This window comes from Dicentrarchus labrax, unplaced genomic scaffold, assembly GCF_905237075.1.
Source record: "Dicentrarchus labrax unplaced genomic scaffold, dlabrax2021, whole genome shotgun sequence".
In the NCBI taxonomy this organism is placed as follows: domain Eukaryota; kingdom Metazoa; phylum Chordata; class Actinopteri; family Moronidae; genus Dicentrarchus; species Dicentrarchus labrax.
The window spans coordinates 11,689,158-12,157,571 of record NW_026136719.1 but is presented as its reverse complement, the minus strand read 5'-3'; the positions used below and the strand labels follow the sequence as shown (position 1 = coordinate 12,157,571).

At 39.7% G+C, this 468,414-nt stretch overlaps 16 protein-coding genes, 4 long non-coding RNA genes and 1 other non-coding gene across 46 annotated transcripts in view; 8 read left to right on the top strand and 13 right to left on the bottom strand.

Moving 5' to 3' along the window:
• Window positions 1-128,135: 128,135 nt before the first annotated feature.
• On the bottom strand, window positions 128,136-131,375 carry pou4f1 (POU class 4 homeobox 1). The gene is made up of 2 exons (XM_051380418.1): window positions 130,985-131,375; window positions 128,136-130,549 (listed from the first exon to the last, which is right to left on the bottom strand). The coding sequence occupies exons 1-2, from the start codon at window positions 131,105-131,107 to the stop codon at window positions 129,566-129,568; spliced, it is 1,107 nt and encodes a 368-aa protein (XP_051236378.1). The 5' UTR covers window positions 131,108-131,375; the 3' UTR covers window positions 128,136-129,565.
• Window positions 131,376-132,532: 1,157 nt separating this feature from the next.
• On the bottom strand, window positions 132,533-138,105 carry obi1 (ORC ubiquitin ligase 1). Of its 2 annotated transcripts, none has more exons than XM_051380414.1 (6): window positions 137,921-138,105; window positions 137,553-137,688; window positions 136,229-136,320; window positions 135,431-135,652; window positions 134,903-134,991; window positions 132,533-134,444 (listed from the first exon to the last, which is right to left on the bottom strand). In XM_051380414.1, exons 1-6 carry the CDS (start codon window positions 137,990-137,992, stop codon window positions 133,058-133,060), a joined length of 1,998 nt encoding a protein of 665 aa, XP_051236374.1. In that variant the 5' UTR covers window positions 137,993-138,105; the 3' UTR covers window positions 132,533-133,057. The 2 variants fall into 2 exon arrangements, with proteins under 2 accessions (XP_051236374.1, XP_051236375.1); XM_051380415.1 differs by lacking the exon at window positions 137,921-138,105 and adding an exon at window positions 137,801-137,899.
• A 5,977-nt stretch (window positions 138,106-144,082) lies between these two features.
• Window positions 144,083-161,125, top strand: LOC127352219 (uncharacterized). The gene is made up of 3 exons (XR_007881061.1): window positions 144,083-144,397; window positions 159,298-159,412; window positions 160,255-161,125. It is a non-coding gene; the product is annotated as an uncharacterized LOC127352219 (long non-coding RNA).
• A 17,197-nt stretch (window positions 161,126-178,322) lies between these two features.
• Window positions 178,323-189,450, bottom strand: rbm26 (RNA binding motif protein 26). Of its 4 annotated transcripts, none has more exons than XM_051380410.1 (22): window positions 188,971-189,450; window positions 188,652-188,770; window positions 188,399-188,517; window positions 188,142-188,233; window positions 187,782-188,053; window positions 186,736-187,008; window positions 186,410-186,652; window positions 185,924-186,073; window positions 185,685-185,825; window positions 185,326-185,434; window positions 185,068-185,224; window positions 184,291-184,494; window positions 183,131-183,232; window positions 182,952-183,020; window positions 182,745-182,843; window positions 182,560-182,634; window positions 182,053-182,220; window positions 181,615-181,719; window positions 181,217-181,420; window positions 180,100-180,186; window positions 179,847-179,960; window positions 178,323-179,450 (listed from the first exon to the last, which is right to left on the bottom strand). In XM_051380410.1, exons 1-22 carry the CDS (start codon window positions 189,027-189,029, stop codon window positions 179,361-179,363), a joined length of 3,051 nt encoding a protein of 1,016 aa, XP_051236370.1. In that variant the 5' UTR covers window positions 189,030-189,450; the 3' UTR covers window positions 178,323-179,360. The 4 variants fall into 4 exon arrangements, with proteins under 4 accessions (XP_051236370.1, XP_051236371.1, XP_051236372.1 ...); XM_051380411.1 differs by having other exon boundaries at window positions 183,131-183,229; XM_051380412.1 differs by having other exon boundaries at window positions 185,933-186,073.
• Window positions 189,451-193,582: 4,132 nt separating this feature from the next.
• Window positions 193,583-201,611, bottom strand: LOC127352217 (cytochrome P450 27C1). Its single transcript, XM_051380417.1, has 9 exons — window positions 201,132-201,611; window positions 199,933-200,123; window positions 199,385-199,584; window positions 198,768-198,977; window positions 197,843-198,006; window positions 195,721-195,887; window positions 195,410-195,488; window positions 195,017-195,220; window positions 193,583-194,676 (listed from the first exon to the last, which is right to left on the bottom strand). The coding sequence occupies exons 1-9, from the start codon at window positions 201,420-201,422 to the stop codon at window positions 194,557-194,559; spliced, it is 1,626 nt and encodes a 541-aa protein (XP_051236377.1). The 5' UTR covers window positions 201,423-201,611; the 3' UTR covers window positions 193,583-194,556.
• A 191-nt stretch (window positions 201,612-201,802) lies between these two features.
• On the top strand, window positions 201,803-210,955 carry LOC127352210 (uncharacterized). Of its 2 annotated transcripts, none has more exons than XR_007881059.1 (2): window positions 201,803-202,592; window positions 207,309-210,955. It is a non-coding gene; the product is annotated as an uncharacterized LOC127352210 (long non-coding RNA). The 2 variants fall into 2 exon arrangements; XR_007881058.1 differs by having other exon boundaries at window positions 208,038-208,526.
• On the bottom strand, window positions 210,771-228,302 carry ercc3 (excision repair cross-complementation group 3). 3 transcript variants are annotated; one of them, XM_051380401.1, is made up of 15 exons: window positions 228,136-228,302; window positions 227,612-227,811; window positions 227,253-227,489; window positions 227,088-227,137; window positions 226,866-227,001; window positions 226,117-226,287; window positions 225,043-225,247; window positions 224,487-224,801; window positions 224,144-224,328; window positions 223,549-223,751; window positions 223,360-223,456; window positions 222,828-222,945; window positions 222,607-222,725; window positions 221,975-222,124; window positions 221,221-221,887 (listed from the first exon to the last, which is right to left on the bottom strand). In XM_051380401.1, exons 1-15 carry the CDS (start codon window positions 228,161-228,163, stop codon window positions 221,750-221,752), a joined length of 2,352 nt encoding a protein of 783 aa, XP_051236361.1. In that variant the 5' UTR covers window positions 228,164-228,302; the 3' UTR covers window positions 221,221-221,749. The 3 variants fall into 3 exon arrangements, with proteins under 3 accessions (XP_051236363.1, XP_051236362.1, XP_051236361.1); XM_051380403.1 differs by lacking the exons at window positions 221,221-221,887; window positions 221,975-222,124; window positions 222,607-222,725; window positions 222,828-222,945; window positions 223,360-223,456 and adding exons at window positions 210,771-210,844; window positions 211,244-211,340; XM_051380402.1 differs by lacking the exons at window positions 221,221-221,887; window positions 221,975-222,124; window positions 222,607-222,725; window positions 222,828-222,945 and adding an exon at window positions 210,773-210,844.
• On the top strand, window positions 211,840-220,455 carry LOC127352211 (uncharacterized). The gene is made up of 3 exons (XR_007881060.1): window positions 211,840-212,011; window positions 212,600-212,777; window positions 214,999-220,455. It is a non-coding gene; the product is annotated as an uncharacterized LOC127352211 (long non-coding RNA).
• A 552-nt stretch (window positions 228,303-228,854) lies between the features above and the next one.
• gpalpp1 (GPALPP motifs containing 1) lies at window positions 228,855-231,546 on the top strand. The gene is made up of 7 exons (XM_051379308.1): window positions 228,855-229,064; window positions 229,202-229,322; window positions 229,402-229,497; window positions 229,612-229,861; window positions 229,995-230,159; window positions 230,250-230,351; window positions 230,445-231,546. The coding sequence occupies exons 1-7, from the start codon at window positions 228,977-228,979 to the stop codon at window positions 230,661-230,663; spliced, it is 1,041 nt and encodes a 346-aa protein (XP_051235268.1). The 5' UTR covers window positions 228,855-228,976; the 3' UTR covers window positions 230,664-231,546.
• A 63-nt stretch (window positions 231,547-231,609) lies between these two features.
• gtf2f2a (general transcription factor IIF, polypeptide 2a) lies at window positions 231,610-237,467 on the top strand. Of its 2 annotated transcripts, XM_051379309.1 has the most exons (9): window positions 231,610-231,752; window positions 232,450-232,523; window positions 232,695-232,719; window positions 232,998-233,136; window positions 234,275-234,334; window positions 235,627-235,708; window positions 236,053-236,152; window positions 236,377-236,520; window positions 236,622-237,467. In XM_051379309.1, the coding sequence occupies exons 1-9, from the start codon at window positions 231,687-231,689 to the stop codon at window positions 236,742-236,744; spliced, it is 813 nt and encodes a 270-aa protein (XP_051235269.1). In that variant the 5' UTR covers window positions 231,610-231,686; the 3' UTR covers window positions 236,745-237,467. The 2 variants fall into 2 exon arrangements, with proteins under 2 accessions (XP_051235269.1, XP_051235271.1); XM_051379311.1 differs by lacking the exon at window positions 234,275-234,334.
• Window positions 237,468-237,751: 284 nt separating this feature from the next.
• Window positions 237,752-240,497, bottom strand: LOC127351613 (uncharacterized). Its single transcript, XR_007880920.1, has 4 exons — window positions 240,360-240,497; window positions 238,991-239,183; window positions 238,549-238,625; window positions 237,752-238,162 (listed from the first exon to the last, which is right to left on the bottom strand). It is a non-coding gene; the product is annotated as an uncharacterized LOC127351613 (long non-coding RNA).
• LOC127352333 (small nucleolar RNA SNORA31) lies at window positions 238,389-238,521 on the bottom strand. The gene has a single exon (XR_007881076.1). It is a non-coding gene; the product is annotated as a small nucleolar RNA SNORA31 (small nucleolar RNA).
• A 768-nt stretch (window positions 240,498-241,265) lies between the features above and the next one.
• LOC127351532 (protein TANC1-like) lies at window positions 241,266-274,615 on the top strand. 2 transcript variants are annotated; one of them, XM_051379144.1, is made up of 29 exons: window positions 241,266-241,373; window positions 241,594-241,720; window positions 243,108-243,311; window positions 245,274-245,366; window positions 246,923-247,053; window positions 248,909-249,209; window positions 249,916-250,197; window positions 255,982-256,098; window positions 256,260-256,550; window positions 257,394-257,521; window positions 259,762-259,993; window positions 260,883-261,049; window positions 263,111-263,419; window positions 264,934-265,134; window positions 265,361-265,464; window positions 265,633-265,741; window positions 266,121-266,243; window positions 266,334-266,570; window positions 266,858-267,067; window positions 267,297-267,378; window positions 268,845-268,978; window positions 269,064-269,187; window positions 269,280-269,455; window positions 270,069-270,201; window positions 270,628-270,657; window positions 270,742-270,833; window positions 270,998-271,144; window positions 272,158-272,258; window positions 272,408-274,615. In XM_051379144.1, exons 2-29 carry the CDS (start codon window positions 241,633-241,635, stop codon window positions 273,774-273,776), a joined length of 5,715 nt encoding a protein of 1,904 aa, XP_051235104.1. In that variant the 5' UTR covers window positions 241,266-241,373; window positions 241,594-241,632; the 3' UTR covers window positions 273,777-274,615. The 2 variants fall into 2 exon arrangements, with proteins under 2 accessions (XP_051235104.1, XP_051235105.1); XM_051379145.1 differs by lacking the exon at window positions 245,274-245,366.
• Window positions 274,421-287,438, bottom strand: wdsub1 (WD repeat, sterile alpha motif and U-box domain containing 1). The gene is made up of 13 exons (XM_051379146.1): window positions 287,340-287,438; window positions 285,251-285,662; window positions 284,921-285,108; window positions 284,389-284,475; window positions 283,607-283,700; window positions 281,299-281,332; window positions 281,136-281,176; window positions 279,369-279,475; window positions 279,192-279,209; window positions 278,697-278,723; window positions 278,134-278,313; window positions 276,529-276,663; window positions 274,421-276,384 (listed from the first exon to the last, which is right to left on the bottom strand). Exons 2-13 carry the CDS (start codon window positions 285,646-285,648, stop codon window positions 276,233-276,235), a joined length of 1,461 nt encoding a protein of 486 aa, XP_051235106.1. The 5' UTR covers window positions 285,649-285,662; window positions 287,340-287,438; the 3' UTR covers window positions 274,421-276,232.
• Window positions 287,439-288,593: 1,155 nt separating this feature from the next.
• Window positions 288,594-354,040, bottom strand: baz2ba (bromodomain adjacent to zinc finger domain, 2Ba). Of its 13 annotated transcripts, none has more exons than XM_051378291.1 (39): window positions 353,813-354,040; window positions 341,398-341,440; window positions 319,578-319,643; window positions 317,750-317,932; window positions 313,643-313,834; window positions 313,389-313,550; window positions 312,507-312,703; window positions 312,181-312,393; window positions 311,252-311,860; window positions 308,431-309,187; window positions 307,688-307,957; window positions 306,834-306,894; window positions 306,554-306,662; window positions 305,668-305,769; window positions 304,865-305,087; window positions 304,525-304,617; window positions 303,362-303,423; window positions 303,016-303,081; window positions 302,275-302,340; window positions 301,956-302,000; window positions 301,610-301,642; window positions 299,665-299,730; window positions 299,116-299,256; window positions 298,295-298,549; window positions 297,811-298,034; window positions 297,226-297,300; window positions 296,913-297,144; window positions 296,757-296,819; window positions 295,997-296,141; window positions 294,779-295,587; window positions 294,386-294,638; window positions 293,982-294,137; window positions 293,542-293,702; window positions 293,093-293,430; window positions 292,380-292,515; window positions 292,133-292,279; window positions 291,228-291,529; window positions 290,216-290,359; window positions 288,594-290,046 (listed from the first exon to the last, which is right to left on the bottom strand). In XM_051378291.1, the coding sequence occupies exons 3-39, from the start codon at window positions 319,588-319,590 to the stop codon at window positions 289,890-289,892; spliced, it is 7,260 nt and encodes a 2,419-aa protein (XP_051234251.1). In that variant the 5' UTR covers window positions 319,591-319,643; window positions 341,398-341,440; window positions 353,813-354,040; the 3' UTR covers window positions 288,594-289,889. The 13 variants fall into 13 exon arrangements, with proteins under 13 accessions (XP_051234251.1, XP_051234256.1, XP_051234257.1 ...); XM_051378296.1 differs by having other exon boundaries at window positions 293,198-293,430; XM_051378297.1 differs by having other exon boundaries at window positions 304,970-305,087.
• Window positions 354,041-368,532: 14,492 nt separating this feature from the next.
• marchf7 (membrane-associated ring finger (C3HC4) 7) lies at window positions 368,533-378,197 on the top strand. 3 transcript variants are annotated; one of them, XM_051378619.1, is made up of 11 exons: window positions 368,533-368,795; window positions 370,870-371,071; window positions 372,392-372,538; window positions 372,703-372,874; window positions 374,506-374,691; window positions 374,800-375,988; window positions 376,419-376,588; window positions 376,683-376,786; window positions 376,901-377,005; window positions 377,339-377,387; window positions 377,495-378,197. In XM_051378619.1, exons 2-11 carry the CDS (start codon window positions 370,880-370,882, stop codon window positions 377,584-377,586), a joined length of 2,406 nt encoding a protein of 801 aa, XP_051234579.1. In that variant the 5' UTR covers window positions 368,533-368,795; window positions 370,870-370,879; the 3' UTR covers window positions 377,587-378,197. The 3 variants fall into 3 exon arrangements, with proteins under 3 accessions (XP_051234579.1, XP_051234580.1, XP_051234578.1); XM_051378620.1 differs by lacking the exon at window positions 368,533-368,795 and adding an exon at window positions 368,803-369,478; XM_051378618.1 differs by lacking the exon at window positions 368,533-368,795 and adding an exon at window positions 370,184-370,326.
• A 212-nt stretch (window positions 378,198-378,409) lies between these two features.
• On the bottom strand, window positions 378,410-403,089 carry ly75 (lymphocyte antigen 75). Its single transcript, XM_051378617.1, has 35 exons — window positions 402,798-403,089; window positions 400,974-401,345; window positions 399,259-399,432; window positions 398,765-398,926; window positions 397,185-397,304; window positions 396,322-396,462; window positions 395,397-395,600; window positions 394,898-395,058; window positions 394,528-394,635; window positions 393,829-393,917; window positions 393,511-393,680; window positions 392,786-392,985; window positions 391,698-391,840; window positions 391,150-391,228; window positions 390,788-390,859; window positions 389,996-390,119; window positions 389,718-389,753; window positions 389,430-389,599; window positions 388,152-388,219; window positions 387,972-388,048; window positions 387,145-387,281; window positions 386,680-386,788; window positions 386,313-386,473; window positions 385,447-385,576; window positions 384,854-385,074; window positions 384,594-384,756; window positions 383,882-384,046; window positions 383,646-383,768; window positions 383,057-383,242; window positions 382,721-382,944; window positions 382,361-382,568; window positions 381,994-382,152; window positions 381,781-381,897; window positions 380,687-380,869; window positions 378,410-380,227 (listed from the first exon to the last, which is right to left on the bottom strand). The coding sequence occupies exons 1-35, from the start codon at window positions 402,898-402,900 to the stop codon at window positions 380,052-380,054; spliced, it is 5,235 nt and encodes a 1,744-aa protein (XP_051234577.1). The 5' UTR covers window positions 402,901-403,089; the 3' UTR covers window positions 378,410-380,051.
• Window positions 403,090-404,744: 1,655 nt separating this feature from the next.
• Window positions 404,745-430,282, bottom strand: pla2r1 (phospholipase A2 receptor 1). Its single transcript, XM_051379019.1, has 30 exons — window positions 429,964-430,282; window positions 428,391-428,771; window positions 428,081-428,254; window positions 427,139-427,303; window positions 426,639-426,752; window positions 425,801-425,950; window positions 425,299-425,493; window positions 425,037-425,200; window positions 424,763-424,873; window positions 422,187-422,299; window positions 421,917-422,086; window positions 421,574-421,782; window positions 421,061-421,206; window positions 419,373-419,457; window positions 419,125-419,260; window positions 418,995-419,030; window positions 418,234-418,394; window positions 416,656-416,720; window positions 416,080-416,183; window positions 415,845-415,981; window positions 413,888-414,005; window positions 413,577-413,716; window positions 412,577-412,718; window positions 411,395-411,630; window positions 409,200-409,380; window positions 408,949-409,083; window positions 408,234-408,356; window positions 407,977-408,153; window positions 406,949-406,984; window positions 404,745-405,835 (listed from the first exon to the last, which is right to left on the bottom strand). Exons 1-30 carry the CDS (start codon window positions 430,106-430,108, stop codon window positions 405,618-405,620), a joined length of 4,467 nt encoding a protein of 1,488 aa, XP_051234979.1. The 5' UTR covers window positions 430,109-430,282; the 3' UTR covers window positions 404,745-405,617.
• Window positions 430,283-431,821: 1,539 nt separating this feature from the next.
• On the bottom strand, window positions 431,822-445,248 carry itgb6 (integrin, beta 6). Of its 2 annotated transcripts, XM_051379021.1 has the most exons (16): window positions 445,032-445,248; window positions 442,601-442,670; window positions 442,154-442,233; window positions 441,763-441,961; window positions 441,419-441,665; window positions 441,110-441,275; window positions 440,825-440,986; window positions 440,531-440,626; window positions 440,199-440,288; window positions 438,793-438,927; window positions 436,682-437,099; window positions 436,379-436,601; window positions 435,810-435,904; window positions 434,002-434,118; window positions 433,755-433,921; window positions 431,822-432,821 (listed from the first exon to the last, which is right to left on the bottom strand). In XM_051379021.1, the coding sequence occupies exons 2-16, from the start codon at window positions 442,653-442,655 to the stop codon at window positions 432,723-432,725; spliced, it is 2,349 nt and encodes a 782-aa protein (XP_051234981.1). In that variant the 5' UTR covers window positions 442,656-442,670; window positions 445,032-445,248; the 3' UTR covers window positions 431,822-432,722. The 2 variants fall into 2 exon arrangements, with proteins under 2 accessions (XP_051234981.1, XP_051234980.1); XM_051379020.1 differs by lacking the exon at window positions 445,032-445,248 and having other exon boundaries at window positions 442,601-442,807.
• Window positions 445,249-448,494: 3,246 nt separating this feature from the next.
• On the bottom strand, window positions 448,495-463,453 carry rbms1a (RNA binding motif, single stranded interacting protein 1a). 2 transcript variants are annotated; one of them, XM_051379603.1, is made up of 14 exons: window positions 462,888-463,450; window positions 460,780-460,922; window positions 459,213-459,271; window positions 457,814-457,905; window positions 456,459-456,616; window positions 456,039-456,118; window positions 455,813-455,913; window positions 455,296-455,345; window positions 455,108-455,198; window positions 453,724-453,774; window positions 452,726-452,827; window positions 451,269-451,337; window positions 450,961-451,035; window positions 448,495-450,579 (listed from the first exon to the last, which is right to left on the bottom strand). In XM_051379603.1, exons 1-13 carry the CDS (start codon window positions 462,936-462,938, stop codon window positions 450,967-450,969), a joined length of 1,116 nt encoding a protein of 371 aa, XP_051235563.1. In that variant the 5' UTR covers window positions 462,939-463,450; the 3' UTR covers window positions 448,495-450,579; window positions 450,961-450,966. The 2 variants fall into 2 exon arrangements, with proteins under 2 accessions (XP_051235563.1, XP_051235564.1); XM_051379604.1 differs by lacking the exon at window positions 451,269-451,337 and having other exon boundaries at window positions 462,888-463,453.
• A 3,800-nt stretch (window positions 463,454-467,253) lies between these two features.
• The window catches only part of psmd14 (proteasome 26S subunit, non-ATPase 14), a 4,608-nt gene continuing 3,447 nt past the window's right edge, over window positions 467,254-468,414 (top strand). The window contains exons 1-2 of the mRNA XM_051380215.1: window positions 467,254-467,383; window positions 468,264-468,318. Of these exons, the coding sequence (XP_051236175.1) occupies window positions 468,271-468,318 (48 nt within the window). The 5' untranslated portion in view covers window positions 467,254-467,383; window positions 468,264-468,270. The remainder of the gene's footprint in view (window positions 467,384-468,263; window positions 468,319-468,414) is intronic.

Here is a 468,414-nt window from a genome sequence, read left to right as displayed (position 1 = left end):
GCTGGAGGGGGGATGATGATGACGACGACGATGATGATGATGAAGCTGCTAGTGCTGCTGATTATAATGTAGAAAGAAAAGAAAAGAAAAGAAAAAAAAAAAAAGATCGTGCCTGTCCTCTATAGCTTTTACACTGTGGAGTATTATATAAAGGTAGATAGCAGTCATTGGCTCTAAAGGGACGCATCAACACGCATAAGCCAACCTGTTAGGCTGTTGTCAGGTAGGCTGCACTAATTGGGGTGGACATAAAAAAGCCAAAAGACTGAAGCAGATTAACACAAAAAGATGCACTGCAACGGTTCCCGGTGGATATGACTTGCCAAGAATAAAAACAGGCATGTACAATACAAGCCTTGTCTGAGAGTCAGTAATAATTGCACTCTAGACAGAGAAGCCGTTGTCTAAGCATGTTTGCACGGGGTGCATATCCACGCTCTGTCCGCCACGCTTGGCACCCGGCCTGCAGCCAGTCATCAGCATTTGTCCGTAAGAAATAACCTTGACAGTTATCCCTGTCATCGAAGCTATACAGCAGCATGTGGTGCGAGCTCTTTCTTTAATGGGCGGGTTGCATTTCTTTTTTTAAGTTTACTGCCTCTTGCTATAGAGCTCTGATGATCTGAGAGGGCTGTGATGTGACTTTGGAATTGCCTACAACCGCAGATCGTACTCGACAAGTTTCAAAGCAACAAGAGGAGACTGAACTGTGCAGACTGAGCCGAGTTACCCCCCCAAAAAAAATAAAAATGAGACGACAGAAGTGACACGGAGGTAACTAGAAAACAGGAGATTTAATAAAATGGAAATGAGACTCAGCCGTACAGATCCAGCCATCATTTAATACCTACTGCCAGCCAATCATTACTTAATTTCAATGCAGCAGATAACCCTCGATTTCATCCACGGCTCTCTGGTTGTGCTGCTGCTGAGAAAGGCAAGCTGTTGAGCTCGAAGACTGAGTCGCCTGCCGTGGTGAACACTGCCATCTAGAGGTGCTCTTACACAAATGCCTGATCTGTGCTTCTTGGCTTCAACAAACAACCAACTTACACGTTTCTGAACCAAGAGACTTGGTTCATGCTCTCTGACCGGTGACCACAGAATAAATGACACGATGAGCGACTAAGTAAGAAGAAGCAAAGTGTGAATGAAGAGACAGGAAAAAGTGTGAATAAGCCCTGGTGTTGGCAAATGGTGATGATGGGTATGATGCAAAGGACATGGGAACCGCACTGTTGAGGTGAGAACTAGGCTGCAAATGTCTCCTGAGAGGTTGGCTTATTGCCTGGTCAGCAGTCCATTAGCGCTACCAACCTGGTGGCCTGACCTTTCTGCCTCTGGATCCAGCCATCAATGTCCTTTGCTGGGAGAGAGCAGCTAAAGGAGTGATCTGTCACTTCAGTTTAAAGTCTGACACCCTGACGTGGAGGAAAAAGTGACAACATAACTGTCTGCAGTGGTGAAACACTTTCTTGCTCTGCTGGCCAGCTGGAGTCATTAGGAACTCATCGCCTGCTTTTTACTTACTCACTGGGAATCGGTGTGTCTTGGGTTTTTCTGCAGAACAAGAATTATGTTTGGATTTAATAGAATTTTCCAACATTGCCAGGTCTCCAATACGTTTATGTGTGTTAGCACAAGGATGATTACACAGTGATTGGGAGGGAGCACTGGGCAGAAAGTGCAGTTTGAAAGCCAGAAATCCACACATCTTGTGAAGTAATTAAGACACTGGTATTGATCATCAACTCTATCAATCCCCCACAGATGTATTATGGTCATGGGTCAGTAAAATACTATTTATGGCACCTTAAAGATAAGTTGAACTACAGACAAAGCAGTCTTTGTTATTATTATTGTTTTCTACTGTGATTATGCATCACATGACCTTGACTCGAACACCAGAAGGGGCAGAAAATCAGCAAATGCAGCTACTGCGCAGCTCCTAATTCCAAATTTACCCTGTCTCTCACGTTTGTTATCTCCTTATTTAGTCTGTTTTGAACTGACTGCAGCTAATGTTTCTGCCAGTCAAGTTACTGACAAGTGATGAATAATGTAGCATGCTAATATATGCTCTAGGTCTCATGGTGCACCTCCTACAATCTCACATCGAAGAGAGAGCCTAAGGGAAGGGTCCAAACCTAAGGCCTTATGATTCCCTATATACCAGGTGCAGTCAATCACACTATTCACCTTGGTTTGATTCTCACACTGACTTATTGACTTGTTCACGCTGTTGAATCAGCTTCATGAATAATACAAGGAACAAATATGTTTATCTTTCGTGTCCATTAAAGTACAAGGTCAAACAGGTAATTTATGTATTTTCTAACTTAAACAAGGTCTGAGGAGCTGGAGCTGGAAAATTTTAACAGTTGGTGTCACAACTTTAGTGTTGATACTCAGCCAAGAAGCAGCAAGCATGGCTGAAAGTTGAAGCCAGTGTGGAGGAGCATTAAGATGCAGTTTGTTGAGTGTGTTGAGATTATTCCCATAATCAACCAGTTATAAAGACCTAACATTTAATTTTTAACACTTTCCACAGTGTATGTACATTAAAACAAAATAATTCTGTCATAAGAACTCTATTTATAAGTCTCTTTTAATATATATAAATAATAACATCCTCTATGTCGCCTGAAAAGAGCATTACTGAATACTTATTTTTACCCTTTTTCTACCCACTTCAGTTCCTGTTATCAGCTGACTCACAAAGAAAAATCTTAGTGAAGCTATTATCACATGAACTGAATCCTGCTGCTTCTGATACTGTGCAATCTGCTAGCTAAACAAGTGTTAGCAATTAACATTGCCTACATTTCCTAAATTCAGAAAATGTCACCATTGTAAGATTCAGAAAAGGTTTTTAATTAGTCAATTGAATTAATGTTTAAAAATTATAATAATAATTGTAAAAAATGTGTCTTAAATGTCTAGTGTGTTTGGAGGATTTATTGGCATATCGAAGTTTTCATTAGAATTGTTGTGCTTTTGTTACCTTAGAAGGAGCCCTTTTTGTCTACAGAGGGGGTGGGTCCTCTTCTACAGAGTCTGCCATGTTGAACAGCCATGTTTCTTCAGTAGCCCACAGCGGACAAACCATTCACTGGCTCTAGGCAGGTCCTGTAAGTTTTGTGGCCACCACAATTTTTTTCTTACACTCTTGGTTAAGTCAAGGGGTTTTCTGTTGGTTCACTGCTAGATGCCACTAAATCCTACACACTGGTCCTTTCAGCCAGTATTTGAAAAGCAGACACATTTTCAGCAGCTCAAATACTAACTTGAAGACTGCTCCAGAGCTGAGATGCCAGTACAGCAGACGCTCGACCACCCTTTGACCTTAACCTGGACTCTAGAACAGCCAGTAGGCCTAACCCAGCAGATCTGAGAGGCGTTTTTGGACAGTAAGGAGCTCACTGATACACTCTGGCGCCTGGCCATGTAAGTCATGAGTAAGATTTTAAAATGGATTTCCAAAAGAAATTGGTAGCCAGTACAAGGAGGTTAAAACTGGGGTGATGTGAGAAGAGCACTTTCATCAGAAATCTGGCTGTAGGGTTCTGCACAGTCTTAAGTTGAGCTACATTTTAGAAAGTGAGGCAGGTAAACAAAGTATTACTTTAGTCCAGGCGTGAGGAAATGAAAGCATGATTAATTTTCTCTGTGAGGATGGCCTTGCCCCAGAACTAGTCAGTCAAATGATGATTTAAAATCTAATAGGCATAGGAGCCACAACAAGAGGAGCAGTTAGTGAAGACTGCAAACAGCATTCGGTCTGTCCTCTTCTCTTGTGAAAGGCCTGCAGATTTGGAATACCCTGCTGCCAGTAACAAAAACATTGACTCATTTTAAAGCTGGCAATAATAAGACAAAACTATAGCTTAAACAAAGGCAAATTTGTGAACACTGAGATACATGTTATAGGTTTATATAGCACATATACATATTCTTTTTCCCTTTTATTGTACTAAATCTTCTTCTTCTTCTTAAATGTTGTTTTTAGTTATTGTTGTTTAAGTTGTTAAGTTTGTGTTATGTGTTTGTATATCTCGTTCTTATATCTTGTTATATCTATTTTTTAGTCTCTATGTCTGTGTTAGAGTGCTGTAGTATGTGTTTTATTCCCTAAAGGCTGAACCAGCAACAAGGGCTGCAAATTAGCAACATATATACATTGAATCGGTCAATCATCCCTGTCAAATAAATAAATAAATTAAACTGTATTTGAGTTAGATGTGTAAAATGCTAATAGAGGGACTTTTTTTCTTACATCACCTACTTATAATGTTCTGGCAATGCATAAATAGAAAGTAACCATTTTCTATTTCTATGGCTTCACTCACTCTTTTTTCATCCCACTGAGTACATTGGTTTCATTTATTCCTTGTCAATACCACAAAAGAGCCACTGCAACTGTTGATGAAAATTTAGGCCTTTTCCCTTAAAACCCTTTTGCCAGCGCGACTCCTCTCAAGAGTGGTAATGACCCAGTGGATAATTGCCATCACACATGCTGTGGACCCCGAATACTAATCAGACCTTCTAATCAGGCATCTCCAACTTAAAAGTTTAGATACATGGGAGCAAAAATTTGGATAGGAAATGTTTTTCATTTTCTTTGAAAGAAATCTCTGTGAAATTCAAACTCTGAATTCACTTCAGGAACTGACGTTATATTACTTAACAAGAAAGTAACAAGGTACTTTGATATCTTCAGGGACGGAACTTTACAGCTGTTGGCTTATAAGTTAAAATGTTTTTTTTTTGATTCACCATATGGCAACTTTGTAGACAACCCATGGTTATTGCTGAGTGTTCCTAATTATTGCAAAAGTATTTTAAAGACATTTTGCATGCACTCAGCACAGTCTTTACTGCCTGTCAGTTGGCATTTGAAAGGTATAATGGCATTCATAATAATCCTTTGAACATTGATTGACACATTGTTTGATCAAAGCAGATATCCTGGCTGGATTAGAGTTTCAAGACACCGAAAGTGCAAAGATATCCCTTATAAGAAATTCTTCTTCTGTCTTCATGCCTTCCCTCTGACTGTAATTTGCTATCTTCCTTTTTTCTTTCTCCCTGACACATTTGAATCACATATCACTTTCCAGACTCTGCACCGAAAAAGGTCAACCGTACCCTCCCATTCTCTTTTCTTACTGATGTGAAAGCCAAAAGCCTGCTTGTAGTGGCTGAAATGGATCCTGGTCAAAGACTGCTGCGAACCAGGAAAAGAAAGTTGAGCAAGATCCTTTTCTGCTCAGTGCACTGGCTGATTTGACCTTGTGCAAGCGATAGCAAGTTATGAGATACTTGACATGCACTCCAACACCAGCACTTTTTCAGATCCTGTCAAACTGAGTTATGTATTTCTGACAGGGAATACATGTACTTAAAGTTCATCTTTATAAAAGCTCAACTGAAAATTTAAATTACATGTATGTCCTTTTACAGTATCTCCTGCGTTTTCTATCTCTGTACTGAATTTGTGCATAGTAATTGGTTAACATCTATAAATGCATGACAGTCAGAGCTTTGAAGAGTCTATTAATGGCCATAAGATTACTATTTTTTATACCTGACAAGCAATTAGATACCATTACTTGAGAGGTAGGTTATCACGCATCTTTCATCAGGCTGTAAGATTTCTGAAAGGGGATCCAGTCAAGTGTAGTGCAGTCCAGTCATATAGTGCTGGATGTTCAGCTACTTACAGTATAGTGATCATGTCTTTTTAAAAATGTATCAATCGATGAATGTAATGCACATTTAACTCATTTATTTCTGCTAGTAATCATGACTCAAGTAGTGAAGACAGCTTGTGACAAGAGGGACGATGGCAAGGAAATGCCTACATATATACCGAAACTCTAATGTGTCATCCTAAAGGTTAAACTTCTACATGGCAGTTTTTGTCATGCATAACCAAGCAGCTTCACATTTATTAAGAGGATGTTGCTAATTAGTCATTTTCACAAGTTACCGGACTACTTTACAGATTTTCTGCTGCATAAAAATGTATCACAGATTCAGATAAAGCGCAATTAGTCTTCTCCAGAACATTTGTCCAAATCCTACTTTGATATTATTCACAGTCAGTATTCATAGTGAGGCTTCCAGTCTGAGATCCTTGTACAATGATAAAACCACCCACCAAGCTACAAAATCCAAATTAGAAAATGCATTATTATATATATATATTATAACTGTGTCTGGGAAAATGTGTAACATGTAAAATATTAAATGCACCAAGACTGCTTATAACCATAACTACTGTGAATTACTTAGTTCAGATGGAGGGGAGAACTATTTTTGTGGTTTGAAATCTTGCCAGATCCATTTAGTAACTGTTATACACCAATCAGCCATAACATCATGACCACTGACAGGTGAAGTGAATAACACTGATCATCTGGTTATCATCGCACCTGTCACAAAATCTGTGTTAATATATCTGTTATGAGTAAAAAAGCTGGTGCCTCTTGTGCAGTCTGGGTAATGCCCACATCACACCCAACAAAGATACAGAGAGAAAGAATACAAAGACTCTCTGCTGATTTACACTGTCAAAACACCAAGATCACTCTGTAGGTGTGCAGTCATTGTTGCAACTACACTTTTATGTAAAATACAGCCACTTAACAGTTCTAATTATTGGTCTAGAACGAGTGACTCATTCCCTCAGAATGAGGTGCCGTGGATTTGTCCTGTAATTACAGAAAATAATTCTGATGTGGGGTATGTTTGCTGGTGGGAAAACAGCCAAAAAAACAAATGAAAATGAGAAAGTGTCTCTTAAACTTAAAGGTGAATCAACTATGACCCTGACCCTCAGTTTCCTCATATTCGTAATACTGCATTCACATCATGTAGATGTGTTATTTACCAGTTTTTAACTTGAACGTACTCTTCAAGTGGTAATTACAACAGGGTATTTTGTGTTTCTTCTGATATATCTGGGTCGAAGCTAAATGATATGAGTGGCAACTGATCCTTAATTTAATTCTAATTTGGTAAATTACTTTTCTATCCCTATTTGACCAACTCCATATATCATATCATCATAGCTCAACAGTTTATATGGAAACTTCACTCATTATTTACATTATTACATTATAAGTAAAAAAAGTCAGTTGCCATCTTGTCTACTCCATTCCATATTGTAATTTTATTTATGTTCTACTGAAAACATTACACAGCCTTGAGTTAGATAGGATATTTGAAATTTTAGGATATTATTTGGAATATTAAACATAATTTCAAAAAATCTACATGACCAGAAATTAAACACTGTGTTGGATAATTTGGTTTAAGTTGCAGGAAATGGTTGTTTTTTTCTGTGTCTTGCTGTGCACTAACACATACCAGTAATTTACTTTTTTTGGAGGAAATGCCAGGGTGACACCACACATCATTTTACAGGCAATACGAGCTTTTAGCATTCAAATCGCTGCCCAGAGTGATAAGGTATTATCAGATGACAACATACAATTTATGTTTAGCAAATGAGACGCAGAATAGAAAATGTCACTCTCCCCCATGGCTACATTTCCAAAAGCACAGATTCAGCTGAGAAAATAGTGTCATGTGCTGTTGTCATTCATTTTGTATGGTGTGATGTCTGATGATGGGACTGCCAATAATCATGTCGGCATGGTAAATACAACAAACAACATCACGTGTCTGACCACCTCAAGGGCACTTAAAGTTTACTTAATGCTCTTTGCATACAGTATGTTTATATATACACTGATGGTTCTTTGCCCTGAGAGTTGTTTGTGAAATAGGGATGTTTGTCTTCTCTAAGGTCTTATTCATTCATGAGTAGTAGTCGGCTGCAAGGATCCATCCAATGTAAAATGATGTTGTCTGATGGATTTTTAATGACAGTAAGTGTTGCAAAACCTCAGTATGGAGTCTTGAGGACTATCTTTATATCTGTTGCATCTAATAATTTAACCTCTTTCATGTAATGTATAATATTACTTATCCTCTGTTGTGTATAAATGCTTCCGATACAGCTGAGATAGAAAACCATGTCTGGAGGTAAGTGGCAACATGAATACTATTTTCAGTTCTGGTGACCCCATTAGGTCTGAACATGGCTCTGCTCTCTTCCTAGAAAAGAGTACCAAACACCCCAACCATCCATCCATCCATACAGCCATCCATTTTCCACCTCTCATCCATGTCCAGGCCGCGGTGGCAACAGGCTAAACACTGAAAACCATTTGCTATTTTATCCATAATAGATTAAATTTAACTATTACCTCCGGCCTTAAAGGGGCTGCAGCTGGTGGAGACATCTGGAAGAGGAATCACAGGTGAGGAGGGATGAAATTGCACTTTCTTCCTTTCCAGGTTTTTAAGTCTGTAGGCTGGGACAGCCAGCGAGACTGCTCTGTGGGGATTCACAGGAATGTGTGACTGTAATTGTTTCCTAATGAGTTTCCTCTCCCCACTAATTGAGGATCACATTGTCTATTACGATCTATGGTTTACACATACCAACATCAGCAAAATGCAACCGCAACTGTCAACTAATAAATTATGTTCTTCCCATAAAACATCCATAATAAACTCATAAGCAGTGAATTACATGACCTATTCCTTCAGTTGGATGTCTGTCTGCTGGTTTTCTGCCAGTCTGCAGCAGTGTCTCTCCAACCTCCATTTCTTTATGAGATATGTCTATTTCTAGACTTGCAAGTGTAAACAACCACGATAAAAATAACATAGCTCAATCAATTCAAGCAAAAAACAAAAACAGAGGATTGTCTGGCTGTCCAATATGTCCTTATATCTCATAGTTAGGACTTTTGTAGCTCCACAGAACAAGGAAAATCTGATTGATTCGTTTTCTTCTGGTTGTTTTCTTATTGTGGTTCTTAAAAAAAGAAGAAAAGACAAGTGCTATGGAGGACAACTTGAAAAAACATTGTTAATTATGAAATTATCTCACAGCATCCTTTGTATACTATACAATATTGTAATTTGCATCAGGAAGCAGGGTACAGCACAGTAATGGGTCTCCAGGTGGTCAGTGTTAGAATGACCCTGGAATTCCTAACGTTGACTCTTTGTTTATGTTTAACAAACTCCCAACTGTGTGGGAACACCCCAAAAGAGCTGCAGTTTTGGAGATGCTCTGACCCAGTCGTCGAGCCATCACAATTTGGCCCTTGTCAAAGTTGCTCAAATCCTTACGCTGCCCATTTTTCTTCCTTCTAACACATCAACTTGAGGACAAATGTTCACTTGCTGCCTTATAAATCCCACTCACCAACAGGTGCAATGATAACCAGGTGATCAGTGTTATTCACTTCACCTGTCAGTGGTCATAATGTTATGGCTGATTGGTGTATAACAGTTACTAAATGGATCTAGCAAGATTTCAAAACACAAACAGAGTTCTCCCCTCCATCTGAACTACGTAATTCACAGTAGTTATGGTTATAAGCGCCACTTTCAGCAAACCTGTCAACTGACCACTGCAAAAACTTTGTAAAACGTGCACTTTACATTACAGTAAAAGTAAAACTATATGGAGTATATGTTGAAAAAAAGAAAGAGAAATCAGGTTGGCAGAGAGGATTCAGCTCAAAATCTGAGTCTTGGACATCATAGAGCCACCATTTCATAATGAAATGGTTCATGATTCATAAAATCAAGTCTCCCAAGTACAAATGGCCACTTGTCATATTTCATGCAGTTCGTTAAGTGTGTTAGTTAAGTACCCATCAGATAACTTTAGAAAGCTGTAACCTATACAATATAATTTTCAAGGCCAGTAAAGATGTACAATATGTCTGAAATACAGGCATACTGCCTCTTTGTGGCAGAGGGAATCAATATGTTCCCATTTCAGTTGGCACGAAGAGATAAAGGGGAGTATTTCTTGCAAAGTACAAATGAGTGTGGCATTCAATGTAATAATGCTATAATAGTAACTCCATGATGAAATCTCAAACCAGAAAAATATACACTGTCAAGAAAAAGTGATGAAGCAAAGCAGAGATGGAGGAAAGAGTTGTTGTGTGTGCACTTTTTCTTTTCCCCGTTGTAGTGTATACCACATAAATGTGTCTCAGAGGTTGTTTGTTTCCATCCCACTCCTTTAAAGATGCTTTACGTAATTGTATTGGTAATTACTGTGTCCTGTAGGTTTAATCAGTAGCAATCCCAGTTTGCTTTGACTTCTACAGAGTGTAGGGACTCAACCAACCTAACTTAGAACATGTGGTTCACTCTGCCAAGCTGTGCACTGTCTCTTACAACTAATGCCATCACATTAGGCAAGGAATAATTTTTTTCAACTGGTCTGGAACACATTTCACAGCTGCTCCTTAGAAACAACAGTTATATTACAGAGAAACACTTGACTTTGTTCACTTCATTTTGAGGAGTAGTCTACTCGCATCAAATCTATTGAAGGGCACACAAATAAAAAATATTTTATAAAAACACTTCTTGTAGTCCGAGGCATATTTAGACAGTGGGTTTGACATTATAGCTTTGGATACAATGGTTTTTTTTTTTTGTATCTTTGGCAGTAGCAACCCTGGCAAAATGTCAATGTTGTAGCCAGATACAAGAGTTTAAAGTCTGCTTCAACTGACCTGTATATTCCCAGTCTGTTAGACACATTAAACAGGAGATATTGATGCAAGCAGCAATTGCAGGGGCCAGACAGAAGCCCATCAAGCAGAGTGCACTGCAAACAGGTACAATGATGACCTGTCTACTTGTCTACTGAGCAATACTGATCATGATTGGAGCTTTGCAGAATTGATATGGCTCACTTCCTGTTTGTGTCTTTGCTGCCAACTTTGTCACAGCCAAATGATCTGCAATAAATGATGCGAGTGTTTCTGACAGAACTCTTAAAACTATTCACTCACCTCGATAAGGAACTGATTACTGTGGCCTGTTCGGCTGTCTGGCTTTGTGACTTGTCAGATAGTCAATTATTGTAAATAATGCATGCAATTCAGAGTAGCTCTGGGTAGGTATGCTTTTTTCTTGAAAAAGTTCCAGATTCCATACTATAAAACATTGTGAGCCCTAAACCCTAAACCCTGTATTCTATCCCATCTGAGTCCATGTGGGCAATGAATGTTGTTATGTGCATGGTAAAAACAGCAGATAATTGGTGGATATTTTTTTATTTTTTTGTCTGTCCCATATACCCTAGTATAGTCAACAATTTCCAACTAGACATCAGAAGGCAGATATGACAGCTAAAGACATTCTCAAGGAGCAGCTCATGAAATATGTTGTTCCAGGGATGCTTTATTTTTTTGGGCAGGAGTTGTAAAACCGATATTACAGTGTGACAGTATAAAGAGAGTAGGGCATCTTCTTGTGGAGAAAGCCGAGTGAGAGCTCAGTAGTTCCCCATTATTGTTCCGAAATGTTGGTGCTCAACCAGAACTACAGTACATGAGCTAGTGTAAACTTGACACATGACATTGCCCCAAACCCTAGTGTATTCTCATCATAGTTGTAGTTTACCAAGGATTCATCCAGCATATTTCTGTATCTGTATATATCTGTGGAATATAAAGTGCATTTGATGTCTGTAGTATGCACCAGATGTGCAATACAAGCTGGAGAAGTAGTCAAAGTACAGTAGCAAGATGGTGCTAATTTGGTATCATTGCAATTATGATTACTTTCTCAATTAATCATTTTATCTATGCAATAGAAAATAGTTTAAAAATTCCCATTATAATATCCCAGAACCCATGGTGTTTTCTTCATATCACTTGTTTTGTCATTACCAAACCCTAAGCTATTCAGTCATTGAAAATGAAGGTATGCCCTCAATGATTCCTCAAGATTTAAATACAAATTGAATCATTATGTGACAAAGAAAAGCAGAAAATCCTCACACCTCAGTAGCTGAAACCAGTGAATGTCTGGCATTGTATTACATGATTAATCAAATATTAAAATAGTTGCAGACTAATTTTCTGTCAACTGATTAATGAAGTAATCATTTCACCTCTAAAATCTGGCTAGCAAATGTAATTAAATGACTGCTTTTCTGTATACTTGACACAAGTCTTCACTAGGAAACAGGACAATGGTGTATCCAGACAAGTTGGTGCATGGTGTCTATTGGTGTGTGTTGTCCTCAACAGAGTGTATTACAAAAGTCCCTTGATAAATTGTGAAGCTGATGTTGTTCATTTGTATGCACGTGGGTCAAGGGTTGATTCAACTCTATTGTAATGTTTGAGGCTGTTTTCTGAATTAGATTGTATCATGATGAACTCCCAGAGGTTGCTGCCTCCTAGAAGCATTTCCTTTTGGCTTTTATGTGTTTTTGCACTATCCAATCACAATGTAATCACCTAGGACATGTTAATGACAGTTGCTATATGGCATAAAGAGGTCAGGGAGATAACCCTGATTGCCGACAATCACGGGGAGCTAAATATCCCCCGTCTCATCTCCCTAACAGGTTTAAGCCTGCAGAAATACATCAACTGTGTTAGATCTGGGTTTATTTGTGGTGGTCAGAGGAAGCAATAAATTATAAATGTAATTGTAAGAGTAATGTTTGTACACTGTTGGTTTATTTTGTTTTATTGCACACTATGTTGGTTTTAACAATATACAGGAAGTGCTGTGTGTCACCACTGTAACCCAGCATGATGGATCATACCACTGAGTTCTGGTATTTTCAGAATTACAGTGAGTTGCCCAAGGGTCACTGCATTGTTTGTTGGTTCATGGTCCATGTACAGTTTTATATCTCGGACATCACTCATCCAATTTATGAAACTTTAGGGAAAACACTGGTCAATGCCTAGTGTTTGAACTGTTAGTATTGGAACTTTAAGCTAGTATAAATGCCTCATTCTGGAACATGCAAAATGAGGTGACCAAATACAACACATGTTCTATTATTGAAAAGCCCAAGGTGTCCTTTTCATCAAATGGTGTATACAACTGGGCGACCAAATACTGTAATTAAAAACATATTATTGTACTTATGTCTGTGATAGGATAATAACCTCTCCATTGTTTGTGTTTATATTCAGATCACCACAAATCCCCTTATAAATAAACTGCTTTTCCAACAAATCACACCCCCGTGCCCCCACAGTGATTTTCCATGTATGGAAGGCTTAACTCTGTGACTCTATGTCTGTGGTGCTTTGGATCTTTCTGCCACAAATTAAATTTGAATTGTTCCATAAGGGGTCAAACATCTTGCGAGAATAAACACGACACACCATGAAATTAGACTGCTGTTGAAAAATGCTGAGGTACACTTAGATACAAATTTCTTATTACAGACGTGTTTGCACACAGACCCGTGTTGTGGCTGACTGGTCTGCTGCAATACTGAGCAGACAAACATCCCCCCTCTCATCTCCCTGGTAAACAACAGGTTTAAGACTGCAGTGATATTCAGCCTTGGTTTATTTATTGTGACCAGATGAAGAGGGGAGGTAAGCATGATTTTAAGAATGTTTGATCACACTGTGTTGGATTAAATATTCATCATTATCATACCAATAACTAATATGTTGGATTTTAATTAAAACCATAATGGCACTTTTAGTAGTCTTTCAGTGTTGCCTTTTGTTGGTAATGTTACATATTAATACTGCATCAGAAGTGAGTTATCATATTTACTAAGGGCTGTTTTTGTGGAATGACCATTAAAGGTCCAATTAGTCATTTTAAGTGACCAACATCACAGTCCCATCTCTTTTTGTTGTGTTTGGAGAACACTTTGGATGTGGCTTTCACAGCAGCAGAGGGAATGTGTGAAGAGAGAGTTTGCAAGGTGGCTTGGAAGCTTCCCAAACTGCTTGTGTATGCCAGATTAGTATTTGCAATACATAGGCCTTACCTTGGCAAACTGCCCAGGCAAACTGGTTCCCACCCAGAAAGCCAGGAAGATTTTTTAATTCAAATTTGAATATATATCACATAATACCAGTGGTAGGAAATAACTAAATACATTTTACTCCCAAGCTGTACTTAAAGAACCAGTGTGTAGGATTTAGTGGCATTTAGCGGTGAAGTTGCAGATCGCAAAAAAATGAAAACCGCTGCCATCTGTATTTGATGACTTGGGAATAAAACAGGATGTGAAGTGTGTAGGAGAAACTACAGTGACCACGAAACTCGCGAAAAAGACGAAGGGTCCTATCTGTATATGACAGTTCAACATAGTGGTAAACATGGCTCATTCTAAGGTTACAAGAACACAAAAAAGTTATTTTCAGGTAGATTTTACACTGATGGAAAATATCTATGAATATTATATTTTGTTTCTGCCAATAGATCCTCCTAAATGTTACACACTGGACCTTTAAGTAGTCTGATGCTAATGCTTTTGTACTTTGTTTAAGTAAAAATTTAAATACATGACTGTTACTTGAGTATTTCTACACTGTAGTATTGCTACTTTTATGTAAGTAAAAAAATCAGAGTACTGCCACTGTAAGCTTCCTGTGCAACATGAGAGTAATGCAAAGAGTGCATAATGTCCCAGTTCACCACTCGACTCCAATCACTTATGTGAGGGCAAGTAATTACTTCATAATTCATGAGAGGCTGCGATATATTAAAGTCTCATCTATTAAATAATTACTACATATTTTTGGACTGCATCTATATATCAGAGTCATTCAATTCTGAGCTCCTTCATGTCATAACTGGGAAACATGCCATCATTACCTCAATACTGTATGTAATAGCACGTGTCAACAAAAGCATTTGTGATGTAGACATGTAGACTGCAATCACTGCACCCGTACAGCATCCACTCAAACATTAAGTATGCTTGTGTGCAGAATCCTCAAATGACATCATGTTAGACATTAGAATTCATACTGAATTCCTAATCGAATGTGCGTCAGCATAAACAAACATTTTGTGCTGACCCTAACCCTACCCATCAAGAAAACCTGGTTACAATTTATTGTGGCAATATTAATTTGTGTAATTTTGTTTAATGATGCTAAGTCACTCACTTAAAATCGCTGTTTTCACAGATTTTGAAGAGTTGTAAATTTGTCCACTCCAAATCATCAGGGAAGGACTCACACATAATGATTATTGAGCAGGGCTGCTGATAACTCACCCTTATAAACCTCTAATGTGCAGCTCATGCAGTGGTTGACCATCTCTCTGTCCATTTTCATTGTCTGCAGAGTTGGAGCAAATACAATTAAGATTATGTCTGTTGGATCACAGGACTCACCATGAAAAAAGTCAGCAACTATAAAAGTAGATATATTGAAGCCTGATTATTGGCTGAGGGAAATGAGCAAAAGAACATCACTTGTGCCTGGCAGCGTGAAGAGTGGGCAGGCCCAATTTTGGCGGTCCTCCAGTCATCAGTCAGACAACAAAAGTCCCTTGTACTTAAAACACACACATTAAAATGTCCAACCGTATTCTGTGGGAGGATGCTGCCAAAATGACAGCAAGTGTTTTTAGTGATTTACCAAAAGAATTAACAACTGTTCTTCTATGCTTAAATGCATTGCTTCACAAATAATTTCACAGGTTTGTAAAATGGTTTTCACACGTCTAGAAAATACTTGTTCTCAACAGCAGAAACCAACTCAAAGTTTTCAGATTGTGGTACAAACTTAAAGCACACATGTACACACCCTCAGCATCAGATCTGAACATTTAAGCGAGAACTGCAGTAGCAGTCTCTTTGTTTGAGCCTGTCTTCCGGCGTGAGCAGGACGCTTATCCAGTAGCTCCGTGCGTGTCGTGTTGTTTTTAGTAACTTAAGTGTGTTTTTGTAAACTTTTAACTCTTTATATAACACTAGCTGTGTAGAACTCTATATATCCTATGGATACATGACTTTTCACGGATAACACAGCGGTGGACATCTTGTTTATTCAAGGGAGAAGCTGCTTTCACTCAAAACAATGAGACGTGCCGGCATTTTCCACCCCATACCTGAGGAGCTGAAGAGGAGGCGCCGAGGCTGCAGAGCCGGAGCGAAGGTGAAGGCTAGGCTAGCGGCTAAGCGGTGGAAGTACAAACCCTCGGTTCCGTCGATAGTTATGGGGAATGTGAACTGTCTGACCAACAAGACGGACGAGCTGGCTGCCCTTGTGAGGACGGACAAGACGTTCAAGGAGTGCACTGCCTCTCTGAAACCTGGCTAACCCAGAACACCCCGGACGCTAATGTGGATCTACCTGGATTCACTACAGTGAGAGCGGACCAGGACTGTAGACGCAGCGGCAAAAGCAAAGGAGGGGGACTCCCACTGTTCAACAACAGATGGTGCAACCAGGGGCATGTCACGGCGAAGGAGATCGTGTGCAACAGAGACATCGAGTTGCTGGCGGTAGGTCTCAGACCGTACTACATGCCTAGAGAGTTCTCCCACAACATTGCTGTTGTTGTTTACGTCCCTCCGTGTGCGCACGCAGAGACCCCATGTGATGTCATACACTCCACCATCACAAGACTGCAAACACAACATCCAGACGCATTCATCGCTATCTCTGGGGATTTCAACCAAGTGACACTGGATTCCACACTGCCAGACTTTCACCAGTTTGTAAGCTGCCCCACCAGGAAGAACAGGACATTAGACCTCCTGTATGCCAACGTGAGGGAAGCTTACACTGCCACTCCTCTGCCCCCACTGGGAAAGTCTGACCATAACCTGGTCCTGCTCACACCACAGTATAAACCACAGATACAGAGACGGTCCACGACCAAACGCTCCTTCAGGAAATGGTCTCCTGAGGCAGCAGAGGCTCTGAGGGACTGCTTTGAATGTACCGACTGGAGCGTCCTGCAGGAAGCACATGGTGAGTACATCGAGAGGGTCACGCACTGCACTACTGACTACCTGAACTTCTGTATGGACGTTGTGGTCCCCATCAGAACTGTCCGCTACTTCCCCAACAACAAGCCCTGGATCACCAGTAATGTCAAGGAAATCCTGAACAGGAAGAAGAGGGCATTCAAGGATCGTGACAGAGACGAGCTGAAGCGCGTTCAGGGGGAACTCAAGGTCCACCTGAGAGAGGCAAAGGAGGACTACAGAAGGAAGGTATAACAGAAGCTGCAGCATAATAACATGAGGGAGGTCTGGGATGGCATGAAAACCATCACAGCCTGCAAGAAGAAGGGCAGCATCACAGGAGAGAGGGATGCTGGAAGAGGAAACCAGCTAAACCTGTTCTTTAACAGGTTTGATACTCCACTTCCCACAACCAGCGACGGCCCACTTCACACCCCCACCATGTCCATCACCTCCCCCAATTCCACCACCTCAGACTGCATGGACACTGAACACACACCCATGGACAGTTCAACCCCCCTCCCCACCACCATCACCAAGGATCAGGTGAGCAGAGAGCTGAGGAGGCTTCGTCCAAGGAAAGCAGCGGGCCCGGAATGAGTGTGTGCAAGGATGCTTAAAGCCTGTTCTGCTGAACTGGGGGAGCCACTCCAGCATGTCTTCAACCTGAGTCTGCAGCTGGGGAGGGTCGCAGTGCTCTGGAAGACTTCATGTCTCATCCCGGTTCCTAAGAAAAAACCCCCCAGGGAGCCAGGTGAGTTCAGACCAGTAGCACGTCAGACACTGTGGTCAGCAGCACCGGAGCACCACAGGGGACCGTGCTCTCTCCCGTCCTCTTCACCTTGTACACATCTGACTTCCAGTATAACTCCGGGCTCTGCCACATGCAGAAATACTCAGACGACACTGCGATAGTTGGCTGTATCAAGGATAGAAGGGAGGGGGAGTACAGGAGCCTGGTCGAGGACTTCGTGAGGTGGTGCGGGTCCAACCATCTGCAGCTGAACACCTCCAAGACCAAGGAGATGGTGGTGGACTTCAGAAGGAAGAAACCACATCTCCAACCCATGTCCATCGAGGGGGTCGATGTGGAGGTGGTCAGGACATATAAATATCTGGGGCTATAGCTGGACGACAAGCTGGACTGGACAGCAAATATGGACGCTTTACACAGGAAAGGGCAGAGCCGTCTGTACTTCCTGAGAAGGCTGGGGTCCTTCAACATCTGCAAAAAACTGCTGCAAATGTTTTACCAGTCTGTGTTGGCCAGCGTGCTCTTTTATGCTGTGGTTTGCTGGGGAGGAAGCAGCAAGAGGAGAGACGCCGGTCGACTGGACAGACTGGTGAGGAGAGCTGGCTTAGTTGTGGGCACAGAGCTGGACTCTCTGGTGACAGTGGCATCTGTTTTTTGCACATCCATTTGCACTGTTTTACTTACTTCCATTTGCACTGTTTACTGTTTGCACCGTTTATTGTAGCTACTGTTAATTTTATATATTATATATATATATATATATATATATATATATATATATATAATACTTAATATTTTATCTTCTATTTTATTTTTAATTCTATTTTTAAGGTTAGGGATTTAAATTTTAGTCTAATGTATGTTTAATGTATGTTTTGTATTTGTATGCTACTGGATACTTGAATTTCCCTCGGGATAAATAAAGTATCTATCTATCTATCTATCTATCTATCTATCTATCTATCTATCTATCTATCTATCTATCTATCTATCTATCTATCTATCTATCTATCTATCTGTTGTGTGTTTCTGTCCCTTTGTATCCAACTCGATGTATGATTCATGAGCTGTTAACAAGCCACTCCCCTCCAGCTGTAGCCCCTCCCACCTATGATCATCACTCAGCTTCAACAAGGGAGTAGGTCCATGACACATGTTGCAACACTGAACTGGAAAAAGTAAATGTAATGTGGTCTGAATCGTAATAATTGACTTTTCTTACAAGATGGTATTGGTCCCCCCAAATGAAATGATACACACTTATATAGAGGGGTTGATCCATGTCTATCTTTATTGGCTGACTGTAGGGATTTGCACTTATTTAAGAGAGATTTACCACTATATTGTTCTGTTGTCATGTGTTCACTGCACTGATGGACTCTTTTTAAACAAAAATCTAATAAACGTCTTAGTTGAAAACTTCACTAAATCCGGCAGGGACTATGTTGCTTCATTGTCATAGTAATTAGAAATACGTTAAAAGAAACACCTTTAATGTTCACTGGAGAACAAGGTGAAACTCGACTTTGAAGAAGCATCGCTTTTGCTCGTTTTTACTTATTGGTATATTTGAAATAAACAGTGTTACATAAATAATCTTTGAATAAATCTTTATATATTTTTATGGCCAGTGTATTAGTCTTTTCTAGCCAATCGTTTTAGATTAGACCAAGTTGAAATTGGATGGTGAATGGAAGCATTGTATCAATTAGTATTAATATTATATAATATTTTAACAAACTTCTTCAGGTAATTTGTGAGTACTGACTTCTGAATCACAAAGTGACACACAGAGGCATGGTGTGTAGACACATTTTATGTACCATTATGGTCCACTTACAGACTTGGACAGTTATCTTGTGCAAATAAGAAGCAGATGCATAAACAAAAGTAGATGTTTTTTTCTCAGTAGACATTTTGACTTGTCATAGCAGGAAAATCACAGGTGTTACCAATGGCATTAGTGATGGCTCTGTTATAATCAAGTATCCCAATAAATGTTGGCAGTGTGACAGTGAGCCAGCATGCACGATACCAGGAGCTAAATGGAATTCAACCATCACACCGTTTTATTATTTACACCTGAGCCTTTTACTACTATGACATTTCCAAATGTCTTTATTGAAAAAGGCCTATGGCACGACTGTGACAGAAATACCTTTGCTAATTTTCAACTCAAAGATGTGAATGAATTTGAACATGAACAAAGGCTCAAATAACATCTTACAAAGTCATCGGTTTGCAAATATTTACTTACTTTCATGTTCTCGGTTTGCTTTTATTTTCTCAGTTTACAGGACATTAGCATCTATATACAGACAATACAGCATTTGTTTTGACACCACATGTGATGAATTCCTGTTTTTTTCCCCCGTGAAATAATAAAGATTATTTAGCTCTCAAGGGCAAAGAAACAATCTCTCTCTACATATACAATGCAAATATTTTGAAACAATATGATGGCAGTGATATGATTTAAGTCATAATAATGTCCTTACATGTTGGAATAAAGATGTTTTCTTTGTTCTTACTCATGATTACAATATTGTTGGATTGAGTGGATGTTCACTAAAAATAAATTAATTTACATCTATTTGAAAATATTTTCACGGACATAATTTGCATTTTTTTCTTTGTTGTTTTTATTGTAGCATTTTGTAATTTAATTAATTCTCTGCTGGCTAAAGAGCTATATTGTATGTTATTAGAAGTGTTCATGAAGTGTCTCACAGATCCAGCTTCAACTGACAATTCAAAATGTAGCTCTACACACCTTCCTTTGATGTTTACGTTACTGTGAACCTAAAGGTAGGATGCCTGAGTAAATTCTGTAATAACGGTAGGGGGGAGGGATGAAAATGGAAATCGTGGCTCTCTTGTAGCTCAAGTGTGTTTATGAAACCAAGACATGACCTCTACATCTGTGGCCTGTTAAGCTCTCAAAGCTGATATCACCTGTCGCTGTGCTGTTTGCCTAAGTGCTGTGTACATAAATACACAAGGCTCAAGATCCCACCGAATTCTGATTATAGCCCTCTATCATTTCTCTGGGACTTATTTACCACATCTCCTGACATTGTGTTAACAGGTCGCAAAGAAGTAAAACCTTCTTCCTCATTGTACATTTTAATAGCCCACAATCTCCTCTGTCTTCCTGCCGTTGTCACTTTTGTGTTGACCAATTTAGATAGCCTTCTTTTCTTTTTTATTTCTTGCACTCATTCTCTTTTGTCTCTCTCAAAGCTGGCAGAAGGATGCCATCGATCTTCATGAGGTTTTGATACACATCGTTTCACCTCCTGCAGTACCTGCTTTATCAGGAGATTGGAGGAGGACGGATGACTGATCAGACTGATATAGCTTCTCTCGCATGTCAGTGACACTCCCCCCCCTTCTCTTTTCTCATTCTACTTCATCCTTCTTTCTTTTCCTCCTCTTACCTCCTACGGGGTAATTGAAATTTGAACAGCTTTAGCCCTGTGTTTGGCTAATTTTTGACACAATCGTGCCTTCATTTTTTGAGTATTTCTATTTAGCAAGGTAAAGCCACTTGCAGCACACAAATATTAATGAAATATATTTCATAAAGTTATGGTATCCCCTCCCCACCCCACCCCACCCCACAATTTGAATGCATGTTTAAGCTTTTCACAAGATCAAACATCTCCAGTGAAATTAAATTCTGTGCATCATGTGAATGCTAAAAAAAAAACTAACCAACCAAATAAGCAAATTTGTTCAACCTTCAAAATGGGATATAGCTAAGCCCTTGAGCAGGGAATCAAAAGTCCCATCACTTCCCTATAATATTTCATCTGGAAACAGGTCAACTTGATAAAGGAATTCATATGAGGATGATTGATTTCCTGAAATGACTAATTTCCTTTGTGCAGCTGGTATCAGTGAGTTGATATTACATTGGAGAGAATTGGGTACTTGAGGAGAATAAGATGTAGGGAAAGGTCACATGGCAGGTTAACTTAACAGGAATCACAAGCAAGGGGTAACCTTGACTGAATGATCATAGAAAATAAGGATATATGTTGACAAACAGACAGTATCTGATGCAAAAGCCTGCCTGACTGATGAGAAAAAAATATACTGTGTCATGCATATGACTGATTTGATCTATATGGCTGAATAACTGTGAATAACCGCTGATGGCACAGAGATGAAATGATTAATTTCTATGACTGATAAACCCTCACCAAGGCCAGGCAATAAGAGCTTAAATTGCTGTAGGACAAGTGTCTCTCTGTCACTTCTCTCTAGAGGAAGAGCGGTTTACTATCTGTCTGTGCACAATATCTGCATCAATGCAAATTGCTCCTGCATTTCATGATAAAGTGCTGTAATTGGTTTTCAGGTAATTGTAAAGTAATGTGGTAGCAGTGACATCATAATGTAGGCAGCCAAATGGAGCTTGGTACACACAAAGACCAAACAAAATGGACAAGACTGCAGAGACAACTGTATGAGATATTTTAGAATGAGATATTGAATTTCTGAAATACCTATTTAGCTGAACTGAAGAGGTTTTGTTTGTCCACCCAAGCTGACAGTGTCAAGACAACCAATTTCTGCACACAGTCGTTTGTACATAGCAAATTATTTATTAATGGAAGCTAAATGTTGATACCAGCTTGGAGCTTCCCTTGGATTAGGTACATTTCAACTTATAACCGGCACAGTACAAGTAACATTGATGTTTTGTGCACTCCACTTTACTTAACATTACTTAAAAGAATAGTTCACCATTTTGCACTTGCTGAGAAACAAATGAGAAGACTGATACCACTCTGACGTCTGGTAAATATAAAGCTATACCACCAGCAGCCGGTAATCTTAGCTAAGCATAAAGACTGGAAAGAGGGGGAAACAGCCTGTCTCAGTCCAGAGGGAACAAAATCTGCCTGCCAGTACCTAAAGCCTGACTAATTAACACATCTCATTTGTTTAATCTGTACAAAAACGAAAGTGTAAAAAATATTTCTCTGGAGGTTATGTTGCTATTTCTTGGCTGAATGGAGGTAACAAGTGAGGACTCCAGGAAGTTACTGCTGTTAACACTTCAGATTTCGAATGGATTAAACAAAGAAGATATAATGTGTTAATTAACATGTGAACTTTAGAGGTGCTGGTTGTCAGGTTTGTTACCTTCGGACAGGCTAGCTGTTTCCCCCTGTTTCCAGTCTGGCTGCTGGCTGTAGCTTCATATATATCGTAGAGATGTGAGAGTGGTAGCCATCTTCTCATCTAAGAAAGAATAGAAGTATGTCTGCCAAATGTCTAAATATTGCTTCAAAATATATTTCTTATATTTTTGTATCCAGGCATTTACATGACATCTTTCAGACAAGGATTTTTCCAATGCTGGGAGACATTAAAACTTGTTTGTGTGTGAATCTATAATGAAACTCATACTGCTTCTACAATTACATTCAAAAAGCAACTCAAGACTACCTAAGACAGCTTCAGAAAAGCCTTTAAAACTTTGAACACTGAATCTTGCAAGGTTATTGCAGAAAGGTGTTGAAGCATGGCAGCCTTCATCAGGATGTACTGTACCAGACACCTCTACATTTTTTAAGGAAAAGCTGCATTCATTTTCTTTACCATTTTCTTTTTTGCATGTGGTGCCGTATTTGGCAGCATGGTGTCTCAGTATTTTCCAGTTCACATTTTCCTCACAGCACAGGTTTAAATTTCAGCCCCTGTTCTTACTGTGCGGAATTTGCATCCTCTCAGCATGTTTGTGTGGGGTTCCTCTGAGTGCTCTGGTGTTCCCACTGCACAAACATACTGCAAATCAAAAGTAATCTCACATGTGGGAGTGTGACTGTGTACATCTGTGTTGACTAAAACAAACATGTCTGGTTTGTGTGTTCAGACTATGTGCTCTTTAGGACTTTCATTAGTAAACTAATAAAATTAGCCTTCCCATAAATCACGAGAACTGCCATTTTGACACTGGCCTCAAATGTATATAGCTCCAAACCCATCCAATCTCACCCCTGATAGGAAATGAAAATATCACCTTATCACTGAATTAGAATCACTCCCCCATCATCACTGCCACAATCATCCTCCTACCCCACAACTGTGGAGTGCCTGAAGATGTTTTAATATTACATGCCATCCTTTTGGTTTTAATAATTAAAGACAGAACCATTGATGTTGATTGGAAGCTTTCAGTTGGCTTATAAGGGAAAACAGCTGCATGTAAAAAGCACCACTTTTTCATTACAATAAATGTGATTTTGTTAAAGACACATTCTTGATGCACTTCAGCTGTATTGAAGCAAGCTCTTCATGTATACTTATATGTATAACCTCGTGCCTTGCAATAATGCTCCTAGTTCTAGCAGTGGTAGCTCTGTAGAACATGTGGGGTTTTGTCCATACAGAACCTAAATTACACCTACTCTGTTATATAAATGTCCAGGGCTGAAATTACCAATAATGGCAATGTAGTCATCTATAGTTTCCTGCTGAGGTAAAGTGATGCAACTGGGCTGAGTTTAAAAGTTAGACTGAGCTAAAAATGACACAGAGATGCATGGTTTTACTGGCTCACATCAGTGTCAAACTGTGGGATAGATTGTCTTGCTCAGAAACAGTGACAACCCAGATGGACTGCGCATTAACACAACATGAAGATTTTTCCCAGCTTGAATTAGGAAAAGGATGTGGAAAGATGACTATAATTGCCAACAAAAACATTAGGGGAAAAAGGGTGGTTAAATTACCTGACATTAATTTTAGGCAGTTAGAGCAGTGGGGTCTAGTAAATCTGTGTGAGCACAACGGGTAAAGAGACTGTGTTAAATTAAGAGGATGCTAAATGAAGGATAAGGTCAGAAATGGGAAACCAAAGTGCTGGGAACAGATAAAGGGCTAGGGAACGAAAGAGACCAAGGAGAGGTGGGGAAGCCGAGCCTTTGCAGGTGGCCCCATCACCACCCAAACGTGCTGGTAATAGCTGCCATTCATTATCGAATGTGCGACTGCCTGGTGCAGGACCAAGTACCCCATCCATCCCTGTCAGCTAGTGGCATGTCAATGACAAAACCTTAATTACACCATTAATTAATAGAACGATTTTTTCCAGCATGCACTCTGTGCCTGATGTTCGTTAAGCCTCCTTGTGAGCGATTGCTCATGCCACAATACCATTTAGCTGACAGAAGTACACAGAGAAAAAAACAAGTCAATGAAATGGCATCCTGAGGAAAGAAGGGCCTGAAAAGCACCGCAGCGTTCTATTGATTGACAAGATAAGTAGAGAAAGCGGTTGATCTTGTTATATACATCATCAATTGAAGTAATTCACATCCTTTCAAAATCCTCCCACTGTTTATTTGACATGCAACGAGAATGTCAAGCACTGCTGGAGGACAAAGTTTTTCTGAAAAAGGAAATATGGCCAATATGGCAATATGAACAACATAATAGACATCACCAAAACTTGAGATATATAACTAATGTGAAACCAGTAAGGTGTGGAAGAACAACAGGCCAAAAGACAATAAAAGGTTACATGTGAAGTAGAAAATCAAGGGCCACTACAGCAACCCACCAGGCTCTTCATCAGGTCCTGCAGGTTCAAAATAATTTCTTATAAGAGCTGCAAAGAGTTCAGCCTCTGCTTTCATCTAAACTAGAGAGTCCTATTACAACTGTGTCCATCTACAGTATCTATTCATGACCACTTTGGATGTTCAGGAGTACCTGCAGTTGAACAAGAAGTAGATAGTTAGGGGGGGATAAAAGAATACATATGAGAAAAACACTTTGAATTGACGTTACAAAAAGCTCTATCCTTTTAAATTCATTTTTAACTTTTGCAGTTTTTCTGTAAATCTTAGAATAGAACAAGTGTAAATATCTAGAATGAGTCACATTTCAGCCGCTATCTCAACAAATCTTTTCAGTGCTGTGACGAAAACTGACTGAACAGATAATCACACAGTATTAATCACTGCACACATTACACACCACACCATCAAACAGATATTATTAAGGTCACAAAAACAATGATGATAAATGTGCGGCAACCCAGTGTGACTGCACGCCACTTAGTCTGTCTCACACTATCACTACAAAAACAATGAAAATCATTGTTAATACTTAATCTCTTTAAAACGTTCATGAAGACATCTTACCATTAGTAAAAATTAAGCAGAAAAAGAATTAGCAACATCACATTATCCCTGCCATGGAAGCCAGGAGAAGAACGCAAACAAAAAAATGAAAAGGTCGACATGCTTGAAATTGACAGTGGAGTGCAGAGAGGCTGGGTACAGAGCTGTGACCAGTGTCAAGGCCTCATCAGTCGCAAAAGGAATGGTAGGCCAACACGCTGCATAAAGCATCAAACCGCCTGGCAGAGAGGTACAGAAAATGGCTGTGGAGGATGCTGGGTTGAGTACAGTGAAATAAAGACCAGTTTTACAAAATGGGCTGGGTCAGGAGGAAAATTATTAAGACATTATACAACGACCCTAAAGGGAACAGTTTTAATACACATCCTTATATTTATATACATATTTATTTTAGGCCAGAAGACTCCCCAGCTATGTTTTGTTTATATCACCAGCATCATCTAATAGTCATTAAAACCACTTTCACACTCAAGCCTTATGTATTATGCAGGAAAATAATCAAAATTTAGGCAACTAAAACTGCTCTGTTATGGATATGGAAAGATCATTGTTTGGGTTAAACAAAAGCTACTTCGTTAATGTTAGAGAGCCTGTGGGCAGGGTTAAAAGAAAACACCACTGACTGTTGGTAGGAAAAAGGATTCATATCTTTAGTCCCCCATATTAATGTCACTTTGTTTGCTTCCTAAGAGGTTTTGTGGTACAATAATGTATACTTTGTGCAGAACTACAAGTGGCTGCTTGTCAAAATATGTAAATATTGAAAAATGTTCTTAAATGATTAAACATATTACTGATTTTGTCAACCTATGTTTGAGCGTGAATGAAGATTGTTTTCCATTTTTCAGACCAAGGTCCTAAGATGTAGATGTAGAACTTGTACTTTACTTGAGTATTTCCATTATCCACTTAATGCTTCTATTCCACTTAATTTCAGAGGGAAATGTTTTTTTCTTTACTACATTAATCCGACAACTGTAGTTAATAGTTACTTTCCAGATTAAAACTAAAAAATATGATATAATATCTCTAACAAGACACTTTATTTTGCTGGTAATACTTTGAATGCAGGACTTGTATTCCGACACTGATGTAGAATTGGTAGTAAGCGAAAGTTCTGAATACTTGTCCCATCACTGCTTATAATAATCCTGCAGTGATTCTACAGTAACCCTATGATTGTTATACAAGCCCATGTTTATTTTGTTAAACCAAAGTCAAGCTCTTTGAATTAGACCTATGTTTAAACAAGAGCAGGGTGGCAAAGCCAGGTCAGGTAACACATGGTGACCCAGTCACACTAAATGTAGGCACTGGCTATGATTTGAAGTATTGATCTATCTGCAAATACATGGTGGCACAGGCAGTGACAGAGACAGAGAAACAGACAGAAAGTGATAAAGGAAACCGTGTGTGTTATGTACTTGCATGAGGAGGTGCCGTCTAAACGATCACATATTAATTACATTCAAGCATTTGTACTGCACGATCCTTATGGCTGATAATGGAGCATTGTGTCATGTTTATGTTAGGGGGAAAGATAAGTCTCATCATTATCATAAAGCACTGCAAAGTCTGTGTTGGATTTGCTCCAGTGGGAGCTATTTTGTGGTTAGATTTTCCTTCTGTGCTACAGTTGATTTACTGCTTTATGGAAGTAACAAATGCTCACAGGTATTGAAATAGATTCAAGCTAAGAATGTCACTACGGCTGAAAAGCCAAGCCAAGCCTTCCTCGCTCAGAGAGCTGGCTCTTTATTATTGTGTGATCCGCATCATTATTACAATAAGCACACAGGATAATCACACCTCATTAGTTATGTTTGATATTAATGGGGGCAATATTCCCCCTGTGTCTCAAATGGCTAAGCAAGAAAACACATAGCCCCTTATCTTGCAGCTAATGCGGTCTGGGTAAATGATGGGGCTTTGTGCTGCTAAAGCCTGCGAGAGTGAATACGCAAACATTCCTTATTGATCCTCTGAGTGGTTCTGAGCCGAGCGTCTGCATTCATGACTGAAAAATGACTGAAAAGATCCCAGTCCAACCCTGTAACACCCAATGTATGTTCAGGGTTTCTCAGCAAGCTGTTTCTCAAATAGTACAGAAATGTTCTAATGATAAAAACAAGTTGTGATGTGTGTGTGTTTGTGCACATATGTGGACATTTTGGAATGTGGGTAAGGAGAAGCATAGCTGAGGAAAATAAGGTCATGGTATTACATATCCACATTCAGTAATAGAATATGGCAGACTGTGTGTGATGCTGAAATCTGTCAGATCTCCCTGCCCGGTCTAACTCTCTGTGTGTCCTGCTTGAAATTTCTGTTTGATTCTTCGCTAGGGAGAAGAGGCAGTCATTAATACACTGCAATATCTTCCATGTCCTTTGGTGCTGAGGGAATCCTTTACCGCATCCCTCCTCCGAAGTTATGTAAATCAAAATGTGCATCAAAAGCCATTTGCCACATTAAGCAAAGCCTGCAAATATATGTGTACATGCAAGCAACCTTGACAAGCCTAAGACTCCCTGTTGTATTTCAAATTCCCTCACCTCATTTAAAAATCAACCATGCTTAAAAAATGAAGACATAATCAAGCAGCTTGCTTTGAAAATCAATGGATTCAACTTGTTTACTTATGAATAAGAGAAATGTGCTATTTGCGTCCATCAGAAATTCTCTGTTTGATATTTTCCATCTGAGATATACAGGAGAAAAGAATCATACATTATTTAAACTACATCACTTCAAACCATGTTCCTGTACTGTATATTCTCAATACTAATCCTCTGATTGTGTCAGACACGTACTAAAAGACCACGGTGAGCTTTGATTCTATCATTCGTCTCCGCTCACTCGTCTTCAGACCACCCTCTTGTCTTCAGACCACCCCCCCTTTTGGGTGAAACATGCGCTGTGAAAGTGCCTAGTGGTATTATGTATGAAAGCTTCTGCGTTGCATATTGCTCATCAGACAATAAAAATACCAGTTTACTACTTCCCCAAAGTACAGTAAAGAAAGTAAAGAGACAGAAGAGATCTATGGCTTTAGATTAGATCTGCAGAGAGGATAAAAAAGGGTAAACTAAAGGACCTGAACAGTCAATATATGTCCCCCTGTGGCAAATTATGTTACTGAGTAAATGCCATGGGTGCCAATTGTAATTGTGGATTGAACAGAATCCGTAAAGAGTCTTAGTGAGGGTGGAACTGAAGTTTTTACTGTGAAAAAATATGGCCTTACTGTAAAACACCCACTGTTAGAATGGAGTTTGGTTTGACAGTGTGGAGCAGGGGGTATTTTAACCTCAATAGTTCACATAAACAGCCCTGCCTTCTAATAACGAACCTTCTAAAACATTGTTATTGTTAAAGGCACACTATGCAAGATTTTTACCTTAATATAACAGCTTCAAAGTCATTTCGATGGTAAACGTACTCATAGTATAGCGAATCATCCCGATAGCAAAGCAGGAGAGGGACGCCGTTGGCAGAACCAGCAGTGCAAGTCTGAAAGGTGGCGTCCCGCCAAATCTCGCGAGAATCACAAATTGCTTTACGGCGCAACGTCACATACATCAGCGACATAAGAAGCAGCCTCATGGAAGACACTAGCAGGCATTCACTCAGACGTTACCTGGTCAGTAGACATCTTCGGAGTCTATCTTTGCCTGTTCGATGTCCGACGCTTCTATCCTACTGAGCATGTACCGGTATACAGGGGGGAGGGGATCAGGCCGTGAGTGCAGAGACGCAGAGCCGTATGTAGAGACAGCTCTGGTGAGTGGTATTTATGACAGTAACCTTAAATACAAGTACTCTGCAACGACTCTAGGGGTAGCTGTTTGACAAAACCAGAAAACTGCATAGTATGCCTTTAATAACTTGGCTAGTTTTAGGGAAAGATCATGGTTTGTGCTAAAATAAGTAATAAGTTAATGTTAGGGACACATTTAAAAACAACAACGTTGACTATTAGTTGGAAATGGGAAACGAACAGCGGCCTCACATATTCAAGTCTGCTGTTTTGTTTACCCATCCACCCCCCCCCAACAGCTGAAGTTTTTATGAAATTAATATGACCATGATGGAAGTGTTTCCCAACAATCCTAACCAAACTGTTTTTGTTGCCTAAAGATAACCCAAGCTCAGATTATTTTTTCTGTTTAAAAGTCCAGTGTGTAACATTTAGGAGGAATCTATTGGTAAAAATGGAATATAGTATTCTAAGTATGCTTTTGTTAGTGTACAATCACATGAAAGTAAGAACTGTTGTGTTTTTGTCACTTTAGAATGATCTGTTTTTATTCACAGGGGGAGTGGGTCCTCTTTCATGCAGGCTGTTGAACCACCATGTTTCTACAACACTGGTTTTAGATAGGGCCTTTTCTCACCAGTTTTGCGGCCACCGTAGTGTCTACACACTTTGAAGGCTGAGCTGTATTTAAATGGTTTTAATCTTTAACTCCACTGCTATATCCCACAGAATTCTACACACAGGTCCTTTAATACGAGATTACAAATTTCCGCAAAAATGTATGTGATCCACGGATCAACAAAGCGTGTGACTGTTAGCACTATTAGCATCCTGTTTCCTAAGCAATTTTGTTTTCATTGAATCTTAACTACAGTCTCTTTTACCTTAACCAAGCAGTTTTATGTGCCTAAATCTAACCAAACATTAACAATAGCTACATCAGAAAATGGTCATATGAATCAAGTAAGTAAGTAGTAAGCTGTAAAAATTGAAAGGCACACACAAATAATATTATTGTGCCCAAATGAGCATCAGATCAAAAAGAAAACATATATGGGTTGTTTTGGAAGCCAATGATAAACAATGTGTTTTGGCATTTAGTCTGGAGGACATTTTGGACAATGTATGTTATTTCTTGACTCTGCAGAGCATTCAGTGATGACGCCTGTCTGTCTATTCTATGTAAAGTTCAGTTATAAACAGAGGGTATTCAAAAGGCATTTCAGTGAAAGGATATCTGCCAGAAGCCATTTTAATGCTCAAATGGATTCCTGTGGTGGAGCAGATTGAAGTGGAGGTGGTTTGACCGCAAGAATTAATATATACAAAAGAGGGCTAAACGGGAGAATAGATTGCTGTCACAGTTGGTAATTTCATGGCTTGATTGATTGCTGGCATATTGTATTGCTCATACTGAGGTGATTAATCCGTCTTTGCATAGTTCAAAACCTCTGTGACTCTGACTTGTTTGCCTTGCCAACATTGCTATCTAACGCAATTGTATGTCACTTTCCTTTTCATTCCATTATTCTTTTCTTAATTCCTCTTTAAATATCCTCGTCTTTACTGATGTGTGTGAATGTGTGCACACACATGTGAGTGAGTGAGACAGGGGATGTCTGAGTGAGTGTTATTAACCTTGCATTGTTTACTCAGCCTTACATATATGCATGAGTTGGCAGTCCTTAATTCCACACTGATAAAAACCATTTAAAATTTCAGATAGAAAATGAAACCTGTCAAAAATGTACACATTTGAAATTTGTTAAATTAATGAGATGAAAAGAATATGAAAGGGCGGCAGCAGGTAGACCAGATGACGGGGTCAATGGGAGACACTATAAAACTGATTATGATTGATGATGACAGATTGGAACATTTGTGCATGCAGAGGAGAATTAATTGGAAAATTAGTTACCATGGCAAAATAATTCGAAGCCAACAAACAATATAAATGTATCTATTTTAAAACAACCTTTATTATAAGAAGTATAAAACCACAAAAGCAGACCTCTTGTTTGAATATTTAATGCAGATCTTTTCCCACATTTTTCTATAAAAATTATAATAGTATCATATATAAATGGAAAAGCAGCACAGTCAAGCATGCACTGTATACTCTGTAATTACATCCACTCATATCCTGGGAGGCATGTTTAAAGATGCAGATTGAGTGTTCAACAGATGACTTCCATGACTGTCGAATTTATTTTCTCATAGGATGCAATGCAATAATCTGCAGGTCAGAGCACATTTTCATAAATAACTCAGTTCAAGATATTGTAACAGCTAGCTATGATATTGCAGATTCCTCTCTAAGATTGCAGAGTTCAAAAAATAATTGGACATCCAGGCAGTCATTTAGCTTAATCGGTTTCCAGTGGAAATTCTGACACACCGCATGTAGCTGTTCCTCTACTCTGCTGGCAGTGCCAGGAACAGGAGAGACACAAACCTGGAGACATTGCTTTTTTCATAAATAATAATAATAATAATAATAATAATAATAACAACAATAATAATAATGAGAAGAAGAACAAGTTTTACAGTTGTACTGTACAGATTGTGAAACTGATGAGCCGAAAAAAGACTTCTAGAATCTAAATAAAAGTAATCAGAATAAGATTCCTGAAATTCAGGGATCAAACACTGATAATTTCAATTTATTATAAAAAACGTCTTATGGACAAAGGACCTGAAGACAGGAGTCTAAAATTAGACTCAAGTGAATTAATTTCACTCTTCAGCCATGCAGCCACAGGGTCATTAACATAGACATGGCTTAATTTCTAGATAATTTGTTATTCCCAAATTGCAACACATGGTTAAGTGTCTTGGTGGGACTTTGATGCCCAGAGCATGTCCTCCTCGTGTCTAGCAGAATGTCATGATCAGAGCTGTGGACAGCAACAGGAGGCAGTATGCAAATATGAATTCAAAAGGGCTTTAAAGCACAAAAAAGAACATCATGAAATGAACTGACAAATCAGCCATTCGTCATATCCATCTCGAGTGAGCACACACAAAACCTACATACACTCATGCACAAAAGCTATCAAATTGTGTTTAATTGTGTTTGAAGTCTTAAACACGATGGAAGATTCAATTTGCAATTTTGTAAGATCTCACTTATAATAAATGCCACTATTTTTTAGATGTTGAAGCGAGCATGTAACACGTTTTGACAAAGGATTGGCATCATACGCTAGGCTATAATTAAAGTATGAACTCTGAGCCTGAGATTTTACTCAAACTTTGATTATCCTACAACACTACTGACCTGTCACTCACTGGGTAAATTTATTTACAGAAGAAGATACAAAAGTATTAAAAGGAGCAGAGTGAAGTTTGTACATTTTGCAGAACACAACAGGCAGTTTACAAGCCTGAAAGGCAGACCTGAGGGAAGTATTCATATCATTATGCACAAGGCACAAGAACATACAATTAGCCACTGTATGTGGCACACCAAGAACACTGTATGTGACACACAAGAACATATCTAAATGCACACAGTATTTTAACAGCACAAATACATATAACGTATATCACACACATCCATATCAGCAAATTCAGTGAAGCTAAGAGAAAAAAGAATGCCACTGCATCTGCCAGGACTTTCCATGGCCTTGCTGAATGGTAGTGTGTACTATGAAAAAGGAATCTTTATGTTGAATGGTGTGATTGGCAGGTCAAGTGGTAATAAATTGTTGGTTTCACCTTTCATTGGCTGTTGAGGGTGTTTGTCAGCAGGTTGCTTGGGACTCATCTTTAGTTCATCAGACATCATCTCACCATGCTTCTGCCAACAGCCACCCGCCCAAAAGAAAGAATGACATTGATAATACAAACCTGATAATATGGACACAGGAATACATAAACAAGGACACACGCAGATAATATCAAACATGTCTGACACAAATCACGTAGTTGACCGAGAGGCCCCAAGTGGACCAAGCGTGTCAAGATTTAATTATTACAAACATTCCACTTCACAAGATCTCCAATGCCAGTGATAATATCCAGTGTGTAAGTTTTGCAGCCATGTTTGCAATGAATTACAGTACGTTCAACTAATTTGCACAGCATAATTCAGACAAAGCTTGGATATTTTTTTATCTCATCAATATCAGCTCCTGCTCCTGCTGAGACAAGTCACAACTTTTTGACTTTTCATCGGGTCACATTTTTTGAATTAGAACAAATGAAATAAATTGCTGTATTTTACATCAGCCTTATATATGAGCCTCCTCCTGCTCAGGGCCCCTAGAAATGTCAGCATGCCTTTCATATCATTAGCAATGACACTGCTGTCTGCATATGGAAATCAAATAATTGAGGCTAAAGACGAGTAGTGACCCCCACGCACAGCCAGCCAATCAGTACAGTGGTTCATGCTGCTTTTCTGATAAGCCCAAAAAACAGACAGAATTTCTAAGTAGAGGCCAATGCCCTGTGTAAACTAATTATTCAAATTTCTTGAAAAAACAAGTGTGTCACAAATATCAAAAAATACCACAGTTTATGTTTCGTGTTAGATTATATCTCAGCTACTGTGATCTTTTTGGAAATTTTCTCTAAACCTTCTCTCCTCTGAAGTGATGATACTGCTTTGAAGGCATTTTTCTGTAAAAATGCAGCACTGTCAAAGTAGGCGCGGTGTGATGCTGCAAGACTTGACCACATGCATAGGAAGATAAATCTGCCACTCCTGCACTTTTCTCCTTGTTACTTACCCCTGACCTGCTCTTTCAAAAAAATATAGTCAGCAGCATTGCATCGCCTTTAATGATGTGTAATCACAGTGGTTTCCTGCATAATGCCTTCAATGTTGGGAGAGACCATCAAGCACCACTGATATCCAGGGACATTTAAGGCTGATGGTGATACTCTACTTCACTTAACAGAGAGAGCAAGAGAAGACATATTTTCATGCTTCAATAAATAGACCCTTTGAATACATTCATATTTGGAATAGAAAATCATGAATTTGCCTAATTTGTTGATGATCGTATGACATACTGTATGTTGAAAATTATGAATGGCTTTGATTGATGTTTCTCCTTATGCACTGTGTGTATTCCATCATTTTTCCGAGAGCAGGGAGAGAAAAACATCAAAGTTATTCATGTCAATCTTTAAGCTCTTTAGAAAGAAAAATGGTGAGAAAGGCTGTTTGAAAACTCATATCCGTGTTTGCTTATGCTCATTTCATTCTGCCTTGTACCCCATTCTATTTCAAAGCAACTGAAAGCAAAGTGGAGCTACAGTTGAATTCAAATGGAGATGCAATTAAATGAAAAAGACTGCAAGAGAATGCAGCTATGGGGATGTTTATGCATTACAGACTGTGTCATTGCAAAGACTTCTGACTACACTCTAGACTGACTGTAATATCAAATGTAATCTGGGACTTGCAAAATACACAGGATCATCCCAAAATGGGGTAAACTAAAGCCAATTAAAAAAGCTCCTAATCTGATGTGTGACCTTTCAAAGTAATGTTTCTGTAACACAAGTCACCATACCATGAACGTAGAATTATTATTATCAGCCACACTAGTTTCTAGGCAAGGTATGTCAGTTGGTTCACTTCTTTAGTCCAAACCTAAATATCTCAACAATTGGATTGGAATGGATTGCTATCAAATGTGATACATGCGTTCATAATCCCCAGAGAATGATTTCTAATGTCTTTTAGAGTGCTCCCCTGATTTTTAATCTACAGCCACCAGCAGACCAAAGTTTGCACTTATTCAATGAAATATCTTAACATCTGCTAAATGGATTGGTGCAACATTTTGTACAGACATCTTAACATTGTCATTCTGAAGATGTTAGCATGCTGATGTTAGCATTTAGCTCAAAGCCTCACAGAGCCACTAGCGTGACTGTAGACTCTTAGTTTTGTTAAAGCAGAAATATAAAAGCTTTGGCTTACAAATTGAATATCATGTCATTTTGTAAGAGCACCAAAATAACAATGCATTATTGTTCAAAAGCGTCCTTAGTGTATTCATTAGTTCACAATGTCTACAAACTAGATACAAAATAAATCCAATTATGTGGTAGGGTTGCAGGAATCAGCACTGTAAAGTCTGCATAGTGTTTCAGGTTAGCAGTGCATTAATATGACTCAAGCAGCCAGTGTGTGCTGGCTAGCAGCTGTTTTGGGCCCCAAGTGCAATCCCAAGAAGCACCTTGGTCCCCTACAAGTGCTAGCTGCAATGAGGTGCATCATAGTGACTTTTAATTTCCCTCTTCACCACATCATATCTGCAGCAGGCCAAGGAGGGGAGGAGAGGAAATAGATCCCTAGATTATTTCCATCTATAATTTCTTATCTGGTGGTGTGTGCCCCCCCCCGCCGGCACTGCCTTTTACTCCCTGGGTGTGCTACCAATCTAGAAATTGAATTTGAGGGGAGGAAATTAGAAATGAGGGCATTTTCATTACAATTTAGCTTCCCAATGAGACAATTTTGATGTAGGGTCTTACAAGGCTACAATATGGAACTCCCACACACTCGATGCTCTTCACCTTTCAACCTTGTCACCTATACCCCACTGCCACACTTTAAAGCCTCTCCATGTCTGCTCTCCCACCCCTTGAAAGAGCTTTACATCTTAAAAACAGTCAATTTCCAAGCCAAAGTGTGCCACCTGCTTTTGGCAGCTGGAAACCCTGGCAAATGTAGATAAATGAACAGAGCCACCTGAGGGATTTTATGAATCTGCTGCTGCTTGGCAGATTTATTTGCTCCCCGCCACAGAGAGCTGCACTAGTAAGCACAGATTACGGTCTACAGCACAACTGCCCCTGCCTATTCTCCTGTCCCACCCTCCATGTGTCCACCCATACAAGCACTGAGAGGTTGTTGACCTGTAATTCATCAGTATTTTAAATTGTAAATTGCAGCCTTGTGTTTTTCTGTGTCTTCCTCCACCTCATCATTACAGCTCTGGAACAGATTGTGTAGTGCCCTTGGGAAGCTGTGAATATGTTTGTTTAGTGGCTAATCTAATCTTACATCATTATGCAGAAGGATATTCAAGTAAATCTTATATAAGTGTAATTAGATTTTTATCAAATACGCTGCTGTTCTGTACTACACAATATGTATAGCTATACAGTATCTTGCCTCAGTCAAATCCATTTTTAGCTGCACCATTCTGTATTTAATTTGTTTTCACTTTAATATTAAGTTAATTAGAATGCGGAATAAAGACGTGATTGCAATTCTTTTAGTTGTTGTTGTTGACTAATTATTAAATATTCCAAATGTCCATTTGATGTTTTTCAGCTCCCTTTGTTATTAATAATCAAACTATGTAAATATGCATATTGTACATTATTTGAGAAGAGAGAGAGAGAGAGAACCTGCAACCTACAACCATGTCTCCTAGAATTTACGTGTACTACGAAAATTTGTTTTGATTTTGCAGGGAACGTAGTGTTACATTCTTGTACCAGATAGAAGAAGTTGTAAATTAGTAGTATATGAACTAGGAGACATCCTCCTGCCACACACCTGCCGAATAAAACATCTTATAAAATGGGGGGAAGCTTAAAGGTCCAGTGTGTAACATTTAGGAGAATATAATGTCAGAAATTCTATAAAATATTCACAAGTATGTTTTCATTAGTGTATAATCGCCTGAAACAGAGTCCCCAGTGTTGAGACCAAACAAAACACTGTCTTTTACTTTTTTTTCAGGAATTCAAGCATTCAAGGTTATTTTATTGTCATTTACAAAGCAGGATTGTAGAATGAAATTTAGATATAGTTCCCTTTATTCTACTTTATGCTGCTAAACAAAATACAAATTGATTAACAAGTCATAAAAGAAATAATACTAATTTGTAATTTCTCCTATGCTTGGAAGACTGAGCAGTATTTAGTTGGTTGCAATCTGCAACTTCACCGCTAAATGCCACTAAATCCTACACACTGGATCTTTAACTAATAAATATTATTACAAAGAAACAGAAAATACTTGAAGACCTGAAACCAACAAATGACCTCATATGATCACTGACATGTAAGGTCGGTGTGCAGGATTTTCTTAGCTAAAATGACCAACCAGTTTAACGTTATTAGTAATGAAACTGGCCACCACAAACAGTCCTCTAAAAAGTATTCTTCATTGGACAATATCCACTGAAATTTGAAACGACAGAAAAGTCCTGAGACACACAGAACTTGATATTAACATCAATCAATAACAAAAAATATATACCCTAGTAATGGCTTGTATTTGTCATGTTATTTTGTGTAAAAATCTCACTGACCATCATTTTCTTTGCGCTTGAATCCACTTCAACTGCCGTCTCCTGACAAATCTGAGCTGTTACCCTTTTTGAAATTAGGTCAAATTTCAGACCCAATACACAGCAGTGAGTGAGCTGTCTGACTTTAAAGGGAGTTCAGTCACCAACATACACCTGATGGCTCTAATGTATGTGGGTAGTTAGTCACCTTTCTGGCTTCATTTATGAAATTGACATTATTATATAAATATTACATTAACTCGGAAAAAAGGCTTAAGAAAAACTAAACCACAAATGTTTTGACAGTTTTCTATCAGTATTATAGATATTCTTGTAATCAATGGTTGTCATTTAATCTAAAGCTAGTGTAAGACATTGGAGAAACTAGCAAGAGATTTTGAAAGTCCCACCTCCCTCCCTTCTGGTCTCCATCCAAAGCCCCTCCCCCAACACACATGAATATGCAGAGCCTGAGTACTTTGTTGTCATCTCTAATCATATTCATCATGTCTCATTCATACATAGTTTATACTACATTGTTCAGGAAAAAGACAAAACCCCCTTTATAACAAAACACAGCAGTTAATTTACCTGTCACTCAGTTTTGGCCATTATTTAAAAAAGCCACATCGATGTTGAGGTGTAACTTGTTGCTTTATCCAAACTTTTTGTTCGTAGCCTTTTCTACTTCTGTGTTTATTTCCATGCTTGGTTCAGCAGTGCAAGCTGTTGTAGGCACAGGTGGAACTATATATTGTGGCGGGTCTTTCTCTGCTATTCTTGTGAGATTGCAGATTCTGATCGAATTAGGTAACTGGCTGGGCTTAAGTTTTCTTTTTTTTTCAGAGAATTTGATTTATGTTGGGTGTAACAATTTCAGCAAATTTTACAAAACATGGAAATTACACACTAAAGCAGCTCTCACAAACTATGCTACCACAAACACAAAACAACCTTCAAGTAGTCATAAAGTCAAACTTCAAATATATTTGTAGAGTTTTTAACAAACAAAATTGACAAAATATCAAGCATGCCACTAATTTAAAATTGTTTTGTGTGTGTGTGTGTGTGTGTGTGTGTGTGTGTCTGTGTGTGTGTGTGTGTGCAAGCCTGCATCTGTGTGACTGCAGACGCTGATGTGTGTCAGTGAATATGAGAGTTCTAGACAACACCAGGGAGTATGAAGGCAAAACAATTAAATGACAAGACTGCTGAGAACAACAAGAGAGAAAAGAAGGGTCTGAAGACATTTTTTCTATTAATAAAATATGCAGTACTGTTGAAACAAACACTTAAAAGTAAGTTTTGCATTTACAGTGTTGGAGATCATGTTTGGGTGCGGGGGAAAACAACAACACATTTAAAATTAAGCTGTATCCACACAAAGCACAATTTGCCATTCATGTATTCAACACAACAACCAGATTATATAATTCTTTTAAAATATAGATCACATTATCCTGTATCTTTGAACTGATTTAGATTGGGATTACTTGTCTGTGACCTTGTGTACATGCACACTTGTGCAAAAGAAAAATCAACTCGTAAACATTGTCTGTATGGCATGCAATCTTAAGAAAATTAAAATTAAGTTTAGAACAATTGTTATGATTTACCAATGGGACATGAAATTCTACAGTAGCTATCAGCAGCTTAACTACTAACCACGAGTGCAAAGCCTGAAACAGGCTTGAGCTGTGCAAATGAATCATGTGAAGATTATGTCTACATATCTAGGATATTGTGATGGATAGATGTTAAGTTAAGGCATCCTTAAACAATTTTGATTACAGTTTGGGTTATATTTTCACAGACAAAGCTTTTGTTAAATCCAGAACAATGTACAAGTACAATGTTTAGGCTTCTTTGGCTTCTTTGTTTAAATTGATATGAGTATTCATCATCGGAGTTAATACTGCATCGCTTTCCATGCCCTCCTCTCCCACCCTTCTTCATGTAAAACCACTGTATGGCTCTTTTGGTTGTTATTTTGCTATCCTGTTGTTCTCAAACCTTTGTAAAAATTAGGCTTAGCTTTACAATTTGTAACCCAGTAGCCAGGGGCGGAGACAGGGGGAGGCCAATGGTGGCCAAGGCCACCATAAATTAATCTTTGGCCACCCCCCGGCCCCCCCACCACCGCTTTGCCTTTTTTGCGGAACCATTTCTGTACACAGGTGTTCCCATATGGACACATTTCAACAGCGCACCTCAAACAAGTACTTCTCCACCCAAACTGAAGGTGGCAGTAATACACTCAACTTGAATTTTAAAAAAACTTAACACAATTACAGAAGAAGAAGAAGTAGTGTTGTTATTGTTCCCATGTACTCCAAGGGACTTTGCAGTAGGAGGACTGTCTGTTTCCCGCCGCCAGAGAAGAGGTCACAGCTAAGTTAACAAGTAGAATTAAGTTTATTCACTATGTTTGAAATGTTTCTTGTCTTAATGTATGTATATTATGGATGGCGTGCTGGAGTTGAAACAGACATGGTAAAGTTTGCTAAGTTAAGTTAGGCTGTTAATGAAAGTCGCAAGCTATAAACAGTTTCACTGTGTAAGTGTCATTTAAAAGAGCGTTGTAGAAGGCCATTAAAAGTAAAGTCAACTTTCAGTGCTGATTTAGCTTAATGGTGGTGGTCTGTCTGTGTCCTATGTGGTGTAAATTGTCATTATGGTGTGAGCTTTATCACCAATTAAAAAAACACCACCTTCTGCACTGCCACACTGTTTCAGATCTTTTTTTAAAATCAGTTTAGGAATACATTAAAAAGCATGATGTAATTCTACATGGCAATCACTGCCTGTTTAAGTAAATGAGTGAGTGACTAAGAAACACCACTAGATCCACAGTGACTTGCCACATAGGAAAAAAAAAGATGATATCAGTTTCTGTGCTACCCCTGTGTGAGCTATAGTCTCTGTCTGAACACCCCTATGAAAATTGTCTGGCTCTGCCACTGCCAGTAGCAAAGCCAGTTGTCCAGAGATAGATGGGTTTTTTTTAATGCACACATTATCAAATAGACTCTGACAAATCTCTTAACATTTGTATGTCCAGTATGTTCTTTTTGGTATGTAATTTGAAAGTATGTATGGTTTTATCCCGTTTCATAAAAGCATAATAACTGAAGCATATTGTCAGTGTCACAACACAGCTTAATTCTGTACAAATTCATCAGTGCACCACAGTTTTACCCATATAAAGTATACCACTGATGTCCTCATATAATTTAAGTCAAGGGTGTGAATGATTTTTTAGGTAGGCTACAGATAAACATCCTATCCTTTCTCCTACTATCCTAAATCCATAGAAGAAAAGCACGTTGAGCTCACTCCCATATTGGCTGAGTGCACCCATGGGTGCATTTAATACTCTAATTAATTAATTGTATGTGGGGAGCAGTTAAACTAATACTGAAGCAGACACTGGCTGAAGGCAAGCCATACACACTGTGTGCAGTAAACTTCCTAATTTACATTTATCCACCACTATTGTTCCTAAGTTCATGCAGAGAAAATATAACCGTGCTTCTGTGTCTTCAGAATGTCTTAATTTTTTACTGAGGATTGACTTTCCATACTTTATTTTGCGAAAGAGTGAAACTGAAAGCCACTCTAATCCATGCAACTGAATAAAAGTAATTATGGTCTCACATAGTCATTATTTACCACAGATTCTTAATCATAATTGCTTGAGAGATAAATTTTTTGCTGCAAAAATATTTAAAATGCATTTATTCAGAATGGTTTGAAATCTGTTCGATGCATAGCGTTTTGTTTTTGTCACAGCAAAAACAAGAAAATGATTTTGTTTCATTTTTCAATAACAGAATAGCATAGCATAATATAGCATTGTACACAAGGGATGTTTATTAAGTTTAGCTGAACTATGTGCATCTATGTGCAATATGAAGCAAAAAAAATTGCTCACAGCAATGCTTACATAAATAAAAGAACAAATTAGCTCTGACAGAAAAGGAAATACATAGCACATGGTATATTCTGCTGTAGGAGTCTTGCTGGAACACAAACATCACAACCTTCAGTGGAGCTATTAACTCTGTGGCAGACATGGAACTGCAGAAAGGGCAAATCATCAGCTTTTAGTCATGCTAGGATTTTTGCATATATGTTTATTTTCTTCATGTTTTCATTAATGGCAAGTAAATAAGTATATATTTAGAGAACACAGGCATATCTATTATGTATGTTGTATTTATTGAAAAGGTCAATCTCTGCGCTAACATCACAACTTCCCTTATATTATAGCAGATTGTCTTGTTTATTGTTTATTGTTGCCTTGTTTATTGTTGCTTAACTTAGATGTTTGCTTCCTGCTTTGCTACAGTGTAGATGTTCTTCTTGCTACCTCTGCTTAGCTTTTATATTTGCTACTCTTTCCTACTTGTCTCAAACACACTTAAGGATGTTTCCAATAACAACCAAATCATTGGGATGTTAATTTATGACATCTCTTGGTTGCAATTGTCTACTTCTATACCCACAATGGTAACGGACCTAACTTAGGGGACTACTGATAGTATCCTGCACCATGCCTCACTGCTCATCAGAATCAATGAAGTGCGCAGACTGTCATAAATTGTTACAGAAGATTGGATATTCACACTCAAGAAGTATTTTGAACTCCACGACAGTCTGCCAGTGTCTTCTACCGGTAGGTTAGTTCATCAGAATTCAGCTCAACAAGATTTAAATGGACAAGTCTCTCTGAATGACACCATAACTTTCCCAAGACTCACTGAAACAAAATCATTGAAATCATATGCTATGAATGGGATACCTGCTGGGATCACCTTGGTGCTAAACCTAAAGATAAGTGCAGGACTGTAGTCACACAGAGGGCAAAATCTATGGATTTAACTCAGCCTACTCTGACCCCTTACATCTGACAGACAGCCATAAACACAGACCACAGTCAACCTTGACATTACAACTGGAAGACAGGTTTGAACCATTAATAAAACTTAGTGAAACAGAACTGCAGATGACCCTGATAAATGTGGACATGGGAGCCTTATGAAAAGTCCCAGCTAAAAGAAAAAGGCAAAAAAAAGTGTCATGTGGAGCAAAGGGGATAAAACCCATCTAAGGAGATGATTAAATCTGTAATCTGGTTGTGGGAGATGCCCCTATCAGACACATAAGCAGTAAAACAGCTTGAAGTTAATCTACACACTTGCGTATGGTCCTTGCAGAGAGGAATCAGAAATGCTAAAGCAGGATTTCACTGAACTGCATATTTGTCTGGACAAACTGGAAGTTTACTGGAATTTTTATAGTGGACCAATGCCAATGGTCAACAGAGGGATCAACAGGTTTGGCAGACTCATAGGACTCAACAGATGGCTCAGCTGAAATGGATCAACTACAGTGATTCTTCAATCTGTTCTGGGGACACAGTCTTTTTTTTTAGGGCAGATTTGGAGTTCAAGTATTAATGGACCATTTTTGGTTCAGTCTGCCACACCCATCGGCCTGGCCTAAGATGATGTACCCTGACACACAGCAGCCTTGATGGCATGAAGACAAAGCATCACAGTAGCAAATGTCAGAATGTTGACAACAAGCTCATGGATCATTCTCCTAATTCCTCCCCCTTTACTCTCCCCTGCCTCTCCACTTTTGGGGTGTACTAATAATATGCGAGCACTGATTAACACTGGCCCTAAATTCAAACCCCCAGGTTGGTGCTATAGAATGTGCTTGGTTGGGGTTGCCATGTCGTCTGCCTCAACCCCAACCAAGCACATTCTATAGCACCAACCTCCCCGATAATGAAGATGACAAAAAGAGGGAACAGCTCTCTCCTAATAAAGCCAGCAAGGTCACCAAAAGTTTGCCTCTCAGCCCCCCTGCCTACATCTCCTCTTATATCTTAGGGATATCTTTAACACACTAAGATCAGAGAACTGGATGTGATGTTCATGGATGCAACTAAGTTGCACTGCTCATCTGTAAATCTACCTGGCATCACAGCAGACCGGATAGAAGATGCCTAGGATAGACTGGGTCCTTACACCACTTCTACTACCCCCAATATTACTTCTTTCTCTTACTGGGCAAGAATCTAGTGCCTGTACAATGGCCCTCATCAACAGAAGCAGGCTCCTTCATGTTCCTATTCCTGTTTTGATAAACAATAGAAGGAACAAGATGCACTCAACTAATTCTGCAAATGTATCAAATATGATATTGTTTCCTTGTCACTCAAAGTCTGCCTTCAACCATGTAAAAAAAAACGTATTGTTTAACACACTAAATTGAGCTTTTAACATCAGGGATCTCATTTATAACCATTGCGTATGCACAAAATGGAGCCTAAAAGAGTTGTACTCCACTTCATACGCAAAAGTTGTGATCTATGAAGAGATGATGAAAAAGTGTATTGTAAGCAGCACAGAGCACGCAGGTGACACCGTAGTGGCTGTGCACACACTTGGTCTTCTCCAGCCACCTCACCTTTTTGAAAGCACCAGTGCGTAGGACTTAGTGGCATCTAGGATCATAGCTGCAGATTACAACCTCCTTGTCTCACCCTCCAATACCACATGTGTATGAGAAAGTAACCTCTCTCAAAAAAGAGAGGTTAAAAAAAAGCTCACATTCCCTATTAGTGGGTGAACAGCACAACGTAATTGTACACTAATGAAAACCTATTCTATTCTATTCTTACCAATCTTTGCCAATAGATCTTCATTAATTTTACGCACTTGGCTAGAAGTGCATAAGAGTGGCATTAGAGTGCATAAGAAAGGAGCTGTGGTTGCCACTGACTTTGCCTGTGCAGTTATTGTTGGGAATTTTAACATTCATGTCGACAAAACTCTGGACTTAATCATCTCCAAGGGTCTTAACCTTTCAAGGTTGTGGTGACTGATGTTGCTCTTTTGGATCATTCTTCTGTTTTCTTTGAGATGTCTGTGCACACAGATGTTCAATCAGAATTAATCAGGACATGGTATATCACTAAAAACACTGGTGAATTTTCTCTTCTACACAGGCCCTTGATTGGCTCACAGTCAGTAATCTTGTAGATAATCTCAATTCTAAATTTACAAATGTTATTGATGCCATTGCACCCATTAAGGTAAAGACTGCCTCAGGTAGGAAAACAAATACGCAGAAATGTCATGTTGGTAGCAATTAAAACAAAAAAGAGTGTCAAAAAGCTGAATGCGGGTGGGTGAAAAACAAATCTCCAGGTACATTATGACATCTATAAAGAGAGACTTAAAATTTTGAACTGAGAAATGCAAGGCAGTCCTTCTCTGACATAATTGCAATAATACATTCAATACTACATCTTAACACCCTTGGCTTGGCTTTAAGTTATTTTGATGTTTGCCAGACAGGATTTCACACCACAGCAACAAGAGTGGTCTTGAATGACATTCACTTAAACACAGATTGTGTAAAAGTTTCAGTCTTGGTGTTATTAGATCTCAGTGCTGCATTCCACATTGTCGACCAGACTGGTTTGAATCGTATTTGAAGGAAAGGGACTATGATCGGTAATTACATAACTGCACAGTTCCCCAAGGCTCCATTCTCTGGTTTCTTCTTTTCAACATCTACATGCTCCCACTAACGCAGATTATAAAATATAACAAAATATTTTTCCATAGTTATGCATACAACACAAAGATTTGTATAACATGATCAGGTAACTATGGTCCCACACAACCACTGAGTAAGTGCATTTAACAAATCAATCATTCGACAGAAATAACTGTCTTTGGACCAAGAAGAACAACTAAAAGTCAGTACTCACTGACCAAAATGTTGGTGTAGTCATGGACACAAAATTTTAACATTACAAAATCAGCCTACTCCTACCTTTTCTTAAGGTGATAAGAATATAAAAAGTTAATCAGACAGCTGCAGCTGAATCAGAACACTGCTGCTAGAGTCCTCACTATGACCAGTATAATAGATCAAATCACTACAGTTCTCAGATCTTTACACAGGCTTCCTGTTTGTCAAATAATTGATTTTGTCTAGGACAAGTCTGCTTACTGTCCCCAGAGTCAAAGCTAAACATGGAGAACAAACATTCAGTTTTTATGCACACACTCAGTTAGATTTCTCTTATTCTGTTTTAGTTTATTTTTATCTTGTATTTTATTTTGTTTTACTCTTTAAAGGACTCTTTAAATCCTACTTATGAGTCTTTATATGGTCTTTTTTATCTTGCCTTGTGTTTCTTTTATGTCTTTTTAATACCTTCTGTCTTGTACAGTAAAGCATTTGGAATTCCATTGTTGTTGAAAGGTGCTGTCCAATTCATCTACTGTAAAGGCAAAGTGTCTTTGTTCTCTCCTTAAATCTGAGTTTAAAACAGGCACCTGCAAGTATCATGCAAGTTTCATGACATCATAACTAGTTTGGCAGCCAATCCTCATCCAGTATGCAACTCACACTTTACAGCTTCACCACACACACTACTGCTTTTTGTCTCGCTGCCAGCTTTCTGAACTTCTGCAACTTCTCAAATGTCTCATCTTATTTGGCTTCACGCAGACCTGTGCTCCATAAAATGTGCAGTTCACAGGGCAAAGATTATCTATTATCATAGAGTTATCTATGCCCTACAGTGTAATCTATTTAAGACAGCAATTATGTTGTTTTTAATACAGAAAAAAAGTCCAAATTGCAAACTTTGTTATTTCAAAGATATAATGTTTTCTGTTTCATGTTAGCTTTTTTGGTGGGCAAAACAGTCTAGTTGTGCAACATTTCCAGGGAAGACATTTTGCTTCCGTTCAGCAGGAAAACAGGACCACGAGTAATGAGGACAAGAGCCAATAACAACAGTAGATATTGCTGTTCTTGATCTAGCTGTAGTTAGCAATATACACTCCAGCCTCAGGCCATGTCCACAGCAGGCCAGTATTTTACTCACACATAGCTGATGCTTTTCGAAAAATGCTCCCCAGAGTGGATAAATCTGAAAATGCTGATGTTGACAGTCTTAGATGCCCCAACTTCTCCAAATATCCACTACACCACTGCCACACACACTCACATTTCCTCAGCACTCTTTGTGCTCTCAGACCAATCGACTGTAATTAAGGTTACTTTGATGGGCTTACAGGCAGTGCTCTCAGGTCCATACAAACATTGACAGATTGATACTCTATGCGTTTTCCAAATGTGCCTATTTGAAATGTTGATAATTCATTTGAGCTTCCGATTTTCTTGTACTGACCCACTAAACAATATAATTATATATAAAACAATATCTTAATAACCCATAAGAGTGTTCAACAATAACACTGTTAAACACACCGCCGCTGAATGGCGCACATCACAACAGCCACTCACACAGTTCTTATGTATAAATGTGGGGTTATACGCCACTGTTCTATTTCCTGTGTCGCAGAGCCTGAAAAATGCTCCCTGCTTGTACATCCCGGCTCCTGTAGCCCTCTACTCACCTCTTGCTATCATTTATGTGTACACAAATGGATAAGGAGAGATCAGTTGATGAGATCGAGAAATATCCCAAGCTATCTGACCCACAATTGTGTCATAATAAAGACGATGGCAAAGAAGACATTGCTCACCAGGCAATAGATTATTCAGGTGAGTTTAAATTCTGGTGTCCACACATGATTATTTAAGCTAATGTCCTGGTAGACAATTTATTAGTATAGTAAGATCAATTTTTGCATGAAAAAAGTTAACAGTTGGTCTTCACAACTGAAAAGGTTCAGGTTAAATGGGACAACTATGCCACCTGCTGTGGTAAACTTGAACCAGCGTTGGATTGTAATAGCAAATGATTATTTGTCAATGGAGATTTGGAATAAAGCTGCTGTTCCACTGTCCCTGTAACTTCAAACTGTATTAATGAATAAATAAACAAATCAAATAACATTTTGTCCAGATTTTTATGAGTTTCATCCATTGACTGCAACACCAAATATGTTAGGAAGTTCATTCTACAAAGTCCCCCACCAAATCGCAGTACATAACCTTGTTGGGCAGCTGGACTCGCGAGATCATGAAATCAAAAGATCACAAGAAAACCACAGTGGTTTGGACCAATCAGCATCCTGTGAGGAATACTGGCAGCTACGGCATGAGCTACAGGTGTGATTTAATGCTAGCTGTGTGTGATAACGTGTGAGAAATGTTGTTCGATGTGGTTGTTCGAAAACAACAACGAAAACGGCTGCTTCAGAAGTTAGCAGATGCTGCTAGCATCAGTTATATCAGAACTGTAGAGTATTTCTTCATTCAAAGAAGAGCAAATAACAGCACTGAAGGCTTTTCATTGATTGTACTGATTGAGGTTTGCTCATGATAATGGGTGATAGACAGACTGTTCAATACATCACCTGCCAGGTATTTCTTTAAGGTGCCTGGCCTTTTACAAACAATTTCCAATGACAACCAGATGGTTTTGTATAAGAACACGTAGTACATACAGTAGCTACATGCAGGTACTGTCATTATAAATTCTGTGTTAATGACATTTGACAAGTACAAATCACCTATCATCACCTACCATTAACAAATTGGTCAACTTATTACATTTGGTAAAAATGTATTTCTGAAATATCTTCAATGCAAAATATTTTTCAGACCTGTCATTTTGTTATTTTTTCTTGAGTCATTTTAATTCTATCTATTGACTGATGTGCTCTAATTAAAGGCCTTTCTGAAGTCAAATACAAATTACCTGCAAGTTCCCAAAAATTGTTTAAAATGTGAGAAAGCGATATGACTTTAGAAGAATGCGTATGTTTGTGTAAGAGAGGGTCGGTATATTGTTTACTTGTGATGTGTTTAAATAAAATGAAATGTTGATGTATGATCAGAATGTTATGTTGACATTAGTATGTTAGAGATAGTGTAAAATTCAGTTTGAAGAATGGGTAAACACAATAAGCTATTTTTTCATTTTTCATTTCATTTTTAATTTATCAGCACCTCATGAGCTTCATCAAAACAAAGGCCATTCTTCCTGGGGTCCAATCCACATTAACAGACTACATAAAATCAAAGTCCAACACACAAACACCACTTCACAACATACAAACCAGACCAACTGAAAGACAAAAATAATAATAAAATACATAGCTCCAATAACAGATCACTTTACAGGTGAGTAACATTGCTAAGTACCTCATATGTCACTAATGGACATCTATAAATAAACCCAACATAACAATTATTATAACACTTCAACACAAGGACCTAGAGTTATATCCATAGAAAATCACAAGATGAGCCAAGCACTGGTGGATGCCCTTATGGATAGATAAAAGAGTGCCCACTAGGATCCCCTTCCAGTGGAAAATGCAATAAGGTGCCCTCTGCAGTTCCCTGCAGTGGACAAAAGACAATGAAGGGCACTCGCTAGGCTGCCCTTCCAGTGGAGAAAACATGATGAAGTGCCCCCTCTAGGGTGCCTTTCCAGTGGAGAAAACATGATGAAGTGCCCCCTCTAGGGTGCCCTTCCAGTACACAAAAGGAAAAAAGTGCCTTTTAGGGGTGCCCTTCCAGTGGACCAAATGTAATAAATTGCTCCCTAGGGTGCCAATCCTATCCCTGAATAAGCTGTTTCACCCTAAGTGCAACGCAAATTTCTGCGTGCAAGTGCCCCCCTTTTTTTGCCCCTGACCCTCAAACAGTCCACCACTGAAGCAAACTTTAATGCATTTCAGCAACATGTGTTCTACAAGAACAAAGACAGCACATAACACACAGGGTAGGCTAGAGCTTCAGCCTAGACTAGGCATTTTTGTTTGTTTGTTTTTTGTCTTTTATCCCAAATTGTTATGATTAACCTGCACTGTAAATTTTGTACATTATCTGACCATACTGTAACTAAGTCAGCCATAAAATTCTATGTTGAGCTATTTAAGTTCACAGTGGACACTGAGTTGCTACTAATGCGACCACAACTCAGTGATCATCTATCACTTTGGATATCACATGTGTTTATGGATTTCCTTTTAAAAATGTCCCAGTTCTCCTGTAACTGCAATGTTGCTCCTTGTGGGTCTATTTAGGTCTTGCTTCCAAGTCATGGCCATTAGTGTATTTTAACTTTTATTTATACCTATTACAATAGACAATTATTCATATGGTTCATTGAAATGTGAGCAACTACATAGCCTTGAGAGGGAGGAAAGTTATCTAAAGGCGAAACACGACCCTGAAAATTCAGAAGCATGAAAACTAGCTTGGTAATTAGATGCTAAATTAGTCCATGTGGACCAATTAGGCAAGACAAGACATGGGGGCTCTGTAATGCTTTGTCAACAGAAACGAAACCAGTACAAGGAGACAGACGGGTTGAGGAGGAACAAGTCTGAATGAGAGACAGAAAGGGGAGTGGGGCATGAGAGCATGTACCCTGATTAAAGGGGAGAAGAGGATCAAAGAGATTTTTTTGGCATGTGTGTGAAGATTAAACAAACCTTTAGAAGAAAAAAGGGTCCCATCATTTCCTGTATTAAGTTTGAATTAAATTTTAATGCAGAAACACTGCTTGATCTCTTTTACAAATGATGATGCTTTGATTTGGATGCTTAAAATGTAAGTGGAGTCCCTTAGCCCAGTGCTGCGCTAGAAGTTCTTTACATTTCTTTTTACTCTCTTCTCAAAACTTGCCTGTCCTTTTTACTTTTTAAATTTAGAGTACTATTTGGAAATAAATAATGAAGGGGAAAATGTTGCTTCATCCAAAAAAAAAAAAACAACAACAAAAAACAAACACATCACATAACTCCAGTTGGAGACAGTTTTTGGTTTTATTTTCCCATGTTTTTAGACATTTATCTCCGATATGAAGGTGAATGGAACTTGGTTTGTGGTGCTCAAATTGAATTTGAAAGAATTCATCAATATGTCTCTCCAGAAACAATGTTGTAGTGATGACTTTGTACTACTTTGTGAAATAGTTCCTGTGAAATTTGTCTAGTGAGGTAACAGAGCTGCTGATTTGGAGAAGACATATTGCTGTCGGTAGGTATACCCAGCGTTTAAGTACAGAGTATCCTAGCAACTATTGGATTGATTGCCCTGAAATCTTGTACAGACATTTGTGTTTTACAGACGATGTATCGTAATGACCTTGGTCATCCCCTGACTTTTCCTCTTATGCCAACAGTGGATATGACTGAAATGTCTAGACAACTATTAGATGGACTGCCATAAAAAATGTCATCCAGCCTCTCCTCAGACTCACTTTGGGGAACTCTTTTCACCTACGTCTTCATGCGATCAAAAAAACAAACATAAACCAAACTTTATCAAAAATACCAAATATCTGCAAAATATTACTTAATAATGACTTTCCAATCAGTTTCAACTGTACTGTTTAGTTCTAAATGCAATAAGTAGCATGCTAAACATTATGTCATTTAGCTGCAGCTAAACATCAGTCCTCTATTTAAGCACCACAGTGCTTTAATACAGTCTAGTGTGGCTTTTAACTCTTTGTCTTGTTGAAAACACAATTTTTAAACCTTCAAGCATCACAAAATTCCATTTACCTCCATGACATTAGGGAGATCTTAGAGACAGATCTCTGAAAACTTGGGAAAATTCAACCAAAACTTTTCTTTATGTCTTTATGTGCAGTTCAATAGTAAATGTTTCATTTCAAATGTAGTGTTCTGGAGTAAATCCAAAACAGTTAAATCACTGCTGTATAGTTATATGTCACTGCAAGATGGTCATAAAAGAAAATAATAGGTATTACAATCACTGCACACAATCTCCCCATGCTACACCATTTTGACCATTTCTACACCACTTCCCTGTCCCTTTTGTTTAAAAAAACAAACAAGCAAAAGTTTTCTTATTTTTAATTTAGCATGAAATATGCTAAATGTTGCTTTTTATGTGTCTTAAGTTGATCATGTGATAGAGTTAGCTGGCTGCTGCAGCAGGCCATAAAACCTTGACTGGCGGGATGTGCAGGCTGTTTTCGTTGTGCTGGTGCACCTGCAAGGGGAAGATAAGGGCATTGATGATAACAACCTGTCGGCATTCTGACATTTCTCTGGACACTCAGCAATGAGCTGTTAGCCACAGCCCTGCAGAAAGAAAGGGGAACCGCAATTCGAAGGCGAAATACAGGGCTTTTTCACCTATGTCTTTACAAAAAGGAAAGCAAATCATAATATATTTTAATGCTTGTTTTCTATTCGTAGCCACATTGTTGATTTTCTCAAGAAGACAATAATACATAGCAAGCAAATTATACTCTTTAATCATCAACAGTAGATATAAAAAATACTCTTCTACATATTATGTATGCACAATACACATTAACTCCCATAAAAGCTGATTAACAAAATATTATGCAATGGTACATTCACTCACCTCATTTATATTTGCGTGTTAAACAAGACCTATAATAAATTAAATTGCTCAATTAAAAGTAAATGTCGGTTAAAACAATATTGCTATCACATTTTAATTAATGAAAAGATTGCATTTACACTTAATGAAATACTTTGGATGCACAATGTAATTCTGTAAAACCTGTTTCACTGGAAATGAAAAAATCTGAAGTCAATAACTGTCAAGTAACAAATGATGAAGTACTGCATGACAGGTGTCATGACGGATATCCTGAATTTCTCAGCAATTTTTCATGACAATTTTTTCATTTTTTTAGTAAAGAAAAAAGATGACATGGCCAAACCAAATTAATACAGTAAGACAGATTCGGGTCAGACGTCATTTATCTGTAACATATTGTTTATTAATCCAACATATCTGTAAATGAAGCCGAATGAGGCCTTCTGACATACTGTTTGGTGTGGAAAAATAAATACATAGACCGTTTTTTCAGTGTCTGCCACGCTCGAGAAGAAATGCAGTCTTAGTGATTATAAACCTGTAGCTGATCTTGAGCTGCACTCTCTCGCAGGCACAGCACTGCTGCTGCTCAAACTCCACAAGATAAATACACTTGCATTTCATCAATACAGTATTGTGACATTAATTCATGCCTGTGACACCAGCCTGCAGTCTGCCAGCTGTGTTGAATTATGTGACTTGGAGGTGTTTGCATTAATTTAAGGTTTATAGGTCTTGACATTTACAAGGTGAGAATTGCCAGAAGTATTGTAGTGGCATTGTGCAATATTTGCGATGTTTTATGATCTCAAGTTTTTTCAGATTTATTATTGCCTCTTTGCAGCGCCACCTTAGATTATTGAGAAAGCTGATAAATGTATTCACTTGTAGACAACCATCCAGGGTGCAAAACTTACTTTTGTGTCCACCGGCCAAATGGCTAGCAATGGTTAAAGATTTGCCAGCAACCTTTTTTGGGGAGCTGGTAAGTGAAGCAAATCTAACCAACAACTTCCATATTTTACCAGCATTTGGTTGGTTGCTTGTGCTAATTTCTTCACACCAAGGGTCTATTCCAATAACTATAAAAAATAAAAAATAAATAAACAAATAAATAAATAAGACATATTTTTAAAAAGTGATGTACTTTTTTCAGCTGTCTAATTGCATCTGAGACTTAAATTAATCACACTAAAGAAACAGTCAAAATAAACTGGCTTATAGATTTCAAAAAAGCTTTAAGCACACTACAATTAAAACAAATATGAATAACCGTTTCCCTTTCTTTAAAAATTATGTTAGTAATTTTTTTTTGTGAAACCGTCAATGACCATCAACTACAGAAGGAGTGAATCAGTGACCCATGGTAACATTTACTGCATTTACACAATGATGTTACCTCACCGTTACCCAGCGCCCCTCTGGACTGCAATGTGTGCAGAAGTGGAAGTCTGGCAGGTGAAGTTTCAAATTCCATAACTTCAAGTCACAACTTGAATAGTCTCGACGAAGTAATAATAATAATAATAATAATCAAATGTAGCGAACGGGAGAGTGAACAAGTTTCCCAGTGCCTGGCTAGCAGCAGTGGAGAAAGAATTCTGCACAAAAATGGTTGGCCGAAAATAGAGCTTGATGTGATGCTGTGCTCATGCCGGACCTGCACCTGGTAAGAAAGAGAGGACAGAGGAGAGACCTTTGTCATGGAATACCTCAAGTCCATGTCGTGGTTGTTGAACATTGTGTCACCATGAACTCTTCACACACGGGTAGGTGAAGCAAACACACCCGTCTCCTCTCTGTTTGCTCTTCTGTGACTCTCCTGGTGGCTACACGGCCAGCTGTGGTTGTATAGACATAAGGCTGCTATACTGGAGCAGATGTGGTTCTTTTGCTTTTCGAAAATAATGAACTTTTTTCCCCAGAGTCGTTTGTTTAATAGCTTCTGAAGTTTGTTACAGTCCGGTCCTCAGCACCATGTACAGGGCCTGCCATGCGTTGATAGAGTTTGAATACCACAATTTCACATTTGTTAGTTTTCAAGGCACCTATCAGGCCTTGTGTGGTTGGGATTGTTGTAGCCAGTACAGAGGACTGAAAGCTGTTTGTTTTCTTGCTGTGGTTATAATTCTTAAAGACTCGAAGATTTTTTCTGAGCAAAATAACAAGGGACTTTGCTGGAAAAATAGTGCAAGAACACGAAGTAATTAATTGAAATAGGTAACTTTATAAGCAATAGAATATGCGGTGCATTTGTAAACAAGAGAAGAGTAATACAAGAGTGTGTATTTAATACATGCATTGTGAACTTCAGCTTGTCAGTGAGTGTTGTATTGATCTGTACAATGTATTCTGGTAGGCTACAGTCAATGTATTCGGAAGCCTCCAAAATCATGATAAAATTCAAACAAAGACTGAACATTGCTTGGTAGGATTTATTGCTGGGCTGTTCTATTCATCTGCATTCGATGTGGCCACATTTGGAAACTGGCAAATAAATTCAGAAACATTTTTTTAAAAAAAAAAAATTGGAATCTATTTGTACAAAGATGCCATGGAGACTATTATGATTGATTTACAGTTATTGACTGATTCTTGATATCTTAACGTGAGTTTCGAACAGAAAGAATCGGAAATCCTTTCTATCCTTGTTCTAGATTCCAACAATGACCAAGAATAACACGTCTAAGAGACAATTATGTTTCAGAGGACAAGCTGAGGCTAAGAAGCCTTCAGAAGAATAGTGTGTCACAGCGACCTCCACGTCTGATAGACATTGAAAACAGCAAACATTCACAAGACACAAGGGGCCATCTGAAGATGTAATAGGCATTACCTTGGTCACAGAGTGTGTATAGTCAGTCTTTTAACATTGGGTATCAGCCAATACAGGTATAATACAGATCCAATACTTATATTTACATATTGATTAAATGTATCTGACACATTGACATTATTGCTGAAAATATGACACACCTAATTCGCCAGGAGCTACTTGATTAAAATACTGGTGGTAACGTTTCACAAATTTTATAATATGAGTAAAATTAAAAGCTGCTGCCTGAACTGCTCTGTGCTAATGATAATTAGTGTAGGAGCTTAACAAATCCATGCATTTTGCCAATCTCAGTTGGTGAACTCAGTCACTCAAGGTGTGCCTCAATCACTTTTCACATATGCACATTTTAACTCACCTGCATCTGCTACAGAATGCGCTCAATGTACAGTCCTGTTTGGAGAGCAGCACTGCTACACAGCTGGCTTAGGTGGACAAAACACAGTAGAGTTCGGTAAAATTGGATTTTGATCGGCACTACTGATACATTAAAATATGCCCAGATTGGCCCCTGGATCAACATCTCTACTGTTTATTCTCCATGTTGTTTAATAATTCATTTTCAAATGTTGGAAGAGTTTCTGCCTGTGCCCTGTTTGCATTAGCTGGCATTTTGCATGGGACTGCTGCAATACTTCATTATGATTGATAAGCACATAGAGAGAGCAGCTGTCCTTTTGTGTTTCTGCAACTACCATGGGGGCTGTAGGCATGTGTAAGAAATAAAAGACATTTATTGCATCATCTTAAAGCACCATTTCACAGGGGCATACCTTGTCATACTGCCAAGCCATATAATTGCTGTGGTTCTTTTTACTTTGCAGGCTTTGTGAGAGACGTGCACTTTTTTCTTGCAAGTTTCAAGGCACCAAATCTCTTGAATACTGTTTCATTCTTATTGGCAAGCAATTAAATGTGCATATGAATTACTTTACTTTCTAAACATTTCATCTGTTCGATCCTTTCAAGGTTGTTAGAAAGTATATCTATCTATCTATCTATCTATCTATCTATCTGTCTGTCTGTCTGTCTGTCTGTCTATCTGACATGACATCCAACACTCTGTGTCCTGTGTAGTTAACACCTAAAGGCATGGAGATTGGCATGGAAAAATTTGCATACCACACTAACAGTAAAATGAAAAGTGAAATGTAATATTCATGTACCATGATTTCAAGCTAAATGACTGAGTAGCACACTGTTCCATAACGCTGGATTTTTTAAAGGATGAAATTAGCCCAGTAGCAGTCCATTATCTTACACAGCATGGAGTACCCATTTTTATTTATTTTTTTATTTTTTTGTTCAAACATCAGTCAAGGTGACCTTCCTATTTCACTGGTGTGGCCTCCAGCCTACATAATATCAGCGTAGTAATCTAACGGATGTTCTGTGTCAGGAACCAAAATGAGCATCAGGGATAATAACCAGGTGTTTTATCCCATAGTGTCACATGATGAAAGACAATAGATGGGGAGTCTCGCAGTCAGTGTGACAGCAGTGGACACAGGTTTTACTGCACCCAAACATATTTATGTGATACTGACCAATCAGATGACAGTCTGCTTTCTAAACAGGAATATTTTGTGCTTCTTGCTTTCACTTTTATATTTTTTACACAAGCCTCCATAAGAAAATGGTTGGATTACACCTAGATCAAGATAGAGAGTCGCAAACTTAAACAGAACATGGCAAAACTGACCTTTGAGGCAAATTAGTGAGTTGGTACTTGACTTGCTATATCAGAAAGCAACATAAAACCTACATGGAGGCACAGGTCCTTACCTGCCTCTAGTAATATCAAATGAAGAGAATGAGGACCAAAATATTGCAGAAGGAAAAGGGAAAATAAAAGGGCTGGGTGTAACAAAATCTGTGGGAATTGGCCGCTAAGTTAAGCAGCTACATACCACCATAAATAACTACTTATGTTCTTCTGTAGTCATGGTGCTGTAGCAGGACAACAACATTTGAAAAACCCAGAGGTTTTCAGAAGGTGTGCCGTCAGTGTATTGTACCGTGAGAAAAAAAAAATACATATGCCGTAGAACCTTAAGGCATGTATTTGGAGACTGACTGTCAGCATAAAATTTGTTGTGTATCATAGAAGCAGAGTGTGTAAAAGACCAGTAATTAAGTAGTCATTTTGTGTGTATTTATGAACAACTGATATACATAAAATATTATCTTTTGTATATTATTTTTATTTAATTAAATGTTGCATGCATTAGTCACATTAAAGATTAGGGCTGGGTATTGTTAAGAACCTCACGATTCGATTCGATTTTGATTCTTTAGGTCACAATTCGATTCGATATCGTTTCGATTCAATATTGATTTAAATGCTTCGATATCGATTCATTGCCGACTTCAGACTCCAAAACCGCTGTCTTTACCTCTGTGTACAGCTTCAGGACGGCAGTTTCCGTCATGTGTTTGTGTGTTGGTATGGCGTATCGTGGTTCCAGTGTGGATACCATCTTCTTAAAACCCCCGTTTTCCACGACACTGTACAGTCGTAGGTCCTTACATATGAAGACAGCCACAGACTTTATTATCTTCTGTGCGCGGGCAGAGTTTGGCGGCAGTTTGCAAAGGAAGGATCTGTCAAGTTGCGTCTGTTTTGAAACCACAGGTTTTGCCGCGGGTTGCTGCAGAGCATCTGCATGGTGTTATTGCAGTATTTTAGTACTGCCTGGCACAGCTTACACACTACCTTACTTTTGTCTATTTCCTGTGTTCCGGGTTTACCCTGGAATCCAAAATGACTCCAAACGTCTGCTTTTAAAGTTGAAGGCACTGGTTTAACACTGCTGCTACCTGCTTCGGTTGCCATGTTGTTGTTGTTGTGTGGTCGAGTGCGGCCTCCGTCCGTACAACGCAAATCACACAAAGGTGTTCCTCACCGCACCCCCACTGGCCAGGGGCTTGAATTGATATTGAATTGGGAAAAAATATATTGCAATGCTTTGATGAATCGATATTTTTACCCACCCCTATTAAAGATAGTAAAGCGCTATCAAGTTTGTGTAACATTGGTACCATGTCAAAATACAGACTGACGTAGACATGTGAGTATGGAGTAGAAGGTTTCCTCAAGTTAGCTAGAGGAGAGCCAGAAGAAGAACATCTGGTATCACACTCCCAAAATCAGAATTATTTTATTGAGCTCCACATAAGCATAATTAATCGCAATATTATCATAATTATTATATTTTTTTTGATAAAGGTAGAATGTGTGACGAAACAGCGTTATAATGAACTTCTCTACTTTTGACCCCAACATATTTCATATTATGAATGATGCTGTTTATTTGATAAACTTTTTCAGAACTCCAACCAAACCAGTTTAACCTCAATTCTTCAGTTAAACATATATTTAGAATATAATTACATACCCTGTACACTTACAGCATGCTTTTAATCCTGCCGTTTTTTTATTGTTGCAGAATTTCAACTGGTAAATGATTGTTCTCTAAATGGAAAAAAGGTTCAGCTCTGGCCAAAGGGGGCACTTTACTCTGCAAGTTGCACTTCACTCTGAGTGCATCCCCTACTGTGTATACAATATATTTCATTAAGAGATAGAAATCCATGCAGGTCAGGGGTGCTATTAATGCCTCCACATCCCTGAAGACTAACAACCACATATGGCTTACTTGGAAAATGCAGTTTAGTAGCCACCCACACTGAAAGAAAGAGAAATTAGGGCCATAATGTAATGCATAAAGCACAGCATGCTGCAACTCTGTTTCCTTTCACTCTCCCCTCTTTCCTCACTTTCTATCTTCATCTGTAGCCACCACCTGCTAGATGCATGAAGCTCCGGGCCTGTCTCAATCTGCGTCATTGTTCTGTACTTGTGTTCTTGTGTCCTTTTAAAATGTCATAAGTTGTGGCCCAAGTACTGTTCCAATATACAAGTTCGCATTTTTGCCAAGAATGGTAGTGTTCTTGACACACCCACTTTAACGAGTTGCATTGGTTTCATGATTTAACAAGCAAAGATCTAGGACAGCACTTCCATTCAGATTTTTTAATTTTGCCACACAGACGTTTTGGGAAAAACGCCCTTCAGTTTGTATTGTCAAGTTCATTAAGGATCTATGTCAGCGATTTTGTTCATTTAATCATTTAGCTATTTGTCATTGTAGCAGAGTGCGATGCTTCCACGAGCTATTACCATTACTCCCAATTTAATTTATCACTGTTTTATTGTCAATTTTTGATTTTTTTAATTTTTTCATTCTTTGCATTCCACCATGGGTACCTGTTTTTCTTTATTTAACTTTATTTTATGCTGTGGCCCTCCCTTATGGAGCCCATGTGGAGTGGGTTGTGCCACCTGTTTTTTCCCCTGCAGTCTGCTGTGACATGTGCCCGTTGCAAGTGCACTTGTAGTCTGCACTGCTGAAGCTTTAAGTTTAAAACTTGATACTTGTTACAGCCTTTACTTGTTATGGACAAATTAGTTCTAGCTGAGCAATACAATGAAAAGGTACGGAAAAGTCTTAAAAGATGTAAACAAATTGTTATTTCTCTTTTTTGAATAATTGTAAATTGTCCATCTCTCAAATCTCTAAAAACCAAGTGTATGCTACCTGACCAACATCAAATGGCACATGGACAAAGTTAGAAACCAGCTGATGAACATAGTGGAGCATTTACCAGCTAAGGAGCCTGATATTTCCCTCAGGGTTTGATGGAGACCAAAAACAAAGCTAAAAGAGAGTAAATATTATCACAGTAACAGTTGCCTCAACACATCCATCAAATACGGAACATTATAAGCATTCCTTTAAGAGTCAGACTATGGCTGTTAAGTTTTGGAAAGGTAGCTAAAAATGACTCCGAAAGGCTGTTAATGATGCTAATAGGTTTGCAATATATTATCAAAGGTCATAAAATGTAAATATGTGTTTTACACTTCCTACTGCTTCATTATTTATTCATTTTTAGTCCCTCCAGCAGAGACATCCCAGTGCAGAACCTGGATCACATGTCTCATAAACATGTGTAAACCTGAGTGTGATAACTGATAGCGCTCTAAACCCTCACAGAGAGAGTTATTAAATGTATTTTTTTACAGTGTAGAATTCTATCTGAAATTGGGCACTTGCTTTCTCCATCTGACCTGGAGTACTTGGACATGTGCTAATATCCTCCAGACTTGACTATTGCATCTCATTATTTTTTGGAATTTGCCAGACAGATATTTTCTGTCTGCATTTTTTCCTGCTGGTAGAATATCGCCCAGTCACAAAAAACAGAATACCTCAACCCTTGCCTCCTTGTACTGGTTCCCTTTAGCTATTGAATTAAATTCAAAGTTTCATTACTTGTTTTTAAAACTTTTGGTACCTACTTACATATCTACTTACACCCTACAGTCCCGTTAGGCTCCTTAGATCCTCCAACTAAGATCTGTTAACTGTCCCACACTCTCTTCTAAAAAGTGCCAATAAAGAGGCAAAAACATCAGTGGCTTAAATGTCCAATGTAAAACATTTAAGAGGATCAACTGTATTAGCAGAAATGGAATATAATATGCATAACTATGTTTTCAGTAGTAAGCCATTTTTATCTATGTCGTTGGTCGCTTTCCATGGAGTTTGCCATGTTGAACCACCATGTTTCTGCAGTCGCCAAGAACCAACAAACCAAAAACTGGCTCTAGATAGGGCCATTTGCATTTTTTGCTGCCACCATAGGTTTTCCCTCATGCTAGGACAAGGGGGGATGAGGCGAAGGAGCAATCTGCAACTACACCACTAGATGCCACTAAATCCTACTCACTGGTCGTTCAATACAGTTTTTTACACACATCGCGACCACCCATGAGGCTTTGGCGACCCCCAGGTTGGTAGCCACTGATTTAATATGTTGTTTTATTTATAGGATGTCTTAAAACATTTTTTTTTCTCTTGCATACAGTTCAGTGATTTAATTTTTGTGTTTTAATTGGACATCAATGACACTGTGTGAAGCAGATTTAGGGTTTTTTGGATTATTTTGGGGGGCATTTTGTGTCCTTTTTAAAGAGCTGACAGTAGAGAGGACAGAAAATAAGGGGAAGGAGAAAGGTGTGGATTGGCTTGCGACACAAGTGTCAGTAACTTAAACACTTAGGGCACTAGGGTACCTGTTGTTTGGTTAGGTTGGGTTAGGTTAGGTTAGGTTAGGTTTTTTGAGCTGCTGTGCTAATTTTCATCATTAAATCCTCCTCAAGCCCCTGCAAAGGCCTGGGCTGAAACTGTTCAGGGTACTTTAATGCCTTCTATGAAACTGAATTAAGGAGTTATAAAGATGGTTAAGGCATCAGTCAATGACTGAACAATATAATAAAACTCCAGTAGCATCAAGTGAATACTCATTATTCCAACATATATTGTAAGTGATTACTTCACCTACTTATTACTACAGTTTACAAGTATTTGTTAAAACTGTATTATGGTTAGTGCCCACTCAGTTACTGTCTTTACTGCAGTAAAAAAAGATCCTAAAGTAAAAATGGAAAAAAATCAGAAGCATGTACCTGTTCCCTGTTGACACAATAAAAAATAAATAAATAAATAATTAAATAGGGGGAAAAAAGAAAACATTTATCTTGGGAAACAAGCTGTCAAGCATCACAATATTTCTCTCTTCAAAGCATTACAGGAGGTTTCATGACATAGAGAGGACTAATTGCATATATTTGGGAAATTCAGAGTAATATTTGTCCCTTATTGCCACACATTTTGCCATTCAAACAAGAACAAATAAACAAGAAATTATAATAATTCTGTCTTTTAACCAGACAGTTCACAGTTTTGACACATCTTACCTGTCCAAGCATCAAAGATATTTCACTTTTATGTCTCCTCATAGATTTTAGGGTGTTATTACTGAGTTGTGATATTAGATTTTTCTCGCCTTTGGGATTATTATTTGCCGGTTCGTGAGTGTGTTTTTTTGCCGTGCACAGCATTCATCATTTCATTTGAACACTGATTTTATAACTGCAGTGTTTGAGGTATTTACTGTATTGATGTGTGGGCTGATTCACGCTTTCCATTATTGTTGTGGACTACAGAGTTCTTCTATTGGGTCTATATCAAGGTTCATGGCACTACTTAATAGAGCTTTGCATTTAATAGACTCCTGGTCTGCTTGGTTGAGATGATGCCAATGCTTTATAGATTAATTTTTTTTGCACACAAGGGAGGACAGTCACAATCAGCTTGTTGGAAGTATTTTAATGTATACCCAGTAAAGATTTACAGCAGAGAATGCTCAGTGAAAGATTATATTTTTTTGTTTAGTTTAGTAAAATATCTCTCCCTCGGAATCACAGCAAGCATGAATGTTTTTAAAATGGTACAAATTCCGACCTGATTCAGGTGCTTGCATTGTAAGCAATATGTACGTCATCATGTTCCAACATGAGTACATACTATATTTCAGAGCTGGCCTTTACACTGATTTAAATGTGGTCTGACATCATGGAAATGGATGTGTTGTTGAAAATGAAGTTATTTTAGAAACACAGACACAATAACATTATTTCAGCCTCTCAATTACATCTCGTGCAACTCCGAACTTCATCACTAGGCCCTAAAATGCTGCCCCTAATGTATCTCTAAAGCAATTACAGCGTGTTCCAAGGACTAATGAATATAACTAGCTTTTTTGGTTCCATTTTTTCTTCTTTATTAGATCAAACCAGCTATTAGTCATAATGCTTCAGATTTGATAAGATTGATCTTGCACTGTGACATGCACGATTAAATATACAGTAACAAGAACCCAAGGTTGTGGAGTTTAGAAAATACAGTACAGGCTGGTGCATTTAAAAGAGAGAATTTGATTTTCATTGGGAGACGGATTACATAACAAAGATTCATGTAAAAAGAATGGCAGTCACACATTTACACTAACAGAAACTTAAATAAAAACAAGCAAAATCAGCAACAATTTCGTAGTGGCACGAATGTGTGTTAATTTCAGTTAGGCTGATGTTATTCACTGACATTGTAAACAGACTGAGATTCAGCTACACTTTTTTCCAGAATGCCCCAAGTGTGCTTTAAACACTCTTAGGGTGACGCTGTGATAAATAAAATGGAACTTGGTTATCTCACTCTTGGTGCCAGAATAGATTCTTTCAGTCAGACACTCCAGACTCATTGTTTACTGTCTATCTATTTAGCTGTCTGTCAGTCTGTCTGTCTGTCTGTCTGTCTGTCTGTCTGTCTGTCTAAACCACAATGCACACAATGTATGGACTACATGTGCCTTAATTATTTTTGTTTTCGGTGCATGGAAGGGATTGAATAAATCTCACACCACGGGAGTTAACAACAGAGCTGACTCCTTGACTCTAGTGTTTGAAACTTACATAAACTGTCCTCGCTGTTTAAAGGACCAGCAGGCTCAGCTACTGATGTGTGAATGGAGGACTCCTGCTCCTCATAAACTTTTCTTGTGGGATATCTAGGATCCAGAATCGGTCATTTTCCCTACATTAGGTGCACCATTACTTGACTCAAAAACATGATTCTGCTGCATTTCAACTGGTCCAGTAATGAGGAAGCAGAATGCCAGTAGTGTGGCCAAGTTTGTTGAGTGGACTGATTTTTTTTTTTGATTTTTTTTTGTCAATTATACAGTGACTGGAACATGCCCTGAATCACAAAACGCTAATTACAAACTTTCCTATAAATTATGTGCTGTATCAGTAACATGTTATCTTGGGTGTTTTATTTATCACCGATTGATGACTGTATTTGAACACATCTTCTCTTTAAACACTACATTCAGTCAGGAAAATGTGAAACGGGCAGGAATAAAGAAGCATCAATGATTTGTCATTTACAGATATTTATATTAAATGCTTTTGACTGGTGTGCATTTTATATGCAAAGTAATAGTGTAATCTGCACTGCAATCTGGTTACCTTTGTTAATGGCTCAAAATATTATATTTTCCCCCAAGTTATTGTTTTAATGAAACAGATGTATCATAACTGCTGTTCTTTGGTCTTTTTCTGGTGTGGGGAAAAATACAGCACAAGGGAGGAAGAAAATCTGTCAAAGAAACTTTAGAGGCAGAGAGAGACACAGTCAGACAAAGACTGGTGGAAAAAAGGGGAATTTATGATAAGTGCCTCTCTAAACTGAGGATGTAAATTGTGCACTGCAATGATACTTCCTTAGCGTTCCATTGTTTTAAAACATAGGGTCAAACAAGCAAAGTCAAAAGAATGAATACCACTGAGAGGCAGATGAGGCCAGTTTTGTAATAATAACGCATAAATCCATAAAAAAAAGACTTGCAAAGGCCTGTCATGTCTTATAAACAAGCAGTGGATACTGTAAAATCCCATCAGATGCAAACAAATACCTCTCAACATGTGTTACATCAACCATCATCTGAATAACGGTCAAGCAATTTGTATTTTAAATAAAATACTCCAACCATGAATGCTCTAACACCATGTCATGGCAACAATTTGTGGTAGTCAGTGAATTCAACCAGGAGTTTTCTTTTTCTCTGTTTGGCGTACAGACCCTACTAACTTCTATTTCCAAATAATTTCCTTCTCCTTGTGAAGACATTTTCCCAGCCTAACAATTTAAACAAGTACATTGTTTTCATGCGGCTAAGCAAGGCAGCATTAATCAAAAATAATCTGACTTTTTTTGTCTTGCTTCTTAACCTCAATTTATATATTGTCTTAAATAAAATACTTATTTAGTCACATGTTTGTCCTGTGTTTTTAGGATTTTTTTTGGCTTCTAAAGAAACTTGGTTAGATTACTGAACTAAAAATAAATGTTTCTTTACAACCTCTGGCCTTGGGTTATTAATGTAAACTTAATGCAATTATTTGAGACTTTGAGAAAAACCCTTTTGGCTTTCTTTCCAAGGATTAAATGAAAAGTTCGATACCGGTATCATTTCAGTACACTAAATATGATGCTACATCCAGCAGCCAGTTAGTTTAGCATAAAGACTGAAAAACATGGGGAACATGGTCTATCTTCTTTGTTTAATCTGTACAAATTCAAGTGTAAAACTGTCAATTCGCTGTTTTACTGAGGATTGTGTCACAGACTTTTTCTTGGCCCGGAACTGTAACTTCCTGGAGTCTCCAATGGTTGCCTGGCAACTGCCTCAAGCCAAGAAATAGTCCAACACATAATCCATCATAAAACAGCAAATGGTAGTTTTTACACCTTTATTTTCCGATTGAACAGGTCATGTAATTACATATAATGTGAGCTTTGCTTCTGGTGCTGCAGACCCAGGCTAGCTGTTCATACCGTTTCAAGTCTAAGGTAACCAGCTGTCAGCAGTATCTTAACAGTTTGTCATACAGACATAACATCAACCTTCTCATCTAACTCTCAACAAGCACATTTCCCCAAATAATCAAATATTAAATCTATAAATATTGAAGAATTAAAGCTGTAGCTGTGCTCACGTAATCCTTTTGTGGAGGGAAACATGTATTTCTTCTTCTTCATCATCTTCTTCTTCTACTTTTCGTTCATCAGTTACATATATCTTTTATTGTATGATACTGCCCAGTTCACAGAATTTCTTACTTACTAGTTTGCTGTAGGTAAACGTCTATAACATCAACATAAATGAGGGTCAAAGATGGAGTAACTGCATTGCTGTCACAGCCTGGGTCCATCTTTTAAAACTGGAACAATTGAATCTGTAACCAGTCTGAATTCACATCTTATGTAAAACTTTTTGCCATGGCACCTTGCCATTACGCAGCCAAAAATGTTCTCAAAATCTGATATGAACATTAGCACACTAAATCCCCTTAGCTGTTGCAAATAGAAGAGAGAATTTCAACAAATGCTCCATTTTAAAGTAGACCACTGGTGTTTAGTTTTTTTTAGTTTTTGTGTTTTTCCAGTCTAGAAAATAATGAATTAAAAGAGTTGAGTACATCAGTTTGGCTCGCTCACAAACCCAGTTATTCAGGATAGTTAAGTTCATAGTGTGTGCACTGCAGGGTTCAACATTGCAGCCATTTGGGGAATGGAAAGATATCACACCTGCTGTACACTTAAGAGATGATTGTGTTATGGTTCTTTTAATTCGCTAGATCAGGTATTAGTCAGCTGCTAGCTTGATAGAGAGAACTACATTTGAAGGTCCTGTGTGTAACATTTAGGAAGCTCTATTGGCAGAAATGGAATATAATATTCACAGTTTTGTTTTCATTAGTGTATCAGCTTAAAAAAGAATTGTTGTGTGTTTGTACATTGGAATGAGCCATTTTTATCTTCAGATGCCACACGTTGCCTTCCATGGAGACTGCCATGTTGAACCATCATGTTTCTACAGTAGCCCAGGACAGACAAACCACATTTTTTCACGCATTTCACAGCCACCGTAGTTTCTTCTTTGCGCTTAGAAGGGGAAGGTAAAGCGAGGGAGTTTCAATCTGTAACTACACCGCTAGCTGCCACTAAATCCTACACACAGGACCTGAGGGAGATACTGCAAGGGAAAACATTACTGCTAATCATCTACCAAGTAAAGCTAATATGAGGAATTTGCACCAAATGTCTTACTCTGTACTTAACCTTTTTCTGCAGTTGGCCGTGTAGCTGTGAATTCCTTCATTCTGTGCCCATATCTGATACTTTAATAGTAGCAGTAAAAAAATTTTTTAATTAATCCTTTAGTCTTAAACAAAAAATGTAGTAAGGTCAGACAGGATGAATTGGGGTTTGGCAATGTCTAGATGTATAGCTCTAGCCAAAACCCAGACTTCCAGCAACACCTAATTCATCATATGTATTTCCGATTATCCATTCAGGCAGAGCATTACACGTGCCATGTCTACAAGGTATCACATGAAATTATATCATTTCTCGGCTCCATTTTCACTCTACATATTGTGGAAAGTGGACAGAAATCTGAAAAAAATTATGAGATTGGAGAAATTTGAACTGTTCCTTCTATGTTGCTATAATGTTATTTAGGGCATGTTAGGGAAGGCTCTCCCTGAACCATAGCATTATTTGAAAGAATACATTTAAAACTAAAGCTAAGGAAATGAAGGAAGATGAAATTTACTGGTTTATGTTTACTGAGGGACACATTCAAGCGCTCCTGCAGGTAATATCTTGGCTCAATAGGTACCGTAGCTGTATAAGTAAGCCTTATTTTTGACAACCTGGAAATGTTTCTTTTATGTGCAACATTACTATATATGTTCTGTGTTTATTTATATGGGGTATTATTGGGTCTACACACCAAGCTCTGAGGTCCTGGTCCTGCTGTGGCTTTCCAAATAATGAGACCAAATTCATTTTATAGCTGCCTCTACAGACCTCTTCTGCTACACGGCTTTGTGTGCAGTGGCAGTGCAGACCTTACCTTTGAACACGGATGCATCTGTGAGACTGTGAGCAACACCATTTCCCCATTCCTCTTTCATGCAATTCGTTCGACGGTTTTAAATGTTATAGCCAGAAAACGTAATGCTGGCGGCTTGAATTCACGTGTGCCGCCATCTGTTCCTCATATGTCATTGTAGGCTCATCTTTCTCAAAGAGTTGTCACAGTAGTTCTCATAGAGCAACTGCAATAACTGTTGTGTTCATGAGTGTCTGCAGTGGCCTATTATAGGTTTAGTTTAAAATTACCTAAGTAAGTAATTGTTTAAGATCTGTGCATTAACTGTGATAAGAAACACTTGGGATATATTTAAATTGATGCGCAGCTATAAAGCTTTACAGCTTCAGGTTTTATAGTCATCCCAGCAAAGAGAAAAACCAAGGAAGGATCAGTTTTATTCTTAGTATGAATTTGAAAAATAATACATGGATATATTTTCGGCACCTGCATGTGCTCAGTGTCTTGTACATTTGAAATTAAAATTAAAATAATCAAGAGTCAGAGAGTTTCCAACAGTGTTGAACTGATGTGTTCATCAGTCTATTACCAATCCCCTAGTCTAAAATGCAAGCGTTTAACCTTGCAGAAATGGTAATATAAGGTGTAAGCTGTGCATAGCAGAGCAACAAGGCAGGCAGATTCTAAACTTAGGGCCAACATTCTTGTCCCCGAGTTGAAAGTAAACTGCCTAAAATCCCTTTCAGTACCCTTCCCAGTGATGTGCTGACTTTGAGCATGAAAAAGTGATTTCTAAACAGAAAAACATCTTCTCAGATTCAAAGGGTATAACTATCTAAGAAGAGTAGGAAGAACATCTGCTTTGACCTTGTGTGGCATCAAAAAGCACATAAATATTAAAAAAGTCTGTGTCGGATCCTTTGCCCTTAACAGTGCAAGGAAAGGTCACAGCCCAATCGAGTCTAAATCTGTTTTCTAACACCAAAAATGACACCTTGTGTATAGTGTGTAAAGTCTCTGCTTGAGCAATGTTATCATGATTATTCTGTGCAAAATAACTCTGTATCACAACAACCCAGGACACCGAAGGGAATGAAAAAACAGTGAAGGTATCATTTGTAAAATAATATAAAATAAATATTGTGTGTAATATTTATTTAAAACTTTTCATATAAAATTCTATTCATGTTTGGCATTGTGCATAATATATTGTGTATATGAGAAAGATCGAGGGAAAGAAAGAGTAGTAGTCCATTGTGGAGCATCGACTGTATGGCTATGGAAATATTTATTGCAAGGCTCGCCCATAAATCACAAATGTATGTCATTCGTTGTCATGACACGTATACATAAATCCTCCTCTTTTATATTGCATTAAAGTGTATTTTTCTGTCAAGACATTTGTGTATTCTAATCTAACACTAGTGTGAGGCACTCGGGCACATGCACTGAGAGAGAAGAGAGGAAACAAATATTACGAAATGCAGAAGCATCTAAGTACATTGTCAAAACCAGTAAGAGCTAATCGGAATTGATCCTCATGTAGCAGCAACACTCAGGAAATCCATCCATTGATAAACACTTTCTTGAGAAAGTCACGCTGTGGCTCCAGCAGTGGTGTTTCGTTTCCATTTGTGAAAATGAGCCAGCAATTTATTTCTAATCCAGAAATGGTGGCAATGGGCTAAACACAATAGTGTCTGCATTGCTCTCTCACTATGATTTATGGGACAGAATCTCTGTATATTTCTTTGGCGATAATAAGAAAATACAACAATAAATCTGGAAATGTCAGGCAATTTTGTTATCACCTTGTTGGAATATCTGAATACATTATCTGCTGAAAGGAGAGGAAAGGAGAGGAGAGGAGGAAACATGTTAGACAGGATTTTTGGTGTTCCTTGAGCGATCACACAATTGCTTGTGGCGCTACCTCTGTAGCTATATAGAGACTATATAGAGTCTTTATGATATACATTTGATAGCCTTTCAGTTTGATGCTTTTCTCAGTTTTATGTCAGTGTATATTGAATATTTTTTAATTTTGGACTGTTTAATGGACAAACAAGACAATCATTGTAATTCATCAATTAATCAATGAATCTAAACAACAAATCTCTTTCAACAATAAATACAATCTGTAGTTGTAGCCCTAAATACCCTTTGTTGTTGATTTTGTCAGATTTCAGACAGCAGAGGTACAATGTGTGTCACAATAACAGAATCTGTTCTATTGTGCAGTATACCATCAAATAATTATGTGTAATCATTGTGTAATTATATAATTATGGTTCCTGCTGCAGTACCAAAAAATAATTGCAGCATTTCTTGAAGAGGTACAACTGCAGTATTTATGAGCTTGCCTTCCTATACAGCACTGATCAGTAATCACTTGGGATAAATAAAGCCCACATGCACAGTCTTGTTCTTGGACATGCTTGTCATCATTGCAAAGGTCATTGAAGCCCCCACCCTGCCATCCCCACACCGCTCCTCTGTCATTCTCTCACACACACCCATATACACACAAAAGGAGAACAGAGCACACAAGGAAAGAGGCTGGTATGGAGATCACTAGCTCATTTGTCTCTTTATCAGACTGTGTCTCGCTCTCTCCAGAGGAGGTGTCTGTTTGAAGAATGTGCCACGGTTGGGAGGATGAATTTGCATGATGAACTTGGAATTTATTTATTTATTTTCTATCAGGCAGCACCCCACCATCATCCCCATTCCTAAAACTGATTTCCATTATACGCAGGGCAGCTACAGATTCTTTGTCAGTTAAAGGCAATGTCTTGGATAATGATTGTGCCCCTTAAGCTGTCACACATGGAAAAGCAAAGATTTGTTACACTTCTACAGAACATTCAAACATAAATTCTCAGCGTAGCATTGTGAAGTATCATAGCTTGAGAGGCAGTACGCATTAGGATGGCTATCCACTGGCAATACCCATAAAATGCACAAGAACATCTGAGAAATATGAGATGATGTAGATGCACTAAGTGAGTGAGATACAATCTTATTACAGAGATCACACTTTGTTTCACTTTTTCATATGATAAATGTTTCAAACTGACTTCTAAGCTAAGCATCTCTTACTTGTGTCATTGAAAATGGATAGTGTAGATGGAGAAGCAGTACTCACACAGAATTCATTTTCACAGATGTTGCGCCAATTCAACAATACTTAAGCCTCCCCTTCAAACCCAGAATGGTAGCTATAGATAATAAGACAAGGAATTACTTTGTCATCACAACCACAACTGTCAGTTCAGTCAGAAGGATAACTACGGCTGCATAGGCATTCTGAGACTGACATTTTCAGCAGTAAATATTACAACCACTCAAATTGTGTTCAGTTGACAGCATGTCCATGTGTGTGACCTATAGAGGGTTGAAAGAGGGAAAAGCAGTAAGACTTTCATAAGATTGTGGGACCCATTTGATGAGAACATTGATCTGTACCTCGTTGCACAGAAATGCTTGAAGAAGTGACAACTGCCTGCCTCTTTTTACCGTCATCGTTTTATGGCGGGAGTAGAAGTGGTGGCAGCGGGAAAAAAATAAAGGTGAAATTCCCGTTTTTTTTGTTTCTGTAATTCATGTAATAATTTACTACCAATTCTTGCCCGTCAGAGATGAATGTGATAAATCAAAAGGCCAGCATCAACAGTTACTACTTGTTGTTGCAGTCTAACCTCACTTGTATCGCTTATGTATGCATACTGCTAAAGAGTGACATTGTTTGAGCCACTGAGGCACATGCGCTTGAGGATTATTAAACTAAAGGCATTTGGTTTCCGTGACAACAATGTGGAACCTGGGTGTGCTGACACTGCTGGAACTAGAATTTTTTCAGCTGAAACCAGAAAAAAAAATGTTGTTTTTGCTTTTCTTTCTACTTTTGTTTAAAATACATGACATTTGATGTTGTTTTCGAGAGCACTGGTTAATTCAGCCCATTGACTTGTTTACTTCTGCAAACATTTAATCCTCAAACTAAGGGTGCAGTTGCATGTACAGCATATGAGAAAACATGACGGACACATCATCACACTGAAGCAGAAAGTGTCAACTTTAACTTTTGTCTGAGCACTGTTTGTTTTTCCTGTCAGCGGCAATAGGCCATTATATATTGATTCATAGAGGTTATGAGTTTGTCCAAACACAGATCCATACAAATGTGAAGGAAAATACATCCTCAAATTGCATTATTAATGATTAATCATCTTACATGTGCAATCCATACACATTTGCATGTGCATGTGCATGTGCATGTGCATGTATGTCTTTCCCCATCCAGGCAACATTGATGTCCCACGAGACCTAATTGATAAAAAGTATGTATGCAAAAAATAAATAAATAAAAATATAAATCCGGAGGGATTATTTCTATGCAAAAGTAAGGATTTGTAGAATAGTAGACATTACGTTGTAATGTACCTATACATGCAAGCGAATATGAGAACATTTTATATGTATGGAGTGTATGAGTGCATGCAGTATAGTAAGAAAGACATAACATAAAGATGAAGAGCAGTGCTCAAAACCATTAGAAAGTGCAATAAACTTAATTGAATATGAAATTAATTGAGTCCATCTCTCTAGCCTTAATCGCAGTATGGTCACATGCATTTTTTATGGGATATGACTTAGAGCATCTATGTATAATTCTAGTCAGGAAATGGAGATTGTTGGGCATTTTAATTGTTTAGATCCCCACTGGACAATAATCATAAAAGTAGTAAGTAAGTAAAAATATTATTATAATATCAAAATTCAGGTTATTCTATTCTTTGACAGTAATACCATATATTTCTTAGTGGGGTGCCATAAATATAGTGGTGGGGATACTTGGACCTTTAGTATCAAGACTATTTTAAGTAAGCCTATAGACCTTGAACTGAGTGGATCAGCCAAGTGGCCGGTGTTAAAAGAGTGCTCTCAAGATATGTGGATAACTGTATGAATGGGAAGGAACACAAACTGAAAACTGTTTTTGTTTTATTTTTTCGCTTTCCCTACTCTGTACATAATTCTTGTTTTATGAGCATGATGTATCTCCAAAGTAGCCCAACTGCTGAGAGTCTTCTACTGCCCAATTAGAGTTTGTATAATGGTACTGGTGCATTATGTTGTCATAGCCTTTCTAATGTGCCTGTAATTTAGAATAAACAAAACACACAAAACTTGTGGGTATTTGAACAAATGTAGGTTAGAGTTAGATTGCACAGTATGTGACTTCAAGTAAATAGCTAGTACAATGACTTATGTAAATGATGTATTTTATGCAAATGTGCCTTATTGTTGTTCATGTTCACAGCTGTGGTTTGTAATGACGTATATTGTTCTGTGTTCTACTTTCTACATGGACCAGAGTAAAGGCTATTCCTAGTTGTTACATTCTGTTCATTGTTGCAGATCATCTGATGATACATTTCATAGATTATTAAACACATATTACACACTGAATTTTCTGCAAGAAAAGTCTGATAAATGCCCATTCACAGAAATCTATCATTTTATTGATTGTTCAGCTCAATGGCCATACACAGAAGTAGAACCATATATAACTATTGCCTATTGTTACTGTGACTGCTCTGTGTGACGCAACTGTCCCCTTTTCAGTTGAACATCTTGTTATCTTGATTGTGTGAACCTACCCCTAGCTGAAGTCAGCTAAAACATTAATTGGACACAGGGAAAAGTTCACATTTCTTCTATCCATTCGTTGCACACCTTTCCATTATTTATGTTCCCTGATGTGAGGAATTCCCTTTGATAGAACCAATCAATGAGCACTTTGAACACTTTCTACTCAAGGAATGATGGCAAAGACGCTACTGAAAGAGCAAGAGAATAGGCAGTCCAAAATTCTATTTAGGCGATGGTACCTGTGCAGGCAAATGGAAAAAAAGGTCTCACTGTAGTCAGTGAGAAACAGTATACGTGTTGACTTTGATCCCTGCTGAGGTACCTGCAACCTGGGCTTTCTCAGTGTGAGGTAACTTTACAGGACTTCACTTACAGCAGACCTATCCTGCAGTATTTCTTACAGTAATGTGCAGCACCATAAATAAATCTCAACATTGAGCTAATGAGATGTTTTATATATATATGCTGTATATAGTTTTGAGTTATACACCTGAAATGTGCCCTGACCTTAAGAAATACAGTATAAATCTCACAGCCAGAAGTTTCCATGGCAAAGAGCACCAGTAGCTCAAATTTGCTACAGTACATACCACATAACCACAACATCCTGCCATGGTGAAATTGAATTTTCCTTCTCTATTCCATCTCTCTCCTCTGTGTTACATCTAATCAAGGCAAAATGTAACAAAAATAATCTAAGAAATAAAAACAAGACAATTCCCAATCCGCCGTCAGCATCATTATTCAGAAATATTTCTCAGTTTTGATGAAAACTTGGGCCTGAAAAGCTTTATTTACTTGAAAGCAATTCTCAGCCCTCGATACTCTGTTATGTGGACTGTGGTAACTGAGGATCCACACTCTCAGAAGCCTGTTGTGTGAGTGCAGCCATCAACAATTCTCTTTTAATATCCTTTGCAAATAAAACATTGTTTTCGGTTAGTTTTTTGAAGATCTCCAAGTCTCTGTCTCTCTCTTTCTACTGCTCTCCAACTGACGCAGCCTACACTTATTGATCATCTCACTAAAGCATTCCCTCTCGAAGCACAGCAAGGACAAGAGCTCATGATTTAAGAATAAGAACTCAGTTTTAGTCCCAACACATGTTTCTTTTCACTGCTTTTTATTTTCCCAGCAAAGTGCTGTCACTTATTGATTCAGTAAGATTCCTGGGTGATGGCTGTCCATGATAACATACTAAACAGGTAGATCTGCAAGATAAGCCTTAGTTTTCTCTTCCGAATAAGTTAACCAGTAGTTTTGCGTCCACCGTAGTTTTTCCTTCGTGCTTGGAAGGGTAGGGTGATGCAATGGAGTTGCAATTTGCAATTACATCACTAGATGCCACTAAATCCTACAGACTGGACCTTTAATGGAATACAGAACTATTCACCTGTATTATAGGAAAATACAAGTGTCGGATCAGGACTAGGTATTGGCAGATACTCAATATTAAATGACTCAGATCAGGATTGCAGGGAAAAAACTTGATCGGAACATCTCTAGTCGTTGCTGTTTAATAAATGATGTGTTTTGTGCCACTTGTCAGACTTTATTATGTAGGTCAATAACAAAATGAGATGGGTGGTGGGCCTCTGAGATTTTGTTGAATTTTTAGATTGTGTTGTTGCTTTTTCATGGGACCTCCAAAGGGAAGCTCTGAGGTTTAAATCCTGTCTGATTCCGTCTGTGTTTGTATTTCTTGCCCTTGTAGACTTATTTTCAGCTTACAGAGATCTACAATGGAATTATTATTTGTGCTGGTTATAATTTTTTGAAAAATGCAATGTCATTTTAAGTCCATGTGTTCCAACAGAGACATGGATTCAGTTCCCATCAATGGTTTCCATCTAACATTACTGGCAATGTTTACTGGTGGGAAGCCAGCAGGGGGTGATGTACAATTTCTTCTAGTGTGTGGGTTTGGACCAAAAAAATGTTCTGTGAAAATGCACGGATTGACAGGAAGGGTGTACCACGCTGACATGAAAGTCTGCTACCTGGGACTACAGCTGCAAACAGTTACAGTCTCAATCGCAAAAACCAGTCAATCGGCCCTCACTGGCTTCCCACCTGGTTTGCCGTTGTGAAACACCTGAATCCTTAATCTCTATTACAGTAATAGATGTTTAAACCTACATTTGTGTGTCCTTGCTTTCACATAAAGGCTTAACAAGGAGTTATCTGTGACATACTTCAAATGTCAAGACTTGATTTGTAGCTATAATATGTGTCAAGTTGCTGCATTTTTCATAAAGAATAGCCATCAAAAGCATAATGAAATTCTACAGCAACTTGTAATAACCTTTTCAATTAGATTCAGACAGTTATTAAGTTAGGCACTCAGCATTATATCACAGAAAGGTTATTATTAGATTTTTATTTCATTATATGATATTTTGACATTAGGTGTAGTTATTACAGTACAAGACTATATAGAAACAAATGGGAAACAAATGTTATCTCTTCAATAAATTGAAGTGTTGTAAACGTTTCCCCTCATTCCTCACCAGCACATTGTCTGTCTCATGTTTAGAAGCAGATCCAGGAGGACTTCAGGTGGCTTTGCTGTTGTAATCCTCATATTAGTGACACTTCATTTGAGCCCCTCTCACTAATCTCAGGTAGCGGTTACACTTAATGATTCTCTGGTGCCCTCATTCTGCTTAAGTAAATGGGAAAAGGGAAAGGAGACAGACAAAGAGTCAGAGACATGGAGAAAAAAAAGGGGGGGAAGAGAGAGAGGGTGGTGTTTAGTGAGCAGGGAAACAGTGCCATCTGTTGATACTGGTGAGGGAAAATACAATGCAGCAAAGACACAAATTTAAGGACAACTTTTATGCACGTGGATACCTGAAACACACATAATTTTTTACAAAATCACAACTGAAGCTCATTTATTCTCAGGCCTCTTTTCTGAAAACAAATTTGAGAGACATACATAGAAATCACATTCGTCAGCTATAATGGAGCAAAGAAAAAGAGCTGCATATGGCAGAATGGAAATTAGTCACCAGTGAATCTTTTTTAATTGATCAGTCTCTTAGCAAAGCAAAGGCAGAGGGGGAAGGAAAACAAACACTCCAGAAATGTTGATTTGGAACAGACACTTCAGAGAACAGATTAGACTATCTAATTATCATCTTTGCCTTCGGATGACGCCTTTGATGTGAATGTGACTGCAGAGTCTTTCCCTTCACTCTGTAAATAATGAGAATTCTAATTAAGGGATGGAATAATCGCGGGGCTCATGGCCTTGGTTTGCTTCTTATTAGGGCTGCTTAAATCCTAGGGGATGGACGGCGGGCATTTAGAAGGGCAATGTAGAGGGATGTTTGTTGTGTTTTTTCAAGGAATTAGGAGTGTTGGCCGATTTACTGGCAGGCTGGCTTTTATGTTGTCAGTAGCTATGGAAGGGGATGTCAGTCATCTTAGTTATTGAATAGAAAGGATGTTGCTGTAGATTTTCAACAAGTAGATTATGGCTCTATAGGAGCTATGTTTGCACTGTGACTGGATTTTAAACCAGGGTGATGGGAACTACTTTGTAGTAGAGTTTAGTATTCTCCCTAACCTCACCTCTATTCTACATGATTCGTATGTCTCATTAAGATGGGCTTAAGGATTATGGATGTAGAGAAATGCAATGACTGAAATGTCATAGTTAAAAAGTACTTTTATGGGTAAATGTAATTTTTTGTACATTCAGCAGGAGATTAGTGTTTATTTCATCCCAAAAATTATATGCATTGTTAGCAGTCTTCCAAACAAGCAATTTGGTGAAGATGGATTGGAATACTGTCAGCTTGAAAATAAACTATCCACTGGTCTATAGTGAAATTAAAGATATTTCACTACTTTTCCAAGATGCTTCATTAGAGACTGCTAAGGGCTGGTGCCGAGTCTGGGGTATTTAAACCTCTGTGGGTCATTTACAGCGTGATGTCACATGGTGGAATGTAATAAAATAGATTTACTTAAGTACTGTACTGAAGCACAATCTTGAGGTACTTGTGTGTTAATTGAGTATTTCCATTTTTATGTTACTTTATAGTACTAACTATATATTTATTTGACAACTAGTTGTTACTTTGTAGGTAAGGAATTTGAGATTTAAAACATATGCTCAGTTTCTAAAATACGATTGACTAGCTCCAACATTAAACTGCTTCTCATACATTTATACATCAGTCTGGAACGGCAATATGGATAAAATCTGGTTTCACTATAATTCTATACCATGGTATTGATATGTTCTGCATTGTGATAAGTTTACATTGAAAACCAATATATAAATAAAATAACCAGATCAGAGTGTCAGTTTCCCTGGCTAATCCGGTGAATTAAATGCAAGAATCATCAAGGTTCTTTAGCACATCAATGCAAAAAATCCTGTACTGTATGGCCACAAAAGCAGTCCCATTAAATGATTTGCAGTATTGTTTGCAACAGTTCAATACAGCCTGATATATTATTGGAATATAAACTTAACTGTACAGCAACAGAACAGCAAAATCACAGACTGTTGACACATCTCTATCTTCTAATGATAAATATAATACCCCAATAATGTGACATATAATAATGTACCACTATCAGGGACAGTATTTTCTGCTGCATAATTAGAACTTTTAGTATGAATACTTGAAGTACATTTACTTCTACTATACTACTTTTAATACTTATTGATAATGTTTCTCAATTATCTGAATACTTCTTCCTTCACTGCATAGTGGTGGTGGCTGATAAAGTCACACGGCAGTCAAGTGAGAACTATTGGAGCCACATTAATTAAGTGAATGAATTAATGACCTAAACTAAATGAATTAACCTTAAATCAATTGCCCTTATGACCTCATCGACCCCTCATGTGACATGGTGTGTACGACCTGCACTTTTCACAAGCCAGTTAATGGTAAAGCATCTTGAATCAATCAAGAAAACAACAGGCCAGTAGATACTTTAATTTCAACTTGACAATGTCATCACACTAATCTAAATAGAAATGAAAGCTGCGGTGTAGATTAGAAGAGTTCGCTTGAATCAGCATAACTGATAGACAAAAGCAAAATGTTTACACTCGGAATGAGCCAATAGAGAAATTGTTGGTTTGTCTCTCCTGTCTGTTACAGTCCATTCTGTAGTCTGGATGTTTCCAAAATCAAGACACCAAATATCTCAGGGCCAAGAGAAGCTGACAATAACTCTCATGATCCCATCCTACTTCACAACATCATCAAACTTTGTATTTTGTTATTATTTTCATGTGAGAGACCCCCTAGCGGCATAAATTACACATTATACATTTAAAGCCTCAACCTGCTAATTTGCGTCTCTTTGCATAGTAGGGAAGGCAGTGATTCCGGAGACCCAGCAAAAATAATTCTATAACAATGATATGAGCCGAAAAATTTGCTCTTGTTCCAGTAATATCAGCCTCTGTGTTTTTGAAATCACTAGTATGTTAACCCTTTACTATAATAATGTTGATTACAGATTACTATTCTAGGTTTTGGTAAATTGCAGTGATCACTATCTGAAATACAGATGCCCCAAATAACAGAAAATTATCATTATTTTGCTGCCTTCAGTCATCATAGCATTGTATCCAGCCTCAGAATGCATAGGACTATGCCATACTATGCATCTGCTTAATATGACTATCATAGATATGAGAAAGCACAGATCCGGATAAATGAGAATTCATTATGTAAAAAACTGTCTGTCATAACATTTTTATTCCGAACAAAGCTGTTGGAGTCGCTGCACTGTCGTTTTGATCTCGGTATGTAAAATTAAATAAATAAATTAGGATTCTTCTACAAGAAGAGATTGTTTTTCTTATCAACACAGATAATTAATGGACTAGCCAACATTCATGTCAGCTCTGTGCAATATGGAAACATAATCTGTATGCGTGTGGTAGCATTCACAGTGTGCTGTTCTGTGTAATATTGTATTACAACTTTAACACACACCACTGTGTTTTATTCATGAAGTCTCGTTGGTCATCGCTCGTTACGCAAGTGATCAACTCTCCCTGTTGTTCATTTACTGCTTTACTTAACAAGTTGTCTTTTTATGTTACTCTATAGCTAACCGCCCCTGAATTCAATGCAGAGGGACTCTACTCTGCATAAAGATTAGATTTAACAGCATTTTAAAATCAATCCTGCCACCAATAAAAAGGTGGAGGAATAAATAGAAACATATTCTTCTCCTGATTATGACTGGTTCTGCCAAAATTAGTACACACAGTATATACGTATATAAACAGTTTTTGCATTTTGACTTTTTACACAGTGACTATAAAGGACCGATGTGTAACATTTATGAAGATCTATTAGCTTCCCGCTTGGAAGGGGAGGGTGAAGCAACAGATTTGCAATCTTCTATGCCACTAAATACTTGCCATTGGTCCTTTAATTTTATACTATTTCCCTGTGAGAAGACTTCCTCAGTAAATTATGGTAATTAAAAGATGGAATTAGTGTCACACATGGTAGCTCACCTGGTAGAGGTTGTGCCCCATGCAGGCTAAGTCCTTACCACTGCAGCCCAGGTACGATTCCAACCTGTGGCTCTTTGTTGCATGTCTTTCCCTCGCTCTCTCCCCCTTTCTTGTCTATATTCACCTGTCCTATCAAAATAAAGGCATACAAAACCCCAAAGAAATCTTTAAAAACAAATGGAATTTAACTGAATTTTTTTTGAATATATCTTCTAAAAAAATCACCATTAAAATAACTTTAAATCAACAAAGTTCCTATCAGTTATGTTGTTTTTGTTAACTAGCAGAATGTTAAATGTGATGGCAGTATCTACAAATTAAAGCTGATCTAATCAATAGTTGTTAGTTATAGTTATAGTCCTTTCCAGCTGCAGGAGGCCGTTTTATTATAAACCCAGCGCACACTACCTGCTGAGCACCAAATGGCAGACAGACAAAGTTGCCAACAAGCCGGTGAACATAGTGGAGCATTTAGCAGCTAAAGAACAAGATATTTCCCTTAGGAATTGGGGGAGACAAAAACATAACTAAAAAGTGAATATTGTATTTACACTCTGTCGTCTGAAACATGAATCCACATGATTGGATGCGTAAATAGGCAACAGCTTGCTAAAATGTTTGCCATATCAACTTTATAAGGTGTTGATATATCAAAGTTGTGTTTACAGCTTGTTCCATTGCCCCCAGGTTGTCAAAAAAAAAGAGAAACAATTATGGCAGGTTTAAGTTGGAAAGCAAAATGAGGCTTACATCACAGTTCTGTTCACTGTTGCATTCTGTTAAATCCTAAACAGAATCCTAATCTGTTTAGGATTACGCTGCCTTAACTGAACCCCCGAGAGTCATCCTGCCCTATTGGCGCTACAAAATCTTTGCCAGAGTTCAACTAGCAGCCCTTATTGTTCAAACAAACCAGCCACGCAATTAGAGTAATGGTAATGATGATCACAAGTGCGATCAAACCCAGAAGTCTTTGGCAATTGCTTTTACCAAAGCTGCACCAAAGTAGTTTAGGCTAAACTGACCATCTGACAGACACCAGCACCCCTGCAAACTCCCACTTGAAAGCTAAAGCTAAAAATGGAATTTTGTGCCTGCTTCTGTCGGCGTAAAATATATACAAATGAACAATTTAGAGTTCCTTTTAATGATTGTTTTGTATATTTTATGAGATCAAATATAGAAGCAATATTAATATTAAAAATAACATTAGTGATTCAGCAAAGCTTTTACCAACCACAGGAGGAGTTTTAATGCAGCATGCTTTGTAATCTACAAATGTCTGGAACTCTGTGACAGTGGTGTTTCACAAGCTAATATTATATTTGTTTTTTCTACGTGGTGGTGGAAATCAATTTTAAAATCTACAGCCAAGTCTGTGCTGTGAGTGTTCATTTGGGCTGAGATGGCAACAGAAACAGCCACCACATATGGGCTGTCACTCTTGTGTTCCTCAAACAATCCAGTGACAACTCATTCTCCTGGGCAGTTGTCACCTTTGAAGTGGTTCCTCATCAAGAGAGAATTTGTCCTCATGGAATGAAGGTTGTCACTTACAATGGCTTTACTGCTTATTACTGAGCAGGAAGTCAGTGACACATGTCAAAATACAGGCTGAGTAGGTGGACATGGTGCCATTCTACAAGTACCTGAGGCTGCATATATCAACAACAGGCTGGACAGGACTAATAAAACATATTGTACACAAGGTGGCAGGATACTGTTCTTTAAAACTATCACTTCTATGAGTGGTTGCCAGGACATTGTTCTTTGTGGTGATGGGCAAGGGAGAAAATAGCACAGTGAAGGATGCAGGCAGGATCTCCACCACACTTCAGGGGGAAAAATAACTTCATATTGTCTGCACCTGGACGGCCATGAGGATGCAGGAGAGATTGAGACAAACATTAAACCAAATTCCATACTCAATAACATTTCCCACCCCCTCTATGCTGATATTCGGCATCTGCTTCAACACCTCAAGGTGCAGCATGGAGGTCTCTTGGTGCTCATTCGTTCCACCCACCAACAGACTCCATCATTTCTAAATGGCCCTTTAGTCCCTGAAAATTAGAAAGGTGTTGGTGCAGGCCCTCTGTACCAACCCAAATATCATGGATTGTTCTCTGCATCAACAGGCTTTGGACTAATCAATATATTTATAATCATTTACTGCTGCTTTCCCTGGGCATATATCTGCATGTTAGACAGCATTTAAATGGCATTATTATTCATGCTCTGATAATGTTACTATGAACAGTTAACAATGTAGATTTTGCACAATGCCAGCTTAAACATGCACAATACCTCTATCATAGTTTTTGTGAAGGCAACAGGTGGTAATACTCACATTTAGTTTAGTTTGCCTTTGAGAGTTTAGTTTTAAACTAACATGCTATGAGATGTTTTGTTCATTCATAGAATGTAGCTTTTTGCGGACTCTGTTGATCTGAGTTTCAGTGTAACTTGTAAACCTCATTACCTCCTAAATCTCACTTTTCTCTTTTGTTTTCTTCTTCTTTACTTCTGCGCAACACATACAAAAACATTAAATAATATAAGGGCTCCATACCCTTATGGTTATTATACCATTGGTTATTATACCATTGACCATAATATTCTTTTAGAGAGACTTGAGCATCAAATTGGCATTAAAGGAACCGCACTAAGCTGGTTTAAGTCATATTTATCAGATCGCTCGCAGTTTGTACATGTTAACGATGAATCTTCAATAAATACTACAGTTAGTCATGGAGTTCCACAAGGTTCTGTACTTGGACCAATACTATTTACTTTATATATGCTCCCTTTAGGCAACATTATTAGGAATCACTCCATTAACTTTCACTGTTATGCAGATGATACGCAGTTATATCTATCAATCAAACCCAATGAAATTAATCAATTATCTAAATTACAAACATGTCTTACGGACATAAAATCCTGGATGACCTGCAATTTTCTGATGTTAAACTCAGAAAAAAACTAAATTCTTGTTCTTGGCCCCAAAAACCTTAGAGACTCACTGTCTAAAGATATAGTTACTCTAGATGGCATTAACTTGGCCTCTAGCACCACTGTCAGGAATCTTGGAGTTATCTTTGATCAGGATTTGTCATTTAACTCCCACATAAAGCAGACCTCTAGGACCGCCTTCTTTCATTTACGTAATATTAGAAAAATTAGACACATCCTATCACAGACAGATGCAGAAAAACTAATCCATGCATTTGTTACTTCAAGGCTGGATTACTGCAACTCTTTATTATCAGGTTGCCCCAATAAGTCCATTAAAACGCTCCAATTAATTCAGAACGCTGCAGCACGAGTACTGACAGAAACTAGAAAAAGAGATCACATCTCTCCTGTACTAGCTTCTCTGCATTGGCTCCCTGTAAAATGTAGAATTGAATTTAAAATCCTCCTCCTCACCTATAAAGCTCTTCATGGTCAGGCCCCTTCATATCTTAAAGAGCTCATAGTATCCTATTACCCCTCTAGAACACTACATTCTCTGAATGCTGGGCTACTTGTGGTTCCTATAGTCTCTAAAAGTAGAACAGGAGCCAGAGCCTTCAGTTACCAAGCTCCTCTCTTGTGGAACCAGCTTCCAGTTGTGGTTCGGGAGGCAGACACCCTCACCACATTCAAGAGTAGGCTTAAGACATTCCTCTTTGATAAAGCTTATAGTTAGGGCTGGATCAGGTGAGTCCTGAACCATCCCTTAGTTATGCTGCTATAGGCCTAGACTATCGGGGGATTTCCCATGATGCACTGAGCTCCTCCCTTCCTCTCTCTTTCTGCACTCATTCATGTTCCATTTATGCATGTTACTAACACTTCTTACCCGGAGTTCTTGTGCTTTCTCGTCTCGCAGGTTCTTGTCGATCCTGGTGGAGCCTCCTGCCATGGTCCTGCTAGATTGCCATTGCCAATACTGTTGTTGCTATGCACCTGTCTGTCTGTCTGTCTCTCGCTCTCTCTCTCTGCCTCTCTCTCTCTCTCTCTCTCTCTCTCTCTCTCTCTCTCTCTCTCTCTCTCTCACCCCAACTGGTCGAGACAGACGACCACCCACCTAGAGCCGGAGGATCTGTCCTAGGTTTCTGCCTTTTAACAGGCAGTTTTTCCTTGCCCTTGTCGCCAAGTGCTTGCTCATGGTGGTACTGTTGGGTCTCTGTAATTAATGTTAAAGAGTTCGGTCTAGACCTGCTCTATTTGAAAAGTGTCCTGAGATAACTTCTGTTATGAATTGGCGCTATACAAATAAAATTGAATTGAATTGAATTGAATTGAATACCAGTATTGAATAATTAAAATAATGATGAATACATTCAGTAAGTCTTTTATCACTGCAGAAGTGAATACAAAACAGTAGTACAGCAAAGGAGAGAGAGAGAGAGAGAGAGAGAGAGAGAGAGAGAGAGAGCATATTAGCATTGTCATTTTATTTCCATTTTTAAGAAATTCCTCTTGAATCTAGTAACATTTGTATTTAAAACTAAAACTCTCTCATTTAAAAGTCACTGTTGACACTTCTGGTGTGGTATCATGTAATCATATGGTAATAATCAAATCCTCACATCATCCACCATGCATGTGTTTATAGAGGCCCCCCACACCTGTTTGTATTGTATTTGTGTGATTAAATCTGTTTACGGATAAATCCTATTACTTTTGCTGCTGCCAGATTCCAAATTCCCCCAATGGATTCAGTTACGCTTTGTCTCAAACAAAGAGACCCTTTCAGTCTATTCCAGTATATATCTAGTATATAAAACCCACTTAGTCTTTCTCTTATATTTGTAAAAGTCTTTTAAATCATATTTCCTTTTATTGCTGAGGGATCAGAGATATTTGGGCAACATTTACATTTTCATTTTGAAACAACGTTGAGGAGACAAGTAATAGCCTTTACCAGCCACTTACACTGCATTTTACTTTGTGTTTGCTCCTAGGTCAGATATCTGATTCTTGGAATGGCAGATTGGGAAATTAACTAAAAAGCAGTTGAGAGATTTCTTTAAACACATATCATTCATCTCAGAAACTGAACAGAAACAGAACTCCTGTGAGGAGTGCAATTTGTCAGCATTACTATTACTTGAACTTGAAAAGCTGTTGAATTCCTTTGTTAAGTCCATGTGTTGTGCCCTTAAAAAGGGGAATAGTAACGGGAGAAGGATGAGGAAAACACACACGCAGCTCTTTCCTTCACTTGTCGGTATTGAATGAGGAAGAGGAGCACGATCCCCCTACTGGAGCCCCGAGGCATTACCAACAGATCAACGAACCATTAAACCACACAGATAAAGATCTGTATTACCTATCTGCATTCCTCTTCTTGGTGTTACTCGTTTCATAGTCTTCATATACATTCACAAATACATATTTTGAAAATAGATACTATAGGAACTGTGATAATATCAAACTGAAATTAGCTTTTCAAATGAATTATGTTTAACTCAAAATAAATTGTATGTATGGATAAATTGTTATATACAACTTGTCACACATGTCACTAAACCAAAAGATGGGATCAAGACCTAAGTCAAAAGTCATATGTTCAATGATTCTTTTAATTTATTTTTCTGTTGGTTTTACACTTTATTTCCTGTCTCAGATGGATGAAGTTTATATTATCAATACAAAAAATATAAACACCAAAGTCTGGCGATGTCAGCTGAGCTGATTATAACCCCCAGCCTGGATCCCATATGGCCTACCAGGCACACAACTCTAAATGTGGCTCACCGCTGTGAACTGAGGTTCATTGCAAATCCATTAATTTTACAGTAGAGTGATTTTAGATTGGAGACAATAATTTAGTCACACTGGAATACATGTGATACATGTTTTTGAGTATTTAAACCAAGGAGTAACTACATGAGCTGGAAATTTGACACAAATGATTATATAAAATGATTTTTAGATATTTATCAGAAGCTCTCCTGGGATTTGAGTGCTATGCTTCTTAATTTTTGTGGATTGTGCCATGAAGTATTTCTCTTAATTAACAATAGGTGATGTTATTTAATCTGAGAAACTGAGAGCAGCCTCATATTTTGGGAATCTATGTATCAAAATCCTATTGTACAAACATGTTCATGTCTCAGTCTTAGCAGATAATTTGATGATGATGCTATAATATTCAGGACCTAAAACTAAAGTAAATTACCAATAGCCTTTGAATAATGTAATTTCTAAAACAAGAATTGAGGTTTAAATAATAAGCAAGGTGGGTCTGAAATTACTGAAACTGTGCTCCAGAACACTTTTAACGACGCAGTACGTAATTTTAGCTGGGATTTTAATTGCATTTTGAAGACAGTGACTACATCCTTGATAGAATTAGCCATCAAACCCTCAAAAGATTCATCCATCTTTCTGTCAGCCATCCTCTAGGACATCAGGACCATGATTGGATAAAGGGGGAAAAATGTTACCCGCCCTGTTGTCATTACCAATCCAACACTGGCAGGTCTATTTTTATTTCAAGTAATGAGGAAGGAAGTTGGTTAATTCTGCCTTGATCCTTCTTGAAAGCCTAGTGGGGTTTTCAGCCTGTGCAAAGGGGAAGAGGGACGTCTAATGGTTTCTTTAATGTGTAGTTTAAATATATCTATTTCAGTGAGACCTTTAAGAAAAAATGCACAGATGAACAAGCTTGAATATCATCCTCTCATCCTTTTCAAAGCCTCAACTCATACTTTTATGTGCCTAGGAGTGTTTTTGTGTGCTTGCTTGGATGATATTTTCTGGAGTTGAAAGGTTATTGTAGCCCACTGCAGAAAACTGTTGCTAGTTTTATGACAGTGTCCCCAAGAAGAACAAGTATGACAGTATATATATACTGGTATTTATATGTGTATATATATGTATATATATATACTGTATGTGTGTATATATATTTTCTTCTGGTAAATCAATTCAGGGACTGTATGGATAAAATAACCAGCAACATCAGCAGTGTTTTTTTTTGGCTAAATCATACCTGACAAATCAAGGTACTTCACTACTACTTGTACTTGCATTACACAATGGTCTAAAGAGGAACATTACTATGATATAAATCGTAGCGAAAAATCTCAGATTGTTGTCAAATGTATATCGTCCAGTGTTTCCTCAAGGATTTTTTTTAGCAGTGGGGGCAGGCCTGTCCAAACAACCCCCATCACAAACTCATCTGAAAATGAAGCAATGAATAATAGCGTTATGATTCGGAAACGGAGCATTTAGCAGCAGGTGTAACAAACGTTTCGGCCTTGTGGCCTTCATGCGTGTGTGTAGCCTAATTCATTAAAACCTAAACTTTTCTGTGTAATATAACACAACTATTTACTTTAACAATATTCCATCTATGACTACATCTATAGACTATTTCCAATTTGTATTATATTAGTGACTCGCCGTTTTAATGTTTCCAGATGTTTGATATCAGGACGTTGAGCTGAGAACTGACAAGTTGAACGTTGTCCAATTAAAACGGACCCCCCACGGTGACGTTTTTGGTGGAGCTGTTAGTTTAATAGTTTAATTAACTTGGAAGAAAGCGAACGTTTTGACAATAAGCTACATCAACACAACAGTATGTGGAGTTAAACTGGACAGCCCAAATAACCTCTGAGTAGTTCTACTTGTTGTTGAATTGCAACGTGAGCGGCAGCCAACGGGGGTGCATTATGTCAGCAGGATCATTTAAAAGGCAACCGTGACTACAGTCTTTTGGCGATAAACGTAAGTTTTGGACGAATTAAGATTTTAACGTGATGATGAGTCTAAACGAGAAGTCAAGGGGTCAACAAAGATATTACAATTTATCCTATGGGAAACATAAATGTTTTTACCAAAGTGCAAATAATCCGATCCGGAAGTCAAGTCAGTGCATCACTAAAGTCATAAGGATTCATCTTCTAGGGTCTGCACTAAATCTAATGGAAATCCATCCAATGGCCAAGATACTTCAGTAGACCAAAGCGGTGCACTGACTGATCAACATTACTGTACTAACATGGCTTAAAAAGTATACGCATACAATTCCTCATAATATTCACTTCACCTTCCTCCACACGCTCCTAATTACACACCTCAATTTTTATGTTTTCTGTGGTGTGTGGGAATAAAGAAGAGAGACTGAGAGACAAACAGAGTGAGACAGATTATGTGTCTCCACCCTGCAGAGTGGTAAAGCATATCGAAGGTTGGCTAGACTGCACTGGGCAGCTGCTATGGCGTAAAGATGTGCCACCCTGCCAGACACACAGATGTAGAGTAATGAGTCATATTGTGTACTGAAATTTTGTCAAAAGCCTGCCTCTCTCCCACCATCTCCCTCTCTCTGTATCTCTCTTTTGCTCTTTCTGTTGGTAGTGCGTGTCACTCTGTGTTTATACTGTAACTAGATTTGAATTTCACTTTAATGAGTGTCATCCATGCCTGTACTTCTTTCCATTTGAAGAATGGCACTGACATGGTGTTCAGATGAGGACTTGACTCTCACTTGTGAACACATGGTATAAAATAAAGTTTAATAAGGTCAGATTACACAAAGCAGCAGCAAAGGGCAAAATTTGTAAAGGTCACAGGCAGGGGTAGAAAGGTCTCAGCATGCATCTCAGTGGGGAGAAAATGCAGAACAATATGACAGTGGGTAACAATGAAGAACAAGAAAACAAATTCACTGAAAATGCCGCGTTTATTTTAAATTCTTTCCTTCCTTTATGCCCTAAAGAATTGTTTGAGTCACAGACCAAAGTCTATAGCACTTTTATTTCTCATCTTTATATGATAAAGCTATATTTTTGTGAAACTATGAAGAGCATTCTGAGTAAATACAGTTGGTGGACAGCAGAAAAGTGGATCATTTTGTGGGTAGTGTTTTTTATGGGTATTAGTTTGACTGGCAGCAACCAAAATGTAAAACAAAGAGGCATAAGACTGTTAAAATGCAGTTCCGCCAGTTTTTTCTTTCCATATATGCCACCAAGAGATACACTAAAGCCAACAAATAAAGTTTCCTTTTTACACAAGTGGAAAGGCATATCCCTCTCTCCTTTATCAGTCACTATCTGCAATCGCCCAAAAAGTTAAACATGATGTATAAAATAGTCAATTAATTTGCACAATTATTCATTCGGGAAACATTATGAATGCTGTGCACATTACATTATGGTTAAATTTCATTTATCCATGTAAGCAACAGAACCTCCGGTCTCCCATCACAGTGCATGGTTGTTGTTGGGTTTTTTTTCCTGGAGGGAAACTTACTGAGCGACCATTTACTGTAAATGACTGAATTCAAGATGATCACAGCTTGTCAGTCAGAGAGAAAAGGTCAAGCTTTTTAGAAGAAAAAAAACTTTTACTAGTAGATTTTGGGCTGAAAATCTGTTCAAATTAGGCTTTGTACTGTAAAAAAGAATCACAATTTTTGCAATTACCAGATCTCTTGGAAGTAAGAAGGAATCAGGTTGACATGGTGGTCAGCATTTATGCAGAAGGAACTATGAGGGAAAAGTAATGCAGAAAGAAAGAAAGAAAATTCTGGCACAGATATTTGACTGCAATTCTCAAAAAGCAGAGCTGAAACAAAATAAAAAAATTCTTTGCAATTTTTACAGTCAATCAATTGTTAAAATCATTTATTCATGAAGGTCCTAACATTTACTTGTTCTAGCTTTTCCAATGAAAAAAGTTGCTTCTTTGTGTCTGTTTTAAATCATTGTATATTAAATACTGTTGGGTTTGTGTTGGTAATCTTTAAATTCATGTAAAAGGTAACCCTTAATAAATATATCTTAAAATCTTAGGTAAAATAATACAAACTGCATCTAGGCTAAAAGACAAATTTTTAAGCTAACCCTTTTCCCATAAACTCCACATACCTCTTCCCAACCAACAGCAGCTTTAGATGGAGTCACAGCACAAGACTGTAGCCAAACATGTTCCAAACTCAGAAACAATTCAGTGTGTTATCACCAGCTACAGTGCCATCCGCTGGCTGGCTGGGCTGATGTGTGGACCCAGTGTGGCTGGATGTGGAGGAGAGATAGGGCGCTCTGATAGAGCCCAGAGCTAAAGAAGAGCATTGTGTGTTACTAAACCACAGACCCACAGTGTTGTCTTAGTTATGCACCAGCGAACTGGATACGTCTTCTTCAATCGCCCAATTCCAGCTCTCCAATTCCCTCACTGTTTCTCACATCCTGCTGCTTCCCTTGTTTAGTCAAACGTGCATAGCTATGTGTACAGGCTTAAATAGTGGAGCCTGTTGGTTGCAGTCCCACACCCTAATGACTGTTCCTGCTTTCTTTTCGGGTGTCCTGATGTGAAAAAGCAAAGACCTGGATGGACTGGCGGCTAAAAGAGAGTGGAAAATGGTTGATTGCCGGTAAGGTCCAAGAGAAAAAAGGTTTGAAACTGAGTGACACAAAAGATTATTAAGAGTTGCAATAAGTCTGGGATGAAATCGGTAAAGACGAAGAGGGTTGCATTGCATTGATTGGATTACTCAGCAAACCATAGAAAGAGAGACTAAAAGAGGAAATGGCTCAGAGATCTTAGTTTAATAGTATTCTTTCAGACCGGCACAAGCTAATCATCGGAGAGTGTGACCGACTTTGAGTTATCACCTCTTTTATTGTATCAAAATTGATCACATTATCTTCCATTCATCTCTGTACATTCATCCCTGGTGAAAGTGGTTGTCCAAAGCACATAATGGACAGATTAGAAGAAAACCTCTGTTCTGGCAACACTCAATATTTCCCCATTAGTGCGGTGGCCTGTGGGATTAGACCTTTGCCACACATTAAAGATGTCAATACTGCTAATATTGTTTTTGGAGGTCCTCCACCTTCTTAGAGCTACAGCTTGTGTAACCAGATCTGTGTGATAAGATCTATTGAACAGCTCTGAGACTGGCAGTAGGAGACCTATAGGTCTTACCGTCTATTTGAGAATGGAAGACTAGGATAAAATGGCCAGAGAGTATTTTTCCTCCAAGAAGCTCTAGTCAGACTGTTGGAGACCAGAGAATATTGATTAACAAAGCATGTCATGTTTAATACGCCAAAAAAATGATTCACTGCACACTGAAATGAGAGGTTGAATTCCACCTATGTTGCACAGTTGTACCATTGAATTATTATTTTACAATTTGAATATCCATATTGCAAACTAAATCTTGAGCGTGAAGTGTGTTCACACCACAAAACACAGTATACTCAAAACATATTTTCCCACGATGCAGTGCACAGAGGAAACAGGGGAGCTGCTCATAGCTCCAAAAGGTTTAAACAAATTGTGGGTGGTGGTAAAATAGCTCTGTGAATGCCAAAAAAACTATTACATTCTTGGAAGACTATTTTGTTGTCTATTTGGGAAGTTAATTGACATGCACATTTATCATGTCTGTAAGGATAAAACATTTAGGTGTGGGGATTTTTATATATATATATTACCTGCCAAAACAGTATACTAAGTCAAACAGTACATACTGTACACAATTAGTATGCATATGGATTCTAAGCAGGTTTGGGCTATGTGGTGTATCCACTCTATAAAATAAAGTAAACTGAAAGCATAAAAAAAATCTTTAGAAACATTTTGATATATAGTTGTGAAGTTGTGGCAGTCGTATATACGTTATAGAATTAGTATGAACTGTTGTATGGCTTGTGACTACTGTAATGACTAAAAACAGCAATGATGCAGTTTCACCACAAGAGAGCACCATTGCTCTTCCTCAGAACATGAGCATAAATCCAAAAGCTACCCACATTGTACTTGTATAGTGGACAATACTGTCTTTACTGTATATTATGTAAATGACTGTAAGAAGAAATTCATGAATTTTGAGTATTTTAGCAACTGAGAAACATTTCAAACATGGTTTTATAACACAAACTAGAATTTTGAAAATATCCTTCATTGCCTAATATTCTGATTTAATATTTCAGTCTCGATCATTAGTGAAAATGACAGCAGTGTATGTTTTTGTCATGGATTTCCAACATTATGGCCCACTTTATGGCCATTTTCTTACAGTGCTGGCTCATGAATAACTGTAGACTGAAGCATAGCCCTCAGCGCCATCCTGTATATCATTTCAGTGGTGAAGGAAAACATATACTCCTGCGTGTGGGAGAACGTCCTCTCAGTGCGGCAATGCTGAGGTCATATCCATTGGGATGGCCTGGTGGTGTGCGGACAGGATGAGGAATAGAGCCCTACTTTCTGAGTTAGATAAATACCTCCATCCGCCTTACTAGAGCATTCACCGGGGACAACACAAAGACCAAAATCAGCAATACATACGCATCAATAATTAAGCAGCCACACACAGAGTGAGAGGGTGAAGGGAGGGTGGGGTCCTGGACGCATGGTTGGCTCTGAAGTGATCCTAAATGCTGCTAATGTCTCCAAAGCTTGTTACAGAGGACAACATGGAGCAGAATGCACTGTGGTGTATTTGCCTTTGTCTTAGTTTTGTTTTCTGGGTCTTCTGTCCCCCATTCTCTCTTTTTCTCTCACTCGTCTCTGCTTCCGTTTGCCGCTGGTTTTCATGGATTTCTCTCAGACGACCAGACGTATTGGGTCAAACCTATCCTATGAACAAGTATACCCTATGACCCAACCTGGCTCAGTCTGCGCCTTATCATTTATTTATGAGAGCCACTATCAGTGCAATGCTGAACAAAACAACAGTGATGTCATTGCTTTCATTTCTTTTTAGAGTGTTCACAAAACGATACGATCTCTTTTGGCCACCAGCAACAGCAGCTTGGAAAGTTGAAACTAAAATAAGGAAAAGTTTTAAACCGGTCTCAAGAATACAATAACAAAACAAATCTAGCTTTGCTTTTTGGTTCTACACGCAGTCGACAGAACCTTGCTAGGAAAGGTTGAACATTTTATTTGTTTAGTCCTTTTTTTTCAACACACACACACGTGGTGTTATTGTGGTGAGTCCTCTAACAGGATTCGGTCTGCAGGCAGTTTTATTTTGGAAGGAAAAGGGGCTTTGGTGTTATGTTCCTGTAGGGGCTCTGGGACAAGTGGAGGTCTAAGATTTCTTCCAGTGTCACTTTGTCCTTGTGGAGTTTCTATCCAGCTCTTTTTTTCCCTCCCCTATCATATATTTGTACGTCTCAGTCGCCCACCGACTGGAATGGCAATTACTTTTGTGGACTACATGGGAGATGAGTTTGTGCTGTGTGAGTGTCCTGAGTTTCCACTGTGTAATTTATGAATAGGCCACTAGGGGGAGAGGTAGAGCTGACACAGACAATATGAAACAAAAGTGTAGGGTGAAAAAAGGCAAATGTGAGCAATGTGCAGAATGGGAGCACCTGAAAAAGAGGGGGGGACAACTTAACTGAGACTGAGACCACATCTGAGATAGAGAGGAGGACCTGATATAGCAGATAAGGAGGGAAGAAGAGAAATGTGAGAGCTGGAGTGGGAGAAAACGTAGACAGACAAAAACGGTAGCAACAAGAGACGGAGAGTAAGAAAAATTGTTTGTCTGTAGGTTTTGTGTATGCGGGTGTGACAGAGTAACCTGTGTTCCCTCCCAGTCATCTTTGGCATCTCGCTCAGCAGTGTATTTCCATGCGTGGGGCATGGAGAGAGCAGTGACCTAAGGGAGACCCTGTAATTATCCTCTGTGTCTGTGACAGGCCCGGATAATCAGTCTCACTGGGAATACTGGCAGAGATCTGTGGACGAGTGATTCTGAAAGACCTAATCCTCAATAAGGCACACTCATAGCTCTCAAACTGGTAACTGGAGTGCTCTCACAAGACGTCGTTTTTGACACACTCCCAGGTCACAGTGTGTGTAATCCCTCACTTATTCTTTTTCTGTCTCTGTTTATATTGTATTTCTTAGTCTTAATTTCTCACTAGCAGAATAACACTTGAATAAATTGTATTTTTGCTTTATTCTTCAGCATAGGTAGGTTATATTTTTCCTGGAAAATTTTATTGAGCAAAAGCGCAAAAGGTTGTTTACAATTCGATTTTTTTTGTCTCATGTTAAATAGAAATAAACGTTTTAAACAATTTGCATCAGAACTTTCCCAGCTGTGGTTTGCAGCTGTGTGTGAGACAGCCCCAACATTAGCTTTCCATCCAACCCAGTTAGCTTTCAGGTGTTTGGAGAACAGAAGTTAAATGATGTGGACATCTAGAACTTGTTTCAATTAATGCAAATTATTGGTCATGACATTAAACATATTAACAACATAATGCTACATCCCTTTTTTTCACTTCATAGGAAAATATCTAATGTTATAGGCCTTAAAAATAGGCAGTTTGATAGCAGATTGTATGCGTAAATAATAAGCTACAAGTCACATTACAGTGAGTGTTGGGGGGTTCAGGTAGAAAGCAAAAAAAGTAAAGGTTAACATGTACACTTACGCTTTGAAGTACCCAAACACACACACACCCATCAGGATGTGCACACACAAACACAATGGTTCAACATCTCATAAATCTTTCAAAGAGGCTTCAGAAAGAAGTCAGTGATTTGGCACAAGCCACAAATACACACACACAAGCAGAAAACACACACATAACACATGGAAACAGTTTTCAGTATCAATTAATGTGCCAGAAAGTATGCATGCACACATTTATGTCAGCATTTATAAATATATATTACATGATTCTCCCACACTCCACTCTCACTGTGAAACAGGAAATGACATCCTTCCATTTCAGGCTCCAAAGTGCTGTCGGTCAAAGTTCGTAGAGAAATAACGACATGAATGTATACGCTCATTGAAATTTCTCATGTCTGGGATACTTGTGCAATGTGCCATGCAAGACGAGGAGAGCAGCATTCCCACAGGGGGGCCTGGGAATCAATTACCACTCTCCCGAGGCAGTGGATTGGCTACCAGGGAATGACAACATGCCAGACAGCCACACGGTCAGGTTGTCATCATTTGATTCACACATAATCAACTCCTAATTGTATCACATTGGGCTGCAGGTACATGTAATTTAGAATAGAATGTGAATTCACAGGGGTTTTGGCAGGCAGAGCCATTGTGTCCCTCTGGTAATGAAGGAGAGGCGAGTGCTTTAATGTGGTTGGCCCCTGGTAGGCTTGTGCAGCTAACCACGAACAGTCATGGAGGCTTTGGAACCAGACTTTTGTGCTTTGACAGTTTGATCGACAGCTGACATAAGTGGCTCCGGAGTTGCCAGTCAATCCACAACTGAAAGCAGCCTCAATGCAAGTGTCTTCCGATCAAGAAAAACTTGAAAGGTTTTTTTTTTCAACCTGTATAGTTTTGTTGTCTTCTTTCTCTCTCTGAGTGATCAGATCCATGTTGCAACAGTATCCTCTGGACACTGTGAAGTTTGCAGTGTGGAACTATTCTTTGCAAAGTTTACAGCAAGAGAAACAGCATCCAGGTTTCTGCTTCATTACAATGCTGCTAGGCAACTTCAAATGTTTAATTTCATTATCTGACGCTCTTACATCAAGTGAGATGCAATAAATCATCTCAGCCATAAGAGGTAACAGATGGTATAATGTGCCCTCTTTTCTATAGCATTGTCTTAACTTACTACTGCATCCATGACATCAGAGAGAAGGCACCAGACTCCCTCGAGCATTAACATGCAGACAAGACTGAAAAGATGATCACGTGACTGCTATATTATTCTACTGTATTATGGTCCATGATCAATATATATTTTGCTCTTGTTCAACAAAAAACATTTATCACGCAGCCTCACTCTGCGAAGGATAACCTTTTAAGATGTCAAGAGGAAAAACTGAATCCTGTTGAATATGCAGCTTTAAAAATTTATATCATATACTTTAAGGCATTACCTATACAGTTATTCAATATGACAGTTTGCCCTACAAGTGGATACAGTAAAAGTTTTATGCAGATTTTTGTTGAACCATTTGCCAGGTAACATCACATCTTTACTTCTTACTGAAATTTAGCAAAACAAAGGGAAAAGTGTGGATCCCAGAATGATTTATGCTGTGACAAACAAGCCAGGAGCAAACACCTGCTCGGACCCATTCTTGACTTTTGACAAAGTCTGTTTAAATTCACGAGGGTGTGTCCATTAACCGAATAATCTGTTCACCTGTCAGGTACAAGTTGCAATTCCATTAGACAAGGACAAAGACAAAATAAAACCCTGAGGCTTGTCTGCTGAGAGTGAAAAGGAAACCCAGTTTTTATACTTTTTCTGCTTCTATCCTACTTGAGATATCTAAAGGACTAATCAGAAAAACTACTGTGGTCTTATAAAATAAACAGAACACAGTTTTCAGAACACAAGAAAACTTAGTTCTTAAATTTGAGATTTAGTTAATGTATGGAGAGCTGAAGCTATTCTCTTACATTTTGTTCACCAATTGTGCTTATATTGTCAAAAACCTTTTTTAATTCACTACATGATTTAGAACTTTTTTCTTGTAACTGAAAATGTGGATGTGGCTCAATATCATTCACATATCTTTGTCTTAAAATGTTACTAGTTGCCAAGAGCTGTGGGTAATTCATAGATCTCTAAATTACCAATAATTCCATCGGAAAATAAAAGCTGTATGGTAAGTATCAGTTTCTAACAGACTTCATAGCACTGAAGCCATGGCTTACAGCAGATAAATTCAATACACCTTTTTCAGGCTTTTACAGCACCCTGGAGGTATTCACACAAAGTCCTTTTCTCACAGCATTTCACACATTTGTAAACCAAGCAGATTCTATTAGGAATTTTGTTGTAAATGGCATACACTAGTTATAAAGCTTCAGTATATTCAATTCCTTGACAATATTTTTTTTCCTTCTTCATAAAAACAAAGCACCTCTTTTACAACAAGCATTTTAAGTTTTGATAATGGCAGTACAGGCATTATGAAGTGATAGTGACCCTTATTCTTTTGACCACTGACAGTTTCTACAAACACTGAACTAAACAAAACTGATTTTTCTTTAATATTCAATGATGGTAATTTGGTTTCAACACACACTCGCATTTCAAAACACATTGTAATCTGAACATAAATACATTCTGCTAAAGGTTGCAAAATTTCTTGTGTGGCCTGCAGCCTTCCTCTAACCACTTTGTGCTTTATAACTCACAACGGAGCCACAATGGAGAGCAGGACATAGGCAGGCACCTAGACTAAAAGGATTTATGACAGTGAATGAATGAATACATGTTTTTTGAAAATATCAAGTTCTACACACTGACACACATTTAAGCCCCTTCCTATAGGTTGCAGCCCGCTACAGCTTTAGCTGCACTGTGTAATTATGACACATATTTAAACAAGAATGAAACTAAATGACACTGTCGCTTCTTTCTGTAGTTCTTCTGTAGTTTCTGTCTTTAATTGTACTATTATCTATAGAAATAAAAGCCATTCATTTCACTTGTTTGTTTTTTTTGGCCTACATGAGTAAAATAGATTTATTTGTTGTAACCATAAATGAAAATCCACATATGTTTTCACTTCAGACAAGATATTAAACTTGCCCTTCAATTAAAATAATTATTTAGTTTAATTTTAGCAAGTCAATGTATTTGTATTGGAAACATTAGTTATAAATGTTAGGAACGTTATTTAATAATTTAGTCCAATTTAATTCTGATTAAACAAACAAGCAGCAATACGGACACACACAAAAGCACAAACACACACATGAACATACACCCGCACATACAAAACAGGAAGTCATGGCAGCCAATGGCAGTGCTGAAGCCAAAGGCCACAGCAGCTACAGGTGCACCTCATTCTTTACTGCCTGACTGAGATGGATCTCAGCAATTTCTGGTGCTAGCGTTGCACTAAGTTGAATCTAAATAATTCAAGACCTGAAACGATTTTCAAATTGCTTTTATTTTGAACAGAATACAAAACAGACAATGAAAAAAAGACCTTTTCCCTTTTCTGTGAGTGCAGAAAGATTTCCTTGTCAGAAAAAAACATGGAAAAAACACTGCGTAGTAAATGATTTCATACATCTCTTCTCATTTCTGTAATATACTACACGCTGTAGATCCAGACTTACAGAATGCAGTGCCATTTTTTTTTAAGTGTGCCTTTATTGCAGCTGTTGTATTTTTTTCCCCCTCTATTTCAAAGAACGGTGCAGCAGCTTCAACATTAGTCAGCATTTGTACGGTCCATAGCTGCAGCTTCTGAGAAACAAATTTACAAAGCAAGCTGTTTCACACGCACGCACACAACTCCTCGACTTAACAACTCTCCCCCTTCTCTGCTTTCTTTCTCCTGTGTTTTTGCAGTAAACAAACATCATTTCGAGTGATTCCTCACAATCCATCCCTCTGCCTCTGTAGCGTGCTTGAGCCTGCCTTGCTCTGCTTGTCAGAAGAGCTCCTTTAATCGCTCAGTGCCGGCATGTGATGTTCAAGGCCCGCTCCTCCTCCCAGCCATCTCCTCTCTTTATCTGTCAATCATACGAGCTTGAAAAAATAGAGCCCCGATGCCTTTATTTCAAGAGGTGCCTGATCAATATCATCAATCCATCCACCTCCCCTGCTCGCACTCCCCACCATGTTCTTTCTCTTCATCTCTCCCCCTCGTTCTCTTTCTTTACTTCTCTCGCTCCCTCTCTCTCTCTCCCTCCCTCTCTCTCTCTCTCTCTCTCTCTCTCTCTCCCTCTCTCTCTCTCTCTCTCTCTCTCGGTTGCTGCAGCTGTATCCATTTCCTCCTGGCAAAAAGGGACTTTATGAATAAATGATACTGAATTGCTGAAGGTTCAGATACTAAATAATGAATTTCACCACCAAAAACACAACAACTTCTCCAATCATAAAATAGCTCTCCCCTTCCATATTGATTGTGCTTGTGCAACCAGATGCAGCGAGCACAGTCTGCGTCCGTGCAAGGTAGAAGACCATACAGGGGAAAATGTATAAAATCATAGGGAGCCACCTGCTTTTTTAGCTATAGATATCTGATAAGAGAGGCTAACAGCTTGGTGCCTATGGCGGGTACACTTTCTCTGAGCTCCTCTCTCCTCTTTGCTGAAGCACTAAGAGCGGAGTAGGTCTGAGGGAGGCGGAGGAGAGAAGAAAAAAATCTGAAAACTTTCCTTCACGGGACATTTAAAGTAAGTGCGGTCATCTATTCTGTGCTACGGCAGCGGGCGATGGTGTGTTGCTGTGTGTGTGTGTGTATTTGTCAGAGAGTCAGTGTATGTGAGATTGTGTATGTGTGTGTGTGTGTGTGTGTGTGTGTGTGTGTGTGTGGGTTACAGCTGGCTTGAAGGAGAAAGAGTATTGGCTGGTGAGGCCATGATTTTTTTTTTTTTTTCCTCAGGTCATAGTTGGTTGAGGTGCAGCTGTAGTAGTGAGAGTTGCTCCGCACTGCTGAAATTATATTTTGATTAGTCATCTCATTGTTTCGCTACAATAATAATAATACAACCAGAATACAGCTCACAGGGGCAAGAGCGTGTAAATGGGAACGTGTCTCGGGGGTATAATGGGGTTATTGTATGGGAGGTTTTCAAATATTGTGTCCTATTTCTACCTTTGCATGCGCTCTAATGCCTCCTAATATAAACATACATATATAACAAGCTAGGGGAGAGCAATTCTGTTTTAGAATATGTGTGTATGCATGTGTGGGGTTGTGTGCGCGTTCATGTGCAGATGAGCAAACACACATGACATTTACAATCAAGTGAAAGTGACAGGAAAAGATCATCTGTAAAATTTTATATTAATCTTAATATTTCCTACAATTCTCAATATAGGCAGGTACTACATTTTAATGAACAATTAAAATATTTTGGTTTAATCATGGTCATGGAAAAATTAACAAATATATTTACACTATAAAATTACCAAAAATTGTGTTACTTTTTTGGGTGATCAGCATAAATGTCAAGTGAATTACCTCTACAAAAAGGACAAAACCTAAATAATAAATGCAAAACAAAAGTCTTTCTTTCTTTATATTTCTATATATGTCTGTAATTTTTTCAATATCCTGGTGTTTAGTATTTAGTATTATTGCATGTTGATTTATTCCACTTATTCTATGTATTATTCAGTAAAATGCATATACTGCCATGTTATACTGTATGGAGGCACATAGTAATGCAGCAAGTCATTGTGGTGAGGAATAAATAATTGATATCTCAATGAATATGCAAATGAGAAAGAGAGAGCGAGTCAGAGACGAGTGTGTGTTGCTGGTCCACAAAGCTAAACAAAAGGCCCGTGTGATTTCCATCATCCAATTAAGAAATATTACAGCCACCATGTTGGGACTGTAACCGTTTAGAGTTGTTTGGGGTCCTGCATTCATGTAGCTTTGTGTTGTGCTTTTGGGGAAGCCTTTGAAGTAATTGTGTTCTATATTTCCCCAGATAGGGTTTTTATTTTTACATGGTGAGATACAGTTTAACTCAGTAGACAATAAATCAGGGAAGGATGGGAATTTATTTTAATGAAGTTGGGTCTATTAGTATGTAACAGATGGATATTGTATTCACAAATGCACAATTAATTTAAATAGCACATGTAGTCATCAAGAATGTATAAGTATAGTGTAAAGTTTGAATGTAGAAATATTTTTTGCATCCTCTCTGTTACCATCTTTCTGTTTTACACAGGCACACACACACACACACACACACACACACACACACACACACACACACACACACACACACACACACACATGCACACACACAGAAACAAACACACACGTCATATCGTATTGCTTTCCCTGGCTTGCATTAGCCTTATAACCTATAAACTCAGGGAGACGAGAGCTTGTGCAGCAGGAGCACGACAACCTTTCAGCACCCAACTCTGAGAGAAAAATTAAAATTTGATGTTAATCAAGCAGCCTGAGAGCTGGAGATGACAGGTGCTTTCTACTCTACTTAGCCCAGTCTCTTTCCATTTGGCATCACCGCTGAGCTTCGACTCAAAGTTGCCCTTTTTAGCCCCATCAAATGGAACTTGCCAATCAGTCATTTCATGTTTTAGCAGCATTTATGGTTTTGACCAAAGTGCATGACTGTGACTGATTCTGGCCCCGTGAATAATTTAACTGATTAATGAGAAAAGCTGTAAGAAGAAAATGCAAGCTATGGATTTTGTGAGCTACCGCCATGAAAAATGTTAAATTTGTTTTAGTATTGGTACATAGTGTATAGATTATTAAAACTGTGTGTGGACACCAGATAGCCACATGTTCCCTGTTCATTATTTTTGTGGATGTGACAATGATATACATAAATATTAATGCATCCACGTGAGAGCCGTATGAAAGATATGTCAAACCTATAAATCTATCCTTTCTAACTCTATTCCTCTTATCCACTGGACCTTTTACTTTATCTTCAGATTATGGGGTCAACCCCCCTCCCCCCCTTGTCCGCACACACCGCACACACACATACACACACTCGTATCACCCCCAGGGACCTGGCTCTCAGACAGGAGTCACAAGGTTGAGTTGGTCATTATAGAGGTCCTTGACTAAGGCTCAACACAAACTTACGATCACTAACAGTGGCCTCCTTCATTCCCCAGTGAATGATACATGGAAACAAAGCAGGTATGTGTGTGTGTGTGTGTGTGTGTGTGTGTGTGTGTGTGTGTGTGTGTGTGTGTGTTTGTATGTGTGTGTATGAGACACAGCCAACTACCTGCCTTGTCAAATCCAATATGACCAGCATGTTGTTCTTATAACTAACTACAATACAATATACCCTCAATAAAAGGAGAAGCAATTTCCTACAAACTCCATCATGCTGTAATCTATACTGTCTGAACTTCCTTCTTGTGCGTTTGTCAGTGATTCATAATGACTGAATACTAGACCAGAAAAAGCTTTAAAAGATGGAGCTTCACTGCATTTTAGAGCCATTTTAAATCTTATTTCCCTGCTTCCTGGGCAAGATCTGAAAGAGAAAAAAAAATTCTCCTCCACTCTGTCGAGCCCCTGAATTATTAGGGGCATCAATATCTTTAGCATATTGCCAAGGGCTTCCAGACAGTATCTGCTTTCATTATTAGTGTCAGCTCAATTATAGCTCACACCCAACTGTTTCTCAACATCTAATAGCATCAATCGACAGGGATGGTTGACGAGCCAGCACACACACATTCACACGCACAGCCGCAATACTTTAACCCACGTGCACACATGCATTCACACCTCCAGTCCATCCGTGCGTTCTGTAGCGTTCTGTCATCTCGCTAATGTACACGGCTGAGAGGAAGCACAGGGCTCATAATGGAGGCCATGTTCTTAGTGGCGATGAGCAGCTGATGCTGCCTGGCCCATTTTCATCAAATATTAATGGCATGGAAAAATACACCCGGACTGAGGCCTCGTCCACAGCCAAACTGGAGAGGCTGGGGGAAAGAGCAATGGGGAGAAAGTGCAGTGAGTGTGTTTAGAAGTACTGTCTGATGGCCATAATTAGGGCCGCTCCAATTAAAAATTCAAAAGCCCCAGTTTATTTGAGCGCATGAATCTTCCACTCACTGCAGCATTTATTTCCCTTTTACAAAGTATTTTATTTCACAACGTCAATTGAACTGGGCTTTTCTCCCTCTGCACTGCTTCCTCTGTCTCATGCCTTCGATTTCTCGCTCACTGCCTCTCAAGTCAAAGAGCCGTTAAAATAAAGAACAAAAAAAGCAGCATTTTAAACATGCTCGGCTTATTTTTCAGGGAACTCTTGTCAAGTTATGTAAAGGAATGGAAGCCATTAAAAGTAAAAGAAAAAGGTAGAAAATGAGGAAGACACAAACAATGGAGCATAATTGGTGAAAATGGCTACTGCGCTCAGAGGAAGAGTGCAATTGATATGCTGGGTTTTAATCCTGAAAATAACAAAAAATAAATGATGAAAATTAATTCACTGAGTGACTTTTTAATGCAGGTTAGTGTTTGACTGGCCCCAAACCGTTATATGTGATGACAACCTTTTTCGTTTCTTTCTTCTCTTCATTCCTGCTCTGTTTAAGCATAAAACCGTCACTGACAGCATTCAGAACTATCTTTGGCACGGAACAAAGCAGATAAAATGTGAGGTTTCTGGCCTGCGCTTTGTTTGATTATACAAACAATCGCTTCACCTTTTGTGTCAGCATCACAAGGAGAAATGAGTGATGAAGAGCCGTGTGAAAAGAGCTAGGCTTTGGGGAAACATTGGATTTCTTCCTTTTTTCTTCTTCTCTCCCCTATTTGCTCCCTATGCCCTCTTTTTTCCCTCTCTATCACCCCCACTCTTACTATCTTTCTCTATTATCTCTCCATCTTCTTTCACCCATTTTCCTCTTTTCTTCCTTATATTTCTTCTCCTCTCTCTCTGTATCTCACATACACAAACATGACACACATTTGAGCAGTCTATTCCTCTTTTGAATAACACCTCTTTTATTAGTTCGGGTCTTTTCTCTCTTGCACGCTTTAAACAGAGAGGGGAGATGGGATTCTAAAGAGCTGCCAGGGGCTCAGTTTGCACAGTGCTTTGATGTCATTGAGATGCTGTGAGAGCAAACACACACAGACACACACACACACTCACTAGACACCTCTACATAACCAGACAGCATTACCCCCCTCTCATACACACACATAAACATGCATACAGTAGAGATGCGCTTGTGGCTGCATTACCACACATGCATGTTCACACTTTTCATTCCTTTTCTCTGTTTCTGTCCCCTTGTTTTCCCCTTTTTGACCCATGACAACACTTCTTTTTAATGTGTGTTTTTTATAAAGAGGGTGTAGTATTTGAAGTAAGCCAAGGTTTCAAAGAAAAATCTCTGACCCCCACCAACACCAATGATAATGTTCGTAATATAACACTTTTGGATTGTCTGAAGAAGAGTAAATTGGCAAAACTTAGCTGAGGATACACACTGATTCTCATCTGTTATCGTGATAGGTTAAGGAGATTCTATTTATCTTTTCACAAAGAGGTCAAGAGCTCTGGGAAATGGAGGGAATAATCAGAAGTAGGGCCATGTCTTCATTATGTCCAAATGAGGTTGGGAGAGATTGGACAAATACGACACGTGCACATTCAGCACTTCATATTCATGACCCTATTAAAGTGGTCTGGAGTCATTTTCAGAGCAAATTTGATCAGATCTACCCAAGGCATTGGCGCTGATAAGTGTTATTTGAGCTCGGACAAAATGAAAGAGATTTCGGAAATTAACAAGCATGGTAATGTGCTCAAAATGACTGACACGCAGTGATTTTAATGTAAAACCTAGCATGCACGGCTTTTGCTTAGTGTTATATAACTCAGTCTGCCTCATTCCACTCTAAGTACCAGTGTGAGAAGCAGATCTTATCTTCATTTTGTTGTGTGTGTGTGTGTGTGTGTGTGTGTGTGTGTGTGTATCGGTCGCAGAGCCTCCAACCAACCTTGACTAACAAGCATATGTTAATTATGGAGGAGATCACAGGCAGGTCATCCAGCACTCTGCCACTAAAAAAGGAGTAAGATGCATTACTGGAGGGCATATCTGGAGCTGGGGATGGGTATAACACCATCCTACACCACCACCTCTCTCTCTTCCCAGCCTCCTGCTTTACTCAACACCCCCTATTCATCATCCTCTTTTTCATGTGTTGTTCCTTTAAAAAACTTGTTCCTTTAAACTCATCTTCCTCTGCTTCAAAGTTTTTATTTCATTAATGATGTCCAGTGTCTTCCTCTAATATAAAGCACTCATTCAATTAAAGCAACCCTCAGATTTTCATACTCTATATTAGTAATCTTTAATTGCTTTAAAGCCAATTGTGATTGGGATTTTTTTGTGAGGCAAAAATTACAACATGTCAGATAATAAATTGACAAACTGTTTAGTTGGATTATTAAAGCACTTCAGATAAAACTGTGCAACCAAAATGTTGGTAATAATCCCTCATTGCACAGGAAAACTTGTCAGTCTGTTTGGGATACTCTCAACAAACCGCAACAACCTGCAAAGCAGGGTTATGTGTTATACATGTCTGACCACTATTTACATAATGGACCATGATTGTTAGTTTGACAATGCTTTATAATAGAACAGTAATACAGAAATCAGAAAGTTATTTGTATTGAATAGATCCTCGACATAGTTAACTGAAGGTTATGTTTGTATGACTATTAATTATGGATATATTTTCATATTTTGGAGGGAGGTTGCTAGCCAGTAGTCTTGTTTCTTTCAGATTTTAAAATGTTTGCATTTTTTAAATTACAATTTTTCCCAAACTAAACAGATGAGAATAAATAAATGCAGCAGGCGGATTAACAAACTTCACTGTGTTTTCCCCTTTGCTATAGAAAGTTGTACTAATTATTATATATATTATAGTTATGGTCTACTTTACTGTTTCCCTTCTTACTATACAAGTAGAAAAACTAGAAAGGCTACAGATCACCTTCAGCTTGCTTTTTCTGTCACATGACCCTCACCTTGTATGCTGTCGCTGGCCATCAAGAGTCTCCCATGCATGTTTGGGCTTATTATCCAAACTGTGATCTCCCAGTTTTTGCCATTTGCCTTTTTTTGTCTTCCCAATAAATTGTGTCTAACCTGGCAATTCGTAATCTTATCGTAATCGTAAATCCACTGGACTTAGCTTGGCTTGACTTTTTCACCATATACCAAGATCTCGCCATTTAACATGGTAAGCATTACTACTGATGGGAATGATTGACAGAAAACTATGAAAATAATAGCTACAACGTAATAAACCAGATGATGATTCTCTATTTTGGTTTGTAAACCCCACCCAACCTTCCCCTACCCCCCCATGGTATATTCCTGACTCCCCTGCTGCTCCTTCCCCTCTCCCTCTCTCCGTCTCCCTCTCACACACACACACACACACAAACACACCCCTGTACCCTATACCCCCTACCTCCAACCCCGCCCCCAGGCCTTGCCCCAGAGCACATTGATTCTGCTGTATACCTAATTACTGCTCATAATCTATTCATTTCACCACCGCCAAAGAGGGCAGCAGCTGTCACACAACACACCACCAGGGGACTGGAGGAGGGATACTGGGGCAGGAAACCATGATGAGGGTGAGGATTAAAACTTGAAGGAAATACTGACGGCTTGATGGCAGCAGTGATAACAATCACTCCTTAGAGGGCTTCATGCTGAACATGTTTTGCTCAAATTCAGAAAAAATATATAAGTTTTGATGTGTGGTGGAGGGTTTTTTTTTATTTTATTTTTTTATTTTTTTTTGCAACTCTGGGTTGCACTTCAAATCTTCACTGCGCTCAGGCTGCCACTGAGCAGAATTATGCTGGTGGAAGTAAAGTGTGTTGTTTTGGCAGTTAGAGGCAAAGGGGCAAACACATTCCCTTTCCCTTGCTGAATGTGTTTATCACAGTGAGATTGTTGAGAATTAATAACACGGTGAGACCCTGCAATGCGCTCTCGCTGCCATTTAACCTTCGAATTTCAGGTCTAGACCCTGAGCAAGTGCTTCAGTCATGTGTGCAGCTTTTGACTTTGTGCATGTACATTATAGAAAACAGAAAATACAACATATTAGGAAGACCTAGGGAGTTCATGATGCATGATGAGGTAAAACAAATCTGGCCCCCCTTTTGATCACCCTGCACATTCACTTCTACAGTTTAATGACTTGGAAGTGATCCCTTTAAGCTAATAATTAACATTATGATAACATCATAGAAAGAAGTGAAGGGCAAACAATTTAATTTTTATTTTTTAAGGTAAATAAAAGTTAATATAAAGTTATATTGATTCCCACATAAAGTAAATGTCCTAAAACATTCAGGAACATCCCTGTATTAGTTTTTTAGGAAACACAAGAAAACAAAAGTAGAAGAGAAATCTGGTTGGTCCAAGTTCCAAAAAGAGTGAAGAAGGACTTGCCTACGTTTTGGGGTGTTTTTTATTCTATGCTGCCTTTATTGGTTCAGCAGAGGACCTATGTTTTAGTTTGCTTTCCAAAATGAATCAGTTAATAAGAGATCAGAGATGACTGCACCGCTATCGGCTGTCTCTCACTTTCTCTCCACCAAGTACTTTTGCCTTTCATATCAAATATTTATATGTAAAAAAATCTCCCTACAGGAATAATCTTAGCGGATTCAGTTATTTTGTAGAAATTTAAGTTGCTTGCAGTTGTGAACATAGGTTCTGTGACTGAGTCAGGCAGTTTTCGACAAGTGTGCAGTACCTGACAGTTCACACAAAATGTTTGGTCTGAACCTAAAAAGTGCTGCTATGTGATCCATGTCACAGCATAAGACCTATAATACTGAGCGTGTCACAAGGCAACATGGCGAACATACCCAGAGAAATGCACCTCTCAGCCCGCCCAGGGGTAATCAGCATCTGTTTGTTTAATCTGCTTAATCTGCTGGTGAGCTCCACTGGGCGTGCCTAATTAGCAAAATTAATTTGTTAAGACATTAGCGTTGTTAGAGATGGCCAAATGAAGCTGCACTGTTTTATGCAAATGAGCTGTGGATTTGGCTGGCTGTGTTACCTCAATTAGACCCTTCTTTGATATCTGCTTCTTTTTCTCTCATTCTGTGTCCCTTCTCTTTCCTCCCCTTTCATCTTTCCTTTCTCCTCATTACTACTGTCAGATTTCGCTAATCATGAAATACTGCTATTGTATGACAGCAAAGACGGGGCACGGAGGGGAGGGGGGAGGAACAAGGCTCTAAAACTGATAATCATAACAAAAAAATAGAAAGACGGGATCTGGGTTTTCAATTAAGACGTACAGTGTGGAGCTTCCACCACTATCGCTGTTACCATCACCACTACCGACAGTGTGTGTGGTGTGTGTTTGTGTTTGTGGGTCGGAGCAGGAGCAGGAGCAGGAGCATTTCTTCCTGTGTGTTGGTGTGGTAATTAGTCTCCCGTACGTCGCACCCCTCACAAGCCTGTTTAAGGGTTAATGAGGCCCCAGCAGCTTCTCAGCATGGGTTGAGGGGTTATGTATGTGGGTTGGGGTTGGTACAGGCCTAGCTTCAATAAGAAACCACCCATAGGACTTCCCTTTGAAGTGTGAGAGGGTCCCCCCTTGTTCCGGGTGGCTCCGGTTTCATTCGTCTGAGTGGCAGCATAAAATATAGATGAGCTGCCAGACGACACAATCTATGCACCCCTCCACCAAAAAAAACCCTCCCTCACACATTACTCCACCCTCGCCCCTGACATTATTCACAGATTAACCAACGCCTCCCTGTCACCCAATAATGACCTCCCTTTCTCCTCCCAATGTAGCTTTGGAGGGGGACAGAAGAAGAAAATTAGACACGCTAAGCTTTAGTTGTGATTTTCTTTAGCCTTGCAATAACTATAAATGAACCTATTACCACCAGAGGACAAGTGAATTCCAGATATTATATAAGATAATGTAGCCACAGATAAAGTTTACAGTGTTTATTTGCTAGTTTTGCCCCGAGGTGGGGTTTAGTAATGAGTGGTAATACAATAGAGGTACGAGTGATACTGCAGCCTTGGGGATTTGTAGTTGTGGACTCCATTGTGGCCCCACTGTATTTCATCTTTTCTGGTCCCAGTGGGATGTCCAGTGGTCCATTTGAACACCATCTTTAGTGAAGAGTGAGCCTCTGTCAGCTGCGTCCACAGAAGATAAGAGCCATATTGCTCTGTGGTAAATTAGAACTATGACAACTGATGAAAGAATTGTTGGATTTATAAGTAAGTATGTCATTAATATTGTCTGAATTCAAGACATAATCAAAGTTAATATGTAAGATAACTCAAATAAAAACTCAAACCTATTTTGAAAAAAATTATACCCATTTCTACATTTTTATATCATATATAACATATAAAATATTTCTTCTTCTTTTGATTCTTGAAATATGCTGCATGGAAGACTATTCCATCGAGATGTAACAGCTTTCTCCTTTACAGATCGAAATTCTAAGATTAAATTGACAAACTGATTTTCTAAGTCAATTTAACTATTAATTTTAAATCTCTGAATATTACACCACTTTTTTTCACAAACCAATGACAAGTGAAAACCATGAATCCGTTATTGCCATTAAAAATGTAGTCAACAAGTTGATTAGTGTACATGAAGTTCAACATAGTGTAATTCAATATGTATTATTGAATTGAAAGTCAATTTTAGCTGTACACCATATCTAATAAGAAAACATCAAGTTCATATGATATTCATATTTCATTTTTTAAACTGAATTGTACAACAGTATTCAGCCAGAGTCCCTTGATGTTAATGTTTTTGCTTGTCTTTATTTCCAAAGCATGCATCAATCAAGAGAAAGTTAGAGAAGAGCATTAATATGTCCTCATGATGACAAAATACATTAGAGTCGGGAGGCACCACATTTCATTATAGACTACAGGGACCTCTAATTTCATTCCGGTCCACTTTGTGGAAACGACAAAATGTTATTACGTTCAGCGGGTGTATGCAACATTACATAGCCACTATTTATTTTCACTTTATTTGCTTAAGTAACACAGGGGCATCTGCAGGTAATTGGTTTAAGCTTGAGAGAGTCTCTGTACATGAAAAATCATCTTTTTCTCCTCTGATCTCCTGGGAACCTTGACACTGGCCAACTTTAAATGGTTTCCTTGGAACAACTCCACTTTTCTCCAGTCACTTTGTAAAACTTTCTCATCCCAATTATTTTTTTTGTTGGAGCAGGCTATTAGAGAAGCAGGGAGATTGCTTTGACCTCTGTCTTACTTCACATGTTTGCTTCAAAAGTGGAAATAGATAACTGAGTGGCCTGCCTGTCGACAAGGTCTGTTCTAATTACTGGATGCATTCTTCATGTGAAATGGGATAATGGTACTATGCAAGATTAAAGACAGCATATAGATATTAGAAATTTAAATAGTCATCCTTGAGAAAGAGTGTTTGCTTTGTTCTATATCATTTATGACAGCTTTTTAAAGGCATCAGGTAAATCTTATGTAGTCTGGGTACCAAATGATATAATAACTAGGGTGAAATTGAATAAGAATAATTGGGAAATTCAGTCTTTTGAGTTGTGTCCTTTCAGTGGAATGAAGAATAGAAATTAGTCTTGATAAGGTTGGGTTATCTCTCTTTGACAAATGCTCAGGAAATAGAGATAGACTTTGCCTGTGCAGGAGCCAATTGAGCAGCAATTACAAACAAGATAACAATTTGCTTGAACTTTGAGGAGGGTATAAGAGCTGACATGAGAGCTGAGGATGAGAATTATAAGGAGGCAGAGGAGGGATGGGGGCATTTTTAATCTCAAAATTATTATATCTGGACTAGTGACTCTTCAAGGTTTATCAGATTGCTTTTCCTAATCATTGCACCCTGAGTATGTTTGATCTCCATGATGAACAGATGATTAGTTTTTCACGAAACCGTTCAAGCAAAACGCTCCAACATGAGCTGTGGCGAGACGCTGTTGATTTAGCTGTTTGAGAGGCAGCAGGCCCCTCCGTCTACCGCCCGCTAGCCTGAGCAGGAGCCCACATGGGAGTAGGGAGGGGTCAGGCAGGGTCAAGTCTATGGGTAATGATATATCACCTGCCATATATTTAAGGTTTTGCTAATTCTCCTCTCAATTATGACCATTCCTTTGACCTGTTGGCCTTGGAAGCAATGAAGCGACACAATCAATTTGAGCAGGGGTATACATTTTGGCAGGGAAATGACACCGTCCGGATGCTGCAAATCACAGGCGAGCAGCCCAGATGATCCCCCAGTGTTGACTTGCTTGCATGATAATGTCATTGTCAGACAGGGGAAGGGCATAATATGAAAACTCACACTCACAGATTCAGAATTACATAGGAATATATATATACCTATTATTAAAATTAAATATTTGGCTGGTTTTTAGCAGAGAAATGTTATCTTTTTGTTGACTGATGACAAAATGACAACAGCCCTGCGATGCATAACGGCTTACTTCAAATGTTCAGTATTTATTGAGACTGCTACTATATGATTGTGTGTTGACTCGAGATGAAACTTATTTATTTATTTATTTGATATTTATTTTTGTATATAGCATCAACCATTGTCATACACTGCACCATATTGGCCTTTAAAATACAGGAAACTCAATAATAACTTACATATAGAGCAGAAAATTAGTCAGCTACCTTTCTGATAATCGATCAATTGTTAAAAAGTCATTTTAAAGCTAAAATCCCAAATATTTCCTTGTGCTAGCTTCTCAATTGTGATGATTTGCTGCTTTTTTTTCTTATGGGATTGTAAATTGATCATTTGGGGGATATGGACTGTTGGTTGGACAAAACAAGCTTGGGATTTAGAAAATTGTAATTGTAATTTTTCATACATTGTATAGACCAAACAATTAACCAAGAATCTTATCAGCAGATTGACTGTTGATGAAGCCCTATAATGTTGACTCAAAGAGGAATCTGAATGTAATGCAGTCCTATACAACAGCACTACAAACTACCATTTAAAAAATGACACAGTGTGTACGTTTAGATAAACTATAAGTTTCACAAAAGTAGTTTTTACTATATGTTTTATTAGATTGCATTCAAATGTACACAGGTTTTTATTTTGCTGGCCACTCAGTAAAACACAGTCGAAAACTTCTGCCAAATCTGCTCTGAATTTGCAGTGACAATGACATAATGCCATGGCAGTGAATTGGTGTTATATCACTGCATATTAAATCATCCTTAATGTTAAGATGAAATAGCTCACCAAAGATTTCCTCGAGCATGGGAAATTTCAATTATATAATTCAGAACAAGCTCAGTGTTTTGTTTTGCAATCTGTTGTGCAATACTTGAACGACAAGAACTCTCCTCAGATAAACCCCAGTAACCTCTGTGCGCAAAGCTCCAGCACTCAACATCTCAGCATAATAGGATGACAGCTCGTGTGAGCGGAGCGAGGAGGATGAAAAGAAGGTGAAATGGATTATTTAACCGACAGAGAGCAAGGAGCTGCAGGGGGGTTCAGTTCTCCATCAGTAACTTTGTTCTGCCTGGATAAAGTAGAGAGGAGACAGGAAGTTGTGTGCTCACCCCTTTGCTACAAACAGAGCAATGTGGTGGGTCACACAGCAGGCAGGCCACAGATGAAGGCTACGTCCCCTTTAGTTTTTGCACTGATTAGTTCTGCAGATGCAGCATATTATTTAGTCCTGGGCTAATTCACATGTAGTGAACGTGTAAGTCACGTTGTGTGCTTCAGGCTTTGGTTAAGTGTTATTTTGTTAAGTTATATCTATAATTTGAAAAGTTCAATTTTTAAACACAATTTAAAATACATATATGAATATTTCCTGAACATTCACCAATCAATACTGATGCTTTACAGACAGAGGATCATTTATTGACTGGGATAGTTTCTTAGCAAAGGTCTAAAGTGATTCAGCAATAATGAGCTTTGTTTTTATTGGAGCCATCTTATTGGCATAAGAGACTTTAGAAAAGCTTTAGAGACTGTGCCAGAATTATCAGGTGGGGAGAGAAGGTCAATAAAGGGGGAGGATTATGTAGTTTTGTCTCTTTGCTGGAGGAAGAAATCCAACATTTTTAGATGAGCAGAGGAGTGTCTTTTAAATGTACCTCATCCCAGACTTATATTCTGTTTCAGCTACACAGAGCTATCACCTTTGCTCAGTTATTTAAGTCCCTAACAGTGGTAATAGCCGTTCAATTAGTAACTATTGGTTCAAAAATAAAACAGCTAGAATGTGTGGTAAACAGGACAGCAGCGTAACTATCATATATGCAAGGTATGCAGTTGCATAAGGGCCTGCAGCAGTACAAGGCCTACGCATATGCAGCCAATCAATTTCCATGTTGTCGCGGTACGTATTTATAGTAGTCAGTGAGCTTAATGTCACTCCATAGTGTCTCTGTCACTTGATGTCATTCACATTCAATAATAATACAAAGACATGAAACACTTTTACATACAAACATTTTATAGGCTCATACCTCTACAGTATGAACATTTATGTTGCAATAATCAATCTACACAGTTGTGTTTTCTGTTTGTAATGCCTATGAGCAGACATGAAGCATTTTGTCAGTAATGTCAACGGGGTGCCCCATCACTGATCATTATTTTTCATATGTGTCATTGTGTGCCATCATAAATGGGATCATGTTTTTTGTGTGAAGGTGCGTTTTAATCTCTAATGGTGCCCAGACATCAGTTTGGTCAATCAGTCTAGTCTATCACTGCCTGTGACTCTGTTTTCAGTTGTTTTAGTTGTCAGCAGTGTTGTGCATTTTGCTGTTGTTTTAAAGCTGCATGTTTTCACGTCTTTAATTCGCCACTTACATTACATCATGTTACATTTGATTGTGACAGGAAGGCCCACTTTGATGACCTTGTATTCTGGCCCGGTACTGACTCGTTACACTGCTGAAACTGGATGCACTACTATATGTTTGACACAATTTATAATGTGCAATTTGGTGGATATTGTGAAAATGACTGATCACATTATCCACTGCTCTTTTTGAAACGTCTGTTGACAGACAGAAGTGTCTCGTTAATTCATAGAAAAAGCTTTTCTGTTGTTCCCAGTCAAAACTTCATATCATATATCATATATTCTCTCCATGGACAAGATGGTGTAGTTCTGGTCAATACGTGTTAGTGTTGCTTTTGATGATGTAGCCACAATGATAAAGGCTGTTTGTACTTTTGTACAAAGCAACGTGCCTTGATTTTTGGGAGAATCTATTACTGGTGGACAGTATTGTGCCTATTAGCGCTGACAGAAGTGTTTCCTGACTTGTTATGTCTGTTGCTGTAAATCTGTATTTGATATCTGTATTTGTAACTTTGAAATTTTAACTTATATCAATTTGGAGTGTGTGTGTGTGTGTGTGTGTGTGTGTGTGTGTGTGTGTGTTGGGTTCTATTGAACAACAATGAGAACATGGAAACAATACACTGCTGGTGTTTGTTTTAGGTGGCTATTTCACATCTGTTGTGTTTTCTTGCTCTCTTGTTTCTTAACTATTTGAGTTGCAACATGTTGTTTTTTTCAGTCTGAGTTCTGTTTGTACAACTTGTGAGTTTTGGTATTATTCATCATTACACATTGTTGTGTTGCTCAATCTGTCTTAGCTTTTGACTAAGAATTATATGGTCTGTCAAATAAATTTAGCGTAAATTGTCACAACAAAGCCATAAAGTTCTACAAGTCTTTGAAACTATTTCAGCAGCGGTATCCTGAAGGATTTTATACCAATAAGTAAGATGTGCAGTGTTTTTCTCTACAGGTGAGCACCTGTGGAGTTGCAATTGATTGCATCATTGCAAAAACTCCTAAGAATACATAGTTTTTGTCAGAATCTGAATAGCAATCAGCCTGAAATATATATAATGACACAGATCCATATTTATATAGTCATTGTGCCTCCAGTTTTCTAACATGTAGTTTTCTTTTAATGACAACAAGTTTATAATCTGGGTTTATGCTGTTTTTATCTGTATATTGCTGCCACAGTGACTGCAAAAATGAAACCAATATCCCTTTATCTAGGTGCAACATTGCATTAGAGAATAAATGTTTCTTGTCTTTAATTTGCTGTCATACATTGACATCGTCTAGACTTTTGTGTCTTTGTGAGCAGCAGTTCACATAAAATACATAAAATACATGTAGTATTGTTTCTGTTTATTGGTGTTTTTTGTATGATGGCCTCATATCCACCTGCCTTTTTCAAAATATATATTTTTTACTATATGAGCTCTTTCTGTGAGTCTAGAGGCTCTCTAGCTTATTGTTTTCATAGGAACTCTACCAGGATGAGAAAAAAACTAACAAGCACTTGTCAGTTCTCAGCCGTCACTCTCCTGACAAGCCACTCTTGTGGACTTCTCCTCTTATCTTCCCTCTCTCTCACCTTGCAGTCATCTGAGAGAGCACATTTCATTGCATTTGTATGTGTGTACAAGTGTGAACGTGCACGTTTGTGTGCTCCTGTGTGTGTGTGTGTGTGTGTGTGTGTGTACATGCTTGCCTGCATGTATGTGCCTGTGTGTATACGTGTGTGCTTACATGTGTCAGAAACTCGACATGATCTTGTCTCCGGTGAAGCTCTTGGATCACCCGGCCCTGCTCACTCCAGACCTGACAGTGCAGCTGAACTAATCAATATCTCTCTGCAGTCAAAGGTGGGTTCTGCCATGAGGCCGCGGGGGTGCACTAATTGATGGAAACTCACCGCCGGCTAGCTCCATGCCCTGCGGCGCTGGAAGACGGAAAGCTAGGGCCTTCCACCGGAATAGAAGGGGAAATAGAGGACAGGAAAGGCCGAGATCATAATCAGGAAGGAGAAAGCTGTTTCGTTTTTTTTTCACTTTTGTCTGTTTACATGTGGGGCACAGTGTGATTTTACATACATGGGACATGCTGCTTGTTGGGTGACATAGTTTGCACTTTGGCAGTTTTTGGCTGACTTTCTTGTTTTATTCTGAAGGGCTATAATGTTCAACATAACAATGGCCTTTTGGTATACAGGTATAAAACCTGTGGTGGAATTTTATTCATTATTATTCCCCCCCCCATATTATTTTCAGTGAATCAATTTGATAGGTCACCTTGCTTTAAAGAACTGCTATGGAGTCATAAAATATAAACCTATAAAAAAGAGTTACATTAGTCTGGTTTTAAATGTTTAGTTTTAGAGTCACATGACCTAAATACAGTCTCAGCCCTAAAATCTCTTTCAGAGGATTGCAATGTTGGAGTAAAAAAAAAAAAATATGTAACACAAATATGTATTAGATTTTATTATAGACATACTAAGGAATTTATAGTATGTTTGACAGAAAATGACAAACATGCTGTTACTTCTAAATAAATGTATAATCTGGTTATGTATTTATTACTATATTATACTATACTTGGAAAAGGAAAGTTGATTATCTGTATTCACAATCCAAACCAGTTCATTAGAATATTTATCTGTGAACACCCTTATAAAAAATACCTGAAGAATGTGCCATATAGCAGGTATGAACCTCATGTTCTGGTGTTATAAAAGTATTATAAGGCAGTCTTTCCTTTCTCACATGTCCAAGTAACTTTGTAGCCATATATATGATCAGATGTAGAAGAATCACCACTATCAGAGTTTTCAGTCAAGAGGAAAAAAAAAAACAAGAGCACCCCATTAGAAATAAAAGATAATTTGAGAGAATGCCCACTGACTTGCTTCTTGTTAAGAATATATTGTTATGGTGCAGACTAAGCACGCCATGATAATTACCATCAATAATTGAGTAAGGGGAAATGGTAGAAAGAGCTGCATTCAATGCTTGCTAAATGTGCCTGAGAGATGCTGAGATGGACAGTCTGGCTAGCTAGCTAATTTGGCTCCTTTTTATGTGGCACTGAAGATTATCTTTATGTTTCCACCCGCTTAGCTTTGGCTCCTACGAAACCTGGGAAGAGAACACGTAGTGTTTCCTGTCATCGCCATTTATCAATTGTTCGGTGGTACATATCGATCCCAAAGAGCATCAAAACAACATAAATTGAAATGCATATCTCATCCTGTAGGGCATACTAAACTCATTCATGAATAACAGCCTTTGACTTTATTATATAAAGGACACTAATTCAAAACTATAAGTATGTACTAATTTTTATCATATCATCATTTGAGACTGAATGGTTTATGGCGTAAACATTGCACGTTAAATTCATATTATTTAAACACATTTATTTATCTTTATTTCTGTATTTGTACTTTTAAAAAGCACATTTGTTGTGGGTCATGTCTCTAGTAACAAACACTGTAGGATCAAGCGAAAGTTGCTTCTTTTCTACTTCTGTGTTGTGCTGTGTATTTTATGCTGACGATTACCTTTCTAGAAATCTTGAATGTGAGATGATTTTAAGGCAGAGCTAGCTGGAGGGCAGCTGTTGCTCGTGTCTTTTGAGGAGGTAGCTTGCTTCTGAAATAGGCCAGAGATCTGTTGCAGTCCAATCATGCCCATAAATAATGTGATCAGCAAAAAAAAAATGGAGTCAACCTACTGAGGGAATACTAACCTTGAAACTTACTGCATTATCGAACTGAAGCAACCTGACAGACATGTTTTTGTAATATGTGGAAACATTGGGAGCAATCTGGGTATTATAATTAGAAGACCCTATACATTTACTGTTTATCTTTTACATTTACCTGAATAAACCCATTGTGCAGTTACACAACATATTTGTATATATGGATTTGGACATGGGTTTTCAACAACAGACAAGCTGTAAAAGAAAAAAAATGTGAAGCAGCCATAGTGCAGCCTGTGTGTAAAGGACTGGAGAGTCTTCCACAACAAAGAAAGTTCAGACTCAGTATTGACTGAAAACGATAGGCAAACCCCCCAGGAATAAGGTGCACTTTCCAAAATGTAAATCAGGCCTTCCCTGAGACACACAGGCCTCTCCCTCCCCTGCTGCTCAGAAAGCTTTGCCATTCACCTTTAAACAGCAGAACAATAATCAATGGAGCATTATTAATGCTGAAATCATTCATGTGCGCTCTTTTGTTACCCTGCTGAGTGTAAAGCCACTGAAGTCATGTAGCCCATACAATGGATTGCATTATATTCATTACATGGTAGAAAAGTACACCTATCATAGCTGCATATACTGACCTGTGATCTATATTTATCTAAAACTTATGACAGGAATTGTGTTACCATCCAATAAAATATGGATTTGTGTTTTTAATCAGCCTGACCCCATATTTTTCATATTGATAATCAACTATTTACATAGATCAGATCCTCCAGAGGCCCTCGAAGCCTCTTCTTCAATATCGTCTTTCTCTATATTTCTGTTAATCCCTAAGGTTTTTGGGCACTGGTATCAAGAGTTTCAGTCTAGAGACAGAAAAGAATCACGTATGTATGCTTCAATCTTTAATAAGGCATGTTTCCTCACTGTGTTACACACAAGGCCTTGCTCCATCCCTCAAAGACCCTGGTGTGAATTTTTCACAAACCATGTCTCTGTTTCTTGTTCATGAGCTGTCTCAATACACAGAGGCCTATTCCTTTCATGGAGTACAGCTCTGCGTATTTATCGGACATTAGAAGCGTGTGAGCAGAGCAGCGGTGCTCTGCAAAAGGAAGAGGAAAGGAATGAGCACTCTCCTTCATTACAGGGGCCATGTATAAATCAAACTAATTATGGAGCCACTACAGTATCGAACCCACGGAGAGGAAATTAAATGATCAGAGGCAGGTCACAGCTCAACACAGAGCAAGTTAATGAAAATATTAATTACCTGATGATATACTGGGAATCTGGAATCCCTCCCCCCACCGCACCCCCTCAATCTCTCTCCCTCTCAAACCCCCTACCACAGAGAGCATTTGTTTTAATTGAGTAATAATAAGACTGTTACATTTGGCTGAGTCACTTGATCTGAATGGGTAATTGACCAATAAAGGCCCATGATAGCCAATTATAAAATATATTATAAAATGTAGCGCTAATTAGTTAGCAACTCTTAAGTGTCTGACTAACACCAAGAACATTACACTTCAGTGCAGATGGTTATTTTAAAAGTCATGAAATAAAAGCCAAGTGAGTTCCCTGAGTGAGTTTGAACCGCATGACAGATACTAAATTAGTTGCCTCAATAACTCACAGTCTTCTTCTCTGTCATATACACATGCCACCTCCCACATACCATTATGGTGTAATTTGCTGTTAATATCAGATTTTGGCCTCATGATCGATTTCCTCTGTGTTTTCATTCTGAATTATTCAGTGGTACACTTTATCTCCTCACCTTCCCGTCTCCACGGACTGCCGTTGCTCTCCCCAACCCCCTGCCATACCATTTGTCACATTGGTCAATAAGTGAGTGAAATTTGGATCCTGACTGTGTGGGACAGGGTGACTTGTAGGGTGTAGATGTGAGGGTGGGGGGACCCAGACAGATAATATTGCACAACAGTCAATCACGGTAATTAGAGGAGGTATCAACAGTTGTCTGGTCCACTGAGATTTGAGGTAACGGATGTGTTGAAGTTCATGCTATTCTTAGGAATCTGTTCATTTATTCTTCTGAATGAATGAGTGGGCTCTTCTCTAGACTTGTGCTGAGGATTTCTGAACATGTTAATTCATTTCTGTCTAATTAAAATTGCTAAAACAAATCTCTGAAATGGTTGATTCAGTGTATTTGTAGCGACTTGCCTTTTATTAAAGTTCAGTTTGTCATTTCTAATGCAGTGGTTCTCTTTTTTTTTTGCCTATGACCCCTCATACACAAAGATATACTGCTGACCCCTTGTCACAGTTTGTATAATCCTATATCTAGTTATGACAAGTTCAACTATTATGTGATTGTATTTAATTATTCAGTAATTCTCAGAAAAAAGCAAAGATTAAAAAAGTCAGAAAAATAAAGAATATAGGTATTTTTTTCTTCATTTTGTGAAGCCTTTAATTTATCTCAACCATTAGGGGGAGGTTCCAATTCTCAGGCTGGGAACTACTGGTTTATTGTACAAATTTGCAATTGCATATAAAATAGAGAAAATCCTTACATTGGAGGCGTGAGAACAAGCAAATTTTGACAACTTTCCTTGAAAAAGGATCCATTCATTTATTATCAAAAGAGTTTTTGCTCTAGACCACATGTGCATGGCTAAATCACCCTATTTGGAGCAAATTATGTTATTGGTTGTCTGATTTATTTATTTATTTTATTTTATTTCCTTATTTGTGTGGCATAATGCTGATTCATCCATAGGAAAAAAAGAACAGGTTATCATATTGTGCTTATTTTCATCTGTTGTCCATGGCCAGGTATTGAAAAGACATTCTGAATATGTGATGGCATTACAATTATCTTTAAAACTACACAGATGTAGGTGTACAAATGGACTTTGCACAGTGAACAACAACAAAATAGATGTTCTGGCAATATTCCCCACAAAAAATGTTGCCAAAAAGATTACATAATCTCAAATGTACAAGTGAGTTTGTACCACTTTTCAAGGTGGATGTTTGGAGGACAAATCGATAATTCACATTGTTAATTCTTCTAGATAATTACAACCTATTAATTAATAAACTGACAAGTAATTACCAAAAGGACACCAAAACCAGGCTGACACTGATGCATCAATGTGACCGGTGCTTATAACTCAACCATAATTAGTCATCTCAATTTATCTAGCTCAATGAGGTGACGTATTCGGTCCGCTTCCTATCTGGCTCTCAGGGAGTCAATGAATGAATTTTACATAGTTTGTGGCTTTCCTGCATTCAGAGTGACAGGCTAATCAGTACTTTGTCAAAGTCGACTGCAGCTCCACCTGTCAAAGCCAACAGTCTGACATCCCCCGAGAAATAAAATAGAGAGCTGATTTCACACCGTGTGACCTGCCAGGTGTGAAGTCAGGACGCTGAGGACATAACAATCAATGTCAGAACATGTGGTATTGATGAAAGGTGCCAGAAATGGCAGGAACTTACATAGGATCCTGCAGGCACTCGATGGGTGTCTCTTGGGCGAGATCATGATTAATACAGAATGTTTTGTGTGTGGTACAACAGTGTTGCAAGGCAGCAGAAGAATAGAAGGGTCTATTGGGTGTATTAGAGACTGTCCTGGAGAAGTCATAGGATTTTGGTGCAGTGCCCTTGAGGAAAATGTCACACTTTTACCTGATCACTTTTATTCTGTTAAACTCTGCTAAAGACAGTCTAACTAGATATGCTACATCACGGCTTTAGAAGAAGACAGGAAGCTTTTTGTAGAGACATGAACACCACCCAATGGTACAGCACTTGTCATCTTTATTGTGTGTTGGCTGGTTGATTGGTGACACTCAGGTTGAGGGGCTGATCTAACAACTGTGTCAACTGACTCGGATATTCCAGTAAGGGGATCTAGAGGATGATATTCCAGTCTGAGTAACAAGAGGCTAATAAGATCACAGAGAGACGATCAATGGCCAGTAAGCTGAGCTCTCTTTTTGTCTCCCTCTCCCTCTCTCTCAGACACTTGTTTCCTCTTGCTGTTAAATGCTGTCTGACTTTGCATGGTCCTCATGAACCTCCACAATTCACTCAACATGCCATAGATGCTTTAGTTTTTAAAGCCCGTTAGAAATACATACAATAAAAAGACTTGGTGTTAAGGTGTGAGAATGTGTGTGAGCACAAGCTTTTGATCTTTTTTGCATGTCTTTGTTAGGACCAATCGTTTTACCAACATCCGAGAGCTGAGAAAGTTCAGAACAAATTGGCAGGCTAATCAGTAATGAAAATATCTGTTAGTTGCAGGCCAACTAATAGTGTTAGTTTATTTTATATTTATGGACCTAGGCTTTGAATTGAGTTTATAATATTTGTTAGTGTTTAATAGGATTTTCTTTTTTCATTAGGATTCAAGTTTTCTCTTTTGGCATATAATAATAATATAACGTTGTTCCATGAAATCATAAATTGGTTTGGGTTTGTATTTCAGTGTTAATTTTGTGACACAGCATCGGCTATGGTTTCATTAGAGGCTGATGATTTGCGCATTAAGTTGCAATGCAACTGTACGTGTTTAAAAGCAGGAAGGAGTAAGACAATTTAGATTTTTTTTCCGCCTGACATGGGAGCAAAAAAATCTAATTGCCATCAATCATCCAATTAGATTTCAGTTGTCTTGCTAAATGAGCCATGTGACTTTGCACAGCCCAGTGGAGTTTGCATCTTTAGAGGGAGGGGGGACCGGGGGAGATGTGGGTCTGAAACAAATACACATGCTAGTGCTACTGCTGTTGTACTACCATTTGAATTGTCACTGGCATTCAAGGGGATAACTATTCAGCCAATAAGGTGTTTGTGTGTGTGTGTGTGTGTGTGTGTGTGTGTGTGTGTGTGTGTGTGTGTGTGTGTGTGTGTAGAACTGCATCAACATTTGTTCCCCTGCATGCTTCTCAGCCCGAGTTCAGCAAATGAGTTGAACCAACCTTCCTGGGCACTCTTTCCTCTCTACTCCTACAACTCATGAAATATTTAACGTGCCTCACAGTAACCCTTCTCTCTCTCTTTCTCTCTTTCTCTCTCTCTTCCTCTTTCACAGTTTTCTTTCTGCCATTCTAGCTGATGGTCACAAGATGGAAACGTTAATGCCTGCTTAAGCCCCGCTAAATTTTTACAGTGCAAGTGATATCTCACCACCCCCACATGCACACACAAACACACAGTATATATGCACACAGTTTGTGAACTTCCACTCCACACTGCTATATTATTTGGTGGATGATTTCAGTCCTATTTCATTGTATTCAGGCTGGGTGTGTACAGAGGTAGCTGGATACAAATTTGACACCCGACCGATCGGCAGCTGCCGGCTGTTTAATCAACAGTGATGAATATTTGATGGCGTGGCGGCGGGCAAACGGTGGCCGACACTCTCCTCATTATCGAAGTCCATGTGTACAGAGGAAGATATTCAATATCTGCCGATGGGGGACTGGCCTCTCTCAACCACATGAAATGCCCCCACAGCTCCTAAACGAAAAACTAGATGTTATATATATGTGGTGCTAGAAAATGTTTCATTTACGGAGAAGCAGTGGAGGAAAAAATCCTTTACTCCAGTAAAATAAGCAATAACCAAGAACACAGCACCACTGTAATTTATAGGAAGTAGACTAAATGCTTAACATTCAGAATTATAAATAAAATATTAAACATAGAGTTGTTAAAGGTGCAACCTGGGTGGAAGCATTTAGTTTTCTAGCATTATTTCTAACTAACTTGTTTTGAAAAGGTGTTTTAATGTCTTCTGAAGTATGCACTGGAGTAAAGGAATCAATCCTAACAAACAAAACAACTTTTAGTTAACCTGAAAGGCAGTGAAGTACTTTAATACTTTGTAGCACTAAACCTTTGAAGAATGCAATTTTATCTGTAGAGTAATGAAAACTATTTTCCACATGAGGATTTAGATTTCAAACTTTAGAAAAGTTCCAAGGCAATAAGACAATGCTTAGAAGAAAAACGTTCAGGGTTGCACCAGGAGGAGAGTACTGTATGATGTTCAGCACCAAGGTCAGCGCCAAAGACCAGCACTGAAGCCTGAAGAGTTTCCTCTGCTGTAATCTGTCTGCATGCAGTATTTCATTATTACCACATTTTTACTAAATTTTTTTCACAATGGTTTTCAAAGTTGAATATTCCAGCACAGTGGAACACAAGCTGAACTCCTTGTGCTTCATATAAAAGAAGTAGAGTTCAGCCTGTCATCACCCACTGTGAGGCTCATTGAAGTGTCAAACGATTTATAAACGATGTTATAAATTTGTATCAAAAGCACACAATGACAGCTAAGAAGCCGACACCAGATACCTGTGTGTCTCACTGGTTGTTTAATCTGGAGCATTAAAAAAAGGACTAAAGAACAACATGTTTCTGCTTTGTAACTAACTTTGGTGCACACTTGTGGTTTAGGACAATGGAGCTTGAATGTCTAGCATTTGTTTGTTTATAAAACTAACTACAATAATGGAATGAAGAAATGATAATAATTTTATAGTAATCATGGCAAAAGATTTCATTTTTCTAGATCACAGGAAATACCAGCTTTACTGTACAGATCACAGAAAAGTTTGACCCATATTCTGAATTTTACTTGCGTTTGCTTGAATTTACACTGTTGTTAATGTGGAAACTCCTTATATGGTGTTGTCTTGCCTCTTGTTTCTGGTCTCGTGCCCTTCTCCTTACAAGAGCGCCTTCTGTCTGCAGCACGTGTGGGTAATGACGACAGGGGAAATGGGTTCAATACAAGGGTTCAGAGAGCACTCTGCCCGGGGCCATACTGGCTCTTAAGAAGCAGGACTTGGGAAATAAATGACATTTAGGTAGTAAGGCAGATTTAGCATGAAGTGACATTTAGGTGGCAATAGCCTACGTATTTTTTTGAATGACATTAAACGTCCTGCGACGAATCAGTTTAGACATTGATGAGTGTTTTGATGTTTTAATGCTGCACTTTATCAGTGTGGATGTCAAACATTTGAGCCAAACATAGTCAGATTTGTTTTGAGGATGTCTTTGGATTTAGGTCTATTGTTTCCACACCAACTGCAAGCACAGACTAAGATTGAATTATTTATCCTTTACTCTTTCAGATTATTTTACGATTGAGAAATTAAAACTGTTAAATGTAGAGGCTGTACATCTCTTATATAGTACAGAATGAAGCTTGTTTCATTTTCGTATACTACAAATTGGACACATGCCAGAATATTGAGGCATCTCATCAAATACAAACAGCTGCCAATCACAGTGACTTAAGGGCTCTGCGCGCATGTTAAGAGTCATGTATGCAGGTTTTTGCTCCTGTCAAACTCAACAGCAGGTCATTTCACTTGTTAGACATGTAGCAGTGCTTAATAGGTTAAATCAACCGTTTCAGTGAAAACTGCTGCTTGTTGCTCTGGCTGGCACATGGATGGTGACTGATGGCTTATAAAGATCAGCTAGAGAGAGAAAAAGTAAGTGTTTAAGTCATGCATAGTGACCGAAATAAAGCTGCAGAGTGGAAGTGCGATGGCTTTCAGGCTGTTTGAATGTGTCACGTGTGTGTTCATTTGTTTGTCTGTAATTTAGAGTGGACAATAAGATTTTAAAGTTCCATGCTAATTTCTGGCTTGCATACAAAAGAAATTAAAGAGAAATTTGAAAACTGCAACAGATGGTGAACTTGGATATTTGGAGTAGTCTAAATGAACAGCTTTATGAAGGGGTTTGATTTCACAGTTTTAAGTGGCACTCTACAATCACTGTACTACTGACTATTTTAATGAAATTCTATAAAGTACCAAAAAATGTCCATTTGGCACTCTATAGACTTCAGCTGTCGAACTAATTTGGATGATATTGTCCTCTAATTACAGCTGTTATCATAGGCTATCTCGTTTTGTTTCCAAATTAAGTATGTGGCACTGCCCAAGCTGTTTTGCAATTAGATTTCAACCTATCCGCGTGATAAACAGTTACCTAGTCAAAGGAAAACACTTTTGTGAATCACAGCAAAGTGATGACTCTTGAAAAGTGCATGAGCTTAGTCTGTTTTAATTTTCTTAATTTTAAAACTACAACCACATAATTCAAATGAAATAATAGCAAGGAGGTTAATCCAGCCTTCACTGGCTCCAAAAAAATAATGTTTTTTAAAAATCTGTAATGTAATATATTATAGTCACGTTTTCAGTGTATGGATGGCTGAATTGTTTCATCCTCTATTTGTCCTCCAGACCACAGAAAACTTTTTGGTGTCTGCAGCTCTAGTTTCTTGTTAACAAAAGCTACAAAAGGAAGATGTGTGCTGGCAGACTTTGATGTGTTTGTCATGTGTGTGCTCCATACAAATAGGAATCTAAATTGTGCTTTTTGGTATGCAGGCTACCTGCATATCCGTGAAGCATACATACCCATTTTTTATCTGTCAGTAGCTACATGACAAGAGGTCAGCCCCTCAAGATCAAATATTTTTCTTACTAAATGACGGATTTATTAGACAAATAAGTTGTTCGTCTGACTCTGAACCCTCTGTGATTGAAATATACCCCTGTGTCAACAGCATCGCCTCTCAAACCGGGTCCCGGGCGGTGGAGGGCTGCCACAGCGGATTACTGAGCAAATATAAGTGGGAAATGAGTGCAGATCTGGGGGATCTACCCATCCACATCCCCGGTTTGACATTTCCGTCCAAAGGCCAACCTTCCTGCGCATTGTTAGATCAACGGAGCCCTCGATGGGAGCTCTTATTTTTTGTTTTAAGATACTGCAGAAGTAGAACAATGTCAGAAACAAGGACGAGAAGGCAAATTCACAAAAAAATAAAAAACTGAATCAACGCAGTTTATTTGCGCTCTCCGTTTCTTTTTACTTTATCTTGTAGTGTTGTAATTATAATGATCTAATCCATCTTAACCTGCGCTCCTAACAGCTGCGATTAGGGTAGGCCCACTCCCCTCCGCTCAGAGCTATAGTAAAAAGTCGTGCGCTCGTAAATCTAAGTGCCTGCGTTACCATAACGTGTGGTGAAATCATTATTTGGCGACGTGGTGTCAGAGACTCTCTCATCTCGTCTGTCAGGAATCCAATTTCCTTTTATTTACATCCACGGTATAGATTAATTACTCCCCCGACTAGTAGCCTGAAGGAATTAAGTTATGAGATCCTTTGGTAGGCTCCATGATTAATCCATCGCGGCCTATGCAAGGATAGGAAGGAAGAAGGAGGAGAGGACGTGATTAATGCTGTCGAGATTGGATAACAAACATTGTTACATAATAATAATAATAATAATAATAATAATAATAATAATAATAATAATTTACTGTAAAATAATTGTTATCTACATCTATTGTTATGATGTGATCAATTTGCAATTTAAGTCGTTGTCATTGCTATATTAAGGCTCAACCTAGGCACCCAAAGCATCACGGGATGGGACAAGAGGAAGTGGGGAGGGTGTGAGGCGAGGGTGGGTGGGTACCTAAATTATCTCGACATGAATATGGGGTGGGGGGAGGCTTTTTCAGGCCCAGGCTAAAACTACACCTATACGATCAGGCGATGCTGCGGCCCACTATTGATAGAGCTTTAAGGGTTATGATATCGGTGAAGTTACTGATGAAATATCCCCCCTGATTAATAGAGGACTCTGTCGTAACTGGCTGACATATGGTAGGCGAGGCAGCTGGGGACGGTACCTCAGGCATCCCCTACAGCCATTAACATATTAGAGGCTATTGTGCAGGCAGACAGTCCGACTTCATCCAGAGCCCTTGTGCAGGGAGACAGCACCCCAGAGCTGTTTGATATAGGCTTTCAATAATGCATTACTCTTCAATCCGCCAGCGGAGCTGTTCGTGGTGCTGAAATTATTGCCATGTGGCGCGTGTGGTGCCGCGCGTCGAGTGTGCTCAGTGCCAGCGGTGTTGTGTTACTCTGGGTAGGTTGTGTTAGATAGGGAAACTTTGAACTCATAGATAGATAGATAGATAGATAGATAGATAGATAGATAGATAGATAGATAGATAGATAGATAGATAGATAGATAGATAGATAGATAGATAGATAGGTATCACAGCACATTCACATGCATAAATACACGTACACATGCATTAAATAATAAACACTCGCTATTCTGAACAGATGCTGCGCTGCATGTGTTCACGTCGAAAAGTCCGAATTTGTTTAGAATTTGCGATGTGAATAAACTAAATCCAGAAACCTGCACTTACACCAATTAAGCGTAAAAGTTTCTCTCTAACACATTTTCTCCAGATCACGCTCAGGCGGTGCTGCGATTAAATAAAATAAGATAAAATGGCAAAATATCTGGCTTTTCTTTGAAGCAACATTTAAAAAAAATGTCCTGTTTTTTCACACTTTCCTTCTAATAATGTTTACATCATAATCATAAACATTTGGCATTATTTCTTAGAAACTTTAAACAATAAAGCGAGGCAGTCCAGACAACACCACAAAGTGTTGCAATGACCTGCAACTTACCATGAAAAAATACTTTTGACAGACTGTCATTGTGAGTTAAAGATGCCGCCTGTGTGGATCTATGTAACAAACACATACCGGTTGTTGGTGATCAGCAAAAATCCAACTGAAAAGGTTTTACTCACGTTAAGAAATCGCTCTCTTCTGGCCATGTAGCCAAAAGGCTAAAGAAAAGCAATAAGGAACAGCTTTCTCTGCTCTTTAACAGCCGCTTCCTCCATCCTCCTGCCTCCCTCCCTGAAACCCCCGTTAGCTGTCTGAAAATATTGCATTTTATATGAGCAAATCGCGATTAATATTGCATTAGACCTACCTGCATTTAAAAATTCGTTTTTATAAATGCAGCTGAAAGTGAGGCTCCCCCCCAAAAAAATAAAAAATATCTGGAAGTATAGAGTGAATCTAAATATTTGGAGGGAAGAGGTCACACAGTGGTCATTTGATATAAGCAGACCAACTTTTCTCCTTCTTCTTCTCTTGGATGTATCCCCCCCCTCTCTCTCCTCTCTCTCTCTCTCTCTCTCTCGCTTTAATGTTGCTGTTCAGTTATTCTGACTCTGCTGTGAAAACTTCATTAAATGTTGATTGTTAGGTCTGTTTCAACACAGCAAAAGGCGGCAACTTTAGTTACTGAAGAATACCAGACATGCAAATCAATATTTCATTTAACAGCCTGTTCTGTTGAAATTAAGTGTGCAAACATTCAAATATATGGGCAACTAAAAAAACATCATACCTATAATTGTAGTTATTAGATCAATTAAGTTGTTCTGTTTTTTCTTTACATCCCTCATTCCTTAAATTGTCTCTATTATTATTATTATTATTATTATTATTATTATTATTATTATTACATATTAACATTTATTTTTAAATTGGCACAAACATATATTTAAAGTTTAAAATAGATTGTTTTAAAATCTGAGAAATATCTTTTCATTTATTTTAAATCCTTAACTTTCATACGGTTTGCATCAAAGCTTCACGCTCCCAAATTAAGGATATTTACTTCATAAAGTAAATTAGACAAACTTTGAAGACATCCAAGCATCATTTAGATTGATTAATATTTTATCTCAATGGTAAAAAAAGAAATCAAGAGAAAAAAAAGAAGACATTTTAAATCATATCAAAACAAAATGAAATAACGTCTCAATGTATATCGAATTGTGGCCACAAACACGTCATACCATTACATCAATATTCACATTAAAACCATAATAGTTATTTTCAGTGTAGGCCCAATCACAACCAGAAAAACATAGTTTTCTTTCTTCAATTTATTAGAAGATTGCTGGAACACACCTCCCTGTTGAATTTGGCTTACAGGATGAATAGTACCAATGAAAGTAAGAGGACAACAGAGGAGAGTGGAGAAGTTGTGAGAGAGGGAAGGAGACAGTGGGACATTTTCCATGATGCACATGTCGCCGCAGTTTTGTAAACATACTTGTGCACAAAGTAAAATATTACTTACACAACGTTTCCGTAACAATTAACACGACAAACAACGTGGTGATCTTAATGTGAAAAACAGGCATTTAACAGTGACTTACACCATCCACAAAATAAGGTCTATCAGTAGACAGCTCTACTGTACGCAGTGATTCTTTTTCCAATGCATAGAGTGTTTGCACTGCAAACTGAAACACATGAAAAGAAAACTTCGGTTTTTTCTCCTTGATGAAGCAGACAAGGCTCTCGTATCTCTCTAGATCTGTTTGAAACTTTTCCTTGTGGTGCCAATGGTGTCGATAGACCCTATAATTTATTTCCAAAACACAGGAGCTCAACTCTGATAAGTGACAAAGTGATGTCTGTATATACAAAACCATTTCGACATAACCGATCTATAAACCTAAAGGGTCTTTTGTGCAAATTCAAAATAAATATATCTCTAGATGTGACAGCCTATAGAGGCTAAATTACTGCCCGTGAATTAGGATTTCATGCAGGCCTACTTTTTTTTCGTTAGCCATAACAGTTTGCAACTAAATTTGAGTTTATAGCAGCCTCCAAATAAGAAATAAATGAAGAGATGAATAAATGAACAGATTCATGAATTATTCTATACCAACAACGACAAAAATCAAACCAAGAACACAGTTCAACAATCAATGAGGTAATTCGTAAATGGCTATACTTCAAATAATAGGCCTATTCGGAGAAAATAACTCGCTATAGTATCAAGCAAATTACCTCTTTCCACATGTTTTAAAAGGCAATGTCGACGTCGCTAAACTTTTCCCTCGAAACAACTGAGCGAAATTTGTGTAATCTGTTATTTGCATACTTCACATTCACCGATAACGTGAAAATAAACAAGATATATGAAGCCTCATAAAATGGGTATCTAAAGCCCATTGTGCACCAACGTGTAAAATCGCTGGAGACAAAAGACTGAAAATGGTGTCTTAGTGTCCCTTGGTCCCCAAATTCAGTCACACAACTTTTTTTTTTTTTCTCCCTTTTTTCCTCGCCCATCAGTGAGTAGCGGAAAATTTCAACCTCTTCTGCTTCTGTCTTTGGTTACAAAACCACACTCGCACCACATTTTTTTTCAGGTCCAACTTTTCAGCTATAGCTGCTATTTTCTCGGACGACGGTCGAGGCTGTACGGCGAAGTAAGCCTCCAAAGACCTCTTTTCTGGGGCCGCTATCGAGGTCCTCTTGCGCTTCTTCTCCCCTCCGTTGAAAATGTCAGGTTTGCTCATTTTCTCCCTCTGGGCCCCCTCGGCCTCCTCCAGCCAGGCCTGGAGGATAGGTTTGAGCGCAATCATGTTGTTGTGGGAGAGAGTTAACGACTCGAATCGACAAATTGTACTTTGGCTCAGTGATCCCACGCCGGGGATTTTGAGATTAGCCAGTGCGCCGCCCACGTCCGCCTGGGTCACCCCCAGCTTGATCCTGCGCTGCTTGAAGCGCTCCGCGAAAGCCTCCAGCTCCCTTGGGTCTGTGTCCGAGTCATTGATGGAGGGGAGTCCGGTGTTAGTGAGCCCTGGGCCGCATTGGCTCCCCCCGTGGTGGCCCGGTAAGAGCCCATGGTGGGTGAGAGGCGAGTTCATGCCCATAGCCTGGTGGGAGAGGTGACCCAAGCCGTGCATGTGAGAGTGCGGGTGAGAAGAGGTGGAGATGAGCCCTCCGCCGCCACCTCCGCCGCCCCCGCCACCTCCTCCGCCGGTCCCGTCGTGCGCACTGGACATCAGGGCGAGAGGCGGCGAGCTGATGTGGTCCATAATGTCCGGGGGCTCCAGGTTCTGGTGGTGGTGGTGGTGATGGTGATGATGATGGTGGGCCAGTGGAACAGTGGATGTCGACGAGCATGGCACGGTGCTCATCGTGTGGTAGGTGGCGTCGGGCTTGAACGGGTGCGTCTTGCCCTGGGACACGGCGATATCCACGGCCGCCAAAGCCTCAGCCCGGGCCAGCAGGGTCTCATCCAGGCTCGCAAATATGTTACTCTGCAGCTGCAAGGGTGAAAATTAAAAAGTGGAGAGGAGGGGAGAATGAAGGGGTGCGAGATGGGTAAGGAAATGGAAAAAGACACGGAGAATAAAGAGAAAGGGAGACGTCAGAAAAATGAACAAAAAAAAAAAACATAAATAAATGTATCTGTCAGTCGGGACTTTTGGCGACACATAACAGCCGGAGTATTCCTTCAGAAGCGGCAAGTCATAAAAATTAAAACAAAAACAGTAAAGCCAGGCTTTGCGTGAGCATGCTTCCAAAAAGAAGACTCTTCGAGTGATTGCCGTGGAATACATGAAAAAAACATTAAGTGCGCGTCTTTGCTGAATGTGCCTTGGAGCACCCCTTGTTATTACGCACAGACAGCGCTCAGCGGTACATGCAGCCTAGGCACAAAAAAAGGACAAAGTCGAAGTTTTTTGGGGATAATTTACCTGTGGAGTTTGTAGACAGGCTCTCCTTATAGCTTCCGAGCTGGAATGCAGGGTGGTGTACTTGTGCTCGGGTAAAGAGGGATGCATGGCGAAGTGCGGCTGTTTGCTGTTCATGGACATCATCTTGGCGAGCTTTTCCAATTAAAGTGCACGGGAAAAAAAGGGGGGGAAACGGCTACAAGAGCTGGAAAATAGTCATAGATACACAGTGATCCTTTGCCTATCCAGTAATGGTGCAGTGTAGTTCGCTGTGTAGTGCGCCGAGTGCAGCCTTGAGCCCGGAGATCACAGAGATGCCTGCAGTCTCTCAGACGCACTTATCTGTCTACTGTTTCCCACTGCTGGGGATGAGAGAGGCTCTTACACCTGAGCGCCTCAGATCTCGTCAAGCCCGTGCTCGGCTGCTCTCGCGAGACATAAACTGCCAGAACAGTGAACAGGCTGACAGATAAAAACTGCTCACAGGGCAGGCAGTAACATCTGGAGACTAGACGCCTGCGTTTTTTAAGGGCTCACTCCACTCCATCCAGCCATGGAGCAGCGCCGGTACCAATGCCTGTAGGCCTGATTCTTTACTTAGAGGCCGTATCCCATTGACTTTACGCTATTTATATTAGCAGCCACACACTTTAGACTGGTCTTTATTCACCTGATTTCAGAATGTTGTTTAAATATCGAAATATACGGGGGGGGGTGTACAAAATATGAGTAAGCATTCAATATTACAATCTATCATGCGTTTTTAATTGCAATAAGTAAAGTTTACAAGAATGCACAACAGGAAAATAATTAGTATGAAATTGACGCATTAGTATGAAAACAATTCAATTTATATATATATATATTTAATTACTTCATTAGTGGTTCACACCAGTGACATATTTAAATATGTAGGTTACACGGTTTGTCCTGTATGTCTCTCATCTTAACCCTTCGAAGTAATGAGACCGTCGCCTTATCATTAAAGCCCATCATCGCCAGACGAGCACTAAACAAATTGATTTAATACACCAGCGTAACCTTGTACACAGTCTTTACCTAAATTAATTAATCCCAATGAATTAACACTTCATTTATTCAAACCACAACGGTTCGCCAATTAAAATTTCATGCAGCGATTAGAGGTATGTGAAATATACATGATATCGTTAAATTTGCATAATAAATAAGGCGCGTTGTGCTACAATGGAATTACTGTGCGTGTGAGGTCTCTAATGTGGGTCGTTATAGGATACAACATGCTTTTATCGGCATGAATAGGCTAGGACTTTTGGACTTTTAATGGCAGCAAATTAACAATGTTTATGTTTAATGGAAAATGGAAAAGTAGCACAAAAAGAGGAATATGATCAAGTTAAAAATAATATAACTTAAAGTGTCCACTAATTATAAATCCCCCAATTCCACTAGAAATCATAATATGGAGAATTAACAATAAAATACCAGGCCCAATAAATCCTCAAGACTGACCTGAATCATGTGATTAAGGCACTGCAAACCAAAAGCAAATGCAGAAAAACACAAAAGAAAACAAACTTTCATATATGATTTCTCATTGCATTACTACTTTATTTCCTATGACACTCTTACATTGCAAATTAGTTTTTTCAAAATATTGTTTTTCATGATAATCATGTTCATCTATCTTTATTCAGTATCAGTATTGTGCCTCATCAAAGAAAGATTACTGTGAGGACCATGTTGACAAACACTGAAAGTATGTTTAAAAATGTCTTGGCACCAGAAGTGATGCACTACATTATAGCAAACAGCACAGAAGTGTTTGTCCAGTTACACCACACACTGTAATCTGGCTTTATGAGCATTTAACTGCCACTGAGATCTACAAGTAGACTACACACACAAAAAACTATCTGACAAACCGGTCGTATTTTGTCTTAATTTAGACAATATCACAACAGACAAAATTACAATAACAGACAATAAGTTACACTCAGAAATCAAGCTCACAAATTTATTCTGAAGCAACATGGAGTTAAAGCCATGTGTGGCTGTGAGGCCTGACCGAAAACACACTACAGTGAGAACACACAGGTTCAGGTTTTAAAACCTTCACATGAGCTTTGAAAGTTTTGTGGGACTGCTTGTGTTAAAGGGACTGTGAGACTTTCTCTTTGTTGGCTGGCTGATGTTCAGTGCGTGTCTCTCTCTTGTTGTGTTCACAGGTTTACTAGTGCAGCTTGTTGATGAGGAGGAGGAGAAGGAAGGGTTTACACGGTCATTGTCTTGGCTTGCTGGACTGACAGAGCCGGAGGGACCAGCCTTATTCTCTTCCAGCGAATCAAACAGCAAATCAAAAGACAGCTCATCAGTCTGAGAGGACCCTCCAAGCTCTGCGCAGTCAGGGTCATGGGCACTGCCCTCGCTACCTGACTCCAGTGAAGCAAAACTTTCTTCTGCAGACTCTTTTGGAGCCTCTTTGTCAGTCAAGGTGTCATCTGTGTTTTTGCATGGCAGGTGGCTCTTCTGGTCACACTGTATCACAGGTTTGCCGCCGTGGCTGGACGAGACGTCGGGGCAGGTTTGTGGTTCCGAGACAAGAGTGTTGTCCAAGTCTGCGGGAGGGGAGGAAGCCAGGGACAGCTGTGATCCCCTGCTACTGGAACTCTCTCCATCCAGCATCATGGAGTCCAGCTCTGAGATTTTGTCAAGATAAGCGGCATCCATGGAGGCCTCGCTGGACATGTGGAAACTATCAGGCTTATCACCTACAAGATCAGTGGATGCGGCTCCTTTAACAGGGCTTTCTTTATTTGGACTTGGACATGATTGGTCATCAGATGTAGATCTCTGCCAACCACCCCAGAAGGCAGACTTGGAGGGTTCAGTGTCAGTATTTGGAGGTGAGCATTTGGGGAATTTGTCGAGGCTGCTGAATTGGTTCTCCATGGTGCTGCTACTCTTGCCAGGACAAGGGAATTCTTCAAAATCGAGCCTCCTCAGATAAGACACGGGTTTAAATGCAACTTTCTTCTCTCGTATGCCAGGGCTTCTCAGAGTCAGGGACCGGAAGGCGGAGGACGGAGTGGTGGGCAACAAGTCAGAGGAGGTGCTTTCCAAGTCCTCATTTTTTTGGTCTTCAGTCAGATTTTTGTTTAACTGTTTGTGATCTGCAGATGGCATGAACATCAAACTGTGATTTCTAGAAAATGTTCGACATTCTGCCTCAGGATTGCTGCAGATCGACACCCTTTCATTGTCACTCAAACTTCTCATCATCATGTTTATTTTCTGTTGCTGTGTGAAAGCTTCTGACCCAGCCTTGCCACTCCCACACGCTTCCTGCACATCAAGAGATCTCTTCTCAGGCTTACTGACTCGAGACTCCAGGTCTTCGATGTACTGGTCACTGCGCTCCAGAGCCCTCTTCAAGTGGTCCACATCACGCTCGTACTGCTGGATTTTAGCTTCCAGTGCTGCCACTGTGTAACGACCAAACCTGGGGACAGATCATTTTGTGTCTTTAAATTGTTCAGGGATCACAGTGACAGAAAAGCCAAATAAAATGTAGGTTTAGTGACAATAGTTTTTCTTTGTTATGTGCTTGACCAAGCAAATGCACTGTATTTCAGAAGAAACTCAAAATAAAAAATAAATAAATAACAATGGTCTTAACTTTGTATTTTGGAATATCAATTTAGAAATTGGTCTGTAACTGGTGTTGATTTGACAGAGGAAGGGACAACTAAACTGTACAGGAACTATGAATCTTAGCCGCAGGTCAGTGCCTCCAATTTCAGCCGTTTTAACTGGAAATACACTTAATTGAAACTGAAGTACCTCATTGATAGTGACTTAGAAGCACATGCCAAATAGTTGTACATTTTTGTCCCTTTCTAAATAAACCCCAGTCAGAGAATCAAAAGCATGTTTGTGTCAGTAACAAGAAACACTTACTTCTGAGGAGATCTGCTCGCCACCTCTGCTTTCAATCTCATATTCTCTTGTACGAGGTCGACATTTTGAGATCGTAAAGCCTTATTTGCCTGAAGAAACACATTTGCAGCACGTTAGGCATTATTCCACAGTGGTAGCAAATTAACTCAGTATTTATGTTATACAGACAGAAGCATCAAGTAATCTATAAACCAGTGGTTTTATTATTGAAAGACGGTAATTACATATAATTAAATAACACCCTCAAAATGTGTGCCCTATTCCTTAAGATGATATGATGAATTAGAATGATAACTAAATGCCAATCACCCTTATTCTTTTGGGGGGTTTCAGTATATTATAGTGTTCTAGTTCTTAACACAGCCTGCATTTAACTACAAACCTGTAAAATTACAGGGCAAATGATGATGGATGTCATCATGGAAATCACACTTTTTTCTTGAGCAAGACACTAATCTCTTATAAATTCCACACACAGTGTTTTGTACTTTACTCTGTACTATAAAATGACACTCTATGGTTGTATACCTCTTTAAGCTTGTCCATATCCTGCTTTACTTTATCACAAACATCTGTGGCCGCTCGCAGCTTGTTGGTCCATTCTTCCAGGACTAATGGGTCAACCTTTTTGTCATCCGTTTGCACTGTATTAATGCTGCAGGGATCCAAAGCGGTCTTCAGTTGTGACTCCAGACTTAGATTTTTTGTTTTCAGCTCCTCGTTTTCTCTGATGAGCCCTTCAATCTCCTCCTGTTACAGAGAAACAGTGTGAAGCTGAAAACAGGGTTTAACAATAACCACATTACTGTGTCAACATGAGACTTTTTTTCTCCTTTTTAATAACCTGAAAGCTGGAGACTGTGTTGTAATCTGAAACAATTTATTGCTTTCACAGAATCTGACACATTCTGTTGAGGCATAAGTAAATTGGCAATTTAAAAACTTGCTCCAATGCAATGACATCGGCCTATCGGCAAATTAAATGGCCAGTGTTTATCTGTTGTGTGGCATAAATTTTCCACTGGCTAAATCTTTTATTTACAACTCAGATATTTATAAATAATCAACTCCATTTTCGCACAAGTTGCACGCAAATACCTATGTGCTCCACGAACAAGCACAGATAGGGCACAGCTGTTAAGGTCTGTGTCTCATGTCATCAATAAGAAAAACAGACTGAGCTACAACAAGGTTAAGATGATCATCTTTGGATCTGTCTTTGTTTCCCTGGCACAAAAGGACAGATAAATAACAAATAAACTTCTCGATTGGTTCATCCCTAGTTACTGAAAACATATGAAAACACATGGCACGATGAACCTGTACCTCATACTCGCGTAAGAGCAGTTCTCCTCTGGTTTTCCTGAGATATTTTCTCATGGACGGACTGTCACTGTGATCACTCTCATTTGTGCCTCCTGTAAATACATGAAGACAGTAAGAGGTAAACAGACTTGACAAACACATATTGAAGTAATGTTCCAAAGTCACTCAGCTTTGATGGGGGTTCAATAGTGCATTAGTTATATTACTATAGAGCTGCAAATGTAGAAATATGAAAAGTTGTGGTGCTGCCTTTTAAATTGATTAAAAGTTATGTCACACTTTCAAGCCCATCAGCAGAGAATCTATTCCCTGTCCATGAAGCCTTTACTTAAGTGCTTAACAGTATTTTCCAATTTGGGAAATATGCTATTTGGGTGTCTAACCTAGAGCTATATTAGTGGATTTAATATCAGCTTTATCGCCATTCAACACAGAAATTGGTCCAAGACATGTTTAGTCTACCTTAGCACAAATACTAGCAGCAGATGAGAACCACTAGCCCGAGTCCAAAATTAAAAATGTGCTCTCCAACAGCTCCAAATGGGTTTTATTTTCATGTTGCTACTGCTTTGCCAGAAAGATACCAATACATCCAAGAGTAACCTGGATTTTGTTTATCCATATAGGAAAAGAGTGCAAGAGAACAAGAATTTACTGTGAAATATTGTAGCAGATGACATCTGGCTGAAGCCCAGTACCCACATAGCTTGTCATGTCCTATCATTTTTCACTGTGATCCAGGCTAGCAAAAACTCAATGTATTTAAGGAAACATGCATTTCTAACGCCGCTTCCATAGATATCTGGCTAACCTCCTCTTGCCTCTGCCATTTTGAATGACATATTTCTTCATGTCCCAACAGTGGTGGCACATAAAAGTTGATTAGAACAATAAATTACATAGAAGAAAAAAAAAACTCTCTTATAGCAAAGGCATTTCCAAACAACACTTTGGCCAAGACCCTGGATGAACCCTGGCTGTCACTCCTCCCTGTTAAATGATCGATACTGTTTGGAAAAAGCAAGCCACTTTCACTGACCTAAGATAAGTTGATCTGAAGTTCACCACACTCCAGTGACACAGTCCACAATTTGGGAAATCATGGTTCAAACTGCTGTCAAATGGGTGCATACCAAACAGTTCTCATAAGCCAATAAGGGAGTATTGTACTACCTAACCTAAACCTGACTGCAACAACGTGCTTTATTTAAAACGATGCCACGGTGACTCGACTGTGAGAGACGCTGCAGGCAGATAAAGCCTCGCATTGCCTCTCCTCTCTTACTTCATGTCTGATTCTCTTGTTTGCAAAGGAGCTACTCACCGAGGATTTCTCTGCACGGGTTTTCTGCCGTGATGGGCACCCTGCAGGTGGGACACTGGCTGGCTTTCTTTAACCACATTTCCATGCAGGAGGAGCAGAACACGTGGTGGTTGCCACAAATGACCGGCTGCTTGACCTGCACGGAGAGAAACACAAGCACATTGTTAGTTAACCATACGGCACTTGAACGCCAGGAAACACAATTTTGATTAATAACAGGAGCCAGCGTCAGATACGTGAACTCTTACTGTTGCGTTAACGTTAGCCTGGCAACGTAACGACGTGAGGGGTGCTAGGCAGCAGTAAACACACCATCTTTGTTCAACGGCCGACGGACGTTAAGGGTTTGAAAACAGAGCGGCAGTTACCTTTCCGAGACATATCTGACACGAAATCGGCAAAGTCAAAGAAAGGGTGGATGTCTGATAGTTGAGAGCCATGCTTTGAGGGAATACACTGCGGCACACACACTCAAAACACACACTTCCTCTTAGGTGAAACAAATTTCCCACCAGGACCCGCTGCGTCGCGCGCCCAGCGCCTCCGAACTACGGAAAGCCAGAAAGACCTAAAAGGCGGTACGTTCGCAAACGTTTTAAAACGGAAGTCAGCCTTTACGGTCTCAACTATAACTAATGGCAGTGGTTCAGTTTAAGTAACACTTAAATATTATATACTTTTGTGTTTGCACTTTACTTGAGTGGAGTTAATGACATTTTATGCTACTCATACTGCAATGACTTTTTAGTGGTTAACGTTACATTAAAGGATCAGCTTTAGTTACAAGCCTAGTTACTTTACAGATTCAGATTATTATAGATTAAGGTGTATTATTATATGTTTATAAAGTACTTAAAATGAGCCCAGTCTTTACCAGTTGCAACATGCTTACATGAATGTGTCAGTAATTATAATCCAGTAGCTAATAAGGAAATGATCCGAATACTTCTCCTACCACTAATAGTTAATTAAGATAACTAATTGTGTTTGCCAATTCAAACTCTTTAGCATGAACAAGGTAAAGTAAGCATATTGCACAGGCACTCTCTTATGTAAATAAACATTAGGAAGAAATACCACCAATAATTGTGTGATAAAAAAAAATCATCATGATTATGAAGCTTTTGTGGTTAATTATTAGCTAAATATAGCCCATTTAAACATCTAGCAACATGGAGCAACACTAGCAGTTAATTGGAAGTCACCTCATGTAGGTAGGTCCAATTATCACTGTGCTTTAAGCTCTGTTTTGGTCTCCACCAACTCCTGTTTAGTGCTGATTGGCGTACAATATATAAGCAACTGCTGCATTGATGAGAGGGGTGAAACTAACCTATACAGTACATTTACAGGCCACATAACCAATACAGTGACCTAGAGGTTCTGTTATGATTCACAAGCAGATATTTGTTTTATTTATTTAGACCTATTGGTAAGAAATTACTTAATAACTGTTGTCTAAATATCCCCCCATAAAATTTAAAAGTCTTGCTTTCTATCTGCGTTTCCACTGGATGTGACCTGGACTAACCTCAGATGGACAATTACAATTGTAACTCACATATTATGTTATTGAACAAAGGTGGGGACTTTACACTGAAAGTACATCATTACATCCATTTTCCAACACACAAACAACCATGCACATTGAGGACACAAACACACATTTTCCAGAGCAGAAGTCAGCTCATGGGAAATACAGCTGTATTCCCCATAAAAGTCTATAAAGGAACCAGTCATCTAGAGGGCTGCTGAAATTGGGGTGTGATTTGCATTCCACAGATCATACTGGAAAACAAATGTTAAAAATGAAACTGGAAAAGATAGTCCTAAAAGAGTTTCCAATGGTTTAATGTGGTAAAAAATAGATAAATATTACGCTTGCAGATATACAGCAGTATGCTTTCTATTTGGGTTAAAATTATCTTGTAAACAAATATAGCTGTTCTTCGAGTAAACTCCTAAGTGTTATTTACACAGTGAAGTTCTGGCAAAACTTAAAGCAGATCAGGACTTACTGGGGAGGTCTCACTTAGAAAACTAGGTTGCCATTAGGTCAATGTGCTCCCAATAACAATATTACATTATATACAGTAATGTCTTAACATATTTAGCTTTGATTTCTCATATGTATTGTTCTTGTTGTTTTCTTCAAATGAAAAATCACAGCAAAACCTAAGGACCATATTCTTTATTGCAAAACGACAATTCCTAATTTAGAGGACACCAACAGCATATTCATTAATTTAAAGCCTGCCCATAATGAAGATTGCAATGTAACATTTTGTAAGCTTTCATCTCAGGTAAATGATCTAATTTATAACGATACAGATTGTTTTAATATTAGCATAATTTCCACTACAAATATTTCAAATTACATCCACCACAGTTTAGCCCTCCAGAGCCATTACTCATATCTAAACCAACATGTCCTGCGCTTCATTGTATCTCAAACCAGGACATCTTCTCAGGGTCTAATGTGATTAGAATTGACTGAAAAGCTTGTACACTGATCTCAGTTTAAAAACATCACCAGGACTTGTTTGGTTGTTTTCAACAGAATATTAAATGGATCACAGACCACCACTTATTCTCACTCATTTTTCATCGCATCACTGGTTTTATGAGAACATTTGGAATAAAATGACTACGTTTAATAGGTTGAGCTAAATGTAATATCGATTTTCATAACATTGTTTAATTTTATTTTTTATTATACGGTATAATGAGAGTTTATTTAAATGTATACAGACTTATACACAAGGTATATACAAACCAGGAAATATTTTGAGTAACGGTTTCCAGTTGAACTAAAAAAAACTGTGTGGATTTGTTTGCAGTATGCGCTTTCATTCAAGCCCATATTATCTCAACATTACAAATGACTTCAAAGAGCACCTGACATGCAAGATGCTGTCAGAAAGACCTTAGTGTGCCATAGTAAACCTCCACATTGTAACTGAAGTGGTTCATGAATTTCTTACTGGGAAACTAACTCTAGAATAACCAATAACAGACTGAAATGAAAGAAATACCCATTTTCCGACAAGTCCCACAGTCCCGCTAAGATTGCTTTGCTTTGCAACAGGCCAGTCATTAATTGGTGACAGTCAATTAATCACAGCTGGTACAGACGGCTGCATCTATTGATCTTGTTTGAGCACTTATTTTTCATCCCTAAATGACACAGATCGCCAGGTTTGACCAGCATGTGTAATGGACAGTGAAGAACCAATGACCCGAGTGTCACTCTTACCACTGGTCGGGATCTGGATCCCCTCCCCCATCTCTGGCAAATAGCATCTTTACCATTTAGCTTGGAAAGGTTTAAACTGCCCTAAGAGCACAGCAGCGAAACAGTGCGCTCTGGTGCTCAGATGACCTTTTCTGTTTAAGGCTTAATCTCTGACAAATGCTTGCCTTAATTAGCCTGATACCCCCTGCCTTGACTGCCAGCCCACCCAGCTCGCCTCTCTCTCTCTGTCTCCGTCGCCCTATCTCTACTTTTCTCTGTCTTCCCCAATGTGCTTTTTTTTTACATTCTTACCCATCAATGTGATAGGTAGCCAGAGGTGGGACAAAATGTGGGAAATCTGTGTGATATATTGCTTTTAAGGGAACGATAATGCAAATAAGTGTATTCAAAGTATATGTAAATATAAGAGAAGAAATTCACTGTTGTTATTAAAGTAACTAGTATGTAAGTCACTTTTTATTATCATGCCTAAGAAGTTCCTATATTATTAGAATTACAGCATATTACTAGTAGGTAGTCTAGTTTAAAGAAAGTGATGTTTGAAACAAAGTGTCAAATATTTACCAATTTTCTAAGATAATGCATAAATAATGAATATCCAATAGTGTATTTGAAACGAGACAAAAGAGAGAGAGCAAAACACTGAGAAAGAGATCATGTGGGGGAGAGAGTATAAGAGTAAAAAGATTAGCCATTGCACATTAGGAGGTTTAAGATAACATGCAACGGCAAACTGCAGGCCTCATCTATTGATTAGCCGCTATCAGAGACAGTGTGTGAGGTTGTGTGCAAATTCAAGAAAATGGCAGAATGTATAATTCTCAAATGAGTGCATAAAACATAAGTAATTCAAATGTTATCATAACAGCTTTCATGGAGAAATTATGTAATATTTGAAAAGAAAATAATTAAATATAAAAATGTAAATTCCATAAAATGCTGACAAGAGAGATTTCCTCTCCAGTTTGAACATCAAGAAGTAAATTGGGCAAATGTTGCTGATCACTTTCCAACACTGCTGAAATTAAACCCGCTCAAAGCCTCAGCTTCATCCAGAGACTGCAGCAGATCATGCATCCCTCCCACTGCAGTAGCAAACACAAGTAAAATAGATGCATAGCTACAAATCCTTGTTTTATTGGAAAGGGGCCTAATTATTAGGATGTAAGTCAGGCTGTGACTGGAGGGCCGTCTCCTTGATGCGGGCCTGGTTTATATTTATCCCCTCCTCTGCAGCTACAGCAGCAGTGCCACCATCACTACCAGCAGTGTGTGGCGCTTTTATTACATCGCCCACAGGCAGGTTCAGCCCTGTCACAGTCACACACACATCCACACAGCCTGCAGGACCGGCAGCCAGTTGAGTCCCCTCCACAGCAGAGTTACCCCACATCCCCATGCAGCCCCACATGGGCCCTTGGGACAGTGGAGGGAGGGAGCGGGTATTATGGTAATACTATAGCCTGCTGCTCCCTTCCCCTCTCCTGCAGCACAGCTGGGAAGACCATCATTACAAGTATTGTAGCAATCTGTTTAAGAGGGACACATTGGAGAGGTTGGGTGACAGAGAGAGGATGAGTGCTGCATACATAGATCACATAAAATATGATTAAAATGTGCGTGAGGGGACCAGGAATAAAATGCAAAACTTGTTATGAACACCTTATATCAAGTCCACTGTCAAAATGGCCAGCTGTAAATCTCTATTTTCACCTCTTTACTTTTTTATTTTATTAAAGGTTTCTTGTGTTGAGCTGGTCATATCTCAAGACAGGCGGCCTGTGGCACATAAGGAATAAATAGGACATAAAGTACTTGAATCTCTAATGCCTCATATAGCTTTACCAATCTATATTGTAGTGTGTCACAAGCTGGAAATCCATTACAAAGTGACCAAAATCAAATAGCCTTGCAATAGCGCAACTGCACTGCTCTTATGGTCAAATTACCCTCATTTCATGCAAAACTTCTCCAACCAATTATTTTTAAACATGTGAAATCCAGGAGAAAGATGAAGTCTTTATGGTAATTGCTAAAACGCTGTAATGCTCAGTGAGAAACTCCCACAACACATGTCTCAATACTGCTTTAAATACCCGTTTTGCAATAGATTAATGATTATATATCAAGGAAGTCTGATCAGAATAAACAGCCTACTCCACTATTCTGGTAGCAGATTAGACCTTTGACAGAGCAGTCAATCACTCAGTGTCAGATTAGACTGCTCAAAGCCATTCATCTACTTGTCTGGTTTTGGAGCAGTTTGGAGCTGTGATTCAGAGCCTTCCTCAGACTCCATCATTCTCACAGTATTTTTAGGAAACAGAGATATCCATTACATCCTTTTTCCCCTCCCTGTGCCCTCCTTCTCATTCTATTTTCAGCTCAGTTTTGAACAGAAAGTTCGATTGATAAAGCACAGAATCTATAACAGCGTGCGTAGAGGTGAAGGGTTATTGAATATTCTGAAGATGAACTATTAAAAATGCATATTATCTCATTATTCCTGCTGCCAAATAGCTGGAAACTATATATGCCACAAGACAGAAAATGGTTCTTGTCTTTTTCTTTTCTTGATCTGACAGAGGGCACGTGAAGAGGAGAAAGGGGAGGAAGGAGAGTGGTCTTTTAAAATCTGCTTCAGTGCACTAATGTTCCTGAAACCTGAACCCTTATTGGATCTGAAGGGCATTATAAGACGGGCATCCTCCACACCCTCTGTTTAAAGGTGAGGATTAAAGGTGATTGTATCAGCAACAGCAGCCGTGTGTATAACATCATGTTGCTGAAAACACAATGATGTTTAGTAGTTGTATCGTGTTTTTTTCTTTTTTTTATAAAAACAACTACTAAAAGAGGGCTGGCAAAATATTGTTTAACAACGACATTTGTCAACCTCCCCCCTACTCCTCACCCCTACCACACACACACACATACATACCAGGAGGCCTTATTAATTATTTGTAGCCACTTGACTTCATATTGTGCAGCCAGTGGCTTGGTCAAAGATTATAATTACCACTTCCCTGTTTGTATCATTTTCCATCTCCTGTGCTTTTAGTGCAGTATTACTTCTCTTGTCCCTCTCTCTCCCTCTCTTCCTCCCTCTCTCCCGTATACACAAGACCAAAAGTGCAGGCACATCATTTATTGATAAGACAAAAAGAATGTAATGAAATTATCAATGTTCTTGAATTAATTATGAACATGATTAAGAAAGCTAAAATCTCAGGAGCCGGTCTCTCATTACCCATTCACTCTTAGGGATTGCTTTCATTCAGGGAAGGAGAGGCGAAAAAGCCTTCCAGCAGAGCCCACTCCGGCTCAGCCCTTCTCCCTGTGTGCCTGTCCCCTTGTCTCTGCTGCCGGGGCTGATTGACCAACCTCTCCGACAGACTGGCTGCCAGCTCGCCCGGACGGCTCTCTCTTGCACCCTTGCTTGTTACTGTGATGTAGTTAAGCACAGCAAGCTGCCTCGTGGCCTCTGACGTTTGCGTGGAAAAGAGAGAGGATGTGCTCAACCTTCCTGTTATACACCTGCGTTCAAGTTCTGGGGTCTTGACCCTCCAAAAAAAAAGAAACACTGGAGGTAAGTGAACATTCTCAGACTTCTAATTAGGCTTAAATTGCTTGCCTGTTGTGAAATATTTATCAGTTGCAATTGTCTTGGTAAATTTAAATGTTTTTTGCCTCTTTTAACTGCAAGAAAAATCTCTACTTTTCATTCACTACATAGAAAATATTTTTAGCCACAGAGCCAAAAAAAAAATCTGATTAGGTTGTGCCAGTGTGAAATAAATTACATATGCTTAATATGGCTTATTAAGAGAAACTCAATCAAACTCTTGTCAAACTACCCCATACAATATTCTGATTAGAATAAAGGAGAATATCCTTTTCTGATATAATCCATTTGTTTGATCAAATTTAATTTAGTTTTTCCACTGGTTATGATAAGCTGATTCTCCAGTTAAATCATTTATTAACTGACTATTTCTGTTGTGGAATTAATGGCAGTGGATTCATCCCACCTGTGTCACACAAGTTTGAGTCTTTCTTTTATCAGTCTGAATAATTTTGGAGTGATAAGAACAAAAATCTATGTCAGCCATTTACCCAAAGTCTTTATTTATCATTTGACATTTACATACCTTTTAAATAATATAAAAAAAAGTGCCATGCATCTTGCGGTGATCTTTATTCATATCATATTGAGATGTTTGTGCTTTTGTTTGATGAATCTCTGCTGAACGTGTCACCCCTGAACAGTATGTTTAACGGCCATTTTGTAGCATGTAACATCATTTTTATATGAGAGTAGCAGTGCACGTTAAACTAATTTCAGTGCTATTTATCCATTTATATTCAGTGAGAGAGCAAGAGAAATGCTCTGCAAGAGCTACATATCTTTGGTTCAGTCTATCTTTCTTCTGCTCAGTCACATGGGACAATATATGGGGCAATACTCCCCAAAGTATTGGGAGTTTCAAACAAAGTCTCAAACCCACTGTCTCTCTCTTTCCTATTCACGCCATTGCTCTTCATAACTGTCTTTCTAGCTTTCTCAACACGTACACACACTCAAACGCATGCCTCTGCGCACACACACACACACACACACACACACACACACACACACACACACACACACACACATACACTTAATCATACTGTAGATACAGAAATAAAACCCATGCATTGTTTCACCTCACAATACAAACAGAACGTACACACACCTGCACATGGTCATACTGTACTATATCCACACTCATACATACAGTTTTCTTTTCACTTCACCAAGCTTCATGTTATTTTTAAGTAGGTCTAAATGATTAACAATTTATGATGAAATACAAAACAACAGAAATTCTGATGTATTACCTTTATTGAAGGTGGCTTTTGGCAGTTTTGTGTGAATTTCAAAGCAGTGTGGTGCTCTGCCCTCCTGCTGCAAAGTAATGTATAGAGCAATTTTTCTCTCTTGAAAATGATTTTATGATTTCCGCTGCAGTATCAAAAGATGGAAAGAATGACTAGAAGACAGAGAAAACAAGAGGGAAGGAGAGAGAGATCTCAGGGGTTAATGGCAATCCTCCTGTCCTAGGGATTGATCCAAGTATTGGATCGCACATAAAGCTGCAGTTACTGGATATTACCCTGCCGCTATCGGCCTGCAGTGATGGCCTGGATAAGAAGTGCTTACCAAAGAGGATGCTCCTCCAGGGCAGATACGGTTTCCCAGCCCTCTGGGAACAACAACCACATGCCTGCTGCTTGCTCAGGAACTTTCTACCTCATCGAGTAAATCCAGGGGCCTTATCAAGTTACTGGCCTACTGTACTGCTCAAAAAAATGTTTAGACCTCTTCAGATTTTAAGCTGCGTAGGGGCTGGGCACTCGTTAAGTGGCACCTGCTTTTCATAGATAAGAGGTGATTATTTGTTGTGTTTGTTGTGCTTGTGTTTTATGTCGAATGGAGTGGGGTTATCGCAGATTCAGTCCTGAGCAGAATGCAAGTTCCATAGATTTTTGCTGGGTTAGATAGTAAAGTCAAGTTATTCTCAACATAATCGCAAAGTTTACTTTTAGCTTCATGCAGACTTCACTGTACTTGTATTGACTAATTGCTTAAAACCCTTTAAATGGGCATGCTTTAGGAAACTGTCCTCAAATCAGTCTGTATTTCCTCCTGTGGTTTTACATCAGATTTGTATAGAGGTAAGCTGATTCCAGATCTGTGCCAAGGTGGCCAGCTCTACCCATGAGCATCTGCTATATGTCTCTCTGTGGTATTACCCATGAAGCACCTGGCTCATGCCACACGCCAGCAACCAGAGCCCAGATGGCATTCTAAACAGGCTAATTATTTCAACACAAAACTCTGATGTCCCACACCAGCACTGTGGGGCCACTTTGGCATTCTGTATTTCTCTCTCTAGCTCTGCCGAAGAGGATGTCTGCCATGGAGCTATAAAGATGTCAAGTGGGTAATCATGGTCATAGACAGGCCCCGGTACAGTGCTTGGCGTCCAGATGTAAAGATGGTCATATGTGGTGTCCTTTAGAGGAACAAAGGCATTTGGCAGGGTAGGATGGTGCATTGTCTTTACCCTTGGTGCTCATTGATGCAGATGCATGCTCATTATATTTCAGAGTGGACTCTAACATAAGTTTTTGTGTGAATGTTTTTTGGATCCTCTCATGAATATAACCACCACAGAAATGCTGATTCAGAGTGTAAATAAGATTTCATAGTAAGTAACTGTACATTTTTTTGTGAACAAAATATGAAAAGTACCGGCACTTGCAAGTATGCAGGCAGACGTTTCTCCTCATGTTTATTTGACAGTCACTGACTTGGTGTAACATATTTGACTGATTTTATGGAATGAGGCTCAGTCAGTATCTAACTCACATTCGTCTTCATTCATTCATTCATTCATTCATTCATTCATTCATTCAATCATGGGTTAGACTGTCTGTCCCCTGGTGGCTGTACAGTGGTATTGTCATGTCTCCAGATGACACACTAAACCAGTTTTATTCGCTTGCCTCCTCCATAATACTGCTGTTGGATTCCTACATCATCTAGAACACAGTGGGTCCTTGTTTGAATTACAGCAGCACTCTCAAATCATACAGTAAATCCTGTATGTGTACATCAAACAGGCTCAGCATTGTTGAATCAGTCCCTAAGAATGTCAGCTGGCAGTGGCAAGCTCCTAACTACTACAGCAATGCTACACTGTAAGGCTTTGACCAAATTATCCCTGGTGGTCCAGTAACCAAACAGTATCAACATCTTTATCTGACATCAGAGGTTGCAGTTTCTCTGTACATCTTTTCTGAGGTTGATGAAGTGTTGCCATTAGGGCCCATCTCCTGCATCCACAGCCACATCAGAGGAAGAATTGGTAGTGCTTGATAAAGCTGACACTTAGAACAAGGTGCAGGCCCCACAGCGATAACCTACTGACTCCAGCATTAAAGACTCCACCAATGGGAGGGTGGCCTACATCTTGATCTATTGCTTCTTGTCAGAGAGGAGTATTGCTTGCTATAGCCCATGCATTTAGTTTTTTTTGTAGCTCTGTGTGCAGGCATGGAAAATGGGTAGAAAATTAGGAGAGATGACGGATTTGATGCATTTACACAATTAATATGATGGTTTACTCAAATGTTGAGGATATTTTCCTGTAAAACCACTCAATATTGACCAGGATGCTTTCTTTAAAATAATATATTAATGAATCTACACTTTTAAAGGTCTCTACAACTCTCACAGAATTTCTGAATAAAATGTAAGACATATTTACGAAAACATATCTAAGACCATCAAAGAGTTTTACTTAAACTAAAGTAAAGTAGATATAAGGCTGCCTGCAGAGTCAGAGCTAGTTAAAAGTTTGCGACAATATGGACAGAAATACAGTTGTTTAAATGCAGAGTAAACTGAGACCTATTGTTGTCTGTTTGTAGACTTAAACTCAGAGACAAATTAGCTGAAATAAAGCAATAAAGACTCTAATTTGTCCCAGTACAGTTCTACCTCATCCTTTCACCCCCCTCCTCTTCTTTCCCTCTCCCTAAAGTGTGTCCCATCTGCTTAGGGGACCTCTCCCCAGCATGCAGGAGCAGGATAAGCACACCATTTCCCTGTCAATACTTTGCTATTAGCCTCTGCAGATCCATATATCACTGAGCTGTAGGCTATGAGCTGGTGTAGGGTGTTCTTCTTATCTGAATGGCCGAGGCTGAGATTCTGCTCTCTGCCCTGTGCACTTTGATTTATTCAACCAGTAGGTTAATGAGAGATGGAGCCTGCCCCTTTACTCTTACCCTGAGGGGGTAAAAATGTGTGCATGTGAATGGGGTGGAGGGGACTGAAATGGGGGCTACAGGATGTATCTCTTGGCAAGAGAGCAAGTAAGCCTATTTCCCAAAATGTTAAACAATTCCTCTAAAAAGCTGCAGCTTTACAAAAGTTTAAATACGTAGCTTAGCAATTGAGGACTACACCACAGCATAGATTGAGCTTCAAACTCCCGCGGTTTTTACTGGTAGGAAGCCAGTGAGGGATTATGTCCTTGCAGCTGCATTACCAACTCCTGGCATTACCACATGGAGCGGGTGGAATCTGGGGTATAGCCAAAGCTCTTAACTCCACTTAATTCACTGGCAGGTAAAAGTGTGAAACTGGCGACACCATGTGTATAGGAAGAGGGACATATCTGTTTACACCTTCCAGCAGTACAGGGGAGTCAGACATTTAAAATTAAGGAAAAAAAGAAGGAAACCCAAAGTATCTGAGTTAGTTTTAAAAGCAGTTATTGGGACTGGCAGGCAGTGTAATGGGAGGCCTGCCCATTGTGAAGTAAAGGTCGCCTTTGTGATGATGACCCCTTCACCGTGGCAGCTTTACACCTTTACTGTATGCTGTGTTTCTTCATATTCATGGACAAAATGCGGCATGAGTGTAGTAAATGATGATAAAAGGCAGTCCTAAAAAGAGATGTGTAGCTTCTGAACACTTCCCTAGATCAGTGAGTTACATTGCCTGTTACATCAGTGAGTTTATGACCTGCAGATATTTGGCCTCAATCCAAGAAGAAACTGTCTAATGAGCAAGCTGTGTCAGTGTCTCTAGCAGCTCCCTCTCAGCAGTCTGCCTGTACAGTGTGCAGTGTGCAGTGTGTGTGTGTGTGTGTGTGTGTGTGTGTGTGTGTGTGTGTGTGTGTGTGTGTGTGTGTGTGTGTGTGTGTGTGTGTGTGTGTGTCTGTGTGTGTGTGTGAGCGTGTGACCGTGTAAGCGTGTGTCTTTGAAAGCAACAGAAATTCTCTATGTTGAAGGCATTTAGCTGTGGGATACAGAGGGAACTCAGGAACTCACGCACCAGCACAACAGGGAAAGACAAACCACTGCCAGATAAATGTCCTACTTAGCTATTACACTGAAGTACATTTCAACAAGAAGTCAGACCCCTCCCTCTGTTTTTTTTACACACACACACACACACACACACACACACACACACACCTTCCATGAAAATATCTAGCATATGGTTGTATGCTGCGAGCTTGTATCCCAAGGCCAGTTTCCCAGCTGGTTCCCTGAGAGAACAGTGAGAAAGGGGAGTGAAACAGAAGAGCAGATACGGAGGAAAGAGATATGGAGAAAAGAGCACAGAGAGAGAGAGAGAGAGAGAGAGAGAGAGAGAGAGAAAGAGGGACAGAACAAGATAGACATTGAGGTAAAAGAGAACGGGAAGAAGACATGAAGGAGGTAGTCATGTGGTTGTGTGCCTCAGATCCCTCCTCACCCTTTGGCGGATGTATTGTAGGTTCGGACTGTTAAGTACCTGATAATTAGTTTGCCTGTGAGGCATCAGTCATTATGGTTCTGTAGCGACTAACAAGGCCCTATTGGGAACGACAGCTTTTCTCTGTGATTTACACAGGCTCTTACAATTGCTACAACCCCACCCCCCAGATCGGCAGAACATATTGCAGAAATAAGAGCAACTCAGCGAGAGAGCCATTGGCTGCTCCTTTTCCTTTTCTTTTCCCTTTTTCCTTAAAGTGAACCAGAGCCTGAACGTTCACTAATAAACTTGGAAACGTGGCCTAAGATTTATTTTGGCCATCTCCACTATAAGTTTTGAAGACCTGGGCGTACTGTACGATATCCAGTCAACAGCTGGCATTGTTCTTGTTTCAACAGGTCATATAAATATATTCTCTCTGTCTTTGTATTGATCAGTCCAGCTACTTGTGGATGTTGTCTTTCTCTCAAAGGACATCTCAGTCACAGTTTGTACAGACACTGTTCAGTACTGACCTTGACTCTGTCCATTGAGTTGACACACAGGAGACTGAAGATTGGATTAAAAAGCCCACCCAATAATAATGTCTTCATCATACACAAATAAAAAACAAAAAACTGAAATGTATAAAAACTGCATGATACAGATGGAGGGTATCTTTAACTTTTCAAACCTGTTCAACATCAAAAGATCTGAGACAATTGAAAGCGAGAATTCAATTATAACAAGAGAAAATATTGGTCTTTAGATCCAGTATACATAATTACAAACCCTCATCTCACTGTCTCTTAAGTGTCTGGTATGATTATAGTCTGTTTTTTGCAGGTAGCAATAGCTTGATTGCATATTTGAGAAGCTTTGGTGCAAAAGGACAACCCAGATGGATATAATTCAGAAGATGTTTTTGTTCTGAACCAGTGCGCATTTTGTGATAGCTGTTACAGATATGATTTAGGTAAAGTGCAGCAGAATGTCTGAAAGGCTTATATAGACAAAAAGAATGAGAGTACACTCTCTGATGAAACTAGATCTTATATTGCTCTGCCTCTGAAAAGAACGACAAATTATAAAAAAGGTGCCAATTGAGCACCATAGTGGGACAAACAGCACACACAAAATACTCAAGAGAAGCGTAATTATTTTCTTAAAACCTCTGAGAATTAATTCAGATTCTAATTTGACACAGCTGGGAGCTGAAAGAAGCCATTTTGCATACTCCTGCTAATAATCCAACAGCCCTGCAGACATCCTCATTATTGTGATTGCTGCTTTGCATTGTCTTTTAACAGTCAATAACTTGCAAAGAAACCTTGCATTCCCTTGAAAGGGTTAACATGACTCTCATGTGCCACCGCCTCAACATCCATCATGTTTCCCTGTAACCAGATCATAGCTTCAATCACAGAGAAGATTAGATAGTAGTCTATTAATCTCCCATATTAAGCAGATCCATTTGTGAAAGCAAACGGCCCAGAGAGGCCATCCTTTCACTTGTTGTCTCTAAATCTGATTAGCAAGCATAACGACATGTTTCTGAGGGTCACAGGAGATATAGATTGGTCCTGCCTGCATCTACACTCTCTGGGGCTGGGGTGTTGCAAGAATGAACAATTTTATGTTCAAGGACTCATGGGAATTTCTGTTGTAGTCACCTAGTTTATTGAGTGGGAAGATAATGGGAAGGTGGGTTCATTTGGAGTATCTTCCAAAACAATGTGGTGTATTTTTGTGAAATTTTAGCAGAGTCTCTTCACTTTTAACATTTTACATACTCTGCAATTTTAGAAAAAAAACAACGCATTTCAGAAATCTAGTGTGAATGTATTTGGCATCTGCTCATGTCTCAACTAATTCTAAGAGCAGAGTAAGGACATGTTTCATTAATAAACAAACAGGACACATTTGCAGCGTTGTCTGGACAGACTGGCCTTCCAGATGGAGGTCTAAATAAAAGAGTAGAAGTCCGGTCTGTGAATCTGTGCTGTGATGATGAATATGTCTGTTGAGCAGCTGGGTATTCAGATCATTTACTTAAGGAAAAGTAGCTGTGTAAAAATACTCCGTTACCAGTAAAAAAGTCCTGCATTCAGGATTTACTGGCAGAAATGGACTATAATATCCATAGGTATGTTTTAATTAGTGTATAAAATAACCTGAAAATTTGTAGTTTCTCTTTCTCACTTGGAAGGGGAGGGTGAAGCGAGGGGGTTTCAATCTAAAAGTGCAGAATAATTATCAGCAAAATATAATAAAAGTTTAAAGTAAAATTACTTATTGTGCTTTTCTGTTATGCATGTTATATCATTGGATTATTATTGCTGATGTATTGCAAGGAGATTATTTTAACTACTTCTGATATCATTAATATATACCATTGATTAATCTATAAACAGTGCATCAGATTCTCTAATTTGATCTTTTTTTGTATTAAATATTCTGCAAAGTAACTACAGCTGACAAATGTAGTGAAGGAAAGTATTGGAGTAGAAGGATAGATTAGCATCAAATGGAAATACCCAAGCACTAGTACCTTAATAATTCATTAAAGTTGACGAATTAAGAATATTGACATCATCATTTTGTTACAATAGTATCATGTGATTTTTACACAGATTGCTGTATGTTTGATCTGTGACCCATTCAGAGGTCATGATGTCAGTGATGAGGGTGAGGATGAAGATTCTGCAGATGATGTCATTGGTCTTTATTTAGCTTTCTTACCTCAACGTACACTGGAAGAGAGGGAGCAGTAACGTTCTGCCAGGTATCTGGTTTCTCTCTCTGACTTGGCTGGGACGAGGAGGAGGAATATCCTGTTACAGCGGGGAGCAGTGAGCGTGGGGACAGATCTGTTTACTTGGGGAAGTTAATTGATTGGGAGGAAAGGTGGTGAGGGGAGAAAGGAAGAAAAGTGGTGGAAGGGGCAAGGAGAGGAGGGTCGGGAGGGTATTGATCATGTGACTGCTCCTGCCATAACCTCCGATATGCTTCTGTGCCTTTTATTGCACCATCGTGCCAAATGAGATTGTTTCTTGTAAAAACTGCAGAGAAAAACAACATGTGCTCAATGAGAGGGCGAGCAGAGGCGATGAATCGTTCAGGTTTGGTTCACCCATTAAGATCAATTTGTACATTTTTCATTAACACTTTGGCCTCAACAAAGGTTATGTCACAGAACATATTCTTCTGTACTAAGTTGACCTGTCAATAATATTTATATTTAAATATTTAAATACATCCATACTGATCCAAAAAATTGGTATTTATCCAAAACAACTGTACTGCTTTTGGATATTACTTACTTGACAAAAACACTTTTCACAAAAAAGCAGATTAAGAGGTCTCTCTTAAAATAGATATTTTAATCATGACGTGACTTTTTACCTCATGAAATATGTATTAAAATAAAATTAATTTACAATACATTTTACTGTCCTGATAAGTTAATTTGCAAAAAAAGAAGCATGATAGTCTGATATCTTCGTGGTTATTAGTGATACTTTAAAATGCCTGTTTTAACCTAATTTTTACTGCAATGTGTAGCAAGTTTATTATTATTATTATTATTATTATTATTATTATTATTATTATTATTATTATTATTACATCACTATGAAGATGTAGTAATAGTCCAAACAATGTGCTTTGTGTCTATCAGGGGAGATAGAGAATGAGATGGAGAGCAGTGGAGTGCAGTCTGCATGCCGTCCACTTTGTATTGGATAGACTACATTAATTATTTATTGTCAGGCCTGCTAGCTATTATTACAGAAAACAGTGGACTGCATGTGGACGCTTTTCCTCATGTTTGTATGTCAATGCACACCTTGCCCTCATGGGCTCACCGGACCACTGTGGAGCTCACATCTTAAAACAAGGGCACGTTGTATAGGTCATATTCACAAGGCATGGTGCAAAACTTGTTCCCTGTGTTGAAACGTCCAGTTAACAGGTTAATCAGATGAGATACAGGAAGTCTGAATGAGAGAAAAAGAATCAAAGCACTTCATGGTCTGTCTGCATGGTCTGTCTGACTATTGTAGGCACATACCAGCTCTGTGCATGATGCTTGTGTGTGTTAGAGAGAGATAATGCCAGACAGGTATAGAACAAGAGTGAATGTCCACTAGAAAGGACAGGGAGGGCTGGAGGTGAGGAGGAAATGGTTGCTCAGATTTGTTTGCCGTGTCATTTTTAGTTCTCCTCTTCTCAGTGTCGGCCCTTCCTGCCTAGATGGACATTTCTCTGTTATTCACTCTGAGGTTATGGTTTTAGATTGAGGGCAAAGCCCGGAGCCTGCTGTTTGTTTTGAAGGAATCCATTGTCAATACAGACGCAGCAAGGCTCAGATTGTTTGCAGAGTTAATAGTAGTTTGATGATGTCATTCTCAGTGACCTGAAGAGAAATTGACCCCTGTTGTGTGAGTATTTCTAAAATGCCACCTGCACAATTATGGTTGGAGTGTCCCTGGGCCGTTGTATGTACGGTTTGTTTTATCTGAGACAGTCGCAGTCTCACACACGGACACCGACACACGCATGTGAACACATCCACATGAAACGTGTACTGCTTCAGTTTAATTTGCTGACCCATACATCGACATCTTCTGAAACATGTTCGTTGAATGTCAGTACAAATCAGGTTCCCCATAGTGATGATGAAATAATTTATTCATCATGAGTGACTTAGAGCATTTCACCATGAACCTTTTACACATATGTATAGGTTCTTTAGAGAAACACATAAGACAGTGTTAGGAGGGGAGTTCTTTAGATGGTTTCCTTTTTTTTATTGACAAAAAAAAAGGTTTTGCTTACATTTACACATGCAGAAACAGAATAAAAGATACCGTAGATATGGGCATAGAGGTATCCATGACAGGCTTAAATTGCATTTATCAGACATTCACCGTTACTCCTGCTCATATGTCTTCAATGCAGATCATTTAAAACCTTTTCTGCTGACTGATAAGTGTTTTGATGGTAAAAACACTGCTTTTCTTGTATTAGTTTAATCTTCATATTGTTGTTGATTGCTACAAAGAGGAAAAATATAATGCAAAAATAAAAAAGGGGGTAAGAAGCGGAAAGCAAAAAGACCAAATCCTCTAGAGAGATGTATAATTCATGCTCACGACATACCAGGCATTCTGGGTGTGAGATTGTGTGTGTGTGTTTGTGTGTGTGTAGGTCCTTCTGAATAGTGATTTATACTGCAGGATGATCACTCTGTATTTGCTGAATCCCTGTCTCCATGTCTTTAGGGTTCAGGTAGCCAACAGACTGGATTTAGCCTGGGCCAAGACCTGAGTCAGTCATTGTGGGATTCTCTCTTTCTTCACTTGAGGTGTGACATTATTTATTTCACAGGTGAGCTGGGCCTTGAACTGTGTGCACATTGTATTCATTTGTAATGGTCACTGTTGGGACTGAATCTGAGGATCCACATATGTTCTTCTTTGGTGTGTGTTTGAGAACATGAATAATATAGAAATAACAAATGTGAAACTGTGCTGTCATCAAGACAAGGTTGAAAATAAGATAATTTTCATTCAACACTTTTTTAGAATAGTTTCAATTATTAAAATACATCTATTCTTCTTAAAAGAAGTTTAAGAAGATTAGGTTTATTTTTTATTATTTATTTTTTTTCCAATACTGGATTATTCACTACCAATATCAATCGAAATCAATTATATATGATATTATGGATGTTATTTGAGACAATATAATGGCCAGTGTTCATGTTTTTATATAAATACATAACATAAACCAACATTTTCTTTTTAATTTCAGTTTGTATCTTAAACCCTGCAACAAATATATTTGCTGAGACATTTTACAGTAAAATGTAAATGTAAAATTTCTAAACTACCTTAAACATATCTTGGGCATTAATGTATCAGCCTGACATCTACACCAACCAATATACTGTATATTTGTCCTTAAATGTTTCATTTTGCCCTTTATCTCATGAAAAGAAGTTAGCAAAGTAAGCATTTAAATCGTCCTTAAGCCTCAAGGTAGTAACCCACTTCAATGACTTCAGTCAATATAAACAAAGTAAAAATAATTGTTCTTAACAGTGCTGTTTTCTAGACAGAGCTTCAGTGGGTTGTAGCCGAGAAAGTCTTGTAACGGAGAGACTGATGTCAGCGAACAATAGATAATTGCACTTTGGAGCCTCTTTAATAACTTCTTAAAACTTCTGCCTCTTTTTCTCAGATAATCTTTCAAGATTTTTCTTTAACTTCTTTGGGAGGCTTGCGGCTGGTCCAATGAGAACTGCAGACTGACCTATATGCTCAAAGAACATCTGTACTTGCATCTAACTGAGTTTCATATTACCACAGTGCTGTCCCTTTTCAGCAAGAAAATGTGCCACTGTTGGGGGAAAAAAAGTTATACTGGGCTTTAAAGTCACCTTTTTCAACTTTTCCAATTTATACAATTTTCGTATTTACGCGTATGATGTTACAGAGAACAGAAAAATCAGCTTTCACCTGCCTGACTGAAGGACAACCTCGGCCCAGTAAAATATGTCATTTTGCTCATTTGTTGCTGAAAATACGGTTTGAATTGACAAGTAAAACACACATTCAGTTTTACACTATTATAATGTTTACTGAGGTTTTTTTTAAGTATGTATGTACCAGCTGTATTATGTTGAGAACAAACTGTGGGCCATGGCTGCCGTCGTAACTCAATCATGAATTATATAAAGAGAGGATTCCCGTGTGTGTGAAATGGCATTGTTCACAGTTTGTGTCACATCAGTGCATGTTTAACTAGGCAAAACAAAAGCTTTTCAATATTTAAGTGCGCAGGGACTGACAGAGTGAGGAGACATGGCTCTTGTACTGCTGTTCTGCCTCCTCCTGTCCTGTCCTTTCCTATCTGGTCGCCTGTCCTCTCCCCTCCCGTCCTCTGAAGTGCTCTCCTCTCCTCTTAGATTACACTACCCTGAAAAACACCACTTCAGAAACCCCTCTAAAACTCAGCATCTCCATGTCAGACCATTTCTTACACAATGAAGCCAACAAGAATTGACTCACAACCATCCCTCTTCCCCATTTATCACTTCTCCATCTGTCCTGTACCACAGGCTACATTAGCTTCAGCGCACAACCATTTTAAGCTCCCTCCACTGGGTTTGAATAGTGTGTGCTAAAATGCAGTGTTAATCAAACTCCAAACAGGTACACCAGGGTTTGGGTCTCAGAGGTCCAGTTAAAAGGCAACACTACAGAAATGATTAACAGGGGGGCTATTGAACAGATGTGAAAACAAGAGATACAAGAGGAACAAATACATTTAGAGAGAGAGGAGATTGTTTGAAGAATAAGAGGAAGTTTGGTCCTTCATACTGTATGTATTTACATTTAGGTCTTATTCATGAAATTATTTTGATATTGTTCAGCGTTTTGACAGCTGTAAAGTCTTTGTGTTCCCATGCTGAGTCAACCACAGAGAAGGCCTTTACTGCTCCCTACAATCCACTTTGTGTCCTTGTGCTGGAACTTTGTCTGATTAGGCGTTGGCTAATTAGGTCTGACTACCCAGGCTTTTAAGTCAAACGCCATCATGCATGAGGCCTGGTTAAAAGTTGATAGATGGATGAGACATTAATTGTCGAGAAGGAGAAACACTGCTGATGGGACTTTCAGTTCCTGGCATGAGTGGACATGGCAAGGGTGGTGGTACCCAATGTGTGGGTCATGACCCTCCACAGGGGTTGAAGAACAAATTGAAGGAGTCCTGAGATGATTAATGTGATAGCACAGAATCAAAAACATATTCTGTTACATGATATTATCTTTATTATTATAACTTTTCAAAAATAATTGCTATTTTCTTGTGAATTGCTATATAGATGTATCCATTTGTTTTTAAAAAAATCATTGATTAATACACAGGGGTGAACCGTAAATATTGCTTTTGTTTTAAGGGGACACAAGTCAAAAGCCTGGAGGACCACTGGTCACAGAGGCACTGGTTTCACCTTATTGCTGCCAATCATCAGTTGTTGGTCACATATTGCAATGACAAAATATTCTACTGTATTAAAATCCTTCTGCTCTTGTATTGTTACATTCAAATATCTTTTTGACAACATGATTTTACAGACACAAATCCCTTTGAGTCTGGACAGAAACAGTCATCAAAGCATTACAAGTACAGAGCCCACTCATCAAACAACCAGGCATGTGTTCTTCAGTTAGAGTCAGATCTTGCTTGAATCCTTTCCCTGCTGATACAGTAACACTAGCGAGGTGGATGAATCCAGCAGAAATCACATGTATAAGCAGCTAGAGCAGAGACATGGATAAGTGAGGAAAAAAAGCAGTAGTAGTCAGATATGAATCGAGACATTTTAACTTTGTCATGAGAACATTTGCCAGCTGCAAGGCGCTCTGCTGATGTTTAGCCTGAGGGTGTGACAGACAGGAAGGGATGTTATGCTATTACAGCTTTTGATCACCAGCATCACGGGAACACAGGTATCAGAGAGAGACTTGTATCTCTCACAGCTGTTCAGGCTCTGTTGTGGAGCTTGTTTAGATATTGGTGTAAATGGGATAAGGAATATTTAACTCGAAATATGTAAGCTGAGCTCTTTTTGTTTTAAATCCCTTTCAAAAGTAATGTACCATACAGTCAGAGCAGTTCTTTGAAACTAAATAGACAGTCCAGGCAAATAAACGTGTGACAACAGGCAAAACATTATTCTCCAAAGCTGTGTAATTGTGTTAACTGTGTGTTAATAGGCATTGCAGTACAATTACTTGGCCTGCACATAATGGAAGTCTCATCAATGTATGGATCCTGCCCCCTACTGTCAATGATGAAAATTACATCAATAATCAATTAGTGTGTGTTCATTGTTGAGGGGTTGCAAGCTGACAGCAATCAACAAAGAGATTGTTCTCATTTGGATCCTTTTTGGGGAGGAAATTTGCTGTCCAGGCAACAAATAGCCAGCAATTATAAATATATTACAACCCATTTCAGTTTGGAATTTGCTTTCATTTGCTTTTCATTTTCACTGTGTGTAATTTATTCTGTTTAAGGAGCACAATGAGTAGAGAAGCTAATTTTAATGGATCTTCAATTCCTGTGATTTTACACCAAGTGTTTCCTTGTCATTCCCTTTCTGTCTCATAAAGAAGTGCTTGGGATCTGAAACGACCATCCACCTCCTGTTGTATGCAGGGAACACAGCAACCTCTTCTGGACAAAAGTGAAAGTAGCACATAGTGTAATGAAGCCAACATAACAGAAGTGAGTACCACCTATTATTATGAATATGAGTCTGACAAAACTAGGTTTACAGAAATTATGACAACACTTCAGTAAATTAAATGGCATTTTATTGTCATCACTGTATTTCTGCTAAACAGTTATTGAGTTTGAAATTGAGCTATTGACTTTCACTGGCATCTCATAGGAAATGTTAAAATCCCAAATGTCTGGCATCACATCTCAACAGATAACAAACTAGTAATTCGACTTGAGGAAAATCATACTATTGCCTGGAGAAGCGTTAAAAAGTATTCCATGATCAATGTATCTGATTAGTTTGCTTTGACGGTACACTGGTGAGCTAATCAGGCCAAAGGGATCAATGGAGCGGTTGTCACGCTGCCTTGCGTTCCTTCTATCTTCAGATAAATACAATGTAAATGACTGGGTACTAAAGGAAACCCTACTGGGACGCATACTAAACTCTGCCTGTGCTGCATTGTGCACATGGGAATCTCTACAGACACTTAGCCAGTTCTTAATCAGTAGTGTGCAAAAAATAGGTCCCTATTACACAGCCCTCTCTGAGTCTCTTATCATCATATTTGTCAGAGCTGCTTTATTCATTTCCAGATCAGTTTCCTCAGACTGTAAACTTTACAGCCCTTGTAGCAAATCCTTGTGGTACGATCCTTATTGTTGCTGATAGGCTCTGAACCTCTTTCTTCCTCATTCTCTGCCCCTCTTTTTCCCTCTCGCTCTCTCTGTCTCTCTCTCTCTCTCTCTCTCTCTCTCTCTCTCTCTCTCTCTCTCTCTGTGTGTGCGTATGTGTGTGTGTCTCTCTCTCTCTCTCTCTCTCTCTCTCTCTCTCTCTCTCTCAGGCAGTAAGAGCTACAAGGCCACCAGATGCTCTCCCAGCCTATTTGTCTTGTCCCTTTCGCAGACAAACTAATTGCTAAACAAAAGGTGCTGGCGTGTCCTGTCGAGTACCCTTGTAAATGCTTTACAGCCACAGTTCCATTCTGCCGGATAGTTAAGTGGCTAATTATAAAAGGACCACAGAAGAGCCTGATTAGGGATGAAGGGGAGGAGGAGGAGAAGGAGGATGAGGTCCTATAGCCCATACACAAGGCAGTTGACACAGTTAGCTCAACATGAATGGGGTCCCCTTGATGAAACTGCCTAATGTAAAGAGCAGACCAACTCTTTGCTGTTGTTGAAATAGAGTTACTGTAGAGCAGGGAACTCAAACTGCGGAGCCACGTGCAATTTCCAGCCCCCATCCTCCCTCTGGCAAGCAAAATGATGTCAAAAATATGATATAAGATTACTAGATTTTTTAATATTTTTTTCTTTTCTTTTCATTTCTTCATATACAATGAAAAAAAGGCAAATGTCTAAGGGGCCTGCAAATGCATGCAAGGGTTTGATAAGAAGAGAGCAGGTTTGGGGCTTTATTTGTTGTTTGGTAGTGGGCCTCCTTTGAGATGACCATACCAGCAGTGGCCCCAAGCCAATCCGAGTTTGAGACCCCTGTAGACGCTATAATGCTACTTGTTATGTGTGGTGCACACTTAGATATAGCGGGGGTGGGCAGACGTCATTGTGATGCTTTTCCACCACTGTACTGTGTTATAGAGCTGCAACTAATGATTATTTGTATCATTGATTACTGCTGATAATTTCTTGATTAACTGATTAATTGTTTGATCTATAATGTCTGAAAAATAATAAAAAATGCCAATCACTGTTTGCCAGAGCCCAACAAGACATCCTCAAATGTCTTGTTTCAGTAATCAACAGTTCAACACTCAAAGCTATTCAATTTACTGTTATAGAGGTCCTCCTTTGCTGAATACTGAAATATAAAAAATACTCCATTACAGGTAAAAGTACTTGTAGTCTGTGAGTGTTATACAATTATTGCTTATTTTACTGGGTTATTAATACATTAATGTGTTAATAGCTACTTTTTTTTACTGTTTTGTAGTTTAATCTGTGCTACATATTTTATAAGCAGACACGTTTTGTAAAATCTTAATCTAAAACGTAACAACTACAACTATCATATTAATATAATAGAGTAAAAGTGTGATATTTCCCACCAGAAGACTAAGGAAACCAGCAATTACTCACATTTGAGACGCTTGAAACAATGATTTTCTTTTGCATAAAAAACAATTATCAAAACTTCTTGTCCATCAAATAATCCACTAGTTGTTTCAACTGTTGAGAAATGTGTCAATGTAGAGAAGCAGAGACAGTTTGGAGGAGCAGTGACAGTTTGAAATACAATCCAATACATCTCTGAATCAGTTGAATCCATGCCTCTCTGTCAGCCTAAACATGATAAACTTCACAAAGGTAGTATTTATTGCAGGGCTGTTGTACTGGATTGCAGTGTATTGTACAGGTGTTGCTGTTGTTGCAAAGGAACCCTTTCCTTTTTGGAACTGGGGGACAAAAGAGGCAGAAAGAAAAAGGTATAAAATGCTTCTTTTGATGTGTGTGTGCGTGTGTGCGTGTGTGCGTGATTGCATGCCTTTATCCTGCCTCCGCATCTGGGAAAATGTGTCCCATCACTTGATGATGTGTTCAGTGAATGACGTGTGTGTGTGTGTGTGTGTGTGTGTGTACTTGTGAGCCTGTCTCTGTATGGGCCGAGAAAACAGAGAGTCCCTGACTCCTTATCTTGACAAAGTTGGGTAATTAACGACAGAGCCTATTAAAGGGAGAATATTCAGCCAGTGATGAATGGCTTTAATAACAGGGCCGTGTTCTCTCTAACAGAGACAGATCCTCCCGCCACCGTCTCCCTGCCCACCAGATAAAACTACCCAGACTCCCATCTCACCACCCTCTTCATCTTGCCTTTTCCCATCGGCAGTCTCGCTCCCTATTTCCTGTCTTTGTGTTTTCTTTTTCATTCACTTTTCTCTCACAGATTTCACCTTTGGATCACAATTGTAGTTTCAAGGTTTTGTCACATCAGAACAGTCACATCAGACAGGCCTACATGTTATTCATGTGTACACAAAAGCATGCACAAAACACAAACATGTATAACATTTGTATAATAACTAAGCGCCACCTTCTCGTCTACCTGCATGAATGCTTGTGTGTTTTTGTGGACACATTTGTGCATGTTTGTCTTGTAAAACATCGTTAGCCTCTTTGTGCAGGGGCCATGCAAATTGGACAGTTAAGAAGCGCCAGGACCAATTTATGTTCCTGTGCAGCCCTTTAAGAGGGGCTGTGCTACTGCTTTATGTGTCCTGGTGGGGTTGGGGGCAAGGGCTTACCACAGGGGTCACATTCATCACAGCCCTGTATTGTGAGATTGGTCCAGATGTCTGTCCTCATTAGGAAAGGCCGCTTCCAAAAGTGAAAACATTCAAATGGGTGAGTTAAGCAGCCACACGCCCATGTACAGAATCAAACTGTGACAGTGTTGCAGAGTGTTTCTATGTAAGGTATGTGGAAGAGTTATTAGCAGATTCCTCTGTGTTTTTAATTTAAAGAGTCAGTTCACCCAAATTACAAAAAACTTAGACACATGCAGATAGTTTGGTTTTTATTTGTCCAGGTTTTTGAGATCAGAACCAGAATCAGAAATATTTTATTGATCCCCGGGGAGATATTTGTTTGTTACAGTTGCTCAAGGTGCTCACGCGATGTTAACGAATAGAAGTAATAAGTATATTACAATATCTAATGCACAATATATAGAAATTGAAATTGTAGGTATATACTTAAAAGTAAAAATAAAAATAGAAATAGAAAGTATGTACTTTATAATACAATATATACAATATATGACAATATAGACAGAAGTAAATGTATGCCACAGTATGTGACCAACAGAAATGAAATTACTTTTAAAGATTGCAGTATTACAGAAGTTAGAAGTATGCCAGAATAAGCCCAAGCATTGCACTTTAATCATATTATTGCACACGAACCAAAGAACATTTCAAGCGCTAGTTTGATGACTAATGATTTAGAGTTTTTACACTCTGAGGGAGGAGTTGAAGAGTTTGATGGCCACAGGCAGGAATGACTTCCTGTGGCACTCTGTGGTGGTCCAGCTCTACCACCACAATGTCACTGGCCTTGCAGATATGTGTCTTTGAAAATCTTGCCTTCCCTAAACACAATGGAAGTGAATTGTATTTATTTGTGGTCCTAAAAGCATTATAAAATATATATTCAAGAGGTGTCTATCCCCAGTTCAATTGTAGTGAGATATATTTGTTGCTCCTAGTTTCTCCACTGACGGCTGTCCAATAAAGGTGAAACAAAAAGCCAAATAGAAAACTTTAAAAAATCATTGAAAATATTAAAAAGGGAAATCTCTTTGCAGAAACAATGCTCCTATTTACCTGATGATCTATAGGCCTCACTGTGAACTGTTTGCAGATACTTTCTCCAGAAGAAGTCTCTTTTTAAAATTGTTGACGGTGTTTTGTATATTACCCAGAGTAAATGGGACACTCCTGGAAAGACAGGTTGCTGTTAAATGTAACTTGTTAATGCTATATGAGCAACACAAAATCAATTATAATCACCCTGTATGGGTGAAGTTGGAAATCTCAGAGACAGATGTCTCAAAAGTCAAATCAAACTATATTCATGGCTAAATATTTTTAGGGCAAAGTGAGAATGTTGTTTTCCTAATTTGGGTGAACTTACCCTTTTACCCCAATGTGCTGATTGGGGTCCTGGAGACCACTGTTTAAACACTAAAAGAATATCCTTAACATAGTTTTTTAGAATTAGTTCAAAACTGATGACATGTTTCAGAAGTACACTACAGAAAAGTATGCAGCTGGTCTCAGAGACCCCTGTCTTTGTCTGTGAATGGTAATGGTAAGGATTTTTTCAAGCATAGCCTATTTAAATAGAAAATCTGACTTTTCCCCCGTATTTGCTGTTATAACAATGTTTTATGGTAATTCCTGTATTTTTTGTCACCTTCATCTTTAAATGTAAAAAGCCCAGTTTGTGGCAAAGGAAATGATTACCACTTAAATACTTCATAGGTTTTCATAAGTTCAGAGGAAAGGAAGAAATATCCAAGGTTAAAAAAAGGTAGATTTTTGGATTATTATCTTTTATACAGAAGTAACAAAACAAAAGGGTTTAATTTGCATGCATGAAAGAGAACGTGTTAAAGATGACAATGAAATGTTGTTTTTTTTGTTTGCTTGTTTGTGTGTACTTTACAGACTGAAAAAGGCCAGGACCCCAAGAATGGACAAAGCCAGAAAATTACACAAAACACTGGACTTCTCCAGTTTGGCTTCAGGTTTGGGCCCTGTCAAGCACACGCACTCACACACACACACACACACACACACACACACACACACACACACACACACACACACACACACACACACACACACACACACACACACACACATTATACCCCGCTCCTCTCCAAAGTGACTCCCATGTGTAGCGGGACCTTCATACAGAGGTTGTAGCATCAGGCGCTCTCTCACAGGACCAAAGGCAGCAAGTCCATTAAATACACATGAGAGTCTAATTAGGGCCCCCCTCATGCAGCGGGCTTGGAGGTAGGAGTCATTGGGGAGCGACACTGCCAAGACCCTGACACTCGAAGAACACACTCTGCAAATTAATAGAGAATGACCAAGTAGTACCTCTGTGACTGACTGGGACCTCTACTTCCTTGGAGGCAAAAATGTTCAGTGCTGATTGCTCTCATTAAATTTGTTATAGTGATATAATTATGAAAATATGTCTGGAAAATGGGATGACTCTTGGTGTGTGGTTAGTTTGCATACTATGGTAAATTTGATATGAATGTTTAATATTTATATGGTTCATGTGACCTTTAAATGAGACCACGGAGAAGGAATTGTTGAGTATGTGTTTTAGTTTGTGGCCTCATTTTACCCGATTTCTCTGGTAATTCAAACCCATTAAACATCTCTGTTGTGGTCTTTAAATGAATGATAGCCAACCATCCTGAACAAGATTAACATAACTGATCATTTTGCTAATTTGTTCTGAATTCAAGCAGGAAAGGGGCCTCGACTATATTTCCCATTATAATTAGGTTGATAATAGCGTTGGGTGAATTATTGCATTTTTGTTATTCAGGAGGAAAGTCTTTCCTCTGCTGCGTGTCACATGAGATATTAGTGCGGACATAATTCTTATTCTGGCAGCAGCACGGTGACTGATATTATTTAAATTACACCTCCTTGGGCAAAGTATTCGGAAATACTTTGCAGATGGGAATTCATCACAAAATGGTGGTGAGAAAATGAGGGACATCAGGGTTTGATTACGCTGACAAAAATGTCTTTTTTCCAAGGGAAATGACTAATGTTGTTAACAACAGGCCAAGGTGTTCTGTATTCTGCAAACTGGCCGCATTAGATAGATAGATAGATAGATAGATAGATAGATAGATAGATAGATAGATAGATAGATAGATAGATAGATAGATAGATAGATAGATAGATAGATAGATAGATAGATAGATAGATAGTGACTACATGGTAGCATAGTGGAGCATTACAAAAACAGAGCAACATATTGGACTTAAGGAACATGCTTCACGCAGGGATGGTACAGTATGTCCATGATGATGTGTAGCATAACATGGGGCTTTTTTAGTCTGATGACCAATTTTGCTCCAACCAGCAGAGTCTCCCACATGCCTTCTGGCTAACTGTTGTCTTTGCCACTCTCCTATGAAGCTGGGACCGGTGAAGCACCCGAGCACAGTTGTATGCACAGCTTCAACCTTTCATCCTCGTAACTCCTTCAGAGTTGTCGTAGGTCTCTAGGTGACCTCTCTCACTAGTCTCTTTCTTGTCCGGTCAATCAATCAAGTTTTTTAGGACTGCCTGCGTTTGTCTTCATGTTCTAGGTACTCACTCACCCTAAAATTGGACATCCTCAAGACAACATGAATTTTGTATTTTATATTTGTAATTCATTTTGATTTTCACTTTGACATTTTTGTGAAGCAGCACCAAAAAAACGGCACATTTACTTTGATTCAGTGCCGTAAAACAATAAAGTAGGAAAACTTTCAAGAGGGATGAATACTTTTTATAAACAGATTGATAGATACAACATGGCTCACCTGTGCAGTTAGTGTCGTGTTCTGTCTGTGTGAACTCGAGCAACCTCCCACACTCCTCTTCACCACACTGTTCTGCTTTGTGTTCTCTTCTGCTGTGACAGCTTTGGCCTTTAAGCTCAGCACTGTTATCACTCGGGCTTCGCATTTTAACAAGAGCGTCATTAATGTCATCTCGCTGAGCGTTCTGTCGCAGTGACTGACAGCTGTTTTGACACTCTCTGCCTCATTGACTCCACACACATGCAGTTGCAGGGCTGACTTACAATAATGCAATACTAAAAATGTCAGGGGCTCCATTTAACTTTATTGGTTTTAAAGCCAGTGGCTAAGGGTTTTTTTTTATGACCCACTTTCTTAAATATCTTACGGTGAGATAGTGCTGTCTAAATTGTATTATACATTATAAACTTCTACAAGTATACTGCAGCAGCTACGCAGAAAATGTGAATCACAGTCTTTATGGCACACATTCAATGTAAATTTGTGTGCAGATAATATACCTATCCTCATTTGTGGACCACTGTATGCTCACACAGATGGGCAACGACCATGTTGGCCAAATGGCCTTCTGTCTCAAACATGACTGACCATTTCTGTTTACCTTTAAAATGCCAATATAGCTGTTCTGAGTGTAGATGTGTACTGCACATTAACTGAACTTTAACCCCACATTTCTGGCCAGCGAGCCATAATCCAACGCCTTCTCACACCTTCTTTGGTTTCTAATACTGTTCTATTACTTTATATTATTATACCATATCTGAAATTACAATGTAATGTGGTGCTGCCATTCTCAGAGAATTACAGCCACTTATGAGGAAAGTTTATGTGTCTAGGTAGTTCTGCACTTTTTGTAATAACCATTTTAAATCTTGTCTTTTGGTTCGTTTATGTACTTTATGATTGTCTATAAGTCTGTCCTACAGTAACCGCCAATGTATCAGCTGTCTGGCTACAAAATCTCATTAGTCCTGACTTTTTGAATGACCCTGAGGATATCAGCCTTCTGAAAAATAATGGTAAAACAAGATAATCCCCCAAAAACAATCCCAAATGCGCACAAAGCAGGCTTCATCCCATTTCATCAACATATTTAACATTTTACTGTGAAGAGAACTCAGATACCCAAAGTACCCAAAATGAATTACATTGTGGATTATCATGTAATTATGGATCTTTCCAAAGTCTGATAGAGCAGGAAAATTGAGTTCTGAATATTTCATAACGTGCAGCACCATCTTTGTTGAGGAAATTATTTAGGGATAGCATGCTCATTTGCAGAATGGATAAAGGTTCATTGCGAGGCACCAGAGTGCAGTAATTGGAAATCTCCAGTGATTCAAAGCAGTCACTCAAAGATGAGCATGTCTACTCAATAACTGTGCATTCAGTAAACCATTAATCCTCCGTCAGACACCCAAAATCGGCTGCCATCCAAGCTGTTTTTCATAGAGGTTATTTGTGCAACATATAAATCGCACCTATACAACAAATGTGAAACATGTACACTTTGTGCTTTTTTCTGCAGGTGAGCCACGTACTCTCCTAGTTTCAAGAAACCATATTACTACCAAGAAATGGTAACTCATTCACAGTACAAGTACAGAGTAGACATTACAACTACTGATATCAGTATCAGACAATGATAACAATTGTACATCATGAAATAATATGAACATTACCAAGGAAAACAAAACAACTTAAGGTTGGATAAATTACACACTTATATGAACACCCTGACTGGGATGTAAAAGAATAATTTTGTCGCCTCTAGAAAACATATGAAGAAATGCCAGTTTTGAAAAATGTCATCTTTAAAAGGCAAATCTAAATGTCAGAGAGACAGATACTTTACACATAGAGAGTGCTGCCTTCTGGGCGTAACACAGAAAGGCATGAGAATAATATTTTTTCCCAGTTGAAATGAACTGCAATTATCCGGCATCAAGCATACAAAGCAGTACACTCACATTCACACTCGCATAGCCTGGAGAGGAGCATGGTCACTGTTTGCAACATTACTCAGGAAATCAGAGAGAGAAAGCACAATGAAAGCAAATGTTGCAGGATAAAAAACTTTACTCTGACTTTACTGTGTTAAAATATGTGATATGCTACAGAGATGTAATGAGTTTAGTGTAAATAGAGCTGAAATAATTTGTCAATTAATGGAGTGAATCAACAGAAAAGTAATTAGCCATTATTTTCATAACTGATTAATTGTATTTGTCGCTTTTTCTGCATGATGACATCTTTGGGTTTTGGACTGTTAGGAGAAACGATTTGAAGACATCATGTTGCACTTTTATTTGTATATCAGTTGACTTCATTAAAAAATGTTTAAATACTAACTCAGTGCAGTGACCTACGTGACACTGTTGCAGAAAAAATGCAGTGCGTTATAAACCACTTATTAAATAGTGCTTATAAATTACAAATAGGAGGGGTTAAAGTGTTATCGAATATATTTTACTATTGTAATAACCGAAACTCAATGTACAACAAAGATGTTACACAATATAACATTTGCAGTTTTCTCAATTGAACTTGTGCATGAAAGCTGCTGCATGTGAGTGTGTGCAAGTGTTTATTTCAGCATGTGTATATGTGTGTTCTCTTGTTTGGCTCAGTTGTTGGCATGGGGTCACCCTCTTGCCCAAAAGAGAACAGAGATAAAGCAAGTGAAGCAGCAAGACCTGTTAAGGTCTAAATTTTGCATGTTGGTAGATTTCTCATGAATAAGATAACCAGGAATAAAGCCTTCCATCGTCCTCAGTTTGTTTCAAAGTTTGTCCGTATAGAAAATGTCTGTACTTCTCAGTGGGGAATATGAGGCCTGAGTGGGTGATTCAACCCCATTTCAATCATCAGTGGGGCTTCTGCAGGTAAGTGGCCGAATACAAAGCAAAAGAAAGAAGAGGAGGAAGAAGAAAAGCAGAGATGAAGACAGGCGGAGAAGATGTAAAGATGGAGACAGCGGAGACGGAGTCAAGGAAAGCGGTTGAAAGAGGCAAAGACTCGGCTGTCTGCTCTCTGTTCCTGCTGTCCCAGGTCATATGTTTTTATATTAATGGTTTGAGGTCATGTGTCAGGTCAGGGAGAGCTAATCTTAACTCTGTGGCTGGAGGGCACCTTCAACCCACGGGGCATTTAGGTATCTCTTCTACCCAAAAGAGAACCACCGGGCTCTTCTCTTAGCATGCAAATGAGACAGGAACAAATGTCCCGTCACTTCTGGGGCTCCATGTCCCAAAGTGCTTAACACTCTTCCTGTCAACCCCCCACTCCAGCTGCTTCAAAAAACCCTCCTGCACCTCCCTCACTCTTTTTTCTTCGCTCTTATGTTCTTTAAATGAGCTTTCCAACTCCACTTCTTTCTCGCAATTCAATTTTACAAGGCCATTATCCCGGGTGTAATGTGGAGGTTAAATATATCGGGGCAGACGTTATGTGAAAATAATTAGTGCTAATGAATAATGCACTCATTCAGCTGATGAAGGATGGTTGGCAGGGTAATGGAGTGCAAGGGAGGGGCCCCTCTGACAAATGAAATTAAAATATTTAAACACTGTTTTACGATATTACCGGGCCCTCACACTCTTTCCCTGTTACCTACTCGCTACATGGAGCCGGCCTCTATGTGACATGATAGTTGTGTCATTACTCATGCACAACATCTGTCTCACTAAAGACAGAGTGCAGCACCACACTTTTACAGTACTTTACACCACAGCTAATCATCCCTGCCCCGATAATCACTTTGAGGACTTCAGAGATGCCAATCCTATCGACAGCCCGTCTGTCTGCCAGATTATATTTGGTTCCCTTTATTTATTGCCACTACACTCATTCGGCCTCTTACAATCTCATTCTGCACCCATCATGTGACAATGAAGGATGTAGGTTTTAAATCGCCCAGTTTACAGCACCCTCCCAGCCAATTGGCCTTCTCAAATCAATAATGGTGGACCAAATGCTCTGTGACTGATAAATGGCAAAGCATCAACACCATTTCATTAGACATGATGGTTAGAGGAGGGTAGAGGAAAGTGCCTTTGGCAGGAGACAGATATTTCATGAGGTAATAATACATATTGCTCAGTGCTTCATTCGCAAAATTCTCCATAAGGTTTGATGACAGTTCGAATGAATTGGTTCACCCAATTTAGTAAAAAGTACCCACTTCCACTGACTTTTGCCATTCTAGTACTGTTGGTTTTGTTTGCTCAGGTTTTGAGACATGTCTAAGATTTCAGACAACAGGTCAAAACAATGGAAGTGAATGGAATTTTACTTGTGGTGCTCACAGTACTAGAAATGATATTTTAACAAGACTTCAAATAAGAGCTAAGCTAAGCTAAACTAAAGCCTCACGTCAGCATGCTAGCATACTTACATTGAAAAATGCTAACATGCTGCTTCTAAACAGGTATAAAGTGTGAATGTTTACCACATTCTTCATGTTAATTTAGCCTGCCACAGGCAACATTAGAACTACACCCAAAGGAAATATGAGGCTGATTATAATGTCATTAGTTATGCAGGTAAACCAAAGTATTAGACATATTTAAATTTTGACATGACGATGATAAATATTTTAGACCAGTAAAGTTATTAGTATTTATCCTGAGAGGAACATGACAATTGGTTGTTGAAACATTTTACCACAAGTGTCAGTCTCATGCTGGCACGAGATGGAAAGTCAGAAGATCACCAAAGTCATTAGGATTCATCCTCTGGGTACCATGAATGTCTGTACAAAGGCTGTTATATTTCAGTGTGGACCAAAGCAATGGACAGTCCGACATTACCATCCATGAAGACGTGCAACTAGCATGAAGAGAAACTGTTGACAATGAGGTCTGTGGAATATCCAGAGTATCTGGGACATTGTTTTAAATGTAATGTTTTAATGCTGTGAGCACTGAAAATGAAATTTCACGGTAGTAGTCAATCGAAACACATCTAAATATCTCAAAACCTGTGCAAATGAAACCTAAACTATTGTAGTAGGTAGATGCCACTTCAAGTAAGAATTGGGTTTTGTTTTGTACTTTTTGTAAACTGGCCCTCTTTAATGTCACATATGTCCTGTTGAAGCCAAACAGGAGATATTAACAATTCCTAGTAACAAAAAAAAAGTCAAATTGGATATCACATTGTTACAAGTCAGGGGTTATTTTTTTTAAATGCCTTGAAGCACGGAAGTGTGCTACTCTTTCCCTGGGGTTAAGCAGAGATAGCAAACACACAATACCCAGCCACATCTGATAACTTTCGTTTATTAATCTCATATTTTGCAGATTGCCGCCATATACATTTGACTTGTAAAACAGACCTAATTACAGGGCCTGAGTATGCAAGCCACACATCAAACACTAAGTTATAGTAAAAGCCTATGATCTGCGTCGCCTTCTCTTTTTTTTTTCTCCTCCCTTGCCTCTGCACACCAGAAACACTGATTATAACAGGGACATTAAAGGGGAATTACAGCGAAACAATTTACACTTAATGTAGCAGTCATATGAACAGGGAAGAAGGATGGACAAAGATATAGCGGTATTAATAATACATGCTTTAATTAAGCAGCTGGGAATGCATAGAGCAGGATCAAGGCACAGGAAAAGGCGAGTGAAAGAAGTGAGAGTGGTAGAGATGGGGGAAGCAGTGAGAGAAAGACAGCTGAAGAAAAAGAAGTGAGAATAAAAGACAGAATGTCAGAGAAAGTGTAAAACAGAGAAGAGGGTAAAAAGTGGAGGAGGCAGGAAGATCGGAATATGTTGCTGTGGGTTTTCGGCGCACAGTGATTCATGGGCAGTAAATATGCAAAGCCTGATGGCCATAAGGCAATCAGAGGAGCGCCACTCATCTACATGTTGCACAGTGGGCTATAATCCATCTGAGGGGCAAGGAATAATGATACTAGGAAGCAGGAATAAGAGCAGGGTCTGTTTATTACCTCAGACAGATCCATAATGCATACAGATGTGAGGGAGGCACGCAGCAGCCTCTGGCCAGAGAACTCCATTGAAAAGTACTGACAGTAATACTGTTTTTAGTGTAATGGAAGACAATCTGATTTAAGCACCTATTAAGGCATATAAGTCTGCTGTCAAATAAAGTTTTAAAACAAGTGCTATCTATAATTATCACTGACAGAGAGTGGAGTAAAGGACATACAAAGAGAAGGAAGAGTTAATCTGACACCTCAAATGCTGCAGTAATGTCACCTTAATTGTATGGATATTGCTATGTGGATGTATACTCATGTAGTGAAATGTAGGGTTATAATTTGGTCCAAATATGCACATACAAGATCATGACTATCATTAAGACTAGACCTGTAAAGATAAAATCTACTACTGGCAATAAAACTGTAATTTAACTTCTTGGTGTCATTGTGTTTACGTTTCTTTGTTTGAGACACACATAAACACATACACACTCTCCAACACAAAGGCCTTGCTTTCCCGTCTCCTCACAGAGGACATTAACACCAGGATCCTACTGGTGCTGGAGCATGTAATAAATTGTGGTGAACATTGATAAACTAATGCAATTACCTGCAGGGCAAGCAAGTCAGCTAATTTAAAGATACCAGGTTTGTTCATGTGGTGGGAGGCTCAGAATAGGCCCCATGGGTGAAAGATGGCACCTTTATTACATCTGAGAGGTCAGCTTGGTAGCACTGTATTAGGATTGATCTTTTGATCCCTGCCTGGAACCCCCCAAACTGTACCAACCCCATCTGGCTGAGAAAAAAGCGCTTATCAGGCGCAAAGGGTTAACTCTGCTAGCCAGGCAGCCTAATTGAGCACCACACATCTCAGCTACACAGCAGAAACAGGAACCTAGAGGGTCGTAACAAGCCAGGCGTGACTTATTCACATAATAAACCGAGCAGATATCTAAATGAGCCATTGAGCTAGCCAGAGGGAGGGAGGCCATTAGGGTGCGTGGACCATGGGTACATATTTGTATATCTACAATTGCCCTATCATTTGCATATGTGGCTGGCTATAGAAATGTTAGACGAAGAATGCTTGTACCCAGGGGCCTAATGACACAATAGAACAACGTTGTACTCATTCACAGCATCATAAACAAGTCACACATTCCTTTTATTCCCCAAAAAACCCCAAAAGTGATATACGTGGGGAATTATTTAGGTTACATTGAAAACAAAGCGGCTGGAAGTCTGCTACATAGCCAGTGTTCAAACTATATAAATCTTTGATATTCTGTGAATGGCATGGTTCAAAGAGTCATTTTTTATTACCTACTGATCAAAAAACATCACCTGACTGACCTGACCTGACCTGACCTGGCACCCGTTGTTCAACCTAACCTGCTGGGGTTGTCAGCAATTTGACCGATCTTCAAACTGTTGTGACATCTTAAAGATAAAGAGTATGAGCTTCATTGTAGAACACGTTTGCACTGAGGCAAAAACATCTGAGATGTGAGCAGAAAATGTAACATTTTAAGGAACTTTAGTTTAACATTTTGGGAAATACACTTAGCTTAGCACAAAGACTGGAACAGCACAGATTGGTTCTGTCCGATGGCAACAAAATTCAGCTATGTGCACCTTTAAAGCTCACCGATTAATTCATTATATTGTTTGTTTGATGAGTAAAAACAACAATTAGCTGTTTTTCAGTTAAGTGCCTCAGTTCAGGTATTGAATTAAAGGTCATGTAGCCATTACAAACATGCATAATGTTAACATTGTTGAATCCATATTAATTACAGTACATTTTTTCATGGATTAATACATGACAAACCTGAAGAAATAAAACTAAATCCATACATAAGTAAAGGTTCAAATGACCTAGCATTTTTGAAAATACTAGACATTCACACATATCTTTATAAATAATGTATTGTAAAGGCTGCATTTTTTCAAACCATATACTGTACAGTACTAAGTACTAAGTACTACCAACAATAGCTAGATACAGTGGGGTGAAAGATTTCTCATTTTTCAATTTTTTCAAGAGCCTGTTATTCTGCTCTCGTATTCCTCTGTTGTGTTGTTCAGTTCAAACAATAACACAAGGTTGTCACTAATCAGCAGAGTCTTGTGGTAATAGGTCAAGGGTCAGCCTTTAATGTGACCTCTGACACATAATGAAATTGCCATCTTTAACCTCAGTTACAACCTGTCACAGAGCATTGGATTACATGCTGCAAATCACTCCACCAATCAATGACAGGAGGGAGGGCACAAGGAGGGGCCTGCTGTATTCAATCGCGTTCTGCTAAGAGATTATCTTTAATGAAGTTGTATTGTACAGTGATCATGTTAGTGTAAAGTCTAATTAGATTGTGAATGACATACTGCAATAACACACAATCATCCTAACGGGGAAAAGGAGACTGCAGATAAGGTATCAGAGAGTCACTGGAGAGCGCACATGACTTCGTTAGTCATGCAAATGCCGATTTGGCTTTATACCGTATACATTATCCACCAAACATGAGTATGACTTGCAGCTTTTGTTGTGATTGATTCACTCACAGTAAGAAAAGCACCGGTGTATAATAATACAATTAATGATTGCTGAATTCCATTTACTGCTTCAGTTTCAAGGTCCTGGTATTAAACCTGCAATAACAGAGTTTTCTTTCTTTTTTGATGGGCAGCAGAAACAAGATTTGGACTCATCATTGACATCATGTTTTTCAGGTCCAGTTTAATAACATTTAGGAGGAGTGCTTTTGTTACCTTAGAATAAGCCAGGTTATTTTCTACAGACGCCGTATGGAGGCTGCCATGTTGAACCACCATGTTTCCACAGTAACATAAAAGCTGCATTAGAGCTGTTACAGTGAGACTGAAACCAAAAAGTAAAAAAATTCAGGATGTATTGGCTGCGAGCGATCTGTTTTCAGTTGTAAACAGATTAGCAGCAGCTCGCTGGTTGCAGCATCATGACTGAAGGACATTTATTGTGATCTGCAGGTTTCCAGGCCGCCATGTCTTGATTTATTGATGGCATTTCCCTGCTAGCAGGGTTACCTGGGATCTGTGGTCCACAGACAAGGTTAAAGGGCTTTGTTATGTCTAACACAGCAATATTTCATGACAAACTGAGGATGATGGAGAGGGTTTTTAGAGAAGTTTTTTTTGTCTAGCAGGTGAGAAATAACAAAGATTTATTTTATGTAAGACTAAATTTTATGTGAGGTTTTACAACTGAGGCTGCTGTCCTCACACAGGCACTGATTCCACACCAAAACTGCAGCTGGTGTTACAGAAAAAAAATATGTCCCCAAACTCAAATGATCCTGAATGACTATGTTGATTATGATTTAGGGGCTGCTAGTTTTGTTTCAAACTGTGCCTCGCTTTGTGGCCGGGGGCCCTGTGTTGTTTAAAGGGTTGTCGGGGTATAAATACTAAATTAATCATGCTTTGGCTCAACTTGCTAGGGACTGAAATTTGCTTATGGAGGCCTATGATCACATAAAATATTAATGGCTTTGCAGAGCACTGGCATTGTGGCGATGGGGGCAAGGCGTGTGAAAGCACAGAGTAGTGTGTTGGGAGGGGTCACTGTTGATTTGAGATCAGACACCTTCTTTATATCTTCGCCTTAAATGGAAAAGTGACATACAGCAAGTGACCAAAACATTGTGTTATTGCACATTTATCCAGCCATTACGATGGATTTTGTACACATTGTTGTACAAAATTGGTTAAGTGGTAATTGGTATTAACTGGCAGCAATGTTTTTGTGTTGTGAAAATGCAGGGCTAATATTCAAATGAATGTGAATAAATACATTACAAGTGTGTAATGTTATGCATTTTCCTAGTTGTTTCATATCCATATGACCGACTTTGTGAGCCCCTGAGTGCTTCAAAAAGAAACCACAATCATTTTCAGTGACAGACAGCAAATCTCCAAGCAAACAAAAGTGAGACTTTGAACACACATATCCTTCTCCCCCCCAGTGAAACATACTTTCAATTTCATTTTAGTCAAAATAGAAAAGAGAGAGAAAGAAAAAGAAATATTATCATAGCTCATTCCAAAATTTCATGCCATTTGTCTCCTTGACACAAATCAGAAAGTAAAGATTTATATAATGGAGAACAGTGATGTTGTAAACTTGTTAGCCCATATTTTCTGAGCTCACACAGAGCATATGAACATCCTCTACCCACTGAGACACAAAGGGAGGCAGGCAGAGCTCTCAGACATCCCTGCATGCTGGTCACATTATTGCCGAAGTGGCTGTAGACAACATGGGTGTTAATTTTCCAACAACACATAACACATTAATTTGTGTAGCCATTCCACAAAGTCCTACTACATAATTGTCAGGAAGTGTGGGTATTTGTTCCAATCAATGAAAAGCTGGAGGTTCGTGACATAACTACACAAGCGTGAAGGTAAAACTGCAGCTGCTTGTTTGATCACAAATGATTCTTGTGTGAGTGTGGTGGCACCATAGTAGGTAAATGAGATTGCAGGAGGGGGTATTTAAGAATATTGAGAGACGGAGGGATGAGGGAGGGTATTTTGGTGGTGGCGCTTGGGAAAAGGGTTTAAATGATGAACAGCAGATATTCTACAAGAGCAAATCGGATTTCTCACAATTATCTCTGCAAGCCTGACAGGCACCAGGGGTGGTCCGGGAACACTGAACTGGTGAACACTGATTGGGTTATTTGCCTCTCTTATTTGAGGCTGAGGGATTGTGAGAGCTGTACTGTGGAGAGCCTCTCTGCAGGTGAGTAACCCCCTTACAGTAAGCAAAATCCTTTTTACACAACACCACGACTCAAATTCATTTGTGGTTTACTGAAAGCATAGGGTGACCGCTTGTAAAGTTAGTATTAACCCATGTTAGGTAGGCCGGCACTGACGGATCAAAATTGAGAGATTGGCCTTTAACACAGAAGACATTGCACCCATCTACATCATCAAGATGTTGTGGTGGTGATAAGTTTGTATTCGGACAGATACTGTTCCTATGCAGAAGATTACAGACTGGATCATTAAAAAATATATATTTTTATATGATCTCATATAATATGATATGATATGCAGATCTGGATACAGATCCATAAACTTGTATACTACTGGATCTTTCCGGATACAGATTCTTTTTGTCCAGGGTATGATTACAGAGTGGCTGTTTCAGGATTAAAATACTGTTCACTAACAATCTAACAGATTCCCATTAAATCTGGGTTTAATTACATTGAACATCAGTCTTCGGCTGATGCAAGGCAATATTTGTTTTGTGGTCAGGCACTTCTCTATAAGTAAAGTGTGATATTTCAGAGCTGTCAGAGACTTTCCAAGTTTCGATTACAACTTGGATGTCAACCTATTAATGAGACAGAAACTTGTAATTGCAATAAATTTAGTATGACATGAACGTGGCATAAGTGCATTATATATGCAAAGCAGTGGCACCCAGAGAAATCTTTTAGAGGGGTGGCCAGAGGGGGGCCACTGAGAATCTTGAGGCAGTGACTGTAGCCGTCAGGGCTTCAAGGCCCTCAGTTTTTCACCAAAGCAATGAAATTGTACATGTAGACACTTTTCTGACAAAGTTTTAACACTTTATTTCACAACATACGTCTATTTTTTTTTTTCACCATGTTGGCAGTGTCAATCAAGTCTGATCCAACAACACCCCACAGTTCTGATGAAGCAGACCAGCTGAGATTTCCATAGAGATCAATATGGATCCATCCTGTGTGGCACAGCCAAATTCTCCAAGACAGAAACTCTTACTCTTAAACTTTGTCTAAACGTAGAAATTGGCAGCAGGAAATTATCACACACACACTAGGCAAAATTAAAAATGTATTTTAATACAGCAGCAGTAACAGTTTTGAACAAGTATAGACATTCACAGTAAATACAAAATTATATTCTAAAATGTTGACGTCTCTTCGGGAAAGAAGAGTTGATGCTGAACACTGCAGACGGACAGCACCTGCAACAAAAAGAACACAAATGGTCTTAGTTCCTGTTGTTTTAAATCAAATATATTGTTAGACTAGGCAATAATTGGATTAGATAAATAGACTTTATGCAAAAATATACAATCATATTATGTCACAGTCTTACCTTGGAGTGGAAATCAGTGTTAGAGATTAGGTTACCTTACCGATCCAAAATAAAAATAAAAAAGTGTTAGAGGGAGGAATTTTGTAGGAACTTTGCTCTTTAGGGGAACAGGAAGGTTTTTTTGTTTTTTTGAAATGGTCTTTTTCAGCTCTTTTAGAAGTGTTCTTTTTTTTAAACTGCCACACCACTTTCTCTTTTTTTTTTGTCTTTTTTTTGTTTTTGGCAGGATGTTTTCAGACCATTTCAATTCTTTATTTTTTGTACAATCCAAAGTAAAGCCAAGAACTGAGAAGCCAAGCTTTCATACAAATCATTTAAACCCAGACATAAAATATTTACACATAAGCATTTAAACCAGTCAACCTAATACTATTCTGCAAAAGCTACAGTCTGTCATTCAGTTAAATTACAACACAGGTTTTGTTTTCTTAAACTGACAGTTCAACAAAAGTGATTAGCTGTCACATGTCCAGACAAACTGTGTTTTGAGAACCGAAATAAAAAAAAAAAAAAAAAATACAGAACTATTTCTACATTAAGAGCATTAAAAAAATGTCACCATTGTTAAATTGTTAAAATGAATCAAATTCACACATGGTTCTTCTGCCAGTTACACATTTGTGAGGGGAAAAAAAAGTCTTGCCAAAGTGAAATGTGCCTTGTTGATTTATAAACAGGCAATGAAAACGTATAAAGTTGCTGGATTGTTGCTCATCTTCCACAGCAGTGCAACCAGGGGAAGAGCATCTGGCTGATCTTCATCTGCGCCAGGAGCGAGGCTCGTTGTCATCCTCTTCCTCATCATCATCCTGCAGCAATGCATCGTCACTCAGCGACTCTTCCGGGTACTGATAGAAAGAAAAAACACTTTAGATTAGTTCTCTCTATAGATGACTAACCGTGAATGAAAGTGGGAAGACTTTTTATTGAGCATCATCAGCATTCAACTTGCACCATGTATTTAAAAAGTCATAAGAGGAACTAGATTCACAGCTTTGAGTGTATCATGCTGCAGGCGGACCAAATTCTTAATGAAAGTGTGGCCCTGCAAAAGCCACATAAAGACAATCATTGCTGTAATGTGTAATGGCTCCCTCTTGTGTTCTCTAAATGTTACAACAAAATTATTTCTAAAAGCATTTGTGATGATATCTGAACAGAGACCATCCAATGGAACTGTATTCTAGGATCTAGTAGCACCAGAAGGAATATCACCATACGCATAGTGAGAAATGGCCACAAACCTCATCCTCCTCTGGTTCTGCCTCATCAGCATCCGCAATACTGAGAGTCGTGACAGCCTTATGCCAGGCCAGGCGTAAAGTCTGGTTGTTGAACTTCACTCCATGAAAAGCCGCCTTACAGGTGGACAAAACACAGACAGCAGAGGGGGAAACGCATAGTTAGAGGAGAATATAAAGTGTAAAACACAATTGTGAAAAAAAACACTCACTGTTTTCTAAATATAGGTGTGTGCTTGGCTGGTACTTGACTCACCTGTTCTGCCTCCACCCTTGTCTTGTAAGTGATGACAGCAGTCAGGTTGTTTTCATCAATCTGGCAATCTTCAATCTCTCCAAATTGCTTCAAATTGTGAACACAACATTTTGGTCACTTTACAAACCAACTCATTCCTGTGTAATTACTGAAAAGATATCTTATGCATTATCTGTCATTGCAATAACCATCCAAAAAAGTGACATCTCTTGACGTTAGGCGGCTTTTTCCTTACAAGTTGCTTTTAATACTGCAGCTGCATTATCTCATCTTGACTGTTGCACTTACTTTGAGATTACACAATAGATGTCAGTATCATAGATGTTAAACTCAGCAGTATTTACAGTGTTCATACACATTATGATTACTGGGGGGGACTGACGTGAACTGGTACACATTACACAAAAGCATTCATGTCTGGATTACTGACAGTCACATGACGTTTGGATTTCTGACATCCTGTGAGTCAGGTAATAGTTTTTTTGTTTTTTCACTGTTGCTTGTTATTTTTTCTGGTGTTTGAGGAGTGAATAACTTTAAAGTGAAAGTGAGCCAATTATGTACGTGAATTTTCATTCAAATCACTGTATACTGGTGGTTATTGCCAGATGACTACCTAGTCACACACTATTTCTATTTAGACAGTAATTGTGTTTCACCACTGGTTGCCCTGTTCAATTGTAACCACCAGAGGGCACTGTTTATTCTTTTTGCTACACTGAACAATTGCAATAATTCAATGCACACTGTACTGCTGTATATGAGAAACACAATTCATATTAAGAGTAAAATATGCATAGCCCAAGTGAGATTGTATCTACATTGTTTTTACTGAAATCTTGCATATAATATTCCAATTCCATATAAAGTAAAAAACAAAAAACTGATGCATATAATTTTTAGGCTATGTTGATGTTTAGATTTTGTATCCTTTCTTTTGTTTCTGTATAACAAGACTGCAAACAGCCTTCATCCAAAATAAAATGTGAAAACAGCTGAACGTTTTGTTTATCATGTCCTGCCTCCTCCACCAACAGCCTCAATCAAAGGGTCATATTGGTTCAATTGTGGATATCCAATCTCCTTATCAAAGTAATGCAGTTTTAGGCTGACTTACAGCAAAGTGTGGCAGCAAGTCTACACGGTCTGTCTCAGCAAAACCAGAAATCGCCAGCGCTCGCGGTCGATGGTCCACAACTGCATGCAGTGGCACACCTCTTCCCCGCCCTCTGGAGCCCCGTCCCCGGGCCCTGAGAGCAGCACGGCCCCGAGCATGGATGCCCCGGCCTCGTCCCGGTGACAGGAGACCCCTTTTAGCTGCCTGGGTAAAAACAAAAAAGGGCGAGGGAAAGAAGTCAAACAGAGCACAAATATGTGGCTGATATCACGAAACACGTAATTGTGGAGCTAAAACTTCAACAGATCAGGCTGAAGTTGCAAAACATGGTGTCAACAGGTCAAAAGACAGGCGTGTAAGTAGCATTTTAGCAACTGAATTCAAGATCATGTCAATACCTCAATTTGCAGCTGGGTATACTTGATCTTCAACATAGCGGTGTCCTCTCCGGCCTGAGCCTTCTTGTACAGGTCCAGCTCTGCATCCAGCAGTTCCTTCTGTGCCTGAAAATATTATTAACTCACATCAGGAGAAAGACAATATTGCAAGCCGGATAACTGGATAAGCTGAAAAACTGAAAATCCAGTTGCCTTTGACTCAATACAATTAGACGAAGAAAGATGTATCTACTGTAATCGCAAAGGAATTAAAATGTAATGTGAAAGCTGGTTAAATACAAACCTAGAGCTATAAACCAAATGCTGGTTACCTATCACTAACTAAAACTACAAAGCGTAACTACAAACTACATAGCAAAGCAAAGATGTGTGTGTAACTGCTTTCCAGGTGTGGAGATGTGGGTGCCTGTGTGTTGCATGGATGGAAGAAAGCACTACCTGGGCCTTGCTCTTAGCTGCGCGTAGTGGGTTGTTGCTGCCCGAGATTCCCTTAATTTCCTCTTGCAGTTTGGTGATGCTCTTGGTTAACATGCCCAAAGTTTCCATGATCTTGGCTTTATCCTCTGCCTTCATTGCTTTGTTCTTCTCAAGTTTGGATATCAGGAGCTTTAGAGGATAAGAGCAGAAAAAAGTTTAACTATTATTTGTGCATCTTCCAACAGAGTAAATTAAACAATTACAAAACAACACCACCAGCCACAAGTCACACAGGACTGGAGATGGTACGATTTCAAATGGTGGTGAAACTATGGATAATATCACACAGTAAATGAGTCACAGATTCCACACAGAGCTTTCACACACCATTGGCAAATCTATACAAACAAACCCGACTGGCTTGATTCTGGGTGTTGCCTGAGTGGTGAGCCTGACCTTGTTTACAGCTCACGTGCTGAATTGAATGTACATTAAATGTATTAAAACCTTTAGTCCAGATTAAATTACCTTCTGTGTCTCAATGTGCTTCTCCAGTATTTCCTGCTTCTTCTTCCTTACATCCTGCTGTAGTCTTAGAGCTTCCTGTGAGAGGAATTATAGGAAATGATTAGGTACTTTCTTCTATTCTTAGTATGAAAATCCAAGTTGCTTGCTTCCAATTTGTCCACCATTCCTTCCAATTCTCTTCTCACCTGCTTCTTCTTCAGGGCTTCCTCTGAGTTTTTCTGGGCTGCCTTCAAGGCAGCAGGATTGTATACGGTCTTTGTGAGGCCCATGGATGTCGAAAACACCTGAAAATAAGAGAAAAGTGTTGTCACATAAAATTTACATAATTTGAAATAGGCGGAGAGAAAGTAAAAAAGAAAATCAGTAATCCTGAACAGTGAGTGGACACCTACTTTTTCAACAGGAGCTGCTGGTTTGGCAGAGAAACCCAAACGGTCCTTCACAGACAATTTAGAAGGATTCTGCATCAAAGGGGGAAAAAACGCAGGTTAATTCACACCTCTTGCAGATTTGGTATATAAGTATAGAAGAAAAAGCACACCCTGAACACCATCGACCAACACAAACATACCTGAGAGGCTATGTTGGAATCCTGGGAGGGCTCAGAGTTCGCAGTGAGCAGGGGTCCGAGGCGATCTTTGACAGACTGCTTCAGAGATGTGGCTGAGGGCTGCTGCATGACAAAGAAGATCACATAATGTTTGAATTAATGCATGGATTAATGCATTAGTACATTTTAACATAGGAGCCGCGCTATTGAGATTCCGCCCATACACCCGGCCAACTAAATCACGAGCAGGGCTCAGCTGTCAATAATGACATGAAAGCCCCTTTATAGCTTCACTGAGCCAATTAAAACCACACTTACCAGAAAAACATTTGAGCACACCTCAGAATGACCTAAAATGACAGATGTGTACAGTTGATGTGTACTTTGTAGTTTGGCGTAAGTTCCATCTGTCAACATAGAGACGGTGGGCTTTTGACCTATACTGCAGTCATTTACCGGTGGGCGAGATGTTTTGGCTTCACTTCTTTTATCTGTCAATGACTGTAACTGTAAGTGGAGGCAGCGTTGGTATTATTAAAACAGCTTTCCTCCAAGTGAAAAAATATGAAAGCCAAGAGAGAACATTGCAGAGGTGTGCCATGCCCAGTTTCACAGATTCTCAAAAGTACCCTTGAATAGAGTGTTACATTTCACATAGTAACGGTGAGAGACAAACATCAAAGCAGGCGGTGGATGTACTGAATTATGCTCCATTTAAGTTGACGATGGTAGAGGAACTGGCATTTCTGCCTCTTCTATAGTGGATTTCCATATTCAAGAGAGGACCTCTGGATGTTACCGCACATTGGTGAGGCCTAAAAGAAGCCTCTTAAATAACACTATATTGTTTAATGTGGTTAAAGCAGGAATGTCAGTAAATCAGTCTGATCATGCAAGATCATGCATGCATGATGTTAATCACATTTGGCCAGTTAACCATTAGCATAAATACACCAGAAAACTACAAAATGTTCCCAGAGGTGCAAAATTAACCGCAAAAACTATAAAAAAAAAAATAAAGCTTTGTTTAAAAAACTAATTTAGGAATTCACAGGTGCATCTCATTTCAAAGTATTTGCCCTAACTGGACAATTCAACAGCAGACAAACACTGGTTTTGTTTGAGTTAAAACATTTTACTAGAACCACATGTTGAGTTACAGGGTTAAAATGAACTTTTACCATGGCTGGCTGTGTCTGAGGTTGCTGCTGTGAGTGAGACTGGCCATGGCCCTGGCCCTGCCCATCGCTTCCATCGTCACGAAACCAGTGCACCCTGATAAAGCGGTTGTTGAGAACAGCCTCTGTGCTTTGCATAGCCCGCTTGGCCTCATCTGGAGAGGCAAACTGGATCAGTGCCCCCTCTGGGTCATTCTGGTAGGCAACCTGTAAAAAATAAATAATATGGTACTTTGAGAAAGCGATATTAACAGTGGCACACATACTGTAAATCCTGCAGGTAACACTGGATGATTTATCTGAACTTTACCTTAAAGTTGTATTTGGGAGAGGGTAAGTATTTTATTTTAAGTTATTCTTTTAGGTACTTCAGATTCTAGACATTCCTTTACTTTTTATTTTTATTTATCTTGGAATGTTTGCTGGCTTAACACAAATTAGGTTACAGCACAACATTTGCAAATCGCATTGCTGATTACAGGTTTATCAGATGGCTTAGACAGCCTAATTTCAATCATATTAACTATGTTATGAAAGCCAATCACAGATTAAATCTCAGCCACTACACAAACCTAAACATCTCACACAGTGAGTGAAACATCAAATATGAGGTTGTTTTAAAGTCCTTCACCTTCTGATACCAGATTGACACATGCACATTGTTTACATATTAGCTATTGAACTGCATTACTGAATGAACGCAACCGTAACTACCTACTTTATTGACTACAAACCATTAAAGCTGTGACTTATTATCTACAGCACCACACAGTAACTGACCTGTAGGTTGACAATGGTGCCAAACTTGCTGAAATGTTCATTGAGTTTGCTGATGTTGTTGAGCTCGGGGGGAATTTGCCGAACCAGCAACTTGGTGTTAGGAGAGAACGGGGCTCTTTTGTGGTAGCCCTGGTGGTTGGGTTTGTTAAAGTTGGGTCTGAGCAGAGAAGAGAAATAACAAAACAATTGGTTTTCAAATCAACCGGTGAGTTTAAAGACAGCATATCATTTTTATAACACAGGAAAAACGTGTCTTACTTGTCAAACCAAGGTTTCTTTGAGGGGAGGCCTCCATCGTGGGAGACAGGCGGTCTCTTCCTTGAATCAGACTCCATAACAATCCTCATACTGTTGTTTGGAATCTTGTCTGGTGAAGGACAAACACTGTGGTTAGTTCTGAGACTAGAGCACATAGTTCAAAAAGAGATCACTACTCTAAGGGAAGACTTTAAGAGACATCCTAAACACAAATAGAGTTGCATGTACTAAATACCTGGCAACAGGCTGCAACGCATCACATTGGTCAAAGTACTGAGCATGCTAATGGTGGAAGGGAGAATTCACGTTTTAAGGCAATCTATTCAAAGCTCAGACTGTTCAGTTGATGTGAACAATACCTCTCTGTGGCTGGTCCACCTCCCCCATTGTGAGGCCAATCAGGTTGGGTCTCTGGGCATTGACCCGGTGGCGGTAGACCGGCCTAGAGGTATTGGTCATGCTGGGAGCCTCAGGATTGTACACATCGGTCTCATAGTTGTCTGGTCAGGAGAGAAAAGGATACTTTAAGTCATACAACTGCACGGCAAGGTACAGTGACAATGATTTATGAATATAAAATTAAAATAAAAATACACACAAGAATTACCGGGGGTGAAAAGCGGCACTGAGGCCTGGGGAAGTGAGGAGCGCATCCCAGAGGTGACAATGGTGGGAACAGTGCTGGTGATAGAATTGGGAGGAGCATCCATGCCTGACGGTTGCAGTGGAGGAAGCGGAGGAGGGGGACCTGTATCAAACAGAGTAAAAAAATAAATACAAAATCTCAAGTCATCCAGTTTCCAATATAGCTATTTGGAATTGTATAAAAAAACAAACAAAAAGAAACTCGCTAAACTGCCCCGCAGTCTTAACTGATTTCTCTTTTGGGGATGTTATTTCTCTTTTGTAAGTTCTATTTTCTTGTTCTCATATTTGTTATATTCTACCTTATTGATATTTTGCGTTAAATGCTTTGACTGTAAAGTACTTTGTAACTTAGAGTATGTTGTGAGATATGCATATATTTAAGTTTTGTTTAGCCTAAACCAATGTCTCATAGAATAATAAATGTCTCATTGCCTACCTGCAACAGGTGGAAGGCTGGGTGGGAGGGCGACTGGTGGGGGCACAGGGGGCCGCAGGTTCACAGGTGGGGGGTTCATCAGAGGTGGTGGTGGTGGGAGGCCTGGGGGAGGTGGTGGGTCCACACCTGGGATTGGTGGAGGTTGAAAGGGCAGCATATTGGGCAAATTGACATCCTCTACAACAACTGGGTCACTTCCATGGTCAAAAGGACACATGTCCCCTCTCATGCAGAAGCCTTTTTCTGGAAGAGACAACAGACACGTTAATAAAAACAAAAAACTACCAACCAAAACACAAAAAAGAAGTATAACCAGCTTTCCTTACCATCATAGTCGCGACATCGCTTCCTCTGTTGGGGGGGTGGTCCCCTAATAAAAGGGCCACGATCCACAGGGTGGTCAGGGCGGAAGTCTGACCAACTCTCAGTGGTGTTGTTACTATGATGATGTGTGGGGGCGATGACTGTAATGGTGCTGCTCAGTGTTGGCACAGGGAAGTGTGACGTGGTGGCAGTGGAGACCAGGACTGCTGGGGTGTAGCCATCACCACTCTCTGACCTGTGCTCAAGGTCATACTTCAACTTCCCAGAATCTCGCTCTGCGAATAGACAAAAACGACCATGTATAATCATTACGGCAAATACACCTGTTTAAACATGTTAAATCTTGTTTTCGTAGTTTTTTTCCTAGGATCTATTCCTTGTGATTGTCTAGGTTGTTAACTTATAGTGAGCTGTCTGAGCTGCTATTACTATTGTAATGTGTCAGCTCCAAACGCTTTGCTCAATGTGGACACACAATCATATACAGTAACTAATTCATAAAAATCATATACAATTCATGAACAAGAAGAGTTAACTAATTGCTAAAGAAAAATACCTATATTCAATTAAACAAATATGTTTTAAACTTAAATTTGGTTTTTAATAATTTGACTTGGTTAGGAATGCCACCCCCACAAATTAAGGGCATATTCAGACAAAAATTGCTTAATGTTTTAACCTATGCTTCACATAAAACTAAGACTCTAAATCTGATTTCAAATAACTGCCAACTGTCTTATATTGGCATATGGACCTTTAACCCATGGCATATCTGACATACTGGTCTCAAAAATTATTTTAAAAATCTGTATGTGAATAATTATTTAAGAAGCTTCTTGGTCATCTTCACTCTAACTGGACACACTTTGAAAGCTCTGCAATGAAACAGGGTAATAGTTCAAATGATGTTAACTTTGATCACACAGCAAGTGGTGTTTTAAAACTTGGGTTTTGCTCTCTGCATACAAAAACAATTGTTTAAACTGGAACAAAGTGATTATGTGTAGACAGCCTTAGATCATTTCAGATCCATTAAACAGGTTCTTACCTCTACTCCTGCTTCTAGACCGAGTTCTGCTGTGTGACCGGCTCCTGCTGCGATCTCTATCCCTATCTCTGTCCCTGTCTCTATCCCTGTCCCTCTCTCTCTCGCGGTCTCGGATGCGATCCTTGCTCCAACTTCGGCTCCGGCTGCGGCTGTAACTGCGACTGCGGCCTCTTCTTCGATTGTAGCGATCACGGTACGAGTCCCTCCTTGGTGGGTTGCGGTCATAATCCCTCTTCCTGAGGCGATCGTCTCTCTTCCGATCATCTCCTCGCCTTGAAATTTGTGTAAACAAAGACATGATAATCAGTGAACGTTAAATACAAGTTCAAAGAGAAAGTGGAAAGAGGCAGTTGCACACACCTGCCATCTCTGCTGTAGCGAGAGCTTGTTTGGGGAGGGCTGTGATTCACTCGCCGGGAAAACTTCTTCTCTCGCTCTTCTTCCCGATTCGTCTAAAGAAAAACGTAACTTAATTCATAAACATTGTTTATCCAATATGCCAACTGACATGCGCAGTCCTCCATATTGCTGGATACTGTTGAGTGCATGCAATTGAACTACAGTATTTTTAAAAAAAACAGCCATGTCAGATATTCTTGACCTTAGAAGAGAATTACCTCATCCTTCTTCTGCTCATCTTTCTCAATTTTGACCAAAGACGATGGATGCTCCGGCGGCGGGAGGTAGCTTTTGTTGTTAATGGCTTCAAACAGCTTGTCCACAAATTGCTGGGTCTCTGACAAAAGGTAACAGGTGCACATTAAAGATTATATACTAATCCACAGATCAACTAGAAAACACGCAGGAGCACATGAGAAAGGAAACGAGGCTTGCAAAGAAAGTCTTTCATGAAGCAGAAGAATGAATTACCTTTCTGAAGAAACACATCCAATTGGTCTATACACAGGGCTTTAAGTTCCTTTTCACTTTTATCTTTCTTCACCAAAGCAACAACATACTTGGCTAGGGCAGAAGGGTCTGCATCACAACTGGAATTGAGAAGAAAAAACAAACATAAGACACATGAACATCGAAATAAATAATATACAAAGGCGTGGATAAGTAGCATTATCGGTACTTAATGAAACCCTTGCAATAGGTGCACTGTGTGGGTTTGTGTTAGCTTGTAAAACTCAGACTGAGCTTAGTTAAGAAAACAGCTGTGTTGCTATAAGCTAATGATACTTACATAGGCTCAAGGGTATCAGACAGCCATGTTCTCAAGGCATCAAGGTTTTCAATGATCATTTTAGATCCAGCCCAACTTTCCCTCCAACCACGGCCAGAGTTAGCTGGAGTGACGTTACTTATCTGCTTCAAAGGGGGTAGCCGAGATGAGCTGATGAAACTCGGGCTAGGCTATGGTGCCAGAAGCAACGTTAGCTGAACAGCCGCGGTGCCGTCGGCCAGGTTAGCTTCGTTAGCACACGTCTTCTTTCCAGGCCCTCAAACGTGCTGCACGATTCCTCAACTCTCGTAGTGTATTTATTCTGCAAACGCAGACGGAGCGAATCTGTTATTTCTCAACGTCCAACCAACGAGCTGTAGGTTGTAAATGTTTTTTTTTAATCCGTTAAACTTGAGGAGCATCCACGATTTACATGCTACTTCATTCCCTGCTACCAGCTAACCATGCCATGGCGACTATTTACTTCCGCTTGTGTTCTCGTTGATAAAATATCGCGAGATGGAGAGAGAGAGAAAGAGAGAGGGAGATGCGAGCGGTCGTACGTCACTTTCTTGTCTTCCGAGCGACCACGCCCCCTTTTAGATGAGACAAACGCTGTACAAGTGTAAATGAAGGGCAATGGAAGAAAATATCCGCCAACCTCATCACAGGTTAGTTCATGGTGTTACTGATTAAATGGCATGTGTGCCCATTGTGTCTGTAGATGGAAGAGAATCAGTGAAGAGTCTTAATGATGGTGGAAATAAAGTTTTACCATAAAACACCCGCTTTTAGAATAAAGTTTGGTTTGACAGTGTGGAGCAGAGGGTATATTAACCTTAATTAACAAACTGAGCTGACCTACCTTCAAATAATAAACCAAACAGCATAAAGCAACTTCTACTTGATAGTTGTTTGCCTTGCTGGTCATATGATTAGGCTCCTATATGGTAAAAATTAATTTGATATTCTTATTTTATTAAATTAAATTTGCAAAGACCTCGGAATCTACATTTACCGACAATGCTGAACTTGGCTTCCAATTCGGCAAGGGAAAACTTAAGGGAGATTTACACTGCTGAGCGATCGATCGACCTCTACTGTCCTAAAAACTGTCTGAAACCCACCTTCAAATGTATGAAAACTTTATTCTACTTGTCAAAATGCTAAATGGGGAGATTTTACCCTTTCTCCCCCCCCACCCCACACTTAAGTCAGACCACTTTGGACCAGGTCCAAATGAAGACCCACTATACCTAGACATTTTTTAAGTCTGGACTACATTTCCCCAGGTCATTTCAGATTTGCAAAACCTTTATTCTATTTGTGAATTTGCAAAAAAGGGCAGGGGACTTGAAGCAAGGCCAAAGTACGCGGATGGGTTGCGCTCATCTGTACCATCTGTACTACTACTGTACAAAGTCATAAAAGGTTGTAAAAAGTAGCTTCACGTCACTCAGAAACTTACTAAGTACACAACAACGATGAACCGAAATTCCCATTAATTAAAACCAAATGTGTGTAAGACACACTGTAAAAAAGAATTGGCTCGTTCAACTTAAAATAATTTGTAACCTGGCTGCCTTAAAATTTTAAGTTGGACAACAATTTAAGGCTTAAATTTTTGAGTTTGGCAAACTAAGTAACTTAAGTTGTTTTAACATATATCTGAGTTTCTTAAACTTAGAATAAATAGTTGGGGCGACAAAGGTGAAGCTGTCAAATTAGTCCCATCAACTTTAGATTTTAAGTTTAATCAAGATTTTTTTAGTGATACCAACAAGATATTTCAAGTTGTACAAACCTAAATCCTAGTTTAGACAACATAAAATGACCAGTAAAACCAACAAACCTGGAACAATAACTTGAGTTGTACAAACATTAAAAAAAGTTGTTCAAACTAAGCATGTTGTACAATTAGAATGTCTTGTTGTGTAAATATAGTAATAAAACTTTACTCAACTAAGCATTTGGCTGAATTAACTTATTTTTTTAAGGCAGTTTGTTTCAAATGCCATTAACTTTGGGCGAACAGTTGCCACTTCTGATGCCCAAACTTTCTGTATGAGTTCAAAAGTTTATTTCAGTCCTTTTCAATCCAATAAAGAAGAACCATCATTGTCGCGAAGGCATTAGCAACATCTCTTAGATCGTGCAGAATGATGTGCTCCTCCAGGACAACAGCAACATCAACAGCCTCTTTTTCCAGCAACTCCTGCTTGCTTCCACCTCCCTCTGAAACAATAAGAAGCCCAATGTCCACTCCTTTTGTGACCTCCTCTTCTGAACTGCCAGGCTAAAGCACATAATAAAGATAAGTCAGAAATCAACCATATACCATCAATTTACCAATTCACTATTTCAGTTTGGTAAATGTGTATAAATGTGTACATTTATTTGTATAATGTATTTAGTCAAGATCATTTTAACAGAAAAAAACATGGAGTCTCAGGTCTGTGATTTTTTAGATATAAAAGGATCACTTTAAGCCATTTTCATGTGATTATACACTAATGAAAACATAGTTATGAATATTATCATTAATTTCTGCCATATTCTGTAAATAGAGTCCCCTAAATCTGACATACCTTTTACATGTGTAAATATCAATGTTTGTTGTTGTTTTTCACCATAATTAGAGTTTCCCATGCCAATGAAATTAATTCACACACCTCACAGACACAGATGAAACTTGAAGGATCCTCCTTCAGGTATTATGGAAGTCCAAGCAAAGCAACTGCTCTTCTCTTCTGATTTGAAGTCTCAACACACAACAACAACAAAAGAAGAAAAATTGTAATCAAGCATGTCCATGTCAATTCTGACAACACTGGGGTTGCTGCTGTGTCACTTAGCAACAAATTAAACTGTGGTTTAGAACAGATTTACAATCCGGTACGTGCTAAATGGGACACACTTTAAGATTTTTAACTGTTTACATGACATTGCAGCATTATAAAGCATCATATGTCATAACACAATGTAGTAAAAATCTTTACTGTCCTTACTTGTATGTCATGGGGCTGAAGCATAGTATGCAGGTCTGCACTGCTGCTACTTCGCACTCTGTACATTTCCAGAAGTCTCGGGACATATTTGTCCAGTCCATCAAAGAAAGACCGGTGGAGTTCAGTCGAAAACAGTCGCATAAACTCTGCACTGATCTGTAAGGACAAAAACAACTATTAGTCCTATCAGTGGTTTCCTTACAACATAAAATACATTGACAGCAAAGAGGTCAGATTTGGCTCTCACAGGCCAAAAACTCAAATCTAGCAAATCCTGATTAATTTAAAAAAAAATTAAAAAAAAGAGTGAGACATCATCTTTCTAGTGTATCTCATTTGTCTTTAGCACTGATACTGGACAACTGAATAAGCTTAATGATTAAGAATTGGACATAAATTTTGTACTGTAAACTCATTCAACCATACCAGGCTGAAAAACAATGATGTGCACTGTCTAGCTATAACATGGCTCATGACTTATTTAGGTACTTGCAAAAAATAATTTTCTGTTCTTAAAATCACACACTACGGAAGCCCAAAGAAATCATGCATTCATACATTCTACGAGTTAATTTAATTTGTTTTCTCGAGATAACGGGGTAATTGTCCAGCGATCTTGGGATAATAAGACTTTGCTTTTCTGGTGTTAAACTTTGCTGCTTGGCTGCCAGACTTTGAAACACTGTAGCCTTATTTAAGTGTGTACTGCAACATACTGTACATTTCTTTCTAACCGAACTCCTACTGCTAACCTGCTCTGTTGCTTTGCCATACACACACATTCACTCCACACTCTCAGGCCTATTATATCTGATTTGTTATCTCAAGATCTCAAATTAATTATCTTGTTATTTTAGGAAAACCAAATTAAATTAACTTATCATGAAAAAACCGAGGAAATAATGCATGACCGCTTACGGCTTCTGTAACACACTCAGATATGGTGCACAAATATAAATCCATAGTTGAGCTACTGTTACTACTACTGTTCATGTTACGAACTACAGCAACTAAAAATTACACAAATTCTAAAATTCAAAGATTTTTACTAAAAACTGCCGCTGCCAGGTTTAATTTGACAATCCAGTGTAACATTTATCTAATTTATCTATCTAAGAATACTTAACCAAGCATTAAACAAGCATTTTGATAAATACAAGCAGGCTAAAAGTGTGTTTTACTTTGATCCTCCTCCTCCTGATCCGAAAAGGAAGTTTATTGTGGCACATGGAGGTGTATAGCCCTTGTTGGCTGTGTGGGGTTGCATATGCACTTTTGCAGGGGCCACACGTACATAAGTTGAGTCAACTAAGAAATGTATGTTGCCTGAACGACTGTGATTGAACTGATTAATTGGGTGCAGAAAAACTTGATATTTCAAGTACACCACACATTTTAGTTGAACTGACTGACAGAAATGAGCTGAGGTAACCAAAACCTCATATCAAAGTTGATTATATTCAGTTTTTATTACAGATTCAAAATAAGATTCTAACAAGTAAATTGAATGCACAAAATCATTCCAGGGCCCAAAAATGTATGGATTTGAACAAAAAAATCTGTCAATTTATTGGCTACATCAGTGTGAATTTATATGTTCATACCTTGACAAAGGACAGCACACGTTGTTTAAAAGAATAATTCGATCATTTTTATTGTATAAGGGTTCAGAAAGACAAAAGAGTAGATAAATACAAAGATATAAAAGGTTACCATTTTCCTCAATACAAACCAGTGTGATCCTTCGTTCAATGACCTTGATCAATCGTTCATTTATTACTTCTAAGTAACAGCATGATCAAATATATTTTGGTTTTAAAAATCAATTATATCCTAAAATATTACTAATAGTGTTTTTTTTTTTTCTAGCTGTGTATTTCTTGTTTCATTGATATACAGTACATGGATTAAAATCATGTAATGCTGCTTCAGTGATTAAACATTCTGGTGACAGAAAAAAAGATAACTGCAACAAAATTGCGATTTGTGACATAATCATAAAAAATAAAGATTATATACATACTTGAAACAGCTCATTTTCAGTAAATTCATGGTTGCCCTTCAACATTCTCAGTGAATTACTTTCACAAACTTAGGGAAGAAACAGTGTGATTACGTATTAATGAGTGTTCACATATTGTTACACAAATGCGTGCACATTAATATAAAACAACACAGTTTGTTTATGTTGATTATAGTTAATTTTTCCACTCGCTAAGTCGCTCAAATCCTCACGCTGTCAATTTTTCCTGCTTCTAACACATCACCTTTGAGGACAAAATGTTACCAACAGAAGCCATGATAACCAAATAATCAGTGTTATTCACTTCACATGTCTGTGGTCATAATGTTAGGCTTGATCGGTGTGCATACAACAAAAGCGATTATCTTTAAATTACCAGTACTATTTTAGTTTTCTCCTCACTAATGAACAGGAGAAGGTGAGGCATATTTCTGAGTAAAACCTCAGTTGCAGGTTAGTGTCTAAAATATAACATTGGAAGGTCTACTAAATGCATTGTATTTACAAAAAAACTAATGATGAATAAGCGCTGTAAAAACATAAAGTACAGTAGACCTAACGGAGAGGAAACTGCATCTAGTTTTTCCTGTCAATGAACTGCAGGTTGATGGGGGCACTAGGGCAGAGCAGGCCGTGGGTTTTGGCCTTGACATCAGCTGTGAGGGGAGACACACCGATTTGGAACCTTTGAATGAGCTGCAAAGGGGAAAAAAAAAAAAAAAACAGGGTTGTCAATCACATTTTACTCATTTTGATAGTGAGGCACAAGGATTGTTTATCTAGAAGCCAAAGATCTTTAGTAGTACAGCTGGGAACTGGTACTAAGGTCGACAGATTCAGAAATATTCCGGACTGTAAGTGGGCACAGGCCGGGGTCGAAAGCATGGCCGCCTTGTATGAATTTATGTTGTCTTGGCCATAGCTGTATGCATGACACAACAATTAAAACTTAATTCAATTTAATTATATAAGTGGATATATTCATATAAATGTTTGAGGACAATTTTACAAATTGTGAGTAGTTCTAATCCCCTACCCGTATGAGAGCTAGATGCATCTCTAACTCTGCTATTCTCCTGCCAATGCAGCTCCTGATGCCGTAGCCAAAGGGAATCGAGCCAAAGTTGTCGACACGATCTGTGTTATCTTTGCGTATCCAGCGATCCGGTCGGAATTCAATAGCTTCAGAGAAGTTCTCGTCTTCCAAAGATGTGGCGTAGTGACAGAGGGCCAACTGAGTCTGAAGAAGTGAAAAAAAGAGAAAAATTTAATGAAAACAGCTGGTCTATTGTACATGCATCTGTGCCAGAGAGAAATGTATGAGTAATGCAGGATCATGTTACATCTGGTTCCACTGTAATGTTTTTGGCTGACACTTTGTCTTCAGAACATGCACACTGTAGAAGACTATTATGACTATCAGGCTTACCCCTTTGGGGATGAAGTATCCACCCACCACCAAGTCATCCTGAGTAACCCGTCCGTTGCCTGGGAGAACTGGAAAAAGCCTGCTCCCAAGAGGGGCACACAAAGACTGTTATTCAACAGCACTATACATTAATCTCCTTACAAAGTTACTTTTAAATAACTGGACAAGTGAAAACCCCACACTGAGAAAGATAATGAACAAATGTGACCCTAATTTGAAAAGTCTATTAAACTATTGCTGAGTTGTTTAAAACACTGCAAGTGACAGCAAACCTAAAAAGTGGGAGAGTATAAAATCCATGCAGTATGCACCTGAGAGTCTCTTTGACAAGCCCTCTGATGAGAGGCAGACGAGGGACATCGTCAGCCGTGGCGATTGCTCCAGGTCCCAAAGTCGTCATCACTTCTGTAAAGATTTGCTGCTGTATATCAGGGTGCTGTGCTAGCAGGTAGCTGGCCCATGAAAGGGTGAAGGATGTCTAGGAGAATAGAAAAGGATATTTTTTCATAAAATGGGTTGCACATTTCTCTTTGAATGTGTAAGTATATTGGAATCACTCATTAGCTCTTCCATTAAATCTCTGTGGAGATATTGCCTTTTTCCCTCTTGTTTTGCAACAGGTTGGACTCAAATTCTAGCTGATATAAGAGTTTCTGTGATGTTGCGCAAGTGTTGGGAAACAGTGAGGGGTTTTGAGGGAGAGGGGGCTAAGTCCACGTGCTGGGCAGACAGTCAAATCCACTCCAACACCAGCTGCATTCTCACCCCTTTATTGTCCCCCTTGTCTTAGATCACCCAACCTTCTCATCCTTTCACATCCAAACTGTACCTTGATTAAATGCACTCAATTAATCCACACTTAATAGCATTACAGTGTGCAGTTTAGATCAAATTTGATGAGGATACAAGGGTAAAAAGTGATCTGTATTCATTAGAAAGTAACAGAAACCAAATGGAATTTTAAGCCAGTTCTCCACCCCTACTGTATTGTTGCTTGAGGGGCTTCCTCTTCTTCCAACACCTCCCACACATATTGTGACACACCCTCATCATTTTTATTTCCTCTTCCTCTCTTCCTACTTCATTACAGCCACCACACACAAACCTCACTTATCTCACTGTTCTCAATTGTCCCAACTCTTCCTTCTTCTGACTTGCACTTCACTGACATTTTAATTTCAATGACATGGGCAGATGAGCAAATGATATGGAAATAGGTGTCATCTTTCCTGTACGTCCTGTCTACTGACTGTACCATCATGGGTGGACGAGAGACAGCCTTGTTTTTGCTAACATCACACTGAAAAGATCCCAGAGGTCAGTCTCGGGTCAGTATCTCTCAGTGGAGTGGACTAACTAATGAGCAAAAGATTCTCTTTTCCTTATATAAGCTCACCAACCTTTTCACTTTTCCGTCTCCCACCACTTCTCCCTCCCACTCTGTCAACCGCTCCCCATCTAACCAACTTGCACTTAATCAACCCCATCTGGGACAGATGCTGGCAACACTCATCTAAAACACAGCTCTGAAAGGCTTAGGCCTCTCCCCTCTATCCCCCACATCTTCTCTACATTTTCTAACATCCATCTTATACCCAACTCTTCTTTCCTCCTCCCCTTGTGATGCCAATTCCCCAGTCTTTGCTGTTTCATGTTTCCCTCTTTCTCAGGCCCATCCTCTTATTCTCCCCCTCATCTCACCTCTGCCCAGTCTGTGCTATAACTCTGGCTGTGGCTAACGTGTCTTGACAGCTCTTATGTGTGCTGAGTAAAGGCAAATGTACCACAGGGTCAGGTAGTGGCTCAGCTCTGTCTACCCCCTACCAGGACGTGACCGTTGCAACAAGTTCAACAAAAACACATACACCCTTTTATTCTGTGGCCCCCAGTTCGGAACAAAACCCTCTTAACCCATAATTCTCATTAATCTGACAGTAGCCCAGACAAATTAGGCAGCAACTATGCACACAGATGCAGCTGCACACACATGTGCCAGACAAGTGTGAAACATCATTCTTACTAGGGATTGTACATTGTTGGCATATTAACAGATTTTTTTGTGTCAGAAATATTAATTTGTAAAAGTAACAGACCCAGGATATGTGTTGTTATGTCATGCCCCTGCTCCCTGTCAGTTTTTCCTATGTCAATATTCTTTAATCTCCAGAGACAAATGACAAGAAACTAAAGCTGAGTGAGAACAAGTTTGTCAGTGGGACACTGTAACCCCCAAGTCACTGTTCTGACCTGACGCTGGCACAGCTTCACAGGCACAGATGTGGTGCCAGAAATCCAACACTTGAAACTCAACACTGCTCTCCCAAACTCCCAACCCCTCTGCCTCCTGTAAAAGCCACACTCACTGCACCTCAAACACTCTTCAGATACTCTTTGTACATGCCATTTAACACTCCTGCATAAACAGAGACATACCGTGTCGACCCCAGCCAGTAGCATCTCTGTTACATTGGCATAGATCTCCTCTAAGTTCATCTCCTTGGTAATGAGCATGTGTGTGAGCAGCCCGCCCTTCACTTCCTTTCCATGCTCCAGCTGGGACTGGATCTCTGAAAGTCTCTTATTGACGTGAATATGGCCTGGGACAGGAAAGGTGAAATGAATGGAAAGGGGGGAGTTGAGGGGAGGTAAAGGAGGGTAGTGAAGAAAAGGAAAGGAGGAAAAAAGAGGTTATGTAACAGGGACCCCCTACTCCCTCAACCCCATAGTATAGCAGTAGAGATTTATATGCAAATCAACATTCCTTTCTGTTGATTCAACAAAAAAGTTTCCAAATACTTATCCAGACCTCAGTACTGCTGTTACTGTACTGTTGTAATTGGACTGGAGGAAGTAATTCTGGAAAGCGTAATACTTAACTTTTTTAGATAATGCAAAAATATCTTTTTATGTGCCTTTTAAAAAGTCAGGGCTTCCTTGAAAGCCTTTTTTGTCACTGAGAAAAAAAAGGAGAGGAACTCTTAAAGGGGTATTACGGCAATTTTACACACGTTGTATAATGTCTGCTGTGGCTCTGGAAAAGTTTGGTCAAGTCTCAAAAAAATAACTCCCGATGATGGCTTTAGGGTTATCTCAGCTTGGCCCTGGAAACTACAAATACAAAACAAAGCTTCTATAGCACCCAGTGATCTTGGAACTTAATCCTTACTAGGGACTATAAGTCTGTCTTTTTCAAGTTTCCCAACTTTTTGGAAGTGCAGTACTAAATTGCTGGAATACCCTTTTAATGTTAAAATACTACATTTACTGTAGGCAGACAGTTCACGGTAACATACAAGTATACTAAAAAAGCATTTATGTGCCCCAAGCGATAAAACATTAGAAGCTGTAAACCACTTACTGAATCTGAAGAGGCCATCCCAGGAGTGACAGAACTCTTCCCAGGGTTTGGGGATGATAGTTCGCAGCCACTTGGGGATCGCCCCAGCATACATGGTTGTCTTGAAGGAGCTGAACATGAGGTGCAGTGCATCAATGTAGTCTTGGGTTTCCTGGGGAATCTTGTTTTCCAAACAGCCTAATCGGCACTCGTACAGAATGGCTGAAACACCTTTAAAGGCAAAGGAAAAGAAGAGGGAGATAACAATTTCAGTCATCTTTTCTGTACGGTTGGAAAGTTGCAACAAGGATTATGCATCCCTTGTTTCTTTTCCACTGGAATGTAACACAAGTTAGGTGTACATCAGTGGTTTGTCTATTTTAGTACAGTGGCAACTTTAGCAGTTGTTGATGGACTTGGGTGGATATTCAGGATTTGACAAGTATCACCATTTTTCTTTTTCCTGTCTATTTTGTCTTTGCTTTTACTGTGACCTCTTCCTGCCTAACTTTTTCCTTCTCTGATGTCCTCATCTCCTTTCCTTCCTCATCTCTACTACACTTGCACTATCCTTCTCAAATGCATCCTTTCCAACGTTCAATTTCTTCACAAGCAACCTTTCTAGGATCTTTACCAACCTTCCATGGCGTATTTGAAGAAGAGGTCATTCACATTGTGGACAGTTGCTCCGTCAGACTGCTGGGAACGCAGAATACAAACTCTCTTGATCAGGTCGTCTACCACGTCATTCACGTCATCGGAGAAAACTGCAACGTCACGGGGACGCATGATGAGCTGTCTGAGCACACTCCGCATCTTCAGCCAATCGTCTCCCTCACTGGAAAACAGGACACAAGACATTATATGGGAATGCCAAAGATTTACCTATTTTAATTCAAGACATTCACAAACACATAAGAGAAATAGCTTTTTTTTGTTGTTTTTATTAAGACGATGGACGGTGAAACTGTTGAAAAACTGCAAGCACAGCTGTCAAATGGGATAGGTACTCTATTTCAGACTTTAGTAACACAAAAGCAGGTAAGGACATGCACACTAGAAGGGAGCTGATCCTGGAAATGTAACCTAGACACCAAGTGTTTGACTGCGCCCATCTACACATATGGAAACTGAAGTGATTATCCCATTGACCCCGGAAGTAATTTATTTCAGGAGGTTGACTCACGCTGAGATGAGGCCAGTTGAACGGCCTCTCAGGTCTCTGTACTCCTTCCAGGATTCCATGTTTCCTCTCTGAGGGGCCACACCCTCGGCCCTCAGCACCTCAGCCACCAGGTCACGGTCTGCCACCGAGACCACTAGCTGGGGCCCAAAACGGGATTTGAAGATTTTGCCATACATCTTCCTGTGCTCCATCTGAAAAGCAGTAGTGAAACCAACAAATTAGTACTCATGTTCATTTCTGGTATGACCTTAGAAAATTAGGCGAAAATGTAATGTGTAATGCATACCTACATACTGGATATTGAATGTTTGATTTAACTGTAAATGTATTATAGGGATGTCCCAATCAAGTTTCAAACTGAGTCATTCAACATTGAGTATCACACAACACAAGTTCTATCTATGAAAATAAGTTCAAGACTTGAAAGCGTTGAAACTCCGCAGTGGGCGGGGCTGCCTCTGCTCTCACCCTGGCAGATCTCAGAGTGGGGAAAGGGAAAGGGAGAGTTGAGGACCGATTAAACAAAGGCAACAAGAAGCCAATGAGGTGGAAATGAACACAGACAGTGCAGTCGGGTAACTTAGGTAAAGGCTGCCCCAAACACCGGAGAGAGAAATTCCCTCCAGACTTTTCTTTCTTGATGCAATACAGAGCTATTCATTTGTCAAACACATACACTGGATTGATTTTAATAACTTTATTGTACTTGAAGTGCACTGCACAGAAAAAAAAATTAAATCGGTATCGGCAGATACTCGGTGTTGAAAAAAAAACATGATCAGGACATCCTAAATATACTTTATTTTCGACTTTTATTTTGCCATGCCGCGATTTAGAAAACATAGCTACACACAGACAACACGTGCAATTATTTGAGAGGTGTTTTTTATGACGATGAAGGATTTTCTGTGCAGACTGAGACAGCGTCTTATAACAAGATTGCCTGTTGCATCTTGCAATGGCGAAAATACTTTCAGTTGTTTCAGGTAACTCACGTGAATACAATTACAAAACTCATACCTTGGAGAGAAAAGCTGACTAGGGGCCAAACTTCTGGTGCGCTTTTACGCAACAGACGCATTTTACGCAAAGCTGGCAAATTACACTAAGAGTAGGCTGCTACACTGATTGGTGGAAAACACAAAGGGATGATTTCATCTTTTAAACAAAACACACCAAAAAGTATGGGTCAGAATTACCTGAATTTCGTGAATTCGGCTAAACCCATCTCTCCAGAAGAACTCGATCAGGTTGGATAGGGTGCTGGGTCCTGGCATCTCATTCAGGGTCTTGATTGCGGTTTTCTCGACGACACCCTCCGGTGTGGGAAATCTTTTAGGCATGGCTTCTTCTCCACTCGCGGCGATCCCAAAAGACCCGCTTGCTGCTGACTTGTGCAAAGCGCGCACAGTGAAGAACAGCTGCTTATTTAGCCCGTCGCCCAGATGATTCTTCCTGCATGCTGCCGTAAAAGTATTCATCATTGCCATTCTTCTGGATGCTTCTCGGTTGCCGTGAGAAAACACAATGCGATGTACTGACTCTTCTGCAAACTCTGAAAGTGCAGCTGCGAACAGTGAACTCTGGTAATGTTAGATGTTGTGGAACGCGTTTAAATAGTTTGTTGTAAAACCTCACGAGTGGAAGAGGATTGGATGTGCAAAGAAGGGAGGGATAATTCTGTGTTCGGGTGTGGGCGTTTCCCCCCGAAAAAAACTGCTGAGTTTGTTCTTTCTTTATAAAAGGGAGTGCGTTACAACGTGCAGAGGACAGTTACATCAAACCAATTAATCCACGCGCACATGCAACCCTCTGCAAGCATGCACGCGCGCGCATGCTTGCAAAAAACACACACACACACACACACACACACACACACACACACACACACACACACACACACACGTTGAATAGACATCACTGGTTTATTCATGTTTATTAGCTTTCCAAAAGATAAAAGGGATGCCACTGCTATATTCAGCAAATATAAAATATATTATTATTCATGTCTCTGTCTCTTAACGTAGTAGGACTAAACCTTTGGTCCTGATCTTCTTGACACATTTTAAACCCTATTGTGCTGACCTTACCTTTTGAATAGCCTATATAATAATTAAAACGCGGAGCGAAGAAGACAATCACAGTTCACAGAATTCACAACCCATTTATAAAGATATGAATCAGCAACCTTTAGCCTATATGCTGATGTCTTATATGTATAATGTTTCCCATTTATTTTGTGATAAATGTACATCAGCCGGATGGTACAACCTACGTAAATTTATATATACTTCTTTATGTAACCCAGTCGAGAATTGTATCTCTTAAAGTGTAATTTTTATTCTCATTATTACTTTCTGTTTGCTAAAACATGTGTCATTCAAGGTAAGGGTGCTTAGACTTGGTTCTTATTGGTTATATCAGTCAATGCAGACATCTGATTGGAGACGGGAATTAAGTGCCACCCCTCCATTTTGAATCTTGGCAGCGCAGTCAAAGCGACAGAGCCAGCAGACGGTCTGGGTCATAAATCAATTCATCTAAAACGAGTGAAAGTGGATAAATGAATTAAGGCGACCTTGAGATAAAACTTATGTGAAGTTGAATACGGGATTCTACACTCGGTGTGCCAGGAGTTAACCGCATTTGGTAAAGTATTGGTGAGTAAGCGGATTTTGCCTAATCCGGCTCGTATAGATGTCCGGATCTGACCCGAGTGATTTAATAGGCTATTGATTTTCTGCGGATACCGAGTCCCGATCCGATAGTTCTTTTTTTTTAGATCCTACAGCGCAGGGCACATTGCATATTCATATGCTTGTCAAATAAATAGCTTTATATTTGCATTAAAAAACAAAATGCCTGCATCGAAGTTGTCCCTTCATTTTTTTGTGGTTGTTCCTATAGAAGTGTAAAATACCCCCAGTCTGCCTGCAGCGTCTCTCTCCAGTGTTTGTTTGTTTCGGGGCTGCTGTTACCTTAGACTGAGGTCACGCATCTCATTCTCAGCTATGGTTTAGGTTTCCGTGAAGCGCGGTCTCGCCGTGAGAACGCGCTTCTCAGAAACGGAGAAGGCGTGACGGCAGCAGTCACGTGAGTTACCTGAGTGAACTGTCAACATTGTGTTGTTTATTTCCATCGTCTCTATTTCTTTTGCGCGGATTACATTAGTTAATTACTCTTATAGGCTTTTTTGTTCGAGGAAATTTTGTTGCACGTGCAGTGGCGCGTTGACCTGAGGAAACTCTTTGTTATAGGTAAACAAATAAAAAACAATAACATTTGTGGACAGTAGACAATAGTGCAGAGTGCAAATGATGCTGAAATGCATATCTTATGTGCGGGTTTCTTTATGTATATAGGTGGATATAACAGTATATGCAGCATGCACAGCATATAGGTATTTGAATGATTGTATTTATGATTTAAAAAATAAACTGAATTTCAACCATGGAAAAATAAATAATAAACAGGTTACAGGTGCAGTAGTTGTTAGAGTCCCGGGGTTATTGTACGGCGATTGTTCCTGACAGTTCAGTTCAGTTCAGTTAAGAAACGCCTTGATGGGCGCCGATACCGATCGTTGAGATCACATCGGGACATCCTAGGCAGTGGTGTCGCTCAACTGTGTTGTGCCTAAAGTAGAGTTATTATGGTAAGGTTTGCTGCTGAGCGAGGGCCTGAAAGATACATATAGGCCTACCCGTTTACTGTAATGTTCTTTCTGTATTCTTTTATGAAAAAGAGTATACTAAAATAATAATATTAATTAGAATTAGAATTAGAATAATAATTATTGTAGAAAATAAATCCAAGCTATGAAACATTCACTTTTTCTGTGTTTATTATAAACATAAATAAACACTATAATAATCAAAATAATCATAATAACCCAAACTATGTAAGATAGTTCAGAAAATTAAAGGGAGAGTTGGTTCAATTTTTATTATAAAAATTGAATGATAACATTTTCTTGAGTAAGTGAGGTAAAACTTTCAATGGAATCATCTTCAGGATGACCCTACCTTCAGCCATGTGAGATTTGAACCGATTTCTGTATGGCTTTAGACAAATTTAAAGCAAAGTTGACTTAAATTACAATATAAGAATCATAATATCCTCATATTTCAACTGTACTGATTAAAAATCTGGACTGGAGACATGTTCCTATGCCGAATGCTGCTCAGGCTGCCTGACAAGTCCAACCAGAAAAGTATCTGCTGATACCGAGTATCTTTGATTTTTGTGTTTTTGTAATCTTTTTGTCGTTGTCTGGAGTAAGTTTCTCTCCAATGTTTGTTGCTGTAGTGCAGCCCTTACCTGAGTTACCTGAATGAACTGAATTAGTTGTGTTTATTTCCATTTTCTCTACATCTTTTGCAGGGATCACATTAATTTGTTACTCTTATTGGCTTTTTGTTCGCGGGACGTCACACACAGAGCTCAAAGTGGAGGAAAAGAAACATACGAATTTAGTTAAAAGTTCCTTGATCAGCGCAGATGTCAGTTATAGATTGGATCAGGACATCCTTAAAAAAAACATTAAGCATTTTTTTCCTTAATGCAATACAGAGATATTTGATTGTCAAACATATACACTAGATTGATTTGAATAACTTCAATGTACTTGAAGTGTGCACTGCGTACTGTTATAGCTTAGTATCGGACTGAGACTTGGTATCAGCAGATACTCGATATTACATGACTCAGCTCGGATCGGGGCCTAAAAAAAACTTAATCAGAACATCCCTAGTTACCACCAATAGTTACTATTCTATTCTAATGACCCCTCTCACCAGTTGAAATCCTGAGATCAGTCTGTAAAATGGACCAAACAACTGCGCCCAGTCCTGATTGCATGTGACACAGTGATCTACTAAAGTGGGAACCCAGTGAAAAAAAGTTGGCTGACCTATTGAAGGCCATCCTGTAATTCCCAAAGCATCAAAACAGGAGCAGAAAAAGTTTGATCCCTAAAGCGAATGACCCAGAGAAGAATTTATTGAATCTCCTGAATGTTCAGAGAACCCAATGGTGTGAGTGGGCCGGGATGGTACAGGAAAGGAAACCACTTGGAGTAGTAATACAGGTGGAAATCCTGAGGACATACATTATGCCCTTTCAAGTGTGATCTATGTTGCACACCACAGAATAGCCAGATTGACAAAGTTTATAGTCATCTGTTGATGGGAGCGCCACTCCAAGCTTCTCTCGTCACCCATAGACGCAATTTGCAAAGTGCAAGCCCTTCTTCTACTGACTCCAACTTGTCAGAGGCTGAATTCTACTTCTCCAGTGGCCACAGATTGACCCTGCCGCACAAGGGCAACCACTAATCCACTGGCCACAGCCTCAGATAAGGATGACAGACAAAGACTGGTGATGAGAGGCCCAGGTGGCAGCAGACTTTGATTATTGGGGCAAGTTGGCAGCTGTAATAAAGCCATTACACAATTGTCTGGGTAGTGGGCCATGTTTGTCTGCTGTTGCAAATTCCCATGCTGATGGTTTCTTTAATGGGTTGCAGAACCTGATTTGGGATGCTAGGTACCGGCCCTGTCCAAGAGCTTTTGGGCTGCAACTGAGGATGTGCTCTAATGTCTCCTTGCAGGCAATACAGGGTTTCTGCTTTGTCATAGATAAAGAGATTTTGATGGGCTGGTCAGGACACTGCCTGAATCAGGAACTTCATGCGCTGAGGCTCGGCTTGCCATAGATTAGTCCATGTGATTTGTCAGTCCATCCTCCTGCTGCCTCATGCTGACTGCTCTACTGGACCCCTCCTCCTTCACTGCTGAACTCACTTCCTCCTGGACCACACTGAGATTTTCCTTTCCCTAGGCCTTGTACTGGGGAGTTTGAAAGGTTTCCAGATCTACTCTTTCCCTACTCACTGCTCCCACCAGGACTCTGTAGCATGTCAGAGACTCCACCTGCAGCACTGCTTTGTCCTCTCTCTGCTTCCTCCCCATTCTCTACTCCACACCTGCCTGGGCCACCTAGGGGTCGCTGGAGTTGTTGTACTAATAGGGAAGGCGCTGACAAGTTTTTCTATTAAGTTTAGGTATTTTACTGTGTCTGAGAATGGCTTTGGCTTGTCCTATCCGTAGAGTTTAACATTCTGTGTAATCTCTGCAAAAGCAGTGCTGGGATGTGCATCACCATTCTGATCAACCCTTTGTCTTGCATACAATAAGACATCTGTGGTTGATGCCTCAAGATGTAGGCTTTTTTTTATCCAAATGTCCCTGTGGAATTTCCCTAGTATTGCTCAATTCACCATTCTGTGGTCTCAGGATTTCCACTTTTACTACTACTCCCAGTAGTTTCCTGTCCTGTACCATCCTAGCCCACTAGGGTCACAGGGTTCTCGGAACATCCAGGAGATTTAATAAAACCTCTTTGGTGCACTGGTCATACCATCACCAATGCCTTGGCCAAGAGACTCAAGAGGGCTTTTAGGATTACTTATTTATTTAGGATTACAATTGGGATAAATTGGTTAAACGTGACCAGTTTCTCGAGGTCATTCCCTTTCAGCATCATTTTATTTCAGCTCTTTTTAGAAAGGATGGCATTCAATAGGTCAGCCAACTTTATTCCATTGGGATTCCACCTACTACATCACTGTGTCAAATGCAATTGGGACTGGATTGTTTGGTCCATCTTACAGACTGCTCCCAGGATTTCAGTTGGTTAGAGGGGTCATTAGGATGGAATAATAGTAAATCAACTTTCTTTCCTTAAGACAATAAACTATACATAAAAAGCTGTGTTTCTTCCGTCTTTCCTTGCAGCCATTATTTGACCCGCAGCAGTAACTACAGCAGCAATAACCCAATGTTGTGCAGCAACTGGATATACTAATATCTTAGTATAATAAGAAGACTGAACATTCACATGGCATTGAGCTCTCTCCGTTTTAAAATGCAAGTTCAATTTATTAAGCACATAAATGACCTAAAAATCAACTCAAAATGAATGAAAGTTGGCCCACTAAGAGTTGAAATATGGCCACTTCCAGTTTATTATTTTGTATTTTGAAAATGTCAGAAATTGATTCAACATCCTCAATAGCCCCCAAATAATTCCAATATTGTCCAAATCGGACCAACAGTTGCTGAAATATTGTCCATATGTATGTATAGGTGATTATGCAAATTAATTGCCCAACATATGCAAGTTAGCATCTGGCAGTTCCTATATGCTGGGGACCCATACTTCACATTTCTAACATACAACTCTTTATTATTAATATTATTATTATAGTGTTTATTTAGATTTATTTAGATTGTCTATTTAGATCTATTATTCTATTTATTATTCTAATAATTCTAATTATTATTATTTAAGTATGTACCCTTTTTCATACACAGAAAGAACATTACAGAAAATGACCATCCTTACCATAACAACCCTACTTTTGAGCAAGGGAATTCTGACAGCGGCTCACTTTACCATGGTTTTGCACTTGGTGGTTCAATGTCGGTCAAAACATGACGCCGCAGTGAGCTGTTTTTATTTATTTTTTTACTGATATGTTAACTTGACATTGTATTTACTGCTTTGATATTGAGAGTGTTGACGCATTGTTACTGAGAGTTAAAGCATCATATCTCTGCTAGAAAATATAAAAATTATGAGTTGTAGATCAAGTCTTTTACTTTGATGCTGTATTTGATAACTTTTGTACTTTTGTTAGTGTTGAACTGTTTACACTTGAAGCGTGGCTACCCAGTTATGCACTGCTAGTGCTAATGATAATGTGTAAAAATGTGTCAAATACCTGATGTGTTGTTACTCAGTTCATGATTTAAAGAGGTAATGTGTGTATTTCGAAAATTTAAAGGGTCCGACGTTAGTTTGATGCTTCAAGAATTAAATAATCATACATCATGATTATTTATAAAAGCTAAAAAAAAAAGTGCACGAATGGTGTAAAAATTATAATATACTTCATATGAGAAATGCTGTAATGTTTTATTAATTTATTTACTATTGTGTTGCAGTAGTCTTTTTAAAATTTTGACGTGATTTAATATAGTATGGCAACAGAGGACTGGAATTTCATGACTAAGTATAATAATACCCTTGTTTTTGTGCAGGCTAGGTTTTGAAATTTCCTGGAAAAACCCTTAGATTTTGGATTATCCTTGACGAAGGACATGGCAAGCCAGTACTGAACCTGATCCTTAATCCAAGAAGTTGTACCAAGATCACCTTTTGCCCAGAGGAGGAGACCACCCCACCCTTCATTCCCCATCACTTACAGGGTACAGGGGTGGTGGGACTGTGAAAACCTCACACCTTGCCACTTGACTTGTTGTGACAGACCTAAAGCACTTTAAAACTGAAACTTACTATCCTACTAAAAAGGAACAAACTTGAACTTGAATGGATCAAATGTATCCTGAACTCAATAAATCCTGAACTCTATTCCATACTGGAGGCATTTTCCTTTGTTGCTGTGAATTGTGTATGTAGTATAACCATTTTAGGTTATTTTTGTTAATTTGTAAACAAAACAAACACATTTTTTCATAATACAACTTTCAATACATTCACATTTCAAGTTAAACTGTGACTCAAGTTGCTTACTGTGTCTCGCATTCTCTTTCAACTCCTCCTATGAGCCTAGACAGTTTTATATTTAATTGTTAAATATATTTTAGTATTCTGTTAACTCTGCGTGGGTCGCAATAATTTTTTGCTCCTTTCATGCCAATAAGCCTCAAGTCTCCACAGGACACAAAACAGGGATTAAACCAACTGGGCCACAGACAGGGCCATTCAGAGGGAATCATGCCCTGTGTTCTAGTGAAGGGTGGCTGAACAGAGGTGGGTATTTTCCCACACTCACCAATTTGGCTCCAAATGTTGTTTTTATGAATATCTTCAAGGAATCAACAAGCAGAGGAAGTAGACCCCTAACCCCTCTCTAGCCCCAGCTTTTACTCATGCCAGCCAAGTCCAAATGAAGCTCAAAGTTTGTCTTTTTAGGCTTCAAAGGAAGAAGAATCTTGCAGCTAAACTTTTCCTTACTCTGCTAAATCAAAATAAATTGGTGTGCTGGGAAAGAAAATGTGATGTGTTGGCACTAGTGACTATTGTCACTAGTCATGGACATAATAACAGTTATTAATCTGTTTTTTATAGTTTTCTGTAAACATTCATGTTTTTAATGTTGTCATGGTCCATTTTGCCATACTTTTGTGTGTTATATTTATTAGGAGATTAATGTTCATTTGAGTGAGCAGTAACTTTTCCCTTATGGCTTGCAAAAAACAACCAAAAATGAGAGCTTTGAAGAGCTTTCATTATTTTAATTAGAACCAGAATAAGAAAATGGACATTTCCAAACATATTTCTTAACACTTTAAAGAAGGAAATTCCTAAACAAAACATGAGTGAAAACTACCATCAATGGGACAATTAGGAACAGATTAATATCCATTAATTTTGTGGGTTTAGACTGTGATGTTTAATGTGTAAAATGTAGCCACATTTACAAAACATTGTACTGACAATACACCCTTGGTTTTCAAACATCCAGTAGCAGCATACAATGATACATTCAAATTAAAATGAACATTCAAATTAAAACGGAGGAGGAAATTGTCCATTGTCTATTGTCCTCCTTGCCTTGACTGAGAGCTGTTGTACCGTCTGATGGCCAGGGGGACGAAAGAGTTTGTCTGTTGGTGGAGCTGGATTGGGACATGAATGTACTGCAAACAATAAGCCACAGCCTTTAAGCATTGTGGAATTTAGCTTGAATTTCATACACAAAAGTGACACGGTTCAGGGTTTTTTGTGTGCATGTGTTTGGTTTTTTTTTACTCTGATATTCCATGTAAGTGTCATCTGTATCCGACATGGACCTCATGGTGCCTGTTCGCCTAGAGAACTGATATGGAGAGAGAAAGAAATGTGAGTACTGTAATATGCGATAGCACAATTAAGCATGCAAAGGAAATTAAATATATGTCCTTTCTGAGTACAAGTCCCCACCTGTGGCTGGCACCCAGCTCTCCTGCCAGGTATCAACAACAGAACAGGTGAAGTTCTCTTATCATGTAAACTATCTCTACATGGAAGATGCTCTCTGTGAAACCAGTTCCTTTTCTTGTTCATTCTTGTTGTGTTATTCTAAAGTAATCCCATATTCGCTGTTGCCAGAATAACTCATATTTCAGATTTTCAGTTTTCAGTCCAGACTAGATCTGATTAAACCAAACACTTTTGAATACATGATATCAGGGGCAAGTGTATAGATAACAGAAACTGAAAAAGGGAAATTGAATTTACAGAGACAAAAGACACTTAAAACTGATACTACACTTATATCAGGCTGAAATAACCTGTAGAACTTTTAGATTCTGTGTCTAGTGTGCCTAGAGTGCAATTGCTCCTGTTCTGTGAGAGCAAACTTAAATGGGTATGGGCCAAATTTTGCACAAAAGATATGTACTGTCTGGTATAGGAAGAGGGTGCAATTCTGTGGGGAGATCATGTAAAATTATTGTTGTTGTTGAACACACCCTAAAGCTGTAACCCTGGTCCACCAGGAAACTCTGTCCCAGGACACCAAAGAGATGGCTTAATTCACAAAGAGGCATCCTGGAGGTGTCCTGGGACAGTGAACAGAAGTGTGCATTGTACTCCTCTGCCACCATTCCTATAAGCAGTCAGGTGGAGTGAGAATGAAATGTTTTGTTCATAGAAGAAAAATAAATTTATGTCAGCATGTGTCACACATAACAATCAATATGTTGTGTTTTTTTCCAGACAGACATTTCTTGGTTCACAAGACTCTGGCAAACCTCTGGGCCTCCTGTCTGCGTGATCCACCATGGGATTAGATCTGGATGAGAAGATTGGCTTCTGGAAAGTCAAATGAGGTGTCTCCTACCTATTTGGTAGAAAGGGTGTATCACTTATACACAGACATGAAATGTTACCACTGTATCACTTTTGCAGTATGCATTTACTGTTTTATTAAAGGAAAACATGTTTCAGATTTTCTCTCTCTCCTCTCTGAATCCCTGACAAGATGCAAATTGGATAAAATATTTAATCATACTTAGAACAAGTAATAAAATGTCAAAATGAGCACAGAATCCATATAAATAACAACGCACCATGTCATACTGTACAGTATATTTACATAGGCTACACACTATGTGCAGAGGAGATTACTGTAGATGTTATCGTGGTTGGTGCTCCTATATGTCACAAGGGGGCGCATGGTGGTTGAATGAGTACAGTCCATATTAGAAATGTTAAAGCCATTATAGATTACTGGGTTTACCTTGGAGATGAAAATGGTGTTGATCTTAGGGTTGTGTTTGAAGTTCTGTAAAATCTGCATACGTTCCCTCTGAGAGGTTGGACCATAGATGTAAGGCCTTGAGAGGAAAACGACAGAGCAGAATTAAAAACAAAAAGAAATCTCATATTTGACTGAAACACTCGTGGAAGCAAATGAGAAACTGGCATGCACGGAACTTGTTGGGGTTCAACGTATAAAGCAGGATGCGCTTCTTCGTCTTTATGGCCACATATTCTCTGTAAAACTCCGGAGACATCGGACACCACACCTGAAGCACAGACATGGGTACATGGCATAATTAAGACATACTGTAACAATAGTAGTAGTTCAAGGCTTTGCATAGCAGTTTTGGTGTAGCTTAACCTGATATACAGTAGTTTATATCTTTGTTTATTTATTTGTATTTATAGGGGACAGTGAACATAAATCAACATTGCAATTTCACATCATCAATGAAAATGTGCCGGAGTTAACTTAACAACTAATTTGGCAAAAGATGAAAAACAGGATGCACATCTAAACCTCTATCACCCCTGGAATATTACCGGGATGAAGTGGTGGATGTGGTAGTGCACGAAGATCACACTATGTCTATCCCCAGCACAGCTCTGAATGAAATGTTCACCTCAAAAGCTTCAGCACTGCAGTTTATTGGGGAGGTGGACAGTGCATGGGATCCCCAACCCTGGATGTCAGGGACCCTTCCAACTTGGTAGCGGTCTTCGTTGCTAGATCAAACAACTCCGGGTAAGACAGAACTGTTTATCACCGTTTGCCGTTCATTAGAGTGCTACTACAACCACTACTATTACTGGTACTTAATTGTTTGTAAACTGAAAGTTGTAAGTGGTGCAAATTTAGCAACTCCTTCGTGGTCATAATGCTTATCTCCGACAGTTAAATTTATTCCAGTAGCTCCCGTGTCTGTTCAAATCCAACACCCGACGTGGCCTTGTTGTCACGTGTGTTTGAGTTTAAATGGATTGGATTATCAGGGGTCAGACCAGTTGAATTGTGGCCTCTACTACAAAGAATCCTTTCAGAAAGCAAACCCTGGTAACTTGTGTTTCTATGTAGTGAAACAGTTGAAAACACATGTAGATGCTCTTTACTTTTCTGAAGATTAACTTCACAGCTGTATAATAAAATGTAAATAAAGTTTGAGGTTCAATTTTAACAGTTTAACAGATTGTTGTTGGCCATTGTTCATGATATGATATTTTGATATACTGTAGGCCTACATTAAAAAGAAACCCTCAAATACTAAAAGATAAAGCATTTTTTCCGTCCTGAAATTTTGACATTGAACACACTTTTATATTTGTGTTCTCTCAGGCGGCAGTGGACCTCTGGCTTCAGAGGGGTGCAATGCCTTATTCAGGGTTGAGCAGCAGCTGCGAGTCCGAGCCAGATGCAAAGCTTCTTGGAAAAAGTACTAAAACTCAAGTGCCTTCTAAGAACCCAGAAAAAACAAATTGCTGCACTCATGACGGTCCACAAGGCTGATAAGCAGGTAGGTCACCGCATGCACTGGCTACTCTACAGTGTTCCTTTTAATCTCCTTTTTTACTTGGAAAATGACTTTAAGTTAAACATCTTTTTATTAAGCAGATATGTTTCACATACACAACATTAGTGCAATCAGTGCTCATTTCCATAGTCCATACAATTGTGAATGTGGCATTAAGTTTATTAGGAAACCAAGTAATAGGCACACAGGTAATTTGAAAATAAAGTAACAGATTGAATGAAGAACTGTTCAAATACAAAAAGATGGTATGTAGGAACTAACAAAGGGTCAGAGAAAAGATTCAGATAAATAAATAAACTATAATAACAATTATGTTGATAGCAAAACAAAATGAGTTGACCAGAGATCCCCTCCCCTCCTTCCCATCCTCCCTACCACCCTTGTACCTATTCCAACATCCTCCCAAGTAGTCCTCCCTTGCTCTCCTGCACCCCACCCACCTGCCTCATCGTGCAGCAACCTTCACTGTTCGGTCATCTCTATTATGATTAGTATTTACCAAAGTATGGGTTTCTGTACTGGATTTACATTTACAAGATATGTTATTAGGGGTTTCCAGGACTTGTTGAATTGTGAGAGCCTATCTCCTAGAGCGTATTGTATTCCCTCCATATGGAGTGTGTTAGTCAGGTCCGCTACCCACATCTTAGAAGTGCAAGCCACTGCAAGTTTGACATTTATCACACATAGGTGAGTTTTACTCATACTTTAGAGTATTGGAGCCTGTGTATCATTTTAAATTGGATGAGTCGGTGTCCACGTAGGGAAGCCTCTATCCAAATTAGAGGGCGGTGAGATGGGGTTCCTGGCAATGGGTAGAGCTAGGGATATTGGTTTAAGATTAAAATTACACCTAATTTGTTTCCAAGTAAACCACGTAGAATATGATTGTTGCTCCACAATTTAATCTTAATCTTAGTGGGGGCAAATGGGATTACACCTTTAGGTTTGCCACGTGGGTGATACGGCTGAGGCTTCCAGCCAGAAAATGAAGGTCTTAATCGCAGAGGCCCAATAATAGAGCATAAAGTTACTTATTGTTGTTATTAAAGTATATTATTAAGTAATCTGCATACATTGAAATATGTGACTTTTTTTAAACTTAAGGAAGATCATTAGTAAAAAATTGTGTATAGGAGTGGCCCAAGACAACTTACCTGAGGCACTCCATTTTTCCCGTCCTTGACACCTGAATCACTTCCATTAAAGTACACTATTTGCCTTCTGTCACTCAAATAGCTTTTTATCCATAGTAGTGCAGACTGAGAAAACATTTTAATTTTTTCAACATTAACTCATGATCAATGATATCAAAAGTAGCAGAAAAATCAAAACTACTTATAAGTGTTCCCTCTTCTATGTCATTAACCATTTGAGTCAAGGTAGTGGCTGTCAAATGTTGTTCTCTATAAGCATGTTAGAAATTAGTGATTACATTTTATTTGAGAAATAAGATTGGATCTGTTCATACACAGTTCTTTCCATTCTCTTACTTAAAACTGGTTATTTATGGTTACTGATATGTTGATGTGGAGGTGGGTGTGGTTTACACTCAGCTGCAGGACACAGCATATCAGACCTGAGGCGGCAGTAGCAGGACTTGGCTTGGGAACCGGAGGGTCGCCGGTTCAAGTCCCACAGACCACAATATGGAGTGTGGACTGGAGAGGTGCCAGTTTCACCCCCTATGCACTGCCGAGGTGCACCTGACCCCAAGAAATTGCTCATGAGCGCCACTAACAAGGCAAGCCCATCACTCCACCATCTCTCATGCACTGCATGTGCATGAGTGTGTGTTTCGGCCTGTGAGTGTATAAAAAAATAGTGTAAAGGAGAATTTAATTTATTTAATACAGTGTGTTTGTGTGTGTGTATATATATATATATATATATATATATATACATATATAAAAAGACCTTGCTGCAATGCACAGTGAGCAGCGGGCTGTGTCTGGAGGCACTCCACGACCAGGCAGGGGAGCAGAACCAGCTGCTTGAGAGTCTGCTGGCCTGGTCGGGGGCTCAGTCACCATCTCCTCCCTCCTTCTCCAATATCACCATGCCCACCTGATGCCCACCCGATGCCCCCCCGATGCCCCACCACCTGCAGAAAACCCACACCCCCCGCTACCCATCATCACGACTCATTCACTCAGCCTACCCCTTTTCCTCGCTCTAACCTTTCGTTTTCTCCACATCTCAGGGCCTCAAGGACCGTGTCCTGCATCCGCACACATGCCGCCTACTTGGATGATGTTATCATCCATAGTAAAAGCTGGTGGGAGCATATGCAGAGTGTGATAGCGGTGTTCGAGTCACTGAGGCAGGCTGGGCTCACTGCCAAATGAGCCAAAAAGTGTGCAGTTGGACGGAGGGAGGTACGGTATCTGGGGTACCACTTGGGCAGTGGGCAGGTGCATCCTCAAGTAGATAAGACAGCAGCAATTGCAGCCAGCCCAAGGCTTGTACCTTGAGTACAGTGTAATGTTGCACTCCTCAGAGGAGCTTCCCTCCCCTCCCTTTTCCTGTGCCTCAAGCATTGTGACCTACTTATGTCATTCCCTTAGCTGTCAGCTGCCTTACCTCAGTTGCCTTACCTCTCCCTTTCACACACGATCACTTAAGGTAATCTGTTTAGCTGGACTTAGCTCATGTACAGTGGTTTATCTTCAAGTCTGATTTCTAGGAATGTAGTAGCCTGACTGTTTTTACCAGAGTTGTAGCATAAACCACCTGGACTCACGTTGACGATTGTGTCTAAGAGAGAATAATTGCGGGCCAGATAGTTAAGTGACATGATTGGCCAATGGGGAACAAAAAGAGCAAACTTTACTGATCCAAATATTGTTTTTTAAGCTGTAGGTCCACAAAATGTTTAGGTAAATTTTTTTTGCTATACTCAAAGAGCAATGAGTATATTTTTTTAGCATGTGATAGTTGATACAGATATAGGAAAGGATTGATTTTGAGATGAGAAATGAAGGCAAAGAGAAAAGTGTCAAAGAAAGACTTAGAAGATGTGGAAGAACACTGGAAGGAACTGAATATGTGGAAGAATGAAGCAGAAAGTAGGCAAAGGAAAAAACATGATAAACAAATGCCATTTCATCCACAAGATGATGATGATACTGAAACCACTGACAAAGCAACAGACAAATCTTCTCAGAAAAATTCTTTTCTGTACCGTACAGTGCCTCAGTGTTTCAGAATGGACCACATTCTCGACCACGCCCCTCCAATAGTGCCACCTCCACCTCACCAACCTTGGTCCTTCACCCTCGCAGCCTGTGCCACACGTGCCCAACTAACAACTACAACATCTCCCTTCTCAACTACAACCGACGGAGAGGAGGAAGTAGAAGGGGATATAGTAAAGATGTAGGACATTTTGGACAGAACTAAACAACCCTGTGCACTGACATTGAAACAGCTTTCCCGCCACCTATGGACAGCCAAAGTCTCCGCCTGCAAATAGAAAAGACGATGAATCTGTTTCTAAGTAACTCGCTAACCTCACTGACGTTTACGACATCCACAGTGGTCTTGTACAACCAGCTGACCTCTGCAACACTGTTTCTACCTGGTAAACCCACCTGCGAGACAACTTTTTGAAGGGTGTTCATGCTGACGTTCAAGAAGCAACCAAAACCAGCTATTGGTGTTGTACGTGACTTTGGTGCATTGTGTAAATACAGAAATTTCCTCAAATCTGACGGTATCTGACATCATGACAGAGTGGCTACATTGTTGGATGCTGTTCTCTTGCTGAAGGATATTGCTGTGTGTCAAGCTCATACTAACAGCTCTGATCCAGTCTCAATAGGAAATGCAGGAGCGGATGCACACGTCATGCTGATCGGCACAGATGTTCCATTCTCACTTGCTGCTATGCAACAGTCTTCTACTGTTGAAGAAAGACACTTTTGGGAGAAAAATGGTTGCACACTTAAGAATTACATTTGGTTTGGCCCATAATAATAAACTTTGCCTTCCAAAACATTTATTTCCCCACTTTGCCAAGCTAAAGTGCCTCCAAAGATAAGCAGTGATAATGGAACGCCATTTGTGAGTGAAGCTGTTAAGCAACTGGGACATTTCCTTGAAATTGATTCGGGACAACATTGCTCCTACCACCCAGCAAGTGGGAGAGTTGTGGAAAGAGAAAATGGTACTTTGTAAGCAAAACTTGCCACATGTTGTGAAGAAACAGGTGTATCGTGGACAAAGTTATTGTCAATTGCCCTGTACATGAAAATGAGAAAGGGAGCATGGACTAATCTCAGTCCTTTTGAGATCCTCTTTGGGAGACCACCTCATTTGGGAATGATACCTGTAAACAGACCGTGTCCTGAATAAGCTTACCATGCTTATTACGCTTGTGGAAAATCCACTGGTTCAAGTGAAGATTGTGAACTACACGTGCCAACAGGGGAGGAGATGATGTCAGCGGGATACGGGTGGCACGTTTGATAGGGTGTGTCAAGGGTTAAACTCACAGATCACAACACTCCACACACTAATCACTAAGTGTTTTCTGATAATCTGTTGGCATGGTTAAGTGTTTTAAGGAGTGCTTTTGTATCCGGTTAATGTGTAAACTAATTTTTTTTTTTTTATTGCCTTTTTTCAGAAATGTTTTTCGTTATTATTTGAAATTAATTGTCACTGACGTTTCTTGGACATGCATCACCTGTCTAGGCCCTCTCCAGATAATTATGAGCTGGCATATAATTAATCCTTAAGAAGGATTGGAGAATAGACAGTGGTCAAAGACTACTACTTTCTGTTGCAACAGGCTAAAGCTTGAAAAGATCCCCTTTCTTTATAATTAAGTTTTGTGGTGCCATCATGTGGCAGTGTAGCTGGAGTGACTGCACTTCTACAGTATATGATGATGGCCATGCACCACCTGCAAAGGCTAACCTGAAGCCTCCACACAAGCCCTGTAAGAACCCCTCTTTTATTGCAACTCACATTGTACCTGCCTCTTCCACCAGGCTAAAGTCTTCTTTGTTTTCTTCATCCATTTATAATCTAACCTCTTCTAAAGCTTTGTGTGTATATCCTAAAACACATCTGAAGCATGGGGTGAAAATAAACAAAAGCCAAACTTAGATACTTCTGTAAGAAGAAAACAGTTGGGTCACAGGTCTAATTCATTACAAGTAACAGCATGCAGTAACACATCTCAGTCAGACACTGTCTCTTCTCAGTTGAATGCTAAATTTTCATTGGCCCTGATAACCACAGCTTTCTCTGGTCACAATCCACCTGCTGAGACCAGGATGACTGGGGTCTGTAGAAAGTCTAGGTATAGATTATCCTCTTCCACTAGCAGAACCTGAGGAATTGCATATTAATGTCTGTAGGAGCTCTAGTAATAGAGCTCAGGGCATACCTGCCAGGGCCCAGCGCTCACACTTGAAATCATGTTGCAGGTGATGAGATAATGTAGCCAATGGATCTATTCTCTATACTAAAGTACTTTATCTATATCTATACATTATGTTATAAAAAATATATTTATACTAGTACTACTACTACTAATACTAGTAATATACTTCATATATTAGCCTATTTATATTTTGTTTAGAACTAATGCTTATCGGGTGTTTGAATTGTTTGGTTTTCAGCCTTTACTCCTAGATGAACCTGAGTGATGACCAACCTGATGACCAAAGTTATGTCGTGTTATGTTATGTTATGTTACTCAAGCCCACATCTAACATATTTTCCTGCCCTCCTGTCTATCTTTCCATCCAGCCTCCTCACTCTGATGCCCGTATGTTTAATATAATGCATGGGTGGACAAGAGGCAGCCCCACCATCCTTTTCACTGTCTTTCTGTCTCCCACATCCCTCTTCCTCAGATTCTCCCTTAATCAACTCCAGCTAGGACAGATGCTGGCAACACTTCAGACTGAAAGGCTTAGACCTCTCCCCTCTATCCCCCCCAAATCTTCTCTACATTTTCTAACATCCATTGTGTACCCAACTCTTCTTTCTTATCTCACCTCTGCACAATCTGTGCTATAACTCTGGCTGTTGCTAACATGTCTTGACAGCTCTTATGTGTACTAAGTAGAGGCAAATGCACCACAGGGTCAGGTAATGGCTCAGCTAAGTCTACCCCCTGCCAGGATGTGGCCATATCCTGTAGCCCTCAGTCCAGAACAAAAACACTCTACACCTTTAATTCTCATTAATCTGACAGTACCCCATACAAATTAGGCAGTAACTGTGCACACAGATGCAGCTGCACACACATGTACCAGACAAGTGTGAAACATCATTATTACTGAGGACTGTTCATTATTGGGCAACAGATTGTTTGTCTCAGAAACATTAAGAGTTTAATTACAAATATGACATCTTTTCTGCCTGAATTGTGTCATGTGGGCACCAATCATGCAACAGTCTGACCCAGGACCTTTGTTGCCTCTACTCCCTTTCAGTGTTTCCTATTTCTGTATTCTTTAATCTGCAAATTAAAAAGGTCAAACAAAAAAGAATTAATTATTTGAAAGTGCTATCTTACAAAGAAACATATGAATAGTTAACACTGAGTCTCTCATCAACGTGAATATGGCTTAGATCAGACAGAGACAAAAAAGGGGGGATGAATGGAAAGGGGGGTAGCTGAGAGGTGAGGGAGGGTTGTGAAGGGAAGGAAAGAGAGGAAAGAGTGTTACGGTTTTTTTGTATATATCGATCTATATATACTGTATATATATATAGAGAGAGAGAGAGATAGATTTATAGGGTCTTTTATTACCTTAAATTGATAGTGACAGCTGAGGAAAGAGACAGGAAATGGAGGGAGAGAGAGAGAGGATGACACGCAGCAAATGACTCAGCCTTGGTACTCATTGTGTTAAAATTGTCAAAAATTTTACCATACATCTTCCTGTGCTCCATCTATAAAGCAGTAGTAACACAAGTAAATCAGTACTCATGTTCATTTGTTGTTTGACCTTTGACTTTAAAATTAAGTGAAAATCCAGGATTATTTCCGTTGTATTAGACTGACATTTTCTTTATAAAATCAAAATGTAATGTAATGTAGCATAACTACATACTGGCTATTAAATGTTCTATTTAGCTCAGAAATGTAAATGTATTATAAATAATATAAGGCAAAAGGACCAGCCTGTAACAATTGTATTATTTAAATCTTAATTTACCCACCATTCAGAAAGAGGTTATGTTTATTTGTTCCAGATCAGTGTGAGTGTAAAAGAATTCCTATGATAAAATGTATGTTCAACTTTTACCCTGCAGTGCTGATGTTTATGGGGTAACAAATAGCACCAATTAGACTTCAATACATACAATTAAGAGAAAAAAAATGTAATGATGGAATTTGGATGGGAGGTTGATCATACCTAACATTTTTAAAGATGTGTCATGATACAATGTGTTAGCAGTTTGATAGACTTACAAGAAACTGACAGAAGTATTGTTTTGTCATGTTGATGTTGAAAGCCTCTGTCTGCTGACTTGTAGAAAGCATATAAAAGAGCAGCTGCTTAGTTAAATTCAAAAAAATTCATGATTGCCATTATTTGGATACCTTTCAGTGTTGCCGTGAGGAAATAGCGATGTATGATTGAGTAAACTGCAAAAGTCTAACAGTGCAAAATAAAAACATTTGAAAGTCCCTCCCACAGTCTGGTTCATGTCAGTACATGCACAAATCATCAGATGGTTTGTTAATGTTTAGCAGTTATGTTCTAAGATATATAGATAAAGTGTTTATATATATACACATATACAAACTGCTGAGAGACACTGTCTGGAGCTCAAAGATTCACATGCCTGATATATACCATACAATACCATACCACATACCTGATAAGCATGCCAGTGCTATCTGGGCCACACACAGGGCCATTCAGAGGGAAGCATGCCCTGTGTTCTAGTGAAGGGTGGCTGAACAGAGGTGGGTATTTTCCCACACTCACCACTTTGGAAGCTTAGACAAGGCACCAGGCTTTAGATGTTGCTTTTGGAATATCTTCAAGGAATCAACAAGCAGAGGAAGTAGGCCCCCCTAACCCCTCTCTAGCCCCAGCTTTTCCTTATGGCAGCAAAGTCCAAATGAAGCTCAAAGTTCATGTCTTATCAGTCTTCAAGGGCTAACTTTCACTGTATAACAGATCACGTGTAATCATGATTCATTTCTTAGGAGACTGATGTTCATTTGAACCTCCTGCAGTAAATGAGGTAAACAAGTTTCCCCCTATGGCTTGCAAAAAAACAACCTAAAGACATGAAGTGCTTTCATTCTTTCACTCAGAAGCCGAAAGAGAAAAAGGACATTTCAAAGACATTTCTTAATATTTCAAAGAAGGAAATCCCCGAACAAAACATGAGTGAAAAATACCATCAATGGGACAATCAGGAACAGATTAATATCAATCAATTTTGTGGGTTTAGACTGATGTTTATTGTGTAAAATGTAGCCACATTTACAAAACATTGTACTGACAAAGGTCCAATATACACCCTTGGTTTTCCAGATACAGTTGCCAGTGAAGCAACCACTAACAGCAGATTAGACAAGTTTTTCCACTCAAGCCAAATGACTGAGAGTTAATTTTAAGCTACTGTTTTTTTCAAATGAGATCTAACAACAGAGTTCATTGTTCAGTTGTTCATGTTGGTGCTTGAGGAAGCTGGAGCTGAAACTTTAAAATGTATCACATAGAGCAGCCGAGCCCTGCAGGCATCATTTGCTGCATTCTTAACCAGATGTACAGGTCATTTCAACCATTATCACCATCAGCTACCAGGAGGAAGCAATGTACATCATTAGTTTCAGATAATATTCAGTTGCAGGTTATCTCCAGTCATTGCTCTGTTCTCCAGAGTATCTGATCCTGCTGCCCAACCAACTTTGTCCCATTACGCTGTTGCAGTTGAGTACGTCCTCAGGGTTCGAGTTAGCGCATCTACTTTCTAAAGCGCTTGAAGAGTGGATGAACGCCCTTGTTTGCTGCCAAGGCTTTGCTGCCTCGACTCTGATATTCCATGTAGACGGTGTCATCTGCACCTGACATGGAGCTCATGGTGCCTGTTCGCCTAGAGAACTGATATGGAGAGAAAGAAATGTGAGTACTGCAATATGCAATAGCACAATTAAGCATGCAAAGGGAATTAACTAAAAAAGTCCTCACCTGTGGCCGTGCACCCAGCTCTCCTGCCACCACTTCCTCCTCAGCATCCAGGTCTGAAGCAGCTAGGACCTTCTGAAGCAGCTGCTGTTGGTCATCTCTGGAAGAGAACATCAAGTCATCTTCCTCCATACCTGCCAACTTTGTGATCACCTATGAAAAAAGAGGAACATGAAAACTTATATTATTTGTATATGGAACACGAAGTGTCACATAAATGAAGATCTTCTTCTTCTTCTAGAGTAAACCCATATTTGCTGTTGCCAGAATAATTCTCAAATTTCAGAGGTAGATTTTCAGTTGGTGAGTCTTGGACCGCCTCACACTACACAAGCCCAACCAGACTTGATCTGATGAAACAAAACCCTTTTGAATACATAATAAACAGGCTCTACCTATTCAAGTGCACAGATAACAGAAACTGTAAAAAAGTTTGTTTATTTAAAGAGACAAAAGACACTTTTTTAAAAATTGATACTATACTTAAATCAGGATGAAACAAACCTTAGAAATTTTAGTGTGAGCAAACTTATATAGGTATGGGCTATCAGTTAGATACGTACAATCTGGTATATGTAGATGTTGCCATTCTGTGGGCAGACACAGAGAATGTTAAATGATGTTGTTGAACACACCTTAAAACTGTATCCCTGGTCCACCAGGAACCTCTGCCTCTTGGTGGAGTAAGCCATCTCTTGGGTGTCCTGGGACACCAGTGAATAGAAGTATGCATTGTACTCCTCTGCCACCATTCCTACAAGCAGTCGGTGGAGTGAGAATACATTTTCAGACATTTATGTCAGCATGTGTAACACATAAGCAAACAATCCGTTTTATTTTTCCCAGACTGACTGACCTTTCTTTGCTCTTAAGACTCTGCCAAGCCTCTGAGCCTCCTGTCTGCGTGATCCACCATGGGAGGATATCTGGATCAGAACATTGGCTTCTGGCAAGTCAAATGAGGTGTCTCCTACCTATTTGGTAGAAAGGGTGTATTACTTATACACAGACATGATATATTACCACTGTATCACTTTTGCAGTATGCATTTACTGATTTATTAAAGGAAAAAATATTTCAGATTTTCTCTCTCTCCTCTCTGAATCCCTGACAAGGTCCAAATTGGATAAAATATTTAATCATACTTAGAACAAGTAATAAAATGTCAAAATGAGCACAGAATCCATATAAATAACAACGCACCATGTCATACTGTACAGTATATTTACATACACACTATGTGCAGAGGAGATCACTGTAGATGTTATCATGGTTAGTTGTCTAGAAATACATGTGCGCCTCCTACAGGTCACAAGGGGGCGCATGGTGGTTGAATGAGTACAGTCCATATTATAAATGTTAAAGCCATTATAGATTACTTGGTTTACCTTGGAGATGAAAATGGTGTTGATCTTAGGGTTGTGTTTGAAGTTCTGTAAAATCTGCATACGTTCCCCCTGAGAGGTTGGACCATAGATGTAAGGCCTCGAGAGGAAAACGACAGAGCAGAATTAAAAACAAGAAGAATTCTTATATTTGACTGAAACACTCTGCTGTTCTTTTTGTAAATGACTTACTTATTGAGGCGAATAGCGTATTCCTTCAAGGCAAACACGTTGTCAGCAAAGACAATAATCTTGTCATTGCGCCGCTCGTGGAAGTGAATGAGAAACTGGCATGCACGGAACTTGTTGGGGTTCATCGTATAAAGCAGGATGCGCTTCTTCGTCTTTATGGCCACATATTCTCTGTAAAACTCCGGAGACATCGGACACCACACCTGAAGCACAGACATGGGTACATTGTTCAGAGGTAAAGGCACTTACAATGATCTTAAACTAACAACACAATCAGACAAGTATAAAGTTAAGTAAGAGTTAATCTATAAAAACATCATTCATGAGTACATATCTGAGTATATGAAATTTGCTTTTTAACTGGACTAACTCTTCTGCATGTCAGACACCAGCCAAAATTATTCAATGGTTTTTGTTTTTGCATGCAGCTCCACACAACTCTACAAGTTGTCATGTTTAAATGATATAAGACAGCTCAAAATCTATCAAGAAACAAGGTCTACACAGAGAAGGGCACACAATCAAAGCTGTCTAATCATGAGATATTAAGTGTGTCCCTTTATCTTATTTTCTGGTACAATAGTGCAAGTCTCACCTCTGCACACTGGACTTTAGCAATGTAGCCATTGTTCTGCAATTCCATCCAGTTGGCCTCAAATAGCTTAGGCCCAATTAGGAAGTTGAGGTCCACAATCTTGTCATCTTCCCTGACCAGTGTGGCAGTAAGCCCCATTTTGCAGTGAGCCTGGACGATGGTCAGGACACGACGAAACATCTTGGCTACAGAGAAAACACAAAGTTATTACGTTACCATTTAGATTAATGTGACCGAAATATGTGTCTGCATGCCACTGTACCCCAAAGCATTACTTCAAAAATATTCATAGCATAACATTGGAAGGCAATATTGAGTTGTCTGATGTATTTTAACAGCTCACCAGGGATAGTGTGCACCTCATCCAGGATAATGAGTCCCCACTCCTGGCTCCGCATCCATTCCATGACCCTCTCAGCCTCCCAGGAGCGCTTGGTGGTGTGACCCAGCATAGAGTACGTGCTGATGGCCACCGAGCAGCCGATGGGCTTGTCTTTGGCGTCGGAGGTGAAGCGGCAGATCTGAGAGTCATCAATAGTGGACCACATCTTGAACTGAGCCTTCCACTGCTCCACTGACACTGACGAGTTCCCCAACACAAGGCAGCGTTTACGTACCGTGCACGCTGCTGTCACGCCCACCAATGATTTACCAGCTCCTGGAAAGCAAACAGGAACAAAATAATTGAAACATACACAAGTTTTACACACAATATTTATCCTACAAAAAGATTACTAACAGTAAGTAATGGGATTAAGTTGAGGGGTACAAGAGTATACCCCGTTTGTTTGTTTAATTCTTCTACCATTTTGCCATTATAAATGTGTATTTTTATTTTGATGAAACGCTTTGGTTGTGTCTCTTCTGTTTTGTCCGGCAAAGTGAACCAGCTGTCTCACCGCAGGGCAGCACGATGACCCCAGAGCGAGCACGTCCATTTCCAAACATCTTTCGCAGACTTTTTTCCTGGTAGGGCCGCAACACAGCAGTGGGCTTTAGGTCTATGTTGATGTCTGGGTTGACTGTATCATTGCGAAAGTCGTACTCTGCTAGCAGAGGGTACTCCAGCTGAATACAACGCTTCTGCAGCTCTTCAATCATCTCCTACGCACGATAAAAGAAGAATACAACAGTTCAGAATAGATTATAGAAATACAATTTATTCTTTTACTTAATTACTTAATTTTAAATAAAGCCACAAAACATAAACAATGGCTTTTAGTGACTAGCAATCAAATATACCTTTTAATGCTCTTTTCAAGAACCAAATCAGTTGTTTTGAATGTTTCAGTTCAATATTTAAAAATTATGCATACTCATATTACTGCTAACCATTTTACAAAGAATACCATATGTTTTTAGATTAATTTCCCATCTTCCAGGCAGCCAGGCTCATATCTGTGCGTATGCAAATCAGCATTTAGAGCTTTGATGTGCTTGAAGTGGGTAATCCCTCCTAATGATCATCACACCCACAATGATACAGTATCATCTTGTAGTAATACAATCGCACGTAGACAGCCTCATATCAAAGCCTTTTTGTGTAACACCACAAACTTGGGAGTTTTGAAACTATTAATCGATTACTCACTCAACAGAAAATGATTCGTCAACAATTGTGATGATCATTGATTGCCAAAACATTCTCTGGTTCAAGCTTCATAAATGTGAAGGCTTACTGCTTTTCTCAGTTTTATATCCTTGTAAACTGAATATGGACATTTTTTTTTTTTTTACTATTTTCTAAAGCAATTAATTGTAACAATAAGAAACGGAATAAACAATAATGACAATAGTTGTTAGTTACAGCCCAAGAAGGTAATATTCAAAGCTGAAAAATAAATGACTACTGTAGCGGATAGTGGTGTGAAAATCTCAAGCAAGAACAGAAAATCATTTCAAAGCTGTTTGCTTAAAAATGGTCAGCAGTAATGTAATAATGTGAAGTATGTAGTGGTGATTCAGATGACTACCTGGCGAATCTCAAAGGACACAGTCTGAGTCTCTTCCTCCTCCTCTTCTTCTTTATCCATCTGCTCATAGTAGCTGAAGATGTCCTCAGGGACCTGCTGGGATGAAGTTTGTCCATCGCTGGGCTCCTGTGAGGTGGAGGTACCTCCCTTTTCCTGAGAAGACTTGGAAATCTGTCAGAAGGAGACACAGAAGGACATTTGTTAGTGTTTGACCAGGACAGTAACAACTCCTGTTGGGTCTCTTCAGGGACTTGCTTTTCGTTAGGTGGTAATATAACTTACAGGTTAGAAAAACTAGATGAGACTAGTCAGTTCCTGCATCACAAGACATCCTTCCTCGTGTCCTCAATATTGCTTTGTTCAAATGTGTGCACAATCCCATTTTTATAAGTGGCTACCCACAAGTTTAAAATTGTGGCTGTGCTGCCATCTAGCTGTAGCTGCATGATCTGTGTCCAACCTGTGAAGTACAGCACATCACACTGCGCTCTAGTTCAACGCTACATCACACTTTGGTGTGACTTTAAGTGCAATATTATTGCCAGAAATGAGACAGATAATTCTAAACATTCAGGGTCTCACAACAATGCCTTTCAGTCAAAGAAGATTTACGGTGATGTTAGGAGTAATTTAATACCATCATCATTATTATTTTAACGATTTGGTTGAAAGTTTAAAGTAATTTGCACTTGTGACAGTAATAAATAATTTGATATGATTGTGTGTGAGTTAAAATAGATATACCATACCGCTGACTTGCTGTGGATGACCTCAGTAATGAGCTCAGTGTCAGCTCCGTCTGCAGTACGGAGACGACATTCACGGATAACGTTGTCCTGCAGAAGGCGCTGGATCACATCAGGGAAGGCACTTTCAACAAAATACCTGAGGGTAGATAGGCAGCACAGTTTAGGAAGAGCACTGAAGGGACGACTAATGATGCAAAGGGATGATTGTTGAAATGAATTCACCTATTGTGCTTGAGCACCAGCTTGACTTTGCCGTAGCTCACTGTGCAGAGCTGAGAGAAGGAGAGGGATTAAATGCACTGATTGAATAACCAAGTTTTGCAAAGCAATACATTTGGAAATTTTCCCTCCTCGTCCCCCAAAAACACCGGATACTCTCCCATTCACCTTGATGAACTGCACGATTCCATCAGGTACAGACGTCTTGCTGAGTTTCTGCAGGTACTCCACAATATCAGAGGTCTGCAGCCCCACACTGACAGCTGCATACAGGGAATAGGCTGTCAGCTTGTACTCATGGATATGGTTAGGCCTGCACACTGGCTCTGCAATGGCCACCAAGAAGTCTTGGGCGTACTTATACACTGGTGAGAAAGCTTCCAGAAATATGTGTCCATCTGGAGCCTGGACGGGGGGGAATGAAAAAAGAACATGAGAAAGAAATACAAATCGACATCCCTTATAATAGAGTGTAAAAGCATTAAGAGGACCACACGTGTCCACACAACAGTCCAAACATGTCTTACCACCCAGAGGGGACGTGAGGAGTGATCATTCTTCAGCAGCATCTGACTACGATAGTCTTTGGCTCCATACTCGTCCAGTTTTGTATTGGACTCATCCACCTGTTTACCTGCAGCAGCAGGTATAGCCTCCTGAGACTCACTGCCCCCAGCCTCTCCTTCGTCTTCTTCCTCCTCAAAGAAGCGCTTTTTGGACTTCTTGTCTGTAGTCGAACAGTATGAGTTAGAAAATATGCTCAGTAACAGGGGTGGACAAATACAAACAGTTTAGTAAGAGGAAACGACCTGCCATCCCCTGAACTACGCTAAATGTTCACTATAACTGCTACCAAGACACTGATTAATTAAAGGAATACATAATCAAAGTCTTCATGCAAAACTACAGTGTCTTCAGTTGTAAATTACACAACAGAGAAATATGAGTGTCAGTAAAATGTTTACTCTCTCAAGACCGTCACCTTTCAGTTTGCCACAAAGTTAGCTAATAGCCAAGTTAGCTAAGTTCAACTGTAACATTAGTAACTCACCCCGGTCTCCTTTATCCTTTTTACCCATTCTACAAAGTTTTGAACAGGTAATATCTGTCAAAACACATCAGATATATCTACATAATCTGCCCGCTGTCCTCCTGAAACCCCACAAAGAGACACTGTGCAGTGTGAGGCAAATGTTGCTACGACACAGTACCGGTGTCTAGTAAGCTAACATAATGCAGACACAAAACTTCCGGCGTCAGCCTTCAAAATAAAATCCTGCTTTAGGGACATTTATTTTAGAAGCGCTAAAGTCATTGAGCACGACTACTGAAGAGAAATAATTAAGGGGCAGTCTGGGATGTATTAGAGAACATTATTAAAGCCCATTTAATATCTAAATTAAATATGTTCACCTGTATTGGCCAGGTATATGTACACATACAAGGCATTTGACGTTGTTTGTTTCAGTGTACATACACAGAATAGAATAAATTAACAACAAACTCAAGAAAATATACATAATAGACATTTGTCAGGTAAACTATAATAAAAAATACTGCCTTGTTTTTTTTTTTTTTTTGATTTTTTTTTTTTGTTAATCAATGCACACCAGAAGTCTTATACATGACTGAAACCCGAAAAACAACTAGAAACAGTCTCTCAGGATAAAATATAATCTATAAAATAAAACGCTTCTAATGTCCTGTGCTTTTATTCTTGGAGCAGGAATCCTTACTTCTGGTTTTATCTTTGGTTAAATTGACAAAAGTCTCACTGTTTACTTCCGCGGTGAAAGGTCAACTTCTTACTTTGAGGTTCTTCTGGTTTATGGGGCACGGTTTTTACTTTAATAGAAATTCCTGAAACTACGTGTAAGTCATCAGTGTCAGATATGTCGTGTGATAAACCAATCGGACCCGTTTTACCTCCGATGTTTACAGGGGAAAAGAGCGATGAAGACTCTGATAATGACAAAGGATGTGAGTATAAGACTAAATATATTTTGTCAGAGACTATGAGCCGCCGTTTCTTTCTATTAAATACAATATAAATCAGTAGTATTCGTATCAGGTTCGTTTTACCATGGTGGTTGATGCTTGTTGCTTCCCTGTGATAGTCTCTGGCCCTGCTTTGCCTCCCGGCTATAAACGGGGAGAACCGTCGAGTTCCTCGGATGAGAGTGAACAGGAGGTGGTGGTGGTGAAAAGAGCAAAAACAAGTCACACTGCTGCAGAAAAGTAGGTTCATTAATGGACTATAAGTTATAGAAAGAAATGTCTCAACAAAACCAAACAATAACAAGTGTCTTTTCAACAGGGTGGAGAGGACAAATGAACAAGAAAAAGACGATGATGGTTTCTTTGGACCTGCTCTGCCACCAGGGTTTAAGAAGCAACAGATGTCACCAGAAAGGTGAGTGAATTACTACTACAGTGTAATCCAGTGAAGTATAAGAAGTGCAAACAGATAGTTTAAATAGTTTATTATGGAAGCTGTAACTTCATAGTGTCCCCCCCCCTCCCCCAGGCCGCCTGTGCTGGGACCCGCTTTGCCTCCTGGGTTTCGCAGAGCAGCATACGAAAACGATGATGATAACGATAGTGAAGATGAAGAGGGTTTCCCAGGGCCTGCTCTACCCCCAGGCTACCAGGCTGAGTCCAGCAGCGAGGATGAGGATGTGATCGGACCCATGCCGTCCAAAGGGCCTGTTCAAGACTCTGTGGCTCTGGACATTGAACGCAGAGCACAAAAGATGAAAGCAAAGCTGACAGGAGACGTGAGTCCTCCTTTTTAACCCCCCACAGTTTTATCTGCATGGTCTCCACTGCACGTATATATTCCTTAGTTTAATGTTAACCCCTCAACAGGAAAAATATAATGGCATCTTCTGTGTATTTCTGTGTAAATAGGACACTCCTGAGGTGGTGACCAGAGAAACATGGATGACCGAGCTCCCACCAGAACTGCAGCACATTGGCTTGGGGGCGCGAACTTTCAAGAAGAGGTCAGGTCCAGAGAACAAGGATCGCTCCATTTGGACAGATACACCAGCAGACAGGGAGCGCAAAACCAGGGTAGTTACTGAAAAATAATCATCCTTATCAAACATGTTACAGTCTATAGATTACTTCCCTGTATTTCATGGGTCTATTCTTGACCAATAGGAACGCCTTGAGGGAAAGAAGAAGGGTGAGGAGGAGAAAGACGATGTCCCACAGCTCTCCCACAAGGACTTGGAAATGGCAGAGAAAGTGTCTAAGTATAATGTAAGTGGTGTTATCTCATTATTTTCCCCCCCCTAAATGTCCCCAGTGTTCACATTAAACGCTAACATTTCTATACTCACTCCCTCGTATCAGGAGACTAAACGTGCTGAGTCTCTGATGACTTTGCACACAAAGACGATGAAGGAAAAAGCAAAGGAGAAGGCTGACATACCGGTGGAGAGGAGACCATTCGATCGGGATGCAGACCTGCAGGTGAATCGCTTTGATGACGCCCAGAAGGAACGGCTGCTGAAGAAATCTCAGGAACTGAACACAAGGTTCTCCCATAGCAAGGACCGAATGTTCCTGTAATGAGTTGTAAAAAAATTTAAGAAATGTGTCGGAAGACATCCAGTCACAGTATGGACTATTTTTCATCGGATGCTCATGTGTTACACAAATGGAGATGTTGATTTTATGTTGGTCTCTGAGGTAAACTAAACTGGACTGAACAGACTATAAAGCCATGGCAGACAATGCTACAGCCGCCAGTGGAGCTTGTATTTTTCCAGGAGAGACTGTATTATGATATATGTGTATATATATATTTTGATATAGGGTTTGTTAGGTTATCTTTTCACGTTTGGAAAATCACCTGTTAGTCATGCTGGACATTGAAAGTAATTTTCATCTCGTATACTTAACTAACCCCAGAACTATAGTGTACGACAAGGACATAGTAGTTTCTTAGTATATAGACATAATTAGCTTTATGATTTATAATGTAAAGCAATCCCTGAACACAATCCCAATGATAAATTATAAACAACTTTGCCCAAGTGTGGATACTACAATGTTGGCTTGTTCGGGGCTGCATTAGATTATCTCCTTCTGATTTAAGAAGTTTTGACCAATATTTAACGAGCCTGTCAAAGTTCAGACTGTTATTTTTCTTCCTTAAGCCCCAATATTGTTTGATGTTGGAAACAGTGCTTTATATTAAACCTGAATGCTCTTTGGCCAACCAGATCAATAAAAACTGTGTCCCTTATTGCTCAACCCAGCTAGTAAAGTTGCCCTTTGTGAAATTGTAATTGATTTATTTTGTTTTTTGTAAATACTTTTGGCACAGATTGCTGTAAAATGCATCGTTACGCTGCGTTTTCCTGCAGCTTTGCAATCTTTCATGTGTCCAATAAGTTGTTTTGTGTTTTTTTTAAAAAAAAGTTGATTAAACAGTATTTTTAAAACCTTTTATGTGTTTTCTTTTTCATGGATTCTTATTTATGAGCGTTCAATTGATATGGATCTTCCGAGTCGCCATACTTCTGTATTTCTTTTGCGCATGCGTGTAGCGGTTGCATTGATAAGCTAGCAGAAGCATCATTTTTAAACATGTCAGAGAAAGGAGAAGTGGATTTAACTGGTGCCAAGCAGAACACCGGCGTGTGGCTCGTAAAGGTGTGTATATACCAGTTTTTAATAACGCTAGTTCATGTGGTATAAGAACAGTAAGTCATTTAAACACGGAAGGCTAACAGTAACGTAGCTTAGCATCTCTCACCGCTACAATGAAAGAAAAGCATCGAAGCTAACGATGGCTAAGTTCATAAACTGTTAGCGAGCTAACGTTAAACTGGTCACAACTAGTTATAATAGTATTATTTTACATGCACAACACACCAGAATATATTGATTTAACTACACACCGTCGTTTGGCAACACAACCAAAGTACACACAATGTATGTAAATGAGTACGCAGTGATAGGTAGCTGAGGGTTTTGTATGGAAATGTTGTTTGGCAACTTCTTGTAGAGAACTACAACTATATGTTTGCAACATGTAGCTGCCACAGTAATTTGTTTTCCTAATGGTGGTTATATAGTTTGAAAATAAATGTTTTAGTGCCCACATTTGCCCCAATCTGAATGCATGCGCCCTCAGACACATACAAACACGTACCATCACTCAGATACAGCTTCATTACAACAGCATGTTTTAAAAAAAAAAAGCTTTTTAAATTGTCTTTACATAGATTTGGGACGATTGGCGACGAGAAATGGCAGCACATAAAAGGGATCGCTGCTATATTTATGTTAATATCAGATCAAGGTGAAAGCATCCATCATAAAAATATGCCCATGTCTCTTGATGCAGGTGCCCAAATACCTCTCTCAGCAATGGGCAAAGGCGACTGGCAGAGGAGAGGTCGGGAAACTCCGAATCTGCAAGTATGTGAAATAACTGAGCACAAACTAGCCTGCTACGTTTAAGGAGTTATTTATCTTATACAAGCAGTGTTTTGTTCTACCATTACTACTGCATTTCAAATAAAACAGAATAACCTGTTATTCTTGCCAGTCATCTAATTCTAATTTTGTTAATTATTCTTTTTCTCCAAGGAAAGGAAACCAAGGAAAAGCAGAGGTAAGTGATGTTTGAAAGAAGTACAATGCATCCTGTCAAGGGACATCTGCTTGCAACCATTTGCAATTCACAAACAGATTATCACAATTCTTAAAATATAATAATGGTTGGTGATTCTAAGTACTGCACAATAAGTATTGGACTGTCAAGAAAAGAACAAGTAACTATATGTTTGCATGTTCTGTTATACTGCTGTACTGGACAGAGGATAATGAAAGTAAGTAACAGTCAAGAAATGGGCTGGAAAGAATAAATGTGAATGATATTTCTCTTTACAGGTGTCTTTCACTTTAAACGAAGAGCTGACGGTGATTGAGGGCATAGAAGATAAGACGGTGTCTGCGCCGCGCGAGCACCCATTCACCATGCAGTCAGTGGGAGGTCAAACGTTGGCGGTCTTCACCGAGAATTCCTCAGGTGAGTTTCTAATTTCACCTGCCATCTGCTGTCGCCTCTGCTGCAAGATGAGGTGCTCGTAACAGTCCACTAATTGTATTATTTGCTTACTGTGATGTGAAATATCTGTTTGTACTAGAGCACAGAGGTAAGTTCTGTGTAGTCAGATGGTGGAGGCGCCCATCCTGCTACTCTTTGTACAGCTTGCTGTCTTCATAATCACTTTCCTTTGCCTGCCCTGCTTGTCTCTGTGTGTTGTGAACTCACAGAGTGTGAGTTTGTTCCACATGCCTTTAATAGTACATATAAGACATGTGTTGCTCATAGTGGATAAGTGAACGCTCAATGGAAAACAGAAGAGAGCTGGTCTGTTGAAAATGTGTCTTCCAACCAGTCTGATCTGTATTTCTGTCTCTGTGTGTAAAGGACTTTTAGCTTCAGTGTTTGATCTTCTGTCAGTCATTTGTGTGTGGTTTGACCTTTTCAGTCCAATGCCAATCACTTCAACATATTGTGTATCTGAACAGGCACAATGGCCCCATTTGGAATTAATTTTATTTAATATAGAGTAGATCATTATCAACACAAATCATTGCTGAATTTGGAGTTGATTTATTTTCTGCATGTGTTTCTTTGATTTGGTTTGAGCCTCGTCTGCCCTCTAAATGTAATGTAGGTGTTCTGTTGCTGTGGATGCTGGTGAGCTTGTGCTACTGGGCTTACTTTGGGACACCAACGCGTGTGTGTGCGTGTGTGTGTGTTGGGGGCTGCACAGTTTAAATGGTATATATCTACTTTTTATTTTAGACAAAATGAGAGGGCTGTAACTACTTCCACACTGTTAACTGTCTAACTTTGAACTGGAGAAATACTTTACAATAGTTTCATGTGAGAATATATTCAGTATTTGTGCAGCCCTGTTATGGATGTGTATTTATGGTGCGACATGGTATCTGTGCTCACTTGTTGTAAGGGCATGCTTGCTTTGCTCATACGCACGCGTGTGTGCTTGTCAGATTATGCCGAGAAGCTCTGCGTGATCAAACGTTTTCGTGTGCGACTAAACCCTGGGTGTGGTTCTTATTGTTCGATTCCCTCCTCCCTCCGTCTTCCATCCCCTGTATTTTCATGTTTACCATCCCTCCCTCCCTTCCTGTAGGCCAGTCAGAAGAGAGATCTGATGGCAGCAGCTCAGGTGCGGGGGCGGGGGCAGGTCCAGGTGAGTCCTCCATTTCGCCAGCGAGTGACAAAGTTGCACCACTAGGAATCAGGCACACCGAGTGTCTGTTATTTTTATTAATAAATGGCATTTGTAGTATCACAGTAGTAACCCATATACATGCTTTGGAAGATGCATGTATTGGTATAAAGACTGTAGACACAATGTCCTCATGTAGCACCCAGTTTTGCCCTGAAGCATCACATGGGCCTCTTCTCTTTTTGAGTACAGTTGTACAATTCACATGGAGCTTCTGCACTCAGTTTGGGTGGAAATAAGAGTGTGTGGTCAGAGTGGTCGACACTGTGCTTGAGCCGAGTGCTACCGGCTCGCGTTGATGGTTGTAATGCCAGTCCAGTTGGGACATTGTATCAGCAAAAATAATTAATGTCTGACTATTGTAAATGTTAGTTTAGATCTACTCTATGTACGTTAACAAGTTTCCTTCCAATCTATATGTAAATAAGGTAAGCCTCTCTGATCAAGTGTCACTTTCTTAATGATGTGTTGTTAATGAATTGGGGATTTGATAGATTTTCTTTCACTGGTGAAACTAATAAAGCTGTAAATTATATGCATATAAATGCAAATGCACAATAGCATATAAACAGCTTCATATGGTGTATAGAAAGAAGCTGTATGACAAAACGACAAATCAATTTTGAGATATTGTTATTTACCATAATGATGATGGAGTACTTATTTACAGTATGGATACAGATACCTCCTGGTTCATTTTATATTCAGTAAGTGAGCCATGGTGCTGATGATCAATGTAGATCATTTAAAGGACTTGAAAGGGACAGTGTGATCTCCATTCTGTAGTCAATAGGCAATGTGGCTGGTTTGGAGATAGCCTTGGAAAAGTGTGTATACGGTTTTAAGAATTGTAGAGAAAAGGACAGTTGTACTGAATTGGTAAAACATGCTTTGACTGAATCGGAATTAATTGTGGGAAGAATAAAAGCAATAGCACACTCTATTATGCAGTTTCAGAAATTGACCCTTGATTGCTCTAACATCTTTCTTTCAACTTTAGGAGAGAGCCTGGACTGAACTAGATTCATGTTACTAGCAAAAGCAAACTATTTCTTGAGTGTATTTTTATTTATTTTTCTCTAAACACATTACCCAGTCATTCTCTAATAGTGTCTTCTTTCATCCCTTCTCTCTTACACACATTCAACCGCTCCCTCTCCCTTATTTATGAAGTACACAACTTCGAAACTACAAAAATGCATTGAAACACACGCACTTCAATTGAGATTTTAATTAACTCCCTTCTTTTTCAGATAAAATAGCCTTGGAGGGAGTGGTAGTGCAGAGAGCAGAGTGCAGGCCTGCTGTTAGTGAAAGCTATATGAGACTGAAGAGGTGAGTATTTTTTTAAATGGTGCACACACACACACTTCATCATAAGTCTCATAAGTCTACATAATCATGTATGTATGTCTTGAATTGTATGTGGACATATTCATGTCATTGTTTTCATGTGTTACATGTAAGTATATTCCATTTTTATCATTTTAATTCAGATGTTGAATCTTTTGGAATTTTAAACATGATATAATCACATATGTAACAGTATTAATTGCATAGCTATTGTTATTTATCATACCGGTGTTTCTTCTTTTTTTCATGTCTCTCAGTATACACAGTATATGCAGTATGTCTTATATTGTACTTGGCAAGTGAAGTAATTCTTATCGTCTTAACAGGTTACAAATTGAAGAGTCCTCTAAGCCAGTCAGGCTGTCACAACAGTTGCAAAGTCCGGTCACCAACAACTACAAACCTGTGGCCAATCATACTTACAATGTAAGGAATCCTATACAGCATTGTCTTTTGTCATTAATCTACTTCAAAACAGTCTATTGGTGGTAGTAGTCACCATAAATTTAAAAGACAATGGCGATATTGTTAGTTGTTTTTAACCAATTAATACAAATCACGTATACTTAACATACTACAACATATTGTTTGTTGTAAGGTGTAGGTCTATATGTGATACCTGACCTCTGACTGTTTACTTTTTGCTGCAGCTTGAGTATGAGAGGAAAAAGAAGGAAGAGGGCAAGAGAGCAAGAGCTGACAAACAGCAGGTGTTGGACATGCTGTTTTCCGCTTTTGAGAAGCACCAGTACTACAACATCAAAGACCTGGTGGATATCACCAAACAGCCTGTGGTAAGACTAGAGGGCAACATGAGGGCTTTTATCATAGCCCTCTGTTTTATACTGACTTATTTCAAACAATCTTCTCATATTTGATCTTTTTCTTCTCCCAGATTTACTTGAAGGAAATCTTGCGTGATATCGGCATCTACAACGTGAAGGGAACACACAAGAATACCTGGGAGCTCAAGCCTGAATACCGACATTATCAAGGCGAGGAAAAGACTGACGAATAGTCCCTGCCACTTCCAAGGCCAATACAACACCTCTCTATTTGATAGGGGGGGGGGGAGTCCCCCCCCAGGCCAGGCCTTGATTGGACCTTGGGAGTTCTCTCCTGTTCCTCACATCAGGTCTCTAAACACACTGGATGATGAGATCAAGCAACGATTGAGGAGATTGTTGTATCTTATTTTGTAGGAGACGAGAAGAAGGGGCACTGGGAAACAAATTGAGGTTTTCTGCTTGAGTGTGTGCCATCTCTTCTTGATGTGGTTTCTGTCACAGCAGACACTCAAGGTAAAAGCCCCCAGTATTTAAATTAGTTGTTCTCTCCATCAGAGGCCCAGGAGAAACATTTTACAGAGCAAAAGAATCAATAATTAAGTCTGATTCTTAACATTGAATTATGTTTTAATGTTTTGACAAGTATATCCATAGGTAAGGGGCTTAATGTTTAAAGGATAAACCTAAAGAAGGATGTGACAGAGGCATTTGCTCTCCAAACTGAATCGAGTACGTTCTAGACACTTTGAAATTATGTAATGCTTTAAGAACACAACTGAGCAGGTTCTCTGCACCATGACGTGGGAGGAAAAATTCAGCTTGAAGTTGCATTGACAAATTTAAGTCTGGTACTATTGCTGTAATCCTTCTGAATTTGTGCTTTGAGTCCTTGCATTAGGCTTTCACTGCATTTTTAAATTTTACATTTGACAATAAATGTTTCAATACAAAAATGTTGCTTTACTTACTAGAACAGCCTCAATTTGAGGCCATTGTTACTTCCTGTAATTGCTCCTAAACCATTTAAATATTCCTTTTCAGTCCATGCGTTAATCATTGCTACCCAAGACAATACTGGCACCACCTTGAGCTGTAACTTCATTCAAGTCTGAAAATATGATGGGTTCAAGTGGTCTCATGGCAGAATAGTTGTGCATCTAGATAACCAGCTAGTTTCCTCATACCGCTTGTCTTAACATGCATTGATGACATTCAAATAGAAAATTCAAAAAAAACCTTCAGGAGATGAAATGTTTATTTCTTTGAATACAAATTGGTATCACACATTGCATGTACAGCATGCCAATTCATACTATGGATGTACAATGTGCAAGACAACACTGCTGGCAAATAGCCAGTGATCAGATATCCCACACAAGTATCCATTCATCATCTATACCCACTTCTCCTTTAAAAAAGGCTCACAGGGGCCTGGACATGCTCACATTCACACGCAGGCAATTTAGAGTCACCTATTAATGTGCATGTCTTCGGACTAGAGGAGAACACAGGGAGACCATGTTGAACTCTACACAGGCCACAGCCCCACCCACAAATAAAATATTTGAGAGACAGTTTGTTTTGCTTCAAGAGAACAGAAAAATAATGTTCCACTGGTACAATCTTCATCAGGTGCTTTGCTCATTACCTGCAAGAAAGAGAAAAACAAGATGCAACACCACATTAAAGTCACAGAAATAGTCATCCTGCAACAACTAGTTGTGCCTTCAGATCTCAAGACTCCGCAAGTAAATGGCAAAATGCTTCTATAAGCCAGCAAATATGCATTTCCAGACCAGAACATAGGTTGATGTACTGATAGCAATATCCAGAGTCACAAAACAGTCACCTGTGAATCTGACCTTGGGAAGCTTGCATGTATTCCTCAATTCAATCTGCGCTGCTATATAATGTAGCAGTCAGAAAGCGCAAGGAAAGTTCAGTTTAGCATCTCTATGCAAACACAGAAGCCAATGAAGACTGCTTCAGGTCTATCAGTGGATGCAAATTCAAATAAACATTACAAGTGCTGACCTGCCAAGTGTAACCAAGACTGCCTCACAGGGTCCGTTACAGCAGCTGCAACATCTTCTGTCCGAGCAACCTTGAGACTGGAAAAAGGGAGAAAAACCATTAAATTCAGGTTCTTTACAGAATATTACGTGGTATAAGCACATATTAAAAAAGGGTTTCATGTTAACGATGCAATATGAAGCAGTTCAGATTATTAACGGGAGCTACAAATTGGTATCTGACAGTTTATCCTCCCATATTCAATCCGAGCCACCATGGAAAAGAGGTGGGCAGAAAGCGCAGGGACATTTAATATTGCATCTGAAAAATTAAAACCCGGGATATCTCACACCAGAGAGCCCAGGCTGTCAAAGATGCAGCTTGCGACCAGGCTAAAAGGCTTGATCAGTAATACAAGTAGTACTTAAGCATATGTCTCAACAAAATACACATTTTTACATACATTCACACATGGTTTGATGCAGATGGTAGCTGTCCTTTCTGGAGCTCCTTTTTCCTCAAGTAATTATCCTGCCATGGCAGACTGGTGCTGCGACTGCACCATCGTCACTGGGACTTACTGCCGAACCTCAAACATAGCCATCATCATCCTCCATCTGGCTCGCACAGTTGTCCACCACATGGCACATGATCCACTGGGGGAAAAAAAGTGGAGAAGAGGTTATTTGCCAGTTCTGCCTCTATAAAAAGCAGAATTCAGTCAACACTGTGGACCTAAACTAAAGGTTTCTAGAACCCTATGTGCATTTCTTATATAAACAGTATACCCACAATGCATAAAGATTACTTGCAAAACAAAAAAATCCACAGACAATAGATCCAAATTCTTGAACTCATTAATAGTATTAGATCAGCTTTAAATATTAATGTTAAAAACGTATAGCGTTGGTTAATGTGTTCTTAAATTCTTGACAAGGTAGTTACTGATCCAGTGTATAACATTACTGGGGATTATAACCAGTGTGCGAACTATACAATGGGTTTGAGAGGAGAGCTCACTTTCTTACTGACTATTACTTTGTGACTGTAAAACAAAGAAATGATTAATGGCGATGCGGCATACAGAGTGAGTGGGACAAAAAAAAGATCTTTGCGTTAAAGTGAGTTAAGTTTATGAAATTGCAATCAAAACGGGCTTGCAAGAATAGCATGCCTGCCTGTATGTTTATTTGGGAATTATATTATTTATTAGGGTATCTCATGTCATATTGAGGCTCAAAGCTTCCCCTGTAGTTTGCACCTTGATTATAACTGAGAAACAAGGTATCCCTGGTATTGGTTTAGTCGGTTACTTGTTAACTGCTTGCCTAATCATTTTAACTAAGTTAAGGTTATTGGTTACATATGTAACCAACTCTGCAAGCAAACACATTGTCAAGCGAAATCAGACAAACCACTTACGCTAGTGTTAACATAATATGATAACTAACACCATAGTTAACCTCTTGAAACCGTGATATTGAGACATATAGCTCCAGTTTGCTATAAAAACTCTGGTATGGTAGCAATTAGGCACTTCCGGTGCTGTGCTACATTTGGCACGCTTGTTGTAATGTGTCCTTCTTGCTTGTTAACCTTACGGCATTGGACGTTATATTGGCGCTAAATGTCCATTTCGCCATCTTAACTGTTAACTACACCGGTTAACGTTATAATGCTTGTATCCTCGAAGAGCTATCCGAAACTGAGTCCGACGGTGACACAAAATGGCACCAGCTGATTCACACGTGTCCACACATTGCGATTTTACACTAAAACTCTAAAAGAGTCACTTTAGTTTCTCTTAACGGGGCGAGAAGTTAAATACTTACAACAGAGCACGGTGGCAGAGACGGCTGAACCTGGGTTGTTCTGCATTATGTGTTTAAGATGACTTTTCATTCTCCGTCCTCCTGCACAGCGAACAGTCGGTGAAAAGGACCGATGAGACGGCCGCTTCCAGATTAAATAGGTTACCGGTTATGGCTCATTTCCGCCCCCTAGATGACGAACTTTAATTTACACTGTCGCCCCCTGGTGTTCACATTTGGAGATTCCTCGTTTTTACAGACATTTTGGAAGACTTGTTTTTTTTTGTCTTGGTTAATGTTCACTCCGATTGCTTTCTTTCTTCTTAGTGCACATAGTTCCGATAATTTACAGGAAATAGACATACATCTTAAAACAGGGACAACAAAGCTGAGCAAAGGTATACACATGGACATTTAACTATACAAATAGGTAAAAGAATATGCGTGTATTACCTATATATAAAAGGCAACAATGGAGAAAGATGCAATGTCTTTAATATATATTTTTTAAAATTCTGTAAATTGTAAACAAGGTAGTACAAGGGTTAAACGTGCTGGAATAAATACTGAGTCATTAACAGGTTACTTTATGTATATGAAGTAGGTGCATATGTACAGTATATGTACGTCTAAATACAGTATACAGCGTGCTTACATTTATATTTGACACTAATGATGATGCAGATGATATATAAATGTTAAAAAACAGTGCGTATTTAAACTATAGAATATATAATTTATTATCTGTAGGTAATGACACTTAATGGAATATATATGCTGCAATCAATAACCCCTTTCTGTAAGTTAAAAGGGTTATATTAAAACATTAAATCATTAAGGGCACATCAAATGTGGAGCATAAGCCAAATACGCATGTGCCCGATGCGCGCCACAGACTCCTCTTCCAACATTGAGTGAGTTGACTGAGGAGGTGCAGCACTTCTTAATTGGACTCCGCGAGCTTAAATGGTCTTCCATCAGCTTCCTGTGGATTCATGTGAAGACATGCAGGCATCAAACAAGACTTAAGAACAGGTAACTTGAGGGTTCGTTTTATTTTGTTTTTTATTATCTGTGTTTGCCCTTATGTCTATGGTAAATAATTACTAATTGTTAAAGACTGAATAGTTAGTCTGGTATCAAAAACCACCAATTAATTCTGGTCTTCCAGCAGTTGAACTAAATAAAGAACTAAATGTGGGGGTAATGGTGCCTGAAATAATGTGTTCTTAATTCAAATTAACATTTTGCTTAGTCTTTCACAGGCAGTAGATAGTAAAGCACCAGTCCAGCTATGTTCAGAGCAGTGTTTGGAAACAAGAGAGAGGGAGGAGGAAAACAAGGAGGAAAACAAGGAGGAAAAAAGAGCCAGAGACATCCAGGTAAGAAGAAAACCAAAGAAGAAAACTGTGGCATGTAAGCTCAGTAATAATGCACCTTTTGTGTTTGTATCTTGGTCTTATTTTAATGGCATTTCTATCTATCTATCAGTTTCTATCATTTGAAATATGCCTTTTTGTCGCTGATCACATATGTACATCTTGCGTTGTACCCACCAGCTCTTGCATTATTTGATGGCAATATTCGGGTTCTCTTCTCTTGGGTGATTTAAGTAGATCCATTTCAATTAGCCTAATTCATCAGTGTGTTCTGTCCTTCGCGCTGTGTCCCACTGCTTGCATTTAAAGTGTGTCAGGAGAAGTTATAGTGGGTTAGGCAAACATCCTGACCTACTAAAAACATACAGAATTTCACAAGAGTTTATGAGTGGGCAACACCTGAATGAGATGAATGTGCACACTTGTTATAAATGTGTTGGGTCTGCTGTAAACAAACTGATTGTTTTGTAGTATTGTCAGTGAAACATGACCTGAAAGGCTTTTCCGCTGAAAGGAAAGGAGGGTGAACTTACCAAACTGCTGCAGTACAGAGGAGATTTCAGACTATGCAGTGGAGATAGATGAACATAAGTAGAGCTCAGTATTAGAGCAACCACGTTGCCCATTAATATTTAATAATTTGCTGCTCTGGGTAGCAAGAACAGAGAGGAAGATAGAGAACTGTGTCAGTCTCATTAAAATGATATAGTATGTTTACAGTACATTGGGATAGCTCTGATCATTTGCAGAGAGTCATCACATCGCCTCAAAAGCTTATCATGAAAGGTTTCAAAGCTATGATGCTTCTATGCTTTTAGGAATTATTCAGCAATATATCATGGGAATTCTTTAATATTAGATTGCAGACCTCTGAGTCCTTGTTTTGCTCATGGTAAAAACCGCACAAACAGACTCATTTAAGGTAGCTGGAAGTAAATGACTGAATTATACCACAGGGAAAGCTACTGCAATCTTCTGTCACCAATGTAAGTGGCAATAAGGTCTCTGTAATCACCTGGCTTTGTGAGTTCTCATTCATAATGTTCATTTGAAGACACAGGAGGGTGCTTAATGGCTGGAGTGGAGTGAAAATGATTCAAATTTTGAATTGAAATAAAGTGTAGCCTCTTTATTGAGTGTGATCCCATTCCTTTAAATAGCTGTTCTGGCATTGCCAACTTTCCATTACCTCATTCAGCAATATGCCTCCAAGACAAGATATGTTCGTTCTGTCGCAGCCTTATGTGAGACATATTTTATACAGCTCTCTCTGCGATATGTTAAATCTGCTGTACAGCCACAGTTCTGTTAAATCAACTCAGCCTTTTTAACTGTGCTGAAGCTTTCTAAATGATCCTTCCATAAACTCTCATCTTTTCATGTACTGTAGGTGGAGAGGTGTACAGTCACAGCACCTTGCAGAGGGATAGTGGCGGGCGTGCCACACACTTCCAGGACCATGACAGTGGCTACACTGAAAGCCCAGTAAAACTGATGAGACTGACCAAGGGCATGTCCATTTCTTTGCCATCCTCCCCTCTTCTCCCTCGCCAGGCCAACGTGGTTCCCTCTCAGTCTTGCATCAAGTTCACAGGTGGGTTAAATTGAAATCGTAATAAAAACAAAGCACAGACCCAGAATGAACAGCTGAGAATGATAAGAAGCTGTGCATCAGGGAATAGCTGCAAAAATAGCAGAACGCTTCCATGGGTTTGCCTTGATTAGCAGAGAGCTTCTGTGCGTTCAGCTGTTCCATATATGTGACAGCAAATACAAGAGCATACAGACTGTGCCCCCAGGGCCCAAAACCATGTGACAGATTGTCAGAGTAAATGATTGAACAAGATAACTTAAGGCGAGGAACCCCAATTAGGTGGGTCGATTTCTGAGATATTAGTAGAGTCATTTTGATCAAAGACAACTGATAATGACATAGAATAACAAAATAATTTGAGTCTCTGCTCAGGGTTCACGTAACACCATCTGTGCCAAATGATACTTTAGTAGCGGGTTTAACAAAAAAACATACTGTCACATGCATCACATGTAACTGTTGGTAGTAGATGTAGCCATGCAAGCGTGCCATGATGCTTTTATCTACCCAAGTAGCTGTGAATTGGCGATGTTTCGTGTCAGTCTCTGCGGTCAACTGTTGAATATTAAAAAGGCAGAAATAGAAGATATCTTCGCTAAAAAGCCCATTCTGAGTGTATGTGCTCTAGAGCTTTCAGGTTTCCACATCACATTTGTGTGTGTTGCATACTGGATCATGATTTGACTTCAAACAAGTTGTGATGCTACAAAATCAGGCTTGTGCGTGCATGCCTTGAACTTGATTAAAGGCGAGCACCAAGAAACTTTTCCACTTCTAATCATTTGCGTGTATGATAGAAAGCATCTTCTACATATGTAATTATTTACATTTAGCATTTTCTACATGTACACACTGCTGAATAATGAAATGATGATATTTGTCATATCCAAGTTCACATTACAAGTTAAAACAGTAAAGATCGCAGAGATGTTATCCACTGTTTAGATACATTTTGTAACTAATAAACAAATATAGTATGTGCATGTTGAAGTGAGACATATTAGTAATTGTAAAATGTATTTTCTTTAAACTTAAAGTTATATTTTTAATAATGTAAACTTTAATAATTGTTGGATGGTAAGAAAACAAACTCCATGTGTACCTGGAGAGGTCTCACCTTTGAAGAAGCACTAGGTGGCAGTGTCCTGCAGCAAGTACAGCCATTCAGAAAAAGGTGCTCTTCCATTTCATTGCATACAGCACTGCCTTGTTTTTTCTCAGTGCACTGAACGAACATGACAAGGAAAATTACAGCAAGTAAAAATATATACTGTTAGTGGCTATGCAAAATCAAACATCAAGCTGTTTGTTAGACTGCAAAGAGTGTTTCTGAATCTATCTACATGATTCAAATACCAAATAACCTTGAGTATACAAATTCAGTACATTTCAGTGTTCGCAAACATCTCATCCCTGTGACTGTTTTCCAGTCCTAAAGAATCTGCGCTTCCAAGAATCCTCAAATGTTGTTGCATAAATTGAGACACACCCACACACATCAATATGAGTGCACCGCTGTCCCTGCCATCTCACACACACGCACACACACAAACACACACATTAGCAATGTTAATATATTATAGATAAACGCCCACGGTACAGTGAATATTGTACTGTTTGCATGCATAGCTCGCACTCTGTACATACTGCTTTATACTCCTGGGACACAATTCAAATTCTGCACCACAGATCTCATCTGGGGAGGCTTAATCTCTCTCTCTCTCTCTCTCTCTCTCTCTCTCTCTCTCTCTCTCTCTCTCTCTCTCTCTCTCTCACGCACACACACACTCTCTCTCTCACTTTCTTTCATATCCATCCTTATCTCCACCCTCAATCCCTACCTCCCTCCCACCCTGCCTGCTCTCCCTCCCTGCTCACCCTCCCTGCCTGCTCTCCCTCCCTGCTCACCCTCCCTGCCTGCTCTCCCTCCCTCTCCCTTCTCCCGCTTTGCTGTGGCCGAAGGACGGGTAAGGAAGCTGGAGTATGTGGATGGCTCTTCCAGTGCGAGAGAACCTCCTGTCTTTGCCTCGTGCCGTGGCAAGACAGACCACAGAGGTGAGAACAGCAGCGTGTGGGCGTGTGTTTAGCATCATGCTTGTTTTTCCAGGTATTGATCAGGGAGGTTGAATGAGAATGAATGGGGTAGAGGTGAGGGGAGAATGAATGGTGAGACGCCAGAGAAAGTGAGTGTGTGGTGGTGTTTTAATCACATCTAAAAGGCTTTGCATTAAGTTTTCCCTTTCAGATGTATGTAGGGACAGTGATGTCTGTGAAATCCTCAGTGTATTATTGAGAGTGGATTTGTTTTATCACAGTTTCAGAGTCTTTGCCCTGACTTATCTTGCTTATACTTATTGTTTGCACAGATAAGGTTAGATCAAAGCAAAAATGGTGTAAATACCCTCATCTCAGTCAGCTTCCTTGTGTGTTTTTGACCAGAGGGCTACCCTTAGGCTAAACAGATTTCATGAGGCATCTTCCATCCCGGTTGCCAGGCACCTCTCAGCTTCCCGTTTCCAATGGCAACTGCTAGGTGGTTTGATGAATAGTACTGGACATTCAGTTTGTCCTCATGTTACTCCAGATTGGATCTCAGTGCTCTGCTGACTAAATGCAAAGTTTTCTCTCCTCCCCCTCTCTCAAATACACATCGACCCTTTCTGCCCAAGTCTTCAGCAGCTTTTCTTCCAGCTTTGAAGTGAACAGAGTATTGACAAAGACTATAACTGTGTTGCTTTATGGAACAAAAGTTGCCAGACTCGGCTCTCAAAATTGACCTTGATCCTCTCAAGGCTAGGCTTGTGTTTGAACACAATTGGTTTGAATGTAAGAGCGATGTGATGCAGTACCTTTACAAGGAGAGCGTGAGCCACCAAGACAGAATGAGAAATAACCAGTGGAGGGAGTGCGAAAATGAATGTGATGTCTAAACGCAAAGATGTTTGTGAGGAGGAGTGAGCTGTTCCTGTAATCCGTGATGTCCTGTCATCCTGTTAATATGCCTACTCAATATGCATGTTACTCAGCTGATAACAGTACATAGGTGAGGCATGAGAGTGGAGGAATGTATTGCTCAAAGCCCAGAGATGTGAAAGCTGTTAAAGCCTTACTCTGCAGAGGGACCTTAGAGGAACCGGGGTTGGAGGTCAAAGCACCAGGGAGCCTTAAACAGTGATAAATGAATGCAGCACATGGCCTGTGTCAACCAATCTCTCCAGCAGCAACAACGAAGGCAGAGCCAAGGCACTCCTTCTTTCTGCTCGAGAGTCAACACCAAGCTCATTGAAATTCACAATCCGTCTCCTAACTGAGAGCACCTGGCAGGCATGTACACAGGCAAACTCACAACCTCACACAACCTCTTGCTGCTTCCCCAACCAGGGACTGGAAAGCCACTGTCTGTGCATTCATAATCAGGGCAGCTGGGGCTGTGCTGACCTGTGGATGCATACATATCTCACAGTCCACTAGGGATGCTGCTGGGTGGGAACCTAACGAGTGAGCTGTGCTGCAACGAGAGCTTCAGTTAGGTGACGGTCCTAGTTAGATCTGGCCTGCCGTGTTTCCATTTGTTTGTTAAATCGTGTGTCCTGGATGTGTGTGACTTCCAGATCTCCACGTGGAGCCCCAGCTGGGCTCCTCCCTTTCTACCCAGGAACTGATGACCAGACTATGCTTCTTATTGGGAGAAGTAACACCCGGCACTGCTAGCTCTCCTATGGAGGACAGGAGGGAAAAGAAGGTAGGCCAACGTATTGATTTACTGGCCCTTTTCTTTCATATAAAAAGGCAATGGATGGTTTATAAAACAACCTTCCATTTTTAGCCATTACATTGCCATCGGGATCTTAGTTTCTTCTTTGAATATGAATTACTAAAGATTAGTTGATTGTTTTTTAAATTTTAGTTGTGTGAAGGGAAACATTTGAGCATGCAGATCCCCCTTGGAAAAATGGATCTATACATATTTTGAAACATTATTAATTGTGTTGCAATGCTTCCACAGAACTCCATTTCTGTTCTCAGTGCCCTATTAGTTTGACCTCTCTGTATGAGAGTTATTGTCTGTGTGCTTATGTCCCTCCATCTCTATGCTTTTGTATTGCTCAGCCATGGCCCATTTTCTCAGCCTCATTCCACCACCTGAGCTCCAGATTCAGTCAGTTTCACAGAGATAGCGAGGCTCATATGAGGAATGTGGGTTGTCCTGGCTAAGATAGATGAGGCTCTGGTAAAGGGAATAACAGTAAGCTGTTTCAACTCTGCTGCCTTGTCTCCCTACAGTCTCTGTGTTGCAGAAATGTTGCATCAGTAATGAGGAGACCTGAAATGCACATGATCAAACTACAAGGATAAGGAATATAAAAAAACAATTTACTACTTTAGAAAACATACATTACTTACTTACTACATACTTGATGTTGTGAAACGACTTTAAACTCTTCTGAACATTTCAGCTTTACCACCGCCTTGATTGGTAAAAGGCCACATACATTAATAAATACATTTGTCAGCAGCAATTTAAGATATTTTTAATAGATATTTAATAGATATTTTTACAAGGACACAAGGGTATTACTATGCTTTAAAATATATGTTACACATATGTGAAAAAGAGGTGTCATCCTCCTCTAAGGAAAACAACACAATAACACACACTACACCTTCAAGAAATACCAAAGTTAAACCAATATCTCTGTAATAGTTTAAACAATTTGATGTAATAAGCTTTAGAAAAATAGCATTTTTCATAGGGCTACCATAGTAGGTTGCAATATATTGTGTAGATCTACTTGTTATTATGTATTCACCATGTATACATTTTCTTACTCTTGAAAAGTGGACTTTAGAGAAGACTCTTTATTATGGGGCTGTGATAACTGTTTGAGAAAACATCTTTTTTTACCTTGTTCAAAATCCCTTTGTATTTTGCAAACACACATACAGTGCTTACTCCAAAAAGCAACTGAAGCATGTCCTTTTAATACAGTAAAGACACTGTAATGATAAAGTCATCCATGTCAGATTTCCTATGTTCTGAATACTGCATATATGATTGTGGTATTCAATGTGTAATTGGAACTAGTACAATCATTCAGGCAGTCGGATGCGTGTGTTGATTGGATTTTCCATACGTAAAATACAATTGGGCACCTAAAATGTTCACATTTCATTTAGTCTTTGTGAAATCAGCCCCGCATGGAACAGAAGAATGTGTGTACAGTGGCTTTTGCAGTAAATGTCGATAGAGAGTGATTCAGTTTTGAACACAGGCAGTCGTGATTATGAAAAACTGGGAAAATGACAGCCAGGATGAAAATAACTGGAATTATCATTTCATTTCCCATCTGTGTGCACACAGACACACAAGCCAGTCTGCATGAATGCAAACAATGTCATGCAGAGTGGAGTACTGTTAAAAAGGGTGCCAACTGACACTGTTCATTTATTACACTTTTAAAACAGAGGAGTATCACTTAGATATGTTTCATTTCTTTCACTCCTCTTTCTCCTTGCACAGAGTTGATCCCTGGTTGAGTCTCTCTGTACATCTAACAATTTACTCTCTGACCATATTTCTGCTCTCCTTTTTTCAGTGTGATACCTCTGCCCAGGGGGGGAGTCCCAGCTCCACCCTGACCTGCAGCACTGCCTCCCCCTGTTCAGAGAGCCCTTCTTCTACCTTGAGCACCAGTGCTGGAGGCCAGCCTTTGCCCCAGCCTTTACCCTTACCTTCACCGCATTGCAGCTCCAGCACCAGCCCCAGTGGAACTCTTTCCAGCCCTGCACCCAGCCCCGCCCCTTGTCCTGCTCCGGGACCCATCACCGGGAGCAGCCCTGGGCCTCCTTGTCAAAGCCCGACCTCCACCCTGGAGAGCAAGGATAGTGGAATCATAGGTGAGAGTTTCTGCAGTGTATCTGTTGGAAATGCTGGCCAGGTTTTCAAATGTTGTTTATACACATTGTATGAGTTCTGATCGGTTTTCACACTAGGTGGAGCATGTCCAATACAAAAGCCTAGCCATGCATTCTAAAAAAGTGAGCTAAAAAAAACACCAACGGCCTATTTAACTCATTGTGGAACCACTTACCTTGTCAGAAATCCAAAATATAACTGATGTCACTAAGATGCCACACCTTCCTTAAAAAGTTAGATGCCACATCAAATAGTTGTAAGCCAAATGTGTACCCCGACCCCACAGCTACTTTATCTACATCGCCTGTGCCACTTCAGCCTCAAGGCTTCAGCTCCCTCCTGTCAAAACTAGGACACTGCTGTCTTTGTTGCTTATGGGTCTGATTCTCCTAAAATAGGACACTTTTTTCTCCCTAAATAGAGTCTGTATTTATAGTTAAATACAAAAGTGCAAAGGGCGCATGAAGTACAGTAAAACTCGGTGATTGATGATTTTTGAGGGTAGGGCTGATAAAACAGTTTGGTGTATTTTATTATTGATTGAATAAAAGTGATTTGTTGAAGTTGAAGGCAATGCGGGCCTTTGGTCAATTTTAACTGATAATAAAATGTAAGTAAGCAATTCACATGCCATGTGTTCTTTTTTGTTGGCCTTACCTTACCCATATTTCCTTCTTTGCGGCTAAGCAACCATCACTAGTTCCTCTGAGAATGAGGAGCGCAGCACCTCCAGTGAGGTTCTGACTAAGGATGAAGGCCTGGGGGGCGGTGCTGGTGTGATGGGCCTTGCAAGCGAGGATCGCCATCCTGGGCCAACCAGGGACAAACTTACCACCCAACCAGATGAGGCCTTACCTAGGACTGACATCATGGAGCCCAGGACTCCACCAGCACCGAAAAGACCCCTCCCACAGCACCACATACACTGCACTTCCTCCCTTGTGATGCCCCGTCCAAATTCTGTGGCAGGTATGTGATTAAAAGAATCTTTTGACATTTTGGGTAATAACGCTTCTTCACTTTTTTGCCTAAATCTGATGAGAATATCAATACAACTCTAATATCTGTCCATTCAATATGAAACTGGAGCCAATGGCTCATTAGCTAAGCTTAGAATAAAGACTGGAAATGGGGCGCGGGGGGGCAGCTAGCTTTGCTCGGTCAGAAGGGAACAATATTGGCCTACCAGCTCCTCTAAAGCTCACTAATTAGCACGTTATATTTCCTGGAGTCTTAATGTCACCTCGAGGTAGCCAGTCAACCTCATGAAGTCACTGCTCCTGGCCAAGAATGTCGTTTTTGCACTTCTGTTTTTGTACAGTTTAAACAAACGAGACGTGATGTTTAATTAGCGAACTAGTGAGTGAGTTGCTAAGGCTTCCATTATTTTGTAGATGAAGTAGGTTAATGAGAGTATGAATGCGACAGCTGTGACCCGGGTGATTAATTAAGGACTGATAAATATTGACTGAATGACAAACTGATTGAATTGATTGTTGACTTGGCATTTTCCAACTATTCATCCGATACACAGAAGAGCATAATTTGCCAGGTCACTGTGATGCAGAACTAAACTTCATTGCACCATGTGTTAGTGGTCTACTTACCACTGAGGCTGGATACACACAGTGAGCAGGACCAGTTAAATGTCCTGGGAGGCCTCCAGTTGTCATAAAAATACCCCCTCCCTCTCTAGTCACGATCTTTGCTAGTGCAGCGGGCTCTTTTTCATTCCTTAGATGTCAGTTCATTTGTGGTGGGAGCAAAAGAAGAGATTCCCTAAGGAGTAGATTCACAGTAACGCCTGCCAGTTTCTTCTGTCAGCTGGTGCTTTCATTTAGGCACTCTTGATGAAATTCAGAATAAAGATGAAGCGAGCCACATAGTACTGTAGCCGCTGAATTTACTCCACATCGATGTAAGATTAGACCATAGAGTAATGGTGTAAATATACATTAGGAGACAAGAGATAAAATTAAACTTTAATTATTATCAGATGGAAAATACAGTTGTTTATAGTAGCAATATTGTCAGGCTACAACAAAGAAAAAGAGGCTGCAGTTATGAAAATGAATGGTGGTTTTATAAACATATGCTTTAACACAAATACTATCTTAGAAAATGTATGACGCATTATGTATAATGAAAATGTAGCCTACACATGTGTATCTAAAACAGCAACATTAACAACAGCAAAACATCAAGAGAAAACAAATGAACACAGAATATGTTGATTACATTCTGAGCATAGTCCATATATATCACAATATATAGAATTGCAGATGTTCTGGTTTAATTTAGCAATTAGTCAAGGCGTAATTTAAAGTCTAGAATAAATGGAGGCTTCATCTCCTTAAGTGACCATGTGCACTGGGTGTGTTCCTCGCTGTCTGTTCTCATTAACATCCTCATAATCAGAATTTATGAAATTAAGTAGCTCATGTTTTCAACGTTTCCTGAGATAAATGCTGATTGTTGCAAGCACATCAGACAGTTTGAAGAGTACAAGTTACCTGCTTCATCACCCCCCTAGTGGGCTGAGACTGGGGCCATTTTGGCAGGAAGCATTGTACAATATGATGGCTGTCAGCGGAAATAGTGCCTTTTTCTTTGTGAGCAAGTCAGAGACTGAAATTTCACAGCAGCTGCATCAGGTACAGATGTTTAGTGTTGTCCATGCCTTCAGTATGTTTTCCTGGTATTTAAATCAGCCAAGAGTCCAAAGAGTTGCTGCAGTAGCAGCCTGGTAAAGGTCTTTCTTATGTGAGAGGTCAGTGCCACTGGCCTATAAGGGCACTGGAGCATCCCGTTTTCAATAATGAGAAAATGCAAGTGGTTTTCCGCAGTGGAATTTGAAATTTAAATTATTATTTATTTTTTCTTCTTTGTTTTCTGAAGGAGAGTCAGATGAAAGCATTGATACCACTCATATTTCTGTTAAAGGTCACCGCCAGCAGATGGTTAGCATAGCTTAGCCAAAAGACAAAAACACGGGGAACAGTCTGGCTGTGTCCAAGGGTAAAAGAATCCACCAACCAGCCCTTTTAAAGCTCACTAATAAACACTTTGTATGTTGTTTTTTTAATCCATAATAAAAGAGTTAAGTTAAAATAAAAGAGCTAAGTGCTGGTTCCGCCCAAGAAAGTCCTGCTTTAAAAGGTTAAATTGTAGTTTTTACTCTTTGGTTTTTGTACAAATTAAACAAATAGATATAACTTGTATATTAGTGAGCTTTAGAGTTCCTGCTGGTCAGTTATTATTGGACAGAACCTGGCTAGCTGTTTCTCCCTGTGTCCAGTATTCGTACTAAGCTAACCAGGTGTTTATATTTAATAAACATATATAAGAGTGGTATCAATGTTCTCGTCTAACTCTGTGTCATATAATAATAATAATGTTATAAATAAGGATATTTCCCAAAACGTCAAACTATTCCTTTAAGGTTGAATAGGTTCTGCAGAATCAGAGGCCAATGATTTGCAATTTAAGTGTTCTGTGGCAGATGCTATCAGGGATGCTATCAGGGATGCTGGGGGCTTGGGCCAGTGCTTGTTGACCTTTAAAGTGATGAAGGATCAACAGGGGTTTTAGGATAATCAACCAGACTGTCCTCAGTAGGGAACATAAAGGCAGTGAGTGTGGGATAGGTGGTGGTGAGCAGGTTCACATTATGCTGGATGGTCAAGGGTGAAAACATGTTTTAAGTCCTTCAATGTATCCGTGGTCCACTCAGCCATTTGGCCTGGCTGTCTTTAGTCAGCAGTCTTTCTCATCCCACTCCACACCTCCTTCACACTGTTTTGCTGCAGACTGTTCTTCATCCTCTCACTGTGGATGTTCTTTCAATCCTCAATTCGCCACTTCATCTCTTGCTTGACAATTACAGCAATTTCCTCCACATCCCTCGTCCTAAAAGCCCTCCTCTACCTGTTGAAAGGGATTTCATGTTCTCAGTGTTCCAAGGTTTAATATTTGCTCATCCCCGATCTATTTCCCTTCAGCATAATTGCGATCTTCACACTGTGATTGATTTGTTTTGCCTTATGGAACCCCTTATTGTCTAATGGGTACTCAACACAGCAGGTTCCATGTGCTCTTAATAACCCTGTAAATTATAATATGGCCTTAACAGCTTTCACCCACACTCTCACTTGGAGGCTGCAGGATGATGGACACATGCAGGGATCCTAGATGTATCAGAATATGATCTGATCTGCTAAAGCGCTGACAGGCTGGTGAAACTCTCTGTACCCTTAGCAGCTGCAAAAGGAAGTTCAGTGTGGCTTCATTCCTGTTGTAAATAAAGAAGAGGAAGTGATGGTCCAATATGTAATAAACATAAAACGCTGGTTAAGAGAGCACAAACACATTTCATGCTGTGTGGCTCACGTCTGGGTGTAAACTGATTTGGTGATTTGTAATGACGAAGGATGCTTAAGGACGTTACTGGCCAGCATCTTCCGGCTGTGACCGTAATTGCTGCTTTAAAGCTTTAAGCCCATAACAGCTCAGAGATGTTGTGCAGCTCCCTCAGATCCTCTGAGATTACCAATGATGAATTTAACATGTATAGCACATGATCACAGTTATGTGAGCTCATCATCTGTCCAGGGGCTGCACTTTCTTATCTACTGCCTGTTTGACTGGTCAATCTACAGTATTTTATAGATGAGTGCAACGTGACTCGGGCCATTTTTTTTATCCCACTCTGATAGGATTAGAGACAACAGTAATGCCAGATTTTCAGATTTTACAGAGGATGTTTTTAATATTACAGCAATGAATGAATGAATGAAATAGACCAGACTGTGACTTACCATTGAAAACAAACTCTTAAAATAACAATAGTCCTTCTGTCAGACTATTTTTTCCATTGAGCTTGAGTCTTTTTAGGTAGTAATATTATATATTTTAATACTAATGCTATTTACTACATTGCAGATGTAGCCTTCCTTACACACAACCCAATTATAATAATAACAGCAAACCCAATATCATTACAACCCAAGAGGTCCCAATAAGCAACACTTCTGCGTGCAGTGACACATGCATGCATGCACTTGGATTAGATTCCCCTTCATTAACAGGGAGAAAGGGAACTAGGAACAGCCTAAGATTAGACCAGAAAAGAGCTTCTTAACACTTTCTCTTGCCAACTGCCCCAATGACAGATGAGAAGTTGACCCGGAATGACACTTTACTCTAGGAGCCTCAACCTGAGGAGGTATGCTTATAAATTAAACTACATTTAGTACAGAAAAATTTCACTTTCTCAGACATTCTCACATGTTAGTTAGTCTCTGGGGTTTGAATCATACCCATATTGTTAATTTTCTATCTATCTCTGTTCTGTCTCCCAGGTAATCCTGGCAACTATTAAATTAAAAGCAAAAACTGGCAAAACAACAACAACAAAAAGATAAAAGTAAGATATAATGCAATGCAATTAAATAGCCCTGAAACAAATTCAGCCCTCTTAAAATGTTTGTTATGTTGAGCCTGCTTCACTTTTTATATGTTATATTATCTATGGACTGTTATCAGTTGTCAGTTGTGGTGATGTAACTTGAATATATAAAAAAAGGGTTTATTGTCTATAATGTATTTTATCCAAAAGATATTAAAACATATTTCGTCTGGGCGCCCGGATAGCTCAGTGGGTAGAGCTGGCGACCCACGTACCGAGGCTGAGTCCTTGCTGCAGCGGCCCAGGGTTGCGTGTCATCCCCTCTCTCTGACCCCCTTTCCTGTCTATCTTCAGCTGTCACTATAATAAAGGCAATAAAAGCCCAAAAAATATACTTAAAAAAAACAAAAACATTTCGTCCACTAAAGAAATTAAAACATACTTTCGTTCACAAAACATCAGAAACACTGTACAAGTGCAATCAAATACAAAACCACCAGAAACTACAGGCTCAAAAATGATAATAGAGTTGAATCAGCACCTCTCTGACATACTGTCGTAGTGTTTCTCAAATATTAAATCGTATTTCTTACAGGACTGTTGTATTGGATTGCATTTCAGTGTAAAGGGCTTTCTCTATTTTGTCACTCAGTGTTTTGCTGCATAATGATATGCTGTAATAGCAGAAATAGATGATACAATTTTGCAGGAGAGGAAATTTAAGAACCAGCTGATTACGTAAAGCTTATTTCTTTATGTTTCACAATAGCCTGGACTAAAGACTCGGCTAAATATCTTGAAAACAGCAGAAAGTAAGCCTGGCTGACCTGTAAACTTTGTAGTGTGAGTGGGTGGATGGATAGGCGAATGTGGGAGTAAACAACTCTTTCTTTTTGTTTCTTGCCCTTCTGTACGACATGTTCTTTTTTATTTTTCATGTTGGCTTCTATGTGGCTCATTTGGTCATTAGAACAATGTGTCTAATCCTGTTATTGACAGCTGATACATTTTTGCATTATAGCCGGCATTGAGTTTCCAGTGATTATCACCAATTTGGTGTCCTGATGTGTGAGACAGTGTGAAACATTTGGTCATTTCAGACTCATGTTAGCTTGAGATTACACGACGTCAGATGAGTTGTTTTCTTTTCCTCTCTCTTCTCTCCTCATGGGCATTGAGCATTTATCATTGAGAGCAACAACTGTTTATGTCTCACGTCTCCATGGATACAATAATTGACTTGAGCTATGAATCTGACACTTGTGTGGTATGCATGTGTATCTTTGCACATTTCTTGCATCTCTCTCACACCCTCTATCCATTCCCCACCCGCTCTCTCTTTACAGCAACCAGCTCTACTCGACTGGAGGATTTGAGTTATCTGGACAACCAAAGGGCTGCTGGACACAGAAGCTCCGTCCGTAAACACAACACAGCTGGACGCACAAATGATGACTCCAAAGGTATTTTGTGACTTAACCTTGGGGTAAAATCACAGAGTAAATATAGCTTAGTGCAGAAATATCTGCAGACCTGTGTGGAACATGAATGCACTTAATGTATTGTGCTTAAATTACATATAGTTATCCATTCTCATTGCGCTGACATCTTTCACTCCTTCCAGGGAGATTGGTGCCATTCAAACAAGCCGACATCATGCTAAAACCGCTGCTGTTTGAAGTCCCCGGCATCACCGCAGAAACACCTTTTGTTGGCCGGGATTGGCTCTTCACACGTCTGGAGGAGGTCCTGAGAAAAACGAGCAGCTGTGAGGGACGCGGGGCTGTCATTGTGGGTAACGCAGGATCCGGCAAGACTGCTATCATCTGGCGACTGGTGACGCTCAGCTGTCATGGCATGCGCACACCACAGGGAGGTCCCAGCATCCTTCACAGCCCCAGCTCCTCCCCTAAATGTAAGACTCATATCTTTACTCACAGAAGTGTAATTTGTTTTTGTGTGCATCTCAAAGCATTAGTGTAAGAACACGGTAAAAAAGCGGAAAGTTGAATTTATACATTCTCCAGTGCACCCCGGTAAAGTCAGATTTCTCTAAGATACTGGAAGAAATATCACTTTTTGGGAAGGAGTTGGTAACTGGGTCACCCACTCTTCTTTCAAGTTCTCCCCTGAGGTTTCTCTGCTGATTGCAGTTGTGTAAGGGGACTGACATTGTTTTTTTTTCTTATCATGAGTGGCACTGGATCTCTTCTTTTGTGTGGAAAAAAAGAAAACAACAATTTCCTACAACCAGATTTTGCACAGTACACTATCAATGTGTCTTGCATGCTGTGATGGTGATTTGTGTTTTTTTTCTTTTTTTAAACCTTTTTTCAGACTTTTCCTGTTGTGCAAGAGGTATTGCTAAGATTACAGGCTGAGAGCAAAGCAGTACATACAAAGCAAAACTAAAATAGTGTTCAAACAGAATATTGTGCCATTCATTTTTCAGCATCATTGCATTATTCATTGATGTATGTTGTCATTTGGATTTGAGTTTAACAGAGGGTATAGCGTGAGGTGTGCAGGAATCCATCCTGGCACATCACTCCGCACTCTTTGAAACAAACACTCTTGCTGCCATCTAAATGTGGTTTTGCATAGTCTTGCTTACAGATGCACTAATTAATCACAGCAGTTTAATTGTGTTTCTTCATAGACTTCACTCCTGACATTCCTGTGCTTACACCAGAGACTTCATCTAACGAGTGTAAATGGCAGCTTTGCGTTTGTTGTTGTTGCTTTGTGCTCTGTTCAGGTGGGGATAGGCAGGGAAAAGCAGCCTCCAAACAGCCAGCTGATTCCCAGCCCAACCAGAGTGCTGTTGCAGGAACAAGCGATAGTACAGCACAGAGGAAGGAGGCTGTCAGATGCCTAGCTGCCAAGGTACCTCAAAATACACTTGCACACACACACACACACGTTTGTATTTCTATATTTGTGAGGATCATCAAGTACAAAATTCCCTCTCTAGCCCCTAACCTTAGAGCAATAGTTACATTTTTAGGGAAATGCGCTTACTTTCTATCTTGCAGAAAGTGAGATGAGAAGATCAATACCACTAACCTAAACCTAAAAAATGGAATTGGTCCACACAAATATACAAGAGTACACACATAACTACACAATACACTTCTTTATAGTAGCTCTTGTTATGTATCCTGTTGCTGAGCAGACTGCTGACTCACCTGTAGTAATAACAAAAGAAGGAAATTATATTTACATTGTAGAAATGCTTTTTGCTATAGCTTTTTGTTATGGCTGTTTTGATTTTGCTGTATTTTTTTGCTGCACTCCTCTCACTGGATTTGTGAGTACGGAAATATAATACAGCATCATAAACAGTACTCTAAGGAGCTGTGACTCTTACAAACCTTTACAAAAGACTGAAAAAGGGGTCAATTCAAAGAGACACAACAGCATTGTTCTTTTTTAAAGTGACACAAGATTTTAATGTCAGAGTGTTCTTCTCTCTTTTGGGGCACATGTAGAACATGCTGCTGATTGCATCACATAGATGACATGGAAGCTTCTAAATTTACTAACTTGGCCTCAATAAGAGTTTCCATGGGAACTAGTCAGACTACTTGTGATGGTGAGGATGTTCGCTCAAAAGTAAAATCATTGATAATGTTATATGTGGACCTGGGACACTATAAAGCCATGATGATGATGATGATGTATATTTTTCTGCAAAAATGTTTATTCATTCATTGTATTTGTATTTAATCTGTTTGTGCAGTTGGTAAGTTTGGTGATTATTGCAAAAAATCACCCTTATTAGGAATTATATATTTAATTTATTGTTTGCCATTCAGCCTGCTGTCTGAATAAACCAACTTGCATTTACTAAAAGTGTTTTAGAGAAACTCTGCAGTAACATCTTGAACGAAGTTGTCGTCGTTCATGAATAGAAACTATGTTATGACTCTGCTGCCTCTATGATTTCTGCAACTTTCTTTGTTTATATCTTGGTGTTATTTTATTGCAACCGTTATTGTTTTTATATTCTGTGATATTAGTCTTGGATACTGTTTTTCTACTTTTTTATGTCTTTCTTCTAGGGATATGAACAGATAATGTGCTCTGATTAGACACTGTATAATCAGCATTTGAATTTGTGCTCCCCCCCTCCACTAACAAGTTGCCCAATTGACACAATTTACCAAATACAACAGCTTCAGCTTCTTCTCATTCACAACTCAAAATGAAACACACACATACACTGGTTCAACCAGCTGACCTCAGTCTTTATAGTAATGGCAAGATATCAGATTCAGACAGCTTGGATTTAGAGCACTTGGATTTAGAGTATCTCCGAGATTGAGCCTTGTGCACTTTGTCAATTCAAATTTCACCTATCCCCTGATATCATAAAAAAATGCAAACGGCACAGAAGTATGTTATTTTAGTTTTTTGAGCGATGAAGTATCGTGAAGCATAACCATGAAGTAATAAATATGGTTGCAAAGCCTGTTTTCTTCTGAGGAAACATATTTTATCCAAATATGTTGATCTGATTTAGTGGTAATGACAAAAAAGGGCACCCAAAGCCAGACATGGGTTTAGACTTGAATTATTGGCCCTTAATTTTAATTAATTTTTTCATTTAAATATTTCAATTCATTTTCATTTGTATTGCGCCAACTCATAACAGAAGTTATCCCAGGGCACGTTTCAAATAGAGAAGGTCTAGAGTTTCAAATAAATTGTCCTTGAAAAGTGCTCGAAAGTATCATTACAAAAGACTGGCAACCGTACTGAACAGTGTGAACAGGAACTCCTGTAGCCAACTAGATTTTTCTCAGTAGTTCTCTTTTTTTTATAGACACTTCAGACCAGCTTCACATTCATATGGGGTTCATCCCCTTAGATACACCACCTCTAGTTTTTAAATAAAAATCATGCATTATGGCCCAACACAATTCTGACTTGTAATTCAACAGCACAGTTTTCCGTCCCCAAAACATGTTGTTCTATATCCATCCTGACCATTGCACTTTAAATTACAACAGCTTTCATTTAGACCTTAATACAGATGTGTGTGAAATAAACGGATACAGATAACAGCTTTGCATTACACCCTTATTCTCTTCAGTTTTTCACCTGCTTCTTTCTCCTGTCAGGTGGTAGCTTACCATTTCTGTCAGGCTGACAACACCTACACCTGCCTGGTGCCGGAGTTTGTACACAGTGTCGCCGCCCTGTTGGCCAGAGCTCCACAGCTCACCCCGTACAGGGAGCTGTTGGTACAAGAGCCTCACCTACAGAACACACTCAGCCTGCGATCCTGCGTTCAAGACCCCATTGCTGCCTTCCGAAAGGGTGTCCTGGAGCCCATAGCCGGCCTGCGCAAGGGTAAGTATACACACACACACACACACATACATACACACACACACACACACACACACACACACACTCCTACACTTTAAGACAAATGTGATATTCAAGTTTAAAGACCTTTTAAATTTTAAAATAGTATCAGTTTTAAGGTGAAAAACTGTCTGCTTCCCTCACCCTGCAATTAGGGGGCCTGCTGCCATCTCCTGTGTGAAATAGCCCATTAATGACTCCATGATGAGCCCATAGATTATTTTCCCTAGTTAAGGTCAATGATTTGAAACACTGTAGAGTGTGAAACAGATGTTAGGTCATTTACATAGGGAAATGATGAGTGTTATTTTTGCCCCGGTGAATCATCAGCATCCCACAGGATTTCAAGGTCACAAAATACTCTGGAGAGGCTGTGAATGTTATGGACGTATTAGCCAGCTCAGTTTCTCATGATACAGTCAGTGAACTAGATTGATGTGTTATTATGGCCAGGCCCTCCACAGTCTGAGCAGAGGAGTGTTTTGTCTACTCCATCACTATTAAGCAGGTTAGAAAAAAATGGAGAGCCCTTGTGCTTGAGTGTATGAGTCCTCCCCTGCTTGTAGGGATGCATTGACAGCTTAGATGATGTGAAACATGATGGATATGTCCTGTTTCAAGCTGATAAACAACAATGGCCTCTAGCCCCTTTCAACAGAATAGAATCAATATCAGCAGTTTCTCAACATATCCTGTGCTGGAAAACAGAGATGCAGCCATTTTTAGCTATGAAAGGCTTTGAATGAAACTATCATACCATCTTTCTTTGTTTCCTTATTATGTGCTCTTTGCAAGGCTAATGTAATATATCTGGTCTTTTAATGTGCTCCAACCTCTTTTTTTCTCTGTCTTTTGCTTTATGTGTATTCAGAGCGCAGGCTACCTGAAGAAGACTACATCATATTGGTTGACAGCCTTAATGAGGCAGAATTCCATAAGCCTGACTATGGGGACACCATTGCCACTTTCATTACCAAAATAATCTCCAAATTTCCGCTCTGGCTTAAGCTGGTGGTCACAGTAAGGACAGGCCTGGTGGTGAGTGAGATTATTAGCATTACAGTGTTCTTTACAGTGATCTTTAAGCTTTTAAGGACACCCTGTCTCAAATTAGTGGTATCGGGTCACCCCCCTTACATGGAGGTGGCTGGAATTGTGATTGTGATCCTCACATAATTGAAATAATGTCTAAAAAATTCTACAGCATAGTTTTCTCCAGGTGCTCTGGTTTCGTCCCACAAAAAACAAACATGCAGGTTAGGTTCATTGCAGATTCAAAAATGTAATCCATAGGCTGTGACTGTGTGTGTGAATGGTTCCTCTGAGCCCGATGTTAGCCCTGTGATATACTGCCAACCTAGCTAGGATTTACTCATGGATGTAATATAAGAACTTGATACCAGACTCCAAGATGGCACTCATCCATTTGAATTAAAATTACTCACCAGGCTTATAAGTCAAAAAACTTTTTGGCACTTCATGGTTTTCTTGTCTTGTTGACACACAAATACAAACAAAAAAGCTTTTATAGGCGCTCATATCTTTTTCTGGAAACACTTTTGTGGTTTAGAAATCAATAATAAGGTGACCCATCTATGGGGAAAATATTTTTTGGGGATGTGAGGCATTTCTGTTGCAGTGCCACAGTTGGCCACGGGGGTAAATTTGGGGCAAACTATTTCAACCTTTTTCAAAATGTCCATGGGTGTATCCCATCTCTCACCCATTAGTTGTGATAGGCTCCAGCCCCCTGCAACCCTGCAAATAATAAATGGATAATAGATAATAGATGGATGGATGTGTATTTCCAGACAAAATGTCCCGGTTGCTCTGGATAATTCATAGATCTCACTGTGAACAATTTTCACTGGAACTGGAGTAAAAAATCATGCCATTGAGAGTTGTTGACAGTGAGGTCTGCAGAATATGAGGAGTTACAAACATACTGTTTCTGGAAAAAGATGTTGAATTATTTAAATGTGATTTTGAAATGTCACAAACGAATGTCCCTGCTGTAGCGTGATGTAGACTCCTGTGCAGGAAGTTCTTATTTTTGGCAGCAAAAAAAGGGATTTTGTGTTTAGGGTGAATCAGTGTTTTTAGTTTCACCTTGCCTCGTATTACCCAACTCACAGACATTTTTCCAGTACCTACTTCTTTTGTCTTAGCTCTCTGCACACACAGTGTAGTTCAATGTTGTGCTTTTACTGCCTTGGTATAGACATTGTGGCTTTTAGCAGCATCGCTCACTCTAGTCTGATGTATTTTCTCAATCCGGTTGGTAATCCCACCAAACAGCGGACGCATCTGTCCAATGCCAAAGCCAAGCCTTCAAATGCTGCAAGGATTAGGTCCTGAATGGATGATAATACTACTGGGAGTCTGCTGGGAGTCTGGAGCTTGACAGCCAGCCAGCCAGTTACATAATTTGATTAGTGTTTGGGAATACACAAAGCACGTTTGAGGTCATTTTTTTCATGATACATTTGAAGTGAGCAAGCATTAAATACCGAAATTTAAAGATGAAGAAAACAGCTATTTTCCCACACATCCAGTCCGCCCCCCCCCTTACTGATTGGATCATCAGTCACCCTTTCTCTTTATACCAGCCATTTCACATACTCTTGTATAACAACCTGTATATTTCACAAACTGTTGAGAAAGGGTTAAGTGGAGCACACTCCACAACCACAAGTCAATTACTTCTTGTTTAACTAAAATGTCAGTCTTCGTTAATGAGGAACTGAGCAGCAATAACGTGGATTTATTTAATCAGTTATAGCTGGTTTTGGCCGGTGTTGAGCAGTTGAGGATGGCAAAAGAGGAGATGAAATGTGAGTCTGAGAGATGCCTGTGAGCAATGTTGGAGCTTGAGTCATGGTCACACTATTTACTGTACTGTATCCCATGGCTCTGCGTGAGTCAGAGGCAACAGCATCTGAGGAATGGGTCCTGATTGTGTTGTTTTTAATTTGTCCTTAGCTAATGCACCAAAGACATGCTGCCTACTATTCTTTAAATACTGAGGTGTTTGTGCTGTCTGTGGTGTCTGCTTTTACCAATAAGCACCCATAATTTGTCTGTTTTCTTCTCCTACAGGAAATCACTACCCTTCTTCCCTTCTCTGGCATCTCTCTGGACATCCTGCCAGACAGCAGTGATCTGGGAGCTGACCTGAGTGATTACATCCATCACCGGGTCAGCAGCAGCACACAGGTCGCCGCGAACGTCACCACGCCAACAGGCTCGGCCCCTGATCAGCTGCTCCTCAGCAAGTTTAGCAGCCACCTGTCAACACGGAGCCACGGCTCCATCCTATACCTTCAGCTGACCCTGGATCTGTTCCACAAAGGACACCTGGCTCTGAAAGGAGGAAACTACCTGGTGGTGCCTGTTTCCCTGTCAGAGGTCAGACACAAAGAGCACTGATTCCCAACAAGCATGGGGTATTTGTAGCCTAGGGGGGTGCACATGGAAAGACTGTCGATAAGCTCAGCTAATTTGAAAAGATAGAAATTATGATTTGATTAAAAAATATATAAATGCACATATTGAGTCAGCTTTAACACCTGGACACCACATGTTGTGATAGAGCCTTTAAACAGCTAGAATAAAGTTAAAATGATGGATAAATAATTGAAATTAGATGAAATCAAATAAAAATAAAATAAATAATGATCAAAGGTTTGAAAAAGAAAGGTTAACTAAAAGTTATGTATATATGGTTTAAATAGATGGCTAAGTAATGGAACAATTATTGAAATAGTAAATGTTAGCTAAAATTAATGGATACATTTTTGAAACATCATCAGTATCTGCCATTCTAAGTAACAGGTTACAGCTGACAGAAAATGTTGCGAGCCACAGATGTTGAGTAATGTGTGTTTCATTAGGTTGTCAGTTCACTTTATATGTAAACTACGGTGTTTAATTGTTTGGAGCTAAAAAGACACATTTTTACCTTGAGTGTATTTTTGGACCTGCCTTCCTCCTCCTCATCTGGTCAAGTTCACAGTCTAACACTTAACACTTGTCAGTCATCCCGGTGAGCTGTCTACCGTGAAATGGCATCTTGCCTGAGGCTGAAGCAATCAATGTCCATAAAATCCCCACACAAGGTACACAGGCGACAACCATTGTTCAGGCATATTTTTCACAAAAAAAGAGAAAAAAGTTTACTCACACGCTTTTCAGATAAATAAAAGATGAAAATGGCAGGATCAAAGAATTTATACTAAGTGTCAAAATAGTCCTCAGTGACTAAAGTAAATGACAGACTCATTTTGATGTTACATAATCATTAGTGTAAAATAGGACAACAGATGAGCAAGTGTTAGTATACACACAAAGGCCTAGAAATATGATGATCTAATGATTGGATAATGGATGTGGAAAAGCATGCATAAAGGTGTGCTAAAGATGTGTAGATCCAGGTAGCTGACAGTTTGATACAGTTAGAACAGTTGTATACGAGAGCTTGTGTAGAAGTACAATATGGATTATTTAGTAGATTTATTTCAACTAGTTTCAAAGATTATTTACCAGATTTATGATGACACGTTACACCAAGGATTTCGTATACTTACATTACATTTAGCTTTGCTCTTGTTTTCAACTTCTTTTTTTATATACAAGTTAATATGTGACAATGTAATAAAGCACTTCCTGCACTTGATTGGCATAATCCAGCTCACTGCTGGCTACATACACAGAACTGGTGTCACCCCAAAACATCACTGACATGCCACTTTCGACATGTACACAAATAGACTGACTCGTTAGATCAATATGTAGGAATCATTTGTTAGGTTGATATGATGTCGCATATATGTGCAAATAATAGTTTTTGTTAGTAAGTGTTCTTACATATCTAATCTGACAACTTCATTAACAACATGTACAAATTTATGAATATCTGTTAGGTGTACCTGCTGATGTGTCGTGTGAGCTTTCCGGATAAAGAGGTCTTTGAACGGATACTTCCGGTGCTAAATGTGGCACTGGCATCTCTGCACCCACTGACTGATGAACAAATGTTCAGGGCACTGAATGCAGGCAGTGTGAGGGGGGAGCTAGAGTGGAAAGACTTCCAGCTGAGATTAGACAGCCTGGCTGGATTCATGGTAAGACTCTTGATATTACTGCATGGAAGGGTACATAATGATTCAAGCTTTTGTTTCAAAGGTTTGAGTGCTGTGTTTGTTTTGCTATGACATACATAATTTTAACTTACAACTAGTGATTTAGAGGTAGTCTTTATCTAAAGGACTTGCAGCATCTCTGGGCAATCATATAAATTAATTGTACCTTTACATTTTAAGGAATTTCCTGTATCATTTGTGTTTATAGGTGAGACGCAGGGATGGTACACGGATGCTGTGTCATCCCTCCTTCAGAGAGTGGCTGGTTTGGAGAGCAGATGGAGAGAGCACAGACTTTCTCTGTGACCCTAGGTGAGACTAAAAGTCAAAGATCACTCAGCATAAGGTTCTTAAGATGATGTACTACCCGTCAATACAGCAAGAAAAAGTGTGTGAAGTTTTGCCAAAAAAGAAATCTTCATTGGCACAGTAGAACTTAGGCCAATCTTTAATAAGTAGGCACTATACATGTGTCTACAGGAGTGGCCACGCTCTCCTGGCCTTCATGTTCTCCAGACAGGAGGGTAAGCTGAACCGGCAGCAGACTATGGAACTGGGACACCACATCCTCAAGGCTCACATATTCAAGGTAACAGGAACTATGTTGTTATGTTGTTATGTAGGTTTGTGACTGGAACTGATTGTACCTAAACCCTTCGGGATCTCCTCTATTCCCAAAGGTTTCACGAAAACATGATCCTGCACTTTACTGTATATTATTGCATAGAAACACATAAATAAGCATGAACCCGTGTCCCAACCATCACCCACGCATATTAACACTATTCATTAGATAAACACCCACAGTACAGTGAATATTGTACTGTGGATGCTGTGCATACTGCATTACTCCTGGGACCCAATTCAAATTCTGCACCACAGATCTCATCTGAGCAGGCTTAATCTCCCTCTTTCTTTCTCTCCTGGCTCTCTCTCTATGTATCTGTGTCTCTCTCACACACTCACAGGGTCTGAGTAAGAAGACAGGTGTGTCCTCCAGCGTTCTTCAAGCGATGTGGGTGAACTGCAGCACAGACAGTTTGTCCGCTGCACTGGCCTCCCTGAGGAACTTATATACACCGAACATCAAGGTGACATTCACATGCTCTACATTAAAAACATGCACTCAAATATATAATCTGATCTACAGATATATACTTATCATCTATTTCATCCTGCAGGTAAGTCGTCTGTTGATGCTAGGTGGTGCCAGTGTGACCTGGTGTACAGAGGTGGTAGGACACGCCCCGATTCTTGCTGTTCACGCCCACCTGGGGCACTTGGAGATGGTAGCGCTGCTGCTTGAAATGGGCGCTCCCGTAGAAGGGACCACTGACAGCGGCATGACGCCACTCTGTCTGGCAGCAGCTGCAGGACACACCGACATCGTCAGCCTGCTCTGCAAGAAAGGGGCCAAGGTAAGTGTCATTTCTGTGTGAAGAGAAAGAGTGACAAATTTGGGTTTGGAGGGTAGGACCAGGATAATTACCGTAGATAAATCAGATTTAAATCTGTGACAGAACACTCTGGCTCTCAGTACCTTTACACCAGTGATATCCTGAATAGCCCTGGTTTTACATTCACCACAGTTTCAGGATCTATTCTGGGAGACAGATGACATAAACAGGCCTGATCTAGGCCAGCGTATTACAGGCACCGGCCAGGACCAGTGTTGTAAGTCCTTCTGTGTACCCCTCTGTGTCAGGTGGGCCATGCTGATAAGAATGGCCAGTGTGCACTGGTCCATGCCGGGCTGAAGGGCCATGCAGAAATCATCAACATATTACTGGGCCAGGATTGGGGAGCAGAGATCCCCACTGACCCACAGCAGCATCACAGCAATGAGACTGTGACTGGAAAAAAACAGGCAGCACAGCAGGCAGCTACAGCTGCAGCTAGCGTGGGACACACACAGGTACGTATCAGCTCAAGGTCCGAAAGACAAAAACATTTCTAACACTTGGCTGAAACTGATTTTTTATGTAGAGCATGGTGCCTGTCCTTGTTTGATGTAGAAGATGATTTGATTGATTTATTAGATGCAGTTTGCTGTTTGCTGTGGTCAAGGTCCGTGGGTGCTTTGGTTTTCTTTCTGCACAACAAGCCAGCAATACACAGGACTGTAAAATTGTGTTTTCCTGCAGGTGGTGAAGAGCTTGCTGGACTTGAAAGATGAACAGCTGGCAGTGCAGATGGACGCTCACGACTCTCTCTGGGGAGAAACGGGTACATTTCTCCTATCAGTCAGATAAATTTAGCTTTCTCACCTCTTTCTGTCCATCAGTGTCGTTCTGGAGTCATGCTCAAGGGTTTAAGGGTTGCATTTTAGGCACATTCTAGTTCTGTGCAAAAAATAAATATTAAACAGCTAACTTACATGTATATGGATGCACAGTGAGCTCTTTGACTGGAGCTGTAGGAGCTTAGAAGTACTCGATTCCCACTTTCTGGTCTCAATATTATGATTTTAGGATTTCTCTGGTTGATGTCAAATACTTGATTCGATTGTAAATAGTTTTTTGTCTTTAGCAGAAATGGAGCATCATGTTTATCACACAGAATATCTTGTCCAGCCACATTTGTAGCCTCTAAAAAGCAGCCTGTTATTCAATTGTAATACTTTTACCTCTATCGCAGATGCGATAGTGCAGCCTGCAGAATTCTGTTAGGACCATTTCCTGAAAGCATGTCGGATGAAGCCTGTATCTCTGCCTACAGCACCATTAGAGTATAATTCTATTACACAGTCCCCTCCAGTGCTGAGGTAGAAAAAGTGAGAGCATGAAATACCCTCTGAAATATTCACCTTTGCATGTACAGTACAAGGGCTTTGTTTCATGTTTACGTTCTGTGTTAGTGTGATTGGATTACAGTCCATTTGCGCAGATGAAATGATCATTCAAGGATACATGTTGAAGTCTGGTTACTTAACCAGGCATTTGTTCTTTTTCAGGGATTACAATTACCCAAAACAGCAGTGCATACAACACTAATCATTTTACTGGTTCAGTTTGCATATTTAAAGCAGCAGCTGTAACCCTGTTACTATTTAGTGCAGCTGTACAAAGTCACCTTAAACAAAAGACTACCAGACAGTTGTTTTGTTTTTTTACATATGACAATAACTTCTCTTTAAAGAGAATATAATACAATCGATTTGTTCACTGAAGCATGTGGTCGCATGAAACATGATGTCGTTAATCAAGAGTACTTGGAGGTTAGAGAATTACATCAATACTTTGCCTCTATCCCCAGCTGCACAAGGACTCGCATGCTAAAAAAAGGACCAATGTCCAACATTTATCAAACGAACACTGGCTGGTTAAGGAGGGTGCAACTTATATAGTGTGTACAGTTATGATTGGAAATCATTGTATTTTGGTTTTTTTTTTGTAGTTCAAGGGAAATAAGAAAGAATAAAAGCAGGTGTCTTTGATCAATTTTGATATCTTGTCAGATATCTAGATTTGTTTCAAAACAGAAAATATTAGCAAAATGATATAATTCAACAGATTAACCAAAGATATAATATGAAGAGCTACAACAACTGTGTTAGAATCAAACAGATCATGGAAAAAAACAGCCTTTTTTTCTCTCTGTTTCTCACTCATGCGTCTACTTCTCTCCTAAATGTGTCAATTGCATATTCTTCTCCGCCTCGTCATCTCATCTCTATGCCGACCCTCTGTCAGTGCTGAGCGCAGCAGCAGGGAGGGGGAGGATGGAGATGTGTTCGTTCCTCCTGGAGGGGGGGCCAGGCCTGGAGATACCCAACCGCAGGGGGATGGTCCCGCTGCTCAGTGCCACCAAACATGGACACACACAGGTAAGGAGCCTGGTCACTGGCATAGGATTTTATTCATTTAACCAGTTCTCTCTTTGTGTCTGAATAATCTTCCTCCCTTTCCCAGGTTGCAGAGTTGCTGCTGAAGCAAGGTGCAGATATCAATGTCAGCGACAAGCTGGGTCGCACTGCACTGATGCTGGCTGCCTCTGAGGGCCATATGAGCACTGCAGAACTCCTGCTGTCTAAGGGTCAGAGTCCCCACCTTCCCCACTAATAACTTAACATGTTAACTGAATGTATGTGAACTGCAGGACAATATTTGTATTGTGTGTGGTCCCAGGTGCCTCTCTGTCCTCTGCTGATCAGGAGGGGCTGACTGCACTTAGCTGGGCCTGTCTGAAAGGCCAGAAAGACGCCGTGCAGCTTCTGGTGGAGGCAGGCGCAGACCTGAACCAACCAGACAAACAGGGACGGACTCCTCTCGACCTAGCTGCTCTTAATGGGGATGCAGATACAGTGGGTTTCATGCTGTTGGTTAGCTAATATCATCTTGATAATGGAAAATATATATATAAAGATGTCTGTCTTTATTTGATATTATTTTTTTGCATTTACTTGTAAATATTCTTTACCAAAAAGAGGGATTTTCCCTTCTCCCTGTGTATACTTGACAATAAGTTGCAAAACATTGTAATTGTTAAAGATGATTAGACAAAAATACAAAATATATAATCATCTCATACGCACAACCACACATTTTAAACTTTTTTAGACAAATGAAACAAATCATAATTGTTAAAATAATTATAATAATAATTAGCAAATGCAACACAGGATGTCAATTTGCAATCACAGTTCATGTGGTGTAAAAAAACTTCAATGCGAGCATTTTGACACTCATTAATGTAATCTAATTATCAGCAGGACAGTAATTAAAACAATCTAATTATCAAGAACTTTCTAAATCATCAGGATATAAAGGAGCTGACAGAAGCTTTACTAAAGTTAGCTAATGTAGTGACGCATACAGTGTGTAATCAACCAAATGATTGAAATATCCAACAACTTTTTCATTGCTCAAATCTTAAATATAAATATAACATGTTGTTATTATTCTATACGTGGTCAGGTGCATTGTCTGGTGGAACATGGAGCAGTGCTGGAAAGGGCCGACAACAACGGTACCAGAGGTTCAGACAGGACGACGGGCTGCCAGAACCCGGCCCTGGTGGCCTCGCTGCTTAAGAAAGGATCAAAGATGGGTATAAACACCATGCTTACCATAACAGCCCCACAGTAAATCCCACCTCTACAAATTGTATACTCAACACAAAATGTTCCAAAGGCTGTTTAATATTATACGACACAGTTAAAAAAGCTCCAATAACTGAAGTGCAGCCTCTAAAATGAGCGTAAAGTTAAATCCACACCTCTCTGGGTAAACCCCTACTGTATTCATATTTGTATCTGACTTCAACCAATCAATGAAGACACAGCTCACTTGAATAGCTTTGTATTATGTGCTATGCTTTTGCACCTGCACACTCTGCATTTATATTACTTTATAACTGCCTATTTTATTTCCATGCAGTATATTGTTAGTCCCTATTTTGCAGCACCTGCAGTTTACATCCACTTCTCTAACTCCCTCTTCACCTCTATCTCTCTCTCTCTCCATCAACCGAAAGGCTACAGAACGGCTCCGCATGATCGATCAGGTACATGATTTATGCAAGACACAAAGTAAAAGAGACAAGGCGAGACAGTTAATAGAAAGATAAATATTTGTACCCCTTCATCAGGTCATGCTACGTGGGCTATGGCTTCCTCCAAACCAGATATTCTCCTCATCCTGCTGCAGAAGCTGATGGAGGAGGGTAACATACTTTACAAGGTATGTTATAGTAAATGTTAAAGAGTGTGTTGTGAAGGTGTGGCAAAGCTGGCAGCCTTCTATTTGAACAGACTCCAAAACGAGGTGTTTTTGTGGATTATTTGTTTAAAATTGTCTTCCCCTCTGTCTGTTATTTTCTCTCCCTCTTCCTGTGTGTGTCTCAGAAGGGACGTATGAAGGAGGCAGGCCAGCGTTATCAGTATGCCCTGAGGAAGCTACCTCGTGAGGGGCAAGGAGAGGAGCTGAAAGGGCTCAAAGACCTGCGGGTCTCCCTCTATTTAAACCTTTCCCGCTGCCGCAGGAAAACCAATGTAAGGCCCCCAGATGTATCAAACTCCTCATGCACTATTTAACACTAGCAGGTTTATTAGACGCTGAGGGGATGGCACGAGGGCTAGCAAGGGAAGGTAGATGGTTCCTTAAGATATATAATTGTATCAACATAAAAAGATAATGTCAGCAGCAGTATAGCTCACTGTAAAAATATCTCTGCTTTTCAGATCTAATTTCATGTCTCCCCAGTAAACAGAATGTACGTGTAAGACCTGAAAGCAGGTGGTGACATAATGAATAACTGTGTGCTGTTAGTGTTGAGATAGATGTGTGTGGCCTGCAGCCAGGTTTGGAACCCACCCTGGTGATGACAGACGTCCTAACAGACTGTGTAAAAATGCCATCCTTGGGGTCACTGTGGCCGATGAATAATGGAGCAGATAATGTGATGTGATAAGGTCACTCTCTCTGGCAGACCGAGCGCACTCTCTTTCTCTGTGTCTCTACAGGGGGTTATTTACAGTGGACGTGAGAGTGGGCTGGCTAAATCCACATATTATATCAGAATGCAGGCAGTAAGGGCCAGCAGTGAGACTACATGATACCATCATTAAACATTCAGCAGCAATGTTCACAATCTCACATTCAAGGCTGCCATTTTGACCTCTCTCTCAAGGACAGAATCACAATGTGTTCGTGTCATTAAATATTCACCTGAGAGTGATGATGAGAGCAGTAAAAAACAGCAGAAAAACCAGCTGCTCCCTGTCTAGTTCTTCTCCCACTCTTTCTGTTCCTGGTCAATAAATGCAGCGCGAGTTCTGTTTCATTAAACAGGCTTCGATCTTCAGATTCATATAATGAAAATGCGAACACAAACACTATTTTTATCGGAATTGGCTCAGACCATTTCTGCAAAACAAATATTTTTCACTCTAGTCACTTAACCTCACAGCTGATCATACAGTGGGTCTGTTTGTTACTGTACTGCGTCTAATATTTTAAATTGAAATTCAAACTGCACTCTGCACTTTCCTATCTGAAAACACAGGATTTTGGAATAGCTGAGGAGTTTGCAACAAAAGCCTTGGAACTCAAGCCCAGGTCTTATGAAGCGTATTATGCCAGAGCACGTGCCAAGAGGAGTAGCAGGTACAACCATATTAAATTAAGTATATTATTTCAAAGCAGAATCATTTTGCTGAATGGAAAGTTATTTTTGCAAGAATCAGCAATTCACTGGGGTGCTGTAAATTAAGTATTTTTGAAGTTCTTTTGTCCAATTTCTCTGTCCTTCCCAGGCAGTTTGCTGCAGCGCTGGCAGACCTCCACGAAGCAGCACGACTCTCCCCGTCCAACCGGGAGATCCGGCGCCTGCTGGTACGGGTAGAGGAGGAATGCAAACATCATCAGAAGATATCCAGCAACAACACGACACAAGGTTACAACAGGGACCCACACACCCACCACCATCAAGCCACAGAGGAGGAGACAGACGTCTATTCACAGGGAAGTCTGGAGAGGCAAGTCCCCGCAGAGCAAACTGATGCAGAGAAGGAGGAAGAGAAGGAGGATGGTGAGGAGGTGAGCCTGCAGTGTGGGAAAAGTCCAGAATTTTGGCCACTGAATCCGTACGCTCCAAACAGGACTCTCCCTGGAGGTGTGGCCTTTGGTTTGGCAGATCAGTCGCCATGTTATCCTCAAGAGGAATATGTGCAGAACCAACTGTTTGTGGAAATGCCTGAGCCTGTTCCTGCTATCAACAGGCAGACCCAGAACCAGAGCAGCAGGACTCATCACCACTGCCACTCCCTGCAGTCAGGGAGCAGAGTTGGGGGCAGGCCTCTCTCTCTGTGCGGTCCATCCAGTCCTTTGCCAGGCAGACACATCTCCACCTCCCTGAGGCCAACACCGGTGATGGGTATTGACATCGGCCCTGGATCAGCCAACGAACATTCTGGACACAGCCCCACTGAGCACTATCACCCCATGTCCCCCAACAGCTCCTCACCACCTGGGCCTCTCCAGATGTATCAGCCCCGCTCCTCCAGCTTCTCCAGGGGCTCTGACAGACTCTCCACCCACTCTGTGGCTCTGGAGGGCCTGGCTCTCGCTCTGGGGTCTGGTATAGAGGTTAGGAGGGAGGGCGGTGGAGGAGGAACAGCAGGCTCAAGGGGCTCCAGCTCCAGTCAGGCCTCCAGTGGGAACCTATCAGACGGTGGCAGACAGCAGGTACAGGACGCTCCATGCCCCATTAAGAGCAGTGGTAGCTTCAAGACAAAACCTGAGCTAAAGCCTCGGCCCTTTATGGGGGTAATGGACAAATCAGTGCGAGTCCAGGGCCAGCAGACCTCTGGCCTGAGCCGACAGGGACAGGGGGGAGGAGGGGTAGAGAGTTTCAGCATGTCAGTGATGGAGTTTCAAGGGTTCAACAACGACTTCAAACGTGCTTCATTCCAGGAGCAGCTCTCTGGAAGTCAGGCCAACAGCCAGCAGCAGGGCCGGGACTTTGGAGAGCGGCTCCACCAGAGAGAGGCCAGAGGCACCACGTCCTCCCAGCTTCGCTTCCCTGAAGGAAGGCACAGACAGGCGAGCCTAACAAGAGACAACCCGGCTCTGCATATGGCTCCCATCAAACCCAAACGCTCATTTATAGAGTCCAACGTCTGAATATAGTTTATCAAAGCACAGATACAGGCCATTTTCAACAAACTAAGTCCCACATAAGGTAGCAAGGGAGACTGGTTTGAGAACAGTCCCTTCCCTGAGCCTGTTTTGTAGAGTTATGCTGCTGCACTGCATTTACAATCTAGAACCAGTGTTCAACTCAGGCTACTATGCTTTTGCTTTACTTACATGTCTACAGCTACACTAGTGTATTCAATAAAACCTGACATACCTTAAGTAGGGATTTAAAAAATAAGTAGTATATTGTCTAAACTTTTAATTTATTATATCAAATATAAAGTCAGAGAAAGCTTTGTGCACGAATATAAAAACCTCATGTTATTAGTTGCAGGATATGACCATTTCTATTGTCAAGTGTCTTTTAAAAAACATTTATATTTGTACGGTGTACACTATATTTGCAGATTATATATTTCCCTGTAAGTGGTTATCTGTCAGCATTACGGGCTTAAAAAGAAATTACTTTGTGAACTTGAGATTCTTTTTCTTGGTACATTTGATAAAAAAAAGGCACTGTACATGACATTGTTGGAAACTTATTGTCATAATCTACTACTGAATTGATTGCTTCAATATTCACAGTATATGTTTATTTATTTTTGCATAGCAGAGAACATATTCATATGGAGTGTTTATTGATTTATTTGGACACAGAGAGAGCAATTACACGAGCAACAGTTGCAGTATAACAACTCTTAAGAGACGTCTTACACTGCTGTATGTCCATAGTTATCATATACCCTTTTCAGAGTCATACTATGGATTACAGAATGTTACCACATCATTAGTGTGGTATAATAAAATATTAATGGAGGACTACATTTCTACATCTACTTCTTTCACAGTAAAATCCATAAAATGTTGCCTAGTGTGTATGGATGGATGAAAGGTTTTGTCCTTTACAGTAAAACCTAACCTGTAAGTAAGCCATCAAATTAAATTACTTGTATATAAAATGCTGACACTGCAATTTCTGAATATTGCGGAAATGTCTTCATTGATATCATCAAAAGCTGGATGTTAGCTTGTACAGGAAAGTAAACCCTCAACTACTTTGGCCAAGCACTATTCCCATACGGTTTGTTATAAGCAAGGTCCTGCAATGTTCAGACAACCTAAAAAAACACATATATGTATGTAATATATGTAATGCTTCCCAGCAGGTAGTGGAAATAGTTGTTTTCAGAAAGATAACAATCATTACTAATTTGCAATTAAAGCTCCAGTAAACTATATTTCTAGGGGTTGTTTTATTACGGATCCAACCGTAAATCCAACACCCCAGGTTGTAGCTCTATGTAGCTTTCACTTACAGCTCATTGTTTTTGGTTATTCAGATCTATATATATATGCCACTGGGTTGGATTCCCTTGAAACCAATAAAACGAGGCAGTGGAAACCACTTGTGTGTGGTCACCAAAATAAAATAAAAATGAAAGTGAAAAAGTTTTAAGATTTAAAAAAATTAGGTTTAGCAAAATATCTACCTGTGTAGATACCTGCTAGCTAGATCACCAGAAATTGTGAACCTGTTGAAGATTATAAAAAACTAAATGTTATTATTAATTTGGGAGCCTGCAGTCTTGCTGACATACTGTGTAATTCTTTATAGGCATGCTTTTTCTGTACAGACCTCAAAAATGACCTGAAAATAAAGTAAATGAGTGGCTGGTAAAGAAAGTCCAGCATTTAGCAAAGCAAGAAAGTAGTAAGGTACTTTTGAGTAATAGGCAGACCAACTTAGATGAAAGGCAAGTCAATATTAAACGTGCAGAAACACATTTTTTTGCCACTTGGGGGCAGCAGAGACGAGTTGTGAAAACGTTGACATATCACCTTTTAGATTAATATGGCAAACTTGTCAGCAAACAGTTCCTTATATCCAGTAGTTACAGAGCAACATGAACATTCATTTGGAGTCATGTTTTTGGCCACCTGGTGAATGTTAGTCCAAAATTAACTCTCTCTACCAACTCTGTCTCTTTAGCTCTAGCTCCACTATGTTCACCAGTTATATATATCATAGTAAAGTTGCAGGCTGGAGAGCTAAAAAGACGTGAAGCTTGCTATAAAGCTTTGTTAATATAAAAATAATAATAATTATAGCCACTTTAAACTTGCATTCTTGTGGTGCTCAAAAAAAGAGCACTCCCCTAGGATGTCCATATTGCTCTGTATCTACTTGATGTGTAAGCCGGCAACATTTTAGCCATAAAAAAAAATCATAAGCCGAAAGTACATTTACAGTTTGCCATTTTCCTCCCCAGTGTTCAAAAATTGCAGCTTTACAAATGAATGCAAAAAAGTGCCACAAATGGAACAAAATCACACACACTTGTATCTGACATGCTGTGGCATCCCTGGGAGCACTGTATTCTGGTTTCTGTCTACTTTAGGGAAAATATTTGGAGCACTGTGGGTCAAAGGTGTTGCAGATGCTAGTGGCTGGTCTTCCAGCGGCCAATAGCCATCTTCAGGGTGTGGTTAGGGGTGAGCAGAGTGGTCAGTAAGGGGAGGTTGGTCATGGGGCTGGAGCGGTTCTTAGTGTTGATCCAGCTCTCGATGGCGTCTCTTTCATATGAGTATCCATCTGTTGGGAAATATTTACAGTCTACTCAAAGTACTCAAACAGACAACTTTAGAGTCTGTGTCTCATGAGCTGACTCTAATTTAAATATTTAAATGTCATTATATGTAAACTTTGTTAAGTGGAATAGGTCTGATTTTTGCTTACCAGCAGCAATGACTGGTTCCCTCATCAGCTCTCTGGTGATTGGACAAAGGAACTCATCAGGAATGCCTGAACACAGTGAATCACTCTTCAGCTCCTCCACCTTTCTCAGGAGTTTATTGCGCAGGCCAACTGACTCTACACACACACACACACACACACACACACACACACACACACACACACACACACACATACACATACACATACACATACACATACACATACACATACACATACACATACACATAACACACACACACACACACACACACACACACACACACACACACACACACAAGACAATAAGGAAATGAGACAGAATTGAGACTTTGTGGGCTCTCATTAAAATAGAAGCCACTGGAGCATCAAGTGGAACAAGCTGAACTGACCTGAACACTACCATATACAATAATATCAATATCAAGGTTTTGAGCATTTGTTATTCCTGCGTTGAGCACTTTTCCCTCTTGGATGGCAAATGTGAGCGTGGGTGAGAGTGAACATGTTGGGAGCAGATCAAGTCTGCTCACTGTCTGTCCAATTCAAAGTTAAATACTTAACAGGCACTCGAGGGCATTTTAATTGGAATACAGTTGTTTCAGTAACATTGTTTAGCAGAGCCGGATAAATTACAAGTATTTATTAAAAAATTTACAATGAATAAAATAAAGAGCTAAGTACAGCTGAATACAAAACACTTTGTAGACTCCCTGATCATCTTGCTGGTACACTGTGTTTCATTTTGTTGCTGCCTCTTTAGAAGGAAAGCACACTTTATTGATTTCACTCCCACCTTTGAAAAATATGCCTGTTTCTCTCTCTTTTATTGCAGTAGATGAAACATGTTGCTACTCAGTACCGTTCTCTAAGTTAGTTCAGCAAAAAACATGGGATTTATGCTACGTTACTAAAAACAGAACAATGTGAACACAAGCTGTCACAGCACTGAAGCTGTGTAAACTGAGGAGTGATTGACAGCGACTGTGGGATGGAAATGACGGCATGGCAATACAACAAACATTTGCTGACAACTACATGACGAATACTGGCCTAGCTGGTAGACTGACATCAACAACACAACACTCCTACTTTAGTGGTTGCAAATCTTGCGGAAAAAAGCCAAAAATATACATGGTAAAACAAAAAAATAAACATTTCAGACAGACTTGGAACCAAGAAGACCTAATGATATTAGGTGCAAATCCACTTTAGACCATATGGGAAATACTGTTTTGGAGATTGTATTATGTAACTGATGAAGTGCTCCAGATTAAAGTCAGAACTGCTGAGGCCCCAAAGCCGAGCACTCTCGCAGTGCAGCCTAATATTATGTAATCTTGCTGAGTAAAACCTCCATCAACATTCAATCATTCCTTTACCCTTACTTTGATTTAATGTGTCGCCTTTTATCCATGTAAATAGGTACAAAAACCGTAATCCACACACGTCTATGTCCATTCTCACAAGACACCAGGCATGTAATACCCATAAGACTGGGTTTACATTCTTATCTTTCAGACAAAAGCATAAGGACTGTGAGAAAACGAGGGACTGAAGAAGTGGCATTGCACTCGCCAATCAGCGTGTGATGTTTGTCTTCCTCACCTATGTGCAGCTCTGACGCCAGCGTTTCCTTGGTGAGATTGAGCAGCTCTGTCCCATCTATGTTGTTGGCTGTGAATGTGCCCACCAATCCCTCGAGGCCTTCCTCCGCCAGCCACACTGACACATCCTCCTCCGACCAATCGCTGACCAGCAGCTTCGATCTGCGCAATGAGGTTCTCCCTGAGAGGGTGAATCAAAGCAAGACGGTCAAGCCCTTGACAGCTGCAGCACCTTTTGAAAAATGGCCAAATATTCTCCATGCAAGACTATCCTGGAATCCTGCTGACAAATTATTGATTAGGGGGCTGTGGCTAGCACAGCTTGTATAATAATATAAATAAACGTCTGGAGGTCTCATTGATGTCTTTATTGACACAGGGTGAAACTAAAAGGTGAAAAGGAGCTTGTACATCGCAGACAGAAATGCTCGGCCAAACCAAGACTCCTGCACCTGCTGCTAAATATATAACCATTCCTAATTATATAAAATAAATTATAAATACTTTTAGTTTTTGTATGGTATCTTTTTCATTAGCAAGTAAGTAGTATTTGTTCCTTCCTACCGTCACTTGACGTCAGAGCAGAATTCTCTGAAACACAAAAAAAGGAAGAAGTCACTGTAAACATGAGCAATGCAATGTAATCTTTGAGCAAACTTGCAACACTTGAGACTGAAGAGTGATTAAGGAATGGAGCCCTCTTGTACATAACACCCGTGTCCTTCACCACAAGATGACACTAGTTTATCACAACATCTCAACACACAGAGGAAATAAACTAGTACTACTAGCACTGGAGGTGCAACTCTTCCAATAGGACTTCTAAAAAAAAGCCATATTTAACAAAGAATATATGCAGCATCTTAAAGATTTTCTGCAGATTTACAGAGCTGGCAAACAGAATACCACCTGGACGTGAAGACAGGGGCAATAAAGCCTGGTGTGACTGCAGAATCCTGTTTGCTGTTGTTTAGTGTACATTTTGCATTTTAAAAAGGAACTATTTATCTTCCTTTCAAGTGTCAAAAAAACAATATTTAAGATAAAAAGAAAACTAACCAAGCATCGACTTCCCGACTTTCCGATGGACACAAGGTGGAGTACAGGAGACAGACAGAAAAATAGATTACAAGACAAAACAAATGTAATGAATAATCAAAATATAAATGTAACTCTATTGGAGTAGTGTGTGTGTGTGTGTGTGTGTGTGTGTGTGTGTGTGTGTGTTTTTCCAACCATGGCCACTGCATCCGTCCTCCAGTCTCCAGATGTTTACAGTTTTATCCATGGATCCTGTAGCAATCAGTGGTGAAGTCGGAGAGAAGGCGCATGCTGTCACGTACCTGCAGCAAAGGACAGTAATCACCTGGATGCTTGTTCTGTTAACAATGAGGTGTAACTTTAGCCCTAATATATCAATTGAAAAGGCCAAGCAAGTGAAGTGAAACTGAAACATTGTTCTTTAAAGCAATATTAAAAGATAATAAGGATTCTGTGAACATAAGATACAGGGTTAAAAGGTGGGAACAATGTTCAGACCTAAATATGTAGCAATGGTGGAAATGTTCTCCATCTGAAGGCCAATTCAGTGATGGCTTACCACGTCAAAGGCTGCAATAAGATCTAAATACGGATTAAAACCACATTTTCAGTAGATTCAAGAGTCAAGGCAACGTTAACGACGACAATCTCTCTAAAACCTAAGCTGGATTGCTCAGAAATGTTGATCCACAAAAGCTAGTTGGCTTAAAACAACAGCTCTAAAAGCCTCCAATAAGAGTTCAGTGAAAGGCATGAACTAACTCAACCTCAAGAGACACAGTTATCAGCTTGTCTAAAGTCAAATGAGTTTCCTGGAGGTATTTTGTCAAGTGTTGTCATTCACTTTTTTGCCATTTATTCACTTTCTCTCAACTTGCCGCATCTACTTCCACTTCACTTACTGATTTTTCTAAGATGACTTTCTTTTTCCTAACTGAAAGGAAATGAGCGTTCTGCCTTTCAATCACAGGTGGCTTGATGGACTTAAATAGCTTGTAAGTGTGATCATTCAGCTATCGTGTATACTGTATGTGCGTATGTGTGTAGGGGGAGGGACACAGTAATAACAGTCCTACCTTTTTATAAAATGCATATTTTGTGACCACACTGGGTCATAATCTGTTAAAGGTGCTTTCTGTGGTGGGTCTGTCTTCCCTACAAGTCATATGACATCTAATGATCATGTTTTTATATAACAGAACAATTTGTGGTATTAAAACACTAATAAAACCAGTCTGGAAATATATCAGTGTGACGTCTTATTATAGTGGTCCAGATATTTGTGGAATTAAAAAAAAAAACTACACAAAATAGGTTAAGAAATGTGTTTTCTCAGTGCATCTTGCAGTGGATTTTACCCCGAAATATGTTTATTAAAGACAGACTGAACTAGTGTAACCTCAGTTTACACCAGTTGCCAGAGAAACTGTGAAAGACCTCTTTTAGGAATTCTACACAAATATGTAGTGTGTAAAAGTTGGAGTGTAAACAGGGGAGAGCAATATGGACAACATTAATATTGCCAGAACTATCACAGCATTATCGCATTATTAATATGTTATGATATTTAAAGGTTTTAATATTTTCAGACAATTAAAACGGTGGCTTAACCTATTGATTTCAAAGTTTTTTTGTGTTTTGCCAGAAAAACATACACTTATAACTTTGCTCTAAATATGTTTTTGAATATCAAAGATCTGAAGATTTGATTCAAATTTCAAATTTAACTAATTAAACCACAATATCTCACAATTAAGTTTTGTCATGATACAAATATGGGAAAAGACAATAAATTATATCATCAATTAATACAAACACAATACTATACACAAGATATTCCGTCTGGCATGAGAAGAGATTAAATCAACATATTTCCCTTGGGGCTTTTACAAATTCATGCTTACATTTAATAAGAAAATCCAGTAAACAAACCTTATGTACATAACATATATGACTATTTACCTCTCGTGCTGGTTCAGAGTGTAAAGCAAAATTCCATTCTTCTGCAAACAGACAAAGTGGAGCGCAAAAAAAACAAGAAAGAACTTATGAGCAATATGTAACATAAGTCTATGGTAAAACATTTTACTATTACGAAAATCAGTAAAAAAAGAGAGGTACTTACAGCATCATACACTGTAACTGTTTTGTCCACAGAGCTGAAGGAAATAAAAAGATAAAACTATGTATATAAGTAATATTAAAGTAACAGAGTATTTGTACAAGTTCAGATCCACATTCCCTTGTTGAGAAATACAGCAATCCATGTCTCCCTCTAGTGGTTCTACTTAAGTCCTGCACTCTTTTAGCTGTGCACTTGTATCGTAATGATGGCCTACTTATATGTCCAAACAATCTATATTTTACATCGATTTCTTGATCCTAAATAGATCAAAACATGGATACAGATCTATTTAAGATCAAGAGATTAGTGTAAAATATAGATGTAGCATATGGCTAGCAAATCCAGCAATTTCTTGGGAATTTTCTTAAGGGAATCTGAATGGTTAGAAATCTTTTAAATATGCCTATTAAAATGGAACATACAGTTGCCTTTGCATGTTTTATCGCATTAAATACAATTTGTATGTAATGGTTTACATGAAAATGTATTTGAAACTTTCTTTAAATAGGCATTTATTGAGATGTTTTGAGAGACTGATCAAGACATTCATCACCGCCACACTGCCCACCACCCTGGATCCACTACAGTTCGCATACCGGCCGGACAGATCCACAGATGACACCATAACCTTTCTCCTCCACAAGACCCTGTCCCATGTGGACACTGGTAAGGGAAACTATGAGAGAGTGCTGTTTGTTGACTACAGCTCAGCATTTAATACCATAGTCCCCTCCAGACTGGCCTCCAAACTGCTTGACCTAGGTCTGGACTCCTCCCTGTGCAGGTGGATCTACAGCTTCCTGATCAGCAGACCACAGGTGGTTCGAGCGGGTCACCACACTTCAGCCCCCCTGACTCTCAACACTGGATCCCCCCCAGAGCTGTGTGCTCAGCCCTCTGCTGTACTCGCTGTACACACAGGACTGCGAGGCCACGTCAGACTCCAACATCATCATCAAGTTTGCTGACGACGAGACAGCACGACGACGAGACAGCCTACAGGAGGGAGGTCTCCCACCTGGAGGACTGGTGTCGGGATAACCACCTCCTGCTGAACGTCAGCAAAACTAAGGAACTGATTGTGGACTTGAGCAGGAAACAGCAGAGGGACTTCCATCCACTCACTATCTGTGGCTCTGAGGTGGAAAGAGTGGACACTTTCAGATACCTGGGAGTGACCATCTCACAGGACCTGTCATGGACTCATCACCTGAACACCATTGTGAAGAAAGCCAGACAGCGTCTCTACCTCCTCAGACGCCTCAAAGACTTTAAGCTCCCTCTCAAGGTGCTCAGGAACTTTTACACCTGCACCATCGAGAGCATCTTGTGTGGGAGCATCACCACCTGGATGGGAAACTGTACCAGGGAGGACTTCATGGCCCTCAAAAGGGTGGTCTGTTCTGCAGAGCGGACCATCAGAACCCCCCTCCCCAACCTGTAGGACATTTACACCAAACTTTGCAGGTTAAGTGCCAAGAAGATCCTCAAACAGCCCAGTCACCCCGGACACTCTCTCTTCTCTCTACTGCCATCAGGTCGGTGTTTCCGATGCCTGAGACAAAGACTGAAGAAGAGTTTCTATCCACATGCCATCCGCCTGCTCAACTCTGAGCCTTAACTGGACTTAAAAACCACTGCACCACTGTACTTGACTCACATAGCTGCTTTCAATACTGTAAATGTGTGTATATATACAAGCTATCCCCCTGTAAGTTTACACTTGGAGTTTACAGTCTATATTTTATATGTTATATTACAGTCTATATTTTATATTACAGTCTTCATTTTATTTTTCTCAGTTTTATATTTACACTTATATTGTTTACCTTGTGTGTTATGTGCAATTACTACTGTTTTACTGTTGTATTTCTTTTTTTTACTACTGCAGGTACAAAGAATACATTTCACTGTGCATTGTACTATGTATAACTGTGCATGTGACAAATAAAATCTTATCTTGTCTTATCTTATCTTATCATTTCTATCACAGTGAACATATTGTCTGTTTCTTTTTGTCAGAGCTGTGTTATTGTGTGATAAATAAGACAACTGTGAGCTAAGACTATTTTTAAAATGATAACTGTTATGGGTTACTTATTTCAAGCATGTTTTAGTCTCTATAAATTTATTGCCATACTGCACTGGTACAGACAGATAATATTGGCGGCCTAGTAAGAAACCAATCTAAAAACCTAACATCAATTCTGGAGAATGGAGAAACTTTGAGAATATACAATCCATATTAAGAGGCTAAAACATTCAAAAGTAATTAATATGTTTCCTAAACCTTCTTAAAAGATCCTACCCAGACACCAGCAACTGCCCATCTGAGGAGTACGCACAGGAGAGGACCGGAGCCGACTGGCTACTTAACGTGTGAAGGAGCTGCATTTTATAAGCTTTAAGAGAGAAAAAACAACTGTAGTTATGCACAAACACAGACAGACACACAAACACACACAACAGAATTAAACCATCTCTCTGACCAATGTCAAATTGACAAAAAAAAAAAAAATCCACAAAAAACAATGAGACAAAAAGATAGAAAGTAAAAAGAACTACTGAATGCAGAAAAGTAAGTAAATGTAATATGCTAAATCTGTGTATAAATACAAGAACATAATAGCATGAAAAGTACAGACAAAAGATTTGGACTCGCAGCTACCCTGGATTTGTTTAAAATAAAATATACTTGTATTTGGCAGGTGTAATTTGTCTTGATATATTGGTGCTGATATATTACAAACTAGTTACACAAATGAAGGATTGTACCTCTGAGGGCTGTAATCAGACTGAAGTTAATTGATACAGAAACTGCACACATCAATATTCAGCATCAGACATGTCTCTAGACAGCTACTGTAGTAGCTGAGTGGAGTTTCTCCACTGTTCAGACTATAACACACAACACCTCACATACATTATAATAGTCAAATGTCTTGTAAAGCAGCACTACGGTTGTTAACTATATACGAAGTCTGAAACACAGCGACAGTGCACATGGATAATCTAAGTTTACAATCTTGGCTGATATCTATAAAAGGTTATAATAACGGCATTCATTAGAGACAGAGAGTGTTACTTTACCTCCAGAGCTGAACTTGTTAATTGCCCAGATCTTAAGCTGACTGTCTTGCCCACATGATGCCAGACGAAACTGCACCATTTTATCCCCTAAAAGTGAAAAATATTGCACATTGATACTGAACATCAATCTTTCACAAACAACAATCTCACATAATATTAGGAAACCAGTCCGATGTTATTGTCCCCATGGTAAAATTAAACAGAAGGCCAAACAGGTCAGCTGTGCTTCACCAATCTAATGTGACAAACCTTACATAATGGTGGACATCAACATACAGTAATGTTCCTGCCTAAACTACCATCTTCTATAAAGGGATGACATGGGCTAATATTATCACAGATTACTTACTGATGTAGTGATATGATCATGTATGTTGACAGATATGTACCCTTATGTATCTTAATTATAGTTTAATATTTGCATATGTATACATAGTCATTATATTTCCAGTAAACCTGTGTCTAACATCTAAAACATTATTAATGTATGTCATAGTTACTGTTTTAAAAGACATACAGCAATGGTTCTCACCACTGAGGATGCTGGGAGCGAAGGCACAGCAGGTGACCCCCAGGTCGTGGGCATTTTTCTCTGCGTGGAGCTGGTGCATGTCAAGGTCCCACAGACGCAGGTCTCCATAGGTAGAGCCGGTCATAAACACCTGACTGCAGGGGCTGAAGGAGCAGGCTACCATCGTTGTGTCAGTCACTGCTCCGGTCCTTCACAAACACAACCAACAGCATCAACAGGCAAATATTTTTCAACTTAATTCAACTTTATGGCCCTTGTTCGAGTGTAATAACACACTGAACTGGTTGCTGCCTGGATAGCGTGTTATAAAGTGTAAGCTATCATCTTTACCTGCGCAGCTGTCTGGAGGGGAAATCCCACAGAGCCAAAGTGCCATCAGATGCACCAGAAACCAGGTAGGCAGAGTCAGGAGAGAGCGCACAGATCCTCACAGGACTGCGACCAGGATGCTCCAGGACGGCCTCGATCTCACCTGTGTCCATGGACCACACCAACGTGGTTGCATCGGTTGAACATGAGGCAAGGAACTGTCCGCAGGAGCTGAAGCAGCAGCAGTGGACGCTGTAGCCATGGCCCGACAGCGGTGAGAAGGGCAGCTCCGAGAAGTCACGGGTATTGTATATCCTGAGAGTTTTGTCCCCAGAACATGTGGCTAACAGTTTGCCAGAGAAGGCACACCAGTTGACATCGTCTCGATGGTCTTGTAAAGTGCAAATCAGAGATGTCATTTGGACAGCTGGTCCTAAAGTTCACAAAGAGGGAATGAGAAAAAAGGAAAACCATATCATATGTAAATCTAGACACGATATAGCAATATATTCCATCATTCTTTTTTCCACACAGCACAGCAGGGAATGATCAAGTGAATTTAAAGAACACAAGAATATAAAAATGACTGAAATCATTTTGTATTTTTTCCTAATTAGCTCACATTGTTCCCTCTACCGGAGCTGTTTTTAATCTTCTGAGTCAAAGGCAAGTCCAGTTCCAGTCATAAGCAAGTCAAGAGGCAAGTCTTTTTAGGTCTTAATAGTGACATTAACCGTACACAGCATTAGAGCTGCAATCATTAGCCGGTTAGTCGATTTGTTTATTAACAGAATATTTCATCAGCAACTACTTTGACAATAAATCAAAGGTTTGGATAATTTATCAACCATAAATGATAAATATTTGCATGTCCTGGCTTCTCAAATGTGAGAATTTGCTGCTTTTCTGTTTTATGTGATTGAAAAATTAATATCTTTGGTTGTCACATAGTTTTTATTTTACTCAGTGTTATTTTACCCCCCCCCCCCAGTATTTCTACCAGCCCGTCTCCACTGCTCCAGGCCAGGGTTGTCAGTATGCTTTTGCTTTCCAGCTACTTCAACCCTAATCTGTACCTGCCTGGATGCACCTTTCACCTGACCCATACACCTTTCTTGACATGAAATAGTAGGGTATACACAGGTGTTACCGCTGATACCAATTAAAGTTCTGTTTCATTTAGTGTAGCACCGCCTTTCCAGTGAGCCAACATGCACAGCAGCAGCACCCTGACTCTGTTTGACCTGAAGGGAACATAACCTTAATTAGTATCATTGGTAACACCTGTGTTTACCCTACTATTTTATGTGTGAAAGTCTATACCTGTGACATTGCCTTGGGCTTTTGGGAATGGTACACAGGCGTTTTTTTTTCCTATTTTCTGACTATTTGTGGACTAACTGATAAATCAAATTGAAAAAAAAAAAGTTAAAAATAATAAACAGCATTTGAACATTTTTCCTTTCTCAAAGCTGTGAAAATAGTGTTTTAAGTTACTGAGACAACACATATAATAACTGAACACGTAGAGAGATAAATAGTAGAGGTAAATAGCCTGCCTGGCACTGTTGTTGTTTTATTTATTTATGTATGTCTATATATATATATTTTATATTTGTATGTTTTATTTTTTTCAGGGATTTAACTTATTTGTTTTCACTTTCATTCCTCAAGTGAATTCTTCATGGAGTAAAATAAAGTCTACAGCTCTGCCCTCATTACTAGAGACTGTTGGTAACAGTTTAATACAACAGTAATATCAGCAGTCCTCTTAAAGTTTACAAATGGTTCAATAGCAGACCAGGAAGGAAAATACATAGGTTTTCCTTTAACAATCTGGGGGGGAAAGAACCCCCAAACTAAAAAGACCAAGAAAGAGCAGCCGCCATCAGTCCAGCCACAGGGACAGTGCTGTGTGTGTAACGTTGGATACTGTAGCTAAGGCGCAAGCTAACGGTGCAGCAGAGCCGAGAACCAACTATCTTTATAACGTCAAATATTATGAACCAGCGTGGAAGAAAAACTGTGGCAAAACATCCCAACAAGCAAACTGGGAAGGTGAATAAAATGAAATCGATCTGGTGTGTTAACAGACAGCAGTGTATTTTACCTTTCTCCGTCTTGTTGTCCCTTCAGTTGACTGTTGTTTACTTCCTCATCGACCAGCTGACTGTGACGTACGCGGGTTACGTCACCCTTTATGTAATTAGTGTCTGGCGAGTCAGGACTTTTTAATGAGACCTCACATTTTACAGACTTTAGTGGGCGAACAGTATATTAGGTGTAATGTTTTGTAATTGCACTTATTATATTATGTATATTATATATATTGCGCCTTAGCTACTGTATTTCAGCTGCTTAAATGATGCATTGTATTATGTATTCAAATTCAACATAGTGTGTCAGGCACCCATGCGATAGTCTATGCACCATGTGACCACTTGACATGGGCATGGCGGAAAGTATTTTTCCTAGGTACAATTATGAGTTACTTTCAATTTTAGTATTTCAATTGTATTCCATTTACTTCTACTCCACTTCACCTCAGAGGGAAATATTGCACTTTTTACTCTGCTACAATTATTTTGCAGCCTTAGTTACTGATGCAGACATATGATCCAATTATAAAATTGTATGCATTGTCATACTAACCCAATTAAAATTAGCTCCAGCTCAGCTAACTACAACATTAAAATGCTGCTTGTATGTTAATTCAACAAATATAACACTGACAGGGCCACTCTGGATAAAAAGTGCATTTTCTTTCTTAATACTTCTTTACCTTCACTGAAGTAAAATGGCATATGCAGGGCTTGTATTTGTAATGGAGAATTTCCCCATGTGGTATTGTTACTTTTACTTAGGTAAATGATCTAAATACTGACTTTATGCATCGTAGCTGTTGTGAAAACCTTTTTGTTCTTTGAGGTTAAGAGTTTAAAACCTTTTTTAACATCCATAAACAAACTTTTTGTAAGCTGCCACTACTTACAAAATGACATAAAAACTAAATTCTCAACTTATTTTAAATTAATCTAAGCAAACATTTTTAGTTTCTAAAAGGTAAAATACAGTTTCTAAGACAAGCATCCTTGTCAAATTAATGTTTTTATGTATCTATGTAACTTTATTAGTATCTTGAAACAGCTTTTACATTTGTATTTTAGCACCAGTCTTTGTTATTGTATGGTAAGGTATTAGATAAACTATAATACACACTTTTGACTGTTAACCTTGAAAAACATGCCCTTTTGCAATAGTCTAAACCTTGAAAATAAATTATATTGATCCAAAGAGCTACTACAACCCCCTTCAACAAAAACAGTTCTGTATAATGGATTTGAAATAAAACAAGTTTGAGTCATTTACGTTGAAAAACATCCTTTTAATAGGTCCGTGCCACACACTAGTGAAAAATAAAGCTCCTACAAAAGAATGATACTTTTATTCCACAATATCTTAAATAAAGTAACTTCAAGTACTCTTGACTTGGGTACAAAAAAATCTAGCTGCCTCCATCAGGCCACAACACACAGCAAGGTTCAACACAGTGGTTACAAATGGCCTTAGGTCCTCTGTATTGTGGCAGATTACGAGGAAATGCATCATGGAAGCATAACTGAATGCTTGTTGTTCCTTTTTTTTCTTTTATGGTGAGGAATGATTTCTGTGTCACTGTCCAACTTTGGAGGCCTTGTTGGATTGAAATTATATAAAAAAAATAATCTCATCATAAGAATGAAAACTAAAAACAAAAACATCCCCTACATGCCCCTGTTGGAAGGGTAGGCACTACCAAGATTAAGGATACCACAGTGTTTGCAGAGGATATGTATATACTGTACAAACAATATTTATGATAATGTTTTCATCACGTTCACTAAAATAGAATGCTACAATCATTCTAAGGCATAAACAATATCTTAATATTCTTAAACAATTTTTACACATCGTTCCAAACAAGACATAATATTGACATTAATAAACAGTATATACACATGAATCACCATTGTCTAACTGTTCCTCTGCTGTTCCTGTAAATAAATGCAGTTTTACAGTTTGAACAAATGAATACAGTCCTCTGATGCCCCAAAGCACTGAACAGTGTAAACAGTTTTTTTTCTTGGCTTTGTTTGATATTTGGGAGAAAACTTATAACACAAAGACACATTCCTTTTTTAATTCAAAGCAGTTCAGCTGATTCTTCCTTTTCATAGAAAATGAAGTGGACCTTGATTCATAAATAATTATTACAAAATTAAATACATTCACTATAATACGATTAAATAACAAAAGACTATTTACAAGTAGTGGAAAGTATTCTAGCGCAGACACATCAGTGACAGTTGAGGATTAATTCAGTGCAGTGTTCTGAGACAGGGAATGGTATTGCACTACGACACCCCATTTCTCTGGGACTCTTTGGGGCTTTTATCCCTGTTGTAATAAAATCCAGCGCACCTCCTGTAACGACTTTTTTTCTTCTTTTTTTTCAAGGTGACATCGCTCTTAAGCACACCATGGGTTCCTTATTAAGGATCTGACTTCTTCTTCCATCCTGCAAAACCACATTCTCCCTCACAAAATAAAGATAAAAGTAAAACCTGGTGCTCCGATATGAAAAGTTGTATGGGTTTATGGGGAGAATCTGAACAGACGTTTAGTTTGTTTGTTTCAGAAGCTCCGTCCAGCGCTTCTCAAAGAACTTCCTCATGTTATGACCAGCTCGACCAATGTCTGAATTGTCTTCATTGAATTTTTCACAGTTATCAAAGACCAAGTTGACATCAATGATGAAAGTCTCCAGGTTTTGATACCTGAAATAAAAACAATAAAAACTTAGTGAGAAAGTCCAGCTCATACAGCACATACTGTGGTGTAACTAAAACTTATTTTCTGAGAAATGCTACTCTGGCTTTAAATTCTGTGCAAGCCCCCTGAAGGCTTTCAGTAGAAAAAGAACAAACACAAGTGATGGAAACTTACTGGCTGCTCACAAGCTTCTCACGTATGGTAGAGAAGTCCATCGGTTTCTTGATGACCTTCCTGTAGCCAGGGACCGATTTCAAGTTGACAGGTGTGAGAAAAGGCCATGCATCCTGATGCCGCTCCAATTCAGCAAGGAGAACCCTATTGAAGACACAAACACACACACATGGTTAGACACAGTACAATAATTTAATTTATTAGGGAAGTTGTCTTTCACTTGGGTTTCTTCTTCCTTTACAGCCCCAGTAATCAATATTTCTATATTAACAATGGATCAAAATGTATGTTGCTCGTAGTAACAAACTGAGAGAATTAACAACTGACTGCAGTTCTCCTCAGCTCTACAGAGCATTAGTAGCTTCTTTCAACTTATTGTTTTGGTTTTACAGCCCACAGCTTTACTGTTTTGATTCACATATTTGGTCTGCAGCTGGCATCCACTGCTCAGCACCAAACAGCAGGCAGACAAAGCTAGTGACTGGCTGGTGAGAATAGTGGAGCATTTAGCAGCTAAAAAGCCAGATATTTCTCTCAGGAGGTGGTTTGAGTCCAAAAATAGAGCCAAAAGAATGTGAATAATAATATTTATATTCATCAGGTGGACACAAACATGGCTCCAAACGAAAGATAATGTTGCTTCATGACTATTGGATGTGTAAAAAGACAACTATTTGCTAACAAGTTTGCTATATCAACTTAAAAGGTGATAATAATGTCAGTTTTGTGCTTACAGCTTGTTTCTGCTGCCCCAAGGTTTATATTTTATGCAAGGTCTATCACCCACAAGAGGTAAATAATAATGTTTGTAGAAAAGGCAAAATTTGATTTGTTACAAAATTACAAGAGGACCTTAAGTTCCAGGGATAAACCACAAAAGAATCTTATGAAGTGAAAAGGCCTTGATACTGCCCAACAGTAGATGGCATCTATTGTACAACTGTAAAGATGTGTGATAAATAAATGGAGAATTCAACAGCAAGACAAGTATGAGCAAGCCAGAGGAACATACCTGCATAATCCCAGGTCCCTGTTGTTGTCTCTGGCTGTCTTAGCTCGTTTCACACACACAGGGCTCTCCTGATTGGCTGCTGGCAGAGCAGGTGAGCTCTCATCTGTTTTTCTCTTCCTGCTGGTGTCTTTTGCTCCTTTCTTGGGTGTGCTGCTGGCGCTGGCCGGATCGTCCTCCGACACTTCCCCATTACCTGCCTGCTTCCCATTCTTCTTCGCCTCTCCACCTTTCTTACCACCTCCTCCGCTGGATGCTACTTGTTTGCTTGGAGGTTTTTTGCTTTTGGGAGATGGACCACTTGCCTGCACAAAGTAAACAATGCATTATCTGAGGTCTGGTCCAATTAAAACTAATAGAATAGTGTCAACATACACCAATTTATCATATTAATATAGGCCTTCTCTAAACTGTTGGTTGAATTTGTCATATCCTATATCACTGCTATTATTTAGTTTCTTCCCTGATCACATCTACATAAAAACAAAGCTTAAAATAGCTTCTAGCTTCTCAGAATTATATTAGTATGAATATAAATGGAGAGTTTTTTTGTCACTTAATAGGATAAAGTCCAAGTCACGGCTGCAGACAATAAAAGTTGAGAGGAAACGTAATAAAACTTTAGGGGAAATATATAGCCCTCAGCCAGACCTTTGTTGTATGTCGTTTTCTTCCCCTCTCTCTTCCTTTATTTCCCCTCATCTCTCTACTGTCCACTTTCAAATAAAGGCATAAAAATCCGCAAAATAAATGATAATAAAAGAATGTATTGAGCATGAAACTGGTTGGATTTTAAGTACAGTAAAATAATATAAAAAATATCTGTTTTGGCCTTCATGTGGATATTTTCCTAAACTTCTAAATTAAAGAGAAAAGAGATTACAATACATTATAAAAGGCTCTGATACCTTGGATATGCAAGCCGGGCAGTACCAGTCTCCTTCTGGGATACTGGTGATCTTGGGTTTGTGACAGTAAGTGTGGCAGCCTTTGTCGCAGCCATCACACAGCAAGAGGAGGTCCTCGTTATCCCCCTTCCTGCATATCTGACAGTACTAAAAAAACAAGTGCATCCATCAACATCAAACTTCCTGAGTAGACTTTTTAATTAATTGTGTGGAAATATGCTGTGGTTCTATTTTATCTGTTGCTCACCACTTTCATGATGGACCTCTCCCAGGCGATGGACTTCTGCAGTTGCTGGATACACATGGCCAACTGGGCAGCACTACGCACTTCAGTCAGGGCCTTCCTCCACACCTTCATACCATGGGCCACCTCCTCCTCACCACTGGGAGAAAATAATGAGGAATGATGGGAAATGCACACATATATGTGAATATGTGGGCATATTTACACACGCAAAAAGCGGTAAACTTTATCAGTTGAACCAGCCGCCAACAAGACAGCAGACCATAAAGAGATCCAGCTGTACAGAGACAGGAATGAGGATTTTAGGGGTGTAGGGCACCAGGGAGAAATACACACTGATTTTGTTATGTTAAAGGGACGTTCATGCAGAAAGAGTGAAGGAGTAAAACCTGTGTTAAGTGTATGCTGTATAGTGGGAGCCATGATTATGCCCATAACCAAGGTTACTGATGCACAACACCATGCAGATGACTGCAGAAAACAAACCAGTAAACAATGCCTATTTAGGAAATGAAGCTGAGTGGAGTCCCCACCCCACCCGAAAAACTGCACAAGACCAAAGAAACAAACAAAAATGCAACAAGCCACCACAAAAATCTGCTGTGAAAGCAGCAAAGACCCTCACTTTGGAATAATATGGGAAACATAAAGCACACACAGAGAGAGGAAAGGGTCTTAGTGGGAGAGGGGGAGCTTTGGTTGGAGAAATGACCTACCCTTCCCTGTCAGCACTAGTGGATGGGGCGGGGGCAGGGACAGTGACCGTACCCACATTATCCAGCCTGATCTGAATGGTGGTACCTAAGGGGCTCCTCAGGTACCTTCTCTCGATGTTGCGCTCCAGATCAGCCAGACGTGTCACTGCTATGTCCAGCGGGTTGTCCGGGTGACGCGTCACCCCGCCCTTCTCCCCCCGCTCCTCTGGATGCTCCCTGGAGTCCTTGGATTCCTTGTCCCCCGTGTTTGTTGACGCTGGCGTTGATTTGGTGGGGGGCTTGTGCTCGTAATACACCAAGTCCTCTCGCTCAGACTGAGGGTCCGGAAATGTCCAGCCCTGGGAGAGGAAACCGGCAGTTCAGTCTTTTGGTCACCCCACTCCAACATCTTTTTATACCACTAACAACATATCCAGGGAGGTATTTGTGTTCTTGTGTTAGTATTTTACCTTGACCTGCAGGCTGGCTGCGGTGACCTTCCTCTCCAGTTCCTCTACCTGCTGCAGCACGGCAATGTCCATCTCCATCGCCTGCTCCTCAACACACCAGCCCCGCACCGACTCCACGCTCACCTGGCTCTCCTCCAGCTCATGCAGCTCGATCATGGCCACTAGATGGACGACATGACAGTCAGCCACGAATACACAAACAAACACACTCACTGATGCAGGTAAACACATGAGCGATGCAGTCAAACATACACAGATATTCATGTAGTATAATCATAAATAAACAGTGTTTGCAGTGTATTGAGGGATCATCAAGGCCAAGCTGAATGACATCACAACCAAATCTGTATCTGTTACTATAGAAATAGCCCACTTTCTACATGCTGTTCTCAAACTATACACAGTGATTATGTGCTCAGAAGAAGTGTTGAGACACTTACCGTCTCTGTGTTTGGTGCAGACCTGGGGGATGATCTCCATGTATTTCTGCATCTGCCTCTGGAGGCCCTTCTCTCTGATGCCTCGGCTGTGGAGACCATTGACTAAAGCCCTCAGCTCCTCGATGTCAGACACCCGCCACCATCCTGTCAGCAGCTCTGAGACAATGAGCACAAATAGATATGTAAGCTAGAAGACACTGAACATACATTACTGTAAAAAGGTGCTTCATTCAGCTTTGTTATACCCAAATTGCATACGGCAGAGCAGAACGTTCCCTAATCCAATTATATTGGATTATTCAAGCAAGTGAAATCTTTTCAGGCAGGTGAATTCCTTTCAATTAAAAAATGGGGGTTGATTATGGGTTCCACATTCATTTCTCTCACTGTTTTTTGTCACTCACCCTCTGGAATAGGCCGAGGTATGGGGTGGTCCAGGGATTTGGGCATCTCCAGGGCAGGAGAAGGCATGGATGAGGTTTTCTCAATGCGAGGTAAAGGTGATTCACTCTTACTGGAGACACTTGCTGCTGTGTTGCCCTCCAGAGAGTGACCTGGCATGGGGATGGGGCTGCTGCACAGAGGGAGACTGGGACTCATCATGCCACTGGGCCAGCTTCCAAAAGAAACTCCTAGCAATGAACCACCTGACTTCACCTGGGGAGAAAATGGGAAAAACAAAAGAGTGAGGGAGGTGGAGGTAGGGGTGAGCAAAACAGAGAGTAACAGTTGAGGTGAGGCCAAAAATAACTAAAAAAACACAGTTATCTCTATTTGTGTCCAGCCAGCAGCCTCACCTGCAAGGCTGATAGTGGGTAGTTGAGGAGTCCAGCTGGGTGGTGCGGGCTGGCGGAGGCTGAGGCAGCAGAAGGGGTGAGAGGCAGGGCAGGAGACTGAGGTGGGGATCTGGGCCTGGCCGGGGTGGAGGATGCTTGGGGAGACACATGCTGAGCTCCTGGAGGAGTTGTGGTGATGGAAGCGAGGTCACAGGGGTTGCGAGGGAGCAGACTGAACCAGTGTCCGCTCCTCTCGGTCAGGACTCTAAGTAGCTGGTCATTGGCTTGGAATGCAAGGTGAGGAGATGGAACAGGGGATGAGGTTGGAGGAGTGTTCCCCGGGCTTTCACGTGGGGCTGGCAGGCACGGGACAGATAAAGAAGTTGAGGTTGGGGGAGGGACAATTGTAGTGTCATTAGTGGTCACCATGGAGGGAGCTGTTGCTACTGCTGGCTCAGAGGTATTGTGTGTGGGCGAGGATGATGTTACTGTGGTTGTGGCAATAGGAGTGCCCACGGGACTGCCGTTTTGTCTCACATTGGGACTCTCTTTGCCTTCTGCATTCACAGTTTCTTTGTCAAAGTCCTTGTTGACGTCCCGTAATGTGCACAGTTTGGATACTGGTAGCTGGTAGAAGAGGGTTGGCGAGTTTTTCTTCCCCTCATACTCCTTTTCCTCCTCTGTCTCCAACCCTTGTGTTCGAGGGCTCTGCCCATCAAGGTCGGTGGATTTCTCCTTCTGCACTTCCATCTCTTGAGGTTCCTCTTTGACCTTGACCTCCTCTGCTGCTCTCCTCCTCCTCTGTCGCTCCTCCTCCAGTTCCTCTGGAGCTGCGGGGAAATGAGAGAATGTACAGTTAATGTTGCTGAAGACTCAAATACTGTGGTTGATATGACAACTGAGTGATAATTATTCTACACTTGCTTATAGAAGATAAGTAAATTGTGTTAGATTATTATAGTTCACAGATGCAATCTCAAATTAGTTTTAGAGAATTAAGATAAACTAAAACATAATCAGCATATTTCACACTTCCAAAAACAGCTGAACATGCAGCTATCAGGTACATAGACAACAATTCTTCCTTCCTCTTCCTGCAACCTCAAATCTGTTACTACGATTTGTATTTTCCAGATATTTTTTTGAGTGTGCATAAAACCTTTTATGCAATCAGATGAGAAAATTGAAGCATCTAATATAAGAATCCATCAAACTTAGTGTGTGCTGTGTTGCAGCTACCTTCTCCACTCTCCATAGCTTCAATGAAGACCCCTCCACAGTGGGGAAGTACCCAGTACCGGCGGCGGTAACGGTCCTGGCCATACATCATGGAGCGCAGGGAATGGGATATTTCAAACAGCTTTCTTCTGGTCTGATGATGTTGCTGCAATGGTACAAAACATACTCTGTGATTTCTATACATTATTTTGATCTATATACCTTTGGAAAACAAAAGACACTCATGCTACCTAATGTCCTTTTGTAATCACCATGATATATTAAGCAATACACGCTATGTTAATGAGGTAATGTCTTAAGCTAATTAATGCCATCATTAGTAGCCCTATGTCAGTGTACATGTTCATAAATGTACAAAATGCATGACTGTCTTTAATACACACTGTACATTAGAGCATTTACATGTTGTAGCTATTTCACGAAAAATATGTTTTTCATCCCTAATATAGCTTTTCAAAAATCGAATCTATTATCTAGAGTGTGGGAGGTGTTAGTCTTATTATTGTATACACATCATCTTCATGGCAACACACAGTGCAGCCCTGCATAACCAAACAGTAACAATGCTCCACGTTTCTGTGGTTTATCTCTTCATAGTTGCTTCCCCAAGAGACTTTTTTTTATCTCACTGTGTGTCCCATTTTTAATCACACATTATCAGTGTCAACCAACCATGCATTCATTTTCTGATGCCTTATACATTTATGTTAATGGGTATTAACTTTGTCACAGCACTTGTACATTTTAAATAAGAACATACCTTGGCTAATTTCTCTATCTGCTTCTCCAGCTCCTCGAGACTAGTGGCTTGATCAACTTCATCCTGACAGGACAAAACAAACACAGTAAATATCTGTGAGCCACCCTTCAAGGTTAGTTTTGATAATGGCTCTATAGATGGAGCTATTGTTTTTACCTCATCATATGTCTCCACTTTTTTAACCTTCTTAATTTCTTCCTCCTCCTCATCCTCCTCGTCCTCTGCCTGGTCATCACTGTCATCATCATCATCATCCTCATCATCACTGTCTCCACCCAGTTTCCTCTTGCGTTTGGCGGCAGAGGACGGAGTGCAAACAGACTGGTTCTCTTCCGCACCCATACTGGCCTCCCTCCTCCCAGTACGTTTGGCATAAATGGTCTTCAACCTGCATAAACACACACAGGATCAGTGTGATAGTGTATGGAGAATAAAAGCATTATTTTTAGGGCTAAAAAAAAAAACTTACTTCTTCAGTTTTCCCTCCATAATGATCTTGTCCTTCCTCATGTTTGCCATCTGATCCAGACTTTTGTCAATCTCACTGTAAGAGGAAATACAATCCTGTCAGTTACAGTTGTGCCTATGTACATATATATGCTTTTGATATTCTCAGAAAGTAATAACTATCTACAGCCAAAGTAAAAGGTTTATTAAGCTGGTATCCTGGAGCACAAATTAATACTTGCATAATTTGCTTACAATCAAAAGGACTCTACTGCAAATTACGGCTCCCCTCTGCAGCTTTATTAAGCATTTTTTACTACATCAATAAAATATACCGTTATTGGCTAACGAATAACTTGAGTGTTAAGCGTTATAGAAGCACATATATATACGATACCATATATATTCTTTCAGTGTGTGGTTGGTGAATAGAGGGTTGGATTTTGGGTTTTTAATTATGTGAATGCAGAGGTAGAGGAAGTATTGTAGACCACTTTATACCCATCCAACACTATGTCACTGAGTATTTTGAGAAAAGAAGTACTTTACTACTTTAAGAGTGCTCAGTTGGACAGCCCCACTTTTCAGTTTCAGCTGCTTCACCTACCTGATAACAGCTTTGCTGCAGGCCAGCTCGTTAGCCAGAAAGCCAAGGATTGAGGCCTTCTGGGAAGGTGTGTGGGCCTGGAAGGCCTTAGTTTTCAGACTGAGGGCCAGAGGGGCCAGTTCTGTATTGGCACAATGGGCTCCCATGTACATCTGTAGCACCTCAGACACATTATCCCTGTTGATGCCAACGTTGGTCAGGTGGTCCCCCAGCATGGTTTTTGTCTGATAGAAAAGGAGATGATGAAGTTAAGGAACAATTTATTGACAAATGTAAGTTGATTTGACTTTTAAGATTGTCAATTGTCATTTTAGTATTCTTAGCAATGTTAAGGAAAAAGTACTTAAACCTGAAATCTAAATGCTAAAATCTAAAATATTCAAGTTTTATATTCAATTAAAAATACAGAAGCATTACCACTAAAAGTAATATTAATGTATCAAATGTGCATTATGGATGATTAATAAACTTTGAACTAGCTCACCCTCTGTCCAGGTGGCAAACCGGGATCACAGACTGCCAGACACAGCAATTTGACCAGAAGGTCTTGGACTTGGCCCATGCTGTCCCCCACATTGAGCAAGCCCTCCTGTAGCATACCCAGGGTGGGCACATCCACATTCAAATCAAGCCCCAAAACCTTCCCAAAGCCTCGCAGGAACTGCATCAGCATCAGGCAGTCCGACACGGCACGTCCTGGTAGGATGAGTCCAGGAATCCGGGAGAAATCAGGGAGAGGCTAGACAAAGGAAAGTGGGTAAAGTTAGAACATACTGTTTTGTATGTGTTACTGTAAGAGAAATACATTAAATACAATTTGGACAACAGAAAAGTATGATTTAAACAACTACGGGAAGTGGGAGAAAAGCTATCATTATATCTCCCATCTGCTGACTGTTAGCAAGATGGTGCTTTCCAGTTTATAGTTATGACAGCTTATTTTGCTAAATTATGCAGTACTCTCCTTTAACCACTTGGGGGCACACACTTCCACAAATAAAAATGCTCACTACCATGAGGACTTTTGGTCTGTACTGACCATCAAGAAAATGATACTTACTTACTATGTATTATTATTATGAGTATTATAATTATGATTATTATTATAATTGTGATTATTATCATAATTATGATTATTATTATTGCTATAATATGTCACCCTGTTGCCATAAATCCACATACTTAGCAACAGGAAAACTAACAATTTATTGTGCATCACAGTATGTTTGGACTAAAACTTCCAGTTTTTTATATTATTAACTTTACATTCACAGCACTGACTGGATGAGCTAATATCTCAACTACCTTATGATCGGACAGACACATGTCTTCATTTGGCTTCTTCAGCTCCCTTGCTATCTCCAGCTCCAGCCTCCGTTGCTCCAGTTTACGCTCTTTGTTCAAGCGCTTCTCATCCCTTTTCTCTTGCCGCAAACGCTCACGCTCCTAGAGAGTCCAAAATTCAAGGGAGCATTAGGGAAGCAAAGTGTATGTGTGTGTGCATGTATGTGTGTGTGTGTGTGTGTGTGTGTGTGTGTGTGTGTGTGTGTGTGTGTGTGTGTGTGTGTGTGTGTGTGTGTGTGTGTGTGTGAAAACAGACAAGAAGGTTTACTTGACTTTGCTGAGCAGTATTAGAATTCAGCCTAATGCTGCTGTGCATTCAAAGGAAAAGTGCTTGAGGGCCAGAATCTTTTGACTTGGTAAGTGTGTAGGAAAAAAAATGAATGGAGGGAAAGAGCACACAAAAAGGAGAGAACGCAGGAATCCATCCAGGGAATAATGACTTAGGCTCTTTTTATAGAGTGGACTGTGTGTGTGTGTATTTCCGCATTTATTTGTACACATATGGACTACCTCTGCTTTCTTGCGAGCCTCAACAGCCTTCATCAGCATTACATGTTGCCTCCTCCTCTCCCTCTCCTAGAGTGGCAAAAACAGAGGCACATTAACACGCACACACTGTGCATAAAGCACTCAAGGTCGACTAAATTTAGTAGGTATTAATGTAAAATTGTGATGCACTAAATTCAATAGAGGCACCATACTTGAACAAACACAAAACGATGCTTCACATGTATACACTTTCACATGTATGGTGGAAGCATAAGTGAAGAGTACAGTAGTACGATGACAACCAAAAAGCAACACATAGATGCGATACAAAGTAGATGTGATGACAGGCTCAAAAAAGAGAAGCAGCTGGAATCGGTGACGGCGCCTCTAAACTAAAGCTGACACAACAAAAGCAACAAAATGCTGGTTGCCAGAAGTCTTCTGATATGCCACATTGGCGTTACAAGCGAAATAATAAATTCTATTCCATGAGTCAATGCGAATGTTTATTTGACACATCATTCTCATAATATTTGGTGAGGGGACAATAAATACGAATAGGTGGTAAAGGATAGTTTCAAACAGAGCAGTTCCACTTCAGTGGTTTTGGCAGCTTAAGTATTAGCACAGTATGTGACTGCTGAGGATGAGACATCTATGTTGTTCTTTGGTGCATGATACACAGTCTACTGCAAAAGGGCACAGGAATCACCGGTGACTGACTATCATTTCATTTGATCTCTTTAGGTTTCTCGCTGCACCATATCAGGCTGTCATTCCCTCTGTGATCCACCAGAAAGACACAATTGCCACTATTAGAGCTTGCCAAGGACATTTCCAGTACATAGTGACTAAAATGTGCTGTTTGTGAGGATTGTTTTGTCAGGCTAGATGCCAAGCACTCTGCTACAATATTTCTATGTCCTTCTTGGTTTGATTTATCTACAAATGGAAAACTTCAAAAAGGACAACTTCAAAAAGGACATAAAGCCTGTGGCATTCAGCTTTTTCTAGCTTTCCTGTTCATCAAAAACACTGACTATGTTGAGGGATACAATGATAACAAACCAAAAGCAATACAATTGCATGTGACAACCGTAAATACCAGGATTATTTCATGTATCTCTATTTGCCCTCCTTCATTGTGCTCCGAGTTAAGGTACAAGGGGCAACAATTGGCTCAGAGTCCACTGTGAAACAGATAGGCAGACCTGTGGATTCAGCTGCAACTGTGTATGAGTGAGAAGGGCTACAAGCAAGACAGCCAGGCCAAAATAAAATGCTACACAGAACCATATTTGTCCCCATGGTGGAATTCATTATATTACTGTTCTACAGTCTATCCAGCCTATTTTCAAGCAACAGTTGTGTTGTACCCTCAACAAACTGGTGGGGAATCTGCTTTGAAGTATCTCCACCATAAAGACAAAATGATTCTTAGTAGCTGTTTTCATTCTTTGTGCAGAGTACAGGAACAGTGAATGACAGAGAGGCTGGGATGGGGCAGGTTAAAGTCCAGCACTCTGTGGACTGCAGAACAGATGCACGGACGAACAGACACAAGCTCAATGTCTGGGCCGAAATCGTCAAGCACTCATGGGTAACACAAGCTACTCCAATACAACAGTTAGACAATGTATGTGATGGATGGAAACTCCTCGAGTGCACTTTCAGACAGTGAGTGTGGATTGGCTAGCAGTCTTTGCAATGCATTCTGAGTAGAAGGGGGGAGGATGGGGGAGGGGGACAGAAGCTGCCTGGCCACCGTGACAGGGTCAGTTGTCCCTCAGGACGAGCAGATGGAGGCAGCATACTGACTCTTTTTCTCTTTTGTTGGTTTTGCTGGAAAGCCATGCAGAAGAATGTAGTATGACAGCAGCCAGTGCTACACTTAATGCATTGCTATGACAACCATAACACAACCAGTTACACGATGCAGGTGTTAGATGTACAAAAATAAACATACCCATACCATATCTAGTCTATGCCTCTCCAACTCCTGGCAGAGAGAGTTGGCAAAATATTATGGAACAGAAGTAATATCCAATACCAATAAGCATGGGGTTTAATAAAGAGCAATACTGAAGACTTTAATTAAATAGATGTTTGGTAATTAACCACATTTATATATACTCAGACATGCCCGTATTTAAATGCACATAGATGCACAAATACACACACACTCTCTCTTTCTCTCACACACACATATACACACCTACACATTCCTATTCAAGTGAAGTTTGAGGTAAATGGTTTTATTCAGCAGTAACTATTACGTTCAAGAGGCTGAGCAAGTTGTAGTGAATGCCTACCTGGTGTTTGAGAATCTCCGCCTGCTGTCTCCTCAACTCTTTCTCCTTGAAGGCAAGAAAGAGAAGATGAGGCAAAAATCAATATGCTTCCATTGTGCCAATATCACAAAAATCACTACAGACTGATGGAATTTCAGCCCATTTCAAAGAGCCGCTCTAATTTTATTGCCAGCTACTCCTTAAGTGGAACAAGCCCCACATCATAGTACATATGAAATAATCGAATCCATGTGAAAGACACGTGTCTGAATATTTATAGTCACTGCAGTCACGGCATTTCACATCTGTTTCAAGGGTTTTATTTGAAATAAAAACATACCTTTATGCGTTTTTCAGCCTCCAATATTTTTGCATTGGCGGCTTCTTGCTTCTTTTTCCGTTTGGCCTATGAATAAAGATTAAGGTCAAGAATCACAGAGACAGACATATATCAATCAGTCTTGGGTGAGGGCTTTGCTGCACTTTAACTGATTGTTTGCAGTTTTCTGGTTTGAGCAAAGATTTTATGCTTCTGAATGCCAGTGAAATTTGTAAAACACAGCGAATGAATAATGTATCTCTTTAACACCTAATTGTGAATATGTTGAAGCCTCCCGTTAAGAGTGGCTTGTCAACCGTGTCAACTCAAAATTGATTTAGTCCTGCTAAAACACTTTGAAGCTCCTACAGTATAATTGTGTGTGCCTCCATGTGTGTGTGTGGATGTTCATGCATCTTTGCATGTGTGTTTGTGTGTGTGTGGAAAACAGCACCTTTTTTTTCTCTCGACCCACTTATGCTAAACTGTTACTGTTGTCTGATGAAAAAAAGACTTTTCTGTCCAATTTAAATAAGGTCTGAAGAGGCAGCAACAGCCATTTTAATATTCAACAGCCGTCAACCAAGACCAATTTAGCATTAGTTCCATGTGGAATTATGCCTAAGAAGACGCAACTCCCTCCAATGCATGCTGCTGTTCAGTAATGAGCTTTAGGAAGATTAAAACACTATAGACTGAGGGGCTGTAGCTATCCAGGAATGTTCTGCTTAATCAGAGGTGCTGTTGGATCAGATTCTGTACCTCCAAAATTTGCTGCGCCCTGAGTTCCTTCTCCATCCGAATCTGCTGAATACGCTTGATCTTTTCCTGTAAAAAAAAACAACATAATCTCTTAATATTTTAGACATTGGAAAACATCCTGAGATACAATCACTTTCCAACCACTCTTTTCCAGTTGGGGTGGGCAAAAAGATACAACAGTAAGTTTAGTACTAGAAGTAATGATGGCAATTGAAAAGAGAGCTTTAAAGCATCACAAAATAACCATTCAGCACTTCCTGCAGTGAACACAGGGACTATGTGTGTCAGGACACTTAGATAAGGGAGGAAAAAGATTTGTCAGCACACATGTAAAAAGCAGACCCACCTGCTGCTTGAGAATCTTGATCTGCTCTTTCTGCTTCCTCCTCTCCTCTGCTGCCATGATAGCTACAAGAGTCAAGTCAGTGTTACATTAGTGTCTACAAAAATTACCTACAAAGATGCGCTACCAACTGTATTCATTTCTGGGAGAATTACAGTTGTTAAGCGTTATTTATTCAGAAGGGCTCACTGAGAGCAAGATGTATTTTACACAAGAGGGCGAGAAATTCTGAGAAATAAATCACAACTAAGACGGGTCAAGTCACACAAAACAATAAGAAAACACACAAACACACTCATTAAAACAATGACAAACATTATTAAAAATAATGGCATGTAAAATTTTGAACTCACTCATGGGTGTGAGTGACTAACTATAAGTAGAAGCAGTATCTAAAAAATGTTTTGATCATGAAAAGCTTTAGACTGCAGGTGGTAGGTATGACAGGTGTTAACCCTCCTGTTAACCCTGTTCATCATCAATTATTAACCTCCATGGAGGCACAGATTTGTGGGTTGACCAGTGATTCTAGGATTTTAGATAGACAGGACATCTTACATATATGCACATATAGTTTTTAGATCAACACTGTCACCAAATTCATGCAATGGATCTGTGCTATTTTAATATTATTATTACTGTTATTTTTGTTATTTTCACAGCTCAAAAAGTTGGAATAAAAATATGTAAAAGTGATGTAATGGTAGGAGCACAGTTAAAAATTGTCTTGTCTGGTTTATATTATTGGTAAACATACATACATTTCAAATTATAAAACACATCTGGTTATAATTCTGAGTTTAAGTGAGGGCTAACCACACAGTCTTGAGATTTTGATTTGATTTCTCAGCTCTGACTTTGTGTCTAGGAATAAGAAAATGTATAAGCATAATGTTGGAAACCAGCAGCAAAGCAGTAATAAAGATTAGAGCAGAAAGAAGATTAAAGCCTGTGCTTTCAAGTGATGAAAATAAATACGTACATACATACAAAGGCTATATAAGCAGCATGAGTGTCCCCAGAGGCCCTGCTGTCTTTATACTTCACCCATTTAGATCAAAGTGGTTTGAAGTGACGGACTGACCAACCCGAAACAACTACAACTACCATCGTTACTGCACAATTGTTAAAAACACACACGCACACAAAAAAAAACTTGTTGTCACCTTGTTGTTTCCGAGCTTCTTTGGCTGCACGCGCCAGTGCCTGCTTTTCCAGTTTTCTCATCAGTTTCATCTGGGCGGCCTGTCGGGCTATTTCTGCACGGAGCAGGAAGGAAGACATCAGAGAATACCTAAATGCTTCTGTAGCCTGACCTTACACGTTTCACTGAGATAATTCTTTAGGTTTTGTAAAATTAGGGACAAATACTCAAAACCTTTATTTTCCTAAAAGGACCTAAACTGTAACCCCTTTCTAGGCCTCTGCTACCTGAATAATGGCTGGCTGATTAAGGGAACACACACTTATGACAAACATATTTCAGGGCTCATTTCCTCTGCTAACCTTGAGCCTCTAATTTGCGCAGAAGTTTGACCTCACTGGGACTGGGGCCCTCAGGTACCAGTGGATCGCCCACATTTGGGGGCCGTCCCTTCCTCCGTCGGTTACCTTTGGCACCTTCGCCCGCTAACTGACGGTCTGAATTAGGGGGACGACCCCTACGACCTTCCATCGCCAAAATACGAGGAATGACCTCCTCTTCCTTCAACAGGCTCCACTGTAAACCCTAGAGAGAAAAAAGAATAAAGATGGAGAGATTTGGAGGAGTGGCAAGACATGAAACAGTAAACAACATGTTGACATACATCATTTCATGTGACTAAGGAACAATTGAACTATTATCTAGACTCATCTGGGTGTATTCAATAAGAGTAAGAGTATGTTTAGATGCATTTTTTAAATGATGTTATATTTTCTAAAAAGCTGGCTAAACAATGCATTATTTAGTTATTAGTTTTAGTATAGTTTTATAGGTTTTCTCTGGCCCCTCAGCACTGTATGTATTTATGCTTAAGCCTTTTCTCTATTCTGCTTACAATAATACATCAATCTATTTTCTAATTTATCTCTGTGTATCACAGACACATAACATGACATATATCACTGGTCACCTGTGGAAGTAATGTCAGCTGATTATTACATTTATCCATGCACAGTAAGAGGTCTATGAACTAGGACTACTGAGGGTTTTGGTTGATTCCTATCCATGCCCTGACAGTGACTGCTGCATGAAGCTTTGCCTGCCGCTAGATGAAAAGATGAACAGGGATCAGGGACAGAGAGAGAGAGAGATGAAAGGCAGTCACCTGGGGTCCTTCTCTGGCTTCATAGAAGTCACCAACCCTTATCTTTGCACTGAAGCTAAAATTATCGCGCGTGATGCCACTTATTCCATTTCTGGATAGATACTACAGAAGAGAAAATAATAATGGCGTTGGTTTAGGCAGAAAAAAAATGTAAAATTAGCGACATTGAAAAGCAACTGGGAGGGACTAGATTGGAGGGAGTTAGGTTACAGTGTGCATCTGTGCAGTGCTACTAATCATTATAAAAGCCAGGGGACAAAAAAAGAGCAAAAGCTCTCAGGGGAGAAAAACGGTTCTGACCTTGGGGTGCACAATTCAGGCCCTTTCTTATTTATCTGTGGCCATGCTAGGCTTTTTACTGCCTTCTGACTGACTAGCAGTGAGTCAATGAGTACACATTTTTCTCTTTGCACTACTACACTCAAAGGCAGTTGACGATTAGTGTAGTTGAGCTTTTGATGAATCAAACAAAGAAGATTAGAGACTATAATACACTGTACAAATGGGGCCAAAGCTGTGCATCCCAACACTAACCATTAATCATTTTTTGGGGGAAAGACAGGTGAAAAAAGTGACACAAGAAGTGAATCTAAGAATATCATCTCTCACTATTAGGGTCACAGAAAGCAGGGTGGGGGTGGGGGTGGATTGCAGCTGGAGCGATAGCATAGATACAACACATCCTGATACACAAGCATTTGTTTGAGCAATGTGGGTGAGCAGTGTTGCAATTATTAGCAACAAAAATCCATAATAAATCAGAATGCCACCCACCATGATTCCCACTGTAATCCCTGTTACAAACTGAACTGCTCATCTGTATGTCTCAAAACATTTGCTACTGTATCATGGATGGAGAAAGTGCAGCACTGTGAGGCCGCAGTACCTTCATCACATCTGGGTACTGCCTTAGTTTCTTGCCACACGGGGCGTAGTAGGCCACCTCGCCCTGCGGCCGCCCAGCCACTGATTTGATTCTTGTTTCTCTCCGCCACCTGGGTTTTTAAGAATGAAAAAAATAGGCCAGTTGCTCAGAAACACAGTGTGTATCGTACATTTGTGCCCATGCAAGGATGTGATCATGAAAGGGACAAAAACTTCAACACACTCTGAAGCGAACCGCTTTATAGGAGCTTTTTTTTTTTCTCTCAGCCTCTTGTACATACCCCAACTCCAGAGGTATCATCAACTCCTTCTCATCCATCACCCTCTTCCTCTTCCCTAAGCCTGTGAGGAGACAGAGGTCAACCATCAATTTGACAGAACAACTTATGACTGGGAACCTCACATATACAGTAGCAGTAGTCAAAGCTCCTGAACTCAGCAGTAATCATACCTGGCAGTGAACCAAGAGCATATATCTGCACTGCTCTTTCAAGACTGAATGTACCAGCATCACATGACCACAGATATACACACACAATTCTCTGGGCTGCCATATTTATATCCTATAACAGTAGAATGAACATCACATGGTACTGTCTGATGAACAGTGTGCATTAAAAAAGCAGGGGGAAGACTGGAATGTCTGCTTGGTACATTCCTGGCAAGCTACACATATGTCCTATTTTCTCTGATCTGGGTAATCACTCCGCATTGAAACAGGGCGGAAATTAACCTCATTGCCGTGCCAAACAAGTTGTCAGGGCTCTTAGGCATGTACCTACAGGACCTCAGAGCTCTAGTTAGGCCATGACAAACAGCTTTCTTCCTTCCTCACTAAAAGTAACAATCCCTCTTCACTGTCATGTGAGGATGATGGGTTTTTCTTGCTTTGGTAAATAAAACATGGCCTCTGTTGTATACAATAGCTTTTTTGTGGCAAATGTATATGTGTGATAAAATTAAACATCTGCTGCAGCAGGAGTAGCAGAAAATTTTACATTTAGCCATTTTTTTCTGCACATCACAAACAAAACTTTGTTTTCAAAACTTGTTTTTTAATATGAGATTCTATTAAAACTACCTTTCATCCTTCATTTTCACATTTTCTGTGGACGGATTCTCATTCTCACATTACCTAATGGAGAGGCTAGGCTGTAAGAGGAAGAGCCTGGAGAGCTGTGATAGGCCAAGGCACTGGAGCTGGTGACAATGGTGGGGGTCTTGATGACCTGTAGGTTGAGAGGGGAGCAGCTGGTGGCGGTGTGATTGGTTGAGGTGTTCAGTAGTTCTGGGCCTTTGGTTAGCCTGCGGGGAGTCATCTCCTTCTTAGATGATCCAGACGGCAGCAGCTTTAACTCCTTCACTTTCTTCCCAGATATGTCACTGTCTGAGTTGCTGTCAGACTCTGAAATAAAAGTCCAGGACAAAAAGTGGGTAAGTAGCTGAGAGTTCAAAATCAATGAGGTGTTAATTCCCTACAACAAATTGCAATTAAATTAATGCTTTTTTGTATGCCTCTAAAGATTTCAAATGGATTTCTTAAATAACTTGAGCTGATAGAACTTTATGTTAATCTGAGCTGAAACAATTGGTCTATTAATGGATTACTCAATCTACAGAAAGAAGTTTGTAAATTATTTTCAGACAAAAACACAGAACATTTATGTTCCAGCCTGTCAGATGTGAGGATTTGCTGCTTTTCTTTGTCTTATATGATAGTAAACGGAATATTTTTAGGTTTTGGACCACTGGGCCAGGCATATCAAGGCATTCACTGTGACGGCCATTGTTCACAAGTTTGACATTTTATAGCTTGAATGATTAATTAACTAATCGTTATTCATTAATAAATTGTGAAGGTTACAAGAAGGTACAAACCTGACAGACTATCATCTGAGTCCTCTTCATCCTCCTCCTCCTCCTCCTCAAGGTCGTCATCCTCATCATCATCATCATCACCGGAGTCGTCAGATTCCTTGTTAGCAGGGAGACCAGCTGTGGGGTTACAGGTCCCAGGGATCCCCACTCCAGGAATTCCTACTCCAGGGATACTAACTCCAGGAATGCCGATCCCAGACTCTCCTGCACGAAACAAATCTACAAGTGACTGTACCAGGTGGTTCTGAGAGAAGCCCTTCCAGGCAGCTAAAGGGTCTGCTTGTCCCTGTCCCTGTACCAACCCTGGTGTCTGTCCCTTACCCCTGGGGGTCTTGTTCTTTCTGGATCCATGGCCTGTGGCATGGGGTGAGGTAGTGCGGGGCTGCGATGGAGCACCAGCCTGGGCGGTTGCTTGGGTCCTGCTCGCCCCTGTGCTCAGATTGACAGGCATCGACCCAGCATCAGAGTCGCACTGAGGGGACTTGCCTTGAGAGGCAGAGTCTTTGCGAGGTTTGGTGATGAGGGCCAAAGGTGCGTCCTGAGTGGTGCTTTGGATGACTCCATTGGGGTGGTGGGGTTCAGGGAGACCCAGCAGGGCACTCGAGAGGAAGAGGTTGGAGTGATTGTTCTGGGGTGGAGGAGGCGGAACGGGTGGCAATGGCGATGAAGATAGAGACGTCCTCTTGTGAGACTTGTTTGGCCCCTGCTGCCGCTTCTTTAGCTCAGCTGGGAACGTCTGCCCTTGGGACATGAGAGTCTGGGAGTAAAGGAGGACGACAGAGGGAGGGAACGAGGAGAGGCAGCCAGGGAGTCAGGGGGAGGGAGGGAGAGGGAATGGCAGAATGGGAGGAACAAAGAAAGGTTTGGAAAAAATTAAAAAGAAATGGGACAAAGTAGAGTTGCTCTAGCTGTCAGTTTGCATCACTGTTGATTGTTTGAGCAGGTGACAAAACTACAATGCTGAACACTGGTACAGTTAACTGTGTCTAAGCCCCTTTCTGAGAAACAAAAAGAACATAAATGCAATAACTAAAGGCATTGTACTGGGCCAAGTTCACAAAAAGAAACACTGAGTATCTCTCTAAAATTATAATTACTTGTCTGCACATTTGAAAAGCTCCATCATCATTATCATCATGCAGCTGGGCATGTTTGCCTCTTTTACACTGATGACAAGTTTGGTTCAATCTGTGTTTAAGCAAAGGCAGGTTAGACTTTAACGTTGCACTTTCAACTGGATGTGATATGAAGTGAAACAAATCAATTTCACAGACCATGAAATACAGTAACAGTGCTGAAACCACAGGGGGAATTTAGCTCGTTGTAAACTTCTCTATACTGGTAAAACGGGAAAGGGGAAATGATTTTCAGAGAATAAGCTGATCTCAAAAGGTTTAGCTTATTGATTATTGTGCTATCATTCATATTTCATTTGAGGAAATGGAATTTGTGTAGCAAAAGCAAAGAGAAATGTCAATTTTTACCATTTTACCATTCCATCTCAACCGATTGAAAAACGTAAATAATGCAGTAGCATGTGTGCAGACAAAAAGTGTGCATCAGAATGGTAATAAAGTAAAAGCATTAACCATTTTATCGTTAATCAGTAGTAGAGCAACTGTAACCACTGTATACCAGTTAAAAGCTGTTTATAAGTAAAACACAGACAACCATTTCAACACATAGATAATAGAGCTTAATGAGCTATTTATGAAAGGAAGCTTGAACTTGATACAACATATTCGGCCTGTAGCAGCTTTAAGGTTAAACTACCAGCTGAGGCAGTGTGATGACCAATTAAATCCACAAGAGTAAGATGTAGGAGAGTGTAAGAGAACTTGAGCAATAAACCCCCCCCCAAAAAACTGGCTAATAGCTTACACTGTTTTTCAAATAAGCCAATACAGGACACACTCCGGGAAAAAACCTTAACCTATGTAAGTACTAAATTAAATTGTGAAGATACTACACTTCCTTGTGCTGGAGAATAAGGACCTACTGCAAGGATGGAGGAAATCAGTGAGAAATAGTTGCAGAGTGCATGTTTTGAACATCCTTAGTGTTCATTACACATTATGAATTACCTATCTGTATAAATGTAGTTATGAACTACAGTACAAAAGGACAAAACTATCACCTATTATAAACGCTTAGCACAGAAACTCAAGACTGTCACACAAATAGAAACATGTCTTGGTAATAACTATTAACATATCTAAATGTCTTAGATGTCTACTTGTTTTTCTATGTCAAATCCCAGTACCATACAAGTTTACTTTAATAAGTACTGCCTCCTAAATCAACTAAACCAAACAAAGATCCTCTCGGATGTCCAACTACAGTTGTCAGAGTTTGCTTAAGGCCATGTTATAATTTTAAAGAGGCCCTTTGGAACATGTTTCTCTCCGATACAAAATCCCATCCTTTTCTGAATGAGAAGCTGCAACAGCCAATGTTATGATTTCATTTTTTAAATTGAGTGTGCAGCTTCACCAGTAGTTGTAGCTGTCTGTGAGCTGCTTGGATCTTGTGTTGAATAAATGTGGTAAATGGCCACTAGATGAAACGAGGTGCTGGTTATGGTGTAGTAATGATGAAGAAAAAGAGAGAAACTGCAAATCTAACTGCACCCTCAGCTCCAGTGGATAAATTCATTACTGTCAATTTGTTGGGAATAACTTTATTAACTGAAGCTCACTGTGAAGCTATATATATATCTATATCTCAGGATACTGTGTATATGCAGAGAAAGTAATGTGTGTCATTGTGTGGATATGGTGAGAAATGACATTGTTTAACTGCTGTCATCAGGTTGGCTTACCTGTTTGAGCCTGAACTCATTGATCTGCGCAAGTGAAGCTTCCAGCTGTTTCCTTTTGTTGGATTTGGCAGAGCCAGGAACACTGTGCCGAGGTGGCTTCAACAAGGACCTCCGGGAGCTTGTTACAGATGAGGCCAAACCAAAAGGTTTTGGGGAGGTAGACGGCGGAAGAGTTGAATGGGGTGGAGAGGGGACGGAGAGAGGCTTAGGGGAGGAGCAGAGGGAGAGGGGCAGGTGCTGGGGGGAGGAGGAGGGCAGCAAGTTGGGAGGTTTGGGAGAGGCAGTGCTAGAGAGTGCCTTTGGGGATGTGGTGAGGGCTATGGGGGAGGAAGACGGTGAAGACTCCCTACGGGGCTGAGTGAGGAGTGCCAGGGGCTTTGAGTTGGCAGCCAGGCCAGTGGACTGGATCACACTGAAGTGTTGCTGTGGCCCCTCTGACCGAGGCCTGGAGCTGTGCAAGGCCGGCGGGGAGGTTTGGGACAAAGCAGGAGGGGAGACAGAGCAGGGTAGAGGTACAAGGGTTGGGGGGTTGGATAGGACCTTCTTGCCCTGGGGTTCCCCAGAGAGTGGTCTGTCTGTCTTTGCAGTTCCAGTGCTGGGTATCAAAACCTGGGGAGGAAATTAAATAAAGAACTGTTAAAACAACTAATAGTCTCATGGGGTGACCCGGTAGCTCACCTGGTTGAGCATGTGCCCCATGTACTAAGGTTGGATTTCAACCCCTTTGCTCCATGTCATTCCCCCTCTCACTCACCACATTCCTGTCACTATTCAACTGCTCTATCAAAATAAGGGCAATAAAAAGCCCCAAAAATAATTAGAAAAAACAACAGATCATTTATTTGAATTAATTCCACATTTTGGGAACTTTTTTAGTGAATAAAGTTATTGGGCACCAAGTGCATTAATTATCAACTGTTCTTCTTTACCTTTGTTTTCTTCTTTGTCCGCTTCTCAGAGTCTGATAATTCACTCTGTTTGTCCTCTTCCTCGTCGTCCTCATCGTCATCATCATCGTCTTCATCATCCTCTGCAAGATCTTCCAGATCGCTGCTGAGGGACCCGTCACTTGAGCTGTCTGAGGATGTGCCTGATTCGCTGTTGCTCGCCACACAAGTGTCTGCTGGCTTCTTTCGTGGCTTCTGAGTTGAGAGAAAAAACTGCAGGAATCAGCTTCACTGTATAATGCATAACTCATGCATTTCATATGACACTTCTTTTCAAATTGGGGAGTAACTGAAATCTCAGGACTGACCTTCTCTTTAGTTTTCTGGATAGGCTTTTCCACCAACTCTGCTGGATTGTTCTGAGGGCTGCTACGGTGACTGTTTGAGGGGTCTGCATTTTTGGTTGGCTTTGTCGATGCCTGAACAAGAGCGGGACTCGCAGAAAAGCTCTCTGATTGTGTGGTGGGAGGACAGACCCCGCTGCCATTCACTGCCCCATTCACGCCTAGAAACACAAAACAGATCTACTATATTACTAATCAGCTCCATCTTTTCTGAGAACTTTGCTACACAGGATAATGAAATATCTGGAAGTAACTGCATAATGGAATAAAGCTAATAAAAATATTGATTTATACATGTATCTCATCAAACATGCTGGCAGCGCGAGGCACAAGCCCAACATGAGTGGTTTACATAATAAAAGATAAATTAAAAGATACTGTGAAATTAAAAGAGTGCAAGAAACAGAGATTACGAGAGGGAACACGAGAGAAAGAAGGGGAGAGAGAGGTTGACAGAATCACTAAGTGAGGACTGAAAGTCATTAAATCCGTCTTGAAAAGAAAAAATCTCATCATAGAACAAAGTGGATTTAGGTTGTGGAAGAAGAAGACACACAGATAGAAATAGTGGCAGAGGAGAGATAGAGGTTAGGTTGTTTATTTTCAGCGTAACGTGCCATTACCACGTAGAAAAGTAATTCATTTACATACTTTAACACTCACATAACACATATGATAGGGAAATGTTGAGAACTATATGGATATGATGAAGTTTCATTTACAGTAAATCAAGTTGAAATGATTCATTGTCACCTGCTACACTCCTATAATTCTATAATAATAATAACTGTGTACACAATGTAACTGTGAGAATCAACAAATTGGTCTTCTGGATGAGTGCTGTACCTTTAGGTAGGGCATGGCTATTCTTGCTGGGCATCCTGATCTGAACAGGACTGGGGCTGTGGTTGGGCTGAATGTGAGGGGCGAAGAATGGAGGGAAGCCGATGAAAGAGGGGAGAAAGGCAGCAGCTCCCCGTCCGTGGGCTTCAGCAGCTCGCCACCACTCTGTTGGAGAGGAGAGGAGAGGAGTGAAGAGGATTAAAGATGCATTCTAATTTAGTCAATTGCTGCCCAAAACTCAAAAGTCCCTGTCTTACCAGAGAGGGCTCCTAGCTGGGGGTGGGCAGCCAGAGCCGCTGACATGCCCAGGGAACCCAGGCCTCCAAACTCAGGCCTGCCTGCCCCGGCAGTATAGATGGCTCCGAAGGCTGGGTGGTTGACCAGAGGGAAGGCACTTGACAATGTGGAGCTAATGAAGGGCTGCTCTCCTGCTGCTCCAAACAGACGGCCTGAGACAAATCCAAACCAAGGAGAATGTGTTAAAGTGTTTCCAAATGCAATCCATAACAAATAGTTGTGTAAAACACCACACTGGCCGATGACATAACATAACAAGTGGAGATATGTTCTCAATTTTTCACTGATAACATTTTAATAAAACACACTATCTCTTCTGTTCTGTTAAAAAAAAAGTCCTGTAAAGGAGAAATTATGCTGTTTGAAGAATGTTTGACATTTCAGCCTTTCCACCAGATCTTCAAACACAAAAAATAAAGACCTTCTTCTTTGAACTAAATAAGATGCTGATGCTTGTTTGAGTATATTGAGAAAAATCGCACATTTTCTTGTTGATAGTTGTAGTGTTTAATGGCATTTTGTTGTTTTAAGCTTCTGCTTCGCTTTCAGATATTGACTAAACAGTCCTATATCACAGGATTAAAAAATGAATTCCATACAGGAGGTGAATTTTGCTTTGAACTCTTGTGTCTAAAAATAATCAGTTCTGACTCAATTTTACTATTTGCACATACTTAACAAATCTCTCTTTCCCTAAACTGCAATTTTGACATTAGTGTACAGCTTTTATGACAGTTGTTTATTGCACCTTTTGCACAACTGATTGCCCTGCTGTTAGTTTTGTATATGTTTATTTGTGTAGACCGAGAACATTGTTCTCAAATTACCTCACTGAGCTTTTATCAATAAAGGACCGACAGGGTGTAAAAACTAGATTTAAACAGCTTTTTAAGGTGTTGCTTCTTATCCACCTGACTATAGAAGAATTAAATACAGAACGACTGTCTTCTATTTGTGTAAGAATTAGCTTCAGATTTAGCTTTCACTAAGTGCACACTGCATCTAATTTTAAAAAGGCAGCTGTACTGTTTCTGAGCATGACAGACTGACTATTTCTTCAGCATGATTTTTATTCCTATACAATAAAACATTCACATTTAAATTACAGAGTATTTTGTCATAATCCAATTTTAGGTAAGAACTATTTGTGTATTGATTTTTCTTCAGTTTAGAGTGTCAGAAAATGCTGCGCTGTGACAAAGACTGGATATTGTCGGTGAGAAAAGAAGTGTGTGTGTACCTCCTTCTATCCTTTTGGCATTCAATTTCAGCACAGAAGAATACTTCATCAACATCATCATCGTCTAGCATTTTCCTGAGCACAATCATTTCTGGCAGGGGCGACTGCCACGTATTACCTCCTCCCAGAGTCAGATGCAATTTGGTGTGAGCATATTTCATGCAAATTCAATTTCTATTCCAGAAAAGGAGAGCAAGCCTGCTTGATGCCTCCGCATAAGCCAGGTAATACACATGCAAAAAAGTGATGACTGAAGAAAAGGAAAGTGTTGTACACAGTGCAGATGAAAATGTCAAACTACTATACACTTGCACACACCACAGAAATGTAAAACAGAATGACACTGGAGCATAGTGTTTTCTGAACTAATGCAGTCTGCGATCTAATTATCCAGAGGGAGATACAGTAGGGCCAGTTATGTGTGCTCTGTACCAAAACACAGAGGAAGATGGTAAATGAACATGATTCCACAGTTGCATCTCAGAGACTGTTTCTAAGTGAGAAATAAACTGTTTGTGGTTATGTGGCGAGAAACAAAGACTCACCAGCATGCCAGCAGTGTGAGAGTATAGCCCTTTGTGTTGGCTTCAAGGCCCCTCTCTACAACAAGACAGCAAAATCTGCCTTTTGAATGTCATTAGAATATGCTGAATATGTAGAGCCTGCCTTGCCAGCGTCAGCTAGTGGATACGAAGATAAACGACTGCAACGCAACCCCGAGAAAGGCCAGCCACAGCATTCACTTATGCCTGGGGTGCCCACCTCTCCCCCACACACCCCTTTCGAGGCATCTGCAAATGCCTTTTCAATATTAATGCAGGCTTCCAGAAGGCGAATAATTAAATCTAAAAATTTGAAGCGAGACAGAAGCACAGGAAAGACATACCTAGGATTACCTACTCTCTCTTCTTCACTCTGTGTTTCTGTCTCTCTCTTGCTCCCTCGCCCTCTTTCTCATTCTGTTTCAATCCTTCCTCCACTCTGACAAACTGCACCGCCTGCTTTTTTCATGTTTGGATGCTGCCGAAGGGGGATTAATTTGTTGTTTGTTGCAGTCAATCAAATTTCCACAGACAGATTTAAGTTAATTGCATCCGTGAGTTGATCCCCGAAGAAGAGAGTGCTACAAGCGCCGATCAGCTTTTATTCTCCAAGTGATATCCTCATCAATGACAGACCCGTGCACACACACACACACACACACGCACATCACACACACACACACACACACACACACACACACACACACACACACACACACACACATATAAACAGAGTCTGTGCTCATTTTTATGTTCTTCATATTTTTTTCTTAAGTGTTATTGGCACATTGGCAAAGGACCTTGAATCAATGCCTGCACAGCCCGTGATGATATTATATCTCTGCAATACGTAATTACTGATGTTACCTGCGTACACAATACACTTGACATACTCTTGTTGTTCTGGTTGAGAAGGTTTTTCCTTTTAATTATGATACTTGGATGTGGGAAAGAGACAGAGTGGACTTTTTTGGCTTATTTGTATATGTGTATATGTATATATGTTTGACTTTCGGACCAGACAACGAACAAGACATTGTATGAAATGAAAAAGAATTGGCTTGCTCGATTCCCACAAAACGTAGCATAAGTTCAGAGCTAACAGTCTGCCTCTCAGCATTTCATTTGACGTTCAGTCCAAAATCGCTTATCTAGAAAATCTGAGCACACGTAATGGCACAGAGGGATAAGAGGGATGTATAATGCATAAGGAGGAGATGCTCCTAATGGCTTCTTCTTTGGGGCAACACTGAGGAGATGGAGGACAAAACAAGGAGCTTTATTTTGCTCTTTGCCTCTTCTCGTAACAGACAGAAAAGACAACAATCACGGAGAAAGCTGGATGCTATTCCCTGCTCTGTGCAATCTTGGTTTATGTGTGTGTATGTGTGTGTGTGTGTGTGTGTGTGTGTGTGTGTGTGTGTGTGTGTGTGTGTGTGTGTGTGTGTGTGTGTGTGTGTGGTATGCCTATGAAAAAACAGCAAGACATTAAGAAATGAGAAGAAAGAGAGTATGAGCAAATGATTCACTCACTCTCACAAGGGATATTTGAGAAACACACAGAGATACAAACGCACGCACACACACACTCACACCAAATGTACACACTGCTCTTTGCCTAATGGCTTTGACCAATACATAGAAAGGAGGCTGGATGCCGGACAGGGCTGACTAGACACTGAGTGGCTGACAAATGTTAAATCATGCAGGCAGAGTCTCTCTCTCTCTCTCACTCTCTCTTACTCACACACACACACACACACACACACACACACACACACACACACACACACACACACACACACACACACACACGCAAACACACACACACAGACACACACACACGCGCGTGCGCACACACATGCATGCCCAGTGTCGTGCTGAGCCTGACTCTGAGGCAGCTGGAGCCAGAGAGCTGAAGGTTGTCAGGAGACATGGCGAAGCATGTGTGTGTTTCTCACACAAAAGAGCCCCCTAATTGTTTGGGATTCATTAATGCAGCAGCTTTTCAATTGCAACCCAAGCTGTCAGGAAAAAAAAATCTTTGTAGCTGGGAGAGAGGTGTATTCACACAGGCTGCAAAATAACTGTATAATTAATACTGGAGGAAACTCATTTTTCATGGTAAAGAAATGAGGAGGATTCTGAATGCTATCGAGACATGAAGGTGACCACATTTGGCATGTTTTTGTGGTTACACGGAAACTGTTTGCAATGTGTGCTGGTATTTTTTCATGGTCCTTGAGAGACAGAAGATCGACAGAGGGAGAAAAAGTGTTTCTTACCAGAGGTGCTGAGGGTGGATCCCAGTGCTGAGGGGCTTGGGGCCAGGCTGCTCTTGGAGTGGGGAGCAGGGGATGATGAAGAGGAAGAGGAGGAGGAGGAGGAGGAAGAGGCCGCAGGGGAGGAGGTGCGAGCAGCAGACAGGGTGGGCGCAGGGGAGGCCAGCCGCTCTCCAGACTCCATATCTGTCAAACACAATCCAATCAGCAGGGTTACAATAGCAAAGCACACCCATCCGTACACTCACAAACACACACGCTTAAATACATACACACAAATGCATACTGTCACACCTACACAGCATGTTCTAGCAAGCGCACGCACACACGCACATCTCCTGACACTTTTCCTTTCACATCTCACTTCCCCTGAACAATATTTCTATTTAGCCATGCTCAATGGCTCCCAGCCTCCATTGATTCTATATTGGGTAGGAAAGAGGATGAGATCTTTAAGGACTCTGATACGGGACAACAAAGCAAGTTTTACATTTTGATACTAGAAAGAAAATATAGGCTCTGAGAATGTGTTCTGCAACAGGACAGTCCAGTGAGATGTTTGAAAAAAGACAGAGGTTGGCAAAAAAAAACGTGAAAATTTACACATCTTTACACATTTTTCACTTTTCTGTCATTCTCAGACACACAGGGACCACACATGTACAAACAAACTCACACACACAAACATGCACACCTGTGTTTGACAACCAGGATCTCTTTACAACCCCTTGATCAAAAAGACTGTCATTTAAATTTAAGAGCTCTTTGAGGCCTTTAAAGACAACATTGCTCCCTGAGTCCTTTCAGTTGGAACTAGAACTAAATGGAGAGGCTTTTAGATGATGGGTGCATTAACCAACACGGTAGCTTTCCATTATCAGTCTCACAGAGTCATCATGCCAGCCATTATCGAACAACCAACAACATAAACCCTCACAAGAAACATTTGGTCATTCTGCAGCCAAATAGTTTACTTACATTATTCAAGTTTAATCCCTTTTTGCGCACAACTGAGAAAACAATGTGGTTGTGCCCACACAGCTGCTAACTTGTGCAGCTAAATAAATACAAACGGTTGAAGACACATGAATTTGTGCGCACACACACACACACACACACACACACGTGTGAATGCACACTTCACACAATTCAACCCCCACTGCAGACAGACACACACAAAAAATCACCTCCCCTGTCTATCACATCAACCTGACTCTTTTTCTCTCTTCTCCTTTTCCACATCCCTCTGCCTGACACTAATCCAGGACTGAAAATCCCCTTCAAAAGCACAGTTTGCAGATTGTGTTTTACAGGCAGGCTTTGTTATTGTGTCATTACACATAAACAGTCTCTGCCTCCATCTCTCTTTCCTTCCCTCTCTCCTGCCACCCCTCCCTCCCTCTCTCCTCTGCAGTGGGAGCAGAGCCACTGATTAAATCTCTGAGACAAAAGCTGCTATCCTCTGAATATCAAGTATCAGCCTTTCGCCAGGAGCAACACTGACAAGGGAGAGGGAGAGTGGGAGAGGGAGAGAGGGAGAGCGAGAGGCAAGGATGACAAGAAAACCTGCTGCAGTCCACGGGGAGGAGGCTGGTGTGCCATCGGACTTGGGCAGCCATGACTGCCATTGCTGCAGTGAAAAGATGGTGGTTGTGCAATTATGAGCAAGGTCAAAGGTCCTTCGAGCGGCCTCTCATGCAAGGTGACAGGGTGTGGGTTAAAGAGCCAAATTATCAACCCCAAAATGAAAGTTACATGTTATAGTTACAATGATAAATTTCAGGCTGAGTGAAGATGAAGTGTTATTGTAATCTTAACAAAAAACTGTTACCTCTCTGCCACATTTTGTTGCATGAATGGCTGTCACACTCTGTGCTCCTTCACTCCGGCTGTCACCCTTTAAATGTCAAGTTAGGGTGGAAAAAAAAAAAATATGAAAAAAGGATTCTTTCACAAGATTAAAAGAGGAGCGATTTTTTCGTGGTTGCTCCTGACAAAAAATGTAAGTATCATTAGAAGTGTGATGAAAATGGAGAGGAGCTGTGGCCCTTCATAATTATCATAATGCACATGAAAACAAAAGGCTCATGTCTCAGAGGACGAGCAAGCTTATGTGGTGTCAGCTGGTAAGTGAAGCGGATCATTCCCTACCTTTTCACAGGGAAGGAAAACACAGAGAAAGAGGGAGCGAAAAAGAGATAGAAAGATTGAGGGAGGGAAAGGGATAAGCAAGACAATACACTCTGATTTTGTTGTGGAAAAAAAAGACAGAAGAAGGGAAAAAGTGGAGAAGATGAAGGACAGGCTGTAAACCATTCCTGTCGTTTCTCAATATCTGCACTTAATGTCTCGCCTTGTCAAAACGTGATGATGTGAACAGAATTGATTTCCCCCCTAACAAACAACAAAAAAGCAATCCCTCCTTTGCAGAGGTGTAAAGCAGAGCTACCCTCCCCCTCATCTCCTCTCATCTCTTACAATCTCTCAAAGGGCCTCTTTCTGGGATGAGAGATGGAGAGAGAAAGAACAGCAGGGGAAAAACGACTGCGAGGCAAGTCCATCTTCCACCGACAACTACAAACTGATCACTTAGTGCAATTAAATCTAATAACAATAATAAGATTGAGCTCAGCAATGTACCACCAAATGCACAGCCACAACAATGATTGCAACAATAATGGAGCGCCAAGGTATTTAAGGATCCAATCCTGACTTAATTATGAGAAATTAAAATGGATTTAGCATCAGAATTAGCTTGATTTTATAGGTAATTAACAGCACACCACAGTGGCAGTATAAGGCAAGCGTTATAATCTCCGTGAACGGCTAAATCAATTTGACTTGAACAACACCAACCAATCAACACAGAGCGTTGCAACCAGAAACAGCAGGTCTCGCAGATGCAAGGAGAGGGAGAATTTATGCTAATGGCTGAACTATGATTTATAAGATGTGTTCCAGCGCCGGATTCAGAGTCACGTCCACAAAACACACCACAGCACCCAGCTGTCAACGCATGCAGCTAATAGTGGCTGGATGCAACAGCCCTTCAGGAGATAGTGTAGCTATAAACAGCTCTGCGGTTTTATGATTGCATGTGGCCTTCATATAGGAGCCTTCACATGTCAGTAGCATCTGAGAGGAGAGCAGAACTGTATAAAAGAGAGACAGAGTGCGTGCATTTGGTGGTGGAGTAATGGCCTGTGCTGCTTACTATGTGGCCTTACATCATGCATTTGTTTTGTGGTGTTGTATGTCTGTGTTGCGTGTATGTAATGGCACTTGGTTACGCGTGCTGCGGTTTTACAAAAGACTGCCAATACATGTGCCTATAGAAGTGTGTGTGTGTGTGTGTGTGTGTGTGTGTGTGTGTGTGTGTGTTTGTGTCACAGCCTCAAACTATTCAACCCCCTGTGTGTCTCACTCCTGCCCCTTCCTCCTCGCCCCTTCAACACACACACACAAAAAACACACACACATACACACAGTAACAGATGGCTGATACTAACTGAGATAATCCGCCAACAGAGTCATCAGCATGGATCAGTGGTAATCAGAGTGTGGACACAATGTCTCTTCTCCAGCCGTAATGGAAGGAGCGCCTGGCGCAAGAGAAGGGAAATGCATTATTCCCCATGATGCCCTGACCCCATTCAAAGACACACGGTGGCTCCCAGCTCTCTTTCTTTTTCCTTATTACCACAGCGGACAAAGACTGTATCATTGCTGCTTCCGCAACATTCACTCTCTCCTCTGGATCTCTTACTCCCTGCCTTTTATTGTGATCTGCAACTGTGTCAAACGCAGACCTCTATTTAGCCGTGTCCTGCTCCGAGCAGCTAACAAGAGTAATGTCAACATAGCAAGTGTGTCATGATGAAGGTTGCTGGTAAAGAACGGGATCAGAATGAGTAATCCACCATTAGCGCTTCTTGTTTAATCAGCGTATGGGAGTCACTGCCTCTTTTTACAATTTGCTTTTTTTCTGTATAGCTCAAAACAAACATACTGATTTGTTTTTATAGAACCATTTCCAGTAAATAAAGAAGTTCTTTCTGAGAATTGATAATACTCCAGTGTCCACAAGCACCTCTGCTGGTTACCAGGTGTCAATTCTCATGAATCACTCGTTACCAAAAGGCACTGCACACACATGCACACACACACACACACACACACACACACACACACACACACACACACACACACACACACACACACACACACACACTTGCACACAGACAGAAAGGTACTTTCTGTTGCAGGTCTGTTAGTGAAAGTGAGATCATTGACTGAATCAGCCAGAACATCTTTTTTTTCTCACCCTGTATAGCTATTGCTCAGGCACACTATTTGAACTTTCCATCCCTCTTTGTATTTATATATGTTCGTGTGGGTGTGTGTTATTGTAGGCACGAGATGTGCATATGGATGTGGATGTTTGTACTTTGCATGCTTGTCATCAATGAACACTAACTGAGCAAGATCATCTTACTTATAGTAGAGGGCATGCACAAGCTTGCTTGGCCCCTTTTCCCCTCCCTGCACGCACACCGACAGCCAGGAAATGACATAACCAGGCGTCTTGGCAAAAATTAAGTGACAACCTTTGTCCAGAGTCAAACATCAACTCAGAGAACATTTAAAGAGACAGCATGTACTGTGTGATATCATGCAACACCACTGGTTGCAGAAACTGAAAGGTCACAACAGAAATAATATGGTTTATTCTAGGGCAGTTGATAGATCATTTGGTCAATAAAATAGTGAAAAATGTCCATCACAATTTGTTAAAGCCCAAGGTGCAATTTTCACTGCAGCTACTTTTGTCCAAAACCCAGATGGATAGATCTCCAGTTTATTAACACACATGACTAAGAAAAACAGCAAAACCTCACAACTAAGGAGCTGGAATTAGGGAATGTCTGGTATTTTTAATTGAAAATTACTTTATTCATCTCTTAATTAATCATTCCAGTTCTATTTGGTGGTGGTGTAATGGCCTGTGCTGCTTATGTTGTATCACTGTAGCACTTCATGACACTTTAGAAAAAGATCTTAATGAAGTCAATTTTAAATTCATGAAATAAAAAATGTTATTCAATCACTGAATCAGGGGTATTGAAGAACTGCATAACTGCTTTGAAAACTGACAATGGACTGAGCCAAGGCCTGAAAGGAGTACAAAGAGACAGCATGCCCCAGTGTGGCCTGTCTAGGTGACAACAACTAGAGTGACTCAGACCCCTCCCTCGGCTCTGCTCCTGCCCAGTGACAGATGGCAGAGCAGGGCATGTAGGGGATGGGCACCATCTCTCACCCCGCCTCAGCTAGCCTTGGCAGTGGTGCTGGCCACAGGTCTTATTACAGCCACACCACTGCCTGCCTGCCTGTCTCCATGTAACACTGGAGCTTACCACGCTAGAGCTGCTTACTGCCTGCCAGGGCAAAAAGGTAATGATATAGTCCTGTGTGTCGCAAATGGTAGAGCGTGGCGTTAACACTGAGGAGTTTCCAGCTTCAGTATTCACTGGGCCCTGTCTTAAAAAACACATGCGTATCCATGTCGCTGTAAGAGGCTTTAGATAAAATATAAAACCAAATGGCATGCCACACGCATTCTGTATATTTTGGAAATGACAAGAAATCAGCTCCTGCCAAATGGCTTTATTTGCCTTTTCAAGCATACTGTAGATGCCAAAGGCTGGAATCAACACCCCTACTCACCATCCGTCTCTGCTGGGTTCCCAGTGACAATAATGTGATTTTGGGACATGGTGATGACTCGGTGGAGAGGAATAGGATAGGCTTGTCACTTGTGTTTGATGTCAAACCTATGTGTGACAGAATAGTGTTACTCAGCTCAACCAGACATAGCACTACTCCCATTTCCTGGCCATAAATAGAAGAGAATGAGCCGGTAGTGAGTGTGTGTCTGTGTGTTTGAGAAACGGTATCTGTGTGCACACAAGCACACCCATATGCACTGTTCTAAGTATCATAAAGTAAGCTCAATAAGAAAATTCCCATCTCTTATGCTCTTTCGCATCTGCATCCAGCCAAAGCTAATTATTCTCCCCATGGTAACCTAGCAGGGTCTTCACATCAAAAAACCAGAAGTGTGCATCAGGCAATCATCCCTGATGAATCTGCCCTTCTCCCTCTGCTAGCCACTCACACTCATCTGCCAGTCTCACTACTCATTACGGTTTTTCTGCAGACTGAACCAGATCTGCTCGCCACTGCCTGCATGTCTACAAGAGTCCATAATGACTTTGGAGCAGTTTGGAGCCACAGAATAACACCATCTTGATGCTTCAGAGAATATACACATACATTCATGCACAGACACACAAAACACACACACACACACACACACACACACACACACACACACACACACACACACACATTCACCACATGCACTGGAGGCCAGGCGAGTGGCAAACCAATGCCTGTTAAGATTTTACTCCAATTTTCACAACAGAGCGTCACTATATACCTCAATGCAAAGTGCAAAACCGATGATGATTTGCAAAAAATGTACCCCAAGGCCTTAAACATTGAGCTCAGACACTAGGTGCACAACTTCACAAGATACATCCCACATCCCGAAACAGTAGCTAAAATTCTCCAGTATTTAATAAGACATTTGCAAATGCTTGCAAACTTCTGCTGTCTCAAATCAACTAAAAACACTCATTACTTCACATTGGCCAGGTTAGTAGCACTGCAATATTGTCACTGCTGTAATACTATAATTAAGAAACTGTGATATCTAGCACTTACATGTTTTGAGTCTAGAGAAAAAAGATTTAAAGTAAGGCTCATGCGTAACAGTCGAAATACAGGAAACTGATTATTTAAAGTGTGTTTCAGCTGCAAACATTTTGTTTTGGACATAACCAGTCTTCTTTCTCATAGATCAGTAGACATCTGTATATCAATTTTGCACTGTGTAGTTTTTCTCAGATGAAGTTACTATAACCAACATTGCTGTATGCTCTGTTGCTCTTTTAATTTTGAATCACGGCACAACTAGATAACATGTATTTAAATGTAAAATTCCTGAAATGACTACAATTTAACAGCAAAAAATGACCATGAATAGTACTTTGTTATATAAATAGATATGTTAAATGATGTTGTTTATAATGTGTGATTATGAGCTCATCATCTGGTTTCAAAGTTATATAAACTACACAAAATGTTTGATATAAACCATTGATTATCATTGCTGTGTGTGATCTGTATAAGATATCCCTCATTCTGCGAACAGCACATATTTAGATAAATGCCGGAAATACAAAAATACAAAACTGAATAACAGGAAATAGCATCAGTTATCAGGGAATATCAAGGAAGGGGGAGGGGGGTCAGTACTCAAGATATGCATAATGCAAATGACATGCATGTCAAATGGCAAAACAAACTGACAGTGACAGAACAATGGAATAGCCAGAGAGCGGCAAGCTTTGCTTGAGCAGTCGCTGTAGCCCATTCTGTCAATTTCCATGGGAAGAAACCATTTAGAGGCAGTTCTGTTCAACTGAAATTTTACTTGCCAGAGATAACTGATAACACTGTGCAAATGTGACTAAATCATGGCAGAAATAGCTTATTCATGACTACCAGTAACGAGAGCCTGGATTGATACTGATGCTGTTGCACATGTGTTGGCCCGACTGAATAGGTTGTACATGCACAGTTACAGTTTTACTGCTCCCCTCGGTCACACACAGCGATAGTGTGTAGCCATATTCCTCCTTCACTGGTCAAACTCTCCAATGTGTACAGATTTAACCTCTGCAATGTAACATAGTGATAATTCAATTTAATTCACCATTATGGCCACCTTACACAGTGTAGTGAAACTAAACTTTCTTGAGAAGAACCATGGTATATACGTATATTTATATCTAAGTATGAAATCAGCATTAACTACCGCACACCAGAGTGACTTTACTGTGATTTATTTAAGAGCGAACAACGCGTTTAGCTTGCAGCTTCGTCAGGTTCGTTCAGTCATTATATTCATAGACATATTAATATCTAAATATGTTTGACACAAATAACCAAGAACAACAGCATCTCATATTACAAGAGCTGCAAAGTAAATTGAAAAATTTAATTATTCTGCATCTACTGTGATAATCAATCTTTTAACTCAGTTTTCAAGCAAAAATGACAAACATTACCTAGTTCTAGCAGTCTGGGTTTGCTGCTTTTTTATGTGAAACTAAATTGAATATCTTTGGGTTTTGTCAGACAAACAATTTGAACATGAGCTTATAGGCTTATTTCATAATTTTTGTTACACAAAATGATTAATCGATTAATTAGGTAAATAACTGGCAAACTAATGGAAAATTATTGTTATTTGCAACCCTAATACCAGCCATAACATTTCAAAAGCTCTTGATTATTTACTAATAAATTATTGTAAAACTTTCTAACACATGATCTTACTATTCCTCTTCTTTCCCAGAGGTCACAGCAGCAAAGCCTGGAATATAATACTGTCGTAGTTTAGGCGAAGTTTGCTACTTGCTCTTTCAAGTGGTACTAAACACATACAAAATGCAGAATTCTGATTGACTATGATGGGTTTTGGAGTTCTCTCGTTCCTTCGACTTGCTATACAGTTATCTTATTTAGCTGTTAACATTGCTAAATGAAAAGGCTACTCACAGCTGGCTTGATGCTGCATTTATTATCTCTTCTGCAACCCCCCACCTTAACACCTTTCTCCCGCCCAGTCCCTCTCACTTTGCTTCTCTTTTTTTTTACCCTTTCTATTCTTTCATGCTTTTGTTGAAATAAACATTAATGACACCTGCAACATAATGACTTAATTAAAGGACACTGGCTCTCTGTTTAACACAAACAGACAAATGCTAAAAGGCAAGGACAACATGCGCTTAAATGGCATAGTAAACAGAATGTATGTTAGGTATTTACAGTGGTACACAATGTGTTATATGTGTGTTTGAATACTGAAATCAAATGAAGGTTTTACACGCTATTGAGCAGTTTCAAAACAACAATCTGGCTATGTAAGCTCTGATGAGAGAAAATCCACCAGCATTAAACTCAATATGTCAATCACTTGTATTTCTCTGTTCAAACGGATGCTTTACTTAATGTTAAACATGTGAAAATGACTGGCTGGAAGAGAATAGTGTTGTATTGACAGAGAGGGAGGCAAAGCAGCGGGCAGTCAGCCACTCTGTTCTGCTTCACTGCAACATGGGAGGGAGGCCAGCATGGACACACACACACACACACACACACACACACACACACACACACACACACACACACACACACACACACACACAGATGTAAAAACACACATACATGTACACACGGGCATGCACACACTTGGACAAATGCACACACACACTGGTACTCTCTCTTCCTCTTGCTCTCTCGCTCTTTCCTACACACACAAACACACAGACGCACACGCACGCACACTCACTCTCTAGAACGCACACACACACACACTCACACAGTGCAGCAGGTGAGGTGCCAGCACATCACAGCGCTGCCATTTTTCAGTGTCTTGCTCAGGGAGAAGCGCTCTGACATTTTATGAAGCACTCTGCAGAAATCAGCAGCTTGTAATGGCGGCTGGACTGTCACTCCTTTCCACTCTTCACACTCCCTCTATCTCCCTTCCTCACACTGCTTTTAAGATATTATCTCCCTTGATTAGCATAATCTAATCAATTTTACAAAATTGGCTTTTAATTACAAAGAACAATCTCTTCCTCTCTGTTTAAGCTTTAAATGCCTTTAGTATTTGAAAAAAATGGCAAACTGAGGCAAGAAGTAAAACACCAGTGAAAGGTTAGAAAATGCTACCCATCAAGTGAGAAATTACTAAGACTGATGGATAAAGGGTATGAATGTCAGCGAAATCAGGAAAAAATACAAATCATTGGGGTTCATTTTTAAATTGCAGGTTTCTCTGAAAGATTTTTTCACATTATGAATCAGCAAATGCCCCTACATTTGAGGCGGCAAAAAAAGGCATTTACACGTGTAAATTTGAAAGCAGCTATTTTCTCACATCTTTAATTTGACCCTTGGTATCATAGCTGCTTATATTACTGTACGTGCTTACTGGAAAGGCCTAATGATTAGAAACCCAGCTGTTAAATATGTCCTCTGCATAAAAACAAACAGGGATCTATAACCATGATTAACTCTCTGGCATGTTGTTGTGCCTGACAAGCTCTCTGTTGAGCAATGATTAACAGCTACTGACTCTACAAACCGCTGCTAGCACATTAACACAATGTTTAGATTAGCCTGCCCCTCATTGAAGCCATTACTGCTGTAGCTAAGCTAACAGTCCTCTTCGGAAGCTGGGCAGCCGACAGCCTGTGGCTCGACAATTTACAACGATGACAAAGCTTGGCAACCATGCTCTAAACTCTTCCCCCAAAGTTTCACTCAGGGCCAGTATATTTAAGAGTAACTCAGAATAGTATGCCCACGGGAAAAAAATGTGATTCAACTTGAAATATGTGGGAAGTGTCGAGGCCAAATCTCTCAGTGTAGGCTACGCTATAAACCTTAAACTAAGCCGATTTCATTAATGTGACATTAGCATTTGTAATGAGAAAAGGGGGAAAAAACCCTTGGGACATCTTTGTACTGTTACCAAAACCACACATCCACATGCATGCGCATGCCCACGCACACACACAGACACATTCACACATACACAAGCAAACATAAACACATAAGCCGCAATATCAGGCACTAATTTACATCCATATTACACAAGAATGACAAAATGCAGCCAAAGCACAGAAGAGAGAGAAAATAGTAGTATTTGCGTAGGTATGAAATATCTCAGCTTAGTCTCTGTAAACCAACTGTGACAGTTAGTAAATCTGTTCGACCCTTACTGATGAACTGAGCAGATAATTCCAGACAAATATAGCCTGGCATTCACTCCCACTCCACCGCTCTAGACAAAAAGTAGGGGAGGAAGACTGTGTCAAGAGCAAATCTTCAACAATCTCATCTTTTTTTTTTTAAACTTGCCAATACATGTCTACGGTACTCCCCGAGTCTGAGCTCATGCGATGTGTGACGGCACTCCTTGTTTCTTCTTCGACAAAACAATTGCATATATTAAGCTGACTTGTCCCTTGCTAACTCCACAGCAGTCCTGGCAAGCATCTACATGTTGATTTGTTGGGTAAGTGACTGTAAGGTTTTCATTAAGTCTATATCGAGCAGCACATTTCCAAATTGACCAAAGTAGCTTTAGGGCCTGACCAATGGCTTGATTAGTTTAACTGTTGTTTGTGTGAGTCAGTGAAGGTAGGACCTGAAGATAAAGCTGAAAGCCTAGATTTTAACTAACAGTGAGATAACGCTTATTGGATATGGAAGAATGTGCCACTTTTATGTTTCTGACTGGGAAACTTTCATGGTGCATTAAAGGTCCAGTGTGCAACATTTAGAAGGTAAGATTGGCAGAAATGGTATTGCAGTGTTGATAAAGTGTTGAGAATGTAAATATAAATTATATGGCTAAGTATAAAGTGAACATTTGAATATTTTATCTTAGATTTCAGTTTCATCAGGATAAATCTTCATATTTGAACACACACAATATAAAACATTGAATAGTGGTGGGGGAAAAAAACAGCAATAGAGACATTAACTACAATGATAAAAAAGAAAAATGTGCACAGCATAACAATGACACATGTCCCATGAGAGATGTGATTGGGTGAAGGTTATGGTGATCATAAACAGTAATCTAAAGCCACTTAAACTAGTACCAGCTGTAAAGAATAGCTTTATCAGTTCATGATTAACTAGCCCATTTATAAATGTATCCCAATGCCATATAGGATAATAAGAGGCAACTAGCAGCTTGTATGCCTTTCGTTTTAGTTTGTATCCAAAGGATTTATCAAGTAAACTCATCATTTTCTTGCTAAGCACTGAAAGTTTACTGACTTCAGTGATACGAAGACTTGTAACGATGTTTGCTGCCCCAAATAATGAAAGTGGTCTATAATCACAGGATAAAAGCGGGATTTACAAGACTACAACTCTAACAACTTAGAACGTTTTCAGAGCGGGTGACATGCAACAAGTCAGAATTAAACCGTAGACGTTGTGAATACTTGGTATGTATCTTGGACCACTAGAGCATCAGGATACCCTAAATACAACATATTTCACCCTCATAAGCCTGTAATTGTGCTAATAAAATATCTTGCTGAAAGATTAGTGTTCTCTGTTTTTATGACAGTAGAAGAAATGTGTTGCAATTGTTATGTAACTTGCCAAAATGCCTACAGCTGGCAAGCATGTAACTAGAGCAAAGCCCCTTTCACTTGTTTCCAAATGTTTAGGTAATAAATTAAAGCATGATGCCAATTCAGCATGCATCAGGAATAATAAAACAGGTCACTATTAATCAGTTTAACTTTGAGCTCCACTGATCCATGCTTGTTAAAATATTTGTTTAAGTAGATTTTTGTACTTTGATTGTGCCAGAAAAGTGTATGGAGGTGCGTTTTTTTATGCCACACACACGCGCGCACACACACTAACACACACACACACACACACACACACATTCACCACATGCACTGGAGGCCAGGCGAGTGGCAAACCAATGCCTGTTGAGATTTTACTCCAATTTTCACAACAGAGCGTCACTATATACCACAATGCAAAGTGCAAAACCGATGATGATTTGCAAGAAATGTACCCCAAGGCCTTAAACATTGAGCTCAGACACTAGGTGCACAACTAGCAGGGCAAGGTGGGAAATTAAACAGATAAATATGTTGAGATATTTCAAGTGAACAACATCCAAAAACTTACACCAAAACTGTTACACTGTGATGTTAACCATGCAAAAATAGTAAGAAACTATATGACACATATACAGGACCAGTGTGTATGTGTGTAAAGAGTCTCTGACTAGGCTTATAATGAGACCAAGTCAAGGAAACCCACAATTCAGTGAGCTGAGATTAAGACCATAACTGTACAACATGGTGGTCACCACAGTTTGCCTCAAGACATGCATAATGTTACTTTCACATGGTTTGTTCTTTCTTTCTTTCTTTCCTTCTTTTTTATGTCACTGTGACATCTGATTCAAAGCAGTTCTGAAAAAAGCAAATCCCAAAAGATTCAGTAAATGATGTTCGCAAAGTGAAAATGTCACTGTCCAATCCTTGCGTTGTTTCTGTGCTCCTGCCTACCTTTTCGTCATTGTCAAATGACAAAATGAGGGCAGGATATATCTAGCAACACACACAGAATATTACATCTGCCTGGATTTTCTTTTCACAGTCAAGAGAAACTTAAATTTCAACTCAATATTTTACATGGATGACAAACTGATTTTATTCTCAGCAGTTTGATGTGTGATAAAATATGATACTTTTGCCCTTACATACAGAATAAAAAGATAATAAATGGGTGTCATAATGGGAAACAGCTTCACTCTGCCATTTTGCCTGTATCACCTTTCTGCTGCTCTATCCAGGACACGTTTTCTCCCCCCTAGGGGCAAATGTAGAAGACCCTTTTAAAAGTCCAGCTGTGCCTTGAAAAGAGTTTGTCACACCAGCAATGGGGTGCTTTAAAATGCTGTGCAGAATATCTACAAAATAGAGCTCATTTTTTTCTTGTGACATGGCCCTATTTCCTGTGTCACCACACCTCCCCTGTGTGATTTCATATAAAAGTCAAAATATTTGAGCCGCCATTGTTGACTGTGTCAAACCCAGCCTTGACATTACTGCGCTGCAATCGCACTCACACAGGTGGATACACACGTGACCAAATACACACACACACACTGAATTACCTGTGTTAGACTGAGCTTCACCGTTGTGTCACACTATCTTTTCATGTGAAACTACATCCACTGGCCCATCCTCTGGATCCAAACACTTCCTTATAAAGGTGAACCAATCACAAGGCTTACCATCAGGCCCATTTTGTAACCTGATATTTTTAAGGAGGAGCTAGGCAGGGAAAAGAATAATAGCTTTGGCTCTATGTGAGTGTATGCTTGTGTTTGATGTGTGTGTGTGTGTGTCTGTGCCTATGTCACGACGAGTGGATTCCTTGTGTGGTGAGGCTGAAACCAAAGCTGCCTGGGCCTGTTGTTGATAGCCGTGTCTCACCCACTCACTGCCCCAGAGGGAGTCAGGACCAAGACCACTGCTCAGGGTCTGTCTGTTCACACACATGAAACACGGGCTTGGATTACACAGGGCTCAAATATGACTCATCCCAAGGAGAGGGGGTGGAGGAAGGCCCTCTCTGTTGTTTTGCGCACACACACACACACACACACACACACACACACACACACACACACACACACTTCCCGAAATGATAGCTACATCACAGACTCAGAGAGGACCTTGTGGTTCCACACACCTGCCAAAGACAGATGTTAAGAATAAATCAGAGAGGAAGCTCAGACTGAAGAGAAGCTCCACACTGCCGTAACTCCACTAACTCACTACACAGTACACTAACTGGAGAGCAAACAGCTGCACATGACAACACACACCAGTGATGAAAGTAACAATAGCATGCATGCACCTGACGTGCATACAGAGAGAGGCTACATTGTGGTGGGAGAAGAAGTATTTTCCAGCTTGCGTCTAACAGGCTCAATTCGTATTTTTGTGTTTTTAGCTCTGTTTTGTTGCTGTGTAACCAACTCCTCTGGAGTTGATGGTTTTTAAGTGCAATTGTTCTGGAAGAAGTCGAAATCCTCCAACAACAGACAAACAAGTCACAACAAGGCTGAAAGCAGTGTGGGCGGTTTGGAGAGGAAGCTCTTTTTTCCGCTGCTGACTAGGTGAATTTCATGATTTCTTCATTTAAATATAGCCACACTGGGTTATGAAGGATCAACATGCGCACAAAGCCTGCCCTTTAAGTAGATGTGTTGCACAATGATATACTCAAAAAGCTATTTTAGGGGACTGTGACCTCTAAAAGCATAATTCAAACACTAACACAACATCATCCTACATCCTGTCAGTCAGTGTGGCATACTTCCTGGTTCCAGAAAGCATGTGTCATGAAAAAGAAAATTCAGATGTATCCACACAAGAGCGCAGCTTTAGTCTATGCTGGCAGCCATGTCTATGGACATGTTTTGTCACTTGTGTTTTTTTTTAGCCTTTGTCGTCTAACAGGCTGGGAGAGGCAAAGTGGTCTGTGTAAGAGAGGTGTGTGTGCATGGTATGCATGTGTGGCGTTTGTGTGTGTGTGTGTCATAAACAGACACCCTTCACGCTCTGTGGCCCTGAAACAGGATAAAACAGTGAGTTAACCAGCAGTGCACTGACATTATCTCTTCTTTGCTGTCCTAGAATGCCAACCTGCTGTGAAACTCCAAGTATGTGACGTTCTGTCACACCACATAATGTGTCTGTGTGTGTGTGTGTGTGTGTGTGTGTGTGTGTGTGTGTGTGTGCCAACTCAGGAACGAAGGAGTGAGTGTGGGAGTTTTGCTTTGTCTTTCTGCATTTAAGGCACAAGGCCAAGTGTGAATGTCTAGGTCTTCTACTTTATAAATCTTCGGATACTATAGACCATGAGGACTGTGAAATTATTGTTAAAGAAGTCCAAAAGAAGGCATTTAAAAAGCAGCGAACAAACAGCTTTGAAATTAAATCTGCAACAGAAACATGACGAATGTGTTGACAAGGAGTGTCAGTGGATATTTTTTTTAATCTTTGATCCGAGAAAGTTTGCACCCGTCTATGCCTACAATCACTGGGCAAAATAAAGCCCAACTCTGGCCCTTGTGATGCCGATGAGTCTAACATCCATGACTCAAGAGGTCAGGCAGCCCATCCATGCTGAGCATTAGGGGTTAAGGGGATGAAACCAAGTGTGAAATGTGAGAAGACAAGCCAACATGGTTTCTCAGGCAACAAATAGAAAGGCGACAAACATATCTCTGTGACTGTGAGGAACGTGAGGTATGTTAGGGAAGAAAGACCGTCACGTCATCCATGATTCATATAAGAACAAGATGGAAAAGGAATTAGAGTGGCTTTTTGAACTGGCAGACTTTAGACATGTTAATCAGTAATAGCCTGTTGTACTTCAGACCGGAGGAGTGTGATCGCATTGGTGTGTGTGTGTGTGTGTGTGTGTGTGTGTGTGTGTGTGTGTGTGTGTGTGTGTGTGTGTGTGTGTGTGTGTGTGTGTGTGTGTGTGTGTGTGTGGGTGTGCGGCTCTGGCAAGTCCAACCCAACTTGGATTTGAGCTGGTTGAGGCAAGAGAAAGCTCCAGACCAAGAGATAATCCATCTGGACTGTTTCCTTACAAAACATATGGAAAAATGCAGAAGCTTTTTTTCCTTTTCCGCCCACAATAGCTATTAATATCTCACACAGAACATTTGCTCATGTCCCACTAAGGACTGGAATTCCTGCTGAAACACAGTCATCTTGGAGGATTAGAAAGAGGCAGTCAGGCATTTTCATGTACTCACCATATGTATTTTCTGTGTGCAAGGATGAGCAATATAGTCGCATAAACATATATAGTCACTAATGGCTATGCACTCAGCATATTCTTCTGTCTCCCCCCCTCCTTCTCACTCTCTCTCACACACACACAGATTTAGGTAAATTGAAGTGACGTAATCTGAACCCTCAGACACGACATGACTTATTCCGCTCAAGTCATTTAAACAAAGATAGCCTTTCTTTGCAGCTTTGGAAATAATTTACTCTAATATCAACAAGGACCCCTAAATAATCACACCAACTACCTGACAGGAATTGTTCACAGCAGCGCCAAAAACCTGTGTTAAAATGACAGCGCTGTAAATTGTTTTAATTATAGCCGACACAGATAACAGCCTGTGGAAACATCAACCTTTTCTTCAAGCCCTCTGCAAGATCCAAACATACAGTATTCCCTGGAAAACGTGGTTTGTTGTATGTGTCTATGAGGGTGAGTGTGTGTGTGCACGCGCGTGTGAATACAATATTCATTTTGCTGCAGGAGGACAATCTATGCATAACAATGAGAGGCGCTAATGAAATCAGCCATCAACCTGCGATACATACATATTAAAGCAGGACCTCAGAGTGTCATTCGCTTAGTGCATCATTTGTTCCCACTCGTTTTTTTCTCTCTGCCACCTGACCTTTAGAGTATGTACCCCCCCTCACTTCGCATGCTAAAAATAGGAAGTGTACCTGCAGTATTGTGGCATTATGCATATATGCATGTGTGTATGCAGCATTACATGGACATGACAATACATTTCAGAAATTCATACGTGATTGATTTATGCACCCGCAGCAAGAAAAATATGCTCTGTGTGGATTTTAATATGGACAACTAATGTTTGGTTGTCAAAAGTTTAGGAATCTAACACCCACTTTTAACAGATGACGTTCAGCATCACAAATGGTAACCACTGTCAGAGCTATACCTTCAGTATAATGTCATATCATCCCAGCTGCCACGGAACAACGCTCCTCCCTTCCCTCTAAGCATGCTTCACAGCACTGGTCTCTCTCTCCCTCTCTCTCCCTAACCCCCACCCCCACGCTGGCAGGGAAATGGATCCCTCCACCTGACAGTGGCCATTTTGAGCCTTCTCTCTCCTCTCCTCTCTACTCCTGCTTCCTGGTAAACAATGGGAGAGGGATAATTGATCAAACAGCCAGGGAACCCTCCAAGCAGGGGAAGGTCACTGCCCGCCAGCCTAACTCACTAAGGAGGGGAGGAGGAGGGGATGGGGGTGGGGGCAATGTGTGTCAATATGTGTATGTGCATTTCTCTTTTTGTGTGTGTGTGTGTGTGTGTGTACATGCATGTATTGCATGTATGCATGTGTGTGTGACCAACTGTTCAAAAAAAAGACACAGAGGTGAAGACAGACAGAAAGTGGTACGTGTATAAGTGTGTGTGTGTGTGTGTGTGTGTGTGTGTGTGTGTGTGTGTGTTGGTGGGGGGGGTCCTCTCTGACGCTCTTGAGCTGCCATTTTTCTTCCCTGACAAAGACTCCATCTGCCACAGAGCCATTTGCTGCCTCCCGAGTCGGCAGAGCATTCCACACGCCGTGTTCACCTTGATGTCACCTCTACACGGCGCACGCCTTGCTGACGCTGTACACACACACACACACTCTCCAACACACAACAGCACATTTCTTTTCCTCTTGTATACGCACAGACCTATATGCTCATTGTCTCCCACTCACAAACAGACACACACTTTCGGTTACTATCTTTGCACTTTCTCTTTCTCATATATACACATACACACACACACACACACACACACACACACACACACACACACACACACACACACACACATATTGAGTGTGTATGTGTCTAGGCAGTGGCCCTCCCTCTCCTCTGCATGGCTGATATCACTGTGCAACCATCAGCGCTGTGCATTGTGGGAGTGTCTGTTGGGGCAGAGAGACGCGACAGGGGCTGAGGGATTCACACGCCTCTGAAAGACAGCCAGAGGGAGAGAGAGAGAGAGAGGCAGGAGGGGAGGGAGGCAGAGAAAGAGAGAGAGAGATACGGAGGGGGCCGGTAACTGGAAATGAGAGATGGCATTTTAAAGAGGAAGCTGAATTTCACCTGCAATTACCGTAGCTCCGGGGCACATGGCTCGGTTAAGAGACATTTCATTCCAAAGCCACCGCGTATAGCTGCCGCACTGAGCCCTGAGAGGCGCATAAAGAAGGAGGGAGACAGAAAATAGAGCGGTGGAAAACTCTCCTCTGCCCAAGATGGCCCTCAGCAGATGCAGTGATGAAAGAGAGGAGGCAGCCAGGGATGTAACTGGTAAATGAAACCCAGCAGAAAAAGGTGGAGAGGAGAGAAGAGGAAAGGAAAGTAAAAGGAAAGGAAAGGAAAGGGAAAGAAACAAGGACAGATAAAGAGACAGAAAAAAGAAAAAGGGTATCTTATTCAGCAGGCCCCAACTTGGCCATCTGCACGCCAGACCAGACAGCTGAACTGGGCCTCAGAGAGCACACAAACACACAAACACATGCACACATACACACACTGAACAAAGAGCAAATAGAATCCAATAAACACTGATACTCACACTCTCACAGTTAAGTACAGGGAAAGCTGGAGGTGTTTAATGATTAATATAATTCTTAGTATTCATTCTCCTCTGAAACCTTGCTCTCTCTCTCTCTCTCTGTCTCTTCCTCTCACTCTCTCAGAACTCGAAATGGAGCTGTAATGGTTTCCCCGAGGCTCAATGTCCTGGCTAGTTTCACCAGGCACACTGCTGTGTTTCATAGGAGAAGTGTGACTGCACAAATACAGTAATGAGCCCTCACTGGGAGCTCTGGGCCTCCTGGCACTGCTAATGGCTCCTCTGGACTGCAGCTGTATCCAGGCTACAACCTGGCCTGGACGACAGGCCCTGAGATACACAGGCCCAGCAGGGACAAACTATTCCCAGCCACAGGCACACATCGTATTCAGAAAACCAGGTCCATAGTGAACTATGTGTTTGGTGTGTGGGTGTTTGAAGTAGGGGAGGAGGAAAGAAGATCTGGAAAAAGGGGGTTAGGGGGCAGGAAGCTTTGGAGTATGTCAAGAGACAAGAGGCCATGGTAGAGACTGAGACCAAGGGATAAAGACAGTTGAAGAGATGTGGTTTGGCCATAAACCCAGCAGATAGACCCAATAAACCTGGAGGCTCTCATAGGGCAACAGCTGGCGTCGGGTGAGAGTGGAGAGAAAGTGTGTTTGTGTGTATGTGTCTGTCTGCGTGTGTGGCCTGCTTAATTATCTCCATAAAAGAGGAACCACCCCACAACACTTACATGATTGAAGTACAGAAATTAATAACAGCTTGCTAATACTAATTCTACTAATATTAATTACTAATAAGTCATATTAACAAATTAAGTGAGGCTTTATCTATATATTCAGTAAAAACAACAGTAAAACCAGCATGGAACAAGCAACAACATGAAATGCAAAATGTAATTGTATACTAAACAAGCAGGTTTTAACCTTTAAACCCAATAAAGCATGTGACGGATCCATTATTACAAACTTATGTTGAGGGGCCAAGTACAGATCAAAATCACCTTGCTTTATTTTAGGCAAAATACTTTTAAAAAAAATACTTATACTTAACAAATGACATCTTCATAAAATATTTACTTTGACTGAACATGATGTGATTGGTTGTTTAGTACAAGTGTAAGTGAGGGCAAAGCAGGCCTGGTCATCTCTTGTTTTCAAACCTAACAGTGAAATAGGCATTAGAGCTGAGCCCAAGGAGCTCAAATTGCAATCCCGTTTGTGTGAGGCTAAAAGGTTTGTGATGTATGGGGTTTAAAGGTCTACTCCTAATGTTTCATAAATTACTGGCATGCAATCATGTTACATTATGACACCCAAAACTCAGCATTGTGTGTCCAACATCTGCCCTTTACTACAACAAACACATTACACCACACACACACACACACACACACACACACACACACACACACACACACACACACACACACACACAGATCGCTCCCATTGTTGCCCTCTCTGGGAAAGCTCACAGCTTGGGTTCTTTAGCTCCTGTTTTGTCTGGCCCTCCATTCAAAATGGCCCCCTCATGACCACGCACATTATCGTCCGGGCAGGCAGCCCCCGAGTGGACTGAGGCTCCCTGGGTGCGAGCAGTGATTCATAGCACAAGGGTCTGTAAAAGAGCAGCCTCGCCCCACGCTGAAGCCCTTCATAGGGACAAGGAGAGCAGAGGCTGTTTGGCAATGTGGGTGAATCAAACGTCTGGCTAGAGGACTGAACCCTGTTGAGACCACGCGGGCCAAGGGAGGCAGAAGGGGAATGGTCAGTTTGTGTGTGTGTGTGTGTGTGTGTGTGTGTGTGTGTGTGTGTGTGTGTGTGTGTGTGTGTGTGTGTGGAGAGAGAGAGAGCGGGAGTGGGAGTGAAAGAGACAGAGAGACATGGATGGGTAAGCCCAAACTAATGCTGGAGTGTGTCTGTTGAATCTACACTGCTCCCTATCCTGAGGACAATCTTGCAGCAGCTTTTTAACAATCTTAGCTCCAAGGCAAGTACAAAGTACTAAATGTTTAGGCGTTATCTCTAACACTTCCCCAATCTAACAGAGCACCAGTTTAAAGGGCACTGGGAAAAAAGACACTGCAAGAAACAAAGAGGGCTCATGAATAAGAGCTGAAAAATGATAGTAGTTGCTAGGATTGATGAAACCCTATTCAGGTTTTGTGACAGGCAGCGAGACACACAAATTCTTTCCCCTCAGGCTAGTAGGTGTAATTTCCCCTTCCACTGTCACAAGAGCCATGTAAAAAATTATCTGCAGCTCAATGACTGACTGCTTCAAAGTAATTTGTAATGTACAGCATGTATGCATAAATCTATCTATCTATCTATCTATCTATCTATCTATCTATCTATCTATCTATCTATCTAGTCTTGCAGATCGAGACACTCAGAACAGAAACGCTGGCATGCTTCTCCGTTGTAACACGGTGGGATGCGGATGGAAATGCTGGCCCCACAGGACACACACATACACGCACACACACACACGCACATAAAGAGCGGACTGCTGTGGGGCTGACGCAAGACTATCTCTGTCTCACGTGTCTCTCCCCTACGGCCGCCCGCTGCTCCTGACCTTCGAGATGTTTTTCTCTCTCCTTCTCCCTCTCCCTTTATTCCTCTCTATTTCACACTCATACAACACACACACACACACACACACACCCTCACTCACTCATGCACACACATACAGTCTTTTCTGCACACCTCCCAGTCACTCAGTATTTTGTCATTAAAAGGCATTGCATTTAAAGCTTGGATCAAGCAGATGGGGCTGCGTAAGCATTGCTGCTCCTTCACGCAGCACCTTGGCTTAAGTACAGATAGTCCACATGCATTACAGCGTTCTCACCTAAATGCATGCACATAAGCACACGTGAACACACACATGCAGATGCACAACCTTCCTGGAACCGGAGAATCAGCCCGGTTGTGGATGGCTGCTTCATGTGGGTACTGTGTAGCTCAGTTGTGTAATGCTGATCTGATGTGGTTGAATACCTTAAGACATGCTCTACAAAACAAGAACGCCAAACAGCAGACAAAGGTATCATCTCTTAACAGAGAAAGCATCCTGGTTAGTCATTCTTATCCTAATATATAGTCCTTTATGGAAACCAATGGTTCGTGTTCTAGTGGCAAAACTCTGACAAAAATACTCACATAAAGTTCAATGGGTTCATAACACACACAATTACACACACACACACACACACACACACATACACACACACACACACACACACACAAACACATCCGTGAATATAATATAATTATATCTACGTGCCATTAGAAACATTTCTCTGTCTTTCTTTCTCTCACTCTCAACATTTGCATATTCCTTTGGGTGTTTGAGTTGAGCAGCTCTTTCCTTTTTCCTTCTCTTGTCTTCCAAGCAACAAATGTCAGCTAATTACACCATAGCTGTTTGGATGAGCTCCATCTTTCCCTGTGCTCTGCTGCGTTGCTCTCTATGGGACTGCAGGAAAAGTCAGGCAGCCAAGACACCAGTTAGGAACAGCTAGCGGCAACACCCCCTAGAAATTGATTCCCCAAGAGAGAACTCATCAATACTTATCATAAATGATACAACCAGCTCGCATCAACCTGCGGGGGATGTAATGTATCATTCACAGCCAGAGATGAAGTAGTAACGGTTAGACCTGATAGAATCAGGTCTGGTAACACACAAGGCCAAAGAGCCAGTCACAAGCGAAACAGGTATTTCCCTGAGCTCTGCATTCACTAAAAGCCTTCTTATAAAAGATCCCATTTCATCTGGTGACACACTCGCAGGCACAAGGCCATCAAGTCAGGCAAGAGAGAAAAGTGCAAGTCATTGTCTGTGTGGAACAACAAACTGCCACCTTGGTGTGTGTGAAGTGAAGCCTTGAGGACGTAGCCGCGCCCCTGAGTACAGCCAGCTCTCACACAGAGACAGTGAGAAAACAGAGAAAATGAAAGAAAGAAAGGAGGAAGGGACGAAGAGAGTAGGGGATTGAAGCTGCACATAGCAATACACAGAAACAACTCAACAATGCAATGCAATCCAAGATCCTAACCTAGAAGCACTGTAGGGCACAGTTAACAACCATTTACATTCAGCGTTGGCTCTGAACAGATAGCAAACTCAAAGGATGTTTATTAGGCGCGTACGTTTCAGACAAATATTCTGATTAGAATGGGAGAAATCTAATTAATTGCTTGATTCACTGAATGAACCCCGAATTTGTAATGTAATCATAACAACTGCTTTTCAAGGGGCTCTTGTTAAATTTAATTGGGGGAGAAAAAAAACATCCTCTTTCACTGAATGAATGAAAATCAAATTAGGCCTGAAACTGGAGGAGTCTGCAAGTTTGTTCTGGCGTGCCATAAAAAAAAGCAGAAGTGGGTAACAATATATATTTTAAAAAGGCACACATCAACTATTTTGTAGCACACAAACATATACCAGGGGCAAAGAGGGGAAAAGAGGAGATGAGAATGCTCTTTAGTGTACTGTGTACTCACTGTTAGAGATATCTTCAGCTCTTTGACATAACTGCTGTAACACCTGGAGAAAAAGCAAAAACAAAAGATCACTGTGGTTCAGGTTAAAAATACAATCTGAGTCAGAGGAATAAAATGTTTTTCATTCATTCAAAGCATGCTTTTATTTATATGATAATAAAATGGTTAGATTATAATCCAGTATTGTGATGATTCTGGAAGTTTTCCATTTGAGAGCCTGAAGAGGATGAAGCCCTGAAAACTACCTGGATATCAAAGTTACAGTTACACAACTTAGTATTTGGGGTTTTCAGACAAATCAAATCGAAAATACAGTGACGTCGGAACACAGCTGTGGCTACATACACACACAGAAAGATATTCACGCACACAAAAAGTCTCTTTTTCCCCAAGCCCTTTCTTGCAAAACCTGTTTGTTAGAAATGGATCTAGACACTGGAGCTTTGAGAGTGAGGATATTTTCCCCAAACACAAGACAGTTCTTGCAGAGAACCAAGCCTTACCAGCGTTCTCACGCCCATCTCTCATGCATTGTCTCTAAGGCCCTCTGTGCTCTTACAGTCTGAGCCTAATCTAAGCAGCTCACCAAAACAGACGCCACCCTGCTACGTACAGTATATCATACTACAGCAAGCAAACACACACAGATTTAACAACTTTTATTCACGCTAATACACACTTCTTCTCAAACTCTTGACTCTGTTGAAGAGTTTTCAGCCACAACGTTAACAGTGTCAGTTATAACTTGTTCATACAAACTTCAAGTCTCTTAACACACACACACACACACACACGCAGACACAAGAAAGCAGGCTCTTATAGACATTTCCAGACACACCAACACACAAACAGTGTTATAGCGTGTGTGGGTAGCTATCTAACAAGGTTTTGTTGACAGTAAACACATCCATCTGGTCAACAGCAACAGAATCAAGTCTGGTGGACGCTTCATCAGCACGAATGTTACAATCATATATTTCCAGTTTTTAATTTAGAGACCAAATCTTGCTTGTTTAAAAGAGGCCTCATTTTGATTGTTTGTTTTTTTTAAAGTAATGACACTTGTTGGAATGACTATCATGGTAAGAAAATAGCTATACTGCAGTCCATGACTCTAAGTGATTTTGGTATTTCTGGATGCCCTCAAGTCATGTTAAAGTCTGTGGCACATAATGCAACGCACATCTGTCATTACAGCTCAATTTATCAGTGAACAGAAATCACCAAGACTGGTGGTGTTGATTATAACCGCACTCATCGAACTTAAATGGTCCCCTTCATTATCTACACTGTTACACAGAGAGACAGACAAACACACACACACACACACACACACACACACACACACACACACACACACACATACACACTACAGACACACACAAATACTTTGATAACTCATCGCAGTGATAATGATAACAGAGAGCCAGGTAGGCTGAATTCATCTTCAGCTTTTTCATAAAGGCCTATTAGTGGATGATTAAAGGATCTCAGCTCATAGGGCTTCAGCACAGAAAATGATTTGCCAGCCACGAGGCAGGTGAATTACGTTGGATAAGAAAGCCAGTGCTGTCTGCCATCATTTGCCTGACTGAGAATCAGGCTGTTAGTCTATTAACCTCATTTTACTGTAAGATCTTCCTAGTTTTATATCTGTGGCAGATGAATAAAATATCACAAAAATATTACTTTTCTCTTAAGACTTTCTCTTAACGCCTTCTTAAACTGCAGTGTTTGCAAGGGTATTATGGCTGCAACTGACAATTATCTGTCTATTATCTGCGGATTGTTTTATCAATTAATCAATGAATTATTTGCCGTATAAAATGTAATAGTAAAGTAACAAAAATGCCAATTAAGAGCTTTAAAAAGCCCAAGATGACATAATTAATGTGTTTGTTTTGTCCAAAGGACAATCCAACATGTTAAGATATTTATTTTACACAAAAAGGCAGACAATCCTCACATGTAGCTGGAAGAAGGAAATGTTTTTGCTTGAAAAATGACTGAAACAATTCATCTGTTGTCAACTAGTCTATCAGCTAAAACTATCTTAATCAACTTTTAATTTAAAATGATTATGAAAATGAAGATGTTAACATCATATAACAGAATAAGAATAAAACATGAAATAATTGCTATTACGATTTTACCATTTTATCACACAAGCAAATAGAGATAGAATACGTGTATTTATGTTTTTGAAAGCTATTTGTTATTTCGCATTACAAATTGATACAACAAATTACTGCCCTAACTTATGTTAGTGAACTTGTAACAATCAAAATATAATTTCTATAAAAGCCATAATTACTAAGTAATTTCCATCTAATTAACTTAAAAAGGGAAAAAAAAGAGAAAAGAGAAAGAAACTGAAAAACAGGAACTATCTGCAAAGTTATAATTACCTGCATTTACACTCCAGGCATGCTTGCACATGGACAGTGTACAATTTAACTGTTATGATGTCTCATTGAATTGTCTTGTTTGGTTTCCCTAATCTACCCCCCTTTCCTCAGCCACACAGATGTTGACTTTACTTTAGAATTCATACAGCAGCTCTCAGGCAGGATCTGACTTTTTTACCAGCCACAAAAAGAACAAAAAAAGAAAGAAAAGAAAAAGAAAGAAAGAAAGAAAGAAAGAAAGAAAGAAAGAAAGAAAGAAAGAGAGAAAGAAGGAAAGAAGGAACGAAAGTCAGTCACACCATGTTTCATGTGAGCCTTCTTTACAAAAACTCTGTATTTGAGCATGGAAAACAAGTGTACTCTGAAAATACACATATTGAGATTGGCCTAAAATCCCTTGCTTTTTAATATTTGATGCCTTGTTAGAAGAGCGACACTGGTGAGGTGTTTGTCTCTGTTGTCTCTGTTGATCTCTGGCACACCGGGCCCTGTGGGAGTGAGCTAGTGAGACTTGGCCGCAGACATTTTCCTGAAGCCCCCAGAACAAAACAGGCAAGTCTTGACAGTCTGTCCGCCACCGAGTCGTCACACAATCAGTTGCAGGAAACCAATCCCTAAATAGCAGTGATTCATCTCTTCATCACACACAATGCCAGTACACAGTGCACAAAGAAGCTCTCTCTCTCTCTCTCTCTCTCTCTCTCTCTCTCTCTCTCTCTGTCTTACCCTATCTGTCTCAACCCCCTTCCCCCCCCAGTGTGGTCTCTCATGCTGCTTAAAAATAAGTGCTTCTCCCAGCTTTCTTTGCCCTGTGATTTACTGACAGTGTTTAACTGCAGGGCAGCATCTTTTATTGTTACATGATCTGGGGCTGAAAGCTGACAAAATGGAATCTCTGTGCAAGTACCTTTGTATGCGAGTAAGTGTATGTTCAGGGCAAAGTAAGGAGCGGGTGGAGGAATAAAGAACTTGTGTGAGAAACGTTTGTCTAAGTGCAATTCAAATCCTCCCAGCATCTCGGCGGTGTGCATGTGTGTGAATATATGTGTGTGTTTGTCATTCTACTAAATGGTTTCTTCCTTGACTTGATGGAACAAGTGCCATCTCAAGGGAACGGGGTACACCACACACACAAAGTAAAGCGCTTTGAGACTGGCGAGAAGCTCAGAACATTAGTCCAATCCATTTGTTGAGAGGTAGAATATATATTAAAATACCAGGCTGGATTGTGTGCCTCTGTCTTTTGTCTGTGTAAGTACACATGTTTTTGTGTTCCCGTGATAACTCTTCTCTTAATGACAGAGAGCCTGTTGCTGCATTAGCCAATCCACTTCCTTTTCTTTGCAAGATAAATTTCATTCAGATATGCAGCCTTGCTGGTGACTGTCCACAGTTTGAACTTGGAACAGTGATATCAGTACAGTATGTGACCAGATCATCACCAGTGGATAATCAGGCTAGCGCAGGCCTACACAACAGGTTCAGTATATCGTTACAGCCTTGATGATCCATCAAGATGACGTGTGAAGGTCAGAGTAGCCGTGACCAACACAGCTGTCACATCTCTTCCCAGCACCCTCTTGGCTAACTGGCCTTCCAAAACACTCAGCACAAAACATGGCCAACTGGGGAGCACAGGGGCCAAGGCCAACAGAACATGCCTATAGCCCAGGCTGGACTCGTATCATGACATGATTACCCTCCACACAATAACACAAGATGTGGCGAAGAGGTGAATCAGAGCTGTTTTGGTGTAATGACATTGCAACTATGACGAGGAAACTGTTGGCATAATGTGCAATGAAAAACATTATGACATCTATTAGTATTGGCTTTCAAAATTTAATTCTACACCCAATATAGCCACAGTTTTAAATGACTACCAGCTCTGTTGTATGAGAGGAAAAGGCAACAGAGGAGCTGTGTGGAGAGCAGATGTGACTCCACTTTGATTTCAATGCCTGTGTGTGTGTGTGTGTGGAGCTTCTATTAAATGGATCTGCTGTCTCCTTGATCAAGGGAGTCAATAAAGGGCCAGTCCTGTCAAACCCTCAGGGGTGAGTGTGTATGCACATATGTGTCCGTGTGCGTGTGTGTCAGAGTGTGTGTGTGTGTGTGTATGTGTGTGTCCGAGTGTGTGTTCATGTGTGTTATGGACAGAATTTGAAGTACTCTGACAGGTGAGTGATTGAGTGCTTTCATTTCCCTCCAGCGAAGAGACATGCACACACAAACACATATGGATTGCACACACACACACACACACACACACACACAGTGCACAGTAGAGGATGGAGAGAGCAAAAGCAAGAGAGAGAGAGAGAGAGAGAGAGAGAGAGAGAGAGAGAGAGAAAGCTGTTGTTTCCTAAAGGATGCTGCTCCTGCCTGCATGCTTAAATTAGCTCTAAATGTTTGGATTACACACGGGAGCTCTCACAGAGGATTTAGCAGCCATAGCCTAGAGTCTGGGGTGTGTTTGGATGTTTCCATCTACATCCAAGCACACACGCATGCACACACAAAAAGTGACCAGATCAAAATCACATGTCACTCAAATATCACTCACTATATTCTATAAACCCCTTGGCAACAGAACATAAGCTACATCAATCTAACTCAGACAAAAAATGGGGAGATGCAAGGAATATAAAAGCAACATTCAGCTCTAAATATTGTAAACAGCAACAACACACACTATTTCATTCATTAGGTTTCTGCTATGGGGGGACTTTTTTGAGTGCAGTCTTGGCTTCTGTTGGTGGGGGGAGGATAGGATATGCTAGCAGACGTAGAGACAGGGAGAGAAAGGAAGAGAAAAAGAGAAGGGGAATGAGGGAGGTCAGCGCCCCCAGTCTCAGATAAAGGCCCTCTCCCTCCCTTCTGCCTCGGCTTTCGAAGCCCCTGCCAGGATCGAGAGGCGTCTCACGTTACAGCTGTCTCTCAGTGTCATCGTTCAGAAAGAGAGAGCGCAAGCGAGAGAGAGACAGACAGAGTGAGAGAGAGACAGACAGACGGAGAGGGGGAAAAGCGGGACAATGCCACAGACTAAGCGGGCCTAGGCTATTATAGCCGGACAAGAGAAAAACAACAACAGCAGCAGGTTCAACTGGATGAGGAAGCCTTGTGGTTTGGCTGCCTGGTGGGTTTTTTAATAAGTGATGTTAATGCAGCATACATTTTCACTACCATGCGCAAGCGTTTCGAAATCACTTAAATGTGCTTTGACCTTTTCAAGACAAATTATTTCGAAATGTAGTGTGAACAGAGCTAGTCAGATCATTTCCTCTACACCACCTGGGACTAACTGAACACTCTGACAATTTCCTAATAAGAAAAAAAGAGAAATTCACTTTTAATATCTTGTTTTTTATGACCAGAGAAAACAGAGAAAGAGAAACACACTACACTGAGAGAAAGGGATGGTAATGACTGTAAGACTACGTGCTATAGGGCTTCTGTGGATTAGACATCGTTGAGTCACCTCTCTGCACATGAGTATCCACTTTTAACCTTAAAATGCTAAAAACAGCAGCTTGTCCCAGGTCCAGTAATGACTAATCCAATGACTGCTAGCATTTCTGCCTCCACTGCTAACAAGGTATAAGGCCATGTAGGTCAGTACTGAGTTAAGTTAAACTCAGAGTGAATGTCTTTTCCCTTAACTTTTTCTGGAGAGAAATAAAGGATGCCCATGAATTCTGAATGAATTTTTACTCCAAACTGTAGCGCTTACACAGCGTCACACCGGGAGCTGATTTTACAGTGTGGCTTACATAAAACATGGTTCTGAACAAATACACATATAGCTATTGCACAGCTCAAAACTGCTTTCCTATTTGTTTTTCTCTATCCTTGTCATTTCTCATGGTGTTCAGTAGGAGTTAAATATTTAAAATTCTGGCTTAGCTTGGAGCAGGCTTTGCCAGCACAGCTAAAATAAAAAGCCTTTGTGGCAGCAGTGACCAGATTTTAAATGCTGAAGAAGATCAATAAATGGGGGCTGTCGAGGCGCAATCTCATGCATTTGTGTCTTGTGTGTGTGTGTGTGTGTGTGTGTGTGTGTGTGTCCTGTCCCTATGCGTAAATGCCTGTGTTCTGACAGCAAGTGTGTGTATGTGTTTGTGTGTCTACGTGCATCTTAACACCCACCAAGGCTCACAGCTCCCCTGCCTGCTACAAGCTATTCTATAGAATCATCAAGAACCCCACTGACCCAGGAGGCACACCAATAGAGAAACCAATATCATTCCTATTCCCACATCCGAAAACGTCTTCCTATTTCTTTTCCATTCCCGGTATCCTTTTCCCATCTGAGCGCAGCCAGCATGGGTGAATTCTAGTGAAAAGTGTAAATACAGGCCCCCTGCTACAGATTGAGAATGTCAAGGTGTGGTAAACATCAAACTAAATAGCAGGTTTTCCAGACCTCATTGCCATTTCCATAATCACGTTGCTGCTGAAACAAAATGATGGGCACTTAGACGAGATGGACCGGTAGCGGAGAAAAATGACAGAAAACACTTTGTTTGGTTTTCTTAGGAAAACAAATCCCTAACATCATGTTTATGCTTTTCCAGTCTGGTTCAGCTAATGTTAAGAGAGCCTGAATGTCTCTGTTTCATGAAGCCAAATAACACTGATGTGAAGAAAAGAAATGCACTCATGATGTTTTTTTTTTTTGTTTTCTGTCCCTCTAATGTTTTATAAAGACCACATTAAATGGATGCTTTCAGCTCACATAAAGTGATAACCTTCTTTGCTATGTCTTTACCACATGAATATGTGATGGAGACAAACAGTGAATTATTAGGACTTGTATGCATACTGTTCTATGGTTCCACAAAACAAGAAGTACATCTGTAGTTTCACCTCCTCAAACAAAAACAGCCCCGAAGTGGAAAAATCATCAGGACCTTCTGAGACTTCATTAAAAGAAACTAGCCTGGACTTTCCAAACAAGGCATCTCTTTGGAGGGGAAAATCAACCTTTTCACCTTGCTGGTGGAAAAACAGGCATCCCAACGAGACAGAGCATGCACAAACAACCTTGACTTTCATCAAGGAAATTCTCACATTGAATGATAAATAGAGGCCCAGGGGACGAACAGCAAAGAAGCAGCTTATCGCCTTTCCCTCCCAAATTTGGCTGCTCTGTCTTCTGTCTCCTGAAAGTCAACACGGGGTGACCCACTTGCACTTTACACTGCTTATTGTTTGGTAATTAATCCACCATATGTAATCCACACAGAAATGTAGAGACAACTAAAATGGGTGTTGAGTTGTTTGGTCTTAATTAACAGTTGAGGCTGTTTGTTTGTTTCTACAACATGAGGCATATGTGCCATATCTCATTAGCTTCGTTTTCAAAATATAGAAACATTTCTCATTATAAAGAAAGGCAGACATTTATGGTCAGAGAATATTTGACAAGGCTCACCTTAAAAGTGGCTGTCACTGAGCATGCACTTTAGACAATTATTTGTGTACCCTGATCATTATCAGGACATCCAGTGAACATGCAGTGTTACTAAAATAGCAAGGTAACATAAGGTTAGGTAGATCATCTGAGAGCTAACCAACTTTCCAGCTGAGAGGACATTAACCTGCGAGGCCATGTAAACACGTATCAATAAGCGAGCTGCCTGCATGTGCCTGTAACACACAGGACAAAACAGTAGACCAAGACAGACACACAGCAGCGCCGATTTGATCTGTAACAATAAGAAGCATTATCAATCTGATGCCTAGAAGCTTTTAGGGCTTCTGCTAAAATGTGGCTTCTCCTCAAAGGACCATTAGCCCTTTTAGGATTAATGTCTACTACAAAAACATCTGTTAAAAGTTTGTACATTATTTAATTTGTCAGTACTGTTTTTTGTGTGTGTGCATACACGTACGTATGTAAAAAACTAACCAAGGCGGAGGGATGAGGAAATATGGTCAGGACTCTGTCTAACATTAGTTCTTGAATCATTATGTTAACACAGAGCAGACCTCTACTTCCTCTCTAAATTTCACAGCTCTGTGTCAGCGCTAACATGCAGAGATTTGACAGGGCTCCCAGATGGCCATTATTATCAATAGATTGTTTGTAGGTCTAATTAATCTCTATCTAAATTAAAATTTCTGACATCAATGCCATGAAATATTTGGGTTAGGAGTTATCCACAGCATGACTCTTAAGCACGTTATATAGACCATAAAAAAAGTATCTTTTGCGTGGTTATGTCGATGCAAACGTTAAATTTTTCTGTCATTATCAATTTAGTCTTCAGCTGTCATGCCCAAGGCCTACACCATTTACATTCTAAGAAAACTTGTCACAGAGAAAATATAGTACATATTGTAGCCCAGGGTAACGTCGTGAAATCAGTTACAGGCTTAATCAGTGACAAACTCACAGTTAGAGATACACGATACTTGCATATTTACTAAAATGTATAAGAACTGATCATTTTTGCCAATACCGGTACCAATATGGATATGCAAATAAGTTTATAATTCTATTTTAAATGAAAATGAACTCCTCAAAATACTGCTTGATTCATTCATGTCCCGATTTAAGACGTAACACTATAGTTTTAAGGTTTCTGCAATCAATCAATGGGAGGAGGACACTTTTGGTGTATTTTGGTAAAGCATTTACTTTGATCTTGCACTCTTTCTACAGCGGGTGAACCTTTAAATACCAACTGTCAAGTGGAGACGTTTTGGTTAATATGAAAATGTGGAGATCTACTCAATCAAAAGTTTCTAGAAACACAAGAAAGTAGCGTATTAGCATTTAACAGAAGTAATCTGATATGGAAAAAATCAATTGAAGTTCACACTTACGCACTTCTAAATAACAGCAGAACAATTCTAAGGCCAGACATCATTTTGATACCACTTCTGAGTGATTCTGAGATATCTTTAAGCAAGCGTTGCCTCATACTGATGACTTGATCAATATATCATGCACACCTAATAAATCCCACTTCACTTCATTTTCAAAAGAGCGCAAACTATGGGTTTCCTCCCACAAAAAAAAGATAGTCCCATATTCAATAGTAAAGGATTATAGAGAATACAGCCATGTGTGCACATGGGATTGTCTTCTCAAAAGCTGTCCAAGTTCTGTCAGATTCAGCACCCCCAGACACAGAGCTCGTGAACCTAATTTCACCTAATCAGCTTAGTCAATAGCAACCGTTTGCTGTGACTTTGGTAGACATGCAAATAGGGCTTAACTATGTCTATCCTTAATTCCTGAATGTTCAAGTCAAGCGGATGTCCCCCTTTATCTCTTCAAAAACAACAGTTCCAATTTGAGAGAGAAAAAGAGAAGCAGAGAAAGAGAGAGAGAGAGAGAGAATAAAACTCCAGCCGTGAGTTGATTTTTTCTTTTTCTTGGCCTGGCAAGGAGAGACGTCTCTGATTTGAGTGTGCTTGAGGTAGCACAGTGTGCTTTCATTTCAAACCAACATGGCAAACAAACTCTGACAGATTTGTTCCCCTTTTTTCACTTTTGCTCTTGCTCACTCTTTCTCAAATTATGGGAAAACACACTGCACAAATATATTAGCACTTCTTGTTGGTTTTGTATGTTCAGCTGCGACACTTGCACATACACGAACGTACATACGAACACACACATTTTCCAACAAAGCTGCACAAAATGACAGTTAAAATAAGACAGTTGTAATAGTGGTAAAAAAACTGAGAGACACTGTTCCGTTTCAATTCACTGATACCACTAATGGCTTCTTAGCAGCTCCATGAAATCAAGCAGCTGTCATGTCGATGCATCAGCAGTGAGAGGAGGGAGAGCCATCCCCATAAGGACAGAGGCACCGCGCCTTCATGTTTGGCTAAACATCTGCTCCTCTGCACTCCAGCTTTGCAGCAATAAACGGGCAAACAAAAGAGGTGGGAGGTGAAATGATCAGATTTTCCATTTCAAAGCATTTGTTCGGTTTGTTTTCTTTTCCCCTCCTCTTTCTTCCAACTGCTTACAGGACATGGGGAAGAAAGTGAGATCCAAGTTTTAACTCAGAGGGACAGAGCAAACGCACAGGCTAAAATAACACCTTTCGTAAGATGGATGACAGAAATGAAATAAGGTCACCATTTCTTTCTGCTAAGAGTCTCCTGTCTAAACTGTTGCAAACCAGTATTACAGCTCAGTCAAAGGGGGGTGATTCAATGCCTGCGTGTGTGTAAGAGATGCATGTGTGAGCGTGCACGTCTTACACTTGTCAATCTGGCAAATCTATCAAGCTTACACCAATTCAACTTTGTGTAAACAACAGCACACTTGTTTGCAGATAAATACCTTTTTAATCACATAATTATTTCAAACAACTTTGAAATTCAAAGGATGTCTAATCACTGTTATTTGGCAGTGACATCCAGTTAAATTTCATTCTGACTGTTCTTCCCTTAATAGGATTCTTGGTAATTAATATCCCTCCTTCCTTCCTTCCTTCCCTCCTCCTCCTTCCTTCCTTCATTCATTCAAGCACAGTCACAAAGATAAACATAAAGCAGCACTGAGTAAACTTAGAAATCACATTTAACAACTCATTACGTTAAAAATAGCACAGGTACTTTTATTTAATTGCGTCTGTGTCAGAATACCACCACGTCCACCTGTCTCTCCAGATATCACCACCCCGACATAAAACACTACGTCACTTTATATTAGCTTCTTTTTTTTCTTTTTTTTTTTTATTAAAGCAAAGGTCTCGTCCGCAAACACAAACTAACCCCTCTGTAAGATTAAAAAAAAAAAAAGCTTCAAATCATCGCTGACAACCTATAAACCAGCTTCAAGCTCTTTCTAAAACCCGCAGACAGGACGAGATACGCGGTCTCGTATAAAACTTTGGTAAAACTTGCGGAAAAAAAGAAGAAAAAAACGTGGATCCATTTCCTTTTAAAGTAGCCTCTCTCTCTCTCTCTCTCTCTCTCTGTGTGTGTGTGTGTGTGTGTGTGTGTGTGTGAGAGAGAGAGAGAGGTAGGGGTTGTTTTTGGGTGTGTGTGTTGGTGGTGGTGGTGGTGGTGAGGGGGGGGACGAATTTAAAATAACCAAGATGGCGAGTGGCTTGTTGTTTTGGAAGGGGCAGAAAAAAATGGAGGATATTGTAATATACACAAAGGGATAAATTTCAACAACTCGGCCAAGCGGCTGCAAGCTCGCCTTGCATGCCTCTCTCGGTTTGAGGAAGCGACCGCGATAGGCAAAAGGCTGGCCAGCAACATGACTAGCAACACGACAAAAAAAAAAAAAAAAAAAAAAAGCTCAAACTCTCGCCCGCTGTTGGCAAAAAAAAGAAAAAAGAAATGAATATTATACGTTAAAGTTAATGCGAACCGAAGGGGGATATTTATGTATTTGTCGCTAATTGTTTTATTTTCGCGTCGAGGGACTATTAAAACTGGATGGATATTTTTTTTTTTCTCAACGGTCGGGCAGCGAGGACCAACGGCAGACCAGTAGTTAACCCCCCTTTTCACGTTGACGGTTACAACATCCAGCACGAAATATACGCAACAACTGTAACCGATATGTTAAAAAGAAAAAAGCCACGACAAGACAACACCATAAACCCTTTAAAAAAAAAAAAGTTTAAATGTCTTCACGATAAGACAAGTTATCAAATAGCCTTGAGTGAACGACGCGAGAAAGAGTAAGGGGAAAAAAAGGAGAGAGGGACACAAAGACGATTCCCACTATCAGGTCACCACTCAGAAGAGGAAAAAAAAACAACACTATATTAAAGAGGTAAAAAAAAAAAAAAACTTTACAGCGAAATGTACCGGTTCGGAGAATTACAACAGTCTGAATGAATGTACAGCGTTAACAGAAAACAAGAAACTAATCTATAAAACCCAGTTTACACAAGCATGGAAAAAGAAAAAAGAAAAAGAGAGAGCTAAGAAACTAGAAACGGAGCCAGCTCTACGCAGCTCATCGCTTGTTCTGTGATGTGAGGAAAACAGCGTCAGTGAAATAAAACACTTACCTTTTTTTAGTTTCGACACTTTACTTATTTCCAACGTGGGTTTTTAGTTCAACTAAACACTTCGGCTTGGTCTTCTTCTCGCCTCTTTTTTTCCTTGGTCGGTTTTGGTTATGAAAGAAGGTCGGGGACGAGTGATAAAGAAGGGAATTGGGCAGTAATTGAGTCTCGGTGTGTGTGAGTGTGTGTGTTAGTTACTAACAGCAGATTGAAGGAGACTCTTCTCAAGGTTTATTCAGCTCCACTTCAAGGAACCGACCTGACGTCAGCTCACTACTGCCACACAAAGAAAACTTATTATTTGTGCAGCGGCCGTAGTAAAAGGAAGGATACAGTTATTGACCGCTTTAAATGCGACATTGTCATTATAGCTTTTTTCCCCCACAGCACCGGCAGATATGTAGCGGTAACTTTTTATTTATTTATTGATGTTTGTTTGTGGGCAATCTTAAGAACCACGCAGACCTATGGCGATTATCGGCCACTAGTGTCAACAAATAACATAATAAACAAATAGGCTGCATAAAATATATATATATATATTAATTCATGTTTTTTCCCCGTATAAGACGCAACTTTTATATAACTTTGATCAGTTTTGTGATCTAGATTATGGATTTAATTTCTGCTTTGTAAGGTGGATTTTAACAAAAACACGTTCAATTGTACCTGCATGCGAAGATTTTGTATGTTTGCAGAGGAAATAGGCTAAAAGTTTTACAGTCTTCTTCATATTTCAGACAACGACACTTGATTTTTTTGTTTTCTTTATGGATTTATTTTGAAAGGTGCGTTATGAATAAAGTTGCGTTCGTTATTAGTATAACCTGGAACCAGAAAAGATTTGACATTGTTACTTGTTAAATGACATGAACGATTAAACAATCGTCAAAATAGCTGTTGATTAATTTTCTGTCAGTGGACTTATCAATTATTTGACTAATGGCGTGAGAGACACTGAAGGCTCAGGTTGATGTTGGACTAAGTTATAAATGTAAGTGATTAAATCCGTTAAAACAGTGTTATATTATCATCCACACATTAATGCGTTTAATAAGTTAAAAAAAATAAAGCCTACATTCTCCTTTAGCATTCGTCTATTTATCTGTTTACCAGTAAATTCCTTTAAGCTACAGTTATTTGTCAGTACTGAGTCACTAAAATTCCTCCTCTGTCTCTCTATTAACTGACCAAATGATGATCCTTCAGAAGATGATACATGATCAAACAAATACAAATGAGTTTCAATCAGCCTCTAAATGACAAGGCATTTACCAAACAAAAACAGAAATGGGACAGCTCTTCCTCGGGATAGGATCAATACATTGCCTGGCAAAGACAGCCATCTGTGCCTAATTGTATGCTTTACCTCCTCTTCTGAACACACAATAAGCAACAGGCTGAACGCAGGCCCTCTGACCCAGACTGGGTTTCCAGACGGGGGAAGATTATTTCATTCAACTGGAAAACAACAAGGGGGGGGTGGAGGGGAGGGTGGTGGTGGAGAGTTTTTTTTTTTTTTTTTGCAGATGGAGTGGGCAACTGTTCTTATATGCCCCACCCTAACGAGGATGAGGATGGGTCACAGAGCCAGAGCCAACTGGTGTGTCTCTGTACATGTCACATCACCCCTGGTTGTATCCATTTTAACAGGTATTATACTGGATTAACAAACTGTTCACTGTTAGTTTATAGACACCTCATAAATCACACACAAACAATGAACTCATTGTTAGCAGCTTGATGGAGTGTTGGTTTACAGGCACATTCATATTAATGCTTCATAAACATTATAAATGACCATAAATGTATCCTGTTTTTTTTTTTTTTCTTCTCTCTCTCTCTCTCTCTCTCTCTCTCTCTCTCTCCGCTGTTATGTCACAACATCCAAAAGTGTCACCCTTTTTGATGTTACTGCAAGAATTGCAAAGATGTTACACAGAAATCATTTTCATGTGTAAGAAGAAAAGAAAGAAAAAAAGAAAAGGTGGTGGCGGGGTTGGGGTCTGATAAAACATTCATGATCACCCGAGTTTTGGAGGATGGACACAGAACCCCTTATTCAGCTTGTGGCGTGCAGTTAAAGCCATTTTATAAGCTCGCTCTCCATGTTCTTTGGTCATTGATTTTCTTCTCTGCCCCTTTCCATTACCTGTTGAGATGGGGGGGTTTTGCTCTTCTTCAAACACACACACACACACACACACACACACACACACACACACACACACACACACACACACACACACACACACACATATACAATCCTCTCTATCTGTCTCTCTAGCCACTGGCACCCTGGTGTATTTCTCCATCTTCTCCGCCTCTTGTAACAGGAATGACAGGCCATGAGGAATGACAGTGGCTCTGTTTGTCATACAGTAGCAGCAAGAAGCAAGGGTTTTTAATTGCATTGGAGAATCTTCATTAAAGAGAGCACATGGGGGCGGGAATGGGGGAGAGGGCTGCATGGGGTGGCGTCGGGGGGCACTCTAAGCATCGTCATTAGGAGAAGGCACTAGCAGCATAGAAGGGTGGGCCCTCTTTGCATGCACACTGAGAATGCCTGCCGTACCTCGGTCATTTGTAACATAATAAGTGCCAGCACAATGACTGCAATGCGAGAAAGCACACCACAGGGAAGAGAAGGGGGAAGGGAGACAGCATGTCTGTCTAAAAGAGGGACTTTTTTTTTGTCTTGATTAGAAAGTATAATGAGCCACTAAAGAAACAAGAAAAAAAATAGATCTCTCCTGAGACTGATGGAAAACAAATTAATCTGGTGATTTGGATTTAATTATTATTTTTCTATTAGTCCACCATGCAAAGACAGGGACAGCCGTCAGAAGCGAGGAGCTGTGCTTGCATTTATTGATTTTTGCCTAGACACATTCAGGGAATACAGATTCATCTGCTCTCCTCCCCACACAATCCGCTATGTGGGATTCCATTAACACAAGAAGCTTCCAGCAACTCTGAGATGTTTAATTTGAACACCATAAATGGAGCTTAAAATAGTGTTCACACACAAGGAAAGTGGCCTAAGGATGTCTTTTTATGCAATTGAATTAGTCCTCACTTATTGTTGTGTCCCACATAATAACTATTAAATAAACACCCAATAAATTAAATTAAGACAATGTTCTGCTGTATAGAATGAGTCAAGCTCTATTGTTCCTCTCTCTGCCTCCAACATCTTACACAGCTGTAATAGTTGAGTTTAATTTAATCTTTTGTTTTGGATTAATGTAAGAACCCTGCAACCGGACTGTAATTATTCTTCCCATCCATGTAGTATCTTCTTTTCGTGGCATCCTTTCAATACATCAGTAGTCTTGAACACAATGCCTTGTGAGATGTAATGATTTGCAAAGTCAATGATTTGAACTGCCTGTGTGATTAAAGCACAAGGGACCAATTTGCGGCTGCTATATGTAGAATATTGGTGTGCCTCAAGTAGCACTCATATTCTCTCGCTGACATGAAATTCAGCAATTATGCCAGATGAACGCTGTTATTGATTGGTATCCTCCTATTCCTTACTGAAAAAGGTTTGCAATAATTGTAATGACTTTGAGTGTGTAGACCCAATCACAGATATTCTGAGAGCCGAACTACGCCTAATGGTATATGTGAATCCACGTGACAGTGAAATATGCATTAATCCTTGACCTTTAACCCCAGAGACATCGCCAGGAAGCAGGTTCAGGGATGTTACTTTGAGTGTTTTTGTGACGCAAAAAGCCATCCTAATGTCAGCCTTATGTTTCATTGTCAGCTTGTGATAACATTGTACTTCTCAGTAAATGCATACAAATTAACTAGATAAAAAGTCATTTGGAAGATTGACCAAATAATGTTTTCCATGCAAGGTTGACTAATAAACCCCTGCACAGTCTAAATGAGTGTACTCGCAAAGTGTTTATTGTGGTGAATGTAACTGAGCAGAACCCTCTGTTGCATGATGTAATACACAGAAGGGAGAAATCATCATAATAGCAGAGTAGTAGAGTGACTCATTCCTTGATGAGGTACATTCACACTGTCATTCAATGAGGAGATGCAGTTTGTGTGCACATGTTGTCAGTGTGCGACCAATAGAGAGAGAGAGGAGAGAGAGAGAGAGAGAGAGAGACGGAGACAGAAAGACAGGGAGAGAGAGCATTAGTATGTTCCTTTTCTGGGAATGAGGAGTCATTTGTGCCAGGAAAGTGGAGAAATAAGTCCCAGCCCTACAGTGATGCATCTCTCCATGAAGAATTAGATCACAAGCAAATGTCACCCCAACCTGAGCAAAGCCAAATGACCTTGAATCAAATAAAAACACATCTTTACCCACGTCAGTGTGTATACACACCACACAAAATGTCAGCAGATTTTCCATTTGCTAAATCTGTGCCTAAGTGCAGGGGTTTAGCTAAGGTAATCAACCTAGCATTTTCCTGCAAGTACACATGAATATCACCCTGGAGGAACCCTGCTGTTAAATACAGTTAAATAAAAGTAACTTACTTATAATTTAATCAATTTAAATTAAAGTGGCATGAAATTTCCCTTATTCATAGGACCAGTGCTGGCAAAAAAGAAAGAAAAAGAACAAACGTACACAGACGCAACATTATTTACATTCAGTGACTCTACAATTGTTTTACAATTTCTTCTGCTTTTTGAGACGGATGAAGCTGAGGGGATTGCTGAGGGGATTTTTAGGGGAAATGACTTTCACAGTTGAATTTCAAGCTTCAGTGCATTTCTTTATCATATAGTTTACATAACTAGCTTTGATTTCTGTCCACTGTAGCTCACATATATCTTTGACAGTAGAGTATACTTTGATAGATAAGTAACCGTTGTACTTTTGCCATTACCATTACAGAGGGTTTGCTGTTTTCCTGACATTATTGTAGTGCATGTGTAACACAGCCAGTTTCTTTTATTTTTCATTTTCTTACAAGAAAGTTTACATGGTCTATTATACATAAATACGCTCATATTACATGAATAGTGCATGGTCATTACCTGGAAAATAAGAAACATTATTGCAATTCCATGGAGACTAGACCCACTTTTATTAAGTCACCCACTAGTGATTTGTAATGCAAAGGTAAGCTACCTTTTATGGGATTCCACTCAAATGCTAATCCACAAGAGGCTCTCAACTCATATTGACAGACATCACTGTTGGAAAAATCAAGTCATTAGAGATTTAACAGTGTTCAGTTTGTGCTGGTGTAAAGCTTTCTTGTTCTTTTTAAGCAGTGACTTTGACAAGTTTGATTTTGGCAGAGAGTTCCTTGAAAATTTGGATCAAAGCATGGAAAAGGAATACTGGTATTTACACTGCAGTATACTGAAAGTGGAATTCGTAACTAATTTCAAATTAGCTATGCATTGTGTTACATGACCAGCACTTAGATTGAACACCAACTTTTTTAGGACACACCAGTCATGTGAGGGTGAATTTGGTACCTGTATTGAAGGGACATTGGACTTGCAGCAACCCCAGGCAACTATAAAAAGTGAATAATCTCATATGAAAGTGTCTTACACTCTACAATATCTTCGAAGCCCTGGAAATTCAGAATTGCAAGAGTCAACTCCCAACAAGCTTTTTAAAGATTTCTTCTTAAATTGTGAAATTAATCAGATCCTTTGCCACTGAAGAAATCGACAAGTGTTCAGAAAGAAACAAACCTTTGAAATTTTTGAGGAGAATGTATATTAAACTTGATTAGAAAAATAAAAAAGAGTCAAAGTGAATAAGAGTGCAGAAGGCCAGTAAGTGTTTGTGTGTAAGGATTAGTGTCTCTATATATTGTTTTTATAACATAAAAAAGGATAAATAAATTAAATTGTCCATCTGAAATGTTGAGTTTGTTACACAGAGGGAAAACCACTTTACATTTGTGTCAAACACATGTCAAAATAATGTACAGCTCTTACTTAAAACACATCATATTTTACCACATACATATAAATGTTCCACAAAATTTAAATCATTACTAGTTTTCATTTTACATGTGTTTTATGCCTAGATAATTGTAAGAGCTGCCTGGAACATGAGCGATTCCAACACCCACACATGTGAAGCATATGTTACTTCACACAAAGTATCTGATGTGGATACCATAAATAAAAACCTTTGAGAGAATATATTTGTGTGAAATGGGCTTTGGTTTGTCCTCCATGTGATTCCCATAACTGTTAGATTTCCTACATAGAAATAAAACAGGAAGCATAAAAAACAAATCCAATGTAAATGTGATGCTAATACACTGTATTATAAAGCTACCTATGGTCTAATTATAGACCTTAAAATCTCATTTAAAATGCGGAAAAAATGCCCACGCATACCATATAAGCTATTTTCAGTGTGTGTCAAGGCAATCAAAAATACATCGACTGAACAGGCTTTCATATTCATTCCAGAGGTGTGTTTGAACTGTGTATAAACCCTAAGAGCAATTATAAAATATATGAAAAAGACGCCCCTGCAGATATATAGTCCACATACGTAATGCTGGCCTCTGTACTCTTTAATCAGAAAATACATTAAATAAGACAAAAACAGGGACACGTATTTTAAAAATAAACTTCACCATATAGCAGCACTGAGAGAAAAAAGTACCTTTTCAACCAACATTGATTGTTTAATATGAAAGACTAATAAAGCAATATGAACTACTGTCCCACAAGGTAAACCCTACGACCGAAAGAACACATTTTATTTTTTAGCAATTGTGTTAAATCTTGCATAATGGCCAAGAAATAGATGTAAGTGAAATGAGAAAAAGGTTAGAGATAAAGATAAAAATAACAGGCATCGAACATGAAATTGTTTAAATGATAATCATCTCCATCAATTTAAAGAAACCTGTATATTTGTCTATTTGTGTCTACAGGAGACAGATCAAACCAAACAATTTTTAAAATTCATTTTAGGCCAGAGTATTCAAAGATACTAGATTTTTGGTCATTTCTCAGTGAGACAGTCTTTAATATCTCAGGGTAATAACAGCCCGGAGTGCTTCATCCAAAAATTTTGTGTTAGAAGATATACACCTTCGTATGTCACCCATTTGCACATTCAAATCCCCAACTTTCCCTCAGCTCACTGTTGATATATTGAAACTCAAAACATCAACAGTGGAGAAAGATTGAGAATTTATAGGTGTTAATGGTCACAATAAGAAAATCAGGGAGCGCATCTTTACTGACCCACTCACTGGTAAGCTCTCAGATCCTCATGGGAGTGAATTCTTTATAAAAGGCAGGTGCACCAGAGACTTCAACACTTAAGCTTACTGTATTAAAAAAATATGAGACGAATATATTTTAATATTTTGTGCCAAGTGACAAAGATCTGGATTACTGAAGATAACATCTGTCACTCAGCCTGTCACACCTGCATGTTTGAAAGTTTCATTATGAATAATGGCTGTTAATGAACCCTTAAAGTACGGTGGTGTCAAAGAGAACATCATCTCTTGGAAATAAAATGCAGGTTTTATGTTTAATAATAAACTAATTAATAATGACACAACTCTTTATAAGCCAATTTAGCCTTCAAGATCATAATTAATACTATTTAATATAAATACGTGTATATTCCCTGAAGCAAATTACTATTCATTTAAAAAATTGTAAATGTGTGCTTTTCTATTAGTGACTGTGTGTATGTGTATTAATTTAATAATTAACCGTCTCTATTAATTACTTTGATTGGCAAAATACATTATTCAACAGGCATGTTCATAGAGCTTGGCAGGGCCAGTGTTTATTTACAGTAACAATAAATAAAGCATTATGGTGTGAAGTTAGTATAGGTATACAAATATTTTGTTGTTCTTTTAATTTGATTTAGCACCAGGAAATGCATGCATATGTGGAGCAAATTTAGGTCGAATAAATCATTCATTGCAATGCTTAAGAAACAAAACTAAAACAAATCAAAGGAGTCAGGACCATGGGGTTAAGAGCAGTTCATTAGATTACTCAAAAGATGTGTTTGTTGAGAAGCATCTGAACGTAGACTTAGGTGGGCCTGTGGGGGTGGTCTTAAGACAGTTTTAGGACAGATGAAAACAGGCCCTGTGTTAATTAATACTGGCAGGCCACTGTTCCTCCTGGCAGTGTGCAGGCAGACATTCTGGCCTGCCCTCAGTGACGCCTGGTCAAAAATAGGGCACCACACAGCACAGTAATGATCACAATGGTGACATCATCCTTGCCTTCAATGTGCTCTCCCCTCAGTGCTCTTCTGAACAAAGAGCAGCAGGCATGCAGGGAGGGAGGCAGATGTCACTTTGTGTCTGGGGAACATTAAGACCAACAAATGTTCTTTGAATCCTTGGAAAAGCCTTTTAGTGGTTGTGTGGGGTAAAACATTGCTTTGCTGAAAGTCACTAATTGAAAAATTGGCTCCTTCCTTTCATGAATCAGGTATATGATTTTTTGTATTTTAATTTTGTTTTCTAACACATGAATGAAAACATTTATGGGTTTATATCTGCTGATTGAAACAGAGCAAACCCATGGCAAGAGAAGAATGTCCGCAAATAGCTCACAAGCATTTTAGATGGTGCCCCTCAAACATGTGACCTAAAGTGTTAACACATGTGGCTTTGCTTTTTCACCATGTATGTTTCAAGTCCTGTGTTTGAAGCAGACTCATACACACTTTAAATATAACCTAACGTCATCATCAAGTAGGCAGAGACTTCCTCATTATAAAAACGCAAATACTAGCACATTGCCTGTCTATCCCCAAGTTGCCATGAGATCATCACCAACAGAGATATTGCTGCTGAACACAAATCTTTGGCCACACTTATACCGCGGGTTTGTTGTTTTACACAATTTCTAAACCTTAAAAAAATGTCATGTCTCATATTGAGTAGGTTTCTGAATCACAACATAGGAAATTCCCCCAGGACAACAACTTACAATACGGCTTAGTAAGTTCACTCAATGCTGCTGTGTTGCGTGTTTGTTTCCATGAATCTTCTGTTTGATTTATGCTGGAAATAACTCACAACCCTAGCCTGGATGTAACTTCCTAGAGGTTTCTCAGAAGGCATAGACTCTTGCTCTCTGCACCCTTGAAGACACTGAGCTTGTATTGTAGTTCTCCTATAAACCAGCCTTTTGTGGTATTCATGTGTCTCCACAAACAGAGAGAGAGAGGGAGGAAGGGAGACAGAGGGAGGGAGAACCAGAGGAAACAGATTCTCAAGACCTGGACGAGCCGTGGGAAAAGAGGGGTCTTGTAGAGGAAAAGCAGAAATGTCTCAGGACATTCCTTTGTGATTACACAGTGCTGGACCACTCCAGACATTCTTGCAGTTATTCTGTGTCTTACAGCTCAAGTTAAAGTCCATTTCATAAACAGAGTGCAAACATCAACATCTCCATGTCCTCATAGTTGTTGTGACAGTTATGTTTTGTGAATCTTTAAGCCATTTGACTTGGATAAACACTCCAAACCAGAGGGTAGAGGACGCTAATCATGCTTTTATCCCTGCACGTCAGGAAACTTTGATTTTACCCCATGCCCTCCTGTACAGCTGGAATAAATGAACAACAGCTTGGAGAGACAGGTAGGTATGCATCTCATATCCACCCCACATAAGATTCAAGTAAGAGGAGGGCATTGTGCGCAAATCTCAGGTTACATGCCCATGATATTAGCTGAAAGAGTAAGCTGCCCCCAGTGGGAAAAAAAAAGCATGTTCCTCCCTTGTCACAGCTAGCATGAATGAGAAACAGGTCCAAGGAATGCTCCATTATCATCCTATCAGCAGCGCTGGGGGAGGAGAGCTTGTAGTCTCTCTTCACATAGCAGTGTGCAGAATCATGTGTCTGAAGGAGGAAGGGGGGCGACGGGGGGGACGGGACGAGTGGCATTGGCCTACAGACCCGCAATTGGGCTGAGCATCCTCCTCCCCAACTCACCAGACCTTGCACTTCCTCATTTGTCTAGGTCAGGCGTCCTTTTTGTCAGCAATTAATCTGCAGCACCGCCCTCCTATATTTATCCCCTTTCACTCTCTGTTTCTCCTTCACCTCTTGTTCTGTTAGCCTTGAGTAGATTTACACTTGGTTTGATCACTGTTCACTGTTGTATACATGCAACTGATAATGGATCGCTGGGCCTTTTAAGTGCTACATTTTTTTTTACCAAGCATGATGAGTATCTTGTTGACCTTCACATTATTATGCATCTGCTGTTCAACATTGCTCTCTCTCCGCTCCAAACTGACCTTTTCTGGACCCCCCACTTTTTAACATGAATTCAGCGTGTTACAGTTTTAGATGGTAAATGATTTTTGCTCAGAGGAAACAGAAAAAAAAACCCTAATAATAATGGCTGCAACATGAAAACAAAATGAATTGAAAGTGCTGAATGTGTTTAGACTTATCTTTGATCAATGCTTCCTGGGGTCTGCTAAATTAGATGTGAGTTAAAGTATGCAAATTAAATGAATGCTGCTAATCCTGGATTTACTGCGATGACAGGATCTACAATGCCTTTCAAAGCAATTATTCAAATCAATCTAATTAAACCTGTTGAAATTGGCTTTAATTGCCTCCCTGACTAAACAAACACTAAGTTCTGGCATGCAAATAATAGTGCAGCTCAATTGCTTCTTCCAAGGATGCGGAGGAAAAAAGTGTGAACTATAGCGCCCCTTAGTGGCTATTAGCTTCTCCTAGCTTTCATCATGACGTCAGCCCTGGACAGTATTGTCTATACAATTGTGTGTGTGTGTGTGTGTGTGTGTGTGTGTGTGTGTGTGTGTGTGTGTAGGCCACCTTTGTTGCAAATGACCCAGATTCTGATTATTTTCAAGTAAAGTGGGATCATCATCAGCAGCATGAGCATAAACAACGGTTACTACAAATGACAGTTAGAGGTCAGTGGTTCTTCAGTGATTCCCCTACAATTTTAAAATGATTGAAACAGCGGCCATTAGATCAAATGTTGTGTTCTCACCAAAGCAGTCATCTATCTACCCAACATCTAACCATCCTCTGTCCAATAAAAGCAAAAATTCCCCAAAATAATCTCAAAAAACATATTTAAATATTAATAAAACAATTATCACATGCACCCAACCCTAAGACTCTCAGTTTTGAAAACACAGAACGTGTCATCAAGATTGACCCACACACTTTTTTTTCTGTATTATTTTTGGGCTTTATTCGATAGGAGTGGAGGGAGAGATGGACATACATTACATATGGTGTGCACTCTGACAGGTGAGGTACCAGGGAGCCTCTAGTTGATCCACACACACACACACACTTGACTTATTTACAATAACTATTATTGTTGAGCTGTAATACGTGAGATTATTGATATGATTTGCTGTTCTCACTGTAAAATATTAAAGGGTTTTTCTTTCACAGAATAAAAAAAAGTAGTGCCTACGAAGGAAGACAGTTTTGGGTTATTTAGATTTTGACATACCCATTCTGCTTCTACCCTAATAATGAATCAAAAGTATTTTTGTGCAGCTCAAAGCACTGACAAATCACATTTTACAAAAATCAAACATCTAATAATCCATAGAGTTTATTGTAAACATTTTACATTAAAAACACATTCTATACATTACATTAAAACACATTCTATAACAAAATATAAATAAATAATTAATAAAATAGTCCCTACAAAGACAGTTCATGCTGTGTTCTGTGGATGATGTGATTATGCCTCGGCTGCAAAATCCTTTGTCTTCAGGAGGAGTTGCTAAATGATCAGATTTGTTTTCTGTGTTCATGATTCTCACAGGAAAACACTTGTTATTTCTGTGGCATTTGCTCAGCACTACTGAAAAGCATGTAAGGAGCTGTAAGCAAAGTTTTCGCTGATTAATTTTGACTTGTATTTACAGTGTCTCCCTTGGGGCAGTAATTTTGAAAATGTCAGAATGCCATGACGAACGTAAGATGCATCACATGCCCCAGTTTTGTCAAAATCCAGTGAGTGGTTTGTATGATATATTGTATGTACAGACAGATAGTTGAAACTTGAATCTCAGAAAAAATGCATCAACTTTCAAGTCAGTACATTCAATTTTGAACTGCTACAATTTCGCTGCTTTAACAGAGTTATACAACATTATCATTGATCATGGCTGATAAAACTATAAGCAAGTCAAACACAAATCTGGCAGTCTCCCCTCTCATACCTGATGGCTAGACTATTCCTTCCTCACATTAACTGCATAGTTTGCTGAATCCTCATCCATGTCTTGGCTGCTCATCACACATTAGGACGTTGGTTATTATTATTAACTGCAGAATATTCAGAATATTATTATATTGATGTTTTATTACTGTTGCATATATTTAAAAAGCATTTTAATGTTGTTGATTGATTTGTTTTGTTTAATCTGTAACATTGAACTTCATATTTATTAAGACTATCTGTTGTTAAATACATTTAGTGGAATAGAAAAATACAAGAATTCCCTTTGAAGTGTTGCTAAGTATAAAATAGCATTGAATGTAAATACAATGTAAATAAAAGTGAAAACAAAAGTATAAAGTATAAGTACCTGAAAATTGTACTTAAAGGGTTATACGAAATTCACTTGCCACTGGATGTCACGCTAGAGCACCAGCACCTCAAACAAAATACAACTCACAAAAACAGTCTGTGTTAGTCTTTCCACAGCCTTTCCAACAATCACCAGTCCTGGTTCGATCAAAATAAACCCTTAATTCACAGAGTTACATGTGAAAATCATCGTGAAATGGCCACAATGTAAGCTAACTGCGCCAATGACAACAATCCACCAACTCTGGTTAAGTTCACTGAGGTAAATGAAAAAAAAAACAGCAGTTTCAGTCGCTCCACTCAGCAGCACACAGAGTAGACCGGCTGTGTAGACAAACCAGAGAGAGGCTGCCATAACAACGCAGGAAGAGGGAGTGTGAAGTCATTCACAGCTCAACACATCATGACTTCATTGTTACATAGGAAATAGTTGTTTGCTGCTGTGGGAACGTTTTAAATCTCATAGTGAATAAATATCCCTCTGTACTTTCCACTACTGCCTGTAATATATGAATGGCTGAACTGCTGCCTTTTTAAATTAAATGAATAAACATTTCAGGATAAATGCGTCTAGTAGTCTTAAAAGGTTATGGTGACTCACTTCACAGTGTTGTACCCTTTTGTCTGCTTTATTCTGTTATATTCCAGACTTCAGTTTAGTTTATTTATTTCTCAAGGACAGTGCATATTAATAAACATTGCTATAAATATGCTAGAATTAGCCAAAAGGCTGGGTTCCATCTGTAGGCCCTGGCCAGGTGTAAAGCCTTTAAAGCCCAAATTGTGTCTTTTATTTCCAGCTGGATTTACTGGCTGATGTTTTAGATGCAGCCTTTGCCAATATCCCAAACTCACTGACAAAAACTAGCATTGGTAACGACTACAAAGCCATGGCACATACAGTACTTTCCACAGGGAACTGAAACCTCTCAAGCTGTTAATAATTCTGGCTGGCCATGCCTCATTTCACAGATTTACCAAATCTTCATACACGGTTGTTCTTTTTTCTTTTTTTCTGCTTTCAAACGCAAAATTCTTTATTATGTGTTTGTTTGCATTTCAAGCGGTTTCAAGGGGTGAGACTTTTTCAGGAGTGTACACAGTGATCTCCATGAACTACAGCTACCTCTGAAGACAGAAGTAACACAGGAAGTTCATATACTCAGTACTGTACTTAAGCACAGTTTTGAGGTACTTGAACTTTGCTTGAGTATTTGCCTTTCATGCTACTTAATACATTTTGGAAGCCAGTTATTTTTTTAATTAACTACATTTAATTGACAAAATTAGTTACTTTGCAAATGTAGAATAAAAAAATATGAATTAACAAAAAACATGATGCATTATTATTATTTTTATCATGGTTAAGCTACCCAACAGTATATAAAGTTTTCAAAATGTGCCCCACCTTTGCACCTTTAATGCATCACTAATTATAATCCAGTGATATAATACATATGATTCTGAAATGGGCCATTCTGCATAATGAGTACTTTTACTTTTGGTACTTTTGATGCCAATACTTACGTATTTTACACAGTGGTATGTGTACTTATAAGTAAAAGATCAGAGTACTTCTTCCACCACTGTTGTATTGGCAACATAATATATACAATGTATCAGCACCAGTGATGGGCAGTAAATCTAGTAATAATATTACTTTCCCGAGTAACAAGAAGTGTAACTAATTACTAATAAAAAAAATTAAAAATTAAAAATGTTACAATATTTCTTTAGTTGGCACCCCTTATTTAAAATAGAACAATCCAATTGCATCCTTGGATCAATTTTTGTAATCGTGGAGGAAACTATGGGAGGCTTACATTTAGCGATTGGAAATATTCCCAATATTTTTTATATTTAACAAGCAAAACTGAATTTTAATCACCACAAGTCGAAATTTTGTGGTAGAAGGGGGGCCACACTTTTGTGGGAAGTAGCAGAAACACAACATAACGTGTAGTGTCCCTAATTACTGTTGGCAGGGAATAATATGAGAATAATAACATTACTTTTAAAAAGAGCAATGAGTAGCCCAAACACTGGGTTGTTGGTGGAATTAATCCCCAAAACATAAAAACATGACATGCCTTTCTCATCTGAGCCGTATGGGGCCGCTGTTTGACTTGGCCTGGAAATCTTTGAGGCGTCAAAGTCGTGCTGAGCTGTGAGGTTTTAACCGTATCAGTGCCACAAATGCTCAATTCTCAACCCGGGGTGCGTTGATGTAATAGCTCAAAATCTACTCTACTAAAACGTGGATGAGACGCGTAATTAGAGAAGGACAATAAACCACCTGAAAGCAATCTTTTAAACCACTCCCTCCGGGGGTCATCGTACATCACCTGACCTGTTTCTATCCACAGCAGTCAAGACGCCATCGTTCCTGTTGTGCTTTCAAAGCGAGGCAAATCAAAGGTGAGGATTGCATACTGACACTGCTTTGTGTTCCTAAACTACTAAATTATCACCCTAGTGCAGGAAGGAAAACAAACAACAAAAAAAAAGGTTGTTTCAAACGAGCATTAGTCAGCGTTTTAATTTAGTTGACGTAAAATGTCAGGACTTCTAAACGCCAGCGTACAGATGGGCAAGCTAACCAGCTAGCTTGTGGCTAGCTTTAACCCGAGTTGTCACTCGCTGTAGCAAAACAGACGAATCGTGGAAAAAAAACAACAGCTGATCTATCCCGTTACCATACCTGAACGACCTCTGGGAAACACAGTTAATATTTAACGATAGATAAGTCTGCAAATGACGTCTCTCTCTCCCCCCCTTGCTAGTAACGTTAGTTCACGGCTAACATTGTTTTTGTAGCCAACCGAGCATTTTAACGCTAGCGTTGATTGTGACACATGAAATTACATGCAACGCAAGTCGGATGTCAATGAGACGAAAACAAACAAACAGTGAAAGGCTATGTTTCGGTCAGGAAACAACAACAACAACAACAACAACAACAAATTGTAGGCGTTAGGCAAACGCTCGGTGGTCAGCTAACTAGTTTGAGCTAACGTTTAACCTTTTGCGATTTGGTGGCGAGGTGTCCGCTCAGCAAAACATCTGAAGGCATCAAGTAGAAGACGAGGCAAGCAGGCAAGGTAATGTTGGCACACCTCGACATCGGTTTTTTAGTTGATTAGGTTGCTATTAGTGTGTTTAAGTACTAATGGATAATGGTCAGGTCAGGTCTTGTGTTTGTCGTTTTAAGGGTTAGGATTCAGTAAATTAGCTAAAACTATTGTAAATTCAACAGCTCTGCAATAAATCCTCCTTTTATGAATGTTATATTTGATTGTAAAGGCTGTGGTTTCCTCATGAACCTGACTTGGTTGGACAAAACATTAGACAACACATTTCTGGGTACAATTGCACATGTTACAATCTCCCCAAATGGTCATGAAGTTGAACCATGAAGTCTGAAACACTTGCAACATAAACTGACCAATCCTTAAAAAAATATATTGTTTATTAGACTACATTAGTTTTAGATGGGTGTATCTGTTTAAAAACTGACGGTTGAGGATATATCCCAGGAGATATTACACCTGCAGCTTCTTTCATAGCACGCAACAACTAATATTAATATTCAACCAAGATATCTAACATTTTTTAGGAGATTTCTTTATATTTTGTTAACTTTCAGGACTACTTTCATTTAACTGTTTTGTTTGTTTAATAATAAAACATTTGCGTCTCCCTAAATATGTTGTATTCTGTTATGGGAGGGTTTAAAGGGTTAAGTGGTATGTTATGGTTTGAAATGTTCTAGTTATTTTGTCCTTATTTACTGCTGTTCATTTCAGTCTGACAGGCTGCTGGCTTGCTCAGCTATCTTTGACCACAGGTGCTGTAGCTAATGTCGATGGGTCCGTATCAGTACCAAGGAGTAACTCATACTGCACCACCTTATGTCAGAAACTCTCAGCACTCCCTTCCAGGCCCGCTGGTACATTTGGCTTTCAGATAATTCATCAATAGCACTTAAGAGAATGTTAGAATTTAATTGACTTTGTGGTGTGTGTGTGTGTGTGTGTGTGTGTTGGGTTAAATGATGCAGATTAATAATGAATGATCTCAGCATCTCATAACTGGCGCGGAGCACCTTGTTTGCTTAGACACGCAGCTCAAGAGTGCTGCTGCTTTCTGGAAGTGTCATGTTCATGTGACAGAGTTCATAATCCCTAAGATAGGCACTGTGACTGTGATACCAAATCTATGAAGCACCACGGTGCCAGGTTTTGGTGTTTACAGACACGCCGTCACGTGCGAATCTAACACGCTCACACACTGCCCCACCAAGCCTTGTTACTCCGCAGACCGAGAGGTTGCAGGCCCTTTAAAAGTCTGTGCTGCAAGGTGTAAACTCTTTCCATTGCGTAAGGAATAATTGATGCATTTCTGAGCAAGTTCTTCCCGCTTTCCTGTCGGCACATCTCAGCTATCGTGCATTAAAATCTTTGGATTTCTCATCTCCTCCGTATCGCAACAGGCAATCCGTGATGGACTCCAGGTCTCGCAGACTTCCTTTTTGTCTGCCAAGCTCAAGATCGTCCTACACATCCAGTCCGACAACAACAACCTCCTCCTCATCGCTCGGCTCCAGTAGGTTGTACAGTAGGGACACAGTGCTGAATAATGACCGCTTCCCGAGGGCATCGTCTTCATCTTACAAAGCAGACCTGGAACAACAGGTAGGCTGACAGCACAACCTTTTAGGCTTATTGAACCAAAATAGCTAAAAGCTAGGAACCATGCATTGGTGTTTTATACACAGTGCACACCCCCACATCTATTTATTTGCCTACAACATGGACTACACCACTCTCTGACCTGTGCTCTGCTGTATCAGTCTTTGTGTGCTGTATATAGAGCTTTAGTTTCATATTAAATTCACTTAACATGCTTGTTAAAAGTTTGGTATGTGTTTGGTTTGTAGCTTGTAGATGAACACCAGCTTTATTAATTTCAGCCTGGCATGCAGATGTCATATAGGGTGATAGTGTCAGCTGGAGTATTGTTGGTTTAAATTGGACAAAATGGCCACTAACAACAACAACAACAACAACAACTGCACTTGTTGGGCCTGAGTCCGTGTCATCCTGCTGTATCTGTGTTGCTATTCCACTTGGGGCTTCACTCATCTGGCTTTCTTGTATATTCCAGAGAGAGGGCATTCAAATAGGCTTTTCTTCCACGTCCCCAGAGGATGATGGTACAGTAGCTAACTACACATGTCAGTGGTGCAACAGCAGACACTTTGGAGGTCTTTTTATAGGACAGCCTAGATTCCTTGGCACACGTTGCATGTATTTCAGTCCTGCTTCTCATCAAGGCCCATTTCAAGAGATAGTGTTACTGTTGGCCTGGGGCTTGCCTATTTGTTACTGTTCTTTCTAGAAGAGTCCCAGTGTAGGTGCAAAGACCCAACAACCCACCCACCTTTCATCATTTTTTTATTTTATTTTTTTTTACTGTACCAGTAACAGTACCTTTTAAACAGTACATTTAAACTATCCACTTAGACAGATCTATATTGGTGTTTCTTCAACATGAGTCACATGACACTTACTGTGAAGGTGTCCTGTGGAGTTTTCTCATAAACAGTTATGTTTACATTCAGTGTTTTCTGTCAGAACACCCAAACCTGTTGAATGCATGTATTTACTCATAAGACATTTCATCTTTTGAATATTTAAAAGCCAATTGCTTGCATCCATGTTAAAATCTGATTGCAGTCTTCCTATTTCTGGCTGTTTTGCTGTGTATTTCTAGGTATCTTTGCACAATATGTTCACTGAACAAAATGTGGAACTGTTGCACCACATGCATATACGAGTAGAGCACGAGATGCGAACAAAATGGGGAACCACTCACTGAAACATTTTTCCACTAGTGATTGTGTGATTTTCTAACTACTGGAGGAAGAAAGAACTCAAATTTGTATTACTTATTTTCCTAGGCACAACTTCTAACTAATCCTAAAAATGTTTTGCTTTCTCTCCGTTTGGAAGAATTCCCGCCTCCTGAGGTCATCCAGAGACTACACTAGCTCTGACAGTCGCTCCACTAGCTGGAAGTTGCCCTCTTCTCTGACGTCCTCCAGCAGATCTTATGACCGCCAGTGGGCTGATTCCTCTCTCAGCAGCAGGAGCAAACTGGTACTGGAGCTTTACTGTCATTGGTTTATAGCAGGCAAAGTACAGCCTGGTCAAATGTATTGTCTAGAACTTTAAACATTTTAGGGTAGAGGTTAGAGGAATATTACTGAATAATGTCATTGAAATATAAATGTATTTTTTAATGTCTGCCTTCATTTCCCCAGACTGATTCTGAGGGGAGGTTGGGCATGCGCTCAGTTCTGTTGAACGCCACTGATGATGGCGATTCTAAAAGGGCCAAACTGTCATACAGCAACAGAGGACTGTACTCAAGAACGCCCAGCACCTCAGTTACAGGATCCTCCTATTCCAGTAATGGGCTTAGCAGTGGCAGAGGTACATAATACAAGACTCATGGGGGTCAAAAACTGTTTCCCTCAGGGATACTTTTTGAGCCTGTATCCTATTGTTCTAATGTGAGGTGGACATGTGAAGATCTGACATATTAATTCGCACTGCATACAGTTTGTCCAGAGCGCACCCCCTCCGCCTGGCTTGAGCTGCTCTTTGTATATCCTCCTTTTAGTGGACACACCTACAATGGAAATCAGATGACTACTCTTTGTACCGTGTTGTTGGTCTGATATGTCTTCAGTGCAGGTGGTAATGGTAGCTAAACAGTGGTGCGTCTGTGGTAACATGGGTGGTTAAGTAACATGAGCCCTCATTAGTAAAGCTAAATATGACGAGTGTCGCATTTAGGGAAAGTTATTTACATTTTAAAACGACTATAATAAACCATTATTTTAATAGTTCTTAATGGAAACCTGACAGTGATGGGCTACTGGTGCCTACATAGTTAAAACGCTGCAGCCACCGTCGGTCTGATGTGGAAATAATTGGCAGCTTTTAAAGCAGTGACACAACACTAATAAACTTCTTAACTTTGACCTAGGTGTTGTTTTAAGTTCTACGCTGTACTCCAGGATCAGGTTGCACCATCTTTCAGTTTGTGCACAAAATCCTTTGTAAGTTAATAGTAACTATTAGGTAGTTCCAAGCTGATGCTACTACTGCTTACCGAATAGTTTCTTAACAAGTAAAAGCAGTGTGTGAATCGAGTGCCAGCAAATGCGCAGTGCTAAATTAAGTATGTATAAACAGGAAGTTACTGCAGCCTCACAAGCTCTAAACTGCCAAAAATAACAGTTTTATGGGGCCAAATGGGTATATTAAACTTAACAGATGATGTATTGTAAATTACAAATTAATTTTTAAATGCATACATATACAGAGGAATAGTTGTTTCACATGTAGTAGCATAATAAAGTCTAGAATGAGTGGTAAATATGTCATTATTCAAACAAGAACTATTTGGTTTAATGTTTGAATTTTCTTTTTGCAATTTGAGGTATATTTTGTTGACTAGGGAAATATTTTAAAATTCAGTTTACATAGTTATTAAATACAGTTTTAAGAGTCAGGGCCCTCCCATTGCCTCTCGTTAAGTTTTCTGTCTGAACAGGTTATATATTAGCAAGCTAATGTAAGCTTTGTCATTTGGTTCAGTTAGCCACACTTACACCTCACATTTACTAGGTGTAAATATTTAGCTACAGCTAATCTCTATGTAAGAACTACTTTATGCTCAACCGGTTTTAATTTCATGGTGCACAGCTAGGGTAAGTTTGAACTTGAAACCAGCTCCAGATGTTAAATGTGTTTGTAACTTGGGAGCAGGTTGTTGAGCAAAAGCCTATGTTCATGGCCTCTGTCAACAGTAAATTTATTTGCCATTTATCATCATTTAAACTAGGAGTCACCAGACATAGACACTCCCGACAGAACTGTTAGAAATTAGTGATGATTAAACTTAAATAATCACATTTTCTCAGTAAAATAGCAATGTACCAGAAAACCTAACTGAGATGTCAAGTCAGATTCTGCTAATTCCTATCAATTTTAAAGTGAATTGTAAAATGAACCAAGCAGTTTTAAAAACAGTTTTTCTACTCTTTTCTCAACAGGTACAGGTGAAAAACAAAATGACACGTATGATTCATCATGGAGCTCGTGCCGTTTACTCTCACGGTCATCATCTTCCTCCTCAAAGCCGCTGTTGTCCACGAGAGAGATGGAAACAAAGAATGAGCCCAGTCTCTCAAGTTTGGGAGAAAGAAGGACTAGGACTTCTGGATTGGCTTCCTCATTGTGTAGGCATATTTTATGATGTAAAAAAGACACAGTAAGCAATCTTTCTTAATGTATTGTGACACAGAAGCCAGTCTCACACTAACATCTCTTCTCTTCCCCCAATTCAGATCAGACAGACAGGGTAACGTCCACATATGCACAGGGAGCTCGGCCTAAAGAGAGTGTCTACTCTCCATCCTCCTCCTCCTCCTCTTCTTCCTCCTCCACTGCTAGAGAAAGCTCTCTAAATCGCCACCTCTCATCTTCCACCTCCCATCAATCTTCTCCTCTGGCGCGTGACTTCAGCAGCAGAACCGCATCTCGTTTCTCGACCGGCTCGTCCACTCTCCACTCATCTCAGGAACAAATCAGAAAACCTGAGTCGTCCTCAGTTAATTCCTCCTCCTACTCCTCCCACACCCCTCGGTACACCACTCCCCTGGCCAGACCAGAGGCCACACTCCCCCCAAGGCCGGCACCTGAAGGCGGAGAGCCTGAGGGCCGTCGCTCCACTCGTCGCCTTTTGTCCCGTTTGTTTTCACGGCGCTCCAGCCAAGACTCTTCTAGTGGCTCATCCAGTGTTCGCTCCCTTGAAGATGACAGTCCATCAACTGGTGGAGAGTCTGTGGACAGTGATGAGGGAGTCAGGATGTCTAGTGTGGAGCCTGACACTGGAGGGTCGGAGGCAACCTTGGCTAGCCACAGGAATCGCAGAGCCGACCTCGCCCCTATCCAGGAAAATAACAACGATGGCTACCGTAGTGGCCTGCCTCGGTCCAGAATGTCATTGTGGAGAGAACCTGGCGTTGGCAGTAGTAATAACACAAGCAGTGGAGGAAGCAGCAGCAGCTCCTCCTCCTCCTCCTGGCTTTCCTCCTCCCTTCGCGGCCGCTGCCCACCTCTCCTCGCTCGCCTCAGAAGACATACTAGGGACGAGAGTGCGCACTCAGCTGCAGACGTAGAAGAAGGCTACAGCCGGCCCCAGCATTTACTGAGAAGGTGGGATAACCTTGAGCATAGAGCATCACAGGAAGACGACGACGACGATGATGAAGAAGAGGAGGAGGAGGAGGAGGAGAAAGAGGAAGGAGCAGTTGGTTTAGAGGCCTTTGGCGCAGGTCGTCCCTGCAAACTTGAAGAGGAGACGTTACCTGAACTAGAAGATGCCTCAGTTGAGTATTCGCCACGTCACAGAGTCGGAGTGTATGAAAACATTTCAGTTCCTATGGGTCCACTGAGTGGAGCTGAGCTGGACAGCCAGAGGGAGAAACCCATTTCCAGTAGAGATCAGGAAAAGCTGCGCAAGATCAAGGAGAGGTAATGGGTTCTGATCTCCCACATAAAAATGCATTTGTCACGTATTTAAGTAATTTGGGTAAAGTGCTTGATTGGTGTTTCACTGAGAGGTGGATAACATAAATATCCATTTATTTTGTATTGTACTTACAGTGATAACGTTGGTCCAAGATGTGTTTAACCTAACTCTAATCCAGTTAGAGTTGCCTTCCAAAAGCCGAAATACTTTTGTTTACTTGAACTTTTGATATCGCAAACATCCATTTTTTTTATGTACATCATATCCTAACACGATCTAAGTCTGCAATAAAATGTTTCATAACTGTCTCTTTACAATCTACAGCAGTACAATATTTCAAAAGTAGTTTTAAAGTTTTTAAATATGAAATGGATGTAAAGAAATTGGTACTGCATCGCCAGCACAACTAAATATCCTTCTTTCCTGCTCTAGACTGCTGCTGGAGGATTCTGATGAAGAGGAGGGTGACCTGTGCCGAATCTGCCAGATGGGGGAGGAATCGTCAACCAACCCCCTAATTCAGCCTTGCCGCTGTACAGGCAGCCTGCAGTACGTCCACCAGGACTGCATCAAGAGGTGGCTTCGCTCCAAAATTGGCTCGGGTAAATACTGTCCTCTCACTTGGCTGCAGCTTTCACCAAAACCACATCTTTTCCAGCAAGTCAGTATTTGGTTGTTTTTTATTTTGTCTTTTAGGCACGAACCTTGAGGCCATCACAACATGTGAACTCTGCAAGGAGAAACTGCGTTTGAACATAGACAACTTTGACATTCAGGAGTTATACAGGACACATGTGCAAGTGAGTCACCATTTTACTTCCTTTTAATTATATTTTATTTTATAAACCATGTACTGTGTGTGTTCTGGATGAAAACTGGGCAGTTTGCTGAAAGATCCTTTTCTTGCTTCACAGTCAGAATATGATGAGTTCATCAGCAGCGGCCTTTATCTGGTGGTGCTGCTGCATTTTTGTGAGCAGAGGTTCTCCGATGTCCTGGGAGCAGTTGATGCAGCTGGGGTGAGCACGACACACACACACACACACACACACACACACACACACACACACACACACACACACACACACACACGATTTACCCATAATGCTAATTCAGCACTACGGTTGATCATACTACATTAGTCTTTTTCAACATTGGCTGAAAGAGCCATTTGTATTTTCTTGCTGTCAGACTACGTTACAGTGAACAGGGCTTCCTGTTTTTGTAGTCTGTGTATACAACATTGACCCACAGGCACTCAAGTCAATACTAATTTACACAATCTGAAAATGTTTTAACTGTTGGTAGAATATAAATCTTGAAAAGAGAAACCTCTTCCCTTTCTCACCCAGTTATTCAACCTGGTGAGAATTCTTCATGAACACATGGACAATCTTGAAAGTATGTTGCTCAATTCTCTCCTATTGTGTAAATTGCCAACTTGAGTATTTTCATTGTTATATTTATTACATGGCTACAGAATTTGACTCAATGTCTCTGGATTGCAGTCCCCCATGGTGAAAGCGACGAGGAGATCCGAGACAACAGACCATCTATTGACTTTTCTGACCTGGACGACGATCTGGAAGAGGAGTACTAATTATGTACAATGAGGGTAAAAAAAAAAACGTTGGTCCGAAATATCAATATAATCTAAAGTTGCAGGGCTACTCCATGTCATATGGTAGCTCACCCAGTTTTCGCACATGCTTTGACATCGTCATATTCATCTGAAATGCAACAGCAGTGAGAAATTGCAGGTGGCTTTTGCTGATATGCAAACTTGAAATGAACTAGTGCGTTAAATATTTTGGTTGACACCACCATATATCTGTTTCTATAAGAGTGCACTTTATTCAATTATAATAAAATAAAAATGCAAGTTTTTTTTAACTGTTATACCACAAGTGCTTTAATGTTGAAATGGCAGAAATTGAAAAAGCATAGGGGGAAACAGTGACAAGTTTCAATTTTTACTTAAGTTGTGATGTTTAGGATGCTTTGTTGGAGAGAAAATTAAAAAGTGGTTATTCATTTTAATGTCTGTGGTCTCTGGCTTTTCCCACTGAGAATATGTTTAAAAAGAAGTAAGAACTTACTCCATTGACTTAAATTTTCTTCATCATTGTTCAGTGTTTGAAATGCTTTATGTATGTACAAATCTAGTTTCATGCTTTCAATTTTGGGAATAAAGATTGAACGCAAACTGCCTTTTTTTTGTGAAGTGTTTTTTTGTGAGTCTTATCTACTAGTAGGCTTATATATTGGTTTATTATAAGAGGTGCATCTTGTTAGAATCAAAATCTAAGCAGCTCTTGTGATTTGACAATGACTTACTGCAGGAAGATTACTTTCAAGCGAGTTGTTTGGAGACAATATCTCGAAAGTATGAGCCCATGGAGCGAGTCACATCACAATTCAAATTCACAATGAAGACAGAAAATTTTATTGGAAGGATACTGTACCTGATATGAGCTGACAGATCTCATTAAGAGCGGTGGTAAAGTTAAAAAAAAACAACACATTAACATTTGGTTTACCCTTGATATGAATGGGTTAACAAGCCATACCGAGGCAGTTCCACAAACTGAAAGGAAAGCTCAGGCTTTTTGACATTCAAACGACTCAGAGCATCTTTGGTTCATTCTTAGTTTAAAAAAGAAAAACATCACATATTTACAAAGCATTCAAAACGAACACCAGTGCAATTTGAACGTCTTTAAAAACTCTTCAACCCTCATTGTGCTTAAACATAGGAACTGTAGCTCCACAACGTATTAAAGTGCGTTCTTGCTCAGTAGTTAAGTGCATAGGAAAGTCTGATCTACGTAAACAGACAAACAATACAGACGTGTCTGATTCTTTTTGTGGCTAAGACAGTGTCCTACACTTTTAAAACTAATCAGCAGGACTAAAATTTAAGATTTTCCTCTTTGATTTACATATTGACAACTTAAACACATTAACTTGACTTATTAATAGGTATTAATAAGTCGAAAGAATCAGTAAATACACTGAAAATGACCCAATCCAGTGACTTAAAAAAAACTCCCATCTCTTTCAAAATCATGATGTTAAAAGGCACAGTCAGACATTCATTTCTTTTTGTTTAAAGGCTCAGTCCAAATAAAAATACAAATGTATTTTCTTCACCAGAGTGTGATCTCTCAATCCAGATAACTTTAATGTGATTTGCTGGGGTACAGAGATTTTAGCTGCAAGCTAAAAAAGGCCAATTAAGTGGAGCTCAAAACCAAATCCAACCCACAGCCAATTTAAAGAGCTCAACAGCAAAGTTTCTCGTAAAATATGATTGAAACGTTTACAGTCTTTAGTGTCTTCCTTTTGCTTGTGGACAGTTATGGGGCATACTTCAGTAAAAACTACTTCTCAAATGATTCACAGTGAGATCTTGGCAGTATTGTGAGTGTTTGAAGGAGAAACTATCTGGATATATAGCACTCCAAGTCAAAGAAAAACTAGTTTGACTGGATTTTTAGATGAACTGGCCCTTTAAATGTACTGATTGATGACAATGTGGATTTTGAAGTTGAAAAATACAACTGGAATATGTTGATAAACTGACTAATGGTAAATACAGCATAAAACAATAAATGTTTTGTGTCTGATAGTTTGAAGTCACAATACATCAGTGCAATTTAACCCCTGTTATAAGGCTGAATGGGAGTGTTATATCAGGTTGCATATTTCTTTAAATCACATCTTTTTACAATATCAAAAACCCAAAAACAGAACTCTAACATCCCACTAATGTCAATGATCAACATGTACCACAAAGCATCAGCCCAAGTATTTACATTAGGTATAACACAGGTCTCACAATCTAAAGTAGCCCAAATTTTGGCGAATATTCACAATTTGCCAACAATATTTACAGTTTAAAACATAATTCTAGAAAGTTTGAAGGCTTGAGTGGGATAAATAAATAATTTAAAAAAAGGGGAAGGCTTTTTAGTAAGAGCAATTGTGCTCCTGGTGAAAAGTACTAAAATGCACACAAGGCAGGCACATCAATACTCCCTGAGGCTGACCACTTAAGCAAGCTCAGTCAGCTTCCGTTATAATACTGGTGGTGTCTGATTCATCAAAGGTCCTCTTGTAGCGGACGGTAGAAGAGAAGTGGGCTCTTTTCTTCTTATAGACAACAAAGCCGATGGTTAAGAGGAGAGCGATGAGGACCACGATGAAGAAACCGAGTGCAACGGGGGCGCCTGCAGACTCTGAGAAGCAAAGGTGAAGTTAGTCATCAGTTTTTGTGTTCCAAGTAAACAAGATAGAAACAAAAAGAAACAAATCTACCAACCAGCACCTCTAAAGCTCACTAATTAACACGTAATATATCTTGTTTGTTTAATCCATACAAAAACTGAAGTGCAATAATGACAACTAGCTGTTTTATAGGCGGTTATGTGCCAGGTTGTTTCTTGGCCGGAACCAGCAACTTCCTAGAGTCTCCACTGTTTGCCTGGCAGCTTTTTACCTACAGACAGTGCCAAGAGGCTAGTTGTTTCCACCTGTTTCCATACTTTGTGCTAAGCTAACCTTCTAATGCCTCCAGATACACATTTACCGTACATATATGAGCGGTATCCATCTTCTCATCTAACTCTCGTCAACAACGCGAATAAGCATATTTCCCAAAATGTCGAATTTTCCTTTAATGAAGTTGTGACACTCACTTGCTTCCGATTTGCAGACAACACGACTGCGGCTGTCCTTGCAGTTGACGAGCTTCCAGATTCCTTTATCTCCTGCCATAATGACGGCACACTGGGGATCTGACTTCTTCCCAGTAACAAAGTCCTCAGACTTCCAGTTAGAGTAAGCCAGAGTCGAGCCATCCTGCCAGGATACAGGCTTACCTGTAGAAGAGGAAGAACGAGGACATAATGAGAAGGGAAAGGAAGGAGGACTATCATCACTCTCACAACACAAATCATGTCACAAATAATGTGTTTCTGTATGATGTTGAGAGTTAATATCGGACTCAAATCAACAACATAAACAATTAGTAAAATAAGATTAAAATAATCAACACAATCAAAGAGATTTGTTTTATATTATTTTATTTTTTGCCACTTGGGGAAGCAAAACAAGCTATAAACACAAACCTGACATATTATTAAAGGTGATATGTTGTCTGCCAATTTACATATCCAGCAACATTAGGATTTGTTTGAAGTCATATTTCTGTCAGTTTAAAAATCTTAAATCCAATATTCTAGCTCCGTTTTGGTCTCTACCAGCTGCTGAGGGCGATATCTGGCTCCTTAGCTGCTAAAGGTTTGACTGTTTTCACCAGCTTGTCGCTAACTTTGCTCTATTCTTGTCTGCGTTTTGGTGTTGGGTAAGTAGTGTATAGTATGTTTACCAGAGCTGGCTGTTGTGGCTGAATGCTGATGCTGAGACAGTAAAATTATGAGCTGTAATCACCCCACAAAGAAATGAGCTGAAAGACACTAAAATGCTCCGTAGAGCTGAGGGGGACTGCAGTGTTGGGTGGTAATTCTCTGTGGGTTTGTCACTATTAGTGCTTCCTTTCACATTACACAACTGGACTTGAACCAGCTATCGCTCCTAAATTAATTAATTGAAGTGATTTAATACTAATACTTACTCAAAACAATTAGTTAAATCCCATTGAATAATGTTTTCTGTTGCTGTAACATATATTCATAATAGAAATAGTTAAAAACTGCAGATTGGACCTGTAATGTTATCTAAATCCTCCTTGGTTTACTGTCTTGCTTATGCTTTAAATTATGGGGTTTACCTTGAGTATCCAGAACCACGTCAAGCCAAACACGACTGGTGATGAGAGGGGAATCATACATGTACTTTGACACAAAGTCGTTCTCCTCTGAGGTTTTTATGGTCAGCAGTTGAGCATCTGTCAGCAGCAGAAAAAAAAAAAAACAATTGGTGGACTACAGTTGCTTCAGATGAATACTAATTATAACCCTTCATACACCAAAAAACAACTCACTCATGTTCAGACAGACGCCCCTGGCCTGCTCCATGCTGTACACACTGTAGTTGGAGAAGCTCATGTCAGCGTAACAGTGATTCTCATGCTGCACCCACTTGGCCATACCGTTGCTCTGAGGGCAGTGATTGGTCTCTGGGGCAACCGGCTGTATGGCTCCTGATTCATAATAACACAGAGACATGAGGTGGACAGTCAGTGCCATCCAGCACAAATGAAGTCACAGTTTCATGCATAATTTTAAACAAAGGTACAACTTTGCCATAATGTATGAAAAGATTGAGTGGTGCTCATTTTCTTTTTAGTCATTTCCCTTTTTCAACATGATGAAAGAGGAACAATGTCAAAAAACACACATCAGACTTACTCTGGGAACTGGTGGTGATAGTGGTGGTGTAGCAGATGGCACCTTCTGCCACCATATTGCAGCTGGTCCTCACCCAGTCTCCAGCAGGGTTTACAAAAACACAGCTGGCCCCTTGTTTATCTGAGCTGGAGCTCTGCTGTGTGTCAGAGATGTTGGCTTTGTAGTCAAATTCCGTTCCATCAGACCACTCATAGACTGAGCCACTAACCTGCATGGCGAGAGAGAGAGAGAGATAGAGACATGTCATGTTAACCCATCTTGTTTGCAGAAGAAGTGAAATTATGAGCAAAGAATTCTGAGGCATTGTCATGTGAGAGAAATGCAAATTTAGCACATATTTTGGTGAAGCGAAATACTTACATCCTGGTTTGACAGGCCAATCCAGAGCGGGAAGCCATCCGTCTTGGAAATGAGCCTCACGTGGGCACTGTGCTGGATGTCGTGGACACTTGCCAGGTGGCCTCCACGCTGATTGCACTCTTTCAGAGCCTGGTACCAATTCAACTTTTGGGTTACTACCTCATAAGATAAGTTGCCGTAACGTTGAAAATCCTTGGATGACAGGTTGTACTCCTGTTTTGGTTCTTGGGAAGGAAGGATTAAAAAATATGTAAGAGGATGAAATATTTTCAGTGACGATAACACTAGAGGTGGACAGAGAAATATACATTTTGATGTAAAGTGTGAGACACCAACCATTGTCCAGTTTGCACGTCACAATAGTCTTTTGTTTGAACTCTGCAAACACGTTTCGGTTTGAGATGAGAATCCAGTTGCCGTCAGTGGTGAGACCAGCCATGAAAGGTTCTTCTACATCGGGTCTGCCTCTTGCCCAGTTGGAATATTGGACATTTGTGCCATCATACCACTTCATCTTGTCATCTACAGCAGACAAAAATTACTATTAATATAATGGCATAATGACATAAATACACACTCACTAGTACATCTTTTTTCACAAGCCTAAAAACACCGTGTAAGTAACACATGGCTGCTACTACACTACACAGTCCTCAGACCTTCATCAGACATATACATATATAGTGTATGTTAACACTGCCCCCAGAGAAGCCCACCAATCAAAGAGCTTGAGGGGCACATCCCAGCATACAGATTAAGTTCAATGAGCTCTTTGATAGTACCGGTGATATCTAGAAGGCATGTAAGAACTTGTATCCGATCCATATCGGCCAACACCCTTGAGTTTAGGTATCACGATGTGTATTAGCAGACAAATGCGTTCTACTGCAAAATAGACATTTGCGGTTAAGCAATAAATACAAACCGTTGTTATCTTTGAACAGCCCCAGCCACACAAACTGGACCAAGTTTTGAAATGGTACGAGCTGCTGCTTGACAAACTCATTCTCCTCTGGATTTCGGATGGTAAGGATGTCTGCATCTGCATCTGAAATATAAAGGCATCATTATTAGCAACTTTAACAACATCAGTCTGTTATAGAAAGTCTCATAAGAAAACCAAAACACAACAACATGTGCCCAATGTCGTTAAATTCTTACGTAGTTTTTTGCAGGTTTGGTGAATCTGTCCTTGGTCAAACTGCTCCCATCTGGAGGCGACCAGCTGGAAGGAGTAGCAGTTGTTCTTGAAGGGGATCCAGTTTGGACCATTGATCTTATGGGGGCACTTTACTGCAACGTCCTCTGGTGTGGTGATGATCTCTTCTGTAATACATATGTTTGTATTTTTAAGTAGATGGTTTAAAAAATATTGGTATTTGTAAGAGTGATGCATGTCAACAGAGATGGAAGAGATTTTAGAGGAGATCAAATCTGTAAAGATTTCGAACCACAAGACTAAATAAAAAGATGTTATATTATTATTATAATATTATATAGATATTCTGATAATTAAATTACAGCCGATAAATTATTGGTCCATAATAATAGTTATTTATTGTGAGTTACTTATACTTAATGTTTGATAGACTTCACGTTCTATGAAAGCCACTGTATGTTTGTGAATTTTTTGGATGAATTTTACTAGAAACAAGACCTTTTCTACACCATCTTGCTGTACAAATGCACCGACCAGAAAAAGAAGATCTGTTATAAAATGTACAACTGTTCCTGAGAGAATTTACAAAGAGTTCCTCAAGTTTTCCTGTCTAGAAAAAATGTTTCATACACCTGTAATTCCACCACTAGCAGGGATTAGCTATGAGGAGGTACAACAGGCATTTCTGTTTATCTTCTCCATATCCACACTTACTGTGTGGTTTGTGACAGATAGCGCCTCCAAGCTCTTCTTCACACTGGGTGGCTTTCCAGAAGCCATCGGTGTCCAGGTAGACACACGACCCACTGGTGAGATCAGAAGACCAACGACTGAATACGGTGTGACTGTGGTCGGTCCAGCGGTAGTGGGTCCCACCCTGAACACAAGACAAAACACAAAAGAAACATTTAAAAAAATAATTTTGTAAAAAATAGTGGATTCAAATAAAGACTGCCATTCTCTGGTACACTTACGTCTTCGCTAAAGAGGCCGATCCACATGGGCATGCGTGCACGGCTCACATGCACAGTGAGGGTGGATTGCAGAAGGGTATCGGCCACACTTGCCAGGTACATGCCGTTACTCTGGCACTGCTCTAAGGCCCCAAACCAGGTGAGGTTTTTGACGAGCAGCAGGATGGTGTGGTTGTTGACTACAAAGGGCTCTGTGGGGACGTGGGGCTCCTCGACTTTATCTGAAATGAGTAAGCCTTGTGTTTAAAGAACATAGGGTCATGGCAGGTTTTGCCAGAGAGAAAAGTATTTATTTTCAAGTATTTATACTTCATGCCTTTTATTAGAGAAATTACAGCAGAGAGATGGGAACGTCATGCTATTAAGGTCCCTGCTAGATTTGAACCATGATTGGTCAACACCTTAACCCCTATCCATGCATCTTTTACTGCCCTTTCAAATGTATTTTCAACAGTTAACATGCATCAAAGCCTATACTTAATAACATTATTCAGAATAAATAAAGAACTTTAGCATGCCAGATTAAGTAACTTGATTAAGTGACTTCTTGCTGGATAATAAAGCATGATTAGATGCTGGAAGCAGTGATTTACCTGCATAGTGCTGGCAAACCGACAGATGTTGAGGCTCTGTGCAGGAAGAATAGTCCCAGGTACCCAGCATGTCGGAGTTGGGGCTATTGATCATAAACACACAGAAATCCATACTGTCTGGATCCAATGTCTATCAAAAAAAGAACAAAGAAAAATTACTATCAAATGTGGTTAAGTCTATTTTCCTGTCAAATGTGTTCCCTTTTAGTAAGCTACCACAGGCCAATGCTAACAGTAAAGAACACATTGTTTCTATCTACAGTCTATGGCTGTAATGCAGACTGTATAAAGATGAAGCATGGTAAAGCACAACTCATCTCATGCCCTGAGTCCGAGGTTTGCATTAAAAAGAGTACTCCAGCACTTTAGCATTGCACTAACAGTTTTAGAAAAAAAAAGATCTAAACAAAAGCAGCTGAACAAGAGAGAACGTCTTTTTCATTCCACACATTCCTCTTCCTTGTTAAAACCTCCCACCCTTATTACCCACAATGCAACTTGGCTGCTGACAGTTCAGAGATTCAGGTGTGTTCGTGCTAGTAGTGGCTAATGAAGCCTCAAGCTGCAAGCCTCAAGCAGATATGAGGAGTTGGGCTACAAAGGTTAGGTCAGCTCACTTCTTTCAAACTCCACATCTCCAGAAACCTGTAGCAATTTATCAGGCAGATGACACACTGATCCCTCTAGAGCCACTAAATGCTTTTATACAAAGTTTTTTAACATATTCAATTCTAAATTCAGTTATCTTCATATAGAGCAGGTCTAGACCATATTCCTTATAATATGCTGTCCCCAAGACTGGACTTTGATGTGTAAGATCATCGGAGTTCCCAGTTAGTACAGAAGTGAAGAAAAGGGGAACTTACATTGACTTTTATAGCCCTCTGCATGCCCAGAAGCAGGGGGTTAAAATTGAGGTAGTTAATTGGGGACTGGTCCATCCACTCTGGAACACTACGTCTTATTTTCAGACCGAGCCATATCCTTTCAATGTTTCTCATGTCCGGCAAAAGGGTGGTGATGAAGTCTAAAACAAACAAACAAACAAACAAACAAACAAACACACAAACACACACAAACACACACACACACACACACACACACACACACACACACACACACACACAGTGTAAAGCATTTTTTTGCGTTAAATAGAGCATGCGTTTTGACTCCAATGTTAACCATGCCTGTCTTGTTCATTAAACACAGAACTAGAACAATAGTGGCCCTCACCTTGCTCCACCTGATCTGATACAGAGACCAGGGTTCCCCTCACCGACTGGCAGTCCTCATTGGCGTAATTGAATGACACAGGCTTCATGCTCTTCATCAGTGTGTAGCACTTAAAAAAAGATAACCGTATCATAATCATGATACATATAATATAATTCAATGTTACTGTGCTATAGTGCTATATGTAAATTATTATTTTATGTTGAATAAAAGGTTTCCCTTGTAAGAGAGAGAAAGTATCTCAGCAGACTTCCTTCTGAAATTAAGGTTAAATAAAACATACACAGATGTACAGTGGGTAGGTGCCAAGCAAACATATTTTGAATGTCGTTAGCTCTAATCTCTCTTTGTTCTTTAACCTAAAGAAATTCTGTCTTATGTGAGTGTAAGGTTGCAAGTACTGTAAAAGACCATAAGAACAGGAGCTGTTTTAAAGAGTCATGCAGTATCTAAAATGTATCATACCTTATTTCTGAAGGACAGAGAGCCATTTCCACAGGACAGACCACGGGGATCAGGCTCCAGAGGGTTTACCTCCACTGACGTGATGTTGTGTCTCTCACAAACAAAGGGCAACCGCTGCTGGCAACTGCGCTCATACTCTGCAAGCAAACATAGCAGCAAATGTGTTGATTAACAAAAGAGAGTATAATGTGCATCAGATTAGTCAGATTGGTCAGATTAGTTTATTAGTTAGTTCTGCCTTAGTGTTTTGTGCTGCCCTGGACAATTTTCCAAAACATTTACACATTTGCTAGCTTCTCTGGTTGTAGTTATTTTGGCATGTAAGTAGTTTCAATCAAATGCCTTGTAAAGTTGACAAAGAGGCGGTTTTTAAATGCAGTTGGGAAAAATACAGCTTTAAAGCCCCCGAAACCTTGGTTTATAATTATTTTTCTCTAGCATAGTCAACACTAAACTGAAAAATCTAAGTTTAAGTTTGAAAAAGCATCCTTGTCTATCTCTGTTAGGACTTTAACACTACAAAAACAAGAGCAAACAAAACCCACGTCTGTCAATAGATTTTTATAAAAATACTGATGTCCCTAAACTCTGATGCTCAGTTGGAAAATCTTTTTCCAACTGAGCATCACCCACTTCAAACCAGTGGAAAGAGCAAGAGCAAAAACACAAATACACATTTCTCTCCGATAACATTTCTTATTTTAGGGTCTTTATTCACATTTTATTCTACGGATTACATATATACGGATTCTTCTATCAAATAACATGTTGAATTAAAAATATCCTTAATCATACACAGCTGCATAACAACTCTGACATTCACTCACCTGGAAATAAGCTTTCAAGACTGATGGAGGTGCATCTGCCCAGGAAAAATGAATGATAATAGTACATCTGGGTGTACCTAGAACATAGATTATTTCAGTCAACCTCAGCATCACATTTTATGCAGGTACAGTGTGTGTGTGTGTGTGTGTGTGTGTGTGTGTGTGACTGTACTGGCTTACGTCATGGGGAATATCCGCCCGGGCTCTCTCATATTGATCCACCAGTTTTGCTTGGGAGAACTTGATATCTGTTCAAAACATGCAAGCCTTAGTACCAAATAATAAAACAATCCTGTAATCAACTTTATTACCTCTTGTCTCATACAGACTTTCTAAAGTGGATAAATGGGAGGGAAATCCAGGCACATATATTCAAATATCAGAAAGCCTTTATTGTAGTTCTAAAGCTGTGACAACCTACAGAGGTCGAAGAATCTTGTTTTTTTTAATGATTTAGCAACTACAATAATTTAATATTTAATATTCTATTTCCTCCCTCATTAATATTTTTTGAAGTGGCTGTATTGCCTTCCTCTTTATCCTGTTTTTTTCCCTTATTAACCAAGAGCACCCTACACATCATTTATTTTTGGATGCCTATACGGAGCCTCCTGTCATCCCTCTTTCCAAAAAAAAAGACCTTGTGAGGCAGTAATCATTAGGATACCCTTCACGTCAGCAAGGAACAACATACAATAAAAGAAAATAAAATCCCTTTTAAGTGAAAAACATGCAATTGTTTAATTAAATTGTGATTTTTTCATGTGCGTTTTAATGCTTGGCTATACTAGATGTATGTGTAAGAAACATATTTGGGAGCTCTCACAAGAGACGGATAAAACACAAAAGAATAAAAACAGAATAATAAAAACTGATGCAGCAGAGAATGAGATGGCCTGTATTTCAGACAAATACATTTGATGGTGAGTTTTAATGAACTGTGAAGTAACTGTGCCGCTAAGATGTTATTACATTGATGTTTTTATTTTGTTAGTGGTCGGAGGCATAATGTTCTTCTACTGAATTTTGACTGCTTCCAGCTGTATTTTCATGAAAAACTCTATGACCAGTTTCCATGACCTGTTTGCTAAACCCCCGCCCACAAACAGCAACTGTCAAATAATAGCTTAGCAACTGTAATGGGGCGTGGCAAGTGTGTCAAGCATTGGATTTCTACACATGTTGTAGGCTAAAACTGACTCTAATAAGAACTATACTCTGTATCTGAAGAGCTTAGTGAGTCGAAGGTGGTCTCTTTTATTATCCTTTACAAAACAACAAAAAAAACCAGTGGAAAGATGGAAGGAATGGAAGAAACAGCGTGTTTATCTGCTCGAAAAAATAAGCTGCATACAGTGGCATGTCCGACTAACCAGTTTAGCCTCAGGCTTTAAGCACAATATCATGTAGCTGTCAAGTACACATTTAAAACTGTACTTGAAAGAAGTCACAACTTACATCTTTGAGGTACCGCTGGATCTGTCCGGCAGCAGTTAAGCTAAGTGGTGCAGCCAGTTTGCTGTCATTCACATTGCAAAAGAGCTCTGCCTCTTCAAAAGTCAGCTCAGGCTCATTAACAAACCAAAACTCTGCTCCATCTATGAAGATTGATGTCTCATGGTGCCCACCTGAAAAGCACAACAAACTGCTCTAAAATCATGACACATTTTAGACAGTGACAACATACATATTATCTGACCAAATTACAGACTCAGAAGATAAATTAGACTTAGATTTCATCATTACCGGGATTGTACCAGGCTGGGTTCTTCGGTGTCTTTCCTGTGGAAACATCAACAAAGAATTGGTTAGAAGCAGAATATTACCAAAAGCACACAAATAACAACATCATGTTGCCTTCCAGTAGATTTATTTACATATAAGCCTACAGGTTTATTAAATCACATGTGGATAAATCTCTCTCTTACCAATATGAAATGTACATTTTTAACAAGGCGACTAATTTGTCTCGTTGAGAGATATTAGCTCCTCCCAAACAAAAAAACAACAACAAAACAACTTACCACGGGGAATTTGGCAGACCCACTCTAGCCTGGCATCACAGTGAAATGGTGTGGCAAAGAAAGGTGTGGGTGGTGAGTCATGGTGCAGAAAAAGTAACAGGTGTTTCAAGCTGCTCTTCATTGTCTAATGAGGACACAGATAGTTTGCACAAATATTACCATCAAAGAAATACATACATAAAAAAAGAAGTTTCATTGCAGATCATGTGGCTCAACGCAATTCAGTGATAGTTTGTCACACAACACAATCACTAACTGAGACAAACTAAATGAGAGCAAAGGTCAGAGTCTGGACGGCAAGATAAAAAAAGTACTTCTTAAATGGAGGCCAACAGCAAGGAGTCAAATAAACCAAGACAGAATATCATTAAGGCCAATTTGGTGTATGTCAGGTGACCGTGTCCTCATGGTGTGAAAAAACAAAGAGGACCCACTGTTCTGACCGGCTGTCTTTTTCGGGATTTAGTTTCAAGACAGCCTGTAGGACACGAAATCACTGAGTCAACTGAGACAGATTGTAGCTGCAGCTCTTCTCATGACTCCCACAAACAGCTTGAGCAAATGGCCATGATTCACAGGTCAAGCTGTACAGTATGGATAACCAGATATCACTACACTAAATTAAACTAAATGTTGAAAAACATGCATAAAGATAAGATAAAATAAGATACTATTTTTTTTTTTTTTGCAAGTCAAGTCATGTGACTTTTAAAAACTGGCATGAAAATGCATAATAATTGAAGACTATTTCTCATTTAAAGTCATTTATTAGTCTAAATCTACCCAGCCCACCTTGAATGCCGTGCAGTCCCGACTGTATTCATCGTCCTCATGGAAATCTTCGTGTAGAACATCCATAGATACCTGTTATGGAGACATTGAATAAACTTACTCATAAATAAATGCAATAATAAGCGAAATAATTGAAATTAAAAAGTCCTTTAATCCTGCACAGATATGATGCACTTTGATTTGTTTCATGAATTTTAAGAAGTCACTGTCTTAAAATAAACATACCACCATCATCAATATGTTAACTGATGAAAGAATTTTTCTTGTAAAGTTCTGAATGGTTGCATACCAAAAATTACTTATATACACTATGTCTTCTCGCAGTGTATTAGGGAGAGGTTTAGGGTCAGGCTTATACTCACAGGGCGGCCACTGCTCCACTGCCAGGAGCGATCGGCTGGGTTTCTCCTGTTCAGGCCAACCCAGAAGTACCGATTATCACTGTAACAAGAACAGCAGAGCAAACCATGTCATTCGTGAAGTAAAAAAAAAAATCCTCACAAATCAAATTTTAAAAAGAAATGTTGGCATTTCCTTCTTCAAAAGTTTAAACTCAACTCAACTGTGTCATTCAGGAGATGGCATGTGTTTATTTAAACTTTCAAAGTGAAGTGCTGAATGTTTATGTGAACAATGAGAGGACCCTGAATTCTGAGGTATGCGCCCATGGCGACAAACCAACATGTTTAGCATTCATCGCTCTGTTAAGTGACAGAATGGTATTACATGAATGGTAATGGCAGTCTGATGGGGAATGATTATAACCCACACTCGTATGCATGAAATGTGTCTAAAGAGTAAAGCAGCAATCAGTTTTGATTTACTCAAAGCAGAAAATTACAAAATAAACAATGACAAATAAATGAATGCTTGTAAAGGAATACAGTACTTGTCTGCATGTTTGAATTACCTGATGGTTTCTCTCATGATGCTGTGCAGGGCCCTCATCTCACCAATATTTGTGAAGCTGGGCAGGTTAGCTCCCAGGTCCTGACAGAACCTCTCAGCTTCCTCCCAGGAGCGCTTCCTGCTCAGCCTTTCCTCATGAAACACCTGACATGACGAAAGAACAATTTATAACAGCTACTAAAGTAAAGTAACACACTGGGTTGTAAAGAAAGCCAACTGTCATCTGATCATCATTTAGAAGAGGAAGTGACAAATCTGTACAATAAGACAACCATGAAATACACAAGACTGACCATTGTTTTGATTGGCCCAATGCAGAAGAAACTAGAGCATAAATATTTTATTTAAATTGTTATTTGATCCCAGTGATGAGATTTTGGAAATGTTAATAGATTTTTGCTTCTCTACTAAATATTACTTCCTTCCTCCTATTTTTCTGTTCCTATGATCCATTGCCTAGGTTGGGTTTGTGTTTAAGTGACAAGTGATATTTTCATAAAGTAAATACCATTCTGCCAATAATTAAACGAGTTCTTGACCAATTTAGCAGTGTACTTTTATAACAATGACGTACTCACAAAAGGACCGTTTGTTAACAAAAAGGATAAAAATAAAAGCAGCAGAACCAGAGATGCATGATTTACTCCATACATACATTTTTCCTTCTCGAAAACCTGGTGACCCACAATGCAACTCAACTGAAGCCACAAAAGACTATATATGACTATATGTTTCCCCACATATGCAGCAATACTCCCAAGACCTGTGAACAGACTTTGATGTGTAAAATCAATGCAGCCACATCCATTACCACCTTTGCTAAAAAAACCATGGTTCCTAATGGTGGAATATTCTACGCAACTACAGGTGTTCAAAGACAGTCTCACACACACACAGTCTCTCACACACACACACACACACACACACAGTCTCTCACACTCACACACACACACACACACACAGTCTCTCACACTCACACACACACACACACACACAGTCTCACACAGTCTCACACACACACACACACACACACACACACACACACACACACACACACACACACACACACACACACACACACACACAAACCTTGTAGCAGTATGTGATGTTTTGTTTGGACACCCATCCATCAGGACAGGGTATGCTGGGGTTCGGCTCTGGTTCTGCGGGTGGAAGCGAACCAAGGTCTGTTCTACAAATGGTGCCAGCCTTAAAAAAGGTGCAGTTCTTCACTTCCCAACTGCCCAGGGGTTTTGCGGTGGAAATCACTGCACAACCTCCATCCCGTTCTGAAAAACATATGTACATGAAACACAAAGAAGTTAAATATGAATTGCTAATATAGTTGTTTTTTGAGCAAATAAATTAAATAGATAGAAGGCTGACTTTGACTTTCTAGATGAGAAAAAAGCAGTTTTTTAAATTTATTTTTTAGCTCATTAAATATGAAAATGTGGGAATGTTGACATGGTATTCTGCATTGTACCAGCATTATTTTTATGACAAGGATATTCTTTTAATTACCAAAATGACAGAAAAGATGAGAGTCTAATCAACCGACACATACTGTATATTACATATTAATATTCTTGTAACTAGCAGTATCAATATCAGCATGATGCTATTGTCCTGCAAACGAAACAGTGAATGGTAAAAGGTTGTGTTTTTTTTATGCATTATTAATTTAGCAAATCTGAACCTTCACACTAGAAGAAACCACCATGTTCTGAAAAGGTCCAGAATTCAATGCTGCACATTATAATGCTATACTCTGTTAGTAAGTCTGTTGTGACATGGTGCATTTTTTTACTCACTTGGTTCATGCCAGCCCCAGTTGGTGTATGTAACCACACCCGGGGACCCATCCTGGCTCACCCACTGGTATTCCCCTGTGTTCTTAATGTCCTGCAGCCCTATCCAAAAATACTGAGGCTCCTTGGTGATCTGCTCTCCTAGTAGACGGCTGATAAAGGCCTGCTCAAACCTGGAACAAAAGAGTCAAATGTAAGTTATATAATCTGCCTAACACTTAAAAGAAAAGAGATCTCCTACTGATATGGCACCATAAAGCATTCATGTGTGAGAGAAATGATGAGTCGGTGTGTATTTCTGGTCAAGCAGCAGACTCCTACCTGTTTCTTATAGTGATGTTACAGCGATCTTTGAAGGGTACTTGTTTGATGTTCACTTGATAACAGGAGTTGCCGTGTCTCTTCCAACCCTGGGGAATTGACAGCAGTAAGACTTAAACAACATTCAGTAATAATAATAATAATAATAATAATACACCTTATTTATCCAGCACCTTTCAAAACACAGTAACAAAGTGCTTTACAATAAAAATAAAGAGCACATTTAAAACCGTAATTCATAAAAGCCATAAAAAAAGCCATATTCAAATAGCTATTGCATTGACACAATGGAATATTTTCCATTCTGGCAATAGCTGCTACTGCAGCTACAGATCTGACTTCAGTGCCTTTATCACTCAAAAGCTGGCCAAATGCCAGCTGACCTTGATAGCATGCAATCTACATAAAATACACACTTGCATGGCAACTCCATTCATTTTTATGACTTCATGATTGTTACTGACGTATGCATGCAGGTCATAGACAAGATACCCATGTGCGGAAGGACACAGCACTTGCAAACATAGATAAATGAATATATAAAGAAATACAAAAAAAAAATGTATCTCAGCATTTAGGCTTGTAATGTACACACTGTTACATGACATGATGAGCTGATACAGTCAGTTGCTGAGAGTAAGAAAATGCTAATACAGCATGCTTCCCTTTGGGAAATCACATCATCTAAACAATACTCACATCCGAAAGGACACATCCGGGCTGTGTCACCAATTCCTTGACCTTTCCTTTCTTCTGACACAAAAAAGGCAGCAGCAGTGTGCACTTTCCAACCTGCCAACCATGAGACTGTGGAGAATGGACACAGATTTGATTTTGCAGGCCTCATAAAAACAAACGTGTACAGCAGATCATAAGAGGACAAAAACACAACCTTGGCAGTACTCATACTCCTCACACAGCCCCACTCCCCTCCCAAAAATAAGACTGAAAACAGTGGGAGGGGTTACAGGATACAGGAAGATGCATGAACTCACACCCACACACACCCACACACACACACACAAACACACAAACACACACACACACACACACACACACACACACACACCTCTCCAGAGTAGAAGACACAGCTGGTATCCTGAGTGGGCTGGACTGGTTGGTTTTGGTCCCAGTAGGTAAAGGTGACAGGTGCCTGGTCAATCCACTTGAAGACAGTGGGGTTCATGCCGGAACCAATCAGACCGATCCACACATCGCTAACGTTCCCATCTGATGGACCATTACACACATGTGAACATCGTGATTTTATGGAAATGTTTCAAATCAAACTCAAACAGTCACGGCAGAAGACCGGTGAGAAAACATTTTGAATTTAATCCTCCTTTCCAACTTGTTTAGAAAGTGGAAAAAAACAAGGCAGCATAGTGTAAATCAACTAGTTTCGTGAAATCCACAAACTTATGTGATCACTATATCTCTGCCTTAAACCAAGACCTTTAAAACAAATATAAAACTTGCAGATATTTCACTTATTCAAAGAAAAGTAACTACTTCAGGACTAATTACGAAGTAAAATAATCTAAGAAACCTGAAAGTGAGAGATTTACCTGCATGGAAATTAGTGCTGATCATCTCTTTGCTGTCGATGGAGTGGAGGCTGGCCAGAAAGCCTCCTCCTCCTCCCTCTGTGTTGTTACAGTGAAACTGGGCATCTGTAAAGTTCTGACGTCTGTCCTTCACTAACTTGTAACACCAGCCGTTCCATGGGACCCAACCATTTGCACACACTGTTTCTTTATATACAAAAGGCTCTGTAGAGAGGGAGCAGGACAAAGAGAGGCCATGTGGAGAAGTCAGGTCAATTTTATCTACATATCCTAAAATCACAGATTTGACACAAAGGGCTTTATAATCTTTTCAACAGGGAAAACGGGAGAAACAGAAGAGCAACAGAGGAGGGACAATAGCTGCCATTTATACAAACTGGGGAAAGCTCCGAATATGCTGGTTGCCAACCGCCATTAAAAACCAAAATGAAGAAACAGCTAAACTGAGTCTGTGAATGTGTCAGCATCAATTTGAGCCACACTACTGTGAGTGTGGGGTCATGTCACTTCATCCAACAATGGAGTCAAACACTTTGGTCATGGTGGATGTATTGACAAAGCTATGAGCTGCTAACCAACCTTCTAGATTAGTAGCATTGTTTTTAATACAGACATTTTGATGTCTCATATTTTGATTTACAAATAAAACACCTGCAAAATAAATAACATTCCCATTGGCTTCAACTGTAATTTGTGTTTGTACTAAGTAGCAAATGCTAACCTGGAAAACTAAGACAGTGAACATGGTTAACATTACACCTGCTACGCATCAGCATATTAGCTTTGTCATTGTGAGAATGTTAGCATAGCATTATACATTAGCATTTTGCAGCCTCACATAGCCGCCAATATGGCTATAGACTCTATGATTCAGAAGAAATAGGGTTAGGGTTAGTGCAGAAAGTGAATGCAGCAGCTAACCCACCTGTTGTTGCGGTGCGAGAGGCATTGACACTCTTCTTGCAGATGTATGGCAGCCGATTGCCACACGACTCAGATTCATAGTTGTGTTTGGAGTTCAGAACTCCACAGTCTGACTCAGTAATAATGGAGGTGGATGGCATTCCTGTCAAACACATTCCCACACACAATAAATTAATATAAAATCACATACTGACTGTGACAGCAGAGCACAGTGGCATTTACCTGTGGGAAACTTTCTAGGTTTTTAGCTTATCATTCGTGTTTCACACAGAGAGGTGCTATAAAATAAATGTTTTATGTTGCAGTAACAGGTCAACATAGTGCTGTTAGTAGCAACACTGACATGTTGTAAATTATGATAACCACAAAGAGCTTGTATCAGTAGAAGGCCAGATGGATGCAGTATCCTTAATGTTCACGCTGCAGTGTAAGAAAAAAAACAGAAGAAAAATATTACAATAGCTAGAAGGTTTTATAAAGCCTTCTATTCAGTACTATTAATGGGTTATTCAGCAATGTTAACAATCCCAATGCTACACTGTGTCCAAAAACCAGGCACAATGAGCTTCTTTTCAACACTGGCCCTATTGTGTCTCTGACTGACACCAAGTCTCAGTTTATAGAAGGGCTGCGACAACAGCAGATCACAACAGGATGCAGGTTTTGTTGTGCTAGGACGTAAGGTATTATAGGCAACAGAAACTGGTACACTGAGGTTATGGGCAGGCTATGCATAAGTTGGTAAATTTATGTACATCTTTTTTATTAGAACAGTGACGCTAAATGTGTTTATATGTCATTTATACAGATACTCTCAGAAATGGGGCAACGATTAGAAAGTAACACATATCATATAATCATCACCTGTTTCCCAGCGCAGGAAGGAGAGAGGGGAGCCATCTGACCATTGCCAGCCCTGAGAAATGTCTAACTGGTGCAGGCCGATCCACATCCTCTCAGGCATTCTGTCGAGGCCGTCCAAAACTGCACAATGCAACATCACAGCACACGGGATCACAAGTAATGCATACATTTGGAAAAGAAAACGATAAGTCTAAGAGAGTATGAATCATCAAGTGTGGGAACAACATAATAAAACACAAACACATGGATGCCCAATAAAAATGACTAAGAAGGAGAGAGAGGAGAAGAGTGGGAAAAACATAGACAGTAAAGCCCTAACAGGAACATAAAACTTTGAAGAATCACAAGTGTGTCCTAGTGCAATCCACTGCAGTGCAATGCAACTTGTGATGTGGTTTTCAACAGGTTGACAGCTACAGTGCCACAAACACAAAGATACCGTTGCACCAGCTGCAAACAGCATTCAACTTAAGAACAAGAGATATTTCGGGTGCTAGCTATGTGATATCCTCAAGAAATGACAGGTTATAATCAGATAAACAAACACAATTTTAAAGTGCTTATGATCCACAAACCCAGACAGAGACAGAGAAAATGGATCCTTGAGCCAACAAGACTGTTTACAGTTTACTTTTTAAAAATGTCTAGTGCTGACTGCACTCCAGTTGTATTTATGGTCATTTTAGTTTATAATAATTGATTGCATTCTGGTTTCTAATGCTTTTATTTGTCTATTTAACACACTTAATTGCATCTGTGTTTGAGATGTCCTATATAAATAATGCTGCCTTGCCATTTTCGAAATAGTGGAAAACAAGTTAGAAGACCAACATAATGAACAAGATTTTAACAAAGAAGAAACAAAATAACAAAACAGGTAAAAAAAACAAACTGGTCTGTCTCAACATCCAGACTTGGAGCAAGAAGTCCAGTTTTACCAACACACATGCAACAGTCCGTGTTTAGACTAATTATTTTGAGAACAACCTATGTGGGGTTATTCTGAGATCTAAGTAATAATTAGGGCATGCCACCACTCATGCAAATAGATTCTTTCTCATTCTTACTCAGTTTTTAACTTGTTTTCTTTTCACATAAAGAACAATAACTAGAAACAACCAAGTAATAAACCAACAATTATGATAAAACAATAATTTGTAATTTTTCATTTGAACAAAAGTCTTAAATCATGTGCTTAAATCGTGAGTGGTGCATGGGCATGAATAAAATAGATATTCCTCTTTCTGTTCTGCTTCTTTAAACAGCCCTTAAAATGAAACTATGTCGTATGTGTAGTTCTTAGGCAGTATGACTATCATTTCCAGCCTTTGAGACACTCAGGCCAGTTGATATGTCTAGACGTTGTTTATTATTGCAGTTTTTATCAATATAAATGATTATATTAACTATATTATATTAATATTAATGTGTGTGTTAGGAAGCATTCCTCTCACATCAGAGCATTTAATTGTGTTGATGCTGAATCCAACATGTCAAGTTGATGACTTTTTGTCAGCTTGTAGGTGGAAAAGAAACAAGAACAGCTGAAGGAGCAGTAATAAATAGTAAATCAGTCTTACAGGTTTTGGAGTGGAGATCGTCGGGCCCAGACACACTCAGCAGATCAGCTCCTTGACTACGACATGAATCCAAAGCTTCCTGCCAGGTCACGGCGGCACTGGAAACAAATTCGTAGCAGGACTCCCCTTCCGGCCCGGCAAACAGAGTCTGGCAACCCTCCTCTGCAAAGTCAAAGGGACAGTGTGAGAATCTATGTGCGTCATTTAGGTTTTACTAATGCCAGATGTAACATTATTCATTACAGAGAAAAACAGATTAAAAAGAGAAAATAGTTTTAGCGCATATCAGCTTCTAATTAGGTCATAATAATATTGTGATTGTGTCCTGGAAACATCCAGCCATGTAACGGAGAGGGAGAGAAATGTAGAATCTCTTACAGAACTGTCAATGTTTTTTAAAACGGGCAGTTGCATGTCTCCGCAGTCAAAATCTCGATGAGTAAAAGAAAGTAAAAAAATCATTAAACTTATGATAAAATAAAAGCACAACATGCCAGGTGTTAGACAGTATCCCTTCTTTCTTTCTTGGTCATAGTCCGATGAGGTGGCACACCAGGACAGTCCAGGGAGATCTGCATCTGGGAGGCAACCATGATACCAGCTGCCGTTGTATTTGAAGGGGAACTCACAGGGAGTGCCGGCAGAGTTCCCATCTGTGGTGTGGACAACTGCACAGAGAGGAGGGTCGAGAAAAGAGCAAAGTCAAAGACCAACAAGCGTCTGGTATCTTTGTCAACTCAAAACTTGTCAGCACAGTGATTTGTTTGCATACACCAAACCACTTCTTTTTCTCAAGATACACAAACACACCTAGCAGATAATGTCACTAAAATGAGACCAGAATGAACTGAGGCGAGAGGAAAATCTTTGGAGGAATTGTTGGACAGACATTTGTTTCTGGACGACAAAACCACAAAGACAGAAGACCTTTAGTTAGTTTAATCTTACATTTTTGCTAATGGAAATGGAAACACTGTATGTAACACTGAACTGAAGTTTCTACATACTGCATGCACCTCACCCAATACTTACATCAGATCCTGTGTGTTGGTAAAAAAAAAAGCAATAACTATGAACAAGAGGGAATTGTATAGTGAAGAAGTAACAAATGAGTGAAATCTTGTGCAAGCAAATCTAATAACAGAGGCTATGACAGGGAGTTTGTTGTTTCAAAGACAGAAAGAGACAGAAAGAGAAACAAAATACCATGTAGCAGATTTAATTCAGACAGAAAATCTAGCATTTAAAATAGCTGAAATATCCTCTCCATTTATGTTCAAATAAAGTTTATTTATATAGCCCAGTATCACAAATCACAATTTGCCTCATACTCTGTACAACACCCTCTGTTCTTAAGAGGAATGATTAGGAAAAAAACTTTTAACAGGGATCTAAACTTTTTGAGACTTGTGGGGATTTTTTAGATATAGACATCAGCTTTCATATTTCCCTTAATGCTACTTTATGTCTTAAAAGCGATAACAAATACTTTCTCCATTGATTCTTAAGGATAATTTTGAGTGTAATATACATACATTTATTGTGAATTCTTAACATTTCTACACATTTTTATCAAGTGTTCGATAAAAATGTGGGACAGCAGAGCCATGCAGGGAACAGTGTCGGTGAAACAAAAGTGAAAGCCAGCCTTAATGTTGCGGTGTACCATGCGGACCCACTGCATGACTGTATGTGCACAATCAAATAATCCCCCAAAAACTCAGTTCAAAAAACTCAACGGCAGTTTTGAAGATAGATAATCTCGTAGTATTTTGTTTTGTATGTTTCAAAAGGATGTCCTATTCCTTAACCTGGAATTTGGTACACCATGTTGTTACCTATCATCATAAAAGAGTAATAACTGATAGGAATGAAGATAACCCACACTGTTTGTAATGTACGAGAACCTGTTTGGTGAAGTGACACAAGAGGAGGTAGCACCTACATATGAAAAGGCGTGAAGTATCAGACGTTGGAGTAAATTTACATTCACTTCAGGAAGTCGATTCTCTGACACAATTTGTTACACAAATGGGTTACACTCAACACAAACTGAATACTACTTTCATTTCCTGACTGCTAATTTCCTCAAGCATTATTCAGTCCTCAGAGGTCCATAATAGACAGCTTGAAGCACTTTCTGCAGTGCTCAGATCTACAGCATGTAAGCATTCTCCCTCTCAGATAAGATAAAGAAAACCACACTAACCGTGGTATGGCTTCTGGCAGATGTTGTCCTGGGATCCTCCTCTTAGCCAAGTATCAGAAGCTTCCCGTTTGGCTGCAACTTTGCCGTCGCTGACCGCCAGGACCATTTGGTAAATAGTGTAAACAGCCCCATCCTGGCAACGCCACGACAGAGGGTTGTTGGAGCCACAGTCAATCAGGGTCAGCGTCTTGTTGGGGATGACCAACGCCATGCATAAGGAAGTGGCTACATGGAAGAGCCGGTGACCCGAACCCCATTTCCACAGCTGGGACTTGCTGTCTGGATTACAGGTGGTGAGACCCAAGTTTGCCGAATCCTTTATCCCCAGGCACTCCTTTGTGCTCGAATGCTGGATGGTGAAAGCATCCTCATCTGGGGTGAAAACAGTGGAGGAAAATGACTAAGATACACTAAACTCATGATTTCATAAATTTCATTTTGATTGAAGACAAAAATTATGACTGAAAGAGATTCCTTTGTTTCTCAGATAAAAATATACAAAATATATTTTCTCTCATATTTTCTTTATCAAATTATAGAATCCTTTTTCATTTCTGAGGTAGAGTATAAACTGTGCAAACCATGCATATTTACTTTTCTTTGTAAAAGTGAAACTGAAGTCTTTGGGCCTCAATACCACACATATATATCCATCCATCTATCTATCTATCTTTACTTTCTTACTATATACAGTATTAGGGCTGCACAATTAATCTAAATATTATCAAAACTGCAAAATTAGTGCAATATGCAAATAGCAAAAGCTGCATTATTTTTTTTATAAATGTTAAATGTGTTACAAAGCAGCATTATAATGAAGTACAGTTGTGCTGCAGAGATGCCCTGTTCTACAAATCTTGTTCTCCAGATGTAACAAAACAGACCCCAGCAAATGTTACATCATCATGATTTTAAGTTGTTGTTTTCTTTCTGTGAAAATGAAAATAAAAATGAAACCCACTATTCGTAGTATCTGTCAAAATAATCACAATGTATGACAATATCCCGCAGCCCCATAAAAGTATGCACACACTTGATGGTTATTTTATAAAGGCTGCCGCCGTATTTAATATAAAGACTAAAAATAAGGTACTGAAACATTTATATCTTAGAAAATAAATTTCATTAAAAATATATACTGCACAGTTACAAAACATATAAATAACCTGGCTGAATAGTTATAGGAGGTAAAATATGAAACAAACAAAAGAAAATCTGCTGGCATACACACACACACACACACACACACACACACACACACACAGTCCCTACGCACACAGGCTTTGGGAAATGGAAAACAATATCATATTACAGCTTCACTCTGCTGTACTGCAGTCATCCAGGCTTTTGTTACACACTACTACATAGCATAAACAGTGGCCAGCCTACATAACATGGGAGCTACAAGTTACAGATGTAAACGCATGACATAAAGAGCTGCTGGGGGTGGGGGGGTGGGGCAATTTGTTAGACCTGTCATAATATGGTGTGTGTGTGTGTGTGTGTGTGTGTGTGCGTGTGTTTGGTATCTCACCCACAGGGCAGGGTGTGAGGAAGGGGGGAGACAATGTCAAACTACTTTATATGTTAAATCTCAGTTTGTATCATCTGCCTCAACTTGTGTGTTGATCTAGCAGGTTGGCAGCTATTGTCCTTCGGAGTCATGTCGCGCTTCTTGTTGGACGAAGTTATTATTCAACAGAGGCGAGTGTGGATGTCAGAAACGGCTTAGTCATGGCTGTAAATGTGAGAAGTGAGAAATGAGAGAGAGATAGAAGCGAAAATAAAGTTTTCGGGGCCGCTTTTTGAGCTAGGTTTACTCACCGAAACCTTGGACGTTAGCCGGTGAACAAGTCCCCAAGAAAACTGTTGACTCCAACAGAGTCAACAAACAAAGGCAAAGTGTCGCTCCGGATAATTTCAGCATGGTCACGGAAGAGTCTTTTTTGTCGGGTTCATAAAGAATCTTCCCCCCGGGAGTGATCGGCTGCGGATATATAGGCCGATCGATAACTTGACCCCAAAACGAAAGTAACCAGATAACTAATCTAACGCAGTTCTCTCTCAACTGTCAGCTGTGTTATCCAGAGTCCCGCTCCGACGACACTCTTCAAGCCAGCGCTAGCAACGGTGGCGGCGGAGACTTCCGGTTTAATTTACAAAATAAAGTTCACAAACTGGTAACGAAAATTATGATAATGATAAAATAATGGCATGATGAAAAGTTATTCTGCATAAACAAATAAAACATTTTACTTTAAGCTAAATTATGAATAATTTAAAAAAACAAAATGATAATGAATTAAGTTAAATGTATTACCTAATAAGTAACAACAAAAAGTCAAACTTATGACTTACTAAGTCCAGAAAAGATAATAAGTCGAAGTAATTAAATACTATGCTAAATCAAATTAAAAATCCTAAGTCAAATGGATATGAGATACTAAATCAAAACAAAAAAACAATAGATACTGAGACAAAATTATAACATTAAGTCCAAAAAATAGATGCTAATTCAACCTTATGCCTGAGTTAGGCCCTTCTTATATTTTCTTTACTTACTTGGACAAAAAGTATTATTCGCCAAACTTTGATGTATACATTTTCTTTTAATGTTGGAAATTGTCTTTCATGTATTTAAACTGTCTTGCTGTTGTTATGAGATCATCACTTAAAGTTATTTTCTACTTGAACCTCGGCTTCTATGCTTTGTCATTTATTGTAGCCAGTGTTTCTCTTTCATCCAGAATCTGAGCATGGATATATGCAATAACCATACTGCATTTTTGGACTAATTCAGTAAGGTACATGAGGTGATACAACAGAATTGAGTAGATGGTCTGTCAGAACAGCACATTTCATGTAACGCTTTAATTTTGAAGGCCAAATTACTCGTCTTCCGATTTTGCCTTTTTATTTTCTATCTCTTTCGTTTGTGCCCTCCCTTCACATTCCCTAATGGCCCGGAAATTTTCTCTAAATTACCCACCTCACGCCCACTCGGTTGTTTCCATCAACTAAAACACGCATGTTATGTTTTTCATCCTCAAAATGCACTGATGTCAGAGAAAGTGTAATTTCTTTACCTTTATTTAGGAAATCTAATGGCTTATTTGAATGTTTTACTTTGATCAATTAAACATTAAATTATTATTATATATTCACACAAAGCCCTACAAACTCAGCATTGTTTCCATGGAGACAATATATATATGATACGGAGAGATACAGGATACTATACAAGGAACAAAGATAAATTCTTTCATTTTAAAATAAAAACAATGACCTACTTGGCCTAATCTATATCAGTAGTACTGTAGGTCCCACAGCCCACAGAGACTATCTACTAATTTTTAAAGAGAAAGAGCAGTCTTGCTGTCTGTCTGGTTATTAACGTTTACATAAAGGTTTTTATTGTCATTTTATTAGCATTTTCTATTTAAAAAACAAGTAATTATCTGACCTGATACACCATTATTTATGGCAAAACACTCAACATTAAGGATATAACATATTTATCCAAGGAGCGGCCAAAACTGCAAACTGTGGGTAAAGCGGTCTATATGATTACATAATATTACTATATGAATTCTTTGATGTCAGTTATTTTCTCATGAGGATCGATGTTCAAGGAAGGAACAGCAAATTATGACCACTGTCTGTGGTAAAGTCCGACAGAAAGTGAAGTAGTTAATAGTTTGAAAAGGGGAACTTGAATAGAGGATTTCCTCTGTGTCCTCCTCTGTCACAGCAAGATAAAAACTACAACTGTTAGGCCTGACTTCAATTTATTAAAATTAAAAGAAAAGTGTGCAAAATACATCTATTAATTTGCTTTGCATCAGCAGATGATAGTGAACAACAGAACAAATCCAATCATGAGTTATAGCCTTACACATTTTCTGTTAGTTTTGAACATACAAAAGACCTCTAGCATCAATATACAGCATGTAAACTTAAAAAAATAAAATAAAAATACAAAAGTAATACTGACAAAATTGCTGTAACCACGTGCAACTCCAACAACTCCTGAATTCTGAATGAAATATACAAAATTACATAACGAGTACCACTGTAATTTCTATTTTGTTATCAGTCTGCTTCTTATTTATGACAATTAAAGTTACTTTTGACCATGACAAACAAACTTTCTTTCACCTGTTAAAATCTTATTGAATGAAACTTTAAGACCCAAATATTTTCCTAAATAATGTTTACCAATTATAATGGTTTAAATCCTCATACTGCAGAATTATTACATATAATTAAGTGTTCAGTACCTCTTTTAACAGGTTTAAAGCTCTCTAGCATCCCTTCTTCAACATTCTCATTTTTGTGAAGTTTGTTAGTCTAGAAATTGAAATGTGGGCTCTTCAGTGTCGACACAAGAAACATCCTCACAAACATTTGTCTCATTGAACTGATTTCAATAGATGGAAACTGTAGAGAGCAACTGGGATCCTTCAAACAGATTCTCAAATTAAAGAAAGACATGTTTGCCTTCATCATCTCACCACTGTCCTGAGGAGTCAGCGTCACAGCTTTACAGTGTCATGTGGCATTCATACCTGATGGTGAAATGGTGAGAGACAGACAGAGAACAGGGAGAGACCTTAAAATAAGAGAAAAGGAGTCACATGAGCGCTATTCTCCTGAGTGAGCCTCCAGGTCTGTGATCAGCACATTTCCATCCGACTCTGTAGCCTGTGAGCTGGTTTGTCTGTAATAAGCGCTGCCAAGAGTGGGAAGCCCACGAAAACGTGAAGCGTTCCTCTTGTACACAAACCACATCGCTCCTGCCAGCAGGGCAAAGATCAGTACAGCCACCAGCACTGCAGCGGGCATGATACCATGATGTGAACCTGAAATACACAACATGATAGCTTTTATGTAGTCGTGTTTTTGTTGAATTATAAAAATACAGACATATATTTGTAACATGCATCCGATTATATCACAGATTCTATAAGTGATAAATCACTCTCAGCACGTTTAATCATATACTGTATACTACACAATGTGAAACAATGTGCTTATCCCTATGGCACCTATAGGACACATACATGTGTCTAATACAGGAGTCTCAAATACTGCTGGTATTCTCATCTCATAGGTAGACCACTTCATCATTCAATTACAACAAGAAAGCACAATATTCATAAGTTTCCATATATTTTTATATAATCTTTGAAGGCCAGAAACCTGCTTCCTTTTTATCAACCTTTGACCTTTGCCATTATTTTGGACTGGATGAAATACATTTTTAAAAATAGAACTGTGTTTTTATTTTAATTGTACATGAAGGGGTAGTTTAAATTGATATACAAATTATTTAAAAGGATGATGATCTTGCATGCCGGTAGTTTAACCAACCTTTAGCCACTGCCATGCTACTGGCAGTCAGCATGGCAACTGTCAAAAGCTGCATGGCTGTGTTTTATTAGCAGTCCCACTTCCCCTCAGCCTTTGGTATTATGTAACAGCAGCGGGGAGCGGAGGGAAAGTGGGCAGGGGATTTAAATGGAACACTTTGGTACACTTTCAGCATAAGCTGTCATGGATCAACACTATACTACTTTTTACAAAGCAGACTCATTTGAGGTGAAGGCGTCTCCTGCGAGTAATTACAATACGGAAGTTGTTGGTACTTACCACTTTCTGATTTTAGATGCATGACTATTATTGCTACTGTGCGCCCCCTCAGCCCTCCAAGGGTTCACTTCGCTTAGGTTTTTCAGACAAATTAAATAACACTTGGGATTCCCCGTAGAGCAAGTGTCAAGGGGAAGTGTGTGAGAGTGCATGTTGAACAACTATTGAAACCCAGCCTTACCTTGCATGCAACTCACATGGCTGCATTACCCTGCCTGGACAAATGCAGTCCCATTATAGGTAACTGCCCCCTTTTGTACAAAAAGTGTATTGCACCACACAAAGGCAAACAAACAGATAATGTCTCTTACAGTGTACTTTACCATTTAGAGGTTCCACTTCAACCTCAGTGATTACATCTGCAAAAGAGCACATAAAGTGAAGTTCAGTATATGATATATAATATCATGCCTCATCTTGGGTATTCAGACCATGAGCAAAGAGGACAACTTACAGGTAGTCACATGATCAATTGTTAATATAAACATATTGATTAGAGTTAATCATTCTGGGTACAATCACTTATACAGCTCCATGCAGTTGTGTCTTAAGCCTCTAGTAATATGTAACAATTGAGGAGGTTGTCTGTGAACTTAATCCTGTGTGAATCTGCCATGTCCCTGTCCCGGTCGAGAATTATGGAGGCTGCGTTGGCAATTATAAATGAATTTTGACAGCATTGATGATTGATGTTTGTGGGTATGCTGGGAAAACAGCAGACGGACACTGATTTGAGAAAGTTGTTCGAGCCATTCGGCAGCATAGAGGAGTGCACAGTGCTCCGCCGGCCCGACGGTACGAGCAAAGGTAACGTCAGATCAGTAACAGACTGTTTGACCCAGACTGCCAATGTTTCCTTTTTCAGTACTCGTTATGTGCCAATTTACAAATGCCAATTTGTTTTTTTGGATGCCAAATTTTAAAGTAACCGTCCTGGCTCCATAGACTTTGCTTATCCCGTGCAAATGCGCCACACGAAACAGAGACGTGATGGGGTAATTACTAAATCACATGAGGTCCCCAAGTAATACTAGTCCCGTGCGAATAGGGCTTTAGTCTATAAGGAAAACCCTGTCCTAACCTGATGTAAATATAACCTTTGCCTTTGTGGCTCTTACCCAATCCACACATTTTTATCAACACAAAATCTACAGCTAATTATTTGTTAATTTCTCTTTTTTAATTTGAACCATATGGCATTGTCACTTGAGTAAAAGGTGTACATTTTGGGGGCCCACAGCTCGAGAAGTCCAGCAAATTGTCCCAATATGTTATATAAGTTCATTACAGGTGACCCAATATTCTCTCAAAAGGCTCCAGAGTCCCAAGCTCCGGCCCAGATTCAACTTACTCGAGACAGTTTTGCAGATGAAGCCGAGCCTCTCGGTGCACCCTGACAGATGCCACACACCGTCAACCACCCTGGTAGTAACACAGGAATCTGCAGTCAGCAGCTTGGGGTCTGGGGCTTTGCTGGGCCAGTTGGTGTACTCCATAGGCGAACCATCAACCCAGGACATGGAATCAGCTAAAAGCAGAGGCCACTATTTAATGAAATGGGATTGCAGGGAATTGTCGTCAGCTGATGGGTATGATAAGAGTCCTTACTGTCAATGTTGAAGTACATCCCCAACCACACAGTATGGTGAAGGAACCCTGACGACCACAGCTGCTCCAGAATAAAGCGATTCTCTGTCTCACTCTCAATGGTCAGGACATCGGAGGTGTTGACTAGAAAGAGACAAACAAAATCTCAGTTCCTGTGCAGTTTAAAGAAATGGATTGACAATTTGGGACTGAATGTTAATTCACTTTCATGCTGAGAGTTAGACGAGATTTTTGATACCACCTTTATGTTTGTACAGTAAATATGAAGCTACAGCCAGCAGAATATAAGCTTGTCTTAGCATAGAGACTAGAAACAGCTAGCCTGGCTCTGTCATCACTGAGAAGCTGCCATGCAATGAGCAGAGACTCTGGGAAGTGCACCGGTCAAAAAAATAGACCCCCCCCCATAAATGTATGTTAACTAGTGATCTTTAGTTGTGCTGGTTGGAAGATTTTGTTACATTTGGACTGATCCAGGATCGCTGTTTCCCCCTTCTTACAGTCTTTTGCATAAGCTAAGTTAACCGATTGCTGGCTTTGGCTTCATATCGCTGCACATACATAAGAGCGGTATTGATCATTTCATCTAACTCTTGTCAAGATTAAAGTTTAGTGCTTTTCAGGGCAGATCCTCCATTTAACCTGTAGGGGGAGTATGCAATCCATCTTGCAGATTAGAGTAATATCACAACCAAAATCACACATTATGACCTACCTTTCTGTCTGCAGTGCTCTCTTGACTCATCAAATGTAAGTTTCTCCACCACAGGCTCAAAGCTGTAACAGCCATGTCCAAATTTCACCCAGGTGGAGGGACACGCCACCTCATATGAGATAAATGGTTTACTGCCTGTGAGAGAGAGCAAGAGAAAGGCAGAAAATGTTGTGTATTTTCACACATTATGAGCAGCAGAATCAGCTGGAGAGATGCAGTGTTGAGCTCTCAGATTTTCAATTTTCACTGACTTGGAGGGGGAACATGACACAGGGCTCCTGGTAACAGAGTTTCACAGTCAGCTCTCCGCCAGCCTCCGTTCACGTCCATGTACACACACTCTCCCGTCGCAAAGTCTTCATCGTCATCGGCTGCGTCCCAGTGTGTGTACACTGTGTCACTGCCATCTGACCACTGATAGTTGATGCCACTCTGCAAGGAAGCACAGTCACCAATTTGTCAGTCAAGAAGTTGCGGTGGTACTCTGTCAGCTGGCTTATTTAGAATACAAGCGGTGGATGTCAATCTGTGCATGCACAGCAGTCTGATTAACAAGAATTCAGGGCAAAACTTGAAAAGAGACAAAGTTATCTAATTAGACCACAAAACAATCTTATAAGACTTCTTGGAAAATCAGTGTTGCATTCACAAGACCTCTTTGACTACTTTTCTTTGCTATATTTCATCTTGTGCACTAATTTATCATACCAAATTCCTGTATTTGTATAATACCCGAAGGGTGGTGCTGTGTAATATTGTGCCACCAGTGTTCAGTTAGTTGTAATCTGCAACTTCACTACTAGATGCCACTAAATCCTACACACTGGACATTTCAGTTTTAGTTAAACATCAAAATATCTTCACACAAACTCACTCACAATTATTGGTTCTTGGTTGTGCTTACTGAAATACTGCATCCCATGTTTAGTTTTTCTAATTTAGAAGCATGACAAAATCTAAAACTAAAATTAAAATCCTTTTTTTAACCTCTTAACAAAAGAACAATGTGTCCCATCATGTAGTTTTTTTAAGGGGGATTCCTGCTACTGATTCACCAGAAGTGACACACTCAGTGTTCAATGGAATGGTAATGATCAAACAACATGATTCATGTTTTGTACTAGTTAGTTAGGGTGGTTACTGTATTAATGAGTGTAATGAACGTCATAAGAACAGAATTACTGGGGGTGGTTCAGGAGAAAGACACTGAACAAGATCAGGCAAGATGAACAAATAAAAGCGAGGCAGAGAGAGAATCAGTTCATTTACTTCCTGTGTTCATTTCTCTCCATGACTAAGACATTCCACGGGGTCTCAGCAATACTTGAATCCAAATTTTAAGTCTGACTGTCTGCTGGGAAAGCATATGCCTGTGGATAAAATACCTCTGCATGGGCAAAAGGCCAGGAGAAAAACCCTACAGGCATGTGAGACAACTGTAACTAGCTATTGCCGAGCATCTATGAAAAACAAATGAAACAAAACACCTAAGTGTAATAGTAAGTGTATAATACTTTCCTTTGTACTTCACACCTATCTGTAACATGTTTTCTCTTATTAAGATTTAGTACAAGGCTCTTTTGCTCTAACTATAAGCTTTCTGTGTGTACCTATTACTCAAAAACTACTCAATCAAATGTTCATAAATAAATTGTTTTAGCTATCTACATGGTACTGTGAAATCCAAACCTGAAAGCCATACATTTTGAAGATGCTGATGAGCACAAACTACGTTTTTGGTAAAGAAAAAAAGGCAAAAAGCATACAAAAAGCTACAAACTGCCAAAACGCGTCCCACACATGCAGATGTGTATTATCTGAAATTCATGCTCATTAACCAGGATGAAAGGGTTAGTTTTGAGAAACATGCTTATTTTCTTTCTTGCAGAGAGTTAGCTGAGAATACTGCTCTCATGTCTGTTGGGTTAACTATGAAGCAACTGGCAGAAAATGGTTAGCTTTGCTTAGCATAAAGACTGACCGCAAGGGGAAATACCTAACTTGGCTCACTACGAAAGGAAAAAAAAAAAATGTTTCTGACTTTCTGTCGTCACCATGACCGGGAGAGTCAGAAAGGTACTGCTCCCAGCCAAGGAGATTATATTTAGAGATTGAAAAGTGACTATAGGCAGATTTTTAACCTTTGAACAGAGCCACGTTAGTTGTTTCCCCATTTCCTGTCTTAATGCCAAGATATAAGCTAACCAGCTACTGGCTGTAGCTTCATATTTACCATACAGGCATGAGAGTGGTATCAATCTTCTTATCTAACTCTTGGTAAATACAATGAATAAGAGTATTTCCCAAAATGTCAAACAATTTCTTTAAAGATAATCTGCAGAAAAACCAACAAACACACACAATACACCATCTCTCCAACACAAACATATAGTAGACATGCACAGTGCAGAGGTATACAGTACATATTGCATGAGGGGATACATACGTCTTGACTATACAGTCCAATCCAGTGGGGGACTGCCAATCTATTGACAAGGACAGTAAGGAAAGCCTGGTGGTAGGCATCTGTAACGCTCACTAGGTCAGAATCATTCTCTATGCACATATGCATCGCGTCGTACCAGCTCATGTTGCCCGACACAACCTTGTAGCTGCGGCTCCTGTACTCAATATTGTCAGGGAGAGGGTGGTGATAGGAATGGGTGGGAGGTTTGGATGTATCTGTAACAAGAAAAAAAGGCAAAAGAGAGGAGTGTGGGAAGAAGGTAAGATACTGAATGGCTGGGTCAGAATGATTACTTCAGGGATGCAAGTGATTAATGGATGGTTGATCAGCTGTCACTCACATCAATTAGAGGTATATTTTGACATTTTAGGCTTTTTCACTTTCTTGCCTTGAGGTAGAAGATGTATATGACTCTCATATCTGAGTAGTGACTTCCTTGAGTCTTGCCAGGCAACCAGCAGAAACTCCCAAGAAATACTCTCAGAAATAAGATAAAATATGTTTGTTAGTGAGGTTTAAAGGGGCTAATGGATTCAGTTTTGTTATCATTGAACAGAGCCAAGCTAGCTGTTCCCCCCACATTTCTAGTTGTTAGGCTAAGGTAAGCTAGACAGTCGTATCAAACATCTCATCTAACTCTTGGCGAGAAAGTGAATAAGCGCATTTTCCAAAATGTTTTGATCAAATTGGAAATGTGACCAGCCACCATCACTGGGTGTCATTGTTTTTCATGACATGGAAAAGTTCCTTGAGTACATTTCAGTGAAGCAAGATGACAAATGAAGCCACTGGTGGTCAGCAAAGACAGCATTTTCAGGGAGTGTCAGGTTATCCTTTAATGTGACTTTAAATGTCAGTGTTTTTCCTGTTTTTGTAATGTTTTTGATGATATGTATGAAGTACAGTATTTTTGATAATCCTTCGTGATTTGTGGGCCAGTAACACACTATGTGACTCTCAGGAAAGGAAACACCTGTCAGCCCTTAACATTCCACTTTAACATGCTTTTTGACTTGCAGAGAGAATATAAGTGTATGAGAGACTATTCAGCATCACAAAGCTAGAGTGGTCTGACAGCAGAAGAGAAAGACACAAGAGAGACAGTGAAAGACAGCCAGTGGCAGAAGAAAACCAAAGATAAAGAAACTAAGGGCGTCTTACCTTGAGGTTTTTGACAAACAAATCCATACCCACTCTCACTGCATTTCTCATCGTACCACTTCCCTGTCAGGTGGAAGTTGTGGTTGTTGGACAGTACAGTACACAGTGGCTCATCAGCAAATCCACTGAGCCACTCATTCTCCTGGGGGTTTATAAAGTACATATCAACACACACACAGACACAAATGATTATATTTAGACTGATGTTTGCACAGGTAAAACAGTGCTTTTTTTTTTTTTTTTTTTTTTTTTTTTTTAACGGTGTACCTACAACTGGTTAACAATTTATGTAATTTATGTAATGTATTTATGTGTTTTTAAGAGTAGTATAAGTAAGAGTGAGTGAGAAAGTGGGAGGAGTTATTTTGTGTATCCAGGGTTCCAAAGGAAAGTATTTGGATTGTTTTGATTGATTGTTTTTGGCATAGATAGTGCCAGTTAACCGTCACTTAGCAGTACACCCAACAGAAGTTTAACCTTGGCGTACATCCAAACTCTAAGAGTCAATAGAAAGCAGAAACCTCAAAAAAACATTCAGCAGTCAAATCTTGTCAGTTTTTGGTTAGGGGGCAAATTCAGGCAAGCCAGGACCTTTGATGCTATGATATTTTGTTTCTGGTTGAAATGACAAAGCTACAGCTACAGCTCTGATTCCTGTCTCTGATTAGCTGTTGGCTGTTCCATAATCCACAGAGTATCATAGGTATCATAGTATTTAAAGACTTCAACCATAACAAACTGAGAGAAAAAAAACATGATTTCTCAGAAACAAGGTTCAAATAATTGAACCTATAGTATTGTATTGTTAAATTATCCAGGAAACTCCAAAAACTTATTTTGATTACAAGAAGACTTTCAAATTGGAAAGGAGACAGCTCTCCTGTGGACTTGTGAAGGACACTTATTCATGCAGATACAAACACATGTTACAAATAGGAACTTTACTACATTTGTAAGAGTTAACAGTGTAGGTCAACCTAAAGTATTCACAGGAGCTTACAGTGAGATAGCTCTTTGGTTCAATTGGAGACCAGTTGGTATAGCTGACTTGTTTCCCATTGGTCCATTTCATGGTGTCCTCATCCCGCAGACCAATCCACACACCGACAGAGCTTCCCTGGAGCAACATTGTGATGTAGGCTGCAGAAATTATGGCAAGACAACAGGAAAATAAAAAACATAAAAAGCAATATTCCTTTTTTACAAGCTTTCCAACAGAGCTTGAGAGGAGTACAACAACAAAGTGATCTAGTCTATTGATGTTTGTATATGAAATTAGCCAGTTATAGCATCGCCGCACTTTGCTTCTACCTTGTTCAATCTCATCTTCTATAGCGACCAGCGAGCCGTCGAACGAGGAGCAGATGGACTGGGCATCTTGCCAACTTTTTTCCTCCTTTGGACTGCCAGGGAGGTGAAGCAGAAGACACTGCCAACACACACACACAAATCCCACACACAAATGAAAATCACACTTTGAAATGCAAATTATTATTCCCCCATCACCACCAGGACTTTTGTTTGGAGAGATCAGGATCCAAGGATTAAAAAAAATCCAAGCATGTAGTCTTCTTTAAAGGTCCAGTGTGTAACATTTAGGAGGATCTACTGGCAGAAATATAATATAATATTCATAGACGTTTTCATTATTGTATAATCAGGTGAAAATAAGAATCAGTGTGTTTTTGTTACCATAGAATTAGCTGTTTTTATCTACAGAGGGAGTGGGTCCTCTTCTTTGGAGGCTGCTATGTTGAACCCTCATGTTTCATCAGTAGCCCAAAATGGACAAACCAAATACTGGCCCTAGATAGGTTTTTTTTCCCATGAGTTCCGCGACCAGTGTAGTTCGATAGGGTTAAAACCTGTTAGAAGGGGTTACCCTTGTGGCCCAGGGGTTTAAACTGTCAACTAAGAATCACAAATTCCACAGTCTAAGTCTGGCAGGGGGACTTTGTTTCGTGTTATCATCTCTCACTCCTCTCCTATTTCCTGTCAACACTCTAATAAAGGAGTAAAATGCCAAAAATGTTCAATGAGAGAAAGGACAGGCATTGCTACAAAGCTTTCCTTTCTGTTTAATATGCAGAACAATAATACTATTTCTAAAGACTACATCCATTTCAAGTCAGTGGGTCTCATCTGGTATGACACAGTAATAAATGACCATCTTATCAAGTTACTTTATATTATATTCAGAAATTATGGCGGAAGATTTTGGTTTAAAAGTTGAGATGATTCCCGAAAGAAAAGAACTTTCTTTTATCATCAAATGTTGCATTGGTGCTAGCAGCAATCTACATTACTAAGAACAATGCAGTAATTTATTTTAAAGAAAACTATATTTTGAAATCTAATACTAAATGACTAGATGATTTAAGAGCTGGGTTGCTCTTTACTGAGGTTGACTCAGCTTGAGCATCATCAGTGGGGGGTAATTCTGAAGTCGGAAACACAAACATCCTGCTTAAAACCCAGAGGCAGCAGGGAACTCTGAAACTTTGTGGGGGAGAATGGGGTGACATGAGCAACTCTTTTTGCATTTTTCACCATTCGACAACAAGGATAACTTCTCCTGTGCAGACATTACAGTTACTACAGCTGTGTTTTGCTTATTATATAATATAATATACTATATATTAATACATTAATAAATGCTTATATCTATTTACAACTACATTATAGTGTCTTATGCACCATGTATTAATTGTGTGTACACTGCCTGTAATGCTAAATTGTGGCATTTAGATGTGTTACCTTTATAACAATAAAAGCTATGCAAATTTTCTGAATTTGTATTGTTACATAATAAGAAAAAATATAAAAATAAAGCCAAAAACATATAATCTTTTTTACCATTTACAACAATCACAAGGATTTTGCCAAAATAAGTTATTTTATGCAGATTCCTGAAAATAGATTATTCTTCCAAAATACCAGGGATGGTTCTTCTTATCTGTGGAGCTAAAATTTCATGATGTACAGCTCACAGATCTCAAAAGATGTTGATTATTGAGTCATTATTAGTAGCAACTGCTATGGCCAACAGTTAAAGCTGGTGCTAAAGTGCCTTAGGTGTGGTTTCTCTGACATCTGCTACAGGCTGCCTCCATGTGTTATATGTGCCTCCAAACCTTGTGTTATCTAGGTGTTGAAATACAAAGTTATTCCCCCCCCCAAAAAAATATTAAAGTCTCGTTTTACTAGTTTTACTAATATGTGATTCAAGCGTGTGTGTATGCATGAGCATGCCCCAGTGTGTCTGAACCTTGTGTCCAAAGTACAGCCATTTCTCCGGACACCCTCCAATGTAGTGCGGCTCCCTGGGAGTCTCAACCACAGATACAGTCTTTCTCTTGCAAACATAGCCATGGAGATCACTGCACTTACTCGCCGACCATGTCCCTGCAACATACGAGGAAAAGCTCAACACATTCGAGCATGTACATGCATGAAGAAGTATACGTGTATCAGTGCATGTTTCTGCATGTGCATGAGTTTACCTGACGAAGAGGACATGGTGACACATAACGTGTTTTTCCTTTGGCCACCTCTGGCACTCCCCTCTGCCCAGTTCTGAAACTCGACCTCTGTCTTATCGCTCCACCTGCAAACAAACACACAAATGAAACTAAGCGTATGTTCAATCAGGAAGATTATTTATGTTGCGCTTTCCCCTATTAGCTGAATAGGGGCATTTGTTCTTTTAGTTAAGTAGATTTTATTTTAATTTCTGTCAGTCAATCATATCTTTGGAGCCAAAGGTCTCTGTAGCTAATAGTGCATGGACAGATTTCTATGCTTTCACCACCAACGCTGCAGACTTAATGCTTAATCTGTGGCAAACAAAATAGCATTATAAAGAAATATATATATATTTTTTGGCCAAAAATGTTTCTTTTGATAGTAAAGGTTGAGCCACAATTTGCCATTTGTACCCAAGAAGTAGTCAATCGCTTTTGTGAAATGGGCCTCTAGGTTTTAACTACATCAACATTTCTTTACTCAAGATGTTGAACAAAGTGTTGAACTGTATTTGAGCAGCAGGACATGTTTAACAAACTCCAAAACCCACACACCTGACCTCCTCTCCAGGTTGTCCAATGGACAGGCCGATCCACCAGTCAGTCGGGCCCAGAGAGAGCTGAAGAGACACAGTGAAAGGAACAGAGATGAAAAAGAACTTTCATCACTTTTACCCTCCTCCTTTGCAATCCAGTCCTCAGAGCCTCTCTTACATGAGCAGCCATTCAGGCGCGCTCCTTGGCCCAAGCTTTGCTTCTTTCATCGCCCTGTTTTGTTCCCTTTATCCCCTCACAAGACTTAACACCACAAGAGACTTCTTTAGTGTGGTCCAAAAGGCCGCTACTGAAAAACAGCCTTTTTCTTTCTCCCTGTGTGTGGGAGCACTCGAGCATGAAAGTGTCCACATATGAGGTACATTTTAGCTTGTCGACGTGTGTCTGTAAACACTTGAGTTTGTATGAGGAACGAGTGTCAATTGTGTTCACACTTGTTCATGCACGTGTTTGTTTTTCACTGTGTGTGAACTGTTAGAGGAATGGGCCTAGTGGGCCATTCAACGGAGAAGAGCCTGTGAATGTGAATAAGTACATTGCTTTGGCTGTGTGCTCCTGTGTGAAACTGTGCTCCAGCCCACTGGAAACAAAGAAAGGTGCTTATGTGTGAAGCCTCTGGCATCATTTGGGGCACTGCAATTAGATGCTGGGAGTATTTGCACTACAGATGCATTTTCTCTTTCAAGTTATGGTATGAGAAGTAAAGAGGTGGAAAAGATATAATTCACTAAAAAACTCTAACAGTTGTTGTGCCTCCACAGAGAGAATACGGTTTGAATGTGGTGCAATTGAGTAGTTATTTCTCTCATAAAATGAGCTAAAAATGTTACCTTTCCTTTTGATTAAGTTGTATTATTTTAAATAAGACAAATTCAAATAAAACAGTTATTTAAATCAGTGTTTCCCAACCTGAGGGTTGGGACCCCCACTAGGGGTCGCCAAAGCTTCATGGGGGGTTGCGAGGCCTTCTTGATTTTAAGGAGTGCTAGGAAACGTAAAGAATATACACAGTAGGCCTATATCTCAGCATTTCACTTTTGTTCACATTTCACATTGCACTTAACACTGTGAAGAAAAGTAAATTGTAGAATAGATCGCTAAGGGAGAAGAAAACACTGAATTTGTCAAAAAAAGAAGCCTAGTAAGTCTGTTAATTGTTAATACAGACAGAGAAAAATTCCAAATCTGTTCCAAATTATTTGTTTTACACAAACTTCTTGAAGTTACTGAGTTCAATATTTGGGTTAATTGTACAGTTTTGAATATAATGTGGAATATCCATAAAATGTGTACCTTAGTCAGGAGTCGTCCGTTTACTAAATGACAAAAAAAGCGGTCTCTTAAGAAAGGACCACTAATTTAATTGACTGAAATAAATGTTAGAATATTTTAGATATAATTTCATGCAGTTATTGCAATATAAATTAGAAATGATTTGCATATTATACATGTTAATTCCATTTTACAGTCATTATTCACATTATTACTATTGTATGCCTTCTATCAAAAATGTGCATTGCAGTCTGGCGATACTGAAGTTCTGTTAATCTATGTATATGAACAGTGGCAGTAACAGACCCGTCGCAAGCGCTCCTTGATGAAGTGCAGCTCCTCTCTGGAGTGAATAGACAGCAGGTAGGCTCCCATCATCTGACAGGCCAGAGAGACAGCATCCCATGCAAAAGGTTGCTTCGCCAGCAGGTACTCAGCTCCGCGGTAAAACACCCACGGCTCACTCTCTGTGTCACAGCCAAGAGGACAATAATAGTACACATTTACATGTAATACAATTTTAAATACATACATGGTTAGAATGAATGGCAACACAGCTTTAATTTCTGACTGATGCTGTTATTTCTCTCTTGGCTGACAAGGCCTACAGCAGAAACAGAAATATGGAAAAATGGAAGAAATTTCCAATGTTACATACGCAATGTAGGTTTTTCACACTGCACAGAATGTCTAATTTCTGCCCTCTAAGCTTTATCAGCAGTCCTTTAGCAGATTACAAAGCAGCAGGTTAAAGCTTCTGTATATACACACCACTGTAGTCCTATAAACTATGTCAAGTCTTTACAATCTGTGCAACATAGAAGATCCTCAATTTGGATAAGTAAAAATCCAAGCACTCATAGAAGAATGTTCTTGTTACTGTAATTGTTGCAAAATAAGCCATTTTACAAAGTATTTACACAGTAGTCATGATGTGTTGTTTAACCCTGCCAGGCCATATTTTGCCTGGTTTGCTTTATATAGTAGTAAAGACAATATCTACAGTATCAGTGTCTATAAACCTTGTGCATGCCAGAAACAGTGAAGTAAATAAAAATTCTACTTACGCTCAGTGTACCAGTATGGCCTTTTCAGTTTATCACCTGCAACATGAATCAGAGTTTGGTAAGTAATGGTGTGCTGGTGTGTGTATGTGCAGTATGTCTGTGTGGAGAGTAGCGAAGTGAGGGTGTTTACCTCTTGACAGCTTGCAGATCCACTCGTGTTTGGTGGCACAGGGCTGAGGCATGAGAGCGTTGGTCAGGTCACTGTACACAGCACAGTCCCTCCTGTCGTCCTCCTCGTTCTTATCCTCTATGAAGGATGTCACCACCTGCACGAAAACAGACATACAAGACCAAAATCATAATGGGTACACCCTCTGAATATTACCTGGTGTTACAATCAGGCATGCAGATACTTGGAGAACATCTTTATGTACTTACAGGGGAACCATCAGACCACTCCCAGGCTCCGGGATATTCAGGGTCTCTCTTATTTAAACCCACCCAGAACCAGCGACCCTCTGTTCTAAAAAAAAAAAAGAGGAACAGACAGAACGTTTTTTGACCTTATAACATTTAAACTTTGAACTCACTAGTACACAGTGGGAGAAAAAACTTTTTTAGTTGTATGGGAGTAAATAAACTGTTTATAATACATTTAATTTAGTTGTAGACTTCAACCTGAAAAATGTTTTAAATAATATTTTTTACTACACTGTTGTGATCTTGGTTATATAATGATACACCAGAGGGTGTAAGTAAAATCTGTTATCACTGTATAGGTAATTGTATTTGTGATTTAACATTTTGCTGGAAATGCAGGAGAATATTTTGATAGATCATATAACCAGAAGAAAATCTCTGTTTTTGGTTAATCTTGTGAATTAAATACCTGACAAATAACATTTTTTAAATCACATTGATGCAAAAAACATGTGGAGTGCCCCAGGGTTCAATTCTAGGAATTGAGGACCTCTTATTTTCCTTGTATTTGCTTCCCGTCACATCACATGCAGACATGCTGTATTTCAGTGTCACATATACACAACTGTTTTTACGCCTACTTATATGTACATTACTGTTAAATGTTTACATATCTTTGTTTAGTCAGTTGTGTTGTTGTTGTTTGTATGTTTACACATACTTGGCCAACAAAGCTGATTCTGATACATCTCCCCATAAAGCCTAATAACCCTTCTGATCTGTCCTGTCTGGTTAGATGTCTAGCAGATGTGAAAGACCTCTTTCTTCAATAAAATTCTGAATAAAAAACAAAATATGCAAAGCAAAACTGATATTCTTGTCATTTGCACAGAAAACCTGCACATGCAGACTAAGCCATATCATATCAGCAAGCTTGTCCAGTCCTGTTTTTATGTTTTATCTGAAAAACGTATCCAAGATTCAACCAAGTTTTAAAGATACATTAGTTGTTATACATGCCTTTTGTCTCCTCACGACTGGACTACTGCAATGGTCTTTTAAGTGTAAACCAGAAACCACTCAACAGGCTGCTAGACTTTTAACAAGGAAAATAAATCTCATTACTCTACATTCAGCACCAGTGCAGTGGCTACCTGTGTGTTTAAAGAGTGATTTTCAGGTTTTATTGATTACTTTAATGGCTCTTCGTGGCCAGACTCCAGATTATATTTCATAGTTGCTTTTCTGTTGCGGGCTGGCTTGTTCCGGAGTCTAGATTTAAGACTAGAGGGGTTCATGCCTTTGCTGTCAGGGCACCTAAGCTCTGGAATGATCTGCCTGAGGAGCTAAGACTAACCAAATCATTATCTTCTTTTTCGGTAAATTACTACTACACTGCACATTTTAGATTTTTATCTAATGTCTGGTTCATTGGTTTCTGTCTTGTAGATTGTACTAATAATAAACAAAAATCCTGTAAAAAAAGTTTTTTCACAGGAGATGTTGTTTTCCCTGTAGAAAATGAATCCTCTGTAGACAGATTATAAAACAATCCCAAACCACATTTTATCTTCAAAAGCCAATCATTAAATTCTGAATTTGTTGCTTTATACACATAAAACCTCCAAACATAACAACCCCAACTGATGCATTTAGCAGTTCTCATAACATTCCTGCACTGACGAGGCCCAGAGGGCTGTACCAACCCTTCAAACATGGTACTGAGGAGCTGCTTAACAAACACCTGCTCCTCATAGTGATGAAAACTGGCCAGCTGAGCCCCAAGGGCCTGGCAGAAGAAGTCGGCTTCCACCCAGGAACGCTTTATCAGGACTTTCTCATCGTGGAACACCTAGAAAAGCAATACTTATTGTCAGCTGAGTTACAGATTAAATCAACAACAAACACAGTCAGTAAGTACATTGTATATATATATTCAGTAAATTCTTTCTATATTCATACAGCAAGAATGTGCATAATTATGAAAATAAATTGTCTGTAGGAGTAAATATGAATAGGTTTGTTTGTCTATGTGGGTTATCCCTGTGATAGACAGTCCAGTGCATGCTGGGATAGGCTATAGTCCATTGTGACCCTGCGGAAGACAGAAAATGGACAGATGGATGGAACAGTGTGTTTCTGTCACTGTTGGTGAGGGTATTCTTATGACCACTTGGCGAGGTAAGAGAGGTAAGGAGAGAAGATGAGGAAGATCCCACCTTAAAACAGTGGAGCAGCCCAGAGTGTGATTCCCACCCTGGAGGACAGGGGGCGAAGGCATCAATGTGGTGCTCTGGCAGCTGGACATCGTGGTAACTGCTGATGCTCTGCTTGCACACTGACAAGGCTTTGTGGGACTTGCAGTCTTTCACCTCCCAGTGACCCAAAACAGGGCCACCTGACATAGCAACACAGCCACCACCACTGACTAAGGAAAGGATAAGAGAGGAGAAAATGAAGGAGATGAAAAAAACATTCACATTTAACCAAATCCCCCAACGAAACACCATCACATTATCCTTACTCATAATTAACAAACATTTCAACAAACAAAAGGGCTACCTGGCTGGTGTTTGTTCCAGTTTGTAAAGGTAAGAGGCAGCGAGGAGCCATTGTGGGGGAGCCAGCTGTACTCCCCCTCCTTCTCCATATCCATGAGGCCGATCCAGTAATACATGCTATTGTTGGCGCCACTCTCACTCAGCAAACTGTTGACGAATGCCTGCTCAAACCTGTCAGCATGAAGCAAAAGAGAGCAGAGGTGAGGAGACTGGCTCCAATGTTGTTTAGAACAAGTTGTCATCACAATGAATGAGTTGCTCGATAAAACACCTGTTTTCTACAGTAAGAAGGGGAGCCTTGCAGTAATATCCCATTAGTGCATCTTCATAGGTCTGTTCATGGCTGGTCACCATGTAGCAGGAGTGCCCATGACGCTTCCAGCCCTGCAACATCGAGAACAAAAATCCACTAATCAAACTCCGTCTACGCTCTATTTCAACGTACAACATTCGTATACAATAAGAATCACAGAGACACAGGGTTTGTGATGCAGAGGGAGAGATGAGAATTAAAGGAAAAATACAGACTATTGTTATTGTTATGATAAGAATACACACCTGGAGTAGGACTGGGTATCAAACATCAATACATATTTATACTTTTTTGGTACTGATTAAAATGTATCCTTAGAGCCAGGTATTTCAAACTGTCAAGTAGTGAAAATGTTATGTTTGGTCACATCTGAGATATTTTTCACTTACAGTAATCAATAATCTGAGAGATCCTGATTATAATCTAATATATATATAAAAAAAAAATACTCAGTCAAAATTCTTGTAGACAACATTTAATGGTTTGTAATCACAAGACTTTTGAGTTTATAGCCTAGTGGCTCTGCGAGACTACACTTAAGGTACAGTAGTGCTAACATGCTCACAGTGCTGATATGATTGGGTAATTTGTATCCAATTCACTGTCTGATTTCAGTCTGTTAGCAGCTTCATTTGCTAAGTAGCATTAAACACATCATAAAGCTGAGGCTGATGGGAATGTCATTTTTGCAGATATTTAGTAAATCAATAAATCAAAGTATTGGACAAATCAAAATTCAGACGAGATGATGGCACAAGATTAAAAGTCAGGTGGTCACTAAACTCAATAGAATGTATCCTCTACAGACCCAGAATATCTGTATCATATCAACAAAGATAGCAGACTTCATCCTCTGGGGTTCATGCATATCTGTACAGAATTTCATGGTGATCTACCCTTTATTTGCTGAGATATTTCTGTTTGGACCAAAGTGTTGGACTGACCGACAAACAGACCAACTGACACTACCAACACTTCTCAAGCTAAGGTATCTTAAAAGTTTCCTTTTGGCATCAGTAGCAAAACTGGTACTGGTATCATATTGGCATTACTATTGATAAGTCCTTATCTTGAGCGAAGGTTATTCTATGTGTTAGTGTATGTGTGAAATTATGTGCAGTTGTGTGTGTCAGATTGTGTGGTGGGGGTGTTTTTACAAGTGGTGTCAATTTGCCCACCCCCCTTCCTCTCCCTGCACTCCTATATCCCATCTACCCCCCATCCTCCCTATACTTGGGTTCCAGAGGCCTATACTAACATTTACGTGAAGACAAATTTCAAAGCTTTCTTTAAAACGAGAGTGTCTGGGGGCAGGGTACCCCAGTAGCTCACCAGGTAGAGCACATACCACATATCAAGTCCTTATCGCAGCAGCCCAGGTTTGAGTCTAGCCCTGAGCCCTTTGCTGCATATCATCACCTTAATCTCCTCGCGTTTCCTGTTACTCTCTAATGTCAAAATAAAGCAAAATGGCAATAAATAAATAAAAGAAAAGGTCTGTAGTAATTTTATAAGGAAATTACACAATATTTAATATTACACACCCGTACCTACATTGGCTGATTGTACAAACACAGGGCATGACTAAAGTGCGAAATATAGTTTTGTTTGCCAAAACCCTGACAGGAACCATTGGAGACTGCTCGAGCATGTCCACTGATATTGTGCCTCCAGGGCCATTATTGGCCCCATGATCCACGGTATGAAGTAGCCCCATGACTCAGGAGTCTGATATTCTTGTAAACAGAGTCAAGGAGCAACATGAATGCCAGACAATACGTCAGCAGGCGAGTGAATCAGCTCATTGTGCTTCTGAAGGGGAAACTTAAACTGCAGCAGGCGTGTGTCTCCGCCTGGTGCACGTCCTGATCTGTATTGAGCAATTGTAACACTGCACAGCACATATTTGCCTGATAGAGTTAAAAATAAGCCACTGCAATTTCAGTCGGAAATATAAAGAAATCCATTTTTCTTAAGCAGAGCGTGGTCAAAGCATTAAAAATGTAATTTTACCAAGTCAACAAATCAGATTTTCTTGCAAATAATTGGGTTATGTGAGAAACTATGAGGCCAGTTTTTACTGTACTTATGTAAAGTTTTTTGTTTTAGGAATACATCAATAAACTAATGCAATTACTGTTAAACAGTAAATCATAATGGAAGAACTTTAAACCAAACATCTTGTGCTTGTAGATGTTACTGCACATTTTTATAAGATGCTTTCGAGGTGCTTGCAGTCCTCAATTACTTCCTCAGTAGCACACTGAAAAGTCCAGCCATATTCTAACTTTCAAGCTAGACTTGTTTAAACCAGATTTCTGGCACATTATGAGTTAAGTCTTATCAGAGGTTAAATTAAGAAGATTAAGTGTTACGTAATTGTGATGTTTTAGGTCCCTTTCTACAGCAAGATTAGGGCTAAGATACTATTCAAAACAGTGCCACGGCCTGGCAAGGTTTCCTTGCTTAAAGACACTACAGCCATTGAGTACATGTTGGCCTGGATGTGTGTGAGTGTACTTGTACGTTCCTACCTCAGGACATCCCTCATCCCAGGTTCCAGGGTGACGAACGGGATTCTGGCTTTCTCTTCTACACACAGCAGGCAGTCGCTCATCACATGACGCTAAAAGCCAGTTACCTTCCTGTGAAAGAGGTTAACATTTTACTCTCTCTGACACAATTCATTAATTCATTCAGAAACTGAATATCTTTGGGTTTGGTCACTTATGGGGCTAAATTCACTTGTTTTAACTGAGCTTCAAGAGAGTTTTTACAGAAAAGAAGCACCAACACAGGCTTTCCCACCTTCCTGTCAGCTTTGGCACAGAGTGTTGCATCTGTCAGGTTGTGAGGGGGGTGATACTGGTGCCAGAGAGTGAGAGTTACTGGTGAGCCATCAGACCACTCTACAGTTGGCGACGATGCCTGTTTCCAAAGACCGATCCACACATCCATATTCTCCCCAGAAACTGCACACACAATGGCATTCACACAAACAAAACAGTATTTATTATGTTCTTGGTACTAAACACAACTTCATGTATCTGTATTGCATGATGTTCCTTACAGTTAGCCAAGAGGCTGAGCAGCATTTCCACTTCGGACAGGGAGTGGAGGCTGGTGAGGTTCGCCCCCTGTGAGCCACAGGCCCGAGAAGACTCCTCCCAACTTCCTGCTTCTGTTTCTGAAAGCATCCTGTAGCAGAAACCGTTATGAGGCCACCAGCCATTAGTACACTCTGTATGGATATACTGCCAGTTCTCTGTAAGAGAAAGAATAATTGGAAAGAGGAGGAGAAATCAGAAGAGGACAGACCAGAATAACACACTTTTACAACCCAAATTCACAGCAGACGTTGTTTTGGTCTAGCCGCCAACAGCGCAATAGAGAGGAAGGTCAAAAGTTCACTCCCCAGGTGTGGTGCAGATGTTGAGGCCAAGAGCTACAAGAGCTAAAAAAGCTCCTTGTACATTTTGCACTGACTCATGATTCAACCACAGGCTAGGAAACCTATGAATATGCAGTCTTCATGTGAGGAGTTCATGCGACGTGTTAGCACATGCTCTCACCTGGTGGCTCGGCTCTCCGCGTGTCGTTAGGCGTCTTCTTACAGATGTAAGGCAGAGCAGACTCACAGGAAAGACTCTGCCAGTGACCCTCGTAGGCCGAGTTGTACACTCCACACTGTCTGTTGTCCTGTAGCGGGCTGGCAGGCAGAGCTGATGGGAATACAGTGATCAGTCTCATGTTTTATTTGTTTTACTTCCTTATTGTTACAATAATTTATGTAAAATCAACCAATTTTTTTCATCTGATGTTATTAAAACAAAATATATGGAAATGGTTTGAAGTTCCAACCCTTCTCTTTGCCACAAACTGAGCTGGCACATTTGATAAGTATGTGTTCATTAAATGTGATAAAATACAGAAATTACTATAAAGCATTGTTATTACACCAAATAAAGATATATTTAGTGTTTTACATTTCATATGTTGTAGGGGCTATTAATAAATAAATAAATACATATTTTCTAGATTTTTAATCATTAATCATGTTTAAGATGTAATTTGTATGTATTTTTCTTTATTGGGTTTATATGAAACTTATATTAGTATAAAATAATCTTTTATACTTTATAAATAAAAGTCTACAATCTACAAAGAAATGACTGATGAGTATTATCAAGCATACTCAGAGCTAATCCATCATCAAGATGAAGTTTGGGGCAATTTTTATGCACATAATTGCATGTATTCTACACAATTTAAAAATAAACCTACTCTTTGTAAATGCCTTTGACAAACAGAAATATCATACATTTAACTATTATATACTATTGATGTTAAAATCTAATGAAACTGACATTTCCCTCTTACCCGGCCCTGTAATAAACAAATAATCAGTACCTGTGGTGAAATTGACCAATGATAGAGGTGCTCCATCAGACCACTGCCACCCCCGCCCATCCTTCAGGTGGTTCAGTCCAATCCATACCATTGCTCCAACACTTGCCAGTCGATCTACAGCAAGATACAAACACAAAGATGTTATACGAGTTGCCGGCTTATCTTATCGGTAAGGTCATCAATAGATGAGGTGTCAGTCTCATCTATCGCTGTGGGATTTAAAAATAAACAGGATAGAAGGTGGTGATAAAATAAATACAGAGTGACAGAACAAGATATGAAATAGCTGAAAAGGATCTTTTCTGAGCCAGTAAAAATGCAGAATGTGTATAGTCCTACTGTCCCATTGAGCAAGAAAAATATCAACATCAGATACTACTCATACTAGTGTAATGTTGTTCTAGGGCACTGTTTGTGGATATAATGCAGGTACAGTGCATGATGGATGTTTCATTCAGCAGCTTTATGGTGCCTGTATGTTTTTTCTACCAGATGCCTACCTCTGATGTACCTGTACTCTGCCAGGCTGGTGATGCTGAGCAGATTTCCACCTTGCGCCTGGCAGGTTGACAGCGCCTGACTCCAAGTTAGGATGGTGTACAGGTTGAACTGGTAACATGCTTGCAGCTCCTGGTTTGACTCCCAGAAACGCTCACAACTGGAATCTGTGAATAAAGTCACAAATTAAAAAAGGCAGCAGGAAGATGAGAAGGTGACATGAGTCGGTACGCACACGTCTCCAGGTGTAGGTAGTAGTCTTTGCATCAAGGTGCAGTGTTTCCTCTAGAATTTTTTTTAGCAGTGGGGGCAGGCCTGTCCAAACAACAGGATCATTTAAAAGGCAACCGTGACTACATTGTGCGTCTGCCCCATTTCTGATACCGTGACGGCAGAAATTTAACAGTGGCGGGACACCGCTCCAAAATCAACATAGAGGAAACACTGAGGTGACATTAATGTGAGCATGGAGCAACAATGGCCAGTTGAGTCAGATAAAAATGGCAAGAATTTCACTATTGTTTGATCTGATTGAGAACAAAATTGCTGATTTAGACCCTAATAAGCAAAAAAACATTTAATTATGGACCTTCATCATTTGTGGGAGCATTACAATTATAGCGATTTTAGAGTGGAAAATTGAGTTAAATATTCTTTAACATTTAAAATAATTTCACATCTACATTGTTCAGTTCTACTTGACATTACTGAGAGCTTCTTCTTCTCTCTTACTCTGTGCTGCTTGCCACAGTAGAGTAAATCACAGTGCACTCTGCTGGATAAACACAAGCATTATTTCTGTATTTTCGGCAACAGTTTTCTTATTTGCACATATCAGATAACACCAATACTGATATGATATTAATATGGTAGCGATAGGCCAATAATGTAGTGTATTTACTCAAGTTCTTTTCATATTCTGGTGTGTTTGTGTCCAGTTTTACCTTGCATGGGACAGAAGCCCCATCTTTCAGCCTCATCATAGCGAGTGGTGGTCGCACACCACGGCAGATGGTCCTCACGACCCTCAGTCGTGCACTCAGAGTACCATTTGTTGTTGTATCTAAAGGGAAAAGCGCAGGGCATGCCGCGTGCATTTCCCAACAAAGTGTGGATATCTGCAAATAAAACACATCCAAAATGACAAATGTCCAGTGCAAAAAAAGATAATGCTGTTGTTTAAATGTGTCAAATGTCACCAAAGAGCTGTTAGGTTATAATTCAGAAAATATGCAGGATATTTTAGGTATTTACCTTCATAGGGATATGAGCAGGGCCCCTCCCTGGGGGTGTTGTACCTTTTCCACTCATGATAGGAGTTTTTCTTTACCACCACCAAACGTCCAGCCACAGCCACCTTCCACTGGGACGCTCCGTACAGCGTGTTTCCACTGCAACGCCACCACAGCACAGGGAGGGCCATGTCACACTCGAACGTGCCGAGGGGCTGCGTCGTGTCCGAGATGTTGAGGCCGAGGCACGTGCTGGTGCCCAAATTGAAGAGCCGATGTCGGGAAACCCACTTCCACAGCATGCGGCGCGTGGGCCGCTCGCAGTCCTCCAGCACCAGGTTAGAGCGATCCACTGTGATGCAGCGTTTCAGTGGCTCGCTCTCCAGGATGAACAGACCCTTTTCTGGAAAGAGATGGATGAGAGAAGACAAGGAGGAAGAAGATGAGATGAGCAGAAGTGGAGGAAATGAGGGGAGGGGGATGAGAGACATATGGGGGAAGAAATGAGTGGGTAACTTAGAGGGGGAGGATAGATAGATCTGTCTAGCGTGAGTGTTTCTCCACAGAAATGGAGCTGTATTGAATCTGGATGAAGGCCTGAGATAACTTTTTGTCGTCCAACATAGATAAAGGTCTGGATAGGCCTACTCATAGCAAAACAGAGCATGTATACTGAATGTATATAAATGTCAGTGATGAAAACAGCTGGAAGAATTATCTCTTTATTCAAGAACAACAGTGTGTGTGTTACTAGATCTAAATGAAATGTTCACAACGCTTGTGTTGAATTTACATAGTTGGCAAGATTGTTCTAAAAGGAGGAGGAGGAGGTTATTTTCAGTGTTCGGATTTTCTTCCTCTGTGTTTATACTAGCATGGACTATACTGTAACACTAATATACACACACAACATGAAAATGTGTATTGAGAGCGGGAAAGAAGGTGTAATGAGTATCCCGATGATAAGCGACACAAATAATTATTTTTATGTTTGACTAATCTAACTAATCTTTTCTCACATTGTCTCAGCACAAGGTGACGTTCTCACATATGAGAATCTGGAAACAGTGAATTTTTCATCAATTTCCACTGATTACTGGTCAATTAATCATTTAAGCTCCATTGCAAATAGTATCACATTAACCAGATTGCTGTTCATTCAAGCCGGATCTGCATATGTATTCAGATTTAACTTTATGATGCTTTATACTGTTTACTTTCAAATATCCATTCAGCTGGGACAGCACAATTCAATTCATCAAAATAAAAATCACTGTTGGTAATGTGAGCCAAGTTGCAGCAGTGGGGCTCAAACTGTGGTCCAGAGGCTTCTTGGGGGGGACTTGAAGAAAGTTTAGGTGGGTCCCCAGGAAACTATGGTACAGTTTAACTTCAGTCACAATGAAAACATGCTGTAATGATTATTCTGCCCTCCCCACACACACACACACACACAGAGTTCAGTATAGTTATATAATTATCCACCATGTTAAAGACAAAACCCCACCAAAAAGATGTAGAGTGGACTTATTTTGCAGGAGGTCATTGACATTTTTAAGAAAAAAGATCAGCTGCAGCCAGAAGATCCAACTTACTGTAAAACTCCATGAGCTGCTTTTTCTCCAGGACCTCATCGTCCTCCTCGGTGACACACAGGCAGCCTTTCGCCAGCAACACTGTTGCACAAATAGTCGCCACAACAGCCACGGAGTCGACTAAACGAAACAACTGTATTAACATTTCGACGGCGGGATGCAGTGCTGAAGCGCCAATGTCCGCACATTCCGAGGCTCCTGATCAGAGGGAGTATTTTAGGCTCGTTGTTTTTTCCCCTCATAGAAGAAAAACTTTGTCGGAGTGAAGTTTTTCAGCGGGGGACCAGCGACGTCACGTCTGACGGAGGAGCTGCTGCTGCTCTCCGGTCTGGAAGCTGCATTCCTACCGCTCCACCGGACTGTTTTCACTGGGACAGAGCCATAAAAAACCCCTGGTTTACACTGAGCGAAAGGCCTTCAGTGGATTAACAAACACAATGCAAAGATGCATAGATAGGTGGGCCCTGCGCTTCCATTGCAATAGTGCACTTTTTACTTCGCTACATTTATTTGACAGCTATAGGTAGTGGTTAGCCTACTTTACAAATTAGCTGTGGTACTATAGTAAAACTAGTGATACCACAGTGTGGAAGTACTTTGTTACAAGTAAAGGTCATGCATTCAAATGTTTACTTAATTTGGAGAGTAGACTGCCCAAGCATCAACATATACTTAAAGTAACTAAAGTAAAAGTAGTACCTCTACTCATTATGCAGAATGGCCTAATTCATAATAATATAACACTGGATTGTTGGTGCATAATGTGTACATCACTATAATGTTGCAGATGGTAAAGATGGGGCTAATTTTAACTACTTTATTCACTCCTAGTGTGTATATTTACCCTATATTCTTATATCAACCTATAATAATACATATTTTATTTGTTGGTTATATTATTATAGTTATCAAATGGATGCAGAGGGGCAAAAAGTTCAATATTTGCCTCTGAATAGTGATAGAGTAGAAGTATAAAGTAGCAGAAAATAGTATTTATATATTTAGTTACTTCCACCAGTGGAAATTAATATTTGACACACATATCATATAATGAATGTATAGAATTCATCCATTCATCTGGGACAAAAGTAGCCTGGACAGCACGTTTCAGTTCATCAAAATAAAAATCCCTCTAGTCAGTCAATGATGGAAGAAGTGTTCAGATATTTTACTTATAGTCTACAAATACTCCCTTTCAAAGTCCAGAACTCAGAATTACTTAAAAGTACATGAGTAATACCAGCAAAACTTGAATTAAAGATAAAAGTACTCTATGCAGAAGGGCTCATTTCAGAGTGTTTTATTATAGTATATTCTATTATTTAGTTAGAGCACATGAACATTGTAGTTTGAAGCCAATTTTATACTACTGGGTTGATTATAGTACTGCATCATCATTATCAAGTGTATCACATGGATCTTAAATCTTAATCAGCACTTAATAAGTACCTACAGCTGTCAGATCAATGTAATGGAGTAAAAAGTACAATATCTCTCTCTGAAATGTTGTGGGGTAGGAGTATAAGGTTGCATAAAATGGAAATACTGGAAGTACAAGTACCTCAAATTTATACTTTTGATACTTTAAACAGCGCAGATTTTTCTCAGTAATCTCAATACTACCTGACCCCAGGTTTGTTTAGGGAACATGCACCATGTGAGCACAATTCAAGATAAAATAATAAAGATTTAACACAGACTCCTTCTACAAGAACAGGGCCACAAGAATATGTAATAATGCAGGGCTTTTGTTGAACTTTACTGGTGCACATTTCCAGTCAGGTTTGCAAGTAATCAACATACCAAAAAAAAGTATTAGAAAATGGAAATACTCCAGTAAAATACAAGAACTTCAGTGTAGTTCTTAAGCAAAATGCACTTTATTACTTTTCCATCCCTATCCTGGAAAGACAGAGAGTTCAGTGTCCCACTGTAAATACAATAAACTTTGATTTGGTCTCCAAATCCGATCAATCTAATCAATATCTATCTGAGGATGAGAACTGTGTTGCAGCGTACAATTTACTTTGAAAGCTAACAATAAGTCAAAATTCAACTTTATTTATGTGCCATGCCACTAAAAAACTAAATTATTAACATTGAAAGGCTCAGCCTTGCTTTACAATAAAACAACAGACAAATACAATATTTTAAAAAATCATAATCATCCACCTATATATTTACATTCATTATAATAAAACAAAGATTTTTTCAGTAGTAGACCACTCGTAGTGTAGACTCCTCTTTTCCAAGCTGCACGTTACAGTAGACATAAATGTGTTAAAGTTTGTAGGATCATGCAACAGGAAAGTGCAGTGTTTAGTACATCGACAGTAAACAGCAGCAAATACATCATGTGTTGTTCAGTGTTGTGTTACAACATCTCTGAATCAACACAGATTCGTACAAAAACAAGTTCTAGTACAAAAAATTCTCTCCATCTCTCTGTTTCACACACACACACACACACACACACACACACACACACACACACACACACACACACAAACATACACATTGCATAGACTTACATTCATTTCCTTAGAGACTTAACCTAACCTAACCATAACCAGTTCTTACCTAACCATAACCTAAGCTTAACAACTGAACCAAAAATCATCTGTTTCCAAATTGGGGACACAGCTTTTGTTCCCAAATGTAGCCTAAGGAAGCACACACACACACACACACACACACACACACACACACACACACTTAAGTGCACTCAGATGTTGGCTTGCATTGCCTCCAGTATATCATCAGTAGTGATCCTGTGTAATAGTCCTTTCTCTCTGTGTGTTCTTATAAGTCACATTTTTGAACGTAGATGTCGAGCTTTTGAACAGAGGGTTGGTCCCCTGAGGAGAGACAAAGAAAAGACAAAGACATAAGAAGCAGTCACAATTACTCTAAAGGAACAGGATGGATCATTAAAATATTTTCACCAGAAAATTTATACCAGGATATTTTGTATTTGTGTTACTGTCAACAGTTGCCATTAAAAGACTAAAACCAACAATGTATTAGTCCTTCCCTAAATACCAGCCTGTAGTCCCAAGCCCATACCTTCCTACTGAAGACGCAGATCTTAAAAACAGGTCACAGTTACATTTTTTTAAAGGCTTCTCGTTTCCTAAATCATTCCCGTTTTTAGTAAACATTACTCAAACAGAAGTAAAAAGTGCTTTGGTCAGAGACTATTTTTTGCTTTGGTCCAGTGCGTATTTACAGCAACAGGACAGTGAAAGTGGAATCAAAATAAAACACAGAGCCCATGTTCATCATAGTAAGGGGACATGTCACCCTGTGCAACAATATGGCTCAGTAATGTGTTTCATATATATAATATATATATTCTTTATGGGAAGGAAACTACGGTCCCAACTATAAAAAGTGTCTTGATGACTTTAATTATCAACTTCCAGTTATAGAAGACGTGATGTGCTCTAAAAAACGCTTTCAATCTGATAAACTGTAGAAACCCGTCATTGAGTGGGTCACCTTGCAGCTTGAAATTATAAGACAATGTACATCTTACACCTTTCTGATATTTCACAGCATCATATAAAGGTTAAGTAATGTGAGTGACTAAAGATATACAATACATAGAATTTGGATGGGGTTAGGGCATATACACTTTCAAACTGTGAGGCAAAGTAGAAGAATAAAGATAACATTTATTCAGCAGGATCAATTCATTGATGGTTTTGCTGTCTTCAATAGATTTATTGACAACAAGAAAAACATATAACATTGCCAGCCTTATCATTTAAGCCAATTGAAAATCTTACCGACTGCCATTTTGCCTTTGACCTCTCAGCCTCAAACTTGGCCACCTCTTTACGGTCGTGGACCGACACCAGCACCTTCCACACAGCCAGCAGGATCATGCCAATACACACAACGGAGAGGGAGACCCCCAGAATAATCATGGGGATGTTTGGAGGCTCTGGGCAACCTGGGACAGGACAGAGGATGAGATGAGACTCACACCACGACTTGCTTTTGATCTGTTTTCTATGTTGTTGTAAAGCTTACCATAAATCTGGAGATTATAGGCAGTGGTCCCCGTTTCACCTCCTACCACATTAAATGAGATCCAGCACTCATTCTCAGTCATCAGCGTGCATTGCATAGAAGAGCTCTTGTCATAATCTGCGAGGAAATGGGAACATACATATCCATAAGGAAGGCATGAATCCATTGTATATCATCTTCCCTTTCAACATTGTGCTGAGAATGTAAAAGGATATACTCGCCTCTGTTGTGCTGTCAGTGTGATTTCCATATCAAAGACTACAATCTGGTGTGTGTGCGTGTGTGTGTGTGTGGACCGCGCCATTGTATTTCACATCTGAAGCCTGAAAATCCTCTGTGATAATCAGATATACCTCTCAGCTTGCACAAGTAAAGCAGGTTTAAAATAATCTCTTCTATAAAGGAAGACGAGGTCCTTTGGCTATTCACATGTGCTACAATAGCTCTGCCTGTACGACAAGGTAAATAATATGTTCCCCATTGTCCAGTGCTGCCTGAATGGACATGGATGGTGTTATGTTAGAGACGGGGGGGTTTGCAGGCTTCAGAGAGACACCGGAGTCGATGCAGGTCAGCATTCCTCCAAATCTCTGACCCATGGGGAAACTTAGCATGCTCTTATGTTGATACCAATATCAAAAAACTGAGCTGAGATGACCAACTCCTACAACAACAAGCATTTTACAGCACAAGTAAGAGGTCATGCTAGTAGGCGGGGTGCATATGGAGTTATCGTACATTTATATAGTGTTACTGTTAGTGCACATCCTGTAGAAAAAAATATTCTTTATTCTATAGGGATAGAGCAGCGGATATAAATGGCTCATTCTAAGCTAAGAAAAGCATAACAATTCCTATTTAGGTGATTATACATCAATAAACACATATTTATGCATATTATATTCCATTTCTGTCGATAGATCCTCCTGAATGTTACACATTGGACCTATAAGCGTTACTTTACTGCTTATTTTGTATGTTTCATACCATATGAACTTGCATACATTTGAAACCTGCCAGTTTGATGATTCTTCGGAGAGAAGATTTAATGACCTTTTTTTTGCTGTGAGTGAGTCACAGTATGTGAGTCAAGGACTGTTTTGAAATTTTTTTCCTTGTTAATCTCTTCCAAGAAACCCTGACATCCAGTTTTGGCTGAGAAAAGGCTGGGCATTCCTCAGCTACTGTATGTTATCAGAAAACTAAACCTGGATGGCAAGCAGTAAGTCAACACGGACACCATTTCTTTAGATTCTGAAGGTTCCCACCAGAATTTTCAAAACAGTCCTCTCCCAAAAGTCCATTGGATGTTAATGTTACATGAAGGGAACAAAATATTCCCTGTGATACATGGCGTATCTGAAGCAAGTTTCAAGTGTCAGGCAGTTGATTTTCACACTGTACTGACATGAACTGTAATACGTGGCAAGGCATAAAATCAATCTAAAAACATATGGCATGCTTTGGAAAGTAGATGGGTACTATTAAATGCATGCTCTCACCCTTCTCCAATGGTTGAACAAATTATTTACCTTTTCAGGTTATTAAACCTTTTGAAAAACAACTACAGACATTTTAAAGCTGACAATTAACAAAAATGGTGATTTAAGTTTTTGTGTGACAGATACAAAACCTTTGATTTTGTATGCACTAAGATATTGTGATATATCTCCATGTTAGAAAATATCCATACTAATGGCTTGATGATGATTAGAATCATATGATCCAGCCCTACAGCTCTCATAAGCAATAAGTGCGTCATATTATTTAAATCAGTGCTAGAACGGATAGATTGGGGAATCCTTTACCTGCCGTTGTGTTGATGGAAATTTTTGGGACGCTGCACTTTTGATCGCACAACTCGCCATCGTCCTTATCTTCCAGATGGCACTCTACACAGGTCCTGGTGTTAAAACAAGTGAAGAAAACAAAAGGTCAGGCTTTCCTTAGAGATGATACAGCACCTCTTGGGAAGCTTAAGTTGAATTAACCTTCATTCCCTGACACAGTGAGAACAAAGAATTTACAGTGTTGGTCACTTATCACAGTTTTCCCAAGGCTTCACTCACTCCCTATCACCAGTCTCCCCTATAACAGTGGTATCAAATAGCACTAGCCCTGACAGCTGCTTTACAGTGGAGAAAGGAAATCTCTTAGTGCTGTGTTGGAGACATTAGATGTCTTTTGATGTCACATGGAAGGTGTAGACACATACGAACAAGGGAACAAGAACTTAATATGCCTGTACTCAAAAGAACAGACAGATCATATGGCGCAAGGGGGACAACATCTTATATCTTTCAGGTACAGAAACAACAATTACACACAAAAACATGACATCCTCATTCAAGAGCTGATGGCATGAAAGGGTTCTCACCTTGCAGAGCTACAGGCGTCTCCACACGTTGGGCACTTCTCACATTTGTCCCCAGATGCCCCAGGTACAGAGCAGGCGCAGTGGCCACACTCGCATCTCCCTCGGCCGCTACAGACAGTGCCATCCTCTGATGTGCACGCCTCGGTGCTGGCGCTGCAGTTACAATACTCCCCCCTCCAACCGCTTTCACAGTGACACTCCCCACAGTCACACACTCCGTGGCCTACAAACACAAAGTCACTGAAGCAACAGGCTCAATGGCAAAAACACATAAATAATGTATAAGATTCATACATCACTCACCTCCACAGAGCTCCCCACGGAAGCGAACACAGGAGTAATTGTCACACTCGCAGTAAGGTCCGTATATGCGTCCAAAGCTGGATGCATGACACACACACTGTCCGCAATAGCACTGCCCCTGACCACTGCATATCTCTGACTCATTGTTTGCCAGGCAGTTACTCAACAAAGCGCTTTCCTCATTGCATTCACACTCCGATCCGAGGAACCCTGGCTGGCACACACACGCGCCGCACTGAAAAGACCCCTGGCCCTCGATGCACTGGCTGCTGTTTGCTTCACGAAGCTGCCGGCAGTCACACGAGCAAAGAGACTCCAGTTCCACCTCCAAGCTGTCCTGTAAGCCCACTGGTTTGAGGGAGAAGTGCCGAACTCCTGACAGGCATCGTGGGAGCGCCACAGACACATTGAATACTACCTGAAGAGCAAAGAAGTACAATTTCTAAATTTAACAACTCTTAAATGTATCCTAAACAAGTTTAGCCTGTGTAACCAAAGCCTGACAAAGCCTATTCATCTGTGCTACAGAGCTCCATTGTTGTCCGGAATCTATTTGAAATACATCAACAAGCCACATTGATGTGACATACTCATTGTGAAGAACATGGGCACTGTAGTTCATTTTTAATCCTTCCCACACAAACCATTCTGCAGCCATAAATGCTCCTAGAGCACCAAATTTGTATTACTCCACATCTGAAAATAGTCCTGTACCAATTGCACTTTTACTCAATTTAGTCCTCCTAGGTTTGACACATAACAAACCTAAAGTGCCCAGCTGTTTTAGGAATTTATTTAGCCTATTTAAAAAATGAAACTTTGTATGAGTGATCATATTATAGATGTTTTTAAAATGAAAAAATACATCAACTCACCTATTAATATAAATGATAACACCAACTTTTTTATTTTAATTCACCAAAATCATCCAGTTAAACCAAAGAGAAAAAAAAGGAAGGCTGCAACTGAGGATTATTTTAATCATTGTTAATTAATAATTCATTTTATCTATGATATATCAGAAAACAGAAAGAAATATGAATTATTATTTCCAACAAAGTTATATTATTTCACCAAGTGGTGATGTCATTAAATTGCTTTCTGCAGTCACAAACAACCAAGAGAGATTCAGTTTACTATCATATAAGATAAAGACAAGCAGCAAATCATCACATCTGAGAAGTTGGAATATGACAATGTTTGACATTTTGCATGGAAAATTACTAAAAAGATAATTCCATTATCAAACTAGTTTCCCATAATTTTCTGATGTTTGATTAATCAACTAATCATTGCAGCTTAAGATAAAATAGAGAGCACATACAACTTTATGTGGTGATGTCTCCTGATCCCACAGTACCAACTGATGCTCTTTTATGTCTCAAAAAGTATGAAACTGAACTACTAATTAGAGGTGCCAAGGCTCATGGGAGGGAGAAAATGTATTTACTAGGACTTAAACCTGGCCAACAGGCAGGAAACCCTGGTGTTATCATTGACTTAAAACTGAACATGAAGGCTTACAGAATGTAGTGAATCATTATCAACAAATTATATTTATTTATAATCTGAAAAATATAGCTGAAGTGCGACCATTTCTCTTTCTAAGAAACACTGACTATTACGTTGTAATCCTATCTGGTTGACCCAGAAGTCATTAATCAGGCCGAATACATTCAGTACTCTGACTAGGACCACAAATAAATTCTGTTACACGTTAGTTCATCCTAGGTTTGGAACAAAAACCTTTCAAGCTGTAGCTTTTCACTCAGGAGCCAAACGTGCTTATATCTTTAAACATTCCCTTAAAGTCTTCCTTTTCAGCCTGGTCTTTGCTAGAGTGCCTTATGATTATCAGGTGATTTTCGTCTTTTATTGTTTTTCTCTATAAAGATAGATAAAATAAAACGATAAAATAAATGAAGCTACTACAGCTTAATTTTTTTTATCATTTTAATTTAATTTAATTATAATCTCATATCTCTATGTTTTTATTTTTGGTGTGTCCAATTATTTTATAGTTCCTATCATTCTACTGTCTTATAAGTTTGTCAGTTCAAAAGATGCTATACAAATACAGAGAGAGAGCAATTAAGAGCAAAACAACTGACCGTCTCTCCAGGTTTGATGTTGGAGCATTGTTTTAGATCTGGGAGGACGGATCCATTTGGGCAAATGGCTGTAAAGGACATCTGGAGCTCTTCTGTGTCTCCGAGGACCTCCAGTTCGATCTCTGATCGCAGTTCCTGTAAAAGGGAAATAAATATATCAGCACTTTGTATGGAAATGCAATTGACATCACATATGTGGTACTGAACAAAAGGTTTTCCTCTCCAAAATAGCAAAAATCACTAAGACCCAACAATCAAATCAATATACTGACTTTAATTATCATGAAGTGGGATTTCCAGGACTTACACTGGAACTACACTTTCACCCATAGCGTGCTGAGACTGTTTGAAACCCACTATCTAGTGCTCTCTTGTTTGGTGAGTCATCATCCCAGGTGTGCTGTACAAAGCACCTGAGAAAAGAACGACAGCTAACCTCAGCTGGAAGAAAGACTGTGTTTGACTGACTAATGAACTCTCTGACGGACTGTCTGGGTGCTAACAGAGACTTAATTGTGTGTTTCCCATAGGCCTGTAATTTTACTGTGTCTTCAGGGTTGCTAAGGAGGAGAAAACAGGGGCAGTATTTATGGGATACACCCAATTTGAAGATGGATTAAGGTAAAGCAGGTAAAAAAGATTGAAAAAGAAGGGCTGTTATTCAGTAAATATGTTGCAGGGTATTTAAAGTGAGGTGGCTGAAACATATATCCACTAAGCAACAAACTTTAATCCAAAAATGCAGGTAAGTATAAATACTAATCATCGGTTGTCTATAACTAAATATCTCTCTCTTTATTTTTTATTTCCCTTAAGAGCCACAACTATCTACAATCAGCGTGATCTGTCCTCTCTGCAGTGTGGTTAACGTGGCAGAGACTAAAAGTGGGTGTCAACGACGTAACTGATGAAGTAATTAGAGGACTCGCCACCACTCACTGCTGCCAGGGGGGATTTACAAAAGGACACAGAGTGCAAGAGGTAGGCAGATGGAGGGAAATAGAGGGAGAGTGGGGTAAGACCAAGTCAGAGTCAAAGGGGAGAGGAGATCAAACAGCTGGGACAAGCAGAGACTTGCTGTTAAACATGTTGATGCAAAGTACCCGGTGGTAGAGGGAAAAACAAATGAAAGAGGAGAAAGCAGAGATGGCAGAGATATTGTCCATTTGTTGTGATGTAAAAAATAAGATGTACAAAGGGTTAATTCATGCCTGCTTTACGTTCATATGTATGTGATTTGACAAAAACATTTCATGTCCAATAACTTGATTGAACTTAATTAAATCAACGTTAACACTGTCGTACTGCTCTTATAGTGGCAGGTGTTTTCAGTTTTACTCTTATGACCAGCGCCTGCACACGCAGAGCCTACCCGCACATCCAGATCACCAAGACTGTTTATTTACTTTGTATGCTGTTACAATCAGCTCCAGGATGTTCCGCGAATCTTTCGCCAGGACTCCAACAGTGGCGCCAGGTATGAGATTTGCATAGTTCTATGAGGAAAAAAACAGATAGACAGCAAAGTCACTGTTACCAATGAGGGCAGACTTGGCTCCCGGAAGGAAAGAAAGGTACGCAAAAGAGCAGGGAAGAGGACTAGTTCTAACAGGTTCAATGAGAATGCAGCACCATGAATAAATATGCAGACCTCAGTAAACACTTGCATTTTTTTGGTTCTCTAGTTTGGAGTTATTCTACTGACAAGATGAATACATCTATGGAAAAAAGCTGTAACCTTATAGTTGTGTTTCTGTTCTTCTGTCACAGCAAATATCAGTAAGATGTTGTTCTCCACCACCTTATCAATCAGCTGACCAAGAGTTGGATACTCCTAGAAAAACATGGTGAAATATAAATAGTTAATGTGCTGTGAGGCAGTGATGATTCATTCCAACTGACGCTAAAATGACTCAGGAAATGAAAGTCATGGGGTCATGGGTTCAAATAAATAAAATATTTTTTGAAATGATTACAAAACATGATACTGTACATAACATAACATGTAAGAAAATAATGTCTGTGGATGTACCTGCACTGTGGACATGGAGTATTCGTTGTTGACATCCAGGTGACAATGCCCATCGTTGGGAATCACAATGCCGGCCATCTTACTGTCCATCCCAAAGTGTGAGTCAGCATCACTGACAAACACCAGCAAACGCATCGAGTCATTCCTCCAGCCTATCTTGTCCTATCAGGAGACACATTGTGTTGCTCATGCTCCTTTTTTACATTAAACAATGATGACTAGACAGAATCAAAGACCAACACCCTAAGTTCACATCTTTTGGAAATCTGAAAAACAAAATCTTACCCCACAAACAGCTGCCTGCATGACGGCATCAAAGCCACATTCTGGCACATCAATATTTGCAGATACACGCTGCATTGCGATTATCTCGTTGAACTTGTCAGTGCTGCTCGTCAGAGACAAGACGTGTTTATATCCAAACGTTGGCAGGCAGGTTGCGCCTACATGGCTGCAACAGAGCACAAGTCAAAAACAAATATCTGAAAAATAAGATTCTCTAAGATATCAAATGACACTGCTGAAATTTCCAACCTTGAACACAGATCAGAAAAGAAGATTTTGTTTTGTCATGTTTTCATATTTATTATATACCTGCAGGGGTTGGATATATCTGCTTCCGTGATCTTGATGAAGGGCAGGAGGGGTTTCTCCACAAAAGAGCCAAAACCCATTCGAAATTTACTCGTGAGGTTGGCCATCTCTTTAGACAGAGTGGAGCCCAAGTCTTTAATTTTCTCCAAATCATCAAACATGGATGCTGACAGGTCCATCAGGTAGTAGATGTCCACAGGATAGTCCTCTGTGTGTTGAATCTTGACCTGGAAAGTCACCTGACTGCCTGTGCAAAAACAAAATCAACACCTTACTTCTGTCTGAAAATAAGGAAACAACTTTTGAAAGCAGATCATCAAATCAAAACGCGCTGGGTTGCGTACCAGGTCGCAGCTTTAGTGCCATTTTCTGTGGGGAGATCTGAGTGCTGTTAACGTTCCCCGTCTTCTTCCCGAGTGGGAGATCCTGCAGGATTTGGCCTTTGGAAACAGGGAACTCCAGCTGGCCACTGGCACATCCCTTTTCTAATAAGATATCCAGTGTGTCACATCTTTCACTAACCGAAAACCAGTCTGTGAAATTCTGAGAGATGAAGTAAAAAGTCACATGTTGTGCTGTTATCTGATGGAAGACTGAGATTGTTTTATAGCATGCTGTAATCACCAGGTGCAGACATCCAAAGAAGCAACACCATTTTGCTCATCTGGGCCCAAAAATCAAACATTTTTTAATTACATAACGTGGTTTCATACATGCAAACCCCTGGCTGCTTACCTCCTGTGTGCACCAGGCACATTGAGAACTGAGCTGCAGACACTCATCACAAGTCAAAGCGCTGCCAGCTGAACATGATCCTGCAGTGCACATGAACACAGTGCACATTTACAGTCAGCATGTCAATACTGATCACAGTTTCCTGCAACAACTGAAGGGAACAACTCTCTAGGGAAGAGATCTGAATTTTCAAAAGTGTATGTATAAGTTTTTTTGTCCTGATAAAATGAAAATAAAATGAGATTTAATACATTTATTAACATGTATAAGTCGTTTAACTAGTATAATAAAGTAGCCTACAGTTAATAATAAAAAAAATAAAAAAGACAATAAAACATGTTAACTGGTCATAAATACCAGCACAGCATTTATTGTCTGTTCTGGAGTAAATGTTTATTTGCACATTATAAACGTCTTGCCCTTGATTTTTTAAGTCGAGGTTCTTACCCTCCACGGTGTTGATCCAGTACCGGAGAATCAGGCTCAGCAGTATAAGCCCCATTAGTCCGTGAGGTTACTGGTTATAAGGAAACAGAAGAAGAAGATTTCAAGTTGTCTCATATTTACAGGAGTGAAACATATCCAGCGGCACGTCTCCTTGCCTTCAACCCGAAAGTAGACTAGAGGAGCGAGCGCTGCGAGGTGGAGAGGGAGGAGGTGAGAGGCTGCCCTTACCTGCGCCGCCTGCCTTCTATGTTCACTTCCGTCCAGGTGAGAGGCGGGCGCGACGAGGAATCAAACCCATATGCTAACGTGGTAAATCATTTGTTTCCCAACCTTAACTGTCTGATAATGAATCAGGTTGGTTCCCACAACCTTTAGTCATATTCAGAACTTTAAAAATATGAACACCAAAAAAAGGAAATATCAATAGGCCTGAGTGTAGTAGTGATGCGTAGTACCAGACTAGTGCAGTGGAGAAAAGCACAGTGCAATTACTCAGGTACTCTACCTTTGAGTACATAAGTATTTATATTTAATCCCATATCCTACTTCTAATCTACTACTATTTAACAGCTAGTTACTTTCCAGATTATGAATTTTACAGTATAAAATACAATGTGTTAAAGATTAAACCAGTGGTTCCCTCTTTTAAGTATGGCCCATTAAAAGCAGTTATGTCAGCTTGAAGACCAAAGAGGTAAAATTATCCGGCATTTCAACAAAAAAAAAAAATGACCTGTCAGATTCATGCTTTTGGAGGGGCCTGTACCTTAGGTTGGGAACCTCTGGACTAAACAACCTGCCTGTAGTAGTTAAAACTACCTCCACCTTGACCAACAGTAAAATGCCGCTTACACATTAATGCATCAATAATAGCAATCTTATCATGCAACAATAAATCTTTTCTACAGAACCTTTTTACCTTTGATACATTAAGTACATATTGCCATAGATACTTATGTATTTGAACTAAACTAGAAGTTTGCAGGACTTTTGAATGTGATGGAGTATGTTTATGTTATTGTGTGGTACTTTTACTTAAATAAAGGATCTGAGGACTAGATAGATATATAGATATATAGATAGAAATAACATACCAAAATAAACAGTAAACTAAAGACCTTTGATAAGAAACACCAGGGATCACATTCTTGCATGTGCATTAGTAGTGCAAGTATAGTATTAAAGTAAAATAATAATATCAGCCAGTATTTCTATTATACAAATCTCTTGTGTCTTTGGATTTAAGAGGTGCTATAGAAGTTTACTTACCGATAGGATTGTTGTGGAGCCCACATAACTAAGAAAATTGTTTATTTCCTCACTACATTACTGCAAGTACAGGTAAGGTACACTCTAATAAAACTGCTTAATCACTGAACTATGGCCAAGGAGGAATAATAAAAGACAGACAGGCCACACCATAAGCAAATACAGCCTGTATACCTCTATAATAGACACCATAACAGAACATATGTTAATATTTAACTACACAAGAACATGAATCATTGTCTTCTGGCCTCCCAAGACATTTCCCAAATATAAAGATTGACTAAGGAAGAAAAGCATGCAGGCCTATCACAAGATATAAAATATTACTGTGACCGCTGCATATGCATGTGCATGGTTGTGTGTGTGTGTATAATTCGAGGGGGAGGTGGGTGGAGCTGCGTAGGTGTTGAACCATTGACAGCTGCAGTGCAAATATCCCTGCTTATCCCAACTCACAGGAATCTCACAATTCACCACCACACCCCTCTGGATCTGGGTGAGTCCCATCTGTCACCCCACAAACCAAACCCCACCTCCACTCCTCTTATACTAATCCCTCTCACCCCTCTCTTCTTCTCCTCCTTTCTTCTTTCAATATCACCCCCCATCTCACCTCAGCTTTCTGTATTTTGATCCACCTTAGCCAGCATAGCCTTCTCAAAGTGCCATTTCATTTTTGCCTCCTTTGGCCTAATTCCTCTCATCTTCTGCCTGCCAGTCTACATGTGATTTGCTCCTCTCCTCATCACCTTCCCAGCCTTCATCTCTCTCACAAACTATCTCAGAATGATGCAATCAAACGTTTTTTGAAACCTCTCATTGTTTTTAAGGTGATTCCGTATCCTGTATGAGAGTATGATCAATTGGAATTGATGTGTAAGTTCTAATAAGGTGTCACAGTTGCACCAGACTGTTACTCACATTTCAACTTGACTTTTATTCTCAATTTAAAACCTGTTTTTCAGTTTGGTTTCAGGGAGATTCTTACAATAAATCTGTCAGCAGTGTTTGAAGCATATCATGACATGATTTAAAAGAGTATCAGACTCATCAAAATTCTGCAGTCCATAAATTATTCACCCACATATCTAGCTCTCAGCACTACATATTTACTATGCATAGAAATTGAGGTATACAATAACCCTGCAATGAACCAACTCACCTTCAGGGGCGTCCTCTGATAACATGCTGTCCCGTCTCAGTCTGTCTTCCTTGTCATCAAGTGAAAAATGGAGAGAAAAGGAGAATCACTGGGCCAGTACATTCAGTCCTATTGTATCCCGGCAGTCGTCAGAGTAACAGTAAACCTATTGTAACAGCGCCCTTTATGAAGCATGGCGCTGGGGTGACCCTGCTGCCCATGCTCCTTGGCTCATGTGTGCTTTTGTGTGTGTGTCTGAAAGTGGGTGAGTGTGTGTGCATACTGGGGTCATGTGTGGGTGTGTGTACGGGCTCCAACTTGCCTGTGTGTGTGCGCAGGGGGAGGCTGTGATGATAATGAGTGACAGTAACAACTGCTTGCTGTGAGACCTCCACAGGATCCAGCTTCTTTATTAAGAGACGACCTGTCTGATGTGCTAGTGTTGCACTCTAGAGGCTGGTGTGAACTGCAGCACAACGCTCCAGACTCAAAGTAATGGTGTTTGTGATTAGTTTGTATTGTGCATGTGTGTGCACGCGCACGTATGCTCAAGTTCAATTACTTCCTGCAATGAGGAGGAGGAAGCAGAGAAAAGGAGTGCCAGCGCTGTAATACAGCCTCCTTCTTATAGTGGAATGGCTGGAATGCAGGTGTACACATTCATGCATGTGTGAGTGGAACTAAATGATAGAGCATATGCCTATGCTATAAAAGAATGCTATGTGAAGATATTTTAATAAAGAACTACAGAAAAAGTCAGAGGATCACCAAAGTCAGTAAGATTCATCCCCTGGGGATCATGCATGTCTGTACAACATTTCATACCAATCCATTAAATAGTTGTTCAGATATTTCACTGTGGACCAAAGTTGTGGACTGACTAACAGACAGGGGGGGGGACCCCTCAAAAAACCCTTTAATTAAAAAAAAACAGAAACCTCAGGAAGAGCAACAGAAGGAGGTATCCCCCTCCCTGGATACACATCCAACAGTGTCATATGTCATTTGGGAACTATGTGTCAATTTTTATGAGCTAAGAGATAAAAACAACTTTGTTTTCAGCTTTCTCAACCCATTAAAAAACATTTAATCCTTTAATGTATCAAACAAATTTAAAATGACCACATTTGCAGCGATGACATGACAGTTATTGGAAGTACAGAATGTACCAGAAGAAGGTCAGTACACAGAATGAAAAGATAAACCTGTTAGATGCAGCTTATAACTGTAGTTTGATTACTGACTGTGTGCTGGCTGCTGTACATGTGTGTTGTATGTTGAAGTGATTGAACATGAGGAACTATTGTTAACATAACTGGAACAACAAATACTCTTGTCCTAGTGTTGCTTTTTATTGCTTTGTTTAGTATCAGCCGCTCTACTGTTGCTAAATTACTGATGAAGGTTTGAACTACATTCTGAAATTCAAGCATTACAGAATAGTCAACAGTTCAGTCCATATTTAAAGTTAACTGTAAACCAATCTATGTAAAGGTTAATGAAAAAGGCTATAATTTCGGACAGCATCACTGATTTAAAGGGCTGTTAGATATTAGGGTGTGTTCAATCATCGATTTAAATAATTACTAGAATAATATTGGCTAGCAGGCTCGCTTGTTGAGTATATGTAGCTACAGTTGAAATATAATTATTTTAACACAATTTACTCTACTTTTACTTGTGATCTTTAATTCAAGCAACAGTATTATTACTTGACACCTAATACTCTGATTACAGCAATGCACCACACTATGCTATAGACACACCACACTATATTTGCCATATGTTGGTTAACCACATGGCTCTTGCAGTGATGGCTTTAATGTTCCAGGTTACTCTTCAGTGAGATAATCAGGCCTCTTAGCAGACAAGATAGTTAATGGACTAGTCGGTTGATCGAAATGTAATTTGCAACTGTTTTGATGATCTATTAATAATTTAACAATTTTTTTCTATCAAGATTTTTCTATCAAGAATGCTAAATATTCTCTCTTCTAAGAAATGAGGATTCATCTGAATATCATTGGTCAGACAAAACAAGAAATATGAAGACACCATCTTATCAACCAAACAATGAATCAAGAAAATAATCTGCAGATTACTTGAAAATAATCTATATTTACACTCCTATACTGTATGAAATTGCAGTATATGTCTATTTTGCCATCCCCTTTAGCTTATTTTCTTTTTAAAATTGCTACCGTAAAACACAATTCGGATATCATTGTATTGAGAGAAATAAGTATTAACAGCCTGCATCTTTAGGAAGCATCCCATGTGTTGAATTGCTGACATGTATCACACTAAATTCGTGATACTGGATACTGAAGCAGGCCTCCACTCTTAACGTCTGTGCCCCTAGTCTGACCTTGGGCTTCCTCAAGGGATCAGTGCCATGTGTCCCCTCAGCTGTGGAGAATTAAAAGAGAGACAGAGAGCGGATGAGAGGAAAGAAAGAGAGACTCTACTTGGCATCTTATGTTCAAAGGGTTGATACCCTTACAATAGGCACTTGATTGACATGTGTGTGTGCATGAGCTTCTGCATGGGACATGTATGTATATTCCTGGAGTTGGGATTGGATGGGTGGTGTGTTGGGGGGTAGCAGTGGGTGTGAGGGCTAATCTTGCACCCCGGTGGTTTTGATCTCGCTGACTGGTAAGAGATGAGGGCATGGTGCCTTTATGTCTCTGGGATCAGCTGCGCTAAGTCGGAACTAAAGAAGGGAGATCCGGTATAAGAGTGAAAATACAAAGGCTGTGTGCCATAAATAGTGCAGGAAAGGCATGGGGGATGAGCCCATATGTTGCCCCTGTTGCTCATCTGATCTGTCATACATTCAGATCAGACATGGTCTTACAAAAAGATGTCTAAGCTTGAAAATCAGTTCTGGTTTCCTATATGTTGGACAGCTTTGGCTCACAGCACCCTCTGCTGCTAGATAATTAGTACAGCCCAATTATCCCTCTTTAAAGGCTTCTTTTGATACTGTATTTATTGCATGCTCAGAGGATTTGAGGGTGTTAGGGCCAGGTATCACTTTGTTAGATATATATGTGTGTAAAAAACTCAGTGTGTAAAAAACATTTGTAGGTTTTCTGTAGCTCTGGTTGGAGCTTTCAATATCCAAAAAACAAACTCCTGATGTCACAATGTGGTTTCTTGGTTTGGGATTGGAGAAAAGTGTAATGGAAAGCCTGGATCAAAAACTGGAGATGCAAAGTTTTTTAATGGCAAGCTTTTACTAGGAAGAGAGGAGAGAAACATGTAACGAGTTGCAGTGTAGAAATTACAGGATCCAACACTTCTGTAGCTAGACTCAATCTAAGATTTAAAATCAGGATATCTGTCAATTTTAAATTTGTCCCCACACAGTGTAAGAAATGTGTAGGGAAGTTGGTGTGGAGACATGGACTAATGGGATGAAATGCGATAATATAGACAAAATTAACACTGAGGCAATTAAAGAGACAGGAGTCGTATCTGAGAAAGAGCCTTTTATTCAGCACTGTTTTTATTCCAATGTTTTCAAAGGAGAGAGCAAGGAGAGGATTGTTTGAGAATCAGTTGAAGGTGACAGGGGAAGCAATGAGGATAACATGTACAATATTTTTGTTTTTTTGTTTTTTTGTTTTTCATTTTTACATTTTTTCCAGCAACAAATGTTCAGAATGGAAAGTACACTCAGTAAAAGGCTGGTTACTGCTTGTATTTTCCGACGGTGAGCATTTACTGCTACAGTACTATTAGTCGGGGAAAAGCACCGCGACCATACAACTTTGACCATTTTTCTTGTAGTAGTGTAGAGTTTTTACATCAGAAATCATCAGATTAAAGAAAGCAAAGCAAAGCAAACAATAAAACTCACTCATTTTTCACTTTTGGCCCTGAATGTATATAATTTACATTATTACATTATTATTTAAAATATTATTCTGAACAAGCCAACCTTTGAAACACATACTGTAAGTCATGTGATTTCAACTTCCATCCAACTCTTATGAAATACAGCTGTTTTTGAAGTACTTCATACATGATTGTTGCATTTATTTAGCATGAGGCAAGATTTTCTTACTTTCCACTCATCCAAATTGTTTGGCATGTACACATCAAGCTGCTGTGTAACCGTTTTCTTTTTTCTTTTTTTTTTTGGAGAGCTTTACAGTAGCAGTGTAACCCAAGAGAGCGACTTTTAGTCTTTTTTTTAGAGGAAAAAGAGAAAAGGCAAGGGAAAGTGGTGAGTCATCTAAACTCTGTCTAGAATGGCAAAGGCAGAGAAATGCACCAAGTAAATGCATTCATTTGTTTCAAACACATTGTAAACCATCTATTTTAAGGAGAAACTAGTTGTCTAACTTTGAATCTCTAAAATGGAGCCTCACAACTGAACAACACTCATCATGTTGAGAAAAACAAACACCAAAACAGAAGCAATGACAAATAAAGATGAAGCAAAGCACAATGCTTCTTTGCAGATCAGGAAGAGAAACGCTGCATGTGGGAGACAAACGGCAGAAGTCCTATTTAGCCAGCTCCTGAGCGTGGCTTTAGTTTTGCTTTGTCCACTCAGGTGAAAAGGGGGCTTTACCTGCAAACCCCACAACACCAGCAGACTCCAGCAGAACCATGAGGTAGATCACTGGTCAAACTGACCACAAGAGAAAAAAAAAACCCTCCTAAAAGATGTCCATTGGGTGTAAAACTTGTAATTTCATAAAAGTACGTTTGTTTTCATGTCACGTCTTGAAGTTTTTTAAAAAAGGAAAAAGGGAAAATAAGGAATTACCTTGCTCTGAGTTTTTCACCATTCTTTTTTTCTCAGTATTGCCGTGGGACTCTCATTGTCTTTATTGCCACCAGAAGACTAGACAGCGAAACACTCAATGGAAATCTCATGATTTCATACACACATTTGATCAATCAGATAGGAATATGACACCTGATCAAGTTCGATGAAAAAATGTTGGAGAATGTTTGATGTGACGTAAGGAAGGCACCTTTTTCCAATAATAAATTCATTAATTCCCTAATGAAATGATCACCTGTATCAGCTGTTAAGTGCAGTTGAACGTGAATTGATTTTGTAAGCTATTCTGTGGCAATTTTGGGAACCAAAATGAAGCTATTTGGAAACTTTAAACTTCAGTGCAAACAAGGGTTTTGCAAGATTTTTCATATGTCACAAATAAAAGAACTATAAAATCATAGAAACCTTGAAGGGGGAAAATATCTCAATCTCATGCATTTTAATATCACATCATACTAGGGGCATGGGGAGGGGAGGGGAGGGGGGGTCCTCTGGCATTTGTTTGAGAATCCTTGAAAAAAGAGAAAAAGAAGAGCATGTGGTTTCTTATCAAAATAAATCTTTTTTTTTTTTTTGTTTTCTTTCTGTGATGAGCCAACTGCTTGAGTCCATTTACACTGTCCTCATTTTCCACCATAAACGTCAGGGCTGTGCAAAAAAGTTCATGTATCTGGTCCAATCAGAGAAGGCGGTGACTGTTACCACTGTGATGTCATCAGCAACCTCCCACCTGCCCTCTGGCTCACAGAGCGGTAATCTGGCCTAAAAATAGAGACACAGAAAGCAGATGCATTCATACAAAAACTATAAACAGCATCATCTTTGACCTACACTGTGTAGTGTTTGTATGCATCAATCACTGTATATGTCTTATTATATGCCTGGAGGGGATTCAATAAATTGCTTCTGATTAATGACTGGTACCGTTTTCTAATAAGGCACCCAGTACAAAGGTTTAAAAAATATATAACTTTTTACAACACCAACAACCATTGAACAAAGCAATTACTTACAACATATAAACCCTTAGTGTTTTATTAGGAAGTGGCACTATAATTTGTATTATGTGGCAGTAAAGTTGCTGAAACAAACAACTTGCAAGCATTTACGATGGACAGTTTACATTCAGAAACTAAAGCATACCTGTGATTACTTGCTGAGCTGACTGTAAGGAGACGAGTTGTTGGAAGAATCCACTTGCTGCGGCGTGCCGTTTTCCTGGAAAGCAAAGCAGCATCTCTCATTTAGAGCGTGATAATAACTATCTTCACTATGTTTGGACTTGATAAATGATAGTTTTAGAGGATGAACACTTCAAAAACAACTTAAGGCCTTATGAATGGGCTCAGGCTGATACATCACAGTTGAATGGACAACAGGTAGAAGGTTAATGTTTTGAAATGAAGAGTTTGAATAAAGAGTTGATTAAGACAAAGATATAATAAACTCACAGGTGCTGCCTGCAGGGTAGGATATTGAGGCATGTAAGCTCCCTGGACACCAGGGTTGGCTGAAATATACTGTAATATATAAAAAAAAAAAAAAAATTATTTACTGGTACATTGCATTTTATCAAACCTAAAAGACTTTATTGATATAGCACTTTCAATACAACACAGTGGGTCCAAAATGCTTCACAGCACTGGTCACAAACGAGGGGGTCCGGACCCCCATATATATATATATATATATATATATATATATATATATATATAGTAGGCCTATATTTCAGTATTTCATTTGTTTCTGTGAAGAACACTAAATGAAATAGTTATTCTGAAATTTAATAAAATAAAAACACCTGAACACCTGAAGTCCCGAACACAAGCTATATTTACAGAGCCTGCACTGAAGATAATATGATATCCATAAACTACGTCACTTAGTCAGGGGTCGTCAGTTTACTCAATGACAGAAAAAGGGTCCCTTAGGGACAAGTTTGGGAGCCACTGCTTTACAGCACAAACAGAAAGAAACATGAGAAAGGAGAAAACATGAAGAATCATGTTTACATTATGCATATAACAAATTCCTCCAGAGGGGTTCGGGATAGATATCAGAGCACATAATGCTAGTCCACAATTAAGTAAAAGCGTTTTTTAAGTTGACCCTGTTACCATAGCACTTATTCCAGGGGATATCAGGTCTCTGGTAGTGTGGTATGGGGACACTGGGGGCTGTATTTATTTATCATGTCATGCACAGATAAGAGCCCAGTCCACACGGACACTAACAAAAATACTGTTGCAGCAGTGAAACATTTGTCAGACATGAACATAACTTCTACACATGAGATTACATTGCAAACTGTTCCCAGCTTGATTTATAAAATCTGCCACGTTTATATAATCAGCCATTCAGAAGAACTCATCACAAATTAAGTTTGGACATTTTACTAAAAACGGTAGCCCTATAAAACATGAAATGGACTTCATCTTTAGTCTTACTTAACTCACATCACAAACATAGTATATTCTCATCAGGGAGTCCAGCAAACCTGCCTGTTTCTACAGCTAAAGCTAATGTTTCTGACTGTAACTGTAAACAAAGAGATCTTTGACTTTTGGTTAAACTCTGCTTCACACAGGGCTCTCTCTACACTGCAGCTGATTTTCAGAAAACACGTTTGCACTAAATATCAATAGACCATCTTTCCTTATACACTAGAAACAACTCGTGCTGAGCAAAATAAAGACTTCACCTCACTAATCCAGGGGTGTCTATGCAAAATGTCCCAATTAAAGATCTTTCTAGTGAGCTACTGTTCAGGCATATTGACAAGTCTGTGTAAAGATCAGTGTCATACCACAGATTGCATAAAATAAAACTAACATTTTGTCATAATATTTTCAAATTTAATTTGATCAAATGTCGCATGTGACGTTGGATATCCCAGAGTTCCACTCACCGCTCCAGTGTTTCCCAGGGACAGCTGACCCATCTGCTGAGTAATCATGGCTGAGGGGTGCAGTGACATGGAGGGATCCACAGAGGGAGACATCACTGCAGCCTGTAATACAAGGCAGTTGAATTATTACCACATATCACATGATTCTACATACTAAATAAACTCTAATAAGACACTCGATAAAAAAGCAAATATAGGCTACAACAACCGTCTGGCAGGCATTGTTGGGTATAAACATAGCAGGATTTACTGTTTAAAACCTATGTATGCAGGACAGACTGGACAGATTAGCTTGGGGGGGGGTTGAAATATGTTTTGTGGTTAGACTAAAGGTAAAATAATATATTTGCAGCAATAACTGTGTGATAATATCTTTCTCTGAGGTAAGAATTAAGTATTCTGTGCTCCTGAGGTATATTAAGGGATAAAAATATATAAAAAGTTTGACGTTGCCAGCTCTAGTCTGTTTTCAGATGGAGTATATTCCTTTAAACATGACGCCTTTAGGGAATAGACCATTTCCTAGTAAAAAGTGGGGGAAGGGGCAGATCAGCAGAGACACTTGTTCCACTGGAAACCATCTGTTGGAAGAGTCAAAGAGTCACAAGACTGTCTCTGCTTCAGGCATTTCCTGCTGGATCCAGAGAGAGGGAGGAGGAGGGGGGTGGTGGGGGGATTGGCTGAATGTCTTTTTAGTTGTTCCATTTCTCTTTCATACACACTCCAACACACATATACACACTTAAAGTACGTAAATACACCGTGGCTATTTCCCAGAGCTCGTCTAAGCTCTGCTTCTTCTACATTTGGGGAACTTCTGGACGTTGCTGGTTTGATTGTGTCAGCAGAACAGGACAGGCTGATTAAAGTAACACTCTGGGTTACTGTAAGCTCAGAGCTAGCTGTATCGGCGCCACACACCCATTTCCTGTACACAGAAAAGGAGGTTGCGTATGAGTGTATGAATTTAAAAAAAGCAAATGGTGTTGTTCCCTTACCGGGTGTTGCATGATATATGGCTGATGTGCCACCCAGGAATGACTCTGTACCTAATGGAGGACAGGAAGGGAGGGGCAGAATGAGAGACAGATGGAAGGAAAAGTTATCCATGTGTCTTGAGTGACATTTTTATGTAACAAACTAACTTTACAGTTTGAATAAGCATTGTTTTGTTTTTAAATAGAAATACAAGGATGTTATCAGTCTAAATAATATATTTGGGCAGAATATACTCATCCATCCATCCACACTTGAAGCCACCATTCCTGCTCAAGGATCAATAGTATGCAAAGCTTTCAACTTTTTAGGGCCAATCTGGTTTTCCCTCTGATAGCTTTTACTACCACACTGACCTCAGCCATTAAGATGGCCTCCAAACCCCATGAATATTACAGTCCTGCCTCCTGCTCTGAGTGTATGTTTGACTTATTAGGTCCGCAATTTGCCGCCTTACTGACAGCCTGGGCGAGGTCCTGCCTGAAGCTGGCAGATGCTTATCCTGGTAGCCTTTTAAGAGCTTATCCTATACTTTTTTTTTTTTTTACCTATGTAATTATAATAGGTGCTGCCTTTTTGGAGCAAACCTGTGCCACCCAGGAATTGAAAGCCTCTGTTTTAACGCTACAGCTCTCACTCTTGGGCTGCCAACCTTAAAAGTCTTTGTAGCCACCTGCACAACCGTCAAGGCAAAAGGTAGGTATCAGGTGCAATGCCCATTGGGAATAGGGAAGGACTAGGGAGGATGCAGGTGTTGTGGATAATGGCAGCACAAATTGGAGTGTACAGGTCAGAGATTCCAACTGAATATAGTTTGATTTAGTCATCAGTCTGACTACATAAATAGGACACCTCAGAGTGCCTGAGACGAACTGTCTACCCCATCTGATTAAAAAGGCGTAGACTTCAATACTAGTTATTGATTGGTATGAAAACCTTTTTCAAACACAAGAAAGCTCATAGAGTGTTTCTGGTGAACAGAAAGTAATGCATCAAAACTTCTGAGTGAAATATTACAAAACAGTGACCAAGAAAGCCATTCAGAGAAAGTGTGACAGTACCTAATATAAAGAGCTTTCTTTAACTATTTCACTCCTTGAGCTTACTGTTATATTACATGATTTCTGGTTGACCAAGGTCTTCAAACACTAAGAAATTTTAATGATCGTCCACTGCCACATGAAGCTGTAAAGGTATAATATAAGTACAGTTTTAGCACCTATTTGTAAATCTTCAACACCTGTATAAACCATACAGAAACAAAAATGCACCCTAACCCACATATACACACCATAACCGCAAATGCTACATAGAGGGAAAGAGAGAGATGATTTAAATTCAGCTCTGGCCTTCAGACATGTTTATATTCAGGATCTTCTGCAGTACCTGGTAAGCAGAGACTGGAGACATGTAGGGAGACATTGCAGGCTGCACAGTCATTATCCTATTGGTCACTGGATAAGGGGAAGGATAGTACCTAGGAAACAGAAAATATTTCAAAATAAAGCTCACAAATTATGACTAGTTAAAAGTTAAACAATGTCATGATCTGCTATAACTTGAGTGTAACTTACCCATTCTGTATAGCTGCTGAAGAGGGGTCATAGGTAAGAGTCATTGCACCCTAAGGTGAGGAAATAAACAATAATGTGGAATTATATATTTGTATCTTAAAATTATCATTTCATCAGTTATAATGGGTTTGTATGGGGATCATTTTAGTATTTTGAATATTACTTGATTTTATTTTGTACTGTACAGATGATCATTAAAGAGAAAGAGACAAAACCCCGATATATTAGGGTGCACAGATGATCAAAAAGCCTAGAAGTAAATGTTTTTGCAAGTGTTCTATGAATTTTGTTCATGAAGGTCTGAAGATTTTATTATGAAACCTGCTCAAGTTGGTTTTCTTTTTTGTATAGAATTGTTAAAAATGTACATGCAGCACTCTGATTCTGGCTTTTGGGAATTCATGGTGTCTTGTAGGGGAATTGTTTTATACATGGCACAATAATAAAGACATAACCTAATTTGTTCTCATCACATTAACAAGCAAGAAACACATGTAAGAGGACAGTGGATACATACTAGTCTGAGATCCCCTGTCTGTCCATTGGGAATAAATCCGCTATGAGCATGTTTCTTCCTTTGACTGTCTGCAAACTTACACAGGAGCGGCTGAGAGGGAGCTGAGGGCAAAGCACAAAAAAAGCGACATATTAGACATATTAACAGCCATACAACAATCAATCATTACCACCTCTGCAGTTTTTATTGGAAGGAAAGTGAACAGAGAGGTGAAATTCTTTCCTACCCAGAGCTCCAGAAGCTATCTTGATAAACTTCCCATTGAAGTGGGAGATGACAGCGTTACACTGCTCTGTTGTGTCCATCCTGACAGGGGGAGAAGATAAAAAAACAATGACTCATCATTAGACCACACAGGGACTATCTACAGTCAAATTTTCTTGAACACAAAGCAGTATTGCGAGGCATGACGCAAATGGGGACATGAGGCTCCCTTCATATAAAAATTGAACATGAATTTCCTTCCTTGTTTTAATGCTAGCTACACATTGTCATTGCTACCCACTAGATACAATTATTTGAGTGGTTAGTTCACTATTTATCATCACAGGTTTGTGATCAAAGCTGTAGGTTTATTCTACAACTACTTTAAAGGTGATTCAGAAAAGAAATGAGTTCTACTTTTTGTCTATCTCTTGTGACTGACCTGGCGAAGCCCACGCCTCGGCTGTTGCCACTGTAGTCTCGGAGGATCCGTGTAGAGACGACCTGGCCAAAGGGCTGCAGCATGTTCTCCAACTCTTTCTCATCCACAGAGAGAGGCAAGTTGGAAATGTACAGATTTGTGGGGTCCTGCTCCTGTTGCTGCTCATGTAAATGATGATGAAAAAGAACAATTTCATTTGTTATAGTAAATTGTGCGAGAGAGCCACATACTAAAATGCATGTTAATAGTTTTTAATGAATCAGCCAAATTTGTATTGCACCATAGATAAAAGCAGTGCTGTGCTATTTCCTCACAGATGAATGACAGACAAAATAGATTTGTCTCTGCTATAAACCTTGTCTGTGTGGATGAGGATTTGAGACTCGGCTAAAGTATCGTCAGAGGATGACATTTGGTTAAACAAACATTAATAAGCTCTCCTGCACACACGCACATAGAAACACACTTCATTTGTGCTGCGCAGCAGCTCAGCGCCTCTACGGTCTTCCCTAGAAACAGCAGGAGAGCAGCGTAGCCTAGCTACCACAACACACAAACTGTGTTCTGCTGTGTTTGTTTCAAACAGAGCAGCTACATGCAGGTCTCGAGAGAGAAACCCTTCATCAGTGAACTCTCACCCATGAATTTAAGCACAGGAACACAGGCCAGGCAGGGAAAGGGAAGGGACTGAAATAAATGTAATGGTCCAGGCAATTTCCGCTTCCCACTACGAGACATCACACATGTGATGCAGAAATACCCTGTTTGTCATCTAGACATTTTTGAAAAATTAACTGTTGTGCTTTACTTTAAATTAGTCACAGAGGATCAGGAATGGCTCAAAGCAGTAGCACTGTTGCTATAGTGCTTCAGTGCAGATATGCCTACATCAGTATGCATGAACGATAATCAGTGACATAGTAATAATACTGGTAAAAATCTGTACAGTCTGCACAGTATAATCCAACCAGGATGGTGTGTTAGTGTGTGGGCTGGTGGTCCGGTGTGTAACGTGTCACACTGACTGACAGGTTATTTGGCAGAGAGAGACATGACATCTGGTTTCTACAGTGAAAGTAAATGGGGTCACAGGAAGAACAGCTTGTCAGCTGAGGTCACGTGACCAGTCTAATGTCATTCTCCAACCAACACAACCGCACACATGCCCACATTAAAGAAGCACAACCCCACAGCGATGTTCACAAGCAAGACCAATATGTACACACACACACACACACACACACACACACACACACACACACACACACACACACACACACACACACACACACACACACACACACACACACACACACACACACACACACACACACACACGCCTGCACCAAACTCACCTTGGCCATCTGGGCCTGTATGCCGCTGGTTTTCAGAGCATGTACTGCCTTTAAAGCAGCCCCAGGGCTGTCAAAGTCCACAAAGCCGTAACCTGTAGTTGGTAGAACAGTATTTACATGAATAGTCATTAATAATAAGAACAATCCCCTATTGTACATTTTGTACTATCACTATTTCTAAAGGATGGGTCATATATATTGTGTGTTTATTGTTTTGTACTATCAACATATCAAGATATCTTTTATGTTATCAATAATGACACACAATTGTGTTGTCTAGGTTAATACAACAAAGCATTTAAAAAAATCTGATTTGTCTCAGAATGATTTCTGAAATATTTTAAGGAATAGTTCAACATTTTGGGAAATCGCCCTATTCACTTTCTTCCCAAGAGTTAGAAGAGAAGATTGATAGCAGTGTCACATCGGTAGCTGGAGCCAGTGCCCACTAGCTTAGCTTAGTTTAGCATAAAGACGAGAAACAAGAGAAACAGCTTGCCTGGCAATGTCCGAAGTTAAAAAATATGTGTACCAGAACCTCTAAAGCGCATGATTAACACGTTACATTTTTTTTGTTTAATCTGCACTAAACCGAAATGTATAAATGACAAGTTGCGGTTTCACAGGGGACTATTTCTTGGCTGGGCGCAGCGACCTCCTTGAGTCTTGAACTAAAAATATCAAAGTATTCCTTTAAGGAACAAACCAGTGTCTATATCTATCCTAAATTATAACAAAATCTACGTACTTTGAGCATGCATTTTCTCCATTTTCCGAAGCATAGCATGGTGTTTCTGATTTTTCAATTTGGTTTCCCATCTCCCATTCATTTCCATCTGTTTGCAGAGACTCTAAATCTGCCTGAGTTAGGTAATCCATCATAATCTGCTTTTGTTTTTGTCAAATTTGTTTTATCACTGTATTGTATCGCAGTGCAAATCAATCTGCACTTTCAGTTGCAATGTCATACGACAACATCATTTTGACAAAAATAAAAGCATACACATTCAATGTTTGTGTTCAAAGTGAAGAATTACTCAACCCAATCAAGTAGCAGCAGCAGCAAATTGATTTTCATACACTTTGGAAATGAATGAAACCCAGGAGCTGCCTGGAAGGTATGGAAATTCATTCAAAAATCTAAAACAACATGGTATATTTTTCTTAAAATCTTAAAAGTATGCAGTCATATAAGGATTAATATAATGTAGCACAACATGCAAAAACACTGGTGTTCCTTTGATGCTCAAACTAAACAATTTACCAGGTGAGTCTCCATACTTAAACATGCAGTGCAGTACTGGAAGAAGATTTAAGTTATACTTCTAAATATATGTTTTTCTATCCGTTTGTGGAGCCCTGATAAGTGATGCATGGTAAGTTAATAACCTTTACTGACCTTTACATTTGTTGGTTGTCTTGTCCAGGATTGCCTTTGCTGACTGAATCTTGCCATACCTGGGCACATATGAACATGTAGATTACTGTCAAATAACTGTAACTGGAGCAGGTGAGACTTGTGATAGTATGTCTCTCAATTGCCTTGGACTCATTGTGTTCTATTAATGTCAGTCAACTTTCTGTGTATTCATTTCCTGAGGAATTATTATATCATGACAGTCTCAAAAATACAGAAGCATAAACGAAAAAAAAGAAAAAAAACTGGTCGTATTTGTGGAGATGTATCGTCATCACTACTCTCTCCTCCATGTTTCCAAACAGTATTAATCCAATGTCAACATATCAGGATTTGCTTTATCTCTGACTTCATACTCAAGTTGAACTGTGGCTCAAGCTGCGAGCCACTATCGGAGCACACACACCATACAGACTGAATGCCTAGCTTACATCACCATTCAGACCTTGTTGCTATGAAAAGCGCTTTCATTTCTGCTTTGTGCTGGCAAACACCACTGGGAACATGAACAAAACACAAGCAAACAGGACACAAACAGCTGCTGCTGCTGCTGGTTACATGGGTGAATGCCTCTGTCCATATGCTTGTGATTCAGAGGGAAAGAGAGGAGACAAAACTCCACTAATTATGGCATCCACCACACTAACCACTCAGACCGAAGCCCATGATATCAAGTATCGAACATGTTCACTGGGCTGCTTAACATGACTCTGCCTTTTTCTTTTTAGAAAACAATCATTTTTACAGTTTGCTTCACATACCACAGCTGAGCTATGACTTTTCCATATGAGGGTCTGTTTATAGCAGCATGATGGTTGGAGCATTTTATGTGTCAGTGTGGACTGAAGTTAAACCAGTGTGTGTTTGCTTTTGCACTAAAACTAGACATTTTTGGCAAATTTCAATTGAACTTCTTTATCTGTAACCATTTAAATGTGCAACATTTCCTTTTATTTAGTAAATGTTCCCAAAAGTATGTCCTTATCAAGAAGAAGCAACTTTAAAAAACGTTAGACATACAAATAATTCAACATTTAGGGAAATATGCTTTTTTGGTTTCATGCCAAGAGTTAGATGAGAAGATTCACCTCTCATATCTTCATGGTAAATATGAAGCTGTCACCCACAGCTGGTTAGCTTAGCTTAGCTTAGCACATAGGCTGGAAGCTAGCATGGCTCTGTCCAGAGGTAACATAATATGCGTAATGTTACCGGCCCTACACGGAAGTGTAACAATGACACGACCAGAGTTAGCTGTATTTTGTTACCTACAGTCATGCTAGGTGCTAAACATGAGAGTAGTATCAATCTTCTCATCTAGCTGTTGTCATGAAAGTGAATCAGCACATTTCCAAAATATTCCTTTAAGTGCTTTTGGTCAGGGAGAGACCTTCATCAAATCTGGAATGACATTGGTATGTGATATCTTAAGCCCACTATTGGCCCATTTTTTTGAGCAAACGGGCAAACATCAGTGACAAAACACTGGTGTGTGTGTGTGTGCGCACACACGAGCATCATTGTTAACACTGTATATGTGTGTACTCACTGATGACAGAGTTTGACCAGGTCCAGGTCTGTAGTAGCAGGAGGCAGCCCACGGATGTACAGGTTCGTTTTGCTGAGCTGCTCCAGGCCTGTGCTGCTGCTGTTGCTGCTGCTGCTGGGACTGGACGGAGTCATGGGGTAGGACTGCACACAGGAAACCCACTGTTAGAAAGTCTATGGGCGCTAGATAATCTAATTTAAACCCAGGTCAACAGAGATCACAAGAACATCTCATCTGTGTGTATGAATACTTTTGATTGCCCGATCTACAGCCAGTGTTTGGTTTGTCCATTCTGGGCTACTGTAGTAACATGGTGGTTCAACATGGCGGCCTCAACTGGAAGGCGACCCACGTTGTGTAAAGATAAAAACGGCTCATTGTAAGGATAGGAAAACACAACAATTCCTATATTCCGGTAATTATACAGTAATAAACATATGTATGAATATTATATTCCATTTCTGCCAATAGATCTTCCTAATTGTTACACACCGGCCCTTTAAGTAACTCATTTAAATACGTCTTCCATCACTGTCGGCGTCTAAGTGGCAGATAGGTTTCACCTTATTAATCAGTTGTTCTGGTGATTCTGTCTGCCATTGTAGCACAGGGTACATCAGATATTCTTCTGTGTGAGCCTTTATGAATCACAAAGTGATTAAATCTGTGTACAGGTCTTAAATACTGCTGTAGTGTTTATCAGAAACCTACAGTTTTGTTTTTTTTCATACTTGTGAGCCAAACCACGCAGCGCTGCCCTGCAAAGCATTTCCTTCCCCTTACTCATTCATTAAAATAGCTCCCGGCCACCCCAAACCCTTCCCAGCTCAGATCAAAGACAAAGCATGGCAGAATCACACCATCTGTCCATAACCAAAGGACAATCCACTCCAAGAGCCAAAGCCATGGATACAACTAAAGCCATGCCAACAAGAAACACTGAGAAAATTCTTCCACCGTCATGTGATGGTTAAATGTTAATTTTTTTCCTTTTACAGATAAGGAATTGATCACTGTGACAGGAACATCTGTTAGGCCTGTTATGTCTTCAAGCTGAGGCCTTACATTTTGTTGGTGTAATTACCGCGCTAACTTTGTTAGAGACCATCAAGGGTTCACATCAGGCCTCCGAGACTGTACGCCTACTCCATTAGAGGGCAGCTACGGTGGTGCATTTCACAGAGGCTTCATCACACCTTATAGCAGACTAAACCTGTTTTACACCCACACTGAAAACTCATTCACTGCTTCCCTGCGGGGATTCATATGAGCCTGCAGATCCCTGTCCTCATACGGTATCTTCTGATGAATAAATATGAAAAGGTGGATATTTGGGGTCAGGCTCCACAGTCCACTTTATCTGCTCATGTTTCCATCATCAGAGGTTATAATAAAAGCTGCCTCTCACCTCTGTGCCTGCTTTCTATTCCCATCTTCCATCTAAATCAAAAATGTGTGATGGGAAAGCGAAGGGAGCACGGCCTTCAATTACCTTTTTGTTCACCTGAGAGGTCGAAATGAAGGATGCAGGCAGTAGCACAGTTCACTCCAGCACACTGACATACATTACATTACACTGAGCTCTCTCTCTCTCTCTCTCTCTCTCTCTCTCTCTCTCTCTCTGTGTGTGTGTGTGTGTGTGTGTGTGTGTGGATTCGCCCAGAATGCATTAATCTATAAAATGGACTACAATAACCGCCATGCATAGCCTATTGACCAGCGTGGGCGAGTGCCTGGGCAAACAAGGTTATATGGACATAATAATTAAAGTCTCGGTAGTAGAGCTATAGATCGGGTCATCAGCTGGGTTTTATCTCTCTATGTAGCCTATCAGAGGATCAGCTTCCCGTTTGATAAGTCGACTAAGGGGCCGGTGGATCTATTTTCTTTATAGAATTGAATTCGTTTGGTATTAATAAAAGGATGATAAATAAACGCATATATTCCATATGAAAGCCATAAAGGGCTTTCCAATGTCATTTGTGGCTGCTATAATTCAGCCCGTTTATTCAAAACGCTGCCTCAAGTGTGAGCAAAAAGAAAGCAGCGATAATAATCATTTCAAACAACAATATGTGTGGGTTTTTTTTTTTTTTTTTTTGGCCTACCTGCTTGCGATTGGCTGTCTTCAGCGGGTTGCCTGTGTTTGCAAAGATCATCCTGGAGGTTACAGATATATTTTAATTCCCACACACACACAAAAAAAATCGCAACGATGAGCCACTCGAGACGGAATCCAAGCGGTGTTAAGGAAGCCTATAAAATAGCCAGTCGGTTTAAAACATCCGCATACTGAACGGGCTGGTTAACAGTAATAAAGCCTCGGTCCTGCATAGGTATACTGACACATCTATACAGTCAGATGCACACCAGGCGATGGACCAACCCTCCGGTCCGGTTCATTGATCTACGACGTCCTGCTGCAGACCGCTCGGCAGTCCCACCTACTACAGACCAAACCATCTCCGCCTCTGCAGGGTGTTTGACATCAAATAAACTGCGTCGCCGCCTCATAGAAACTCGCACTGGCGGTTTGTTTTTTGTGACAAAGGCACGTCGAGACGTCTGGTGTCTGTGGCGAAATTTATAATCGGATACAAAGCGCTCTTGGGTTTGATTTGTAGGCGCACAATCAGTTGGGCTGAACACTCGTCGCCTTTCATGTTGTTGTCGTCCGCACATACCAAGCATTCTTCACCCCCACCTCCACCAACCCACACACACACACACACACACACACACCCTCTTCCTCTTCCTACCCTTCCCCCCATCCAACACACTAGGCTACATGTCAGAGAATCAGGATGCAATGAAATATAAGCAGGGAGCTGGCCTGGGCTGGAGGTCACATTCTCCCTATAAACCCAGCTATGGTAGAGAGTGGATTCAAGAACAAGAGAGAGTGAATATTTGGAAATAACACACACTATCCCTATCTTTGGTCTGCTGTTTTTCTGAAATACAGTCCTACATGCTCTATATAGTAGGCTACTGTGTGTGTATCATGTGATATAATGGTGAAGTAGCTTGAAACAGAAATATTGACTCCTTCATGAACCATTCATATTTTCACTTTGGATTGCATTCACAAGATTGATTTGCTTATATGTAATCTGTCTGGGGGAAAAAAGAGGAACTAGCTTTCTAGCTTCCAGTCAAAGGCTTCCAGTGCTATTTAGAATTGATTTTAAGATGAAGCGGTTTGCTGTTGATGCTTTTAAATATGAGGGCCTCTTGCTACATTTCTGATCTTCTGCGTTTGACCTCTAGGACCCTTTGGGTTCACCAGGCACGGGCTTAAATAAAGCTTTTAGTTGTCGCACTCAGATTGAGGGACAGCCTCCGTCATTACGCCATGACCACCCCTCTCAATACAATCAATCAGAAGTCATTTCAAACAAGCTCTTTTCTTTATCTGCGTGTTGTTTTAGGTCTTTTTCTGGGTTTTTCCTGTCGTAGAATGAGCCGCAGCTACAACTGAGGACACAGATGTCGTGTCTATTGAACTCTTTCTGGGAATTGGTTGGTTTTAACAACTTTAAGGGAGTTTACGTTCTACAATTGAAAACATAAAGAGAAAACTTAAAACATTATTATACTGTTTCCATATGTCTAGACTCTATAGTTACATAATAATATTAAGAATTGTACTACTAATACTACTACTACTAATAGTCTGGCCAACACAGAATAAATTAATCAAAGACAATGATAGTCTAGATAATAATACGTACATTTTTCTTTTTCCTAAATAATACAGCATTTAAATCTTTACAGGAAATATTACTAAGCAGTTGAATAGTTAAATAAATAATGATAAAATATGCAAAAAGATGCAAAATGTTGTGAGATTGCAAACATATCCAAATGAACTGAATACGTTGCCTGAATTTGTAGGAAATGTGTCTTAAATGATGCACCGGTTACATCTCAAATATTTCCATTTGATAGAAAGATGCAGCTGTAAGAAAGATGGAGTTTAATTTGAATATCACTTGGTGTTATAGTAATAGTAATAGTAAACTTCCACTGGGAACATGAACAAAACACAAGTAAGTAACTTCAGTTTCAATTTCTCAATAGACAGTCCAGTCATGAGAATGAGTTTTTCAAGTATTTTTATTTAAAAGTGGACAGCACAGAGATGACAGGAAATTAAACAAAGCAACAAAGGTATCAAACCACAGTTTACACATCAGAGTATGGTATGTATGTTAGCCAATAAACAAGTTTTTATGTTTATTCAGACAGCTAAATTGGACAGACTTGACTGTCTAGGTACAGATCTGGCTTTCTCTTTTACCTAATTACACTAATTTTATATTCACATACAAACACTTAAGGACACAAAGCAGTGTTTGCAACTAGCAGCTATCCTGATGCAGGTCCTACCGGAGATTTATGAAGCGAAGCTAAATCCAAATCCCATCAGGGTGCAGGGAAGCTCTTAAAGCATCAAATTTCTCTCCCCTATTTCCTCTGCTGGTAGGATTAAAGTTTCATGCTGGTGTCGTGTTACAAGCTACTTCTGATGTTCCTTGGAAAGTCCAATCATTCCTATCTGAATAATCAGCTGCATTTGTATAGACCATTTCCTGTGCTTGTTTGCGTCAAATGTGTTGTAAACTGCCAGGTGAGATTTCAGATAGGATTTAGTTGTAAATAACTATATTTCACAAATTGAAGCTCTGTATATTGCATCTATTCACATTGTATTTTTAACCTGCTCGGCTTCAAATTGATCAAATATCCAATAGGTCAATTGATCTGTAGCCTGCATGCATCTTTCTATTGTTTGTCTCCGTAATTTATCAAAAAGATTTAGAAAAGACTTGTTTTGGAACAACAAAATTAATCATTTTCAAACAGAAACAGTGGGAGGCTGTCAATCACAAGCAGAGCTGAATTTAATGAGATAACCCTGTCAGCAATTATGATTCAGCAAACATTAAACTCAGTCCACTTTGAAGGAAAGATAATGACAATTTATTACCTGTATTGTCTTGACTCGGATCAAGTCATTGCTTGCATTGTGTCTTCCGGCTTAAGTGTCATTATAGGAGACTGCATTCAAATTGTATCAGAAATATTTCAACAGAAGTGAGATAAACACTGAAGCCAATCGATTTAGAGACATAATTAATAATATATACCTAGATTGACTCTCAAAGGCAGTACAGAAACTAGTTTAGCGCATCATAAGGATGCACATCCTGGTTTCGACTTCTGAATGTATTGAATTAGGTAAGAGGTCCTGTGGGTGTGAAGCAGGAGGGAGGGACTCAGGAATGTGGATGATTATCTGCCCCCTTCTCATCCATTGAGAAATCAGGGAATTTGAAATTCCAGCAGCCTCAGATTGGCAGCTGACCTGTCTGTCCGACAGTGTGGCCTGTAACACTGCTGGGTGAGATTGTACGAGTTGTTCTGCCGGACTGGCAACTGTCAGGCAAGAATACATGAAAGCAAACAGAGAAGCTGTTTCACAAGCCCAGTGATGGTGTGGTTTGGCTCAGAGTTTGTGGCTCCTCGGGGAATAATGAAATGCTTGCATGTTGAAATATGAGAAACCATCCAAACATCACAGCCACTTTCATTCTTTTTAGTATTAAAACAGAGATGCTGTATATTATATTAGTGTTGTGTTTTATCAAGATGACACCGGTATAAATATAAATGCTTCAATGCAAGATCATCTTTACATTCAATGCCATTGTAAAATCTATAGCTATAGACAGATATTAGCATTAAGATATTAAGATTTAGACTTAGATATCCCAATTGCTGTTTGTGGGTTTTTTTGTGTTTTACCAATAGTCAACAAGATAAAATGTTATCAGCAGACAATATAAAAATATTATATTCGTCTTTACTTACAAAGCATATTGTAGTTTGTTTACAGGCATTTAAACTTCTATTAAAACATCACCAATTTAAAATATTCCTACTGTCAAAACTACAGATTTTCCAGAGCTCAGCTAAACAAAACTTATCCATTTAAGCTCCTATTTGCAGAATAACTGGACAACACAGAACCAGTGATATCAATTTTAAATAGAATTTGGAAATTATAGAAGCTTTTGGATGAGACAAAGACATCTAGATTTTAAAATGTTATACGCTGTAGATTCAAGATTCAAGAAGCTTTATTTATCCCGAGGGAAATTACTGCAACAGTTCCAATACAAAGGTGGTAAAGTAAAGTACTACAGGGTTAGAGTAAAAATAAAATAAAATGTATGTGCAGTAATCAGTTGTGTGCATTTGGCATTGATCTGCACGGATATAATTAACATCCTATCAGGTGAATAAGTTCATTATTAGTACCATTATTATTATTATTATTATTATTATTATTATTATTATTATTAATAATAATAATAATAGCAGCAGTATGAAATGTAATGACTGTGACACCCCCTTGTGTCTGGGTTCTGCAGTTGCCAGTCGGGCTACAACAAAATACGTATTAAGTGCGACGGAAGTAGTTTTCCTAAAAGAAGACAGACATTTCTGGCTGATTCATTGTAGCTACTCGGTTTGACTGGACTGAGCACAGAAACAGACTTTGTTTTTTCTGAACATACGAATTATTTGACAACAGGTAAGTAGACTTGCAGCTCTGGCACAATCAGTCGCTTTGATAAAAAACACGGTGAGATAAAATCAGAGTTTGTATTTTGTGGCAGCTCTTCTGGAGGACTGAGGCTAAGCTACAGGAAGCTAACAGTACGCTAACGCTTTTAGTAACGTTGACGGATCGTGAGCGACCCCAGTGGGTTTAAATGTCTCTTAACGCTACTAATACACTGCAGTGATGTTGTTATAGCTAAAACAAATACAAACTAAGTTATCATTTGAATGAGAAAGAAGATAAATACGTAGTTATTCGGCTCTTTATGACGTGTTTGCGTGACTTAGCCGACCGAAGCTAACTAGCGATTTGGTTGCTAACTGTGGTTTTAACTCAGGTCCTTAAATACACGTACAATGTCCTAAATACAACAAAAATACAACAGCTACAGGCCTTCACATCCTAAAGGACAAAAGTCAAACATGACTTCTAATCTATTAGTTGAATCTTAGTTTCAGATGTAACGTTAGATACACAGAAAGTGATCTTTTAAAAAAAGTCGATATAGCAAACTAACAATGTTTTTTAGTTATTGAAACCAGAGCTGACACAATGTTTATCACTTAACTTAACAGTTACAAGATCACTTATAATATTTACCCGACGATTAATAGCTTTAATAGTTTGGAAGAGGCCTGTTCTAGTAAATACACCTGTCACAGTTTAACTACCAAATCTTCGCTGAATCCTAGCACATACTCAATTATTGTTTATCATAAAGGAAAGTGATTGATACGCTAAATGATCTGGAAAACGTATGTGTAAGATGTCTCTGATATGTGATGATTATACAGATTGCTGGTCAGTTGTATGTTTTGAAGCTAATGACTTTATTGTGTCTGTTCAACAGATCAGATATGGACCGGCTGCTGAGGCTCGGAGGTGGAATGCCAGGGCTTGGCCAGGTAACACAAAGCTTGGGTTTTTTCTGCAAATAAAGAGCATAAACACATGTTTGTAATGGTTCCTGGTATAACTACAGGCAGGAATGAATCCCATCC

Excerpts from the sequence above, each read along its gene's own strand:
- ly75 (XM_051378617.1), bottom strand. The coding sequence starts at position 402,900 with ATGCTGAAATTATCCGGAGCGACACTTTGCCTTTGTTTGTTGACTCTG. Across the intron at positions 393,681-393,828 it reads AACATCACTATAAGAAACAG|GTTTGAGCAGGCCTTTATCA; the intron begins GTAGGAGTCTGC and ends CTTTTGTTCCAG. Across the intron at positions 386,789-387,144 it reads CTCTGTCCTTCAGAAATAAG|TGCTACACACTGATGAAGAG; the intron begins GTATGATACATT and ends TCTTTTTTTAAG.
- ercc3 (XM_051380401.1), bottom strand. The coding sequence starts at position 228,163 with ATGGGTAAAAAGGATAAAGGAGACCGGG. Across the intron at positions 224,802-225,042 it reads GGTCATCGTGCTGCCCTGCG|GAGCTGGTAAATCATTGGTG; the intron begins GTGAGACAGCTG and ends TTTGCTTTCCAG. Across the intron at positions 222,726-222,827 it reads AGTCTTAAGAGCAAAGAAAG|GAATGGTGGCAGAGGAGTAC; the intron begins GTCAGTCAGTCT and ends GACTGCTTGTAG.
- LOC127352217 (XM_051380417.1), bottom strand. The coding sequence starts at position 201,422 with ATGGCAATGATGAATACTTTTACGGCAGCATGCAGGAAGAATCATCTG. Across the intron at positions 195,221-195,409 it reads GATACTTCATCCCCAAAGGG|ACTCAGTTGGCCCTCTGTCA; the intron begins GTAAGCCTGATA and ends TCACTTCTTCAG. Across the intron at positions 194,677-195,016 it reads TGCATCTAGCTCTCATACGG|CTCATTCAAAGGTTCCAAAT; the intron begins GTAGGGGATTAG and ends TCCCCTTTGCAG.
- baz2ba (XM_051378291.1), bottom strand. Across the intron at positions 299,731-301,609 it reads ATAGACTAGATATGGTATGG|GAGAGGGAGAGGAGGAGGCA; the intron begins GTATGTTTATTT and ends TTGCCACTCTAG. Across the intron at positions 299,257-299,664 it reads AGGCTCGCAAGAAAGCAGAG|GAGCGTGAGCGTTTGCGGCA; the intron begins GTAGTCCATATG and ends TGGACTCTCTAG.
- rbm26 (XM_051380410.1), bottom strand. The coding sequence starts at position 189,029 with ATGATCATTGAAAACCTTGATGCCTTGAGAACATGGCTGTCTGATACC. Across the intron at positions 188,771-188,970 it reads TCTGATACCCTTGAGCCTAT|TTGTGATGCAGACCCTTCTG; the intron begins GTAAGTATCATT and ends TCTCAATTCCAG. Across the intron at positions 183,021-183,130 it reads ATTCCAACATAGCCTCTCAG|AATCCTTCTAAATTGTCTGT; the intron begins GTATGTTTGTGT and ends CCTTTGATGCAG.
- marchf7 (XM_051378618.1), top strand. The coding sequence starts at position 370,289 with ATGTCAGAAACTCTCAGCACTCCCTTCCAGGCCCGCTG. Across the intron at positions 371,072-372,391 it reads AAGCAGACCTGGAACAACAG|AATTCCCGCCTCCTGAGGTC; the intron begins GTAGGCTGACAG and ends TCCGTTTGGAAG. Across the intron at positions 377,006-377,338 it reads GAGCAGTTGATGCAGCTGGG|TTATTCAACCTGGTGAGAAT; the intron begins GTGAGCACGACA and ends TTTCTCACCCAG.
- LOC127351532 (XM_051379144.1), top strand. The coding sequence starts at position 241,633 with ATGTTCAGAGCAGTGTTTGGAAACAAGAGAGAGGGAGGAGGAAAACAA. Across the intron at positions 263,420-264,933 it reads TGCCTGTTTCCCTGTCAGAG|GTGTACCTGCTGATGTGTCG; the intron begins GTCAGACACAAA and ends AATATCTGTTAG. Across the intron at positions 269,188-269,279 it reads AGAACTCCTGCTGTCTAAGG|GTGCCTCTCTGTCCTCTGCT; the intron begins GTCAGAGTCCCC and ends GTGTGGTCCCAG.
- rbms1a (XM_051379603.1), bottom strand. The coding sequence starts at position 462,938 with ATGATCTTTGCAAACACAGGCAACCCGCTGAAGACAGCCAATCGCAAG. Across the intron at positions 456,617-457,813 it reads TACAGGCCCAGATGGCCAAG|CAACAGGAGCAGGACCCCAC; the intron begins GTGAGTTTGGTG and ends TTACATGAGCAG. Across the intron at positions 456,119-456,458 it reads CGAGGCGTGGGCTTCGCCAG|GATGGACACAACAGAGCAGT; the intron begins GTCAGTCACAAG and ends TCCCCCTGTCAG.
- pla2r1 (XM_051379019.1), bottom strand. The coding sequence starts at position 430,108 with ATGTTAATACAGTTGTTTCGTTTAGTCGACTCCGTGGCTGTTGTGGCG. Across the intron at positions 425,201-425,298 it reads GCTCAGCCTCTTGGCTAACT|TTTCTGGGGAGAATATGGAT; the intron begins GTAAGGAACATC and ends TTGTGTGTGCAG. Across the intron at positions 421,207-421,573 it reads GGCTGCTCCACTGTTTTAAG|GTGTTCCACGATGAGAAAGT; the intron begins GTGGGATCTTCC and ends TTGCTTTTCTAG.
- gtf2f2a (XM_051379309.1), top strand. The coding sequence starts at position 231,687 with ATGTCAGAGAAAGGAGAAGTGGATTTAACTGGTGCCAAGCAGAACACC. Across the intron at positions 231,753-232,449 it reads CCGGCGTGTGGCTCGTAAAG|GTGCCCAAATACCTCTCTCA; the intron begins GTGTGTATATAC and ends CTCTTGATGCAG. Across the intron at positions 235,709-236,052 it reads AGCTATATGAGACTGAAGAG|GTTACAAATTGAAGAGTCCT; the intron begins GTGAGTATTTTT and ends TCGTCTTAACAG.
- wdsub1 (XM_051379146.1), bottom strand. The coding sequence starts at position 285,648 with ATGACATCTCTGATTTGCACTTTACAAGACCATCGAGACGATGTCAAC. Across the intron at positions 283,701-284,388 it reads TAACAAGTTCAGCTCTGGAG|CTTATAAAATGCAGCTCCTT; the intron begins GTAAAGTAACAC and ends TCTCTCTTAAAG. Across the intron at positions 276,385-276,528 it reads GGAACCAGTCATTGCTGCTG|ATGGATACTCATATGAAAGA; the intron begins GTAAGCAAAAAT and ends ATTTCCCAACAG.
- itgb6 (XM_051379021.1), bottom strand. The coding sequence starts at position 442,655 with ATGGGGCTTATACTGCTGAGCCTGATTCTCCGGTACTGGATCAACACC. Across the intron at positions 441,666-441,762 it reads GGCACTAAAGCTGCGACCTG|GCAGTCAGGTGACTTTCCAG; the intron begins GTACGCAACCCA and ends GTTTTTGCACAG. Across the intron at positions 436,602-436,681 it reads CCGTGGGGAGCTCTGTGGAG|GCCACGGAGTGTGTGACTGT; the intron begins GTGAGTGATGTA and ends TTGTGTTTGTAG.
- gpalpp1 (XM_051379308.1), top strand. The coding sequence starts at position 228,977 with ATGTCGTGTGATAAACCAATCGGACCCGTTTTACCTCCGATGTTTACA. Across the intron at positions 229,065-229,201 it reads CTCTGATAATGACAAAGGAT|TCTCTGGCCCTGCTTTGCCT; the intron begins GTGAGTATAAGA and ends TCCCTGTGATAG. Across the intron at positions 229,862-229,994 it reads AAGCAAAGCTGACAGGAGAC|GACACTCCTGAGGTGGTGAC; the intron begins GTGAGTCCTCCT and ends CTGTGTAAATAG.
- obi1 (XM_051380414.1), bottom strand. The coding sequence starts at position 137,992 with ATGGCTCTCAACTATCAGACATCCACCCTTTCTTTGACTTTGCCGATT. Across the intron at positions 135,653-136,228 it reads TGCTCTTACGCGAGTATGAG|GAGGAGATTGAAGGGCTCAT; the intron begins GTACAGGTTCAT and ends TCTCTGTAACAG. Across the intron at positions 134,992-135,430 it reads ATATGGACAAGCTTAAAGAG|GCAAATAAGGCTTTACGATC; the intron begins GTATACAACCAT and ends GTGTTTCTTCAG.
- pou4f1 (XM_051380418.1), bottom strand. The coding sequence starts at position 131,107 with ATGATGTCCATGAACAGCAAACAGCCGCACTTCGCCATGCATCCCTCT. Across the intron at positions 130,550-130,984 it reads CCTGTCTACAAACTCCACAG|CTGCAGAGTAACATATTTGC; the intron begins GTAAATTATCCC and ends TCACCCTTGCAG.